Genomic DNA, 576,716 nt, shown 5'->3' on the forward strand with positions numbered 1-576,716 from the left:
TTTCTCTAGATGGACATAATGCTATAATGTTATCACAATAACTTCTGAGTGAATCGAGGACAGGTAAGATTAAAATAGATTCTTATGCACAGAAAACTTGATAGGCTATTCTGTATATTCGTTTCCTGTATTTCCTAAACTAATTTTTATGACCAAATGAGTGGTCTCTGGATCAAAATGATCGCATTTTAATTTTTTAATTCAATTTAAATTAAGTAACATAATAAACGATTTATCCTTCTATCAAACACGAATGTTCCCTGGATCAAATGTCCTATTTTAATTATATAATTACTTTATATTTATTTCTAACGGGTGCAGCGGAGCGCACGGGTACGGCTAGTAATAATAATAATAATAATAATAATAATAACAATAATAATCCAGGGCGCTACAGCCGACAGAGGAGCAGGTCGACCAGCCATCTGCTAGTTCAAGGCATGACGCCCTAGAATTCAACGGAGCCGGTGGCCAAAATGAAACATCTCCAATTCACTCGAACGGAATCCGTAAAGTAGCAGAATGGGGTGGCCAAAGAGGGAAGGAGATTTGAAGCTACAAGAAAGAATGGTAACGGATTTTTAAGTGTTCCGTAAATATAATACACTTATTCTTTTATGTAGTCTACAATATGTTTCAAAATATCCAGTGCCTAGAACTGCTCACAGATATTATCTAAGTCAAGTCAACTAATGACACTAATAAATTTGTTTTGCATTATTAGTATTTCTCAGATTACGATAATATTAATAATATTAATATGCTTTTACTGTACATCATACAAGACAAAACATTAATGTGTATTAATATATTTTAGTCTCTCAGAATCAGTAAATGAAAATCAGAAGTTGCATCAGTCACTGCCAACCGCAGGTGATCAAAAACATGATTGTCTGTCAGTCGATATCTACATCTGGATTTTACATGTTTCCGTTACACTAAATAGTTGTTCACAAACATACGTTGCAGCGAACATAGCTTCAATTGAGTAGGTAAAGAAACGAAGATTCAACTATTTGTTTTTACACAAATTATTGAAAACTTGAGCACCTGTTAATTCCTTACATCTAGTTTTAGAGATGAGGTGATAACATCATATTGTAAATCAGTAATTTCTCTTTGAAGATCTGTTCTAGTTTTTTTACATCTACCGAGTAATGATCAACATACAAAGAGATATCGAGCTCCAAAAGTCTTACATTAGGAAATCTGTCCTCACAATTAATATTTTAGAATTACAAGGACGTCAGCATAATTATTCAATTTATTAGAAGGTATGTTAGGAAAATAATTTAAGCATAGAAAATAGTGTGATTGTGGAATTTATCTGTTCCATCAAGAGAATGAGTTTATTTATGAATGCCTGAATTTTACCACACATTTCGGCCTTGTAACCTAACATTTAACTGGCTTAAGTGCTAAAAAATGTCACATAGAAAACTGGTAGGTACCGGTACTTTTATTTATTTTTTGCTAATGAATGACTTTTCGTCATTCACCCATATGAAGCCAGTTGTGTAGACCAATTTACCGACAGAGTTGTTGCCCAGGGTGCGCCAAAGGAGGCTGATGTACGCTACACATGAGATGAGATGATGATGGAGATTTTTTGGGATGCTACAGGGGAACCGGAGCTCCCGGAGAAAACCCCCGTGTTATCTGGATCACGGGCTTCCTAACACAAGTTATAAATTGGAGGTACACCGGGGATCGAACCTGGATCCACAGAATTATAAGTCCAACGCTCTAGCCCCTAGACCACCATGGTAGAAAACTGATACTACACTCAAACAAAAAATAAATAATAATTTTCTCGTGAATTAATAATAATAATAATAATAATAATAATAATAATAATAATAATAATAATAATAATAATAATAATTATTATTATTATTATTATTATTATTATTATTATTATTATTATATGCCTAATTCCAAAAACACATCTTATAATAATTTCTTATACTTGGCATAAATTGTAATGACGATTTATATTACGCCGTAATGTTCCAAATAATACTTTTGAGCAATTTAGACACTTTATATTTTGGCCATATTAAGATAAAAACTGTTGCTCCCACTCTTCATAAACTTTTCGCTTTTCAGAGGTAGAGTTTTGAAACCGACATTGTACTCGTAATTTGCCACGTATACTAGCTAATAAGCAAGTAGACAGTTACAGAGACATTGCAAGCCCAGGGGTGGTATGGAGTTGACTCAACTTCAGAAATGCTTTGTAAACAGATTCTCTTTTGTATTACGATTCTTGTTCTGGTTATCTATTACCCAGGTGGAGGAAATACGGCGCGGAAATTATATATGTATATGGTTTTAGCAATATGGTGCAGCAGCGCATTCTGAAGAGCTGTAAAAGATTTTCTGAATGAAATGATCCCTGATAAGTGGATAGGAAAAAGACACACAGAATGGCCAGCTAGATCGCCAGACCTCAACCCACTGGATTTCTTCCTTTGAGGTTACTTGAAGTTCAAAGTTTATGTGGATAAGCCAAGAAATATTGAAGATCTGGAAGGAAGAATCAGATATGAGATGGAATAGCATAGATCAGTCATGTAACTGCGAGAAAGACAATGGACAGTTTTCATGATAGACTGGGGAATTTTTTAGCTGTGATTGATTCTCATTTTGAGCATTTGTTGTAAAGTTTGGTTAGTAATAGTGTTTTGTTTAGTTTTATGGCCTACTCAACATGATTTTACATACTTATTTGTCTCAAGTTTGAAGTTCACGAAACATGTTTAATAAATATTCAAAGACATGAAACGGGTGAATGGGTGAAATTTCTACACATTCATATGTAACATTTAATGGAGATTCGAAATATATACATTTTAATATATATTTTCCCATTTAAAAAATAAAGTTTACTGCCACACTCTGTATGTCTGAATAACTAATTTTTTTTTTTTTTTTCGAAAACTGGGTATCATATTGTATGGTTTATCTCCAACAGGTCCTTTTGTATAAAACTTTTTTTTTTGTGAAATTAAAATTTAAGAAGTTATGAGTAATATTCCATACTTTTTTTTAACACTCTAGCATATATATATAGACTTGGTGCTTGTGCAAATTTACATGCCACATAGTGAATTAGCAGACAGGAAGTGGAAGAAAGCTATGACAAGATAGAAGAGATAGTTGAGAAGGAGAAGGGAGCATGCGTAATCCTAATCAAGAGGGAGCATGCGTAATCATAATCCTAATTAAGGAAAATAGAACAGATCAACAGATCCCTCCGCTCTGCTCGTGACGTCATCTGCCATGAAGGCTGAACCTTTAACATTCCTCGTACTATGAAACCAATGCACCGAAGATATTTATGACACTCATAAAAAGACTATTGTGATCCCAAACATTTTTTCTATTATTTTGGGCTCTTTAGACATTGTTAAAACACATATTTCTTTACAACGAGGATATGAAAATAATACAGAATGACTCTCTAAGAAGAATATTATGTTATTATGCTCACATTATGATTTTCTTAGTTTTCTTGATGATCGAGTTCTGGAGTATCATTCAATAACGAATGGATCTATAAGCCTACTAGAGATCTTTACGTTCAGTATATTAGCAAATGTTTGTGCTAGGTTTTTTGAACTTGTTTAATGTAATCCCATGCTACTCCTCAAAACGCTTTTCAAATTTATAAACCACACAAAGCCAGTCAACAGAAGGACGAATAATTTTCATTGAGGTCAGAAAGACAGAAGGTACCGGTACCTGATACGAATTTACAATTTTTGGAATCCATAAGAAATAGTTTATGAAATAAACTTATAAGAAATCAACAAGATGCAGCATTTTCAATAATGTATCGTATTACAATGTTTTGAAACCTAGAAATACTGTACGTCTATAAAACCTCTCTCTATTTAAAAGTTCGTCCATCACTAACTTTCCAACAATTACATTTCGGACATAGATGTATCAGGTTAAATCGATGTAGATTAACCCAAACTACATTATCCTGAAGTATTTTACATTCCTCCTGAGACATCCTGTATACATAGCCAACACGCTGCATTTATTTTGCTAGGGCACGCTCGCGGAAGCTCGGTATATGCGGCATTGAACAGAACTTTTGCCCACACGCGGACCGTAGAGCGATTGGTTGTGAATCAAGAATACATACATACATACATACATACATACATACATACATACATACATACATACATACATACATACATACATACATACAAACACACATACATACATACATACATACATACATACATATCCACGTTCACTCTTATATGTTAAGATTATTAAACGAAATAAACCCTACAAAGTTTATTTTTACTGCATATATTTAAATTTTAGCGCATAATTAAATAGTTTTTGCTGCATACGAGTAGTTGCATGCATATTTTCAGGGTTTTTGTGGATGGAGTTCAGTGATCTAGTCATCAGAAGCTACGCATTTACTGAGTTGTTATAATGTAATTTTTAAAATACATCTGTATAAATTCTCACTTAATTGCTGTGAAGATTTTTGCTACAAATACACGTTCGAATTAAAAACTTAAAAAAGTATATATATATATATATATATATATATATATATATATGTGTGTGTGTGTGTGTGTGTGTTCGTAAACGGTGGGAGGCGTACGAAAGTCCTTCTAGTAGATTGTTCAAACATATCTATTTTCATAGGAGCAATAGAGGTGAGACGAATAGGAAACCTATTCTATTAGTGCCTTTTAACCCTTGGGATATCACAGATATGACTCTGGACGATCCCTAATGCTCACCAGATAACAGACAAACCTTCGGATGCTAGCGAGTATCACACCATACGTCAGAGAGCATTGTCCATTGAGCGTCTTCGTCTGGTACTGGGGCACTATTATGAACATTTGACGTGGAAACAGTAAAGTGATGTGTCACCTTCACCAAACATTACCGAAAATCGTACACCTTACCCTGAAACTACTTGTTTCTTGCATGAAATGATATGAAATGAAAGAACTGAAGATAAGAGTAGGGTAAAATGAAGAATTTCGATTAATTTAAATGTGTAGTGTTGAAATTAGAGCGGTAATTCCGAGAGAAACCATCGTACTCCGATCTTGTCCACTAGATGTATCAGTCCAGTCAGCGCTGGGGATTGGACCGCATTTAATGCGTTCAGGAATTTAAAGTAGTAAATCGAGTGATTATAAAATTTGTCGACAAGTGGAGGAGTTATAGGAAATAGATGACTGTTATAAAATTTCTGTCTAAAAATTCTATCGTTAAATTGACTTCAACTTGCCAGTTTTTCATTTTGCCGTCGGTTATTAACTAGTAAGCTGTGATTCTTCATCCTATTTAAATTTTTCAAATAAATCAGTATTATTTAGTTTTCATTGTGCCAAACGATGTTGCACCTCCAATATGACTAGGAATGGTTAACATACCGTACTTTAAGAAAAACTGTCACATGTTATTCAGTGACATTCAAACGATGATAATTATTTATTTATTTATTTATTTATTTATTTATTTATTTATTTATTTATTTACTTATTTATTTATTTATTTATTTATTTATTTATTTATTCGAATGACAGGTACATAGATAACTTATCTTTTACCTAAACACAACCTCAAGGTAAAAAAAAACTTAATATAACTTAAAATTAAATCTAAAGAAAGAACTAAACAAAATCCTTAAAGAACTAAAAACTAAGAACTAATTAAATAACAGAGGCATGAGGCTTCTCGCTTCCCAGTATCTGACACATTCAGTCAGTGATTTTAGAGCTGGACAGCGTTGGAGATAATTATGGTGGTAATATTCATCACTCGCTTTTACGGCTCGGTAAAACCTAAGTATTCGGCGAAAACCTGTATCAAAATCTCTTCATAAAATGTGAGATTTATTCGGGATCGAACTGTGATTTCCTTGTTGATGGGGTGCTGGTTTACCGAGCTACGACTTTCAATCATCCATAGTTTTCTGCCCAAGGGCAGATCCTGCACTTCAAACCCAGAATTCTCCAATTTTTCCGATTTTACACCTTCCTTTGTTAGCCTCCGCATACGATCCATATATCTTAATGTTGTCCTTTATCTGATATATTCTTCTATTTCCAATTCTTCTATCGTTCACCATTCCTACCAGTGCATCCTTCAGCAGATAGTTTCTTCTCAGCTAGTGACCCAGCCAGTTCCTTTTTCTCTTCGTGATCAGTTTCAGCATCATTCTTTCTTCAATATAGCTTCATTTCTTATTCTTTCTGTCCATTTCACAAGCTCCTTTCTTATCCATATCCACATTTCAATGATTCTATTCGCTTCTCTTCACTTCGTCGTGACATCCATGTTTCTGTCTCACACAATGCTACACTCCAAACAAAGCACTTTACTAGTATCTTCCTTAGTTCTTTTTCCTGAGGTCCGCAGAAGATGGTCCTTTTTCTACTAAAAGCTTTTTTTGTCATTGCTATCTTTTTAACTTCCTGGCACCAGCTCATGTTACCCAAAGTTATTTAAAGCTGTCCACTTGTTCTGCTGCCTCATTTTGAATTCGGAGCTACGACTGGATCTTAACTAATGAAGAAAACTTCTTCTCTTTAGTAGTTTCCAATAATTATATTTTCGCGTCCAGATACGAAAGTTCGCTCATTTCGATAAAGCCGGTAAACTCGTGACTTGTTTGTCCATTACGTACGTGGGCTTGCACAAGCTGCAACGCCATCTGGCATAAATGCATGGCGTCGGTTGCCTGGGGCCATAGTGTTCAATTTCTATCATGAAGGACACAACAAGTGGTGTTACTCATTGTCAATCCATCAAGCCAGAAAAGTATTATCTATCAAGGCATGGTAGTTTGGTCAGTAGGTTGTTGTAGTTCTTATTTTCATAGCTCATTTAACCTGTTGACGCTATTAAAATCGATTAGATGATAATTCAATCACATAATTCGTTTCGATCTCGCGTGTATAGGCCTAATAAAATTAACCAGAGCAACGTATTGTTTGGCGTTTCATATTAATTGCTATTTTCTGTCACTATTGAAATAATAACTTAATTGTTTCTGAATGCGAAAATCGTTCATTCTACTATGATTGTGTTCGATGATATATTTCTGTAACAAATTTTGTTTAAATTGAATTCAATTGATAGTTATTTAGATTGGGAAGTTTTGAAATAGAAGTTCTGTATGTTAAGTTGACTCATTTCACTTTTATCTACGAGCGTGTGCTAGGCACAAACTGCGTAACGTCGTTAACCCCTTACCGCATTCTGTGACAGATATGGCACATAGCGAATTTATATTCATATAATTTATAATATAAGCATATAATATTTCAGACCGCATAAAGGGACACATATTGCACACAGTCAAGAATTGAATTTGACAAATGTGATATCAGTTGAGAATGAAAGAAGTACTTAAGTTATTTGAATATTAAATCGGTATGTGCAAGACTGTCCCATGCGGTAAGGGGTTAAATACCAAGAACTCAATATTTGTAAAAGATAGACAACACAAACCCATATGCAAATTAAATATTAATAACGACCTTTTTATCTATGCAATTTATTTTATTCCATGATGAATATTTGACATTTTGTTACAGAATTACTGGAAACATGTAACAATTTTCTCACTTCTCAACTACAATCGCTTGCCACGCCCAAAGGAGAACAGGATTGGATCCGAACATATTGAGAGTGAAATACGTAAGTAAACATGAGTTTTTCAAATATGCATTCAGTTTTTAGCTAGCTTTTATAGTTGAAGAGTTCAGGTACAGTTTGTTAATAGAGCTTAGTTATATTGAAGAAGACTTGCGCAGTCCACTGTGAAGATATTACAGCTAAGAAACCATAGTCAAACACATCAGAAGAGATCATTTCACTACGAAACAAGCATGCCGAGTATACATGCAAGGTTTTACTGTAATATTTAATGAAATTCAAAACATACATCATACCGATATAGAAGTATATTAGCTACATATCGTTATTAAACAGTAACTTTGGAACCGAGGTCTACATTTATGTCTTTTAAATAAATAATATTGATTTTGTATCATATATTTATCTGTTTTATGTAGGGCCTACATTTTGCTGTACTTGATTCAAAACATAAAATATTATATCCATACTTACAATTAATTACAACCATGATCATGTGAAACTTAAATTTTTTTGGCCTCATCCACAGTGTTCGATCCCAGGTGGTCACAGGATTTTTTTCTCGTTGCCAAACTTTCAGAAGGGCCCCGAGGTTCACTCAGCCTCCTATAAAATTGAGTACCGGGTCTTTCCCGGGGGTAAAAGGCGGTCAGAGCGTGGTGCCGACCACACCACCTCATTCTAGTGCCGAGGTCATGGAAAGCATGGGGCTCTACCTCCATGCCCCCCAAGTGCCTTCATGGCATATTACGGGGATACCTTTACCTTTTTTACCTTCATCCACAGTGTCTTCCATGCTTGTCTATCCAGTGTCATATCTTAAGTTTCTCTGCTTGGTCTCTCCAAACGAAGTCTTGGCCTACACAGAGTTCTTTTGCTGTCTGGAAATTCAAGCAGTGCTTGATGTAGTAAGCTTTCGTTGCGCACAATATATCCCAACTATCTTAATCGCCTATTTCCGATTATTGCAGTTTCATCAATATCATTATTACTGTATAAAATTTACTGATATTTTTGTTGCTTCGGATTTTCCATGGGCTTCATTCATTAATTGATCCAAAAAATGTTTAACAGTATTTTATTTTCAAACGTGGTTAGTGCAAGGAAGTTTCTTTACTCATTACTCAATTTTCTACGCCATAGAGAAGAGCAATTGATCTTAACCTAGTGACCGTAATGTAATAGCTATTTGCACGTGTAATTCTAGTTTTATTTCTTCCTCTTTGAATTAATTTCAGTATTTTCATTCCTAAATCTTTGAAGTGTGAGAGACTTTTACATTATCTGTCCAGAAATATCCGTTTTACTTTTTTTTCCATACAAGCATCATGACACTCTTATCCTGCCCAATACTCAAAATGATGCCGCAGGATGGGGAATATCACGAGTTTAAATAATTACCTTTACAAATATTTTACAAGCAACTGATAGCGATTTGTACAATGTTGAGAGTGTATATACGTGCTAACATTCTAACGCTGTAACTGCGATTTTATTTTAGTCATCGTATTCCATTTTTATATCACACTATGGATATTTTTAAGCATGTAGCATTCCCACACTTTCTTATACTTCAAGGAGAGAGAAAAGGATTGATAAACTTATCTTTATGATTACTATTATTTAAGGTGTAAACAATACACACATACATTAAAAATGAACTTCAATCAACATGTACTGTAGCCTATTTTGAAAAGAGTTAGATTAAGTGAACTGAAGAGGATCGCCGTCAAAAATTGAAAGATGAAAGTCCTGAAGGAAGCCGAGGTCCATACTGGGCTGTAGAACTGCTGCTGATGATGCCGGTGATGGTGGTGATGATAATCTTGTTTAAATAAAGTAAAAATATGAAAAGTCGCCATGTTGTTTATTATACGTTCTATGCGTTTCAGAACGATTTTCTGTGTACTATCTAACTATACTATAGTCCAGCGTTTTTTTAGCCTTTTTCAACATATGGCACACTTAAGATGTAATTTAAATTCCCGCTGCATACTCATATAATCTATATAGAGCTGTAGTTCCCAGCCAGGGGGCAATTTTGAAAGTTTTAGGAGGGAATGAGAATTATAAAATATAAATAAATGAGATAAATGTATATGCATAAAATATAAAATAAAATAGTTTCAATTTTATTTGTATTATCTTTGAGTAAACAATGGGAAATGATAATATGATGAATGGTGAAAGGTCGCAAAAATGGTTGAGAAGAAAAACAAAATAGGTACACGTGATTCAAAAATAGAAGTAACACGCTTTTTTGTAGCTTTATTTGAAGTTTATGATAGAAATGCAAAATTTAATGATGGGAAATTATTTGCAAAGCAATATTAGTGTGATATATTTATGCATGTTTTCTGAATTTGTTATTTAGGACATATGAAAAGATACAATATTATTACATGTTTAGCCAAGGTATTTAATGCATGTACGATATTGTTTTATAAAGGCAAGTAAAGTACGATATTTTTAAGGATGGTACGATTTTCTAACTTTACTGATCTGTGATCCCTAGATGCCGCTCGCACACCTACACTGTTTACTGAATGTTACTTGTGCCGCGTTCGCTGAAATTTGACTCTTGTGGAATCACTTTTTTAACTACTCTTTTCGCTATTTCCATTTCCTCGCGGCACACCAGCGGATCATTTGCGCGGCACACCGGTTGAAAATGGCAGCTATAGTCTATCATTGCTACTCTTGTTTATAGTCCAGTTTTCTTGAACTATATATTCTTAAAGACAGCCTATGTGGAATAATTTATTCATCACCTCCTAATAAAATACCCCGCTGCATTGTTGATATTGTTTTACCCTTTACATTCATCGATTAGCTCAGTAGTCCCGGGTTCAATCCCAGGTGGTGACGGGATTTTTCTCTTTGCGAAAACTTCCTGAACGACCCCAAGGTTCTACTCAGCATCCTATCCAATTGAGTACTGAGTCTTTTTTGGGGGTAAAAGATGATCGGAGCGTGGTGCAGCACTCACTCATTGTAGCACCGAGATCGTGAAAGCATGAAGCTCTACGTGTGTAGAGGATAATTTTAACTTTAGCTATATTACTGTTGAAAGGGACTAGTGAACAAATGTCACTCGTCGCTACGGTAACGCGTGACAATATATAAACGTACATAGAGTGCCTAAAATGATAAAAGACAGTCGCAGATGAAACCATAGCAAGGAATTTAATTTTGCGGAAAAGTGTTATATTATAACTAGTGGCTTGTGCAGCAATTGCTGCAAACTAAGTCCGTAAAAAGTTCAAATAAAAATTGTTCAGATTTATTTTCAATGAAGAATACCAGACATTTTGATAGTTATTTGCTTCCATAATAGTGAAACAGTGAAACATACTCCCTCTAAGTGTTTTTTTTTTTTTTTTGCCAAATACTTTTCCTGGAACCTATCCGTCTTCAGTTCTTGAGTTTACTCCCTCTGAATGTTTTTTTTTTGCCAAATACTTTTCCTGGAACCTATCCGTCTTCAGTTCTTGAGTTTACTCCCTCTGAAAGTTTTTTTTTTTTTTTTTTTTTTTTTTGCCAAATACTTTTCCTGGAACCTATCCGTCTTCAGTTCTTGAGTTTCAATGCGAAATCGCTAGTAACAATGTCAGGATGATCAGTGGGTTTTTCATGTGAGAGTAATGCAGTAGCTATTTCGGGTCATTGCGGATTGTATGTGAAAGTTAAGAAAATGTAAGGTTTGTCATGCTTTGAACAAAAGACTTAGCTTATTGGTATAGCTGCTGCATGTTTCGTGAACTACCCTGAAATGTAGAGGGAGAATCACTTTTTCCCACTAAGAAATCTTGCTGAGGTGATCAAGAGACTACAAAATCTTGTAGGCCTCTTATTTTATCAATAAGTAATACCTTTTGGTCTTTTCTTATGAATTGTAATTTGTTGCGCTTCTTCCAGACAATACTGATCTATCAAATACTGCTGGATTAATTTGTGTAACAATGAATGTTATTTAGTATATTTTCTGTAATAGCCAATAGGCTGTTGTGAGGAATATATTGCTGAGATGTGGAAAATGAGGCTAATGATATGTCAGAGTTGTAGAATATTATATGCGCCCTAAATAAAATTGTCCATCGTAAATCGTTAGCAGCTTCAGTGTTTCATTTATTGCTGGTTGCGGGAAATAAACTTACTCATCACGGTAGCAAGAAGTGAAATGGCATGCTATTTTCCCTACAACTAAGTATGCTTGGCAGCGATCACAAATCTAATAAATTAAACCAAAGAAATATGAAATTAATTTTGATGTAGTTTAAAGACGCAGCTAAAATAGGAAGCATGACTCAATTACTACCAAGGAAAGTTAGAGAATCAGACACATAAATATCTATATCACACTGCCATTACATATATGAAAAGGATCCACACCACTTGATTAGTAATTGCAAAAGTATTTCATTTTTAATAACAATATTGCTACCTTACGTAAGTTTTATAGTTTTTAGTAACATAAGTTTATATAGGTTTATAGCCGTTACTCAGTAAATTATAGAAATGAAGATCTAATATAAAATATTCTTTCTCTGCGTCTACTTACATAAAGCCCCAAATGGTTTCACTTTCATATATCAGTATAGCATTATGTGTTGCATTAACTATAATAATATTTCATTTTTAATGGTAATAATGTCAACAAGCATCCTTAAGTTTTATAGTTCTTAATATCCAATACACAGCTGTACTCGGAAAACTACAGACCAGAGAATCAGACCTCTAAATTATTTTTTATACGTTATCAAAAAATTGCACAAATGAAGATCGACATATTGGCATTATGAGAGGAAAGAATCTGAGCCGTCTGAACTCAATGTCAGCAGTCCTGTAGGTCATGGCCTTCGTGTAATAGTCTATTGTTTATTGTAGTGTGTGTTCTATGCTCGCTTCGCTTAAGGAAGCGAACGTCAAGTCGGCCGTGAATGCAATTAATTAGTTCTCAAAACTAACGAAAGATGGATTTTGGAAAAAAGGAAAATGATGTAGGAAAATTGACATTTCACTGAAAACTACTACTTTTCCGAAAAACTTTGGGTTCCAAGCTTCAAAATGAGGGGTCATTTATTAAAATCCGTTCAGCCGTTTTCCCGTAATTTCCATTAGCAGTTCAGATTATATATATATATATATATATATATATATATATATATTCATAATAGGCTACTTTATATTGAATTAGAGTAATTTTTATTTATTAAAACTTTTTAAAAAGATGTTGTATAGTACGATATTTAACGCGTAAATATAGCCTATTCAAGATTAACTCTGCAAGTTAGCACACATTTCATGTGCTAAGCACTCCCACTCGTGAATAAAATTACTTTTACTCACATGTATATCAAATAAATGCTATCGTACAACCAAATAAGAAAATAAACTTCCGGTCCTTCATTGGACACATTGCACATAATAGACATCATTAATAATTCTCCCCCTCCACCGAAATATATATATATATATATATATATATATATATATATATATACATATATATAATAGTTCAGAAGTAATCTATTATCAGTGTAACATTCGCAACATCACAAAGTAACTGATTTCATCTGCAAAGAACGTCTTAGAATAAAGATTATAATAAATATTATAACAAATTACAATATTTTAAAAGAAGTGAAATGCTTCAACTATTTGAGATACGAGGTCATTTAAATAGAAATAATAAAGAGAAGTAATCTTATAATTTTGTTAAAAACAATGGCGCTCCTCATGTTATTTTACGGTTGGAAAATATAGACTCTAACAGCTCAATAAAAGAAACGAAAAAAGATGACAGAAATGAAATTGCCGAGCCTGCTTGTGGATTGTACACTATTGGATTATGAAAAAATAAGACAAGAGCTATGTAAAAGTGATAAATGTCCCATCAAAAATGAACAAATATCAGTAGAGCTGGTTAAATCATGTAATGAAAATGATTTCCAACAGATGATTATACTCTCAAACGTAGAAGATCTGTTGGAAGACTAATAAAGAGCTGTGAAGGTAAATTGTTGCATCAGAATCTTGGCAATGGAACAGGCTGAAATGGACCCGATATTGTGAAGTTATTTATTATTCTTCTCTCAAATAATTTAGAAAAAAAAATCACTGTACACAGACATTTAGGAGTACAGAGGAGACATTTTCAGGAACAGATATTAAAAGTCTGTATTTCCGTAACAGTACAAATTTTTTTTTTAATTATTTCAATACATTGAATTTATAATTCGGGCAATGAAAAGTAAACTCACTGGCTTTTCTTCTTCTATATTTTAAAATAATGGAATTATCATTGAATATAAGTAGGCCTACATAAATCATCCTAAATTTTGAAATGGATTAAATAAAGCTAAAATACTCTCAACAGGAATCCAAGAGAGAAAATGGAACGAACCATCGAGCAGTTACACCTGAGTGATAATTGATTATACTGTTTCATCACATTCAACGTGGGAAAGGAAGCTTGCTTTTCGACCATCAACTACTGCACTCGTTTTCACTATAGGGTGCTAATTACACAAACTGTTTAAGAAAAGTATAATGGTCTTATATCAACTTGACACTGCAGGGGTATGTGTGTAAGAGATGACGGCTGATAAAAGTTACATATTACGCCAAACTGCAAGTGCACAGAGCCAAATAAATGCAATGTGACTTCCCGTGAAATTAATTCTTAATAGCTCTAACTTCCTTAATGTATTGCAGTCAGGACGTGTTTCAAGAAAAAAAATATATATATTTCTCTAACATTTCCTCTTTGTAGGCCCTCTCAAATAGGTGTGTCCAGACGTCACATCTCTCTGATAGTGTGCAGTCATAGTTCGCTTGATCCCATTAGTTAACATCAATTTTTGTAGCTATTCCCGTTGAACACTTACTTCGTAGTAAGTATTTCACCACATTTCATAGGCAATTTATACTTATCTTTTCCTGAAATTGATTTCTGAAACTTCCTGTGTTCTATAAATAAGAACTTCATAGAATGGAGACATATAAAACTTTAAAATGCATTCTTATCATTTTCATAATTTCCTTTGTAACTACGGGAAACGTATGATAATTTTTTTTATCAATATTTGCATATACCGTCAGTTTCACAACATTGACTAGTTCTCCCTTCTAATCCTTACTTGTTTATTTTTTCATGTTCCCAGTTCAGTATGCATTGAAATCTTTTGACTTATTTCTTCTTTATTTATTCTCGTTTCTTTCTTTTCTGCACTTTCTCGTACTTCATTATATTTTCTTCTTCTCCCTTAATTTTTGTCTTTCTTTCCTGTAATTCTTCCTTAAAATTTCCATTCCCTATTTTTCTGAATTAATTAATTAATTAATACAGAAATACATTAAATAAATATTGTACACATTTTCAGGTTTTATTTTCTCATTATTTCATGTTTAACAAGAAAGTGTTTTGACACTGCGGAAACTCGATCTCGAGACATTCATGGAAATCAAGTTTCTGGCATTCCCGATACCGCGAATTTTCTGTTCGACGTTTGAGGAGAAAGTGCTGGAAAACTTGATTTCGCGACTTTCATGGGAATAAAGTTTATGGCATCCCTGGTACCGATAAATTGGTTTCTTGTACGCCGCCTTTTTGTCTATCTCCCTGTCCATCTGTCTGTGTACAGCGAATTTTCTGCACAGAATTTTAGGAGAAAGTTATGTGATCCTGCAAGAACTTGATCTCGAGATTTTCATGGAAATAAAGTTTCTGAAATCCCTGATACGAGAAAGTGTTTTTAGTACGATATCTTTTTGTCTGTCTCCCTGTCCTTCTACCTATATATAGCGAATTTCCCTATATACGAAGTTTAAGAAGAAAGTTCTGTGATCCTGCAAAGACTTGATCTCGAGATTTTCATGGAAATAAAGTTTCTGAAATCCCTGATACGAGAAAGTGTTTTTGGCACGATATCTTTTTGTCTGTCTCCCTGTCCTTCTACCTATATATAGCGAATTTCCCTGTATACGAAGTTTAAGGAGAAAGTTCTGTGATCCTGCAAAGACTTGATCTCGAGATTTTCATGGAAATAAAGTTTCTGAAATCCCTGATACGAGAAAGTGTTTTTGGTACGGTGTCTTTTTGTCTGTCTCCCTGTCATTCTACCTATATATAGCGAATTTCCCTATATACGAAGTTTAAGAAGAAAGTTCTGTGATCCTGCAAAGACTTGATCTCGAGATTTTCATGGAAATAAAGTTTCTGAAATCCCTGATACGAGGAAGTGTTTTTTTGGTACGATATATTTTTGTCTCCCTGTTCATCTGCCTGTTTACATCTAATGTTCCTATCCAAACTTTAAGGGCAAAGTGCTGTGATACTGGAAAAGCTTCATCTCCAGACTTTTCATGTAAATGAAATCTTTTTGCATTCCTGATAGCAGAAATTGTTTTTGATACCCGTCTTTTTGTCTATCTCCCTGTTCATCTGCCTGTGTAGAGCGAATTTTCCTATACGCAGATTAAAGAGGAAGTGCTGTGATACTGCACAAGTTTCATCTCGAGAATTTAATGTAAATACATTTTTATGCAATCGTATAGCGAGAAAGCGTTTTTTGGTACGCCGTCTTTTTGTCTGTCTCCCTGTTCGTCTCTGTGTTAGTAAAGCGAATTTTCCTATACGAAATTTAAAAGGAAAGTGCTGTGATATTGCACAAGCCTGATCTCGAGATTTTCATGCAAATAAAACTTTTTTGCATTCCTAATAGCGAGATTGGTACACCGTCTTTTTGTCCGTCTCCCTGTTCATATGCGTGTGTAGAGCGAATTTTCCTATCTATACGAAGTTTGAGGAGAAAGTACTGTGACACTGCACAAGCTTGACCTCGAGATTTTCATATAAATAAAGTTTTTTGCATTCCTGATAGCGAGAAAGTGTTTTTTGGTACGCCGTCTTTTTGTCTGTCTCCCTGTTCACCTGCGTGTGTACAGCGAATTTTCCTATACGAAGTTCAAAAGGAAAGTGCTGTGATATTGCAAAAACTTGACCTCGAAATTTTCATTTTTTTTTTGCATCTCTGATAGCGAGGAACTTTTTTTTTTGTATTTTTTGTCTGTTTCCCTGTCCGTCGGCCCGTCTACAGCTAATTTTTCTAACTTTAAACTGACGAATTACCCTATAGGATACAACATTTTAATTATTTTGCTATAATCTTAATAAAGTAACAGAAAAATAGTAGCAAAATATACATACTGTATAAGCAAGGCTACTGATATACAACATAGCAATAGTTTTTTTTTTATTTCGAATAAATTTTATTCAGCTTCCTCCAAGTGAAGGCTGCCTAGAAGACAAAGCTTACCATAAAATTGTTATAATGGAAAAAAAGAAAACAATGGAGAAGAAAAAGAATAAGAAATAGCACAATTAGAAATAATTGGAAAAGACTAAACAAAACATCATTAATTCCAGAAGAAACATAAAATTTCCTACTATCTATTAGCTATTGGGTGATCACAGTCGTCTATTTGCAATACCCAACTTAAGTGAACAGATCGCCATAACAAAGAGACCAATCTATATAACTGTAGAGATGGTTTCTTAGGATTTTTATAGATCCCTTCACTGCAGACATAGATACTTCAGTGACAAGAGTTTGTTCTAGACCAAACTGCTTACAAAAATGCGCGAATCTTTTTGTGATGGTTCCTCTAGCCCCAGTCAGTAATCCAATAACTTCGATCGACGTTAGATGACATTTTTCCTTATAATTTGGTATAGTGGGGTCATATATGTCACATTTTTCCTGATGTACCTCAGCAGGTTGATTTTCGTACATTTCCATTCTTACAGTTGGATCAATTATAAATCCGCTTGTTGATCTTGTCGGGATAGCAATGCACGTTGCAGATCCATTTGTGGACAAACCATGGACCTCCTCCTCTACTTGGTAGTTTTTTCCTCGTAGGGCCGATGCTAGGAGGGATCGAATCTTGTGGTGTCGACTATTCCTCAGTAGTTCTCCATGAGGACAGGCTCCCAGAATGTGAGCAAGTGTTTCTTTCTCACTCCGACAATGTCGGCAGTGGGTTCCATTCTGAGACCTACCTGGTAGAGCACGTACTGGACATACATTGGCAGTCATCTTAATAGCGTCCTTCCATTCGGTTTAGATAGCCATTTATTACCAGGCGTGTATTCTTTATATAGAATGACTCCCTTTCCTTTCTGAGGCAACGTACACCAGGAATCAAATTCTTTGTCTCGTAGGAGTTTTCGTAAAGATGATACGTTTATCTGATCAGAGGAGTCAATATTTGCCAATCCAAGTTTATCCAGACTTGCTTGTATTTAATTGGTCAAATCACGTGTATTTGAAATATATATATATATATATGTTGTTTGTCTTTGCAAGCAATTTGCAGGCGTTGATAAACTGTAGAAAAGCTTCCCAGCTTGCTTTATAAAGACCAGGTCCTTTGTATTTCTTAGGTGAATAAAGCATATTGTCTGGAGTGTCGGATGGAAGATTTAAAGTTTCTTTTACTGTAGTTCTAATCAGAATGTCAGCATCAGAGAGAAACTTTGAAGGAATTCTCTTCATTGGAGTCGTTTGAAAGGTGTAAATAATTGAAGGACATATAAAGGTGGATATGATGAGAAACTTCTGGTATGGCTGTAAAAGAGATGATGTCGCTATAGCTTCCAACTTTTGTTTCAGTTTGTCCATTGTTGCTCTAGGATCGAAGACCGTTGTAGAACTGTAATTGACACCAAGATATTTAATGGTTTCATCTGGAGTTATGGATGGTATTGAGTGACCCGAAGTTAAGGTTAAAGCACTATATTCAAGAGATCCAATGGACAAGACTTTGGATTTGGTTAGGTTAATTTGTAATCCAATTTCTTCAAACTTGGAAATAGCCTGGCAGGTGAGATTTTTAGCACATTCTACAGCTTTACCCAAAATAACAATGTCATCAGCGAATGCCATTATATTTATATTTGGGAGATCAGGCATTAAAGAATATCCAAACTCTTCTAAATTCTCATTACATGACAAATCTGTCAATACATGATCTGTAGATAAATTATACAATGAAGGAGAGAGGGGCGAACCTTGTAAAACTCCTTTTTTGATAATGACAGGCTTCGTCTTCTGATGGCTGGTCACGATTTGTGTGGAATTTCCATTTTGCAAGCCAATGATGAGGTTAGATAATTTGGGAGGTATGTTTAGGGAAGACAATGTTTGCTCCAGATGACTATGGCCAATGCTATCGAAGGCCTTGCTTATATCAAGAAATACTAAGACAAGGTCTTTTTTTACGTTTTGCTGAGGAGAGAATGGATTCCAGTATAGAAGTATTTATAAGACAGCCAGGAGAATTTGTGAATCCTCTCTGATGTTCTAAGAAATTAACAAAAGATCGCAATCGTCTATCCTATATTCGTTCCAGGATTCTTCGTAAAACTGAGCAGATCGTTATTGGTCTCCAATTATTTGGATCTGACTTATCACCACCTTTAAAAATCAGTACGGTTCTTGCACGTTGGAGGCATTTTGGGACTATAGTTTGGGACAGCATGAATGTCGCAAAGCGATCAATAATATCGTAACAAGTATCATCTTTAAGTGTACAAACAAGTACTCTATCGGGACCGGAAGCAGTATCAACAGCTATTCCTCTGATAGAATCAATTACTTCTTGTTTGGTTATTACAGTGTTCTCTAGTTCTTCAGATAACACTTGCGCGGTTTCTGTGGGGCAAGGATATTCGTGGCGCATATGTTTGTTAGGCATAGACAGCAAAGAAGAGAAATGATCATAGATTGTATTTGTGTTGATTTTACATATCTCGTGTTTATCATTCAATACATTTCTCACAGCTTTCCGTCGTTGGTTGTAGAAAAGAAATTGCGTCTTTTGATATTCATAACGTTCTTTGCGTTTTTGTCGATCACGTTTTGATGATCTTTCGGGATTACTAGATGTCTTATGACCTCTTTGACTGAGTTGCAACTTCTTTTTCCCCCTTGCTTCATAATGCTTAACTGCGGGATGTTTTGGTCCTGGGAGAAGATGTATTGCTCTAGCCAAAAACTCTGCGAATTCTTCGACCTTATTACTGAAAATATTACTGTCACTTATATTTGTAAATTCGGATTTCCACATTAACAACTCATGTTTGTAACTAGCCAAACCCGTATCCTCATTGCAACAGTCAAGAAAGCTGTTTTCTTCCACGGGCTTGGAGATGTTAGATTGTAAATCGTCTTTATTCCTGCTTTCTCTAGCCCTAATTCCATTGGTCTGTCTGGCGACGATAGTGTTTCTTTGCTCGGAAGGATGAGCTCGACTTATATGTATTTTAAATCCATGGCGTCCTTTATAAAATTTTCCACAGTGTGGGCAAGGTACATCTTGCGTGTTTCCTTGGTTAATCCTATTTTCAATTACACTAATAGAATCTTCTTCATCGAATAGGATGGAATCTTTACTGTCGATTTCCATAGGAAGAGAAATGTCAGGACTGAAGAACTGAGCCATAGCACAGACATCAGATGTGCTCCCTGGCATACCGTAATATATGAATATATGCAAAGCAAAAGACAGTACTTGAAATAACTTCACATGACACTAATTAATAATTTTGTGTTTCTACGCACGCTAAATCCACTATAAAAATGTTATCTGTTAAGGTTGAAGAGCCGTAGTAGATGTAGCGGAAACAGATTTCATAACATAGAGTATATAATTGTAGTGGGTTATGAAAACAGTTAAAAATAATATTCAGCGATACACAAGAAGTTAATATACGAAATAGAGAAAAAGAATGTCCTTTACAACCACATAAACAAAGCCAGTTTCTTTGTATAGGATGAAAAATTATAATTAAATCAGTACGCATGGATTAAAAACACTCCTAGTAATTGTAGATGTTAGAAATCTTCTAATAAACACACTGCACTAACTGTTTGACAGAAAACGAATCACTAACATAGCTAAAACAGCGAAATACACATCACAAAACAAAGATACTGTATCTAACCATGCATGGCCTACCAGTCCGTCGCGGTTTAAGAAAAGAGTTCTTCCTTTTGCAATTAGATGACATCGTTTGTTCGGATCAATTATGATGGAAATAGCTAGAGTTTCTGATAAATTTCAGTACCTATGTATCAAGGTAATATTATTGATAAGGCACGTGTTAGCGTAGCATTAAGGCTATGTGTACACAGGAGACAAATTTTTGAACGACATTTTTGTCATTACGGTGTGTTCAATAAGTTTGAATGAGCGTGTGTACACAGGCAACGACGCGACAAAACTGTCTAAGCTGTTGAAAGAGTTGTGGGGGGGAGGGTCTACAACAGTGCGACGACTGTGTGTCTGACGACTAGGATGAACGTAATGTAATCAGATGGATCGTGTACACCGGCAACAGTTCTGTCGACAGGCCGACGAACTCTAGTTATTTCTCTATAGTTTCTTTGTTTCATAAATTATTTTCTTTGCGAGAGGAAACGGGGAATTATAGCGGTGCCTAGGGGCGGCACTATTCATAAATCCCTTAGCATAGTACAATATTTTATTCAACAACGCTTAATAAATAATGATTACATAATTCAATTCTAAAAAAAAAATGCGCATAATTTTTGTATCAAAATGTTAAATATTGAATTCTGAGTGTAATTTTCCAAATAACTCTACAAGTTGTAAACTTTACGAAATTTACTTCATTTTTGGCGAATGAATACATTCGATTCCGCAAACATTCCTAAGCTGGACATTTGTGTAGAATTTCGAAGGCCGTCAAAAGTTGCATTGGTTGTAGCGTATTTAAACATGAACAAATTATAGTAGATCTGAAAATATATTAAAACAGTAATTTTTGGACAATTTAAAGAATTTCCTGAACTGACTTGTTTTGCTTGTTCTTCTACTTCTTCAAGTAATAAAATTGGTACTACCTAGGGCTCTATACGTATTATGCAGTGATACATACAGTATACACATTATATAATACGAACTCACTTAATTCTTTTAAAAAATCTCTGCATATAATATATCAAAATATTCAATACTGAATTAATAGTGCAGTTTTCTTAGTGAAATTCATAGGCTAACTCGACAACCTGTAAAAATTCATTAAAGGAACTCAATTTTTCGCCATTGAATGTATATGTTTTTGCAATTAAGGCGAACTGTTTTAATCGAAAATGAATAATAATTATGATTGGCAAATACTCTAAACACAAACTTTGACCATTGTATACAAAGAACTTCTTTGAGATATCAGACAATTGCATACGGTATATCGATTTCCTTTTCATTGAAAGATACTGCCCTTTAAAGATTACTTCATAATAACCACTTCCATTAAAAAGTCAATAAATTATATTGTTTGTCTAAAAATCAGTTTTTTTTACAAATGTTGTATTTTACTGGCAATTCTCAAGGTATTAAAATCTGAAAGTAAGAAATACAGTAAGTGTGATGTTTTAAAATTGAATGAATTTTCGACATGTTGTCACGTGCTACTGGTGGTAGTGGTGTTGATGGTGGTAGTAATTGTAATAATAATAATAATAATATTGGTACTAATAATATAAAATAAATATCATATAAGAATGTTCTATAAAATGAAGTTGGTTGCTAGCCACCAGCGTGGCTCAGTCGGTTAAGGCGCTTGCCTGCCGGTCTGAAGTTGCGCTCAGGCGCGGGTTCGATTCCCGCTTGGGCTGATTACCTGGTTGGGTTTTTTCCGAGGTTTTCCCCAACTGTAAAGTAAATGCCAGGTAATCTATGGCGAATCCTCGGCCTCATCTCGCCAAGTACCATCTCGCTATTACCAATCTCATCGACGCTAAATAATCTCGTAGTTGATACAGCGTCGTTAAATAACCAACTAAAAAAGTTGATTGCTAGGAGCAACGAGTGGATGAAAGTTTAAAAACCTCACTCGCTGCTTTTAATAACACTAACTTCAATAACACGAAAAAGTTATAATAAATTGTGTTAAGCATTAACATACCAATGGATAATTCTATTAAATAAAAAAATGTATTATACAGATATTATTACTGGTATTTTAATACTTTCCCTTTGTAGAATTTTTGTACTTGAAATTTCACAAAAATATCCTATAAACTTTTCAGTTTGTGCTAAATATAAACCAATGCATGTAAAATGCCACTTGCGAGAAAAAAAAATTGTGCTTTAGTCCTATGCATTCCCACACTAGTTTACAGTTTTCGTCAGTAGGTTAATTTTTACACCTTTCATACTGCCAAAGAACGCTACCCTGAGGGGAAATTAAGTATTCTGCAAAGTGATTTCTCACATTCCAAGTCAGGGAAGCTCCTCGTACGTTGTATAGTTTGAAAAGAAACCTCGTATAAAATGTCATTAAAATTTATTCCACCTTTTTTTGTGCACGTAATTATACAACAAGAAATAGGTCTTACAATCGACTCATAAAGACGTAAGCTGGTGTTTAGTGGCTTGTACAAAATACACTACTTCGATACTAAAATTTCAAAGGTGGCTTCTATCATACGACGAGCTCTGACAAATTTCTTCTCCAATCAATTGGTGTCCTGCCGAGCAATTGAGCCAAAAGTTCACAAAACATGGAAATTCTCCCTCTATAACGTAGTAGTACAAAACTTATCAGGATAATTCTTATAACGTTGAAAACTTGTATAAAATTACTAAGTGACAGTATTTCACTTTAAATAGGATGCACTCAGAGTTTAAGTTCACGTCGTCGTTTTCAATTCCAATATACAAAACCTAAAATAAATACCAGCTACTACTACATCCATAACCTCTGACTGAGTTTCTAGCTGATACCTACATATATTATCAGGCATCTCACTTCACGGTATGTCAGAGGAAAAACATTTGTTTGTATGCATCTGAAGTCTGGTTAGTGTAATATGTAGCAAATCGGCGATGTATGCATTGGAGGGGAAAAGAAATTGGCCACCCTACCCCATTATCTCCTGGCCTAGTTGCCTCATAAGTGGTGCCATGTTAGTATCACTTGTGAGGTTCAAACCTGTCTTCGGATAGTTGACTAAACAACTACATCCGTGATGATTGGTGACTCTGGCAACAAAACTGTGTCCGGAGAACACATACGCCAACGACGTGACAGTTTTGTCTTTCACTGTTGCCGTGTAGTTGCCAGCGAGAGAGGTTGACGAAAAAAATGTCATTCAACAATTTGTCGCCTGTGTACACGTAGCCTTAAGATGCTACGCTACAAACCCTAAGGTTGCAGGTTCGACTTCCGATGGGGTCATGGATTTTTAAAATTGACCTAATCCTTTCAGCTGCACTACGATATGGCCATGGGTCTATGGCAGCGGTGACCGAAGCGGGTGTTGTGATTACATCGTGTAATCACAGACATTCAAACGGGTATGAGGAGTTTCCTGTACATTGCTGTGTGTTTCATTCACGTACTGAAGGCTAGCAGTGGCGGTATCATGTCGCTCTACAAACTCTGTCTCTACAAGCAGTAAGAGGTGATTTCGTAAATAATGACAAGGAGAACTTTTTTGTTGTTCTGTCGGACGAAATGTAGTATGTTTACTTTGCTCATCGGTTCAATTAGGAGTATATAGAAACATTAATTGCCACGCTGAATAATGTATTATTATTATTATTATTATTATTATTATTATTATTATTATTGTTATTATTGTCATTATTATTACTGATCACTAAGTATGTGTTTCTATAATTCTTCTGTACGTGCATGAATATTGATATTTTTAGATCTTCTCCCTAGAAGGATAAAATTATTAGGTTTTGTCTTATTTTTAATCTTCTTATCTTTAGATGAGGGTAACTATTTATTAATTATACATTTAATAATAGTATTGTAAAAAAATTCAATATTAAGTGCAACGAACTGTTAAACGCCAGGAATTGACATATCTTAAATCATAGCCAGGAAGAGAAAGATGAGATAAATAAATGTAAGGAAATCAGCTACCTAATGGGTTTCAAATATCTCGTGCTCTAAAGCCTTTTAATAGAACAGAATTTCTCGGAAGAGTAATAATTAAAATAGCTTAAATAACTTGTCCATAAGAAGTTTTTAATTTTGAAAAACTACGAATTTCTCGACCAAGTATCGAGAGAAGAGTTTAGAAAATTCCTGATTATATTCAAGAGGAAGGTTAAAAAAAGAATCAAGGATATATATATATATATATATATATATATATATATATATATATATATAATTTGAACTGGTAATGGAAATTACGGGAAAACGGCTGAACGGATTTTAATGAATGACTCCTCATTTTGAAGCTTGGAACCCAAAGATTTTCAGATAAATAGTAGTTTTCAGTGAAATGTTAGTTTTCCTACATAATTTTCCTATTTTCCAAAATCCATCTGTCGTCAGTTTTGAGAAATATTAGCTTTTCAGAATAAAACAAAACACACACTATAATCGTGACGCTGTTATTCCCGGCGTGACTCCTCCTCTTTGCTTACGTCTTAGGAAGGCTCTATAAAGTCTAGGTAGGTAGTATCGTTCGCCATTTTTGTTCTTTCGTTGCCGAGCTACCAGACGAGGAATCTATTTGCCACACCGTTAAACATTATCATGTCGTAGCTCCTATGATAATAAATCAAACGTACTGTAATTCAGCAAATAATTGAGCGGCAAATAACGTCCTCGTGTGCTTTCTGCGAACGCCAACGAAAGAGCCAAAATGGCGGGCGATTATATTAAGCATTTATCGAGCCTTAGGAAATGCATAACGTCTTCATCAGCGATTCTCAAGACGCACACGTTTAAATGTAGCCGACGTGCAACGTGATTAGCTGCCGGAAATCAGAGCGACGGAACTATACAATAAGCAATATTATACGAAGACCTTGACCTTCAGGATTGCTGACATATTTAGAGCAAATTCCGTGATATCATAATGACAACAATATGTCTATCTTCATTTGTGTAATTTTTTATAACGTCTGTATAATTGGTTATTAAAAACTTTCAAGACTTACTGAAAATAATTTACAGATCTGATTCTGTGGTGTGTAGTTTTCTGAGTACAGCTGTGTATTGGATATTAAAAACTACGAATCTTGAGGTGGTTTTATAATATTATTACCATTAAAAGTGAAATATTATTACAGTTAATGCCATGATACGAGTCTTTATCATTAATAGACATATTAATGATATAGCCTATTGATGATATGAAACTCAAACCTTTTGGGGTTATATATGTAGACATAGAATATCTTGAATTAGATCTTCATTTCTATAATTTACTGAGTGACGACTGTATAATATATACAGTAGGCCTATATTGAAAACTACAAAACGTACGTAAGTTAAAATTATTGTTATTAAAAATGAAATATCTTTATAGTTATTAATCAAATGGTGCGGGTCTTTTTCATATATTTAATGGTGGTGTGGTGTGGATATTTATATGCGTGATTCTCTCCACTATTGTCTGGAGAGAGCGAAAAATTACAATTCCTAAGGAAAGACCAAAAAGTATTATTTACTGATAAAATAAGAGGCCTACAAGATTTTGTAGCCTCCCGATCATTTCAACAAGATCCCTTAGCAGGATAAAATGATTCTACCCTCTACATTCCAAAGTAGTTCACGAATCATGCAGCAGCTATACCAAGATGCTATGTCTATTGTTCGAAAGCATGGCAAATCTGACATTTTCTTAACTCTCACCAACAATCCACAATGACCTGAAATAGCTACTACTGTTTTACTCTCACAAGAAAAATCACTGATCGCTCTGACATTATTACTTGCATTTTCGCTTTTAAACTCAAAACTGAAGGTGAATAGGTTCAAGAAAATATATTTGGTATAAAAAAACATTCTAACAGAGTGTGTTTCATTATTATGGAAGCAAATGATTTTAAAATGACTGGTAGGCCTATTATTCATTGAAAATATATCTGAAAAAATTTTATTTGAACTTTTAATGAACTTAGTTTGCAGCACAAGCCTATACATCCGTTGATTTTGAGGAATGCACACTGTTCAAGACTTCTTTAATCATTGTATGTAGTGTTTCCTTGACAGTCCGGGACAAGTACTTAAATATCCGATACATTTTATTCACATTTTTGAACTCTATAAGGCAAAATGATTTCTATTGCGAGATAAATTATCTGTTTGTCAGTTAACTGTGCATATTTAAGATCCTGTCTAGCTTCCGTCCAGAATCTTGTGCTAAAAATGAAAACTCAACGATCAACGGTGATGAAAACTCCAAAGCCAATGCAGTTGGTGATATCAGCTATCAAGGATCTACGAGAGCTTAAAGGTCCTACTCCGAAGAAGATAGCAAAGTTTATCATGTCGCGCTATTCCACTGATGCCTGCAAGCTGCAGCGGCAGGTAGACACCGCCTTGAAACGAGGAGTGACCTACGGAATCCTGAGCACCGACAGGGGCCGCTACCAACTCGAGGACCTGGACGACGGGTCACTGCACATGAGGTCACACAGACGTCGCCGCCACCGCCGCTCTCCTTCTGGACGTAGGCACAGGAGGGGAGGACGTCGTGGGAGCTCTAGACGCAGGAGACGTCGCCACTCTAGTTCCGGACGCAGACGCAGGAGCGGAGGGCGTCGACGACGCAGCTCTCCCATCCGTCGGCGAAGACGCTCTCGCCGCAGGAGGGAGCTACCTGTCAGGGAAGTAAAGAAGACTTCAAATAGAAGAGGGTGTCAGCAGCGGAACTGAGTGAGTCGGCCAGAGAACAAGTTGTGCTTGGATGTTGGTCTGTTGTGACTGCGCAACTAGTAGCTTTTGAAAAAATCAAACATATTGTACAAGATTTTCTGATCCAATAAAATCTGATTTTATTTTATCCGTCATTTTATTTTATACTCCACGTACCTCTCAATGCAGAAGTGAACGTAGTATATTAGGTTTGTAGGAAATACTAGTGAGATGTAGTAATATGAGAATTAGAGAAGTAATCCTGAGTAATTTAAGAAAGAAAAACCAAGGTGACAGTAGAAAGGTGTATACCATATGAAATAAAATATAGACGCAAGTTACTACTGGCTGTTCAGTTCAAAGTCTGTCATGGCTCGCTGTATGCCGTCATATGGCTAGTCGATGAGCTAGACGTTAGGACAACTAAACGGCAGAGTAGTGAACGCAAAAAAAATGACGAGATCAACAAAAACTAGAATGATGACTGCAGAAAACCACAATCATCAAACAGCTGGAAAGGAAGGCAGACGAGGAGAAGAAAAATGTGTGAAGTGATGCAAAGATAAATTAAAGTGCAACGTAAGGAGAAATGAAGAGGATGACGAATAGAAGGGTGTAGGCTGTTGCAGACGTCAACTACAAAACAAGTTAGACAAATATGGGACTAGATGAACAATACTTATTTACTTACTTACTTATGGCATTTGGAGAACCCGGAGGTTCATTTCCACCATCAGTCTCTATCCTGAACAATATTAATCTAGTTTCTACCATCATATCCCACTTTTCCCAAATCCATTTTAATATTATCCTCCCATTTACGTCTCGACCTCCCCAAAGCTCTTTTTCCCTCCGGCCTCCCAACTATCAATCTATATGCATTTCTGGATTCGCCCATACGTGCTACATGCCAAACATCTGGATTTAATGTTCTAATTATGCCAGGTGAAGAATACAATGCGTGCAGTTCTGTGTTGTGTAACTTTCTCCATTCTCCTGCAACTGCATCCCTCATAGCCCCAAATATTTTCCTAACCATCTTATTCTCAAACACCCTTAACCTATGTTCCTCTCTCAAAATGAGAGTTCAAGTTTCACAACCATACAGAACAAAATGTAATATAAACGTTTCATAAATTCTAATTTTCAGCTTTTTTTTAGAGGAGACTCGATGAAAAAAGTTTCTCAATCGAATAATAACAGGCATTTCCCATATTTATTATATGTTTAATTTACTCTTGAGTGTCAATTTATATATATATATATATATATATATATATATATATATATATATCCAAGATATTTGGATTTTTCCACCTATTCAAAGGATAAATTTCCAATTTTTATATTTTAATTTCGTACCATGTTCTGGTTCACGAGTACAGCTGTGTATTGGATATTAAAATCTACAAAACTTGAGGTGGTTTGATAACATTATTAACATTAGAAATGAAATATTATTATAGTTAATACCATAATGTGATTATTTTATTTTTCATTAATATATATATATATATATATAACTACAAAACTTACGTCAGATAATAATATTGCTATTAAAATCAAATATTTTTATAGTTATTAATCAAGTGGGGTTGGGTCTTTTTCATATTCTTAATGGCGATGTGGTGTAGATACTTATATGCGCCATTCTCTTCAATATTGGCTCGAGAGAGCGCAAAAATTACAGTTCCTAAGGAAAGACCACAAGGTATTTATTTACTGATAAACAAAAGGCCTACAAAATTTTGTAGTCTCCTGATCATTTCAGCAAGATCTCTTGGCAGGACAAAATGATTTTACCCTCTACATTTCAAGCTCTACATGCAGCAGCTATACCAAGATGCTATTTCTATTGTTCGAAACTATAGCAAACCTGACTTTTTTTAACCTTCACCTACAATCCACAATGACCTGAAATAACTATTGCTTTACTCCCACATGAAAAACCCAATGATTGTCCTGAGAGTGTTACTTGCGTTTTCGTGTTGCAACTCAAAAACTAAAGGTGGATAGGTTCAAGAAAAAGTATTCGGAATAAATAAAAATTCAGAGAGAGTATGTTTCATTATTATGGAAGCAAATAACTTTCAAAATGTCTGGTATTCTTAATTGAAGATAAATGTGAAAAATTTTTATTTGAACGTCTAATGAACTTAGTTTGCAGCATTTGCTGCACAAGCCACTAGTCGTATATTATTCACTAACTCTTGATGACAGCAATGACATTACTGATAACAAAGCTTGAGATTTTTATCCGCGGGATTGATCAAGATGTTAGTACAGGAACCACCACTGGTTGTAGTTTTCATGCCAACTACCTTTCCTCAGTCTCCTTACTTCCTTGGCTGTCTGTCGCATGTAATCACTGCAGCTCAAGTTTTGGTCACCACTGGTCTATGGGTTGGGGTTCACTCAACCTCTAACAGAAATTAGTACCAGGGAGCTTTCTTTGGCAGTAAATACATTAAGTACATAGGACTGACATCTCTACTGTTACTAATGCCGATGTCTGTGGGCGTCCATGGCCTGTAATAGGGATTACTTCACTTTTTAATTATTGATAACAGATATAAGGGGAGTTTCCATTAACCATGCTGACGTCTTATAGCAAGACGCCGCAGAATTTTCAAGGTTGGAACACTAATTATAAGTTTGATGAAGTTGTGACATACGGGATGAAGCTGGTTTATGCATCGTGATTGAATGCTTATGTAGACCGAGTTGAGATCATTAACGCGCGGACATGCTGCAACAGTTGCACTGTTCCAATTAGCGAACTCAGATTACCGTTCCAACAATTAAATCAAAACAGGTTCAAACGCAGGACACCAGGAACTTTTACAAATGCACACGCTACAGAGTACGGCTGTAACTAGAGCATAGGACCGACCATCGCAATATCCCCGTTGCCATGGCAACTCGCTAGAAATGAAACAAGCGGAGGAAAGAAAGCGAATCGCTATAAAAGAGATTAATTTTTACGTCTTCAGATTCCAGGCTCAAACTGTGTAGTCTTTTCGTCCTCACTTTATTACAGTAATATTATGTTTAATATAATGTAACAGTGGATTTATTAGTCAGAAATGTTGCTAAATTGGAGTAACGACCGGAACAACTTTCTTTGAGGCTCCAATCTGCTGTACAGCTCATGCATTTTGTCAAGACACTCGCGATGCGCAACGTTTCAATGGAGGGGGTAGAGTAGAAGGAAAGGTCGGGCGTGTGTCTACCGAGTTCAAGCCAAAGGCTAACAACCCATTCCCCTATAATCATCCGATCTCATGCGCAGCTCTGTAGGAAGAAGGGGAGAGAGTCTGGACATAATGCATGAGCTGTAGGTTTGAATCGCTCTTTGGTCGATTGCTCGATTCAGTTTTATCCGAAAAATTTCGCAAAGTAAAGCAATTGCCAGGTAATGCTTTGGCGAATCCTTGGCCCCATTTCATCAAAATATCACCTCGCTATCATCAATTACATCGATTCTAGGTACCAGCGCAGTTAATACAGCGTTAAATAACCCACTAAAAACAAACTGATGCCTAAACAATGGAGATCAAAGTGGACAAAAAGTTATGGAGCAGATATTCTCCTGGTACCTACTTCGTTTTCTAGTGTCAATTTATTTATGTATTAATCCTTTATTGCCTGACGTTAAATATCAGTTTGTCTATTTAACACATATTTTGTTTATATTGATTTTGCATTTATAGTTTGCTGCTCAAAAGCAGGTTCTTCACTGCAAACCCAGTATTCTCCTGTCTTCCCTTTTTTGTTTATATAATATAATATAATATAATGTAAACATTGTATTTTATTGTTTTGTATGATTTATCATAATACGGGATGCCCCCCCCCCCAAAAGTAACCGAAATGCTTGTACCACACAAATTACAATATCACAACTAAGCGTTCTACATGTCTTTCGTCATTGGCTATAACTTCTTCCATGCGCTCTACTATCCTGGTAAGCATAGCATCACAGTCTTCTCTTCTTAGGTTGTGCATAACTCTTTCGATGTTTTCACGTAGAGCGCCTAGAGTACGTGGGACTAGTATGGAGCACTGTTCTATCAATATTCCCCACAGAAACGTATCACATAAAGACAGATCGGGACTTCGTGCAGGATACGGAAAGTCTGATCTCCTACTAATCAGTCGACTAGGAAAAGCTCTTGTAGTAGGGTTAGATTTCCATGGCCAGTATGGGCGGTTGCCCCATCTTGTTCAAACACTTGCTGTCCCAAATCAAGATTATTTAACTCACAAAATATTATCAAATACCCTTGAAAACGTTCTGTAACTTGTTGTCTGTATACATTTGCATCGACATTTATCCTGTTTCCATGTTCATCATGAATGAAGTATGGACCAATGATGCCATGGCTGGACACAATAGCCTACACTGTTACTTTTTCAGAATGTAATGGTCTCTGTTCATACTCTTGTGGTTTTTCCCAACTAAGGAAAAGAAAGTTTTGTTTATTAACGTGGCCACTTAACAAAATATCACATTCGTCAGATCACCACACATTGCAGATATTGTGATTGGTAACAGAATCTGTCATTCGAAACATTTCCACCCATTGCAGAAATGTTTTTTTTAGGTGGTGGTGGTTTATGAAACACACCTTGATTGAAATAATCTGTAACAGAAACAATAAAAAGATATGTTACAAACTACATATAATTATACGCTATTATATAATTTCGGTTACCCTTTTTGGGCCACTCTGTATATTATATTATATTATATTATATTATTATTGCATTATAATATATATTTCTTGAGATGCTTTCGTATTATATCATAAGTATTTCTACATTCATCACATGTTACTATGATTTTGAATGACTGCCACATTCTATTTCCTTTTTCTTCCATACACTTGGTTCTTAAGACATGTAGCAGTTGGAAAAATGGACGAAGTGCCGAAGCGAATTGAAACCGGTGGCTGGTCTGGGAGGGGAATTCCGTGCGGTTGGAGGAAGGCGATCATTACTGCGGTCTCCCGGGTTTGCAGAATAATTTTAATTTCAAGCCCTAGTGGATCTTAGCCTACAAGCAGGTGAGAGGCGATCGACAATGCCTCATACCCTTCATTTTTTTCGCGACATAAAAAACAGGAAAAATGACGCACAGAAGTTACGTATAGTTCCGCTGACAAGTAATGTAGATATCACGTGATACTTGGCGGTTAATTCGACTGCAATAGCCAATTCCACAACGTCTATCTGATATCGTGATCTAGTATTCATGTACAGACGTTAACAAAACTCACAGATCGGGGGAAAAGAACTGCATGTGAAATGGTACTAAGTCACGTAATAGATTATTATTATTATTATTATTATTATTATTATTATTATTATTATTATTATTATTATTATTATTATTATTATTATTATTATTGCCCTGCGCTTCGCTTCAAATGATATCGTATTAACCTAGAAATTCAGCGGACATGGGTTTGATTTCCCACAGGGAAGTGTTGGTTTATCTTCCTTCCTTAGGAACTAGGAGTGTATCCCTCATATCCTGTCTCTGTTCCGTATTATCTTCAGCGGCTGACTTATTTCATATTGGCCACTTGATCAAGCACTGTAGATATTTGTATTGCTTCATATTTCTCGTAGTATTGAGTACCATAAAAATTACAGGACCAAATCCTTCGCATGTATAAGGGTATTATTACTATAATGGTTATTATTGTTATTACTTACTTACATACTTATTTACTTATGTCCCTATTTACACTTGCTATTTGTCGCGCAACATCAAGCGCTTTCTGTCGGCTATATGTAGCATCACCGTTCACTGTTGGCAGATTTCTCGTCTGCTACTCGAGGCTAGTTGTTGAGCTCGAGCAACGTATGAATGATGTGGTGAGCCTTTTAAATGAACAGAATGGATTTTAACAATAAAAAGTAGCTGTTTTAGCTTCTGCAGCATCAAGTGTTTTGTTAACTTGCACTAATGAGAAGCAAAAAAAAAAAAAATAAAAAAAAAGAGAGAGAGAGACTGGGAAAGGAGATGGAGGTCCAGAAGGCAGGAGAAAGGGTTATTCCATGTTCTCAGTAAAGATTTCAAACTGGAACAAAATTGTCCAATAGATATTTATTATATTAAAATGAATTGAAAGTTTAATTTTTTTTCTTGCATATTGACTTCTGATGTTCTTTATTTTTGTTTTGATGTCGGAGGGAATAGTATTGGGACGAACTGACTGCAAATTTTTACAAATAAACTCCAGTGCATTTTCCCTCCGAATCCTATTGTGATAGTCCTTATTTCTGATGTCATAAAAGTATGGAAATTCCTCGTAAAACTTGATTAATTTCATTACTTGTTTTTTTTTCCACTCTGACATGATGCTACAAAGCGCGGGAAGAGAGAAACAGCTGATTAAAAGTTGTCTGCTACTGTTTTTCCGAAACATGTTCGGGTCCTGTCGCGTCAATTCGGCTGGCCCACCTAGGAAATGTCGCACAGAAATAGAAACAGCTTCTACTCAGCAGATGTCGAAAGGAAAGGAACGAAATCCGTACTGCGCATGCGCCCGCGCTGTAAGTCGAACGACAAATAGCAGGTGTAAATAGGGACTATGGCTTTTAAGGAACCCGCAGGTTCATTGCCGCCCTCACGTAAGCCCGCCATCGGTCCCTATGCTGTGCAAGATTAATCCAGTCTCTATCATCATAGCTCACCTCCCTCAAATCCATTTTAATTATTATCCTCCAATCTACATCCTCCCCAAAGATCTTTTTTCCTCCGGCCTCCCAACTAATACTCTACATGCATTTCTGGATTCACCCATAAGTGCTACATGCTCTGCCCATCTCAAACGTCTAGATTTAATGTTTCTAATTATGTCAGGTGAAGAATACAATGCGTGCAGTTCTGCGTTGTGTAACTTTCTGCATTCTCCTGTAACTTCATCCCTCGTAGCCCCAAATATTTTCTTAAGAACTTTATTCTTAAACACCCTTAATCTCTGTTCCTCTCTCAAAGTGAGAGTCCAAGTTTCATAACCATACAGAGCAACCGGTAATATAACTGTTTTATAAATTCTAACGTTCAGATTTTTTGTCAGCAGACTAGATAACAAAAGCTTCTCAACCGAGTAATAACAGGCATTTTCCATATTGATTCTACGTTTAATTTCCTCTCGAGTGTCATTTATATTTGTTACTGTTACTCCAAGATATTTGAATTTTTCCATCTCTTCGAAGGATAAATCTTTAATTTTTATAGTTCCATTTCGTACAATATTCTGATCACTAGACATAATCATATACTTTATCTTATCGGAATTTACTTCCAAACCTATCGCTTTACTTGCTTCAAGTAAAATTTCCGTGTTTTCCATAATCATTTGTGGATTTTCTCCTAACATATCCACTTCATCCGCATTGTTGTTATTATTATTATTATTATTATTATTATTATTATTATTATTACAAAGAATAAGTTCCAATTGTTCATTATTCTCAGACGATTTAAAGATCTTTCGTGTAATCAAAAGTACTGCCGACTACCGATTCCTTCAACGTGACATTGACGCAATTGGAAAGTCGTCTGAAGACAATGGCTTGAAAATTAGTGATTCCATGACTAATGTCAAACCTTTTCGAAGAAAGCTACAGTGCTTCTCTTAGATGTAACTATTAGGCCCTACTCATACTTAAATAATATTCAAATAAACAGATCTTTGTGTTAAAGATCTTGAAGTATTCCTCTTAAAACTTTATTTCCAAAGAATGTAGATTACGTATACAATTATGCAGTTAGAATGTTGGGACTAATGCGGTTAAATTATTCTTCCTGTATGTCTGATTTACTTCTAATACTTTACAATTTGAGATCGAAACTCTAATATGTATCTGTAGTCTGGAATTCTGTTACAACTGATTCAGCTAAGTATTCAACGAAAATTAGATTTATGCCCCGTGATTCAGGAACAATTTAACAATTGTGGTTATTTTAATGGTACAGTTTATATTCCAGACGCCAGTAATTTAATTCCCTATCTTCATTCAAGATCCTTAAAGGTGATATAACCTGCGATTCTTTTATAAACAATGTCAGCTGTCGTGTTCCTAACTCAAACTTTTCTAAAAGAGAAATTCTAAATGTCTTTTCCCTGTCTTCAGATGCATGAAAACTGCCAACTTGTACAACAATGAATTCGATCCATTTAATTTATAGACTTAGTTTTTGCATGCTTATAAAATATATGCCATAATTATTATTGTTAATATTTATCATTTTCATTAGTATTATTGTGTTGTTAACTGGACAAGAACCTTTTGGCACAATTACGTGTGGCTGTATCAGATATAACACCAGATTTTCAAGTTACTTTACTCGAGGGAAGAATAATGGTTAAGCATAATTATTAAGAACATACGTATACAGGGTTGTTTCCGATTTCTGATGACGAATTTGAATGACGTCATGTGCGTCAGGAATCACACCGACAGCTGAATTACGGCGAGAGGTAACAGACTAGTAGTGAGTGATATCATAATCAGAGTGCACTGTGTATCACAGTAGCAATGCCCAAGAAAATCGAGCCTTTTTGGGAGGGGTACATAACTCTTTCCGATGCCAAGTACAGTTACGTTAAAATCAAAGGAGCATGCAAAACACGTGGTTTCGTTATTACCAAGAAAGACATCTTGTGTGTACCTAATCAGACTGGCAAAGCTCGGATGGGATTAATTCCAGAGTGTAAAAAGCAAGCAAATCTACCCCCCGTCACAAGTCACCGCACCCCATGAGATGATACAAATTAATTCCATTCGAGTTTTACCAACCTTATTAAGTACACAGAAGATGCCTTTCTTGGAAATAACGAAACCTCGTTTATTGCAGGCTTCTTTTATTTTCACTTAACTGTACTTGGCATTGGAAAGGCGTAATGTACCCCTCCCAAAAAGGCTAGATTTTCTTGGGAATTTCTGCTGTGAGTCGCCGTGCACTCTATGAGATCACTCACTACTGGTCTATTACCTCGCGACACAATGCAGCTGTCGTGTGACTCCTGACGCACATGATGTCATTCAAATTCGTTATCAGAGATCGGAAACAACCCTGTAGTATATCAAGTCATTTACTGTGAATTGTTGATTGAATTGATATAGGAACGACTTAACTAATGATTAGTTAATAACAGTTCACCAGTACATCAAATGCTGCATAAGAAACATTATAGTCTACAAGGTTATTCAAAAGTAAGTTCCTATTTTGAAATGATAAGTTTGTCAAATTTTTAGATTCCACAAAAATAAAAAACACCAGTTTCTTCGCAAAGAAATAGGATTTTATTAAAACACACAAAAAAAATTAAATATGATCACCACCGTGTTGTTCAATAAGAAATACTCTTTCTTCTACGCTATAAACGGCATTAGTAAGCACATTCCTAGGGATGCTTTCAGTGACATCCGATATTGACTGTTTGTTCCTTACGTGTAGTAGGTCTACTGAGATATACCTTTTCTTTTAGATAATCCCACAATCAGTAGTCAGCTGGATTTATATGTGGTGACCTAGAAGGCCAACTATTCGGAAAATGTCTACTAATTACACGATCATCGAATGTGTTGCGCAGTATGTTTTTAAATTATTGTGGGTGTAAGATGGAGCGCCGTCTTGCATGAAAACAATGTTTTAGATTTCATGATTCTGTACCGCTGGTATTGCAAAGTCTTGCAACATTTGAAAATATCACTATCCACTTGAAGTCACTGTTTTGTTTGTCCATTTTCAATTTCTTCATAGAAATACGGTCCTATTATGAAATTTGACGTAAACCTACACCAGACAGTAAGCTTGATATCATATAAAAGTAAAACCACTGTAAAAATTATTAAAATTACTCTCCTACAACTGCCGTCGGTATTCTCAACAACAATTATTATTGTTTATACAAGCGTGACACAGTTACCACAACAACGAAACACGCATCGATAAAAAAAAACCAACCTTCTAAACAGTATTGGTACCCATCATTAATTCATTTAGTGTACTGCCCAAGGGCAGGTCTTTAACTGCAAACCCAGCTTCCGCCAGTCTTTCCTATTTTCTGCCTTCCTCTTTGTCTCCATTGTGATCTATGTATCTTAATGTCGTCTATCATCTGATATCTTCTTCTACCCCGAACTCTTCTCCTGTTCACCATTCCTTCCAGTTCATCCTTCAGTAGGCAGTTTCTTCTCAGCCACTGACCCAACCAACTCTTTTTTCTCTTCCTGATCAGCTATATGAAACCAAACTGCTGATATGTACAGAAGATATAGCTGTTTCAAAATGGGAACTTACTTTTGAATAACCTTATACATTGATTCACTGAAGAGAGTACCATGCATTATTATATTCATTTTCAAACAAATGTTGATTGTGTTTTATTTAAAAAAGTAACTGTAGGGAAATATTTCAAGGAATAGTTTTTTCATCATCATCGTACTTGCAGGTATTAGGCCTAGTGGCCTGTTACGGTCTCCGTCCATCTTTTCAGAGGGCGTCCCAAAGATCGTCTTCCATGTGGTATATAGCGGAGAATTTGTCTTGGGAGTCGAACTGTCCATCCTGTTGACATGGTTAAGCCATTTTGTCTATAGTGGTTGAGATGTTCATTAATAAGTGTAATTTCCAATTCTTTTGTAATTAGTTCATTCCTTTTGTGATCAAGCAAGCTGTAGCCGGCAGTCCTCCTTAGATATCTCATTTCCGCAGTTGTTAGGCGTTGAACATCTGAGTTTCGGACAGTCCAGGCCTCACTGCCATACATGAGGACAGGTCTTGCTAGAACTTTATATGCTTTTAACCTGGTGTGTTTTTGGTTTTCGTGGTTGTGAAAATCTGGTTGATGGTTCTTAAGGCTCCATTAAAATGTTGAATATTTTCAGACAGGTAACTATGTCAAATTATGACCTAAATATTTAAATGAGTTTACCTGTTCTAACGTATGGGTTCCAGTGCAAATTTTACTCCTAACAGGCTGTTTACCTTAGGACGCCATAATTTTTGTTTTGTTTGGGGAAATTTTCATATTGAAATTTTATGCTATTATATTCAAATGATATATTGAGCATTGCAGCTCGTCTTCATTTGTACTGTAGCCTATCTAGAGTACAATTTCGGAAGAGCGAGATGTTTCCATGAATTGTTAGTCGCCAATGTCTGATGATGGAGTTGATGTATATATGGAATAATTTTGTGTAAATATTAAATTATTAACTTTGATGATTTGACAAATAAACAGCCATTGCTCACAGCTAAATAACGTAATCCACTACTGGCTCACTTCGTGATCAGTATCGGCTACCCCTCCATCCCCACACCTCAAACCTAGACTCAAGTATTGTGGGCTGGATTCAGCAGTGATTCAGCGCTACCTATTGCTTTAGAAACGCCTGTAATAAGTTGTGTGTCAGTTATAGCACCAGCTACACACATTCTTTTAATCTTGCCTACTAATAGGAGCTTCATAAAATATATGGTTTGTGTGTTACTGTTTATTTTAATGAAATTGCCACGGCTCATTATAGGCATCAATCTGTAATTTTTGCAATTATTATTATTATTATTATTATTATTATTATTATTATCATTATTATTAGCATAACCATAATCATCATGCAACTTTTAAACGTCATTGAGCGTCAATATCTACAGCTCTTACGAAAAGTTTAAGGACATCCCTCCATAAGTGATGTTTCACTTCTGTCCTTACACTTATTTGAAATCTCCTGATATTTGTACAGGGACCAGATGTTTGTAAAAAGTGAAGTTTTTACTGCAAGCCCAATCTTTCTATCTTCCAAATTGTGGATGTTATAACAATTTTTTTTGTATGAAAACTTACATATTTTGTAGGAAAAACAATAATTACTTCAGGATGGGTTGACTTAGATCAGTGAATTTTGGGATAGAGTTAAACATATCTGAAAGACTACTTGTGCAATTATTGCTTTTTGTTTAAATTTTTTTTGACAATTCGTACAGATTCCAGATCGTTTTTTTTTTTTCTTAGAAAAAATCGTCATTTTCTAACATTCTCTTGAGCTTGAAATTCGCAGCAAATGGACCCAGGTCCGCTACTATAATTTACACCGTAACATTGGGAGTTGGTAACATTGATCAATCAGCTTATTCACTCCATTTTTAGTAATCAGCTGTGGTGTTTGCTACAAGTGTGAAAAGGTTAGATTTCTTCCTTGGAAAAAAAATGAAAATAGGTCGAATTTCAGCGAGTGTGGACTTAAAGTCGCAGATTATCGGGATGTGGAAGAATGACTGCAGATAATCTAACTCCATGCCAAAATTCATTGATCTAACTCAACCCATTCTGGAGTAATTGTTTCATAACAGACAAATTATTATATAATCCACAGTTTGGAAGATAGACAGATTGGATTTGCAGTAAAAACTTCACTTTTCACAGGCATTTGGTCCCTGTATAAACATCAGGAGGTTTCACTTAAGTATAAGGACAAGAGTGAAACATCACTTATGGAGAGGTGTCCTTAAACTTTTAGTAAGAGCTGTAAGTCAGATAGTTAGTATGGCGCAAGCCCACTCTTTATGGCAATAAGGGATAAATAAAATAATATGAAAAGGAAATTAAAAAATTTACTTTTCTGCCAAGGATTGAGCAGTGATCGTCATGATCAATTCATTTGACATAATTTTATCTTAATGACTAGAAGTGAAATTTTATACGCCATGTAATTACTCGTATATATCCTATTAGCAGCACTGGTGGTTTAACATTTCTTGCTAAACGCTATATTTTTATCATTTTGTGGAGTTGATCTGAGCTTAACGCGCGTGTAACTTCAAAATGGTTATTCCGCTTTTTATTTACATCGAAAAAGAGCTTACAGTAATCCGATTCTGTAGACAGAAGTTGTATAAAGGATACAAATCCATTGAAGGATTTCATGGTAGTATGGGAACGAAGTACATATGAATTAGGTAATTAAAATATAAACAAAATTACCGTATAGGCTTCGCTTAAAAGGATGTGCCTATGTCCATCCACATGCACTTCTGATGGCAAATTTTAACGAGTTTCTAACATGATCGTGATAACAGACGCGTTACAAGTTAAATTCAGATCAGTCATGAGTCTTCGTTTAAAATCATTCGCAAATCCGTAAGTTCGATTGCAAGAGAACCATTACTTGGTTCAAACAGAACAAGAATTAAATTAAGCGGTAAGTACAGTACTTATTTCTAAATCATTGTTCAAAACATTGAGAGATTTCATGGAACATTGAGTTAGATGCAGTGAAGAAGTTGGGATCTGTGTTGAAATGTGATGTCTTTTTGTGATTCCGCGAGTTTTCATATCCTAACGTTTCACAAGCTGATTACTGACAACAGACGACCTGCTGTTTCTTTACCCATCATGGACGTTTGTTCGTTCATCTCTAAACTGACCAGAGCCAGTGGTATTCAATCTATGGTACGTGTACTCCTGGCGTTGTCGCAAGGGGTGCGTATCCCACTGACTAGGTAGCCTATGTAAAAATGTACTTGTTGATAATTATTGCAATTTACATATTTTCTTTTACAAAACCAACTCTTGTTTTTCCTTGCTTCAGTAACATTTTACATAATTCATTACTAGAGCCCGGATGTTTGGCAAAATGCCTTCTTTACTGGGTGGAAGTAAATCCTTATTTGCACAGATATAAATGTAATTTGGAATAAATCAAAGTGATAGGGCCAATTTTTATTTTGCCTATTTTTCCTTCTTAAGGTGTTTCTTATTAATAAATGTCTTTTTGTCAATTTAAAGCAATATTTCTTGTTTATTTGGAATTTTTTAATTAATTGTAATGTAATGTATATGAAATTTAAATATTTGAAACAATGACTAACTTTACTAACAATAGTAAATAAAAATAACTTATATCGGTGCTTAATCTGCTAATAATAGTGCTTTAATACTATTGGTGTAATATGAATAATGATCGACAATCCACAGTTACAAATATGATATTGTCATGTATTCACGATAAAAACAATCAGCTTTATAATTTTAAATATTAAGCTCGTTCTCATAGAAGTTGTCACGTAGCATTTCCAATTGTTTGCTTTCATATTTTAAAATCTTACTGTTACAATTTTGTGCTACGCGTGTTTATTATTGCAGGAGAAAGAAATTTGAGTGAGAAACAGTGACAGAAGGTATAAGATCGGTTTAGCTAGAATGCCTAAATTCAGTAAACCATTGAAAAGTATACTTCATGCTTACGTTAGTGAATTTGATGCCAATGTGTTTTCAACCGATGGAGCAGTTTTGTTACGTAAGGTTTGTGAAAAGACGGATAATCACGAAAAAAAAAAGTATTTTATAAGTCAACATGTGTCACCTACGAAATAAATATGTGAGTTATGTTGATATCATTTAAATTTATTGCTAATATATTATGCCTTTTTAAAATGTATAATGCCTTTTTCAAAAATTACTGTGCCTTTTTTTTACGTTTTTATTGCCATTTTTGCCTGCCTATTTTAACTGTTATAAATGCCTAAACATCTGGGCTCTATTCATTACTATTATTATTGCATCAATAATTATTTATGTAGTATGTATGTATAACAACAATAATAATAATAATAATAATAATAATAATAATAATAATAATAATAATAATAATAATAATAATACTTACTTACAAATGGCTTTTAAGGAACCCGAAGGTTCATTGCCGCCCTCACATAAGCCCGCCAGAGGTCCCTATCCTGTGCAAGATTAATCCAGTCTCTATCATCATACCCCACCTCCCTCAAATCCATTTTAATATTATCCTCCCATCTACGTCTCGGCCTCCCTAAAGGTCTTTTTCCCTCCGGTCTCCCAACTAACACTCTATATGCATTTCTGGATTCGCCCATACGTGCTACATGCCCTGCCCATCTCAAACGTCTGGATTTTATGTTCCTAATTATGTCAGGTGAAGAATACAATGCGTGCAGTTCTGTGTTGTGTAACTTTCTCCATTCTCCTGTAACTTCATCCCGCTTAGCCCCAAATATTTTCCTAAGCACCTTATTCTCAAACACCCTGAACCTATGTTCCTCTCTCAGAGTGAGAGTCCAAGTTTCACAACCATACAGAAGAACCGGTAATATAACTGTTTTATAAATTCTAACTTTCAGATTTTTGTACAGCAGACTGGATGATAAGAGCTTCTCAACCGAATAATAACACGCATTTCCCATATTTATTCTGCGTTTAATTTCCTCCCGAGTGTCATTTATATTTGTTACTGTTGCTCCAAGATATTTGAATTTTTCCACCTCTTCGAAGGATAAATCTCCAATTTTTATATTTCCATTTCGTACAATATTCTGGTCACGAGACATAATCATATACTTTGTCTTTTCGGGATTTACTTCCAAACCGATCGCTTTACTTGCTTCAAGTAAAATTTCCGTGTTTTCCCTAATCGTTTGTGTATTTTCTCCTAACATATTCACGTCATCCGCATAGACAAGAAGCTGATGTAACCCGTTCAATTCCAAACCCTGCCTGTTATCCTGAACTTCCCTAATGGCATATTCTAGCGCGAAGTTAAAAAGTAAAGGTGATAGTGCATCTCCCTGCTTTAGCCCGCAGTGAATTGGAAAAGCATCAGATAGAAACTGACCTATACGGACTCTGCTGTATGTTTCACTGAGACACATTTTAATTAATCGAACTAGTTTCTTGGGAATACCAAATTCAATAAGAATATCATATAATACTTCCCTCTTAACCGAGTCATATGCCTTTTTGAAATCTATGAATAACTGATGTACTGTACCCTTATACTCTCATTTTTTCTGCATTATCTGTCGAATACAAAAAATAATAATAATAATAATAATAATAATAATAATAATAATAATTTATTTTACGTACAACATCAATCAATATCTTTTGTTATTTCTCATAATTGCAACGCAGTTCCGGGGTACGAAGGTAAACAGAAATATATTTTGAGAATGTGCCAGCAAGAAAGGTTGCATACCACTGGACTAGACTATTGTTTATCTTACCTTCAATCATGACATTACAGCCACAACCTTCATATAACTGACAAATTACTGCGGCGGTTGGATTTTGTATATAAGAAAGCGAGTCACAGCCAGACTTCCAGATATTTGCTTTCTTACAATCACTTTTCAAATGACACATAATCACACGAGCTCACAAAGTGACACATTGCTTTCCAGTGATTCATTTTAACAGACTGCTCATGCGCGAACCTACTTGAACCTCTTTATTAAAGGTAAAATTACTTCTCGATTATCCTTCATGTTAAGTAGTGTTCTAAGAACGTAACTTTTATGACCTAACAGTAGCTGTTATAAAAGTTGATACACATCAATTGGAAGAAAAAATCACTATATAAATTACTGTAATCAATAAATAAGTATATCTTAATTTAACATATTAAGACATTTCTAGTGGACACGAGCACAGTTTGGGATCCACTTCAGTTATCTGTGTTGAGTATGATTTTGAGTTGTCTGTACTCGATAATTCGATGGAATTATTATTCAACAGTAATAAAAACAGAAAGAGGGAAGGGAGAGACATCAAATAAGACAATCAGAATTCTATCACCCCTGCCTCGCCGAAAGCGTTTCACGATATGTATCAGTATAATTTAATTGGTTATTATATGACGTCCTAATTGGGCTTGTTGAAACCTATTTATTCGGAACGAAGCATGGCACTTGTTATGAACTATTCTAAGTCTTCTTCAAGACAGAAAATCTCTCAAACAATCCATCTCTAATTGCTTTACAACATAGGAAAGCAATCTGTTAAAAAAATATAAGAAACGGCGATTTCTTCATTGTAGGCCTAATATCAGATTTCCTTCACAACACCGGAATATGATAATGATCATGATTATAATAATCCATTATAACCATCGGCGTAACTCAGACGGTAGCATGTTTGCCTACTGATAAGGAACTGCGTTCGGGCGTGGTTTCGATTCCCGCTTGGGCTGTTGGGTTGGGTTTTTCCCAGAGATTTTCCCCGACTGTAAAGCTAATAGCAGATAATCTCATGACAAACCGTCGGCTTCATCTCGCGAAATACCATCCCATTATCACCAATTACATCGACATTAAATAACCTAGTAGTTGATACAGCGTTGTTAGGTAATCGATACAAAATATTCATCATTATCATTTTTAACTGCAGTTTTTATAACAAATTTGAAAGTGAAAGGTATTTCGAAAAGTTTAAGAATTCTAGCGACCACTATAAACTAATGAACTTTTACAGTACATATTCCTAAATCAATTCCATTTTAGTTTAGTGTTTATTCATCTGTGGGGCTTACAGTGAACGAAAGTTCTTCCCTGCACTGTAACATTAAAATTGATTTATTCTACAGGGATATAATTTTATTTTTACTTCAATTTTTATTGTACCTAATTTTTTTAATATACTTCACTCCCACCCCGTCTACTAGTAAACTTCCAACCGTTCTCCACACAGAACCAAGCATAAGTTATACAGTCAAAGTCGCATTACAGTCAAAGTAAACACAAACAGTACTGAGTTAGTGAGTATAGTACGTTCCAGAAATATGTTCGCGTTTTCAAGTGACGAAAGGCTTTCAATATTGAATCATATTCTCGCACAGGTACTGTCGTCCGTTTGCCTACGTCGCCTGTTTCCCCCACCTGCTTCTGCTCGCCCCTCTGTAAAGACTAATGGCTGGGCTGTCTTAGCTCTTTTCTGAAAACATTGATTTCTGTTAGGAATTGGACGTCTACGTAATATACAACTGTTTCAAATAACTTAAATAAAAGGGCCTCGGTAATTAAATGTCACGTGATTTCCCTCCTTTCTACGACCCTGCGACAAAACCACTTGGACGGACAGTAGATAGCATGTCTGAATAATTTTATCTTTTCGGATCGGACAGAAGTGAAGATTGAATTTACAGTACGTAACGTACGCTTTTATTGAGTAGGTTCAGAATTATTTCAACATGAGTTACTAGTACGAAGGACGAAACTGGTAATTGGAATTAGATACAATAGTCTATAGTGCGATGATATGCAAAAAAGAACTGAAGTCTGTATCGAAATGAACGCCCACCATTTTCAAAATTGTGTTAAAATATTCATATTATGATTATTTTTCAATTTAACTTCATTCTCTATATTGTACGCTAATGTGCTGTAGACAGTATAATGTACACTGCATAATGAATACGTCCGAATGGATAACTCAGTTCGTGAGTAAAAACATTTATTGTTAATACTGTACTGTATTTTGATTAAAGAAAAACCCAATGAAAATTATCAAACTCAAAATCGCGATATTTCCTACTTTACGTAAATGGATGAACTACTTTTCTTCCCTCCTATACCTAGTAAAGTGATTTGTTTGTATTTTACGCCAGTATCATCGAATTCCAGTCGTGGAAAGGGATAGCAAACGGTGTTTTCTGTTCTCAACCGTTAATGCAAAGGTATAGCCAGGTTAATATTAGAAATGTTAGTAAAAATAAAATGATGTAACTGTACATACTGGATCTCCAGAGAAGGAGGGAGAAAATGAGATAAGAGACATATTTAGCCTATAGCCACCAGATATATAGCTAGACAAATTCGTTATAATAGTGGGCCTTGTCGCGTTACACAAAAAGAGAGGAAATTTTGATTGACCATCAGCACTAGATATCACCCAAGCTCTCGCAGTATCCTGTGACGTAGTATTTTACGAAAAGAGATTATGTGAAAAGAAGGGAAATGTAAGATTGAGTGGACGGTGCTTGTAGAATGAAATTTTTTAAGTTGAAGGGCGCTAGGAATCCCAAGAAAAACCACCACTCTCCGATGTTGTCCATCACATGCTCGTGCCCTGGCAAGGAAGAGAACTGAACTATATACCGCGGAAAGATAAGCTCGCGCTATTGGAATGTGATACCGGAATGCTTTATTAAAATGTATGTTAGAAATGCGAATGTCTTCCTGGAAAACAGTGAACGTGTATCTGAAAAGTAGCTAGCTCTTACGTCTAAGATGGTGATTCGGGTGATGATCAATCTGAAATGGGATTTGAAAATTGTTTGATGGAAACTTAATTTTTTTGTGTTTTATATGAATATTTGAAACTATGTATTTACATAAAAAATTAAAAATATGTGTTTTTAAGTGAAATAAAACTAAAAATATAGCTTATGCTCAGGTGACTTAATTCGAAACTTAAAACACAGTTACGGGTTTCTATTACAGTGTAAATAAAATATTATTTAGCTAAGAATCCTAGCCCTAATAATAAGGATATTGTAAAACTTCGCCCTTCAGAAAGAATCTCCTGTCAAATTGACTTCAACTTGTCAGCGCTGTTTTATTCCAGCGAATAATACGTACAGTAGGCCTATCTTATGTACGGTACTCTGACCCATCAACTAATTCAATTTAAAAGATAGCATTGCATTAAATAAATAAATAAACAAATAAATAAATAAACGAATGAATGATTGAGTAAATAAATAAGAAAATAAGTGAATAAATAAATACATAAAAAGAAGGAAGTAAATATTTTTTATAAAGAATAGCTTTACATGTCGATCAAAGAAGCACTACTGCTCCGCAAACGATATTTTGAGAAATGTTTCTATAGGTCAGTTTTGTTCAAAAGTAAAGATTTTTTTATGCCGGATGGTAGGCTATCAAAAACTGACTCTCGCGAAATAGAGGAAGTTTAACGAAAATTCTTGTTACTCGAGTGCAATTAACACTTTTAAAACAAACATTCTCCTTATCCTGAAAGCCCCTATCGACCCCCGCCAGGTGTCTCCGTTGGGACGTCTTTGCAGTCAGACACGACAGGTGAGGGGATGTCTGAGTCACCCGCCGACATTCTTCTGGAAAGGCTGAGCTGCACCTGGCATTGCTGCAACCTGCCTGCCACCCACCTTGGTGTTTGCCGCCTGGTACGAGACACCGGAACGTGCCAGCAATCTCCGAGACATGAGAACCCAAGTTCGTTAACACAGCAGCATTTCATTTTAGGTTGATTAATTCGTCCTCTGTGGTCTAGTGGTTACATACAAGCTGTTGGATCTTTGGTTCGCGGGTTCGAACATCTCAGATGGCGATGTATTTTAAAGGACGATAAAATAATTAGCATGGCTTCCTTCGGGAGGAAAATAACGTTGTGGGTCCCGTCTTGTAGATTCACGGAACGTATAGAACCCTGCCCTTGTCAAAAAAACTCGGTAAAATTTGTCTGCAATTTCTCACTAGCATTGAATTTCTTCTTCTTCTTCTTCTTCTTCTTCTTCTTCTTCTTCTTCCTCCTCTTAAATTAGGATACAATCTTTTTATATTTCAATCAGTGCTATAGTGTTCGGAAGCAGGTGACCAGCTTTCCTGCCAACATTTCAATGGTCGTCCCTGAGGTCTAGGGGTGTCTAGTTTTGCTGTCATTGCGAATGTTAGTAAACGATCGTCCGGCATCCTGAATACGTGATCTCTCCATTCTTTTCTTCTTGCTTTGATCCATTTTACTATGTCCTATACATCACATATATTTCTAATTTCCTCATTTGTTTTCCTGTCTTGTAAACTGTATCCTGTGATACTTCTTAAAGTTCTCATTTCTATAGCCTAATTGCCAACATTTGTTCAGTCTTTTTCGTTTCAGCTCTCGTTTCAGTAGCATAATTAAGAATGGCCCTAACACATGTTTTATAGATCCTAGTTTTACTTTCAATGTTCATATATTTGTTCCTCCAAATGACGTCCTTCACACAACCTGCCATAGTTGATGCCTTTATTGTCTGTTCTCTGATTTCTTCTATTAAATTTTTATTACTTGTAATTTTTGATCCCAGGTAGTTGAATGACATAACTTGTTCTATACTTTTATTATATATTGCTAGTTTGCATCTTAATGATTGTTTTGAAATTGTTAATGATTTGGTTTCTTCTGTCGATATTATCATGTTAAATCGCCGAGCTGTTAGTTGCAATCTGTATAGTAATTTCTGGAGATTATCTTCATTTTCAGCAAGTAAGACCACATCATCTGCGTAACATATTATATTAATATCCTTATTTCTCAATCTATAACCTATACTCGCTTTTTTGGTTTTTATTATTTCCTCCGTAATAACATTAAACAGGATAGGACTTAAACTGTCTCCTGCCTTATTCCTGTCTCGATTGGTATCTTTTCTGTCAATTGGTTATTTATTCTAATTCTTGTACTGTTATTAGTATTTAGTTCTTCAATAATTTTTATTATGTTCTGCTTGACTCCTGTTTCTTGCAATTTTGTAACAACATCCTTCATCTTAACTCGGTCAAATGGTTGTTTGAGATCTATGAAAAAGAGATAAGGAGACATTATATTCAATGGCTTTCTCAGCATTGAATTTCGAGGCTGAATAACCTCTACTGTTGACAATATCGTTAAATAAAATACTATTACTCTTAGGCCTACTACGAGATTATTAAAAGGTTCGTAAATATGATCATAACATTCATTTAACAGCTTTTTAAATAGCCAGATTTTTATTCTATTCTACAACTGACGTTACTTCTCTGTACCCAATTTCCATTTTACTCTATTTAAGCAGTACTTTCCTTCTAATCTTCTTCATAGCTTCCTGAATATCATTTTCTAGTATGCTTTGGTCATCGACGTAACCTTCTCCCGGGTGGTATTCATTGTAGAATCTTCTTTGGTCATCTTGATCTGTCCATCCTGTGTGGCAATACCAAATTAACTATCGCTTCTGTATTTCATCATTGATGTCCCTGTCCATTTCCGTGATTTCTCTTATTCTTTCGTTTGGTACTTTATCCATTCTTGTCCTTCTACAATACATCTCAGTAGCCAAAAGTTTCTAAGTCTCTGCTTTACGCCCAATACTTCTGCTCTATATGTTATTACACTATGGACCATCGTTTTGTATATTTGCTTGATTACAAGTAGGCCTACTGCTTATCCGAGGCTTGGTATTGGGTATCTTAGCATTTTTTGTTTTTATGTGTGATGAGGAGCTGGCCCATCGCTAAACCCCCCAACATGGAGGGCCGCGCTAGTTTTGGTACACTCAAAGTATTTAAAACAAGATCATTCTTGCAAATCTGGTCCATTATTTTCAATGACAATGTACTCTCTTTGTACCACTAGTTCAATTTGCCGCAATTACCACCCTTTGAACATGTAGGCAGAGAAATCTTGTGTTGCTGTGTGGACCTAATAAAAATTATTGAAGTACGGTACCGTCCATTGATCGGAATAAACCGTAACCAGAAGGCACAATATCCGGCTCGTAAGCTGCTTTCCTTCCAATTCTAGAATAATGACGTTGACAAGCGTGCTCGATAGAAAGGCTGTAGCTTTGCAATGTTAGTAAAGGATTGACCAAATACGGATTACATCTTACAAACAATTCATCAAAAACACAACATGGACATGTATTCAAGGGTACTGTGTTGCACCATACGTTGCACTTGTTGGTTGCGGGGTATAATTTAATTTAAAATAACAGCATAAGAGTGCAATGAAAATTATTCATATATAATTCTATATAATTTAATTTCATTTAAAATAACAGCATAAGAGTGTCATCATTTTGCAATAACCCTTATTCATATAAATTCTATATAATTTAATTTCATTTAAAATAACAGCATAAGAGTGTCATCATTTTGCAATAACCCTTATTCATATAAATTCTATATAATTTAATTTCATTTAAAATAACAGCATAAGAGTGTCATCATTTTGCAATAACCCTTATTCATATAAATTCTATATAATTTAATTTCATTTAAAATAACAGCATAAGAGTGTCATCATTTTGCAATGATCCGTATCCATATAAATTCTCTACCAAATTTGTTTAAAAATCTCTATAGGCCTAAATTGTAAGGTATTCCTTAATTCATCACTCTTCCTTATAGTTGAAATTTTTTCTTTCTTCCTTCCTTCCTTTCTTTCCTTCTTTCTTTTCTTTTGTCCGACTTACTAATACGGATAGGGGAAGGGGATTCATTTGATCGACACTAAACATCTCATAAAGGTGGGCCTTCCTGGTCATGGGATCGGCATGACGCAGGACTAAAGCACAGATATCGCAGGACAACCATAAGACTACGGACGAACACCAATCTCGCAGAAGGCAGGTAAACTTTTTCCATTGCCTATGCTGTGAATCGAATCTCAAACCGTTTGGTTGCGAAGCGCACATAACCACCAATCATAGTTGAAATGAGGATAAGAAACGACTTTCGTTGAATTGAAGGAAGTGTTTCTAAATTATGTCTAAACCTTAATAAGTGCTTAGCTAAATATTTATAACAATGAATAAGTACTCTGAAATTATCAGTTTCACTCTCGTTCGTTAGTATTCGTGCATGTTAATAGGTATTGAGACACAGGACAGGACATAAATAAAGTAATGACCTATACCTACAATTTTATTATTGTTCGTAGTCGAAACGTGAAAGTTGTATGTCTTGAAGAGAGATCAGGTTTTCTTTAGTTTTAAAATGTAATCCAAGATCCACATTGGACATCACTAATAAAAAAAAAAGAAATCTGTATATCCCTAACGGTAATCGAATACCGGATGTCCGGTTCGTATCCAGTTACATTCCAGATCGTTCAGGTTGACTTGTTAAAGATTACTGGTTCGAAGCCAGACAGCAATTTCCTGCGCACATGAGGAACTGAGATGCAGTCCAGTCAGCTGATTTCCGAACAAAAATACCGGAGTTCTATTCCCGTTAAACTGTGCAGTTTGTTCATTGACTTTCTCAGAATGCTTCCTTCTCTCCTCTCATTCCTACTTTACAATTGCCCCATTGTCGCCGTGATATCGTCACATTGATGGTGAATAAGCCTCGTAATTGGAAAGGAACGTTAAATAAAGAACTATTTCTATACTCTCGGCTAAATCGTAGCTTAATCAGTCGGTAAGTCGTCGGTCAGTAGGTCAGTAAGTCAATGACTTCTCTAGACTGACTGTTGTTTCAACTACAGTTAATCTGAAAGCAAATGTGGAGAGAAATTTTCTACGAGTACTTCGGTTTCCCTTGCAATTCTCATTTCATTATTTAACCATTGCGTCACTGCATCAGATCATCATCGGCATACTTGAAAAGAGACGTTCAAATTAACTCTTTACCTATCAATTTTCGATCCATATTACGCTGCGTAAAAGGTTTTAGACATCCTTAAACCGATATACGCAGAGAATCGTATGTGTAAGGAGTGTAAACTGCGTTGAAATAAGGTAAGGTTGCCTAATTCCGTGACATATTTAATAAAGTCTATATTTATGCCAAAATTGCACTAAAATTTTCAAATAACATCTAAATGACGTTATTTGGACCTTTAGCTACAGTTTTTACAACATTCATTGTCAACAGTTTCACAAGTTTGATATATAATATATGATTCTGCATTGTTATACAGTGGCTCCTAAATCCGTGACAGGGATCCAAATTCCGTGATAGTGGTTTCCTAATTCCTTGAGTGATATCCTAATTCCGTGATACTAAAATAATCCTCATTAACTGATCAGAAAACAAACGTGTATTTGGAAAAACACATTAAAGTGATGGATTAAGCAAGAAATTACAACATAGAAAAAGGGCCTAAGTGACAAATTTCATAGAAAATACTTGTGTAACTATAGGAATACATATTACATATTAATATATTATAAACGAAATAAACTGAAAGTTAAATTCAATACGAAACTTAATTTGAATAAATTGAATTACACCACACTTACTTCTCATTATTTATATTCCTAACAACAGCAGTAATTAAGTTAAATATATGCCATATTATTTTATTATAATTATAATTGATGTTTTCTATAACTTATTTCTATTATTATTTCCACGACCTATTTTCTTTCATAGACATTTATTTTCACAATTTAGCGTTGGCGTCACTGGTCGAGTGAGCCAGGAAGGAGAAATGTGAACATAAATCCGAAAATGGCAAAGTTCCTGTAACATTGTTATTGTCTCATAATGTGTAAATAAAAATACACATTGATTCAGCTGACTATAATCTACAGTAATATATCATTTTTATAATGCTATATTAATTCTTACCTCAAATATAAAATGTTTCTTCAGGAGCGGTCACAAGAGAAAGAAAAAACCTACTGGTCAACCACCTTTCACTGAACAAAAGCTTCTGCAGTCGACTGCTTCTATTCAAAAGGCGAGTAGTTAATAGAATTGAAAATAAGACATCTCCTGGCGTCTGTTAGACATTTCAAAAACTTAAGTCAGAGACCACAATTCCATGGCAGTCAATTGAAATTTTATCACGGAATTAGGCACCTTTACCCTATAACATTACTAAATGAAGATATTCTCGGATTCGTCTCCTGACAGGGAAGTGGAGATTCTTCTCCTTGCCATAATTACAGAATGTCTTATGTTTGCCCTTAGTTGTAATGAGGAGTGAGTGACCTGACCTCACGACTGATGCCAATATTACCAGCTTGCCGCCTTTGCCTCCAAGGAAATATCCCTGGTACTCCTTTGTTTTTTTAGTCCTCTTTAATGACGCTTTATCAACGACTAGGTAATATAGCGTCGATGACATTGGTAATGACGAGATGAAGTCGTGGATTCGCCATGTGATTTATCCTGACTTGGGGAAAAACTTAGAAAATATCCAACCACGTAATCAGTCCAAGCGAGTACCGAACCCACAACTCCGGAGCGATAGGCAAACTCGTATGCTCACATCACGTTACCAACTGAGTACGCCGGTGCCCTCTCATTTCTGTTAGGGACTGAGTAAACCCCAGGGCCGTACTGTGGCCGGAAGAATTAGATCAACGGATAAAATCCATGACCCCATCGCTAATCACTTCCGACTTTCAAATCAAGGCCTTTCAATCGCGAAGCTACCGTGCGGCTCCTATTTGAAATTATCTGTAATCGTCAATTTTCTTAGTAGGTATTCTTTGTATCTTGAGATTTCCTTAAAATAATAAGAAAACATTCTTATTGCTACATTCTGCTTTCAGTTCTTTTTTCAACAGTAATGTCACTAAAGGTTTTGATTTATCTAGAGAAAATCAAAACTCGAGTGGGATTTAATTGAGTATTATACGATTAGAAGAAAGTATACAGTATATGAGATCAGAAGAAATAAAGTACTCTAATACAATAAAATATTAATTGACTTACTAAAATTATATTTCACTAATGTTATCTTCAATAAAACATTTGAACGAAGCTGCCATTTTCAGTTAACTATCTATGCGGTAAACAATTACAATCGCAGTAATAATAATAATAATAATAATAATAATAATAATAATAATAATAATAATAATAAATAAAACATAAGATAATTTATGAAAAATGTTAGCTTCGCATCTTTCAGCCATTTATTTTCATTGTGTTTGTGACTGTTCCACATTATTGCTTGAACCATCACCTTAGTTAAGCAACGTATCAATTTCAATGACTGACCTACTCATCTTTTTTCGAAGGTTTTTTTTATACAGTATTTTTTTCTGGATGGCTACAGGCTAAGTCCATATTTAAACTGCTTAGGGCTTATAGTAGAAGAGCGTACGATGGGACCTGTGATGTGATGTCAGCACGGCATCTGTAAATTAAAATGAATAACTTGTATGGACTAGCCTTCGATAACTGTTCTTCATCTAGTTTTCCCTCTGTCTTAAGACGTCATAAATTTCGTTTTCACAAAGAATAAATAATAAATAAGAGAAAATAAAATAAATTATGTTATGAGTTATGACACTAACGACACATCTAAATTCATAATATGTAACTACTGTGTACATAAATCGATACAAATAAATCAGAAAATAGGTGTAACCTCATTATCCACGGTATATTTATTCGAAACTCCCACTTTCACATTCCTTCTGGTGACTCATTTCTGCCAAATCTTCTTAGTACGAGGGGAGCCATTCAACAAGTTCAGACCTGCTTCTCCGCTTGTTTACACACATGTCAAGGCTACTTAGACAAATTATAGGGACTTCGGCTCTATTCCTAGTAGAATTTATGAAAAAATTTCCATATTTATTAATCTAAATGCTACCTACATACTAAACATTGAGGACATAGAACTTCATATAGGCCTACTCCAACAAAATTGTTGTAGCTCACATGATAGAAAATGTATTCGTTTAGATGAGCGAAATTGGCAAAGATATAATTTTGCGTTTAAATCGCAAGAAGTGTCTTGTTCACATTTATATGACAGGAATTCATAAATTTCATGTTTTATAAATTCCATGTTTTCACTTGATTCCACATTTTGTAGCGGATTTAAAATCAATGTAGAATAAATCGATTAACTGCTTCTTAAAAGTTAATATACAGTAGTACACTTATTTTGAATTCATTTCAAATGTACAGTATTATCATTGCAAAAAAGGTGTACTAGCGCTGAGGTAGTTCCGGTGATTTCGAAAGTGAAAATTGTTAAATTTATAAGGGATCTTTTTGTGAAGATGTAGTTGATCGTACAGTATATGCAAAGCATAATAAAAGCCTAAACTAACCAAACCTAGCCTGTCACAGATTCGTACATACAAGGTGTATAAGAGCAGTACGAAGGGAACTATCTCAGCGCCAGTTTAGCCGCGAAAAAACCCGCAACTCTAAAAATTACTGCATGTAATCCTGAAATCAGTGATTCCATAATTAATTTAATATGAACAATGCTCATAAATCTCAGTGCAGTGTAAATACCAATGACTATGTAGAACAAAAAGCCAAAATAATTAAATACATTCAATGGAACTTGAATTTGCAATTGTAACAATTACAAATGTTTTCTTCGGGCGATAAGCAATAGCCTGTTGCGTCTCCAAATTAATTATGCCATCTTTCGTAAGGACGGCCCACATTTCTACGTCCTCTTGGTTTGTAAAATACATTTTCTTTGGAGATCTCCATACGGTGTACATGTTCAGCCATGTTTGTCTATATATTTCTGCCCTAGCAACTATATTGTTAACTTGTAGATTTTGGCTTTTTATTTAATTTCTTGCTCTATCTTCCCTTGTACAGATAGATCTCAAGAATCTCATCTCTTGACACCTGTAGTCTACTGTCATCCGTAATTTTCATTATCCAAATTTCTCAACCATAAAAACATCCAGCAATAGCTATCGTTTTATAAAATTGTCTCATCCTCTCATTCCTTGTCTTTTTTATCAAGGGTTTTTCTTAACCCATTTATGCCCATAACTTTTTCTTCTTGAATATTTTCATAATTTTCGCACCGCCACATAAAACTGAAATGGAAGTTAATTATTGTGCTGCAGACTTCTTTGATTCTTCTAGTATACACAATAAAGAAATAAAAGTTAATTTTGTAATTCATTCCTTTGCATTTTTGCAGAAAAATAGTTAATGCAGAATGTTGCGAAAACGCAACACTAGGCAGATATGGGTTAAGTTCTACGTAAAAATGATAACATTTGAAGAATACAGGAGAAAAACAGTCAACGTCATAATTCTCTTAAGGACGATGTCATCATCTAATTCAGTATAGGCCTATTACTGCAAAACTTATTGCTGCTCTTAATGAAGTATGGTTGTATTCGTGGTGATAATTCTCCTTTATCAGTTTTGATAAGAGAAACATTTAATTTTTCAGTAATATACTGAATTAGATGATATCATCCTTAAGAGAATTGTGACTTTGATTTCCTCTGTACATTTAATTTAATTTATGTTATATAACTTTCTCCTAAATAAGAGATTCTTCAACCTAGAAAGTAAAATGTATCACTTGTTCGATTATTCTATTTTCAAGTATAATCTCTGTTATAATGGGTAAAGTACCTTTAAAAGCCACTGATTTAATTTTTGTCAATGATAACTTAATCCTAAATTATATAATTTTCTAATTTTCTGTAGTTCACAAAAGACTTTTTGTAGAATATTTCCTTCAGCAAACAAAAAAAGTGTTAAGATAAAATTATTTATTTATATTAAAAATTTCTAATTCCATTAACGAATACCATTGTCCAAGTTCATATTAAACAACATCCTTGTCTGACACCTCTATTGTTACCTTCGTCAATTATTTCGCCTGACGAAATACGCGTTCATATTGATGCATTGTTATACAGAGACATCATTTTATTTTTACTTCAACTTTTATTGTACCTGAGTTTTTGAATGTACTTCAATCCCACCCCTTCTACTAACGAAGTTCCACTGTCCTCCACACAGAACCAAGGCCGCAGTACTGAGTTAGTGATTATAGTACGTTTCAGAAATATGTTCGCGTTTTCCAGTGACGAAAACTTCCAATATTGAATGATATTTTCGCACAGGTACTGTCGTCCGTTTGCCTACGTCGCATCCCGATTTCTCCCACCTGCTTCTGCTCGCTCCACTGTAAAGACTAGTGGCTGGGCTTTCTTAGCTCTTTTCTGAAAACATTAATTTCTGTTAGGAATTAATTGGACGTCTACGTAATATTATGCAACTGTTTAAAATAACTTAAATAAAAGGGCCTCGTTAAGTAATTAACTATCACGTGATTCCCCCGCCCCCTTTCTACGATCCTGCGACATAACCACTTAAACGGACAGTAGATAGCATGTCTGAGTAATTTTATCTGTGCCGGTCGGGCAGAAGTGAAGATTGAATTTACAATACTTATTTCAACATGAGTTACTAAGTATGAAGGACGAAACTGGTAATTGGAATTAGATGCAATAGTCTGTAGTGCGATAATAGGCACAAAAGAACTGAAGCCTGTATCGAAATGAACGGCCACCATTTTAAAAATGTGTTTAAATATCCATATTATGATTATTTTTCATTTTAACTTCATTCTCTATATTGTACGCTAATGTGCTGTAGACAGTATAATATACACTGCATAATGAATACGTTCTCGTGGATAACTCAGTTCGTGAGTAAAAACACTTATTATTAATACTGTACTGTATTTTGATTAAACAAAACCTAATGAAAATTATGAAACTCAAAATTGCGATATTTCCTAGTTTACGTAAATGGATGTACTATTTTTCTTCCCTCCTATACCTAGTAAATTGATTTGTTTGTATTTTTCGCCAGTATCATCGAACTCCAGTCGTGGAAGGAGGTAGCAAACTGTGTTTCCGGGTCTCAATCATTAATCCAAAGGTATAGCCAGGTTGATATTAAAAATGTTAGTAAAAATAAAATGATGTCCCTGTACATATCTTTAAGCACTCCAATTAAGTGATATGGTATGTCTGTTTCTTCCACAGCTTACTAAAGATTCTTTCTACTCTATCAAATATTTTGATGTGGATTTCACAATTGAATTGGTGATTTGTAAAATCACATGAGTCCACATTTTTACGAAAATGAGTCACCGGTACTACAGGAAGCACTATGTGTAGACGCATCATTTCCAGTCAAAACAAAGAACATGAGTCCGATCATTATTAAGTATTCTATAAAATCTTAAAATATTGAGTTCTTTCAAAACCACATCAGTCCCAACTCATGTGACTTTAACGCTTAACGCCATGATGCAGCCATTACACATTTGCTATCATGCACTTCTTTGTCAAGGTGTTAGACAGTGAGTGTAGTTCCAAGAGTTCAGTAGAAGACAAAATAATCAACAGTGTTCTATGAAAGTACCTGTACCAGATAGAATAGACATTTTTAATAAAACTACGTCATTTGAAAGCAAAAATGAACAAGATGTGTACCTGTATACCTTCAAGGACTTGTAGAAATGCTTGATATAAAGAGAAAAAGTCCTCGAAGAGAGATCCCAAAGCAAGAAACGCCGTCTTTTTTGGAGGGATAATATGCAATTTATGTTATTTTGTTATTGTGAACTCATACATTGTCATTAAACATGTGACACAATGGTATGAAAATTAATTACTCGGGTTAAGTCGGTTGTGATATTTTGAATTTAATTTGTAAATTATATGAATCATTTTGAATATGAAATAAAAATAACAATATAAATTGATTGAAGACTGTATAATAATGTATTTCACACTACAACAAACAATACACGTCATATTTTGTCAAGATACTGGAGTTGTAGCTAGTCACTGGTACTTGTTAAAACAACACGAGTTCAAGAAATTAAAAAAAAAATAATAAGGTGATATGAAATGAGATAATTAAGATACAATGTTTTTGTAATCAGACATACTAATGTATGGTCCTGCTGTAAAAATTTTACAGATCTAACAGAAAATCCTTAACTATAGGTAGTCATTTCTATTTTTCTCGAAACTTATTTCTGCGACTCACGTGGTTTTACAAATGGCCGATTCAATTTTTATCTTTCTTTCAATGAACTGTTTTAGTATAAAATTTTGTCAATTGCAGACTGCCCTTTTCTGAATCCTGTTTGTTCTTCCAATAGGATTCTTTATGTTATTTCTCAGTGAAGTTATGATTTTAGTATAGATTTCATATGTATTACATACACTTATTCCCTTTAGTCAATAGTTATTACATTACATTTTTTCCTACCTTCTTTCTTAAATTAGGTATAATCAGGACCTTTTTGTAGTTTACAGATTTTTTTTATTGATACCAACATTTATTCAATATATATTTTGGGATATAATGTAAATAATTTTATCTAAAGATAAGAAAATAATCGCAAACAGTTCGTCATGAAAGATATAAACGAGAAGCATTCGGAAACTTAGTACAATATTTGCAGAATTTAATTGAATGTGTAATACGAGCTCGTAAGGCGATAATTTGTAAGGTTATTTTTCCGTAAAACAGGCTAATTACATTACATATTTCTGAATATGATTCAGTCATTGTTTTCCGTAAACAACTTGTTGAACGTCATAGCTCTGCTGATTACACAGAGCTGATATCGATCACAGGAAGCAGTCAGCACTAATGGCTGGCCTAATAGAATTGACATCTTTTGACAGTTCCCTTATTGCAAAGGACAAGTTCAGACTTGTTACTATGACAGAATAACAGAACCGAGCCTGTCCTTTCCTGCCACTAACTCCTAACAATAGCAACGCAGTAATGGGAATAACGGTGTTTGTACATTTTGAAGAAGTCCCTTTCCTAACCTATTAAATAGCGAGGATTGGTTCTTATTATGGGGTTCACTTAACGTTTCTAAAAGTACCTAATTGTTCTGTTGACTGGAGACAGTCTGGATGAGTTGGTTTAAAATTGCTTTTCATCTACATTTTTTTGTTGTACATAATGACTTGGTATTGAGTTATTTGATAGTTTGTGTGTAATATTAGTATACTGCTTATCGTCGCACCATCGCCGTCATCATCATCACCGTCATCATCCTTAACGAATATTATAGATAACAAGTTCATTTATTTTCTCTATAGGTAGATGTTTCAAAATATCAGTATAATCATTTTGCATTTACTCCTGTAACATTCTAACATATTGTACCAAATAAGGATGTGGTTATTAATATTATGATTCCTAGTTCCTGTAGAATTTATTAATATGTTTTTAGCGCAAGAAAGTACATCTAGCTATTGTCAGGAATATCGTCTCTGCCGTGAATCATCTTGATAACTCTTGTTTCCTAAGATAGTGTGACCAGACTCCCGAATTGATCAGGACAGTTCGGTTTTCAGAGTCATGTCCCTTTGTCCCCACCACGACGCTTGAATGTTCTGTTTTCCCAAGTCAAATGAAATGACCAATGATTTAAGATTGTAATGTAATTTTTTAACTTTCAACACTAGTAGCATAGACTGAGTTAGGACGTTAGCGTTAGGTTAAGTTAAGGTGACCATATTCCACAGAGTCGAAGCTGGGATCAAATGCGTAACTACCGCAAGAACACCTCTACTGATAATTTTGCTGATCAGGTACAAATATTATTCTATACGCGGCCATAACTGCTTCTTGCATTTTCTATGCTTTTTACCTTGTGATCCGGGAACTGCTTCGAGTGAGTCTTTTACCTTTCGCAGCAGTTTCATAACATCAACAATAGCTGACATTATTATTACAGGTGTCCAATTCACTTCGGGCTAAAGCAAGGAGATGCACTATCACCTTTACTTTTTAACTTCACTCTAGAATATGCCATTAGGAAAGTTCAGGATAACAGAGAGGGTTTGGAATTGAACGGGTTACATCAGCTTCTTGTCTATGCGGATGACGTGAATATGTTAGGAGAAAATCCACAAACGATTAGGAAAAAAACACGGAAATTTTACTTGAAGCAAGTAAAGCGATAGGTTTGGAAGTAAATCCCAAAAAGACGAAGTATTTGATTATTTCTCGTGACCAGAATATTGTACGTAATTGAAACATAAAAGTTGGAGATTTATCCTTCGAAGAGGTGGAAAAATTCATATATCTTGGAATAACAGTAACAAATATAAATGACACTCGGGAGGAAATTAAACACAGAATAAATATGGGAAATGTCTGTTATTATTTGGTTGAGAAGCTTTTGTCATCCAGTCTGCTGTTAAAGAAATTTGAAAGTTAGAATTTATAAAACAATTATATTACCGGTTATTCTGTATGGTTGTGAGACTTGGACTCTCACTTTGAGAGAGGAACAGAGATTAAGGGGTTTGAGAATAAGGTGCTTAGGAAAATATTTAGGGCTAAGAGTGAAGTTACAGGAGAATGGAGAAAGTTACACAACGCAGAACTACACGTATTGTATTCTTCACCTGACATAATTAGGAACATTAAATCCAGGCGTTTGAGATGGGCAGGGCATGTAGCACGTATGGGCGAATCCAGAAATGCATAATAGAGTGTTAGCTGGGAAGCCGGAGGGGAAAAGACCTTTGGCTAGGCCGAGACGTAGATGGGAGGGTAATATTAAAATGGATTTGAGGGAGGTGGGATATGATGATAGAGACTGGATTAATCTTGCACAGGATAGGGACCGATGGCAGGCTTATGTGAGGACGGCAATGAACCTGCGGTTCCTTAAAAGCCATTTGTAAGTAAGTAAGGTGTCTAATACCTTCATTCTTGGTTCGACAAAATCAGAGAAGCCTGAATGACATCTCGGCGATTCCTATTTTCGTTCTGACTCCTGCAACATTACACTTACATAGCTAATAGCCTATGTGCAGTACATAGAGCTAGTGGAATATAACTAGGGAGAAGTATCCATTGTCGTCGCAGCAGTTTCATGTCCTCAACAATAATGAACTAATTATTGGTTTTATTTCTCATGTAATTTTTACATATTTTCTTGGAAATTATTCTTATTCTAATAGAGAGAAATTTTGAAATTAGGTAATAAATTGGCCAAAACAAGGAAAGATGTTAATATAAGCATATGTGCAAAATAAAAGTATGTCTGCCTTTAAAAGGGAAAACCCTCGAAATACCTATGCATTTATGCGAAATAAATTTGGCTTCATTCGAGCGTAAAAACCGTTGCTTACGAGATTATACAAGCTGGCGCATAGCACGATTCAGAGTAGGTCTCTGAACGTCATGACAATTTCTGCCGCTAGGTTCGCCTCGCTGTGGTAAGAAATGATGAATAGTTCCATTACTAAGCATTGTGTATCGTGAAAATAGTTTGATTAATTGTGCATTATTGATCGAGTACGAAAATAATAAATATGCCAAGCATGTTACAGTCTTATTTGAGATTTATTGATGACTTGTTAAATATCAGTATGCAGATTTTCAGCGTCATTTAATGGAATTTACAATTTTGTTTCCCGAAAGTCCGAATTTGTTGAATTAAAAACGTTGCTTCCAAACTACATTGTTCATATGGTTAATTTACTTTGGCAAGTTGATTGTTTTCAGTTCCGTGTTTTTCCTTCAGATTTCGTTCCCTCTAATTTGTTATAATTGCTGAAAGTGAATTACTGGTTTCTGCTACTTTCAGACATTATTATTATTATTATTATTATTATTATTATTATTAATATCATCATTATAATCATCAAAATCAAATTAATATAGTTCTTAGCTTGTCTTGCCTTAAGGCAATCAGTAGCGTTATTCGAGGAAAAGAGTATGATTTATTATAATTTATAGTGGCGAAATATTCCACGACAATGGTTAATTATTACTACTGAATATTGACACATATACGATATGCATTATTTAGGATACAACATACGCAGCAATGCGATTTTAATGTAACGTACTCCCCTCATCCTCCAAGCCAAATCAAATATTATTACGACATTAGAGTAATAAATAAATAATAATTACTACAAATTCGTTGTGATAAAGTACAATTATCACTGCATGGTGTACCGAAAATTTTACTTTATGTTTTCATTGAATTGCCATGTTGTCATGAGTGACGACAGAAAACAGCTCAGGGGAGCGAGATTCAGACATTACTAAAAATGAAATGGGGATCGGGGAGAGCAGATGCGCATGTGCCTATGGGCGGAAAATTCTAAAAAATATTGTCCCTGAGATTCCTAAGATATTTGTTTATGTTTTGGGAAATGGTCAAATTCGAAAACCATTTCTAATTACATATATTGCAGTTTAACTTCCTAATTAATTGAATTCTAACTCCTAATTTAAAAATTGTTTACACACACTAAAATATCATAGCATTCGCTATTACTACCCACTACTGGATTAATCTTGCACAGGATAGGGACCGATGGTGGCGGGCTTATGTGAGGGCGGCAATGAACTTGTGGGTTCCTTAAAAGCCATTTGTGAGTAACAGGTTAATCAGCAGGCCTATTAGATATTTATTTCACCGCTGCAAGTTGTGCAAGAAAAATCGCACATTTGTACTAATCATGTATTGTGACTGCTGTTTGCTTTAGTAAAAATCATAACAGTTCAACATCAATATATTTAAAAAAAAAAAGAAAGGGATAAGTTAGGCCTACTTACAAATGATTAAATTATGAAGTCAGGGAAATGGAAGATAATACAGTACCTTAATTCATTGGAATAATAATAATAATAATAATAATAATAATAATGATAATAATAATAAATAAATACGTGAAAAGGGTAGACTGCAGTGTTCATGTAAAGTATATTAAGTTTCTTTCATTATTTCCGAAAAGGTACGATGTATGAATTGAACAACAGAAAGGTAGTACCTTAGTTTAGAATATGTAGGCCTAATATATTTTAATATCAAGAATGACAGCCTTTTATTGTAATATAATTGAGACGTAGAAGTTTGGAAATTACGTCTATTGTCCATAAAATATTGTACGAAGCATTTAATAAGCAATGGTGAGTCCTTTAAATGTCCCAAATGTCAATGTCATTTAAGTGTTCTGCTATGAATATTTAGTAGAACAGCGCTCCGAGCGGCGGAATTGGCATTACGAGGGAACCACTTCAGACCCGTATTTCAAGCGCTATGCGCCAGCTTGTATAATCTCGTAAGCAACGGTAAAAACCATGATCAGCAATAATATTATTCTTTTTCAATATGCCAAATCAATAAAAATATGCAATTGCATGAAGTTCCGCAGTCTTGTAATGAGCGTAGGCAGAGTTAGAGCGTTAAGTCATCAGTACGGCCGTGATACGGCATGTAGAAGAAACGTGTCGTGACGTAACAATGCTTCTCACATTTCATCAACTAAATCCAATTACAAAATGAGTCATTAGTAAAATATCTAGCACGTTAGATATGCCACTCTTGCATTTAATAATATAATATGACATTGTTGGATCAGTTTCACAATCATAAGATTATTCTCCTTTTCATGGCTCATAAGTTGATGCCCGTGTAAGTGAAGAAATATCAGGATTGCCATACGTACGACTACAGTCATACGCATACGACTGCTTTGATTAATTGTACGAGGTACGACCGTACTCTATGTCGTACGCAATTTTGTACGACTATTTTACTGAACGGGCAAAATTATTTTGCAACTTACAATATTAGTCTATAATTAAAATAAAATTAAAGATTAATTTGTCCCTTTTTAGACAAGTTTTCTTCATTCAGTATGTCGGTGACTAATATGAAAAAGAACATGCTTTTAAAGGGATAAAAGAATATGCTTTGAAAATCGATATGGTGACTACGCTTGCCATGCTTACTTATATGGCTTTTAAGGAACCCGAAGGTTCATTGCTGCCCTCACATAAGCCCGCCACGGTCCCTATCCTGAGTAAGATTAATCCAGTCTCTACAATCATATCCCACCTCCCTCAAATCCACTTTTATATTATCCTTCCATCTATATACGTCTCGGCCTTCCCAAAGTCTTTCCCTCCGGCCTCTCAACTAACACTCTACATGCATTTCTGGATTCGCCCATACGTGATACATCTATGCAAGTCATAATTTGTGATCTTTACTTCTAGGTTTCATGTACAGCGCGGTTATGTCAAAGTACGAGTAATGCACGAGTTCAGATATCTGCTAACTTCCTTATTTGTTCGAAAATAGAAGTCTTTTATCAATGAAATAGTACTATAGTAGCATTAAAAAGTCTAAACGTGCCGACATTATAGCGGTGTCGGATTTGTGTCGACTGTAGGTGGATTAATTTGATTGGTATTAAGTATCTGCCGTCGCGCTGGCCAAAGATCAAGTTTCTGCTGATTTTCGATATAATAATATTGTTTCTGACCAAGCGTCATCGTGCATGCTTTACGGAGTTGACAGAGTTGATGAAGAAATTACGATATGTTTGAATGCTAAAGGTACTTGTCCACGATGCTATACTAAAAGCCAGGTTATGAACCGACTAAACCGGTAACAACGTTCTGTTGCTCTCCTTATAAGCTCTGTTGCCACACAGTGGCGCGAGATTCAAAGCGTATTCAGCGTTTGTCACTGATATGTTTAAAATAATTACTGTATATAGTTCTCGATAACACTATCAACAATATTAGTAATTAAAATTACCGTTTTTAAGAAACCACGAGCTAATGACGCTGGTACGAAATGCGACTCGTAATGCACGTGGTACTACAAATGAACTGGAAAGTTTGGCTACACTGTCTCCGTGATTACGTTGCCAGATTTTCGTTAGCAGACGACATTTTCACGTGAGGTCCAATGAAAAGCTCCGTACTCCTTTTCCCCTCCAACCCCCCACACTCAACGTATCATCGCTGCAGACGCTACCCCTCTAACCCGCACTTTCCTCTCGCCCTGCCAACTACTTCCTGTTTAGTCGGTTCATAACCTGGCTTTTAGTATAGTTATATAGCGCGCTATTTTAATAGCGCAACAGAAATATCACAACACGTTTACACACATGGCCAGAATAGCGCGCTATTTGCAATGTTTTATAAGCGCTAGAACTGGCAGGAAGATCTTGCAGCACATGTTTACATGTCGCTATCAAATTCGCGCTGGATTCTCTGGCGCAAGAAAGTTCTTCTTGACCTTGTAGCGCTGACAGTCATAGTGTAGTCTTACTCGTTCACGTGTCCATTGTAATTGTTTTTTCCATTTTGACCTTAAACAAATAAAGTGAAAATGTAAGACAAAATGTTCAATAAAATAAGAAATATTCTTGATTATACTGTATGTCAATTCACAATATCAGAACCATTCCTACACATTATATATCAATCTCATGCATACATACATACATACATACGTGTTCTGCTCAAGGACAGGTCTTTCACTGCAAACCCAGCTTTCTCCAATCTTTCCTGCTTTCGCCTGCCTCTTAGTCTCCTTCATCACATAAGTGAAACAGGCCAACAACACAAGCTTTTCACTTATATACTATGCTAATTGTTTCACAGGAAACGAAGTTTTAAATTTAAAGTAATCAAGTAATGGTACCTACTTAATATATATAGGCCTACCTCATTAACTACCTATAAACTTAAGTCATAATGATTTATGGTAATGTAAATCTCGAGCACCTTAGATCACTTCAATTACATCTTAAATTTCTGTACATCTCTGGTTTTATACGACAGCAAAAATATGTTCATTACATTATTGCTTACGTGTATTCTACGTTGATTAATAAGGTTTCAGTAATTTAACGACATCGCTACTCCATAAAGAGTATTTATAACCTTATTTAAAAATACTAATGTTCCATGTCTTGTTGCCACTCTGTTTAGTGTTTGATTTCATATAGCCTATGCTTGGACTCGTTTCTAAGAAAGGAAGAAGTCCAGTTCTAGATTTAAGATGGTTTACGAGCTTTTATGTATGCTTCCATGACAACGGTAAGATGTTCTTCACATCTTTACGACACATTTAATCAAAAAATATTTCAAACTATCAGATTTCCGCGTTCATAGCGAGACAGAGCTTTCTTACATATATTTCCAATGTTCCAATGGATTTTGTGGAGACTTATACAAATAGTTAATACATACATACATACATACATACATACATACATACATACATACATATCTACTAGTCGCCGTCGGTAGCGTAGTTGGTGTAGCGCTGGCCTTCTATGCTCGAGGCTGCGGGTTCGATCCCGGCCCAGGTCGATGGCATTTACATGTGCTTAAATGCGACAGGCTCATGTCAGTAGATTTACTGCCATGTAAAAGAACTCCTGCGGGACAAAATTCCAGCACACCGGCGACGCTGATATAATCTCGGCAGTTGCGAGCGTCGTTAAATAAACCATATATATATATATATTTTTTTTACATATCTACTATGCTTAGTTCCATAAGGCTGAGAGAGTGGAAGAATCTGACGATCACTTGGGAACGTTTCTATCGCATGAATCATCTCGCCAGCAAGGGTGCATGTTCCTTAATGTTGGTGGTTATTTTTATACCGTTCCTACATGGTACAATTCATGGGAAGGTTTGCTTCTGGTGTATCACAGAAAATACCCGCAGCCACGGATATGGATTGATAAAATAAAGCGTTGGAATTACCCAATGTGACGTAATTCCTACTTGCATTGAATTCCAGCTTTGAGGGGTGCGGTAGGGTTGCGCAATGGCGTACAGTAACTAAAATCTCTAATCTTCCCTCGAACACTAACATTTCTCCAGTCGGATTGGTAGACATGTTGGCGCCATTGTTAATGGGAATTCGTAAAATGAAAGTTACGTATTCGTAGTAGTGACATGATGTACGAAACAGAAATACTCCAAGAAAACTGTCTGAGCTCCCATTTGTGAACCACAACATTCACAGCATCTCTCCGGATTCAGTTATTTTCCTGTGTCTTGTCAAGAAGGAAAGCTGTTCAGAGATCACTAATTAACATCTTTTAGACTCAGACTATATGTATTCAGCTACAGACTTGTAAAACGATAATATAGCCAACTTCATTCATTCATAGTGTTCTGCCCAAGGGCAGGTCTTTCACTACAAACCCAGTATTTTCCAATCTTTCCTATTTTCTGCCTTCCTCTTTATCTCCTCATATGATCCATATATCTTAATGTCGTCTATCATCTGGTATCTTCTTCTGCCCCGAACTCTTCTTCCGTTCACCATTCCTTCCAGTGCTTCCTTCAGAAGGCAGTTTCTTCTCAGCCAGTGACCCAGCAAATTCCTTTTCCTCTTTCTGATCAGTTTCAGCATCATTCTTTCTTCACGCACTCTTTTCAACACAGCTTCGTTTCTTATTCTGTCTGTCCATTTCACACGCTCCATCCTTCTCCATATCCACATTTCAACTGCTTCTAGTCGTTTGTCTTCACTTCGTCGTAAAGTCCGTGTTTCTGCCCCCATACAATGCTACACCCCACACAAACAACTTCACTAGTCTCTTCCTTAGTTCTTTCTCCAGAGGTCCGCAGATGATCCTTTTTATTTTACAAATAGCCAACTTAGCCCACTTAGTCCACCACAAATTCCACTAGGACTCGCCAGAATTTGAACTCTGTTCGGCTAATAGTGCACCACATGGGAGGAGAAATCAAAGTATTCAGTGGAAAGCTATAGTTGGCTACACACAAGAAATGTCACAGCAACCATCCGGAATCGCTCCATTTAGTTATTTGCACATTTCTTCGTGTGTATTATTAATTACATAGACTATTCAAACACGAAACATTAGTTTATACTCTAGTGTCAACTGAATAAATTATTACAAAAATCTAAACATATGACGTCAGTTGCTTAGCAACAGGAACGAATTACCCGCACAATTATGATGTCTCTTGCTTAGTAACGGATCAGAGCGAAATATTAAGCTCGAATGTCAAATGAATAAAATGTTACGAAAATAAAAATTTCAACATCTGACATCAGTTTTTTAGCAACGGCAATGAGTTAAGTGAATCTATTCCAACGTCACTTGTTTAGTAAAGGATCAGCGCGAAATACACTCAGGGACAAAAAAACCGGACACTTCTATATTTGCTTATATTTTGTTGCCAATTATTTCAAAATGAAACAAAACCCATTTAAACAAAATAATGTTTCATTTAGCACCTTATACGACAACATTTGAAAAAAAATCTCTAATGAGAAAATTTACAAAAAATTACAAAGGGCGTATAACTATGGCATCATTTGGTCTAACTGTTTTTTCATTTTATGTTGCCTTAAACATTAAAAACTCTTTTTAGTAACGGGTATTACCCCCTCTGGCTTGAATAACTTCATCCATACGTCTTGGCATGCTCTCAATTTGGTTAGCAATGTCTTCTTGAGGAATAAGTTCCCATTCTTCGCCAAGTGCTCGCCTCAACTCTTGTAACAATTCTGGTCTTGGTCGTCTATTCTTAACACGCCGTCCCAGCATGCCCCACACGTGTTCAATTGGGTTCATGTCTGGACTCCTTGCTGGCCATGGAAGAACATAGATTCCCACTTCTTAGAGATAATCTCCGACCGCATGGACAATATGCGGTCGTGCATTATCATGCATTAAAACAAAATTATCGCCTACAAATTGGCCAAATGGCACAACATGATCAGCCAAACATTCATTTATATACCTATCAGCTGTTAGTCTTCCATTTTCAACAAAAACCAACTCTGTACGAGCATCCGCACACACTCCTGCCCAAACCATCACTCCACCACCTCCATACGGCACATTTTCGGAAATGCAACACTGTGAAAATCATTCTCCCCTCATTCTCCAAACTCTTTCACGTCCATCAGGTGAGCACAGATTGAAACGGGACTCATCGGTGAACAGAACACAGCTCCACTGTCCATTTCTCCAATCCCTGTGATCATTTGCAAAACGCAGTCGTTCAACTCGATGCATCCTGAGAAGTCTGGGACCAGTTGCAGGTCTACTTGATATTAGTCCACTTGCTTTCAACCTCCTTCTAACTGTTTTGGCCGAAATTGGGCGTCCATGCATGTTAACAAATTGCTGGGCTACAGTAGTACCTGGCAGGTTGCGCTCCCTAAGAACTCTCAACACCATATACCTGTCTTCATTTGGATTTGTAGCTCTTGGACGACCCGAACCTGGTCTTCTGATATATATTCTAGGGTCTCTGTATACCGTTTTATGGCATCATGGGTTGTGCTTCTAGCCATATTCATAACATTTGCAATGTAACGTACACTGCGTCCATCATCGTAAAGGGCTACAGCTCGAACCACATCTTCAGGTCGCATCTTGTTTTAAGACAAATGTTACAATCCCACTTAAACTCAGAAAATGTAAAAATAAAGAAATAACGAATGATAACGATAATGAAGCACAAAATGGTTGAGACAAAATTGTTATAGCTGAGACTCCGAAAGCAAAATTGGAATATTTGGTTGTAATGGCTTGTTTATAAAACAAAAAACAATCAACAATGTATACACGTCTCCATAACAACAGATGGCTACCATAATATTGTATGAGAAGATAATGTTTTGAAAAATACCAGCAAATATTAAAGTGTCCGGTTTTTTTTGTCCCTGAGTGTATTTATGCTCGAATGTCAAATGAATAAAATGTTACGAAAATTAAAATTTCAACACCTGACGTCAGTTGTTTAGCAACGGCAGTGAGTTACGTGAATCTATTCCTACGTCACTTGCTTAGCAACGGATCAGACTCTTATATTGTTATGGTGTTTGCTAGAGGAACAGACTTACTTTATTGCATGAATTATATTTGTTTCTCTTACTATATCTTTACTAACGACTTTCCAATAAACCAATTCACATGACGCAGTAATATCAGTGTAATTATTTGTACAGATATTAAGGTATTTTTTCAATAAATAAATAAAATAAAAAGTAACCATTAAAAATACTATATATAAACTGTATTAAACGTATTTCACTATCAAGTTCCTTGAAAATCTAAATACCACAGTAATACCCAACCAAGAGCATAAACGTTTCTCGTAGTTACAGGGATCCTATGAATATCGCCAGGTCGTCACTTTTTAACCCGTTATTTAACGACACTATATCAAATCCAAGTTTATCTATCTTGACGGAATTGGTGACAGAGAGATTATATCGAGACGGGTCCCTTGATTCATCATCAGATTACCTGACATTAGGGTTACCATCTATCCGGCAAAAGGAGGACATGTCTTCTTATTTAATCATTTTATCCTGTCCGGCAGGCACTTTTAAAAAAATTGAAATGTCCGGCATTTCGCATTTCATCTAGAATTAATATGAATATTGAATAATGTGCGATATTATGCATAGAATATCTAAACAAATGGTGAAAACCTATGAAAGAATTTAACTGGTTTCAATGGTTGAAGCTGAAGCACATAAAGACATAAAATATGATAACCTATTGATATGCAATGAATTCTTATACTTTAAAATGTCACTATTCATGATTCTAAGCTATTTCATCAATTTTATTCTTCAATGTACAAAGATATGCCAATCAAGTTAATTTGGACAAAGATTTAAGTTTATTAAACAATGGTGCAAATTCTTCAATTCCAATAGTTCTGCGAGCACTGAAACTTTCTCAGAACTCTTAAAAATATGTCAATTCTGTTTCTCTATTCCAAATCACAATGGAAGTGCTGAGAGAGTATTTTCCCAAATATCTGCTCAAAGTGCAAAGGAACGAAATCGTAAGCTAACGGAGACAGTCAGAACTATCATCATGGTGAAATATAATAACGACATGTCCTGTGATCATTTCCTTAGTTATTTGGTACAAGATAGAAGTTTGTCTCTTCAATATCTTGTGCACAAAGTGGGCTTCATCAATAAGTAGGGTACAGATGTAATACTGATCCACCAACTAGTGAAACAACTGACTAAGGTGAACCATTGTTTTTATCTTTAATTTTGTTCATACCAATTTTTAAAAAGTCCTCCTTTTTTCAACAATGCCCTCTTATTTTAGATTCCATGTCCTCCTATAGAATTTCCTCATGGTAACCCTACCTGACATTCGCTTTATAGTTCGAAAAAAAATCAATTAATAACCCAAGTGATATTCGAACCCACGTTTGAGTGCAACTTCGGAGCCTTCATGTTTGTTAATCTTAGACCACGCCAATGGATTGTGATTTGGTGTGTACATATATATATATATATAGACCTAATATGGTTTATTTAATGACGCTCGCAACTGCCGAGGTTATATTAGCAGGAGTTCTTTTACATGCCAGTAAATCTACTGACATGAACTTGTCGCATTTAAGTACACTTAAATGCCATCGACCTGGGCCGGGATCGAACCCGCAATCTCGAGCACAGAAGGCCAGCGCTATACCGATTACACTACTCAGGCCGACCGTGACTTGGTGACACTGGAGCAATAGTGTAATGAAGATGACAGAGGAAATCGAAATATTCAAACAAAATCTTCCCCAAAGCATTTTGTTATAAATATAACAAAATATCCGGTACTGAATCTCATTGTTCTTTGTTGAAAAGCCCTTCACTGTTTCCGCTACGAATGGACAATGTTGAAGCCACAGTGTGCTACTCTTCGATTCTGCTAAGTTCTAAAAGTTCTTTTTTCACTGCATATAACAATAAGTATCAAATTTACCTCAGTAATAATAGTCTACTGTACGTCTCAGTATGAGGAATATGTATATACTGTGACAGCGACGTGAGAATCGAACTCACGACCAGCGTCCCGCAAGAAAGCAGATCGCACAGGCTCCACGGAACATTGGGCGACGTCGCGCGGTGGAGAGAAGGGAGAGAGGGTGTATTACGTCACGCGACGAGTCTGCGCGCGCAGCTGCTACGCAGTGGATGTGGAACGGACCTTCCCGGCCCTTCCAGAAATGTCGATGTAGAGATATTGAGATAATTCTCTACACACCTGTAGAAGGTTCTCGCAACTATGATTTTGCTATAAAAGAGCAGGCGCCAGCGAACTAGAGAGTCTCTTCAGAGTTTTCAGTTATTCAGTCAGTGAGAAAGCCAGAGCAAGCAAGCCAGCCGGAGTTCGACTCGAGTGTGCGTCCGCATCTGCGTCAGCATCCGAAGGCCTGAGTTCGAGTGCAGTGGACCGCAGTTGGAGGGACCTGAGTTCGAGTGCAGTGGACCGCAGTTGGAGGGACCCGAGTTCGAGTACAGTGAACTGTCTCTGAAGGTCTGTGGTTCGAGATACCGTGAACTCGAGTGACTGAGATAGAAGAACTGTGAACTGAGAACTGGTAGTTCTGATTTGTAAATAGTGCTTTGTAAATATTAGTTAAGATTAACAGTTCATTGTTGTGCGTAATAGTCCAAGTCAATTGTCATTGTCGTCGGTGGAGTGCTATAACGAATACTGTGTTGAGTGAAAATCCAATTGTTGACGAGAGCGTTTAAGGCGAATTGTAGAAAGGAATTATTGTTGTGGCGAATAAATTAAATTGTTGTAACTAATAAAATTTACACTGGTGTCAGAATCGGGACATTATCGACAATGGAGAACCTACAGCAGATCCTGCAAGCCATCGCAGAAATGAAAGCAGAAATGAACATGCACATTAGTGAAGTAAAAGATAACATGAACGACATGAACAGGCACATCAGTGAGGTTAAGAACGACATAAGTGATGTGAAAACAGAGATGAAAAGTGACATAAGCGATGTGAAAACGGAGATGAAAAGTGACATAAGTGAAGTGAAAACAGAGATGAAAAGTGACATAAGCGGAGTGAAAGGCGACATAAGCGGAGTGAAAGATGACGTCACTTCGCAAATCGAAAGCGTTTCGGCCCACGTAGATGGAATTGTCGCCATCGTGAAAGACGAACTCAAAGCCGATCTTGACAACCTAAACAAGAATTTTACAACTATAAACGAGACAGTAACCGAATTGAGACAGGAGGTAGACCATTTCGACGGCAAAATCCGCGATCTCGAGCGTCGTCAAGTGCAGACGAGCGAGTTGCTGGACAAGACGAGTGAGGTGATGGACAGACATGCTGAAGAAAACAAGCACATACTGACGTTGATGGACCGACATGCTGAAGAAAACAAGCACATCCTCGCGTTGGTGGATCGCCAGGCTAGAGAACATAAACAGATAGTTGCCGAGGAGGTTCGACGTGCCATGCAAGAAGCGGCCACAGAGTTGAGGACTCCATATAGTGCCCCTGCGGAACCATCGGCTTCAGCCAGACATCACAACGTCAAGACGCCGAAGTTCGACGGTACGACGTCTTGGGCGATATTCCGTCGCCAGTTCGAGGCCATCGCAGAGCACAATGGGTGGACGCCAGCAGAGAAAACTACTCAGCTGCTGGCCGCGCTTCAGGGACAGGCGTCGGAGATTCTTCACAGCGTTCCAGAAGATGGGACAGCCGCTGAGATAATGGCGGCCTTGGAGGGACGTTATGGTGACCATCAACTTGCTGCAGCATTTAGGACCCAACTAAAAACGAGGGTCCAACAGTCAGGCGAGTCCCTGCAAGAATTCGCGATGGCGGTGGAACAACTGGCCCATAAGGCGCTCAGGGGCCTACCTAATGACTTCATCGCTGGAGAGGCGGCCTACACCTTCGGCAGCGGAGTTCGAGACCCGGAAATAAAGCAACAGCTACTCCTGGCAGAGCATCGCACCATCAATGCAGCTCTGGCGGCGGCCCTCAGGATGGAGGCAGCCAAGTTGACGGCGAACGTCTCGGCATCGCACCGGATTAGGAGCGTCGCGGCGGCCGACGTCGAGGAACGTCAACCGAAATCACCCGAGCGACGAAGACGAGGAGTGCCCACCTGCTGGTCCTGCGGCGAGCCTGGACACCTGAGGAGGGACTGTGACCGATCTGGTCACAAACAGGAAAACTAAAAGGGGCCGATGCGACGAGGGGCACGTCGGCGCCGTCATCACCATCCCCTCGGCTGATCTTGAAGACGGTTAACAGAAGATGCGACGATGGGCTGATTGCTGACGGATGGATAAGAGGCCGCCCATGCAGAGTACTGGTAGACACCGGGGCGTCGCTCACTATCGCCAGACCGGAAGTCGTGCGTGGACTACCTGGGAGGACGCCGCTGCGACGGTATGAGCTACGTACTGCCTCAGGCGAGAACCTGCCCATCCAAAAAGAGGTTTTCCTGGACTTGACCTTGGGAAAGAGGAGACTGGAGATGTGGGTGTTCGTCGCCAACATCACTGAAGACGTCATCCTGGGACTCGACGCCATGCGGATCTTCGATGCAACGGTGGACGTCCGGCGCCGTATCCTCCGTTTTGGTCAGGATGAAGTGTTCCTGAGGGACGTCGAAGACCAACCCATGGCCGGCAGACTCACCTTGGAGAATCAAGTGACAATCCCAGCAGGCTGCGAGATGGTGGTGACGGCAAGACTGGACGGACAACCTAAGAGAAACCTGCTCCTCGATTCGCAAACAACTCCGATAGATGGGGTTTATGTGGCCAGATCCTTACTCCCGAATCAGAAGGTGGTACCGGTGAGGGTCCTGAATGTCACCAATCGGGACAAGGAGGTGCCTAGTGGAACTGTACTAGGTAACGTCGAGCCGGTGGTGTCTGTGACGTCGCTGGCAGAAAACGAGGAGTGTCACCGACCACGTCCAGATTTAGACCCATCACTGAAAGAGCTGGCTCGAGAATTGCCGGCGAATTTAAGCAAAAGAGAAAGAAGACAAGTCCACGATCTACTGACAGAATTTCAGGACGTGTTCAGTCTGTCTGAAAATGACTACGGGAGAACGGAGAAATTTCATCACCGCATCGACACCGGAAATGCTCGCCCAATCAGACAACCTCCTCGACGCGTCCCTCTAGCTAAACAGAGGGAGATTGACAGCCAACTGGAGGGCATGAAAGCAAGAGGGGTTATCGAGGAATCCGACAGCCCTTGGTCATCACCTGTGGTGCTGGTGAAGAAGAAGAATGGGGACCTGCGCTTCTGCGTGGACTACAGAAGACTGAATGACGTCACCAAGAAGGACTGCTTTCCCCTTCCACGAATTGACGACACCTTGGACACCCTGGCCGGAGCAGAGTGGTTCTCGACGTTGGATCTCAAGTCAGGATACTGGCAGGTGGCGCTACATCCGGAGGATAAGGAGAAAACGGCATTCTCTACAGGCCAGGGACTATGGCAGTTCACCGTTATGCCGTTCGGCCTCTGCAACGCCCCGGCTACATTCCAGAGACTAATGGAGTCCGTAATGAGAGGCCTGACATACGACACCTGTTTGCTGTACCTTGATGACGTCATCGTGGTGGGCAAGACTTTCGGCGAACAGCTGATGAACCTGAGGAAAGTGTTCGAGAGACTGCGACAAGCCAGACTGAAGTTGAACCCGAAGAAATGTCATCTATTCCAGAAGAAGGTCAACTACTTGGGACACGTAGTAGGGACCAACGGAGTGGCCACGGACCCGGAGAAGCTACAAGCCGTCAGAGGATGGCCGAGACCGAGGGACAAGCAGGAGCTGCGCCGCTTTCTCGGCCTCTGCACTTATTACAGAAGGTTCGTAGCTGGGTACGCCAACATCGCTAAGCCTCTAACCCAGCTGACCGAGGAGAAACGACAATTCCAGTGGACAGACGAGGCGGAGTCATCCTTTCAGTCGCTGAAAGAGGCGCTCTGCACTGCTCCTGTACTGGGATATCCCATCCCTGGAAGGAAGTTCACGCTCGACACGGACGCTAGCAACGTAGGCATCGGCGGAGTACTCTCTCAGGAACAGGACGGGCAAGAGAGGGTGATTGCCTACTTCAGCCGAACACTACCCAAGGCTGAGAGAAACTACTGTGTGACGCGTAGAGAACTTCTTGCCATTGTGGAAGCCCTGAAGCACTTCCACAAATATTTGTATGGCCAGGAATTCCATCTGAGGACAGACCATTCTGCACTCACCTGGCTATTGGGCTTCAAGAATCTGGAGGGGCAGACCGCCCGTTGGGTTCAACGTCTGCAGGAGTACAACTTCACCTCTGAACACCGACAAGGGAAGAAACATTCCAACGCTGATGCCCTGTCACGACGTCCGTGCCCGGATGGCTGCAAACACTGCCTGAAAGTAGAAGAGCGGGATGGCGCCCACGCAGTCAGAGCAATTGCCGCCCAGCCGAGCCCAGGATGGGATAACGCCGCCATAAGGAGGGAGCAGCTGGAGGACCCAACCATTGGACAGCTACTGCGTGATGTGGAGTCCGGCCAGAGACCAGTATGGGCCGATATCGCCAACCGTAGCACCACTTACAAGAGCTACTGGGCCCAGTGGGAATCCTTCACTGTCAAGGACGGTATCCTGAAGAGGATTTGGGAGTCGGCCGATGGAAGGACCCGCATAGAACAACTTGTCCTGCCCAGGAGCAAGGTGAAGGAAGTGCTGGAGGAGACTCATGCTGGAGTGACTGGAGGCCACCTGGGAGCCAACAGGACGCTGGACAAGTTAAGGCAGAGGTTCTATTGGTTGCATCAGAGGACCGACACGGAACAATGGTGCCGAAGATGCGACACCTGTGCAGCCAGTCGCGGACCAAGGACCCGCAGCAGGGGAGCCATGCAGCAGTACAACGTGGGAGCTCCTTTTGAGAGGATCGCCATCGACGTTGCTGGACCGTTCCCGGTCACGGATCGCGGGAACCGCTACCTGCTAGTCGCCATGGATTACTTCACAAAATGGCCAGAGGTGTACGCGATTCCCAACCAAGAGGCTTCGACGGTGGCCGACGCGCTGCTTGACAACTTCATCTGCCGATTCGGGGTGCCCCGGGAATTGCATAGCGATCAGGGGCGCAACTTCGAATCCAACCTGATGGGAGAATTGTTCGAGCGTCTGGGGGTGCATAAAACCAGGACCACTCCCCTCCACCCACAGTCCGATGGTATGGTGGAACGCTACATCAAAACCTTGGAAGAGCATCTGCGGAAGGTGGTGTCCAACCATCAACGAGACTGGGATGCCAGAGTCCCACTGTTCCTCTTGGCCTACAGAGCTTCGGTCCACGATACAACAGGGATGACACCGGCAAACATGGTCTTCGGGAGAGAGCTGCGCCTGCCCTGTGATCTGCTGTTTGGCACGCCACCCAGCGCCGACCAGCCAGCGACTGACTATGTGGCAGAACTCACCGAGAAGTTGAATGGAATTCACCAACTGGCCAGAGAGCACCTCAAGATGGCCAGCGACAGGATGAAGGTGCGCTACGACAGATTAGCCAACTCTGCAGGATTCCAGGAGGGCGACCTGGTGTGGCTGTATCGACCTACCAGGACCAAAGGGAAATCACCAAAGCTGCAGCGTGCCTGGGATGGACCATACCGCGTGGTGACCCGGATCAACGACGTGGTGTACCGGATCCAGCGACAACCTCGAGGGAAGATGATGGTGGTGCATCTGGACCGATTAGCAGCCTACCAAGGGACTGCCCGGGACGAGCAGCCCTAAGGAGGGGGCAATGTGACAGCGACGTGAGAATCGAACTCACGACCAGCGTCCCGCAAGAAAGCAGATCGCACAGGCTCCACGGAACATTGGGCGACGTCGCGCGGTGGAGAGAAGGGAGAGAGGGTGTATTACGTCACGCGACGAGTCTGCGCGCGCAGCTGCTACGCAGTGGATGTGGAACGGACCTTCCCGGCCCTTCCAGAAATGTCGATGTAGAGATATTGAGATAATTCTCTACACACCTGTAGAAGGTTCTCGCAACTATGATTTTGCTATAAAAGAGCAGGCGCCAGCGAACTAGAGAGTCTCTTCAGAGTTTTCAGTTATTCAGTCAGTGAGAAAGCCAGAGCAAGCAAGCCAGCCGGAGTTCGACTCGAGTGTGCGTCCGCATCTGCGTCAGCATCCGAAGGCCTGAGTTCGAGTGCAGTGGACCGCAGTTGGAGGGACCTGAGTTCGAGTGCAGTGGACCGCAGTTGGAGGGACCCGAGTTCGAGTACAGTGAACTGTCTCTGAAGGTCTGTGGTTCGAGATACCGTGAACTCGAGTGACTGAGATAGAAGAACTGTGAACTGAGAACTGGTAGTTCTGATTTGTAAATAGTGCTTTGTAAATATTAGTTAAGATTAACAGTTCATTGTTGTGCGTAATAGTCCAAGTCAATTGTCATTGTCGTCGGTGGAGTGCTATAACGAATACTGTGTTGAGTGAAAATCCAATTGTTGACGAGAGCGTTTAAGGCGAATTGTAGAAAGGAATTATTGTTGTGGCGAATAAATTAAATTGTTGTAACTAATAAAATTTACAATACGTAACGAAACCGTTATATAACTTTCTCTTACTGCAGATGAAAATGTGTAGTTGATGAATAATCAATTAAAATAATGTCTGCGAAACAGGATGATATATGACGCATGCTAAATTAATAACATGGCTTCTGTTTTGTAAATTTGCCCCCGGGGTAAAATAGAGGTCATAAGAGGGAAAACGTGAAAGTAACCTTAGGCGGTAAGATTTCCAGCCACGTCTGCCCGCCTTCTCATTTTATGACCGCTCTCTGTCTCGACCTATGTAACTAATATAAGAGAATTTGTAATAATTATTACAGTGCTGTTGTGAGATGAATCTATCATTTCTGCCATTCTCGTGCCTCATCATTTCTGAATATCGTTTATACGTTAAATATGTAAATATTCACTGAATATGTACTCAAAGTTTGTCTCACAGATGCTTTTTCCACTCTACGTCTTCACATACGAGTAATGTCCTTCTGTAACTGACCTCTGGCTTACAAGCAAACATTCTGATGGCGGCAGATAAAAAAGTTATTTTTTTTCTTTCACCATGTTAATAATGTCAAAACAAGTGCTTATACAAATTTTGGCCACTCGACCGCAATTACGAGGGCCGTAAAAAAATAGGTTCGCCAGGGGTCGTTAACAGAGAAAACACAATTTCATTGGAAAAATTTATTGGAACAGACACAGAAATTGTGGGGCTATTTTTTCAATATATTTCCCACCGGAATTGAGACTTTTTCATATCAACGGATCGACAGAGAAGTGCAGACGGCTGTCAAACGCTGGTTCCGATCCCAGGCGGCTACTTCTACGACACAAGGATACAAAAATTGATTCCATGGTATGACAAATGTCTCCGTTCTAGTGGGTGATAGGCCTATGTTGATAAATAGCGCAACAATTGCTGTATCTCTTTCAATAAATATTTCCATGCAATTGTGCTTTTTTCTGTAAACGGCCCCAGGGAAAATCAATTTCTGGACGGCCTCGTATTTGCGATCGAGTGACCAAAATTTGTATAAGCTCTTGTTTTGACATTATTAACATAGTGAAAGAAAAAAAAATAACTTTTTTATCTGCCCCTATCAGATTGTTTGCTTGTTATTTTATTCTAATTCAAAATCTTGTAGAGATCTGTATTGAAGAGATGGTTTTCTTAAGACATTTCTTAAATTCTTTAATTTATTTTACCCAAACAACCCTGGAAATCCCGCTCGTTTTTCGTTTGTTTCCACCATAAATATAATACAATCTGGACGGAATGAAACCCCAGCTCTTTGGCCAGAAACAGTGGGTTAGCACAAGTCTATAACTTAGCCAGTCTAATTGGAAAATATGCGCCAGATGATGATGATGATGATGATGATGATAATAATAATAATAATAATAATAATAATAATAATAATAATAATAATAATAATAGTAATAATAGGTAGGTAGGTAGTGCCATGAAGGAGCTTGGCGGCATGTGGCTATAGCTCCATACTTTCATGAACTTGGCACTAGAATAAGGTGGTGTGGTCGGCACAATGCTCCGACCTTCTTTCATCCACGGAAAGATCCGGTATTCAATTTGATAGGGACCTGAGAAAACCCTAGATCCGTTCTGGAAATTTTGTCAACGAGAAAAATTCCTATACCCGGTTCCCTACAGTTCATAACCAGTTGCTCTACTAACTGCTTTACCCGAGCGACAATAATAATAATAATAATAATAATAATAATAATAATAATAATAATAATAATAATAATAATAAACTGGAGATAGAACTGCTTGTACGGTTTTGTTTCTCTCTTGGGGTGAGAATTTTGAATCTACATCAGGCGAATTTAAACATTCACAAGCAGCGGGACTCCCTGGTTATAGACAGCGTAGTGCAAGAATGCTGTTTTAAGAAAACGCAGAACAAACACAATATGACGCACGAACATTGAGTTCCTATGTAGAGAAAATAAATCTCCAGAAAATGAATACGGGATCTCTGAATTTGTTACGGCAGCAAAACTGCGATTTCATCACGAATAGACTATAAGATGATTTCACCATTGATAGAAGCAATATCTGTATGGTGAGGAGCCTTCAGTTAATTGTGCTACTACAGAGTGTTTCATAATTCCTATTACAAACATCTAGCGGTTGTAGAGAGGACTAAGTAGATAAAGTTTTGATTAGGAACCCATGTCCGGAAATGTATCGTTTCGATGCGAAATAACTTTGAAGATCGAATCGATTTCACATCTCTCACTTTACTAGAGAGAATGAGCTCTTGCCAGTGTGCACTGCAAGAGTGGTTCCACGTACTGCCTAACGGTCCCAGGTACTTGATCTTCCTGCAAGAGGTGCTGGTAAAGTTATGTGAAGATTTGCCACTGGCACTACGTAACTAAATGTGGTTCCAACATGATGGCGCACCCGCGCAGTTTTCACTTGCCGTTCGCGAACATCTTCACCAACATTTGGGAAAAGGTGGATAGGTCGAGGTGGTCAAACTCCTTGGCCACCTCTGTCGCCAGATTTAACTCCTCTCGAATTTTTCCTTTGGGTCCACATGAAGAACCTTGTTTGTGAGACTCCTGTATAGTCGGAGGAAGATCTTCATTGTCTCTAGTGAAGTGGGAGATGTGAAATCGATTCGATCTTCAAACTTATTTTGCATCGAAATGATAAATTTCCGGACATGAGTTCCTAACCAAAACTTTATCTACTTAGTTCCCTCTGCAATCCCTAGAAGTTTATAATAGGAATTATGAAACACTCTGTATTTGAGCTATCTAATTCAAATGTATGGTGGAAATTTTTGGTGGGACACGTTTCCTCCAAGTGTTTTTGGCTCCTATGCAATTTTAATTCCATTATCCTTTCATTTCTATTTTATCTCCTCGTTGGCAATGAATAGTCTTTGTAATTTAAATACAAAATTACCTACTACCTTAGTCTCACAAGAAAGCAACCTCGGAATGGTTTCTGTCTCTAAACATTTCAAGAATTTGTAGGGTGGAAAACGCCATTATTTCTTGAGAACACTCAGGTAACAGTACTACAATAATTAGATCTCATCTTACTTTTAAATGTAGTCGAAAACTGGAGCATGTTTTCTGCAAATATTTCCATTGCCTTTGCCATTCTCATTTCAATATGGATTAATTTTTCTGTTTTAACTCTTCGTCTATTCATCTCTCATCTAAATCTGTATTTTAACGTAGATTTACCAATTTAATATATATCCGCCCATAATTAGAAGAACTTTAGCAAGAAACCGTCAGGTAAGTGTGATATGATTAGGCCCAACCTGAAGAAAAATATGGCCCTATACTCGTACATACAAATTATCTATCTTCATCTTGTAGTAGACGTCAAAGCAAATGTGGGGCCGTTTATATTGATGTCAGACATTTTATTGACTGTGGAGGGAACATTAGTCGAATGTAGATGCTGTCTGCTATCTTATGAGATCATTATCACGATGCTTGATATGCTCTTGTAGAATCTCGGTAGGAGGCACTGTACATACGTCAGGACATCATTACTATTTACAAGACTCCGACGAGTGAGCAATCTTCTTAATTAAACTACTCTGAAATTCAACAACCCTGTCTTTACATCAGATGAAATTACCGTAATATGGCACTTCGTTTGCAAATTGAATGCGTTTATTTGCCCAGCTGTAGTCAGATTACTGATTCCTACCAAGGGCACCAGGTCCATTCAAATTAAATTTCGTGACAGTCTTTGTGGTCAGAGTGGATTGGGGAGAATATCCACTCAAAGTAATTTGGTTCCACCCTAAATGTCATTCTACTCCATTATGATCTTATCATCATCTATCCGTATCTTATCCATTTCTAGTCTCTAACGTTATTTTTCAACTACACAGTAGAGACAATGAAATTATATGGCGATATTGTGTAATGGTGAAGTGAGAATGACTGGGAAATATTTGTAACAAAAAACTTGCTTGTCAATAGATTTCTCCTTTATAAATGTTCATTCCACCATTGCTCCAGTATCACATTTTCATGATTTTACTGTCTTAGTCCCAACTTAATTGTAATCCTTCATGTAAAGGGTGTTCACCTGGAAGCAGTTTTCCTTTAAAGCGGTGCCGTTCGAAAAGTGACATTGGCAAGTGACAGTCCGCTCAGGAGTGATTCAGCTCGTCAACTTTCGACAATATGGGTAAATCTCAAGACTTGTACTTACATTACAGATGTAATTTATTCTTAATCTTATAAGAAGTGCTGGATCTGTCTCTAATATACATTTTACATCTTTTGAAAAGATTTCTATACACATAGTGGATTTAGTCTCTATCGAAAGAAGTGAACCTACTAGGCACATGGTTTGATTCAGTTATTTGTGAACGATTTCGTCCTTTTCCGAGGGAATGTCTTGGGTACATTTATCTGTTCTTTCTTAACGATTTTTTTTTTTCGTTGTTGGTAACTCTATAGCTTCTATTAGATGCTTTATGGTTGTGCTAACAGATGGAGTTACTTATCAACAATGTGACGCTGAAACGTGTGTTCAGGTTACTGCCCAGCGACAGTCCTGATGTATTTTTATATTTGTGATGATTGGTTAATTAATATTAACCCGGCACACTCAAAATCATACAAATTTCCAGACTCTAGACACCCAGGGAATTCTTCTTCAAGAAAAATTCACCGAAAGCTGAGCCCGGGAATCGAACCCGGGACCTCCTGATCTGGAAGCCAGCATGCTGACCAACAGACCACGGAGGCAATCAAACTGAATGATTTTGTGGGAGACTGTTCTGGCCTATATATAGCCTATATCATCGAGATTTTTCTTCAGTTAGAAAGTGATTTATGGCTTCTAGGTTAAAAAATATCCAGTGTAAAATGTCCAAGGAAAACTGTACATGGACAAACATGTCCAGTGAGGAAAATGTTTACTGCTGAATGTCCATGAAAAATATATCCAACATTTTCCAATGCGTTGTATTGTAGTATAGCCGTTGCTAAGCTAATTCGAAATACTCTGTTACGAACTGTAATTAACATAAAGACCCAAATCATTCGTTCACAGAAGAGAGAAAACATTTCGGTGGCTCAGAACCAGACTGTTCCAAGTCCATTTTACTATTTTTTTTTTTTTCAGGCGAGCTATTTCAAGCTCCTGACATTCAGAGCTTCATGAAACAATTTGGAATAGCTTCATAACAACCTTATAGAGAGGAATATTTACAATTTTGTTCGATTCATATATGCAGACAAGAACTGGAACACAATGAAACACAGATTTCTTTGTTATAAAAAGTTGGACTTACAACAGTCTGGTTCTCAGGCATCGATTTTAGTAAAAGACAGTTACATGATACATACCACTATTACTCCAGTAGAGTATAAACAATTCAGATCTGGATAACATAACTATGTTAAAAGTTGGACGAAGACATTTGCATGAGACAGATCTTTCTGCAGTTGAAGTTCTACAGGTCAATGCGACACTAAGGGAAAAGGCTGCAGAAAGATCACACGAAGGACCATCCAGAATTGTAAGAGAGCTCATCGGATAAATTGAAGATTAAGAAATTCTGACATGCCTTCCTGATACAAAGAGACTTAAGAGAAATGTGAATGATGAACAAAACATAACTCAACCACAAAGTATCCAGAACGAAATTATAACCCAATTCCCAGCACAAGTAAACATTAGGCCTCCTATAAACAGGATGTATTATATTACCAACCAAAGGAGAACAGAAAACATAGTGAGGAGGTACAATGAGTAAAAAATCAACGACGTGAAATGCTATTTGCGTGCTATATGATACAATTTAAAATTTCGTACACAGTTATAGACACAGGACGAACAGATTGAGTAAAATTGTGAAAAATATATTGGACCTTTTTTACGTTAGACATTTATGTAATGAAATTAGTGGACATTGAATAAGTTGGACTTTTTTCCAGTGGACATTAAATTGAATGAATATTAATATAGTGTGGACATTTTCATGTATGGACATTTTTGTATACGAACATTTTACATTGGACATTTTAATCTCCAACCGATTTATGCGCCTTTTTTATTTAATAATGAACAAGTTTCTTTCACTTTTTTTCACTAAATTCTGGATTGTGAACACCCTAACCTTTTTCACTACATTGTGGATTGTTGAATCACAGATGATCGTTGAACGCCAGGATATTTCCGTAGAAATACAGCACGACACTTTTAGTAGGATTTCTTCGTAATGTAAGTATCACAAATGAAGATTCGCTGTTATATTGTGTACTGCATAGCCACGAACTAAAGTGCACTAAATGGAAGTCAGCTGTGTAGTAATTATAAAACTTTGTTATCTGGCTGTACTACGCAACACAGAACCTCCTCACACTCTATCCAGGAGAAACATACTCATTTCCTCGGCATTTACTTTCGATTTACAACAGTAAATTGCCGACAGCATTTACGTGACGAAATCTGTTTCCTGGTGAACACTCTCTATAATGTTTCTTTTTCAATTAGAGAGCTTATTATGAGAAAATGAGTTGATAGGGCAATATTGGAATAATGGTGAAGAAGACTGAAGGAACTTTTCCTTAGCCGCTGTGCTCACTTTAAATCTCACCGTCACTCTTATTCCACCATTGCTCCATTATCACTTCATTACCTCACCGCCTCTAACAGCTTTTCTAGAATTGAAGTTTATTTAACTTTTTTTTCCTACTATAGAGGTTATTCATAGAGAGATAATATGGCGAATAATGGTGAAATGAGAATTATCAGGGAAACCAAAGTACTCGTAAAAAATAACCCGTTCCTCAATCGAATTCTTCATTACGAATCTTCCTCCCAATTTCATTTCATGATTGCTCTATTGTCATGCCATCACTTTAGGGTCTCTAAATACATACACACATACACATACATACATAGTGTTCTCTGCAAGGACAGGTTTTTCACTGCAAATCCAACATTCTCCAATCTTTTATATTTTCTGCCTTCCTCTTAGTCTCCGCATATGATCCATAAATCTTAATGTCGTCTGATATCTTCTTTTGCCCCGAACTCTTCTCTCATTCACCATTCCTTCCAGTACATCCTTCAACAGGAAGTTTTTTCTCAGCCAGTGACTCAACCAATTCCTTTTCCTCTTCCTGATCAGTTTCAGCTTCATTCTTTCTTCACCCACTCTTTCCAACTCAGCTTCATTTCTTATTCTATCTGTCCATTTCACACGCTCCATTCTTCTCCATATCCACATTTCAAATGCTCCTAGTCATTTCTCTTCACTTCGTCATAATGTCCATGTTTCTGCCCCCATACAATGTCACATTCCACACAAAGCACTTCACTAGTCTCTTCCTTAGTTCTTTTTCCAGAGGTCCGCAGAAGATTCTTCTTTTTCTATTAAAAGCTTCCTTTGCCATTGCTATCCTCCTTTTGACTCCCTGGCAGCAGCTCATGTTACTGCTGTATTTAAAGCTGTTTTTAATGTAATGGTAATTATATCAATTGCAATTAAAGACTATAGAGTGCAGGGGCGATTTCTCGGGGCATGCTATGCTTGCTGCGCAAGCCCAATATTTTCGTAGAATGTGTATTTCTCAAAATGGGATTACGTACATTAAAATTTATTTGGATTTTTGGAATATTGTATAGGCGTAATACTATCCGCAGGTTGCACACCGCAAGTATCGCAACGCTTGCTCGTTTCTCGGAGCTACAGGAAAGACATAGAAATAGTGAGAATATGATGCGCGCGCAAGTGCCTTCCTCCTTGGTGCACATGCTTCTGTTATGTGTTGTTTGAAGCTCTGGTCCGAGAGCTACACCAACGACTATTTAACGTTACACAGAGCAGTATTGACAGCGGGAATGTGCTGTGATGTGCGAGTGCAATATAATTGTGTTAGCTGCAGCATGTATTATTAATTCTTAAACATTAATTTGAAGTATTGCAATGAGTTCGGAATTGTGTGTTATTGAAACTTTATTATTAAATCCATTTTCCCGAAGAACTATTCAAGAGAAGACAGACATAGAGAATATGTGCACCCGTTCATTGCAGCTCAATACAACAATGTGCATTGGTTGGCAGGGTCGAAGAAACTAAATAAACTGTTTTGTTGGCCACGTTTGTTATATTACTATATCGAACTTCTACATCTGATAAGCGAATATGATCCATGACTCATAATGATTTCATAATTATAAAATTAATTATTTATGTGGGTCTGATTATTTTTATTAATTATGAATTATTATATCCTCCCATCTTCCCCTATGAATAAAAGAGCAAGCCTAACTTTCGTGACTAGCATTCGCCCCTGATAGAGTGTACTCGAGAGTACGTCTCTTTCATGGTCATGAATCTCACAGGATAAGACACAATCATTTCGAGTTTTCCGGAACACAGTTTACTTTCTCTAAAGTTGAAATTGACCCTACAAGAGATTATTTCAATTTGTAGTAAACATATGCTCTTGTATGTATTTTATATAAATGTATTCGCTAAAAATGCAGTCTCATTACTGAAAAATTGTTATTAAATTATGGTTTATTTAACTGTGCTCGCAACTGCGTCGCCGGTGTGCCGGAATTTTGTCCCCAGGAGTTTTTTTACATGTCAGTAAATCTACTGACATGAGCCTGTCGCATTTAAGCACACGTAAATGCCATGGACCTGGGCCGGGGATCGAACCCGCAACCTCGAGCGCAGAAGGCCAGCGCAGTATCCACTGCGCTACCAAGGTCGACTCATTATTGAATGATCTCAATTGGCATGACTCACATTTCAGGACTTGAACCTAAATGACTATGAGCAATAGCCGAGGCTCTGTCTGCTCGATGCATTGATAGCTTCTTTCGCGTTTTCCGGTCGCTATTACCCTTTCAGTTGTATTCATGTAGCCTACAGTGTGCGGTCCTGCTTCACAAGATATTACTTAACCACAACGTTCTGTTAATCGACCGTTGACTACTGTATTTCTCAATGGGTTTTAAACTGTTATGATTTCATGCTGACCACTTTCCTATACTATGACTTCCTAGTCATTTTAAACGGTTAAAGGTGAGCTAAGTACTCACCAAACTAATTATATGAAGACTTGGGAGAAAATATTGAAGTTGTCCATTTACGGTACAGTAGAACCCCGATTATCCGACACCCTATTAACCGATCGGCGGATTATTCGACTGTTTTTCTCATTCTCCCTCTCTCCCCCCCCTCTCTCTCTCTTTGCTCCAGAACAAAATAATATGAAATTCTTTGCAGTTACTTGTTCGAGGGAGTGTTTTTATTCCCAAGTTGTAAGTTAGTCATTACCTGCTTTCAATGTAATGACCCCAAGAACTTCCACACAATTGTAAAATCCGTGTACCATTCAGTCCTTGTCCTACTGTTGAAGTGGCCATACTGTATAACTTATATTATGTAAAATGTCTTCCATGGGTGTCGAAAGAAACGAAAAAAAGCGCAAATAATTTAGAGGTTGGGAAAGCAGAAACTTTATTTTATGTTGAATCAGAATATCAGATTGACGTTACAGCTGTGCGTGATTTAATAAAAAAAGAAAGTAAAGAGTATAAAGTACGAGTACCTATGTAAATCTACAACATGAGACCTCTATTCCTATATATTCATACAGTAGACAACCATCACAAGGAGTTCCCTTGGCCCTTAAAACAGGACTTAAATTAGTTAACTTGTGGTCCTCTAACTAGCATGTTAAACACAATACCATGGAGAATATTAGGCCTTTGTATTATGCACTTAATTTATGAAAGTCTTTTATGGTATCGGTACTGATTATCCGATTTTTTCGGTTAACCGTTCAATTCACCCCTTTCATTACCACGGACAATAGAGGTTCTACTGTATATGAATATTTCAGTAGAGCATATTTCAAAATCTTATACTGCACCCTCTCTTGGAGTTCAATGAAAATTTTATTGCTATGTACGTTTCTTATTAAAACTACAATAAAATACATATTAAATTAAAATGACTTGTACTTATGTCTGTCTTCTCAAATATAGGTAACGGCACGCACAATATAAAAGGGAACAGAGTAACTACATAGAGTGAGAGTGAAATAGTTTTTTTTTTTTTTTCAGAAAAAAAAAGTTTTATTTTCCCCCAAATGTTTAACACCCTCTTATTCGTTAACTCTTGCGAGTAGGATCATGACTTTTGTCTATATCGTTAGAAAATCTAATAAATAATCATTTATCCCTCTGGTGTATTTCAATAGTGTGGACGGCTTTCGTGTAAATTTAATTTAAAAATTACTAATTTCAAGCCACTGAACGATGCAACCAGATTGCAACGTTGTAGCCAAAGGGGAAGTTTCAAGTAGGGAAACAGACCTGAGTTCGTTGAAATCATACATCTGTATTACGAGAAGAAGAGAACTGTGTTAGTGGCGATGTTGCCAGACTGCTGAAACTTCGAACTTAATTTTCTAATTAACCGTGAATTTAATCACGAAACGTAATATAGGTTTTCTATTCATTTAAGTATATCCTATCGTCCCTTTCAATCTGCAAGGTTATTTCACTTCCACTCTATGTATAATAAAATATAATAAACTTTAAATTAATGTTATAATTTTGTTGAGTTAATTTCTATGTCAGTTAATAAATAAATAAATAAATAAATAAATAAATAAATAAATAAATAAATAAATAAATAAATCACGCGACTTTTTTGTCACCTGTATAAGTTATACGCACGTATTTTGTCCCCAATGTCTTTAACTTTTGTGTGTGTGTGTTCGTGTGCTTATGTATGTATCTATACTAATAATAAATCTGTAGCCGAAATTGTTCTGGTAATTTTCGATTTTCCAAAAATAATTGGTCCTAACATATATAATTAACCACCCTGAAACCGAAAATCGCATTTTTGAAATTTTTGTTTGTATGTCTGTCTGTATGTTTGTTACCTTTTCACGCGATAATGGCTGAACCGATGTATATGAAAATTGGAATATAAATTAAGTTCGTTGTAACTTAGATTTTAGGCTATATGGCATTCAAAATACTTTATTTAAAAGGGGGGTTATAAGGGGGCCTGAATTAAATAAATCGAAATATCTCGCTTATTATTGATTGTTGTGAAAAATGTTACGTAACAAAAGTTTCTTTAAAAATGATTTCCGATAAGTTTTATTCTTTACAAAATTTTGATAGGACTGATATTTAATGAGATAAATGAGTTTTAAAATTAAAATAACGCCATCTAAGACGGTGGAATGAAATAACAAATGACTTCGTCTATAAGGGGCCTTGGACAACAACAATCGAAAAAGGGGCCTTGCACAGCAACAATCGAAAGCTATTAAACTATTCCTATGCACAGAAAATTTGATAGGCTTTTTTGTACATTCGTTTTCTGTATTTCTTAAAATAATATTTATGTACACACTCATTTCAATCTCAGAGAATTAATGAACAACGAGAGTGTATTGATTTAGTATGCAGTAATAGTACGTTAGCTTAGCAATCCATTATTTTATAATTCAAATTTTAACTATGCTCAATTGAATCGTGTTAAAATACATAAAATAGACTATATATGCAATAAATGCAATGCAAAAAAAAAATTGGGTAATGAGCCAAGCAGATTATGTTGCGCTGTTGTAAAGGTTGTTGCTTCTGAGATTCAAGAGCCCCCCACAACAAATTAAAAACTTTCTTATCGGAGTACATCCGTTATCAACGCACTTTTTATATAATATAATATAATATAATATAATATAATATAATATAATATAATATAATATAATATAATATAATATAATATAATATAATATAATATAATAATAAATATGTAGCTGAAAATTTTCTGGTAATTTTCCCTTTTCCAAAAATAATTGGTGTTAACATGTATAATTATTCATCCTGAGACCGAAAATCGCTTTTTTGAAATTTTTGTTTGTATGTCTGTCTGTCTGTCTGTCTGTCTGTTTGTTACCTTTTCACGCGATAATGGCTGAACGGATTTCGATGAAAATTGAAATATAAGTTAAGTTCGTTGCAATTTAGATTTTAGGCTATATGACATTCAAAATACTTCATTTAACGGGGCCTGAATTAAATCGAAATATCTCGCTTATTATTGTTTTTTTTTGTGAAAAATGTTACATAACAAAAGTTTCTTTAAAAATGATTTCCGATAAGTTTTATTCTATGCAAAATTTGGTAGGTCTGATAGACTTTTAAAATAATAATACAATACGTTTTCACCGCCGCCTCAGATTGTAGCGTTGTTGTTCCTGCAGTAATTCCCATGTGCAAAATATAAAATTTTTGGGTATGAAGAAAAAACACATTTATTCATTCCATGGCAATGGTACATAGGAGATCGTGAATTCTTACATTTTCGAAAGAAAGACATATGATTACATATCACTGTTTATGCTGTATCACTATTTAAGTTATTTGAAGGTTTCAGAACCATAGTGGGCCAAGCGCCATTTACTGACGACGTAGAAAACAAGGGTTAAAATTAAGTTATTATCATAATTCAATGGAACCATATAGCAAGTAATATAAAGTATACACAATAAAACTAAATGATATGTCAATCTTCATTAAACTATAGTTGCGTGTAATAACAAATAAGAAACATGTTAAAGGAATTGTCATTGCACCAAATGAGTAGTATCTGGACCAAAATAATCGCAATTTAATTATTTAAATACAATTTCAATTAAGTAACATATTAAACGATTTATCCTTCTAACAAACACGAAATTTCCCTGGATCAAGCGTCCTATTTTAACTACGTAATTACTTTATATTTATTTCTAACAGGTGCAGCGGAGCGCACGGGTACGGCTAGTATATATATATATATATATATATATATATATATGTGTGTGTGTGTGTGTGTGCGTGTGTGTGTGTGTGCGTGCGTGTGTGTGTGTGTGTGGAAAATCAGTAACAAAAAATACAAGAAGTCAAAATCTCGTTACTTCAAAATTATATTTGCAAAAATTGAGACATGTCGAATAATTGATGGTGAGAAACCAGACTAAAAAGCAACAAATTTTCTTCCGGGATAGCTGGTTTTGGGTATAAGGTTAACGGCACTATTTCGTAAAAATATATTTTGTCTAGAAATTCCAACAGAAGCTTCGGAAGTTCATCATTAGACAGGACATATTGGAGGAAGAAATGTGGGGAAGTCGCAGCCAGAGAAAGAGACGAAGTGCGTTAGGAAGGAAGCATTGTAACTCGAAGGAAGACATTCACGCACACTATTTGGCGCTACGAGGATGCCTCATTGTGAGTTCGAATCCCGCCTAAATAAATGCATTCCTTTTGTCTCACGTCAGTGAAGGACCAATTCATTTAATCCACTTCATTTCTCTTCCCTTCACACACTTCAGTGTCCAATGTGAAAGGCTTCCATAGTTAGGTTTAGGGGTTAGGTACAGCTTACAGCAGTAAAATTTTTGGGAATATTCAACATTCTTTTTCTCCATTACTGTACCTTGTACAATAATGAAAATTGATATGTGTAAAACACAGTCCTGTTATATGAAAAAAAAAAAAAAAAAAATATATATATATATATATATATTTACGGTTTAAAAAAATTATTTATATATATATATATATTTTTTTTTTCAAAATTCAAAATTGTGGCAGTTTACTGTGCAGTGATGAAGCGTTTCCCTCATAACTCATAAACTTGTTAACTTTTTTATCTTCTATCTCTTTTATTTTATTGCTGAAACTCATGTTTATAATATCATGCTCTTTCAACTACATTACTTAATAAATAATATTTTTGTTATTTTGTGTAAGAAGATAATACTGATATTTGACCATTTTTTAAATGAATTTATTTTTTATCAGTCAATCTATCAAAGGTAGAGAATGTTCTTGCATTATACTGTAGATATGGCATGCATAAATACACACAAAAAATTCCATCACTGCACAGTGAACTGAATTTTGAAAAAAAAAAAAATGTAAATAACTTTTTTTTAAATCCTAAAAATATTGTCTTCATATAGCAGAAGGACAGTGTTTTACAAATACTATAGGGAAAAAATGTTGAATATTTCCAAACTTTTACTCATGTAAGCTGTATCTAACCCCTTACCTGATGATTTTACACAAAATGGGATTGAGGTTTGATTCAGTGTAGAACTAATGAGGTTTTCTGAATGAAACGCTTGTGGATTAGATCCTTTAAACATAGGCTACTTCATTTCTTCTTCTTAAATTTTGATTGTTTTATTTTCATTGTTGTTTTGTTAGACTCATCCGTAGCTGTCAGCTGATGATAAAAAAAGAAAAACTGAAATTCGATATCGAATCGATCCTGTGATATTTAAAATCATATCAATTTGCAGAAAAAGGCAATATAATAAAGTAATAGATAATACTGGCGGAAATTGGAAGAAAGGCAAAATAAAACTAATACCAGTAAAATACTCCTAAAGCCATAAATCATGTACTCTGTAATTTATGTTCTTAAGCGTAACCGCGAAAAAAAGACATTTTACAAAACATCCAGATATTTTGGTATCGAACTGAATCATGATACCGATGTAACAATCATATTACGATATGCATTTTTAGGTTTTCACAGTAGTTGTATTCAAAAGTATATTTTTGTGAATAATTTCTAGGGAAAAATTGTTCCGGGGCCGGGCATCGAACCCGGGGCCTTTGGTTAAACGTACCAACCCTCTAAGAACTGAGCTACAAGGGAACTCTGCCAGACACCGATCCAATTTTTCCCTCGAAATTATTCAAATCAACTTTACAGGTAGTTATACCTGAAAGCTTGATTTGCATAATACACGTCACTGTTCGTTAACAGAAAACCACAATTGAAGTCACATAGAGTTGGTGTGCACTCAATGTTGGTTGCTTGACGGTTGTCAGCCCACCTTCAGATCTGTGGATATTGAGCGAAAGATTTGATCGCTATCTGGGAGAGTTCCCGGGTAGCTCAATTGGTAGAGCGTTGGTACGTTTAACCAAAGGTCCGGGTTCGATGCCCGGCTCCGGAACAATTTTTCCCTCGAAATTATTCAAATCAACTGTACAGGGAGTTATTCCTGAAAGCTTGATTTGCGTAGATTTTTGTGTATTTAACGATGTTCTGGAACCAAACATTTTGATTTCCAGGATACGGTGAAATCCCCGCCTCCTTCATCCCCCCCCCCCCCCCAAATCTCTTTCTGACTGGTATCATGGCTTTAAGTGATGCTGGCGACAGATTTTAGAACTATCTAAGTTCAAGTATGGCGATGAAATTCCCATATTTCCTGTCACCACGGCAGCGACTTGGAGACGAATGTGCGCAAAAATCTTGCATGATGGTCGTGGCTGTACCAGCTTGTTAGCCAGCCAGCCAGGCTGGCGGTCGGTCTGTGGGTCGTTGCCTTCGCCGGACGGCAGTAGGGGAGTCGGTCACATAGCGCGCGACGGGACAGCTGGCAAATTATTGTGCAGAACGGAGCGAGCAAGCGAGAGGAGAGACCTTCCTCAACTCCAGCCAAAACGGCGCAGATTTGGGTCACGTCTGCATGGCGATGGGCATGCACCAGTGCGGCCGTTTCGTTTCAAAGACCAGGACGAATTATGCTGTTCATTACCTTCAGAATGGACGTGTAGCAATAATATTACAAGTGGAGATTTTTTAAATCTATTTTATAATGACAAATTTGGTATTTTGAATCTGCAGCAGCTGTGAATATCACAGTTTACAATTTTCAGCACTTTTAGGAGAAACGAGATTTAGGTCAATACATACTGTATTTTAATGTGACTATTTCGCTCGTGTACCAATCCACCAATGGAGTGCAAAAATCCCTTGAATTTCAGCCAATCAGGGCCATCTTTCACTGCAATATTCCCGATTTTATACTATCACTTCTGTCTTACCACACATGATTCACAATTTTTCTTCCCAGCGAGGCAATTTAGAAAGCCATGACGGCAATACCGCAATTAATAACCAACAAATACAAAAAGGAACAAAGCGATATTTTGGAACTGATATTCAGAATTCTGTGTTGAAAGAAGTCAAGTGATTCAAGAAATATTAAACATTGAAGCAATTTCTTATATACTGTCAGTAAATAAAGATACCTACTTCGGAATAAAATGTTATCCCAACCTCAAAGAGTTGCCTAATTTTGATGTTTAATCTATGATTCTACAGCTATTACTTACCCATATTGCACGAGGCCAGGGCGGTACCGGCCAGTAAAAAATATTAAGTTAGTGAATCAAATACCTTATGTAATAGTATATGTTAACTTCTTTTATTAATTACTCATTTATTACATTAACCGAGTAATGTCAGAGACTGTTAGACATCAAACGAATTTGAACATAAACTACGGAATAATTTAACAATTAATTGTCGTTAGCAATAGTAGTGGTTTCAATATTTCAAATGTTTAATGATTATGTTGTATGTATATAACAGGATATATTAAATTAGACTAACCCATTATTATTATTATTATTATTATTATTATTATTATTATTATTATTATTATTATTATTATTATTTAGTCAACTGTCCGAAGACATGTGTGAACCTCACAAGTGATACCAACAGGCACCACTTATGAGGCAACTAGGCCAGGAGATAATGGAATAGGATGGACAGTTCTTTTTCCCCTTCATTGCATTCATCGCCGATTAGCTACGTATTACACTAATCAGATTATTATTATTATTATTATTAGGCTTACTAAAACTACTAAAATCAATGTTTATTATTATTTGATTAACTCACTACATATCTAACTTATTGTCCATACCTGTGGAGTAACGGTCAGCGCGTCTGACCGCGAAACCAGGTGGCCCGGGTTCGAATCCCGGTCGGGGCAAGTTACCTGGTTGAGGTTTTTTTCGGGGTTTTCCCTCAACCCATTACGAGCAAATGCTGGGTAACTTTCGGTGCTGGACCCCGGACTCATTTCACCGGCATTATCACCATTTCATTCAGACGCTAAATAACCTTGATGTTGATACAGCGTCGTAAAATAAGCCAATAACTCTAACTTATTATTTACTTTTACTGCACTCTTATTATCTCCTGTTACTATTCACTGTAATATTATTAATCATATCATATCATATCATATCATATCATATCATATCATATCATTATAATGTTCTGCCCAAGGGCAAGTCTTTCACTGCAAACCCAGCATTCTCCAATCTTTCCTATTTTCTGCCTTCCTCTTAGTCTCCGCACATAATCCATATATATTAATGTCGTCTATCATCTGATATCTTCTTCTGGCTCGAACTCTTCTCCCGTTCACCATTTCTCCCAGTGCATCCTTCAGTAGGCAGTTTCTTCGCAACCAGTGACCCAGCCATTTTCTATTTATATTAAAAGCTTCCTTTGCTGTCATATTATTGTTGTGTTGTAATTGTTACTATAATACCTGTAGTGCTCGGGAAAAGTGACACAAGTCAAAAATGTTAATTTTACAGGAGAAGGAAAAAGAAACTGTCTTCACACTGGTTTATGTCGATTTGATTTTCTTCTGTATGAATTATTGTAATGGAAGAAATACTTATGTCTCTTTTCCCAAACGAGTAGATGTTCCGTAAGTTGTCAATAAATTAATAAAAAAATGTTTGTGAAAACTGACTTATTCCACTTTTCCCAAGCATTGCAGAATTATGTAAGCCTATTGTACTCAATTAGTCTGGTTGAGCGGAAGAGAAGCGCTGCTGGTTCTAGCTCTGCTAGAATAAATAAATAAATAAATAAATAAATAAATAAATAAATAAATAAATAATTATTTCCGAAGTATTCTTATTAAATGTCACGCGAGATTTTAATTTCCTTTAGATAAACTGTGACCATGAAAATCTTCATATTTCTGAATTGTCTTGGTTTATTGCCTTCCATTGTATGATCAGCCACTATTAGACATTTACATGTAGCAGACTCCCTTGTCTTGTGCTTATCGTTGTTTAAAGCCACCGCTTGATATAAAACAGGCTACTGGCATATTTTCGGGGTAACGATGGGACTCGTGATCCTATCTGTGCTCGGGCATTGGTTGGAATCCCGCTTGGGTTTTTTCCGACGTTTTTCCAAATTGTAAAGCGAATGTCAGGTAATCCCCACACTCCATTTCTCTATCACCAATCCCAAAGACGTTAATTAATAAACCTGTAATTGATACAGCATGTGTTAAATATCAGCAGACGATAGGTCTATTCCAGGCATTTGAAAGTCATATTAATGAATAATAATAATATCTATGCAATTCGCAGGTTACGGCGATTTATGGTTCCTCCTGTAGGTGATGCATGAATGCTGTTTATGTTTGATCGCCCATGTCGATCCTAGATATAAGGATCCTAGTGCACGTGTACTGTAGGTCAGAAAGCTCAGCCAGCCCATTGTGTTTCTTTGATATGAGGAGGAAGCTGGCGGTAAGATGAATCCGAGAACATTCGCTTGTAGTTTAGCGTTTCCCTTCAAGTGGGTTGAGGAATAATCTCGGGGACAGGGGGAGGAACTTTAACCAGGCAGCATGTCTTAACCGAGATTTGAACAGGAATCTCCTAATTTCTTAGTCAGAAGCACTGATAATAAAAATAATAATCAAATGAAACCCGTTTGTCCCGCCTCACGTGGTCTTGTCCTTAAAGTATGATCACGTGGTATGTGGCGTAATAGTCGCCTTTCGTAGAGCAAACGACAACAGTTTGGGTTTGTATACAAGAAGTGTGTATAGCTCGTGCAAGGAACGATTACCGAAAAACAGTGGTGGCGTTACTGTCTGTTTTGACGTGTGTATATAGGCACGCCGAGGGAGCGAGAGATACGGACCGATGGAAGTACTGTCTCTTCCAAGAAGATGAAGAGAGGGGGACATCGCCTGTGGAAATGAAGAGCGTAACAAGAGAAAAAATGGAAGCGAATTAAATGCGCAACATTATGTTTACGAATAAAATAATGATACTCTGCGAGGGGAACGCTCCATCACTACATAATAAAATAAACGCACTTGGAACAAGACACGTATTCACATGCAGTGGAACTGAAACTAAAACCGTAATATAACTATCACAACGCAAGACTGATTCTATCGATGTCGTTTCTCTTCCGACTGTACTTTTGAATATCATTCAAGTTATCTCGTGACCTTTCCTGTCACCCGCTCTTCCTTATTGAATTGTTTCTTTCGCATTCCTGTCGTCGGTAATCCCTGCAATAGATAGGACTTTTTTTTTCATAGTTTGAAGCAGACATACGAATGAACATGGCATATTTGATGCTACCACCTACCATTTCAGCGAAAGCATTGTTAGAATGGTCTTATGAGCAGGCAGTATAAGCAGCCATCGGATGCGTTCAAGCAGGCGGTGTTCAATTCTCAACACAGGACGCCCTGGATCGTGCAGCGTACAACCCCTACTTGTCACCGTGTGACTTCAATTTATTCGGGTCCTGTAAGAAAATTACGAAGAGGCACAGACTCCATATACATGATGAAATGAAGGCCACAATGTTGAAATGGTTCAAGGAGCAGCGAATGTCTCTTTTCATTGACGTCTCCCCACACAATGGACTCTTGTGTAAATATTTAATGATACTTTTTCTAAGAAACCTACTTCATCCGTGTATTCAGGAATCTGTTAATGTGACTAGTGTTATTTCATATTCGTCAAAAGGTAACCAGAAAGGAGCGATTAAATTCTTAACAGCAACTGTCCCGCCCGTGGAGGAGTGATTAGTCTCTCTGCCTTTCATCGTGACGACCGGGTTCGATTCCCTTCTGAATCATGAAGGAATTTGTGGTGGACAAAGCGGGCACGAGGGTTTTTTTTACCGGGGTTCTCCCGTTTCCCCTCACCATTAACAACATTCCACCATACTCCACAATCACCTTAACTCCACGAGGACCCGAGTCAGGCCTTCAGAACAAATAAAAAGCTAGCTAAAAGTTGTACACAATTGTGTCTAATAAAGACTATTAATTCTTAACAGCACAATGGAATGCCTGCGTGAGGTCTGTGGAGACCTTTGTGAAAACTTACTGCAGTCACGTATCCTTAAACGTTGATCTTTCTTTATCATAATTTTATGTACGGTACAGGTAAATTTATAAATGGGCTCGAAATGGTTTCATTTGATTACGCCTTGTACAAAGCCTTGGATCTCTATCATATATTTCGGCTTTTGTGTCAGAGTTGTGTGAGTAGCTACTGAAACAGTTCTTTGCAAGACTATACAGGGCCGTATTCATAGACATTCTTAGCGCGGGCTTCCGGTGGATGATCAGTGAACTAACGTTTTTCTATTCATAAACCAGTGTTAGCGATATGATATGATATGATATATGATATGATATGATATGATATGATATGATATGATATGAATCCCGTACAAGTAACCAGTCGATAGCCGGGGCTAGTTTAGCACGCTCGTAGCGCGGGCTAGAGAAATGTTTATGAATAGCAGCCTATAGGTCTAACATTTGTCTTTTTCACAGGTGAAATACCATAAAGAAATCGCGCGAATTACAAAAAGTTTCTATGTTGAGAAATATATTTCTCTATTTATGTATTTTCAAAATAATACCATTTTACTCGTACGTACATGTGAACAATATTATCTATCAGAAATATTTATTTCGTAACTTAACTTGTGCAGGAACCTAACCAGCCTTATTTTTTACGATAGAGCCGTCTGAGGTTTCCTCGGACTCTTAGTTAACAAGAATGATAATACAAGTTTTCATTCGACGTTCCATTTAAACTATAAGGACTCTTCGGAATTTATGAGATGATGATTTAACGATATTGAGGGAATTAATGGAGTAAAAATGATCAGGGAGGTCGAAGATTTTAGACATTTCCAACAGTCTTTATGACTCGCAACTCTTGCAGAATTTGCTAGCAAGGTAAATTCGGTTGCTTTGGTTAGAATTACCATCGCCATGGTTATCGCCACACTGTCATTGCTAGAGTCCTGCGTTTGGTTACCTAGAGGCACAAGGCAATCCGCAACAGTGTAGGTGTGTATGGATATAGCGCGGCGAACACAGTTTAGTTACGCTGTTCAGTGAACATGCCGAATGAAGGAGCCTATCAGTGCGGGTGTGTGTTGCGAGCTGCATCAACTCACGGTCGCTAAGGGGTAAGATGCACGTAGCAGAAGGTGATAATTGGGTGGCTCATCTTCAAGCAATGTTTTCCCCCAGAACGGTCATTGGACTGGCCCCCTCCACTCACCACTTGTGCAAAGGAATTGTTTCGTCTCCTATACTCTACACATTCCAGAAACGGAGTATAGCGCTTGAGATTAGTGCTCTATTAGAATTTAGTAGCGACTACTTTATTAAGAAAGAATAAAACTTATTTTATCAGAAAGAAGGCTCCAATGCTTCATTTGAAGCATTTAATATGTTTAAAGTTACTCGTCGTAATATGAAGCAAGTAGTTGGTGAAATAATTTTGACTTTAATCCAGTTATTTATTTATTTATTTATTTATTTATTTATTTATTTATTTATGTTTAAGCCAACATACATAGGGCGTGTTAAGTTACAAGTTCACGTGTGAAACAAGTATTCATAATTAATTTATACAATCCGGCATTAGAGACGGTAATACATGGAGACAAAAAAACCTACAAATGTTTCTAAATGAACGATAGTTAAAACATCTGAGCAGAAATGTGTTTTATATATTTCAATAATAACTCATTGTCTGTTGTGATTATTCTTTACAATTCTTTCAATAACTTATATTTATTTATATCTAAGCTCATTTTGACGTTGATAAAATATATCTATGTATTTTAAAAACTGCAATTTAAATATTAAAAACTATGTAAATACGAGAAAAGTAATGAGCATTTATTTTTACTTCTTGGATGAAACATATAGGTGAAACAAAAAAAAAGTAGGCCTATCTAGAATGTGGTTGCGTTTTACTTATTGTGAGAATAATCTTCTGTTACCCATAAGGTGCTTTTAAATAAATATTTAGTTTGTTATTAAATATTGTATATTTTGTACGTGAGCAGTATATAAGGAATAAGCAGTTGTAAACACACTAAACGGAGTCAGAGCTGTCCGTTCCAAGCGGAGCTAGTATGATCCATACCTAATTTGTACTCAAAGTAACCAAACGCAAGACTCTAGTGACGACAGAGACAAGGAAGAAATAGAATCAGCTAATTATTTGAACATCGAAATTTGGGAATTGTGTTCCGGATTGCACGATTTTGACCAAAGAAGAAAACAACAAATTATTATTTTTCTTCAGCATGAAAACGAAGTCTCACACCGTAACTTACCAATAGAAGGCGCTCTATAACTTCGAATGACTGTTTAGCCACATTCCTGATCCGTGATCGTCCTTCTTTATCTTTATGTTTGGTCCAATGAAAGACGTACACAATTCTAAGGCACTGACGTTATTAAGGCCGTTCTGTAGTGACTCACTCAGACCGATGATGGCGACTTTTACAGCAGGCCTACAGGGATTCAGAGACCTGCTGAGCGCTGGAGAAAGTGTATAGAGCGTGGGAGGAGACTTTATGAGGACATAACACTTACAATAAGTGAATAAGGGTCTGAACTATGACATATGTAAATTAATTTCCTAAGTTCTACTGCTATAAAAAAGACATTACTTCCTTATGTCTGTCGTCGATTTGCAAAATGACAAAGTGTTGGAAAATCGCGAAAACTATAACTAAGTTAAAAAATTAAAATGTTTATATATATTTTTTTCTAATTAGATCACTATGGATACATACGGAAACATTTTAATTTTTTAAGTTTTACATTTTCTTTGCGATTTCCCAACACTTTGTTATTTTGGACATGTCCCCTTTTGCAAATCGACGACAGATATCACCTCGTTATTCTAGGTGCTCAATTGACGTTTTCTTGGCAAAACTATGGAGAAAAGAACTTTTGACATATTTGTCTATTAACGATAATAAATTTAGCAACGAGATAGGAAATTAAGAAGAAACCCATCTGCAATACGATCCAGCCATCTGACATATGAAGTACGGATTGCGTGTAGCGCGAGTGTGCCATATAATTAAATGTAATTGATTTTAAAATCGCTCGCCATCAGGTGCATCTCCCGTTGCACCGGGCTAGCAAATGCAATTATATCTTAACAACTGTCAGTCTATCCTGCAAAAAGGTTGTGATGCAGCAGTCATGGATAGCGGTGAGCTTCGTCTTGCATTTCCTGGGCAACTGGTTATTCATCCTGAAGGCACAAATTTATCTCAGTTGTTTGTCTTATGGATTCTAATCTAATACTCTGCACGATTGATAAAACAGTGCATAAATAATTAAACGTAATAAGTCGATTTTTAAATATTTTAGCACTTTCTGATAATAACAATAATAATAATAATAATAATAATAATAATAATAATAATAATAATAATAATAATAATAATGGCTTTATTTAACCTGGCAGAGTTAAGGCCATAAGGTCTTCTCTTACACTCAACCAGGATTAAAACTTTCTTACATAGTTGAACATACAACTGGATCGGATTTAAGTAATTACATAGGCTACTGATAACGGTTTAGGTACATAATGAGATCAAAAGAGGTAGTTACATAAAAATTTGCCTCATAAATAGACACAGTGAAATACATATTAATGTGTTAGAATCAAATACGAATCACACGAAAGCAGAAGCCGATAATTCAATAAAAAACGTACACAGTAAAAATAAAAATAAATACATTGGAATACATATTAGTATTAGATTAGAAGTAAGTAGGATTCACATAATTAAACCAGAAACCGACAATTGAATAAAATTACACAATAAAAAAAATTAAGACTAATAATAAAAAAATAATAAAAATAACACAGTGGGATACATATTGGTGTTAAGTGATAAATAAACACGATTTACCTGATTACGCAATAAAAATAAGAAAAAAAGTAAATAAAATAAATGCAGTGGAATACATTGCATTAAATATTTGCAACGCGTTAGGTCTGGCAACTCATCATGAGATATTTTTGTAATTTACATTTAAAAGAAATTAAAGTTCGGCAGCCCTTGACTTCAGGCGGCAGAGAATTCAAGTGACGAGAAGTAGCAACAGTGAAAGATGAAGAATAAAGAGATGATGTGTGAAGTGATCACTTAATATTTACGAAATTACTTAAAAATAAAGTCTGAAAAACAGTAAAATAATATTTTACAAAATCATAGTTAAATTCCTTTATGCTCGACCATGCCGAAATGTAGTAATTATACACCTGGTAGCAGACCTTTAATGCATGTCATTAAAGTACACCTACTCATTAAAGGTCAGGTCTTTCAGCCAATGACGACTCAGGTTACAACTGTTCAGCCAATGACAGGTCAGCTTTCTACCGTTATAAAACCCAAGTATCGATTATTCTCGGATATGCAATCGAAAGAGAATTAGCGAAAAGTCATGGAGGCTGGAAATCCAATACTGTCGCAGAAGGTTATGTTCTGTTACTATAATAATTAGCGTTAATTGTAAATAATATTCAAATAAATACAATTTGTCATCCCGTTTTTCAATGTATAATTTTATTTCAATGTTATCTCTATAGGTTCTTATGGCCTAGCAAGGTCAATGTGGACATCTGTTCCTCGGAAAAAATCAATACTTTCGCGTCTGCGCACATCTCACAACATTGCTCCAGGTCAGATACAATAAAATTAATAATATCAAGTTAGAAATATGGTCGAGCATAAAAAGTCGTATGAAACTCGCCTATAATGGTAATTAAGAAGCTCGTATGAAAATTATGAAACTCGCTTGCGCTCGTTTCATAAATATCCATACTCACTTCTTAATTACCTTCATTATAGGCTCGTTGCATAATGTACTATTATGAGTGCGAGGCCTGGATGCCAGTACAATAATGCAATACAAGCAGCTGAAATAAAACTTTTATAATACAAAGTTGAATGTTGCATAAAAGTGAGTAAATTAATAAATGAAGGTGTACGAATTTCAAATTAATAAAATAAAAAGAAAATCGTGGACTATACCACAAATGTACAGACCATTCATTGACTAGGAATGAAAAAAAAACACACACACACACAGAATCTAACACAGCTTACTGTTACAATACAAGGTAAACGAGATCAGTTCAGTCCCAAGAATGTGAATTGTATTACGTATCGTAAGAAAGGGATGAAGAAACTACGAATTAGTTTCAACGCTGAATAGTGAAGAGATGTTATAAATGACTTTATGCTCCACCATGCCGAAATGTAGTAATTATACACCTGATAGCAGTCCTTTAATGCATGTCATTAAAGTACACCTGTGCATTAAAGTTCAGGTTTTCGATTATTCTCGGATATGCAATCGAAAGACAAGTATCGAAACGTCACGGAGGCTGGAAATCCAATACTGTCACAGAAGGTTATGTTCTGTTACTATAATAATTAGCGTTAATTGTAAATAATATTCAAATAAATTCAATTTGTCATCTCGTTTTTCAATGTCGAATTCAATTTCAAGGTTATATCAGACTAATATTTATCTTACTCTCTAGATTATATCAAGGTCGTCGACATTCGTTTCCCGGAAAAAATCAATACTTTAGCGTCTGCGCACATCTCACAATTTATGATGTAGGTTATTGCACTCACTCACATAACAATAACATGAATACTTATGAATAATTTCAAGTTAGAAATATGGTCGAGCATAAAAAGTCGTACGAAACTTTCCTATAATGGTAATTAAGACGCTCGTATGAAAATTATGAATCTCGCTTGCGCTCGTTTCATAAACATACTCGCGTCTTAATTACTACCATTATAGGCTCGTTGCATAATGTACTATTGCGGTATAGTCGAAGAGACAAAGGAAGAGGAGTAAGGGAGAGGGGGCATAAAGAAGAAGAAGTGGAGATGAATGAGAAGAAGAAAAGAAAGTAATCAGTAGCGGCCGGTGATCGAAATCCTCGGTGAGGCCTGATGTAACTAATTTAAATAGACTACCTCCCACACAGAATGTTCATGATTGATGATACTTTATTATTATTATTATTATTATTATTATTATTATTATTATTATTATTATAGAGTATGTCATTAGGAAAGTCAAGGATAACAGAGAGGATTTGGAATTGAACGGGTTACATCAGCTGCTTGTCTATGCGGATGACGTGAATGTGTTAAGAGAAAATCCACAAACGATTAGGGAAAATTCGGAAATTTTACTTGACGCAAGTAAAGAGATAGGTTTGGAAGTAAATCCCGAAAAGATAAAAGTATATGATTATGTCTCGTGACGAGAATATTGTACGAAATGGAAATATAAAAATTGGAGATTTATCCTTTGAAGAGGTGGAAAAATTAAAATACCTGGGAGCAACAGTAACAAAAATATATGATAGTCGGGAGGAAATTAAACATAGAATAAATATGGGAAATGCCTGTTATTATTCGGTTGAGAAGCTTTTATCATCCAGTCTGCTGTCAAAAAATCTTAAAGTTACAATTTATAAAACAGTTATATTAGCGGTTGTTCTTTATGGTTGTGAAACTTGGACTCTCACTTTGAGAGAAGAAAATAGGTTAAGGGTGTTTGAGAATAAGGTGCTTAGGAAAATATTTGGGGCTAAGAGGGATGAAGTTACTGGAGAATGGAGAAAGTTATACAACAAAGAACTGCACGCATTATATTCTTCACCTGACGTAATTAGGGACATTAAATCCAGACGTTTGAGATGGGCAGGGCATATAGCACGTATGGGCGAATCCAGAAATACATATAGAGTGTTAGTTGGGAGGCCGGAGAGAAAAAGATCTTTGGGGAGGCCGAGACGTAGATGGGAGGATAATATTAAAATGGATTTGAGGGAGGTGGGATATGATGGTAGAGACTGGATTAATTTTGCTCAGGACAGGGACCAATGGCGGGCTTATGTGAGGGCGATAATGAACCTTCGGGTTCCTTAAAAGCCAGTAGGCCTAAGTAAGTAAGTATTATTATGCCATACACTCAAAGGTACTCTCAACCAATGGTATCATACCAAAGACATTAGTCCAGCAGTTACATTCTACATCTGCAACATATTTTACCACTGCTTCAAAAATCACTAAATTTAGACACATGTCAGATTGTCCGACGTTTCCTAAATGCTCAATTATTTATGATACTTGGTGTAATTTCGTATCATTAAGCCACATACAATTTTTTTCTTGTAGAAAAATTAGAAAAAGCAATTGATATAATAATAATAATAATAATAATAATAATAATAATAATAATAATAATAATAATGAAGGGATTAGAATAAATCAAGAATAAGTAGTAGAAAACAGAAAATTTGATGTTCATCTTTGCATTGTAGTCTTTACTCTAGTCAACATTCCCGCGGCAGAAATGTTGCAGCGTCGCAAGATGCTCGGGAATTTTATCCTGCCCTCTTTCAATCGTGTGTTCAGAACTAATGAAGAAAGAATGTTGCTGCTTGTCAACCGATATGGGAAGCCCGACTACGGTGATGAGGTGTTTGATAAGGTAGCCTCATACAGATCGAGGGCGTCAGGTGATTATGAAGAACTCTTTGAACAGGACGAGGGAGAAAGTTACAAGGATTTGGAGCGACTTCAAGGCTGTATAAATTACATGGAGCATCATGAAAAACAAGAGGAAGAAACATTCCTAGTGGACATTCTGAACAATATATTGAGTTTCTTTACGACCAACACAACAGTGGATCACTCTGCAAGGTTGTGCTGTTGGGTACATGTAAACATGTAACAATCTGAAGATTCTTCACCAGAACTTTTTTATAGTAAGCATATTTATTTATTTTGCTAATAATTGTAACATAAAATATAATATAAACAGACAAAACTTTAGCTCGCCTCTTAAAAAATAGAACCCATGCTCAGGAGCGGATTTCTGAATTGAAATTAAGAAGTATATAATACAATTTGTCTTATGTCTAGGCCTACTACGCAATAAAAATATATAAATTTAAATTCACAATTTTTCAATTTTTATAAAATCCATACATAACTTTTTAAATTTAATACTAGAACTATTAGAATTGACAAGATTAGGATATTTAAATATAAATTTGTTAGATCTTGGGCCTAAATTGCTACTAATATACCGTAGCAGTCTTGCATTTTAGTTCAAACAACCTTAAAGAATTCATACATTTTATTTCATAACTATGAGAATACAATTCAAAATGATTTCGATTTTTATGTATGAATTTTATTAATACAATATAATAAATCTGTCTTACGTTAAGTACATTGAAGTCTAGAAACAAATTTTGAGATGGAAAATCAATAGGTTTATGAAGACATATTTTAATTATTTTCTTTTGTAATAAATAAAGTGGATTAAATTGGATTTAAATAAGCTACTCCATCCCATAATTCCATACATAATTACCGATTGAAATAAAGTTAAGTGTATTGTGCGTAATAAAGTTATTGACAAGTAATTCCTCAATAAAACAAAATAATGTATTATTTTACGTAATTTATTACAAAGGTAATTAATATGTTGGTTCCGTTTTAAATGAGTGTCAAAAATTATGCCTAAATACTTAACTTCAGAGGACTCCTTAATAATTGGACATTTATATTGTATAAGAAAACAATTAGAGTTATGTAATTTAATACTTAATATAGATGTAGGAGGTTTGTTACATTTTTCAGATAATTAGAATGGAATAATTATGGTTTTATTTTCGTTGATAGAAAGATATTTTATGTCAAACCATTCTTTTTCTTAATTTAAGTCCATTATTTGAATTATTATATGCATCATACCAGGTTTCTCCACCAAAAAGTAAAAACTGTGTCATCTGCATAAGAATAATGAACACCATTGTATTATTGTACGTCAATTTTTAATAAGATAAACTTCTCGTTTGTCCATTTTAAACACGAAGTTAAAGTTTGTGAAAAGTCGTAAGGTCTAACAAATAATAATAATAATAATAATAATAATAATAATAATAATAATAATAATAATGTTGATAATGTTTATTTAGTACAAATTCATATTCTTTAATTCTATGTTATTTGTTTAAAAAATTTCTTTCTTTAAATCACTTACTTTGTAAATAGTTTTCTGTAATTCAGGATCTCTGTGGTCACCGATATTCTTCACCTGATGTCATTGTGATTAAATATATATATATTTATTTGCATATTATTAATATCAACGTGCTAGCTATTAGCGATAGGCCAATAATAGAATAGCAAAATAGACTAGTTACAATAATAGCACAACAGTAATAAAAACGAGATAAAAAAATTGACTATAAAATGATGGTAAAAAACCAACTTTATAAATTGTGTGGATCGAATTCACTGTTGTATAAGTTGCCAATGTTTTTGCATCTGCGAGCAGGAGATAGAGATTTAGAATTGAAGGATTCAGAACCATAGTGGGCCAAGCGCCATTTATAAAAAAACGGAGAAAACGAGAGTTAAAATTGATTACCATATTTGAACGAAACATATAGCAAGTAAGATAAAGTGTGCATATTAAAATTAAATGATATGTCAATCTTCATTAAATTATGGTATTTACTTGACTTTAACTCTTGTTTTCTCCGTTTTTAATAAATGACGCTTGGCCCACTATGGCTCTGAACCCTTCAATTTGTGCTGTAGAAAAGTTTGTGAGTTCTCGTAACTTTCATAGCAAAGAGGAAGCTAACGCTGCTTGTGAAACAATCATAAGTTATTCACCTTTAAGAACCTTGAATAAAAATAGGGAATCAAGTTCTTGGCGTCTGAGATATAAACTGTGACACTTAAAGTAGGCCTAATCACAATTTTTCTCCTAACTGTTCCTGAAGTTACTGGGCAGAAATCTGTATGGACGATAGGAATTTTTGTTAGATAACAAGTACTTTCTAATTTAGCCGAGTTAGTTGTTATACCAATTCCAGACTACAGATGGGTGTTCGAAATCTCAAATCACATCCTTAATACAAGATTTATCCGATCAAGTTTATGGGTGGGGGGAGAAGAATAGATAGAATTGTGATCGATTTCGCTAAAATATCGAAACTAGGAAATGTAATATCAGGCGTTTCTCAAGGAGCGGTTCTTGCACCTCTATTGTTTCTTATATATACATATATATATATATATATATATATACGATATAAATAGGAATACTACTTCTCAGGTAAGGTTATTCACGGACGACTGTATAATGTATAGACAAATTAGAGATGAATCCGAAATCGCTGTCTTACAAAACGATCTTAACATTATTGAAACCTGGATGACAGAAAATAAGATGAAAATCAATGTGAGTAAAAGTAAGTCAATATCCTTCTGTAGAACACATGAAGAAATTTGTCTCAAATATCAGCTGAATGGTACACCGGTGCCACAGTGAACACTTGTAAATACCTAGGTATATATTTAAGTAACAAACTGGGTTGGGAGGAACAAGTCATTAATACTATAAAGAAAACCTGGAAAGCACTACATTTCTCTATGCGTATTCTTAAGAAATCTAACCGAAGGTCAAAAGAATTAGCGTACGAAATCCTTGTTCGCCCAATTATGGAATATAGAGCAGTAGGTTGGGATTCGTACAGACAAAACCAAATCAATTCAATAGAAAAGGTCCAACGCAGGGCAGCAAAATGTCACAATGGGAAAGGGACATGGCGAAGTGATAGTAAAAGACTTATAGAGGGAATTTCTCAAATCAAGGCGAGGAAAAACCAGACTGAACGCATTCAGTCACAAATGGGACACAAAGCATGGACCAATCAATGCTAACCATCATACTTAGGCAGGGCTGATCATATTAGGAAGTTTAAATTCAGAAAACAAAGGACGGACGTGGCAAAATTTTCCTTTGTTAACAGCACAACGGTAGACTGGAACAGCTTACCTGCGGCAATCTTTTAGGGTGGTCCTCTCAAAATTAATATATTTAAGGAAAGGTTGAGCAAATTAGACTGAAAATTTAATTCTAGGTGCAGTGTAATTATCTAAGTTGTGTCATGTAAATTAAGTTGATATGTAATTAATTGAGGTGATATGTAATTACTTAAGTTGATAACTCGTAGTTGGGTTTAATAGAAGTACTTATAAGTTAGGTTTACTTGTGCTTATAGTAGGCGTTATTATAACATAGTTTTTATTTATAGTCCTAGGTTTATTATATTTATTTATTTATAGTTAGAATTAAATTTACGTTTATTTTATTTTTTATTGCTGTAATTATTGTAATTTTAGTACTGTAATTATTGTAATGTTATAATTGTATATTATATATCACTGCCACCGGTGTAATACCCAATTGTAGTCTTAATACATACATAAATACATACATACATAGATACATACATACATACATACATACATACATACATACATACATACATACATACATACATACATACATACATTTACAGTGATATTGTAGTCATGGAGACTATATCTTATAGCATACGGTGATGTGGTTGCCATGGTGACCGCAAGATGTAGCGTATAGAGATCTGGTTGCCATGGTAACCACATAGTGTAGCATATAGTTCATACAAATTATAGCCGTTTGTTATCGTGTACGTCACGCCATGCCATAAATAATTTGAAGCTCATCACAGCCTGCAGATGTCTGCATATTCTCCTCGATATTGCATACGTCTGTTTTTCCTCGTAACAGATTCCTCAAGTGTCTTGGGGCAGGACAGGACGTGATAGAGGCGTGCATGCCTGCTCATGCGGAATGCATGTCTTTTTATTTTTAGCAAGAATTCTGTATGAAATGCATACAGATTTTATAAGAGACAACCTCTGTCTGCTGCTGCGGTATGTGAGCGATTGCTGTATAATTGTGCCGCTTCCCTCAGTACAATGACTCCGATGAGACTTATAAGGAAAGAATGGAATTCCGTTTCCTAGCAACAGCACAAGCCAAGCAGACTGTTGAAGATCATGAGTGGCCGTATGTCTTCTCGAAGAGCACAATCTTTTAACTCACAACAAGAATCCGTTTAAGAAAATGCTATGTCTACATTCTTAAAATTCGATTCACTCATAAACGACGAAACCGTAAGTCAGTTGCATGCTTCTCAAAAGAGCACGAGTTCGATCACAGAGATTCTGTGAGGTCTGTGATACACAGACGATTGCGTGGCAGATTTTTTTTCCAGACTTAAATATAAGTAATAACGTTGCGAGCTTTTCACATGATAACATCACGGCAATCTTTGAGCTTATTTCTCTTATCTGGTATACCAATCCTGCCAAAAATGTTGTCTCTAACCTTCATACGACATTTCAGTCACCTAATAAGGTTCCAGGGGAATAATTGAAAAATAGGAAGAGGGTTGAAATGAAGTAGAAGAGGACGACAGTAAAACCGAAGTAAGAAATGAAATTAAGTAGAAGAGGATAGAGAAAATGAAGAAGATGAAAGGAAAAAGTAGAGCAGTGGCGAAAAAATGATAAAAAGAATGAAGAAGACGTTAGAAAAAGGAATGGAGAAAGAAGATTAGAGAAGAGATATGAAAATGCAGAAAAATAAAGATGGAAAGAAGAAACGAGAGAAAGTAATTAATGAACACAAACAAATGGAGCGAGGAAAATGAAATAAGTATTTGATAAAAAGGAAATAAAATAAAATGAATAAAAAGAAGAGAGGAGAGAATGGAGATGAATAAACCAAAGAAAGTAGAAGTGAATGGAGACTAGAATAAGGCAAACGGAAAGACAGACAATAAATACTGTACATAGAAGCCAAAAAAAAAAAACTAAGATTGTGTAGAAAGAAAGTAGCAGTAGAAAAAAAAAAAGAAATACATAAAAAAGAGAACAAGGCGTAAGAAGAGAAAGAAGTAGAAGTTGGAAAGAAGAGAGCTGCAACAATAACAAAAGAAGAAGAAAAGTAGGAACAAATGAAACGATAAAAGGAGAAAAGGGAGAAACTGAAGAAAGACGACCAGAAAAGAAATAAGAGATGTTTTTGTATTCTCCGTTATTTGTTCTGGATTGCGAAATCTGAATGAATGGTAAGCTATTCATTTATGGGAACGCATAAGAAAATTCTCGAAATGTCTAAGGTAAGAAAAAATACGACATTACATTGTCTCGACTCTGAGTACTGACCTCATCTCATCTCATCTCATCTCATCTCATCTCATCTCATCTCATCTCATCTCATCTCATCTCATCTCATCTCATCTCATCTCATCTCATCTCATCTCATCTCATCTCATCTCATCTCATCTCATCTCAAAGTTGCTGTGGGGGAGCTGCAGCATCATCTAATCGTCGCTTGTGACGTCGCAACGGGGACGAGTTCCAATGGATAACCACTCTCTTATTGGAAGCAAAACAAAGACCAAGTCCGGGATATAAAGTAAGCCTACTGTAGATAGCTTGTCTTTACTGTTTGCAGAATGAATGAAACAGACACAATTTTTACTGTAAATGGATTATTTCCATAAATGGGGTGAAAAAAATCAGTGCAGTATAAATTACTAAATGCTTATGATAATGATAATGCAGTAATACCAATAACAGCAACGAATATTTACTCATATTAAACCTACCGTACTCTGAACTTGCACAACGGGAATCATTCATCACACTCCTGCTACTGTTCTCCAACCAGGAGATCAACCGTGAAAGGAATGTGCTTACTATTGCGTCATCTATTGGAGCGAAGTAGATAGATAATATTACCGTTATAACGTCAGTTTAAAAACCATGCGCTCTCCTGCATATGTTATTTCCTGTATGGAGAGATTAAAAGACCAGGAGATTAACAGTGATCTAATTTTATATCTAGGGTAGTATCAATATGTGTGTGTATCAATGTTATTGTTTGTGTTGCGAGAGCTAGCCAATACAGATACGAGTACCCACGTGTGTGACCTTATGACATCTTATGACATCAACATTCATTCACAGCATTACCCCGCTTCCGTCCCCAAAGACTTTCTCGTGGTTGGAGTACAGTAGGTAGTTCTGCCAGTTGGAAGTGTATCACAAATCACTATCTTTTCAGATAGCTGTAATCTTGAACACCTGCCACAGTGTTAGGTTTTTATCTACAGGGGTCATACTGAAAGTTTCTGCAAGTTATATGCAGGTTATAGCAATGCAATAGATTATCTTTTGTTGGATATTAGCTTAAATGCAATTCAATTTCCAATGTAACTGCTGTTTAAAAGTCTCAAAAAAACTTTCTTAGTTTAACTGCTAGGTATTTTTAAATTATTGAAATTAAATCGAAAAACTTCGGGCTATGATTTTCTATGATTTTAAATCGTCACTGATGCCAAAAGAACGCATCCAACGACTTCAAAATGGTTTTGGAGATGAAGCACCATCAGCAGGGACTGAGTATGATTTGGTTTGCGGAATTCAAATATGGATATACATCAGCGACGATTTCCGTGAAGGTCGATCTGTTACAAAGACAAGTGACAGAAATATCGATGCTGTGCGTCAAATGATTGAATAAATTAATCGAATCACCTATGCTGAGATGCGGGGATCTTTGAGAATAGATATAAGTGCAATAGAAAATATCATCCACAATCATCTTGCTGCGAGGCAGCTTTGTGCCCTGTGGATTTCACATAATTTGACAGAAGATGAGACACAAGCATGTGTTGATTAGTGGACGAAAGTGCTTATAAAATTCAATCGAGACTTCTATTCTTAACATTACAAAAGGTGGCGAAACATGAATTTACTGTTATGAGCTAGAAAATAAATGCAAATCGGCACAATAGACCTTCACAAAAGAAGATAAGCCAATGAAAATAAAAAAAGGCCGAAGCACTGGCAAGAAGATGGTTGCTTAATTCTTTCATCGCTCTGTTCCTGTCATCTCTGTCCCAAGGGACAGTCGTAAGGTTAATACCAAGTGGTAGGCCCTATACCACCATTTGTTTACCGACAATCTTGGAAAAAGTGCGTACTGAACGATGTCGAAGCCAAATCTTCCTCCACCATGAGAATGCGGAAAAAATAGTGGACTTCTTGGTCACTTCAGGTGTGAAATTAATGACTCATCCGACCTACAGCCCTGATGTGGTACCATGCGACCTCTACTTGCTTCCAACCATCAATGAATTATTCTTTAGCACCGCTGAAGCTGCGATTGAAGCCTTCAACGAGCTGGTGCTTCTAAAATAATGAGTACAGTTCTTTGGTGACTGGTTCCATCGAATGGGCAGATGTTTAAGATTTAAGGGAGACTATTTTGAGATGCACTGAAGCCGAAAGCAGAAATAGTTTGTTGCTATGCATATGTTTCCAGAAACTTACAATGCGACCCATAGTATTCCAGAATATTGAATTTAAATATATGTATGTGCATTAAACAAATCTGTGTAGTCCCTTTTACATACGTACGTATTCTGAGACGAAATCAATATAACTACAAATTAAATCCGTTACGTGGATGACCAAGGCCCACCAGACGACTGCTGGCCTCAAGCCCACATGCCTCAGCAGAGATAAACGATCATCCAGCCAGTACTGGGAAACGTGTGGTCGGCACAGTAATTCCCCAGTCGTTATAGCTGGATTAGGAAGTCGCATTTCGCTATTCATTGTAGCTCTCCAAATTCATCACGATGCTGGGTGGACAACCGGTCCCATTGACTGGTCAAAACTTCCTGAGAAAATTGTTCCCTCATGAGGACTCAAACCTGCAGTAATTTCATATCGCTGCAGTAGAGAGGGGAAAGGAACTGACCACCCTACCCCTGGCCTAGCTTCCTCATAAGTGATTGACTTCAGTGCTGTCATGGTAATTTTTTTCTTGGCCATACGCCCCACCCTCGTTTTCTCCCTTGAAATATATTTTACTCTCCTCTCTCTATCTCTCCGACTGTGATTTAATGATTTTTTAATATCAAAGAAGAAGTAAAGAAATTATTTTGTTTTACATTTTAATTGTACAACAAGCTTGATTTGAAGAATACACCATGTAGCGCCACCGTAGATGCACACTTGTCTCGATGAATCTTGGAGTGTGTATTTGAAGCACTTTTTGTTTTTCAACCATTATTTTATATATTTCTGGATTCCAGTGCTGCAGGGGTGGACAATTTTAGTTTATGAACATGAAACAAAATACATTAGGTACAGCAAAAGATGATCTAAGATCTGTACAGATCTCCACGTACAAAACTTAGGCACCCATATGCCGTACGGCTCCGTACAGATAAAATTTTTTTGTCCCCATACGATTAATTAAAAAAACTGTAGATTCCCATACGATGTATGGCCCCTTATGGCCTCCATGAGAGCACTGGTTGACTTGTTGGTTTCACTTGTGGGGTACAGACCTGTCTTTGGACAGTTGACTCCAGTGTTCTGCAACCTCTTTCTGCTCACGGCACACCCTAGACAGGCCTAGACTCAACACGGCACGCCAAAATGTTAATACCCTCAAAAATATATGATGTGACTCTCCTAATATAATTACGTAATGTAATCAAATTTACTACTACTACTACTACTACTACTACTACTACTACTACTACTACTACTACTACTACTACTACTACTATTATTATTATTATTATTATTATTATTATTATTATTATTATTATTATTATTGTCATTATTATTATAAAACAAACATAGACTCTTGCATTTATTAACAATTTATGAACTTTAATTTCCTGTAGAAAATACACATTGCTATTACTAATACTAAAGTAAATTACTCTGCTCATACCTTCAGTGTGATCCTTGGGCCTGCTTAGCTGCACAGAGATGGCTGATCCGCGGTAGAATTGTTGACAGTGCAAGTCTAATTTCTTCATCGATGGATTTGAGTCTCTCCCTCTTTAATGTTTTAATTTCAGTTAACGTCGAGAAGCCCAGTTCACACATGTTATGTAGTTGAAAATGACAATAACATATTAACTGTCATATCAGAGATAGCCGGGTATTCACTCCTTATTGACAACCAAAATGTTTCCAAAGGCACTTCGATAAGTTCTAATTTCAATGTTCTTATGTAGCTCTGATACCATTTCCTGACACAAAACAGAAAAAAAACGGCATATTTAGGGACAGCGATTTGATGACTTTTACTACTTCGTCCATCACAATTTTCAGAGGAGATGGCAAAACAATGGCTTCGCGGTGAATAAGACAATGTTCGCCCTATGTTACGATATAGGCCTACTTCACGTAGCCTACTTTAGCCATGAATTCTTTCACTCGGCCTGTCATAGAAGCGGGTCCATCTCTAAAACGTCCATCTCTACGGACCACATATTCATTAGTTGTACGAAACATTTCTTCACAGGTTGCTCGCTCGGGCACTTTGCACAAAAAAAATTGCAATTACATCCCCATCAATGAACCGAATGTAGGAAAGAAGTTGTGCATGACCGCCAATATCGGTGGGCTCGTCGTTCTGAAGTGAGAACTTCTGCCTGCTCTTTATTTTATCCTTCATAATGTCTTGGATGTCATTGGCCATGTCACTAACTGGGCTGTTAATTGTGTCAGCAGAGAAAGGAATTTAATTTTAATTAATTTTATTAATTTCTTACAGTAATAGGTAAAAGTGGCGGCCGGGTAGCTCAGTTGGTAGAGCAGCTGGCTACGGACTGGAAGGTCCGGGGTTCGATCCCAGGTGGTGACAGGATTTTTTCTCGTTGCCAAACTTTCAGAACGGCCCCGAGGTTCACTCAGCCTCCTATTAAATTGAGTACCGGGTCTTTCCCGGGGGTAAAAGGCGGTCAGAGCGTGGTGCCGACCACACCACCTCATTCTAGTGCCGAGGTCATGGAAAGCATGGGGCTCTACCTCCATGCCCCCCAAATGCCTTCATGGCATGTTACGGGGATACCTTTACCTTTTCTAATAGGTAAAAGTTCGCGTCACACCTTTCACCTTGTGGAGGCACACCGTTTGCGGAACACTGGTCACTGAACAACTCCAAGGCGTGACGGGACTGAGCAACAATTATTATTACTATTATAATTATGATGATGATGATTATTATTATTATTACTACTCCCGATAAGTCATAGTGGGCTTACAGATAAATTACGAGTACAACACACATACACAAATACATAGGTAGTGATTGAATAAAATTCTGTAAATCACGATTAAAGTGGAACTATAGGAGAATGGTGACCAACCTAAATATTACCGCTATTTTAAAACCCCTCTTATGTGTTTCATGTGAAAGACCCTATTTTATAAAGACTTAGATTTCCCTGCCTTTGCCTATCTAGTTTTTCCGTTGAAAACGTCAGGTTCGCAAGAATTTGGTTTCGTAGAAAGACAAGGCACTATGTAGAATTAACTGAAAAAGAGACTGTAAATCAAAACTTACAGTTTCGGAAAACATTCTCATCATAAACCTTCACGAACTTTAGACTAAATAGTCTGTTACGGAGAATCGATGTCTGACAGTTTTAAGAATCCACATTTTCCTATTTGCTTTATTGATCTTCCAGAATTTGTGAAACGAAACTGTGTTTATTAATTCTTTTTGTATTTAATTGTGATTACTGTTAATGGCTGTGGTTTGTAGCTTCCGCTGAATTTCAACATTATTTTGATTGTAACGAAGTGTACCCAGTTGTTCTCCGAAGTCTCATCTCTACCGTGTTTAATCTTGATGAGTCTTATTTCCGAAGCATTTCGCTGTCATACTGTAGCGTAGGAAGTTTGAAAGTGTTGCATACTGGTGGTGGTGTGTCGAAGTTGGTGAGACTTGAAAACTTGATTTAATCTTATAATTGTTTAAATGTATTTGTTTATATGCCAGAATCTTTATCGAATTCTTTACTGTGTAATTGCTGAAATTATAAACAATTTAATATAAATAAATGAAAATAAATACATTTGTCCGCCTAGAAGCACGGAAGGAAACGAGAGAGAAATCTAAACACTGGAAGGTGATGTGGTGATGTCACTACAACGCGCTCCAGCCGGCTTTTGCCCTTGGAAAAGATCCGGTTCTCAATTTTATAGAAGTCGTTCTGAAATTTATGAGATGAAAAATTCCACTTATTCAGCTCCGGTTGGACTGCATCCTATTGGTTATTTCTGTCCGATGTCATATTTTCTACCTTGCAGAGGCATCTGCTGTCAGAATCGAGACGCTGATCTGCAGCAATATTTATCGCAACAGCTCGGAATGTCGCAAATCTACAACATGGTACCCTCGGATTGATTTCTCTTCCGAAAGAAGCCCATGTTGTAAAATTTCGATATCACATTCCTCGCTCAAAGAGATCTACGCCGACTCAAATTTATGGGAAGAAAAAATTTAATATGCAGACTGGAACTCCTTACAAATTTATTGCCAATTCTTGAAACTGATAATGAAAATTGTTACAATAATGGTGATGATATTGCAGCAAATAATGGTGATTGTGATTGCGATTATGTTGGTGATGATGATGATGATGGCTTTGATGATGATGGCAAAGATTACAGTGATGATAATAATGATCATGATGACGGTGATGATGTGGATTATAACAGCGATTATTTGGTGATCACAATAGTGACAGTGATGATTGTGATAACCAGGCAGCGCATTTTTGTTCCCAAACGTATGGCGAATCTAGTAGTTTCTTCTGGTACATCTATTCTGTCACGTCCATGCATAACGTGGTTCCTTAGTCATGGATGCATAAGCAGGGTAGTATTGTAAGCAGGCACGCATAGACTATGAATCGTATCACAGGCGCTCCATCGTCAATGTTGTTTATGTAAAACCCCAAGTTACGACTACATTGTGATCTGATTCTAATAGTGAGTAAGTTCCATTTTCATTCAGACTTTTGTGTTAATATTATTTTAATTTATGAATCTGTGTTACATTGTATTTCATTTTGATCTGCAATTTGTATATATTGTGTAAAATGTAAATTTTAATTTGTATATTGATTTTTGTTATTATAATTGTATCACTGTAATGTCTTTTGACGTAGGAAGAACATTTTCTTTTCTTAAACAAATTTGTACTAACAATTATGTAAAAGATATGAATTTCATAATCTCAGAATATATATTTTTGTTTACCGTAGGTATTTTGTTAAATGAATTAATTATATATAGTATATTTATAGAGTATATACAGTTAATGTGTATCATGTTTACTATTATGTTCTATAATATGATATATACTAGTTCAGTATTATCATCGATCTAATTATATTTCCTGTCATATGTAGTACTAATATTTTGTAGAGCGCTAGTTTCGCAATGTTAGTGCGTTTATGTGATTAAAAAGTATCCGGACAGATCATTTCAATGTAGTAACATTCCCACTTACAGTTGTCATGCTCCGTCATTATTATTATTATTATTATTATTATTATTATTATTATTATTATTACTATTATTATTATTATTATTATTATTATTATTATTATTATTATTTACCGAACTAGGTTTTACCTTTCGTAGCGTTCTGACGTAAGCATTTAAGGTTAGAGTTTGAACACTGAAACTCCAGGATATACTAACCGATAACTTTCCTAACTTGTTCGGGAACGAAAATGCGCTGCCTGGTGATAACTGATAATGTTCGTGATAATGCTACAATGGTAATGATAATGACGATGGCGATTATGTTGATAATTCTAAAGGTGATAATCACAGTGTGGTAATGGTAGTGATGATTATTACAGTGTTGGTGGTGACGTTGGTGGCAACCACTTAACCAACGAGGACGACTTCTTCATCAATTAATTATACTGTTATAAAAAGCTTCAAACGGTAGAAATAACCATGAATTTCCCGAAACACCAGGCAGATTGCTGTAGTTTCCCAAGAAAGCAACGGGCCCCATATCCTTGCTGGACCCCCCTCCACCTTTCTTGCCTCGCCTGGGGTTCGAAGCGATGCAACTTGGCTGGAATGCGGGTTCAGTCACCCCTACCTGCCTGCCTGCCGTGTCGACCTATAAGCTCGGTACAACGAAATATGTCTATTCTTGGAAATGGTCAAAGCTCTGGCACGCACTTGATGTGTGGAATATTCATGTTCCTCGCTATCACGAACATGAGTCCTGCCGAATACCTATGTGCAGCACATGCCAAAATCATATTAAGCAATTATCTTGTCGGACGAGATGCCGAGACTACTGGATGTTGTGGCGTGATCGACACTTTGCAAACCTAAGTTATTTATGTGTGGCCACTCCAATAATAATAATAATAATAATAATAATAATAATAATAATAATAATAATAATAATAATGATAATAATAATAATAATAATAATAATAATAATAATAATAACGTTACTCAGTTTGTCTTACCTATCTTCTCTTTATTTTTCCGCCTTATTTTCCTTAATTCTCTCTTCTTCCATTTGTATTTCCCGTTTCATTCATTAATTTTCTTAGTCTTACTTTCTTTTCTGTTTCTCTCTCTTTCCTTTAGTCTGTCTTTGTTAATTTCTTTTTACTTCATTTATTTCTTAATTGATTTCATTCGCTATGTTTTTTTTTCACATTTTTATGTTCATTTTTTATATAGTTATATCTAGAGACCGGATTTTAAAGGGAATAACTTTTTTTTTTCCAATACGAAACACGACATAATTAATTACGGTGTTCAAAATGTTCAAAACTATCTTCCACCGACCAAATTACGTGGTTTTGAATTCCACTATTTTTCCCCTTTTTAGTCCATTTTCCTTTTTTTTTTCCCCTTTTTTAAAACATCTCTTATTTTGGTCCTTTTTTGATACAATATCGCAAATATTTAAATAATTTTCCTATATTTTTTTCCGATAGGCCTATAACTTCCTGAGCAAGCGAAAATAAATATTCTTCTTCTTCTGATTCCAGACATTGAAAACTAATAAAGTGTGCTGATTTAGAGTTCAGGATAAAAAGAAAATTTTCACCTCTGGTTTCAGTTGATGTTGAGCGGTCATTTTCTGTTTATAAAGACATTCTGCATTCAAAGAGGCAGACTCATATTGAAACATATTGAAATGTTGAATGTGATCAAATACAACACTTTCCTTGTGTTGTGAAGCGATAAATATCAGCTTGTGTGTGCTATGTGTATCAATGAATGTGCTAAGTGTGTTTTCGATTAAAATAGCACCCTTTTAAGAGAGTAATATATTACTTTTTGAAGTCCTTTTTTGACCATATCAAATAATATTTTCCTTATGTTGTGAAGAGAAAAATGTAAAATTGTGTGTGCCATGAATGTGCTAAAGTGTGTTTTGGGGAGTAATATGGTCCTTTTTCAAGTCCTTTTTTTTTTGGCTATAACTTTTTCTTTTTCTTTCTTTTTTTTTTGTCCTTTTTTGATGAAAAATTTTCCCTTTAAAATCCGGTCTCTAGTTATATCATTCTGCCTGGTCTCTATCATTACCAAATTCTAAATTTAAATTCCTTTTGGTTCTTTATTTTTTCCTTTAGTTCATTCTTTATTTATTTGTTAATTTATTCATTTTATTCTGTTTTTCGCTATGTCTTTGTTTATTTGTGTCTTTCTGTCTTTCCTTTTTCCTTTCTTACTTTCTGCCTGTATTTCTTTCATTCTTTCTTTCTTTCTTTGCACAATTCGTTACATCCCTCTCCTTAATCATATTTGTTCTATATATATATATATATATATATATATATATATATATCCATTTATGTTTTTTTTGTTAATTTTCTTATCGAATCAATTAATTAATTATTTAATTTATCTGTTCATATCCTCCTTCCCACTTTTTATAATTACCTTCACCTCCTTCGTTCCTCTTATATTTTATTTATTTATTTAGTACTTACTTACTTACTTATTTACAAATGGCTTTTAAGGAACCCGGAGGTTCATTGCCGTCCTCACGTAAGCCCGCCATCGATCCCTATCCTGTGCAAGATTAATCCAGTCTCTACCATCATATCCCACCTCCCTCAAATCCATTTTTATATTATCCTCCCATCTACGTCTCGGTCTCTCCAAAGGTCTTTTTCTCTCCGCTCTCCCAACTAACACTCTCTGTGCATTTATGAGTTCGCCCATACATGCTACATGCCCTGCCCATCTCAAACGTCAGGATTTAATATTCCTAATTATGTCAGGTGAAGAATAAAATGCGTGCAGTTCTGCGTTCTGTAAGTTTCTCCATTCTCTTGTAACTTCATCCCTCTTAGATTTATATAGTACTTTATATAGTACTTACTTTTTTTAAACTTTTTTCACTAATTTATTAATTTATTTTCTCGCCTTTTCTTCTTTCCTTGTTAATCACTAACGACGTTATAGCTACGAAAGCTATCAGTGTCGATGATTATAAATTGATTATGAATAATTCATTATTAATTAAATATTAATGGACAGATTTTTGTTTGCAAAGAAACAGTCGTGGCTCATTTGAAATTACTATCCTGGAATTTAGCTCGCGAGCCTGTGAAAAAACCAAGAAGCACTTTCATAAATAAGAATCTATATCGGAAATCGATCTCCGTATCTTCCGAAAATTATCGTTTTGGAAATTACAAAACAACACGAAATAAATCTATATAATCTCTTAGATTATAAAGAAATAATAAACGTATTTTGTGTTATTGAGATTATTGTAATTAATAGTATCAAGTTGTAATAGCTTTCATGTTACTGCAGAAACTGCTGCTCCTTCCCTGAAGGTATGCCATCAGCAACACTTGTTTCATTTCTATGTGTCGCGCATACTGTACGATCTCACGAGAAGTGTGGACTGAGAAATTTAGTTCGAATTCTTTGGAGTATTTCAAAGAAACATTACAAGATGATATGAGTGTAACACGATTACCGAGTAGTTCTCTATTTTAATTAGTAAGCCTACAGCTGTGCCCAGTTTTGTAGTTAAGCCTTTAATTGAGTTTGCGATAACCCGCCAAGCATGGTGACGTATTATGGTGTATGATCATCTACAGTAGCGGTCGTCAACTCAAGTCAGTGCACTCTCGGGCTAGCGTCTCTTACTCGCAGGTCCGGTGTCAATTCGTCTCCTGTCAAGTTGAGTACCGGGTCTTTCCTGGGGGTAAAAGAGGTCGGAGCGTGGTGCCAACCACATTACTTCATTCTAGCGCTGAGATCATGGAAGCACTGCGTGCAGGCTACAATCGGACCGTTCTGGAAGTTTTGACGAAGAGGAAAAGCCCCCACTAACTCCCGGGATTAAATTCGGAAACTTCCAGTCCGTCGCCAGTCGCTACTTAGATAGAAGCCGACTGTTAAATTCTTAACAGTTTATATTAGTGTTTCTACATATCTTATACTTTCAGCAAGCCTTAGATTTTCAAAATATATTCACCTGTCTGCTATGAAGCGTGTCGTATTTTGATTTACGTATCCATTTCAGTCTCGCTTAAGCACACTTGAGCGATTAAGAGAGAAAATTTGCATATGCCTCTCCATAAATGTAAAAATACTTAGGAAATAGATTAAGAAATCATTAAAATAATTCATTCGTTAGATTTGGGCCTGTGTAATATTCTGACAGACTCGGAGCATAGAGAATGGGAAAAAGATTAACTTATTTTAATAACGCATTTTTGCTCGTTTAATAACAATTATTTTCTTGCTACATATGTAAATCTCTTATTAAAAAAAAGACAGTTCTCTGTAAACACACATGAGAAATATTACTATGACTATTACACTTTTACTGCGTCACTCTACTTTTGACCAATAAAACGGTACGAAAGGACGTCTTTCAACCAATCATGGCTGCTTATCGCACAATTTTATCGCGTCCCTAGCATTTGTTTAATTTTATCGCGTCCCTAGCATTTGTTTAATTTTATCGCGTCCCTAGCATTTGTTTATTTTTATCACTACCCTAGCATTTGTTTCTTTGTTTGCCAACATTTCAAATTGCACTGGTCTGGACGTCAAAAACAGAAAATTACAAACCACTCCAGTCGATGCACAGCACTTTCAAATATGACTCGGATTGGCATTCAAGAACAAGAACTAATAAAGATCACTCGTCATAGCTATGCATATTCCCTGAAACCCTATTTACAAATAAATGAAGAGCACCATTCGGAAATCCTGAATAATTGAGGGATACACCATGTACATCAACGGGTTCACTTCTTTTACGCACACGTCCAGTATTACATCAACTGAACCACCAACCACTAAACATTCAAATTTGAAAATTGTACTTTCAATAATTTTCTTTTAAAATTATTCATGTTTATTTTTTATTTCATCATCGTTAATTAAAACGTTTCTTGTTTATTTCATCATCCCTAATTAAAACTTTTCTAACACTCGTTTATATTATTTAGGTTATGTTTGTTATAGCTTCTGCTATATGATATGAATAGTCACGTATCAGAGATTGTTTAATACTAAGATTTATTGAAAATCATCTGTCAAGTGACGTTGATTACTGGGATCGGGATAATTGAAGTGGAATGTAACTGTTTTAATAAAAATGAAACTGAATCAACAAAGCCTTCTTGACCAGTAACCTTCCACAGAGTTCAATGAAGATTTCATAGTTGGCACAACTGATATCAAGACAAGAGCTAATAATAACACACTACTGTCATCTACTAGCGTAATATTTATAATGTTGAGATGGTACAAATTTGAAGACAGTTTTGTATTTTCGTAAGTCAATATTTTATTGTATTGGAGTACTTCGTTACTTCTAATCTTTATATACTTTCTTCTAATCGTGTAATAGTCAGTTAAATCCCACTCGAGTTTTGATTTTCTCTAGATAAATCAAAACCTCTAGTGAGATTACTGTTGATAAAAAGAAAAGCTTTTAAACTTGTTTCAATAATAAACTTAATTACATAGTAAAGTCAATAGTGGACGTTTTGTAATAGGAATAAGGTAAAAAGTAATTGCAAACTTCGTTATAAAATTCAATTCTCTCTTTTATTTAAACATATTTTAAGATTTCTGAAGAAGAAAAAAAAAAGCGCGTTCAACTCATAGAAAACTGTTTTGCTCACACGAGTGCGTCCAGCTCAGATTTAAAACCACTGGTTAACATGATTAGATTTAGATTTATTTATTTAGATTTATTTATTTAACCTGGTAGAGATAAGGCCGTCAGGCCTTCTCTGCCCCTCTACCAGGGGATTACAACTATAACATGAACAATAAGATAATATATAATTTCAGTAGGTACCTGAATATCGCATTTAAATATTTTTAGTCTCGCTATCAAAAAAGTTAAAATTTGTTTTTCCTGTGCACCGTGTGAATTGTTAGCGTGTTTCGAATAGAGTCTTTACCTTTTAAGAGCAAAGAACTAATCACCTGTGGCCAGGTATAGGAAATTTCTGGGGGCCTCCGAAGGGGACAAGATACCAGGAAAAGGTCATTGATTTCTTGCTGTCATGCTGGATCTTTTGCAGTAGCTTATTTTTATTTATCATATGGACCTATTTTTCAGTCGCCACCAGCAATGCGTTTTCAATGTCCATACATCGCCTGATTATGTGAAGTATTAAAAAGAAAACAGAGAAAAATGAATTGCTGAATCGATTGCATTCAGGTGTATTTACTGCAAAAAAAATAGCATGTAAAAAGTTATATACATATCAACAACAAAAGGGCGAATATGCTTGAATGGAAAAGTGTCTCTTAGGGGTACGAGAAGGAAAAAGGTTTGATGCCATTGGCCTATAGCGTATATCAACCAGCTGGAAAGAGAGACACAGTTTGATAAAGAAGAAAGATGAAACGAAATGTAACAAATTAAAACACAAGAGTAGATATTTCCAATCTATGATGATGATGATAATGATGACAGTAATGACGATAACGATGATAACGAGGAGGAAAAAGTGAATAAGATGAAAAAGGATTAGAAAGCAAGGAAAGAGAAGGATGGAAGCTAAAGCCTCGGCTTTCCGCACTGAGGGCAATTTTATTCTAGTGAATCTCATTAGAATATGTAGTGGTGAACAGACCTGGTGTTGTGGCAACTTCCTCTTTGTCTGTTTTCATATAACTATTTCTCCATTTACTAAATCTATACAATGAAAAAGATGAGCAATATCATATTGATTACCTGATTAATAAAGGCTAGACAATTTATTGCAGAAGTTAAGAACAACGAAAGAAAATTTTACTGAAGTACAAATTAAACGTACAATAATTATATAGGATGCAATTACCGAAAATTGAAATATTTTATGCTAGAATAAGAGAACTATTTACAAAAAGCCCTGTCTGAACGAGTCTCTTTACTGACCAAGTGCCTAAATGTATCCATATAAAGAAGTAGTTATTCTTATGTAAACGTAATCAGAGTTTGTACAAAAATGTAAATATACTATCTCTAAGTTCTGTATAAAGTTTCATGATAATATGTTAGATAGGAAATAAGTTATTAATTTTGTCTAAATTCACCTCCTATAAGGGGGTACTTCTCCTAGCACAAACGTAATCAGAATTTGTACTCAAATTAAATACACTATCGTTATGTTCTGTATAAACCTTCATGAAAATATGTTAGGCAGGAAAGATGTTATTAATTTCGTTTAAGTTCACCCCTAGTAAGAGGTAGTTACTCTTACATAAACATAATCAAAGTTTGTACACAAATCAAATATGCTACCGGTACCAAAGTTCTGCATAAAGCTTCATGAAAGTGCGTTAGATAGGAAAGAAGTTATTCAATTTGTGTAATTTCACTCCCTATAAAGGGTAGTTCCCTCACACAGTCGTAATCAGAGTATGCACTCAAATCAAATAGTACGTTACCGTAACCGGCCTTGAGCGGATGTTGGCCTCGACGTGTCGTAAAATCCGCTCTCCAAGGCCGGTTCAGATGACGCGCTCAGCAATGTGAGAAGAACAAGGGGAAATTGTTCATTTTTAGCATAGACATAAAAAATATATACATACTAAACAAAACGGTACAGCATTCTTCTTGGAATTTTTGTTTTTATACCACAGTGACATCCATCTAGTTCTACTTCTACCAAAGAATTTTGGTGGTAATATTTTTAACGACTGGAAATACTCAACACATTACATATCTATAGAAGTGATGATTTTTAGTGTGCTCTTCCAACATTAAAACATTCATTAAGTCTACAATACATGGTCTAAATCAATAAAATCTAGCGAAGTATATATGCGCGAAACTGTTCTTGATCCTTCGGCTCCATAGTACTCAATCGGTAGGGTTATCTTCGTTAACAAGGAGTAGCAACCACTAAACACTAAAATTGAATTGCATAGACATACGCCGTGACATCTGATGATATAATTGCAAAGCCTTGAATATTGTGGTTGCCTACTGATTGTTGTTTGAGAGACACCGGAAAGTAATAAGTTTGAAAATTGAATTAATTTTTTTTCGAATATAGGCTTAGTACCTTTTTTTTTATCACAATGGCTGACGAAATACCAGGCATATCACAGGAATACCTTCGAACTTGTCCTCAGAAACGATCTGTTCACAGATGAGGCAGAGAAATAACAGTTCGGAACAGGTTACAATCTGTTTACTATTTGTTTAGTTCAGTGTTGAGTTTCCTTTCTTTGGCAGCACTGTCGTAAGAAAGACGGGTCCCTCATTCCGTTAAAAGAAGAATCAAGAAAAGTTTTACAGATAGTAGATGCAAGAAAAAAAAGTCATAATGCTCTTGCGGTTAAAGTTTAAGTTCTAAATGTAATTATATTCACTGTGATCTTAAATTTTGACTGACGGTGTTTCAGTCATTTCCTAAGCAAAGGGGTTGCAAGCGAAGGAGCGTAATCTGAGAATAAGGACCTCCATAGGAGAAGATAATTTTTCTTATAATTTAAGAAAAAAGCTATTCTTTGAACACGAAGTAATCGCGGCTTTAAACTATCGCGCCATAGTCTAGACCAGAGCAATCCTGTCTAAACTGTGCTAATTGAAGGCGACCACTCAGCTGAAGGAGGAGAGTCGAAGAAATAACTTCGCGAGCGCAGAGTAGGGGTGGTATCGTTGCGGTGGAGGAAAAGGAGTGGGGTGCTCTATTTAACTGTTCAGAATTCTTCAATATTCTAGTGCAGGCCTGCACAAGGTTTGCGCTCTTCGAGCCGGCTCACAGCTCATGAGCGGGATGCAGATATTAGCTGCGCTCAGTATAGGGTGGACTGGAAGAAGGGGTGATCTCGTACAAAATGTACACAAAAGGAAGTACTAGTACGAGTGTTTATGAAATGAATTCCCGTTCAGTGTTTGCAAACTTATCTTGGACTATTATTAATTAATACAGAAATATTTATTTTACAGAAATAATAGAAATTTTATACCTACTTAAATGTACACTATCATTTTGTTATATTTTTATTTATCAGTACATGAAAACGAGGTTTTATGCTGTTGGCAGCTGAAAGGAACAGTAGCCTACTGATCGTAATGAAACATCAGTTACAGATGTTCGATGCCTGCCTTTATTAAAGTTGATTATAGAAAACAGTTGCTCACAAATATAAATGTTGAGCCAAACATAGCAATCATTTTCACAGTCAGCCTGTGTAGTCGTGGATATTATTGCTAATGTCTAGTCTTGTAAAACTCAACCAGGCTAGTAGTATTATTCAAACGATCTTTAGCCCTTAGGTCACATTGAAGATCAATAAATCCGAGCTGTAAATCGTTAAATGTTATGTTTTATTTAACGACGCTCGCAACTGCCGAGGTTATATGAGCACATTTAAATGCAATCGACCTGGCCCGGAATCTAACCCGCAACCTCGGGCATAGAAGGCCAGCGCTATACCAACTGCGCCAACCAGGCCCACCTGTAACTTACATGACATTGTTTCAATTGGTGTTGAAGAATTTATTATGATAACTTTAAACTTCTTTCCAATTAATACAAGATTTTTAGGAGGTTATTTTACGACGCTTTATAAACAGCTTATGTTATTTAGCGTCTGAATGAGAAGAAGGTGATAATGCCGGTGAAATGAGTCCGGGATCCAACACCGAAAGTTACTCAGCGTTTGCTCATACTGAGTTGAGAGAAAACTCCGGAAAAACCTCAACCAGGTAACTTGACCCGACCGGGAATCGAACCCGGGCCACCTGATTTCGCGGCTAGACGCGCTAACCGTTACTCGACAGGTGTGGACCTTAAGACATAGATCTTGGAACCTAGAATTAAATTCATTTTGAATTTCAATTAATATTTGCACATAATCGTTTAACATGGCTTCATCACGAGCAGTTTCTATCGTTCGAAAGTAAGCCATATTACCTTCCCGAAACTGACTTACGAAAAGTGTAAGTTTACGACTGAAATCCCGTAATTTATTGAACATATCAACACTGAGCTGGCCTTTTCCCTGAAGAGAGATATTTAAATTGTTGAAGATTAATATCTTTAGTATCTTTATGTCTGGACTCGTAATGACGCATTATGTTATGTTTCTTTCTACCTTTCAAAATCTTGTGGCAGATAAAGCACTGAGTATTTACTCTAGCAGCTATGAAAAAATAAGCATTTTCCCATGCAACTTTGAAAGAATTTGCCTGATCACTACTTTTCCGTCTTTCAGATTCCTCCATACCGTACTGTAACAGTAGAACAACGTGAAACAGTTACTGAGAATACGCACTGCACCCCACTAGTAGATAGCTGAGTGGTCGTTTCCCTCTCCTCTACCTATAGCAAGTCTTGTCATTCTGACGTATCTTCCTCTCCGATTCGGCGAGTGGAAAACACAGCTCTCCCGCTCCGAAAGAGCGCGCGCGGTCGTTGAGCGCTGTTTGTGCAGGTATGTTCTAGTGTCTCTTGCGTTGTGATTATCAGTAGTGCATGATGGACGTAGGGAAACGAAAGAAACGTGATCACTAACCTTGTTCTTTTCATATGTTAGGGGAAAGCTGTTTTTTGTAGCAGCTGGAGAATATTCTCAGTGCCTTATATGTCAGAAAATTATAAAAGGAAGACCAAAACATAATACAATGCGCCATTACAACACCATACATAAAGCTGTGTTATGATGTAAAATAAATTGAAAAACAATATTTTGCCATCTGGAATGACAATAAAGTTAATGAAATTAAATTGAAAATTGCATAGTTAGAGAACTTAATTTCTTTTCATTTCTTTCAATATATAGGAATCTGACCAATATACTCTCGAAATAAATACAAAGAAAATCAATTAATTCTAACTCCATACGAAAAAGCTATTTCATGTGTGTACGTCTATATATTTTCAGTCGCCTGTAAACTCCCAACCCCTCTTTTACCTCTTATCCCCTTCTCACTCCTTTTCCGTACAGCGACCGAGCGTTCTGAGCAATCGGTTCCGCTCGCGAGTCGCGAGACTGCTCAGTAAAAATCGTGTACAGCCACGAATGCACGGTGATGCTGTAAGAGACCTGCGAGTAAGAGACGCTAGCACGAGAGTGCAGTGAGTTGACGACCGCTGCTCTAGACAATGATATTACATAGTTTGAGCTTTTCTTTTCGCGTACTCTCATAATCGACATATTAAGCGATATCTTCTTTTTTTTTTTACAGATTCTACGCTGTTTTATTTTTCTACAAATAAACTAGACAAATTGAAATATCTGACCTTAATCCCTGCGCTACGAATATTGATTAGATAGACCTTATAAGAAATAACCGTAGACAATAACATTTGTTGCAAATTTACTCGTATATGGTTCTAAAACTACAGTGTAAGATGTATACTGAAAAATATTTTCCATTTCATGTGCGCTGTCTAGTTTAAAGTTTCAATCTATCTACCTGGAATATCCTTCTAAACTAGTGTTATCCTTTACAGTGATCTGAATGGGAAAGTGAAGAAGCTTTTGAACTTTTCACAAACTTCTCCAGTATCAGATTTCATTTAAACGGTTCCATCAATTCGCGAGACATTTCATGTTTGGAAGCAGTTTGACTTGGGATCAAACAGTTCTCCGCTTTTGAATATAGCTAGAAGCCATCATAGCGGCATCTAGGCCTACAAGGGATTTACAGGTAAAAACTTTCGATGGTTTATGAAACAGGATCGAAATTAAAATGTATTATAAAAACGAGAAAGAATGCATAGAAACCGTACAAATCACACTCCTTTATGGATCCATTATAGATCAAGTGATAGAGTTTTCAGCTACATGTTCAACGGACGTGGCAGATTTTTTTTTGTCACAAGGACTAGATGAGCGATTACATTGTGTTTATTCTTTTTTCATACTTATAGCCGGGATTCATCATATTGATTATTTAATGCTGGTTAAAGCCGATTGGTCTCTCTGGGCCCCACAGATTATTGTTATTATTATTATTATTATTATTATTATTATTAGTGTATAATTATGTTCTTTCATGTTCCTCCAGTCAAAATACTAACAACAATACGGCCTACCCGAGAGTTTTTGGAGAATTTTGCATGCCAGTGTCGAAATAGAATTTTAATATTTTATTGCTATTAGGTATTAACTGGGTTTGAAACGGAATTGTTGTGGTTGTATCCTTATTTAGTTTAAATCATTACTAATGAGCCATTTATTTGGTTTCTCGTTTGTCTTCGAAATAAGCCTACTTTTTATAAGCTACAACACATCGTCTTCTTCTATAAGCAGTAAGGACACAAGAAGTGTCGTGAACACAAAAGCTAGCTCGGAGGGACACAATTTGTCTCGTTTCATATTTATTACCCACTGTTTCACCAGTTCCTTTTTTTTTTTTTTTTTTTTTTTTTTTTTTTTTTTTTTTTTTTTTTTTAAAGGGAATATGCAAGAAAAGAAAAATACTCTAGCACACACGGTATGTATGTTGGGGTTTGTTACACATTTACGCTTAAAAATGCTGCTAATTAACAAAACTATTGACTAAATTGAAAGAGAAGTTTCTCAATCTCAGTTAAAAATCCAAGTGGCTTGCCATAGGCATCCCGTCGAAAAAAATAAATAATCAGGGCTAAGACAAAATTAAAGAGAACAGTGGAAAATAGTAGTCGCAGTAGTAGTAGAAGGAGGAGGAGTATAAGTAGTTGTATAGTAGTAGCAATAGTGGGGTGAGAAGGAGGATAAGACAATTTTATTATTTAAATATTACGTAGACATTCAGTAACTGCTGTAGGAACAAATGAGTACAAAGTAAAGTAGTGAAGTTTGCTATGCATTAGCCTATATTTTGTCGACATACATCTTAATTACCGTTGCACAATATTAACCTAGATCAGAGGTGCACAACCCGCGGCCCGTGGGCCTGATGTGGCCTGCCACTATGTTTGCTGCGGCCCGATAGTAAAGTTTCAGACTTAAAATTTAAATAAATATTTGAACAGACTTATATTATTAATTACTATAAATTACAGCAATCGCTAACTAGTAAGACATTTAAGTAAATTGTATTTATTATTGGAGGATGTCTGTGGACCTCCAAAAAAACATTTTTTAAAATATTGGCCCGCAGTATTCATAAGGTTGAGCACTCCTGACATAGACAAATAATATATCGTCGTTGATTTTATGAAACCTCCTATGTGACAGTACAGAGCATAATTTTTCACCAGGAAGAAAAAATTAATTAAACATCAATGATGTCATATTCACCAACGTTTTCTACCGAATTATCTAATATTCTTCTGTAGGCCTATTAGTATTTAATTACTTTTTTCTTCCTTCTGAAAAAATTATGCACTGTATTGTCACACAGGAGGTTTCACGAATCAGCGACGATATATAGAAGTTTCATATTATGGGTACATATTGCAGGGGTGAGTAAAGGCCAATGAAACAAGTTAAAAATCCAATAAACATAGGTCACGAAACCAGTCGTTTCCAAAAGCTATGGGGTTTTATTATGTTCCTTCACTAAAAGCGCTCTTGCGTAACATAGCACTGAAGTAAAAGAGCGTTTAACATGTGCTCAATGACCAGCATTCATGATAAGGCAGGCATCACCACGTTTCCTCATTGCCAATGCATTATCAACAGGGTGGAATACACCAATCATTTAAAATATTCCCAAACAAAACACTCCAGAGGATCGAAATCGGGAAACCTGGGAGGCTACGGTGTTGGTAAGCCACCGCGGACACCTCTGTTCTGAAAGCTTATGCTAAGGACTCTCGAACGTTCAAATGAAAGTGAGTCGGGGCTCCATCATGCGTGTACCACAGAGGCTGTTTGTCTCAGAGATACAGCATCCAAAATATCGCGCAGCTCGTATTGCAAAAAAATGGAGGTACGCACGACCATTGAGTCTGCCAGATAAGAAATGGGATTGTAAATGTGCGAGGTGTATTCAGTTGGTGGCCACAGTGTTGGTATATCTCGGCAACGGTGGGTTTGCAGACCTATGTTTATTAGGAATTTTGCCTTGTTTGATTGTCATCTAGTAATACCTGTAGTTTGTACCTAGAATTATGAAAAACCCTATACAAAAATTCTAAATTAATTGTAAAACATAATTTGTCCATATAAAATATGCAATATACTTGAGCAAGGATCAGTATACGATTTCTTGTAGTAGGAGGTGTAAACCCTGCATATTATATCTGTTTAATAATGTGTAAAAAAAAATATGGTGTCAATTATGTAAACGTTGTTAATTGGTCTAGAAGGGTTGATATGTTTAACAATGATAGAACGAGTCCTGTAGGTGAACACCGCCCAGGAAAACCAATCCATTTTGTAACAACAAAGTTGAGAAGAATATCTACAAGATGTTTCGGGCACTAAAACATCACATAGTCATTGGAATTTTACATACAATTGTCTATAATCGTCAGAACTTCGTAAAACTAGTTCGATATGGGTCCCGGAGGAACTTACAAATTATAACAAAGAATCGAGAATAGAGGCCTAGGATATGCAGTGGTCTGCGAAATTGTTATTTTTCTGAAGGAAACTAGTTTCTGGAAAGAACTTACTGTTAAGTTTGATGATACATAGTAGATACATAATTTCGAGCCAGCATCCAAGACGCAGAGCGAGGAGTGGAGGCATCTATCTTCACTAAACTTGTTAAAAAATTAAAATTACAAACATCTGCAAGCAACGTAATGGCCTCTCTCTTTTGGAATATCAAACGGGATGTTTTTGTGACTATTTTCAAGGTTGTCATATTGTGGGGAGTGAACATTTATCTGGAAAACAAAAAGAAAGAGTAATTTCAAATAAGTCATGGAATCAAAAAAGGGGGTCCTTCTTCTTTCTTTAAGACAATACTCACCCTCACAGTGTTCATATCACCATCTAATGCACTATTCATTCATTCATAGTGTTCTGTCCAAGGGCAGGTCTTTCACTGCATACCCAGCATTCTCCAGGCTTTTCTATTTTCTGCCCTCCTCTTTGTCTCCTCATATGATCCATATATCTTAATGTCGTCTATCATCTGATATCTTCTTCTACCCCGAACTCTTCTCCCGTTCACCATAACTTCCAGTGCATCCTTCAGAAGGCAGTTTCTTCTCAACCAGTAACCCAGCCAATTCCTTTTTCTCTCTCTGATCAGTTTCAGCATCGTTCTTTCTTCACCCACTCTTTCCAACATAGTTTCGTTCCTTATTCTGTCTGTCCATTTCACACGCTCAACCCTTCTTCATATCCATATTTCAAATACTTCTAGTCGCTTCTCTTCACTTCGTCGTAAAGTCCATTTTTCTGCCCCTTACAATGCTACACTCCACACAAAGCACTTCACTAGTCTCTTCCTTAGTTCTTTCTCCAGAGGTCCGCAGAAGATGCTCCTTTTTCTATTAAAAGCTTCCATTGCCATTGCTATTCTCCTTTTGACTTCTTGGCAGCAGCTCATGTTACTGCTTAAAGTACACCCCAAGTGTTTGAAGCTGTCCGCTTGCTCTACTGCCTCATTTAGAATTCTCAAGTTTACCTTCTTTACTTTTCTTCCTATGACTATGGTTTTCGTCTTGTTGGAATTTATCTTCATTCCATACTGCTCACAGCTTCTTTTAGCTCCAGTAGCATATCCCTTAGTATCATCTCCTCTTCTGCTAACAACGCCATATCATCAGCAAATCTTATGCACTTTATTCTTCTTCCTCCTACTATCACTCGTCCCATGTTCTGAAAATAGTTCTTTATTAAATCCTCCAAGTAGATGTTAAACACGGTAGGTGATAAAGGGCATCCTTGTCGTACTCATCTCCCTATTTCACTTCCTTCTGACATTTCTTCTCTTATCCTGACTTTGACTCGTTTCATATAAAGGTTACTGAACAGCCTCCTCTCTTTCCAATCCACGCCAATTTTCTTCAGGATCCTCATCAGTTAATGCACTATATTGAACACAAAATAACTCTGAACATGGGATAAGCCAATTGAATGCTGCTTGAGGCGAACTGTTGTCAGAGAGACACAGCGAGAGCGACAGACGGTAGATAGTAGCTGTTGTCTTTGTCTCATACTGCACATTTTGTGCGCGTAAAAATACGTAAAAAACTTCGCCATAGCGAGCTCTTACCTTTCGATAACTAGACAACATTACAGCAATCTCAGTGGCTGATCAGAGAATAGCGGCTGCGTTTAGCCTTGCCTCATGTTCATAGTTCTGTGTTTACTTTAGTTTAGACAAACTGGTCTGAGAGATCTGCAACATTCTAATTACAGCTCAGATCGCGCACCGTCAGTCTATAAAACGTTTGATCCCATGAAAGACATCCTCAGAAGAATACAATTTAATGATAATGATGAAGTGGAAATAAAAATGCAAGACTGGCTGCAATATCAGGATAAATTTTTTTATTTCCTATATGAATTAGAAAGTTCAAAGAGATACGTCACAACTGTTGTCTTGTACAGTTTCCCTGGAAAAGGATGAGGCGATTGAATATTCCTAAGTCTCAGATGTAAGACACTGCGCATGATCGGAGACCAGAGCACTGATACACAAGATAACGAATATTGAGTTACTTAAATTCAGGCTATTTGGTTTGTTACTAGCATCGTTCCGAAATTCATTCAAAAACTGCAAAAAATATGATAATATTACGTAAATAAAAGATAAATGTATACATAAATCGTGTAGTTAAATCGACAATGGACCTTCATGACTAGATCGACACTCCGCACAGAAAGGAAAGCTTTCATGTCGTTTCAATAGCTCAGACGGTAAGACTTCTGCAGACTTGTGCAGAAGAGTGCGAGTTCGATTCTTAGTCTACACAATGATTTTTTTTTGTCTAAATAACGTTGAAATAGCTAAGTCACGTTGAAATAGGGTTTTACAAAGTCCTGAGATTAAGTGTTAATGATCGCAAACAATACAAAATTACAAGTTATAATATTATAAACGTTGATCTAATGAATGCATTTATACACACATATACAATGTAAATGCATATATATTAAAAACTAACAATTAAAATGAAATTAAAAAATATAAGTATATAATAATAGACAAATTTTTACAAAGGTTTAGAGTCCTTAGGCTATGTCATTTGTTGAGTAATTATTACAATATTTTATTAATAGCTTTCCCATATGTGTAAGAAATGCACTCGCACAAAACAATTTTTGTTAAAAGTATGGCTTTGGATTATTTCATTCTCACCCCTTCAGTTAATTTTAACTATTTTATCTACGTGTTTGCAATAGTGTTTAATTTAATGTGAATTCAATTTTATTCATGTTATGATTGAATGAAAAAGCACTGTTGCAGATATTGACTAATTACATATATTAATACTAATTATTAAATGCATGTGTTAAGTAACCAATTGCAGTATCTTTTGCAAAATCTTGAATGTTTAAGTTGTCAATAATATTTCTGTACTATATACTATAATACGTTAAAAGAATTTGCAATAGATTTGGGATCCTCTACTTTATAATCATTGGTTTTAATGAAAAAATATTTTCTTTCTTAGGATATCTACAAGTTTAAATTTAATAATATTCCGAATAGGTTTAATTGCATTATCTGAATTTTGTACTTTTCTATTCAAATATATTCTATTTCCCTCTTTCATAATTTTTGATAATTTTTTTAATTACACTGTACTTCTTGCGGTATTTAAGAACATGAGGATCATTACATTGCAACTCATTACATATACATTCTTCTTTTTAATACATGAGATTTTGAAGTCCCTGCGTTATCTACATGTTTTTACTTTTGAATTTTTTCACAACATTGAGTGGAGAACATGAAATTAAGTGAATAATTCAATACATTTACTCTTAATATCAGCAGTACCAATATCATATATGTTTTTCCAAGATTCATTTTGTAGACATAAATGTAAATAATCACTAGATACAGCATTTACGATTCTTTCTTAGTTTTTAAACTAATATTTTGAAATTGTTCAGTGACATTGGAAACACTTAGGATTTGTTTATCATGTTCAGACAAGCCATTGATTATAGGTTCTGTCGAATAGAAATTCAATCTAGTTCTGTGTACAAAACATTTATCAATGGCTGTGCTACTTCAGCTTGTATGCTGTGGGAAAATGACTCTGCGACGAAGTTTTCCAATTTCAAGGAGTGAATTTAATTTACTTTTACGGAAAAGTTCCGAGAGATAATCTATGTTTATGTCATTACAGATCACAAATTCCATATGAGATTTCTAAAGTCTTTTCTTTACAAATTCAATGTTGGCTATAAATATTAATAAATAATGTAAGAAATATGAATGATTGTAGTTAGAAGTCTGATTTACATTATAAAAAGCAAGAAGTTACATTCCTCTGCAAGATTCGAACTTTCGATGATGGTTTTGTCGTCCAACGCACAACCACGGACCTATTCAATGCTTATTTAATAACCTACAATTTAGCTGTAGCAATGTGGTGTCATAACTTGCGGTTTGTTTACTTAATGTAATTAGATTTAATTTGATTAGTTTCGCAACAATTGGACTTCCTGTTATATCCTGTTATTTAGATATTTAATTTAGGGTTGATTTATTAACTCTTACTATGCAAGATGGCTGTTATTTCAATAATTCTATATCACATTAAATAGTCATTGTCTACACTAAAGTATTATCGTCATCTCTCATTTCTCATCGTAATGAGCGAACCGACGTGACATGAGGCAGCGAGTTATAGCTCTAGTTGAGGCTGGCTATGGGGCTAGATCTGCTGGTCGTTTGGTCGGTGTTCCTGGAAGTACAGCCGCGAGGTGGGTTCATCGTTACCAAAATTTAGGGGAGATCGAAAATCGCCCTATTCTTGGGCGTTCGCGGATTTCTTCATTGGAAGAGGATGCTCTCTTATTCGAGACAGTTCGACAGGGCCTCTTTCGGACTGTTAACGAAATAAGAGCAGCATCTAACTTTCCCGGCTCTTCACAAACTATGATCAGCAGGTTGAGGAACCGCGGTGTTAGGAGCCGGAGGGTTGCGCAAATGGAAATATTGGGGGACGCACAAGCTGTCGACCGTCTTGCCTTCGCTACCAATCGAGTGGATTTCGATTGGAGAAATGTAATTTTCTCAGACGAAACAACCATCTCGAGTGATTACGAAGGTTCTGTCCGTGTCTATCGTGAGGATGGTCTCCGACATGATCAGCGCTATGTGCACCGACGTGAAAGATCGGGGCGCTTTAGCATATCGTGTTGGGGGTGGATGTCTTACGATGGACCTGGCGTTATTGAACGCATCGATGGCCGGTTTAATGCGGGAACTTACGAGCACATTCTGGAAAATATATTCCTTCCCTCCGCCCGAGAACGTTTTCCCGAAGGAACATTGCTGTTCGAGTAGGATAACCATCCCGTGCACTATGCTGCAAGCATTCAAAGATGGTTTCAAAGGAGACCCGAGATCGAAATCATTAATTGGCCTCCGAAGTCACCTGATTTGAATGTCATCGAAAATTTATGGGCGGAATTGAAAAAGAGAAGGATAGCCACCTATGCCCACCGACGCCCTCGAAATCGAGACGAATTGTGGGATCAAGTTGTTGATACCTGGGAAGATCTCGCCGGGGATCAGAACTTATTCCACAATCTCGTGACATCCATGCCGGATCGACTTAGAGCTGTAATAGAAGCTGATGGCATGTGGACAAGATTTTAAGTTAACAGGTCTCTTTTTGTTTCTTATGATTTTTGTTTGAGGAAGAATACTTTTAACTTCCAAGAAAGATTTATTTTTTTGACGAGGTTCAGCCCACTTGTAAGACCCAGAAATTGGGCATAAATTATTCCATATTTTTCGACAAATTAGACAGTCGAGGAACTCTGAACAAATTAATTACACCTCAATAAAAAATAAGTTTTACCCGGGATCGAACACGAGACGTTTCGGTTATGTAGTGGACCGACACGCTACTATATGAGCTAACGAGACAAGACAGTGACAGCACCAGTCCAGAATGTAGATCCCTTAGCAGGCATTTGCCATTCGGTACAGTGAAGCAATGATATTTTGTGACTCGAGCTATGTTGTGAAATCCTGGCCTTAAATGGCTGTCTTCTTCGTGATCCTTATTCTGGTCCTTGTCCTTGTTGTGGTTTTTGTAACAATTCTTGTACTATTTGTCGTGGTATGTATCGTTACGTCGATATCGAGTGAACCGCGCTGTAGAACTTTAACTTCCGACGACCAAGAATCGTCTCATTCTTTTTCAGGGTAACTGTACCTTGCATAAGTTACATTACATTTGTACATTAATTTTTTGTAACGACCTAGTAAGAGCCTTGTGGTTGAGATGAGCCAAGTGTGGGTTATGGAAATTGAATGGAATGGAATTTAACTGAGAGGGGCACGGATGGCCCAGCACTGCGACCTATTGAGATCTATTGCGCTAACCCTCGATATGGAATGAGTTGCATGCCACAGATCCCCTACGCGCACCGCCCTAACAACATTGCTCCCTTAACGACCGGTCCTTACAGCAGACAGAATAGAATCCATATACCATTCCTGCTTCGGCAAATTCCCCCAAGGCCCCCCTGTCGGTCCGAGGCGAAACTCCTCCCCCGAGTAGGTCCGCCTCGAGTGCCATTGCAGAAGCCATCCAACATCGCTGAACTTTCAACGGAGGCCGGTCGAGAGAGTCAGCAGCTTTGGGATGCCGCCGGTAGAGTAATCTGAAAAACCAGAAACGGGATGATGAGGAAAGGATGATGGGGGAGGAAAGGAAGTGGCGAAGATGAATGGAAGTCCAATCGCCTGATAAAGTTACCTGATATTCATCCATAGGAGTGAGGGAAAAACTCCGAAGAAACCTCACCTAGGCAACTCGTCCTTACCGGGAATCGAACCCGGGACCGCTTGGTTCGAAGTTAGACTCCCTTAGCCACAACGTTGGATATGGAAACTGAAACTATAATAATTACAATAGGGTCTCTTGCTTAAATTCCTTCAAGGTTTGCATAAAACCACTTTCTCTTCACCTATTCCGAGAAAGCTGGAGGTAATTCGAAGTGGATCTACTGTTGTTTTACTACTATATCATATACTGTACACTATATAGTACCACCTAGGATAACTGCTATCTCTTATGCTTCGTTAACAAGAAAAATAAATTCTAACTTTCAGAGCACTGTATAACAAATAGAGTTGTTCTGCCTGCCGATAGCAAGAGATTTACAACTAGAAACAAGCTATAGCGGGAAGTCTCGCATGTGTTTCATATTCTTACAAGGTTTAGGCGGGATAATGGGGGCAGAAAACCCCATGAAAATGTGATCACTTAAATCAGCAGCCCCCAAGAGAAAAGACTACCTTACGCACGCAACGTAAGGAAACAGGTTTCGAGGTTATACCGGAAGAAAAGCCCCGTTGTAAAGACCGTCAAAATATACAGCAAACTCTTAAGCTCTAGACTCTGGCTGATTTTTTAACTTCGATTTTTTTGAAGCAATCGTGCGGGCGACCGTATATGAAGCACCAACAATGTGCGGCGGAGATTTTTTATATTTCTAAGTTCCATTGCGTCCTATTGTTTCAACTTTGCTTCCTGCTCTGCCTGCCAGAAGTTTATGTGCTCTCACGAAATGTTCGTCGTGCAATCTCTGCTAGAACGTTTCTCGCAGAAACATCGTCTTCAAAGCAGGAAATTTGCCTTGATCGGAGAGTTCTTTTATATCCCGTAAATCTACCACACTAGACATCTGATTTCACTTCCCTTCCGAAAGAAGACATGCTAAGAATTTTCGTTTTTTCTTGTAAATTAATTACATTATGCAGGATATGAATTCGCGATGCTTTGAGTCGCAAACGTGTAAAACAGTCATATCAAAAGCTGCCCATAGGTGCAAGCGCGCGCTTTAGAGCTCAGGAGAGCCTGAGCGCTTTACAGTAAAAGGGAAAGAGACAGACGAAAGAGGTAGTATATGCCGCTTGGTCGAGCTATATACAGGGGTGACCAGCACTGATTCAATGGATAAAATATGGAAGAGAACTTATTAATTTTTAGATTTATCTGAGAAGTAAGAATGTAAGTTTTAATTTAATGTTTATTTTTCAAAAGTTTGCTTTTTTGTTCAAAAGGGATATTTTCTCAACTTTATTTTACAGAAAAGTGAAATTTTCAGATATGTTTATTTAATAGCCTTACAGATACTGAAACAATGTTTTCGTAAATCTAATATATCGTAAATACGTATTATTGAAGATAGAGTATTAAAAATTTTGAAAAATTCGCGTGGAAAATGTATGTAAGGAAATGAATTAACAAAGGAACTACTGTTATATCATAAACAAAAGATATGTGCCCATGTGTTGTAAAACGTCAGCTCTATAGCTTCAGCAGATTTCGAGAAAATAATTTAATATTCTGATGATAGGAATTTGCGCACCAATATCATTTTAAAAGCATAATGCGATAAGAGTTTTGTTATGTAATATTAGTTACAGTTAAACGTATACCTAGGTAACTTTCCTTTGTACAATAATATTGTTTTGATTAATTTATTGATTACGTTTATAAGGCTAAAGATACCATCAATATCAAATTCCAACTTATCATTCAATACTCAATCTCTTTTTTTGGGATATCACTTTCTTTATGAATGATGTGTTTCAATCAATTAGTACAGTATAGTTGTACTACTATGGAATTTATATGAATATTCCTTTTTAACTTTTTATTATGTTATTAACGTTTGAAACACAACAGCTACAACAGCAATATTAAGAAATTGATGTTAGTACTGTTGTGTTACAGATAATATAGACAATATCAAACTGAAAGAAGCCATATAAAACTAATGGCATAAAATTTCACGTTCCGTTTAAAGTTTGCACATCACTTTTTTCTTAATCCAACAGGCGGCTTTTTCCTATACATAATCCTTCCTCCTTCCATACCTAGCGCTTGATGCCCGCGCACGACGACAAGGTCAGAAAAATGCGTTTGCTTTGACATCACTGATGTAAAACAATATATCATCGAGAATAGCATATATTTAGGAAAGGGGAAGAAAATATACTTACTCTGTCGCTGTACTAATTATATGACGAAAGAATTATGAAGTCGAAAGAAAAATATTTGGAGATATCCACTGAAATATATCTTTTCTCCACGTACAATACAGAGTATCTGGTTTCTCGAATGCCATCTATCTGTATATATTTACTGTATTTTTGTTATTGTTTGTAAACTATTGACGTACCGGTATATTATGTTCATATTTATATCCGGAAATGAAGTGCACGAAAAATATATTTTTACTAAAAATAATGTAACCTTTGAGTAAAATAAAAATGACGATGCATAATTATTAAAAGAAATATATTTTTTATTCTGGTAAATTCCGTATTACTGAGTTAATTTTGCATTAAATCGAAAATGTTTTAAAGAAAGATTTATGGCCATTGCTTTGAAAAATGGAATTAAATGAAAATCAGCTATTCAAAAGGCAAGGTAAGATATGGCGTAAGTGCTATCTGAAGTAACAGAAGGAATATTAAAAAAATTCTGTTATGAAAGTATTGAGCTCCTCTAGACAATCTAATTTTTTTTTAAGTTTATTTATTTATGTATTTTTTCCACACATAATACACTGTTGATAGACAAGCAATTGGCAATATATTGAAACAAACTAATAGAATGCATAAAAATTATTAAATACATTAAACGATTAAACAATACTGAACATATTAGATATTAAAACATAAAATTAGGTTAAATGAATTTACCCCCGTATGACCAACGCTTGTATTCGGAGATTCAAAATTTCATTATAGATAGTGAAAATTAATTTTCCTTTCTGCTTTTATATTAATATTCAATTTTCAACGACTGCGTTAACATTAGGCTATTACTGTTCGTTGTTTAGTCAACTGTCCGAAGACAGGTCTGAACCTCACAAGTTATACCAACACGGCACCACTTACGAGACAACTAGGCCAGGAGATAATGGGGTAGGGTGGCCAGTTCCTTTCCCCTCCATTGATGCATCGCCGATTAGCTACATATGACACTAATCAGACTTCATTTGCATACAAACAATTTTTCTTCTTCTGACACATATCGTCAAGTGAGATGTACTGCCTGATAATAGATTTACATATCAGCCAGAACCTCAATCAGAGGTAACATTATTACTGAAGACATAATTTTCAGTGTTGTACTTGTTAATGTAATTGTGTCAATAGGTCTTAAGATAAGCTTCATGCCTCGGAATTTATTGGACTCTTGATTAATTAGTGACGTGTAAAATTTATATTTCTTCCCATCCTACTATACTAATTAGTGTATCAACTTGTGTGCAAAATGCATTTCACTGATTTTTTAATTTATTTTCCAATTGAAGCGTTGGGCCGAATAACAGTCTTTGTTACAATTTTTCAAAATCTAATTTTTAATGGCATAATGTTCTATATAGTCTTACACAGCTGTCACAAAAATTGTTTTCTAATATCTGTATCAGAGGCGCTTCTACACGGATTACACCATGCATTTTTTTGTTGGAACAACGGTCCATGTCACTAGTCACTTCTAGCGTATCCAGTTGTTTACATTGTATCGGTAATTATTGCACGGAAGTTTGTTCTCTTTACGAATATTGGGTACTTGAACTCTGTGTAAGGTTTCGATTGATGTATTACGTAAGATAGTGACGATTTCTATGGTAGATATTGCCCGTCTAAATAAATTAAAAAAAAAAAGATCCAGACACATTAATATTAATAAGTGGAAAGATGTGTCACGAAAGTCGCTGAGAAAATTTGGTCTTTAGTATACAACAAGGAAGACGAAGTCGCAGTTAGTGCCAAAGATCCCCCAAGTAATGTAAGTTCCTGTCTGTTATTTTTGCAGTACTTTAATTTACACTTTATCTAGTGTTAGTTGGTCTATGTTGTGTTTTGCCGCTATACTTAGAATTTTATCAAGGTATTTCGTTTCAGAACAGATTTGTGGAAATTCTTATAAAGAGATGTGCTCACAGCTTGCTCCTGATGTCGGAAAGGAGCTGTTTAAAATGTATTACAATCTTACAGTCAGCATTCAAAAACTATGTTGTTTTTGTCATTATTAATAAAATTTGTACTTAACTGATAAGCCATATTCAGGACAGGGGTTCAAATTCCATCCCCCAACAATTTCTCAATTATTGTAATATTTAATTTCTTTATTCGTTTGTTATTGTTACAACTTTCATTATTTGAATTTTGTTTCTACAACTCAATACCGCAGTTGCAATAGTGTTATTATATTTGATCAATAGTGTATGTTTATTCATAACATGACATTAAATGTAACTTTAATAAATTACATGGTGTTAATTCAAATCAATATATAGCTTTTAAAAATAAATGTCATAATCATTTTGTTCATAATTTAACCTTTTTATTGATTTTGTATATTTCATAATATTCTGATTGTATAAAATTGTTTATTGTATGTATTCCCCAGTAGCATTTCTGTGGAGTTAAAAATGTTACAAACTTCTATGATGTGTAATATGACTTTCAATAAATACAATCGTATATTTCGCTTAGTGCACGAAACATATTGATGGAATAACGGTCTGTGTTGCCCGTCCGATAGTAAATTTATGAGCGGAATTACGATATAACATTTTTGCTCCTCGTACACAGTTAGCAGATTGTAACATAGACCGTTATTCGGTCCAACGCTTCAATTGAGCATTGTGTCTTGAGCACTGTTTATTAATGTTCATTCTAGTTTCCCGCTATATTTAAGAGAGTTATATCATTAATATGTTGAATGGTACACAGTAGGTTCTGCGTGTTTCCTCTGGACTCAAATTAGTGCGTCTCTCAGCATACTGTACGATGCTGCGTATAATCCCATCTTCCCTCCCCCAAAGAGAAACTGGCCAACAGTAATGGAACTATTCTTGATTTAGAAAAGCTTTTATTTCTCTGCTCTAAAACAGAAAGAATGTCGTTCCATTTAACGCTGTCGTGTTCTCTGATCGACTGTGTTGATGCTACTCTTGGACACAATTTGTACACTCTGCCAAGCAATTCCATGTGAGGTTAAACGAAGGAGTAGTCCTTCCCCACTAAGAACTATTAATTTAATTTGTGTCATGTTAAGAAATATGCCACGTAACAAATTCCTCATTTTTATAAAAAAAATCGAATTCTGTTGGAAATCACAGTTTATTCAAAATAATTTTCATATATAGGCCTATCAGTGCGTCCCATAATTCTTGACATGGAAATACGTCTTCCTTCTCGCTAGGTGTGGAGGGGTACTGGTAATTTGGAAATTAACCGTCACATAAAAATGCAAATCTCCCTTGTTCTTCTTGTATTCCCCTTGATCTCCTTGTATTAGCCTTGTTCTCGCTGTCTTACTCTTCTTCTCCTTCTCTTCCTCCTGATCTTGTATTCCCCTTGTTATGCTTGTCTTTCCTTGTTCTTCTCGTATTCTCTTGAACTTTTTATTGTCCCATTATTCTCCTTGTCTTCGCCTTGCACTCCTCTTATTCTCCTTGTATTCCTCTTTTTCTCTGTGCATTTCCATTTTTATCCTTGTAATTATTCCTGTTGTTTTTCATGTAACTAATCAGCTGCAGTCAGGTCAGGAGATCTTGGCGGCCAGGCAATGTCTGCAAATCGCGAAATTATTCGTCTTTGGAAACATGTTTCGCAGACAGTTCATTGAACCATGAACAATGTGCGCTGATTACTTCCTATGAGGCTATCTCAAAAGTAGGGTGTATCGCAACAAGCCTCGCACCACCATCCATCTGAAACAAAACATAAGGAACAAAATTAGTGACATCGAACCTGTTTTGTTGGGGCGAGTTATGCAGAACTTTCATAGCATATTGCAGGAATATATTCGTTGCCGTGGAGGCTACTTACGAAATGTAGTAAAAAGTAATCAGACATTAATAAATTGCATTGTACTGGATTACTTCCAGTATATGTGTTTTCTCTTAATTCGTCCTGAGTGTCCTACAACAGAACTATAAAAACCGTCATATCCCAATGCCGCACCCTATATATATATATATATATATATATATATATATATATATATCTGTGTGTGTATAGTGTTTTTCTTCTAGAGAAAAAGATGGTGGAACTCTGTGTAGAATATATTATAACGGACGGGAAATGATTAGTATCCAGTGCACGAAAATTTTGTCGTTTTTAACCTCCTTTTCGCTCAATTTTAAGACTTTCAAGGCCTAGGCGAATTCATGTTAAAATATATTAACGCATTTTTCGGTTCAAGGATGAAAAATACAACAAAAAGGTGCTGGAACGCCGTTCCGGCGTGTTCCGCCAAAAAAAAAAGCATTGTTAATACATACCGGTCAAAAGTTTTCGATCATCTATCACAACTGTGGATTTGTGGTTAAAACAGGGATTTCGTTTTGAATATTCTATCATATCATAATGCTAGAGGGAGAAAATATTTATTTTGGTGGTCTATTTAGTTTTTCCGATGTGTTTGTACATTGAAATAAAGTATATAGTTGTTTTCATAGTTGATCGAAAACTTTTGACCGGTAGTGTATATATATATATATATATATATATGTATATATATATATATATATATATATATGGATGATTTCTTTATTGGATATATAATGCTATTGATATGTACAAGTAGTTTAGGTAGTCAATAATATAGGGGGAAATATATATATATATATATATATATATATATATATATATATGCAGTTACAACGGAATGATACATGCTAAATTTGGTTATTATTATTTTTTTAAATTTTAATTATGTATTTATATTATAATAATAGTGCAGAATAATACATCAGACTACAGAATATAATTACAACAATAGAAATAGAAATAAAATAATACATCAATATAGAAAAGAGGATACAATAATATTAATAAAATTTGAGGACCGAATGAGCAGCGCTCGTGTTCGGTCGCAGTTCAGATATATTATTTATAGACTATAAGAGGAGTACTGTATGGTACACGTGTTTCATGCGTGGAAAGGCGATACACCACCTATTCGGTTTTACTTTGGAAATCCGATGGTAAAATACAATTCTACAGTATGTGATCACGTTGTAAGAGGTAAAAATATATTGATACTGGGGTTGGGGAAGGTAGTGAGATTGATCCGGGTTTGAAAACATTTCTGATAAAACTGGAAGCGAGCAGTGTAATCCTATGTAACTTGGCCAATGCCATTAGTAACGAGATCAAACACAGCGGCAATGAACAGCGGGAGGCGATTCTTGGCGTCAACCCTCTTTGTGTTCCAGATTAACAATATTGATTTATTACCAAAACCGCTGCATGGGTTACGCCGATAAGTTATACTTAGGCTCGAACGTGAGGTGTCATTGGGGTTGATAATCCTTACTGTGTTCACCCTACGCCTATCGAAATTGTCTTCAAATAACAAGGACCTCCCCGACTGAAGTTTATCGATGGACATTTTTCATGTTGACTTGATTGGATATTTTGCATTGGTAAATATCGAAAAGGCATTTGATAAATGGTTTACAGGTCCGTATAATCATACGCAGAAAGGATATAGGCAACTTACAAAAGAGGCTACAGGCATTAGTAAACTAATGACTATCTATTTATCTGTCTGTCTGCGCCTTTCTGTCTGTCTGCGTATCTGTATAACAGACTTATGAAGCAGTTAACTGGTAGAATTTTTTTATAATTTCTTTTATTTTTGCACGGAGTATTGGGAAAGTATTATATCTGCAGTGCTTGGGAAAAGTGACATAAGTCAGTTTTCACAAACCTTTTTTGATAATTTATTGACAACTTACACTGGTTTATGTCGATTTGATTTTTTTCAATATGAATTATTGTAATGGGAGAAATACTTATGCATTTTTTTCCAAGCGAGCAGATGTTCCGTAAGTTGTCAATAAATTGTAATAAATTATCAAAAAAGGATTGTGGAAACTGACTTATGTCACTTTTCCCAAGCACTGCAGATATTATGATGCCGAAATATTAGATTTAAACATTTCATTCGCAGTAATACGTTTTGAACTTACCGTATAAAAATATTTTTGAATTACGGTATGTTAATCTGTCTTATTTTACATCCCACATTCAGATACTGTGAAATACTTAGGTATAATTTTTTATCGCAACATGGAGACAACACATTAAGTATGTCACCGGAAAAGCAACTGCAGCTATGGTTCAACTATATTTGTTGTTAAAATCACCTTTTCTTAGTCTTCAGAAAAAAGTTGCTCTATACAAAATGATTATACGACCACATCTGCTATATACAATCCCAATTCGGGGATTTGCCGCGAAATTTCCGCAACAGTGTTAGAATCCGATTTCTATTTTCCTGTTTTATCAACAGAGACCTGAGCATTCTTACAGGCCTGCAGACACATTTGTGTGTGCAACACAAGAAACTTGCAAGAGAATATCTATAGATAATTTTTTTCTGAGTGTCGGAGTTCAGAGACAAATTCTTTTCATTGCCATCTAAAGAGCGGGACTTTCCGCTTTACATACTTTGAAGGGAACCATGGTAAGGATTTTGAAACCTCAGTGACAATGAGATGATAGCACGGCGATAATGAAGCGACAATGAATTAAAATATGAGAGATAACGAAAATAGTTCTACACATTTGTTATTTATATTCCTTGTGAATCGGAAAGGCTATTCAGAGACAATGAGACGATGTTACGGCGACTATTTTGGTCATGTAGGCTCTACTAATTCATGAATGAAGTGTAACAATCCCTTGAATTTCATACGATGAAAGAGTAATGGAACGGAGAAAAATTCTCTCCGGCGCCGGGATTTGAACCCGGGTTTTCAGCTCTACGTGCTGACGCTTTTTCACTAAGCCACACCGGATTCACCCCGGCGTCGGACAGAATCGTCTCAGTTTTAAGTTCCAACTCTTGGGTTCCCTCTAGTGGCCGCCCTCTGCACTACGTTGTAGATATCTATGAACCTAGGACCGAAGTCCATACATGTGCTGAGGTGCACTCGTAATGAGTGACTAGTTGGCCGGGATCCGACGGAATAAGCGCCGTCTTAAATCACGAAGTGATTTACGCATATATATATATATATATATATATATATATATATATATTTTAATGTACCGAAGTACATATATTTCCATGTAGACATTCTGCGTCATCATACGATGAAAGAGTAATGGAACGGAGAAAAATTCTCTCCGGCGCCGGGATTTGAACCCGGGTTTTCAGCTCTACGTGCTGACGCTTTATCCACTAAGCCACACCGGATTCACCCCGACGTCGGACAGAATCGTCTCAGTCAATCAATGATAATTATCTGTATGTTATTAAAATCAGATAGAATATTTTAGATCTAAATGATCAATAACAACCACTATTTGCATCAATGTCAGATAACATTCAGATCACAAGCGAACGTATACTACACGATTGAAATTCTACATGTATAATTACAACCAATCGACAACATAAGATCCATCAGTCACAACACAACATCAATATTGTATAGTACCTTAAGACATTTCATTCTTCGAACAATGTGAATTTTAATTAATTCTTTTTAAGCTAATATATTCATTTTATTAAAAAAAATAATATATAAAATAATATATACTTGAATTTCAACCAATCAGAGCTATTTGTTACTGCAATATTATTAGTCGCTTTTGTCTTGTAGCTGATGATTCGCAATTGTTTTCACAAACCAATGAGGAACGTTATAACTAGGGGGCGGATGTTGTTGAAAAGTCATCTTCTTATTTTTCATATTAGGACGATGCCTATTAATATAGAAATCCTTTCTATGTTAATATCAACGTAAAAAAGTAATTTCTTATATTGCATTTTTTTTACATTTTTGAACTAATAGGTCATTTTTGTATTTATTTCGGTGTTGTTTGGTCATTTTTAATACTTTGAAGAACTTTTAAATCATTTCGAATGCATTTTACTTTCTTCTTTATCGATAGGTCTATTAAATCATTTTCTAACCAAATAGCTCAGTAGTAATTACCTACTGAATAAGTGAATAACAGTGAAGTTTGAGTTTTATAGTTTGGAACCGACTCTAAAGTCCATCCCTCATTCCACTGAAGGCTTCACTTCACACAACGGAAGTAATATAAAATGCTTCACAGCAGCTTAGTTTAAGTGAGGACTTTGATCGCTACTGTTATTTTGTCGGTACGAGGGTGTCTTTAGAATCTATGTTTCAAAGGGGGAGGGAACTTTTACCATGTCCTGGACAGGACGTTGTGTCCTCAACATGGTTCGGAAGGGATGTCTACTGTAGTAGACAGTATTTTTAGCACAAAGATTGCAAGAATGCACGCTGTGCCCACAATTTGTTTTGTCATTTACACTCCCTCTTCTGGAAGATCTGGTAACAAAAGTAAAGCACGGAAGGAGGAGAAGACGGAGAATGAAGGCACTGATATGGACCACCCCTGATTGAAACACATTGTAAACCCTTATTAAAATCTGTAGTTTTCCCTTAAAATCTTCATTTTGTTGCATGTTCTTTTTCTTCACCTTAGCCAAATTCCAGGAAGTTGCCTCCTCTCTCCGAGATTTTCAGGGCAGTCATTGGAACAAGGTGACTAATTTTTAAGAAGTTGTGGCGCGAGTACAGTGAATAATATTTAAATGTCATTTCCTGTTAATTTCATGTCATTTTTCCATTAGTTTAAGGACATTTTAATGATCATTTTAAGTAGTTTGTTAGGTCATCAACATCCGCCCCCTAGTCATAACTAATAAAACTAATAAATACAGAATAATTTATGTAGAGTCAAGTAGGGCTATTGTGATACAAAAAATCAATCTTTTGCTGTAAATTTTCTATCAAAGCATATCGTCGTTGTCTGCAATAACTCCTATGTGCAAAATATAAAATTGTTCAGTAGGAAGGAAAACACATTTATTCATTCTATGGCAGTAGTACATAGGAGATTGTGAATTCTTACATTTTCGAAAAAAAGAAATATAATTACATATAGGAGATTTTATTATTTGCTGTATCACTGTTTAAGTTATTTAATAGAGCAAAAATCTGAAAATCTATAAATATGTCACATAGGAGTTATTGCAGGAACAACGACGATATACAAATTTGAACAAATTAAGTCATGTAGTCTACTACTTTACACACACACACACAGATATATATATATATATATATATATATATATATATATATATATATATATAAGATATTTAGAGTTAAATATATTTTTATCTGTAATAATGGTTAAAATTAAAACAAAACCAGTGTATCATAATAATCTTCTGTATGGACTTTTCCGATACAGTGCTATAAATCTGGCCATATTATATAGATCACTGGAGTAACACTAGGTAGGGTCCTATCACCTGTAAAAGTTCGGTTAAAATTGACTAATATTTAGCAATTTTTGTAATGATCTATTTTTTCCATTAAATTTATACAATTTACTGATAGTTTAACACCTTACTTCCAGTAATAGAAAATTGCTGTCATGTCGAAATAGTTTTTTTTGTGTAAGGAAATAGACTGAGAAAATTATGATACAATTTGTATTGCTAAAATAAATTAAAATACGTTTTTAAATAATAATGAATGCACTGTATTTCACAAAATTGTGTTAAATTTTTAGCAGTAAGAAGAATTATTATTAAACTAAAATTGTTAGCTAAATAAGTAAAAATAAGTCTACAGGCGTAATTGTTTTAACTTATACTGTATTGTAGGTTTCAACATGTCAATTGAAACATCTCTCAACAGCTGAGAAACTGTGAAATACTCCTCAAGAGGTAATCAATTATTTTAAGTTAGAAAATTGAGCAACTTGGTCAGTTTCTTTCATAGTAAACATAATATCATAATAGCCCTTCTAGCGTATCGTAATAGCCCTAAAATGTATCATAATAGTCTTTCTCATTCATGCACTAATTACTGCTAGACTGATCACATTCATAGCTTTTCTCTAGAGAAAAATGAAACTGAAATTATTCTGAGTAAAAGGAGAATTTAAAAATTATTGTAGGCCTATCTTTATTCATTCAAGAGCAATAACAAAAGTTGTCGAGTATCATATCAAAGTTTTTTCAAGAAACAAAACTGCCTTTTATTTTAATACTTTTATGAGGCTGATAATGATTTTTTTAAATTTCGTTCAATATGCTCCTTAAAGAGCACAAAAATGTAGCCTACTTTCATAATCGCAGTTTTAAACGTTTTCCAACTGAACCTTTGATACATTTTAAAGTCTGTATCAAATTAGCCCGACTCTCTTTTTTACTGTATCACATGGATGTCCACACGCCTATAGAACCAGGAGATATTGCATGTCAAGCATGCTCTGCTAAAGTCAATGACTTTCCATATAAAATAGGAAAATTACCTTAAGGAATATGTGCTACGAGTTGCTTACGCCAGGGGTTACCTCATACGAATTTTAATTTTATTCTACATCTATGCTGTATCATATTAGCCCTACTTGACTCTACATCAATTTTTTCTGTATCATCAAGAAGGCCTACGCCCAATAAACTGTTACGAAATGTCACTTCCATAAATTCACATGTATTTAATTTTCTGTGTTATTAAATTTAATTATGTTTGTAATAAAAATGAATATTTGGATTATTCTTTGTTTCTGCCATTCATGTGTAGTTAGAGTAGTTAGTAAATAAATATTTTCATACTATACGATGTAAATATTAAATCAAATATCCAATAATGTAGGTATAGTTATGCTTATCGTGCGTAAAATAGAGTATCCCTAAACACTTCTGCCCAAAGAGGCTTTTTATGTACTTGTGATGGAATAAGTTGCAGACTGTGCTGTCTGACCAAGCGGACAACGTCATTCGCCATAATACACATTCCTTTCCAGTTTTCAACTTCCTACACCATAATATATCTAGTGGTGATCTGCATTGTTTTAGAGATTTATATGTATAGGAATCATGATATACCAGTCAGGGGTGAGATCCTGTGGGCTTCGATGCCTCTTCTACAGATCTATGAGTCATCTGGATCCCATCACTGCCAATCTTTATATAAACCGCGAGAAACATGTAGGCTCTATTCTGGCGGACGGCGGATTAAACATTCACAAACAAAGGAGGTGACCTATTATTCGAGACTGAGGTGATAATCAAAAGGGAATTGCGTAGAGTGTGGTAGAATGATGAGGAAAAATGGGAAAAGCTCGAGAAAAGCTTTGTCCATCACAAATACAACTCCCTCATCTCTGAGATTTACAGTAAACTTGAGGTCCCCCGTTGTTGTAAGCCAACCCTCTGCCAACTGAGCTACCAAGGTGGCTATATTCAATAAATGTCGTTGTGTTTATTTTATTAATTATTTACTTATTTATTATTCCATTCGCGAAATTGTCTTATTGACATTTAAGTGTAAATATACATATTGCTAATATTGCACGAGGTTTTCATTTCCTCTGGATAAATTCACGAGAGCTGTGGTATTACTTTTGATATGGAAGCAATGATGTGAGACGTTATGAAAGTACCATCTCGTGGTACATGGTAAATATCTGTTAGTCCCCCTTCAGGAGAGGGCACGGGCTGGGACTGTCCTTGCACGCAGACCGCTGGGATGGGTCCATTGTACTACCTGGGATGGAATGACGTACATGCCTTAAGCCCCCACCGCGCTACAGATCTCTCTGCGCGCCGCCTCCTAAAGGTTGACGCTCACTGGCACGAACCGACCGGAAAGGAACGAACCGGAAATATTCTGCGAGAGACGTATGCATGTATTTTAAACGGCAAACGCTCACTTGTCCGAACGGAAGCAACCGGCTGCCGGTCCTGACGGACAGGGTTCTCGCGACACGACCCTAGCGGAATTTCCGATGACAATCGTGAGCATTCGTATGTCTTCGCTGGTCTTCGGAGAAAAGTGTGTTGGCTGTTCTCAGTACTTTCCCACTCAACGTGTGCTGGTGCGTTGTCCAGACAGATTATTCTTAAAATGGGTGATGAAAAGTTAATTTTAACAGAGCTAATCGCGCTTCTGTGCTGATTGGCCTTCGAAATGTGATGTTTCCCTTCATTATTTCAGATGCTAATAACAGATGAAGTTTTAAACATTTTACTAAAAAAACCCTTACTCGATCTTTACACAAATGTGGGAAAAAATGGTTAAATTAATCAAAACACTTTTTTATATTGTTATGACTAGAGCACGGATTGTATGTAATTACATATTCCGTTTCTACATATGTAGCTATAAGGAAAGCTAAAAGTCCGCGAATCATATTAAATTTAAATTTAAACTTAAATATACATAATAAAGAATATAATTACAAACAAACAAGACAAATGGAAATAAAATAATACAATCAATATAAAAAAGGAGATACAGTAGTATTAACAAAATTTGAGACCGAATGAGCAGCGCTCGTGCTCGGTCGCAGTTAAGATATAATATTAATAGGCCTATAAGAGAATATGAAATAACATAGGAAATAAAATTAAAATTACAGTTATAGAAATTATATAATACAATATTAATATAAGAGAAATATAGAAAAAAAATAATAAAAATAAATAAGTAAAATAAAATAGGAACTAAAATTTAAATTACAGCGGCAATGGAATTATATAATATAATATTAACACTAGAGAAGAATAATATCGCACGTGAAAAGTAGGACTATATATATATATATATATATATATATATATATATATATATATATATATTTCAAAATTATAGAATACAAATATAATATAGGTTGATTAATTCATACACATAGACTATAAATTTATTTAATCAAATTGAAGATATTAACACGTTTCTAATTTTCTTGTTATATGTTAGTGGGTTACATGTTAGAAGTTCTGGGTGTAATTTAGTTAAAGCATTGTACAACCGAGGGCCAAAATTAATGCTATGCTTTAGACCAGCGGATGTGAGATATTTAGGTTCTATCAATGTTGAATTAATATTTCGTCTTTTGTCATAATTATGTGTCTGTAATACAAACTTATTACGATTTTTATGATAAAATTTTAACAGCGTATACTTATAAATTTGTTCAATATTAAATACATTAAATTCAGAATAAATTAATTTAGTTGGATAATCGAAACGTTTCTTCAAACAAATTTTAATTATTCGCTTTTGTAGTAAATTTAACGAACTAAGATTAATGTTTGTACTTCCACCCCAAACAATTAGGCCTATACCATATTGAATGGTAGACTGAATAATGGCAAAATAAACATTTCGTAGAACTCTAATGGGTAAGTAGCATCGAGGATTAACGAAAGGGATCATTATTCCGAAGTTTTAAATGTTTTTTACATATTTTGGTGCATAATAAATACTTTGGCATATATTATATATTTTTAAATATTTTGAAGGATATTGCATATTTTGAAAGAATATATATATATATATATATATATATATATATATATATATATACCTTTTTTCACTAATTTTCTCTCTACGTAATGCTTAAGTTATTTTTTAAAATTGTTTATAAAGCTTATCCCTTCGTCTCTAGTGCATAAATATAATTTGATAATTGAAAATAATAACGTATTCTGTCAAAAAATGGACATCTCTTTGCAATGCTAATAGTTTGTAGGCTATATCCCTTGAGAAGTAACGGTAAAGTAGGTACAAATACCAATGCGAATGGTAGTAGTGAAGGAAAGAATGAAAATTACACTGTGGGTATGACCGTTTCGCACAAACACCCCCAATCAGTTGCTCTAAAAGAAAACAATAGTTTTTTCTGTTTTTTTTTTTTAAGAAACTTATTTTGACATCAGGTAATACAAGTAGCAAGCCTACTGCCATTCGCATCCAAGTTAAAAGACTGGATTTCAATTGACGATTCCTTTACTAAAATGGTAAAATCGTGCAGTCCAAAGTGTGTGACAAACGCATTGGGTGCTCCATGAAGTCACAATTAGAATAGCATTTAAAAATTGGACTTTATGTGAGAAATAAAAAACGTGCTCCGTCGAAAAGAAAAAGTTCTTCTTACACAAGTGGTGCTGAAACATTCGTCTTCTACAAGTGAATTTAATACAAATTTGTGCATGGCAATGGTTGCTGCAAACATATACAGTGGTATAAACTTGGAGTTCCAAAGTTCCAAGCATTCCTACGCAAATACTGCAACTTCAATATTTCGCATGAATCAACACTCCGGAAAAAATATTTGAACTGCTGCTATACTGACACAATGAAAAGGATTAGAGATGGACTTGATGATTCCTACGTATGGGTTGCCGTTGACGACACGATCAATAACCGCAGAAAATATGTAAAAATATTTAATTATTAATTGCGCCTCCAAACAATGTGGTTCAATCACATGTGCACCTGTAATTTTTTATTAGTGTGCAAAAATACATCTAATAAAGCTTAGATTTTAAATTACCAACGTTTTTTTATTTATTACATATTTATCTACATACTTCGTCATTTTTAGCTTCATATTTATGTAGTCTACATAGTTCTCATTTTCACATTACATAAAATCCGGGCTCTAGTTATGGACCCATATTTTGTTTTTTGTTTTCTGTTTTTCTTCCTCATCAGCTAAAGACTCAGTAAAATAAAATAATCTTCGGAACTACTATCCCACTCCATGTTTAAACCAGACTGCCTGTCGACTGTACCGGAATATTCCGAGCAGTGAGCGTCAGAGCTTCCGCGGAAGACGGACTGCTGTAGATTTCCGTTCCGGTCGGTTCGTGCCAGTGAGCGTCAACCTTAATTCCCCTACAGCCTAGTTGATCACTTTAACTTTACGCTCTCCCTCACCCCCTGTCCCACGAGTTACCACGAGCCCAGCGAAAAGCCCAAGGTGCAAAGCACTATCACCAACAACGAATGACCACATATCCAAAGAGTCCAATTTCGGTGGCTGCTCGGAGAAAACCCGAAACCTAGGAAAGAAACGGAGATGACGGTGAAAGAGAGGGAACTTGTCCCAATCAGGACTTGAACCGGGCCCGCTAGTTTCACGGTCAGATATGATAACTGTTATTCACTGCGGTGGGCATGTGGTGAACATAGAACCCGTGGATTCCTTTGGTGAAAAGCCGCCAGATTCTGAATAGTGTGTTAATTTCGAAGTACCGGTGTCGCCGAATCAGAACTGCATCAATATACTTCAAGTAAATATTCCAGTCTACTTGGTTAGTTTCAAGCAAGTTCGCTAATGCCAGGCTGAACAGCATAAAGAAGGCCGTTAGCGTTTTATTATATTATTTCCTCTCTCTGCGTCTGTGAGTGTTTTTACATTTAGTAGTTCCTTTGAAACCTAGCCGCCAACGCGTTACCATGCATGCTGTTGTGTCACACAATCCTTTGCACTCCCACCAGCGTCATATGACCATAGTGGTTCGCAGAATGCTTCTATTTGGATCCATGCTCTCATACATAGATTATACGTACAGTATATTTTATTTTAGAGATTCAGTTAATTTTATATGGGAAGCAGCGCCGAGAAGGGAATCTCGTTCTTATTCTTCTTTCTACGTCTCCATCAATTCTTATTTCCTTCTTATTTCTCGTGCTGTATATCCTGTCTTATTTTTCTTTTCTTTCCCTCTTTTTCTTGTTCCCCTTCTGCTACATCTCTCTCTTCTTACTACCGGTACTCCTTTTCTTTTTTTCATTTTCTGGTTTTGCATCTGTAGAATAGTTATTTTTACGCTTTCATTATAAGGAGCGTTGACGTATAAACAATGGGAGGATGCGAAGTTGGATATATGTACAAAAAAAGTTAGAAATGTTAGTTTCATGTATGCATTAATATTAAGAGCTCATTCCATTGTTTGTTTTGAAATTTATTTCAGCATTTGATTTATTTTGAGAGTGGTATGCTTTCTTTGATTTTGTTTACAGTTTTTGTTTCATGTATAGGCTACTTTCCCGTACTTTTTCACACTGGACTTAAATTCGGGTGATTTTTGTCCATATTGATAGGAAATTTAAAAAAATAATAATTTATCCCTCTGGCATATTTCAAAAGCGTGGACGATTTTCCTGTAAATTTATAAAAAAAAACACTAATTTGAAGCCACTGACTGATCCCACCAGCTTCCAACATTGTAGTAGGGAACGGAGACAGACCTGAGTTCGTTGACCTCTTACATCTGTATTACGAGAAGAAAGCGCAGTTTGTTAGCGTCGATGTTGCCAGATTGCTGAAACTTCCAAATCAGTTTTCTAATTAAACGTGCATTTAATCACAAAACGTAGACTAATATAGGTTTTCTAGCCATTTAAGTGTACCCTGTCGTCCATTTAAATCTGCAGAATTATTTCACTTCCATCCCATATAATTGTCATTATTATTGTGGACATATTTTGCTAAAATTCAAAGATATAATACAATCGATAATATCTGTGTACGTATCTCTGAGTAAACTGAAATCTGATATATATATATATATATATATATATATATATATATATATATATATATACACGAGTAGGCCTATATTGAATATAATATGTAAATCTAATATACTGTAGATATATTGCTCATTCAATTGTGCATATATACATGATGGAAGTGATCGGTCTATAACTCTGCGCATTGAAAGGGGGGATAGATTATATGAAAATAAACAAAAAATCTATTACACATTTTGTGATTAAGTGCATGGTTAATTAAATAATTGCATCGAAGGTTTAAACTCGCTGGCAACATCGCAATGCCCAAGATTCAACACGGAGGCATTGAATCATCCGACGTCACATGTAACAAAAGGTTACGTACTGTACAATCATTTGACTCCTCGACCCGAATTTTTGTCGACCAAATTAAAAATCCCCTCTTTCCTGTCAATAATTTCATCAGGTCGTTGTCGACTCCGATTGCGAAATGTTAAAATTACGCTGGCCTTGTCACGGACCTGCTAGCAGACAGCGATGAATGTCTGCACTATGTAGGTACTGTCCTATCGGCAAACTTTCTACATACAAGCGTTGAGCGGCACGCGAGTTGCATTTCGTCTCTCCGTAAATTAAGCTCATGTCCAGACATTCCGAATTAGAACATCTCGGCATTGCTATACACTAAGTTGAAGATGAATGGCAATACAAGCTTCACTTAAGATCGCAAGACTCAAACACTCACTTCCACTGGATATATATGTAATACTGGGACAAGACGACCTGACTAATTATCTCCTACCCCTATCGAAAGAAAGTCGTGAACAGTTGATCAGTGTTGCCACGTCTAGTCTTGTTAGTCAGGCAACATATTTGCTATAGCCCTGCTTTTTAATTTAAACGAAAACCGTCCATTTTATCGAAATACGACAAAGGAAAAAAAATTCTTTGTTACATTCTTTATTAGTATTGACAGAAATCAAAATCCTATGCATAGTGATCTTCCACAACGACGACGTGAAAATTTGGGAGGGGGGGGGGGACATTTCTTTTTTTCGAAAACTAAAAACTTTCCACCGATTTGGTATTATATTTTTTGTGATAGTCAATATGACAATTCGCTCTGCAAATCTGCAGGGTTACTTCACTTCCACTAATGTACATAAAGTGGAGTAACATACACGCATACAGACGAAATGAATGGGAGAGTGTCAACCCTGCGTTATAAAAAGAGGATTTCTGAGAAACGGAAGTGATGTGTGGCTCTGCAACTATGTGCAGTGCATCGAGGGCGTTACGACTATTAACTCCTTATTAGGGGCGATGACTAACGAACTCCGCTTTCTCCTGACACCAGTTCGACTCCCAAGACCTCCACAACAATTTTATTTTTGCCACCAGCATAGATCTAGCTGACAACTTCTCGTCTGAAGGATCTGAACTAGATTCTAGAACTCCAGGTAGATGCTTTGAGACCAGTAGTGAGCAAAGTGGCCGTAAGGAAGATTTTCTCTGAGAACTTTCGTTTCATCTACCATTTTCAATCCATTATCTCTCTGTTTTCACTGTATCATTTAATCGCCTCTGAATAATCTGCATTTTGAAATAAACGTTAAATAAGCAAGCTGGTAGTAGGCTACACGCAACATCCACTGCTTTCCAAACAAATGGTTCGTGGTTCGATTCACGGCGTGGGCGAAGATTTATCTCTATTCCATGGGACTGGGTATTAATCCTTTGACTTGGGATTGTCCTTTGATGTCTCTGCAGCGGTGTATTATGCTAATCCCATGGAAAGGAGCCCTTCAACGTGAATGTAGTGTTAATCAAATGAAATACCCTGTTCTATCGCGCTGTGATTTGTGAGTGGGTACGCAAAATCTGAACGACGGAACTGTCGCAATACATTGACTCTAATGATTAGAGAGCGGAAAAACATGAAATTTCATAGTTTACAAAATTAATCTCAGAGTATTGGGAATCTTAATTGTTATGCTTTGCCATGAGTAGAATCGAAATATGGGTATTTTTTTTTTTCATATTTCATAATATTTCGTAAAAATTTTTGTATTATGAACAAATCTTCATATTTGTTCATATTTCCCAACCTTCCTTTGGTTTTAGTTATTTCCAATCTACTGGAGAGTATTGGAGACAAGCTCCGATTTTTTTTAAGGACATGCGTCATACCCAATGTCATACCACAGTGTAGTAAATACAGTCACGAAGCTCAATACGTAGTAAATATGCATCCATACATAGTTGCTAACCACTAGGATCGCTAATATCGCCTCATTACAGACAATGATAAATAGTACCGGCACAGTCTATTGTTCCTAGCACCCTCACAACTCAAGCTTCGTGATTGTATATACTAGACTGTGGTCATATCATGTTCAAATTATCCACCACGAAGCAACCTATTATAATGGAATACCAGAGCCAATGCCCATTTTGCTGTACAGACCCGAGCTTTGCCAACTGTAGACGAATTCGGCTAAACGTAGCTTAATTTTTAGTCACGTAGTTTATAGTAGAATTGTCATAGTCAAATGTCAAAATGTAGCCAAATTGGATTAGATCGAGTGATCATCTGTGAATATTCGGTTTGATGTATAACAAATTTATTTTTCCATACTGCGATATCTGTAAGATGTGTTCAATACACTTAGAAAACATAGAAAATGTATGTAGGTTGCGGACTGATTTCCGAACACTGCGACCCTCATTTATGACAAGCAAAGCATTCCTATTTTCAGTTTTATTTCCCTGCTATGTGAACAGCGACTATTACGTGATTAATTCCTGAACACATGAATTCACTGACACCCACAGGGTCTTTATTAGGGATCACCTTACTTACTTATTTATGGCTCTTAAGGATACTTACTTACTTACTTATGGCTTTTAAGGACCCCGGAGGTTCATTGCCGCTCTCACATAAGCCTGCCATCGGTCCCTATCCTGAGCAAGATTACTCCAGTCTTTACAATCATATACCACCTCCCTCAAATCCATTTTAATATTATCCTCCCACTTACGTCTCGGCCTCCCAACTAACACTCTATATGCATTTCTGAATTAGCCCATACGTGCTACATACCCTGCCCATCTCAAACATCTGGATTTAATGTTCCTAATTATATCAGGTAAGGAATACAATGCGTGCAGTTCTGCATTGTGTAACTTTGTGAATTCTCCTGTAACTTCATTCCTCTTAGTCTCAAATATTTTCCTAAGCACCTTATTCTCAAACACCCTTAACCTCTGTTTCTCTATCAAAGTAAGACAGTATTACTAATGGATTCGATTTATTTAATATTTTGTAACAATGAAAATGGATTATAGGTGTGTAATTTCTGAATTACATTAATATGAAAAAAAAAAACTATTTACTTTCAAAAGCTTACAATACATAACGGAAAAATACAACTTGTTTCTTGTCTAAACTGAAAAGTGATTTACTTATTACACAGTTCCTCTTAAAATAAATTAAGTACATGCTTCTTCCGTCTTTATTTTCATTATAGTTATTAGAGACTGATTAAAAGATTTGAACAAGTGAACGGACACCACTGCCATCACCTGATTCCTTCTCCCCACCAACTCCTACTGCACAGTTGACGTCTAAGGGATAGAACTGAGCTAGCGAGCAAACTGTACCTGCACTGAGATGACGATTCCTGTTCTAAACATAGGCCTATAGGAATGTACTGAAATTACAGTCTGATTCGTTTGGGTATGGATAATATTAATTCATTATTAAAAAGCTATTATGATAGTAGGAAAATATCTTGCTGGTTATATTATGATTAAAAGATAGGAGTTTCCATATATGACAATCAACAATGCATAATCTGAAAGGACAAATGAAAATCGTAGATGATTAAAATCACTAATACAAATCAACAGCGGGCACAATGTGTTCTTTGGTATGCTAAATTTGAGAGTGTTAAAAGAGTTCAAAGGGAATTTCGATGTGAGTATGGTGTGCGTAATGTACCTAAATACGATTCCATAATGTTGTGGTATCGAACATTTGTAGAAACAGGTTCTGTGTTAAAGAAAAACATGCAGGAGGGTTCCTCCTGACTTCTTCGTGTGGGGTTTTGTTAAAGACATTGTCTGTTCACAGAAACCCAGAAACATTGATGAACTGAGAGTAAAAATTACTCAAGCTTTTCAACAAATCACCCCCTCTTATGTTACAGTGGACATGGGCTGCATTACATTACCGTTATGAGCTCTGCAGGGTGTGCAATGGGGATCATGTTGATATATGGATACAGTTATTTCCATTATACGTACATTTAGAGTTAAATAAATCATTATTATTATTATTATTATTATTATTATTATTATTATTATTATTATTATTTCTGACATCCTGATAACTTAATTTGTCTTCACAACACAATTTTGCCCAGTTTGAATTCTGTGCTCTTCGCCTCAGAGATTATTAAGCTTCAATTTTTCAAGTCTCGATATGTGAGAATACAATGCAGTTTAAAACTAAATCAGACCTCATTTCATTCCAAATTGCATTTTTGTGGTGTTTCTTGTTATCTGTCATAATTTGTTACGTGTCACACGAGTGGAATTTCTATCATGATGACTATAATTTAAAATGCTATCTTGAGTCGGTCTACATAATTATTATTTCGTAGTCTGCGAAGTCTTCCATATTTAATCTTGCAACTTGTAACTGATGCTCGCATAGATTTGTGTCATTATGATGAAAGATGATTAAAATAAAAACGAACGGTCGAGGTTAAGAAAAATAAAACATGCAATAGAATAGTAGAAGAAGAGAAAATGTGGGAGAAGAATAGGAAGAGATTGTAAACAGTAGAGAAAGAAGAAAAAGATGAAAGAAGATAAGGTAAAAGAAAGAGAGAGAACAGAAAAATTAGAAGTACAAGAATAAAATAAAAGGGGAGAAAATACAAAAGGAAAAACTTAAAGGAAAAGAAACAATAAAGATATAAGAAAAGATATAAACGAGAAATGAAAAAGAGTAATTGTAAAAGGATGAAGAAAAGTTAAGAGGGGTATACGTGATTAATAGGTGAAAGTAAGTGAAAATGGAAATTTAAAGGAAAAAGATATCGGATAATATATAAATTGAAAGGACAACAAATTTAGAAAAGGTATTTAAAAAAATAATTAAAAAATATAAACAGAAAGAAAGATTGAGAAGAAAAGTTAAAGGAGAAGAGAGATGACAAGACTGAAGAAGAGACAAGGAGATCAAAGAAGAAATGCCTCTCTTTCATTTCACCAATACACTCTGCGCAAGAATGAAGAAGCAAAATGGAAGATAATAAAATCTAAGAAGAAGAAGAAGATAGAATGATGTACTGCACTGTTTATTTGTTTAAATTTCCAAAGTAGTGAAGTGCGTCTGTATTCTGATCGGGAAAGGAAGACGCAAAGTGAGGGGTAATGGAAGGTGAGTCTGTTTAGTGTAAATCTGAAGAAGTGCAAGCGTGCAGCATATCTCGAACAGCTGGGACGTAAAACCAGTCGGCAGTCCTTCCAGTGCATTCACATTGACACATATCCCCGTGACCCGGAAGTCAACAATAAGTAAAATAAATATGCATTGCAGCGATATTCCTATACGACATTCCTTGTAACAAGACGCAATAAGATAGCTTCCTATTATGACATTAACATATAAGCACGTTAAATCGTAGATGAAATGAAATGAAATGATTGAAATGATGAAATGATTAGCCTAAAAGTGTCCCGTTAAGGGCAAAGGCCTCCTCCTATAGAGGGAGAGCTCTATTTGTCTCACGCGGTGAGCTACTCCGCGTAAGAGATGTTTAGAACCTTGGAATTGTTCACTTGGTTCACATTTTGCACTGTTGGATATTGTTCGCTTGTTTCTGTCGCACTGGTTTTAGTCGCTGTTCACTAGTCTTCTTAGGTTTTTCCAGTCTTCCCTATGTCTTGCTCTGCTTGATCAATGGCTTCCTACACGTTCACTGAAGAGGTCGGCCCATCTTCTTCTTGGTCTTCCACGTGAGATAACTCTGTATTTACAGGTCTGTCTTTCCAGAAACCGGACATAAGTTAGATATAGGCCCTATGACGTTCATGTGATTGTTTAATATTATTACAGTATTATTATTCATTCATTCATTTAGTGTTCTGCCCAAGGGCAAGTCTTTCACTGCAAACCCAGATTTCTCCAACCTTTCCTATTTTCTGCCTTCCTCTTCGTTTCCTCATATGATCCATACATCTTAATGTCGTCTACCATCCCATCTTCTACCCCGAAAACTTCTCCCGTCCACCATTCCTTCCAGTGCATTCTTCAGTAGGCAGTTTCTTCTCAGCCAGTGACCCAACCAATTCCCTTTCCTCTTCCTGATCAGTTTCAGCATCATTCTTTCTTCACCCACTCTTTCCAAAACAGCTTCATTTCTTATTCTGTCTGTCCATTTCACACATTTCATTGTTCTCCATATCCACATTTCAAATGCTTCTTTTCACTTTGTCGTAATGTCCATGTTTCTGCCCCTTACAATGCCACACTCCATACAAAGCACTTCACTAGTCTCTTCCTTGGTTCTTTTTCCAGAGATTCACAGAAAATGCTCCTTTTTCTATTAAAAGCTACCTTGGCCATTGCTATCCTCCTTTTGACTTCCTGGCCGCAGCTCATTTTACTACTTATAGTACATCCCAAATATTTAAAGCTGTTCACTTGGTCTACTGGCTCATTTACAATTCGCAAGTTTATGTTCTTTATTTTTTTTTTCCTATGACCATGCTCTTCGTCCTGTTTGCATTTATCTTCATCCCATACTGCTCACAGCTGTCATTTAGCTCCAGTAGCATATCCTTTAGCATCATTTCCTCTTCTGCTAACAATACCATATAATCAGCAAATCTTATGCACTGTATTCTTCTTCCTCCTACTATCACACCTTCCATGTTCTGAAAATAGTTCTTTACTAAATCCTCCAAGTAGATGTTGAACAGGTTAGGTGCTATGACGTACTCCTCTCCCAATTTCACTTCCTTCTGACATTTCTTCTCCTATCCTGACTATTATTATTATTATTATTATTATTATTATTATTATTATTATTATTACCATCGCCATTATTTTCATAATCTGACGCATCTATGGCTCAGCGTTGGTGCTATTTCTTCCATCATGGCGGCCCGGATTCGATCCCCGATCTGTCGTTATGGAATTTGTGGTCGGAAAAGCAGGCATCGCAGAGAGTTTTTCTCGGAATACTCCTGATTTTTTCTTTCATTCCACCAACACTCCCTACCATCTCTTCACTTCATCTATCATTTGCATAGTTTAAAATAGGTGGGGTAAAGTCCTCAAAAGTAATATGTATCTCCGATGATGAAATAAGATTTATGGGCTTGAAACTTCATCCTAGGGTTATGGATGGACCTATGAGTGCCTAAAGTGCACGAATCCGAACTAGATTCGACCCTCGAAAGCCAAAAAAAATCAAGATAATAATTTATTATATTATCATTACTATTACTATAATTATTAGGATTTCCTGGTCTCTGATCGGGTCAAAAACCCAGATAGAACTGATATTTAACCCTTGCGGTGAATTTCGGTGAAGTCCGGAGGGCCTAATTAGTCAAATTCACTCTCCTCACCTTCACGCTGGGGCCCTCTAGGATCTTTTAAGGTGTGAAAGAGAGAGTGGTGCGCGGAAAGCAACGGGAAGCTACCGCATTTATCTTTCCCAAAAAAAAACTGCCAACATGAAAAGGAATTGGTTGGGTCACTGGCTGAGAAGAAACTGCCTACTGAAGGATGCACTGGAAGGAAAGATGAACGGGGGAAGTGTTCTGTACAGAAGAAGAAATCAAATGACAGACGATATTAAGATATATGGATCATATGCGAAATGAAGAAGAAGGCAGAAAATAGGAGAGATTTCAGAATGCTGGGTTAGCAGTGAAGACCTGCCCTTGGGCAGAACACGTGTGTGTGTGTATTTGGAATATATTAAAGTCAAAGAATAAAATATAAAGTTTCGAATACCTTAAACAAAACAAAATAAACAAAAACATGGGCAATTTCTATGTTACAGTATTGTTAATACATTTTGATTATTTACACTTTTGAAAAACAATTAATATCTTGTAGCAAACCTTTCGACTTTATTACTGCTTGGAATCTTCTTCTCATTGGTTTTACCATTTTTTTTTACATTGTTCTGGTTTTATTTAGCCCATTTTTCTCTCACTAAACTTATGAAATCCTCTATGGTTTTACACTTCTTCTTTCTCACATTTCTTTTCAAAATATCCCACAAATGTACGATTGGGTTTAAGTTTGGTGATTGAGGAAGTGTTCACAGTTGCTGGGATATGTTCCATATGAGCAAGTCCTTGTTAGTTATTAATTTGTGCAGTATGTTTACTGTCATTGTTTTGTTGGAATATATACATAGGTGGTATCCTCATTTTTTGTGCACTCTGCCTAACATCTGACCTTGAAATGTTATTGTACACATACTTATCCAGAATTCTATCTATGAACTCAATATTCCCCACACCATTTGCAGACATACATCCCCACAATAGTATGCATTCACCCCCGAGTTTCACTGTAGGTAATATGTTGTTTCTGTTGTTATCTGTGTTGGGCTTTCTCCATATCCTATGAATGCCATCGAAACCATAAAGATTTATCTCCGTCTCATCTGACCAAATCACCTTGTTCCAAAATTTCTCTTCCTTACCAACATGTTCTTTAGCGAAGTCCAATCTTAGAGCTCGATTAGTCTCACTAACATACGGCCTTTTCGTGGTCTTCTGTCATGGTAATCATTTTTCCACAACACACGTCGGATAGTTTGATTACTGATCTTCGTGTTTGAAAACTCTTCGATCATGACTCGAATTTGTGGAACACTTATTCTTGGATTTTTGATAACTTGATTATCTATGAATCCCTCGTTACTGCATTTAGCAATTTTTCTTCGTTTTTCTTGCCAAGTTATTCCAAGTTCTATGATTTCGAAAAATTACTACAATGTGTTGCACTGTAGAATGTTTTATCCACTACTTTACCTATTTTTATAGGAATAGCCTTTCAGAGCCAGGTGAATAATAACTTTCTTTAAATCGGAACTGAGCTCCTTACGACTCTCCATCGTACACAGTTCTGAATGACAAACTAACAGCAAGTGACCTCCACTGAAAGACAACCCTATGCGCACTGCATGCTTGTTTACTATGCAATTAAACGTAACTACCCCCTCTCCGTCGGGTAAGTGTACGAACAACAATGTTACATGAATTTCACGGAATATGTAAGTAACAGGTGTATGTAAATTAATTTTATTCATGTCATTGTGTTCGTGTTTAACTCATCAAACATATTGAATGTAGTTTTATTGATATATTTTGAATTTTAAGATCATTTCAAAAGTTAGTTTAATAATACACGAGGTATATGAACAACACTGTTATATATTGTATGTATGTATGCATGTATGTATGTATGTATGTATGTATGTATGTATGTATGTATGTATGTATGTATGTATGTATGTATGTATGTATGTATGTATGTATGCATGCATGCATTTATTATTATTATTATTATTATTATTATTATTATTATTATTATTATTATTATTATTAGCACAGTTTAACTTCAATATACGGAAAATACAGTATTTATGTACAAAGCAATATGAACATCAATCAAATAATATTCTGTGAATTTTTGTGGACTTCTTTATTTTGGCACATGAATATTTTGGTTACGAATACTTTAATTGATATTTCATATAATGTAGAAGCTTTATTAGTCAGAACTTAAAATGTGTGAGTAATCAGAGAGTATAGTATGTAAATTCACATTTTGCTGTTTATTTCTCTTTCTAGCCGCTTGGATGAGCGCTGGGACATTTAACTCAGCCAACTTAACACAGAGTTATGATGTGAGTATGGAGAGTTTCTGTATATTTTCTCTTTGAATTCTAGTTCTCGGCGCAAATGTATGTTGTGTATCTATCTTGTTCTCTGCATAAATAACAAAGTGTTCTGACATGCCTAAAAGTTTTACCGGCGCGGCGGTTTGTTACACAACAGAACTGCATAATTCCTGGGTTATGCCTATATCAGTACAACTGTAAGTTTTATTTCGATACCAATCGACAGTGGTTATGCCCACTCTTGCAGTATATCCATTAAGTTAAATTCTTTTTTTGTTTTAGTTGGTTATTTAACGACGCTGTATCAACTACTAGATTATTTACCGTCGATGAGATTGGTGATAGCGAGATGGTATTTGGGGATATGAGGCCTAGGATTCGCCATAGATTACCTGGTATTCACCTTACGGTTGGGGAAAACCTCGGAAAAACCCAACCAGTTAATCAGCCCAAGAGGGGATCGAACCCGCGCCCAAGCGCAACTTCAGACCGGCAAGCAAGCGTCTTAACCGACTGATTTAGGACTTTGTAGATATTGAGCATTGTGTGACAATTTTGGATTTTTGCACCATTTTATACATGTAGAACCATTAGCGTTTCTAAGCTAGATGTCAACTCTTTCTCCAGGGAGGACAGGAAAAGGAGTCCCAACTATTGTATTCGTTTATAAGAGCTGTTGTCGAGGAATTGGAGTGAGCCAGTCCATAAGCACTTTGGATGTTGCTGTATCTCCGACAAGGTACAAAAACCGAAAATTTTCGCATGCTATAAAAAAAAAAACAAAATAGTATTGCGCTGTGTCAGTGATACACCGGTAAATAGAATACGTCACCCTGTCTCGAGAATGAAACTACAGTTGTCTTGGTTTATATGTTTCATTTTTACATCTTGATTACACAAATTTTAACACTGTATCACTTCGGAATATGTATGATAAGAACATTCTTGTGTTAAATTTTAACGTACCTTGTTAACATGTTTCGACCTATTTTCGGTCATCTTCGGAACTGGTCGTTGTTGGTCTTGGCGCCTCTTGTTTCCTGTGTGGGTGCGTTCGTAGTGTAGAGTCAAATACACTCATACATACACTCTTTGACACTACACTACGAACGCACCCACACAGGAAACAAGAGGCGCCAAGACCAACAACGACCAGTTCCGAAAATAGGTCGAAACATGTTAACAAGGTACGTTAAAATTTAACACAAGAATGTTCTTATCATACATTATCCGAAGTTTCATTTTTGTTGTGATTTACAAATGGAGATGTGTCTATGGTACGAGAAGTAATTAATGAAAGGCGCGCAATAAATTTTCTCTTCAAATGAAGCGACATTTCGAAATTAATCCCAGCTCACAACAAACTTTTCACTATGGTTCAAGTGTATCGTATGCTATCATCATCATTTTAATATCGCAGAACGCGCGATTACAAGCGAAACTAGTGGTCGCACAGGTCTTTAGCCTTCTCGATACCGAGATATTACTGAGAGAAGTCTCTCTTCAGGACTAATTTTATACTCAACTTCGGTGTCCTCATGCCCGTAGCGAAGATAAGTGGCGTCATTGGGCGTAGTCACACAAGTTACATTTTGTTCCTGATGTAACTACTAAAAACATTAGCATTAGTCTGTGTCTCAGAGTCCTGTTTACAGTAAGCATTTGGGATTCTGTCACTTTTTTTGTTTCACCATAGATCTCGGAACAGATGCCCATGCTTGGTGCGGGAAAATACATATTCTATGGCAAAATGTCTGGTACATAATTATTCCGGAGATGAAGCCAGTACGGATTATTAAAGTATTTTTAAGGGAGTAAGAGAAGAGATTTTTATAGAAATTGATAAGTTTCTTCAGCTGTATTTAATAATAATAATAATAATAATAATAATAATAATAATAATAATAATAATAATAATAATAATAAATAATCATATTATTATCCGTGCCCGAAAGAGAGCCAAGGTCTACCAGCTGATTGTCGACGCCATTCTCACTTTACCTCAGAAGAAGTGAACGATCATCTGACGAATACGAGGTAACATATGGTCGGCATGTTGATCTTGCTGCCATTGAAGCAGGTTTGCTAGACCATTGCTTCTGCATCTCCCCACTTAACTCACGACATTGTGTGAGCAACTGTCATATACACTAGCCGAATTTTCATTGAAAAAATTTTTTTTCTTCTATGAATATTTGAACCAGCGTGCATTTCGTACCGCCAGTCCAGAGTATGATGTTTTATATAATGTGACGCACGCGTGGGACTTCAATTATATTTACTTAGAGTATATATGTACAGGGTGAACCGTAGGTAATATAATTAATTTCAGGGAGTTATTCTTTGAGATATTTCAAACAAAAAGTTAAATACAAATACAAGTTTTTGGTTCCTTTTCGAGATAAAAATCGTTTTATATGAAACATTTCATAGCGTGTTTTGGGAAAGCCATTCATTTAATTCCCGATATGCTCAGTCAATTTGAGAGAGCAGTGTATTATGATAATAAATTATTGCAAGAATTTTAGTTTTGCCCTTTAAATGTGTATAAATTTGATCCGAACAAATGTAACTTTTCGTTCTGCAAAGGAATTTTACAATGTTGCATACTGAGCATATTGGGAATTGAATTAATGGCATCCCTAAAATACGCTATGAAATGTTTCACATAAAACAACTTTTATTTCCAAAATAAGGAAAAGGGAGCAAAATTGTATTAAACATTTTTGTTTGAAATATTTCAAAGAATAAACCCTTAAAATTAATAATTTTATTTACCATTCACTATTTGTAAATGTTAGTGAGCGTATTCCAAAGTAATATGTTTTGTTGCAAGTTACAGTCAGTGAGATCAAAGATGAAAAGTAAGGAAGGTCAAAATCAAAACTAAAGAAAGAAAGAAAGAAAGAAAGAAAGAAAGAAAAAATGAAAAAATATAATAATAGGAGAATGAAAAAGCGATATTATGTGGAAGGAAAATTCGAAGAGAAATATAAAATGAGAATAAAGGAAAAATAAAAAAGTGAAAATAAAAATAACATGAAAATGGCAAGTAAGATACATGAAAGAGAAAACATGAGAATTATGGAAGAAGAAATGAAAGAAACAGCAGAAAACAAGAAAAGAGCGTTGGAGAAGGGGAACGTAAAAGCAAGAATGTAGGACAGAAGAAAACTACAGTGCGTTCGTAGCTCGGCCGGACCGTTCCGTAGAATACACTGCTTGACATGTAGCCTATTATATGTCATCTAATATAAAACTAATAACCAGATATTTTTAGAAGTGGGTACAATACAAAGCTCTCATACGACTTTCTATGGACTATGGACTGGTGACCTGACCTAAGGTTCTAGTCTTATACCGGTATGTGAAACAAGTAGAAGAATAGGGTAAAAGAGGGTCTGTTGGACAGTCGGGCATGTTGGACACTTTGTACTTTAACGTGTTACCTCGCCACTTGTGGGCACCACAATCTGCTAGAAGTCAATGACGGAAGTAGCCATGAGTGGGGCTACTTCCGTCATTGACTTCTAGTAGAATGTGGTGCCCACAAGTGGCGAGGTAACACGTTAAAGTACAAAGTGTCCAACATGCCCGACTGTCCAAGAGACCCTAGTTTACCCTATAGCATGAAAATAAAAGAGGAAGAAGAATTAGAGGAAGAAAGAGCGTGAAGAAAAATAACATTATGAAATAAAATAGATGAAGAGAAAGAAAATATGTAGCCTAGATAAAAAATACATATAATGAATGAAGAGGAAGGTAGAGGAAATAAGATGTAAGGGAAGGGAAATGCAAAATTCTTATAAAAAACGAAAAAGGTAAAAAGAAGACAAACATATTGAAACATTATATATACTTATACATACATATAAGACAAAAGTTGAGACGAGTATAAGAACAAAGAATGAGAGATAAAATCAAGAAACCCAGCGAAGAAGGAGAAGTTGTTCTTCAATTCTTCTCCTTCCTCCATTCCTTTAATATATTATTCCATTGAAAATAACCAAACAATACTCTATACACTGTGTGACTTTTCACCCTCACAAAGAAAGCTATAACAATAAAGATGCAAGAACATAGCGTGTTCAGTAAATTAAAAAAGTACTTACGCTTTTGCAGGGCTTAGTGATCTGTTATGACACTTTGTCCCCAGTATAAAACTGCATGCAGCTAAAACTGAGAAATTATATGCTACTCGAAGTCTGGAGATAAAGAAATTCTTACTTCATAAGTTACGGCCACTTTTGTTTTAGAAAGAAACAGAGACGACTGTAGTTGGGTAACTTTCTTAGGGGCTTATTTACAAGTTTTCTATTTACAAAATATGACACTTTAATTTAATTTCCTCTCTTCCCGTCTACGGCCTAGATTTTTAGAATTCAATTCACAACGCGAATACAGATATAGTTAAAACAACAAACAAACTTAAAGAGAGATAGAGATATAGAGAGAAAAGGAAAGCGATTAAAGGAAATCCCAATGATTGCGTGAGACGTCTCTACTCGAATTAAAGTAATAAAATACGATATGTGCTTTCTTTAACACTGTAGTGTGTTTTGATATTTATATATCCACATTAGATAGAGAAAGAAGCGAGACGAGCCTTATAGAATACCACGAGGCACGAAGTTCATCTTACACTTTTGCTTCCATGGTACCACTAGTGACGTCAAAGCAAAATTTTCATATCAAAACCAAGAGTTTTAACTCTTATAATGCAAGGTAGATCATCATGGAATTTGGTCAGTTTGCCGCATTGGCTCGGAGTGTTGCTAGCTGTGTTCCGATGGGAATGATAGGAGGGGGAAAAAACTTATTACATAGCCTATAAGTATTGCCAATCTGACAATTTTAAACAGATATTGTTAATACCCGTTATTTACAGAATTTGTCAGTTTCATAAAATTGATATTATTATTATTATTATTATTATTATTATTATTATTATTATTATTATTATTATTATTATTATTATTATTGAAATATAAAATCGTCTTTTTGTACAACCGATTTCGACTTTCAGTCGACATATTAGTCACTTCTTTTCAGTTGATCAGTGATTAGATATTTCTGATCCTGTTATGTTTGAACATAGACACAGACCGTTGATGTGAACAGATTGGGTAGCAGAGAGAATGACTGTGTTCTCAATGGTTTTCAGTTTAATTTAAACTGATATATTTTTACGGGCTCTATCTTTTTGAGAATAATATGAAAAATACTACTATTAGGCCTATTACTACTACAACTAATAATAATAATAATTTTTATTTTTATTTATTTATTTATTTAATGTGCTGTACAACAGGCAGTGGCCAATTACAGTTCAGCACAAATATAACAAAAACATAAAACAAAATTAATTATTACACATAAATATAATTACAATTACAATAATGACGATGAATGGATAACTAAGAATACTATGAGACAATGTTAATTGAGTATAATGCCTAAGAGAATACATTAATGATAAATCGTTGCCAAGAGCAAACAAATTCTATACATTGAAGGGATCGAATTCGCAGCCATGCATGTTGGCATTTTTAATGCATCTGGAGACTGGCGAAAGAAATTTCGAATTTCTAATATAGAAAAGTTTGTGGGCTCTCATATCTTTTGTTGGAATACGTAAGGTAATATTGTTTAAGAAAGAGTCACAGGATATATCACCTTTGAGGACTTTACAAAAGAACAGATAATCTAGCTCATGGCGTCTAGCATATAGATTTTGACAATTAAAATATTCACATTTTCTCTCATAACTATACCCGGAATTAATGGGCAGAAATCTGAATGAACATAAGGATATAAATTTTCTTTGTATATTTTCTAATTTAGCCGAGGCCGTAGTTGTAATCGAGTTCCAAACAACAAATGCATATTCGAGTTTCGATCGCACCAATGTATAGTATAGCATTAAAAGAGAATCGGGCATGGAAAAAGAATAAGTTATTGACCGTATTATTCCTAGCATTCTGATTGCGTGATTGTAAATGTAATCAACGTGACTATGAAAATACAATTTACTGTCAAAGAATATTCCCAAATCTTTTACGCAATCCGTTCTGTTAATTAGTACATTATTTAGATAATAATTAAATTTCAGTGAAGAAGTTTTTCTAGAAAAGGTTATTACATTAGTTTTGGATACGTTAATTTTCATACCATTGTCTTCCGACCATTTAGCGACTGAATTAATGTCACATTGAAGTGATTGACAGTCAGTACTACTTTTGATTGTACGAAAAATTTTTAAATCGTCTGCAAATAATAAACAGTCAGAACTTATTCTTTTACATATATCATCTATGAATATAATAAATAGGAGAGGTCCTAAAGTAGATCCCTGCGGGACTCCGCAATTTATATTATAAGAATAAGAGTGTATATTAAACAGTCTTACACATGAAACTCTATTACTTAAATAATTTTCGAACCACTTTACGTAGCTTACAGAAAGGCCAATATTTCCTAACTTATGAAGAAGGATATAGTGCGGAACTACATCAAAAGCTTTGCTGAAATCAAAATATATTGAATCAGTTTGTTCCTGCGTTTCAATTATTGATACAATTTGATTTAGATATGTGACCAGGTTAGTGACAGTGGATTCAGTTTTAGTAAATCCATGTTGTGAAGAACTGAGCTTGTTATAATAATAATATAATAATAATAATAATAATAATAATAATAATATTATTATTATATAATATAATATTATATAATAATAATAATATTATTATTATTATTATTACTATTTCATTATTCATAATGTTCTACCCAAAGCCAATTCTTTCACTGCAAACCCATCATTCTTCAATTTTTCCTATTTCCCGCCTTCCTCTTAGTCTCCACGTATGAATCATGTACGAATTTCTTAATGTCGTCATCTCATATCTTCTTCTGCCCGAATTTTTCTTCCTTTCACCATTCCTTCCCGAGTATCTTTCAGTAGACAGTTTATTCATTAGCCAATGGCCCAGCCAATTTATTTTTCTCTTCCTGATCAGTTTCAGCATTAGGGCTTACTCTTTCTTCACCCACTCTTTCTAGTACAATTTCATTTCTTATTCTGTCTGTCCATTTCACACACTCCATTCATTTTCATATCCACTTTCAAATGCTTCTAATCGTTTTTCTTTACCTCGTCGTAATGTTCATGTTTTCTGCCACACTCCATACAAAGCACTTTACTAATTTATTTCTTAGTTATTTTTCCAGAGATGCTCCTTTTTCTATTAAAAGCTTCCTTTGCCATTGCTATCCCCCTTTTCACTTCCTAGCAGCAGCTCATATTACTGTTTATAGCACACCCCAAGTATCTGAAGCTGTTTGCTTGTTACACTGCCTCATTTCGAATTCGCAAGTTATCCTTCCTTAGTTTTCTTCCGATGACCATGATCTTCATCTTGTTTGCATTTATCTTCATGTCATACTGCTCACAGTTGTCATATAGCTATAGCACATGTCTGTATCGTCTGCTTTTCTGAATAATAATAGTAAGAGCAGTAATAATATTGTTGTAGGTATACAATGAATGTCAGTAGTACCGATCGTGCTGTGTAGGCCTAACATGAGATGTAGTTCCGATTTTTTCCACCAGTGACAATAACATTCACTAACAACTTTAATAGTCTCTCGATCGTATACATTGAGTTGGAGGTTTTCTAATTCTATGGTCAAAACGTTACCCTTTTCTCTTTTGTGGCTCGAACTTGGACACTTCACGTCAAGATTAATATAACATCACGAAAATCAATAAGTTGAGTTTAGTATGGCAGATTTTCTCCTCATACTTCAGTTATCCCTATAGGCCTATTTCTCCGCATCATGGCCTCAGAACCAGCCAAGTTCGATAACGAATAGTTTCTGTGATTTTATTGGTGAACAGACTGAATCTGAGGCATATTTTCTTCCAGTATTTCCAATTAGGTACCTTGTCATTCTTATCCCAGAATATTTATATTTATTACTCGCCCGAGGCGAGTGGAGCCGCGGGCGTAATGTGAACTAAAGCGATGATTCTATACGAACATAGGAGCTGTACAAGTGGCGCTTCGGGCTGCAGAACTCCACTGGCCTCGGTCGAGTAATACTTAATTATCGCCGTAACGCTATCTTAAATCCTGTCATACCCTGACAACGAGCAAATTGTATGAGACTGATGCCGTTCCTCTACCATTTTCATCATTTCACCCTTGTTTCATTATCAGCTTATCACTAACTCACAATTTCTAAACAAATTCTGTATTTGTAAATGAATTTTATTAAAGAATTACAGTAATAATAATAATAATAATAATAATAATAGTAGTAGTAGTAGTAGTAGTAGTAGTAGTAGTAGTAGTAGTAGTAGTAGTAATAATAATAATAATAATAATAATAATAATAATAATAATAATAATCCTCTCAAATTACTTCTGTAGTGGCGTTATAATTTTAGTTATCAATCTAAATTACGCTAAAAGTTAGTCGACTTCGGATGTCTTGTGATCTGAGATTTATAGGTTCGAACCGCGCCGAAAGTGATGCAATTTACGGATAATAATATGCGTCTTCCTTCGGAAGAGAAGTGAAGCTGGGAAACCTCGTGCCGTAGATTTGTGGCACGTACGTTCTTGATATAAATAACTTAAAATAAAATTGCTAATGGCCATTTCCTCGTGTCTCTGCAGGCGTATCAGAGTCCGTGGATATATGTAGTGGAGTAGCGCAATCACCGAGAAGGTAATAGAACGGTCCTCGGATTTGACAGTTAAGAACGAGTGTTGAATGTATGAAGTAAACAGAGTTTGGAAAAAAAACCCCATCTGACTTTTTAGTTATAATATCCAACTTCATCAGTATTGGTAATAATCAGGCTTCGAGACTTGGGACCCGATAAAATAAGTTTACTGTGCATGTACTGTAGGTTGTTGACTCGCTGCAGGTAGTGAAAGGTAGAGATGTGTTGAGGTAACAAAGTTGCTATTTAGAATAGAGTACGGTAGTATGGAGAACACACACATATGGACATTCTGAAAGTAAATATACATTACACAATGACAATGTCAAAAGAATGTGAAAAGCATTTATTCTCCTGTCTTTTATAAGCATTTGTGTTTAATTATACACAGTGTTAATGGTGGAAATAAACATGTAGCAATTTTAATTTCTTCATTTATCCTATTGGTTGTCTTTAGGAAGTGCAGTTACATTACCGAATTGCAATGTACTGCAGGATACATTTTCAGTGTCTCAAACGTAAATCTTTTTCGGTTATCTGCCAAATACAGTTTGTACTGTGACAAGCTACGCTCTACGTGGCATGACGTGATAGGAGCAAAACGAAGAAACCTAACATCATTGACGTCTCTAAGAGACAGCCTTTTATTCTCGGGTGACTCTTGTCCACTAATTTGCTGTTTTTATTACACAATGCTCCATATCCGTTATTTTTACATAAAATTGATTTCCACTTCTGTTTTACACGTTCAGTACCCGGTGTACTTGGTGTCTCATTAATTCTCTGTGTCATTTCCTCAATTAATTTGAGGGCTTCCGGCATCTTTTGCTCTGACTTTTCCAACCGTGTAATAGTTTCAGACACAGTTTTAAAATAGGTTTGTATGAAAACCAAATTATTCGTCAGAACCTTCAAATCCAGAGCGTTTTCCTTTGCATATTTTGTTTCCTTTCATTTTGCAGTACCCCCACCCACTGTACGCTTTACCACTATACTCAGTACGCCGTTATGCGGATTTCCCACTGAACTGCTCTATCGGGTCCGAAGTTTCGAAGCCTAGTAATAATACTATAACTCCAGGACAGATACCCTTCCTACTATGGATATTGCACAGAAATTCAAAATGTGTATTTTAAGCAAATATTTGATAGCTTATCCAATCTCACATTATTTATAAATCCCTCTCTGTAGTATAGTCACACCATTATTAGAAGCGCAATAGTAGTGATCTACCCATTCTAACTCCTAGTTCAGAGGCTCAACAACACAATAATAACCCCTATCAAAAATCACCTCATATTGCCAAAAAATTGTATAACTCTTGACTTGTTCCCCATCTTAAAGCTCTAATGCTAATGTAACATCTATGGAATATAATAAATTAAATGAAAACGAAATAAACTTGCTGATGCGGCTAGCAAGGAAAACTTAAAATGTCTTATTACTTATTATATTACATTACTATTACTCTGATGTGCCCATTCTTCACCTTAAAATGCCTTGCCTGTTCACATAAAAGAAATGAAAACTAAGCAATGCAACCCTACTTCTCTAACATCATTATTATGTAGATTTGGCAATAATGATATATAATGATTAATTTCTTTTCAAAACTTCTTTTAAGACATGTAGTCCATATCGTTTCATTTTTCAGTAAATTTTAAATAATGCAATGTATAATAATAAAGTGCATTTAGAGTATGGGTTTATTTTAAGTTATCACTATAAATATATTTTGCAGTACAATAATTATTACATTTCATGTACTGTACATAATTTCTGGCTCCACTGACTCAAAGCTACTGAATGTGAAACATTGTTTATTAGTTCAGAATGAATACATAATAGTAATTCAGATATCGTAGGCCGATTTACTCGAAAATAAAATCCTCACATTTTTATGCCAGATTTGTGTTTTAAAATTTTCAATGCTCTCGCACACGCGCCTGCTCTAAAACAAGTAGACTATAATGAAGGCATGAGAGTTAAGAGTGTAACTATGTAATGATTATTTAATCAATTATATCAGCATAACAAATATAATAACTAGAGCCCGGATGTTTGGCGAAATACCTTCTTTACTGGGTGCAAGTAAATCATTATTTGCATAGATATAAATGTGATCTGGGGTAAATCAAAGTGATAGGGCCAATTTTTATTTTGTCTATTTCGCCTTTTTCTTACTAATTCAATAATAAAGGCCTTTTTTGTCATTTTAAAACAATATTTCTTGTTTATTTGCAATTTCCTAATTAATTGTAATGTAATGTTTATGATACGTAAGTATATAAAACAATGACTAACTTTAGTAACAAAAGAATAAAAGTAATTTTTTTTGGTGCTTAATCTGCTAATAATGGTGCTAAAATAATATCTAATCTTCCTCAACTTGGTGAGGTTGCCAAAGATAAAGAATATTAAACAGTAACATTTAAGATGTGACATTAAAAATGTTTTACAAAAAAAATTGTTTACAATAAACTGAAATTTACAGTAGATAATGTTTTACAATAATGAAAATTTGCAGTAAAATATAAGAAAATACAGATAAAAATAAAATAGAATGAGAAAATTCAACTGTAATTTGAATTGAAGTACAAGTGTCGCCGTAAAATCTGCAGAGAACCCTTCAAAGCTATCATAGAAATTTCCTTATTATTGTTGTTGGACTCCAAATTTATGACAGAATGAGACGAATAATAATTGTTTTGTTGTTGGTGTAATATCAATAATGATCGACAATCCACAGTTACAACATAATGTCATGTCTTCAAGATACCAACAATCGACTTTATACTTACTTATTTACTTACTTATGGCTTTTAAGGAACCCGGAGGTTCATTGCCGCCCTCACATAAGACCGCCATTGGTCCCTATCCTGAACAAGATTTATCCAGTCTCTATCATTATATCCCAACTCCCTCAAATCCATTTTAATATTATCTTCCCATCTACGTCTCGGCCTCCCCAAAGGTCTTTTTTCCTCCGGCCTCCCAACTAATACTCTATAGTCTATGCATTTCTGGATTCACCCATACGTGCTACATGCCCTGCCCATCTCAAACATCTGGATTTAATGTTCCTAATTATATTATGTCAGGTGAAGAATACAATGCGTGCAGTTCTGTGTTGTGTAACTTTCTCCATTAACAATCGACTTTATAATTTTAAATATTAAGCCCGTTCCCATAGAAGTTGTCACGTAGCATTTTCAATTGTTTGCTTTCATATTTTCAAATCTTACTGTTACAATTTTGTGCTACAGGTGTTTATTATTATAGGAGAAAGAAATTTGAGTGAGGAACAGTTAGTTATTGTCTGGTGACAGAATGTATAAGATTAGGTTAGCTAGAATGCCTAAATTCTGTAAACCATTGAAAAGCAAACTTCATGCTAACGTTAGTGAATTTGGTGCCCATGTGTTTTCAACCGATGGAACAGTTTTGTTATGTAGACCTAAGGTTTGTGAAAAGACAATTAATCTCGAAGAAAATGTATTTTATAAGTCAACATGTGAACTGTAAAATTGTATTTATGTTGATATAATTTAAATTTATTGCTAAACTATATTATGCCTTTTTAAAATGTATAATGTCTTTTTCAAAATTTATTGTGCCTTTTTTACATTTTATTGCCTTTTTCGCCTGTCTATTTTAGGTGTTATAAATGTATAAACATCCGGGCTCTATTAATAATATTAAAATGTTTGAACCTATACGGTATAAAAATTAAAAGCTTACATCTTCCTCATTTGTCTGCATTTTGATATCCGCTCATTTTTCATATACATAATTGAAATACATTAAAATTAATACTATCTACCAATATTTTGTTTCACTCAGATTTTTCATTGTAATGACTTTTTTTTTTCTTAAACCAGTGCGTTATAAGCCTCAAGAAGTCTTTAAATTTATATTATTAGTATATTGTTACAATTCTAAAATTCACACATAATTGTTTAATATCTACTCCAAAAACTAGAATAGTCTTATAATCGAGGTGGTTCAGAGTAAATACGATACCTACATAGAAGACGTGCCAAAAAGCTGTTTTCTAGCATCGCACATTTTTTCCAGGAAAATCTCAAACGAATTGTTTCTCATACTAGTTGCAATGAAAAAGTAAAGTTATTTAGGTATCTTTGATACAAAAGGGTAGTTTTGAAACATTACTTAGGCCTAAAATCCCGCGGCACTTGGATTGGTGGCTTCGGCAGGCGAGAGCCTTCTTTCCGTGGATAGCAGAGTTACTTGGCCGTTTCATGTCCCGACAAGCGAAGTTCTGCCATAGGACCTTGAAGAGAAATGCCACGTTATTGTGAATACAGCAGGACTTAGTTGAATTACTATCTACCCATTCATCTTAATTTGTTCAATTTTATTGATGCATAATGAAACAGCGACCAGTACATCCGAAGATAAACACAAAATCTTACACCACTGTAAAAAAAAAATAACTTACCAGATTTCATAACAAAGTACAGTTAACAATTCTTTATTGTTTGGATACTACTACAAAACGTTTCTTTTATACGCAGTTTCACTGTCGTTTTTTGCGTTCACTCAGAATTTTTACACATCGATTCGAATTACTGTTAGTGTTAGTAGTAGGATGAATAGTTATATAATTTCTTTTTGATTGTAATGTCTCTGTTTGAAGACAGTTGTTCGTTAGTATTTTAGTAAATACAATAGAGCCTGAGTCATACGTAACCCAGTTATACGCAATTATTCTAGTTTGTTCGCAATTATGCACAATTCTGCAAACATTTTATTTAACTACATATAAATTAATTCTGAATTGTACATAATTCACTTTTGTAAGTAGTAACTTTTGAAAATCGAGTTTGAATTGTACGTATTTTTATTTGCTTTGATATGCAATAAAATTTAATTTTAAGTACACATGATTTCTGTTATGACTTTGAATACATTTTCAATATTTCCCATAATCCTCGAAGTCAGCTGCGGGATGCGGAAAACATATGAACGGTTCAGAACCATAGTGGGCCAAGCGCCATTTGCTAAAAACTGTAGAAAACAAGGGTTAAAATGAAGTTATTACCATAATTCAATGGAAAGATATAGCAAGTAATATAAAGTATACACATTAAAACTAAAATGATATATCAATCTTCATTAAACTATAGTATTCACTTAACTTTAACCCTCGCTTTCTCCGTTTTTAATAAATGGCGCTTGGCCCACTATGGCTCTGAACCCTTCATATAAACCATGTGACAGTAAAGACCGCCACCTTTTTACATTAGGGATCTCAAGGTTGCGGGGATTGTTTCGGATAAGACGGTAAACTCACACAGTCCAGGCGAATGCACAATCTGCATGCTCTGTCTTTATGTACTAACTTATGTTCCAAACGTTTGAAAATTGTATCGGTATCTGTCTAACAATCATGTGTGATGGTAAAAAGGAAGGATCTACTCGCTAGAAGGCAAAGTTAGATTTGTAAAAGAAGTTTGAGGAAAATCTCAACAAAACAAAACTGAAATTGCAAAAGGTTTGTAATAAATATGCATGCTATAAAAAATAATAATAAAGGTAATTATCTTAAAGTCTAAGTTCATGATTGAAGAAACAAATTGATAGTAAATTATGTAGTGTATTATTTTATATTAAACATTACACTTGTAATTAGTCACTTTCTATTGAAAGAAATAATTCAAGAATCCCCAAAAATGATGATGCAATAGCAACCCAGAGGACATCGACGGTTAGGAAAACCCTTTAGAAGACTGCTAGATGGGGCCGAAACAGGTCTACATAGGCATAATTCGTGACGGATGATGATGATGATGATGATGATGATGATGAAACACATTTAGACAAGTTAAAATAATGCTTAAGTGCGCACAGTTCTCTATATGCTGTTAAACTGATTCATAATCATTCGAAAAATGTGTTATATTCAAACCTCATTTAGGCCTATACGTAGTTTTCAGTTGTGCGGAATTTAAATCATTCCCTTTCAATTACGTACAACCCAGGTTTTACTGTAATCAATTTTTCAGTAGCTCGAGGATTTAGGCCTACTAGAAGTAGCAGACACTATTTCAAACAGTAGCTTAAAATACATTAACACGAAGACCTATTCTGACGACCAAGTCACACTCAAACAGTCGGAAAAGAGATCTTCATATATCAATTTTGAAGTCTGATAAATAGAAGAGTTAACGCAAATCACTTCAACAGAACTAAAATCTATTATGAAAATATTGGACATGTCACTCTATAGTTGCTCTAATTACAGTATCTAGGATGTAACACATCATTCGAGCATAGTAAAGGCATATTAATTAATGCAATAATCGTCTTGTAGTTGCTTTGCAGTCCATCGAGTTGCACTTCAAGACTATTAATGTTCCGCGGACCATAGTTTAAGTAACTCTACTCTAGACAGTATTCGAGTCGGCGACCGTGACTTTCACGCAGTGACTGCGCTTTAACCGTTGGGTGCACTACGACTGACAGTGTATTCTGTAAGTTGGTTATTTAACGACGCTGTAGCCTATCAACTACTTTGGAAGTATATTCCGAAAAGGCAAACTGTATGATTATGTCTTGTGACCAGAATATTGTACGAAATGGAAATATAAAAGTTGGAAATTTATCCATTGAAGAAGTGGAAAAATTCAGTCATCTTTGGAGCAACAGTAACAGATATAAATGACACTCGGAGGAAATTAAACGCAGAATAAATATGGGAAATACCTGTTATTATTCGGTGGAGAAGATATTGTCATCCAGTCTGCTCTTAAAAAAGTTGAAAGTTAGAATTTAAAAAACAGTTATATCACCGGTTGTTCTGTATGGACTTTCACTTTGAGAGAGGAATAGATGTTAAGAGTGTTTGAGAACAAGGTGCTTAGGAAAATATTTCGAGCTAAGAGGAATGAACTTACAGGAGAATGGAGAAAGTTACACAACGCAGAACTGCACGCATTGTATTCTTCACCCGACATAAATCCAGACGTTTGAGATGGGCAGGACATGTAATACGTATGAGCGAATCCAGAAATGCATATTTATTTATTTATTTATTTATTTATTTATTTATTTATTTATTTATTTATTTATTTATTTATTTATTTATTTATTTATTTATTTATTTATTTATATAGAGTGTTAGTTGAAAGACCGGAGAGAAAAAGACCAGCCACCAGCATGGCTCAGTGAAGTTGTGCTGGTGTGAAGTTGCGTCGGGCGCGGGTTCGATTCCCGCCTGGGCTGATTACCTGGTTGGGTTTTTCCGAGGTTTTCCCCAACCCAATGTGAATACAAGGTAATCTATGGCGAATCCTCGGCATAATCTCACCAAATACCATCTCGCTATCACCAATCTCATCGACGCTAAATATCCTAGTAGTTGATACAGCGTCGTTAAATAACCAACTAAAAAACCTTTGGGGAAGCCGAGACGTAGATGGGAGGATAATATAAAAATGGATTTGAGAGAGGTGGAATGTGATGGTAGAGACTGGATTAATCTTGCTCAGAATAGGGACCGATTGCGAGCTTATGTGAGGGCGGCAGTGAACCTCCGGTTTCCTTAAAAGCCAGAAGTAAGCAAATAAGTATCAACTACTAGATTATTTAGTGTCGATGGGATTGGCGATAGCGAGGTGGTATTTGGCGAGATGAGGCCGAGGATTCGCCAGAGATTACCTGACATTTGCCTCACGATTGGGGAAAATCTCGGAGAAACCCAACCAGATAATCAGCCCAAGCGAGGATCGAACCTACGCCCGAGCGCAACTCTGGATCGGCAGGAAAGCGCCTCAGCCGACTGAGCTACTCCGGTGGCGTTTTCCATTTTGTAAGATTTTTACTTAACAGCACTGAAAAAACAAAGAAATGTTACCCGCAAATATAACAACGCCCAAACGCAAACAAATGCAACGCGAAAATATAGGATACGTTCGTTTCGATGTAGAACGGAGTAAGCGCAGTCGTTTTCAGAATTTGACTACTATCTTTGCAGAGATGTGGATGCTTTCCTTTAGTCATTTTGTAGAAAAAGTGTATCATCACTGACTTTACCATGGTTAAATGAGATGTCAGCTAACCATGTTTAAGTAACCAGTGATTATAAATGGTGCACATAAATTACATTTTAACCATAGGTACTGTTTAACCGTGGTTTCCTAACTTATGGTTACTGCATTTTTATCGAGGTTGTTGCACTTCGCCATAAGTATGATTTTGTTGTAGCGTGTAAAAATGTATTGTTTCGATGTCCCAACGCGGTATGCAGCGGATATCTCGTCCACCGCAACATTTAATTATTGGATTCAAAACGAACCATACCAAAGTCTGAAATATATTTCCTGGAGTTTACTGTAGTAAAATTACAGTTTAGCAACTTTATTACTCTGTATCTCTTGAACGAATGACGAAGTGCGTTTCTTAGATCGTTTCCTCGGTGACGCCCATATTCCTGTTTAAACGCAGACGGAACTATTAAACAACTACAGTTGAAGATGTAACCGCCAATTCTTTGTTTGTTAGTATCCTGTGACTCAGGTAAAACTTCCTGGAATTCCTGCAAACTTCATAATTAATCACAGGAAGCAACATGAAGTGTAAATATCTGAGAACGACAAAAACAAATTAATAAATAAATAACGGTTTGCTCATGATTTCGAGTTAATTTTTCTACTATTTATTTCCTTACTTAAAAGAGCGAGAGTAAATATTTTTAATGTAATTTTAATGAGTATAATGACTGTCGAAAGCTGTTTTGCGACATACCCCTACTAATATTTTCGAAATAGAAATATTATATGCCTACACAGACGTTCTTATTTCCTGATTACTTTAAATATAATGGCCTATGTTCCTGCATAAATTCTAATTCGAAATTTTCGCACAGATATGTTACGTTTTGAGTATCTTTGATAAACACCTACGTATATTAATTGCTTCGCAAAATTAAGGTACCGGTAACCGTAGCAGTTACTGAAAAGAGAAAATAAACTGGTCTAACTTTTAAGTAAAAATTTAATTTTTCTGAAGACGAAGTCTCAAATTTATTGCCGCAAGATGTCTTCGCTTCTCCTCATAAATAATTTAAAAGGGAGATAGACGGTAGACCTTGTGGACTCCTCTAATACTGTTAGCTTCTTTACACAGGTCAACAATCCTTGATTAGTTTCTGGATTATGCCACAGATAACTGAAACTTTTAGTTGTATGATTTATGTCCCAGTCTATTTAATATAATTATCAGCAGTAATCTCACTAGAGGTTTTGATTTATCTAGAGAAAATCAAAACTCGAGTGGGATTTAATTGACTATTACCTACACGATTAGAAGAAATAGAGTCTCTAATACAATAAAATATTAATTGACTTACTACAATTCTATTTCACTAATGTTAGCTTCACCAAAACGTTTGAACGAAGCCGCCATTTTCAGTTGACTATCTATGCTGTAAACAAATGACAATCGTAAAGCATGTTTTATAGTATACCGTAGCCTAAAGAATTTGCAGTTTGAAATGTTGGCAAACACAGAAACAAATGGTAGGGAGGTGATAAAACAGAAGAAAATATATAAATATTAGAAGAAACAAAATATTCTAGTATAATAAAATAGGTATTAATTAACTTACTAAAATTCTATTTCAATAATGTTAGCTTCACCAAAACGTTTGAACGGAGCCTCCATTTTCAGTTGACTATCTATGCGGAAAACAAATGACGATCATAAAGCATGTTTTATAGTACCGTAAAGAATTGGTATTTTGAAATGTTGGCAAACAAAAAAACCAATGCTAGGGAAGTGATAAAATTGTAGACATAACCAGCCATGATTGATTAAAACACTCCTTTCGTACCGTTTTATTGGTCAAAAGTAGTGTGATAGCGCTTATTCCGTCGGATCCCGACCACTTAGTCACTCATAAGGAGTGCACCTCTGCACATGTGTGGACATTGTGCCACTGTCATACATCTATGACGCAGTGCATGAGGGTAGGCCACTAGAGGGAACCCAAGAGGTGGAACTTAAGCTGAGAGGATTCGATCCGACATCGGGATGGGAATCCGGTGTGGCTTAATGGGTAGAGCGTTAGCACGTAGAGCTGAAAACCCGGGTTCGAATCCCGGTGCCGGAGAGAATTTTTCTCCGTTCCACTCATCCTTCATCATATGATGACGCAGAATTTCTACACGGTAATATCATGTGTACTTCGGTACATCGTAATAATATAGTATGACGTAGTAAGTGTAATAGTCATAGTAAACCAAGGAGAGACGCGCAACTCAAATTTTACTCCCTTACGACACTATCTGTTTTTTTTTTCTTGTACGGAGTAGGGGTCCGAAGGTTTACACTGCAGCCTGACAGCCTGAGGCTTATTGTGCTTACCACTCCTATTCTGTGAATGATGAATTGTGAATTAATAATGGCAAAATGAGTCCGAGGTCCAACGCCGAAAGTTACCCAGCAGCTCTGTTTCAATTAGTTGAGGAAAACTCCAACCAGGTAACTTGTCTCAACCAGGATTTGAACCTAGGCCCTCTCGTTTCACGGTCAGACGTGCTAAGCGTTACTCCTCAGAGATGGACCAACATCTGTCTTATATTATAGAAGTGGGACGTAGGCATTAAGCGCAAAAGACTAAATAAAATACAAACAACAGAAATGCGATTCCTGAGGTCGATCAAAAGGATGCACCAGAGAAAATCACATAAGGAGTGAATACACAAGAAAAGAATTAGCAGTGAAATAAGGGGTAGCCTACAAAAAGGTACGACCTATGGAGAAAATTGAGTACTTCGTCTGGATCGCATGACAAAGAACAGAAACCCAAGCAGATCTTGAAGTATAAATCAAAAGGGCGATAATGGATAAAACGAATATGGAAAAGATGAAAAGATACGAGACAGGACAAGACATTGATCTAATACTTGATAGAAGAAAAACATTTGAATGGTGAATTTGGAAAACGACTTAAGTTCACATTTAGGAGGTTTGAGTTGAGAGCATGATTATGTTACTGTGTGCAAGGGGCATCGTTTAGTAGCAGAACGACTTTAATCCACGACTTTTGTATAGTTTTTATTTATTTTTTTTTTCATTTATTTATTTTATTCCATAGATCTTACATGAGCAATGAAGCTTTAAGATGTGGAACAAAGTCAAAATTTTACAATATTATAATAACAATTTTTACAAATTTTTACAGTTTTACAATTTAGTAATTTTCTACAATTTTTACAATTTTGTGCAATATTTTACAATATTTTGGCGAGATCTAGTGAGATGAGGTGAGGTCCGAGGATTCGCCGAAAGATTACCCGGCATTTGCCTTTTGGTTGGGGAAAACTTCGGAAAAACCCAACCAGGTAATCAAATCAAAGGGGTTAATGCCGAGGACTCGAGGCTAAAAATATACAATACATAGCCAATCAGATTATGAAATTTACAAACGCAAACGATCATTCATCAGTTGAGCTCTATGTACAGTATAATACTAAACAAGTAAGTTAATTAAATTTAAGACATAAACAATTCAATCAGTTGTGATATACAGAAATTGATAATACATATCATGCAAACTACTTCAAATTAGCAGCAGAATATTTGGTAAAGGCGTAAAAGGACTTTAGTCCTGGACTTAAGTTGTTTTTCCTGTCAAGTATTTTATTTTATTGGGTTACTTTACGCCGCTGTATCAACATCTAGGTTATTTAGCGTCTGAATGAAATGGTGATAATGCCGGTGAAATGAGTCCGGGGTCCAGCACCGAAAGTTACCTAGCATTTGCTCGTATTGGGTTGAGGGAAAACCCCGGAAAAAAACCTCAACCAGGTAACTTGCCCCGACCGGGATTCGAACCCGGGCCACCTGGTTTCGCGGCCAGACGCGCTGACCGTTACTCCACAAGTACTGAAGAAACTTACATAATATGTAATTTTAATTATACACTCAGCTGGCAAATTGTTTTTTGTCTGTTGTCATTGGTAATTGTTTCCGAACTTAGCTCACATTTACCATTCCTTCCAGTGCATCCTTCAGTAGGCAGTTCTATTCAGCCAGTGACACAACCAATTCCCTTTCTACTTCTTGATCATTTTCAGCATCATTCTTTCTCCACACAGTGGTTTATCCCCGATCAGTGAAACCAAAATTCAAGATAATCGTAAAATGCTTAAGTACATTCGTGATGAAGAAGACGTGAATACATTTTACGAATACATTATAACATGGGAGACAACAAAGAATTGAAAGATGAAACTAAGCTGTGGTCTCGTTATAACACTCCTAAGAGTTGTCTGTGCTCTTGTGATTAACAAATTGTTCAAAATAATGTTGTTCAACAATTGCAATAAGGTTATTTTGTGATTTTGGTATAAATATATTTAGTTAAACATGTTTATGTGTCAATAACCTAATAATTATGTTGCAGGATTGAAGTTAATTTGCAGAACAACTTAAGTCCTGAAGATAATTAAATTTTTTACGACCTGAAGAAGAATACAAAAGTATGAATTTTTATAATAAAACTTACATATAAAAATTATATTGTAACAGTATATTGTTCAGCGAGGCTAAAAACAATTTTCTTTAATTTTCTCAAAACTACTTCTAGGGTCTTAAGTAGTTTTGCAAATTCACCATTCATTTTGTTTCGAATTGTAACAGTATATTGTTCAGCGAGGCTAAAAACAATTTTCTTTAATTTTCTCAAAACTACTTCTAGGGTCTTAAGTAGTTTTGCAAATTCACCATTCATTTTGTTTCGATATTATTTCATTTTCTTCAATCTTCTTTTGTGCCCGAGAACACATCTGATCAGCCAATTGAGCTGAAAATAGGTTAAGACTGGAATAAACGAAACGAAGGAAATTTTCCAACTTGAAGTTGAAGTAAAAGATAAAATATCTGTTCTTACTTTTAGGGCCTACTGTATTTCTGAGCAGCCACGCGCTAGAAAGAGATAAGATGGAAATAGGGAAGAAAATATTCCAATGTCACTTAAGTAGAAAACCGAAGGAAAAACAAAACATTTCAAGTCGAATGGTGAGGCCTTGCGTTATCGTGTGCAGGGGTCCCGGCGGCCGACGACCGCGTGACGGCTGAACATTCCGCGAAGCTCTCAGCGGGAGGAGGAAGTGGCGTGCCGGTCGGTCTATCGGTCGGCCTGCCGGCACGGCGAGCAGCGATACATCCGCGCAACGTCTTACGACTGCAAAGTGACACGTCCCGTCAAAACCGGCAATGCTAATGACCGGCCCCACCAACGCTCATCAGATTTCGCTTGATTAACGTCTAATTGACGTCTTGCAAAACACAACCACTTACATCATCATCATCATCATCATCATCATCATCATCATCATCATCATCATCATCATCATCATCATAATCATCATCATCTTCTTCTTCTTCTTCTTCTTCTTCTTCTTCGTTGTCATTATCATTAGGGTACGGATTTTTAGGTCGTTAAAATGTAATTTTAGGTGCCTAAAATAGGCTTAAAAATGTAGGAAATAGTCTCTAAAGAATTGAAAATAGGCTCTAACAAAAAATAATGTTTCCTTTAAAAACATGTTCCAAATCATCAGGATTTCACTTCTAGAATTTAATAATTTTAAATGTGATAGTGATAGATTTATTGATATTGGTTCACAAAAGTACAGACTTAATAATTTAAAAAATGATCTATTTACAAAAGTAGTTATACATAATGAATATACAATTTCCTAAACTAATTAATTTATCGCAAATCTCAGTAATTAATTGTTCAAACTTGCACTTACGTATAGTTTTAGTGCATGTTTAAACCAATCGTGATGACCATTAAAACTTTAAAACTTATTTATCTGCTCCTTTTCACTATTTTCTACCATGAATATTTTTAAATTAATTCTTCTTCTTCTTTTTTTTTTTTTTTCAACATCTAAATTTATTCTATAACTTTCATATTTATGTTTAATTATAGGTTCACTTATGCCTATTAGCTAATTCTTCCATGTCATCTTACTGCATCCAGGTTAGCAGTTGTTGACATATAGCCAGCACACTGCAATAGCTGAATCGGTATTTTTCAGTGAGTACAGTAGGTCAGTCTAAATTCCTGCTACATGTTTGTCAGCAAGTTATTTGCTTATTTATACATCTTGCAGCATACACGTAAAAATACTTGACATATTAAATAATTTTAAATGGTTATACACCATTACCACCACTACTACTAAACGTACAAGAACAACAAATATCTAACTAGTTATACATAAACTATACAATTAAATGTGAAAAATAAGTTTTATACATAAATTCAGTACACAAACAAGTTAAATATCAATTTTTACAAAGCCTTGTCCGTTAATGTCCATAATTAGCTTCACAATAAATTACTAATACTTTTTCTAAATTTTCAACTAAAAAGCAATGCCGTCTGTCACTCAACATAAATTTGTATGCTGAAAATGAACGCTCGACATCCACTGACATAACAGGAGCGTTTAATTTTGACACTAGTTGAACAGGAATGTTACATTGTAAATCCGTGTTCTTCCCGGCTAGGATATCTGAAGCAGTACGCAGGTCCCTCAGTCCTATATTTCTCTGCAAAACTTGCTCCAGTTTATCCCGTACTTTATTTCCAGCAGAACCAGGAACACATTTGGAATTTAAAATACAAATTTTCGAAATAAAAATGAATGTTTTGACCTATTAGAGATAAAACGTACTTAACAGATCAAAATAGGCTTTGTCGTCAAAATAGGCATTTTAGGTGCTATTAAAACACCAATTTTTGACACTTCATTTTCATTTAATTTCATTTCATTTATTATATTCCATAGATCTTACATTTGCAATGAAGCTTTAAGATGTGGAACAAGTCAAAATTGTACAAGATAACAATTACAATTACAATTTTTACAATATTTTACAATTTTTACAATTTTGCAATTTTGCAATTTTCTACAATTTTTTACAATATTTTGGCGACATGTAGTGAGATGAGATGAGGCCCGAGGATTCGCCAAAAGATTACCTGGCATTTGCCTTATGGTTGGAGGAAACCTCGGAAAAAACCCAACCAGGTAATCAGATCAGAGGGGGTTTTATATGAAACGTGTACTTGCAAGGTTTTATGAACTTATGTTTTAAGGATTAAAATAGGTTTTTATCTAAAATCCGAAGTCTAATTATCATCATGAGTTTTGTTTTGATGAAATCTTTCCATATTGCCGAACATCATTCTCTATTTCTACCCCTTTGCTTGTGTATAAGGAGGAAAACGTGTGAATACCAAATGTTGCTCTATACCCAGCATATTTCGAACTGGCGAATCAAGGTCACGTACAAACTTACAAACCACGCATTAGTCACTGAACTAAAAACTGTGAACTTAAACACTAGTAATTCCGGCTGTCCCAGCTGACTTTAGTTGAGGAGAATGGTCCAGGAATGGGGTAAGCAAGAGTGACAAATGCAGTCCATTGCTTGACTTTGATCCGCCAGTTCGAAATGCTCTGACAATAGTCGGTTATGTCCATTATTTTTCATGTGTTTAGGCAGTACATCTCACTTGACGATATGTGTTAGAGGAAGAACAACTGTTTGTATGCATCTGAAGTCTGACTAGTGTAATATGTAGCTAGTCAGCGATGTATGCAATGGAGGGGGGAAAGGAACTGGCCACCCTACCCCATCATCTCCTGGTTTAGTTGCCTTTGGTGCCTTCTTGGTATCACTTGTGAGGTTCAGACCTGTCTTCGGACAGTTGACCAAACAACAACAGTCGGCTGCGTTATCTCTAAAATGAGGGCCTCTTTGGTCATGATGCAGGGTCACAGCAGAGATGTCACAGGACAATCAGAAGACAGAGGACGAATGCTCAGTCTCGGACAGAAGATAAATGTCACATGCCTGGTAGTACTTCAATTTTTTACTTTGTATCTCGTGCCCGTAACTCTGAAGACTGGTCCACAATATACCGGGAACGGAAACGACAACGAGAACGAGAACGAGAACGGAAATATTGTTAAATACATTTATTATAACTATATTTCCGTTGTCGTCGTTGTTTCCGGTCCTGGTTTATTGTGAACCAGCCTTAACACGTCAAGTTTCATAGCATTTTGTAACTAGGCCTACTTCAGATTTCATTTTCCTATTATGGTCAGTTATTTTTGTTTGAAATATATTTTTAAATATCTGTAAATGTAATTCAACATCTTAGAATTTATAATATGAAATTACCAGAGGTCACTAGTGAACTTTGCCATGAAAAGGCTCAGTTATGGGAGGGGGAGAAGTTGGAATTTTACAGTAACAAATCATGCAATTCAAGAAATGAATTGAAAATAATTGGGTAAACAAAACGAAAGAAGCGCTTTAAACTATTTTCATAGGCAAAGCAATACCTAAGAATTCCCTCCAGCAACCGTCCTGGAAATTACGCAAAATAATAATAATAATAATAATAATAATAATAATAATAATAATAATAATAATAATAATAATAAATTCGCCACCGGCGTGGCTCAGTCGGTTAAGGCGCTTGCCTGTCGGTCTGAAGTTGCGTTCGGGCGCGGGTTCCAGCCCCGCTTGGGCTGATTACCTGGTTGGGTTTTTCCGAGGTTTTCCTCAACCGTAAGGTGAATACCAGGTAATCTATGGCGAATCCTCGGCCTCATCTCGCCAAATACCATTTCGCTATTACCAATCTCATCGACGCTAAATAACCTTGTAGTTGACACAGCGTCGTTAAATAACCGACTAAAGAAATAATAAATTCATGGTTATATATTTTCATTACAGTCATAAGTTACTTGATAGTCGAGTTGTTACTGTGTGTGGTAAGAGATCCGAGATTCACTGATTCAGACTCGTCCAAAGACAATGAATTTGAATAGCGATGGAGGTATGTAAGTCCTTCAAATGGTATACAAAGCCGGAGAGCTCCTACTCATGACACGTAAAATAATCCTGTCTCTGACTGAGAGTACTCCAAGCAAAATTTACCGTTCATCCATTTCTCACAACACCAGTTAACTGAGAACAGAAGTCTACTCGTATAACGCTGTAAGATGACATCTCCTCAGACCATAGAGGCTATTGACGGATACTTTATTTGAATGAGAGAAGTACTACACGTGAAATTTACCTCTCGTTCCCTAAACAGTCCAAATTCAATTGAATACCCCCCCGGAATAAGGGTATATGAAACATTGTTTCCCTATGTACTTAAACCCTTATTCCGTGAGGTACTCTATTGAATCGGTATATGTATTTGTTAAAACAACGTCAGTCACAATTTTTGTGATGTTCAAGTTTGTCATTATTTCGCAATATTTGTAGTTCAACATATCGTTTGGTATTAAAATTACATGATTTATGTGTTCCTAATGAATCTACAGAGAACTAAAATACTTTAATTTTGTTTAAACAACAGTTTTTTTTTAAGTTTCCTATAAATCTGGAAAATATTTGGAGCTAAGAGGGATGAAGTTACAGGAGAATGGAGAAAGTTACACAACGCAGAACTGCCGCATTGTATTCTTCACCTGACATAATGAGGAACATTAAATCCAGACGTTTGAGATGGGCAGGGCATATAGCACGTATGGGCGAACCAGAAATGCATATACAGTTGTGTTAATTGTGAGTCCGGAGGGAAACAGACCTTTGGGGAGGTCGAGACATATATGGGAGGACAATATTAAAATAGATTTGAGGGATGTGGGATGTGATGATAGAGACTGGATTAATATTGCACAGGATAGGGATCGATGGCGGACTTATGTGAAGGCGGCAATGAACCTGCGGGTTCCTTAAAAGTCACATGTAAGTAAGTAAGTATAAGTCTGGATTTCATGACTAACGTTGTTTTAACAAATACCGATTCAATTATAGTAATCATTCGCGCCTATAGAGTATACTGAATTTGGCTTTGCTAGAACCCCCACCTAGAAAATTAAATTTTCTACACTGCCAGACTAGAAAAATCCACAATAGATCTGAAAGGAACTCAGCAGGCAATCAAACACTTTCTCATTGTAAAAAGTGAGGGGAAGGTTTTCTGATACTGCGAACAAATAATTTTTGCAGTGGTGCAGCCAGAATTTGGTTCTGGAAGGGGTTTAATTAAAAAAACTGGCTATAATACTAATACTGAGTCTTATAATTACAGTTCGAATAAAACAAAACTTCTCATTGGACCAAATAGGATCCATGGTGATGAAATGACATACTATGTTATAAATTTATAAACAACATGAATATTTATTTATACAGTACTACTATTACTACTATGACTACTACTACTACTACTACTACTACTACTACTACTACTACTACTACTACTACTACTACTACTACTACTAATAATAATAGTAATAATAATAATAATAGTAATAATCTCGCCTAAGATTATAAAGTTTAAATTAGTGTAGGAATTATCTGTGAAATAAGTGACAAAAAAGTTTGAACAGGTTTTATACCAGTATTTCGGTTTTCTCTTGTTCTTGTTCCACCATTGCTGATTAACATCTTTATTTCCTCTGGACAGCTCCTGTAGCTGAACACAGACGTTAATTATAAAATGAATACTACCATTACGTGCACATTGCTAAGTGCAGGGCACATATATTTGCAATGCTCGTAGTTATGGTCTCGGTTTATAAATGAGTGAATGGGGAGATGGACGACTGGAATGCTCCATAGTTTGCAGCTACAACTATTACCGGCTGCACTATTTTATTTAATGTCAATGACCCTGTTGTTCCTTACCTCAAGAGCAGCAACGCAGTGGCGTTGACACGGTTTCGAAATTCCTATCATGGCATGGTAGATTGTAAGCTTGATAGCCAGTGTCCAAAATTAGAAACACTTAAAAAATAACAGGTCTAAGATTAATCTAGATCAACATACTTACACATATACAGGAACAAGTAGGTGGATTTCATTTACTGTATAATTTACAGTGTGCCTCAAAACATTAAAATATCCTCTTTCTTCTTCATTATTACACACCAGGCTGAATTGTGCAATATAAACCAACATATTTGAAATAATTTTCTCCTGGTTATTGCTCTGTTTCTGCATCGCGTGATAGGGTAAACAAATAATTTCCTTTTATTCTTTGCTGTCGCCGTGTTTTAGGCTAAGTATTGTATAGTATATGTTTAAAAAATGTGTATAGTGTCTTTAAACAATAAGTCTCCTAAATCCTCATCTGTATTACTATCAAGTTAAAAAGTTCTTCTGCTTTTTCTTCATCCCGCACTAGGCTAAACAGTTTGCAGTACATTCCAAATATTTCGGTCGTTCTTCCGTTTTTTCTCACTTCCTCTCGCATCACGAACCACTAAAAACGTTATACTGTATTCCAATATATTACACCCTTCGTTTTTTGCATCTCGCATTAAGCATAAAATTGTGTTGTGCGTCCAATCATAATATTTTAGTTTTTACATTAGGTCCACTTCTCCATTTTCTACTGGACTGAAAATGTTTGATACCGATATATTATCTGTAGTTTTTATTTATTTTTTTTTTACAACATGTTAGGCGAAAACTTGTATGCTGCGTCCTACAATATTTCAGTTGCTAATATATTTCTTCTCCATCACATATTCATTCACTCTTTCATAATGTTCTGCCAAAGGGCAGGTCTTTCACTACAAACCCATCATTATCCAGTCTTTTCTATTTTCTGCCTTCCTCTTAGTCTCCACATATGGTGCATAGACATCTTAATGTCGTCTATCGTCTGATATCTTCTTCTGCTCCGAACTCCTCCGTTCACCATTCCTTCCAGCGCATCCTTCTCAATCAGTGACCCTGCCAATTCCTTTTTCTCTTCGTGATCATTCTTTCAGCATCATTCTTTCTTCACCCACTCTTTCCAACACAACTTCGTTTCTTATTCCGTCTGTTCATTTCACACGCTCCTTCTTTCTCCATATTCACGTTTCTAATGCTTCTAGTAGCTTCTGTTCACTTTGTCGTAATGTCCATGTTTCTGCCTCCTAAAATGCCACACTCCACACAAAGCACTTCACTAGTCTCTTTCTTAGTTATTTTCCAGAGATTCGCAGAAGGTGCTCCTTTTTCTATTAACATCTTTCTTAGCCATTGCTATCCTCCTTTTGACTTCCTGGCTGCAGCTCATGTTACTGCTTATAGTACACCCCAAGTATTTGAAGCTGTCCACTTGGTCTACTGCCTCGTTTAGAATTCGCAAGTTTACTAAGCTGAAAAGTTTTTAATGGCCCCTAGATATTACTACTTTCTTCTTTTGCATTGCGCGTTATGTTTGCATCTCTAATCAGATGTAAACTTGAGTAGTGTGTCCCACAATGTCCAGCAATGTCTTTGACCGTCACAAATTTAACATGGATTTTAACATGGGTTTACTTCACAGGAAACTTTTGCTTCAGTCGCCAAGTTAACGGTTCACTTCTTGATGATTGATAGGGCCTAATACTGGAATACTTTCAGAAAGAGTACGTCAGTGACATATTATGCCTGGACTCGCCTGTATTTGAACCTGTGTCTTTCACTTGGGAAGTCTATGCCTTTGCCGTGCTATAAGATGAATTTTGAAAATTATTATGATATTAATGATTACTTTTATTGAAATTGTACTTTTCTAATATCTTTAAGAATGTAACAGAAATCTCATTCTAGTGCCGAGGTCGTGGAAAGCATGGGGCTCTACCTCCATGCCCCTCAAGTGCCTTCATGGCATGTTACGGGGATACCTTACCCTTTTAACAGAAATCTTGAGTAGTTAACGGAAGTTCTGTTTGTATAATACATCATTTTTAATTAATGAAGAATGCGAACTGTTGTAATTCCAACAGATGGGAAGGCATATATGTTCTGTAATGATGCTAGTGAAATAATAAGCGGCTGTTAGAGGGCACTGTTATTTCCAATACATATATAATAATTTATTTAATTACCTATATGATGAGTTAAAAATCTACGCTTTATACACCGACTGAATCAAGTAGTGACTAGTATCGCCATATGCGTCAGTAACAAATTTTCTTTAGCTAGAGAAGTCAAAGAAATTCCAATTAACATTTTACAACCTCTAATAGACTATCTAACTATGCCAATAATTCTAAACTGACAAGAGAATCAATTTTATTCGTGATGCATTGCATCGCAATTGTTGAATTTTATTCGAAGACGTATTGAGAATTTCAGCTCTTTTCAAAGAGAGAAAACAAGCAACATTTTCTTTCTACTGTTAAAAACTAATTATATATATTTTTTTCTAATATAACTGCACCTTACATTATTTGTTCTCACGCAGAGACCATATTACTTCTATTTTAACGTCGTTATGCTAACATACCGGCACCAGTGCTCTTTGTAATGATACAACGACATTCTTATTCCTTACAACATCAGGGGAATTCAATCTAACTACATTTTCCTGTATAACGGACCAGTTGCGGAAAGTTTTTAAATGGCATGAATGAAATATGAAAGCTTTTATTTATTTGTGATGTTCTGATGTACCGTTTGAATTCATCTGAGACCGTATAAGAAATAAGGGAAAGATACGTGATGCTTCAAAAGTGATTGGTTAGTAATCATGTCGTCGACCGAATAGTACGAGTAGTGTTGAGATTTCCAGTTCTGAAATGAGGACACCTGAAAGGATCAATTAATAAATGCCATAATAGTTTGGCAGACGAAAATTGTTATTGAATTTGGACGTGTGTGGAACATGATGGCTGCAAATTTCCTGTAGCACTGTCATTTAGGGACAGTGTGTTTTTTTTGTACCGTCAGGGATTTCATAGTTTTACTTTCGCAACTTAGGAAGTCATGCTAATTTCTTTATCACCCATAATACTCGTAATCCCTCGTTATTGGTCGACTTCAAGCCTGTGAACCGTGTATGTAATAGCAAGTAATTTTACATTCATTAAATTAATTAATTTCCTAATTAAATTTTAGACAATTGATACAGATTTTAGGCCCGGCCGTAGAGTAGTCTCTCACTGACGGATTTTTACTGAATAGGATTTCAGCAAACTAACGCTCAACATGTTAAACTCCCAGCACTTCTTCACTATGAGTGGAGATATATTGCTGCATACTTCGTAAATTTAAAACTAAACGTTAGAATGCATTTCCTTCCTTAATATTTTTCTTCTCACTTCATTTTTATTGCCATTCTTTCTATTTTCTTCCCATTTTTCCTATTCGTCATCTTATTTAGCCTGATTTATTTATTTATTTATTTATTTATTTATTTATTTATTTATTTATTTATTTATTTTTTAATTTTCATTCTCTCGTGTGGGGTTGTTAGTCTGCCATCGGACGTCTTCCCCAGGCGGTGAATCGGGGAATGTCTCTCAGATATGACACAGCAAGACCGCGGAAGATATGGCTTGATAATAGGGACCGGAACATGTGACTTTTTTTTCCTTCGGCCCGTAGGCAAGCACCGCAGCCTTAGGCTTAGTGTGCAACATCCTTTTATTGGGATGATTTTGAAGACCTTAGGACTTCTCATCAAGCAAGTGATTCACTATGTGGTGCCATCTTATCGATTCAGCCACAAATGGAGTCCGCTTGAACAGAAACGCTTCTCCGCCTCCCTGTGATGTTCCTCTGCGGAATCTTCAGATCGATGGCATGAATCTGCTGCATCCTTAACCAATGAGACACGCCGCCGTCAATTCCACGACTCACCAAGGCGCCTTTTATCCTAAGGAGCTACACTCCCACCGCTTATTGTAGCCCCTGCGGCTTCTCTGGATATGTGCAGCTCCCGCAGATAGATTCCATCTATAGGTGGATCCTGGAACCACGTCCGCCATGTCCTCCTGGTCAACCTGTAACTATTGAGAGTGATCAATGAAATTGTGCTAATGAAGGCCAAATGAGTCCGAGGTCCAAAGCCGAAAGATGCCCAGCAATTCTGCTTCATGTGCTTGAGTGAAAAACTCGGAAAAAACCCCAACCAGATAACTTGTCCCAACCAGGATTTGAATCCGGGCTCGCTCATTTTACGGTCAGGAAGGCTAACTGTTACTCCACAGCGGTGGACGGAACAGGTGATAGCCTATCACCTAAACCAGGAACAAAGGAGAGGAAGAAGTAGAAGAAAATGAACTTTAATTGCTTTCTGCTCCTTTGTTTTCTTCCACATTTTCTTTCAATTTTCTTATTATTTTTACGTTTAATTCTTTCTTGCCTTTCTTGGCACCATGGCCTCATACTTTTACTTCATTATCTTTTCTTCGATAGATTCACAGGTTTTCATTTATCTTGTTTTAGTTTTTCTATTTCTTATTTACTTTTATCTTTGTTCTTCTTAGTCATCTTTCTGTCATTTCAAACTTCCAAGCTACTTCTTATTCCCATTTCAACTTCTATTTTCTGGATGTATTTTAATCTCTTCTTCATCATCTTCTATGTTTAGACTATATATTGTTTGTTGTTTATTCAACTGTGCGAAGACAGGTTTGAACCTCATACGTGGCACTAATAAGGCATCACTCATGAAGCAACTAAGCCAGAAGATAATGGGTTTAGGGTGGTCAGTGCCTTTCCCCCTCTATTACATCGCTGACTAGTTACATATTACACTAATCAGGCTTCAGATATACACAAATGTTCTTCCTCTGACACATCGTCAAGTGAGATGTACTGCCTGATAATAGATGCATAATGTAAATATCAGCCAGAACCTCAATCAGAAGTGTTAGACTATAATTCATTCATTCAATGTTCCGCCCAAGGGCAGGTCTTTCACTGCAAACCCATCATTCTCCAATTTTCCTGTTTTCTGCTTTCCTCTTTGTCTCCTCATATTATCCATCTATCTTAATGTGGTTCATCATCTGATATCTTCTTCTGCCCCAAACTCTTCCCCCGTTCACCATTCCTTCCAGTGCATCCTTCAGTAGTCAATTTCTTTTCAGCCAGTGATCCAACCAATTCCTTTTCCTCTTACTGATCAGTTTAAGCATCATTCTTTTCACCCACTCTTTCCAACACAGCTTCATTCCTTATTCTCTCCGTTCACTTCACAAGTTTCATTCTTCTTCATATCCATATTTCAAATCGATCTGGGTAGCGCAGTCGGTATAGCGCTGGCCTTCTGTGCTCAAGGTTGTGGGTTCGATCCCGGTCCAGGTCGATGGCATTTAAAAGAACGCCTGCGGGACAAAATTGCGGCACACTGGCTGACATAACCTCGGCAGTTGCGAGCGTCATTAAATAAAACATAATTTAAATTTTTCATATTCCAAATGCTTCTAGTCGCTTCTCTTCACTTCGTCGTAATGTCCATGTTTCTGCTTCCATACAATGCCACACTCCATACAAAGCACTTAACTAGTCTCTTCCTTAGTTCTTTTTCCAGAGATCCGCAGAAGATGCTCCTTTTTCTATTAAAAGCTTCCTTCGCCATTGCTATTCTCCTTTTCATTGGCAGCCGCTCATGTTACTGCTTATAGCACTGTTAGACTATATGTACGTAGCTTTATTTTTGCTTTCTCGTCTTATTCGTCAGTTAGTATCTTATTCTTTCGTCTTTGTTCTTCATTATCATTTTTCCTCTCTTATATTTAATCACTATATACAGAGTGAGTCAAACCTAAGAGACAGGTAATTCTGCCGTCTCTTACCACTAGAATCTGGATAGTAGATCGCCAGTTCTCGCGGATGACATTCTTGCCGTCTCATGGCATTACAGTGTAGCAATAAATTGATCTTTCGTGTAACTAGAAATTATTTCAGGAAAAGAAGAGGATCTTACTTGACTTTAAGAGCAACAAAGTCCTCCATTACGTTCTATACACATTTTGCAGCGATGGAGAATATCAAGTTCTGGGACACATGCTGGAGCTCATCCTCACTAATATTGCGTATTAGCCGTGTAACGGAACTTATTCAAATAATTTAACAATACAGTTTTTCGATGGTTATGTAATCTCTGGAAAACACCGCTGCAACTTGCGTAAATGTAACTTGTATCACTTCTTCAGTATATATACGTTTCAACAAGGAAAATGCGTTGCTATACTGTGCTTCTAATCATCAGTGCTACCAATTCCAATTTGCGAAAAATCACTACGCGCTTACAAAACCCACCAGATTTTCGTTCCTATAGATTTTTTTTGCACTTAATTGTTAAATAATGCGCAGATAAGATATAATTGTATAGATAATTATTAAAAATTATAACAAAATACATTATTCCGTCTTAGTGCAGCCCTAATTTCAAAACTGACTGAAATTCCCATCCTATTTCTAATTTTGTTTTTAATGATAATATTTTGTTTGAATCCACTTCTGAATTTCACCGAGCAAGACATAGACCCTAACATTGATGGCGCGAACTCGGGAATTCTTTTAACGGGTTTTTGTTTGATACCTCTTTGTGCTAGAAAACTTTTCCCCAAAAATCAGTAGTAATGCTGAAATTTTTTCGTTTCATTAAGTTCGTCATGCGCCACTATACTTAAACGTTTTCAGTAATTTTTTGGGCTGTGTTGAATTAAGAAAACCTTGATTTGTTGTAGAATATAATGGAAACTTAGTCTAGTAACTTTTTTTTTTCCATACATTCATAAAATCTTTTCAACAGTTGCTTGATTGGGGGAACAACGAAAGAAACGCGCCGTCATCGAATTAATTTCTCACTTTGTGTATTAAGACTGTGTTCTGTTTTCAGTGCCAGCCATTGGGTTGTTATGCGCTTAACTCCAGAGTACATTCATAAACATCTAATATTGCAAGACAAATATTTTGAAATGATAATGGCTATCATCGAAAGAATCGTGTTTTATATGCAATCTGCCTTACAGATGTGTTTGAGAATTATTGCAAAATTACTAAAAATTTCCACTGACATTAAAGTAAACTAGATTTTCCACTGTCCACCGTGTAATGAATTTTAGCCACCGACAGAGGACCAAAGAAACTAGATTTAGTGGGTAAACCACCCTGTTGGCAGCACTGCTAATCAAGTTCGAAAATACGTATTTCTCGATCGATTTCAGACAGCTAAGTACGAGCATGGTGCAATAATTGAAAAGGAAACTTACATATTTTGTCCTGGGCCGGCCTTAAACCTAAGCTTCCGGCAGTAGTATTTAGTATTTATTATTTAACCTGATAGAGGTAAGGCCGTCTGCCCTTCTCTGCTCTTCTACCAGGGAATTACAACTACAATATTAAGAATACAACTAAAATAATAATTACAATTAATTGTTGCATTGTAACCGAGCTGTGAGACTGCTCTTTGTAATTAGCGTGTTGAGTGTTTCCGACCTCATGTATAGGCTAATGCGTTCCACAACTTCATACATCGCTGCAACATCTGTATAGAACATTTTGAGCAACTGTTCCGAAATTCAGGAAATATTATCTCAATTTTTTTAATAAATAATTCGCCAGTTACGCGAAAGATCACTTTCCACATTGCTGTGCCGTGAGACGCTAAGAATGCTATCCGCGAGATCAAGTGTTATGCTTGCCAACTGTAGTGCCGAAAGACGGCAGAACCAATTCCTTAGGTATGACTCGCTATGTACTTTTAATTTACATTGCAAATTTGTTTTTATTCTTCATTCATCTTTCATATTCTTCTTTTTAACTTTCATCTTATTTTTTCTTCCCCCTTTTCTCCCTTTAACTTCCTTCTGATTCTTTCATTTTTCATTCCATTAGGTTTCTTGTTATCACTCTTCTTTCAAATTGTATAGGCCTATACCTTGATTTTGAATTTACTAAAATCTATTTTATTTTCACCAGCATCATCATCATCTTGTCATGGTCATCATCATCATCATCACCATCATCATCATCATCATCATCATCATCATTTTCCTCATATTCTTCATCATCCTTTGCAAACTATTTTAATGTATTTATCAAATTTGCTATCGTTTGTATTTCCGGTGTGCGTTTTCTGCCCTTCTAGCCGGCCAGTTATTTGGCATTTCGTTACCGAAAGAACGGGTGTTTGATTCCCATATCGGTTACTGTAATTACAAGTGCAATTACGCCTCCTAGTTTATTAGGAATTGATCGTCATAATATATTTACTCCTGCAAATATGTATTCAAATAATTTAGATTTATGTTAGTATAAATCATGGTTCTGAAACTTGGACTCTCACTTTGAGAGAGGAACAGAGATTAAGACTGTTCGAGAATAAGGTGCTTAGGAAAATATTTGGGGCTAAGAGGGATGAAGTTACAGGAGAATGAAGAAAGTTACACAACGCAGAACTGCACGCATTATATTCTTTACCTAACATAATGAAGAACATTAAATGCAGACGTTTGTGATGGACAGAGCATGTAGCACGTATGAGTGAATCTAGAAATGCACATAGAGTGTTAGTTGAAAGACTTGAGGGGGTAAAGACCTTTGGGGAGGCCGAGACGTAGATAGGAGGATAATATTAAAATAGATTTGAGGGAGGTGGAATGTGATGGTAGGTACTGGATTAATCTTGCTCGGGATAGGGACCGATGGCTGGCTTATGTGAGGGCGGTAATGAACCTCCGGGTTCCTTAAAAGCCATTTGTAAATAAGTAAGTATTAGTATAAATCGTGTATATATATATATATATATATATATATATATATATATATAGGGGAGAGTCGGGTAGTATCGGCAGTGCGTTTCTTTCATCTACCACCATATGGTAGTACCTGAATGACATGGTTACGTTTATCTATGCGACATCACAGAAACGTACCCATGTCAATCAGGTACTATGATCGTGTGGTAGATGAAAGAAACTCACTGTCCGATATTACCCGATGTCCGATACTACCCGACTCTCCCCTATTCATACATTTGAAATACATATATACAATAGAAATTTCATTTAATTCTCCAATGAAACCAATAATAACCGATATGAGTGATATCAAAATAATAGTTCACTATGGTTAGTGAATATAACATTTATATACAATATATTATATTATAACGATTTATGATGAAAGAGGAGACTGTGGGACAGTTTCCTTTAGAATAATTCGGTCTTTGCTATTCTCGTCATATCATGGTTACATCGTCTCTGAATAGTCTGAATAATGAAAAAAGAAAGTTGCTTAAATCATAATTAGAATTTCAATCAGGCATTGTCATTCTCTAGGACTGCATTGAATGAGAGGTGGCGTTCTGGCTGAGGAAGCGCCACATTCTTGCGGTCTGCGAGAGCATTTCCTCCGCAGTGCATTCTGCAGATTGCCCGCCCACTTGCGCTCCGTGGAGCCGATTCTCGGATCAGATAGAGGCAGATGCATTCTACCACTTTTCCCAGAAGTTGCCAGTATCCGGAGACCCATCTTCATAATGCACTAGTACAACTGCAGGAAATTCCAACTAACTCAAGTTAACCCCTGATCGTTAGCCGGTCCATCATCCCTACCCGACGACCTGGGTTTATTTTACCAAGTACGGATAATATAATGACGTGCTGCGAAATAAAAAGCGAGACAGACTGAAATATATGATTTCCCGGATTGTGACCAAAAATAGTCACGATTAAATCCATGACAAATAATGTTCTATTTGCGACTACAAAACGGCTGTGGAAGTACGTTTCTCCCATTTGTTACAATATTATGATTTTATCCGTGCTGTATTGACATAAGGCCTCAGTATTGGCAGAGGGATTTGGAGAATGATTGCTGACTCAAAACTTTTGTTTGTCATTTATTATTATTATTATTATTATTATTATTATTATTATTATTATTATTATTATTATTATTATTATTATTATTAATTTCTTCAGCTGTGTTTCAAACCTGCAGAGAATCCAGGTTTCATTCCCCGCAGGAAAGTAAAATTAATTTCGTTTAATTCATAAGTGTATGTGCGTGTGTGTGTGTGTGTGTGTGTGTGTGTGTTCTATGTCTTGTATTTGTCACATCCCCAGAAGTTGGTTCCTAAGTGAGGACAGAATACCGTAAAATATTATTGTTATTGTTATTATCATTGTAAAATAAATTAATGAAACCATCGAAATGAAGTATCACTTTCAGATAACAGTGTGAAATACAGTGGATAAAAGAAAAGGAGGGTAAACAGAAATCAAGAAAACCACGAGGCACGGAGTTCATCTTACACTTTTATTTCCATGATACCGCGAATGATGTTAAGATTTTACATAAAAACGTTCATATCTAACTAAACGTTACAATTTGTTTCTGCTAGTAAATGAGGATATACGTTCCACGTCAAAATACTGTACACCACAACACATGAATTTCCGTGGCTGCATCCCGAAGAGCAAAGCAAAGAAGTGGGAAGAAAACGAAGAAGAAGAAGATTGAAATGAAGACGGACGAGAAGAAGAAATGAAAGACGAAAAACGAGAAGCAGTAGATTAAAGTGAAGAAAGGTGGAAGTTGAAGAGGGAATAAAATGGTGGAGAAAAGACATAGGCCTATGACTGAGGATGTAGAGGAGAATGTGAAGCCAGAGATGAGGAAGATGCGGGAGTAGAAAATGATAGAGGAAGAGGATATTTAGAAAGTGAATAAGAGAATAAGGAAGGATGTAAGATAGAGAACTGTTTGTAATACGGAAGAGCAGGAGAAGGCGAAGATGAAGAAGAAAAGGTAGTAGATGGAGAAAATGTAGACTATGAATAGAAGTGGACGGCATTAAATTTAAGATATATCAGCTCCTGCAATTCAGGTCATTTGTCAAGCAAGGTCGCTAGGTATGTCTGTTATTCTAGAGTCAAACAAAGATCGTGCCAAATACAGGCGAGTGTCTATGTCGGGCACGTGATGCTGCGAAGAGATATTTCAGACTTTAATTTTCTTTACCCTCCCTCCAAGTTTACAAATGCGTTCGTTGATTGATCGTTTGGCTAATCGGGGTCAAAATATTTAGAAGAGCTGGCAGTGAGTCAGTGTCCAGCACGTGGCGGCGACAAAACAAGGCGATCAGAGTTTTATGCATACGAAGTCAGTAAATAAGGAGACCTATGTTAGGAAAGCTAATAAGAGAAGAGAATAAATAAGCTGTAAAGAAAAAACAGACAGACAGACAGACAGACAGACAGACAGATAGATAGATAGATAGATAGATAGATAGATAGATAGATAGATAGATAGATAGATAGATAGATAGATAGATAGATAGATAGATAGATAGATAGATAGATAGATAGATAGATAGATAGATAGATAGATAGATAGGAGAGACAAACATGTGCAGTAGGCGAGTAGGTAGATAGATGGGTGAAGGGATGGATATGGGGAAAAATAATGTACGTAGAGGAAGATATTACTAAATAAGTAGATAAGCAAAAGCCTTTCAATGAAGGTGCAGAGAGAAGAGAAGAACGAAATAAATAATGGAATGTAGAATAGCAGAGAAGTATTGAAATACATAGACCTAGATCATATTTTAAAAAATGAATAAAGAAAGATACACGACGGAAGGAAACAAAGAGGAAGACAAGAAAAGAGAAATAGTGAATAATTAAGCAAAAAAAAAATCTAATGTCAAGGAGGAATGGAAGAAAAATCAGAGAGATAGAAGTAAAAATATATAGTAATTAATTGGAGGACAGGAAAATAGAGGTAAAAAACAGTAATAGTGCATAGTATTTTATTTAATGACGCTCTTAAGGGGTTAAATATAGCTTACAGCAGTAACGTTTTTGGAAATATTCAACATTTTTTTCCTTCATTACTGTATCTTGTACAATAATGAGAATTGATGTGTGTAAAACACTGCCTTTCTGCTATATTAAAAAAATATTTTTATGATTTAAAAATTATATATATATTTTTTTCAAAATTCAAGATGATGGCAGTTCACTGTGCAGTGATGAAGCGTTTCCCTCATAACTCATAAACTTGTAAACTTTTTCATGTTGTCTCTCTTTTATTCTATTGCTGAAATTCATGTTTATAATATCATACTCTTTCAACTACATTCCTTAATAAATAATGAGTTTTTTTGTGTTAAAAGAAAATACTGATATTTGACCATTTTTAAAATGAATTTATTTTTTATCAGACAATCTATCAAAGGGAGAGAAGTGATCTTGCATCATATTGTATATATGACATGCTTAAATACACACAAAAAATTTCATCACAGAATGTTGGATAGTTTTTGAGTTATGTGGAAAACGCTTCATCACTGCACAGTAAACTAAATTTAAAAAAAATGTAATTGTTTTTTAAATCGTAAAAATATATTTTTTTTTTTTCATATAGCAGAAGGACAATGTTTTACGTATACTAATTTGCATTATTCTACAAGGTACAGTAACGGAGAAAAAAAAATGTTGAACATTTACAAAATTTTACTGCTGTAAGCTATACCTAACCCCTTAATCACAGCGTTTATTCAGAGTCGAAATTCAAATCGAGTAAAAAAGGCCGATAAATTTGAACCCTGATATATGCCGTAAATCTACGACTCACAACTTCACTTCCTTCCGGAAAGAAACTATATTAAGATTTTATCACCCTTTAAAAATCCATTGCACACGGCCAGGCTTGAACCCTCGAATCTCGTATCTAACCACAAGACCACGGATGACGAGAGTAAGAATTATATACGAAATTATTTTTTAGGGCCCAACGAAAGTGAGAAAGAGAAATAAATGTTTTAAAAATGAAAATATTCAATAAATATAAAAACTGCAACTGTAAATAATAAGACAAGTTGGCAAGTAAAAGAAATGAGAGATCGAAATAAATAAGACGTAATTTACTCACTCTGCACTTTAGGTTTAGGCACACTTGCTGGTTCCAGCTTCGCAGATTTGTCGAGCTAGGGTTGCCACCCGTCCAGATTTCGGCGGGATTGTCCCGGAATTTGAAAGGCTGTTTCGAATTCCGGATAATATACTTTTGTCCCGCCTATACCGATTTTTGGAGCAGTAAAGAACAATATTTCTAATATAGGTACATAGACACACAACATGTAAAGACAATTTTTAGTGTTCATATTTTTATGTTAAATCTATAGTCTTCATTGAGACAAATTTACATTAACTAACGAAAAACATACGATATGTAAGAATTTAAATAAGTAAGAGAGAGAAATTTACATTAACGTGGGAGACAAACGTAGAAATTTCTCTTCCGAAGGAACTGCTAAATTATTAATTACCCTAACAATTTCGTCCTAGATAATTCCTGCTTGTCCATGTGAGTGCTCATTATTGGGGAGATCTATGTTTATTTCCATGCTTCGCTGTCTCATATTACAAACTTTGTGTACAGCTGTATCTTATTGTCATATTTTTTATACTTTATAATCTTAATCACTAAAAAAAAAAAAAAAAAAAAAGAAATAAGTAGAAACAACAGGTCAATATGAAAAAACTGCAACAGAGTGAAAGAAATTACGAAATGAAATATGAAATAATAGCTGGAATGAATAAATAAGGGAGGAAGAAAGAAAATTACAGAAGCGAAAATATGTTTAATATGAAAACGGAAATAAACGAGACGAATGTAGATAGGAGTGCTGATAGTGCGAAACTGACAGACTCTTCTTCCAGGACTCTTCTATTTGCTGTACACTTCTGAAACAACTGCGAAGTGATTCATCACCAAGGCAACGGAACTGAGTCCTAGATAATTCCTGCTCGCCCACACGATTAGAAATTAATAATAGTGTTTCATTAAGGGGGTGAAATTACTCACTCATGAATTTTCCAGTAATGAGAGATGGAGAGGAAGTGAGGATAAAACGCTTTTCTTTTTTTTTTCAGCATACGGAATCCGCTAATTTAACGATTCTGCAGTAGGGGAATTCTTTGTCTTGTGTTTCCGCCAACGGTCGGCTGCGGTGAGATGTCCCTGGAATCACAATGGCCTCACCTGGTGGCTCCAGGTGATATTGAGGCTTGGCTCCCCTTGACGATAGGCAGCACGACAGAGCACAGATTCGCGGAATCACGGGCGATAAAATATTAGCATCATCCTGTTTCCTGTTGCTGCAACAATGGAATAACGCGATATTAACTCTGTAGTCTGTCGAAACGAATCAATTCTGCATATAAAACTCATCTGTTCGTAATTCTTCCTTATCTAACAACAACAGTGGCTATTTGTAGACAATGAGGTAATGGTACGACGATTGTGGAGCAATGCTGGAATGAGAATAAGAGGATAAAACGAATATCACAGGTCTATGAGGGAATGTTGTACTCCACTTCCTTTACTGAGGCTGTTCACAGACAATATGGTAGCGCTTATAGAATAATGATAAAGTGACTATATAAAATCGAACTCATTTCCTTTGGTGAGCTTAATGTGAGGTAATGAGTTGGTATGATAGGGCTATGAATTAATGATAGAATGACAGTGTTAAGGGAACCGAAGGATTTTTCAGAAAAGTTATTCAAACAACTTCAAATAGCACAGACTCTGTAAAGCAGCGGTCATCAGCACATTACACTCTAGGACTAGCGTCTCGTACCCGCGATATGCACGCTAGAGCAACCGTGGCTTCTAGCGAGTATCCAGTATTCCAGTGGTAGGGTTTCGTTCGTGCAAGAAATTACGTCAGCAATAAGTTTAATGGTGCACACAGTGTTCACATATGCATTAAAATAAGTATATTTTATATAATTAATAAATACTCAGCATGTTCGTTTATAACCTAAAAATATAGGGCTCTTCTGAAATTATTGAGAGATCCAGTGAAAGAAATGACAAGCCACGAATCCTGATGTGTAGAATATGTCATTATTTCACTTGGATTTTTACCTTTCATCTCAGCCCAAGACTAAATAATATGAATGATTAGAACCGGAGATAGATAGACCCGAGGAATTGGTACAAATGGTTTTTTCGAAAATTTCGTAACTTATTATCTGCCAAAATTAGATTTATAGAAAAAAATACACAGCTCAAATTTATTTTAGAGTTATAAGTGCCCGAAAAAAAATTGGAGATAGCAATATGAAATCTATTGGTTTGAAGTGGAATGACTCTTGTGCTAGGGCAGGAAAATGAAACAAGACAGCTTCAGTTCACATAATAATAGTAGTAGTAGTAATAATAATAATAATAATAATAATAATAATAATAATAATAATAATAATAATAATAATAATAATAATAAGTGACAGTAATACCAATAATAAATATAAAAACTACTATGACATTCTTTTCCTTTTTCCAAATTTCAAAGTATGGCATACTAGTGTTTAACCAGCGTAAATGTTATTTATGTAATAGAACTAGTTTTATTAAATTTCAGAACTCACGATTAACTCGAAACCTTAAAGCAATGGAAACATTGAAATCAGAGCGATGATTTCTATGAGCATCCGCAGTTTTAACAGACAAAAGTTTAGTCATTCTGCATAGGAAAGTCCGCCAGACAAAAATACGTTTTTGTTTAACTAGCTGTAACACGGAAACTAGTAAAGATTTTGAATAGTAACCACTTTTAAAAATAATTTTCATTCTTTCTAAACATTTATCTCGCTCTGACCCTCCGTCTAAAGTGAAAAATAAAAAAGTTTGCCGCTTACCAACTTTTGAGAGTGTTAATGCCTATTTGTAACATGTCACTTCGAAGTTAGTATTTTTCTCACTTTCCAAAAAAGATTTTGATTTCAAATTTTTTTCTATGCTTTCTTTAAACATTTATCTATTAATCCTAAAAATTACAGCACGATTGATTGACTATCATAGGAGCTACGACATGATAATGTTTAACGGTGCGGCAAATAGCGTCCTCTTCTACAGCTACTGATCGCCCGCACAATTACGGCTCCTCCCTTCTGCACCACGGAGCATATTCCGATACACTCCTTACCCGATATCCATTTCAGCGAGTGCTGACGACCACTGCTGTAAAGAATCAAACCTATTCCCACGCTGATGCGATGGCTACAGTGGGTCAATGCTGGATTTAATGGCAATACAAACCGAAGTACATTGTAGTTAGACCTACATGGAGAAATATCACCTCGTACTTATTTTCGATAACCGCAAATGTTACGAGATCTGTAGTAGCTCGAGCTCATCCCTTTGATGAACTTGCTCAAAGATAGTGACAAGATGATAAGTCAATTTTGGAGGTATGTTGCAAAGAAAATGTTATGAGAAATCGAACTACATGAAGAAACACTTTTAACCAGTTTTTCACCTACAAAAAATGTTACAAAAATTAACCTTGATGTCGTTAATAAAACTAGCTAATCATCGACAGATAGATGGTGCTATGGCGACAATGGAGCAATAGTTCAATGACAATATCATAAAGAACTTAAATAATTGGAGAAAAACTGCCTTAGAACTTTTCAGACAACACAGCTGATACAGAAAGTAAGAAATCGAACCAATTTCCCTTCATGATGCCATCCTTGACTAGTATGATGACGATAATAGAACTATGGTGGAATGATAATGCCAGGAAAACTGAAGTACTCATAGAGAATCTATCCCAAAAAGCCTTTGACCATCATAAATTTCAAAGTTGCTTTCCAGAATCCACCCCTCGTTCATTTGGGCTGAAATCCGGTACGTAACTATATGACATATGACTAGAAATATTTTCTATGCAAGGACATGCTGTTGTGCTACTGATTAGGCAGCACAACATATGTCATTAGATTATTTGTTACGACTATATCTATTAAACTGCTACTGAGAGATTCGTCGTAAACAAAGCAGGTGAAGTATGGATTTCCTCTTTGAATTTTAAATTTCCGAATCATCCCATTCCATCATTATCACTTCATATAGTATTTTTAAATCTATACTACTGTAATAATAAAACTGTAACCTAAATTTGTCTGGTAATTTTCGCGTTTGCAATAAAAATCGATGTAAACATTAAATTTATAATTAGCTCTCCTGAGACCAAATGCCACATTTTTTTAATTTTTGTTTGTATACCTGTCTGTAAGTGCCTTTTCACGCGATACTGGTCGAACTGATTTATACGAAAATTGATATATAAATTACGTTGGATCCTACTTAAAATTTAGGCTATATGGCATTCAAAATACTTTCTTTAAAAGGACGGTTATAAGGAGGCCTGAAGTCAATAAATCGAAATATCTCGCTTAATGATTTTGTAGAAAAATGTTACATTACAAAAGTTTCTTTAAAAATGTTTTCGACAAGTTTTATTCTATGCAAAATTTTGATAGTACTGTTACTTAACAACAAGATATAAGAATTTAAAAATAACAATGCTTTTTATATCAGTGCTGCCTCAATCAGACTAATACAATGAACTGAAAACAAATGAATCTGCGTTTATTTAAGACAGTCTTACACTCAGTCGACTAAGGCGCGTGCCTGCCGATCCGGAGTTGCATTCGGACGCGGATTCGATTCCCGCTTGGGCTGATTACCTGGTTGGGTTTTTTTTCCGAGGTTTTCCCCAACCATAAGGCAAATGTCAGGTAATCTATGGCGAATCCTCGGCCTCATCTCGCCAAATATCATCTCGCCATCACCAATCCCATCGACGCTAAATAACCTCGTAGTTGATACAGCGTCGTTAAATAACCAAGTAAAATAAAAAAAAAGATAGCCTTACATAACAAACGGAAGATGTTCAATTAACAATATTGTTATATGGATATTATTAAAATCTATATGCAAATAAATGTTTATCAATATTAATATGTATCTCAGAAGATGCTTATCCGATTTGGATAATTCTTTCACCATTAGAAAATGTAGCTCCTCTAGATAGACATAGTCTATATATCATTACGGTAACTCCAGAGTGAATCGAGGACTTGGCACAAATGCGCATTACGGTAGGATTAAAACAGATCCATACGCACAGAAAACTTGATATATTGTCCAAACATTTTAATTACTTAGTTACGTATTTGAGTGGACCACGATAATCTATAGCGCTACTTAAACTTTATTTGGTTTCCATGAAGTGCTAATTTTATACTACATTTTAATTTCTTTTTGTGCACGGAACATAAACTATTTATCCTTTTACCAATAATAAAACTGTAACCTGAATATTTCTGGTAACAAGTGTAGCGCAGCGCACGGGTATGGCTAGTATACAAAAAAACTGCTAACTTCTGTCACTCAGACTATTCAGAGATGAGCCATTGAGGGTATAGTAATAATTAGAGGCCGGATTTATATGCATTTATAGCTTTAAATATGTATGCAAATTTGCTCTATAAAATCTTATAATATGCATTATAATAATATGTAGCATAAGTTTCAACAAATAACAGCTCGGAAATGTTTTACTGTAAATAGAGTAAAATAATGGCAGTTTTTTAAACCTCAATGTATAAAGTTGCGCAAAGCACTGTAGACCTACATTGCAATTAAACACTTCTCTCTGCATTTGTTTTTTGTATTTTGGTGGTGTGGTAGAGAATGCCTGATGGCTTTAACTCCACCAGATTAAATAAATAAAATAAAACACAGTTAATCAATTAACTTGAGTTTCACTAACATTACCTAGATATATAATTTCTATCTCCTACTCGAATTAAAGCTGAGAATTGCAGGAAACAGTGTCATCTTCATGTTTTCCATTCACAAGAAGTCAAAAGTGCATGGGATAAACTCCACAGAATTATTTTTCAGATGTCAACTCTTCTAATTCTACTGCTTCACCATGTAACAATTATTTTATCTTACAAATAGGATAGTATCTCATTTTTTTTGCAGCTGACTGAAATTTTTCAGAAGAGCTTTTTTTTTTTTTTCAATTCTTTGTGTTTCAGGGATCAAAGCATAAATAAAATTTTGAACTAAGAATAAGGATTCTTGCAATGAAGTACACTGCTTCCATTTTTTGTTATTGTTTAAGATATATTGACTTATTACTCGACTAAGGCGAGTGGAGCCGCGGGCGTAATGTGAACTATCGATATGCGGTATTGCGAACGCAGGAGCAATAGCTCCACTGCTCTGGGCTGCAGGACTCCACTGGCCTTGGTCGAGTAATACCTAGTACTAAAACAAAACATATAATGAGCTAAGCATAATGCCGCGTTTTTACAGGGCGTGAATCATTCCTTAGTTATTAATTTTCGGTGAGTTTCTGAATATACCATTTTTTTTTGTATTACAAAGAAAATATACATCAGAATATGACTATAATATGCAATTTTTATAATGAAGTAGGAAAATATGCATGCAATGTAAATAAATCTTAAAATATACAATCATATGCATTAATAAATACGTGTTAAGCGACTACTATTGTCATGATAATCGAAGAACACGATGTTTGCATAAGTTAAATTACTCGTAGTTTGCATGCAATATATATTTTGCATATAAATCCGGACTCTAGTGATGTATAGGGGAGAGTCGGGTATTATCGGACATCGGGTAGTTTCGGACAGTGCGTTTTTTTCATCTACCACCATATGGTAGTACCTGAATGACATGGTTACGTTTCTCTCTGCGACATCACAGAAACGTAACCATGTCAATCAGGTACTATCATCGTGTGGTAGATGAAAGAAACTCACTGTCCGATATTACTCGATGTCCGATACTACCCCACTCTCTCCTAAGTATATCCAATGCGTACCCACTTCACTTTCGTGATTCGAGTTCCAGGTTCAAGTGATAATAGAACAATGGTAGAAAGAAAAAAGTAGATAAAACAAAAATACTAGTGTAAAACCTGTCTCACAATTGTTTAGCTGGTTTTATATATTTGCCTGGAATCGATTCACGGACCTTGGAGTAAGAATAAACATATAGTTGACGCCTTTCGTCTAAGCCAATATCTGAATTTATCATAGGCTGTTCAGTTGTACATCGACTTGGCCCGGGATCGAACCCGCAACCTCGGGCATAGAAGGTCAGCGGTATACCAACTGCGCCAACCAGGCCGATCCCTGGTAGATTTGTAGCCAAAATCGCAACTGTGTGTACTATTGCTTCAGTGATAATTTAGGCTTACAGATACTTACAGTTATTCGAAAACTCTCCCATCCATTAATATCTCGAAGAATTGAAATGCAACTATCATGGACTTTGGCTGAGTTCTGAATAAAACCATAAATTAACTTTGCAGTCCGTTGTGTATTTGTTTATAATTCGTGTCCAAGTCTGCATTCATATGTTATTAAATTATTTTTTTCAGTAGGCCTAATTACTGCGTAACGTGTATAATAACCTAGTTTATGCAATTTATGTTTTATAATTATTCAAAAACTGTAATGTCAGGTATTAAATTGCTTGGTAAAATTAAAACAAACCGTTCTGATATATACGTGGTCGGACCGTCACTCAATTCTGAATAAAATTACAAACTACCCCTACAGCAGGGATCAGTCGCCTTGCGTAATTTATCTGTCTTTATTTCGCGATTCATTAATTATATGAAATTCGATTTTTAACGCATTATATACATTTATTTCAACTCCGATTTAGAGAGCTCCATTGCAATAATTCATTATTAATGCACCGGACAATTGAAGAATATATTACACAACGATGTTACATGTCACTCTCAATTTCCATGCCGATACTCAGAGGGAGAGCGTTATATGTGACATCAACTAAGAGCCAACTCCTTTACTTTACCAGTGGTAGCGTTCAACGAACATTAGGAATGATATAATTCTGAATACTGTACATACGTTGAACTATCTTATTTTCTTGTCTTTATGTCTACGGCATACGAATACTTTCCTAATAATGTATGAGTAAAAGAGTTCGGATGTAAAACACTCACTGATACACTGTACATGCAAGTTCCCATAAAAATTAACTAGAATTCTGCTTACTTACTTACTTACTTACTTACAAATGGCTTTTAAGGAACCCAAAGGTTCATTGCCGCCCTCACATAAGCCCGCCATCGGTCCCTATCCTGTGCAAGATTAATTCATTCTCTATCATCATATCCCACCTCCCTCAAATCCATTTTAATATTGTCCTCCCATCTACGTCTCGGTCTCCCCAAAGGTCTTTTCCCTCCGGTCTCCCAACTTACACTCTATACGGATTTCTGGATTCGCCCATACATGCTACATGCCCTGCCCATCTCAAATGTCTGGATTTAATGTTCCTAATTATGTCAGGTGAAGAATACAATGCTTGCAGTTCTGCGTTGTGTACCTTTCTCCATTCTCCTGTAACTTCATCCCTCTTAGCCCCAAATGTTTTCCTAAGAACCTTATTCCCAAACATCTTAATCTCTGTTCCTCTCTCAAAGTGGGAGTCCAAGTTTCACAACCATACAGAACAACCGGTAATATAATTGCTTTATAAATTCTAACTTTCAGATTTTTTGACAGCAGACTAGATGACAAAAGCTTCTCAACCGAATAATAGCACACATTTCCCATATTTATTCTGCGTTTAATTTCCTCCCGAGTGTCATACTGTTGCTCCAAGATATTTGAATTTTTCTACTTCTTCGAAAGATAAATCTCCAATTTTTTATTTCCATTTCTTACAATATTCTGGCCACGAGACATAATCATATACTTTGTCTTTTCGTGATTTACTTCCAAACCTATCGCATTACTTGCTTCAAGTAAAATTTCCGGTTTTCCCGAATCGTTTGTGGATTTTCTCCTAACATATTCACGTATTCCGCATAGACAAGAAGTTGATGTACTGCTACGATCTATAATTTAATGTTATTCTACAGTGCAAATTAATCCGAAGAACGTAATTACTTATGCAAAAACACTCAAACGGGATAAAAAAAAAGGATATAAGACATACCTCAGTAATCTATGTGGCCTCCCTTGTTCCTAATAACAGCTCTGAGACGATTTGGCATGGATTCCACTAATTTCCCACAAATATTCTTCATTTCTTCATCGCGAAACCATACACCAATGAGGGCAGAAATCATCTTCTCCTTTGTAGAACAATCCATTTTTTGCATTCTTCTTTTGCAAATTGACCACAAGTTCTCACAAATTAATGTAGGGTGAGTTTCCTGGCCAGGGGAGTACCTGAATATTCTTCTTGTTGAAGAATTCTGTAGTTTTTCGAGACGTATGGCATGGTGCCAGGTCTTGTTGGAACACACCTCTGCCATCCGTAAATGATTTTTTGCAGCTGAGGTACGATTCTGGTTTCCAATAAGTGAATATATTTGTCAGAATTCATCATTCCCTTGATAGGTATTAATGCTCCAGGCCCTTCATGTGTAAAACAACCCCAAAACATTACTTTAGGGGGGTATTTGGGTGCTTGTTGGAGATGAGCTGCTGTTACTTTTTCGGATCCTTTCCGTACGTAAGAAACACGGTGGCCGTGGACCTCGAAATGAGACTCATCGGAAAAAAGTACATTCTTCTAGTCATTCACTGTCCAGTGTTGATGTAATTTTGCCCACATTAAGCGTTTTTTGCACATAACAGGAGTTATCAGTTGCTTCTTAATAGGCTTACGAGCCCTTCGTTCAGCTTCCAAAAGCCTACGCCGCACTGTTGTGACGTGAATATTCGCCCCAGTGGTAGCCATTAACTCGCGGGTTAAGTCGACAGCAGTTAGTCTAGGATTTAATTTATTTTTCCTGACAATTAAACGATCATCTGCAGGTGAAGTCTTCCTTTTCCGGCCACAGTTTCCTTTTTTTCTGGGGTGTGATGGATCCAGTCTCCCTATATCGTTTTATGATCGAGTTAACAGTAGCCAAACCGATGTGACATTCTGCAGCAATTTGCCTCTGTGTCATAGAAGAATGCTCTGCTAATGTTATAATTTTAGACCGTTTTCGTGGAGTTGTATCCATTTGTGAAGACGACAGAATGTACACAGGATTGCAGTATTAAGTCTTCAACACAACTGAAATGCTTATAAGTACAAAACGACAGGCAAAATGTCACATATTATAAAAAAAATAATAACAGACCTTCAACAATGGAATTACACGTACTACAGATGTCAATTAAAGCGGTATGAGCAGCTGTGAGGCCAACAATGACAGAAAATGTAAAATTATGTCGTGTTCGGATTAATTTGCACGCTACTGATTGTAAGAATGCATACATAAAAGTGGAAGGTCCAAAGATCAAACAGCTTATCAGGTCCAAACCTTGTGGATGATGATAATATCATAATAGGATGGACATCATGCTAGCGAATTCACATTCGGTGTAGGCTATGTTACGTATGGAGTCTTCAGTCGGGCTCCCGGCCAGAAAAAGCGCATCAGAAATGCTCCTATGGCCGGCGTAGATTGCGTCATCATCGATTCGTAACCTCGCGTGTATTATACTCATAATAACTTTAATTAACTATAACATGCACACGTTAACACTGAGCTGTGTTACTGATAGCCTATAGGACTTCTTCAAAGTGGCGTTCGTTTGCAATCATACATTTCTGGCTTCTCTTTTGATGAAATTATTATTCACGCGGGAAATGCTTAATGTATTTCCATAGCGTTTGCGATTTTTCTTCGTACATCGTCTTCAAATACACCTGTATTATTATTATTATTATTATTATTATTATTATTATTATTATTATTATTATTATTATTATTATTATTATTATTTTTGTGTACTCTATTTTGTAGGAATTTTTAAAAGTATTTACTTATGAAGAATGCATAGAAGAGCTTGAAAGAAAGACGGCAAGAAGAGTAGAGAGGAGCTTACAAGGTTGGCACTAGACAGAAGGAAGTGGAAAACCTTTCTCGAGGGCTGCTCACCGCTTTAAAACGTATGGAGGAGGAGGAGGAGAAGAAGAAGAAGAAGAAGAAGAAGAAGAAGAAGAAGAAGATAAGAACGAGATTAACAATTTCATCAAAAGACGTTGGGAATGTGTAGATACGGATGGCCATTACCTTGAACTGCGAGAAAAGCAGCAGAATTGCATCTTAAAGAATTTTACGTTGTCCAAAAATGGTGTCTAATGTCCACAGCGTCGCCAACGGACTTGCTAAAAAGTGCAATGGAAGAAAAGAAAAAAGTTGAGAAACACAGGACGCAAATAATGTTGTGGTTTCAGAACTGTGTTGTTCCGGCTATTTTCATTTTACAATTAACAAGTCGGATTTTCCTTTGCACTGTACTTATTTTTTATTACCGATAATTATATACTTTCAGAACGGCCTGCATTATCTTTTAGAAAGGAAATAACAAATAATGACCAAGTTCCCGAGATAGAGACGTGATCAAGGCCACGTAAATAAACTATATCCTTCATCGAACCTCTAGGGTCACCCAATTCTTTTGTAAAAAGACAGCCCAAATTTCTATTCCAGTTTAGCTCGAGGCTTTCATCAACTGTTATTAACACTTGATACGAAGCCTCAGGTCCTGAATTTCCCACCTTTTCGCATGACACAATTAATTATTTATCATAGAGTATTTAGTAAAACTTTGTTGTCTATTACTTTGTATAGTTGGTCAGTGTAAAAATCGAGTTCATTATTCGACAGATAAAGAGAAATAAACAAGTTGTAAGTTAATAAGACAACAAAGGCGAGAGAAGCTACCCTGTAAAGAAGAATGGAAAAGAGAAAGAATATACCAATAAGGAAAAAATAAAGGAAATGAAAAAGGAGGAAGTAAAGTAACAAATACCAAAAGAAACAGAAAATAAATAAGGATATTAAAGCAAGAAATACTTTAAAGTGCAGAAGCAGGAGACAAAATATAAATAAATTAATACATGACATAGGCAGGCAGAAAGGAAGAGAGAAAACAAGAGAAATAAATAAAAATTTTACGAAATTACGGAAAAAGAAGGAGAATTAGGCCTACAGAGTGTGAAAAGAACAGAGGAAAAGCAAATAAATAAATAGTGAATGAATAAATGTATGAACGAATGGATAAAAGAAGCATGAAAGAAGAAAATCGGAAATATAAATAAAGAAATAAAAGCCAAAGTAACTATTAAGTGAAGGTACACAAGACAAAAGGAATGAGAGAAAATAAATGCAAAAAGAGAGAAATTGAGAAAGGGAAAGAAAATCAAATATGAGTGCAAGGGAAATTTCTAAAGAAGGGAATGAATAGAAAAAAATATATACAAACAATTTTATAAATTAAAAAGAACAAAACATATAAATAAGAAAAGAGAGAAACAAGAAAATAAAAGGTAAGAAACTACTAAATAGAAAAGAAGAGGAAAGTATGATAAATAGATATGACAAGAGAAAGGAAAAGAGAAACAATGGAAACGAAAAAAATTAAGAAAGATGGAAATGAAATATAAATAAAAGCTCCGAACGTTATTGAACGAAAAACGGAGAGAAATAAAGATAAATAGGTCTAAGCTTATATAAGGTTTATTGTCATCAAAAACTTATAGTCTACAAGTTACATATCATCCGTTAATGACGGTCTTGTCATATTTCTAGTTTCCAGGCACTCACCATAAAGATAAATAATATGCAATATGTGGACGATATGTACTGACAAAAAAAATACTAACGGTAGAGCATAAATAACTGAAGAGAAAGTCGAATAATGCTTTCCTGTAAGTGTCAAGGTTTTCCCAGAAAAAAAAAATACCTTTTATGAGTCTAACTTTTTTAAAAAATGAGAATAAACAAATAATTATTTTTCCCGTTACGTACGCTAAAGTAGGTTACCCTGTTGTATATTGGACGAAAGGTCATTGACAATGGCATTCACATTCATTCGAAATGTAAACAAATAATGGACTACTTTCATTCATAAAAACATGTTTTACAAATTAAAAATAAAATTATAAGAAATAATTACATTTCACTAGATATTTTGTACAGTAAACTGATATTTTATTTATTTTATTTTATTTTGCTAATATTTGTAACGTAAAATATAGTATACAGAGATAAAATTTTAGCTCACCCCTGAAAGAGTTGAACTCGTGCTCAGGGGCGATTCCTGATTTTAAATTAAGACGCATATAATACAATTTGTTTTATGTCTACTACACAATAAGAATATATAAATTTAAATTTACAATTTTTCATTATTTATAAAATCCATATATAACTTTTTAAATTTAATACTAGAGCTATTAGAATTGACAAGATTAGGATATTTAAATATAAATTTGTTATATAGGCTATTCTTGGGCCTGATATGTACTGTTTATATAATTTTGGAAGTTTATATAGTTTATACCCTGTATAAAAGAAACAAAGATAATGAAAGAGAGGAGACAATAGAAAAATAAAGGCAAAAGGAACTACTGAAGGAGAAGAGGAAAATAAGTAAATATTATAAGAAAGAAAACGAAGTGAGAATGAGAGAAAGATAGAAAGAGAGTTAATATTAAGAAAATCATCACCATCAAATTCTGTCAAGGATTAGGCCTTCTGGCCTCTTCCGCCTGAGGTGAGCTGGTCTTCCCATCTCTTTTTCGGCCTTCCAAGGTCTCTCTTGCCGTTAGGTCTGTAAGCAAACAATGTTAGGAAAATAAGAGAATATATTATGTCATCCATTGGACGCCTAATGAAGAAATGGAGGAACAATACAGGGTTCTTACTGACGAAAATGTGCCGAAACCTGAAAGATTGGTGGTGATAGTGGTGGTGGTGAAGGTGATACTGCTGCAGTTGCTGATGATAATGTTTAAGACGATGTTGATGATGATGATGATGATAATTATGATAGAAGTGTTGATAATAAAGTTTATGGTCATACATACTAGGTTCAAAAAGTTCCCGGAATTTGCTAGCATCATAGAAACAACGTACCTTAAACACTATTCTACAGCATTCCCTTCAAAATAGTTGCCTTCCGCAACAACACACTTTTGCCAACGCGTGTAGAGTTCCTGGAAGCAGGCCTGGAAGCCATTTTGTGAAACCCGTCTTAGTGCTCTCGTCGCGTTTGCGATAACCTCTTCAGCATTGAATCTCCGTCCTTTCAGATGACTTTTCAGACGGGGAAACAGAAAGTAATCAGGTGGTGAGAGATCAGGAGAGTATGGTGGGTGATCCAAAGCAGTTATGTTGTGCTTGGCAAGAAAATTCTTTACAATAATTGCGCGATGAGCAGGTGCATTGTCATGCATAAGGAACCAGTTGTTTTCTACCCACTTTTCTGGACGTTTCCTTCTCACTGCGTCCCAGAGGCGACGGAGGGTTTCTACGTACAATTCTTTCGTTACAGTACGACCTTCTGGAATGAACTCATGGTGCATGAGACCCTGAGAGTCGAAGAAAACTTCCAACATAACTTTGCTTTAAGTGTGCTTAAATGCGACAGGCTCATGTCAGTAGATTTACTGGCATGTGAAAGAACTCCTGCGGGACAAAATTCCGGCACATCCGGCGATGCTGATATAACCTCTGCAGTTGCGAGCGTCGTTAAATAAAACATAACATTTAAAATAACTTTGCCTTTGGAAGTGTCCCTAGGAAATTTTTGCTTCCGAGGAGATGTTTTCGATTTCCACTCAGATGACTGTCGTTTAGGGACTGGGTCGTACAAGTAGCACCAGTTTCATTTTGTTTAAGAAATCACCATCTTCATCAGCCATACTGATCATGTCCCCAGCAAAACACAGAACTTGATGTTTGTACTTTGCTCTGTGGACATAATTACAAAATGCGACGAACAAACAAAACACTATGATAAACAATTGCCTACAACTCAAAACCAATAATTGCCATTATCAGCAAACTTTAAGGAAATGACATCATGAATGTTACCAACAAAACAAATGTATAATATCCCTTGTTATATATTAATACGAAAAATGGTAGTAAAATTCCGGGAACTTTTTGAACCTAGTAGTATTTACATTTTGCTGACATTTTTTCCCCTTTTTTTCTTCTTCTCCATCGTCGTCGTCGTCGTCGTCCTCCTCCTCCTCCTCCTCCTCCTCCTCCTCCTCCTCATCATCATCATCATCACCATCATCATCATCATCATCATAGAAGTATGACTATGTTAATGTTGCATGCTGATGCGACCAGAATATAATCCGCAATACTTGGAGTTATTGAAACCAAATGGAAATGTAGGAGGTTTCAGACAGTGTAATATGTAGCCTACCGATGATGATGGTGATGATGATGATGATGATGATGATGATGATGTGAAGGAGGAGAAGGAGGAGGAGGATGACGACGAAGACGGCTTTCGCACACCATCTGCAAAAGTGATGAGTTTGACAAGAAGGATACTGAAAAGTATAAATTTCAACTCTAAGTCATCCCCAAGTAATCCACTCTTCGTGAATGCAAAACACGTTTTTTTTATTCTTCCAGTTATGCATATGAATTTAACGAACATATCAAGTCTTTTTTTTTTTTTAAGAAATATGTATAGGCCTATCTTATTCTCGCAGAAAAATTTGAATCGTTCAGGTCTGGTGATCACGGAGGCCGAGAATAGAGTCATTGCCATGGAAACAATTCTGTCAAAAGACATGTGTGACAGTTCTGCGGTTGTGGGTTCAGATCCCGACCACATTCTCTTTGTTGCCCCTCTCTTGACACGTAAGCGTACTGGGAACCGCCGTGTGTTGCAAATGTGCAGTGGGGAATGCAGCTGCTGCCGGTAAAGAAGAAAAATGGCACAAGTAACTTGTTTTCTTTTGTGATTGACATGTCCCCAACTACGAAGTGATACATACATATGTTATCTGGTCCTGTTTTATGGCAATATTATTTACTTGCATTGTGTTTAATATAGTCGGACTATGTGCTGTAAGGAAATTCTATTCGTCATAATGTGCTTGCTTTATTAAGCACTTTAAAAGGTACACATATTGTGCAAATAAAAATTGCATATTTTTATAAATAAATTACGATTTCATGTATGATATAATCGGATTATATTCTGTGTGAAAATTCTAAATTCGCATAAGATATTCTATTCGGCACATTAAACGTACAGACATTTCCTGAAATCGGAGTTGCATATTTATAAATAAATTAAGATTTTATGTTCAATATAAAATCGGATTATATTATGTAAGGAAATTAAAAATTCGTCATGATATAGAGGTGGTCTATTCAGTATATTAAATGCACGGGTATTTTCTGAAAATCAAAGTTAGTCCATGTATTTATAAGCAAAATTAGGATTGTATCTTTAATGTAAAATCGGATTATATCGTCGGCCTACAGGTGAAACACACTAAGTGAGTTTTTTTTTTTTCGCAATTTCAGGTTTTGGATGTTCCTTATGTAAAATTTCGTGATCTTTCGTCTGGTGAAGTCCATTAGGCCTATGTCGTATCTATAATTCTTTATGAGATAATAATTTCAATTTCCACTAAGTGCGAAATGAACGAAAATAAACACGTGCAACACACTAAGTCCGTTAGTGGGTTTCACCTGTCAATTTCCGTCTTGTTTTATGCAGTTGATATCAAATCTTACATTTACATAACACTTGACTTAATGTTTTCATGCAACTATTATTAGTTACCATGAAAAGGTTTGGGTTGCGAAAGTGAAAATTTGCACCAAATATCTTATTATGTCCATTTTCATTTGTGAGTTGTACTAAAAACATGCGTGTGCATTTTATTTTCTGTTTATTGGATAATAAACTCGATTTGCAGTGGTTTAAAGGGGCAAGAAGACGTTAATGTTGCTTCAAGGTGAATTATTATTATTATTATTATTATTATTATTATTATTATTATTATTATTTTATTGTTTTGTATGGTTAATAACTCGATTAGCGCAGTGGTTTAAAGAGGCAAGAAAATGGTAATGTTGCTTGAAGTTGGATTTATTATTATTATTATTATTATTATTATTATTATTATTATTATTAGTATTATTATTATTTTACTGTTTTGTATGAATAAGTGAGAACTTCATCAACAAAGATTCACTAGAAATAGCTGGACCACCAAAAGAGTATTTAGGTTACGAAGAGATGGTGGTAGAAACAGAAGGTGAGCAACATATCTCTGGTAATGGTTCAGAAAGACAAAACACAAGATTATAACTCTAAAGGAGGTAAACCGCATTCACCAAAAGTTCCTAAAATTGTTAACTACACAAAATGAATTTACGGCTGCTCTGGTAAAATTTCAGAACAACGAAATTAAAATTGCAAACAATTCTGAGAGCTAAATTGTGACAGACAAAATGATTTCAATTTAAATAACGTAGTCACCGATATACCTAAAGAGCGTAGACTCCGCAATGACAGAGCAAATCAACGTACAAATTCCAAGCAATATTATTTCCGAATGAGAGGATTCGATTGAGAGATCAAGGAAACTTGAGTTTAAATGCAACATATAGTATAATCTGGGTTTAAATGCACCAGATAGTATAATCTAGCTCGATTTTATTTATAATTCTAATGATCACGACTGTAGTGTTTTAGTGTAATTCAATTACAATTATTTACGCTCGCAACGAAAAAAAAATATTACCTGTAAATCACATTTTCAATAGTGCACTATTTTTATCCAAAAGTTTATTCATATATTGTTGTTACTGAACAGTTTTAAAATTGTACTCTTTTGTGTTTTGTTTCGTTTTTAGGTGGCTGTTTACATCGACATCGACTTAAAGTTAAAAGGAATGTAAACACCAGTATCTGGTAAGTCATTTCAAATACATACTTTTAAATTTTTATTAAAGTTGATAGTATTTGTAAATGTTAACATACGTTAACTTTCTAGAAATGATAGTAGGTCTATAATTAATTATATACAAGGAATTGGCCACTCTACCCCATTATCTCCTGGCCTAATTGCCTCATTAATGATGCCTTATTGGTGTTACTTGTGGGGTCCAGACCTGTCTTCGGACAATTGACTAAACAACAACAAGTGTACTAATACAATTGTTACAATTGATTTTCACGTAACTTAATAAAATGTTATGGCAAAATTCCACTATTAGAACAACATACCTTTTTAACGAAAAAAATTAAATTTGAGTAATGAAAATCTAGTTTAAAACTACTATATATATATATATATATATATATATATATATATATATATATATATATATATATATATATACTGTATATAGTAGCCTTAGCAGTCATATAATTTGAAACTAGTCTATTTAGATGTAGTAATTCCCATAAAATAATCCATCCCATAAAAATTGAACAATACATTTTAGCCGCCTGTAATTAGAAATTCGCTTCTGTTCGTGGTGAAGTTTAAATAAGTATATTGTTGTTCTAAGTGCATCTATACAGGGTGTTTCAAAAATACGGGGCATAATTTCAGGTATGTATTTCCCACATGTAGACAATCAAAATAGTTCATTACAACATGTGTTCGGAAATGCTTTATTTCCGAGTTATGGCCTTCACAACATTGAAATTCACCGGAACGTTTTTCTTTCCGCAGGTCGTTGCCGTCAAAGGAGACATTAAGAGGGCACTCTGACAGTTCATTCCGAGGCGAAGGTTATATTCAGTGTTGTGTAGGCGTTAGACTGTGTGACATGTATTCCAATCAAGAGCTGGCAGAGATACACTTCATGTACAGTACGGTAAGGCGGACGGCAATGCTGCGCTGGCTCGTCGTTTGTACCAGGAGAGGTACCCACAGCGACAATATCCAGATCGGAAGACATTTGTACGTCTCCATTACCGTCTGTGCGAGTATGGAAAATTTAACTCTCCTGGTTTGGGAAGGGGACGACCAAGATCTACAACTCCAGAAGTACAGGAGGAGATTCTGGAGGCTGTGAACATGACTCCTTCTATCAGCACACGAAGGGTAGCGTTGCAAGTCAGTGTTCCTCATACGAATGTCTGGAGACTGTTGAAAGAGTATCAATTGTATCCTTATCATTTACAACGTGTACAGGCCCTGTCACCAGCAGATTACCCTGCACGAGTTAGGTTCTGTCAGTGGTTCTTGCAGCAGTGTGGTGTAAATCCGAACTTTCCTGCCTCAGTATTATTTACAGATGAAGCACAGTTCACACGAGATGGCATAATAAATTTCCACAATCAGCATGTATGGGCGTATGAAAACCCACGTGCAACTGTTCCATCTCATCACCAGGTGCAGTTCTCCCTCAACATGTGGGCGGGCCGGTATCATTGGTGACCGATTAGTTGGACCCCATGTACTTGTAAACAGACTTACGGGGCAGGCGTACACAAACTTCGTGGAAAACATCATACCTCATGTTTTAGAAGACACTCAACTGATCAATCGTCAACACATTCACTTCTTGCATGATGGCGCTCCTGCACACTTCAGTCGTAGAGCTCGCCGGTACTTGGATCGAAGGTTTCCTGATCGATGGATAGGTAGAGGTGGGCCAATTGCTTGGCCTCCACGCTCACCTGATCTGAATCCTCTCGATTTCTACTTGTGGGGCCATTTAAAATTATTGGTTTATTCGTCTCCGGTGCCTGATTTGGAATCCCTTCGGAATCGAATTGTGGCATGTTCTGAGGACATACGCAATACTCCTGGAGTTTGAGATCGAGTTCGTAGGTCAATGAGACATCGATGTGAGGTCTGTATTCAAGCAGGAGGTGGACATTTTGAACATCTTCTGTAATGACAACGACCTGCGGAAAGAAAAACGTTCCGGTGAATTTCAATGTTGTGAAGCCATAACTCGGAAATGAAGCATTTCCGGACACATGTTGTAATGAACTATTTTGATTGTCTACATGTGGGAAATACATACCTGAAATTATGCCCCGTATTTTTAAAACACCCTGTATACTGGAAACAATGTTGCTGAAAATTAACTGAAATAAAATAAAGTATCGAGTAAAAGATTTATTTTTGGAAGATGCACATAGAAAAAGAATGTTATATGAGTAAACATATTTCGCGAAAAAAAAATGAATAAAGATGGACGTTATGATATTGAAATTAGTGACAGGATAAATAAAGACAGAACTGCAATATTACAATTATATAGCGTTTTGTGAGATCGGAATATACTCGTAGCTTCTAAAACAAAAAATTACAATTTTTATTACAATTGTAAGGAGTGCCGGTACAATAATATACAGAGCAGTAACAGGGGAGTTAAAAAAATCTAGAACGAAATCAAGATTATTTTCAACAGACAGGGATTTCTGGCGGCGCTCCGCAAGAATTTATAGAAGAAATAGAATAAGGAATAATGTGATCAGGAAAAAGATGAACATTCAGAATTCAATAACATAATTTAGAACAAACGAACAATTGAAATGGTATGGATGGCAGAGGATAGATTACCAAACAAAATACTAGAATGGGTTCCACCTGATAGGAATGGAAGTAGACGACCAAAGATCACATGAATGGATAGAATTTTCAGAAGCATGAGGGAGAAGGAGTGGAGAATGGAAATTGGAATGACAGGGAACATTAGAGAAAATAGACAGAACATTAATTGGGAGGAGAAAGATGTAATAATAATAATAATAATAATAATAATAATAATATTTAATGTAAATATAAGATCATCATCATCATCTTACCACTGCCACATGGTATTTACCCATTTGCAGTGTGAATAAATACATACATCATCATCATCATCATCATCATCATCAACATCTTTATCTCTACAATTTTTTTCATAACATGATTAAACATATTTTCTCTGGAAGTAAATGCCTGTAGTCAATAAAAAAAAAACAAGTTGTAACCTAACCAGAACAGATGATTTACATTGGATCTCTTGCATTTAGAAACTTCCCTAAAATATGGCACATTTTGAATATCGGCATTTATTAGTTTATTATTGTCATTATTAGTCACTACTTTATGTGTACTGTTATTTACATTTGCGTATTACGTTAAGTTTACTATTTACAGTTTACACAGAGTTGCCGTCCATAAAGTTGTAATCAAGCTATCAACAGTTGTTGAAAGAGAACTTTTCAGTGCGCATCATACATAGATTATCACGTGCTCTTTCTGTAAGATGTGTCAATGTTGATTTCTTCTGTCAGAAATCAAATCCGACTATTTCTACTCCAAAGATGTTACATCTCAAGGTATAAAAATCTTTGCTCTATTGTAACTCATCATATTCACTGAATATTTTATATAATATGGATTCTTTCTTACTATCTTTCTCCCTCCCTCCTTCACTCCCTGTTGTTTCTCCTTCTATCTCTCTCGCGCACACACACAGACGCACACAAGGAAACCATTTCACTTCCATATAGAAAACAAATCTAAGCATGTATAAAATATTTCTTGAAATGGAGATTATGAAATTACAGTTACGTTTGTGACTGTTTCTAGATATGAAAGGTTGTGATGTCATATGATACGAACACAGTTGTGGGAAACCTTCACCACGAAGACATTAAATTTATTGTGTCTGAGATCAGTTCCCGTATATAATTCATTCGTAACGGAGATATGGGCTGGAAACAAAAGAGGAAGGAAGACATGTGGTGATTATGTGCAAATTCTTTGTCACTTGAAGGAAATAACGGGCAGATAAAGAAATGCCACCGTAACTTTGTGCTTAATAGGCCGGAAGTTGTGACATTTCACAGATGGAGTGGATATACCATTCTTGCTAAGTGTAATATACGTTACGTTGTGTCTGGTAGACCACAGGTTGTCGACTTTCCAGTGCTGTCTGCCCCGCAGCATGTATCCTGGAGTAAATTGTTGCTGAAATATGGCCGCTAGACAAGTGAATAGCGGCGAAATAGTAAATTTCACTGATGTGATAATTGCTTTTCGAGCAAAGTCAGCGAATACAAGATGCAAAAAATGTTACTTTGTATTTCTTACAAAATAAGTGATGATATAAAAATGACATACTTTGTACATACTAATATCACAATACCTTATTTCTTTTGTCATGTTACGATGATATTCTAATTCATAGTTTGTTTTCTTGAATTATATATATATATATATATATATATATATACACACACACACATATAAATGAACTTGGACCAGAGAGGAACAGAGGTTAAGGGTATTTGAGGATAAAGTGCTTAGGAAAATATTTGGGGCTAAGAGGGATGAAGTTGCAGGAGAATACAGAAAGTTTCACAACGCAGAACTGCACATATGTTGTTCTTCACCTGACATAATTAGAAATATTAAATCCAGACGTTTGAGATGGGTAGGGCATGTAGCACGTATGGGCGAATCCAGAAATGATGCATATAGAGTGTTAGTTGGGAGGCCGGAGGGAAAAATATCTTTGGGGAATCCAAGACATAGATGGGAGGATAATATTAAAATGTATTTGAGGGAGATGGGATATGATGATAGAGACTGGATTAATCTTGCTCAAGGATAGGGACCGATGGCAGGCTTATGTGAGGGCGGCAATTAACCTGCGGGTTCCTTAAAAGCCATAAGTAAGTAAGCTTTTGATTTTCTGGAATGCATACAAAAACCATTCTTTATAATCCAAAATAGTAAGATATCTAACTTCATATATTGTAATAATTTATAATACGAGTAGTATATACATTTTTAGAGGTTCCGAGTTCAAATCCCCAGAACACCCAAACTGATCGGAGTTTTTAGTGGTTTCTTCTGTCACAAATAATTAAAATTCTTGTTGTTTCAAAAGATAAATCCCGTATTGTTTCCAATGTCCATTATAACAAAGATACAAATGCTAATTTGCAAGACCTAGAAACTTAGTGTTGTAGACAGTGACGGATAGATGACAGCAAAATAAAAATCGAACGTATCATTTCAAACTGACAATCGTGGTATTACCTCACAGTTAAAGCAACTATATGAAAATTTCTACCAAAATCTGATTTTCTATTATATAGGTCTACAGTAATAGTTTATAGTATATTGCTTTGTAGGAGTACTGTTAAGTCAAACCGTAGAAGAGGAAGCTGTAAAACTAATTGCTTCTGTCGACTTGCTTAAAGAAGTAGTCTACTGGATAATAAACAAAGTCCGACTAATATTCAAGAAAGAAAAAAGTTTTGCACAGAGGGTGGGGCATGCAGAAAAAGAGACAACAAGCCAGAGTAAGTTTCGGTGCCGGATGCACTTTAATCGCATATTTCTGTAAAATTGTACAAAAGATGTATTTTGACACTATTACTGTGCTATCTGATAAACTCTGAATAGGAAATAAACGAAGCAGAGATATGTCTCTGGTCACGCTGCGAAAAATATTACAAACTTAGAAAATATTATGGATAAAAGAACAAGAGATGGAAAATTTGTAGAGATGAATTTAGCTATTATGTTTGTAACATTATAAAATTATGATTTCTATTTGGTTACTTTACGACGCTTTATCAACTGCTATGGTTATCTAGCATCTGAACGAGATAAAGGTGATAATGCCAGCAAAATGAGTCAGGGGTCCAGCGCCGAAAGTTACCCGGCATTTGCCCTTAATGGATTGAGGGAAAACCCCGAAAAAAACCTCAGATAACTTGTCCCAACCAGGATTTAAACTCTCTCGTTTCACGGTCAGGAATGCTAACCGTTACTCCATAGTGATGTACTAAAATTCTGATATGTTAGAATTATTACCAATGAGAACGTATGGCTACCACGACAGCCAATACATATTCCCTAGGGAACACTACATTTATAGAGGATAAATATCAGTGACCTGTGCGGGTTTTGCACCCATGAACGTTACTTTCACGCATCGTTAAAGCTAGATCTTACCGTTGCATGTATCACGGTCGGAAAACATTGATTTTATCATACAATTCATCAAAACCTGTGTTAATTGAAACTTGTTGTTGCTCAGGGAAGTAAGTAACTTACAAGACAAAGAACAATTACCTATATCATGCACTAAATTAGCTGGGGAATAATAAAAATGACTGACAGAGTATTATTAACTGATTTACTGACTGGCAGCTAGAGCTGGACAGATTAATTATAGAATTATGGTAAAGGGAATCAAGAATACCTCGAGGAAATTTATACTAGCACCGACAGTATTCACTAAAAATTTCAGTTATGTTTATCACAATTTTAACCCTGTTCTTTGGCATGGAAGATGCATGGATAATCGATGAACTGCAAATAAAATCAGAAATGTAGAAGAAAAGGAGGAACAAAAAAAGAAAAGGGGAGATAACATATATCGCTGCAATTAATAAGAAAAAAATCAGAAACAAGAGAACTGAGAAATGAACATAGGAAGAAAATCATAAGAAAAAGAAAAAACGATGGAGGAGAAAATGTACAGAAAAGCGGTAGAAGAAGAAAAGTATGGAGAAGGACGCTGAGAAATTGAATAAGAAGAATGAAAATGCAGAAATGGAGAATGACGTACAAGAAGAGATAAAAGAGGAAAATAAGTAGGAGAAAAGAGAGGGCTAGAAGAAGATGAAAGGGATAAACAAACTGGAAAAGAAATAGGCCTATAACGAAGTGAACAGACGAAGAATTTGAAGGAAATGAACATAGAGGCCATGGAAGGAATGTGGTGTAGAAAGAATAAATTTGAAATAAGGAGCAGGAAGCGGAAAAGCAAGCGAAAAAAATTAGAGGAGAAAGACATGTTGAAAATTGAAACTGAAAAGACACGTGGAGAAGTGGAAAAAGAACAGTAAGTTGAGGAGGAGGAGGAGGAGGAGGAGGAGGAGAAGAAGAAGAATGGGAAAAATAATAATACCTAATACAGAAGAAGAAGAAGAAGAAGAAGAAGAAGAATAACGCGTATAAAATAGTAAGAAGAAGAAGGAAGAGAAAATAAAATAGACGAAGGAAGAAGGGAAATAAACAAAATGGAAAAGTATTAAGTCTTTGAAATGAAACCTGGCCATCGCTAACAGAATCAAAGTAATTAAACTTACTGTTTAACACTCACCACGGTTAACACACTTGTGTCACTGTGACACAAAGTGATGGTTACCGGCTTCATAGAATCCTTGCGGCCTCTAACTGAACTAATGTTTAACAGGATTTTGCACCGCTTCGTCCAATGGAAATGTGATTCGCTTCAGTTTTTTCTTCAAATCTCCAAAAATATAGAAATAGCATAGAGATGAAGCTGATTTCAACCATTTTTCCCTCGAAATTATTCAAATCAGCTTCACAGGGAGTTATACCTGAAAGCTATATTTGCATTATACACGTCAATGTTCGTTAACAGAAAACCACAATTCAAGTCACACAGAGTTTGTGTGCACTCAGTGTTGGTTGCTTGACCGTTGTCAGCTCATTTTGAGGTCTGTGGATATAAAGGAAAAAATTGAGTTGGTGTCTGGTAGAATTCCTGGGTAGCTCAGTTGGCAGAGCGTTGGTGCGTTTAGCCAAAGGTCCCGGGTTCGATACCCGGCCTCGAAACAATTTTCCCCTTCAAATTATTCATTATAGAGATGAGTTTAGACTGTGGGATGTGGTAGAGTTTTCCAACGAAACATCTGCAACTCATTTCTTGTTCATCTGGCATTGTGAGTTCGAGCATTGTAAAGGAGTAAAATCACTCGTTTTGTCAAAAAGCCTAAGCGTTTATTCTTGATGTTTTATTTAAGAAGATCGAGAGTATCTGTACAGCGCTGGGCATTGATCATTTGTCCACGCTCCAGAAATTCCACTATTAACGGACGTCGATAATAGGAAAAAAGAAAAAAAAAGATAACATGGCTTTTCCCGCATTTCCTTCCAACTTGAGCCTTAAAAGGCGAGGAGATCCATACTAGACCGACGAGATTGTGGTTCAAAATGATGGCACTAAGACTCGTCACGGCACTGGTCACAATACGACGCAAGAACTGATCACCTTCTTCCACATAGGCCTATTGTCTGAGATTCTGTTGGCAGATTCTCACACGTTCGACTTCCTGCTCAGCAGTTAAATCATGTGGCACCGTTGCGCGCAAACTTTGCGATACTGCAAATGTTTTTGGAGAATTGTATGGTTACTTCTCTGGCTGATATTCAGTAATAAACTAAGTTCGTTTATTGTTATTCTCCTGTTCTCTCGGACAAAGCCTCAACATGTTGAAGTTAATTAGATGTGATAGCCTTTAGCCCTTGTCCTGGTCGTGGATTATCCTGTAGAGATGTTCTTGCTGAACGAAACCACACACAGTAATCCTTTACAGCTGATTTTCTTCTGCTTGTCTCTCCACATACTGTAACCATTCTGCGATGGATATCAGTAGGTGTACGCCATTCTGCAGTCAAAAAGCTCCATGACAGGACGCTGTTATTTTGAACGCTTCCATCTTGCACCATTCGCTTTACTTTTTTTTCATTTATTCGGAGCAATAATAACAGGCATGCCAACCACACCTACCAATAAAATTTCATAACCATTGTTGCTATTACCTCTAAAACAAACTCCGGTCGATACTCATAATGCATATAGTGAACCTCGGTCCAATTTCATTTGAGTTAACCATATGTAAAGAAATGAAGTAGGCCTATAAGAAGGAAGATGGAAAGATTTACAATTGAGAACGAGGAGAAGAAGAAGAAGAAGAAGAAGAAGAAGAAGAAGAAAAGAAGAAAGAAAACAAGATGGAGCAAGTAGATAAACGAGATGAAATGAAAATTAAAAGGAAAATAAGTGAAAAACAGAGAACTACAAGACTGAGGAAGAAAAAATAAGGTGAAGGGGTAAGAGGAGAAGGAGGAAGAGAATACAAGGGAAAAAGAAAAACTATTAGAGAAAGGGCTGAAGGAAATAATTGTTTAATTACAATTAAAATTGAATGTGTGTGTGTGTGTGTCTAATGCCTATCCACTTCACTTTGCGTGATTCGGGTTCCGCATACTGCGGATAGATGGCAGGACTGTGACCCATTTTCAAATTGCACACCACTTCGGTGGGCCACGTTATGCATGATGTGTATGAGTTCGATTCTCGGCGGAGTCAGAAATTTTCTTGTAAAATTTCAACCTAGAGACTAGGAGAGCTGGCGGTGTACAACTTCTAATTACTAAATTGTGCATCAATATGCCTGGGTTAAATCCTAAAACTCTCCGCAATGCATAAGAAGGGAAGGCATATGTCACTGTTAATAGTTATTCGTCCGTCGGATGGGGACGTTAAGCCTGGCGGCCCCCTTGGTGCTATTCGACAGGAGTAGGCTACTTGCCGGCACCGGGTTTCCCCTTCCCCCTTCCTCACTTTCATCCAGGGGCGGCCCGTCCATAAGAGCTGCGGAGCTGCAGCACTCCCTGTTTTGACAGGAAAATAAAAATAATATTTATTTTAATTTGTAGAAGAATTGTTACAGCTCTTATTGGTAGATTGCTTTATAGTACATCTGGCCGGGAATATGTACTATTATCTTATGCATTATCCTGTCCTGGAATTGACACTCCATTCAAAGTCGTCCTGGGATCTGCAGGGTGAGACAGCTCGTAAGAGAGTGTGTCTTGCTCAGTCAGGGGGTAGAGAGATGAAGGGAAGCAGAGGGAAACTGCCGCTGTTTAAAAGCCATATTTCGCTGCAGTGGCTTGCAGAGCCAGGCCACAAGGGAAGATCTTTCCTCCCCTCCCATACCGTTATTGTAATGCTACGTCAAATGGATTCTCTATTCCCTTGAAACATAATGACCAAATTTTTATTTTCTCCTCACATACTTACTGTTGTAGAATCTTATCGAGTTAATATAACGAAATTAATATTCTCTTTTGCCTTATTATTACGTATATATCCAGTCTCCAGCAGAACCTAATATTTACCTTAACTCAAAATGATTGCACGAGTAGAATCCTTTTGATAGGCCTATAGCACGTAAAATACGAAAGAGACTTCTTTTCCAGTTTTAGAAAATTGTTGACCATCAGTATATCTGAGTGTTGCTTTGGTGTGACGTTTTAGTACCTTAAGTTAACCAGTGCAAATGTGCAAGCATGAGTGTGTGTGAATTACAGAATATTAATTTTATTTTTTTAAACTTTCCCTTGCGGAGAAAATTGATGTAATGAAGTGAAATTAAAGGGTCGTTCGTTTCGTTACCCGACTTAAATCTTAATCAAGCTTCATCCAGCCAAAATAGTGCATATATGTAAGGAAGTATAACAATGAAATTTACGCTCAGCATTTGTGGTTGCCTCCTCTTCGGTGGTGATACTGCATAGACTAGGAGTGGTGTGACAGATTTAGGACATTTGCCCCTAAAAATTAAAACGCACGAATCTTCGCAATCTCACCTGAAAAATGTTGTTTCATTGGCTATGTTAGGCAAAACTAATATTGCTGCGCAATTAAGTGAAACGAACAGAACAAACATTCTCAAACATAATCAAGAAATGAGAAAAAATCGTGAAATTATTTTTAAAAATATTGATTGTATCAAATTTTGTGGCCAATATGAACTTCCCCTTAGGGGACATGATGATGCTACAGTCCGTGAATAATCTAAACGAGCCTCTCAAAAATCATTTGAAACATGCCACTGTTTAAAGGTAATTCTAAGACAATTGAGAATGAACTGGTAGATTGCAAGTTGAGTGTCTGCCGATAATAAATTCAGACTGAAATCGATGGTATTAGTTTTTTTTTTAGCGATTAGCAAATGATGCCACAGACATGTCCCAACTAAGTCAGGGAATTTTGGTTTTTCGATATGTAGTGCATTTATTTTTGTCCTACACTTATTAGTAATGGTGTGAAGAAGTGAAATTTGTATGTACCAAAATCTACTGCAGCTCTCCAAATCCACAAGTTCACGAGCCGCCACTGCCTTCATCATCATCCTTACCCATTCCCTACACTACACCTACACGAACACTTAACAGACACTCACCCTAGTACACGACATAACTATTCACAATTAAAATTGATGAAAAGGAAAAGAAATGAACAAAAAAGGAGTGCGCGTGGGATTATCAAGATGAGGAGAAACATTGTGAATCAAGGGAAGCTATAGGTTTCCAGCATTTAAAAGTGGATTTTTCAGTAAGAGAAAGGATAAGAAAAAAAAAGAGAGAAAAGTAGTGGAAAATTTAGAAATGTAAACTATATTGAGAATAAGAAGAGGTACGTACATAAGAAAAAGAAGATTCAGAAGAGGATATTTTAAAACGCAAAAAAGGTATTAGAACAAATGAAAGGGTAGTAGGTAAAGTAGGAAAGGTGAAACGAAAAACGAAAGAAGAAGAAAAGATAAGAGAGGAAAATGGAGAAGAAGAAAAGATTGAAAAATAAGGAGGAAGAAGAGAACGAGACGTGAAACGAGGTGCCGGATAACATTTATGAAAGAGAAAAAATTAATTCGAAAAAGGGCAAGAGAGCTGTACCTTACCACTATGTAGTTTCACATGGAGTTAATAAATAACCATAAATCACTGTTCCCCGAAGGTGTGAGTTGTTTGACGAAAGGGCTCGTACCTTATCCTGCTTGTCACACGTGTTTGTGTAGCAGTGTGCAGTGTTGGTTATCATGCAGTACGTTGATACCGAGGAATAAAAATTGCCGGTTTGTATGCGTTGACCTAGAGATCTGCGTCAGACCTGTGTAAATACTTCTTTCGCTAAAATGGGGCGTTCACTTATACTTTTCCTTTCACATCAGTGGCTTACGTAAACGTTAAAATATGCAATTCCCTCCTGTCTTCGTAGGGTAATTGAAACCGGAAATGAGCTGTAGAGATAACACCGCACTACAGCTTTCATCTATATTCAAATGCAACGCGGTGTACGCGACAACTATAGGGCAGGTAAACTACAACGTCTTTGTGCAGGTATAACGTTGTGAGTTGCCACAGCAATGCGTTCGAATTTCGCTTAACGGCTGGATGTTTGTACATTTTATCTTAGCCTCAGCGTCGCGCTGATTCCGCATCTCACAAGTCTCATTTTGTTTTCATTTGTTAATCTGAAAAATGTGCGGATATGGCCTGAACTGAATAATTGCAACCTGGCCTCTACTAGGTTGATTCGGACGTTCTCAAACATGAATGTAACATTTAACGACGAATAAGTAAAAAATACAGTCTATTCTTTCAAAACAAGTCTATTATTGTTGATGACAATCTGCCATCTTAATATGATGGTAATTGACAGGGGCGTAAGCAAAGGAGGATTACCGGGTTTGAACCTCGCTATTGAATTAAAAAAATGACATATTTAGATTTGAGTACTTTTTTTTAAATATAATCGTTTTCCCTTCTCTAATTTTTCACTGTCAGAGTAACAAAATCTAATTCGACATAAGGTATAGGCCCTAGTCCTCCTACCTCTCCTTCAATATAGATAATGCAAGCTTCATTCTTCATCCTTAGTGAGTTTCATGTTCCATTATTGTGTTTAATAATTATAATCGTGTATATATATATATATATATATATATATATATATATATATATATATATATATACAGGGCTTTCATTTCAAAACTTCCCAGTCTAAATAACTAATTATTTAAATTGAATTCAATTTAAACAAAAAACACCTCAATTTAGATATTGAGGGGGAAGTCTGAAACCGGGCTTAATTGCATTTTAGATTTCAGCCCCCCACCCAGCCACCCGATTGTGTAAGTGTAATAATGACAGAAACATTTTTTATTATTCAAAATTAAACAAAGTTAAAAATTGGATGGCTGTGGAAAAAATTACGTTTCAAAGATTTTATAAGGATATTCATGAATATATGTTCTAATAGAGCATAGTATAATATTAATAAATACACCGCAATGTAATAATAATAATAATAATAATAATAATAATAATAATAATAATAATAATAAAAATAATAATAATAATAATAATAATAATAATAGAAAGAGTGGATGGAGTAAGAATGATGTTGAAACTGATCAGGAAGAGGAAAAGGGATTAGTTGGGTCACTGGCTAAGAAGAAACTGCCTACTGAAGGATGCATTGAAAGGAATGGTGAACGGGAGAAGAGTTCGGGACAGAAGAAGATATCAGATGATAGACGACGTTAAGATAATGCATCGTATGAGGAGACAAAGGGGAAGGCAGAAAATAGGAAGATTGGAGAGTGTACAATGAAAGACCTGCTCTTGGGCAGAAGACTGAATAATAATAATAATAATAATAATAATAATAATAATAATAATAATAATAACACATAAAATTTAAAATACCGATTATGTAAATTGTAAACAGCTTTAATAATAACCCTCCCCACTTGAAAACAATTTTGTGCGAGATCGTGCGTATTTGCTTGTTTTCCGCACAACCAATACGCGATAAGTGTGAAATACCACATTCAGTATTCCCAACGTAACACACATAACAATTTCCCTCTTCTTACCGCTTAAGCGCGACATTCATTTTACTGCTTTAGGCTTTTAACATATTTTTAGAGACGTTTAACATAGTAATAATTATAAATTGGAAACTTACCACTGCAATTTCACCCAAATTGCAGTGTTAATTATTGTTTTTAAATATTTGCAAAAATTAAGTAAAGTCTACTACTCCACGAAACTTATTGCATTCCTGATACAAGTAACATTAAGGAAGCCGTGAAAAAATCAACAAGATTCCAGATGCCGATGTTATTACTGCAATATGTTATATAAATAATATTGTTAAAATATTAAAATGAAAAATGAATCATTACATAACCTTACCGTTTCTTTTAAGTTCGCATTTATAGACTGGGGGAAAAAAAAGACAGACGTATATCACGGCCTGCTGGAGTATAGTAAACACAGAAAACATTTTATAGCAACAATGTTGAAGAAAGATATTTTGGTTTTCCGAAGTTGCTGTCATTAAACAGAAACCAACATGGAGATTTCATTGCAACTAATTAGAAATTCGTCTTTCAGGTATGTAATAAACGATCTTCGCACAAAATAATGTACGATACACGAGCGGTATGTTTGTTTTCATGTTCTCGGAAATTAAAAAAGCTCAACTACGTTTCGCTTTTTCAATTTTTTCCTCGACCATGAAAACGTCAACATACCGCTCTTGTAACGTATATTACTATTGCATACGCCACTGGTGATTGATAACATTTTTTGGTATTGAAGGTAAAAAAAAAACTAATTTAATGCTATATGGGTTTAATCAACATTACTAAAGTACCGTTAATTCAGAAAATGAACCGTGGACCAGAATAAACCAAAATGCAGGGATGCAATGTTTGAGCTGTAAGATGGGCATGTCCACACCTGTGGAGTAACGGTCAGAACGTCTGGCCGCGAAACCAGGTGGCCCGGGTTCGATTCCTGGTTGGGGCAAGTTACCTGGTTGAGGTTTCTTCAGGTTCTTCAGGGGTTTTCCCTCAACCCAATACGAGCAAATGCTGGGTAACTTTCGGTGCTGGACCCCGGACTCATTTCACCGCCATTATCACCTTCATTTCATTCAGACGCTAAATAACCTAGATGTTGATACAGCGTCGTAAAATAACCCAATAAAATAGGTAACGGTTAGCATGTCTAACCGTGAAAAGAACAGGCCCAGGTTCAAATCCTAGTTGGGACAAGTTACCTGGTTGAGGGTTTTTCCAGGATTTTCCCTCATTTCATTAAGAGCAAATGCTGGGTAACTTTCGGCGCTGGATCCTGGACTCGTCGCGCTAGCATTATCACCTTCATCTCCCTCAGACGCTAGATAACCATAAGTCTTAGCAGTTGATAAAGCGTCGTAAAATAAACAAATTACAGTATCAACGGTCCGACTATCTAAAGAAGTTAAAATTGAAGTATACCGGTAGTCTGCTTTTAAATTCTATTCAAATATTTAATACAGTTTGTCGTCAAAATAGGTGCTGCTTAGGTACCTACCCTTTGATTTCTTATATCCGGATTGCGCACAAACTCCACTTCCCATTGCATGTGACGATCCTAATCCAAACTCGGTTGTTAAAGGATTTTGGAGTTATCTCTGGTAGAAATCACTCCATCATTCAATTTGAGCTTACGTCAGTTAATATTGATACTATCGAGATAGGTTACTTGTAAATTGAAGGTCTTTGCAAGTGATGAAAAATAGTTGACTGCGAAAGGCGAAGTGTTTTTGACAGTTATCGTTTGCTCGATAGTGATTTTTAGCCCATTGCAACTCGCATAGTCCGATCCAGTGGCGGCTGATTGGTTGGGGCAAGTGAGGCCGGGCCTCATCACTTGACTTCCTTAAACTCAAATTTTGTGTTTTTAGTCGTATTTGAATGGAGCAAATAGCATATAGCGTTGTAGAAGTATTTGAAAACTTAGTGATGTATATAGACCTGTCTTGCAGTAAAATTTGTACCTGAGGCTCGAAATGTTCTAGACGAGTCTGGCTTCTGCATTTCGTTATGTTTCGACGAGTTTTGAGGTTGCACTCGGAAAGCTGCAACTGAGGCACATTTCTTGTGGTCTCGTGGCAAGTATTCACCCACCCATCAGTCTTCACATCTCCCATAGACCGGTCTTTTGTCAATACCGGTATGAAGGGTGGGATGGGGTGAGCATAGCTGTGGTGATCCGTCTTCCTAAATAAGCCATAAATAACGTAAAAATTCCCGATGTCTAGCAGGCACGAGCCCACACTGTTCTTTCCCTTTATGTCTGAGTTTATGATTTATGCGTGAATATTGTACTATTGTACTTCGTAGTACAGTAGTGAGTGTGGTCCAGTGTGGTTCGGGAAAATAGAAACTGAAAGGGATTGTGAGAAATAATGATAATAATATTATAATTAATTCACTGTTGGAGTATCTCCTTTCGAGAGAAAATAATATTGAAAGAAGTAAACACAGACCTAGACCTACACCATCACTGACAATTTTTCAGGAAGATGATATTAAAAGGCGAGCTTTCAGTGCATCCTGGTATGGACAACATAAATAGTTCTTTGGTAATGTGGTGCGAAACAAACTTTTCTGTTGGTCATGCTTGTTGCTGTCAAAGAAAGAGAGAGAGAGTACAGTGTTGTCTACTGACGACTTCAGCGATCTGAAAAATATTTCCAGGGGAATTTCAACACATACTTCTTCAGCTGAGTATAATATGCTTTGCTTTATAAAAATGAAAGTTACTGAAACAAACTCAGAGCATAGCAACTTATTTCGTGAGTGACATTTTATTATTTTTCATAAATGATGATGATGGTGGTGATGATGATGATGATAATAATAATAATAACAATAATAATAATAATAATAATAATAATAATAATAATAATCGTCATATAGTAAGAATAATACAAATCATAATAAATAATAATAATAATAATAATAATAATAATAACAATAATAATAAACATTTTATATGGGACGTAACCTGCTTAAACTAGTTACATCAGGGTTCTCCGAAGAGTTTGATCACGGCCGTTACTGGTCCCATCATCGTTAGGTGGCAGCACCATCCGAGAATTATCAAACTTACGTTTTCTTTAATGAAATACTTGAATCAAATAGGTGCAATATTTTCTGTTCACTACTGCCTCACCTTCAATATTATAAATTTCTGCCGCAGATACTCTTACTCAAAAACTGTTCTTGCATTATACTCGTAATTTGTAACCGTTTAGACTACTTAATTTAGACTTCAGTTAATGACTAACACATTATAAATCACTATTACATTAAAGCTGTCTTCTTTCCTTTTTTTCTGGCGAAATCACATTGCTTCTGCTTTATTCTACCTTCACAAAGTCGCTAATCCTGTGCGCTTTGTTTCGTTTCTGTGTGAGCGAGGCGGACGGCATCTTCGCACTCCCATGGCAACCTCATTGTTCTCACGCGGCTACGGTAGTCCGGATCGCTACCTAAATAATAATGAAAACGCTAATTCCCGGAAGAAAGTCTTGCCCACGTTCTAGACATCGTAGTCTATATCAAACGGAAGCAATTTTCTGGAAAGTCTTCTCCAGAGAACTCTCTGTCCAACAGATGTCTCTGTTATATATATAAGTGCTGTTGATCGATCAAAATATGTAATTGATTAACTATATGAATTTTGATCGAGTTGAAGAAATGTTTTAATATACTGTACTGTAATACACAATTATTGTTAAATTTAACTTATGTTCGGTGATAAGCATAAATATTTAATGCTGTATATCTGTAGTCTATATATTGTATCGTTATATTACAAAACAACTATTTTAATTTCTTACTAACATATTTATTATGAGGCTTAAAATTTATTGTGTCAATTTCTCCGGGAATTTTTGAGACATAAATAACAAAAAGTATGAAGACTCACCTAGTTAATACTGCTTCAACCATGATTTTAGATATATGAGTGCATTCACATGCTCCGAATTAAGTGCCGCTCTACGTTTAATAACAATGTTTCCTGCATCACTAAACACGAAAAAAAAAAAAAAAAACTTTTTTTCTGTCAAGCACTTCTCCACGATCGTTCGGTAGAGGGGTCGAAACAGAAGACTGGCCCCTATTGTAATCGAATAACCAGATTTTAGAAAAAGAAGAAGGTAGTTACGCGCTCACTTGCACACAATGTAGACATGGCTATTTTATAAGGGATGAGGGGACGAATCCCAGAAAAGTATGTATTTCGTATGCTAGGAAGATGAACTGACAAGGTGGAAGTTTTCTTGAAAAACCATAAAACTTAATAAGGGTTTCGTATTGTGTTTCAGCTTTCAATAGAGGTAGACTAGGTCACTGTTCTCATATCTCCATCTCTCTCTGAAGTGTTTGAGCAAAGATTTTCCCTATGTTACCTGGTTTACAGTTAGAAAATAACAGTACTATTGTGCTTTGAAGTGAGCAATTTCATAGAGAGAAATATTGTCGGAATTTTTGGTATGAGATTGTATTAAAATAATAACTAGTATCAGCTACAACCGATTAATCCTACAACAGAAATTGATCGACTAATCGATTAGATTAATCGATTAAATCTCACAACACTAATATACATATACAGAATATATTGCTCAGCTTCCAATACTGTTCTGTCATTCACATTGGAAGGCAAGCAGTTTTAAGATGTTCTTACACATGTGGTCACGTGGTTTCATTTGAGCCGATCAACCCGCTTACTAGCTGTCGTTGCTGTGTACTTTGCTGGTGAAATTGTGTTTATTGTGATATCAATTATTCTTCTCAACTAGTTTGATTGTGCTAAACGTTATAAATTCACAGAAGGTCTGTCATGGGCTTCTTGTGCCTTACCACTTCTTTACTTAGAAATGTTTGTTGAAGTCTCAAAGACCGTTTATCTTAATAAACATCGTGATTCAATTATGTGGTGCCATCTGTCGATTTAATCATGTAGATTTAAGATTCTGATGAAGTCCCACTAGTATAATCTTTCACCCTATCCCACAGTGGTCCAAAACGCAAATCTAGCGGGACAAAATTAATAACTTCTCTCCTATGTAACAGGTTTTATGAAACTTTGTACAGTAGTTTCAGGAAGCATATTTGTTTTGTAAGCAAGGTCGCATTGTGTTTGTATAAAAGAAGCTCTCTGTTATAGGGGATGAATTAATACAAAATTATCAACTTTTCTCGTATCTAACAGATTTTCTTCAAACTTTATACAGTAGTTACAAGTAACGTATTTGTTTTGTATAACAACTCTCATTACATTTCTGTAAAAGAAAATACCCCATTATAAGGTGTGAATTTAGACAATATTGTCAACTTTTCTCCTATCTAACAGATGTTTTTTCAAACTTTATACTCTAGTTCAGAGGTCTCAAAAAAGCGTATCGTCATTCGTGCTCTCGATGCTGCCCGCCGAACACAGTGTGCTGTAGGACTATAGAAGGGGAAGAGACACGTACCTCAACAGATAGGAGCGGTCAGTGGCGGATCGCGGCAAAGGTCTGCTTAAGTTTACAAATAATGGCATCAAAAGAATAAGAAATACCATACTTTTGTATATTGTTTTGACATACTATGAAGCTGGAGCCCCTTCTGTTGCTACTGACACAGGTCATTGTAAATTCAATCTCTTCTGTTCTACGGTGCCTTGCAATGCCTGGAAAAGATCTTCTCCAGTTACATTTTGTAATTACATCTAGAAGACATTCAGACACAGTAAAATGTTCATTAACTGCTCGGATGAAAATGGCTAGGTGAGCTTCGTCATTTTTATCTGTGCTTTCGTCCAATGCAAGTGAGTAAGCTACAAACTGGTTAATTGTGGTTTCGACTTCAGATCCAATTACATTTACAATTTTGAAATTCCTTTTCTGAACTGTAATTAGAAATAATTTAATTTTCTTAAACTCTGATTTTGTTCTGGACACAGTATTTCAGTAGCGTTCTGTATGCACGATTTTACAAATGATGCTTCTGTAAAGGGCTTCATTGATTTTCTAATATTCCAAGCTAGAACATAGCTAGCAAAAAGCTTTTTTTGTTTAAGACTGAGAACACGTGTATGATTTGTGTTTTTATTTTCTTGTTTTATATTTATCAAAATATTTGTAGGCCTACGCATTTCACCTAAAATTAAACAAAAAACTATAAGTATGTCATGCGGAACTGAGTGTAAACGTATTGTAATATGCTGATTATTATGTACAACCAACAGTTATACAGATAGCCCCAAAATAAATTATTTTCACATGTCCAACATGCCTGTAATTATATGATATTCTTTGTGAAGAGTCGAGTATTATCGTCGCATGTTGAATTTTAACACATCGTTAAGAATTTTCGAACAAATTAAGCATTTCACATTCTCCCCACTAACACAAAAAATTTCTCTTCCTCTTCATCCTTGAATGTACTACGTCCATGATTAGAAGATATTGTGAAACGGTGGAACACGCCGACCAATACAGTGATAATGGCAGTCAGCCACTGCTCTTCGTTTGCGCATAAACATTGAGTACAGTATAGGTGTGATGGGTGAGGCGGAGCGCGCTCATTACGTACTGGCTTCGGTTCCGTTCAGGGGCTTACTCGCGAGTACGGTTTTGGAGACGTCTGCTCTAGTTACAGATAATATATTTGTTTTGTATACAAACTCTCATTACATTTGTGTAAAAGAAAATACCCCATTATAGGGAGTGAATTTAGACAAAATTAATAACTTTTCTCCTATGTAAGTAGCATATTTTTTCTGTATACAAACTCTTATTACGTTTGTGTAAGACTAATATCCCATTAGAGGAGATACATTTAGACAAAGTTAATAACTTGGCTTCTATATAACACATTTTCAGATATTAATGTATTGCTGTTTAGTGAGTTTATATTCTAATCAAATGACAATGCTTCAGGGATATATGGTATGGGATGGTGAAAAATAGCCTTTTTAAATATTTTGTAACCTTTTTCGGAGTGGGTTCTCTTCTGTCTTCTATTACAGATGCTGCGTCCTGCACTCCTCATTGAGAGCTGGCTTGCAAGACGCACTTCTTTTGATTTCTCCTTCACCAATGACTGTACTAATCTACACCTTGTTTTCAAACTGCCTTCCTATAATTACTTTCTTGGTCTTCCAACAGATGACGCAGCAGGAGTAGGCTCTGTGGTACTACGTGAACGTAATAATCTCCCGGGAAATTTATTTCTGAATTGAAATGTGATATTAACTTTTAATTTATTTATATGTTAATATTTTAACACACTTGTCACATTTTCTACCACATTTCTTCCAAAATATATGTAAGTCAGATCTCCGTTTTCGTAATTTTTCTTGCAAAAGTATAGGGCCTATTTGTCCTTCACATAATTACATAAACCATTTACTGTAAACCTTTCCTACTGCAAAATTCCATATGAACCACCATCCGTAATTCGACTCCTCATTGAGACATCGTGGGTTCCTCTAGAAATGAAAAGTAAAGGACCGTTCTGAATTTTTATAGGTCTAATAGTAAATAATAACTTTTTAATGAGGAGAAGGTGAAAATATGCGCTATCATTTTGTTTTCCACATAATAATGGAATATGGTGTGACATTATTTGAAAATCTTTATTGACATACAAAGTAATTATTCATATACAATTTTTCCAGTGTTAAAGATCAATAGTTGCAATAGATATTGGATATAATTACTTTTTGAAAGAAAGACGAACTGGTCCTCTATAGGCAGTGGGGTCTAAATATGAGCTACCACAAAAATTTGAAAATAGAATTGGAAAAAAAAAAAAAAAAACATAAGTAGGAAAACCGTGTCACATCAGTGGCAATATTCTGTAACAAATAACGCAAATCACGATAGTGAAAATACAGGACGTTTTAACGTGCTGGTAATATGGGCTGCCTTCTACCTATCCCTTATTTGACACATAACGGTAGCCCATATTAGCAGCATCGACTCATGAAGGTTTCTAAGATTATGTATGGGAATTGTTGTTCTAAATAAATATTACTCTTATGCCATGTGATAGAGCTATTCTTAATCAGTGCAACACATCAAACGTGATTTCTAAACACGAAATACATTTCTTTCAATAAAATTGAGACTACATACCTGCAAAAACTTTGAAATTAATGAAAAACACAAAGAACACACCACATCCTCACCACAAAGGCAACTGGTTTGTCTTTTTGTGCACTCAGACTGATGGACGCGAGATGTACTTTTAGAGCTTTTCCGTTAGGTAACAATACCATATATATTAAAAAATGAGGTAGCCCATATTACCACTCCTAGCCCATATTTCCACCTTCTCCTCTATTTATTATGAAAGCAGTAAAATCCCTGTTGTTAAGCAAACGAATTTAACGTAAGAAATTTAACTTTTATTTCAAGGTTAATTGTGTAAGATCTACGCATACATTTTTTAAATTAAATTCAATTGTTTAATTTATTCAATATATTTAAATTAACATTTAATTGGAGTTTTGGTCCGTTTGTGTCGATTTGGTACGATACCGAATAAGGCAAATCCTGGTTGTAGGATTTTTTTCTTCTTAATCGTCTTGGAAGAAATGAGAAATATCTTAAAAAGACGCAAGTAGCGCACTTTGCGGTTTAAAACCTCTTATAGTCCTTACATTTCTCTACAATATACTACCGTACATTTTTATCGATATATTCGAATATGTGATTTTTTGAAAGTCTATTTAAAGTTCTAGAATAAAAATAATAATTGCATTTTCCCCCCAAAGAATACTAGTTAATATCACAGACACACAGCTCTCAGTATATGTAGAATTATATTAAAAAGTTACACATACCTTTATCTTCAAAATCCAGTAGAAATGGGAGCTTCCTCTTGTTCACAATTCCTTGCAGCCACTAACTTGTCTCAAAATGACAATAACAGTCTGATCCCTGACGCGAAGACAACTCAGCATTCAACTTCGAGGCACTGCCATACACATTATTTTAGATTACTCTCGTTTAAAAGACTGAATTATGACAGGGCGATATGTTTAGAGTAATACTGAACCATTTTTACTTACATCTTCAAGGGTGACCAAAATTTATTTTGTCCCGCTAGATTCGTGATGTGGCCCACTGTGATCATCCCTAAATACATCAACCTGATGCCATCTGTACGTTAGTCACAATACTACATCACGGCGATTGATGCTATTCTATTTTTTTTTTTTTTTGAACAACATGCTCCATTACAGAGTAATACTACATGTTTTAGATTTTCCGTTTCCTACGATAAATATACATTTGGATACATTGATATTACCTAAGGAAGATAGAGAATAGATGCTATTCTAATAATAAAAGGTAAAGGTAAAGGTATCCCCGTAACATGCCATGAAGGCACTTGGGGGGCATGGAGGTAGAGCCCCATGCTTTCCATGACCTCGGCACTAGAATGAGGTGATGTGGTCGGCACCACGCTCGCTATTCTAATAATAATAATAATAATAATAATAATAATAATAATAATAATAATAATAATAATAATAATAAATGTTGATACAGCGTCGTAAAATAATAATAATAATAATAGTAATAATAATAATTATTTATTTATTTATTTATTTATATTTATGGCCTGGACAACAGCCATAGGCCAATAAAAGTCCAGCACAGTGATACAATTAATACAATAAAATGAACAAGTATGGTACAAATTAAATAATTAAGATAACAACAAAATGAAGAACGTAGATTACAATGATTAATTTACAAGAATTAATACTATTATATTTTATGCAAAGGAGTTGATTCTTACAAAAGTATTACCAATTTATGTACAAATATTATGCAAATAATATTAGCAAGGACATTGTCATGTTCTAATACTTCTATACATTGAATAAATCGAAATCGCCTACATGTATGTTAGCATTTTTAATACATCTGGAGACCGGCGAGGAAGATTTAGAATTTCTAATATAGAAGAGTTTGTGATGTCTCATGTCCTTCATAGAAATACGAAGGCTGACACTTGACAATAATGTCATCTTTAAGGACCTTACATAAGAATAAGTTATCGAGATCATGTCTAGCATACAAGCTTCGACATTTAAAATGCTCTCATTTTTTATCATAGTTATACCCAGAGTTATTAGACAGTAATCTGTACGAACTAAATGATATAAATTTCATAATGATATAAATTAATTCAATAATAGTAGTAATAATAATAATAATAATAATAATAATAATGATAATAATAATAATCTAATAATAATTATAATAACATTAGTAGTAGTAATAATAATAATAATAATAATAATAATAATAATAAATATTTAATTGACGTGAAGATGAAATGATGGAAGGAAATGGGAGAACCCCGAGAAAATCCTTCAGGAACCTGCCACAAATAATCCGCCATCATCAGCATTCGAACCCGTGTCTGCAGGTATCGTAAATTAGTGCTCTGCGAACTGAGCTACGAAGATGGTGACAAATCATTTAGTTATTGATGACACTTTACCAAAAGAAAATAATTGTTATCTCGAGTAGATACAATATGTATTGAATTATGTAGGCCTATTTCCTCATATTACTTCCACTCCCTTTATAATTGTTATTCTATCATCGCTCTAATATTATTTTATTACAGTCATATCGATTCTTAAGGGCTTATTCGTAGCCCAGTCAGCTGACATCTTCAAGGAGACTCGAGTCTCGGTACACTGCGTAAGATTTGTAATGGGAAGAGCGGCTGTACAACAGGTTTTCTGCGACTAATACCATCCCCTCTATTGCCTCTCTATAGATGTTCTTACTATTATCAACTTATCGTTCTCTTTTCGACTATGAATAACTTCTATTGTTTAGTAGTCAGCCGAAGTCAGGTGATGTCTTTCTCATGTGGCACTATAGCAAAATATGGGGATTGAAAAGTCTGAGGTGTGGGGATATGGAATCCTGTTCTGGCAAGATGTCCGGCCGGAAGCCTCCGTTTCTTATTCCGCTTGTCAGGAGTCTGGACTGACATCCGATTCAATATACTGGTCGGAATTTAATCTTAGGCGATGTTTGATTTTTTCTTTACAATTGGAGCGCCATGCCTGGTGGAAGCTGTAGACTATAGAGAACTTGAATGTCTAAACCCAGCGGCGGGCGCAGGCGGTACCAATCTCATCAGTTTTTGTTCACTGTTTCCTATGTCCGCGCCATGGGGAACAAGGATCGAGAACTCCCATGCTTGATGTCACGAGAAGATACATTACGCTCTAGACACTTTATCCATGGAAGAGAGCAGACGATTACCTCTATACTTTCCCATAATTTATTAAACGATAGACCCTACTTTCAATTTCAGAGAATATGCAGCGCCCCATTTTTTTGACGATCATCTCAGTATAATTTAATCCGAGGCACGACAGCCCAGGAAGGACCATGACCGACCAACTCCTGCTGGCCTCACGTGCATATGCAGAAGCAGAGGTGAACGATCATCCAACCAGAATGGAGGTATCGTGTGGTTAGCACGATGCCCCCCAGCCGTTATAGCTGGCTTTCATAACCGGATTTCGCTACCTATCGTAGCTTCCCAAGTGCATCACGATGCTGGGTGTTTCATGAGAAAATTTCTTTCCCCATTAGGACTCGAACCAGCGCGCATTCCGTAACGCGAATCCTAGGCAGGATGCCTTAGACGACGCCACGGCACAGGACCATCTCAGTATAAGAACCATAATAAAAGGTATGAAGAGAAGGATCTGTAATGCTTCAAACACAGACTTAAGTATTTTTATGAAAAATGTATGTTTCCGTCATCCCCGACAGCAAAAGGTAATTTTGGCAAGCTGTTTATGAGCGAGGCACTCTATACCAAAATCATGACATGAATAGAGCAAATGAAAACATTCCACACCCGTAGCGGTATCTCTCAGCTTCCTAATAACAGTCTACTGAACTTCTCCGAGTCAACACGTATCACAAGATAACAACTTTTAATGGACCAAGCATTACAGTCCTTGCTACAAATGATTTTGTCGACTGGGTAGACCGCTGTAAACTACGCTTTGCTTGCGTCTTGTTAATAATACCATTTTTATTGACGTCTGGTTAACCCATATCGTGAATGTGTAATTTCTGAAGGTACTGTCTATAACTGGTATATTAAAGGACTTACTTACTTACTTATAGCTTTTAAGGAACTCAGAGGTTCATTGCCGCCCTCACATAAGCCCGCCATCGGTCCCTATCAGTTTCTACAATCATACCCCACCTCCCTCAATTCCATTTAATATTATCCATCCATCTACGTCTCGGCCTCCTCAAATGTCTTTTCCCTCCGCCTTCCCAACTAACGCTCGATATGAATTTCTGGATTCGCCCACACGTGCTACATGCCCTGCCCATCTCAAACGTCTGGATTTAATGTTCCTAATTAAGTCAGGTGAAGAATACATGCGTGCAGTTCTGCGTTGTGCAACTTTCTCCATTCTCCTGTAACTTCATCCCTCTTAGCCCCAAATATAGCACCTTATTCTCAAACACCCTTAACCTCAAAGTGAGAGTCTAAGTTTCACAACCATACAGAACAACCGGTAATATAAATTCTAACTATGAGGTTTTTTGAGAGCAGACTGGATGACAAAAGCTTCTCAACCGAATAATAAATGCCTAGAAAAAATATTGGATGGTAGAAATGTGAACTCACCTTTCTACTGTTATTATGAGTAAGATGCTTCTTTTATAGTGTTCATTTACTAAAATGATGCTACCAACTGTACAATAACAAAAACCCACTGAGCTGCTAACAATGATTTTCGGTAAGGTACTGCACAATTTGAGCGATGGACCATAAAATCTATATTTCCGGTATTTTCATCGAGAAGAGTGTCTGTTTCTATACCCATCTTTTCTAACGGCCAGACTAGCAGATACGAAGTATCGTTCATATTCAGTATGTACGAGTCAGTTCGTTTGGGAATAGTGCACTGAAAACACAATAATTCTTACTAAAAAGATTGGATATTTGTGTGATAAATAACACAATGGCGATTTACCTAAAATGGGCTAAGTATTTTCTTCTTGAATGTTCTGCTCTATAAGAGAAAGACAAATGAAACTGTTCAGGTCATATGTTCTCAATGTTTGTGCCAGGAAAATTTAAACCTATTACTGTCTACAGAATTATGCCTTTTACCGGAAAGATTTTCAGACGAAACTTTCAGTACCATAAGAGACCTAGATGAATTATTTTGAACAATTAACATAATCTTAGTCATATAGAAAGTAGAGCATAATTGTTTGATAGGCCTTAGGCTTTTATCGCGCAAAAGATTTGTTTTTTTTTTCTTTGCTATTCAAGTTAAATTTCCCCTTCCCTCTCCCCCCCCCCAATTATCTGAAAAAACTACGAGAAATGGCGAAATCCATATTGATCTTTTCATTGTCTTCTATTACTCTGAATATATTTTTCCTTATTCCTTTAACACTGTGTATAATGTTCACTGTTTAGTTCCTTTAGGTAATTGGGTCAATACGTCTGCTAATGTAACTTAGTGGCAACAGATTCTCAAGATTCAGAATAATTTTAACAGTTACAACAAATTCATAATTTCATTACTTATGAATAAAAAAAAAAACTTTATGGTTCTTCACATTGAAAAGATATTTCTTCACAATAACAACCTGTCATCCAAACCTGACAAGTATTTGACTGGAAATGGAAGTTTGTTTTCTAAATTATAACCAGACATCGGATTCTAGGGCAAATGCCTATTTTGTTTCTTTAGGAGAAAAGTAAAAATAATTATTAATATTTGTGTTTCATGGAAATTGAAAGGTATTCAAAGAGTTTTATAGTGCCCTAAAATGCCCTAAAACGGTTATTAGAGCCTAATTTGTTCATATTCGCCTAAAAATGCCTAACTCACTGTAAAGTTTCGCATTTTACTCTTACTTTTTATAATTTATACATGCATTCACTGCGAAATTTAAGGCATTTAAAAAGTGGAAAGTTTGCTTCACACCGGCCATGAAACCATTGATCAAGGAAACAAAATGTTTTGAATCTCACGACACTCGCAATAGATTTCACCGAATTTAACATGTTTGGAGGCATAAATGCCGACAAAGAACCAACCTTAGTTTTGAAGCAGGCAACAATCACAACATGTGCTCCTACCGATTCAGAGATATACTATACTATAAAAATGACTGTTTTCGGTCTGAAACCGAATAGCTGTACTGCCCTTCAGAGTGTCATAAAATCACAATTTTTGGAGAAAGAGTGTTTTTGAAATATTTATGAAAAGTCGTAAAACTGCGAATTAGTAGGGTAAACCGTTACAAAATATTTAAAAGAATGGCCCTCCTAGTGTTAACACTACCAGGAAATGCAACAATAATGTGGAACTTTGTATTTTTGTCCAATTGAATCTCAATAACAACGGTTCATTTGAATGCTCGTTAACAGTTGCTCTTTCCCTCACCTTATTTGTGTTGAGAAGTTTTGAGCGGTAGGACGTTTTCCTGTGAAATTTAACGCGATAATGCCGAAAAATATAAGTGCAAAATCTACATTGATCCGGCAATGGCTAACAGAATATTCAGAATTCACTTATGATGGAAAAATAATATTCTGCAAGATTTGTAGCAAACATGTATGTAACAATAGTTGAAATATATAAATTCTATTAATTTTAATGAGTAGGCCTATAATATTTATACATTGACTGAGCTATCCTGAGGTATAATTCTTTTTAAGACCACTACACTTTAACCTTTTAAATTCCGATAGTTAAAGTATTTGCAGGTCATTAAAATTTTGATTGTTCGAACCCACTAACTTTGTGATAGAAATACGGCAATACAACAATTAGGATTTTATTTTAATTCAGTTTACTTTACATTTTTAGATTTCGCAAGAAAAGAAGTGCCACCTAAAGCAGCATGTGCAAGGAGCGGCTCATAAGGCTAAAGCTCAGCAGAAAAATCAACTGCAACAAACTTTACTAACACAGCCTACTTCATCCAATCTCAGCAGCAATTTCTATGCTGATTTAACCAGAGCGTTTGTTGTTGCTAACATTCCCTGGAATGCAATTGAAAATCCGGTTTTAAGACAGTTTTTACAAAAATACTGCAAACAAAATATCCCATCTGAGTCGACCCTAAGAAAAAATTACTTAGACAGAATATACAATGAAACTTTAGCTTCCATTCGGGAGGATATAGGTGATTCTTACATATGGGTCTGTGTGGATGAAACCTCAGATCCTATGAATAGGTATATAGCAAATGTGGTAGTAGGAAAACTTAGTCCTGATGGACCTTCGATTCCACACCTCGTATGTGTTAAGGAACTTTCGAAAGTGAATAGCCAAGCCATTGCTTATTTTGTAAATAAAGGCCTACAGTCTTTATACTCAGGTAATATAGACGATTCTAAAGTTCTGTTGTTTTGTACTGATGCTGCCTCATACATGGTTGCTGCAGCTCCACTTCTTAAAACATTTTATCCTAACCTCACGCATGTAACCTGTCTAGCACATGGCCTTCACAGGGTTTCTGAAACAATCCGGAATGAATTTCCTCTTGTCAATTCGTTTATTTCTAACACAAAAAAATGTTTTTGTAAAGCCCCATCCAGGATTTCAATATTTAGAGAGAACTTTCCAGATATCCCACTCCCACCTCAGCCGGTTGTTACACGATGGGGAACCTGGATTCAGTCAGTGGTGTATTATTCTGAGTATTTTAAAGAAGTGGTCACAGTTATTGATAAATTACCTGAAAGTGATAGTGCAGCGTGTGTGAAAGCAGTGAAAGATTGTCTGAATGACTCACGAGTGAAAAACGATATTGCCTACATAACATCAAACTTTTCTTTCATACCTGCAAGCATTGAACAATTAGAACGTGAAAAACAATCTCTTTGTAGCCAAATAGCAATAGTAAAGGAAGCTCAAGTGAACATACATTCTGCTTTGGGCGAAACTGGGAAAAAAGTTAAAAATAAGTGGGACAACGTATTAAATAAGAATGTAGGATTTTCATTGTTGGAAAAAGTATCAAGAGTGATATCGGGGGAAAGTGTAAATGTTCCAGTAAGTATTGATGTTTCTATTGTACCTAATTTAAAATTTGCGCCTCTCACATCAGTTTCGGTTGAAAGAAGTTTTTCTGCTTTCAAAATGATTCTCAGTGACAAAAGGCAAAGGTTAACTGGAGAATTTAGAAAAAATTCTGGTGGTGTACTGTGCAGATAATTATAATAAAGTCTGAGCATGGAACTGAATTTCAATAACTTAAAATGAGTAATCTTGATATCAATAATCATTATTTCATTAGTTTCAATATATTAAATTTGTGCAGCTCTGTTTATAAATATAATATAGTATTCTTTTTTAATGTTTAAACATACTTTTTTGTGCGTATTTTAGTGTATAACTAAAAATTTCAGTGGAAGAAATAAGTATGATACCTTGATGTGCCTAAAATGCCTATTTTCATTAAAATAGAGCCTAATTTTACAAATTTTGAGCTTATTTTAGGCGCCTAAAACTGCAATTTTTAGTGCCTAAAAATCCGATGTCTAATTATAACACTAGAGCCTATACCCTATTTCAACGATTTGTAAAGCTTTTCTCCATTTCTGCCTGATTCTGGAAATTATATAATAAATATTTTTGTAAGTGTGATATAATTATTTATGATTCTTTGTAACGTGTGCACTGAGAGTCTCCTTGCATAGAAGCTTGGTATTGTTGTTCCCATATCTACATTACAGTGTTGGTAATTACAATTAAAGTATAAGAAAAATACACTAAATAAAGCTTTGGTCTTCACACTTGTTCCATAGACGTAAAGTGTTAGACCATTTTAGTAAAACAGAAACAAATATAGACAAGAAATTGTTCTTTTGATACTGCATCGAAGAATAAGCCTACAGGGTGTATCTATATATGTGTCCATAAATATGGGGGCGTATTCCTGACACCAAAACATAACAAAAAGTTCGTATGAACATGGGTCCGCAAACCCTTCGTTAGGAAGTTATGAAAGGAATTTTCTGTAGTGACCTCTGATTATGTAATTCACCTCAAACTTGCATTTTTCCCCACTTTCTTCATTTGTTTTGTTTTGTCTGATTGCTTTTTGGTGTATTGGTGTGAAAATCTAAAATCCTTGGTGTATTCAACACCTGTACTAATATCGATGTTCTGAGGGAGCGTATCCAAAATTGATTTGATCAAATCCGTAACACTCCAGGACATTTGCACAGAGTACGGCAAAACATGGAACGCAGGATCAGAGCATGCATCGAAGCAGGAGGAGATCACTTTGAGCAATTTTTGTAAATGTATCACATGTACCATTACCAATAAACCCATAACTCCCTAACGAAGGGTTTGCGGACCCATGTTCATATGAACTTTTTGTTATGGTTTGGTGTCAGGAATACGCCCCCACATTTATGGACACATATATAGATACACCCTGTATATGTCTTTCCTTGGTTAATGAGTGCGCTACAGCAAGAGATCGGTTGTAGTTCACTTTCAGAAAGATACATATTTTCTTCATTGTTCTATATACATTTTTAACACGTATGTAATCACTGATTAACTTCATAACTCTTTACCGTGTTAATATGAGGAAATTACTGGGTAACTAGTTTCGAAGTGATATCCTTCATTTCTAAGCTTTGGAAAATAAAGAACTTCACTTCGAAACTAGGCAGCCAGGTAATTTCATGATATTAGCACAGTAAAGAGTTATGAAGTTAATCAGCGATTACAACTTTTCCTTGATGCCTTGAGACAAAAGAAGATCCTGAGGATGACTTGATGAACGTGATGCGAAATGGAATAGCTGATACAGATGTAATTAATGAAAGAAACATGTTGCTTTACTTGTACTAATATATCTAATGAAGTTTTAGAAATGCACAGTTCTCCGATCTTTATCAAAAGTCATGCTGGTAATGACATGTATTATTTGTCCTTTACCGTTACTCATTAACAAATCCAATCCATAAAAGCAAGTATAGATAAGATATTTGTCTGAATATCACGTGGACTTTTGTTTTGACTCTTTTGTCTTGGAGACGACAGAGGGCAAGTGCAAACTTAGTCCTAATATCTGCATAAAGAACCGAAAAGTATAAATATAATTATAAATACGTAATCATTTCTCTAAATAAATATTTATTTCCTTCATATGAATGACACTAATCTACTTTTTACTGCATTATGCGTATATTATGTATCACAAAGAAATGTATTTGATTTTATTCGGGGAAAAAAAAAGCATCCGCGTAGCTCAGATGGTAGAGAGTTGGACTCGAAATCTGAGCTGCGCTTTAGCGTGGGTTCACTTGAGCTGATTGTCCGGTTGGCGGATATGAGGTCACCCCATGGCAAATCCTAGGATTCGTCTCACAAAACACAATTTCACTATTACCAATACCACCAACAAGAGCAGCGAATCTTCAGGATGCTTGCGTTCGGAACAGAAATGTGTTGTTCATTTCAAATAAACTCCCATTAATTTTATTTCGTAAATTTATTTTATTCCATGATGACATTCGGGAGGAAATTAAACGCAGAATAAATATGGGAAATGCCTGTTATTATTCGGCTCAGGAGCTTTTGTCATCTAGTCTGCTGTGAAAAAATGTGAAAATTAGAATTTATAAAACAGTTATATTAGCCTACCGGTTGTTCTGTATGGTTGTGAGACTTGGACTCTCACTTTGAGAGAGGAACAGAGATTAATGAGTTTGAGGAGTTAGGAAAATATTTGGGGCTAAGAGGGATGAAATTACAGGAGAATGGAGAAAGTTACACAACGCAGAACTGCATGCATTGTATTCTTCACCTGACGTAATTAGGAACATTAAATCCAGAAGTTTGAGATGGGCAGGGCATGTAGCACTTATGGACTAATCCAGAAATACATATAGAGTGTTAGTTGGAAGACCGGAGGGGAAAAGACCTTTGGGGAGGCCGAGACGCAGGTGGAAGGATAATATTAAAATTGATATGAGGGAGGTGAGATATGATGATAGAGACTGGATTAATCTTTCACAGAATAGGGACCGATGACGGGCTAATGTGAAGACTGCAATGAACCTCCGGATTCCATAAAAGCCATTTCTAAGTAAGTAAGTGCATCGTTCTTTAATAATTTGACTGAATATGAACAAAATCCGTCCAATACTTTAAGAGACATGCACGTACAGGAAGAGGGCTTGTCCCAAAACACGTTTTCAATGTCAGAGTTACTGAAAACATGTATTTTCGCGAAATCCTAGAAATCCATTTTTTGCAGCATCATAATAGTTTCTCTTTGTACTTCCTATAATAATAAAACAGGAGCGTCACTTCATTTTGTAATTGGGTGGGGGCAAGTTTTTTAGGGAAGATCTTATAGGGCAGCGACGGGAAACAGCCTCTTCCAGAGTGCTTAGCCTCTCCCGCTGCCTTAGTAGTTATTGTATGTAGGTACTCATACTAACTGCTCTGTTTACAGTACAAGTTCCTCATCCCAGTTATAGGGTATACCGCGTGGCGTAAGTACTCCCTTCTTATTTCCTCTGAAATTATCTAGTTTTTACACCGTAAACTGGAGTAAACTTGACCGCTAGTGTAAACTTTATCATAAAAAAGAAAGGATTTGAACCATATGAGATGCACTGAACATATTTTTGAACGCCATTACGTCTTCTCCATTTCTTAGGTGTTTTTATTATTTATTTTAAAGTCACAAATAGGTCTGATATCGTGGTCTTTTTGTGGTAAAGTTTGCCCCACTTGATAGTACATTTCCAGTTTTCAGACATGGGCCTAGTTTTTAACTTCATATCCTACTTTTGTGATATGTAATTTACGTGCACTTACTGTTAATATGGCGTAGGTGTGAATAGATTGCACGCAATTTTATTAATGAAAGAATTTTAATTTCAATTTAAAGAAAAAAGTGTAATAGATAATAACTACTAATATCGCAAAGAGTAACGTCTTGGTTTCATTTGTACAGATTCATTAACTAGCGTTTACTTCTTCAGTGATCAGTGCTTATAAAAGTTAAATATTCAAATATTCAAAGTACAGTCTCACATTTTTTCTGTAGGCCTAGTAGTAATAATACTCAATTATTAATTTTTAAAATCTTAAATTCGCTTCCCCTGGTCCTCTAATTGACGTCTTTGTAATAAAATAAAAACGATTTGTATTTATTGTATGAATTTTAATATTATGAGTAGAGAGGCACAATATGAAATTAATTTTTTCAAAATATGAAAATATTAAATGTCTTCGGTACTAAACCATTTGGAGTAGTTTTACATAATTGAAGAGTCCACTGCAAGAATGATGGATGTCACTTTCTTGTCGAAAATGAACCAACACTGTCAATGCATAGCTTAAGACATATAGAATGTACAGTTACCCTTAAAAGGAATGAGACGACTCTTGGTCGTCGGAAGTTAAAGTTCTACAGCGCGGTTCACTCGATATCGACGTAGGCCTAACAATAAATACCATGACATATACAACAAGAATTGTTACAAGGACCACAATAAGAATCACGAAGAAGATAGCCATTTAAGGCCACGATTTCACAACATTGCTCGAGTCACAAAATATCATTGCTTCTCTGTACCGAATGGCAAATGCCTGCTATGGGATCTACATTCTGGACTGCTACTGTCGCTGTCTTATCTCTGTAGCTCATATAGTAGCGTGTCGGTTCCACTGTATAACCGAAACGTCGCGTGTTCGATCCCAGGTAAAACTTTTTTTTTATTGAGGTGTAATTAATTTCTTCAGATTCCTTCGACTGTCTAATTTGTCGAAAAATAAGGAATAATTTATGCCCAATTTCTGGGTCTTAGAAGAGGGATGAACCTCGTCAAAAATATCTTATTTGGAAGTTAAAAGTATTCTTCCTCAAACAATAATCATAAGAAACAAAAAGAGACCCGTTAACTTAAAATCTTGTCCACATTCCATCACCTTCTATTACAGCTCTAAGTCAATCCGGCATGGATGTCACGAGATTGTGGAATAGGTTCTGATCCCCGGCGAGATCTTCCCAGGTGTCAACAACGTGATTCCAAAATTCGTCTCGCTTTCGAGGGCGTCGGTGGGCATAGGTGGCTATTCTGTAGTGACATAAACATAGATTATCTCTCGGAACTTTTCCGTAAAAGTAAATTAAATTCACTCCTTGAAACTGACAACCTTAGTCCTAGCGTAATTTTTCCACCAGCATAGAAGCTTAAGTAGCACAGTCATTGATAAAATTTTTGTACACAGAATTAGACTGAATTTCTATTCGACAGAATCTCTAATTGATGGCTTGTCTGAACATGATAAACAAATCCTAAGTGTTTCCAATGTCACTGAATAATTTCAAAATATTAATTTAAAAACTAAAAAATGGTCGTAAATGCTGTATCTAGTGATTATTTACATTTATGTCTACAAAATGAATCTTGGAAAAACGTATATGATACTGGTATTACTGATATTAAGAGTAAATGTATTGTATCTTTCACTTAATTTCAGAATCACTTCAGTGGATGTTCTCCACTTAATGTTGTGAAAAAATTCAAAAGTAAAAAAATGTAGATAACGCAGGGACTTAAAAATCTCATGTATTAAAAAGAAGAATCTCTATGTAATGAGCTGCAATGTAATGATCCTCATGTTCTTAAATACTACAAGAAGTACAGTGCAATTTATCAAAAATTATGAAAGAGGGAAATAGAATACATTTGAATAGAAAAGTACAACATTCAGATAATGCAATTAAAGCTATTCGGAATGTTATTAAAGTTAAACTTGTAGATATTCTAAGAAAGAAAATATTTTTTTCATTAAAACAAGTGATTATAAAGTAGAGGATTCCAAATCTATTGCAAATTCTTTTAACGTCTTATAGTATATGGAACAGAAATATTATTGACAACTTAAACATGAAAGATTTTGCAAAAGATACTACAATTGCTTACTTAACAGTTGCATTTAATAATTGGTATTGATACTGTATATGTAATTAGTCAATAACTGCAACATTGCTTTTTCATTCAATCATAACATGAATAAAATTGAATGCACATTAAATTAAACACTATTGGAAACACGTAGATAAAATAGTTAAAATCAACTGAAGGGGTGAGAATGAAATAATCCAAAGCCACACTATTAACAAGAAGTGTTTTGTGCGAGTGCACTTCTTACACATATGGGAAAGCTACTAATAAAATATTGTAATAATTACTCAGCAAATGACATAGCCTAAGGACTCTAAACCTTTGTAAAAGTTTGTCTGTGTGGCTTAGGAATATTTTTAAATTTCATTTTAATTGTTAGTTTTTAATATATATATGCATTTACATTGTATATGTGTGTGTATATAAATGCATTCACTAGATTAACGTTTATAATATTATAACTTGTAATTTTGCATTGTCTGTGATCATTAACACTTAATCTCAGGAGTTTGTAAAACTCTATTTCAACGTTACTTAGCAATTGAACATTATTTAGACAAAAAAAATCGTTGATGTAGACTGAGAATCGAACTCGCTCTTTTCTACACAACAGGCAGAAGTCTTCGCGTCTGAGCTATTGAAACGACACGAAAGCTTTCCTTTCTGTGCGGAGTGTCGATCTAGCCATGAAGGTCCATTGTCGATTTAACTACACGATTTACGTATATATTTATATTTTATTTACGTAATATTATCATATTTTTTGCAGTATTTGAAGTGAATTTCGGAACGATGGTAGTAACAAACCAAATAGCCTGCATTTAAGTAACTCAATATTCGTTATCTTGTGTATCAGTGCTCTGGTCTCCGATCATGCGCAGTGTCTTACATCTGAGACTTAGGAATATTCAATCGTCTCATCCTTTTCCAGGGAAACTGTACATAGTGAGTTATCTGGCATTAACACTGATAGTCATTGTCCAGTAATGATCGGAAAATTACAGTTAAGGTTTGAGCGCAAAGCATTTCAAACTTTCAATTGCTTCTCCTGCAAAATGTATTCCAAATGACATCCATCATTCTTGCAGTGGACTCTTCAATTATTTACAAATTAAGCATTTAGAGATTAACGGTCTTACTAATAAACCGTGTACAATTTTATACGAGACTTACGCAGAGTTGAGACAGAAAACGTTACTAATAAACCATGCATAAGCGATGGATGAATAAGCATCTTATAACTATACATGGAGATTGCTTTGCTGTAGTTATACACACGAAACCTCCTGTTTAAGGTTTGTATATAGAGAAAATTGGCCGCCTTTTAACAGCTGTTCGTATCAATTGTCATTTTATGATGATGATTACCTTGTAACCACAGAAGAACAAAACAATGAGCACAGAATAACTAGAATAATATTGCTGTAGCTGTACTCTTTGATCAAAATATAGCGTGGTAATCGATCAGACCCAATTGTAATCAATACTTATTGCGGCACACTAGCACACATTATCAGATTTTATAGAAAATGTCAGTTATTCTGTTACCATTCGTAATAAAATAATGACGAAACTATGACGTAGCTGTTTTACAGTTGTATTGTTATACACGGTGTTTGTAGTGATTATTATTAGTAAGGAATTTAGACACAACTTATAAACGAACTACTCGTTGTGTAAGTATAAGACAGTTAAACGTCTGTATAAGAGTTTTTATTGGTAATACCGTAATAGTTTTATCTAGCGTGTATTCAATATGCTACAAAATAAAATACGAGTACAATAAATCTGCATAATTAAACAGTTCGTCAGCATATCAAATTTTTACCGGAATGCAAGAACTAGATAACTCAATTCTTTTACACAGAAAATATAAAAACAGTTCTCGCATTGACTGGACTCAACTCTGGTTAAAATACTACATAAGTAGCTTTTATTTATTTTCTGGCAAAAAATTATACTTTTTACAATATTGTTTTGTACGATGAAAAAGCCATGAAGTTGCAAAAAGGGAAGAAATTAAGTAGATAGCAAAATTGATGGCTGTAACCCGTTTAAAAAAATTTACATATATGAAAGCAGACAAGGCGACATTGAAAAGACTTCACTGGATTCGAAAGAATGAGCACAGGTGAAATATGAACCACTTATTTTGTTTTGGCTTCTCGAATTCATTGACGCTACGAGTTCTATGATCTGAAGGGGAATTTGGAGATTTCATTGTCCTTGGGAATCCCGGAATGTTAGTGGAATGGGTGGCTTGAAATGTTCAAATGTTTTCTGGAAAACATCTCTAGTGTCTCCTTACAATATATAGATAGTCACTGGTAGTTATAGAAATATTAACGGTAGGGGGAAAAATCGTGCAAAACATAAAAGTAATATAAAGATTTTCATGAAAAATGAAAATTTTACCAAAGTATTATGGAATTTGAAATATGTTGATGTTTATTGCATCGTGAATCGTAAAAATCCTTGTCCTTATACCGCTAACAGGAATGATTTAGATTATGAAATTTCATATTTTGCCTTGTCCAATTACAATGAACAACAAGAATTTTGCACCGACTTAAAACAACGTGTCCCTTATGGTTTGATGTGCGCTGAATTCGAAAATGCATCCCTTTTCTTCGTATTACGTAAGGGTTTTAAGATAAACTATGATTTCACTTTTCGATAAGCGCTCCCCCAGGAAACATCTGGCGCGGGTTGGGAGTATAAACCAAAACAAAACCTAATGAATTTTATGAGTTTATGACTTATTTACGGTTTATTATGGTTGTTGGCATGTTATTTTATACTTCTAATAAATAAACAGATATTGGTCTCTTCTATTAAGTAAATTTCATGACGGTTCAAAGTGAGGTCTATGCAATGAACAAACAAGGGTGTGGTTTTTAGTATTTAAAGGAAAAGTTTACCAGTTTGAGGAAGGAAAATTAAAAGAGGGCATTTTCATCGGTCCACAAATTCACAAAGTTATGGCTGACCCTTTGTTTGAGAAAAAGCTTTCCGTTACAGAAAGAATGGCATGGCGCGCTTTCAAAGACGTTTGCTCAAATTTCCTTGGAAATTCTAGGGCCGAGAACTACATAGAACTTTTTGTGGAAACCATGTTAAGTGCATATGACAAAATGGAGTGTAGTATGTCTCTCAAAATACACTTTTTACGTTCTCATTTGAATTTCTTTCCTCCTAACTTTGGAGCGATAAACGACGAGCATGGGGAAAGATTTCATCAAGAAATATCTGAAATGGAAAGCCGATATAAAGGAAGATCATCATGCAGATTGCTTGCAGACTATTGTTGGTTCCTTGTAAAATACAGTGCCGAGTCTAGTTACAAACAGAAGTCATCCAGAAAATTATTTTAAATGTAAGTTCAAATTCCGAGATTTTTCTCATTATACGCATGAAATATTTTATAGTTGTTGTGTTTTAAACTATGTAACATAATTTTTGTATCCAGTACACATTTTAAAGTATTATTATGAGGAATTTTGAATCCCTAGTGTGTTGTAATTTTTATCAGTAGCAGTGAAAAAATTAAAAATAAATAAGTTTTGTCATAAAAAATTAAATTCATTTTCCGCGGAAAATGGTACGTGTTGGGGCAATTTGGATTTTAAATTCAGATTTAGGGCACACATATTAGTAATATTCACCTATTTTAATTTCGGAGCAAGACAAAAAGTAAAAATTTATTGTTCAGTGTTATGACTGTTATGAGTAACCACAAGAATTTATATGAATAGTTACCAAAGAGTTTGTAATACTTACTAGAGACACATACCCGTGAGTGGCAGGCAAGAAAAATGTCACAAATTGAATCGGCTAGCATCCGCCATTAAAGGGAGTGTTTGCGGCGCGAAATTCGAATACAGTACCATAATGCATTGATGTAGCCTGGTGATAGACACTGTTTTAAACATCTTTTACAAAGAATGAGTCGTGATGAAATAAACATGAATGCAGAGGAGCGCTATACAGTATTTATTAAAGTATTATAATGATTCATCTTTGGCGATATTCTAAAAAATAAATTAAATCACCCATATACACTCGGGGACTCGGGATAAGTATGTGAAATATTGAATAATGGCAATGTCAACATTAATTGTCATTATTACTAGTATTGTTTTAAGGACACAATAATGGATATTTACTGTAATATTTAAAATGATCTATAGTCCTTTCATGCAAAGAAAGTGGAAGGTATATGGTGCTTTGAAAATATTTAGTGGTGAAATATGAGATCATAAAAATTCTGGAAACTGATTTAAAATATAATGAGAATAAATTTTATCGTTAAAACAATCTATTCATTGTGTAGTTAATGACCACCAGGTTTAAGGTCAGTTCAGACTTTTTAATACAATTAGTGGCGGTAATAGTAGGCCTAGTAGTAATGGTAATAATAGGCCTAGTAGTAGAGGTAATAATAGGCCTAGTAGTAATGGTAATAGGCCTAGTAGTAATGGTAAGAGGAGGCCTAGTTTTGGTAATATTACTAGGCGTAGTAGTAGTGGTAAAGTGGTAATAGTAGGCCTAGTAGTAGTGGTAATAATAGGCCTAGTAGTAGTGGTAATAATAGGCCTAGTAATAGTGGTAATAATAGACGTAGTAGTAGTGGTAATAATAGGCCTAGTAACTTAGTAGTGGTAATAGTAGAAGTAGTAGTAGTGGTAATAGTAGGTGTAGTAGTAGTGGTAGTAGTAGGTCTAGTTTTTGTGGCAATAGTAGGCCTAGTAGTAGTGGTAATAATAGGCCTAGTAGTAGTGGCAATAGTAGGCCTAGTATTAGTATTAATAATAGTAGTAGTCCTAGTTTTTGTAGTAATAGTAGGCCTAGTAGTAGTGGTAATAATAGGCCTAGTAGTAGTGGTAATAGTAGGCCTAGTTTTGGTGGAATTAGTAGGCCTAGTAGTAGTGAGACCTAGTTAGTAGTAGTGGTAATAATAGACCTAGTAGTAGTGGTAATAATAGGCCTAGCTAGGCCATCAGCTATATTTTCACTAATTTATTTGCATTTAATATAACCAAAAACTAGAAGTACATACGAAAATTACATGATTAATTCATTTATTGTGAAACAAAACAGTTTTAGACAGATATAGTCTGAGGATTTTCTTATGCACTCTGCTATAATAATCCACTGTAATGTGATGGCACCTAACCCTTACATACATTGTTGAAATCAACCTTTTAAACCTGATCAATGTGTTTCTGGAAAAACTTTATCCAAGAAATATTCCGATATTCTGTAAACACATTCAAAGGAGGAACTGCATTTGGAACATTCTTCAAAATATTAAGATATGCATGCTTTCCTGGGCATCCTGCAATAGTAGCTATGTTCGAACAATTATTTGCGGTGCAGTATTTCACCATTTTCTTATTATTTCCCTTCAAGTGTACTTATATTTATTCGTACTCCTCAATAAGCATGAACTGCTTGCACTCTTGGCGAAGCATCAACTCCCTTTAATGGCCGCCGAACAGCGGTTCAATTTTGTACGCGAAACTAGCGCCATTGGTGTCTCTAGTTATATATTACAAACTCTTTGATAGTTACAAAAAATGGTTCAGAAAAGTGTATTTTATCATTTATTTACGATAGGTCACAGAATAGTCAAAATACTTCAGTTATTATTATTTAAGAAAAAGCAGTTTCAGAAACGCCACTTTACGCATTTATCATTAAATTTCAGACACTTTTAGAAAACTTTCTGTGATGTAAAAATTGTGCATGCTATTTTAACTCTATATCTGAAAATACATAAGCTCCAAAAAAACAAACCCGACTGACAAATAACCTGTTGGACAGTGTATCTGCAGTAGCAGCGATATTTCGACAAAGCATACATTTTACAGTGTGGTCTGTCTGGTTTGTCAGAAGGGATCATTATCCTCTTCCCATCCTCCTTTCTCTTTGATGATATTGACCTTTACAAGTTTCGGATTCATCCCTATGGAGTCAGTTTTGAATTCTTTATGTGTAAATATGGTTACCTCGTGACCTAGCAACCGATAAACCGATGTTGAACTTTCCTAAACAACACGTGAAGCCAGCCACAGGGTACACCCTGACCTTCCCGTCCGCGTCCAAACTGACGCAGTCTGGTTTCTAGGGCGACAGACAAGCGCCGCACGTGTGTTGTTCTACGTCGCGACGCTTCGCCGCCGTCTATAGTGCATGGGAACCAACAGACAGCTCCCCGTAACTGTACAAGGGATCTGCGACGTCACGATATCGACAAGACATGCAGAAATCAAAGCTGGTTATTCTGCAAGGCGTTGATCAACGATAGGTCTACTACCCATCTTTCAACCCGAAACTACATTGGGTTGTGTTGAATGTAGGAACATGTCATGACTTTCATAACAACGAAGAAACAAATAGTATTTAGTATTTATTTATTTATTTATTTATTTATTTATTTATTTATTTATTTATTTATTTATTTATTTATTTATTTAACCTGATAAAGATGAGGCCATCAAACCTTCTCTTCTCCTCTACCCTCTACACCAGTGCTTTCCAAACCTTTTTATATGGCGACACCCTAGCAAACTATGAAAATTTAGTGCGTCACCTTATCTCTCAAATGAAAGTGTTCCACACATTAATAGGCTAATTATACACCTTCATAAAATGAATAAGACCAGCATACATATTTCCAGTATTGTTAACATATATGAGACGAAAAAAAATATTTACACAGAGTTCTAAGATGAGGAAAACCATCACACTTATTTTCACCCTTGGTTTGAATTTTTTTGTGGCTCACATGTGCTTGGCGAATCTTGTTTTTTATGTATGGACGAATATGAGATAAATTCACTCGCATTTCTTCATCCAGAATTTTAAAACTGCCACGTTTCACTGTTTTGATATTGGTCATCACAAAAAATCTTGCTTCGCAATAATATGTAGTTGAAAACTGCAACAAAACCACAAGGGCCCGTTTAGCAAGATGCGGAAAATCTTCAAGTGAAATCCAGAATCTGTCCAAATCATCTCTTTGGTGTTTTAACTTCAAATTCCTATCATTTTTAATTTCTGCCAATATTCTTCTTCTTCTGCTAAGGAAAGTTCACTAACTTCAGATGACAAAAATGGATTTCTTAACCAGTCATAAGCATTTGTGTTCAGATCTGGGAAGTAACTTTCGAGTTCATCTGTGAGCAATGTCAGATAGTTGTAAATTGAATCATTTATTTCATTCTTCGAATCACAATAAGATGTAATTGGGAATATTTCATAGTTGCCCTCTTTCACTTTCCGAGACCAAATTGTTGACTTGCCTCGTAAGGCAGATATTTTGTCTGTTGTAGTTAAGATATTCTAATCCTTATCTTGCAGACTAGACTTATACTTGTATAGTCTACTACAACTATACGCACATCTATCCGTCTATCAAGGACACGTATCTACAATGCAGCTAGGTAAGCAAGAGGTGACCAGTAATTTTCTTACTTCATTTCAGTTGTCATGAGTTAATACCTCAAAATAATGAAACGTACTAGACAGTTCGCGACACCCCATAAACCTTCAGGCGACACCCAGTTTGGAAAGCTCTGCCCTACACTGATAAAAGTGGAAATTGGTACTCTTTTCATTGTGCCAGATCCTGTTGTGGGATAAGCAGAAGCAAATCTAGGAGTGGGTTAGGATATTACATAAAAAGTGAACGAATTTTACTGGAACAATTCTTGCTTAAAATGCTGAGACGAATAACATTTATAAACATAAAAACGACTGTTAAAGAAATCATTCAGGGCAGATTATTTCTGGAAAGTTCTAACTACCGGACGAGTGGGAAAGGAAGATTAGAAAGACCCGTGAAACGTTTGACACACGACATTAATTTCCTCATCTAAACGAACCACCTGGTCTAACATCTGTGAAGATGACGATAATGATGATGACGAAAATGTCGAATAACTCTCTGGCTGAAGTATTGATCCAACGGAACAGATGGCAGACAGAAAAACTGTTGGGATTTATTATTAGACATGGCCTTTTCAGGAAATATTACGGAAATACCTTTTAGCTATACCTCCTCTGGGATAGCCTGAGAAGAGTATTTGAAGTATGCTATTCTAGAGTTAGAATCTCTGGAAGCACTAACATATTCGTTTTATGGAGGATTATATCCTTCGAAACAAATTTTCAGCTTAACAAGGTAAGAAAGAGCTAAAATTTGGGCGTGCCAGAGCATCCGCGACAACTGCTGTCTTACAGAACCTGAAGAAAAAGGAGTCTGGTGAAGCAATCGGCGGGAATTTTACAGAAAGTCTATGATTCGGGAACAGAGACCTTTTACGTGCCGTAAATTAATGTATACTAATAATAAATCTGTAACCAAAATTTTTGTGGTAATTTTCGCTTTTCTAAAAATAATTGATGTTAACATGTATAATTAACCATCCTGAGACCAAAAATCGCAGTTTTAAAATTTTTGTTTGTATGTCTGTCTATCTGTCTGTCTGTCTGATGTTTGTTACCTTTTCACGCTATGGAAATTTGAACATAAATTAAGTTCGTTCTATCTTAGATTTACGCTATATGACATTCAAAGTAATTTATTTAAAAGGAGGATTATAAGGGGGCCTGAATGAAATAAATCGAAATATCTCCCTTATTATTACAACACAGAACTGCACGCATTATATTCTTCACCTGACATAATTAGGAACATTAAATCCAGACGTTTGAGATGGGCAGGGCATGTAGCACGTATGGGCGAATCCAGAAATGCATATAGAGTGTTAGTTGGGAGGCCGGAGGAAAAAAGACCTTTGGAGAGGCCGAGACGTAGTTGGGAAGATAATATTAAAATGGATTTGAGGGAGGTGGGATATAATGATAGAGACTGCATTAATCTTGCTCAGGATAGGGACCAATGGCGGGCGGCAATTAACCTCCGGGTTCCTTAAAAGCCAGTAAGTGAGTGAGTGAGTAAATAAGTAAGTAAGTATCTCCTTTATTATTGATTTTAATGAAAAATGTCACATAACAAAAGTTCCTTTGAAAACGATTTCCAATAAGTTTCATTCTATTCAAAATTTTGATAGGACTGATATTTAATGAGATACACAAGTTTTAAAATAACAATGCTTTATATGTCATTGCAACCTCAGCTTAATATACGAGTAAGAAAGATAAAACAAATGACTCTGCATTTATTTAAAGCGGCCTTGGACAACAGTCGGATTAATATTCATTTAACAACCATTTTTATATGCATGATATTCATATTGTGTGTTTATAACATACTTATATTATTATAAAGAGAGAGCGTTTGTATGTTTGTAGAGTCAATCTTAGGAAATTATTTAATCGATTTGGATAGTTCTTTTATCATTGGATCGACCTGGTTGGCGAGTTGGTACAGCGCTGGCCTTCTACGCCCGAGGTTGCGGGTTCGATCCCGGGCCAGGTCGATGGCATTTAAGTGTGCTTACATGCGACAGGCTCATGTCAGTAGATTTACTGGCATGTAAAAGAACTCCTGCGGGACAAAATTCCGGCACATCCGGCGACGCTGATATAACCTCTGCAGTTGCGAGCGTCGTTAAATAAAACATAACATTTAACATTTTACCTTGGAAAGTGTAGTTCCTTCAAACGGACATAGACTTTATGTCACTACAGAAGTGAATCGAGGACTGGGCAAAAATGCATAATAAGGTATGATTAAAACAGACCCTTACGCACAGACAACTTGATATATTGTCGAAACTAACGATGAATGAGCGATATGTAGTTAAATTTAATGCTATTAGGAAGTAATAACACTTTATGTCTGATTTTCGTTGCGTATATTTTGAACCAATGACAGTCAGGGATGGAATAATTTTACAAATATAGGCTATTGTACACGCGACACATACATATTAAGTATTAATTATTCAGTAAGATAACGGTGCATATTTTTATGGCTTAATTACATATTCGGGTGAGCTACTATAGGCCTACTGTATATTTAAACTTTATTTGGTCCAAGTAAAATATCACTTTTTACTAGATTTTATTTTTTTTGTCCGCTGAATATAATCGTATTTTTACGAATGTTGTCGTAAAAGGCAAGTAGCCCTATTTCACCTGGACCAAAAATAAAAAGAAATTGAGTAAAAATTAGTATTTTATCTTGGAGCTCACTGGAGCTGTTAGTTTTCTAGATTATTCGAGTCATTGTATAAACTCTCATAAAATGGTATTCTTTTGCCCATCATGTACTCACATTTGTTTCTTGTGACTAGACGCAATTCGAACCTATGAAAGTAAGTTCGACCCAAAGTTATGTCTTAAGCGTTGATTATACCTCAATCGGCAATGAAGATAATGATGATGAGGTGACAGTGACGGGGTGTAGTAGTAGTAGTAGCAACAGCAGCAGCAGCAGTGGTGGAAAATTCAAGTAGTTGCATTGTATACATTATACAGAAGTTTTTCCGAAAAAAAAAATAGACCTGTGCAGTAGCCTGATGAGCATTGGACTTTGAGTTTCTCAACGTCTTTGTAGGTCTACTTACATTTAGCTACAAACATTTGAATTCTATTAAAATGTGTAATAAGAACGCATTCTTAACGAAAGTGAGAGCTAGAGAAATAGCAAATTACCAATATGGCGGTTGCTTTATGTGACACAGTGGATAATAATAATAATAATAATAATAATAATAATAATAATAATAATAATAATAATAATAATAATAATAATATCTTGCCGCCGGTCATGTGGTTAATTTCACACACAACTGCATTTTCAGGCGAACTCAGGTCGAACCCCGACAACAAAGTTTAGAAGCCACCGGCGTAGCTCAGTCTGCTAAGGCGCTTGCCTGCCGAACCGGAGTTGCGCTCGGACACGGGTTCGATCCCCGCTTTGACTGATTACCTGATTGGTTTTTCCCTGAGGTTTTCCCCAACCATAAGGCGAATGTCAGGAAATCTATGGCGAATCCTCGGCCTCATCTCGTCAAATACCATCTCGCTACCACCAATCCCATCGACGCTAAATAACCTAGCAGTTGATATAGGATTCGTTAAATAACCAAGTGGAAAAACGAAGTTTAGATGTACGGTATAAGAATAATATCAACGGTATTAATCCAGGCGGTGTAAAACACAATATTGATTGATTTATGATTATGTTAGTGTAGCTATCTTTCAAATTTGGATGAGGGGCAATGGATAGCTAAATTTGAAAAAAAAAAATGTTTAGAGTGGATTTTTGCGAAATGAAGAGCAGAGACAAGCAAAGAAGAGGGAATGGAGAGCAACCAGTCGCCTCTGTCATTGTCGTGATCGTCGTTAATGATGATGATGATGATGATGATGATGATGATGATGATGATATTGATAAAAGAATAGAAGAATGAAGAAGAAAATTATAAGAGGAGACAATTAAGAATTATGAGGAGAATAAAAAGTTACATAATATTTATGAGTAGAAGAATAAAAAGTCATTAGAAAGAGGAAGAGTAGGAAAAATGGATGAGAAGAAGAATCTTACGCAAGGTCGGTAGTAAAGACTTGTGTTTTATGAAAGCAGAAACATCCTAGAAAGCCGTTGTTACAATTAGTTGGCTTGGAAGAGGGCTGCGAACATAATCCTGCGGCTGTACGGCTGCGTTTTGGGATGAGTCGAGAGAAGCAGAAAGTCTCGGAGCGAAGTTCTTCTCTCTAAGCTCTAAGGGTTTTAATCCTCAAGAACAGAAGCCAAAAGATCTGACATCCAATGAGGGAAAGGGTGTTGTTGAAACCCCCTTCCTGTCATTTCACAAAACGTCTGCAAATAATGTACATCTAACGTATCTGGGATTCACAAAATACTCGTATTACTCGATGCAGATATGGTAAATGTTTGTAATTGCAAACAGGACTGTCGAATGGCAGATCAGTCAGCAGACGGCTTCTTACCAAAAGGACCTGAGTTAGATTCAGAACAGATCTTGTGACATTTGTAATGGACAAAACTGTAATCATAAAACAAGATTTGACCAAGTATTTGAATTTTTATTTCATTATACCATTGTTTCATTATTCCCGTTTTATCACCCTATCATTATTAAACAATCTTTGTAGTTAAAAACAGGAGTTAAAGAATGGTTATATTATCTTGAACACAGAGACCAGTACTTGATTTCAGACAAATTCTGTTAGATTTGTAAGGGACAGGTTATCATCAAAATGTGAGTCATATTATAACTCCATATGGCCTTTTCTGTTAGTCTCAGCATTAATGAAATAATTAAAGTTTTATAAATGAGAACAAAACAAATCTCATTATATTATGCCATACTTGCTGGCGATAAAGAAAATTATTTATAAATATTACAGAATACATTCGTAACTAGTGAGAAAACTTATATTTTGCTGGTATGAGTGGTATCATTCGAAAGAGATTACATAATTAACCCTTTGCAGCATAGTTCAGAAGAACCACAGTTTTCTTTCTTTCTCTACAATTATAGCACAAATGTTCCACACCTCTTGAGGATACATAAAGGTGCCATCTATGTTTAACCTGCTAAGTGGCACTGTGCCTGAACGATAAAAATAACTGTTTTAAATTATATCATCAAAAGTGATGAATGAATGGTGTATCTGAACTACAGTGCGTTCATAGCTCGGCCGGACCGTTCCGCGGCGGGCTTGGATGTAGAAAATGTGTTCAAGTTGAAGGTTATCACTTTCAACATCTGTTGTGATGCAGGTAAGCCTAATGTTAATAGAGTAATTAGTGTTCCGTCCCCTTGACTTGCTGGTCGTTTACGTGTAACTCTGGCGGCAGGCGCGCCAATCTTCACCCAGTCCGGCGGAGCTACGAACTCACTGTATAAAAAGAGCAACATTAATACATTATTTGTAATACCATTGTTAATGTCACATTATGCTATATTGGTATATTATATCAAAATCCCTACTGTGGCATAGTGGTCGCTCAGAGTGACCATCATTTTTTTTAATTGTGTGCAGAGTTAAAATTTTGAAAAAAAAAAAATGATCGAAGCTTCGTTATGATCCATGATATGAAAAACATAAAAAATTAAAATTTGTTTTCATTTTTTGGCTTACTGTGCTGCAGAGGGTTAATAATTGAATCAGTCATTTCAGAAAGGTTTTTGGTCCTTTTTTGGTAAAATCAGTTAAAAACGTTATTGTATTCGTCATCTACTGATATGCATTTCTGTTAAGAAATAACATTATACCATGCGTTCATTATGACATACACATTTCACAGCACATTTGAAAAGGCCACATTTCTGGAATAGGGCCACTTTTATAGAGATATGATTGCTGTTATGATTTCGGACTGAAGGCCTTTCTAAAATGACTGTTTCAATAACACAATTATTGTGAGGCTGCCTGGAGAACCCCACCTTAAGTCTGTAGAAATAATTTTTCAGTAGAGCAAACTAAAGAAAATCAGAACAAAAAAAAGCTATTTTGAAATCTTGATGCTATCTGTTAGATTGGCCTACTTCATGAACTAGGCCTACATATAAAATACAACTCCAAGGCTGCCAGCAATGTCGAAACATATTATATTAGCGTCCAATTTTGCAAGTTCACCTTTAAATGCAATTTACTCAATATGCCTAATTTAAAAGTAAAGTTTTCAGAATTCAATTAAAAAATGTAATTTTTGTCCTAGAAACATAATTTTTTTAATGTTTAACATTTTCTCCTCTTTATAATACAGTAAAAAAAAAACAACAGAAAATTGATATTTGCCGACTTAAGCTGGAGTTTCACAGGCAACCTCTCAATTATAGAATATACGCAAAGACGTAAACAGGAAACTGAAACGAACGAACAAATAAGGCCATTCAATTACTAAGGAATGAAGAATCCTCTTCTAGGCCTATATGTTATCAAGTTAGTAATGTTTGAAAATTGAAGAATATATTTTTAATAAACAAGACAGTTGAGCGTTAGAATTCTAGTATGCGGGAGACTGAATTCTGATACTAATAAAACTCGACGAGTAGAGAAACAGTTGGAATGAAAATTCTGAGACGAATGGAAAGTAAATAAGGGATTACGTAAAAACGAGTTTGCTACAAACTGGCGTAAATTTCAACCAATAAATAAATGGTAAAATAGAAAAGGAATTGGAGTATATAGCAAGAATGGATGAAATTAGGTAAAGAAGACTGCGTAGAAGTATCGATCGCTCCCACAAAAAAAAAAAAAAAAAAAAAAATGGAAAGAAATTGGGTTAGACAGGTGCTAAGTCTCAATTTAAATTGTGAACTTAAATTTAAGTTTAAAGAGAGAATAAATATATTATTTCTGCTATTATACGTACTTGTAAACATCTGAAAGTCTCAAAGTTTTAAAATGTATTAAAATTCTTCAAATTGGAATATAATTTAAGAAAATATAGTAATTTCTTTCATAAGATTCATTGTATTTCGTCAAGGAGTGTAGCTTTGTTATATCGTATTTCTTCTAGAGCGGACGTAAGGCGTATCCAGCAAGAACTAGTACTGTATTTACTCATGAGAGGATTTGTCAGTAGAGAAGCCACAAGAACCTTCGCCGAGAGGGTTTGCTTGATAACTACCCCACAGAACAAAGTGCTTTCTATTTCAGTGTTCTGTTCCTATAGTTAGATGCAAGTAGTCTCTACGGTGCCTGAATGGTCTAGATCTTCAGACTGTCACGCAAGCGGTCCGGTTCGATTCCCAGTCAGATGAGATTTTTCATTGAATAATCCATACTGACATTTGTGGCGGTTTTCTCGGAGTTCTCTCCTTTCCTCACGATAGGTAACTACATTAATCTGTCCGATCTACATTTAATTATAATTACTGATGACCAGGGAAAGGATTTATATGTAAATACATATTTACTTATAAAGCTAATATAATTTATATTTTGCATTATCTTTATGTTTCACAATGTGTAGGGTTGAAAAATCCTACTTTTATTTTCCATATTTTTCCATATTTTAGAGTTTAGTACATATTTTCGTTAATTTCCATATATTTTCCATATTTCATATAAAACAGTCCATATTATATTAGGTTTAACAATAAAACAAAACAAAATTCCATTAACTTTTAAAAATACATTTCAACAATAGAGATTTAAACACATGTTCAGTAATCCCTTTAACATCAGAGTTATTTGAAAATTAGCAGTCCTATCAACAATGGGAAAGTAAGTTACAAAACTGTATTAATTTAATTTAAAATTTTTAACAGACTTCAGTTGTGCAGCTCAACAGTTAAATGCCAGTCAGAGTACACATAGGTTCAGTTTTGTAAATCATACTATAAAGACGGTAAATATGCCAAAAGTACGTCATTCAGTCAATTTAAAATCAAAACTAACAAGTTACATTTCAGAATTTAAAGAAGATGGTTTATCAACTGACAATAAAATATTATTTTGTAATTTGTGTCAGTGTGCAGTATCATCTACACAAAAGTTCCTGGTGCAACAACACATTACAACTAGTAAACATCAGGCCAACAAACAACTAAATTCCAAGCAGAGACAATTGTTTTTAACACAACCAACAACATCGAATGTAAGATCTGAGTTTAACATCGACCTGTGCCGTTCTCTCATCTCTGCTGATATTCCTCTCTACAAACTAAAGAATAAGGTCTTCAGGGAATTCCTTGAAAAATATACTCAACATACAATCCCGGATGAGTCAACACTTAGGAAGACGTATGCTCCATCCATCTACGATGAGACAATACAGAAGATAAGAGATGAAATTAAAGATAGTTCAATTTGGGTTTCCATTGATGAGACTCCCGACAAAGAAGGTAGACTTGTTGGTAATGTAGTTATCGGTTTGTTAAGTGAACAATATTCTGAACGAATTCTTTTACATTGTGATGTTCTAGAAAAGTGCAATAACAAAACTATAGTTAAACTGTTCAACGAAGCTATGGGTATCCTGTGGCCAAAGGGTATTATGTACGATAATGTGTTATTCTTTATTAGCGATGCTGCCCCTTATATGGTCAAAGCTGGACAAGCATTATCTGTTGTATATCCTAAATTGACTCATTTTACTTGTGTGGCGCATGCATTTCATCGTGTGGCAGAAGTGGTCAGAGACAGTTTCCCTAAAGTAGATTTGTTGATTTCATCAGTGAAAAAAGTATTTCTCAAAGCTCCCAGTAGAGTTAACGTGTTGAAAGAAATGTACCCTGAAATTCCATTGCCACCAAAGCCAATTTTAACTAGATGGGGTACATGGCTAGAAGCAGTTGAATATTATGCCGAACATATAGACTCTATTAACAATGTTCTCCTTGCATTGGACTCTGAAGATGCAGTCTCAATTGATACTGCGAAAACAGTTACCTGTGACATAAGTGTGAAGAATGACTTAGCTCACATTCAGCATACATTTTCATGCATCATAAAAACGCTCAAAAGTCTCCAAAATAGGCACCTTTCACTATCTGAAAGTTTTGAAATTATAAATAGTACTGTGGAACAACTGAATCGTGGTAGAGGTAAAGTTGCAGATGCAGTAAGAGCTAAGGTGGACACTGTACTTTCAAAAAACCCTGGATATGAAGAACTACAAAAGGTTGTTGCTGTGATGAGTGGTGAATCAACAGTGAAGATTAACTTGGACTTATCCCCAGCAGACATTGTGAAATTGAATTATGTACCAGTTACTTCTTGTGACGTCGAACGCTCTTTTAGTCAGTATAAATCTATCCTCAGAGACAATAGAAGAAGATTCACTTTTCAGCACTTGAAAGAAATGTTTGTAACCTATTGTTATGGTAACAGACAATAAAAATTGTGTTTTGTTGAAACTACATTGGAAGATAAGGTACGTCCATTATATTTTTTGTTTAGTTTGATTAAAATGTACCAATATTTAACGTACATAGTCATTTTTTTATAATTTTAAGTCCATATTTAATTCCATATTTTGGTAAAAATCCATATTTAATTCCATATTTTGGTAAAAATAACTACATATATATTTACATATTTCATATATTTTTAGTCCATATAAATCCGTTCCCTGCTGATGACACACGGAGGTGGCTGATGTACAGTGGAAGCCAGCGATTTTGGTAGGTGATTTCGATGACTTTGCCAGTAGACGAGACAATGTTGTCCTGTGTGAGCTGCATGCATGAGTTGCGATAACGCTCTCAGTTGTTGTTTATATGTTTATACCCACCGCTCATATAATTATTATGAAGCACACCACAGTACAGTCCGATTCATGGGAGTGCCGTAAATGACTTTCGTTCGTAATAATTTTACAGTAGGCCTACTTCTCCTACACCTCTAAATTAAGAGTAAAAAAGCATTGCATAGCCAGAACCAAGAAATTATTGCAAATGTTTGTCACTGCATGAAGCAAGAAGCGAAAAATTAGGTAAACTATGACTGAATTGTCTTCATTAATAACAGACATTCATGAAGTACAAGAACGAGTTGCGGAAACGACAGGAATCGACACGTTCGATTTCAAGAGCGATAACCGAGAGAAGAGGCATGCTGAAATAAGGAAATATGTAATTCGATGAACCAAGCAAGAAACTCATGTTCCAAAAGGATTAATGGAAACAGATAAATATGAGATCTTAACTTAATGATTTAATTCACGCGTAGTTTGTGTTTGCAAGGAATGGTAATCCTTGGACGGTGAGGCTGTCTCTGAGCAATAGGTGACGAGAAAAGTCGTCGTTTCGATTCTTGTGTTGTTTAGTCTGAGTCTGATAGTTGTCGAGATTGATGGATGATTTTTTTTTACTGTGGCAATTCCTACACTTGTCGCATCCGCCGTTAACAAACTTAAATCCTAATTTATTAAGACTCCCTCAAACTACGGAACGCAGAAATGTGTAACTTTTTCACCATCTTCATAGTCCGTGTCAGCAATTTCGCTTCTTCTCCAATAACAAGGTATTTTTCTTTGTGGCGGTCTTCTGAAACGAAGGGACAGGACTTAAATTAGCCTTTTCTTTTTTTGCCTCGTAAACTTCAACACCACAAGGAAAGGGATGGATGAAAATTTGGTAATTTTTGGTAAAAAAGAATACATTTTTTTCTTTTAGAAAATTATTGTTATACCTAAAGATGTTTATGCAGCTGAACTAGTTACTATAATATTTACACACTGATTGTGAAGGCAGATGTCAACATTCATCTGCATCCTAGAATAACGGGACAATTTTCGGTTAAGGAGGCATATACATCTAAGGAAAGTATTTTTCCTATTTGTTGAATACACTTTCCTCAAAAGTGTATTAAACATTTGTTTAAATGTCTCTAAGACATTTTGAGTTATGACTAGAGACCGGATTTTTCAGATTTTTACCTATATTTTTCCTTCCTTCTAAACTCATGATTTCTTATATAATTATCCGAATCATGGTTATAACAGTGATATATGTAAATTCTGTTGAACCTAAAAATACCTAAATTGGATCTTAAGAACTAAAAAAAAAAATCGTAATTAATATGTATTTTTGTATATTTACTATGTTTTATATAAATATATTTAGTAATGTCAATACATCTTACAATTTTTATTCTCTTCTGCACTGGAGAAAGCGACCCAATCTGCGGTCTTTACCCCTTCAGTCTTTTGTTGTTTTGGATAAAATGGTTAACAGGGATTTCCGTCTTTCTTTGTATAGCGGGCCGTCCTTCAGAGGCTTCACCCTCTCAGGGGCAATGATTGGGACTGTATGACGTATTTTGGAATTTCCACTGATCGCAGACATGCCAGTAGAAGGGTATGAAGTGATTTAACTTTCTCTTAAGGTGAATTAACTGCGAAATAGTCGTATTATTAAAATTCGTGAAGTTTTTGGGCATGTTCCCAGATAGAAGACTGTGATTTTGCGCGTGCGGGTACAAGCGGGTGAACTTTTCTGAGGTCTCTGTGCAGTCTATCTTATTCTGTGTTTCTTGTGTTAACATTGAATTTTTATATTTTGTGTTTTGTTAAGCTATGCCAAAACAAGTTAAATCACATTTATTACGACAGTGGATTGAAAATGATTCCAACTTTACCACTGAGGGAAAATTTATGTTATTTAAAACTGACTGTAAACGTACATTTTTAGCAATCAGGCAATTTTTGCGACCCCTTTCACAGTTTAGTTAAAAAACCTAGGAAAACCTATTTCACCTATTCTAATAACCTAAAATGAACTTCTTAAAAACCAAAAAATTCGGTCCCTAGTTATGACTTACAACGTAAGACTATGTCAATTGCCTTGGTCATTTAAATAGGGACAGAAGTTCTCATATTCGTTAAGTTTGTCGCTCATTTTCGGTAACTTAAATTTTCCAAATTCATTTCCGTCATAACTTCGACATTTTTCAAGATAATAAATGTATGACATTTTACATGCAAGTGCATGTCATACTAGAAAACAAGCCCTATTTCTAGCATTGTTTTATAATTTTAAACTCTTTTTTCGTTAATTATTATTATTTATGTAAAAAATAAACTGTACAGTTATTCGCGACAAAAGAAAACATATTTATTATATATAGGGGTTTATATATATATATATATATATATATATATATATATATATATATTGATCTGGCACGGGAAGGGTTTCTTTACAGAGACATTGTGAATAAAACAGAGAGGAAAACATTTTAAAATAATCAAAATCATAAAAAAATATCAGAGAAACCAATTTTTCCTGCAAATATTTCACCAATTGAAAAATATCATTCACAATAAATATTTTATTGATTCTAAAAATTTGTTTATTAATTTAGAAGTATTGGCTGATGACTATACTAAATTTCAGCACACATTCATTCAGGATAATATGTAAAAGTTAAATTTTTGGATTTTACTAAATTTACGTTATCGAAAGGTGTTACATACTCACTTAAATGCATACGTTAACTGTGTTTTTGTCTATCTGCGCTACCCGATGTTTTCTTTCTTTTTTTTTAATATAGTACATAGTACTGAATCTGCCATATTGAATTCGTAATTTTTTTTTGTCACTGTTATTTATACTCGCTTTAACATCTTTGGTCATATCGCGAGTTAATCTTCTGTGTGAAATCCGAAGACCTGTATGTACTATTGTTGAGACTGGTTCTATTGTTGTGTACTAGATGGTGACTGTATATGTATTACTGATTTATTATGAATATGATTTCGGTGATGAATGAGGCCGGTGATATTCAGGGATGTTGTGGTCCGAATTTCCTGGCATTTGCCTTATAGTTGAGGGAAAACCCTGAAAACCTCAACCAGGAAATTCAACCCAACCGAGAATCGAACCCGGGCCTTCTGCGTACGAGACCAGCATGCTGACCCCTACACCACAGAGGTGGTCGTAGGAATTTTATTATTCGTAATTTTCGTCTCGAAAACCCCTCTGATATAAAATTTAATTTCTCACACAGTTTTGTTTCACTCCACAACTTTAAGGATAATTTCGGACAAAATGATGCCATATTCGTATTCTATGATCCCAAAGATACCCAGATATCGATTTTCTTCGAGATCGAATGACATGAGATTTCTCACTCCCTACTGCCTTTTCACCAGTACCTTAGGAGATGGTATTTAAAAAATCTAAGAATTTTAACCAAAATTGTAGAGAATAACCTTTATTTTAAATTGTAAGTCTCTACACCGGCTAATTCAAAATACTTTAGTGGATTTTTAAAGCCGTCAACTTCATTTTCTCTCTTCTCTGCTCCGTACGGTTAACGGATAAAAGAAACCTCAAAAGTTATTTGAAGAGAGTATATGAAGTTGATTTTTTTAAAATTCCTTATACATTTTAGAAACAATTTTGAGAGATGAGATGAATAGTCAATTTTGTAAAGGAGGCTTTGTTTAAATTTAAAGGCCGCATGTCTATTGGTTCAAAAAATAAATCAGTATATTACTTTCATTCTTAATGTTCGTATTTCGTAAAACTCCCCAATAGCAAAGTAAACCGCAAGACTGAACTTTCCGGATTAAATATTCAACGTATTATTATTATTATTATTATTATTATTATTGTTATTATTTTTTTTCTTCAAATTCTTAAATTCTTCGTTTTCTTCCTTTTCATGCTTACTGTGGCTGAACTCAGCAAATGCTCACTGTGGCATTTTATATCGCTTAGTGGCAAGTTTCACACATAATAATGAGGTGACATTGAGATAACGATCAAATTGTTGGAACGATGGCAAAGGAAAAACAGGAAATACCCGAGAGAAGCTACTTCATTACCGTCTCCGTCCAATAGATACTGCGCCTCGATTCAGGCGTTTGTCCGATATTCGCTTTGTAGATCACAAATGAATGTCATTGGATTGTAAATACAATCACTAGACGTCAGTTAACTGATGCTTGATTTTTCTTCATACATCTCACAATGTTGCAGTGAAAATTTGCAAGTATGACGACGTGGACTAATATGGAAACCAGAGAGGAAATTCAGTCACCCGTAGCGGTAGGATCGACAAGTCTGTAGCAACGACCTTGCAGGGAGCGAGTGAAAATAAGAGTGAATCACATGAAAAGGAAAGTGGCTCCTCCTCCAAACCGCAGCATGAGACGCTTTGCTGCGCAATGAGGACGACCACTTTCATAGGTTGTCCATATTCGCAGGATTTCACGGCGCAAATTAATAATAATAATAATAATAATAATAATAATAATAATAATAATAATAATAATAATAATAATACATAGGTTGTCCATATTCGCAGGATTTGACGGCGCGAATTAATAATAATAATAATAATAATAATAATAATAATAATAATAATAATAATAATAATAATACAGACATGGACACATTATTAGACTAAAGTGATTAGGCCTACATGTGCGAAGTCACTGTATTTATCGGCAGAAATAATGAACAAAAATGTATTTTGCACAGAAATAATGAACAGAAAATTGGTTCTGGAGGTTCTTAATATTTTGTGAACATTCCCTTATTCTTCATTAACATGTTGATTTTGTCAGAGATGCTGGAAACCAAAGTTGGACACTTTCTTTGAATATCAGCATCATTTACACAGATATAAGATAGTGCTTCAGTAAGTCCATGTTTTGTTTTAAGTTTCTTTTTGTTCCGGTTCCTCTTCAATATAGACCATATATATTCAATTTGGTTCATATCCGGTCATTTTGCAGGCCATGGGAAAGCAGACTGTTGAATATCTTCTGCAGTATACAATTAAAACACGAATAGTACCAACACAGCCAGACAAAATATATGCAACCTTTGAAAAAATATACCAGATGATGTGAAGAATCATATTTACAGCAATAGAGGGACTGTGAATTATACTGACAGTTGATACGACGAATTATATTATGTTTCAAAGAAAATCGTTTCAGTCTAATAATTTGTCCACGTCTGTAATAATAATAATAATAATAATAATAATAATAATAATAATAATAATAATAATAATAATAATAATAAAACATTGCTGTTTCATCAACAACATCAATATAACCACCAGCACTACATATCATAGTGACCATCATCAATGATTCTCCATTAACATAACATCATCAACAGCAGCAGCATCTGCATCACCATCTCGTTTTCATTATCATCATTATCATTATTAGCTGTAGTAGAACCGCCACCACCATTTTATCATCGCAGTCACCAATGTCATCAAATCATTATCATTTTCATGTCATAATTATGTCACCATATCACCATCACCACCACCACTATCATAATAATCATCATCATTTCTATCTTCATCATAATCATTAGTCAGTTTTCAATAACACTTTCATAGTTACTTTTTTTTTTAAATACGTATTTCATATTCCGAGGAAACGAAGAGGAAGGCAGAAAATAGGAAAGATTGGAGAAAGCTGGATTTCAGTGAAAAACCTGAATGAATGAATGAATGAATGAATGAATGAATGAATGAATGAATGAATGAATGAATGAATGAAGCTTATAGTGGAATGCAGATGTTTTAAATTTTTTATTCTTCCTTTCCTTTTTATGCGGAAATAAATTGTCACAGTTTCTTGTCTTCTTTTCGTTTCTTATTTTATTCGTCTTCCTACCATATATTAGAGCTTACACGTAACTAGTAATGATAATGGAGTTAGGTTAGTCAACTTTTCCACATCAGAAATTTTAATTGAATAATTTTTTTAAAGTCAACCTTAGTCCGAAAACATAAATTTTCAGGAGAAACAAAAAACTATCTGGCATGGGTGTTGTTGACATTTCAAGTATGAAATTCGTCATGCCATTTCTTAAGGCAGTGGTTCCCAAACTTTTTGAAAGTGCGACCCACTTTTGGGTGAGACATTTGTTTGCGACCCCCCCCCCCCATTACCATACCAGTAATTAACCTCAATCGAAAAATACAAATGCCTGTAACATCGTGAACAAGGATCATTTTACTCAAAACCAGAAGATATCATCCAACTTCTAATGTGTCGATACCTGCAAGACGAGAAACTGTAATATGTAAACCAATTTTTTTTGCACGATTGTGTTTTTTGCTGTAGGCCTATTTACAGCTGTTGTTGTTAGGCTTGAAAGCTAGAATTCCCACATAGGAACTTGTTGGTAGGTAAACCATTTTTCATAACATAAAACTATACTGAAATAGACCCATTAAAATGCACTTACAGTTATTTAGTTACCATTACAGTGCAGTTTTGCGATGGCTTTGAAATAATATTGCTCTAAATTTTCAATGCAGAATATATTGCATTTGCAATTTAAAAAATATGAACGTACAAAAAATGTTGCACAATACAAGTTTGTGAAGTGCATTACAAACTCTCGGAAATTGAAAAACGAGCACTCAAACTTTTCCTCGATTTTGTAAAAAGCACTTTCCAACCTTGTATCATAATATACTACTTCAATTCTCTTTTACTTCTTAGATTGGGTTTCTTTCTGGTATATTTTTTCATACACTTAGAACACTTGAAATAGTAGTTTGAGAAGCCAAGATTTTAACATAACAGCCAGAGATAAAATCGACGGACTTATAAGGAAACTTGTTTTCTGGTAGACATTACTGGACAAAAAGAAATTTATTCATTTCAGTGCATTAAAGAACTCTAGAAAAAATTTGCTATGTATCGTATTACACGACAAATTCTGAAGTTGTTTCTGCGGACATACAATTAACTTTGCACAATTTTAAACAACAGCTTTTTGAATATCTTCCGGAAGAAACTCAGAATAATCATGACAGTAACAGATAGATACTGAATCCGTTTCTAACAGTTGTATTCAACTGGTTGAAAAAAAAAAGGTAAACTTAATGTGTGCTTACTGATGGAATTTTTTCACCGCCTAGATTAGTTTTAGATCAAAAGAATGTAAGAATACTTCGAGCTTGCAAAAGAAACTCTTGCAATTTTGATAATATTAGCAAACGCGTATTTATGCAAAATAAGTTTCCAGTCTATGATTTACATCAAAACAAAAGTGAGAATCTCCTTGAAATTGAAAATGACATATTGAATTCAGGGCGAAGATTTCAGAAGCTACTTTCTCAAAAACAGACACATTTATAGCATTAATTATTTTTTACTTTAGCTATAACTACTGAAATTTTTAAATTTTATTTTTATGTTCAATTTTGTTTATGTTTCTGAATACAACATAAATGTGTTATAAGGCATTCTTTGTTTTATTTTCTAAATCATCTTGCGACCCCCCCCCCTCAGCTCTTTACATGAACCCCTAGGGGGTCGCGACCCACACTTTGGGAAACGCGTCTTAAAGTGTTGTAGAAACTTGGGAAAACTGAAATACATTTTATAACTTATGCCTCATAGAATTACATATGTAAATGCAGGTAACTGTGGACAATGATTGTTTTAAGAAAAAAATTCTGTTGTGTCTGAAGTGTGCCTCTTCTTTAATATTTTTCTTTATTATAGCCTGTTTCTTCTCCTTTTGTTGCTTACGTTTCTTCCATGGGGTTACTTCTGCATCTGAAGCTGAATCCATAACTATATAATACAACAATACACGTGCCAAAGTATTTTTCTCTGAGGTGGCTTTTGCCGCCTACGCAAGAAGCAATACTGCCAATCTACTACAGTTTAAAATTGTAAGAATGTTTCAAGATGATATGAATGGGATATTTGTAAATACTATCATCGTTCTGACTGGACAATGACTGTTTTCACAAAAAAAAATCTTTGGAACTATGCTTGTTTTATGAAAACCACTGAAAATGTATACTTTATATAAATTTTATTTTACATAGGTACTAATAGATAGAATAGCAACCAAAAATTAGTAGAAATCAATTTCTATATTTCTGATATCTTTTATTTCATACAATACTTACATTCGCAAACATCAGTAATAGTGCAATAATCACCGTAGTATTTTGCATTTTTTGTCTACTTCACTATTTACCCTACAAATGCTGCAGGAAAACATAACGAAGAGCTATCAAAACTTGGAAGTATGAAAGAAAACAAATTAAATATTGTCCAAAAATTAGTTACAACATTTTTTAAACCACAGATCCACAAAATTGTCTTTGTGAATATTAGCTTCTTGTATTGGCCATAGCGAACTGTTCACCCTGTAAAAAGGAGGAAAAGGGTGAAAAATGTGCGTCTTTCCTCTCCGTAACTATTCGTTCACAGCTATGGTTACAGCTATGAATTACAACTTTGCAACAGCGGGGTTGGAACCTCTTAAGGGGTTAGGTAAAGCTTACAGCAATAAAATTTTTGGAAATATTCTATATGTTTTCCTCCATTACTGTATCTTGTACAATAATGAAAATTGGTATCTGTAAAACACTGTCCTTCTGCTATATGAAAAAATATATATATTTTTAGGATTAAAAAAAATTATTGATATTTTTTTCTTCAAAATTCAAAATGGTGGCAGTTTGCTGTGCAGTGATGAAGCGTTTCCTTCATAACTCATAAACTTGTTAACTTTTTCATATTCTCTCTCTTTTATTTTATTGCTGAAACTCATATTTACAATACCATGCTCTTTTAACTAAATTCCTTTATATATATATATATATATATTTTTTTTTTTCATTTTGTGTTAGAAGAAAATACTGATATTTGACCATTTTTTTAAATGAATTTATTTTTTATTAGACAGTCTATCAAAGATAGAGGAGTGATCTCGTATCATATCGTAGATATGACATGCATAAATGTACACAAAAAATTCATCACAGAATATTAGATATTTTTTTAGTTGTGTGGGAAAAGCTTCATCACTGCACAGTGATGAATTTTGAAAAAAAAAAAAAAAATGTAAATCATTTTTTTAATCGTAAATTTTTTTTCCTACAGTAGAAGGACAGTGTTTTATACATACTAATTTTCATTATTGTACAAGATAAAGTAATGTAATATTTCCAAAATTTTACTGCTGTAAGCTGTACCTAACCCCTTAAGCGTCGCATGTTTGAGAGGGCTGAAGATGAGACCGATCAGCAACAATTTGGCCACATTTCTAACATTCTCTGTCCTTTTTGGTTTGACAACTTATTGTTGACGAATTCAATTAACCTTCAAAATTAATTTAAGAACAAAATATTCCTAAGGAAAGGAAATCCAAATTAAATAACCAAACGCAAATAAAATATCTTGCCATTATTGACACAAAACAGGTAAATGATACTTGGAGAACTGTTAAAACAAATTTCAGTATGTCCAAATTTGTGCTTTTATACCATTTTTTGGTCAAATATGACTTAATGCTGAAATATACTAGAAATGTGTTTAATTTAAGTTTGTAAAAAGAGACCAAGATGAAAATATCACATGTCGTAGAAATTCGAGCCTTACTGAAGATGATGTTGATAATATTTCACTTCCTTCTGTAAAAGTAATACACCGAAATTTGAAGTCACTTTGCACTCACAGACTTCGCCCTTAGTGCATCATTGAATAAATATATGTTACACTGGAATGATGACTTGATGACTAATGAATAAATGGTGTAGTTCGAATAGGAAAAGCGGGAGTACCCCCAAAAATTCACCCCATACATTATCTTTGTTCCGATAAATTAAATTTGGACTCGCCGGGGTTTGAAACCGCATCGCCTATTGGGCCTCAAAAGTCGACGATCTGACTGTTGGGCTAACAGTGCGAAGCATCTTGGTACAGTATATCCCATAAACAACACCATGTTCAATTCAGTCTCGAGGGGCCATCTATGTGCGCCGCGTACTGTAGCACCTCTCACAATTAATACAGCCTCTTGCACTGCTCTTATCGGTACGCGCCTCGTGCCCGCCCGCCCTCCCGCCCCCAGTATGTGCGCAGTTATCATTTGTTTTCCAGCTACGTCGCAGTTGTAAAGGTTATGGGAAGGAGATGGATGCCGCAATTGATTCTTTCAGTTCACCAACGAAAAATATATAACGTACACGGCTAATGATGTGAGATCACACAAGAGTCGCAGCTACGAAGGTGAAGAAAGCAGTACTCATTATTATTATTATTATTATTATTATTATTATTATTATTATTATTATTAATACTACCTCATTTTCTTCCTCTTCTCATTTTTATTAGCCTTCCTTCTGCTTTGCCATCAGATTCTTCATTTTATTGTTCCTTTCTCTGCAACTATTTTCATTTTCTCTCATGTTTCTACGTAGGCATACATACCTATTCTTCCTCCTCGTTTTACCTTTTCTACGTCTCCTTTCTTTTGCAGTTTTCTTACTCCTCGATCGTCTTCACTTCTCCTCTCTTCTCTCCCTTTTCCTCATCCTAATTTCCTCTCTTTTAGGATGTATTATGAAAATTCTTTCGATTCTTTCCAACCTTTTTTTTTTTTGTTTCTGTAACTACCGTTATGTTGAATTTCTCTTTCTTTATTTTCATCAATAATTCATCTATTTTAGGTGCTATGCCTTGTACCTTCCATGTAGTTATTGTCAAATTCTCCAAAATCATTGATCCTGTTTCTAAACTATTGTCATCAAAATTTTCAGTCCGGATATAGCCTATATCGAATTTATAAAATAAAACCATCTGCCCTTCAATAAGGGTGACCATAAGGCTACAGAAAAGAAATACATAAAGGGTGAGTCAGGAGGAAAGGTACATGGTTTGAGGGATGATAATATTGGTGATTCTGAACAAAAAGTTTATATGAACATATGACCTGTTCGGAGAAAACTGTATGGAAACAATGAGGAACGGGAAAAGTGCATGTCATAGTAAATTAAAAAATTGTTACCTTATATTGGTGAGTTTCAATACAATTTTTTCTAGTAAGTTACGAACATTCTGATGTTTTTGTTTTCATTTTCAGAAAATATCTTTTTAGTTTTAGCACATAATTTTCAAATTTTTAGCACATAAAAAATAAATATTTTTAAGTTTTTTAGCACATAAAAATCCGGACCCTAGTCGTCGTCGTCATCATCATCATCATCATCAACAACAACAAAGTAGCAGGCCACCCAATCTGGGAACAAATGCCTCTTCCCTCGTTGCAGACTATCCTCGGTTCTGCTCTTCTCTACTCTAATACATTAAAATTGAAACTACAACCAATTTCAGAAAAAAATATTTCGGGAAGAACAGTGTTGTTTCCGGAAAGGAAGGCATGTACTGATGCAGTATGGAAAAGAAAAGAGAATTCAACGAGCCTCTATACTTTCTGTTTCTGGATTATGAGATGTTTCCCTTCCATACTTCAAGGCTGGTTTGGATATTACATTCTATAATCATTCTTTAATTTCTATTCTCATGTTCCTCCCAAAATATTTCTTACTACACTCGTTTAATGTACTCGTATTATATTTTTTCATATTTGTTTCCAGATCAACATTCATATGTTTTGTGCTTATCTTACATCCAAGGTATACAAATGATAAGACCTGTTCAGTTATTTTGTCATTTACTACTATTTTTACCCTTCTTTGATATTTTTGATGTATAGCCATTGATTAAGTTTTTCCAAATGATATTTTCATGTCATAATTCTTTGGTACTGTATGTTATTTGAAATGGTAACAGACCTTTGTAGGTAGTCTTCTGGCTCCGTCAATATCAGTTGGTCGTCGGCGAATAGAATTGTTTGTATATGATTCTGCTCAGTTAGGAAGATTCCCTTTGGATTATGTAATAATCATTTTTTATTATCATATTTATATAGAGATCAAATAATAGTGGTAAAAGGCCACATTTTTATTTGAGGCTTCTATTTACTTGGAGGGTTTTTGTGCTTGCCTTAATGTGATTAATTTTAATACATATTCTATTCTTTTTACTTAATGCTTTTATGGAATTAATTAGACTAAAACCTATCTCGTAGTAATATTAAATACCCCATAATTTTTCACTATTTACCCTGTCATAGGCCATGGACTTCAAGAAGTCAAGATAAACGACGCTCAGAAGCAGCACAAATGCATTTTATGCGATTCTTAGTTCGTAAGACAAGAAGAGACAGAATTAGAAATCAAGATATTCGAACACAACTGGAGGAAGTAAATATAGTGGATGGAATATATAACTACCAGAAACAGTGGAAAAACAATGTTATGAAAATGCCACCTTGTAGATTTCCTAAGCTAGCATTATTTTATAAACCAAAGGGAATAAGATTTGATACGACCTCGAAGACGTTGGAATGACCAACACAGCAAACAAAAAATAGCTTTTTAAAATACACATCAGCCTCGGAACGGGTCATTGGTCTAAACCTTGGAATGGAAGAAAAAGAAGAAGAAGAAAATTTCCTTTTTTTTCTGTTCCCAATCTTTTTTTTTTTAATTCTCATTCTTCCTATTAACGTTCTTCTTCTTTTCCCTTTAGTTTTTCCACCCTCTACATTTCCTTCCTCTTCTATATTTGTTTGTATATTTTTCCTACATTTACTCTACTCTGCAGCTATTTTCTCCTTCCTCTTCGTCATATTCACCTCCTCACTTTTTCTTCTTGATCTTTGTATCTTCCACTTCCAGTTCACCATCTTGTTCTTCCCTCTCATACTAGTTCTCCAACCAGGAGATTAACCATGAAAGGAATATGCTTACTATTGCATCATCTGTTGGAGCGAAGTAGATAGATAATATTACCGTTATAACGTCAGTTTAAAAAACATGCGATCTCCTGCATACGTTATTTCCTGAATGTAGGGATTAAAAGACCAGAAGATTAACCGTGATCTAATTTTGTAACTAGGGTAGTATAAATATGTGTGTATCAATGTTATCGTTTGTGATTGAGAGTTAGCTAGTGGAGATGCGTGTACCCACGTGTGTGTGTGACCTTATGACATCTTATGACATCAACATTCATTCACAGCATTACCCCGCTGCATCTCATTTCCCTGAGACTTTCTCCTGGTTGGAGTACAATAGTTCTTGCTGTTCATATTTTTCTTCTTTGTTCTACGTCTTTTCTTTTGCCTTATCTTCTACTCCAGTCTCTTCCATTTTGTTCTTATCTTATCTTATGCTCGTTCGTCTGCCGTTTTCTTCTTCTGAATGCTCTAGTTCAGTACAACATACACTTATTCAGATCACATTATTCCAACCCGTTGACTTTAAAGGGAGCACAAGTTAACATTCCGATTAAGAGTTGTGCTCCAAGCCGAAAGGTTGCGTGTTCGATTCTCGATGGAGTTAGGTATTTTGGCCCAGAGGTTCATCCAGCCTCTAACAGAAATGAGTATCAGAGCATTTCCTTGGTGATGAAATCTGTAAGCAAGTAGGAACCGACATCCCTACTTCAACTAATGCCAACTACTGCGTCTATAAAGGTGGGAGGCTTAACCTCTCGCTACTCTGTTGGCCATTGTCTCTGCAGAAGTTTTCGACAGTTTGCAATAGTCAAGAGCATGCGGACATCGAATTTACTATGTGAAAAATTGAAGTGCTCATGCCCATTACGGTTTCAAACCGTTGGAAACTGCTCCAGAAACAAGCTATAGATTAACAACATCTTTATTTTTACCTTTGACTTTGACTTCAAAAACAATAAGATAACAACCTCATTATTTAAACTGTAGAATTTTCTTTGGTGCACTATCCTTTGTATTTTATATCTGTCTGTTTACACGGCTGATTTTGGATTTGATCTACTGTATTTTTCACATACTCCAATGTACATGTTTAAAACGTATCATATTCTTAAATTTCACTGCGTTTATTAAAAATTGCAATATAATAGCAAAGGAAGATTAATAGAAAAAGAAGCATTTGACCTAGGTTGCGCTGTAGGTATAGTGCTGGCCTTCTGTGCTCGAGGTTGCGGGTTCTATCCCGGCCCATGTCGATGACTTTTAAATGTACTAAATGCGACAGGTTCATATCAGTAGATTTACTGGCATGTAAAAGAACTCTCGCGGGAAAAAATTCCGGCACACCAGCGACGCTGATATAACCTCGGCAGTTGCGAGCGTCGTTAAATAGAACAATTCGATTGGAAAAAGAACTAAGAAAGAGACTAGTGAAGTGCTTTGTATAAGTGTGGCATTGTATGGAGCAGAAACATGGACATGGAAGTGACTAGAAGCATTTGAAATGTGGAAATGAAGAAGAATAGAGCTTGCGAAATGGACAGACGGAACAAGAAATGGAGCTGTGTTGGAAAGAAAGGGTGAAGAGAGAATGACCCTGAAACATATCAGGAAGAGAAAAAGAAATTGGCTGGATCACTGGCTGAGAAGAAATAGCCTACTGAAGGATGCAATGGAAGGAATGGTGAACGGGAGAAAAGTTCGGGGCAGAAAAAGATATCAAATGATAGACGACATTAAGATATATGAATCATATGCGGAGACTAAGAGGAACGCAGAAAATAGGAAAGATTGGAGAATGCTGGGTTTGCAGTGAAAGACCTGCCCTTGGGCCTTTATTTATTTTTCATGTGTGCTATTCTCGATTACCATGTTTTAACTCTTAACAATGTAATTTCTGCTGATTGTTTAATTTGTTCATCATACTGTATTATAAATCAGTATTTATTTCATTGTTATAGCATTATACTGGATATGTTTTTACTTTGAATATTTCTTACTGTTCCGCACATGAAATAAAATCTGTAGATTTACAAACATTGTCATCTTTTATGTGTAATGTCATTTTTCGCATAATAAAAGTGTGGTGTTGTTTAAAAAATTTTACATGATAGTACCTTTTACCGCACTGGTCCCTCTCCTCTAAATTCCGTTTCTTTTGCTCTCTCTATTTATATTTTACAGTATTCTCATAATCATAACGATGACAATCAATCACATAAATTGTATCCTTTGGCTCGCTTCATCCTTACATTTGTGAGATTTTAAACAATGCTAGACATTAAAAATGGAACAATTAAGAAAGATAGATTTGGTGAGAAGAAGAGCCTAGAAACTAAAAAGAAACCGAATTGACAAAGATATAGGATTTATATATATATATATATATATATATATATATATATATATATATATATATATATATATATATATATATGCATTGATTAACCACTCAACGGGAAGTCGCCTGAGACAAGTAAGTTTCGTAGATTTGTTTTCAAACAAGAAATAAATGAAGTTCAAACACGACAAAGAACTCTGTTGTGTTTTCAGAACAAAAAGCATTCAAGAGCACCATTAAAAAAAAATCTATGTGTACGAAAGAGATCTAACAAGAACATAGGTAACCACATAAATAACTCACTAATTTCCTAAATTATCGAGTAAAAAATCAGTTTGAAATTATGTACATTAATAGCATGGAAATGTAAAGAAACATGTAATACAATAAACAGGTCAAGTTCTGACCCCTTCCTTATCTTCCCTAGATTCACAGTAACTGTCAAAGTCGCTCTTACAGTGGCCGAAGTATATCAATATCATCCATGGACAAAATTGTGGTTGACTGACTGGCTTTTCGAATATCGGACCAGGGATAGATACACATTCTGCGCTTCATATCCTGTATGACAGGGATGAGGCGATATTAGCTCCCAATCACGGTAGAAGAGCTCGATCTTGATCACGAGCACATAGCGCATCCACTACATGGCGTCGTGACGTAGACACAGGGATGTACATGCACATGCAGCGAATAAAGGCAGCAATTATTACAATAACTTGCGTTACTAAATTTCTGGCTATGTAATACGGCTAATTATTCAGTTGTTTAATATACATGTACATATATAAACAAATCGCAAAGGGAAGGGTTTTTTTAGGAACAAAAAGAGAAATAGGAAAAGTTGATTCTATGTAAACCATTTTCTTGTTAAAAGCAATTATTTATTATGTAAATACTTCAATTCATTGGTTAGGAGAAACTAATAGGGTCTACCTGCTCGACGCGTGTGATCTCTAAGTACTTTTGAGTATTTGTTGAAAAAATAATAATGGCAATATTGATTGAAATAGAGTGTATTGATTGTGTGATTGTGAAAATGTAGTCCTTACTCTCCAGTCGTGATTATGTAATGAGTTTTCTTAGAGCGATTTGTGAGAGGCACGTAACACGAAAAAACAAATTGATTAAATTAAGATATTGAGAGCCATTGTAATTTTTAGGGTCAATCATTTAAGGAGATATGTATGATTTTTAAAACTTCCACAATTTTCGGCCAACATTTGTGAAATTTACACTATATAAACAGATCTACAATAATATCATCTGTACAAAATTTGGTGCAATTAGGTCTAATAGTTTTGAAATTATATTTTTAAGTATATTTTATATTGACGTTACTAAAAAAGCTCCTTGCATCAAAGTTTTCAAAATGTTTAGTTCATTTTTGCTCAAAATCTTGAAAATAGTTGTTGGAATAAAAGTGAATTAGCTTTTTGAGCTTAGTAATAGTATAATTTAAAGTGCAATCAAAGATAAAATATTATTTCTAAATTAAAGAAACACGTAGTGTAATAAAAGTAAATATGCAGAAACAAGCAACAAATAAAACTTCAACAATACATTTAAAATAAAGAAATAAAAGGAATCTAGATACAAGCTACTGACCCAAATGTAAATTAATTTACCTTCGATGTCAATTTCGAAATGAATTTATTTCTCTCTTCTCCTGAATAATGCCTATATATATATATATATTTCATGTTGCGTCTCATAATGCCGTTTTATGTTGCTTTTTTTACAAATGACATTTTTTTTACACAACAAACACTGGACTTCATCACCAAATTCGAAGCATAAATATTGTATCTTCCACTCTTCCTTGAAAGCTTTAAGCGCTTCCGTTCCGTCATGATGCGCTGTGTTCTAAGATCTGTACATCCTTTAGCAATGTTTACAGGTAAAAGAGCTCCGCGCGCGCAGCGGGCATAAAAGAGCTCTAGCTCGAAATTACTACTCACCATCGCAGACTGCTGTATGAGATCATTGTTCCAGTGCGACATGGCCTGGGTGGCATTCGTGAATCCGAAACTTCTATCAGTCGTGACAGGTCCCATCCCCAGAAGAGTACAGTACGATTATTTAGTCCTGACAGTCGCTGGCAATGTGCGTCTGAGTCAGACGAGTCCATTTAGTTACGCGAAGGGGTGTTTGGGTCAGTCGCTTGCCTTCAGAGTGATAGGATGTCATGCGTGAGGTATAGCTGTATGTTTTCAGTACCCTACAGTTAAGCTGTACTGCATTTCTTTACTGACCGCTCCCCCTTATCTCAACTTCGGAGCTCTCCACACTACTCCTATTACTTCCCCTCTTTCGCGTCGTCGAGCTGTCAGGACTTAATAATCGGTCTGTCCCTGGAGTCCTTAGGACCTATATCAGTATCGGAAATCTGTATTACCCCAGGACTTAACCTAGTGTATGTTTAACTATTGCATATTATAAATAATGATGAAATGAGAGTACGGTGAACAGCGTTGTTGGAATTAAAGGGAGAAACAGGAGTACCCGAGAAAATCCTTGTAGGACGTCTGCTTTATTCACCATAAATTCCAACACTACCACGCCGGGGATCGAACCCGAACCGCCTGAATCGAAGGCAAGTCCGTTAGATTTCACTCGTAGACGCGGATAAATCGTGCTCCCATGGTGTTGTGTCGAGAGACCTATTGACAGACGACAGACGTTATACTAGTTGTTACTCATTGATTTTGTTCAGCAGGAAAATCTAGGAATAATTCACATACACACGAATTCTGTTATGGTGTGGTAATATATACTCGTGTTAGGAAGAGGACTTGCGCTCGTTTCCGGGAACGCATTAAGGCGTAAGTCCGAGGTACGGATGCATATCTGAGTCTTTTATCAGGAAATGTTTGTATCGTACAAACCCAGAGGAGGCATGAGGCATGCGCGTCAAGGGTACACCCAACACAAGAATTCCATGAGCACCGAGTTTACACAGTGAAGTGTCTTGTTTGAAGATTGAACAGGCCTGTGTTTGCGCTGTTTAACGGCACATTTTTGTAAAGCATTGACAAACCGTGGTGCAATCTTCTTTACAGAAATATAGTTTCATTTCAGAAAGGAGACGCATAGTCAGATAGACTGATCGACATAAATAAAAGGGAATTATATAGGCCTACACATTTATCTGTGCTGCTTACATTACTTTATTTCTTTTACATTTTTAAAATCAATAAGTACCGATTATTTATATTTAAGGGCCGTATTCATAGACATTTTTAGCGCGGGTTTCCGGTGGACGATCAGCGTTTTTCGTATTCATAAACCAGTGTTAGCGATAGGATATGATTTGAATTCTGTACTAGTAACCAGTGGATAGCCGGGGCTAGCTTAGTGCACCCGTAGCGCGTGCTGCGAAATGTCTATGAATAGCACCCTAAGTGTTTTTCTGTACTCTTCACATTGTACTATTTCATCATCTATTTCTACTCGTACAGTTCGCACTGCTCTATTGAGGCCCTACTTCAGATGATCGGTTTTCACGCAAGAGACCCGAGTGACAATTCAGCAAGTCTTAATTCGAAATTTATTGTATGTATTTTCATTTTTTCATTGTAAACTTCTATACACAGAGTGAGTCAAGAGGAAAGGTGTGAGGGATGATAATATTAGTAATTCTGAACAAAAATGTTCATATGAACATATGCCTTGTTCTTAACAGTATCTGACATACAGCTGTTTGAAAATCACGGGCGTCAGTCTCATTTCCTTCATCAGCACTCACATGCAAACGCAACCAAAACGACATCAGGTTGTAATAGGATCAATGAAATGTATCCTGGGCATTGGATGGGTCGCGATGGAGTCATTTTTGGCCACCGAAGTCACCCGACCTTACTGCATTGGATTACGTGTATTACTTGTGCAATATATAATTGACTAGTCACTTATAAATTTAAGCAACAGTAAATACTAATTATTTGTAAGCTACTATTTAATGCACTATTTCTCTTAAATTTATGCATATAGGTAGAGAATATATGTGCTGTTTACATTTCACTATTTCCTTATTAATTTATATACAATAAATATTAATCACTGGTACTGCTGCCAATGCGTCATTTCTCAGTAACTTTACCTATCAATAAGTACAAATTCTTACTTAATTATTTATACTATTTCTTAGTAAATTGTAACAATAAATACTAATTAGTTACACTATTATTTCCTCATATATCCGCATTTGATGTCAATCTATAATTATGTTATTAGTCTACCATATTTTGCCAATCTTACAGTAACTTCTGAAACCGGAAGTTGTATGTCCGGGAACATAAGAGAGGCTAGTAATTATGGCAACCCGCCACACTGAAATAAAAAAAAGATGTACGCGCACCGTATAATGAATGCAACATATTATAATTATCCATTGCAACTGGGGCAGAATTGCATGTTCTTGGAAACTTTGACTGATGGTGACACCTGCACTCCCACCATCTCTAGCAGACAGAATTGAAGCGAGTTATAATGCATGTTACAGCTCGAGTCTTAATTAAGGACACACACGGATGGAGATGTACCGTGAATGCTTATATTTAATTACATGTAATAATTCTAAGTAGGATAAAGTTGTACGTCATAAATAATTTTAACAGACATGCATGACATTTAAAGTACGACGCTGTAACACGCATACTGTTAGTTTTTGTGGTTCTCATCAGATGAAATTTATAAATAGTGTCATTTACAACAAATCCAATTTGAAACTTTCACTGAAATAGAGGTGTTCTTAACGGATCATAGCAAGAAGATAATTATTGGCGCTAAGAGAGAAATTCTCTCATAAGCGCACAGAACTACGTGTAAATTCGTAGCATAATTTTCATTCAGGTGCCAGTTAAACACAGACGCGAACGGAGCATGTTTCCAGCAACTGTTCACAAATTGGTGTGCCCTGTTGTTGTTAATGTATTCATAAAAATTGAATTTTATTTGCTGTTCTACCATTGCTATCTACAGAATTGTGTCACAAATTGAAAACTTGTGAGAATGTTTAAATATTAAAAAAATGCATAAATTACTGACATAAGTTATTTGTAATAAATTAACTATTTAAGAGCCAGAGCAAGAAGTTCCATAACTGCTAACATGTAGATTGTTGAGGATCCACAACGCGGTAACCCTATCCTCAGAAGAGCTGCTCACAGACTCTGGTTACGCCGAGAGCTTGTTATCAGTAATAATAATTCGACTTACTACAAAGGGTTAATAAAAGATATTACTGACTATAAGCAGTTAAAATACTATTTACTCACCAAAATTCAGAAAGGAGATTCTGAAATTGTCTGCTTTCTCATTCCAAACATCAGTTGCACCAGTTTAAGAAGTGAAGCATCACTCGTTAGAGTTCCTGTTGAAAAATGGAGCGATGTATTCCCGAATGCTAGTTTTCAGTTTTTCCAGAGTAGGCCTAAGTGAATTACTTTCGTATTCTTTGTCTTTTAGGGCACCCCAGTGATAAAATTCACAAGGGGTTAGGTCGAGGAATTCAGGAGGCCACACATTCCTACTGATAATTATATCGTCTAACATACTATACGAAATTCATCTATAGAATAGTAGAATATAGAATAGAATAGTAATAGAATAAAATAGTAGAAATGTACAGTATGTGCTATCGTGGAATTCCATTGGAGAATGAGAGTGTTTTTGTCTTTTTCTAAAAGCATTTTACAAAGGACATAGGCCTATAGCCGACTTTTCTACGAACTAACTTCATAGTGTTTTAGCATATAATTATTAGTAGAATTGTCTGTCCCCTTCAATCCCCCGACCTAATCTGGTGAGTTTTATCTCTGGGGAACTATACAAGGAAAAAAATGTACAAAAAGTCCAGATACCCCAGAATAACACCGAAAAATAACTATAATCTGGAAAACATGTCCTCTGTTTCTTAACGGGAACTGCAGCGAGTGATGCGTCTCTTCAGATGCGACAAATGTTTGGAACAAGAAGGCAGACCTTTTCAGCATTATATTTGTTAATTTGAGCCAATATATTATGTTTTAGTTGCTTATATAGGGCTCGTACAAAAGACCTTTTCGGTTTCGAACATATGTAATTTACGTTCTATGAATCTGAGGTGCATGAAAATAGTACTAATGGAAAGAGAAATTCAAAAAGTTTAGTTCCTTACCTTAAAGTTGTTCAATGTATCCCCCCCTTGATAACACGGCACACATCAAGCTTATAGTCAAGTTCCACGTAGGTACGCGAATTTTCCGACCCCCAGATTCTGAGGATATGTCTGTTCATCTTATCAGATAGATGAAAAGTGGCTTCGTCAGAAAACACCAGGAAATGAATAAATTCATCATCGTTTTCAATTAAAGTCTGCATACTTATGCAGAAATTTCTTCGTTGCCTTTTGTCCTCTGGTTTAGGGCTTGCAGCAACTGTAGTCGGTACGGATGAAATCGCAACCGCTTGCGAAGAACTTGCCTTAAAATCAGTGTACCATTTACGGATTGTAGGCCCACTGGGTGGGTCTGCACCAAACTTTGTTCGGTAATGCCGTTGCATATTAATAACCGACTGATCCACATGAAAATCAAGCACACAAAAAGCTTTTCTGTCCTCTATAGCATCCATTTCGCCTCAACAATGAGCAAATTTGCTTATATGCATTGTTACTGACTAGGAAAGCAATATTGCCACAATTAAACTTTTTGAGTTTCTCTTTCCATGGGTGCTATTTTCATGCACCTCAGATTCACCTCAGATTTACATGTGTTCGAAATCGGAAAGGCCTTTTGTAGAGACCTGTATTTAGTAAGATTAACATGCGTAGTTTGCAGTGTGTCGAATTACCGATACTGCGCAGCATGTCACCGATAGAAAGTTCTCTGCGTAACGGGATCTACAAGCGGCTCGAAGCAGAGCTGGGTTGCCACATTGCGGTTTTTCTACAATCCAATCAACCCGTAGTCATTGTTTCAAGATTTTAACGTTGCTATTTATAGTATTTATTGGTTGCACTATTGCTCATCAACACAACTGTACTCCAACCAGGAGAAAGTCTAGAGGAATGAGACGCAGCGGGGTAATGCTATGAATGAATGTTGATGTCATAAGGTTACACACGTGGGTAGACGCAACTCCATTGGCTAAGTCTCAAAGCACAAACGATAACACTGATACATGTTTATACTATACTAGTTACAAAATTAGATCACGGTTAATTTCCTGGTCTTTTATTCCCTCCATACAGGAAATAATAATAATAATAATAATAATAATAATAATAATAATAATAATAATAATAATAATAATAATAATAATGTTTTATTTTCGCTGACAGAGTTAAGGCCATAAGGCCTTCTCTTCCACTCAACCAGCCTTAATCAATACAATACATAAATTTAAATTACAAATATTTACACTACATTTAAAAGGTTCTCCAGCAATATTCTTCACTACACATTTATTTAAATTTAGATAAATCTATAAGGTAAAGTAGTAACTTAATTTATGAGCTAATTTAATTCAATGAATTATAATTAATTTAATATTTGAGATAGCTAGTAAAATGATGAAAATTAATTTAATATAAGCTTACTAGGACTATGTTACAGGGAGAATATATATATTTCTATTTCTATAATGAGAATATTAATGTAATTGCCATTAGAGGTTTTGTAAATCTATTTAGAAAAATTAATGATAATAATAATAATAATAAGAATGGACAGAAGAAGAATAGTTTCATTATAAGTAACATAATATATGCAGGACAGCGCATGATTTTTAAACTGACGTTAAAACGGTAATATTATCTATCTACTTCGCTCCAATAGATGACGCAATAGTAAGCATATTCCTTTCACGGTTAATCTCCTAGTTGGAGAACAGTAAATTTCATGGAAACTGGCTATTTATGTACTTAAAGACCTGTGCTATGATAATTCAGAATACCCATGTCCTAATTATTTCATTGATAAGGCGCGATCGCCGATCGGAGACAAGACCTAACCAATAAGACGTCAATTACATCGTTAACTCGTATAGTAGAATTGAATGTTGGTGAAATAGTTATAACTATTCTTATACTTGAAGTTTAACAATGTGAGAAGTATAATAGAACAGTTTGATAAACAACTCTTAAAACTAGGACATAATTACAATTGTAATTAGAAACTGGCTATCATTTATAAGAAGGAAATCGTAAATATTTGCTACAACCATTTCCAGTAATGAGGCGCTTCCCGCATCTACTCTCCTTTAAATACTGTTCAATTTAGTAAGTCGTGTAGGAGTTTGTTGTCACTTGCATGCAGTTTTTATCTCTCCTTTCAGTATATCGGAAGGAAATTATATCTGGTGTAACAGTATTTCTATCATTTATTTCATTATTATTATTATTATTATTATTATTATTATTATTATTATTATTATTATTATTATTACGAGAGTCGTTCCGAAAGTAATACCGCCTATTTTTTTGTGTTGACTTGTAACGTCTGAACAGGATGTTAGTGGCGTTGTAGTAAAGGTTGGACCTTCACGCTAATGACCTGTTTGGTTGTCGTGCGACAGATAGTGACAGCAGGGCAGTCTACCGAAATGGCATCTGACATAGAGCTGCGTAAGAAACAGCGGTATGTTACTGAATTCCTCACTGCCGAAAAAAATTGCACTCATTGACATCCATCGACGTTTGCTGAAGGCGTACTGAGACCACACAGTGGATGCGAGCACAGCAAGGCCGTGAGTAGTGCGTTTCAACGGTAGCGAAAATGACAGTTTTCTGGGATAGGTGGGGTGTGATTCTTTTGGATACCCTGGTACCTAGAGAAACTGTCAATTCTGACTAAGTTGAAAGTCTGAATTTCCATAGTCAGGCCAGAGAAGAAAACCTTTCGCTTGCAACGCTATAAGGCCCCACACCAGCTTCGCGACCACTGAGCACGTTGCAAAATTTAGCTGGACTGTCCTATAAGAACCACCGTATAGTCCGGACTTGGCGCCTTCGGACTTACACCTCATTGAGCATATGAAAGGTGGACTACGTGGGCTGCAACATTTTCCAGACAAGGATGCTGTCATCGCAGCTGTAAAAATGTAGCTTGCCTCTGCTGGTTCAGATTTTTACGAGCGCGGCATGCAGGCTCTTGTTCATCGCTGGCAGAAATGCATAACGAATGCTGTTGGCTATGTAAAAAAATAACGGTAGGCCTATGTAGCTGAAACCTCCCTCTATTTAACTGTGTTATTATGTTCTGTGTATCGGTTGTAGTTTCCATGAAAATAAATAGGAGACATTACTTTCGGAACGACCCTCGTACTACTACGCACTACTAGTACTGCTACTACTACTACTACTATTACTATTATTTTAGACTTCGAATTTTAGGTAAAAACCTATTTTAATCCTTAAAAGGTAATGTATGACTTGAGGCTTTCCCGGCGTTTGATGTAGAATAACTCTTCTCGGGTTCTCAGCCAGGTGAGTTGGAGATTAGCTTCCAAGCTTTCGACGGCTAGCTCTGCCATCTTCTTCAGGGACGAAGTGATGTGGGACGAAATCGAAAAAATCGAAAAATCGAAGGAGAATTGGGAGGAAAATTTAAAAGGTACGCAAAACGCGTCCTTGCAAGGGGTTGGGGGCTGTACAAAACTAAATATGTGAGCTCCAAGCCTGTTGGCCACTAGTCTCACTCCGGGTTACGCTGCTCCCCTGAAGGAGTGATGTGGGACCACGTCTAGCCGGTATATATGCAAAAGTAGGGCTTCCCGCTGCGAGCCAATCAGGAGCTAGTTCCTAGTCCCGACCGCCAGGCGCATTCTGGTTGGTGGACACGTCAGCCAATCAGGAGCTACTTGCTGGTCCCGACTGTCTACCGTGTGCTGGTGGTCTAAGCGTATTGATGGCAGGTTTCCATGCTGTACTCAGCTGTAGACCCCCGTCTCTGTTGAAAATATTGCCATCTAGCTGGATTTCGATGGCTTCCTTGATAACTAAGTCCCAGTAACCTGATGTCTTACCTTAAAAGGTAAGTTCATAAAAACTTGCCTAAAATTGATATTTTAATAGCATCTAAAAAATGCCTAGTTTGACGACAAATCCTATTTTTGACCTATTAAGTATGTTTTATCTCTAATAGGTCAAACACTCATTCTTATTTTAAAAATTTATATTTTAAATTCCAAAATGTATTTTTCAGTGTGCGTTCATTGTGTCACAGAGCAAATCAGGTTACAATATCCAAATGTAAATAGATTTATTTATATTGTAAAAAAAGTTTTCGTCAAGGCGCCAACAAGGATTCAGATTTTCCTTGTCTTTCTGCCACCAGAACCTGTACTTACCTGCTGGAGAACATGGTTGAAAACTGCAGAATACTACAACGATCACATTAGTGAAGTGAAAGATGTTGTTTCAAGTCTAGAAGACGAGTCTGCAAGCGTTGTTTTTGCAAACGAAGTGATGGAAGATTCTGGTATTCAGAGGGACCTAGCATTTTTAAAGTTACACTTCACTTTCCTAGTGCACGTTGTTGCATCATTGGAAGCAGCAAGAAAACCACTGTATGAACAAATGGAAATATTTGATGATATGCGAGAAAGAATAAAAAATGTTTGTGGTTCTGCTGGAAATAAAGTACGGGATAAATTGGAACAAGTTCTGCAGAGAAATGTAGGACTGAAGGACCTGCGTACTGCTTCAGATATCCTAGCAGGGAAGAACACGGATTTACAATGTAACATTTCTGTCCAACTAGTGTCAAAACTGAAATACGCTCCTGTTGTTTCAGTGGATGTGAAGCATACAAATTTGTGTTCAGTGACAGACGGCATTGTTTTTTAATTGATAATTTAGTAAAAGTATTGGTAGCCTACTGTAATTTATTGTGAAACTAATTATGGACATTAATGGACAAGGCTTTGTAAAAATTTATTCTATTTGACTTGTTTGTATACTTTATATCTAAAACATATTTTTCACATTTCATTGTTTAGTATACGGTATGTATAATTAGTTAGATATTTGTTGTTCTTGTAGTTCTAGTGGTAGTGGTGGTAACGGTATATAAATGTTTAAAATTATCAGATTCTAAAAATGAATTCCTGATTATTTGAAACATGTTTTTAAAGAAAACATTTTTTGTTAGAGCCTATTTCCAATTCTTTAGAGACTATTTCCTACACTTTTAAGCCTATTTTAGGCATCTAAATTACATTTTAACGACCTAAAAATCCGTACTCTAATTATTACAAATATGTGTACGAATCGTTTACTGCAGTGAGTAGAAAAATTTTACGGCAGTATGATCTTTAAAAGACTCTACCAGGAGAGTTTTCAAAATAAACTTCTAGTCACATGGCAAAAATTCAGAATGCACAGGAGCATTTCGATACTGCGCGGCCGCAGCTATGCATCTAGAAGGGAATATTAACTTGAGTTCTCTCGTACAGGGACGGATTCCTTTTACGTGCCGTAAACTTAACTCGACCCCTGAATTCATGCTAGAGATTTTATGACTGTTTTAATTCACAACTATCTACAGGGTTTAGAACCGAATCTCGAGTTTATCGTTATTCAACGAGAATGGATGAAATACTTATCTCTTTTCAGCTCTGTGGCGGATTTAACTGGATATCTGAGAAACTAGATTCTCACCCCTGCCCGTAAAATACATCCCCCTTAGGACAACAAGGTGGGAAGCTCAGATACATCTCCCACGCAAATCTTGTAGTTCACGCAGTGTTTCAGAAACCCACACAGCGAGACTGGAGATCCGATATTTTCAAACTGTGTGGGTGAGATTATTGCAAAAGTGATTCATGTGACAGCTGTACGGCTGGATGCACTCTCACCAGGTCGAACAAAAATTTACGAGGTGTTTTTTTTTTTCTCATTTCCATCACACAAAGTGAAAAGAAAATGTGAAGCTGCAAGATCAATTTGGTAAAATTACATGCTTTCAGTGGTTGAAGTTGTAGGATATTTCGTTACAAGTCTATAGGAACAAGGTTCTTTTCGTATCAGTTTTTTTAATTTGTGTTTTTATTCAATTTTATTGAGGAACCAGAAATAAGTTCTTCGTGTTGAGACATCGATTTATGTTATATTTAACTGTTTGAGGCAGAAGAGGTGGAAGGAATAAAATCCGACGGATGGATTTGTATTTCCAAGATACCATAGAGATGACTCAGGCAGGAACTTTACGGTCACCATATTTAAATGACAATGTGCGTGTAGAATATCGGCATCGGAATATGATCGTGTTGCATTTAGGAGCTATAGTTTCAGCTAGCCATTTCATCTGTTACGCGACTCTGTACATACCATATTATTTTATGAAACAGAATTATATAAAATGAGAAGAAATCTACCGACACCTAAGTTCATCAGACTAAAGCCCTACCTCCCCCCTCCATGATAAGCCACAGCACATGATAAGGTCACAGGAGTGGTCTTCTCTCCTCTGCTGTAAATGGAATTAAAACCTTTAAAGCTCATAAGGGGAACGGAAAGAAAGTTTTTCTCTTCCGATCCTGTCTTTTCATTCTACGCCGGGTATTCAACTCGAGTTCGCTGAATGACAACTTACGGTTCTAGCTTTGACATATCAGAGGCGTTCATCCTGCGTTATTTTAAAGTGAAACATTGACCATGCATTAAATTCTCCACAAGATCAGTCAGAGCACTCTGTTAAATTTGTGATTGTTTGCTATTTGTTCTATTCGATCTCTCTTTCAAGATAGTTTTAGACCTGCATAAGACATCAAAGAAGAGAAATCGAAGTTGTATTTTTAATATTCATGACATCGCAAAGTACGTAGATTTGGAATGTCATCCGCTTTTCTGTATCCCTTTACTACCACCACTATCATGGAATAATAATAATAATAATAATAATAATAATAATAATAATAATAATAATAATAATAATAATAAAGAGTAAAGTTTGTGTTTAATAACGCGGTTCCGTGAACAAAGACAATTTTCTAAATATTCACTTCAGATATTTAAATCGATCTTTGGCATAGTCTTATGCTTGCAAATAGCCTACATATTGGTATTAATAACTGAAATGTCGTACGCTTCATCGATAAAAATGAATAAAATTTTGCTTTAATCACTAGTAAATAAAGTTGCAAATTCTTGATACTCTTTGCCAATAAGGATAGATAGGCAAGATTCTTTGGATTTTTTTAATATCTATATTTTCATCTACTTGTCATATATTTTTCAAATCTTTGTTACTTATTTGATGTTTGGCTTTTGTTTTGTTTTTCTTTATTATCCATATTTCACTCCATATAGCGCTTTTAATAGACACATTATGTCATAAAATGTAATACCAAAATTTTTCCGTTGCTCATCTTTTAAAGATCGTTTTAATATAATTACTATTTTCCGCCTTCTCTTTCTAGTTAACTCAGTGTACAATACAGTGTATTTTAGTATTTTAGGTACTACTCCATTTATTACTTACTCTGTTGAATATGTATTCTACTGCTCTTATTTTACATTTAACGATGCATTAGCCACAGAATGCCGTCACTTGGCTTTTTTGTGTGTGTGTTTCCACTTTTCAGCAGTTGCCTCTAATGCTCTTTCCTCTCAAGAGAATGGAGCACAATCAATCAGATCAATTTGCTTTACTTATGAATATTAGTAGGTATATTATATATTTAAACTTTTTCGTACAACTCGACTTCATTCACCAGGAATCGAGATATTATCTCTAGGAATGCCAAAGGGTTTATACAAAAAATTAATGGTAGATTGTTTGAAGGTTTTGAAAAAGTTACAGCTGGTTTCACCAACATCCGTCAAATTTTTCGTCTATTTTCTAAAGGACCTTTAAAATATAAATCATGTCATTAACAATGGGTAACAAATAATTGAAGACCGTCAGTTTGATGATTCCTTCCTTCGTGTTTAGAGTATTTAAGAAGGCCAGCATCATTCGTGCAGCTAATAATAGATAGTATTATTTTGTTTAAGGACACTTTCAACTACAGAGATTATTCAGGGTCGAAATTCGATGTGACGTAGAAATGGCCGACAAATTTTCCTGTTGCTATCAGGGATAGGGTTCTTGTATGTGCTGTAAATGTACATGGGACTCATAGTTTTACTTTCCTTCCAGAGGAATTATGGCTAAGGATTTTATTATCCCCTAAAATCCATTGCCCTCCTCCGGGTTTGAACCTGCAAACGGGACCAGTGACCAATAAATATCTGCTAGACCACTGAAAGCGACGAAGCAAAGATTATTATAATTCATTATAACAGCGCCTGAGTGGTCAGTCATACTAAAGATCGTCTGCGTGTCAGACACATTTGTGGGAAATAAACAATTTATTTTTTAGTCATAATATAACATAACTGAAAATACCGTAAAGCAATACGTAGAGAGGTCCACATGAAGTGTTACATGCCATATCTCTTAAATGGATCAATAAAACTAAGAGCTGATTTTTTCAGACTTTTATAACAGGAAGTACCTTCTAAAAATGGCATTGGTTAATTCCACGTGTAACTTACATGACATTGGATACACTTCAAGGAAGTGGAACTACACAAATTATATTTAATTAAAATTCCATTTCTATATCTTAAACTATTCATCAAAGAGTGTACTTTTTGCCCATATGCATAGAAATGGTTAATATAATATATGGAGGACATTATAAGAAAAAACTAATTATGACTTACACTACAAGAAAAAGACAGATAGTTCTGCGCCAACATAAACTATTCTAAAAATCTGCTCTATTGCTACAGTTACATGGATCATGATGTGATATATTTTAAAGTACAAGACATAGATTGTGTACATAAGTTATTATATTATTTTTTTACATTTAACAGTGTAAGTCATACAAGGAAATATTTTATTTCATGACTTACATGACTTCAAATTGTGACTTATACTACAGTGTCAACACAAATGTAAATGAAATGAGTAATTAATTATGTGAAAGAAATCGTAACAATTTAAATATTTTATACCAAGCATTAAGTGACATATTGTCTGGTGTCTGTTTGGTGTTCATTAATATTCTGATTCCTTAAATGAAAACAAAAATCAGTTATCAATAGTTGGTTCCTGCAGCTTGCTCTTCACCTGATGCAGTTCAACCTCAACATCAATATTCTCTTTTCCGTCATTGTCGACATTCAACTTAAATTTACGAAATATTTCATCATATTTCAAAAACTTGACTTCGAGGCCTTGCCTTTCTTCTGCAATTACCTTTCCCACAAAATTCTTCACACTCTTCTTACCCTCATATTGTACAACAATCCAGTCTCCCAACTTTATGACTTTCTTACCATCATTGTTTTCATTATTACTTAAATTTTAAATCTTTCCATCCCTGAAATCAAATACAATGACATTGGTGCTTCCAGCAAATGGCTGGCATTTAATCTTATATGGAGCTATTGATTCAAAATGGTGCATGTTCCTCATTTGTGGAATGTTAATTTTTTTTCCAGAAGTATTCCAAATTTTATCCAAGCGAACTTTTTCTTGTGCAACTTTTCTTCATCAGTGTACAATAAACATATATTTAGCACATTTTGAGATCTATAGATTTTGCTTTTGTGGCTTCCCAGATCCGCCATTTTACTGTACCGCCAAGGCCATCAATAGGACCCTTTCCATGAGAGGTTGCTGAAAAATTCCAATATGTTGTGGTGTCATTCAGGGTAATTAGACATAACGAAAATTTTTGTTTAAAGTGCTGAGTACTCCCAGCTGATTGATATTCCAACATATTCAATCGAAACCTAGGGTGTCCAATCAGGAAGTGATTCAATATGGCATCTTTAAGAACTGCAACAGCGTATTTATCATGCTGTATATAATCTGACACAATCATATAAGGCATTGACTGAGCTGCAGTAAACAAAATGCATTGTGATGAATTCCAGTGGACAGGCTGAATTTCGTCTTGATTCAAATTAATAATTTTCACTTCTCTCTCTGTGCCTTCCTTCTTTCTTTCAGCAGCCGATTTAGCCATTCCCCCCCCCCCCCTCAGAACACAATTGAAGGGTACACGGGAAAAACGAACAATGTCACATTTCCATTAAGGGTGAGATAGTGATCTATTTCAGTATATTACTGCAAAATTTATTGATGTGTCTACTTTAAATGAAGGAAATGATGAGTGTATCTCTGGTTTTAATTTTCCTTTACCACTTTTGGTAAAAATAACACTAATATTTGTAGTAATACAGTGAATTAGATAATGACATCACCCTTAACAGCATTGTGACATTGTTCGTTTTTCCCGTGTACCCTTCAATTGTGGAATTCAAATTGATAGAACATATCCTTGAAGGCATAATTTATAAATGTAGTTTCTTAAGTCTGAAAACCCATGAACTTCCATAATTGTAATTTTCTGTGAAAGGGTAACCGCTTTCAGACTGGTTGAATTTTTAGTAGAACCTCGATAGAAATTGTGACTTACATACGACAGTACTTTAAATGGCTTTTTATACATAAGTGAACCATACAGTCATACCATATTTGAGTATGATGTTGTAATATAGGTCTATGATGAAGAACAATGCCACTTTAAATTATATATATTTTTTATATTTTTGCTGCAACAAATAAAATTACACTTTTTTCGTGACCTACACGACAGTCCATCATCAGTTTATAAAATTAATTGCTTTCATGCTTTCTTACAATATAGTACAAAATGTAGGCATGTTAAACATTTCTAGATGGTACAGAGTATAGAATCAACTATAGAGACTGATAAAAATGTATATATTTACATGCAATACAGAATAGAGAAAATCAATCAAAATCAGATAGTTTTGTCTTCCACCACTACAGCCATATTTATTCTTCCATGGTTGCTACATATAATATGTTATGCTATTTATCTCTACGAATTCCAAAGATTACATGCCTAAAGAAACTAGTAATGCAGTGATATTGATTATTTTTGCACTTTCAAATTTTGGATACTAGGATACACTAACCCATTGATAACTCTCCCGTGTGCTTCCTTCTTGTTGTACTGGAGAGCAACTTTAGAATTTGAAATGGAATGAAGAGGACACATTGTAAATTTTTCAATTCTATTTTCATTATCATTTCCTTGAAGGCCCCTTCCCGTTATAAAGTTTGGAAATATTAGGATTTAGTTTTATTTACCCATTTGCCTTGTAAGACTTCATGTGCGTCTTCAAAATTTCAAATGCTCATTATTTCCTAATAAGCCTATCATTATTCTAGAGAAAAATTTTCAAATGAAAGTTGCTTAACGTTTTGAAAAAATCAGAATATGAAAAAAATTATTGCCTACTATCATTTTATTTGAAAATTCTGAAGTTATCCTCCACCAGCGCCACATGGAGGGGATACACTGAACATTTGTCAATATAAATTTATAGATGACCCCTTCCATTTCTAAAGTTTGGAAAAATTAGCATTCAGTTTTACTGATCTATTTAACAGATATTGGCTTATAGACCATTACGTATTAATGAACTAAAAGGGTATAATTTCAGCCTCGACTTTTAATTTAGGAATATAAACATGATTTAAAATACAATAAGTGATAGAAAAATATTAAATACAAAGAAGTTATCAAATAATAATAATAATAATAATAATAATAATAATAATAATAATAATAATAATAATAATAATAATAATAATAATAAAATTAACTTTTCGAAAAAAATAATCAATAACAATTGCTGTGAATTAGCTAGTAAATCGATCCTTTCAATTTCTAGGATATTATATGGAAACCTCTTATTGAGGTTCTGGCTGTTACGTACATCTTTATATCAGGCAGTACATCTCACTTGACGATATGTGTCAGAGGAAGAACAATTGTGTGTATACATCTGAAATCTGATTAGTGTAATATGTAACAAGTCAGTGATGTATGCAATGGAGGGGGAAAGGAACTGACCTCGCTACCTCATTACCTTCTGGTATAGTTGTCTCATGAATGATGCCTTTTGGTGTCACTTGTGAGGTTCAAACCTGGCTTTGGACAATTTACAACCAACAATAGTATATAAATACAAAAAATATATATTTTTGCAGATTTTGAAAGAAATGTACGTAATGTGCTATTCTTAATTTACCGTTCCTTTCCAAGAAGAGTTGTTATTTAGAGACATCTTGTCGTTAACAGTGGTGGTATGTCTCAGTAATGTTCAAAACTAAGAAAGTAGAGAGAGAGAGAGAGAAATTTCTCCATTTATCAAAGCCACAGACCAACGTCATGTCCTTATGTTGACGACATTGTGTATTTAGTTCAATTTAGTCGTAATCGTAACGGCACTGTTCAAAGCTATCGTAGCAAATTCTCCAGTTTAGCGGAATATTATAATACTATATAGTTTGAAATTTTAAGCCATCTATTGTTTACCATGCTTGCCTTTTGTCTTTTAAGGTGGATAATAATTATTACATAGTTTCGGTCGGAATGCTGAGGAAAGTCGTGGTCAGTTTCTCAATGCACAGCACTTTAAAGAACTTTTAATCTGTCTGAGAGATTCCCAGACAGACTTATTCGTCAACTATTCCTCGCTCCACCAAATTTCCTAGTTTTCAAGTACAGTAGAACCCCTGTTATCCGTGATAATAAAGGGAGTGGGCTGAACGGTAATCGGATAATCCATATCACAAAATATTTTCGTAAATTTAGTGAATAATGCTTACACTTTCGTTATTTCCTCTGTGGTCTTGTATTGAACACGCTAAATAGTAGATGAGAACTTTACTGATATAAGTCTGGTTGTTAAGAACGGGATTTTAGGAGACAAGGAAATTTCTTGTAATGGCTATCTATGAAAAGATAGGAATAGTGGAAGTCTCGTACTGTAGGTTAACATATCATTTATATACACCATTCTTGATTTTTATTAAATTGCACACGGTTGTGACTCCAATCTCGTATTCTGAGATGAGCCACTGTTTCTCGTTTCCCGAAACCACTCTGTTATTTGCAGTTTTTATACTTAGCGCAACACGATTTCTTTTGATACACGTGGAAGACATTTTATATAGATGTTATACAGCACGACAACCCGAACAGTAGACATAGTGTAAGGATAAAGTCTTATAATAACCCTCTCTAGAAAAAGTAGCTTGCTAATATAATGTACAATAGCATACTCCATATATTTCTGTGGAAAAAGAAGCGAGAGAAAGACAGTCGGATAATCCACCAATCGGTTAATAGGGTGACGGATAATCGGGGTTCTACTGTATGTGTGTTGCGGACCAAATGGAGACTATTCATGCCTCTTTCGACCGTAGACTCGTAGAGATATCTGACTACAAAGTAGGAAATGTGTGAGAGGAGTACAATAGGGGAGGCAAGACCTGTCCTGCGACCTTATCTTGTTTCGTGGCTATATCGCCAATGGGTATGGAGGGAGAAGATAGGTTTCAGTCAGATGAACTTCCGTGTCGGTAGATTCGTATAATATTAACCATAATGAAACAAACTCTCTTTCTGATAGTTTATTCTTTCCCCTCTCGCATAGCTCACATGCTAGGTCTCGCCTCCTCATCTATACATGAAGTCAATAGTCTGCAGTGTAAAATACGAGTATACGGAGCTGAATAATTTGTATGTAGCGTAGATGCTGTAAATAAAAATAAAAAGTACTCCGTTTGGGAATCTGATCAAAATGGGCCCGAAATCAATTACCCCCTCTGCTTTATAGTTCCGACACAAAGAAATAAAAGTAAAATGCAGACTGCAAAAATGAGATTTATAAGAAGCGCAAAGGGATGAGTAGATTTCACTTGATACAACATGAAGATATTAGGAGAATTAGAATTAAACATCTACACCATAAATAATAAGACTATCGTGATAGTGGTCACAACACGTAATAGAATGACAGAACCAGACAGCCTAAAACAGCATATAACTACAGACCATCGGGAACGAGAGATGTGGGGAGAGCAAAGAATAGGCGGAAGGACTAAAAATAAAGTAAATTGAAACAGGCAATAAGTCTAACCCGTGAAGTGAAGAAGAAGAAGAAGAAAAAAGAAGTAGAAGAAGAAGAAGAAATCGACTGTGAAGCAAGTTTTCTCAAAATACTTCTGTTTTAGATGTCATTGTCATTCCTTCATTATCGCTTAGCCTCTGTAGGCATTCGAAAAGAGACCTGAGTAAAGAATTAGTTCTAATTATCTTTGAACATTGTGATTGTAAAAATACTAGTAGCAATTACAATGAACTTTTAAAAGTGGCTTGAAGTCTCCACGAAGACTCCGGGAAGTTATCGGTAGAACTTATCAGTTTTGCTCCATCACTTCCTGTTTAATCTCCGGTCGACACTTCCTTAATGACGATTGTATGGCATTCTCCAATAAAACCAAGATAACAAGTGTTCCGTGAAAAAAGTCATATTCCTTTGTTTAGTTTCTTTTACAAGTAGTGTACTTAGAATTATCATGACCGTTTCCAACATTTAGACCTACAAAGAAATGGTGAAAAATTTCGCACACCCTTAGATACTTTGATGCAACAATGTTACATCGATGAACAAATTAGTCATGCAGAAGTTATACATTGTAGTTCAAATTTAGATTAATGATACAACAATAATAATACAACAATCATGATACAACAATATTATTATGGTTCTCCAATGTAACTGAGATGTCAATATTTCTAGATATGCAGAGTGAACCGTAAGTAATGTCATTAATTTTAGAAGGCTATTCTTTGAGATATTTCAACCAAAAAAGTTCAATACAATTTTGCTCGTTTTTACTTCCTTTTCCAGATAAAAATTGTTTTATATGGAAGATTTCGTAGCGTGTTCTGAGGAAGCCATTGATTTAATTTCGAATTTGCTCAGCCAGTCTAAGACAGCAGTGTATTATGATAATCACTGATTGAAATAATTTTAGTTTTGTCCTTTAAATATACATAAATGTGATCCAAACAAATATAACTTTTCGTTCTACAAAGGAACTTTATAATGTTACATTTGTTCGGATCAAATTTCTGAAATTTAAAGAACAAAACTGAAATTCTTTCAATCATTTATTACCATAATACACTCTTCTCTTAAATTGACTGAGCATATTGGGAATTAATTCAATGGCTTTCCCAAAACACGCAATGAAATGTTTCATAGAAAACAATTTGTATCTCTAAAACGAAGCAAAATGAGCAAAATAGTATTAAGCTTTTTTGTTTAAAATTTCTCAAAGAATAAGCTTTCTTATTTGAAATATCTCAAAGAATAACCTCCTGAAATGAATAACATTACTTACGGTTCACTCTGTATATCTAGGCCTAGTAAAAGCAGTGTTATTCAACCCGTTCCATGCAGGAGATGTTTCGGCATTTTCCCTTTGAAACAGTATCCATCACTATGGAGTAGTGGTACGTCTAATGGACTCGAATTCAAATTCTAATGGGACATGTTACATGTTTACGGGTTTTTTCCTCAACTAACTCAAACCAAACGCTGGGCTCAGGCTCATTTCGCCTTAAATTTCAACTGCATTTGTATTAGTTTTAAAGTTTCAGTTCACCAAACTGATGCAGTCGGACGTAGTATTGTTGATTTGCACACAATTATGACATCGTTCTGGGGAAGTTGCAGAACTTTCAGAAGGAACGAAAAGACGTTAAAAACGCCGACTGTTCGTTTATATGTGACAGAGATTTTGGTGTTTTGAAGCGTGTGTTGTGATTTAATTTCTCCGGTGTCCCGAAAATACTACAGGTTCCGTTCTCAAGACCTGGAAGTAGCAATTGAATTATCTCTAAATTTTAACGTGGAAGGTAAATTTTGCCTGAAGTACCCTTATTGGAGGACAGTTATTTTACGTGTCATGAGTCTACAATATGTAATAGGTACTCGACTTTGTTTCCCTTCATGGAAGACAGAATTTCATTTACAAGAATATGAAACGTTGAAATAAAGAAGAGAAAGAGATACTGCAAATATAGCCTAGAAGTCGTGAAGGAAGAAGAATGATACTGCTCTTAAAAACGTGTACAAATACAGATTATGTAAATTGAATTCAATTTATTATTTATTACTATTAATATACAACAGTTTTAACACTCCCTTGAATGAAAGTGATCTCGTACTCAGGGGAGGATTCAATAAGTAATAAAATTACAAAATTAAATTACAGTAAATAGCATCTTAAACAATTAATACACAGATTTTTAAATTTAAAACTGTTTGAATTAAATAAATGAGAGTATTTTATTGATTTTTTTTTTATAAATTCTACGATTCTAGGTCAAGGATTCAATACAATATAAAATTACGTAGATAAAATCATAATAAATAATAACTTAAAAATTAATACTTTCCAATGATAAAGTGCTAACATACATTTTTAAATTTAAAATTGTTTGAGTTAAGTAGATGAGGGTAATTCTTTATTAATTTGTTATAAATTCTAGAGTCAATATTACTACTACGATTGAAAGCAGTGCTCGTTAAAAACTTGGGCTCAAACAAGCGTATTGTATCCATGCCTTTGGTTTTGTGTTTGTGGCCATCTGAAATTTGTGTATAAAATTTAGTGATACATTGATATAAATTTGATGTAGCTACTTTCATACTTTGAATTCTTTAAACAATTTTTTGGTGGGATAATCAAAAGCTCTTTTTAGTCGTATTTTTATCATTCTTTTCTGCAATAAATGTAGTGGAATGACGTTAGTTTTATAAGTATTACCCCATCCTAATATTCCATATTGGATTACAGACTGTAATAAAGCAAGGTAAATTGTACGTAATACATCTGTTAGTAAGTAATTTCGCAAATGAACAAAATAATGTATAATTTACGTGATTTGTTTACAAAGAAAGATAGTTGATATGTTTGTCACATTTCAGTTGTTAATCAATTATGATCCCTAAATATTTAACTTCGGAAAATTCATTTATAATTGGACAATTACAGCTAATTGCGGAACAACCTGAATTGTGCAGTTTAATGTTTAGGAAAAAATTAGGCAATTTATAACATTTACTAGTTAATGAAAAAAAGGAATAGCTGTAGTTTTAGGAGTGTTAACAGAAGGAATACTGGAATCAAACCGAATTGTTATTAATTTTAAACTATTATTTACGTTAAAATATGTGTCGTGACAAGATTTTCTCCAACACACTGATACTGTATCGTCTGCTTAGAATTGCAATACACCTTTGTGGCTTTGTAAATCAATTGTTAATAAATCATTAATGTATACGAAAAACAGAACCGAGAACTATACCCTGAGGGACACCAATATTAATATTGCATGATTCAGTGAGAAAATCATCATTTTTTGTCATATGAATTCTATCGTTCAGATAAGATTTTAGTAATTCTAAAGCTTTGCCTCTAATCCCTAACTTATTTAATTTTTCTATTAATATTTTGAGATTAACATGATCAAACGCTTATAAATAATAACCCATAAATAAAATGTAACAGAATTACAGTTCAACATGAAAATTGCGAATATTAAAACTAAGGTAATGGCTTATAAAGGCCAATTCATATTACATCTCATTATCATTGAAGACAACCATAGAACAAGTTTAAAATTGTTAATAATTAGGCTATACGACAGACCAGGATGTCCAAGAAAAAATAGCCTTATTTCAACGGATCTATGGGGCCATAAGGAAAACTTCATGTAATAAAACAAGAAAACAAACCAAACCAAATTGTATGAAATTATGGTAATCCCAATAGATATGGATCAGAGGCGTGGACTATAAGAAATTTCATACACACAAATGAAATTTCTAAGTGCAGTGGGGGGCAACAGATTGCTACACAAAGAATTACGATATAAGAACAAGAACAATTCTACACTACACGACAATGGCAGAAAATATTTGGGAAGATCATTAAAGAGATGGGCAGACCAGTACATTATTGGTGCAAGTTTGGAGTCGGAACAGATTCAGAAGGAACTAATAATTCTTGCTGTGATGATGATGATGATGATGATGATGATGATGATGATGATGATGATGATGATGATGTATTATGGTATACCTCTGTTCTGGATTTTTAGACTCAAGAAAACTGACATTACATTTCTGTCAAGCTTTTAGGGTTTTTAGATAAAAAAAAATTAATTTAGGGATTCTTTTAGAAAGAAAGAAAAAAGAAAGTGTATTACAGAACATTATGCTTAAAACATTTCATTAGGTCATCACTTCTTCCAACCTGTCATTTTATACGTTTTAAAAGCAAGGAAAACACTTCTATGTGTATTACAGCACTTAGCTCCACTATACACGTATTACACATTTGTCACAGTCTCAGAACAATTTAATACTATTTAAGTACAACAGTGAACCCAATTATTTAGCACTTTTTGGACAGAGCTACAACACGAAACTCTTAGAAGATTTTCAAGAGTATCACTGCCTCTGGCAAGAATGTACACGAAGACTGTAATAGAGAAAAATCAACAAAATGAATTACAGTAAACAAAGCTATAAAACAACTACACACACACACACACACACACACACACACACACACACACACATATATATATATATATATATATATATATATATATATATATATATATATATATATACCCTGCAACACATATGAAGCAAATAAATTGATTTTAAAATAAATACAAAAATAAAATAATTTAATTATTCCAGTAGTACTTACTGAATCCGACGGAAAACATTTAAGCGTAAATGAAACTCATAACTTCAAATATTTACTCTGCATTAAATAATCATTCTACTGTATCTATCTATACCTTCAAAAATCAATAAAATACTAAAATATACAGGATTATATCAGTTCCAAATGCTTGATTAGGCCTTTTTTAGTTTCAAACGCCAAAATTCTCATATTTTGTCCATCGTAATGTGAAAGACAAATTCAAAATTGAAGGGTTCAGAGCCATAGTGGGCCAAGCGCCATTTATTAATTTAACGAAACATATAGCAAGTAATATAAAGTATGCACATTAAAACTAAATTATATATCAATCTGCATTAAACAATGGTACTTACTTAACTTTAACCCTTGCTTTCTCCGTTTTTAATAAATGGCGCTTGGCCCACTATGGCTTTGAACCCTTCAATTCTACAAGTACGTATATTAACGTCATATAAATAATAAGTGAAAGAGTAGAATATTGTGAATGATTATATTAAATAATAGTTATTTACGATACAAGTGTTAAAATTGCACCTTATTTTGTGAGTATAGATGTTTGCGACACCAGATCGTAGGACTAGTATAGCAAATTAATTATACAGATTGATTCGTAATTGTGAATTATAAAGTGGTGCAGGGTATTCCTTACTAAAAATGAAACATATTTTGTCATATAAACTTACGGAGCTAGTGATTGGAACAGTTAAAAAAAGACAACAGGTACTTTTCTGAAAGTGCTGTGTGTCGTCTGAGTGACCGATGCATGAATAGCTTCGACGTGACGTCAGCTCGCGCGTCTCACAATGTCTCGATAAAAAAAAGCCGTGTAGTCGTGACGGCTATACAGAGTGTTCGGGTGAATGTGTGACAAATTTTGAGGTGTGATAGGTGGTGTCAAATGGAACAAGTTTTACTTATAAACCCATATCCTGTGCGCTTTAATACAAAGATACGTAACCTTGAAAACAGTTTCGCCCATGACTATTATTCAATTAGTTTTTTCTCGTTTGCAGGGTGGGATGAGGAAATAATTACTGTTTTGTTGAGGTGACTCTTTTCATCTCTCTTTATTTAGAACTCAAGTGTGTACATGTTTTCACAAACAAATGTGCTACACAAATAACAAATGATTTCATGTCAGTATATCTTCAGAAAATTAATGTACATACAGTAAATCGCCTGTGGTTTAAAGACGGTTATCTACATGGCGCCCACCCAGCTCGTTGCATACATTGCATTGTCTCATCATTGACTGTCGAACACGTTCAAGAACACCTTAGTATTACGCAACCAAAGATGGAGATACGTTCAACAGGTTGCTGTAATTCCAGGCATCTAATACATATAAAGAATGAGTCAAAACTGTCATTGTAAAAACTCGCTGCTTTCAACGGTATGTAGCTTCGTACTGGAGCGTCGCCGGATATGGGTTTAAGAAAAAGTTATTACATTTGACACCACTTATCACATTTCGAAGTTTGTCACACACTCAACCGAACACCCCGTATATTTATGTGAGAAAATTTGTTTATTTTGGAATATAAAATACTCTGTAATACTTTATGGTACACAATTACGAACCACTCTGTATGGATTATCTCTATCGGGCACAGCTAGATAACGCTAGAATTTTTAGCCGGAACAGGCTATAGAACCAAGATCGTGAAGTTGATGACGGTGATAATTAGGGCTCGGAAGTTGATGACCCAAAAATCACAGAAAAATGTCTATCAAATGCCCTTAAATTTCTGAAAATATGACATTAAAATTTAAAAAGACCAAGATTTTAATAATAATGATAATAATAATAATAATAATAATAATAATAATAATAATAATAATAATAATAATATTCAATGTCTCCGAAATCACGCCAAAGCACATTTAAATAAACACACATATATATATATATATATATATATATATATATATATATATATATATATATATATATATAATATGCTAACTGCGGGCACTGCAACTGCAATACTTGTTCTGATGCGTTGAATTGGGGGAAGCACGTAACACACGTGATCAGGAGTCAAGGTTGATGCATGCATAAGGAAAATTCCTATATGATGCAATCGAATTGGGTAAGCAATCTCCAATAGGTTCTCGAATATGCACTAGGACTACACTGTAAAAGAAATCCGTTCAAAAGCAGAAAAGGGCAAAAAATGGAACAAAAAGTAGAACATTTCCTAAAAACTGACCAATAGATAACAAAAGACCGAAAAATGCAAAAAAAATTAAAATAAAAGTAGACTGTCTTGGTTCGTATTGAAGTGAAACGAGTTTATACTGGATCCTGCATTGGCTATGATGTCCCAGAAAAAAGATGATATTTCATCAACTTCCAGCCCTAGTGATAATGATGCTAACTTATAGTTTCAAAATTCTGGGCTGCTGGTCAGGAGGAGAAAGAAGACAAAAAAGGCAGCTAAAACAGTTAACACACAACATTCAATTGTCATCGATATTTACCACCTGCTGGAATAATAATGACTGATTAAGATGATGACATGGCTGGATTGATAAAGGAATTGTAATGTAAAAAGTAAATATCATTCATATGAACATTTTTACGTTCCTTGTCTTGTGTTTGTTCTGTGTTGTCTCAAATTATTAGCGTCGTTGAAATCTTTTCTAGGCCACGAACAGGATACTGACCGCTGAGACGGGGAGTCCCCAGATTGTTAAACAAACATTGGCGAGAGCTTGCTGCTCAAGGACTTAGCGGACGTCTCGGCATCTGCGTGCGCCTTGGACATTACGATCAAACTATGTACAGAACACGTTCCTAAGCTGCACAATGACCTGCTGTAACTGAGATTCTTGTTCCTACAGTACATTAGCCCAGGATTCTTGCATTTGTTCTTGCTTTTCTTTATTTAATGCCATTTTCCTCCTAAATATGCTATTCACATACCAAAGAAGTTGATAATTTGGCATTGTATAGCAAAAGTAGAATGGGAACGGAAGGTGTAACTTGACAGGTCATATAGAATTCTTAAAACATTGAAGGTCGTTGTAGAGAACACGTTCAATATTCTAGAATTCGTAATATACTCTACATTCCCCCTGTGTTTTATCAAATTTGCTTTCACTATTTTCAAAAACCGCAGAGAATTTAAAGTGATGAAAATTGTAATCATGATGATGATAATAATAAATAGGGCCCGGAAGTTCATGTCCTGGAAAACTATTAAAATAAATATACATGCCAATATGCTCTTTAAAGTACAAAATAGGTGAATAAATATGCACTACATAATGAAAGAAGAGAACATAACGTTTCCTGTAACAGTACGAATGCTAATGTAATGAGTATGAACTTATATTAGCGAGGCTGAAGAAGAGATAGTTCTGTTGTCTAAAATCAGCGAAGAAGTCAACCCGTGGCTGAGATTTCCAATTGAGAAAATGCATCTGATGTCCCTGAAGATGTTTTCGTATCGTGGAAACGTATTTCCACGGCACACGAGGTTATTGGGGCGTACCCAAAAGACGTTAATTGTTCCACAGACAGAGATAAATCTTTCGGTACGATGGAGGATTTTCCTTCGAGTAGGTTGTATGTAGTCAGTGTTCGCGTAGGCTTCCGCGGCTGGTGTACATGGTCTGTGGATAAGCTTCGGGGCCAGATGCCAGAAGGAGTATCTACGACCAATCACCGAAAGTACTCCCCCCCATCGAGACTACTATACATATACGAGCTCGCAGACTATTTCCTTATCCAACTGCTCTGAAGATGACCACAACACAGCGGTCGAAACGTCAGCCACCAACACCAAGACAACGCGGTAGAAGCCCCGAAGCTTATCCACAGTCTATGTAGTCAGGATTTTTTTAAATAATGTTAGTCACTTTTCTTTTACTTTTTGGCCTACACTGCCAGAAATAGAACTCGGATTGAATTTCGTTTCTTAAAAGCAGCCAGTGATACATGTAAATGAGTGCCAACAGTTTCCAGTAACATTATTGCTTTCAGTATACCGGAAAAATGAGCAGATATACTGTAAATGAGGAGCAAACTTTCAAAACCTGACATTCCTGTTTTCAGAAAATACACTTCAATGCCAATAATTTACATCTCTGCAATGAACAAATATTTTCTGTGGTATATATACCAATTTATATATATATATATATATATATATATATATATATATATATATATTGCTATGGATTCTTATAAAATTTTATCAACAGTAATCTCACTAGACGTTTTGATTTATCTAGAGAAAATCAAAACTCGAGTGGGATTTAATTGACTATTACACGATTAGAAGAAAGTATATAAAGATTAGAAGTAACGAAGTACTCCGATACAATAAAATATTAATTGACTTATGAAAATACAACTATCTTCAAATGTATTATTGTACCATCTCAACATTACAAATATTACGCTAGATGCATGCTAGATGGCAGTAGTGTCTTTATACAGACAGTGTAATGATTACTATTCAATAAATCTGAATATTAAACAATCTCTGATACGTGACTATCCATAATATCATATAGCAGAAGCTATAACATAACCTAACTAATATACACAAGTGTTAGAAAAGTTTTAATTAACGACGATGACATAAAAAATAATCATGAATAATTTTAAAAGGAATAATTATTGAATGTACAATTTTCAAATTTGAATGTGGTTGGTGGTTCAATTGATGTTATATTGGACATGTGCGTAATAGAAGTGGAACTCGTTGATTTAGGCCTACATGGTGTATTCAACTTATTCAGGATTTCCGAATGAATAATTTTAAAAGGAATAATTATTGAATGTACAATTTTCAAATTTGAATGTGGTTGGTGATTCAATTGATGTTATATTGGACGTGTGCGTAATAGAAGTGGAACTCGTTGATTTAGGCCTACATGGTGTATTCAACTTATTCAGGATTTCCGAATGGTGCTCTTCATTTATTTGTAAATCGGATTTCAGAAGATGCATAGGTATGATCAGTGATTTTTATTAATCCTTGTTCTTGAATGCCAATGCGAGTCATATTTGAAACTGCTGTGCATCGACTGGAGTGGTTTGTAATTATATATATTTGACGTCCAGACCAGCGCAGTTTCAAATGTTGGCAAACAAAGAAACAAATGCTAGGGACGCGATAAAATTAAACAAATGCTAGGGACGCGATAAAATTGTGCGATAAGCAGCCATGATTGGTTGAAATACGTCCTTTCGTACCGTTTTATTGGTCAAAAGTAGTATGACGTAGTAAGAGTGTAATAGTCATAGAAAAAAATTCGTTCATTACATAGGCACATATTACTGGGATTTTCTGAAAATTGACATGTCAAGTTTTGAAAGTTTGATCCTCAAATACGAGAATCTCTTAGAACTCATTGTTTGTCAGTATATTTTGAGCTGTTTCAATAGAAGTATTATTACTGAAGTCCAACGAATTAACTACCTCTTTAACTGCTGGTAGATGCTGAGCATGTAAGTCCGCATCGAGTCACGTGCCCCAGTGATGCAGGTGGAAGTGGAATATTAGATGCTGTTGATCTAAATACTCTTCGATGGGGAGTTAACAAAACTTTTCTTTATGGAGGCTTGCAAGACTGCAACGTAGCACGCATTGGCGAAGCTAAGGTGTAATATTCTAGAGGTAGCACTACATACCAAACAGTATATTCCGTCCATCACACACAGACTCTCAATATCCCTAAGGCCAAACTATATCCTCACCCAATTCCTGACAAACCACGGATGCTTCAAATCATATCTGCACAGAATTAAGAAATCACCATCTCCACTATGCAGCTGCCCCGAGAAAACACCTCAGACAGCAATACATTTACTGACGGAATGCACACACTTTTCAACAGACCGGCCATCAATACTGTCGAAGCAAAATCTGCACCAGATGATGAGGACGCACATAAACACAGTAAGAGTGACAAGTTTCATCAACAAAATCTACTGTTCTCTTCAAGAATAGCATACGAAATATAAGTGTATAATAGTGTAATAGTGTAAATGTACTGTGTATAACAGTGTAAATATCCTGTGATATGCCCATGGCAAAACACAGGTTGTATACTCAATACAAACAAATTAAAAAAAAAAAGGTGTAATATTGGGAAGGCTGAAAAAATCTGCTTATTTTATTTATTTTTATAGAGCAGTTGTTTCTCGGCTTTTCTATCGACATTTTTTGTGACACAGACGACCCCACAAGAAGATGTTGACTACTAAGACCACTCATTTTCACTCTCAAACAGAATACAGGCATAACAATATAATTTATTTGTCTCACGGTGCCCTGTTAGCCGAGGATATTTCTTATATCCATCCGCTATTTTAATATGCAAATGTGGTATCTATCTCCTATCTTTATAAGCACATATTGTGTTTCATACGTCCAACTTGAAAACGATTTCGCTTTTAATTCTGCAAATAATGACCTCAATGTTCTCTCAGTATGAGCCATTTTACACAAAATTAATATGTAACACACATATGCATGCACTTTTGATTAAACTAACACTCAACCAACGCAGGGTATTCACAGAACACCAATATAGCGCAATGTATTATTGTTGAGGCTAGCCGCATTTCGTACCGACATGCCGAATCGATACCACGCCCGGTCCCTCCTTAAATTTGCGAGTCAAGGTCGTAGCCATGCCTTTAGAGGCTTCTGCCACAAGCCTCTCGTACTGAGCCCTCCATCCTGGAATAACTGCCAACAGTGAACGTAATAAATGGAAGGATCAGAGTTAAACCAAGTGTTAATATACATTGTTATTAGGAACTTATAGACCTACTGCTACTAGGTATAATAACTCAATTTGTTTGGGTAGGCTAATCCTCAAAATAATAATAATAATAATAATAATAATAATAATAATAATAATAATAATGGTTTATTTTAACTGGCAGAGTTAAGGCCATTCGGCCTTCTCTTCCACTCAACCTCTCAAGAGCTTCGCTACTGGTGGCACGTGATATCTGAGTGTTAATATTTCGTCACTATGACACTGTGACGCACACATTCTACTTCCCAGCTTTTGTGTTGACAAGGAAATAAATCTTGTAAATATGTCGTATATGTCTTAAAATATTGAACATATTATGCATTTATAATAATGACGAAAATGTGCACTCACATGCAACATGAAACCATATTTAATAAATTTAAAAATTTATCATTCATATATCAGATGATAGACGACATTAAGATAATAAATGGATCATATCAGGAGACAAAGTGGAAGGCAGAAAGTAGGAACGATTGGAGAAAGCTGAGTTTGCAGTGAAAGACCTGCCCTTGGGCAGAATGTCGAATGAATGATTAGTCTAGAAAATGTGTATCCATATATAGTACTTGCTCGTATATACTCCAGGAAAAATTATACAAACGCATGTACGTTCGGGCTCTAATAATAATAATAATAATAATAATAATAATAATAATAATAATAATAATAATAATAATAATAATAATAATAATAGCTATTGTTTGTTACTGAAGAGAAGAATATCGCGAGATGATGCGTCAGGGGAAGTATGTTATTTATATGAATACTTACATTATGTGACGTAATAGCGATAATACTCATTAACAAATATGCAGACTTCAGCAGTTAATAATCATTGCTCTTGTGCTTAGGAACTGAGAAGTTGAGCTATACAGTTCGTACTAGATTAAGTAATTATTAATAGTAAAATTATTGCTTTATTTAAATAATTATGATGGTAGTGCGGAACTCCTGTCCCAAGGAAGCTTCTAAAGCGCAGACAATACACTGTTGAAGCTGAAGTATCTATCTGCTGGACAAAACATTCCTTGTAGGACCCGGTACCATAAATGTTCTATAGATTTATACTTCCAATCATATTTCAATTTTTAAACCTCGTTCGTAATTATATATTTTTTTCAGAAATTTATTACTCATTCTGTTTCTTTTGTCTTTTGTGTTTATGTCGGGTTTGATATTATTATTGTACCAATAATTATTTATTGGAGTCATAAGAAAGCATAACCTGCATGTTCTTTAAATGTCTGTGAATGCTGTTATAAAAGTTACTTTTTCTTTGTTGAAATTCGGACTATTTCGTAATTTAGCAGTGGATGTATTTTATACAGGGTGTAAGGGGTATAAGTGTCATTATTTTAACTGATGATTGTTCATGTCATAAGGAAGAAAAAATATTCTCACAATTTTTTTCTAATTGCAATATTTAACTAATTATTAAAGTTTATAATATTAGGCGTTTGGCAACGTTGCTGGATGGGGAGGAGGTAGTTTACAAGTACACAGTACAGCTCAAGCGGATACAGACATACCGGTAAAAAACAGATGATCTGTTCTAATGTATAAAACAAACAGCAAATACAAACTTTCAATCTCATTAATATAACTTTATCGTAAATTTCCATTTTATTTAACAATATTGGTTCATTTTTATTGTACGTCTAAAAAGTAAACAATAATGGTTTACAGCACAAAATCACAGGAACTTTTTTTTAGAGGTTATTTTACGACGCTCTATCAACATCTAGGTTATTTAGCGTCTGAATGAGATGAAGGTGATAATGCCGGTGAAATGAGTCCGGGGTCCAACACCGAAAGTTACCCAGCATTTGCTCATATTGGGTTGAGGGAAAACCCCCGGAAAAAACCTCAACCAGATAACTTGCCCCGACCGGGAATCGAACCCGGGCTACCTGGTTTCGCGGCTAGACGTGCTAACCGTTACTCCACAGGTGTGGACAGGAACTTTTTTTAAATGCAACATTTTAATCTCTCTGGCTTCCATAAAGCAGTACCATTTTTTAAGATATTTTTGTTTGTGTGATTTTTGAAACGAGGTAAGAGACTACTAGTTTCTAATCGTTGAGAAACTGCTACAAAAGTTCGCCGATTAGGTAAACTTTGAGGAAAACGTTGACGGTACATTATCTTGCCTCACTTGAATTACGACGACTTTCTCCATAAATTAACAACATATGATATTCCTAAACTGTGAATAACATTGTAAGTTGTCTATCGAATACCTGGTACCGAACTGTCATCCGGTCGACAGTAGAGCTATGGACAGGGAGCTTGAACTCAGCTGACATGTACGTACGTCTGTGCAGAGTACTGCGTGCTGAACACGTTGCCACGTCTCTCACGCCAGAATATTAACAAATTTGAGCATGAAATTTTATTTAATTTCACGAAAACGTAATAGAACACACAAATATTTATTTAAACTAATATTAACTCTTTGATAGATGTACCTACTGATGTAATTGTTTTCGTTATTTTACTAACGATATAAGCAATATAACGCGAATAAAATAAGAGAAGAAATATTTTTTTCCGGGAAAACTATCAAGTTTTGACCCTATGTTGTATGGACATTTTTTTATTCTGTAGACCGTCCCCGACGACTGTGAAAAGGACGGTACGTATACCCCTTTCACTCTGTATACAGAGTCTAAAGTTTTTATGCATACATTTTGGTCACTATTTGACAGCTACGTAATGTGTCCTATTGCTTTTTCATGTTCTTCGAACTGTCCCACGTACTGACAGTTGTATACTTCAGAATTACTTCTTAAAAAGGTATCATGTTTACGGCACCGTCCTATTTAGCTGTTATTTATTTGTAATCGCTTATTTAACGCCGTTGTGTTAACTGCAAGATATCTAGCGTCAATGGAATTGGTGATAGCAAGATGGTATATGGCGAGGTTAGTCCGAGAATTCGCCATAAGATTATCTGAAATTCCTCTTACATTGAGGAAAACCTCGAAATAACCCAAGCGAGATTCGAATTAGTAGACAAATGCAATACCTCTCCAGCTACGCCAGTGGCAACGGATCTTGTTTCTACTATTCTTTCTACAATATGTTCTTTTCATCTACTCCTATTTCTTCGACTTCTGAATTTCATTTTTAATCTCCCAAAGTACAACCTACTGCTAATCTCAGAAACCTCATTTCAGGTGGTAGGCTACAGTCCTTTTAGTTTTACCGGTACCTTTTCTTATCCAACTGTTATATCCGTACAAGAGTATTGGAACTGCCAGCAATTTATAGAACTTCAATTTAGTTTCTCTGCTTGTATTTTTTAAATGTTGCTTAATTGTACCGAATAAATAATGATATTTTTGTACATTTTTAGTCACATAATTCTAGCCACAAATTCAGTGAACCTAGGTTCGACTTGCAGCAGGAAAGTAAAGATTTGCCACTCAACCATTGGTACTAGATGTATCAATTATTTTGTGTTTCTTCGTTTGTTGTCTTAAGCGATGGCCTTGTCCTCTGCGATGACTGAGTGGTCAGACCTTCAACCTATCACACAGACGATCCGGGTTTTAATCCCGATGAGTCCCTGGATTTTTCAATAGTGAAACTTGTGGTGGAAAAAGCTGCAGCTGTGGTTTTTCTGTGGGTTCTCGCGTTTCTCCATATTAGACATCTACATCATTCCGTCAACATTTCTCAATTTCGTCATCATTCCATAGCATTCCCTGAACGCCGGCTGGCGACGCACGGAAGGGGCTGACTTAGGGACGAGTGGGATGACTGGCTCAAAACCTGGCTACGCAGCGAACTTTAGTGTAATCAGCCGGTGTGGGTTTGGGAATGCGCCTAGCTTGAGAGTTAGCGCAGTAGAGCGTAAAAGGTCACAGTGCCGGGTCATAGTTCCCCCTCCCGAAGATGACCTTGTGTTATGGCAACTAAATAAATAAAAAGTTTCAATACTTGTGAATGTCTAATGTTGGTTCACTGCTACAATAGTGGCAAAGGAAAAATTCAAAGAGCTCAGTTTTTGAAGGTGGATGATAACGATGTCGATGATAAAGGTTAAATAAAACCCACATGGAGAGAGAAGAAGTTGTATATAGAACAAGACAGTAAGGAAATGGCAAGAAAGAACAAAAGAAAGGAACGAAATAAGAAGAAATGTCCAGCTTCCTATTTACAGAAATCCATTGCATCGGTACAGTAATATTTGTACAACATAGGCAGTTGTTGCATTGTGCTCCAAAAGCCGGTGCTGATGATGTCCAGCGAATTCCTGAAACATGACGTCACGCAGATGAGAACCGGCTCGGCTCGCAATCCTTACACATGCTGTCATCTTCTGACTGCACTTGAAACCTGGACGACAAGTGGAAATTCTTTGCAGGTTCATCATCTTCGCATAATGGGAGCTTAATCTGGAAATGAGCAATAGACATGGGCAAAGCACCTCGAGCTGCATTCTCCATTGCATTGTCTTGCCGCGCACCTTGCTTGCTGAATGGTACCATACCCTAATACACAAGCATTGGCGAACACTACAGAGATTCTGATAGATACTGAACCAGGAAATTTTATTCTCTAAATCTTATTGTTAGTTTGAAATTGTAATTTATAATAATAATAATTTAATGATAATAATTTATTTATTTAATCTGTCAGAGCTAAGGCCAATAGGCCTTCTCTTCCGACCAGCCAGACTCTAATTCTAATTGAATACAATTGCTTATATAGTTATTACATTAATATCTAGACCATAAAACAACATGAAATTAAATAATGAAAGTTGGATAAGTAATGTTAGTGTGACAATAATAAACATTGGTAAGAAATTTATAGGCCCATTACAATCTGAGAAAATGGTTAAAATATTAATTTGCTGCATTACTTCGTTATTAAAAAACCATCTTCTTTCTTATTGATCGTTTTCCACAAAAACCTACTAATTTTACTCGTTCTTAATTTTCATACGAGAGTCTTCATGTAAGCTCTTAATTACCGGTACTTTAATTGAGTGAAAAGATATCTCTCTCTGTTTAAAATTTCCCATAATTCACGTGTAATGATTTTGTCAGAAGTCCTTGTCTTTCTTTCTTTCTTTCCCTTAGTTTAACCTCTCCCTTTTAGGTTCATTTACACGACCCACGCCACACGGGCCTTACAGGGCCGCGACCTGTCGGGAGAGGAATTAATCTATGGATCACATACATACTTTTTTGACCACACAAGGACATGGAGGGTCTCCCCGGACGAGAGATCAGCTCAGTGCCAGGGCCACCTCCGATACAACACAAACATTTAAGACATTACACAGTATTCACTCACACATATGAAAGGATTAAGGGAAGGATCGCCGTCCATGGTCGGACTTTCAAGAGGTACAATCCCGGCATTTGCCTGGAAATAACTGAGGAAACCATGAAAAACCTCAGTTAGGATTGCTGGCCGCTGGGATCGAACCCCGGACCTCCCGAATGCAAGACCAGCCCTCTACCACTCCGCTAGCCCGCTCGGTCAGAAGTCCTTGTATAATCTAAAAATAAAATTGTATTTCTTTATTAAATTCTCGGTGTTTTTCAAATCTGTTGAATGGTACTCACTTAGGTCTACTTATGACTTTTAGAGAACTCGGAGGCTCATTGCTGTCCTCACATAAGCCCACCGACGGTCACTATCCTGAGCAAATCCCTAACATCATATCTCATTTCCCTCAAATCCATTTTAATTATTATTCTCCCATCTACGTCTCAGCCTCCCCAAAGGTATTTTTCCCTCCGGCTCCCAACTAACACTTTAAATGTATTTCTGGATTCGCCCATACGTGCTACATGCCCTGCCCATCTCAAACGTCTGGATTTAATGTTCCTAATTATGTCAGGTGAAGAATACAATCGTGCAGGTCTACGTTGTGTAACTTTCTCCATTCTCCTGTAACTTCATCCCTCTTAGCTCCGACTAATTTTCTAAGCACATTATTTTCAAGCACTCTTAACCTCTGTTCCTCTCTCAAAGTGAGAGTCCATGTTTCACAACCATACAGGGCATCCGGTAATATAACTGTTTTATAAATTTTAACTTTCAGGTTTTTTGAGAGCAGACTGGGTGACAAAAGCTTCTCAACGGAATAATAACAGACATTTCCCATATTTATTCTGCGTTCAGTTTTCTCCCGAGTGTCATTTAAATCTGTTGAATAGTAAAAATATTTTCTGTGCGTAAGGATTCTTTTATGAAAGCCAGTTTGTTCTTTCATTATTAGGGTATCTGTAATCAACCAGTAATTATTATTATTATTATTATTATTATTATTATTATTATTATTATTATTATTATTATTATTATTATTATTATTATTATTATATAATAACAGGGTAAGAGAGTGCATAGAATTTATCGTTATGCGTATTCGTCAATTGATATAAAAGGATTAGTAGACCCTACTAAAAATGTCGGTGTCTCGAATATGACAGATAGCCTACTTTCTCTCTATCCCTTGATGCATTTTAATTTGATAGGAGGGTAAGTAGTCTACAGAACAGTTCTAGAATTTGTACAATGGAAAAAAAATCCTGTCATCATCCGGAATTGAACTCGCGACCTTCCAATCCCTCGCCAGCTGTTTTACCAACCAAACGACCCGAACACTAATTGCATTGCAAAATGATGAATTAATTCTACAAATTCACATAAAATAAATACTCCGCTATGGTACTAGTTTTTAATACAGTATATACAAATATATAGCCTACTGTATTTGTATTTATGAAAACATATATTTAAAAATTATACATACATAAATGTACATACATACATACATACATACATACATACATACATACATACATACATACATACATACATACATGCATGCATACATGCATAGTACATACATACATACATACATACATACATACATACATACATACATACATACATACATACATACATACATGCATTAACAAAATATTGTTGTTTAGTCAATAGTCTGAAGACAGGTAGAAAGCTCATAAGTAAGGTTCGGATAAAATAGCTGTATCAGCATAGGCATGTTTGGTCCGTGTTTTTGTTTACAAACATTAATTAGTTGTCGCGTGTCCCCCAGCCGACGACAGTAGTGACGACGTATATTCAGTTCCTACCGACTGTACTGTGCATTCACTGATGTTTTAACTAGGGAATGTGGAGCGCTCTTCCCAATAGGTAGAGTTTTAGCTAGTGGAAGGGGGTAGTGTTTACTTAGTCTGAAACAAGTCAAGACCTTATCCTATACAGCTATACATTCTATCCTGTTATAGATACTTTATCAGAACCTTACTCATAAGTGACGTCAATGAAGCAACTAAGCCAGGAAATAGTGGGGTAAGGTGGCCAGTTTCTTTTCCCTTCCATTGCATACATACATTCACAATGAAAATTAAACATAATGTAACTGTTAACTTAACAATGTAAACGTTACTGTAAAATCAAAAAGCCATATCAACATTCACGATGGGAACATAAACATAACCGCAAAGATACTTGGTAACTATGGAAGCATAACAACGACGTCATTTCATCAAATTCTGTTGTGTAATTCAGCGTGCTATGATTGTGTACTGTTTCCAAATCACGTAAGTATAAACATGGAAGTGTGGAGTTTGCAAACTTTCATGTTAACGTCTGACGGTAATATTAATATCAGTGTTTAGGTCTATGTGAATCATTGTGAATGGCACCATTTGGTAACCTGACCGTAAATTTCTGTGTTTATGTTACGGTTATGTTTAATTTTTATTGTGAATGGACCTTAACAAATTAAACAAATCAGACTTAAGATGCATACAGTCAGTTATTCCTCTAACTCATCGTCATAAAGTGAGATCTACTGCCTGATAATAGCTGTACATATTAGCCAAACCACAAGCAGAGATGTAACAAATATTAGAGGTTTGTAACTGAATTCAAATGACCGATATATCTCTTCTCAAATAACAATATTCTGAAATCAGACTGTTGTGATGGAAAGATTTGTAAAACTAATTACGTATGTAGGCATTCCCCGATGCATAAAAAGGGACGTTTAAAAGTAGTGACCGCTGATTCTTTAAGAAATTTTATATTTGGAGCTTTTACAACCGCTGATGGTTGTTAGTATGAAAGGTCGCTACGCACTTTTCGTCTGATGATCTTTATCTTATTATTTTATAGTAAATTTTAGCCTTTGTTCTGGGCCTAATATTACATTACTTTTATTATGTATTATGAATCGTCTTGTTGTTAATGTACTATATTTCTTTCCCGAGTTTTAGCTTGTGGTGTTATCAGTCTAGTATATACAATCACGAAGCTCAATACATAGGGAATATGCATCCATAGATAGTTGCTAACCACTAGGATCACTACTATCGCCTCATCACAGACAATGCGAAATAGTACCGCCATAGTCTATTGTCCCTAGTACCACAGTCTAGTATACACAGTCACGAAGCTTGAGTTGTTGAGGGTACTAGGAACAACAGACTGTGCCGACACTACTTCGCCTTGTCTGTGATGAGGCGATAGTAGCGATCCTAGTGATTAGCAACTATCTGTGGATGCATATTTCCTAAGTATTTAGCTTCGTGACAGTATATACTAGACTATGCTAGTACCCTCAACAACTCAAGCTTTGTGACTGAATATACTAGACTGTGGTGTTATTTCAAGTATGCTAGGCCTACTATTAAATTATATTTGTTTTTAACCCTTAAATTGGCAAAACTTCATTTCTCACACTAGTTTATTAAACCTTAAGCCCAATGGCTACACTACCTATGAAGAAGTCCATGGAATAGTGGATACTGGAAGTCATCGGCGTATTGATATTATAACATTTAAACCTTTAGAGACAAAAGGTTGATTCGAGACGCATCAGAATCAACCTGAGGAGGTTAATCTAGAGAAAAGGAGAATTTATGAACCCGGTATCCCTTATTACAAAGCATCATATAAACTCAGGGATATAGAAGTCATCGGATTAATGGTAGGCGCTAGAGGGACCATAACAAAACAATTTGTGTCATTCTGTCATAAATTTGGAGTCCAATTAAGGAAATTTCTATTACAGCTTTGAAAGGTTCTCTGCAGATTTTACGGCGAAATTTGTATTTCAATTCAAATTACAGTTGAATTTTCTCAGTATATTTTTTATCTTTTTTCTTTTATAAATTTTCATTATGTGAAATATTACCTGCTGCAAATTTTAGTTTATTGTAAACAAATTTCTTGTAATACATTTTTAATGTCATTTTAAATGTTACTGTTTAACATTCTTTGTCTTTGGCAACCTCACCAAGTTGAGGAAGATTGAATTATTATTATATAAACGACTATCGCAATGTCCATATTTTATATGCTGTACAATATTATAGTATTGTGAAATTTTGGTTAAATTTAATTTTCCTACCAATTTTTTTCTATTATTCTATTAAAATTATAGCATATAGCCTATAAACCTCTTGTATCCTATAGGATACTTTGTGAATTTAAGGATTAACAACCTAAAAACACGGGCGCAAATAGCCATCCTGCTGAGATGGCCTAGTAAATATCATTAACTTAAAACGAAGAAGAAAATCGTTAGAGTCGGTTTTGTATAAATCCCCAGTTTATTAGTTTCTTTCTTGTAGAGACCTGTTATTTCATTTTAGAGAAATTGATATTTCATGGCATAATAAAATTTCCGGATCAATTGGCTCTTAGATGCTGTATAAAAATAAAACCCGCCTATGAGAAGTAGCTAAGACTTGCAGAATACCAAGAACCTATTTCTGGTGCCAGAAATCCTGAGAACGTGTATTTTCGTAAACATTTCAAAATCGGAAAAGAGTATGTAAAATATAATCCAACTCGATATTATTATGTGATCGGTTTAGAATAATGAAATGCTGGTTCAGTTTCTTGTAAATTGTATGGTTTGTTACTGTTCTTCTCTTGTCATTCAGCACTATTCCACATTCGGGTTCCTCAAGCCCTCCACAACAAACGCTGTTTGTATTATGTATAAACCAGAAGCAGTGCCTTTTAAGTGATTCTGTTAACAGCATGTGTAACCGACAAGCATGTGGCCACCCGCCTTGTGGGATACTATCATTCATACAACACTGAATTACATCTGACTACTCAACAGCACCGTTCGCTGAATCTCTAGGACATGACTTTCAAAGAATTTTCTGCAGTTTGTTGGAATTCTGCTGGTAGCATACATAGGCTATGGGCTATTCCATATGAAATCGATCAGTAAAAAACCTCGCATTTTTTTATACTCTAATTTTTTCCCTACTTATACAAGGTGCTGAGGGGAGTGCATTTTCAAAAATATACTATCGAAAGTCAAACGGTTTTCGTATTATTGAGCGACAAATTTAGCGCATTTTATAAAAACAAGCCTCTTTCAGCGCTCAGAACTCTGGAACCATTTACTGCAGAACATTGAACGAGAGTTCATTTTGAAGCTGACATTTGGTAGGTTATGTTAAGAAGTAATCCTTATTTTTTATTGTACACAGAGAGACAGATAATCTGATTTTACTTGCTTTTAGGTTTTTGGGCATTTGTAAAAATGTAAAAAATATTGAGAAAAAACTTTGCATTATTAAGAGAGATTCGGCATTGTTTGCTTAGTGGCTCGGCTATAAGTTTCGAGGGTATTAAATAAATTATTTTCACACGCCTAAACTTGAACGGCGCAGTACCGCACCAAGACCGCACGCACTGGCCGAGAGCTGATGATAAGCGAGCATTGGGCGTCATTTTACTACTGTCTTTATGAAAACTTGTGATAAAGCTAGCCCAGCCAAGACTGCTAGACGACACATCACATATTTGTCTCCTGGCCTTGCTTGTCTCGACTACCTTCCGTCTCACAGTCAGCTGGTTAGTTCACGCGCGTACTATTTATTTTCTTTATTTGATATTTTCAATACTTTCTTATCAACGTACCACCAGTGTTTATTTGTACTTTCAATGCGGAATCTAACCATATATTTTAAAAATATTTTTTCGTGGCCAAAGGCGTCTTAATGAAGAAAAATCTAAATTTCTCCATTTCCATAAAAAGTAAGAAAAACTGTTTACATGTCAATATAAACTTTAATTTCTCGGCATCAAAATAAACCATGATTTTGATCATTGGGTGAAAGGGTTTCGGAGCCACAACAGTTTAAAGTTGCTAATTTTATGAAAATACGATAAGTTTAAATATTATTAATTTAAACACTATTAAGTTCTGATGCGTCAAACTTTGCACAAAGCATTATATCACAGTTGTCTACGGACAGAAAAAGTTTCATTGTATTTAAAAATTGCAAGGTCAATTTTCTCTATATTTCGGTCGATTTGAGATGGAATAGCCCATATGGACAGTAATTTGAATTGATATGTTTACTTTTTAAACATGCAGGTTATATATTTTACTAGTTCCAATGGAAAAATCATGTCCAATGTAAGCGTCCATATAGAATCCCAAAAGCCATTATAGCTCATATAATTTTTAACTACACAGACACACTGGTTGCATATTTTATGAATAATTGCCAGTTACAATGGAAAAATCATGTCCAACTTAAGTGTTCACATAAAATCCTAAAATCCATTGTATTTAATTTTACTACACCGACATACTGGTTGCATATTTTATTAATAATTACCAGTTCCGATGGAAAAATCTTGTCCAACGTAAGCATCCACATAGAATCCCAAAAGCCATTATATATAATTTTACTACACATACATACTGGTTGCATATTTGATGAATATTTACCAGTTCTAGTGGAAAAATCGTGTCCAACCTAAGCGTACACATAAAATTCCAAAATCCATTAGGCCTATGTATAATTTTACTACACAGACATACTGATTGCATATTTTATGAATAATTACTAGTTCCAATGGAAAAATCTTGTCCAACGTAAGCATCCACATAGAATCCCAAAAGCCATTATATATAATTTTACTACACAGACATACTGGTTGCATATTTGATGAATATTTACCAGTTCTAGTGGAAAAATCGTGTCCAACCTAAGCGTCCACATAAAATTCCAAAATCCATTAGGCCTATGTATAATTTTACTACAGAGACATACTGATTGCATATTTTATGAATAATTACTAGTTCCAATGGAAAAATCTTGTCCAACGTAAGCATCCACATAGAATCCCAAAAGCCATTATATATAATTTTACTACACTGACATACTGGTTGCATATTTGATGAATATTTACCAATTCCTGTGGAAAAATCATATCCAAGGTAAGCGTTCACATAGAATCCGAAAAGTCATGCTTCATTATATAGAGTTATAGACCTACCATCCACATGGGAAGACGTCCTTCAGCCATCTAAAGAAAAGGTGGACTGAAAATTCAATATTAAGACCGTAACAGGCATAAGATCTTAACTTGAATGGAAGATGGTAATGGTGATGATGATGATAATGATTATTATACCACAATAAACTACGGACTGTCCGTTAAGGGATGAAATGAGTGAAATTTATCTATATTCTACTTTTTATGCCAGAGACTTAATTTGTCTTATACAGCAACCTCTTGATATTAGTATTAATGCATCCACTTTTCATAGTATGTGTTTAATAGTTTTTGAGGTATAAAAATAAAAATATAAAAAAGATTTTTTTTTTTCAAAATGTATCTACTGCCACAAAATATGTCATAGGCCTGAAAAAATAGTACAACATCTTTGACATGCATATAATGATGTAGCAAAGCCATAATTTAAATTTTGAATGTATGAATGATCTGAAAAATTTAACTCGGCTTAATTTTTTTAAAGCGTCCGGATAGTATAATATATTTTTTTTAATTTTGAAAGTATGTATCCTAATAAAAGAAGCCTCTGTAGTTTTGTTAACCATACTTTTCAGAACGTGGAGTAAAATTTTCATCTTCTGAACATGAAATTTGTTGGAGCCTATAGTATTTGAATGTGAGTAAATGGAGTAAAAATAGAAGTGTGAAAAAATGACTTTAAAATGTAGATTTTGCCATCAGAAAAACTTGTTTATAATTGTGAAATAAAAGTAAAGCATGAATTTTGAGTACAATTTATGTTGATAATATTTGGCTGACCAATATATAAATGAAAGGTCACTTATTATTTCTTTGCAAAAAATGAGGTTTATCTCAAAAAATGACCAAACTTTTACCCATCTCCTCCCTTAAGAGGTACAAGAGTTTTATGAGTTTAGGTTAATAATTAATAGCAAGTGCCAATTTTGTTACTGGTTCCCATATATTGCGTCCATTCTTATTCATTTAAAACGAGTATATTTTTAAGACCATAGTAACATTTGCTTCAATGCTAATATTATTTTGACAGTTAACTTTACATCCTGGGTAAGTAAAACTACATATTATTTTTGCACTGTTGTGAGTTCTTCATATCTTCTGATTGTGAGAAAGTCTTCTTCACTATTGTTTTGATAGTATGGAATTATATTTCTCTGTCTATTTATTGTGGAATAATAGTACTCTCTTTGCAAGGGCATCGACATGGTTACTTTCTGATAGGCTAAAATGACCAGAAATTCATTGGAGAACTACAGTTTTTTTTTTCTTATTTCGCAGTATGTTATAAGTTTTCTTGGACTTCAGGTGCTGTAGGAGGTTCTTCGTTGGCTACAGATTGCATTGCAAATTTTGAGTCTGTTAATATAACTACATTTCTGAAATTCGCATGGTGGCAGCTCATTTGCAGTAGTGCTGTTATGGTGGTCTCTATTTCGCCATCAAAAATACATATTAGGAACAACTGGATAATACGCACGGCAGACCAATATCGATAGTCGACTCTACTCGCTGGCCACTAGTCACCGGGCCGTACCGAGCCGTATCAAACAAAATATAATCGAAATGGTGGTAGTCAAATTTGCGACTATATTCTTAAATAATTCACTCCATTAGTCAAGTTCAAGGTTTTATGTAGTACAACGGCGGTTTTTTGAATGCATTAAAAGAAAATGAAGATGTAATAAGATAATAAACTAGGTTATCACAAGGAAATTAACAGGAAAAAAGGTGTGTTTTACGGAATACAATTAAAATGACGGAAAGTAAATTTCCAGTTAATGTTCGCCAAAGCGTAAAGTACGTAATTATGACGGCGTTGCTGTTTTATTTCTGGCCTATAGAAAAATACCTAGCCTTTTACGAAAAAAAAATTTAAGGACCATGAAATTATTCACCGCTTTCATTACAGGCCTATTATTTTTTAACAATATTACGAATCAAAAACTGTCATATTATATAATTTTAACTACTACATGGACGAATCAAATCAAGCTAAGTTAACCTAACCTAACCAAAGCTAACCTAACCTAACCTAACCTAACCAAAGCTAAGCTAACCTAACCAAAACTAATCTAACCTAACCAAAGCTAATCTAACCTAACCAAAGCTAATCTAACCTAACCTAAGCTAAGCTAATCTAAGCTAATCTAACATAACATAACCTTCGTAAATACAAGGCCTGTAACCGGAGCAAGAAGGGATCTCAATCATTTAATCTGCAAGTACACGCAAAAATAAATTCAAGTAAGGATCACGCTCCCACTGCATGAGAGGTCCGCGCATGCGCTACAGCAAAACTGTTTCTGTCCCGAGCCTCTCATCTAAGGCACTCGTCATAATTTACTCGCAATATTTACGCAAATACACATTGTCGCTAACAGTGGTGCTATCTCTCAATAATGTTCAGAACGAAGGAGGTAGACAGAGAGAGAGAAAATTTCTCCCGTCAACTACGCCACACACCAACGTCATGTTCTTATGTTGGTGACATTGTGTATTTACTTAAATTTGGTGGTAAACGTAACGACACGGTTCAAAGTGACCGTGCTAATTCTCCAGTATAGCGACATATTATTGTATTCCAATGGTGCGTAAAATTAGATGGTTTCATTGTAGGTATTCGTGCCTGCATTTAAACTATTCTTTATATGTGATCCATCGGTGAACATTATGGAATAGTGATCCTTGTGATAATTTATATTAAGTATTTCAAGTGCAGAAAGTCGTAGATGGAATTGGTCTTTGTCCTTCAGTACAAATTGTTTCAGGTGTATGCAAAAGTGTATTTGAATATCTTCCAATGGGTTCTGTAGTGATGGAAGTTAAATAGGCCTACTTTGATATGAATCAAACAGTTTATTCTTCAGATCTACGGAATTCTGGATGATTTTTTAATAAGTGTATTCCCCTATTTGAATATTGTTATGGTTGTTCTTATAGCCGTTTTTTAACGGATATATACCTTTTTTGAAGTTTCATTAGTTTCTAAATTCATCTCTTTAATGTCCTCTCTAGTTTCATAAAAGCTTCTTACAAAGCCACTTGAATATCTCTTAGGTATTATGCTATTAATGGCAATAAAAACATTAAAATTCACCAATTGTACAATAGCGAAAGATCATTGAACTGCTAACTGAATATTTTCAACAAACTGCATAATTCAAATATAATGGTTCATAAAATAACACTTTCGGTGCCTCTACTCAAGAGGGTCGCTGTTGTCATCTTTTCCTCTAACCACCAAAGATATTCAGATATCGTGTTGGAGTTGCAGACTAATGTCACGTAAGATATCTTTCACTGCCCTTTTGAGAAGTTAAATCTTATAATTGTATATTTTGTAGCGAACTGCTTCGATTTCTCAGCACTTAGAGTCTTCTATTATAAACAAATTTGCTCGCCACAGACGAAAATGCACGTGCTCCATTTCGAATTATGGAGTTTCCAGTCTACAGCCATTGTTAAACTTCGAGTTTAGACAGTCTTTAAGATAAATTCATTTATAGAGCCATGCTTAGATATTGTTTAATGTTAAACTAAGTTTGAACGTTGTTTCTGTAACGTCTTAATGTGAACCGCGCTCTGAGTGATATTCTGTTGGTGGGATGTTGAGTTGGCTTAATGGGCCTCATAATAACCGGTCCGCTGCAAGAATAAAAATTATCGTCGACGGGTAGAAGTGCAGTCGATGTGGAACGCGTTCAGGAAATTGCTAATTCCAGCGAATTCCAGGAAAACAAGGGGCGCAGGTAAAAGCAGGTCCACCCCCCTTCAACTGAATTTAATTTCGAACAACAATGAATTTCACGTCGAAATTAAAAGAATAATGACTCACTAAACTCTTCTTATTATTCAGGTAAAAAATAATGCAGTCCCCACCTCAGCTAAGGAATAAATAAGTATTTTGTGTGACATGAAACACGATCAGATATGAATGTTTATTCTATTTTTCTTTTTTTAGAAATTATATTGAATTTGAATTTTTTGCTCCTCTAGTCCGAACACACCGCAGCCTGAAGGCTTACTGTGCTTGTCAGTGGTATTGATGATAGAGAAATGAGGTCGATGATTCGCTATGGCATTCGCCTTAGAGTTGAGCAAAATCTCGCAAAAAAAAAAAAAAAAAAAAAAAAAAAAAAAAACTCAATCAGGTATTCAGTTCAAGCAGGATTCGAATACACTCCCGAATGCAGCCTCAGATCTCGTATGCATTTCGCTGCCGTCTGCGGCATTTTATTCTACTGCACAAGGAATTTGATGCGTCAGCACTGAAATGAATTAATTATATAGATTCAGTTTAGTTTAGCAAAATGCTCAATTGGCTACCGTTTTATTAATTCCTGGATATAAAACTATTAACATTTTTTTTTTTCCGAAAATGTAATATCTGAATGTTTCATTTATTATATTATATGGATTACAAAGATTTTTCTCAACCATTGCTTATCTATCAGACTTCAATTTCTAAAGATAAAGCATGAAAAGCATTACTTCTAATTTTGCCAAAGTGTCCTGTTATTAAGTGCAACGCATCAAAAAACGTAAGAAGGAACAAGATATAATGTATTTATAATTTCATGTAATTTTCGATATACGCTTTGTCCTTATATTGTCATTTCTTGCAGTAAACAAGATATCATTAATTGGTATTCGATCAGATGCGCCTTTTCCTTAATTGCTCTCAATATTACAGGTTTTGCATTAGATTTAGTTCACGCATGCTCTCTCTCCCAGAAATTGGCCTTTCAGTAAAATATTTTTTATACAATTTTATTACAGCAGTTTTTACCTGTTTCTGAAAATATATTATTCTTATTGTTGTACAGTAGTGACAAAAAAACCGGACCGACGGAATAATCAAAGTCCCCGAAATGAGCCACTGCGCATGCCACTCCCGCATTCACAAGATAGCGAGTAATCTATTGAAATTGTTGTAGTTTCGACTGCTGACGTAGCCCATTTCGAAAGCCATTAGAAAATAAGCTGGTAAAATTCATGTTCTGGGAATAATAAGTTAATTAAGTAGTAAATTATCGCTGCAATCGAAAAGTATTGGGAATAAATTTGAATAAGGAACAACAAAAAAGTTTCCTTCCCAGGCAGGATTCGAACCACGAAAGTCTTAGTTACCAGTCTATCGTGGCTCTGGAGTGAACAAGGCTCTGAAATGAGCTACAAGGGTCGGTTCGGTTTTTTTGCCACTACTGTACATTAAAAGTTCCAAGAACTAATGAACATGATTTATTGCCTTCTACGTGATTTAATATTTTAACGTTGTTTCACACAGTGCGAAGGATTATTTAATATCTTGCACCACGCCATAGCTGTAAAGACATGCAATCTTTCAAAGCTACTGTACGTGTCGGCTCCGTAATTACGGAAGATGATCAAATAGTGTTTGTGATTGACACCGCTGAAGTTATGAGGGTTTTTTTCGTAGTTTTTCCGTCTTTCCGTCTCGAAAAATAGGACACCACTTGTGTTGAAACACCACCGAATCGATCGTTGCCACGGTGGATGTTCCTCGCGATATGTTCAATGACTGGTAGGCCTACTTGGCAGTAATGGTGGAATTTAAACATAAATCTACAAAAGCTGCACAGGAACTCTCCTAGTTTTTCCGTTTTTTCTTGATGAGGACATGATGAATCTTATAGATCTGTCATCTGTGACCACTACCTGAGTGTTTGTTTTATAACCTTACCCCTAAGCGGTTCTTCACTGGCCGCAGCTTGTTATGACTGTGAGTTTCTTTTAAACTCTTGGCTCTGAATATCGTCGTTGTTCCACTGCAATAACTCCTATGTGACATATTTATCGATTTTCAGATTTTTGCTCTATTAAATAACTTAAATAGTGATACAGCAAACAATAAACAAAATATGTAATTATATTTCTTTGTTTCGAAAATGTAAGAATTCACAGTCTCCTATGTACAGTTGTCAAAAGAAAAAGTGGCCGCTCTCCAGAAACAAAGTTCCCTTCGGGTATCTTCGCAACAATTCGGAGACAGGTGATGTTACATGTTGTCGGACCACGTTGCCTGATATCTACAGTTATAATTAAAGGGTCCCGTGTGTTCCTTGATGGTGTAATGGTAGCGTTCCGGCCTAGTATTCGTGAGGTTCTGCGTTCGAATACAACCTAGTGCTTTTTATGTTGTTTTTTGTTTTGTTTTTAAGAGAAAGAGACAAAATATACATAATTGCTCCTTTCCCTTTTTTATGATTATTTTAGTAATTAATATCAGGTTCATGAATGTATTATGCCATGACTTTATCATTATTTATTATGAAATTATGGCTGCAAATGGAAAGAAAAGAAGATTTTATTCTCAACAAGAATATCTTTCGTGCCATAAACAAAACAAACTTACTGGCGTCTGTCTTACAACATTCAAACAATTTTAAGCGTTCAAAAAAACAAAACGCCACGATTCAATATTAATTAGTCTATCTTCCCCACATCTCGATCACATCTTGCAGTCGAGTGGACATGGAATCGACTAGAGTCTTTTCAAATAGCGACTGTTCCCAGCCACGACATTCAAAGCATCCTGGACATAAGTGTTCTGCCTGTGGGCAGGTCTTTCACTGCAAACCCAGCATTCTCCAATCTTTCCTATTTTCTGCCTTCCTCTTAGTCTCCGCACATGATCCACATATCTTAATGTCTTCTATTATTTGACATCTTCTTCTGTCCGAACTCTTCTCCCGTTCACTATTCCTTTCAGTGCATCCTTCAGTAGGCAGTTTCTTCTCAATCAGTGACCCAACCAATTACTTTTTCTCTTTCTAATCAATTTCAGCATCATTCTTTCTTCATCCACTTTTTCCAAGACAACTTAATTTCTTCCTCACATCCACATTTCAAATACTTCTATTCGTTTCTCTTCATTTCGTCGTAATGTCCATGTTTCTTCGCTATACAGTGCCACACTCCACAAAGCACTTCACTAGTCTCTTCCTTAGTTATTTTTCCAGAGGTCCGCAGAAGATGCTCCTTTTTCTATTAAACGCTTCCTTTGCTCATGTTTGCAGTTTTTCTTGGAAAGGACAAATACGGTAACTTCCCGTTGCTTTCCGCACACCACTCTCTCTTTCGCATCTTAATAGATCCCAGGAGGCCCAAGCGTGGAGGTGAAGAGAGTGGATTTGACTAATTGAGCCCTCCGGACTTCACCGAAAATTACCGCAAGGATTTAATATCAGTTCTATCAGGATTTTTGTCCGATCAGATACATGGAAATCCCAATTAGCCTTTGCCCCCCACATCCTGAACGAACTTCTACAAATCATCAGAAAATCTTAGAGGGGGATTGAGCCAATTTTTCCGCAAATGTTTCTGAACTTGTGCCCTCGTAGTTCAGTCGGAAGAACGTCGGAATTTAGATGTCAACGTCTCACGTTCAATTCCTCGTCACTCTTTTTTATTTTATTGCGTTTCAAGATAATATAAATTAATGTAATTATATAAAAATAAAAAACAAACACTAGTATTATGCAACTGTATTGTTCCAAACCTAATATTAAATTTATGTTATTTATGTCGCTAAAGAACGATAACAGATATAAATGATAACTTGAATATTATTTATATCACTAAAGACCGATAACAGAATATAAATTATAATTTGAATATTATGTCGCTAAAGAACGATAACAGAATGTAAATGAAAACTCGAATATCATTTATATCGCTAAAGAATGATAACGGAACACAGATGATGACTTGAATATTATTTATATCGCTAAATAATAACAAAATATAAAAATGATTTGAATATTATTTATATCGATAAACAACGATAACAGGATATAAAATAAATGGTAACGTAAATATTATTTATAACGTCAAAGAACGATAACAGCATATAAGTTATAATTTGAATATTATTTATATCGCTAAAGAACGATTAAAAAATAAAATTAAAGCTTAAGCAAGGCCCGAACTCACAACCTTTCGAATCATTAAGCGAGCACTGTACCGCTGGTCTACAAGACGCAGATATGGAATGATTCTATATCTGGAACTGTCATGCATCCTGTAACATCGCCGTGACCCGAAGTGGACTTAGAAAATATTCGCTGTTCACGAGTGCGGCCACTTTTTTTTTTTTGACAACTGTACGGCTGCCATAGGATGAATAAATGTATTTTTTCTTCCTACTGAAAACTTTTATATTTTGCACATAGGAGTTATTTCAGGAATAACGACGATATACTGGCAAGTTCTAAACCTCAGATATCAATATGGTGACACAATAAACACCTATTTCTTTGGAAGGGACGTAATTTTCCTGCTGGGTATGGTATTCGATACGAGTGAGAATATATTTTGTGGTGATTGTATGTTTGAAATAAATGTTTCTCGGATTTACTACAGCCCTAACCATGCGTCGATAAATGCAAAGAACGAAGGTTTGCAATATGAAAACGGTATGTGTCATTTAATTATATTAATTTAAACATTGAGGAACAGGATTTTATGTGAACCTTGGAGCTATGATGTAGCTGAAAAGAATTGCATTATAACCGTTTCCAAGGAAACTAGTCCGAAACAGTCATATGTGCAACGTAAGGAATTATAAGGAATACTTAGGAGGCGGTATTATATTTTTGTATGAATCTCTCAATTTATGTCCCAAAATTATGGGTATTATTTCATAAATTCCAACCTTTGCAATCGATAACAGTGACTCCAGGGAAAAATTACCTGCTTTCAGAACTGTTTAAGAAAATTATAAAGGGATGTGGGCAAAGAATTTTCTTAGAACTGCACCCACTTGCTGTACCTGTACAGTTGCATTCATGTCATCCCCCCAGGCCGATTAAATTCTGTCTACGTGAAACAGATGACTCCAAGCAAAGAACGAATTTTGGTGCCAGCTTTTTCCTTTCTCTCTCTCCCCACAATCTACCTGCAGACTTGTACTTTTCTTAAATCTAAATTCAAATCGAAACATATGTAATAGCTGTCTCCTTTTCAGGTCCCTTAAATGCTGCGTTCTTTGAGAGCCCCGATTATACCGCAAGTTATTGACTTAAATTTGTTTTCTGATTCCTCCTTGAATTTCTCGTAGAGAAGCAGTTTACTACTCTGTTCTCAAATTTACATAGGATGTACGACTATTAGAAGAATAGTAAAAGAGAGGACAAACGAAATTTCGAGACAAGATATTTTTCGTTAATATTAAAAAACTAGGATCACTACAATACTGTACTAATAGGGAGGTTAAAAAGTTTTGGGAACAGGTAGAATATATTAAACTAAATTCAAGGGAAGAGAGAACAGGAATGAGATGGTAGAGATTAGGTATCTGGAGGCTCAATAATAAGATATGGAACACAGAGAAAGATAAATGTCCTTTATGTGGACTAGCGGAAGACGCAATGCATATAGCGTTAAAGTGTGAGGCAACGAATGATTTGAGAAATTGTTAGGTGGATAAAAAATAAATTCTACAGTGACTTATAAAAAATTAATGGATCCCTAAACGCTAGCAATCTGCATAAATTAAGAAAATTTATTTTTTGAGTTGAAATCAGATGTAAAGATAAAGTGAAAGCTCTAGCGGACATAGAATTATAGATGCTTAGTATTAGGATCCGATAGGAAACTATGAAAAGTATTCAATTAATGTAACAGAATAATTTTAAAGAGATTGAGTATAGAAATGAAAAAGTTAAAGTAAGAGTTTGAAATACAAGAGCTATATTTATTATTAATTATATTATTATTATTATTATTATTATTATTATTATTATTATTATTATTGTTATTATTATTATTATCATTATTGTTAGTATTACTATGATTTATGATGATTATTAGTTTAATAATAATAATAACAATAATAATAATAATAATAATAATAATAATAATAATAAATAATGATTCTTATGCTTCCTTCCATGTTGAAATTGACGAACAGAACTTTGGTAGTGTGTTTTCAGCAGAGTGTTGGCCTGAAGGCTGCTTTGTGTCAGAATTTTACGGTGTTCTTAAAAATGAGCAGTTATTCCAGCCACCTAATAATAATCAGATACCGTCTGAGTGGCTAAGTCAAGGTTGTAAGTTAACCTCTAATGGCTCTACTAATATTTTATATTGGAATGTACAAAGTTTATCTAATAAGATTGATTATATTTCTGTTCATACTAAGGAATACAATGTTCATATTTTATGTATTTCTGAACACTGGTTAAATCGTGAAGAACTGTCTTTAGTGAATATTCCTGGTTTTGTCTTGGCTGACAGTTTTTGTAGACCTCTATCGAAACAACATTGTGGTTCTGCCATTTTTGTGCAAGAAGGTCTTAATTTTGATAGTGTAATTAATCTTTCATCGGTGATTAAATCTTATTTATTTGAAGTATGTTCTACGTTCATTTCTACTATGAACTTATTGTGTGTGGCTTTTCCTGATTGTAATAGGACTGATTTTAATATATTTTATAATAGTTTGAATGATCTTCTGGAATCAATTTTTAAAATCGATAAAAATATTAATATTGTATTAGCTGGGGATTTTAATATTGATTTTCTTTCGACTGATAATCAGGATACTAAAGATATTATTAATTTATTTATAAGTTTTGGTGTCAGACTTACTATCTTTGAACCAACTCGTCCTGGTAATAATGGACATATAGGTACATGTATAGATAATGTTGTTATCAACGTTGATGATAATCTTTGTACAGCAGGTGTTGTTCCTACTATATTCTCTGATCATGAGGCGCTAAGCTTTAAAATAAATAGTACTCATAAAATTTTACCTGATAATACTATAATGTATTCTAATCCTGTACGTGTTTTTAATGACTTAAGTATATCTTATTTTGTTTATTTACTTATGAATTTAAATTGGTTTAATATATATATATATATATATATATATATACTTTGGATAAATGTTAATGATAAAGTTAATTATTTTATTTCACTTTTCATTGAAGTAATAAACAAAGCTTTTCCCTTTGTTGATAATACAATCGTGCCTAATGAGAGGATATATAATTATAATATGTGGTATACTAATGAGCTACATAATCTTAAACAGAGATCTCTATTATTTTATGATTTATATGTTTATCAAGGTATTGACGAGTTTAAAGATATCTATCATGAAACTAAAAAATTATATAAAAGAAATTTAAGGTGTACAAAAATTAATTACTTTTCAAATTTAATTAATGCTTCTAATAATAAAACCAAAATGACTTGGTCAATTATTTCTAGTCTTACAAACAGCCAGTCTAAATCTAAAGTTTCTTCATCAGATATTGATGCTGACCAATTTCATAATTTGTTTATTGATAATGTTAATTTCATTGTTAATAACCTTACAAAAATCACCAAGCTCAAGATATTTAGTTAATAGAGTTAAACCTATTCAGACATTTGCTTTTAAACATTTTGGTGTTGATGAAATTTATGATGTTATTTTAGGTATGAACAATAGCTCTTGTCTTGATGTGTATGGCATTAATTCTAAAATCTTGAAGATTGCTTCGGTATACATTATTGAGCCTCTTGCCCATATTTTTAATTGTTGTATAGACTCTGGAGTTTTTCCTGATTCTTTTAAGTTTGTTAAGGTAATTTCTATTTTTAAAAAAGGTTGTAGAAATGAGATATCTAATTATAGACCTATAAGTATAATACCTACTTTGTCGAAGGTTTTTGAGATTTTGCTTAAGAAACAAATCTATAATTACTTTGAATCTAACTCTTTGTTCACCAACTGTCAATATGGTTTTAGGACTTCACATAGTACTGTGGAGGCGGTGGTGTCCTTTGTTAAACGTTGTTTTGTGGGTATTGAAAATGGTTATCATATTAGTAGTAGTTTTTATGATTTCTCAAATGCTTTCGATACAGTTTCTCATGAAACTCTTTTACTTAAGCTTAAATATTATGGTTTTAATGGTCTTAGTGTAAAATTTTTAGCGTCTTATTTGAATGATAGGCATCAATCTGTTTTGGCAAATGGTAAAAGGTCACAGAATCAGGTATTAAAACATGGTATGCCTCAAGGCTCAATTTTGGGACCTTTATTGTTTATTATTTATGTTAATGATCTTCCCGACTATATTAGGGGTGGATGTTCTGAGTCTTTCATGTTTGCGGATGATTTAGCCGTTAATACTATTCATAAAAATAGTGACATATTGTCTATGGAACTTGCTAATGTATCAAGTAGGGTTGTTGATTGGTGTAGTGCGAATAACCTTATGATTAATTCTAACAAAACTGTTAAATTAAACTTTGGTATTAATCGTCTTACTACTGTTAGTAATTCTGCTGTTAGGTTTCTGAGCATCTTTCTTGAGCCTAGAATGGGTTGGAAAACTCATGTTGACTATGTTGCTAAGAAAATAAATAAAGGCCTATATAAGGTTGTTAAGGAATAATTTACCTAACAAGGTATTGTTTACAGTATTTCATAGCCATATACAAAGTAATTTAAATTATGGAATTATTCTTTGGGGTCACCATACTTCTGCTCAAGCTCTTTTCATATTACAAAAGAAGGCTTTAAGATTAATTTATGGAGTATCAAACACGACTCATTGTAAACCTCTTTTTATAAGGTCACAAATTTTGACATTGCCGTCTATGTATGTATTGGCCTGTCTCCTTTACATTCGGAATAACATTAATAATTACATAGCATGTACTTCTGTTCATAAATATTCTACAAGAAATAATACAAATTTATATATTGACAAATGGAAATACAGTATTACTCAAAATAGTTTTCTATTCTTTGCTTTCAAATTATTTCGTAGTCTACCTGTTGATATAAGGAATCTTCCATTCCGAGTGTTTAGGACACGAATTAGGACTATATTATTGGCAAATCCATTGTATGATGTTGATGAGTTTTTCAATATTCATGTATCTTAATTTGTATCTATTGTATGATATCATGTATTTTAAATTGTATATGACGATGCCATACATGTTTCACATGTTTTTGCAAAATAATATATCTATCTATCTATCTATCTATCTATCTATCTATCTATCTATCTATCTATCTATCTATCTATCTATCTATCTATCTATCTATCTATCTATCTATCTATCTATCTATCTATCTATCTATCTATCTATCTATCTATCTATCTATCTATCTATCTATCTATCTATCTATCTATCTATCTATCTATCTATCTATCTATCTATCTATCTATCTATCTATCTATCTATCTATCTATCTATCTATCTATCTATCTATCTATCTATCTATCTATCTATCTATCTATCTATCTATCTATCTATCTATCTATCTATCTATCTATCTATCTATCTATCTATCTATCTATCTATCTATCTATCTATCTATCTATCTATCTATCTATCTATCTATCTATCTATCTATCTATCTATCTATCTATCTATCTATCTATCTATCTATCTATCTATCTATCTATCTATCTATCTATCTATCTATCTATCTATCTATCTATCTATCTATCTATCTATCTATCTATCTATCTATCTATCTATCTATCTATCTATCTATCTATCTATCTATCTATCTATCTATCTATCTATCTATCTATCTATCTATCTATCTATCTACCTACCTACCTACCTACCTACCTACCTACCTACCTACCTACCTACCTATCTATCTATCTATCTATCTATCTATCTATCTATCTATCTATCTATCTATCTATCTATCTATCTATCTATCTTGTCTGTCTTGTCTGTCTTGTCTGTCTTGTCTATCTATCTATCTATCTATCTATCTATCTATCTATCTATCTATCTATCTATCTATCTATCTATCTATCTATCTATCTATCTATCTATCTATCTATCTATCTATCTATCTATCTATCTATCTATCTATCTATCTATCTATCTATCTATCTATCTATCTATCTATCTATCTATCTATCTATCTATCTATCTATCTATCTATCTATCTATCTATCTATCTATCTATCTATCTATCTATCTATCTATCTATCTATCTATCTATCTATCTAATAATAATAATAATAATAATAATAATAATAATAATAATAGATTAGCAAACGTAGATATATTAGTACTATATTATATTCTTAATAATAGGGCAAACAGATACTCAGTATATACTTATAGGTTCCATATGTATTATTTTTTGTAATAATTATATAGAGAGTGATGGAAGATTAAGAACTGGAACACATCTAACCCGCCATGACTTGAACTCATATTGATGAAATAAATAAATAAATAAATAAATAAATAAATAAATAAATAAATAAATAAATATGATATACGAAATGAGCCACTATAATTCTGAATAATTTCATAAATATCATAAATAATACAATGAAAATGTTTCACTATAACTTCTATAACCTATTAAGATAGCAGAAATATTTGCAATCCCTTTCTTGTTTCTTCTTTTCTCATTATACAGGCTGAACCGTAAGTAATGTCATTTATCTCAAGGGGTTATTCATTGAGATAATACGAACAAAGAAGTTAAATATAATTTTCTCGTTTTTGTTTCCTTTTAGAGAGAAAGAAATATTTCATATGAAACATTTCATTGAGTGTTTTGGAAAAGTCATTGATTTTATTCCCAATATGTTCAGTCAGTTTAAGAGAGCATTGTATCATGATAATAAATGATTGAAAGAATTTCAGTTTTGTCCTTTAAATGTGCAGAAATTTGATCCGAACAAATGGAACTTTTCGTTCTGCAAAGGAATTTTAAAATGTTTGAGATCTATTCAGTAGTCGACATGGTTGGCGAGTTGGTATAGTGCTGGCCTTCTATGCCCAAGGTTGCGGATTCGATCTCGGGCCAGGTCGATGGCATGTAAGTGTGCTTAAATGCGACAGGCTCATGTCAGTAGATTTACTGGCATGTAAAAGAACTCCTGAGGGACAAAATTCCGGCATATCCGGCGACGCTGATATAACCTCTGCAGTTGCGAGAGTCGTTAAATAAACCATAACATTTTCTATTCAGTATCTCTGCCGGTTTCTTTCCGTTATATCCAAAATGCATCAGAACTTACCAACTATTGAAAGCCATTTAGTATTCTTTACAGAACATTTGGGCTTATGCAAATTTCTGTAATATTTATAGTTCTTGGATCTTAACACAGGACAACAAAGTTTCCACTATTATATCATTAGGTTCTATTGGAAGGGTTTTTAAGAAAGACGTGTTTCTTAATCTATGGGTTATTTCATATAAGTTCACTCCGCTTGGAGGTCTGAAAGTTCATCGCCTGAGATAATTCTCCACTCTCAACAAACGTAGCGTATGCTTAAGGTCAGATCATTCATATCGAGATAACAAGAATATCTTCACCTGAATTTTATTTGGGAAGGTAATAAAGGTTTGTTTTCAACATAGTGCTGAGATAGTTTTGAGATAGAGCAATAATTCTGGTTTCTTACTTGCACATGAAAATGTATTCAATTTTAAACCTGAAAACACAATGGACATTAAAAAAATATCAGAAATATAGGAAAATACATTATAATATAATAAAATAATACAAATTAGTTAAAATGTCGTCACATGAAACTTGATTTTCCTGGAATATTAATGTAATGTATTCAGATACAGATATTTATTTCTTTTAGTTGACTATACTGTAATTACAAATTTCTCATAGTTTAATCGGACCTCCTTTAAAAAGTTGAACCCTCCTAAAATAGCTGGGTTATTTTCATATATGTGCAGACACACTTATAGAATATGTATATGAGAAGAAAATAACTCAATCCAAGATGTAATAATACACTGCTTAAAAAGAGTTCATTTTTATATCGATAACATCTTTTCACCATATTTCAGATGACCCTGAATACATTTACAACACTTCAAGCATCTGCTTATGTGACGAACTGTCTACAAAACATTTCCTTGTTCAACCACAAGAAAAGAGAGAAAATGACATAATTAGGTTAAAAGTAGGGAAGTGTAGCTATTAGCATATAAATGTAGATAAAATCTAATTGTATCGTTTACATACACATTAATTAATATTAAACAGTTGAATTGCTCTGATAGCAACTATTCCTCATATTCTTGGATAGGCTGACATGAAAATCTGTTGTTATATACAAATTAAGCTTTCAGGAATAACTCCCTGACTGTTGTTATATATTCCGTGCTGTAGCGGCATTTCCTGGCTTTGCATTTTATGTTGAACGTCGTCATTGCATTATACAATTCGGTATAATGTTATAAATATTGTAGAACAAAATTTAACCTGGTTATTTACATATTACCACACAGTTTCAGAGAGTGGTACTTCTTTCTTGCTTGAAAAATCATATCTATCCATAGAGCATTTAGTTACTTCGTTATCACCAAAGGAACCTACATTGAATTCGTGGTGGATATATTTTTTTGGATTGAAAGGAAAACTGAAGGACATCTTCCACGAGTACTCTGGCTTTGGAAGTCCCTCTCATTTCACCATTAGGCTACTCAATAACTCTGTGTCATTATCTCATCATGTCTGAATATTCTCTTTTACTGAAAGTGCTCTTTAAAAATAATAAAAAATACAACACACCCCCACCCCTACAACTGACGAATGCAAATGGCAGTACGCAAGATCAACAGGAACATCAGTAGTTCGTAGAACACTGAAGATGACGCAGAACCGGCGTCGAAACGGGCCGTCTGTCTAAGGTACATAACCTTTTTTAAAATTTTAACACTTTTAACGTATCGTTAAATAATTTTAAGTTTTTAAATTAAAAATATCCTACATTGTAAACTTAATTAAAGTTGTATATTATATTCTGTCTATGATTTGTCATTATATGTCTTCTATGTAAAATTACATTACCTTTTAATGAAAATCAGTGCAAATAGTTGGTCTTCCTCAACCTATACTCACTTCGAGCAAGCACTATAATTATTCACTTTAATAACAATTATCTGCTATGAATGGCCCCGTGTATATTACGATGTGGAAATAAAGAGGATAATTCTATCAAATTTCCTAATTTATTGGGCTAAGGCCCAATTGTACGATCAGGAAATAAATCTGTAGAATAAATGGTACATAACCTTTTTTAAAATTTTAACACTTTTAACGTATCGTTAAATAATTTTAAGTTTTTAAATTAAAAATATCCTACATTGTAAACTTAATTAAAGTTGTATATTATATTCTGTCTATGATTTGTCATTATATGTCTTCTATGTAAAATTACATTACCTTTTAATGAAAATCAGTGCAAATAGTTGGTCTTCCTCAACCTATACTCACTTCGAGCAAGCACTATAATTATTCACTTTAATAACAATTATCTGCTATGAATGGCCCCGTGTATATTACGATGTGGAAATAAAGAGGATAATTCTATCAAATTTCCTAATTTATTGGGCTAAGGCCCAATTGTACGATCAGGAAATAAATCTGTAGAATAAATGGAGCTCCGTGTTGTATGACGTTCGTTTATTCCAGTGTTATCTATTCCATAGTCAGCAGGATTGAAACAAACTGATAATGCTTTAGATAGTGTTTTGTTTATAAAGTGCGTCCACAATACGAGTTTTTTTTATTTTTGAATATATTTTTGCTATTTTCTCTATGAAGTTTATTATAAAGCAATTAATATGAATCAAAATGAATTAGAAATCAAAATTATAAGATAGAAGATGCATTCAAGCTATTTGAGATTGTGAATGACGACAATAATGTGCTAGAAAAAACAAACTCATGTCCTAAATCAAACGGCAAGACCATGGAGTCTGTAGGTCAGTTATTTAATGCTCTGACAAATACCTACAGAAATTCAGAACGTAATACTGATATTATAATATTATCCACAATATTGTCATATGAATTTGTTTAAAATTTAATTTTAATTATTTAAAGAATTTTACAGTGATGATAATGTGAACTATTTTTATCTATTTGTCATGTGTTCCAAATCATCAGTGATTAATTCCAGTACGCTTAAAACAGTGTCCATTTTTAGTCTAAATCTTGCCAGAAATAATTCTTCGTCATACTCATTTTATACATCAGGTCTATTATGCCTTATTTTCTTTTGTTTCCGCGTTCTCAAAATATATTATAGTAATTCACAATCAGTATCAGAGATTCATGTCTAATGCTGCTGCCATTTTATAATTTATTCTCTAAATAACACTTTAACAGTGATTGAAAGCATGGAATAGCTTATTCGGATAATACACTATTCCGAGTTCGTACAAGACATTTCTCGTGTAACCATGGAGTTAATTTTATCACGACGTTATTCCGTGTTCGTACAACTGGGCCTAAGTCAAATATAAATATCGGGGAATTTATCTACAGTTCCAAAGGACTTAAAGGATATTGAACAAGTCAACATACGCAAGTTTATACTGGCTTCTAGGTTGTCTGTTTAATCCCTGTGAAGAGACACGCAATGGGTGAAATTAATAGGCCTAAATTCTTCAGATCTCTCGTAGTCGCTCTTTTAGTTTAGCTTTTTAAATATTTCTATTGAATCCATTAAGTCACTCCGTTCTTGAGCTGAAACTCCCTATGGTTTTGTTATAAATGTTCTTTAACAGGGAATAATATTATAGTTTCTTAATTTTGTAACTTAACTAGGCCTACTCTTTCTCCATTTACTCGTTATGATTCAATTTTTTAACGTTCCAACCTTATCACATTGAAGAGATTGCAATGCTTTACTGTTTTATATAAATTAATAAATAATAAAATAGATGATCATTAGTATACATGATAATATTTCTTATTATGTCCCATACAATGTTTCTTATAAATATATTTTTTTATCCCAAAAGTAAATAGAAATTCATACTATTATTGTCTTGTTTATAGAGTTCTTCGCATTCATAATAGATTGCATAGCTTAGGAGAAATAGATAGGTATTTATATGAGTCTTAAACAATTCAAATACACTGTAATATATTTTTTTTAAATGTCCATGGACTCGAAATCTACTTAAACTATTCTTTTTTAATGTTCTTTTCATAAGATGAAGAAATACACGAAATGTGCAGTAGAATATGACTCCAAATCGCTATATCTCGGAGAAATTAATAATTCTTAGACTTAGGCCTATATGCTGAATTATTTATACTTCTGGTTGCGGATATTCTAAATTCAAACATCGTGCAGACTAAGCGATTAGGCACTGCTCTTAGCGAATAAGGTTCCATTTTACAGAGAGAGGTTCCGTTCTCGATAAGCTATATAGGCTAGTACGCAATATTAGTGAAGATGAGCTTCAGCGAGTGTCCCAGAACTTCATACATCGCTGCAAGATGTGTGTAGAACGTAACGAAGGACATTTTGAGCAACTGCTCCGAAATTCGAGTAAGATTATATCCATTTCCGTAAAGAAATAATTCACTATTTACGCGGAAGATAGCTTACCAGACTGTATTACCGTGAGACTGCAAGAACGCCATCCACGAGAGCTGGTGATCTGCCTGCCAGACTGTAATGCCGAGGGACGGCAGGAGTGCCGGTTCCTTAGGTTTGACTAAAGACGTTTACATCTCATGATGCAAGTTGTATCCCTATATAAATTCCTTAGTTTGCCATTTTGTCCATGGGGTGTGGTAGCTGTGTTCCGGTGGTAATTATGGAAAGAAAGTGGTTATGTGTTGCCAATCTAACAATTTTAAACATATATTATGAATACCCATTATTTATAGAATTTATCAGTTTTATAACATTGATATTACTATTATTGAACTATAAAATCGTCTCTTTGTATAGCCGATTAAATAATTTCAGTCGGAAATAAAGTAGCAGTAGCCTATTAGTCACATTTGTTCAGTTGGCGAGTAATTTAGACGTTAGCACTTCTATTACGTTTGAATTTAATAAACAGGTCCTTGTTATGAACAGATTGGGTAGCAGAAGGAATGTGTTGTCAATGGTTTTCGGTTTAGTGTTCAGTCATTATATTCATACGGTTATGTTAAACAAGAAATCATATGTGATATGCATATTACGGTTGAACATTTTATTTAAACTGATAAAAATCATTACGCCTCCTTTGGGGAGTAGTATGAAAAATACTAAAGGGTGCGGCAAAACATCCTCCCTAATTTAAAGTTTAAATTAAGAACAGATGGATCAAAATAAGGAAACTGTATTAATATGAATTGTATCTAAACAGTGGAAAATTTAGGTTTACATGCGTTGCCATAGAGATATCAAATGACATGCGCAAAACAACAAGAATTGAGTAGAACACTGAATAAACGGAATTGGCATTCAATTAGTGCAAATTGTAATCTGTAACGAATTCCAGCTACGCCGTGGACGGGTGAAGAACATGCTTACGCTGTGGTATCATTTCTGGTAAGTGGTAATTCCGTTGTCGCTACTCAGATGTTTCCCGGACGCTTAATTTCTTCACGTGGCGACGTCCTCTGGCCAGCACGATCACCAGACCTTGCACCCTGCGATTCTTTCTATGAGGGCATCTTAAGGCTGAGGTGTTCAAACATCGGCCGAGGACTTTGCCAGACCTAAGAAATGCAATACAGGAAGAAATTGGTCGTATTCCTCAAGAAATGCTAGTTAAAGTGATTCAGAATTTCCGAAGACGCATTCAACAATGCATTGATAGTGAAGGACACTACTTGAGAGACACGTTATTCAGAAAATAAAAAATTCCCACTGTTAAGATACCATTCATATTAATAAAGTTTCCTTATTTTGATCCATCTGTTTTTTATTTAAACTTTAAATTAGGGAGGATGTTTTGCCTCATCCTTTAGTAATAATATTGTTTGCTGATCCGGAGTTGCGAATCCTCGACCTCATCTCACCAAATACCACCGCGCTATCACCAATTCCATCGACGCTAAATAATCTAGTAGCGTCGTTAAATAACCACATAAAAATAGCATCGTGCAGGTATTTTAGGATCAAAATCAAATTCCAAAGGTGATCTTCATTTGATTTTATTTATTCATACCAACTGCATACCAACTGGGACCCGAGTAATGGTTGAATCTTAATTGTAAACATACCGAGTAGATCCAAGGCATATGCTAACTAGGTCCCAAGGGTTACACAAACTCCACAGTGACCATAGTGTCTGTCACTCCAAAGCCTTCGAGACTGTGATGTATGAATATATTAAACTGAAAGTGGCATTGTGCCCTCTTAGAATGTTATGCAGATTTCGAAAAGTCTATTCATAATGCAATTTTATAAGTTCAGCCAAATTTGACTGTAAAATGTTGCAGATTTCACTTAGGTCAAAATTGGTTTTAAAAAATTTCAAATATTGGAGTTAAGTTTTGAGATTAGCAAATTCTAAAGTTGTTTTTTTGCTTTACCAATTCTTGAATCCAGCTATTGACGACGTTTTAATGTCCATTCAACCCCAAGAATCTAGAGTTCAATGCGTTTACAAATTATATTTCTCCTGATGGTGAATTTCCTCCTCCCGTTTGGGTAGACAGGGTAGAGTTTTCCTCAAGTGCAATAGGAACTACAAATAGTTACGAGGCCTTCCATTCTAACATGAAGTCAATATTTTAAGATCACTATCCCAGTATATTTTCAGTAACAACTGCATTGAAGGAAATATAGACCTAAGTAAAGACAAAATTAATATTTCTCGTGAAGTGTTTCTGAGGAGAAAAGTAATTCTAAGAAAAGAGCAATATCTAAATGAAAAAATGCAACAGTTAATGACAGAAGTCATGATTTTTTAAAATCTATCATACAAATTTTACGCTGTTCAACTTTGATATTTTAGTGCTGTTCAATTTTAACATTAGAACTGCTGTTCAGTTTTGATATTTTAGTGCTATCCAATTTTAACATTAAGACTACTGTTCGGTTTTGATATTTTAGTGCTGTTTAATTTTAACATTAGAACTGCTGTTCAGTTTTGATATTTTAGTGCTCTTCAATTTTAACATTAGTACTGCTTTTCAGTTTGATATTTTAGTGCTGTTCAATTTTAACATTAGAACTGCTGTTCAATTTTAACATTAGAACTGCTGTTCAGTTTTGATATTTTAGTGCTGTGCAATTTTAACATTAGAACTGCTGTTCAGTTTTGATATTTCAGTGCTGTTCAATTTTAACATTAGGACTGCTGTTCAGTTTTTATATTTTAGTACTGTTTAATTTTAACATTAGAACTGTTGTTCAGTTTTTATATTTTAGTGCTGTTCAATTTTAAGATTAGAACTGCTGTTCAGTTTTTATATTTTAGTGCTGTTCAATTTTAAGATTAGAACTGCTGCTCAGTTTTTATATTTTAGTGCTGTTCAATTTTAACATTAAGACTACTATTCAGTTTTGATATTTTAGTGCTGTTCAATTTTAACATTAGAACTGCTGTTCAGTTTTGATATTTTAGTGCTGTTCAATATTAACATTAGAACCGCTGTTCAGTTTTGATATTTTAGCGCAGTTCAATTTTAACTTTAGGACTGCTGTTCAGTTTTGATGTTTTAGTGCTGTTCAATTTTAACATTAGAACTGCGGTTCAGTTTTGATATTTTAGTGCTGTTCAATTTTAACATTATGACTACTGTTCAGTTTTGATATTTTAGTGTTGTTCAATTTTAACATTAGAATTGATGTTCAGTTTTGATATTTTAGTGCTGTTCAATTTTAACATTAGGACTGCTTTTCAGTTTGATATTTTAGTGCTGTTCAATTTTAACATTAGCACTGCTGTTCAATTTTAACATTAGAACTGCTGTTCAATTTTAACATTAGAACTGCTCTTCAGTTTTAATATTTTAGTACTGTTCAATTTTAACATTAGGACTGCTGTTCAGTTTTGATATTTCAGTGCAGTTCAATTTTAACTTTAGGACTGCTGTTCAGTTTTGATGTTTTAGTACTGCTCAATTTTAACATTAGGACTGCTGTTCAATTGTGATATTTTAGTGCTGTTTAATTTTAACATTAGAAGTGCTGTTCAGTTTTGATATTTTGGTGATATTCAATTTTAACATTAGAACTGCTGTTCAGTTTGATATTTTAGTGCTGTTCAATTTTAACATTAGGACTGCTGTTCAGTTTTGATATTTTAGTGCTGTTTAATTTTAACATTAGAACTGCTGTTCAGTTTGGTATTTTAGTGCTGTTCAATTTCAACATTAGGACTGCTGTTCAGTTTTGATATTTTAGTGCTGTTCAATTTTAACATTAGGACTGCTGTTCAGTTTTGATATTTTAAATGTTAATATTTTATATCTTAATAGGCCTATTTTAATACTATGAATTCGATTACATGTAATATAAATCTAATTTTATAGTGTTTACGTTAATCGTTTGACATCTCTGGATAACTTACAGACCTACATAGTACAATCGCTTCCAGGGACCCATCTGATATAAATAGAAAAGTAGCCGAAGTCTTGTTGATATGCCGCGAGACCCAGTTGGTATGCACCGTGAGAAGCAAGGAAAAGTGTGATGCTGCAAAGAATTATTTGATCTTCATATAATTACAAGTTGTAAGCATTCTTTCTCTAAAAGAGTGATTTTGGACATGTCTTCTGATTGCCCGCCTGTCTGTTTAATTGCTGGTAGGCCATATCTATCTGTACAACGATTTCCCCTAGTCTTTTGTTCCGATTTTGATGAACAGCGAGCCACTTGACTCGGAAATACACTCATAAATTAAGTAATATTCGCTAAGAATTACTCGTAATATAACTTTTTAATTAATCAAATGTGGATTAACTCAAATTCTACTCTACCGTTATTTTCTGGCACATTTTTCTCTCATAAAATGCATACTGTACACCACTATTGACCAACTTATGTTCTTTGTGCAAGAGCACTTTTCGCTGCACACGAGCAGTATGCGAAAGCAGATCGTTCCAATGTCTGCAATGTCAACGTTGCTCTTTTTTGCTCGTGAGTGCACGTAAACTCACACAGTGCTTCGTAAGAACAGCTGAGTTTGTCATTACTGCTGTAGACCACGTGTCTCTAGAAAGGATTGGTTCAGAATATTATTACCTACAGATTTATTCTTCAAATAAAAATTGTCTTAATATAAATGTGTTACCACTTAAATATATCTATAGCAATTATTTTTAAATTCACCTATACCAAAACACTTTATTTTTGTGTAAAATAATATCTACAGAATTATATGATGAACGATCGGTGGAACGGAGAAAAATTCTCTCCGGCACCGGGATTCGAACCCGGGTTTTCAGCTCTACGTGCTGACGCTCTATCCACTAAGCCACACCGGATCCCAATTCCGATTCCGGATTGAATTCTCTCAATTTAAGCTCCACCTCTTAGTTCCCTTTAGTGGCCAACCCTCACTCACTGTCACAGATGCGTCCAACACACAAATGTGCAGAGGTGCACTCATTACGAGTGACTAAGTGGCCGGGATCCGTCGGAATGAGCGCCGTCTTAAATCACTAACCGTGCTATTCATAGACATTTCGCTAGCCTGCGCTACGAGCGTACTAAACTTGCCCCGGCTATCGACTGGTTACTTGTACAGGATTCATATCATATCACATCACTCACAGTGGTTTATGAATACGAAAAACGTTATTTCGCTGATCATCCACCGGAAGCCCGCGCTAAGAATGTCTATGAATACAGCCCTAAGTGTCTAAGAGGTGGAGCTTAAACTGAGAGGATTCAATCCGGCATCGGAATTGGAATCCGGTGTGGCTTAGTGGATAGAGCGTCAGCACGTAGAGCTGAAAACCCGGGTTCGAATCCCGGTGCCGGAGAGAATTTTTCTCCGCTCCACCGATCCTTCGTCATATGATAACGCGGAATTCCTGCACGCAAATATCATGTGTACTTCGGTACAGCGCAATAATACTACAGAATTATGCCAATAATTGGAAACTTCTTTGGATAAATATATTAAAATATGTTAGGATCTGAAAGATATATACAAAGAATTGCTGTTTAATTAAGCTAACCATAATCTTCATCAAAATATAGAAAAATAAAGAGTTCATAAACATTTAATCTGCCTAAGATAACATCAAGCAAACACAAAAGAAAAGAATGAACATAAGTATGCTCTGAAAGTAATCGAATGCGTGTCCTATGATCTTAGTGTGTTGTACCATCAGATGAGGCATATCAAAGAACAGCTATCTATTGCACCGCATTAATTGTAATTGCATAGCTGCAATGAATATTTTGAATATTTTGCTGAATGTTTCTGTACATAATATCAGCATACATACCTGCGCTCCACTAATGTCACGAAACAAATTATTATGCTTGTTTATGTAATACAACGTGTTTAATATAGAGAAAAATAATTTGAGTCTCTTCGTATGAATGAATCTATATGCCTATTTCGAAATTTTCCTCATAAGTATTACGTTGCTAGACAACGTCAATAATATGTTTTAGTTAGATGTATAACATATCTTACTGTTTATTTGTAATATTAAAAAGCTATATTATACAAATCCAAATCTGTTTTTAGTTTCATAGCTAACACCTCAGCTTTAAAATGCTACAAACCTGGATTTCAAGTCTACACAGAATTTGTGATGCAAAACCCTCGTCGTCTAATTTAAGTTTAATATTACGTCTGTATTATGAACTATATTATAGCTTGTAACAATCAATTAGTCTAGTCTAACTCAGTTTTATAGACTCTGCAGTTACGTGTTTAAGATTCCATTAATTAATTTGTTAAGCTATCCCATACATAGTTTCTAACGCTTTACTTTATCAAATGATTTTCGATAGTCTATTGAAAGCGGAGTAGCCTATGTCAGGATATTAAATTTTGTAAGTTGACTTATGCTGAGAGGAAAAGACTACCAAGGCGTAAATGGGAGGATAATATTAAAATAGATTTGAGGGAGGTGGAATATGATGGTAGGGACTGGATTAATCTTGCTCAGGATAGGGACCGATGGCGGACTTATGCGAGGGCGGAAATTAACCTCCGGGTTCCTTAAAAGCCATTTTCAAGTAAGTAAGTTGACTTATGAAAACACAAAACAAGATCCACCTTATCAAAATGCACTTTTCTCTGGAAAGAATGGATCAAATTATCGAATCAATGTTCTTGCAATTATTTTTTAATATACCGTAATAAATTTATAGGCACTGTTCAACAAACTTAGACCTGAATTATTGTTACAAACTTTCCTGCTTCCTTTTTAATACATTATTAGAACTAATAATGCAATGTTCCATTTTTCTAAGACATACTGTATTAATTTCTTCAGGTCTTCAGAATAAAGTGTACTTATTTATGTAATTTTAAAATCTAACTGAAATGTCGTGTGGAGTATATTTGTTCAAATAGATTAATTTCATACACATTCAATCTATACCAAATATCATTATTATTATTACTATTATTATTATTATTATTATTATTATTACCATTATCATTATAATCACCATATTAAATCTACATTTCATTCCCAAAATTTATTTATATTCTTAAAACGTGAATAATATACAGTAAAATACATTTGAATCGACATGCAACCTTTACAGTGAATTTAAATCGGAACAAATATTAATAAGATTCACCCATTTAAATTTTTAAAACTGAAAATGATAGATAAATGGATGGAATTAAATTTACGGGAGGGGGGCACTATGGCGACCTTTTACAATATATTGCTCTAATCTTCAAGTTAGGCTCATTCCCAAACTCACACGGCTGACTATACTAAGGTTCGCTGCGTACCCAGGTTTCGAGCAGGCAATTCCCCTCGTCTCTAGGCCAGTCCGTTCCGTGCGTCGCCAGCTGGCAATTGGGGAGAGCTATGGAATGATGACGAAATGATGACAATGATGTAGATGCCTAATATGGGGAAAAACGGGAGAACCCCGAGAAAAACGCGTGTCACTGGATTTTTCAGTGAAAAATCCTAGACCTGACTGGGACTCGAACCCGGGCCGCCTGCGTGACAAGCTGGAAGTCTGACCACTCAACCACCGCAGGGGTGAAAATGATAAAAGATCTATAGTTTTTCATTTTGCTTCAACAATGAACAAACACAAACGATGAGACAAAAATGTACATGAGGAGGCGAGACCTGGCATGTGAGCTGTTCGAGACTGGATAGAATGAGCTATGAGAAAGAGAGTTTATTTCATGATGGTTAATATGATACGATTCTAGCGACGCGGAAGTTTATCTCAGACTAAAACTTGACTTCCCCCTCCATACCCATTGATGATATAGCCAAATGGCTTATAAAGATAATAGCGGAAACTCTACCTAAAAATTTGCGACACCGATACTAACTCACTTTAGTGCACGAAGTTAACACTAACATCCCGCCCTGATCAGCTGTTTTTATACAATGTGAAGGTGATATAATAATTACAGATTTCTTATGTTAACACCATAAAAAATGGGTGGAAGAGGAAGTATTTGTGCTATGTATGGGTGTAATAATTACAGACAACAAAACAATTCAAAGTCTTTCTACCGGTTTCCAAGAAATGAAGAAATGTAAGCCTACGACTTCTAAAATGAGGCTATATGTTTTCTCTTTTAATTGTGCGTATGTTTTTATATTTTACATTATGTCTGTATTATATATCATACTCTAACTGATTTTTATTATTTCCTTTAGATGTAGACAATGGGTTTTTCGCTGCAGAAGAGCAGACCTTGATAATATTTTTAAACAAAATGAACCAGAGCATTGGAAGACTTCAGAAACAAAAATCTATTAACCCAGGAGTAAATATTAATTTGTTATACTATAAGTATTTTACAATATTTATAAATTTCCTGCAAAATAGTACGCCTACTGTGTAATATTTTTAAAGGTTAGTAGGAATTAATACAATTTAATCTGTACTGTGGATATATAGCCTGAACGTTTTCTGGACTGTGCCCAGAATTTTTAAAAAGGTGATTTAATGAAGGAAAACATTTTTAGTATAGTAGGCTTCTTTATAATAAACTTTTAAGTAAACTGATTACAATTTACAATCTCAATTATTGTGATTTTAAACCCATATATTATATGTTTTATTTACTTTAGAAAGTCTGTTATATGATTCATAACCCATGTCAATTCAATTACTTTCCGTTGAAGACAAGAAATATTAGCATTGTAACAATTTTTGTGTCATTTTCATCCTGATAGTTACAAGTAGAATACTCATCCAAGCGAAGTTTTAACCGCGAACCGCTAGATGCAACTAGGGGTGATGTCTCACACGAAACGCATGCATTTTCGTGAAAGTTTCCGCAATTATCTTTATAACCTATTTGATACAGCCTTTATAAGCTATTTGATACAGCCAACGTACATAATAAGATCACAGGACAGGTCTTGCCTCCTTTACTGTAGACCTACGTATAATCTGAACAAAAACTAATCTCCAATTCCTTATCTGTAATAGAATACATAAATTGTCGCTGTGCCTCGAAAATCCGCTATGTGTTTTTAAAAAGATTTTGCAGGAGAAAGAAAAAAGCATTGTAACTTGCAATTCCCTTGATATTCAAAGCTACTTTCCCTATATTTTCATAATTTATGATGTGATGATTGAAATTATACCGAAAGTAGATTTGAAAATCAAGGGACTTAAGAGTGACAATGCTTTTTTCTTTCTTCTGCAAAACCTTATTAAAAACACATAGCGGATGTTGGAGATGCAGCGACGATATCCACTAATTAATTATGGTAGCCGGTTGTGCTACCAGTTAAGGCACAGGGTAGAACAGTAAAGTTGTCCTATTATAATTTATGTTAGTTGCAGTGAATATTTCACGATTTTTGCGGTGTCTTTCTGTACATACAGTATTTGCATAGTACATGCCTACACTCTAGTAATATCATAATCCTTCCTCATTAATATTACGTTGGTAGGCAATGTCAATAATACGTTTCACTCAGATGTTTGACTAAAAATTGTTGATGTAACACAATAAGAGCTTTGTACAAATTCACATCCGTCTTGAATTTTATTGCCGTTTTAAATGCTAGAAACAAGGGTTTTAACCTATACGAATCTACACAGATTTTTAAGCTTAATCCACGCTGTTAATGCATATTTTCTAGGATTATGACTTTATTTTCTGTCTTTATCCTTTTATCCTATAATGTCTACATTTCCTGATTAATTAAGCTTTGGGAACTATTATTCCGTACCCTAAGTGAAACTAAGGTGTTTGAAAAAATAACTGAAGTAGAAGAAATGAAAAATAACAAAGGAATTAATTATGAAATCAATAAAAACATACTATTTGGAGCTACAACTGCACCGAGAGTCGACACAATATATCATTGTTTACATTTAACATGAAAAGGAGCATTGTAGCTATTCTGCTTTGCGTTTATTTATTATGGGCAGTATGATATGAATCGATGCTAATAACTTTGTGAATAATATAATATAATATAATAATAAAAATAATTGTACCCTGTGTAAATTAGTCTTAATATTATTTAACTCAGTTTTGTACAAAACCTAGTCATCGATAGTTCTATAGGACATTAAAGAAACTAATAGAATTCCCATATAATTTGTCTCCCTATCCTTCTGCAGTTAATATCTTCAAAGCTAATATACTGTATTCCGTTAAAATAATTTAAGCCTAAATATGTCCTTATTTTTCGTTTTTATTGCAGAAATGAAGATTTTACACAGGAACAATCAATTTTCGCGAAAATTCGCGACAAATTTACTGTCATAAATCAGTCATATTTATGATCAAACCAGACTTCTTCGTGCATCTCTTAATTACATTTCGCGTTTATTGCTAATAACGTAAAGAAAAAAAAGTCCCTGCTATAGTGAACCGTCTCTTTCAAACTTCGAGGGAAAGTGTCGTCAGAAAATTGTCGGTAACACATCATGCCCTGAGAAACGAGAAGTGTTCAGTCCTCCACTCGTTCTGCACACAGGCTTTGAGGTTCCGATAGTCTAATAATTTCAATCAATACCTGGCAATACTGATGGTCGTCCCAGGCCCTTCGTTTTCTCTATACTGCCGCTTTTCTTGAACTGAGGCGAAGCAGCACTTAAAAGCCTACAGTACCTTGATTGTGACTGTGGTGAATATTAGAAATTTAGATTATAGTGGCATGATTGTGAAAAATGAAGCCACTATAGGATCCGAATTCAAATACACAATTACAAACTAAAAGAAAACGCTGTGGAAATCATTTTTAATATTAATCTACGTGAAGTCGGAATAGGATAGTGGACAAACGTTAAATGTGATTTATGATGCTTTATTTCATGTATTCTAGGACTTCTCTTGCTTGTTGCTATATAAAAAGACTGGCTTTACTTGTAACAGTAGATCATATGAGCGCAAAAATTTAACTGTGGGCGCGAAGGGAGTGATTGTGAATCGCGCTCCGGTCTCGGAGAAGGATGAAAGAAAGGCGGTCGTTGACCTGGCTACTGCAATGGAGCTGCAGTCCAACAATGCCTGCTGGCCTTGAGACCAACCGTCGGATGGCCTTGCCTGGGATGATACAGCATCCGCATCCGTCTGTCTATCTGTCTGTCTGTGTCTCTGCATTCCTCGCTGCTCTTTCTCAACGTTCTGGTTTCTATGCGGTGCTAAATCCCAGTTTTATATTATGCGGATAGGTGATCAAGCAACTAGTCCACACAATATTATTAGCAAATAAACCTTAATCAACTCAGAATTCTCTACCCCTACTGCTTGTCCTCTTCGTCTAGTCGTTCTTAGATGATGTAAGTCTAGACTTCATTGATTTGATCGAGTGGCTAAACAGGGACGCTTGAGTGTTCATTAACTGGTTAATTTATATCGTGTTGTTTCAGGGAAGGAAAGAAAATAGTTATGTGATTAAATCTGAGAACATAATAAACTGCGATAATTTGGTAAATACTACAAACGGGAATCCAGTTTAATAGACAGATAGTCGAATAGAGAAATGAACACAGCAAAAGTAAATAGTCATAAAAATGACAAATTGTATTTTGTATATATTTTTATGAGCGATCGGAGTTCAAGTCCTGAAATATCCTGTGACACTTTCGCTTCAAAAGTGACTATGGGATAATTTCTTTCCGAATAATATTTTTCCATTCCATTCTTATTCCACCATTGCTCCACAGTGGTTCTGTATCACTGATACTAATTAACTTCTGTACTTACATACTCTAATTACTTACTTATGACTTTTAAGGAACCCGGAGGTTCATTGCCGCCCTTACATAAGCCCGCCATCGGTCCCTATTCTGAGCAAGATTAATCCAGTCCCTAGCATCATATCCCCAACTTCTGTAACTTAAAATAATTTCAACCAATGAACAATGTAGGGCCTACTTAGATACAAAAATGTTAGTCGACCTTGTAGACATGTCTACTTCGACTTCATCGCCTGGAGGAAATGCCATGAGGCCGGACACGTCCGGGAAAATACCAAGTCGTGTTGGCGGTGCGATACTATCTGCGTGTGCCTCGACGAAATGAGGGAAGCAAAAAATGAAAAACTCAATCAAGATGGCCGCTCAATCGAGGAACTCATTTTGGCCATCAGAAATGAAGAACGATTCATGCAATTATGTTTTAATATTCTAGATAACAGATCTCGATAATTCTGCAGTATCTTGCAACTATAAAAGCAGCATTAATAAAGCCTGATTTTATTCTCCTTTTTATACCATTTTGTTTTTATGAAGCCTGTTTACACTTCTTTATGTAATCTTATTTTTTTCTTCCAAAGGTGAGTACTTTCATTCTCGATCATTTGACCTCAAGTAATTCTCTCTACAGAAACGCACTGAAACGGGATATTATATATTATTTTTCCGTCATAGATGGCTGCCTGCGGTGCATCCTGGGAAGTGAATCTACTGCATATTATACCAGGAGACTCCTCGGTGGTCTAGTGGTTATCATGCTTACCATTGACGCCGAGGATCAAAGCTTCACACCCAAACAAAGTCGATACGAATCCTCAGTATGAATTTCTTCCTAAGAGAATAAATTACGATACCGTTGCAGCACATAAAAATCCTAATCCATATTATATTTCCATTTCCTTTTCATCCTCTGGTCGAATGGAAGGGAAGGCCTTACGGCCTTAACTCTGCCAGAGTAAATAAAACATTATTATTATTACTATTATTATTATTATTATTATTATTATTATTATTATTATTATTATTATTTAGCACGTTTGGGCGAATCCAGAAATGCATATAAAATGTTAGTTGGGAGGCCGAAGGGAAAAAGACCTTTGGGGAGGCCGAGACGTAGATGGGAGGACAATATTAAAATGGATTTGAGGGAGGTGGGATATGATGATAGAGACTGGATTAATTTTTCACAAGATAGGGATCGATCGCGTGCTTATGTGAGGGCGGCAATGAACCTCCGGGTCCCTTAAAAGTCATAAGTATTATTATTATTATTATTATTATTATTATTATTATTATTATTATTATTATTATTATCATTATTATTACTTTGGAGGTCATGATTGGGTAGCCTATGCGTGCGTGGACTTGCCCAGCATCCTTATCCAATCCATATGTCACACCAAAATGGCGATATTAATGAAGACATGATAGAATGCCGTCAAGAGAAATGGGAGTATTTCAGCATTGCTGCCCACCACAAATTTCGGTTTAACTGTCAGAGATTTAACTCGAGTTTGTGTGCTGAAACACTAATACTTATTTTTGACAATCAAATAACGGAAATGATCATCATCAGCACTTCATGGAGTAGGACAATCTCCTGTTCCGGCCTGTGAATTAGTTGAAATACATTTCTTTCATTTTTTCCTCAGACGTCCAAGATCCCTTCTTCCTACTGGTTTGTATTTATAAGTCTGTAATGAGATACAAGTTTCTCCCATCCTTAATATATGGGCATTCCATCTGTTTCAGGGAGTTCCTGTTCTAAAGGAGAGATACCTAGCTGTAATTCTATCTGATGTAGAAGTACCTTGACCATTCTAACGAGTTTCATTTCTGCTGGTTGATTATATTCCAGCCGTTCTTTCTAAATTTTTCACGTTTGGCTTCCATGTAGAAGGACAGGGAGCGCCATAAATTTGTAAAATTTTAAAATTTTATCTCTCTTTTTTTGAAGTTCTAGCAATAATTCCAATAAGTTTTGGAAGTTACTTAATTTCTTATTTAAATCTTCAATCATAATTGTAACATGATAACCTAAATAATTGAAAATATAAATTTGTTAAAAAATTATTCTGTTATCTGAAGTAATTTTTTAACGAATTGAGTACTTCCCTTGGAAAGTCATAACTTTAGTTTTCGGTATAGTAATGGAAATTGTAAAAGTACACACGAGGTTAAGGGAATTATAGAAGAAATATTATGCAGTTTATGAAGGTACAGGAATTGTAAGTGTGCTTTAAGGATGATATAAGTTTATCATGAAGGATAATAAATTGGAATTAGTGTGAATATTTTCATCCGTAATATCAGTTATTTAACGATACTGTATTAACCCTGCGAGCTTATCTAGTAGCCTAATTTGTGAGATGAGATCAAGGAATCTCCATGGATTACCTGGCGTTCGCCTTACAGTCCTCGGAAAAACTCTACGATGTAATCAACCCGAGCGGGATTCGAACCCAAGCCCAACCTAGCCTCGGATCAGGACTCCTGATTATGCCGTTGGCCAGAAATAAAGTGAAATATACCCTAACGACTATTTTCACTCATCGGCTACTTAATATTTTTTTCATAAAATCTTTTTATTTTTTAGTTAAGTTCATAAAAATATTCTTTCATTTCAGGGTCACCTAGAACCTCGGTCAGCGGCAACATTCAATTGATCTCTACTTGACACCCCTTCGTCAATTGCTCCGAATGCTGTATTTTTTCTGTCCGTAAGTAAATCATATAAAATCTCACTGCTTTCAATTGTAGAAAGTGTTAAAATTCTTTCTAAGAAATGTCGACAAATGGGGTTAGGCTGTTGCTATGTGGAGCCTCGGCTGATTTATGGCACCGCGGCTTAATAGCTTTATCCTGCAACTGTGCACGAAAATATACAGTAGAAAATATACAGTAAAACAAATGAATAGGTTAAAATTTTTCTGCGGCATAATCCAAGAAACCTATAAAATACTTGTTAATTCGAAGTTGTTTTTAAAACGTACACATCCAGTGATCTTTATTTTGCCGAGAAATGGAGAAATATGAGGCTGAACAGATATACAGAATGTAACTTGAATATAATGCTTAAGATTTTTAAACAAATAAACATACTTCAAATATTTCATATTGCCGAACGAGATGGATCTCTGTCAGTAGTAAAACATTGAAGTAAGTAAGTATCTATATCTTTGAGTAATACTTAAAGTAGGTAAATTGCAGTATGCGATAATATGCAGTATTATTAGCAACATAAAAGCGAGGCTAAATTATTGCGAACCGCTTGAAACGTACCTATAGCGAGTAAGTATATGTAAACTTGGTGACACTGTGGGTTTGATTTTATGCTTGGCTATCAGACACTTCAATATTTCCCTCCGTGAATTCTGAAGTCGATAAACCCAAATTAACACGTTTCGCAGTTCATTAAGGGAATACCTTCCTGATTAACATTTCGGTCGTCAAGTCGTTAACAAACAGACGCCAATGGAAACTTTCAAGAGCCTCTAGGAGCTAATAACCTCTGCTATACTGCTCTCTCGTCCTTCGCTGTGACTCGAGTCCGGCTGCAAATATAGGTATCTCGAGTTCGATTCGAGACAAAGGAAAGTCAAAATGTATGTCTTTCCGATAACTGAGTATCTCGCTGTGTTTTATAACCAGTAGCCTTGTATTTACACACTCAAAGTGTTTAGTAATGGTTAAAAATCTGAATAAAACGTTGTTCAGTAACAGGAAACTGGAATATCCATGTAAAAGTTGACACGTGATATAATAATGTATACACTTAGTTAAAATAAACGCTCTGAATTCTTAAATATGACTGGAGCAATAAAAAGAACATTGCTAAGGAAAATGAGTACGGAAGTTTGATAAAAAAAATAACGATTGCATTGCCGGCATATGGTTCTGAGGTGTGCTAAATAACGGCAAATGAAATGGAAATTGAGACGCAGAAATGCTCCTTTGGAGAGTATAGTCTCCATCACGAAAGGAACTGAAAAGTGGACGAGAACGGGGAATTCAGAATATTAACGTGTAGAAGTACGTGTTTTGAACACATGCCACGAATGAACTCGTATTGGACCGCTAAATGAATGCTCTACTTATAGTCGAAAAAGGTGAAAAAAATGTTAAGAGACCAAGAAAACGATGGGATTACCAGTTTTTTTAAATTGTGAAGAAATTATTTCATGTATGGAGATCGGAATAGATCGATGACGTAATCTATATATATATATATATATATATATATATATATATATATATATATATATATATATTCATGCACCGGTACTCTTTTGCTCATTTTACTTATTTATTTAGTCATTTATCCACTTGCTTCATTAATCATTCGCATATTTCTTACTGATTTATTTACTTATTTACCTGACTATGCAATTATTCGATTTTTTAAATTGGTGAGTAGGCCTACTTGTCTTTGGCGATAATAATTAACTCTAGTGTTCCCCTCTAGGAGGAAGACACTGTAGGCCTACTTGTACACTTTGCCGCAGAGCGTTGCCCTTAATGCACTTTGAGGTATGGGTTACAGCGCACTAGTGTGGTGATTATGATAATTCATGGAGCAACGGTCGGATTCCGGTAGAAGACGCGGGAGTCACCCTCGAAAACTTACCATGTAACAGTGTTTTGTATACCAAAAATCTCACATGGAATCATTGGGGTTCGAACCCGTGTTACCAGCGTGAAAAGCCTACCTCTAACCGTTTGGATAACTTTGCGCTTTATTTGCTTGTGTGTGTGTGTGTGTGTGTGTGTGCGTGTGTGTGTGTGAGTGTTTGTGCGTATATAAGCTATACTTCATATCGTCGGTTTACAAGCAAAATACATTGTCAAAAATATTACTTATGAGAGAAAGGTGTTTGAAAGTTCTTGACAAAACTAAATCCTCAAAATATTAATGTTAGTAAGTTGTTTCTCTTTATGTGTATTTCATTTTCCAATTCTCAGTTTATACACATACATGAAGTACATTATATACGCTTTTTTCTCAGCAATTTTTTTTTGACTTAATGTGTTTTGCTTGTAAACCGACGATATATATACACATACAGTGTAATCCAAAAAAGGTAACCAAAATAATTCGATAATATTTAACACAAAACACAACACTTACCGAACCACAGTGTGTTCTATATATGTCTTTCATCATTGTTTATGATGAGCTCCATACGCTCAGAAAGCCTAATAACCATAGCAGCAAACTGTTCCCTTGTTACATTCTGCACAACTGTCTTACTGACTTCGCGAAGATCTTGAAGACTATGTGGAATGTCTCTGAAACACCGTTATTTCATTAATCTCCACAAAGGTTGAAAGACAACTTGTATTTAAGGAGCGGATTCTTATGTAATTAAATATTTTTCTTGCGTGTGATAAAACACAATTAACAAAGTTAAAAATTCCGAATGTCAAGTTTCAAGTTTAAAACCCGAATTTTATTTCACATAAAAACACATATTTTCACAAAAAAATTATGTAACTACATATTTTCAGGAAATCCATTATAAACACATAAATATTGGAGTTTTTTTACTTAAATAACTTTTTTTACAAGAACTTTTAAATATTTTAAAACTAAATCAATTATATCACTCAGAAATACGTTATCTTTTTAAGAATTCTTGGTTGCTTCGTGTTTGTATGGGCTGTGTGGTGTATCCGTGATCCATTTTTGTAATAGTATCGCCTCAAGTTCTGAGAACTGCTAGGCAGCATATCAATATTATTATTGTAGAATAAATTAACATGGACAAGAAGGAGAGAGATCTTGCAACACATACGTAATTAGGACTGTTTATTGTTGCTGAAGATGATTTCATTCAGCGCTTTGTTTGTGAAACACAACGGAGCTCGGGTATAAACATTATTTAATTTAAACAAATCTCTCGCCTCTCGTTCATGCCTATGAAGAGAGGAAATACATCTTGTTGTGATTCCCCGTTATCGGACCATAAGCATATGCTGCGTAGTGTAGACGTGGTGGCGTCGCTATAGGAAGCTTTTCTCCAACATAGTCAGTAGCTAGAAACATTTTTTTACGTTAAGACGTGTGTATATTAGCCTCTTAAGATGCCTAAAATCAAATCGAGTTTAAGATCGCGTCTACAGCAATATGTAGATGAATTTAAAAACATTTTTACTACCGACGGAAAAGTGTTATTTTGCCAACCATGTGGTAAATCAGTAAGTACAGATCAGAGCTCTCAGGTAACCCAACATTTGTCTGGAAACAAGCACATTGCCGCCGCTTCACGTATGCATTCACGGCAAAACAGTGGATATAAAAAATGTGTAAAGTTGCTCAAGTATTGGAGGGTGTGCCTATAGGTGAAATTGACGGTGTATGTGTTTGTGACATTCCTCTCTTTAAATATGCACATCTGACGTCCTGTGACGTGGAAAGATCGTTTTCACAGTATAAGTCGTTGTTCAGAGATAATGGGCATGCATTTGTGATGGAGAATTTGGAGATGACCTTTGTTGTTCATTGCAATTCTCGGACAACTACTAGCAAGTGATACTCAAGTGTGATTGGTGAGTACCTAGTAACATTTTTTTTCAAGCTAAATAAGGTATTTTTGTCATATTAAAAAAAATTATTTTTATTTTTAGCAAATATTTTCGTACTTTTTAGCACATAAAAATAAATATATTTAAATTTTTTAGCACATAAAAATCCGCTCCCTACTTATATTCATTACTTGATTTTAGAAATTGTGTCAAAAATTGTATATTTAATATGTAAAATTATAAATTGTACGTATGTTAGTTTTAATTATTACGTATATGTACTATTCTGTGAAGTATTGATAATAAATACTTTATTATAATCCCCACAAAGTCGCATCACACACTCATAAGTCAGGACTTCGTGCAGGTTATGGAAATTCTGTGCCTTTAAAAATTAATTGACCGGAAAACATGTGTAGCAGTAGGTGTCCATTCCTCCTAAGAATGGACATCAACTGCTACTGCTACAGATCTCGGATAATACCTCTGCCTCTGTGCAACGTCACATTTGCGATGGAGAAGTGAGGGAATAGGAGGAAAGTTGTATTGTTTTTCAATACGCTGGCGCCCACATTGTAAGATAAGCCATTTTAAATTTAACAGCCACTGATTGGCAGAGATATAATCCGAGATCTGTACAGATGTTTCCTGGTCACTTAATTTTTAGTCACAGAATTTTCATATCCTGCACGAAGTTCTGATTTGTCAATGTGTGCTCGTTTGTGTGGGGATTTATTGAAAGAACAATGCTTCAGACATATTCCACGTAGTCTTCAAGATCTTCTCGAGAACATTGGGACATTTCTTCAGAATGTAACAACAATATTATAATATTATATTTTATTTAACGACGCTCGCAACTGCAGAGGTTATATCAGCGTCGACGGTGTGGTGGAATTTTGTGCCTCAGGAGTTCTTTTACATGCCAGTAAATCTACTGATATGAGCCTGTCGCATTTAAGCACACTTAAACGCCATCGATCTAGCCCGGGATCGAACCCGCAACCTCAGGCACAGAAGGCCAGCGCTATACCAATTGCGCTACCCAGGCAGACTTTATAATGTATCAAGGGAGCAGTTTGATGCTATGGTTACTAGACCTTCCATCCGTTACGTGTGGAGATTATCATAACAATAGTGGAAGACATAAATTTAGTTAGAGCACATAGTATTTCGATAAGTGTTGCGTTGTGTTAAATGTTGTCGAATTATTTTGGTTGTGGTATCTTTTTTGGACCAGTATATATATATATATATATATATATATATATACATATATATACATATACTCATTCATTTACCCACTTACTTAGTTGTTTATTAATTTATGTATTAGTTTATTTATTTATTTACTAATCTATAGGCCTACACTTATTTATTCATATTAGTACTCCTATATGTATCTGCCTATTTTTACTCATTTATCCACTTTTTCCATTTTTTCCTTATTTATTTATTATTCCCTTACGTTTTAATTTATTATTCCCTTTATTCATTTAATTATTTATCCACTTGTTCTCACATGCCAGTATTTAGTAAACTTAATCTAGTAATATATTATGCTACGGATTCTAGTTATTTGTCTTTTACTTGTACGTATATATGTATATATATATATATATATTAATTCATAGTTTAGTTATGCATTATATTTACATGGTGGCCTAACGGTTGCCATGCTAGTTGTTGGAACTGAGATCGCGGGTTCAAACTCGACCGGGAGCAGTGGATTTTAAAGGGAGGTAAAATCCTTAACATGACTTCCTTTAGGAGAATAATGAAGTTCCAAGTCTCGTGTAGAAGGTTTACTGCAATTTAAACAACCCTATTCCTGATGAAGGTCTCCTAGCAAAATTTGTGGGCTATTTCTCGCCTACGTTGAATATCGACGCTGTTAATCTCAGCAAATGATAGTGACTATAAAATGAGATGCTGTTAATGCTACTGCTACTATTGCTATTGTTATTTATATGGACATTCACTTATTAAGTTATTTAATAAGTTATTGTTTCTGTATTCACGAATCTATTTATTAATTTATTCATACTTGCTTATGTATGTTTTAATTTAATCATATATTATTTTGTTTTAGTTATTTATCATCTATTCATTTTCTCATTTAAGCATTTAATCATTCACTTGTTATTTTATACGTTTATTTTGGTTAGTCATGTATAGGCGTATTACAGAGTTGTTTCCGATTTCTGATAACGAATTTGAATGACGTCATGTGCATCAGGAATCACACCGACAGCTGAATTGCGGCGAGAGGTGACAGACCGGTAGTGAGTGATTTCATAATCAGAGTGCACGGTGTATCACAGTAGTAATACCCCCCAAAAAATCGAGCCTTTTTGGGAGGGGTACAAAACAACTCTTTCCGATGCCAAGTACAGTTACGTGAAAATCATAGGACCCTGCAAAACACGTGGTTTCCTTATTTCCAAGAAAGGCATCTTGTGTGTACCTAATAAGACTGGCAAAGCTCGGATGGGATTAATTCCAGAGTGGAAAAAACAAGCAAATCCACCCCCCCCCGTCACAAGTCGCCGCACCTCACGAGATGATACAAATTAATTCCATTCGAGCTTTACCAATCTTATTAAGTACACAGAAGATGCCTTTCTTGGAAATAACGAAACCTCGTTTATTGCATTTTCTTTTATTTTCACTTAATTATACTTGGCATTGGAAAGGGTCGTAATGTACCCCTTTCAAAAAGGCTCGATTTTCTTGGGAATTTCTACTGTGAGTCGTCGTGCACTCTGACTATGAGATCACTCACTACTGGTCTGTCACCTCGCGCCACAGTTCAGCTGTCGTGTGACTCCTGACGCACATGACGTCATTCAAAATCGTTATCAGAGATCGAAAACAACCCTGTATATTTAATTAGTTCCTTTTTGACTACATTAAACAATGCTCATATCTCCATTATTGATCCCTGTATTTATTTACTCGTTTAACACTTATTTATTTACATAATTTCATTTGTCTGTTAACGTTTCTTCATTTATTTTCTATTTATTCCTTTATTTGCATAATAATCCATTGATTAGTTGTTTACTTACTAAATTTTATATTTCAACCGTCTTTGTTTCTAATCTCCGATCTTCAGCAATTGACACGAAGTAACAAAAGAAATACAAATCTCTACTATACACATAAATAAAGATATCTAATTAACTTACCTCGTCACCCAATTCTTTATTCATTCAGGAAAGGACTGTATAAATCCATGAGCCATCTGTTTTCTTAACCATCTCAACTTGAGCTGAATGATTTCAACAGTAGGAAGCATCGTTAAATAGAGCAGTAAACGAATCAATGGCTTGCCTAATTTCAGGACGCAAGGATACTGCATCGTTAAACAATCGATAAAACCAGCACTGGAGTACTGAATAAAAACAAGTAACATAACAACAACAGTAAAATTAGGTCAACAAAGAGAAGAATAAATTCGTTTCTGCAGACTTCACAATAAGCTGTTAAATAGGGAGATCTAGTGGTGGTCAAGAACCAGTTTTTCCCCTGTCGATTTCTTTTTTAACGGTATCCCCCACGAGTTCAGAAGCAGATTCTCTCTCTTTCTCCCCTCCTCTGCGGTTCTTACACGTGGAAGGGTCGATCACCTTTTGGACCCCAATACAGGAAGCTGATGTCACAGTGCATCTGTCACAGAGACCCCCCAAAACTTCCTGAGAAATATCCGAAATGCTTTTCCATATCTCATACTTTAATATAGACATCTTATAAAAAATTGCAAGCAATGTTCTTATATAACTATTGTGCAGTCTGCAGCTGCTTAGATACCCCCTCACATTCCTTTTGAAGGTAAAATAACGCAGAAAGAGACATATTAAACATTTGACAGTTTATAAGTTTTGCAAATATATTTGTAAAATCTAAAGAACTTTGCTATTTGTAATATAGTTCATCGGTCTTACTAATAAACCGTGTATAGTTTTTATACGAGACTTATGCAGAGTTGAGACAGAAAACGTTACTAATAAACCGTGAATAAGCTATGGACGTATAAACAGGCTGTAACTATACAATGAGAATTGCTTTGCAGTAGTTATATACACGAAACCCCTTGTTTAAGCGTTGTATATAGGGAAAAAATGGCCGCCCCTTTAACAGCTGTTCGTATCGACTGTCATTTTATGATGATGTTTACCTTGTAACCACAAAAGAACAAACCAAAGATCATAGAATTATTAGAATAATATTGCTGTAGCTTGTACTCTTTGACCAAAATGTAGTGTGGTAATCGATTAGAGCCAGTTGTACTATCGATATTTAACACGTCATACTAGAGCGCTCTACCGGATCCAGTAGAGAACCTCAGATATTCTATTACCTTTTGTAACGAAGTAATGACGAAACTATGACGTAGCTGTTTAACAGTTATACTGTTATACACGACGTATGTAGTGATTATTAGTAAGGAATTTACACACGACTTATAAACGAGCTACTCATTGTATAAGTATAAGATAGTTAAACGTCTATATATAGAGTTTTTATTAGTAAGACCGTATGTGTATAAATTTAAACAAAAATACCTGGCAAAACTTTAAGAATTTTTTATATGAACTTAACATTTAAATCATTATATTCACATCAATTTCCGAGTACACTAGAGAGAATATTTAGAGATGATAACATAATAATACGGCGTAAGAAAAAATGATTTTTTATTTTAAATAAATGATCAGAAAGATTTTGAATCAAAAGTAGCAACGATATCCTTTCAGGTCACATTGAGCTTGCGGTTTTGTAGGTTAATTGCGTTCCACTTTCTGCATTTTGTTTCCTGCCCTTTCCAAAAGAGACATATGACATTTCAGGAGACGTTATAATTGCAGAGACTTCTGAAATCTCAACTGAGACTCTGGATTTGAGAAACACCTGCCCGAAAAACAAGGGGGCTTGATGAAGATGAACCGAACAGTTGGCCGATAATTTTTCCCAAGTGAGGGATTTAATCACAGTATAACAGTGTGCGCTAAACAAATTAAATCATTAAAATGTTTCTTGATTAGCTTCTGTGTCTTCCGGAAATGTCGTAGTTGAATTAAATATTGGCGAAAAAATTAAATAAAGATCGTCGTAGAACAACACACAATCGAAGCATATCATAACACTAGTCTGTCGGCCCGTGACTACAAATCTTGTAGCACATTAAAAAGTTTAATGCACACGAGAAATCAGGGGAAGGGAATATGACAAGCTCAATCTGTTTGCTTTACCATGTGATGGAGATGATACAGTGATGTTTGGATAAAGGCGATCAAGGCAACCAGAATGTTTGGAGGAAATGGTTTCAAAGCTGTATTGTTCACTGTAAATCTCAGAAAATCTGCGCGTAGATATATATTTTTTCATGCTGATACAGTTTTTGAAGAGCATTGGTGTAAGTTCAAGCATGAAATTTTTCTCAAGGTTATTCGGCTATGTATTAATGAATATCCTATTGGGAAAAAGAAAATGTAGGCCTACGCCTCTTTCGTTAACTCAATGAAAGGACACAAAATTATTTCCGCATTCCAAATGGGGGCTATCATCCTCTCATTATTTTTATTTTTACATCGTGGAGAGATACGAGTATTTCAAGAAAGAGTTTGGGAATTCCAACACCAGTACCTATTGTTTTGGGTATTTTCATACCCACGGAATTGAAACCAAGCCTCTTGCGAAAACAGAATGACATTAGGATCAATTTTTCCATCATGCACTCAATTTAAAATTCACGTCTGTTTGCAGGACCGTCATGTCGTAGTTCTTGCAACACTGTAAATTTGTATGGTTTTAACTTAAATAGCTTTGTAGCATTTCGGACAGAATTTTTCAAGCTATGTTCGATGTCATGTCGCCTTTTGCGTTTCTTATCTTTAACACTTTTTGTCTCGCGCAATAGGGTAAACATTGGTAATTTCGTGATAATTTCATAAAAATTAATTTAAAATGCAAATGTGTAAATATATCCTTATTCCGGGTTTTTCATCTAAAAGGCGATAATTTGCTGTACAAATCTGGAGACACAAAAGATTGAACACGTTCTTGAACAAGTGTCAAAATCCACTTTTACAACTTAAGCTAAAAGGTTGGTTATTTCGCGATAACCTTGGTAATTTCGTGATATTACATTGATAATTTCGTGAGAGGTAGAAGAATTGTGTAAAAATTCATTAAAGTCAAATGAAATTATCATTTATTGTTACAAGACTTCAAACATAATAATTCCGTCTAATATTCATAGCAAGAAAACATAAAAATACATATCAACACAATAAGAATGAAATCAAAGTAAAAATTGAAACTGAAAAGGGATCTTCTTTGCCCTGAAAGGGTGAACACTTTTATTACGGACTTTACTATAGCCTATATTACTAGGGTAACTTCAAAAGTAATGCATAACATTTGTTTAAAAATTATATTTTTATCCTACAGGTTTGCTATTTTCACAGAATGTAGATACATCCTTCAGGAACAAAATGTCACTTTTCCACATAATCCCCGTCCCTTTCAACTGCCTTACGTAACCTAGGAACGAGGGTCTGTAGACCAGCACGGTAAAAGTCTGGACCAACACGTCTGAGCCACTCTTTAGCAGCGTGCACAAGGGAGTCATCTTCTAACCTCGCTCCGCGAAGGGATCCTTCAGTTTACCAAAGAGATGGTAATCGCACGGTGCCAATTCAGGACTGTAAGGTGGATGTTTCAATGTTGTCTATCCGAATTTTCTGATCTGGTCTGTGGTCTTGTGACTGACATATTATGGCTGTGCGTTGTCGAGGAATAGCAGAACATCCTGCTTCTCCCGTTGTCGCCGAACACGACTCAGTCGAGCTTGAAGTTTCTTGAGATTTGCCACATACGCGTCAGAATTAATCGTGGTTCCGTGTGGCATGATGTCCACAAGCAAGAGTTCTTCTGAATCGAAAAACACAGTAGCTATAACTTTTCCTGCCGAAGGTGCACTTTTGAATTTCTACTTCTTTGGTGAATTTGCATGATGCCACTCCATTGTCTGCCTCTGTCTCCGGTCCAAAATGATGAAGCCATGTTTCATCTTCTGTCACAATTCTTGCAAGTAAGTCATCCTGCACTTATCATTGGCACTTAGTATGATAAAAATCAAACAGAATCTACACTGAAGCCATTGCATCCCCCTTTTCTTTTTTGTTATCACATCTTATCTTCAGATTTCTAAAATTCGTATTGTAATACAATTTTTAAAATAGTATAAAATGTAACGCTTTTTATATTCAATAAAATTTCGCCTCAAACAGCTAAGATTTCTATCAGTAAAGCTAAGCCTATATGGCGACTACAGCTATATCTAAAATTCCAAAAACATTTTCTAAAATTTCATTCAGATATAATAAGTCATTCTACCAAATATCATATGCTTACCTTTAATAATAAGTCTGTAATGTAATTACAAACATCCGAAAAATTTATACGCCTGAGAAATCGACGCTAACTTGCTCTCTCCAAACATAAGAGCTCACTGAAGCAGCTACAATAGTCACACAAAGCGTAGCTGTATGTTTCTGGAAACCGGACAACATATGCAATTCCTTGGCGGAAATTTGAATCTCGTAACACCATTGGTTAGTTCACGAAAGAGCAAAGAAAAAGTATCACGAAATAACCACTGCCACGAAATTACCAATGTTTACCCTATATTAAAAAGGTCATGAATCGTTGAACAATTTCGATCGCTAACATCTGGGAAAGTTTCTTGATATCGTCTTCGAATTCACGGGTCAATTTGTTAACACGTAATTATCATACACATACACTCTGTGCGGTACTTTTGCATGTGTGCCATTTGAAGCTTAAATTATAATTACGAACACAGGCGAATACAACTATATAGTGTTGTTTTAGGTTTATTTCAGACTCACACAAGCCGTGATCGCCGCGCCGAACCGAAACTGCTAGTATGTATGTAGGCCAGGTTGTGATGGAATTTGTGGTGGACAAAGCAAATGTTGCGGAGGCTTGTCTCAGGATACTCCCATTTCTCTCTATCATTCCACCAACACTCTCCATCTTCACCTCATTTCATTAATCATCTTCGTCGATATAGAAAAAAGCCAATGTTTACCTACTTAGATATAACACGCAGCTCAAGTCCTCTGCAATCGGCAAGCACTGTACAGTAGGTAGAGCTTGAAAGTCAGGTACTATTATGGACAGTAAAAAATCGACCACAAGGGAATGGGTGTTTAAGAGTTGTTAATTCATTACAAAATGTGAATGAGATAGAACATAATGTCCAATTGTAACTCGTGCGAGGTAACCCCTGGCGTGAGCAACCAGCAGCGCATATTCTTTAAGGTCGTTTTTCCTATTTTATATGGAAAGTTATTAACCTTAGCAGAGCATGCTTGACATGCAGTATCTCCTAGTTCTATAGGCGTTTGGACACCCATGAGATAGAACTTTAATACAAATTGAATTTATTTCCTGAACTATGTCTATGAGAGTAAATAAATAAGTAATAAATACATAAAGAAGTAAATACTAGTAAATAAATCAATAAATAAATGAATGAATGAATGAATAAATAAATAAATAAATAAATAAATAAATAAATAAATATGACCTTAAACTCTACAGAAATATCCTTAATATTTGCGCCGTTTTCAAGCCGTTGAATAATATTTACATTGTCATAAACACTAAGACGTGAACGTCTTTATGACATGTTGCTTTACCAGTATGCGTGGGCTTGGTTTCTAGTCACAGCAACAAACCACGCTATGTCGTTTTCTGCTTTCTTAGGCTCAAACGCGTTCTACTAAATCGGCGAAGCAGTGTAGAACGAGTAGGCTGGGATTAAGTCTTGGGGGTAGTACGGATTTCCGATACTGAAAGAGGAAGAGCTTGATACTCCGGATCCCTGGGGCTTATCAGGCTAATCATCCGCGAAACTGGACTTGGCTGTGGCGGAGGCAAGATGGCCCACTTGTCAGCATCGGATTCACGAATGCCAATCAGGCCACCTATCGGACTTTGACCATCATCGCATATATGTATAGGGCACACAAATGGTACAAGCGTGTCTAAGTGCACGGATCCGTCCCGGGTCCATTCCTCGTAAAGTCAAGCCAATACAAAGGCCTAATATGCAGTCGCTTGCCGATAGCAATTTTGCCGCGTTCCTGTCGGGAGATGTTGAGTCTTACATAAAATGTTGGGTATAGGATCTTACTCTACTTCGAAGCTTTACTGTAGGCCTAGAAATAATATGTCCTAGACCATTAATGAACCTAAGAAGAACGAATACAATTTGAAATGAATTCATCATGATTTAACTATAAGAAAACAATGCCATTGAAAATACGGAACTCTATAAATCACAGTGAAATATGAAACTTGCACTAGAAATAGATGATGCACAATTGTCAAGAATGTCAATTTTTATAAATCATTCTGGTTGGATGATCGTCCACCTCTGCTTCAGCATGTGGATGTGAGGCCAGTAGCTGGTTGGTCGGTCTTGGCCCTTTAGGGCTATAACGCCATGTATTATTATTATTATTATTATTATTATTATTATTATTACTTACAAATGGCTTTTAAGCAAGCCGGAGGTTCATTGCCGCCCTCACAAGAGGTCGCTATCGGCCCCTTTCCTAAGCAAGATTAATCCAGTCCCTACCATCATAACCCAATTCCCTCAAATCCATTTTAATATTATCCTTCTATCTACGTCTCGGCCTCCCCAAAGGTCTTGTTCTCTCAGATCTCCCAACTAACACTATGTATGCATTTTTGGATTCACTCATACGTGCTATATGTCCTGCCCATCTCAAACGTCTGGATTTAATGTTCCTAATTATGTCAGGTGAAAAATATAATGCGTGCAGTTCTGCGTTGTGTAACTTTCTCCATTCTCCTTTAACTTCATCCTCTTAGCCCCAAATATTTTCCTAAGTACCTTATTCTCAAACATCCTTAATCTCTGTTCCTCTCTCAAAGTGAGAGTCCAAGTTTCACAGCCATATAGAATAACTGGTAATATAACTGTTTTATAAGTTATTATTATTTTTTATTATTAGACTATTATTATTATTATTATTATTATTATTATTATTATTATTATTATTATTATTATTATTATTATTATTATTATTAAAGGAAAAAGCAGTAGAAGAATGAAACAATTACGAATTGACTTTTTTTTTCACGGAACGCGATGTAAGATGATGATGATGATGATGAAGATGGTGATGAATCAGCTGTTCTTACTGAGAGTACTGGAGAAATATGTTTTTGTTTGCACTAGTTTATTTGGAAAAGTGAAAGAACAAACAAAAGGGGAGTCATTGTGATTACTAAACTTTCCCTAATAATAATAATAATAATAATAATAATAATAATAATAATAATAATAATAATACGTTACTCATCTGGTAATGTTTCGTAAGTTTAAATGGCGTCACTTTGCTCAAAATTTTAATTTCATTTTTGTTTTGTTACCGATAAGCTGCTATAATTTAATGTGTAAAACTTTTATTAAGCCGCCAATGCTTATCTACTATAATAGTCATTTACATGAATAAGTTTTTTACATGAACATTTTCGATACCATTTTTTTGTATCATCTTCAGATGCATTATAATTAAAATTATAAGTGAAATTAATAATTCGTAAGCTACCCCAGTTCACTTCGTAAAAAACCAAGTGATTAAAACAAGTGCTTTACAAATTGCTTCTTACACAACGATTCAGCATTTTAGTATTATGTAGTTTTATATAAAAACAAAGAGAGAACAGTTATGATCGCCCCATTAAAAGGCAAGACACAACAGAACTCAAAGACAGAATAACAAAAACGACCAAACATGTGTTCTTTTATAAAAGTTTTTATATTGGTGTTATACTATAAGTTTTATATTGCATTTTAGAAATTGATTGATATTAAGTAAGCTTAGTATTACTATTAGCACTAATTGCTAGTAGACACACAAGTACAAGCGATATCCATAAATGATCACACACTTAATCACGAAAAGAAGTTCACAGAACATACACACCAATGGCTAGGTTTTCAATCATTTACAAATGTTAATTGTTAATTTTAATTATAATGCATCTGAAGATGATACAAAAAATGGTATCGAAAACGTTCATGTAAAAATCTTATTCATGTAAATGACTATTATAGTAGATAAGCATAGGCGGCTTAATAAAAGTGTTACACATCAAAATTTTAAGGTTCGATTGCCGAGTAACTAGATGCGGGATCCACTGGATCGTACCTGGCAAGCAACACGTGACATAAACTATAGAATTACGTCTGTGAGTCAACCGAGAATGATTAGGTGATCATGCGAGTCCTTTGAGTGATTCACTTGTCCGCCTACAATCTGATTCACTAATGACTGACTGACGGATTGCCTGACTCATAGGCGCCGGCAGTGAGCAACTAATATTTCACTTGTATAATTATCAAGCGTACATACGTGATCATCTTTCACTGCGCTATAGGGTCATGTGATGTTTACTTCACTATGGTCGATACATTTCGCCTACACGTTTGTGACTACATTTAGTGAGTCAAACTCACTACTTTTTTAGATTATCTTCTTCTTTCAAGGGACTATGTTATAGGTTCATCACACGAGGGTCACTGGCATTGTCTTTTAGAGTTAGCAAAAGAGCTTCGTGCTCTAAGACTGTCCTTGGACGTTACTAGCAGTAGTATTTTATTTATCCTTATTTTCAACTGCCGAGGTTATTCACCGTCGAAATTCAACACAGGCGAGAAATGGCAGACAAATTTTGTCTGGAGCCCTTATCAGTGACAGGATTTTTTATACGTACTGTGAATCTACGGCAAGGGACCCACAGCTTTACTTACCTCCTGAAGGAAGCCATGCTAAGTATTTTATCGCTCTTTAAAATCCATTACTTTCGGTCAAGCTTGAATCCGTCCACCTGAGATCCATCGACTAGCATGTAACCAGTCTACCGCCAAGCGTGGATTCGAACCCAGTTTGGTCTGATTATTTTGTTAGATTTTCACAAATTTCTCTATTGTAAGGTAACTCAATACAGAATCTTGGACTCGTCTTGCCAAAATGTCACTTCGCTGTCAACAGTTTCTTCGACTCTGATAACTGCACAATTGATACGTCATTGTTGATTAATTGATTGAATGTACAATAATTGTAATTATTACAGAGTTTCTTGACACAGGTGTCTGGATGTACGAAATTATTGCAATAGCCTTGCCATTATTTTATTATTATTATTATTATTATTATTATTATTATTATTATTATTATTATTATTATTATTATAGCTATTATTATTATTATTATTATTATTATTATTATTATTATTATTATTATTATTATTATTATTATTGTCATTGTCGATATTCTCTACAAGCATAGATCATTTAGATCCGTTCCAGTAACATAAAATTTTGACATTAAAATTGTTGAAGCCATATTTTCCTTTGTTCCCTTTCAGCACTTGTATAACTGACCTATATATGGGTATTTCAGAATTCTGTGTCATTCATTCTTGCATCGTGTTTTCTGTTTATTTATATATTTTATTATTTGTCTTTTCGTTTCGAAACGTTTACTTGATCATAGATGTTCTTTGTATTTTATTTTCGTATCCAGAATTGTTTACCTTTTTCTATTTATTTCTATTTTTTATTATTTGTCTTTTCGTTTCGAAACGTTTACTTGATCATAGATGTTCCTTGTATTTTATTTTCGTATCCAGAATTGTTTACGTTTCTATATCCTTTTAGTTTCCTTCGAAGGACATCAGTAAGGTTGAATGAATAGAAATGTTTTTTTTTCTTTTTCGAGGAACATTACAGGTTATAAACATTTTTCCTTGGTTATTTAATGACGCTTTTTCAACTGCGGGGTCATTTAGCATCGATGAAATTAGTGATAGCGAGATAGTATTTGGCGAGATGAGGCCGAAGATTCGCCATAAATTGCCTGACATTTGTCTTAAATTCGTCGTCGTTGGGGAAAACCTCGGAAAAAACCCAACCAGATAATCAGCCTCAGTGGGTATCGAACCCGCGCCCGAGCGCAACTCTGGATCGGCAGGCAGGCGCTTTGGCCGTCTGAGTTACGCCGGTGGCTGATACAAACTTTCAACCAGAAAGAAAATAAAGATATCCGTAAAGAAGTGAAAATCTCTAAATTAACAGACAAAATACAGAAGTAAAACCGCGCTTGGGGGTGGGGGAGGATTGGCGATCGTATTCCTCAATCTTACGAGTTTGTCTCTTACCATTTCTTTATAGAATAAATTAAATATAGGCTACTTAAAGTTTTAAAATTTAGAAATGAAAGAAAATCATAGGCCTACACTCGCACAACAAAATCAGATTTTTTAGATTCATTGCATGATATACAGTAAGATTCTGGGACAGAAAAGTAATTGAAAATATCCTTAAGAAATTATTAAATAATTTGGAATTAACACACAAAGTAACAATATGCCTACTAAAAATATGCATTTTGGAAAAATGGCTGATTGGTGTTTTCTGAAATTAATGAACAATTATAGATTTTTCGGAAGGAGAATTAAGTATTGTGAGACAAAAGTCATGATAACTTGAACAGTTATAACTGTTAAAGCAAAATGGACATGAAATGGGCGTGAGAGCTTGAACTAGCCTATTCCATGTGGTTGATGATAATGATAGTAACACTAAAACTTTTTAGTGATTATTATGATGACAGTGGCAACCGTAGTGGTAATGATGATGGCGACAATGTCCATTAGAGTCTGTGAAATTGTGAGGTACAAAATAGAGCACTATCTTAGAGTCTGAGATAAACAATGCTTTAAAAAAGTAAACAAGTCAGCTATAGCTCAGACAGTTGAATGCTTACGAAGCCTATTTCCTGCAGATTCTGAAATATCTATTATGGACAAAGCGACTGTAATGTGATATCGGTTCTATCATTGTTCTAAATCCTCATATAAAACTCTGTTTTGGAAGCACTGCATTGTGGAGTGCAATCTCGATTGCCCGGTTTGATACGATCCTTTCTATCTGATTTTTCGACTTTTATATACAAAATCGAGAGCGATGAGCTAATTGTCTGAAATGTACATTACAGTATTTGCTCAATGCTGCGGCACATTTTACATATTTTCTATAGAGTGTCCGTTTTAATTTACTTTAGTGTTTGTGGAACTGTGGTTAAGTACACACACGGCTGTTGGACAAAAAAACCGCAGTTTCAATAGAAGAAAGTTTGGATGGTGGAAAACTAGCGTCAAAATTTCCATTTAATTATGAGTAGGAAAGAGTACAGAATCAAACCGCTGTTATTGACGTAGTAGATACTGTACTAAAATGTAACAGAACATTGCATACTGCAGAAGTCGGAAAGAGAAGAAAGATCATATTCGAAAAATTAAAGCGCTTATAAAGGGTTTTAAAGAAATTGTTGCGTGAATCAGTATGTTGCATTGATATTAAATATATTGAGAACATTGTATCTTTCATTTAATTAATAATTATATAAAGCAATAAATGCAAACCTGACAATCCATGAAGGACAAAAGTCTCTCGTGTTTGCATGGATAGATCCAATTTTCATTATGTGTGATTTAGTGAAGTCAATTAATGAAGGCAATGGGGAAATAGGACAAGAAACATTTAAGGGGTTAGGTACAGCTTACAGCTTGGAAATATTAAACATTTTCTTCCTCCATTACTGTATTTTATACAATAATGGAAATTTGTAGTGTAAAACACTGTCCTTCTGCTATATGAAAAAAAAATATATATATTTTTACGATCTAAAAAAATCATTTATTTATATATATTTTTTTCAAAATTCAAAATGATGGCAGTTCACTTTGCAGTGATAAAGCGTTTCCCTCATAACTCATAAACTTGTTAACTTTTTCATGTTCTCTCTCTCTTATTTTATTGCTGAAACTCATGTTTACAATATCATGCTCTTTCAACTACATTACTCAATAAATCATATTTTTTATTATGTGTTAGAAGAAAATACTGATATTTGACCATTTTTAGATGAATTTATTTTTTATCAGACAATTTATCAAAGGTAGAGAAGTGATCTTGCATCATATTGTAGATATGACATGCATAAATACAAACAAAAAATTTCATCACAGAAAGTTGGATAGTTTTTTAGTTTTGTGGGAAACGCTTCATCACTGTACAGTGAACTGAATTTTGAAAAAAAAAAAAAAAAAAGTAATAATTTTTTAAATCGTATTTTACACATACTAATTATTTTAATTATAGTACAAGATACAGTAATGGAGGAAAAACTCTTGAATATTTCCAAAATTTTACTGCTGTAAACTCTACCTAACCCCTTAAAAGCTATCCTTACACGAGGAATTAGGCTGAGAAGAAGTACATATTTGGGCTCCAAGCCTGTTGTCCATTTGTCTCATTCCCATTTCGGAACATTAGAGAATTTTGAGGGAAAAGTGATGTAGTCAAAGTAAAAGTATATTCTACACACTTTACAGTTGCAAATACTATCTCCTTTCATATTAATTGAATTATACTAGGTAGTCTGTGAACTATTTTATAATAAAGTATAAGGTACAGCGCAATACTTGGGTTTCTTCAAAATTCACAGGTCATAACTTTTAACATTTCAGATTTTGAAGACATTTGCATCAATTTGGGTATGTTTTGTCTTAGTTTCTTCTACTGTGTTCTATTTTTTGTCACTAAAAGTTGTCATCCAATTATCTTTAAAATAAGTCTGTCCAGCGGTGTCAGACTTTGATAAACTGTTTGGCCGATCAATACCTAATATGCGAAATATTAAATCAGAGTAATAATGTCATGGATCAACCACACATCACAGTTCAGGATACTGAAGACTCTTCTAAACATAATATACAATATAACAAGTAATTTTCAGATAGGTCAGACAACGACGACTACAATATATCTTCACAAGGAGATGAGAGTTTGATTGTCTTCTAAAATTGAGAGATTTATAGTAGATAGAGAGACTAGGGCAGTTGTTCTCAGTGTTTTAATTTCTCGTGACATTTTCATTGACACTATTGCTATATTTATTTTCAAAAAAAAAAAAAAAAGTGTTATAAATAAGAGTAAACGGAGAAGTCAGAAAGTAATGTAGGAGAAAATAGCGGGAAAACAATGATTAAGAGTAGGCAGGATTTGAGGGTAGAGGAGAAAATAAATAAATAAATAAATAACGCAAATTATTAAGGAAGGAATATGCAATATCTAATAGGTGAGCGAGAAATGGAAGGGAGACAGCCTAGGTAAGAGGGAGAGAATAGAAGAGGATAGAGGGGGAAGGACATATAGCAATTCAGTCATAACAGAACGTTAGAAAGTAATCAAGAAGTTCTCGGCAAAGAATACATCAATAGAAAAGAGTTATATGTATTAAAGGGATGGTGGATCGAAAAACAGAAATGTGAAGGTCCACCATAACTGTGAATTGTAAAGTTGATTGACAAATAAATATCAAATATCAAATATTTATTTTCATAATGCTTTATTCATTTTACACACAAACATTAATTTTTCACGTTAAAAGAAGAAGAAAGCAAAATAAATGTAAGACGGATTTCTTAGTCCAATAAATGTCACAATGTTCAGACAAGTGGCAATATTGTTTTCAAATCCTTAACCATGTCCTTATGAAAAGCATCGAGACGAGTATTCAATAAACAATTTTATTCTTCTGTTGCATTATAAAATTTAGACTTTGGCAGAAAATCCCATTGTCACGTTGGTTTGAGCTTGCCTATGTTATTCAGTCCATTGTTATCAACTTCTGAACTATGATATTCCATTTTAATTTTAAAATTTGCTACGTATTATTCAAATACATTAATATCTTTGCTAAATAATTTTTTTAATTCCTAACCATTTAACTGTAGCTCGAGCACTACCAGTTGTCTGTGCAATATATTTGAGAAATGCTATTTTACAACAATTTTTTGCCGCGTAGTCAAGTTGATAACCACAAATTGCGAAAACGCTGTCCTCGGCGTAAGAAGGCCTGAAGCGTCTTGAATGGAAACAGGTTTTCAAATTGGAGACGATGTGCTTCCCACCGCGCGTATAAATTCAGTGACGGAGTGACGGTTGGAGTATATTCAGACTGACAAAGGGGGTAGTGCGATGGATAGGAGGGATGAAACCTGTTGGCCGACATATGGCGGCTTCATCCGATTTAATTGACACAGACCCTCGATCCAGAAGGCTTCATCGGTAACGCCACACGGAATACCCACAGAAAACTGCCATTATCAACATAATTTTTTTCATCGTCATTTTGTTAGAATAAGTCGTGTGATGAATGTAATAAGATAATTACATAGAAAGTAAGATCTAAATTGGCCTAGATAAAGTTGACGAATTTTTTTACCAAAGAGACAGAGGTTCGATTACTGACATGCTGAGACATTATGGAGAACACTGAGAGTGTGGAGCAGGTTTTCTTCGAGCGTATCCAGTACTGCTTTAATTAAATTATCACCTGATACAATATTATATCATCCTCTCATGTCACCAAAAGGACGGAGACTCGATCCCCATCAGATCCTATCAGGTCTGTGGTAAAAAAAGATAGGTTCCGTATAAGCGTTCTGATTTCCCTTGCCTTTAAGATCTACCTTCTCTGCTATTATTTTATAACATGTTCACCTCACAAAAGATACATAGATTCGACTACCGACAAAGCAGCTCCATGATGCTGTTGCATAGTCTAATTTTTTTCTCATCAAAGGGAATTGGGTTCGACAACCCGTTCCCGTCAGATTTGTAATAGGAAAGACTATATGAAGTAGGCCTTCTCCAAATACTTTTGACATTCTTAACATTTTCTTATTACTGTTCCATTATACCGTCACATAGCCAACATAATGCTCTCTTCTCAGTAATTTAAGTATAGTAAAGTAATTACAGCCAATAACTCCAACACATTCCAATCTTCAACAAGGACAATTCTCCTAAAAATATGCGATTGATTCTCAGCCAATAAATTAATATTAAATTGTAACAAAACTAGCATAATCCAATTTAAAAACCTATCCAAATTCAACTCGCAAATTTCAAGCCCAATAATTAATAATAATAGGTTCCTAATAGAAACAACAACAACAACAACAACAACAACAACAACAACAACAACAACGACTAAATTTCTTGGCTTACAAATCGATAATGTGTTAAAATGGAAACATCACATTAAACAAATTACTCCCAAACTAAATTCAGCATGTTTTACTATTAAATCTATGCAAGAGATAGTAAATATCAATACCTTAAAAACAATATACTTTGCAGACTTTCACTCGGTAATGAGTTTTGAAATAATATTCTGGAGAAATTTTACAGATAGTAACAGTATATTCCTATTACAAAAAAAGAATATTAGAATAATAGAGTAACAGTATATTCCTACTACAAAAAAAGAATATTAGAATAATAGGAATCTAGGGAATCGTGTAGGACCATTTTTTAAAATTACAAATAATGCCCAGTTTATTTTTTCAGTAATAAACTTCCTCGTATGCAATCGTGAAAACTTTGTAACTAACACAACAGTTCATAGCATAAATACTGATCAAAAATGACTTTCATACTTCATCGGCAAGTCTAACATGCTATCAAAAAGGAGTGCGTTTATATGACAGTAAACATTTTTAATACTCTCCCTATGGATATAAAAAAATCAAACTCAAAACATAAAATAATTAATCCCAAATTAAAGAACTACCTAATTCCTCACGCCTTCTATTCTGTAGATGAATTTATGACATTCAACAACACTGCATGAATATTTCTGTCTTGTATTAAGTAACGATATTAACCCCTTGTGTTGCACTAGTATATTTTAAAACTCTTCTGCTTATGTATATTTCAACTATACTACGACTATAATTAAGACTTTGTAGTAGGCCTATAGTACTTATTAAGATTTTTTTTTGATATGTGCCATATTCTAGCTGTGAAGCGATGTACGAATACCATGGAATGTAAATAAATACAATACAATGGAAATTGGATTCGATTATCGTCAGATTCTGTAGATTTTATGATGGAATAGCGAAATCAGGTAGCCCGGGTTCGATCCCCGGTCGGGGCAAGTTATCTGGTTGAAGTTTTTTCCGGGGTTTTCCCTCAATCCAATATGAGCAAATGCTGGGTAACTATCGGTGCTGGATTCCGGACTCATTTCACCGGCATTATCACCTTCATTTCATTCAGACGCTAAATAACCTGAGATGTTGATACAGCCTCGTAAAATAACCTACTAAAAAAGAATCAAGGTCGTAGCCATGCCTTTAGAGACTTGTGGCCACAAGCCTCGCCTCGTACTGAACTCTCGGATCCTGGAGTGGCTACCAACAGTGAACTTAATATGTGAAAAGATCGGAGTTAAACCAAGTGAAGAGTTCGCTGGAAAAACGATGAATGTCACAGTTTTCTTAAGGTTGATATCATTATCTAATTCAATGGATCACTGCGAAATTTAATGTTGTTCTTATGAAAAATGGTAAAAAGGAGAATTATCACCACGAATATAGTAATCTTTTCCTTTATTTTCTATAGAAACTGCACTACATCTTGCAGTTATAGACTCAATTAGATCATTATGCAGTGCTTAATAAAAATGTGACATTCATCGTTTTTCTCGCGAGCTCTTTAAGTGTTACAATACATCGTTCTTACGAACTTTTAGGCCTAATGCTACTAGGTATAATAACTCAAATTTTTTGGGAAGACTAAGCCTCAAAAGCCTCTCAAGAGCTTCGCCACTGGTTTCTTTTCATATTTTCTTTCCGCTGTTTTTATGACACCATTATGTCTTTCTGTTATCTTACAAAAGCGACGAAGGCTCGATTTCCTTCACATTCTGCGAGACGTAGCCGTTGTGGAAAAGCTGCTGTGAAATAGTTATTTTCGAGTCTCGCCATTTCTCTAAAATCGTTTTCGATATTTTATGTTGTAATAATCATATTAGATTTGTGGTGGACAGAACGGTCAAAGAAATATCCCTGTATTATCATATCTCCTCAAATAAAATATAAACCTATTCTATATTCAATTTATATCACTCCGTGTGAGATCCTTCCTGGAAGATGCTAGTATGAGGAAGTTTTTTAACGTTTTTTTTTCTTTTCTCTGCCAATTCCATTTCACAATTATTGTTCTATTATTTCCTAATCATAAATACATCATCTCTCAACACACTCTATAGTTGAGAAAGAATGAAGAATTGCCAATTAAGCAATTACATTATAAAGTTCACTTCACTTTTCAATAATATGTTTTATGTTAAGATTTTTACAACACAACTTGTTTATAACGTGAAAGAGTGTACAGTTGATAAAAACTTCCATATAAATTAATATAAATCTCTCCCTTAAATGAGTGAAGAGCTCGCTGATCATCATCATCATCATCATCCTTAATTGTCTTGGCTTGTCACGCTTCAGATTGGAAGCTGGTTCCACACTTCTTCATCCGTCTAAGATCTCTCTTTTCAAGAGGTCTGTAATTAAATAGTCTCTGGGATACTCTGTGGTTGGAAATTCGTAACATGTGTTGGTTCTAGTTGTTCCAGTCAAGTGAATCAGAAGTTGGCCTATAGTAATCCTTAAATCTTAGTAATAATAGGTTTGTTTCTTCAGCGTGTTTGTGATGTTTTCATAACTGTTTGAAAATTGTTCCAAACTCAACTATTGCGCATGATCAGCAATGATCGGTTTGAAATTAACTTCATACCATCCCCGCACGAATGCTCATGTACTGTAAAACAATTTACTGATTGTAGATTGAGGCTGTAATTAAATGTCACAGTATATTTTAATAACTGAAGATAAGCATGGAGACATAAAACATTAATGCAAATAGTACGTGTGAGCCAGTCCATTGGATAAAAGTGAAGCACTACTGTTTTAATGCGCATATGTCAGTGTGATTTGAGATTGATTTGCGACTGATTCGCAAATTTTTCTCACCGTCAGGAAATGGTTTTCGTGACGGTTTGATTTGCTGCAAGAACGCCTGACTTTAATCAGCAAGAAGTAGTCAGAGTTTGAAGTTATCGCTGCATGACCAGAAGAGTCGATGTGCATATGCTCATGACGGTTGGAAACTGCTGCAGGAACAAACATAATGACATACTTGAGGATAGAACGGGCTTATAAGCTCAGTACCTGAAGATTATTATTATTATTATTATTATTATTATTATTATTATTATCCAAGTTCCCTTAACGTCGTCATGGCAAGTAAAGGGAATACTTTTATCTTTTATCATTATCTCATCTTCATTATTGGCATTATCATCAGTCATCATTTTCCGTAGTTACATAAATGCTGCGGTAAGGAAGAGACAAGATTGAAAGAATATGTGATGATGCACTTGTCATTGACTCAAGCGATGCACGCGATAAACATTAATGGTAAACAGAGGGGTTACTCTAAGTTCAGAAAACATTCGTGACAGCATTCCTCAATGCAGTGCAGTGGCTTAAGCAAGATTTATTATTCCGTAAACAACTAGTTTGAAAACCACGTCTCTTAGTAGTTGTACCGAGAAGCACACTTGAAGAGTGAATGTTATACAATGTTAATTAAGAACAATGCGCCTGTTTACCGCACATAAGTAATAATGAGCTGAGACTGTTGACTGATGACATTAGGCTGTTGACGAGCCTTGCAATCTCTTCTGCTCCCAGCAGTATATAATTATTTTATTAGGGTAAAGGTTGGTAAACTGTGATACGAGTAATATTGTGATAGTTTTTTTTTTTTTTTTTGAGAATTTATTACAAATTTTACTGAGCGAGAGAAGGACCGGTTTTGTGCAGAAACTTGTCCACGAACATTCCCTTAATACGTTGACGCAAAAAAAAAAAACCGATCTTCCTCTCGCTCTGTAAAATTGTAATAAATTCTCAAAAAGAATCTCATATCACAATTTTACCAACCTTTACCCTATATATCTGCCTCTGTACTACGTCACAGATTGGGGTGAGGGGAAAGAGAGAAAAGAGAGAGCGAGCAGAAGTTTGCAATGCTTTTTAACCGTTTGAGACACAGAACTCTTAATTAACAAATTTGAGGTAGATATTGATCTTCTTCTTCTTCTTCTTCTTCTTCTTCTTAATCTTTATCTTTCCCTTTTGTCTCACGGCGTGGATATTTGTCAAATGAAATAAAATACATAAAATAGAGATGAAATTTGCAAACAAATTAGGTGACTTTATTTGAAGCCACTATGGCACAACTTCACGACATTAAAACAAAATAGAATGTGTGGTGGATTCAAATGAAGATACAATGCACGGGGTTAATGCTCTGACACCCACGACCAAGATAAATCATTTGAAAGTTACCGGTCACTCACCGGCAGAGATATAATAAAAGAACTGTACCATGAGGTATTACATTGCTCGAAATGTTTAGGGGACCAATCCATCTTTTACTATATTTTTCTTTCTTATTTTGTTTCTCTCTTGTATGGAGGAGGAACCCGAAGGCTTGCACTGCAGCCTAAGGCTTATTGTGCTTACCATTTCTTTCTGTGAATGATTGGGCAGCCGAACGCCGCACCGTGAACTTAATCCGGACTATAGTATGGATTTGATGATGATATATGAATTAATGTTGGTTAAATGAGTCCGAGGTTCAACGTCGAAAGTTACCCAGAAATTCTGCTTCGATTAGTTGAAGGAAAACCTCGGAAAAAAAACCCAACCAGGTAACCTGTCCTAACCAGGATTTGAACCCGGACCCGCTCGTTTCACAGTCAGACGTTCTTTCTTATTTAATGGCTTTCCTTTATTTTTCCTGTTTCTTATCTTTCATTTTCTTCCTTTTCCTTTCCTTTTATACTGTCTTCAATATTTATTTCTAATAATTGTCTTTACTTCTTCAATTCTTACATCTTCGTGATTTTCAAAGTGGTTCCCTAATTCTTTGAGCAGCCTATAAATCAAGGCTACCTTTTAATGTCTTTCTCCCCTGCCCACTGCTGTTACACTATTTTATTATCTTGATCTAGATTTCTGTCAAATAACTACATTGCAAGTTCTGCGTAAGGTGTATGATGAATGATGTACGATGATACATTGCACTGTTTACTTTGCACTATGATAAATTTCAATACAAGTTTCTAAGCAAATTTTATGAGAAGTATCATTGTTCGTTTCTGGTTGGTTGTCAGTTGAGACGACCGGTGCAGTCTCCTCGTGGCCGTTGTGTGGAGTCTTTGTGTACATGCACGTGTCGCAGTGGAAATCGATATGGCGGCACTGAAATGTGCAACAGTCTGCATGTCTGCACGTGGAGGACCGAGTCCAGCGCGAATTGGATTAAGTGTGTGACAATACCCGTCTACAGGCAGCTGTCCTAAGTTCACTTCTCTGCAGTTTAAATACTGTAGAGACTCGTCTAGACATGTTAAATGTTGAGAAGTTTTATGTCGTGTATGTTCAAATTAACCCGAATACTCAGGTATCACATACAGTATTCTCTTTGTTCACCACAAATCTTACAGGATGTGAATTGAAATCGATCTTCTTCATATTCCGTGAAATGTATTGTAGGAAAGGTGGGGCGGAATTAGTTATTTGAATCTCGCCATACTATTTCTCTAAAATCGTTCCTCGCCTGAGAAATGTTAGAACGTCGCTTCTCCACGCCGAAAACTTAGGTTCAAATACCAGCGAGTGCAAGTGCAAAGGATCCAGAATTCACAGGTTATCTTTATTTGCTCCAAACCCGTTGATCACTATCTCATCTGAAGTTCTTAGGTTGCTTGGAACAGAAAAGAAGCTGTAAAGGCAACATAACTTACAGTTAAGAAAGAAAAGAATCTGTAAAGAGAATACAATCTATTTGAATATATAATATGAGAAAGCCTATTGTTAAGTAGGCTTATTGGTCCAAGAAGACAGCTTTGTTAGTCGTTCAGTGCCATCTCTCAAAATCATCAAGATGAAAATCTGAGTCGACCTGGTTGGCGGAGTTGGTATAACGCTGGCCTTCTACGCCCGATCTCGGGCCAGGTCGATTGCATTTAAGTGTGCTTAAATGCGACAGGCTCATGTCAGTAGATTTACTGGCATGTAAAAGAACTCCTGCGGGACGAAATTCCGGCACACCGGTGACGTTGATATAACGTCGGCAGTTGCGAGCGTCGTTAAATAAAACATAACATTTGAACATTTGAAAATCTGACATCTAACAGCTGTTCTCGAGGTACACGCTTTTCGCCTGTGAATATTCCACAGTTTGTCTATAATTTATGATCATCCTTGTCATCGGAAACCCTGTACAATCTCATCTTCCTAGGAAATTAACTTTGTGGAATTCCCACACCGAAAATTCCATACAATACAGCAAGTAACTTTATCAATTCTTGGAGATGACGCCGACGACAGAGTATTTTCTTGTGACACAGTGAGATTATAACCGTAGCTCAATAGTTTACCAATTTTACTAATTGTGTTAGGTTTTCATTTCTGGAAGATTCTATGACATTTCGAGGGAAAGTTAGCTACGAAGAATCCATCCATCCATCCAACCATCCATCTAGGTACCTTTAATGGGGAAAGTATAAAATATAAAGTGTTTTCGGGAATTAATTGTAGCAGAACTACTCTACATATTATTAAGGGGTTAGGTACAGCTTACCAGCAGTACAATTTTTGGAAATATTCAACATTTTTTTCCCTCTATTACTCTATCTTGTACAATAGTGAAAATTGGTATGTGTAAAACACTGTCCTTCTGCTATATGAAAAAAAAAATATATTTTTACGATTTAAAATATATATATATATTTTCAAAATTCAAAATAGTGGCAGTTCACTGTGCAGTGGAGCGTTTTCCTCATAACTCATAAACTTGTTAGCTTTTTCATGTTCTCTCGCTTTTATTTAATTGGTGAAACTCATGTTTACAATATCATGCTCTTTCAACTACAGTCTTTAATAAATAATATATATTTTTTTTATTTTATGTTAGAAGAAAATACTGATATTTGACTTTTTCAAAAATTTAATTTATTTTTTATCAGACAATCTATCAAAGGTAGAGAAGTGATCATGCATCATATTGTAGATATGATATGCATAAATACACACAAAAGATTTCACCACAGAATGTTGGATAGTTTTTGAGTTATGTGGGAAATGCTTCACCACTGCACAGTGAACTGAATTTTGAAGAAAAAAAAAATGTAAATAATTTTTTTTAAATCGTAAAAATATCTTTTTCATATAGCAGAAGGACAGTGTTTGCACATACTAATTTTCATTATTATACTGTACAAGATACAGTAATGGAGGAAAAAAATGTTGAATATTTCCAGCTGTAAGCTGTACCTAACCCCTTAAACGAAATGCATGAGTATCTCTCATTAACAGATAGGCCTAATTGTATTGCGTTTGTCATCGAACATCAATCAACAGGCATATTACCAGTGTAATTAATACTCATCAGTTCATCTATTCATTCTTTTATCAATACATCTATCCATGAATATTCATGAATTCTTCCAATTATCAGTTCAATCAACCACACTTCAGTTTATCAATCCAGCCAACCATAAATGTATCCATCTCCCACATATCAATTCATCCAGTCATCCATTAATCCATCAATTCATCCATTCACTCATTCATCATTTATATACTCATCCGCCCATTCAGTCATGCATCCATCAATTCTTCCGTCAACTCATTAATTCCATTTAATTCATGAATGGCTTTAGGGCATGGTTGCGCCCCACGATCAGGTAAGATGCAGCAGATAAAAAAGGATCCCTGTTTTGTGGGTATAGTTGCGCCCCGTTCCCATCAGGTACAGAAAAGGGGCATGGCATAGTTGCGCCCCGATGAAGTAGGTAGAGAAAAAGACATTACGGGAACTCGAATCAATCAACCTTATTGATTTCTTATTCGATTTAATATTCATTATCGATACCGTTAAAATGAACACCATGAAGTTGGTAGTACTTTATTAACTGTTTTTCTACTGTTTATGCAGTTATTATCGATAGTCTACCGTAAAAATGAACACCATGAAGTTGGCAGCACTTTATTAACTGACATATTCAAATGAGTGAGTTGTTTAAATATGAGGCCTAAGCAATCTTGACATTTTATTAGTGATTTTCACACCGTCTGTGGCACATAGTGAAGTTAATTTACCACTATAATATTTTTAAGTTATTTATTTATTTATTTTATGACAATCACTTTCGTGTGTACTATGCTCATCGGGGCGCAACTATGCCATGTCCATTCTGCTATCTGATTTCTAGGGGGAGCGCAACTATCCCATGCCTAGACATCTCAATTGACCGCCTGGCGCAACTATGCCATACTGTTAGATATATTATTATAACTAGGGCTAGGATTTTGATGAAATTGCATCTTTTTCTAGTAAGCCACAAACATTGCTGCTTTAGCATTTATATGTTATGCGGTAAACTAAGTGTTGTAAAACATATTTGTTAGGGCTTTTTTTGCATTTTTTGCCTCTTACAACTCATAAGAGCATTTTTTTTTGTTTTATTCGGCCATTTTTGCACTATCACCTTTACTTTTTAACTTCGCTCTAGAATATGCCATTAGGAAAGTTCAGGATAACAGAGAGGGTTTGGAATTGAACGGGTTACATCAGCTTTTTGTCTATGCGGATGACGTGAATATGTTAGGAAAAACTCCACAAACGATTAGGGAAAACACGGAAATTTTACTTGAAGCAAATAAAGCGATAGGTTTGGTAGTAAATTCCGAAAAGACAAAGTATATGATTATATCTCGTGACCAGAATATTGTACGAAATGGAAATATAATCTGTTATATATTTGGAAATATGTTAATCCTTAGTCAATAGATAAGACTGAGTTTTACGAAATACGAACATTAAGGGATGGAAAATGGGAGGCAGTAATGATCAAAATAATTATACCGATTTATTTTTTTAACCAGCAGACGTGCAGCCTTTAAATTTAAAACAAAGATTCACTCATAAAATTGGGTTAGACTATTCATCTCATCTCTCAGAATTGTTTCTAAAATGTATAAGGAAAGTAAAAAATTCAATTTCATGTAGGCTACTCCCTTGAAATAACTTTTTTTTTTCTTCCCCCCGAGCAGAGAGGAGAGAGAAATAAGTCGACGATTTAAAAAATTCACTAAATTATATTTAACTAGAGACGTAGCATTTAAAATGAAGGTTACTCTCTACAATATTGCTTAAACATTCTTAGATTTTTTAAATACCATATCCTAAGGTACTCATGAAAAGGCAGAAGGCAGTGAGAAATCTCATGCCATCCGATCTCGATAAAAGTCGATATCTGGGGATCTTTGCGATCACAGAATACGAATAAGGTATTATTTAGTCCGACTTTGTCCCTAAAGTGGTGGAGTGGGACAAAAATGGATGAAAAATTAAATTAGATATCTTAGAGGTTTTCGAGACGAAAATTACTAATAATACAATTTGTGCGAATTCAATATGCCAGTTTCAGTACTATGAATTATATTTTTAAAAATTAAACATCGGATATCGCACAGGTAACACATGTACAGTATTTAAGGGGGCATGTAACACCTTTTGATAGTAGGCCTATACATTTAGTAAAATCCAAAGTGTAATTTCTACATATTCTGAATGAATGTTGTGCTGGAATTTAATATAGTCATCAGCCAATACCTCTAGATTAATAAACAACTTTTTAGAATCCATAAAATACAGTATTTATTGTGAATGGTAACTATATTTTTCAATTGGTGCAATTTGTGCAGGGAAAATTGTTTATCCGATATTTTGTAGGATTTCGAATATTTTAAAATGCTTTCTTCTCTGTTCTATTCACAATGTGCGTGTGAAGAAATTATTGCCCTTGTAATATCCATTACAATCCTATTTATTATACTCATATAAATCTAACTTCCGCAGCATGCAATTTTACCTAATTAACCAAATTATATTCTGATTCTTAAGAAGAATCGTAATTTTATTAACTTGAATTGTCGCACCACCAGTAGATGATCCCTAGATTATTACTGGACAGATCTTGTATATTGATCTGGTAAGGGTAGGATTATATATGCGCAATGCAATGTTTTTTTCTTGTAATTAAGAATTAATTTAATTTAGAAAATGTAGGAGACGTATTGTAAAATCATTGCGAACGGAAGTCATTTACATTTATTAAAGGTATTCTTTGAGTAGGACTGTACCGTGGTGTGTTTCATAATAAGGATAATTGATATGAGCTGCTGTTATGAAAATATGAACGACTCAGAATGTTATCGCATCTCATTCTCGCAGCTTACACAAACAATATTGGCTCGCCTACTGGAAATGTCATCGAGGTCATCTGCCAAAATCGGTGCCTCCGACTATACCCCACAGGTGTGGACATGATATTGGACATCCATGTGCACGTGTAAGCGAGATTCGAAACAAGGACCAAATCTTCCACGCAGCATCAAACTTACGCATTCAAGCGCTCCATATATCACGGCCGTCAACCGATAAAATTCTTTGCAGAATCGTTTGTTTCATTGCATACTCTTCTCCATGATATCCTCGTTTAGTTATGTAGATACTGACTTTGGAAGGGATATTTTTGCGAGCGATATTAAATGGTTCGTAGAAGCCTAGAGTAGAAGCAAGAAGTTAATCGAGAAATTTCCCCGCGCTGAGCAACAAGGTGACGTCTGTGGGATGCAGTGAATGCACTCACACAAGAAAGATTGACGTCATTCGCGTGGGAGGTCTCGGATTGCTGTCTGATGCAGAAATCTGTCTCTGAGGCTGGAAAACTCGGCCGGGCTATAAATAGACAAGAAAACTCTAGAAGCTTCTCAAACTTAACGTCGTCGGTTGTTTATGTACGCCGTATCAAACACAGATTTTTGTCCAAACTGCATTCTACTGTATTTTTAAAAGTAATGACGGCAGTGAAATTGGCTTTCTATGCCGGAGACCTGGTTCAAATCGCAGCCAGTCTATGAGAAATTTGTGTTGAACAATGATTATGTTATGGGGTATTTTCTCTCTCTTGTTATTATTTCGGCACATCTCTATGGTTCGCATTGATCGTAAGTATACTAACACAGGTAAGACAATTATTAACGGCAAACTTCGTAGCTCAGAAACCTATGACTCGTAGAATGACGTTTAACGATGTACATTCATTCATAGTGTTCTGCAACAAGGGCAGGTCTTTCACTGCAAACCCAGCATTCTCCAGTCTTTCCTATATTCTGCTTTCCTCTTTGTCTCCCCATATGATCCATATATATCTTAATTTCGTCTATTATCTGACCTTCTGCCACGAACTCTTCTCCCGTTCACCATTTCTTCCACTGCATCCTTCAGTAGGCAGTTCCTTCTCAATCAGTGACTCAGCCAATTCCTTTTCCTCTTTCTGATCAGTTTCAGCATCATTCTTTCTTCATCCACTCTTTCCAACAGAGCTTCGTTTTTTATTCTGTCCATTTCACACGCTCCATTTTTCTCATATCCACATTTCAAATACGTGTATTCACTTCGTCGTAATGTCCATGTTTCTGCCCCATATAATGCTACACTCCACACAAAGCAGTTCACTAGTCTCTTCCTTACTTCTTTCACCAGTGGTCCGAGAAGATGCTCCTTTTTTATTAAAAGCTTTCTTTGAACAATACTCAAAATAATGATGCAGAACGGAGGGTTTATTTACACTCTGTCTACAGCAGTGGTACTCATTACGCGGCCCGCGGGCTGCATGCGGCTCTCAAAGACATTTATTGCGGCTCTTGAACTAACATTACTGTTACTGGGTTCTTTTCCTGAGAATTATTTTTTAATTTCTGTAATAATGTGCAACTGGAAAAAAAAAAACGTTAGTTACTGTGCAACATTACTTACAGTGAAGGTGTTCAATAACGACAGTTTCCCCCCCCCCCCCCGCCCGTAAGGTAGTGTTATGTCTCATATGCTTGTAATGTATTGATATAATGACGGGTTATAAACATTTTTTCTTAATAAAGACTACAGTAATGTGCAGTTAACTTTTGATAAGGATCCAAAACATTCTCAATCGATGATAGAAAATCTGAAAATGTTAAAAATATCCGTAATATCTGAACAGAAAGTAATATATTCTAGTCTACAGTATATAAAATCGAATTGACAACAAAAGCATCGTGTCAGGTAGCAGAACTTTTGTCATTTGCAGATACGGACATTGTTAAGGAATGAATATGTGACACTTTATTTCCTAAATTTTCAAATACAGAACAGACTGCAGATGAAATAAAACAACAAATCAACCAGCTCGACATGATTTTGCAGAAGAGTAGCAGAATCCGCCCTTCAACTTCAAAATACCAGTAATATGTAAGTATGAGTTCTGTTACCTTATATTAAAATAATAATAATAATAATAATAATAATAATAATAATAATAATAATAATAATAATAATAATAGCAGCAGTATCTGTAGCAGCAGGTCTAGTAGTGGGGCAAATTATTTAATAATTAAAAATTAGTGTTGTTTTTTGTTTTTGTTTTTGTTTTCGTTTTTAACACTGTGAAATGCATCGGCTATCGGAAAATTGCTATTCTCACTTTTGGCTCGCATCTAATTTCTAGTGAGTATCACTGGTCTACAGGAAGTAGAGATATTTAAAATTATCAGTTCCCTATGTCTTTCAGTAGCTTATTGTCGGTTACTCAAGAGAAAACGAGAGGAAGGAATGTGACATTCTTCATTGTCGCTGCTGATTATTATGAACATCGCTCAGAGAAGTATCCCAGTAGCCAGATTATTACTCAAGCCGAAAACGTTAGTAACAATATGCCTATGGAAATTAAAAACAACTAATTATTTTAATAAAGAATTAATAATCACTTAATCAAGTACGAACTATAGTCTTATGTTTTTTAATGAATAGTATCGCTATTGTGTTACATAATGAAAGCATTCATATCACTAACATTCTTCCGCCTGCCGCCTCGCCTCCCGCTCTTCATCTTGTGAGTAGCAAACAATACGATCTACATATTTTAGACTTTTTATTCCAAAGTGAAACAAGTAGTCAAGAGACTTGGATTTCTATCAATTCGAGGTCGTTTGCAAGAACATAACAATATTATGATCATGTGAATTTCTGATTTTTCTCCATCATAACTACAATATATATTTTCAACGGGAAACCACTACATAGAATCATCATCTCACGAAATCACACTTGGTGACTCCAATAGCAAACGTCTACGAAGAAAGAAAAGTGTAGGCCTATATCTTTTCGATATAGTAGTGTGTATTCTTGTCTCGTTCCTTGTGTGTAGTCCTGTTTAGTCCTCTTTTCTCTCTTGTACATTTACAACTCTGTACAATTTTATTTCATCTCCTGTGTATGGCACGGTATAAATTTCTGTTACCTTACGTATACAGCTTGATCCTGTGTAATATCCCTCGCGTGTATGTATCTATACAATCTATCTCTTTGTATGGCTCTGTATAATTTTATTTAACCTCTTGTGTATGATTCTCTATAATCTTGTCATTTCTTGTGTTTGACTCTATACAACCCTCTTCTCGTCTTTTTTTGTATCGTCCAGTAGGCCTATAGTACTTTCTCAGTTCTTGTGTATGGTTCTCTGAAATCTTATCTCAATTTTTGCGCATGACTCTATGCAGTCCTCTCTCGTCCCTTGTGTAAGGGAGTATACGTTATTATACTCCGTTTCTGGAATCTGTAAAGTTAGTCAGCGCATTTGGGTGGAGATGGAGACAAGCGAATGGGCGGAGCCTAGCAGTGTGTTGCGGGCTGCATCAGCTCGTGGCCGCTAAAGGGTAAGATGCGCGGTGATATCTTGAGTTCAGATAGAAATGATCTCCTTTCTGCAGACGCTCGCAGCGTCGTATCGGTGCGAGATAGGACACACATTGCTTAAAGAAAAATGCTTATTTTAGCATCCTCAATCTGCCATATTCTTCTGTAACATAAGTTCTGAATCACTCTGTATAACCTTGTCCCACATCTTTCGTTTGGTTCTGTATTAACCCGTTCTGTTTCTTATGTATGGTTGTGTACAAGCACAGTATCGCTTCTTCTGTAAGACTCTGTACAAGTCAGCGTTCCTCGGGTCTCATTTGAGGTTTTATTACCGCACAAGCGAGGCTGCTCTTGCTGCGACATACCTCGAGTTCTGTGTGGTGTCTAGACTGCCAACACCCGACCTTGCCCCGCAGGGGTGCCGGCGTACTAGTATTTCTCACGGCTCCCCACGCAGGTACGTGCTCTGCAGACGGCAATGTGCACCATGTACGTACTTCACTTTTAATAGTCTCTTTCAAACTCGAGTAGAGAATTGCATTCCAACCTTCGAAAGCAAACCAATTAAACGAAGTACTAGGCCAGCGCATTTGAATTACATTTTCCAAAGGGCTACTTCCAGTAATTTCACAATAAAATGTATCTAACTTGACCGGGGAACAAAGATACATCAGTTTACTGAAACTAAAATGCAGGCTAAAGGAATTTCTTAAGCTTTTATTTATACACATTTTATGAGCATTTCTGACGTTACAAATCAATTAAAATACAAATAGAGCCAACTATATCGTTTAGGATATTAGTACCTTAGCGCAGTGGCGGCTGATTGACTGAGGCAAATGAGGCCTTACTTGGCTTAACTGAAATCAAATTTTGTGTTTTTATATAATATATTAGTTATTTCAATGAAGCATACATCGCTGTAGAAGTAGCTATTTGAAAACTTTGTGATGTATATAGACCTGTTTTGCAGTAAAATTTGTTCCTCAGGCCAGGATCGCTCGTGTCGGGTCAGGCTTCTGCATTTCGTATGTTTTCGCGGGCTTTGAGGTTGCACTTGAAACGTTCTAGCTGAGGCACAATTCGTCTGGCCTCGTGGCCTGGTCATCTTTCACTCCTCTCATCCATGGGCCGGCATGAAGGGTGGAATGGGATGGGTATAGCAGTCGTGACTTGTCTTCCTAAATAGGTCATAAATAACATACAAATTTGCGCTCTTTGGCAGGCAGAGACCCACATTGTTCTCTCCCTTTATGTCTCAGTTTATGACTTACGTAAGGGTTTTGTACAGTAGTACAGTAGTGAGTAGTGAGTGTGGTCCAATGTTGTTATATGTTTCGGGAAAATATAAACAGAAATGGATGCGAGAAATAATAATGATGTAATTAATTCATTGTTAGAGTGTCCTTTTTCGAGAAGAAATTATATTGAAAGACAGGAAGTTTTAAATAAAGAGATAGCCTACCGAGATACCTATGCCATAGCTGACAATTTTTCTGACAGATAATCTTGAAACGCGAGTTTCTATTGCATCCTGATATGGGCAACATAAATGGTTAAGTGGTAATGTGGTGCAAAATAAACTAAAAAAAAATAAACCTTGTTTGTTGCTGTCAAAGAAAGAAAGAAAGAAAGAAAGATAGAAAGAACAGTGTGTCTACTGAAAGCTTGAGCAATCTGAAAAATATTTCCAAGGGAATTTCAAGAAATGCTTCTTCAGCTAAACATAATATGGAGTGCTTCATCACATTCAAACAATCACTGAAACAAACTCACAGCATAACAACTTATTTGGTGGGTGACATTATTATTTTAATTAATAATAATGATAATAATAATAATAGGCATAATAATACAGTAATAATGGCATTAATAATATAATAACAGTACTAATTAATATCATGAATAAACATTTCCTATCGGAGGCATTTAAACTAGTTGCATCTGGCCTCACCGAGGATTTCGGTCACCGGCCGCTACTGCTTTAGTGTGTGAAGTAGTACATGTACATCTTCGAAAACTCCTATATGTCTATAGAGCAAGCGTCCTCAACCTGGTGCTCGCGAGCACATAGTGCTCCTTTAATGCCATTTGGTGCTCTCGTCATGCGAGTAAAAATGTGCTCGCGAGCACGAATGCTCCTGAGGTCTTTTTTCAATTCAAACTTTGTTGTACGAACAGAAGCAAACAGTGTTCCTATCCATCCATTATAATATGTTAAAGATTTGATAGACCTTCTCGTATTTTATGGTGTACAACCCCTTTCAATTCGGTGTGGACTTAATCAGAAAAATCAAGATCGTTCATGAGAATAATATGGTTGCTCGTACAAAACTTCAGTTAATAGATCTCCAATCCTCCTTAGTGTTGAAATATTTGTTTTAAAAGGAGAAATTCATAGCCTTTGGAGGACAGAAGATACAAAAAGACGCCAAATACTATGTAGTGTTTCTCTCATAAGTTTGGCTATGTTCGGAACAACTAAAACGTTCTGACGTATGAAATACCTCAAGAACAAAGCACGATCACGATTAACTAATTCACATCTGCAGAACTGTTTACATGTAACTACAAGCGACTTCTCCTTGGACATCACTGAAATTCTGAGTAACATTGAAGTTCAAGGAAATCATAACTTTTGTGAGCGTTTTAAAAATTTATTTATTTACTTATTCATATATTTTACTTGTATATATGTTTATTCATATAGGCCTATTAAATCTATTCGATTTCATGGTGCTCGCTCACTTAATATTACATGTGGGTGGTGCTCACTATCTTAAAAAGGTTGAGAACCCCTGCTGTAGAGTGTAGACCTAACTGGCACCAGAAATGCGCAGTACGTTGTCCACCATGCACATGTTGCAAGTCATTGCACTGAAAGTACTACCACAGGTCCATGTTGATTCAAACATGGTGTATATTTTGGTAGTCATTATTGTGATAACTAAGATGTTAATCTTAATCTAATTTCGCTGAGTTCAAACCAAAGGTTTATGTAGTCAGTCAACCTAAGATTCTCCCTCCCATAATTAACTTAACAGAGAAAATACATATTTTAATCTTGAACCTGTCTTCACCATTGCCAAACTAGCCTTTGACTTCTTGCAGGGGTTTTGATGTAATGTCTGAGATCAAGGGCTTCCCAAGGAATTAAAGAAGAATATTCTTGTTTTCTAGATTTATAAATCTTGAATGAACTCAAGTAATTTTTCACCTCACTTATTATATAGTAACTTCTTTGTCAAAAGTAAATTCTAGTATGCAATAATTTATAACCTCAGCATGAGTGATTGACATATTTTTACACTGAATTTCAAGAAGTTAAGATAGAATTTCATACATTTTCCTTGAGCTGGGCCTCGTTGAACTAGTTTGCGTGTATAAATTGTTGTGGAACCCTGTGCTTAGTCTCATAGTGTCATTTTAAGTTACATATACCTCATTGCAGACTAAAACACATTGACTTATTAGGGACACCACAAAGAAGCAAAATTCATCAGTCTAATTTTTCTTAAATTGATGGTTCTGAACTCTGATCATAGGAACCTCAAATAGTTTTTAAAAGATCTTAATTCTGAGCTTCCAGATTCAATTCTTTACACACAGTAACGTTAGTAGCAATATGCTCAAGAATGTGGTAAGCTATAAGGGAGATTACCATCTTCCTTGTAGTATTGGAATGGAATTTATGGGAGGGGAGCACTATGGCCCAGCACTGCGACCTGTTACGATCTACTGCGCTAACCTTCAAGGTAGGCGGATTCCCAAACCCATACCGGCTGACTACACTAAGGTTCGCTGCGTACCCAGATTTCAAGCAAGCCACCCCACTCATCCCTAGGCCAGCCTCCGGCGTTCGGGGAATGCTATAGAATGATGACGAAATGGAGAAATGGTCACGGAATGATGTAGATGCCTAATATGAGGGAAAACGCGAGAATCCCGAGAAAAACTCCAACTGCGACCTTGTCCACCACAAGTGTCACTATATATTTTTCATTGAGGAGACCTGACCGGGACTCGAACCCGGGTCACCTACGTGACAGGCCGGAGATCTGGCCACTCAGCCACCGAAGAGGTTTCCTTGAAATATTAGATATAAATATCAAATTAGGGACCACTTTTTGAATATTTCGTAAGACTCATAGGCCTATACATTTTCAAAGCTTGTTTTCCTTGTTTACATATCGTCGTATCTCAAAGACTTTAAACCTGTTTGGAATGAAAGTGAAAACTTTTTGTGAACTGTCAGTCTGTCATGAGATTTAAGAAACAAACATGAACTCTCAGCCCTACAGGATCACAGAGCAATTGGTAGCTGTACCCTGTCGTCTAAACATTTGCAACTTTAAAAATAATTCTAAGAGTATTGGTTTACGTCATTTTATTTTTATTTCCCTCATTGATCTTTTTTCCGTAAAATATGACATTTCTTAAAAGCAGGTCAGGACAAATGTCTTCACGGCCCGCCTATTAAGAAGATCTGTATGTAGGTATTTGTGATAAAGAGTAATAAATCTTAAATTAAATCTGAAAGCATATTACTTTACCCACATACCAATAGAATACATAGAACTTACAGGGGCAGAATGTCCAGGTTTCTTACTCATCTTACGCAGAAAGAGGGACAAAGAAGGGAAGAACTTTCAATTTTCTCTGACAACTGATTAGACGGAACTGCTTCTTAATTACGTTGTTTCTTCGGAATAGGACGACGTCTGCAGAATTCCACAAATTTTTATTAACGGAACCTGAAGAAATTAACCTGGAAATTTATTTCTTAGAGAAGTTTATACGTTTCCATGATATCCTTTGGATCCGAGTAGCCCTTGCCAGTAGTGTAAGACCAGGCAAAGTTGAGACTTTCATCTCACCATACCCCTGCGGTGGCTGAGTGGTCATATCTTCAGCCTGTCACGCAGGCGGTTCGGATTCGAGTCCTGGTCAGGTCTGGGATTTTTCATTGAAAAATCCATAGTGACACTTGTGGCGGAGAAGGTCGCAGTTGAAGTTTTCCTATATTAGACACCTACATAATTCCGTGACCAGCTCTCCATTTCGTCATCATTACATATGTAGGCCTATTCCCCGAACGCCAGCTGACGACGCAAGGAGGGAGCCGGGCTAGGGACGTGTGGGGTTATCTGCTAGGAACCTGGTATACAACGGACCTTAATGTAGTCAGCCGGTGTGGGTTTGAGAATGCGCCTAGTTTGAGTGTTACCGCAGTAGATCTAATAAGGTCGTAGTGCTGTGTCGTTAAATTCAGTTCATTTAATATCACTATAACTTTTAGAATTGTCCGTAATACATTGTCTCTTACTCAGAAAAGATTATCGGATTTTTTCCGAGAGTAGAAGATAATCATAGTGTGATGTCCTTCTGATGTCAAGGTAACTTCCTGCCTTCTTTATTCCTATGACTACGTGAACGAGCGTTTTAATCTATTTTAAGAAAGTAATTTAAGTGACTGCTTAAGACAATAATTAAATCTACTGCTTTCTTTGGTAACTGCTTTTCTGATATGTTGCATTTATAGATGAGTATGGCTACTGCAGGTGAGACAGTCATATTTATATACTCCTATGAAAGCTGCTTTAAGCTGTACTAGTATAAAAGTAAAATACTCCTACAAAGTAACGTCACAAAATTAAATTGAAACAACTTTATAACTATATTAACACTGTAATTGAACTCCATGACGCTACAGCAACACGAATGGCCATGGTCGAGCCGAGCATCTGCCATCTAGTAGGCGACTGTGTAACTACCAATTGGTACAGAGTGCTGCGTGGTCAATGATGCGAGTCTCCGCAGGAATTTTTCCTATCACGCGGCTGGGTAATTCTCGACACTGTACCCTTGAACAATGTTTGGGTATAACCGGGAGTTTAACTCGAGACTTCCTGGTTCATAGTCAGGCATGCTAATCAGGTAATCACTACACAAAAGAAGCGATGTTTTACATCTATTAAACATTTTTAATTGTTTGATACGTAATATCTACAAAAGATGGGAGTTTTTTATATAGGGTGACTGCACCATTAGTCAGCCTGTTAACAGTACTGTAATACACTAGAGTAGTTTCTGATAAGAAAACCATTTAACATTATTTCCTTTATTAATCACTATTACAAACAAATAGTCTAGTTTTGAAATTTCACATAACATAATATTATAACTACACTTTTTGGACTAAAAATAATACATTTTCCTAGTAGTAACAAATTCTCCAGTATTCGGTCACATAAATCCAGTGTCCAGCCAGTTTGAAACCAGTAGTCAGCCTCTAAACCAGTTTTAAGTTAAATTCAATTTTACTGTTAGAATATGATAAAATAAACATTATACATGTTCTTTCATTATACAGCAATACAAAAAATTAGAATGAATTACAGAAGGCATTTGTGAGGTAGACACTATTGAAACAATATTCCTTTTACAAAAAAGAAAAATCAGCAAAACTGACAGTGAAATTCTTTACCCTCTGCAATATCATACGGCAGTGCATTAAGCTCAGTACACAGTTGTCTTAAATAATTGTCCTCTTCCTGAGATTCATCATTTGGATCAGCATTTGCATCTGCGATGAATGTAGATTTCCTTTTTTCGTCTTTGCTATTTTTCATAAAAGATTTTCGATTCTCCCTCTCCTATTTTCTCTGTTGTTTTAATTTTGTTTCCTCGATTTTGGTAAAGTTCTTTTTATGGAAGAACTCACGCCATGCTGCTGATGAAATAGTACTTGGAACTCTCTCTTTAACAGGTCGTTGCTTTTTTGTATTTGGTAAGGAACCTGGCCAGAACAGATGCTCTTCAAAATTTTGTCCCTCTTGCAATGTCCCTTACCAATGTTTAAATTATTTCGCCGAATCTCAAGCAAAGCTTGCACTAACGTCCTCTCTTCATATTGGTGAATCGGTCGTTGCACCCTTTTAGTCGAAAAAACATTTATTTATAGGCCTATCTGTAAAATGTATATTTAGGGAGCAAGTTGTAGGTAACTTCTCATGAGTCCTACACTATTATTATTACATTATTTTATTTAGATTTTAATATTTGAGATGGTGGCTGACTATAGGTTAATCAAGATACCAATAGTCAGCCTCTATCTGTCTTACTAGGCTGACTACTGGGTTTTATATATTTAAACCAAAATACCATGGTCTGACATTAAAGGCCAGGCTTTAAGCTTGCAGATGACAGAAATTAGTCTTTAAACTCAGTGTGAGCCATAGTTCCAGTAGTCAGCCGCCTAGGCTGACTACTGGCTTCTCTATCTTACTGAAATCTCCTATAGTCAGCTCCATTGAAATACTTAACACTTTTAAAATACAAATACAGTGCTCATTTAACTCTTCTAGAATATTTCAAGTCACTCAATCACTGTTTTAAGTGGCTATGACTTATAATAACGAAATACTGACCTCATAAAAATGACACTGCACGTTGTTCAACGCACAAGAATATCACACAACAACAACATGGTGCTCTTCACAACATGTTTAGAGGCTAACTATTGCTTTATATTTCCCACATCAGAGGTTACTAGAGGTTCGAGGGCAGGACAAAGAATGGCAGAGTACTGGTGAGCCAACAGAATATGTACATATTCTTTTATGTACTTATTTTTTTCATAATTATGCCACGATGACTGACTACTGGGAGGTGGCTGATAATAGGGTGAACTACCCTAGTTTTCACATGTGCTGCATCTGTTCCTCGGACAATATTCAATCGATACTCGATTTCGGTCCATGTACGCGCTACTAGTGTGTCTTGTGTAACTGTACAGACGTGGACAAATTATTAGACTAAAACGTTTTCTTGGAAACATAATATAATTCGTCATATCAACTATCAATATAATTCACAGAGCCTCTATTGTTGTAAATATGATAGTTTATATCTTCTGGTATATTTTTCCAATTGTTAAGTATATTTTTTCTGGCTATGTTGATACTACTGGTGTTTTAATTATATACTACAGAAGATATTCTCCCATGGCCTGCAAGAAGACCGGACATGAACGGAAGTGTAAATCTGTGATCTGTACTGAAGAAGAAAGTGAACAGAAAGAGGCTTACAACATAACATGGATTCATTTAAGCACTGTCTGATATCTGGCTAAATGATGCTGATATTCAAAGAAAGTGTCAAACTTTGGTTTCCAATATCCCTGACAAAATCAACGTGCTAATAAAGAATAAGGGAATGTTCGTAAAATATTAGCAATCTCCAGACTCAATTTTCTGTTCATTATATCTGTGCAAAATGCATTTTTGTTCATTATTTCTATTGATAAATACAGCTTCGTTGCACATATAATTAATTTAGTCTAATAATTTGTCCACGTCTGTAGTTATGACATCTGAGATTCTGTGATGCAAGTACTGATTCTCTCTGACGGGCCTTCTGTTAAGTACAGCTCATAAAGAAAAAGCTGAAAGAATCGGATCTGGTGACTTTGTTGGCCAGGTACATGGACCATTCCGACGTATCCAGCGTCGAGGAAATTATTATCAAGCAGTTATAACGACAATAGTTCGATATGAAGAAACCCACCTTGTTGAAAAAGATCACAGACAAGGTGGTTGAAGATCTAGAAGCTGAGGTAGGACGAATTGTTCTGACATGTCCATATACATAGTCGAGGTCACTGAATTTTCTGCAAAAAATTATTAAATAATGCTGTTTTGAGGCTGGGCCACAGTTCCTTTTGGGAATGTTTCCCTCATATTCTCTCGCTGCATAAGATGGCTCAGAGCCACTTATCTTATCTACATGTTATGGTGATTAACATCCCCGGATACATGTAAGATTGTTACATCTAAAAACATGACTCTGCAAAACAGCATAAAAATCTGTTCTTTTCCCGCAATGCCTGCATAATTTGCACCTCTAATGCGTACATTTTGAGACAACTGTGAAGTAGCCTACTTTGTGGATAGTAACTTCGGAATCTGCAGCTCCTGTGATGCTCTGCGAATTGACTTTGTAGGACTGTGTTGGAATGCTTCCCGTATGGTTTCAGTCTCATTTCCACATACAGATAGTCTTCCTGGGCGTAACGGCCTTTCCACATTGCCGATTTATGTAAACTGTTCATACCACAGGCGCAGTCAAATATTACATCTGAAAGGTGCATTTCGTATTCTTGTACGCTCTCCTAGGTTATGTTGAACATACATCGTGCTTATATCTATATAAACCACTTGGTACAAAAAATCTTTTCTTATAAACTCGTCCTTTTCTAAGCTGAGATTCAAGAATAAGGTCCATGGCCAACATAAATAGTACCATCTTGTGTGTGGTGCACAGAAGGTCCATTAGAGATTGCTAGGACGACTTGTAACACAGAATCACAGTTGCCTAAAAATTGCATACCTACAATTAAAAAAGAAAAAAGGCATGTGGTGCGAACACAGATCGACATCGAGAATCGATTGTATATTGTCCGAGCAACAAATGGCGTATGTGTACGAAGTATTTTGTTTTAATAATTGAAGGGGTCAGAAACAAAGGGATACAAGTGACATTTCTAAAAAAATGAGTTAAATGCATCCAGGGACAGCTAAAGCATAAACAATTTTAGTAACAAAGAGATATATCTTTTAATGACATTATACAATAAAATTTAAAATGAAACTTCACGGAATTTACGAAAGCTTAATCATTTTTAATCACATTTTCTCTAAAGTTATTGAAGTCCACTTATATCCCTTTGCTTCTGATCCCTCAATTGTAAGATTATTTCAATTTAATTTTGTGACGTTACTTTATAAAGTGAATCGGGGGGAGATAACTATCGGGGGAAGATGCTTATATCTTTGTAGTTTCACCTTCTTTCAAGAGAGAACGCCCGCGCATGTCTTCATGATCACTGAGACAGTTGAATAACTGTAGAGTGGAAGCTAACTTATTTTGTCACGCGTTCTTGTTGTGAGAAGAAGAAAAGCAAGAAAACAGCTCATTTTTCTGCTATAAAATAATTGCAAAGGTATGTTAAAATTTTAATACGTTCTTAAATTCGTAATATATGTCAAACCTTTGTAATGGATATTGTAGTAAAGGTTCTAAAGTTTGTATTGTTAACAACCAACGACCTTGTTCCACCATCTTAGGTTGCGTCACAGACTAGGCATCTTACCCCGATACTTGGGGAAGATGATCTTTTTTTTCGGGGTAAGATGGAAATTTATTGCAAGAGTTTTATTTTTTGTTTTATTGTAGGGAATGTGTAAACATTACATAAGATCCTCTGATAGAAGTCAGTGAATTGAGGAGAGTCTTCAACTTGCGATGGAACATGTTAGAACAGAGAGCATGAACTATTTCAGAGCATCACAAGTATACGGGATTCTTTACCGCACCCTTAAACGCGTCCTAAAAGGAATGATGACAAACAAATGTACTGGATTGAATTCATTGTGTGCAAGAAGTGATTTCATGAGTTTTGCACACAGCAATAAAATATCTGCAATGACTGTGTTCCTAAGTAGTGATAAACGAGTGAGAAAGTGTTCTTGAGCTTCAGATTAAGTCAATTTTGTTATATACATGTATCAAACCAAGTTCAGGTAAAATACATATATCAGTAAATGTGTTAATTGCATTTGCCATCTTACCCGACTATCGGGGAGAGATGCTTACAATGCAGGTAAGAAGAAAACCTGTATCTATAAACAAGGTATTTAATGTTTTCTGTTTTGTACCAAAAATATAGTTTCAAAATACCTTCCAGACTTCGATATTTCAATATGAAATTCAAAACTAGATGAACAGTACCGGTACCTTAAATTTTCAATCAAAGAAAAACCCAGGCATCTTCCTCCGATCCACTCTAAACACACTGTAACTCCGATGAGGAAAATACCTTCATTATAGGCTGCAATGCAATTGATTTGAGACAAATGATTACATTCTAGGCTGTTTTGAAAGTTTATATTTAGTTATTTTGAATCAGACGACAGTAGGTTGCAACCAGCGCGTGTGCCCTTCTCCCCACATCCTCTACACGTGTCAGCCGAGTCTGTTTTAGCCTGTCTTCTTTGTCTCAGATATAAGATTAAAAAATTCTGTAAAATTATCTACTCTACCACTGCTATCGATAATGAGCACGAAAAAATGTTAAAAGCGTTTGCATTGCAGAAAAAAATTCATTTACCTGTAATCGCAATTTTTTGTGTGTATAAATAATTCATGGTGTGTAAATTGGGACAAGGCTGGAGTTAAGTAACTCACCTGCCAGTAAGACATCTGCTGCAGCAGTGCCACAGTTTTGTGGGTATAAAACACTTGGCTTCGAGGCCTCGTGATTCCTTAATGGCCTCGATATTACGGAGATCGTATACATAATAAAGATATTATAATAAATCTGGAAAAAGTAATGTATTACTAACGTCTTGCTTCACCAGGAACTGGAATCAAGGTAGTGCGGCATTGTCATGAAAATGTAGAACAGTAAAATTGTTACACAGACTACGAAATGGAATCCATGGGGAAAAGGAAACTCGGTGAACCAGTAACACATGGATATACTGTATTTAGTAATACAATGTACCAACTTACTTTTTGCATACTCTGTGCCTTTTTTTTATCAAATGAGCACATCTTCATAAAATTCGGATAGGTCTACTTTTTGTGGAGTGTATTTTACGTCTTCATATATTTTCAAACTCCTTTCTATTAAGTGACACTCGTACTTTCGGATATTCTGCTAAAATTTAATCGAAAATTATTATCTTTAGCAACTGAAGTGTAAATAAAAATTTCTTTTGATATATTCTCTTATAAATGTAGCTCATGAATTTTTAATAATACTGAGAATGTAATAAAAATTATGTCAAAGTTCAACCTTTCTTTTCTTTGAACTTCTGTAGAGATAGCCCTACTGCCTGAATATAGACATTTCACACACACACACACACACACCACATACAGAGTGGACCATAAGTTATGTCATTAATTTTATGGTGTTATTGTTTGAAATACTTCAAACATTTTGTTTCATGCAATTTTGTTCGTTTTTCCTTCCTTTTCGAAAAAAAAAATTGTTTTATAGGCCTATGAAACATTTCATAGCGTGTTTTGAGAGAGCCATTGATTTAATTCCCAATATGCTCAGTCAATTTAAGAGAGTAGTGTATTTTGATTATGATGATGTCGAAGAGGTGGAAAAATTCAAATATCTTGGAGCAACAGTAACAAATATAAATGACACTCGGGAGGAAATTAAACGCAGAATAAGTATGGGAAATGCCTGTTATTATTCAGTTGAGAAGCTTTTGTCATCTAGTCTGCTGTCAAAAAATCTGAAAGTTAGAATTTATAAAACAGTTATATTAACGGTTGTTTTGTATGGTTGTGAAACTTGGACTCTCACTTTGAGAGAGGAACAAACATTAAGGGTGTTTGAGAATAAGGTTCTTAGGAAAATATTTGGGCTAAGAGGGATGAAGTTACAGGAGAATGGAGAAAGTTACACAGCACAGAACTGCTCGCATTGTATTCTCCACCTGATATAATTAGGAACATTAAATCCAGACTTTTGAGATGGGCAGGACATGTAGCACGTATGGGCGGATCCAGAAGTGCATATATAGTGTTAGTTGGGAGACCGGAGGCAAATAGACCTTTGGGGAGGCCGAGACGTAGACGGGAGGATAATATGAAAATGTATTTGAGAGAGGTGGGATATGATGGTAGAGACTGGATTAATCTTGCTCAGGATAGGGACCAATGACGGGCTAATGTGAGAGCGGTAATGAACCTCCGGGTTCCTTAAAAGCCATAAGTAAGTAAGTAAGTGTATTGTGATGATAAATGATTGAAAGAATTTTAGCTTTGTCTTTTAAATGTGTAGAAATTTGAACTTTGAACGCCGCATTATGAACTTAAACAGGCTATTGTTTTTTTTACATTGGGGAATTTAATTGAAGTGAATTTATTATGGCTGGCAGAGTAACTATCTCATGCCCCCATGTTTTAAAATTGCTACCAGTGCACTTCATTAGAACCAGGCACCCAGCTTCGAAGCCGTTGGCCCCGTGAACTTACAATATATTTATTTTCCCCTATTACCATATTATAGGATTATCTAAGAAATTAGCAAGTCTATAGATGATGATATGTGAATTAATGATGGTTAAATGAGTCCGAGGTCCAACACCGATAATTACCCAGCAATTCTGCTTGAATTGGTTGAGGGAAAAAACCGGAATAAACCCCAACCAGGTAACTTGTCCCAACCAGGATTTAACCCGGGTCCGCTCGTTTCATAGCCAGACGTACTGACCATTACTCAACAGCGGTGGACTTTAAAGCCTTTACTTCGTCTTTTGTGTTAATATTAGCTATACTATATTAGCTATACTAGGCCGCTTTGCTGCATTGTTCAGATGGGAATTTTTAAATGTTGACACTGTTAGTTGCGACATTCTAACCAAAGTCCATGATTTTGAAAATGTGCATGGTCCAAAACTTAAAAGGACTAAAGAACCTTAACATAAAAAAGTTACCTCCCCGTAAACGTCAGTCAGTTATCTTATTCCATTAAAACTCCAAAATCCAATATGAGACTCTACACTAATTTCTCATTTTTTATGTTCGCTTATTAGTACTTGAGGAATAACATGCAACTGAAGCCTAACCTATGTTTTATAGATAAAATAATTATGATATAATTGACATATTATATAAATTAATTTATCCGCACAGAAAGAATTAAAATTTGACATTTAAATTTCATAAAAATTCGAGAGAAAAGCTGGACGGGAGAGAGAATTAATTATAGGCCTATTTCTCTTTCTGCTGCCATCTTCTGTAAGTCGTGTTAATTTTGTTCGCTCACAAAACGTCGTACATTCATTTTCTGACTACGTTATGAGAGAAAGAGACAAAAGACGGGGTAAATGCACCCAAAAGTAAAATGGAGCAGACACAAAACAAAAGTTCAGACCGAAGAGAGGAAACAGGTCAAGAAGCGCACCCATCAAATACGAGACCGTCTCGCTCTTAATTAATCCAAGACGCTGCGCTATACTCTGCAACATTGGTTCTAAACTTGTGACCCGCGATACAACTCCTAATAGTAACTCTTTACAGCTTCTTTTGGACGATAGAGGTTCATCAAAGGCGAAGAGATGGTACGGCGATTATCTTAGAGTGATAACACTGTCATAATAATAATAATAATAATAATAATAATAATAATAATAATAATAATAATAATAATGTATTCCAAGTCGGAGGCTCAAATTTAAATCTCGGCTGCTCCAAGTAAAAAAAAAAACGTGAACACTACGCTTATTTTCTCTGTCGACATTGTCAATTTGATCCTGCATTAATCATCATCAATAATAATAATAATAATAATAATAATAATAATAATAATAATAATAATAATAATAATAATAATGTATTCCACGTCGGAGGCTCAAATTTAAATCTCGGCGGGTCCAAGTAAAAAAAAAAACGTGAACATTACGCTTATTTTCTCTGTCGACATTGTCAATTTGATCCTGCATTAATCATCATCATCAATAATAACAATAATAATAATAATAATAATAATAATAATAATAGATAATTTCACAATTTGGCTTGTTCTATCCTCATTCTTGAGACGGGGTAAATGCACCCAAAAGCAAAACAAAAGTTGAGATATGAAGAAAAGGAAACGGGTCAAGAAGCGCACCCATCAAATACGAGACTGTCTAGCTCTTAATTAAATCCAAGACGCTGCTCTGCAACATTGGTTCTAAACCTATGACTCGCGATACACCTCTTAATGGTAATTCTTTGCAGTATATAAGCTCTTTTTGGGCGATACTGGCTCTTCAAAGGCGAAGATGTGATCATACAATTATCATCCTAGACCAGCCGTGGCGAAAATGTGACTCGCGAGCACATTGTGGGTCGCAATGATAGCTATGCACTCATCTTGCTTCCTACCTCCCCCAACCCACACCCTTTCACTCACTGGAATCAAATTCCGTTCCATTTGTATTTGTCTCTGTCCTGCGAGTGGCGTATCGTAACAATGTCTCTCTCCAAACTATGTACCTCTACAAAAACGGAAGTTTCAAGTAGGATGGGAGGACGCATTTTTTTGATGCCAATATGATGAGAATATTAAATGTATGATTTGTTCACAAGTATTACGAGGAAAATGGATGTATAACATAAAACGGCATTATACTACATGTGACTCATGAAACATTAAAATGTTAAGTGTTATTATTATTTTTATTATTATTATTATCATCATCATCATCATCATCATCATCATCAACATCTCTGTACGTCGATCCTTTTTCAGCAGATGTGCGAATAATGCGGTTAGATCTTCAATTCAAACTCACAGATTTACAGTGTGATGTTAAATGAAAGCTAGATGTAAGGACTTGACAAATGTTGAACTTTTCAAATCTTTGCCAAAAAATAAATATCCGAAGCTTCTTTCTTTGGCTTGCTCTGTTGAAGCCATGTTCGCTACAAGTTACGTTTGTGAAAAATTATTTTCAACAATGAAAATAGTAAAAACCAAATTTAGATCACGACTGATGGACAAATACCTTCGTGATCAACTACGACTGGCAGTAAGTTATACAATTCCTGATTTTGAAACTCTGTCGCAGAGACATTCTGAAGACAGTTAATTTTAGGTTGTGATAATGTGTCCTATGTTTTCTTATTCATTTTTTTCTTCATTACACGTACTAAACATTAATTTCCAACCTTATAATGCCTAAAATTATATTTAAGTGCTTGACGTAAGGAAAATGAAAATCCGTTAATAAGTCAGACAGTTGCTTCACTTCCCTTCGGGTGTCCGCCTCCCTCCATAGGTGCTATACACGTTGCCGTTACACAGTGGCACGGCGCACGATCACGTTTTCGCCACGGCTGTTGTAGATTGATAACACTGTCATAATAGTAGTAGTAGTAGTAGTAGTAGTAGTAGTTGTAATAATAATAATAATAATAACAATAATAATTACAGGAGAATGGAGAAAGTTACACAACGCAGAACTGCACGCATTGTATTCTTCACCTGACATAATTAGGAACATTAAATCCAGACGTTTGAGATGGGCAGGGCATGTAGCACGTATGGGCGAATCCAGAAATGCATATAGAATGTTAGTTGGGAGGCCAGAAAGAAAAGAAAAAGACCTTCGGCGAGACATGCGTAATGTCCTTGTATCGCAAGCGTTCTCAACCTGGTGGTCGCGAGCACTATGGTGCTCTTTTAATGAAACTTGGTGCTCCCGTCATGCGAGTAAAAATTGTTCGCTCCTGAGGTTCTTTCTTCCATTCAAACTTTTAACTTGTCCTTAATACACGAGTCTGAACAAAGGACGATCACGATTAACTAATTCATATCTGTAGGTCTGTTGCGTATAAGCGACTTCTCCTTGGACATCACTGAAATTCTGAGTAACGTTCAAGTTCAAGGATATTGACCTGGTGAGTGTTTTAAAAATTAATTTATTTGTTCATTTATTTGCTTTATTTATGTATTCATATAGACCTATCACCTATTAAACCTATTCTATTTCATGGTGTTTACATAATATTACATGAGGGCGTTGCTCACAATACTCAAAAGGCTGAGAACTCCTGTTGTATGGCGACAACCAGTCATTGCGGACTTCGTTGCAGAGCCACACGGACACGTTGGATATTTTCAGGCGTACGAGCTGTTTTCTGCGGCCCCTCATGTTTCGTATTCACGACTGAACTACACTGAACCATTTGTTCTCCACGGATTTCACCCGCCTGGATATCGTCCTTCTGTCCGGAATAGGTTATGATAGTTTTTTTTTCAACGTCGTAACTCACGCTGCGTGAAAATAACACTATTTCCACGAATATATGCTTCCACTGCTCTGACACAGATCTCCTGCGACCAACTGTTCATGGCTAACAAAATGACAATAATAGTTGTTTTGTTTGGGCAAAACAATTGACAGGAGAATCCATTATTAACTGCATGATTACCAATATAAAATGTACTATTTCCTGCGGCCCATCTTGTATTACCGGTTGCTCTATATGGTTGTGAAACTTGGATTCTCACTTTGAGAGAGGAACAGAGGTTAAGGGTGTTTGAGAATGAGATGCTTAGGAAAATATTTGGGGCTAAGAGGGATGAAGTTACAGGAGAATGCGGGAAGTTACATAACGCAGAACTGCACGCATTGTATTCTCCACCTAACGTAATTAGGAATATTAAATTCAGACGTTTGAGATGGGCAAGGCATGTAGCATGTATGGACGAATCCAGAAATGCTTATAGAATGTTAGTTGGGAGGTCGGAGGGAATTAGACCTTTGGGGAGCCGAGACGTAGATGGGAGGATAATATTAAAATGTATTTGAGGGAGGTAGGATATGATGGTAGAGACTGAATTAGGCCTAATGTTGATCAGGATAGGGACCGATGGGGGGCGGAAATGAACCTTCGGATTCTCTAAAAGTCATTTGTAAGTAGTAATAATAATAATAATAATAATAATAATAATAATAATAATAATAATAATAATAATAATAACTTTTTAGTTGGTTATTTAACGACGCTGTATCAATTAAGGCTATTTAGTGTAGATGGGCTTGGTGATAGCGAGATGGTATTTGGCGAATTGAGGATTTGCCATAGATTACTTGGCATTCGTCTTACGGTTGGGGAAAGCCCAAGCGAGAATCGAACCCGCGCAACTCCGGATCGGCAGGGAAGCGCCTTAACCGACTGAGCTACGCCGGTGGCTAATAATAATAATAATAATAATAATAGTAATAATAATTATAATAATAAGTAATGATAATTTCACAATTTGGCTTGTTCCATCCTCATTCTTAAGAGAATTTTATTGTAAGGTAACAGTAGGCGTTCTTGTGGAGCTCCCTACACCTGTAGTGAGCATTGCTCAAAGTCACCTCTTGAGACACTGCAAGACAAAGCCAGAACATGGTAAGTCTATATGATGCTCAAATTTTCTGTTGAAATTATAAATGGATCTGCGGAATATTTATCTAGGAGTCTTTATCGATTGAGACTAATAAAATTATTATTACTGTTATAATTAATATTAATATTATAAGATATTGGACACACAAAATGAGTTCTAATACCAATTTAGTGAACTGCAATTCTGTAAATATACTGTACTATGTGAAAATTCCCAAAATGTGAGACCTTACTCAGCTGTGACTCATCCACTAAGGACTGTGCCAAATTTCATAAGATAATAATACTAACAATAATACTTATTTACAAATGGCTTTTAAGGAACCCGAAGGTTCATTTCAGCCCTCACATAAGCCCGCCATCAGTCCCTATCCTGTATAAGATTAATCCACTCTCTATCATCATATTCCACCTCCCTAAAAATCCATTTTAATATTATCCTCCCATCTACGTCTCGGCCTCCCCAAAGGTCTATTTCCCTCCGGTCTCCCAACTAACACTCTATATGCATTTCTGGATCCGCCCATACGTGCTACATCCCCTGCCCATCTCAAACGTCTGGATTTAATGTTCCTAATTATGTCAGGTGGAGAATACAATGCGAGCAGTTCTGCGTTGTGTAACTTTCTCCATTCTCCTGTAACTTCATCTCTCTTAGCCCCAAATATTTTTATAAGAACCTTATTCTCAAACATCGTTAATCTCTGTTCCTCTCTCAAAGTGAGAGTCCAAGTTACACAACCATACAAAACAGCCGTTAATATAACTGTTTTATAAATTCTAACTTCCACATTTTTTGTCAGCAGACTAGATGACAAAAGCTTCTCAACCGAATAATAACAGGCATTTCCCATATTTATTCTGCGTTTAATTTCCTCCCGAGTGCCATTTATATTTGTTACTGTTGCTTTAAGATATTTGAATTTTTCCACCTCTTCGAAGGATAAATCTCCAATTTTTATAGTCTGGGAGGATCGATATACTTTGTCTTTTCGGGATTTACTTCCAAACCTATCGTTTTACTTGCTTCAAGTAAAATCGTTTGTGGATTTTCTCCTAACATACTCACGTCATCCGCATAGACAAGAAGCTGATGTAACCTGTTCAATTCCAAACCCTGCCTGTTATCCTGAACTTTCCTAATGGCATATTCTAGAGCGAAGTTAAAAAGTAAAGATGATAGTGCATCTCCTTGCTTTAGCCCACAGTGAATTGGAAAAGCATCAGATAGAAACTGGCCTATACGGACTCTGCTGTAGGTTTCACTGAGACACATTTTATTTAATCGAACTAGGTTCTTGGGAGTACCAAATTCTATAAGAATATCATATAATACTTCTGTCTTAACCGAATCATTTGCTTATAACAATAATAATAATAATAATAATAATAATAATAATAATAATAATAATAATTATTATTATTATTATTATTATTATTATTATTATTATTATTATATCAGTATTATTTGAAATATAATATAAAAATAATATTACTGCTATTACTACTACTGTTGACTGGTTGGCTTTTCGAGTGCTGAACCCTGACGGATCCATGCACTTAAGCTTACATTTCTTTTTACAGCCCTGAAGGGCCAAGTCCGACCAGCCGGCTGCTGGCCTCACGTTCACATGGCGAAACAGAGGTGGACGATCATCCAACCAGAATGGAGGTATCGTGTGGTTAGCACGATGATCCCCGCAGCCGTTATAGCTGGTTTGCTGAACCGGATTTTCGCTACCTATCGTTTAAGCTTACATTGGCCCATTGTAATTATGCCCTACATATTCGACTATTGTTCCAGTCTGATAGATGGCCCGGGTAACATCCATGAATCTGATTCCGACAGATATCCCATTCTGTATTAGCCCAGACGGAGCCAAATCCCATCCCCACACGAGTATGTAAAAAAACGCCAGGGCCCAGAGCCTCAAGCATTACCTGTATCACTTGTATCAGCATTTTATTTTATTTTATTTTATTGGGTTATTTTACGACGCTGTATCAACATCTAGGTTGTTTAGCGTCTGAATGATATGAAGGTGATAATGTCGGTGAAATGAGTCCGGGGTCCAACACCGAAAGTTATCCAGCATTTGCTCGTATTGGGTTGTTGGAAAACCCCGGAAAAAACCTCACCAGGTAACTTGTCCCGACCGGGATTCGAACCCGGGCCACCTGGTTTTGCAGCCAGACGCGCTGACCGTTACTCCACAGGTGTGGACTGTATCAGTATCAGAGACCCGTACTGTTCCCAAGAACTCACTGCAGCCAATTTTTAATTACTACAGATGATAGATGAGATGAAGATTGAGAGTGGTAGTAGAATGAAGGGAAACTAAAGTACCCTGAGAAAAGAAACCTCTACAACGTTTGCTTGGTCTGTAACAAATTTCATCACGACAAGCCCGGGGCTCGAACTGGTCAGCTGGTTGGAAGACCAGCGCACTAACGCTGAACTACATACGCGACTGAAAATGGGTATCGGTTAAGCCGAGAAAAACCAATGAATGAGGTACTTATAATTGGAAACCAACCAATTTTACAAGGGGCCATCATAGTCATATCACTCAATATGTAGGGAATATGCATCCATAGATAGTTGCTAACCACTAGGACCGCTACTATTGTGTTATCACAGACAATGCGAAATAGTACCGGCACAGTCTATTGTTCCTAGTACCCTCACAACTCAAGCTTCGTGACTGTATATACTAGACTGTGGTAATATCACATTTACTCAAAATCAGGTCACATATGTACCTCATAAAGTTTGAGTATTTTTAAAGCGCTACTGTAATGAGCCACAGCCCCCTGTATACTGTTAGCAGGCGGCCATGAGTGCGATGAACGCTATCCATCAAGCTGTTAGCTGGGTGGGTGCGCGTGTGTTATATAAGGTTCTCGCCATTCATAAAGCTTATAAGGAGAGATCGCCGTGGGGACATGTGGGCACCGAGTCGGCCCATTTGAACAGGTTCCCCTACTCAGATGGCGTTTTACACTTCCATTAACTTATATAGAGGCGTAGCACACAGCAACCCAGATAACATCGCGATCAAACGGAAGCTATGCTACCAGCAGACGTAAGATTATTATTATTATTATTATTATTATTATTATTATTATTATTATTATTATTATTGTCAGTATCTGTCCTAAGTGTTTTAGTTATTTAACGACGTTGTGTCAACTGTGTAGTTATCTAGCCTCGATGGAATTGGTGTTAATGAGATGGTAGCTGTTTGGCGAGATTACTTCTAGGATTCGCCATGGGATTGCCTGACATTCGCCTTACATTGGGGAACATGACCAGATAATCAGCCCAACCGGAATTCCACTTCACGCCGAAGTACATCGGATCACGAGTCCCTCGCTGTTCACAACCCTCATCTCTCTATTTCCTCTCTTCCAATGTACGTCTTTAACTTAAGGTAGAGAGTCCATCGCTGTGGAGTAACGGTTAGCGTGCCTGACCGTGAAACGAGAGGGCCCGGGTTTAAATCCTGGTTGAGACAAGTTACCTGTTGGAGGGTTTTTTCGGGGTTTTCTCCCAACCCATTAAGAGCAAATGCTGGGTAATTTTCAGCGCTGGACCATGGAATTAAATAACCATAGCAGCTGATAAAGCGTCGTAAAATAACCGATTTAAAAAATTGTGGTAGAAGTTTAATCTCTCACAGTTACTCTGCTTTCATTTTAACATCCGGTAATATCAGGCATACTAAAATTATGTTATTTTATGTAGACTACTAGTTTGTCTTATAGCGAAATCAATTGTAGGCCTATATAAAAAATATTACTTGATCTATGATTCTGTCTTTTGTTATTGTTAGTCTAAGATGTTGTTTTCTCTAAAATTGCATTACTGTTGTTTATGCGTATATCTGAAAATGTTATTGTTTACATATACTATTTCATTAAAACATGCGTTTGCTGTCCTCCTTTAGATCTTGTTTTTATCATCTGGATAGCAGCATACAGCCTAAATCGTTCCCAGAAAAAGTATTTTCTAAAATAATTCCTTGTACACATTTTACGTCCGACGAGTCATGAACGTTGGTCTAACGCAGCGGTCATCAGCACAGTGTACCTTCGGGCTAGCGTCCCTTACCCGCGGATAAGAAAGGCACTAGCGTGCATCCGTGGCTGCTGGCGGGTAAGCATTCTCCTTCACCCTTCTGCACCGTGGTGCGTATTCCGTTACACTCCTTACCCGTTACCCATTTCAGCGAATGCTGACGACCACCGGTCTAACGGATAGGCCTACACAAGTTCGGAGATTCAAACCCGGCCGAAGACAATAGATCTTAAAGAGCAATGAAATCGTTATCGTGGTTTCTTCAAGAAGGGAAGTAAAACTATGGGTCCTATGTCGCAGATTTAGGGCACATAAAAGAACCCTGTCCCTGATAGAGTGCTCTAGACGTAATATATACGTAGGTCATTTCTCACTCATTTTGAATGTTGACACTCAATGAACTCTGCAGTTGAAAACTCGATAAATAAAATATTATTACTACTACTACTACTAATACTACTACTCCTCCTACTCCTACTCCTACTATTACTACTGCTACTGCTCCTACTACTACTGTTACTACTACTACTCCTACAGTACTACTCCTGCTACTACTATTGCTACTACTACTCTTACTCCTACTGCTACTACTACTAATTACTACTACTACTACTACTACTACTACTACTACTACTACTACTACTACTGCCGTCCACACCTGTGGAGTAACTGTTAGCGCGTTTGGCTGCGAAACCAGGTGGCCCGGGTTTAATTCCCGGTCAGGGCATGTTACCTGATTGAGGTTTTTTCCGGGGTTTTCCCTCAACCCAGTATGAGCAAATGCTGGGTAACTTTCCGTGCTGGATCCCGGACTCATTTCACCGGCATTATTACCTTCATTTCATTCAGATGCTAAATAACCTAAGATGTTGATAAAGCGTCGTAAAATAACCTACTAAAAACTACTACTAGGATACTACTACTACTACTACTACTACTACTACTACTACTACTACTCCATGTCCCTCGCCGTGGCATCGTGGTCTAAGCATCATACCTTGACCCGCACTACGGATTGTGCGCTGTGCGAAGTCTTCATGGGAGGAAGAAATTCTCTCATGAATTTTGACCTGCGTACAGGATCGGTGTTCGTCCAGCATCGTGATGAATTTGAGGACCTACGATACGTAGCGAATTTCGGTTTCTAAAACTAGTTGGGTAATTCCAAGCAAAACAGTATGACGAAAAACATTCATATCTCCAAATTTGTTAAAAATTGTACATTCAACTCTTTATGTTGTATATATTAATCATGTACAAAATTATGTTTGCGACAGCTACCGTTTAAATGTAATGGGCAGTTAAAATATTTTTATTTGAGCACATAGCTCTATTTTCAATTTGTTTTCTGACCATAAGAATAATTACAATTTTTTTTTAAAGATATCATTAGATAGCTTACAGAGTAGGTTATTAAGGTACTATAATTCAGTGCAGCTCTGAAAATTATATTTAGAGAAATTCAAAAATATATTAAAAAAACGGCATTACATAAAAACGAATACTTCAATTCACATTAAAAAAATAAATGGCAATTTACTGAGCATTTTCATTAGGCTGTCAAATTTTCATAATGGCATCTTCAAAAATAAGGAAGTTATAAATTAAAACAACTCGCCGTGTAAAGGGTGATCTATGCCGCTGCGCCATGCGCCATCACTGCTGCTGGTCACTGCGAGAAGCGTTTCCGCGTTGACGGCCGGTGCGCGTCACACGTCTGATTTCAACTAGTTTCGGTACGTCTGATGAAGCAGAATAGGGTTTTATTGCTAACTTTCCATTAACTGTAACCACACAGTGAACACTTCTTGTTCCGGAAACAATCTTGAGGCCGGCAAATCTTTGAGGATTTAGTTTGTAACTACTTCTTCATGTTTTTCAGTGGATGTGAATGACACAATAATTCCCTGTATATTGCATTTTGACCAATCATATAGTTCTTTAGGAGTTGAAACTAGAGTTCCTTGCAGGCTGGCTTTTGCAGTGAGCCGCTTGATTGTACCCCTTACACTGTCACTGGGCCCTTTACCGTGACTAGTTCCAAAAAAAATGCCACTCCGCAGGTATTTGAAAATCGTGTTCATGATTGAGTAGATTAACGGAGTTGTTTTCGTTCTTGTATTGGCTAGCTGTTCCATCACTGAAATCATATATTTGAGATATTTCGGTATGTATTTGTTTCAGATGCTCTATCATTTTCCTTAAAAAAACATGAACTGTTGCACTATCGTGAACTAAGCATTCCGAAATTACTGAAAAACAAAGGTTCTCTAAATTACCACCAACTGAATTTCTGTAATATACTGTGAATGGGTGTATTGTTGCTTGAGAAGTACTCCAGTGATGACCTTGTGTAGCATCCTGAATAATGAAACTGTAATTCTCTGAAAAATCACCAATGATAATGAACTCATCGGGCTTTATTTCATTTTTCAGCTACTTTAAATAATTTGCTTGGGACTTTGCAATGAAGTTGTGTACAGCATCTTAATTTTTTTAAGCCAACAAATGAAGTTATTAATGAAATTTACACAGTCACTTTTCACTAAAATCATATTGGCCCTGTCAGTTGTCGTCCATTCCTTGTACTAAATTTCTATTAAATTTCTCTGTAACAATGACGTCAATATTTCTGATAGATACATTTATAGTTCCTTACGTTCAGAAGTATATTTTTCTTCACTTGTTGAATTTCTCGCCTCTGTTTGTAAACTTCTTCTTCGCTTGTTGATTTGTCGACCTTACTTTCAGTCCCAGCAACTTCACTAATTATTTCAATTTTTGAAATCTTATGGCAAAAGCGTTCGCAAATTTCATCACCTACCACTAAATGCGAGATCTTTTTACACATGCTACTTGTCACTTTTCTTTTACAGACTTATGACGAATGTTTTTAAAGTTCGAAAGTGTTGCAACACCACAGATGACTCCAACTTTTCGTCTTTAATTTAGGCATATCGAACACTTGCAACTTACAATGACAGAACAGATCAAAATCGCCGTCTAAACTGAAGGGAAAATTTACAGTGACAGAACAGAACAAAATCACCCTCTAAACTAAAGAGAAAATGTTGCGCTGAGATTATAACAAGGAAAAAAAAAAAAACAAATTCTCACGTGAAATCTATTAGCGTACCGTTGAGCGGATGTCGTAAAATCTGGCATTTGTCATATCGATCGCTAAGCACGCGTGTGGGTGTCTGGTATGAGCGCGTGACGTAATACACTGCATGCGACTTTGATCCTTAACGGCAACATTTGCAATTCTGGTTTATTTAATATTTCCTAAACTATTAGAGATCCCATCATAAAATTTTTGTAATCGATTAAGAAATTGTTTATGTCACCGTAAAAAAATAGAGCATGGTAAAAAATATTCGATTTGAGAATATTAACATTTCTTTATTTTACTGTAAGTTTTAGTACATGCTCGAAGTAAAAATCCATAATAACTCAGAAGTAAGTTTAAATATATAGAGTCATCATTGTATTGGCACAATTTTTACGTTGATACAATGAAGCATATCATTTTAATAATATTTTGAACAATAGTCTACATATAAATTCCCCGAATATTTCACCCTTCATTACTTTTCAACCATTGGTGGTATGAAGTTCATATTAGGCCATTTATTTATTAGTATGACATTCGTTTACTAGAATATTGAAAAAATCCAGAACTTGACGTTACGAATTTTAAAATGTTGTATGGAATGACCCAGTTATAACGGTTGGTGCCATCATCTTGTTGACCACACGATATCCCCATACTGGTTAAATGATCGTTCACCTGTGCTGAGGCATGTGGACGTGAGACCAGCAGTCAGCTGATCGGCCTTGGCCCTTCATGGGCTGTGGCATCACGAATTACTACTACATCTACTACTACTATCATTATTATGGACGACAGGAGCGCACGATGCGCCAGTTAGGAGTACAATGCACAATAGCATAGGAACGCGACTTCGGGACGCTCCGTAGCGACGTCGCCTCGTATCGACGTCCACACTACTGACCTGATTCGCGTCGAGTCAGCGCACCCGCATCTCAAGATCGTCGGTCTGTCTGTCTGTTACAGGGGTGACCAACATTACGATGGCTAAGAAGTGATACCTCGTGTCTGTGAATTTGCAGGTGAATCAGAAAACTGATTAAAAATTAATTTCTCTCGAAATAGATAAACTTTTTATATGTGTTTCTGCTTTGCAAGATCTTCTACTCGAAGACAAAATATTAGTTAACTGTCCAATTTTGTGAACATAATAATAACGTAGTTATTCTAAATAATAATGTAGTTGAACTAAATGACCATCTTTGTAGATACGAGGTATCATTCTTAGCCATCGATTACTATCTTTGCAAATCGTCTGTCGGTTTCTCAATTTATAGCCCTATAGGTTATACTGTAACAACATTACGCTGGGAAAAACTGAGATAGGTCGCAGTAATCGCAACGAAACATGGAAATAAATACATTGAAATAAATCGTACATCGCATAAACAACAAGACAGAGCAAATTTCCGGTGACATTTGCCCTTCGAATTTGAATGAGAACGAAGCAGTCATTGTCTTTTATGAAACCAGTTACTATGTCGTTGGTTTACTTTTAAGACCTCATAACTACATTTGAGGATCTTGCACAAAAGAGTAAAATAACTTCTTATTTCTTTTTATACACCAGCTAACAACTGTTATGAATTTGTTATATATTAAATATAGAAAAATTTGCATACTTACGAGGTGCTATCAGCAGACGCATCTTAAAAATATATACAGATTTCGACATTCCGGAAAAATTAAACTTACGGGGGTTCAGAAGTAACTCGACGATATATAATTTGTATTATACAGAGAGATCACTTTATTTTTACTTCAATTTTTATTGTACCTGAGTTTTTTAATGTACTTCACTCCCACCCCCTGTACTAGTAATCTTCTAACCGTCCTCCACACAGAACCAAACATATACAGTCAAAGTCGCCTTACGGTCATAGTAAACACAAACAGTACTGAGTTGGTGAGTATAGTACGTTCCAGAAATATATTCGTGTTTCCCAGTTTCAATATTGAATCATATTTTCGCACAGATACTGTCGTCCGTTTGCCTACGTCGCATCCCGGTTTCCCCCACCAGCTTCTTCTCATCCCTCTGTAAAGGCTAGTGGCTGGACTGTCTTAGCTCTTTTCTGAAAACATTAATTTCTGTTAAAAATTGGACGTCTACTTAATATTATACAACTGTTAAAAATAACTTAAATAAAAGGGCCTCGTTAATTAACTGTCACGTAATTTCCCTCCTTTCTATGACCTTGCGACAAAACCACTTGGACGGACAATAGATAGCATGTCTGAGTAATTTTATCTTTTCGGATCGACCAGAAATGAAGATTGAATTTACAGTACGTAAGATAGTCTTTTATAGAATTATGTCAACATGAATTACTAGTACGAAGGACGAAACTGGTAATTGGAATTAGGTACAATATTCTATAGTGAGATAATATACAAAAAAGAACTGAAGCCTGAATCGAAATGAACGGCCACCATTTTCCAAATTGTGTTTAAATCTTATCCATATTATGATTATATTTCAATTTAACTTCATTCTCTATATTGTACGCTAATGTGCTGTAGACAGCATAATGAACACTGCATAATGAATACGTCTGAATGGATAGCTCAGTTCGTGAATAAAAACACTTATTGTTAATACAGTACTGTAGACTATTTTAATTAAGGAAAAACCTAATGAAAATTATCAAACTCAAAATCGCGATATTTCCTAGTTAACGTAAATGGATGAACTACTTTTCTTCCCTCCTATACCTAGTAAAGTGATTTGTTTGTATTTTACACCAGTATCATCGAACTCCAGTCGTGGAAGGGGGTAGCAAATGGTGTTTCCGGTTCTCAACCGTTATTCCAAAGGTATAGCCAGATTAATATTAGAAATGTTAGTAAAAATAAAATGATCTCTTTGTAAAACTAGCTCTCAACCATCGCTTTAGATTTGGTCATGAGAAAAATGGACAAATCATGCAGACAATAATACAATCAGAAAACGAGCATAATCTAAACATTCTAAACCATGGCCAACTAGAATATGACTATGACTGCTTGCACAGTATACTGTACCTACAGAGATGTGCTATAACGTCACATCTGTTTTCAGCTGGCTCATAAAAGTACAGTTACAGTATATTATTATTATTATTATTATTATTATTATTATTATTATTATTATTATTATTAAGTTATTTTATACTCTCCTGCATTGAAGAAAGACAGTGCTAGCAGCCGTCTGCATAATAAAATATCAATTTCCTCCATTGGAATAAGTAAACAATAAATAAATAAGTAAAATAAATAAGTAAATAAGTAAGATTTATTCTGATCGAACCAAATACCTTTCGAATCTAATTAAGGGTCATAGGATCTATTTAAAAACGAAAAGAAATCAGTAGGCCCCTACATATTCCCCATTTCTTTTTTTTATGCCCTATTAGACTGAAGCCAAATAATAGAATTTTAAATTCTTTGTTTAACGTTTCTTTCAAATTTTTTTCTAGGCAATGAGATTTTAATAGCAATTATTAGTTATTTACTTAACATCTATCTTTTGGTTTCGATCCCGGCCCAGGTCTGTGGCATTTAAGTGTGTTTAAATGCGACAGCCTCATGTTAGTAGATTTACTGGCATGTAAAAGAACTCCTGCGGGACAAAATTCCGGCACACCGGCGACGCTGATATAACCTCAGCAGTTACGAGCGTCGTTAAATAAACCGTAATTTTTAAATTTCTATCTTATATTACAGATTCTAGTCAGAGATAATGATCTACGATAGTAGAACAGTGATGAAATGAGAGGAAAAACCAAATTATTTGAAGAATACCTGCCTCATAGTTGCTTTACACGCTGCAGATCTCACAGGATCAGATTTACAAATGATAAAGGTTTAAGGTGGCCAATACAAGCCTGTGTTCTATGCTGTGAGTTCCTTTATTTACATATAATATTTGTACGCCTGGAAATAGGTTCACTTAGTACGGTGTCGTTCGAAAAGTGACATGGGCAAGTAACAGTCCTCTTAGCAGTGATTCGGCGCGTCCGTTTTAAGTAATAAAATCTCGAGTCCCAATACATTACATTACAGATGTGCTTTATTGGCTTATCTTATAAGTAAGACCGTTTCTTAATCCCACAGCATTGGAATAAGTATAAGTATGCACAATACGGCACGTGCCTTTCAGTATAAACTCTCCTCACAATCACAATAGATAACGCGTACTACAGGGTTACCCTACAACAAGTTCCTTACTCCTAAACAAGTACAGTATACTTCAGTTTAGCAATGTTTATGATATTATGCACTACTAGTTGAAATAATTTATCCCTAAAACAAGTACGAAAGTACAGAAGTAAGTAGAGGAATTCGGAAGACAGTATGTACGTGTAAGTGGCGACATAATTGTGTGTAATTTACTGTACATATGTTCTAAAAGACGGTATTTACAGCAGTAGCCTACTGTAAGTAAAAAAATACATATAATCAATGTTGTAGCCTATTGGTAGGAAGATGTTAGTTACCTTCAACTAATAATTCAGCACCAAACTTGCAGAGATCTTTATGAAAAAAATGGCCAACATTCAACAAAGTTGAGAACAAGCACTTAAAAAATGTTATTCGATAGTAAATTTCTACACAAGGGCAGTACCTGTGTTATAGTAGTACCGGTATTTTAAGTTAAATTTAAGATTCTAGTAATATAGACTGAACAAATCATTAAGAGCAGTACTGTATTGTACAGCATCATGTGCCACTACTCTTCGTCAAGTCATTGGTTCATTGCACAAACCCCCGTACTCACTTAACTTCAAAGGTTATAGACTAAGATTTCGGTCTCTACTATAGGCCTAAGTAGAGTGCTGAAAATGTCGACTATTGGAAATATAGCAAGATAGGCCTACTTTTTGTGTGATTTCTTCACAATATAGTGTCATAAATGAAGATTCGCTCTTCTAATGTGTAGTGCATTGCCATGAACTAAAGTGGATTGCACTGAATGGAAGTCAGCTGTATACTAATGCTCTAACCTTGAAGTTCTTCAGCCTGTGTTATCTGTTCATACTATACAACACAAAACCTTCTCACGCTTGACCCAGAGGAAATGGAGTACATACACTCTTTCCTTGGCAGTCGCGTTTCGATCTGTAACACCAAAAGGCTGATGGCATTTACCTGTTTCCTGGCGAACGCTCTAAATTTTCATTTCAAATCTCATTTCAACTGTACAGGCTACTTGGATCTGATGGTATACGAAATAGAGAAAATGGGGTACTGGAAGGAGGGAACAAAGCACTTCATGAGGATGATTGAACAATCACCATAATCATCTTTAAGGTTTGGGCCATCTTTCTCAAAAAACTAATCTTCCCATCTATTACTCCTTCTTCCAACTGGAGTACAGTTCAAAAGTAATTTTGGGAACCTGTCTTCATGAATACGTTAGCTAACCGTTTTATTCATAAGAGATCTCATAGACTCTGCAAGGAATCCAGTCCCTGTCCCTTAGATGACAAACAGTCAGTAGACTAAACTACAGCTGTTTAAACGGTTTTAACTTACGCCATGTTGTGGAGCTGGGTGTTTCACAATTTCAGGGTAGTATTCGTTCTTACTCTGCTTACAGTATTGCTTTGTAGTGCGTACTTATTTCTGTAACTTGAAATTTTTCTTCCAACATCTTTAAGTGCCTAATGTTAAATGATGGTCTCCAATAAAATCCGATCTGTTGTATTACTTTGCGCTTTGAAGAATTTAATAAATGGTGTCAACTGTCACAGAAAGGTAAAGGGGTCAGCTTATAACAAGACTTCACTCCCGAAAATAGCTGGATCAGACATCATACAGGCCTTTCTAGCTCCGAGTGGAGAGATGCGCTAAAGATGACCGATAATGTTGCTCCTGTACGCGCTGCTCTAGGCAGAACTCAAGACAATAATCACTGCAGGCGGTGCCACAGTGAGGGTGAAACTTTGGCTCATGTCTTGGGTTCATGCCCATTTGGCGAAACTCTTCGTAACAGCAGACATCACAAGATCAAGTCTGTAATCGCAACATGCCTTAAGTCCAATGGCTACACTACCTGTGAAGAAGCCCATGGAATAGCGAATACCGGAAGTCATCAGCGTATTGATATTATAACATTTAAACCTGGAGAGACAAAAGGTTATATTCTGGATCCGACCATCAGATTCGAGACGTATCAGAATCAACCCGAGGAGGTTAATCTAGAGAAAAGGAGAATTTATGAACCCAGTATCCCTTATTACAAAACATCATATAAACTCAGGGATATGGAAGTCATCGGATTAATGGTGGACGTTAGAGGGATCATAACAAAACAATTCGTGTCATTCTGTCATAAATTTGGAGTCCCAACAACAACAATTAAGGAAATTTCTATTATAGTTTTGAAGGATTCTCTGCAGATTTTACGGCGACATTTGTATTTCAATTCAAATTGAATTTTCTCATTGTATTTTTATCTGTATTTCTTATTTTACTGCAAATTTCCATTATGTGAAATATTATCTACTGTAAATTTTATTTTATTGTAAACAAATTTCTTGTAAGACATTTTTAACGTCATCATAAATGTTACTGTTTAACATTTTTTGTCTTTGGCAACCTCACCAAGTTGAGGGAGATTGAATAGACCCTATTATTATTAACTTCGAATATCCGCTACATAATTATTATCGGTTTCTTAACTAAAACTCTAACAACCGCGAGGTACTCTAGCGTCGGTATAATTAGTAACAATGAGATGGTATTTTGGCGATATGAGATCGAGGAATCGCCATTAGATTACCTGACACCGGCTTACAGTTAAGGTAAACATCAGAAATAATCCAACCAGGTAATCATTGCAAGCGGGCCTCGAATCCTCGCCCGAGCGTAACATAATTGGTAATATAATAATAATAATAATAATAATAATAATAATAATAATAATAATAATAATAATATATTATTATTATTATTATTATTATTATTATTATTATTATTGATATTATATAATTTTTATTACAGTATTATTAATAATATTATTATTATAAATCTGTAACAATGAAGACTGTTACAGTGGCAAGAAGGTGGAAAATAACTAAGGAGACATATTTTGCACCTGCGCATTACTGAAATCTGACTGTTCGTAAAGCCATCACTTCCCTTAGCCATTGGTAAACATGTAGTCAGTGTACGTATCAGAATGGATATTAATGATAGGCATTAGTATCGTTCATTTCAAGCGCTATGTTCGGTTCAAATTTGTCGAGCGTCACAAGAATTGAAATCTGCGTTGAAGAAGCGGATGTGTGCTGCTACCCTCCCCTCCCAACCCTTCATGCTTTTAGCTGAGTAAGGATTTTAGAACATATCTTGTAAAGTTTTATTTAGATGTAAGAACATATGATTTTTATTACAAAAATATGATAAAATATCCACAGAAATATACTTAGGCCTACTTCAAATTATTTTGTTCAAATTTATTCACAATTTAAAATTGAAATAGTACATTTGAATAGATATCCGAAATGAGCATGTGCTCGTGTAGTTATACGAACATCACATTCTGTTTTAAAAATACATGACAGTTTTTAGTATAGGCCAGCAATTACCGACAGAAAGTAGCTGTAATTACATTCTTCGACAATATTTAAATAAATTACGGTTGCATGGTAACAATAGACGTGTGATTATACGAATGATGAAAGTATTACAACATGAACACATAATATAACAAATTGCATAAGTCCATAAAAATACATGCTTTCATTTTCATACTATACATCATTATAACTCATAATATCCGACCTGTTCATAAATGAAATATATGATTTCAATTTCATACTACAGATCATTATAACTTATAATATCCAACCTGTTAATGAATTAAATATATGATTTTCATTTTTATACTACACATAATTCATTTTAGTTTGCAATATTCAACCTGCGAATAAATAAAATTACTTCATTTTCGTATTACACATAATAAACTTAAAGTAGCCTACCTGTTAATAAATAGAAGACGAAAATATTTAATTTTCATATTATACATAATTACAACTTGTAGCCTACTATCCAGTCTGTTAATAAATCAAATAAATAATATCCAGCCTGTTAAATAAATGTTTTCATTTTGATATTATACATAATTATAACATAATATCCAACCAGTTTAATAAAATGAATTATTTCATTTTCATACTAGGCCTACACATTATCGTCGTGCATGACAGACACTATGTTTGGTTCATTTTGTCGAGTATGGCGAAGTTCGATATTTGCCGACGTTCGCTTTGCAGAAGGTCTGTCAAGTTTGTTCGCCAATTTTATGAAAATATTTGCTGTCCTACTCTCCCACCCCTTCATGCTTTAAACGAGCGTCGTGCATTACAGGCGCTGTTCTGTTCAAGTTTGTCGAGTATGGCGAAGTTCGATATTCTCCTATGTTCGCTCTGCAGAAGGAGGCCTGTCGTATTTGTTCCATCTTGTTATAAAAATATTCGCTGTTCTCCAATACCCTCCTTCTTGTTTTAACAGTTTAAGGATTTTAGCACAGATCTTGTGATTACTTTGTCATATGAAATAAGACCAAGTTTGTAATGTCTTGGTTACCGCTCTCATGTCCGAACATTGCAGAACACTATTTTAAATCGCTTAAGGATCTGAGCACATATCTTGTGATTAGTTTTTATATGGAATAAGACGAAGTTTGAAATGTCTTGGTTTCCTCTCTCATGTTTGAATATTGCACAATACTAGTCGGTACTATGAACATATGCGTTTTATATATATATATATATATATATATATATATATATATATGTTTTGCTTGACTTATTTGTACGTATTTCACCTACATATGTATTTATTACTGTGCGTAACTTCGCAAGATAAGTGCCTGACATCCTTACGCAGCTAAAGCATGAAGGCGCTGGGAGAGGAGGAACTAGGAGAAAGGCATCGAACATAATATGTATTATTATGTAAGGAAGGTGAAAGATTGAACAAATGGAAAGGCAGCTTCGGTTCTATAGAGAATCGGCACCGAACATTAGGCTTCTGAAGTTATTGTTAAATGTGAATTACGTGTCATGGTTATGGTTATGGTTCACTTCAGGTAACTATGGTAATTTTTCTCTGCAGCCTATCTATATGCCTACCAGAGAAAAATTATAGCACTTATATTAGTCTTTTATTATTATTATTATTATTATTATTATTATTATTATTATTATTATTATTGTCATCATCATCATTATTGTTGTTGTTTAGTCAATTGTCTGAAGTCAAATTGAAACCTTAAAAGTGACAATTATTATTATTATTATTATTATTATTATTATTATTATTATTATTATTTTCTTATTTCTATATGAAATAGTAGGCCTACAAATTTATCAGTATGTATACCTTATTAAATTCAGGCACTGTAATAGCGATTGTCCATTATTTTAGAAGTAAGTAGTCTTTAAATGTGACTGCCTGGAGAATGATGGACTCCTAAATTACTAATTGTGCTAAAAGAGTTTAGCTGTTTGTTGAGGATGTGTGTAAATATTTCTCTTGTCGAGGTCATAAAATGGTCTGGTAGCTACAAGTTCAGCTTTTCACACTTGTTTCTTCTCCGGTGCCAATTAAATGTTTTTGTTAATTTTGTTTGCATAGATGGATTGCACATGGCATTTTAGGTTGCTATTTAATGGTCCCACGTATATGGCAGATATCTCTCTGACCTACGTGGTCTATTTGCTTGAAATTTTCTAACGGTTTCATATTTATCCTGAAATAAGCTATTTAATTTATTGCTCAGACAATTGATATATGATATGTTAAACTGGTCATTTTCTAGGTAATATTTGGGCACATAATTATAATATTATGCGTTACCGTTAAAACAGCGTGTGGTTTCGTTTACTACATTATGGTGTTCAGTTTTGTACAGCATAGGGTGCTTTCACACCGGAAAGCATCGTTAACTTTGTTTATTGACTTTGTTAACAATTCATGTTCACGAATATTTTTCGAAGTTCGACAAGATCACGTGTTTATTAACTTTTCGTATCCTTCATGAACAAATTTTCGTTAACTTTTGTAAATGAAACTTTTTAATAACTTTTGTAATGTTGATCGACTTTTCCAACTACGCAAGTGAGATAGCAAACGATATCTCATTTATGTCGACAGTATTATTATCGATCGATGATTGATTGTTGTTATCCAGTCCTTTCAGGTCCAGCCGTGCTATTTGAATGTGTGCAAGCTGACAGAACACGAACCTTATTGTTTCCGTACGAGAATACTTATTTCGTTATTATGGAATGAAACAATCGGACAGCGACTACGAAAATAACCCTATTTTATGAGTCTGTGGATACTAAAAATTAAAGTCAGAAAATATGTATAGGCCTATATTAAACTTCAACAAGAATTTTAATGTAACGCCAAAGGTATTGAAATGAAAATCTATATAATATACGTGTGAATCAATAGTTCCTAGATGACTGAAAGGTACAGGCGGTAGTCTTGTTGTATTATAGATGGGTCGATAACACAATTTCTCGATAATAAATACTCGATACTCATGCCTGTTTTAAAGCTACGATGTTCGTTACTAAAACTTTTAAAGTGAAAACTGAAAACATACACACAGATTAAAATAGTAGAAAGAACTTTGACATCTTTCGCACTTTACTACAGAGCGGTCTATGACATTCTCTACGGCACTCGGCGGCAAGCTGGCACGGCGTCAGCGCTTGTCATTCCCTGTGAACGGAGTCCGCTGCAGTCACACCACAGTCTAATATGTAAAGTCACGAAGCTCAATACGGAGCAAATATACATCCATAGATAGTTGCTAACCACTAGGATCGCTAATATCGCCTCATTACAGACAATGCGAAATAGTACCGGCACAGTCTATTGTTCCTAGCACCCTCACAACTCAAGCTTCGTGACTGTATACACTAGGCTGTGGTCACACGCTACAGTCTTTCTCTCTCTGTCCCTGCCCTCTCTCTCTGTCCCTGCCTTCTCTCTCTTTCCCTGTCTTCAAGGACACAGCACATGGTCACATTGCAACTGATAGCTGCTGTTCAGATGCCTATGAGCTCTGTTGACGTTTGTAGGCCTATTGATGTACGTACGTCTTAGTTGAAGATTGAAGATTGTGGCTTAATATGGCACCACAAAATTTTACGTTACAACGTTGTCGAGTGTTACTTGATAACGAAGAATTGTCGAAGAGTGCGACGACGTTTTGCAACACAATTTCCTGATGTTCCCATTCCATATAGGGCGACTATATTAAATCTCGTAAAAAAGTTTCGATGAGATAGGAGAAAGGTTAGAACTTAGAACATTCTCGTCGAAAATCTCTCCGGCGTCTTTCACAAGAAAACGGTGTTTCGAAAACAACAGCATTTAGAGCCATTACAATTCTTAAATTGAAGCCCTTACAGAGTGACAATAATGCATGAATTACAGCCTAGAGATAATGTGAGTCGTGTGAATGTTTGTAACTGGGTTTTACAAAGTTCATGTGAATTCCCCTCACCCTTTTATTTAACGTTGTGATGCATCAATGAAAATTCATTCATTTCAATCGTGGGAAACTATTTTTCGTACTGAGAGTCCCGGAAAATGTTTGTTTCTTATGTGTTCACTATCTGTGACATAGTGATAATGGGTAGAAAGTACAATAAGAATACCAAGAGAATGTGATGCTATTGAGAGCGAAAGATTATTTGAGGATAATGGAAAAGTGGCACAATGAGAATGCCAAAATAACCTCAGGTTAATGGGAGCGATAGATTAGTTAGCGATAATTGGAAAATTGCCAATGAGAATGCCAAAAGAACCTCAACCTAAGGCGAGTGATACATTAGTTGGCAATAATAGGAAAGTTGCCAATGAGAATGCCAAAAGAACCTCAAGATAATGCTAGCAATAGATTAGTTGGCAATAATTGGAAAGTTACCAATAAGAATCCAAAAGAACCTCAAGCTAATGTAAGTGAAAGATAACTCGACGATAATGGAAAAGTGTTACAATGAGAATGCTAAAAATCGCAAATTAATTTAAGCGAAACATCACTTGCTTGTAATGGAAAAGTGGCACAACGAGAATGCTAAAAGTATCAAACTAATTTAAAGTGAAATCACTTGTGAATATGGGAAAAGTGGCTATTGTGTGTGAATGATTACTATGGACAGAAAGCACAGTGGATATGTCAAAAGAATCAGTATTAGCGTACTCGCAGAAAACCTGCAACATAAACGCTTCATGTATCTTAACCAATAAGTACAATGGGTATCGTAGGGGATGAAATTTTGCCGTCGTTGGCCGTAACCTGGTCTTGGATACCCCTGGACTGCATCAGTCATAACTCTCGCCAGCGCCTTCTCAACATTACAATAACAGACGCCGCACCGTCTGGCGGGAACGGGCCAGATCGATACGACAAATAAAATATATCGAAAACTAGTCTCCCAACCCCCCGGTTCGTCTAGTCTGCTATGCACTGGGTCTTCAGAGAGCTACTACCCCAATGTCTTGCTACGGTGGCTGGCAGGATATACGAGACAGTCGGTGGTTCGATCCCAGTGTCATAAATTGTTTAAACTTAAAGTTTCCTCCGTCGGTAACATTGACGCTTTGCGGAATTATGGAATTAGTGGCAAAGTCCTTGTTCTTTCGTTTTCTAGATGACATGAACTAAAGGGCAACTATAAAAATCCCCTTACTTATTATATCCATTCTTCACATGCAGTTTCTCGCTTCTTTGCTCCCTCTTTCACATTACTGCCATTTATTCTTCAACTTTGTTTACTATCTTCGTTTAATTTTTCACTCCATTTTCTTTCTCTCCTCCCCCCTTTCAGTTCATTTAGTCATTCATTCGCTCAGTAATCAATTGAGCAGTTAATTTCTCCTATTTCGTCGCTAATTTGATTTCTTTCTTTCCTTCCTTCCCTTTGTCTTGTCTCCCATTCTTCACGTATATTAGTCTTTATTATTATTTATCCCGTAGTTCGCATTATTACGTCAAATCTTTTTTATTTGGCTTATTTTACGACGATTTTTCCAACTGCAATTATTATCTAGCGTCTGAATGAGATGAAGGTAATAATGCCAGGGAAGGTTACTCAGCATTTGCTCTTAATGAGTTAAGGAAAAACCCCCGGAAACAACCTCAACCAGATAACTTGGCCCATTCAGGATTTGAACCTAGATCTGCTCGTTACACTGTCAGACATGCTAACGGTTACTCCACAGCGGTAGAAAAATATTTCTAATTTATTTTTTCTTTTCCCCTTTCTTGATTCTTTCATTTTATTATTTCTTTCTTATTATTTCCTGTATAACATACTCCCTACTTCCTTCCTTTCTCCCCTTTTTTCTTTGTGTATGTATTTTTTCCTTAATATCTATCTATCTATCTATCTATCTATCTATCTATCTATCTATCTATCTATCTATCTATCTATCTATCTATCTATCTATCTATCTGTCTGTCTGTCTGTCTGTCTGTCTGTCTGTCTGTCTGTCTGTCTGTCTGTCTGTCTGTCTGTCTGTCTGTCTGTCTGTCTGTCTGTCTGCCTGCCTGCCTGCCTGCCTGCCTGCCTACCTACCTACCTACCTACCTACCTACCTACCTACCTACCTACCTACCTACCTACCTACCTACCTACCTACCTATCTATCTATCTATCTATCTATCTATCTATCTATCTATCTATCTATCTATCTATCTATCTATCTATCTGTCCGTGTATCTGCCTTTCTGTCTGTCTGCCTGTCTGCTTATCTGTCTGTCTGTCTCTCTGTCCGTCCATCTATCCGTTCTTCCATCTATGTGCCTATGTAATCTGTCTCTCTGTATGTTTGACTCTAACTCTATCTGTCTCTGTCTGTCCTGTCCTGTCTATAGTGTATGTGTGTATATGTATAAAGCTACATTTATGTAGCTATATTTCTAATCTCAGTTATCTATGTATCTACCTATCTCTATCTATATATCTTTTTAGTACGTATATTTGTAATTGATCTAACCTGTCCTAGTCCAATCTAATGTACATAGCCCTATATCTGCCTGTCTGTGTGTCTATCTTTTTCCTTCTTTCCTCCACTTTTGTAACATGTTTGCCGTATTGTTGCATGAATCCTAAGACGTCTGCACGGACCGAAAGACCTTTCTCCTTCAAGGAAGTCGAGCCCGCTAGGGGTCGCGCTCCACGATTTGAGTAGCTATTTAGTATCTATTCAACTAATGGTGAACAAACGTTTACAAAACGGAATTCTGGTCGTAGCTGCAGGGGAAGTATGGATTATTTGAGACTTCCCCTATCAAGAAATAGTTGTATCTTGTGATACGGTCGGACAAGACGAATACTCCAAGGAAAGCTGCACCAGCCCATAACAGACGTTTTCCAGCTGCTTCTGAGGGAACCACAATAGTCGAAATCATAAAATGTTTCTTTCAAAGCGCCTTCCTACAATGAAAGAGGGGCAGAAAAAGGAATGGAAATATGGAAGGGGGCAGGAGTCGATCGGAATCAAATAAATTACTGCATGAAGGAGAAGCCAGCTGGATTGAACACTGGCCAGACAGCCTGCACTGCCGTGTGATGTTTGATCAACACATCAGAAAGAAGCAAACGGTAAACTCATCGCCGGTACGTCTTTTACATCAAGTACTATGCAAGCAGTTCAGCCTAATTTTCATAGGCCCTAATTATAATTCAATTATGTATGCATAAGCCTACTACATGTTTAGTTGAAGTATCATATCCGGTAATAAAGACTATGAAGATATGCAGAATAGACGAAACGAAGACGGTAATGGAGAAAATGAAATCAGAGATGTGTTTGAACTAATCTGAATTTAAATGAAATGCTAATGGCATGAGCAATGTTAAAAAAAAATATTGAGCAATAGATGTTCAGGATTGGATTTCAAAGAGTTGGTGCAATTCATGTAAGTTAAGGGGAGAGGATGGTATTTTTTATGAAAAATGACTAAATTTAAAAAAAAAATCTTTAAAATACCTTGTGATATGTGTGGATTGCCATTTTTAAACTTCCTGCATTATGGATTTTAAATCACTCGCCCACTTTTATTGTTGTTTCCGGTAAATTAAATTTTCAAAAAAAAATTTTCTTTAAAATACCCTTTGATATGTGTGGAATGCATTGCATAACATTTTGTGGGTATTTGTGCCATTATCGGATGTTGAGACGTCATTTTTAAACTTCCTGCGCTATGGATTTTTAAATCACACGCCCGCTTTTATCGGTTTCCAGTAACTTCATTTTTTTTGCTACATTGCCAGACAAAATGGATATAATTTCTGAACTATTAAAGATACATGCAAGAAATTTAGAACACACATTCTTTAGACTATTAGGAAACTTTTCTCTGTAACAGAATTTTGTTAATTGATTTCATTTCAAAAATACGTCCGTTTCTTTGCAAGAAAGAAAATCTGAAAATTGTTACTAAATTTTAATTGTTTATTTTACAAACGTGGGGTCTAATATCAAAATTCTGTTACAGACAGTTTGTAGAACATACGCTTGCAAATACATTGCAAAAACTGTTTCAGTCTATCCTTAAAAAAGGTTTATATGTATATCGGTTTTAGTACAAGGTATTTTTTTTTAAATTTGGGCCCCCAAATATATATATATTTTTTTCAAAATATTTTTATTTGGTTGAGTTGTCACAGCTATGAGCTCTCTACATGCAAAAAGTAATAATTTATACCAAATAGGAAAAAAGTTTAAAAAAATACCATCCTCTCCCCTTAAGTGAACAATTTCTTCTAATTGATTTATATAATTCGATCGCATACTGTAAATTGTGAGCGAGAATTTATTTGCATGAATCTTGTAAAAACTGGAATTAGAAACGATCTTTCAATAAAACGAGTTATCACTCTGCTAACAATAAATCTTGAGGGGCCTACTAGTAACGATTTTCAATGTGTCCATAAAATAACGTACTTTAATGTGATGTAAATTCAGCAGTAATTAATTCTAAACATACCTACGTGTAATGATTTACTTACGTAAGTACATCTAAAGTGTGGTAAGATGGATTGAAAGGAATAAAACTACAAGAAAAAATTACTGTTTTTTGTTTCTGCATACTTTATTAATTTTATCTTTCTGTAGAATTATTTATAATATTGCACAAGCTTTTCGCAATTCGCACAAATATAATTTCACGTTTGTGCATTTTTGCGACAATTATTTACTTTCCAGCTCAAATCCTGGGTTTCTTCTGCGCTGAGGTTTTATATTTGAGAACTAATTGCGTTTTCGTAGAGAAGCATTATGTGTAGCAAGAAGAAGAGATAAGAAAGAATAAAGTGGAAAATAATGAACGAGGAACTAAAGAAGAGATGAACAAAGAGAATGGCTAAAAGGAGAGAAGAAGGGGGGAACAAAAGTAATGAAGATAGATGGAAAAGGACAGACGACGATGCAGAAGGAAGAGAAAAAGACGGTGAAGAAGAAAAAGAAGATGGAGGGGAGAAAAAGAAGGGCTAGGTAAAGAGAAAGGAGAGAAAGAATACGGGGGAACAATATGTAGAAGAGAGGAAATGGAGGAGAAAAAGAGAGAAAGAGGAAAAGATGGAGAAGAAGGAACATTAAGAGTGTTAGTATTAAGAAGATAAATTATGTAGTATAATTTTATTATGGGGCTTAAGGCAATGGACCTCTGACATTGGTAACTTCTACATTATCAGTCCTGTGAAATTAAAATTTTTAGCACACATTATAGGCTACCATGTGGTCATGCACATATGAATTTTGAGTCAAATATCTCAATTATTTTGTAAGTTATAAATTTTTTGTTGTGTTAAATAATATCGTATAAATATTGTTCTAATTTTCATAATTAAATTTATTTTCCTTAAGCACTTTTCCTCTATTTCAGTACATCATAGTAATGTGAATAAAGAAACTGATGTACGCTTTTTGTATTAGAAAGCAGTTTTTTGAGGAAAAAATATTTAAATTTCTAGTTTCTAATTTTCATTTTTTAAGGGGTTAGATATAGTTTTCAGCAGTAAAATTTTTGGAAATATTTAACATTTTTTTCCTCCATTACTGTATCTTGTACAATAATGAAAATTAGTATGTGTAAAACACTGTCCTTCTGCTATATGGAAAAAATATTTTTACGATTTAAAAAAACTATTTATATATATTTTTTTCAAAATTCAAAATGATGCCAGTTTACTGTGCAGTGATGAAGCGTTTCCCTCATAACTGATAAACTTGTTAACTTTTTCATGTTCTCTCTCTTTTATTTTATTCCTGAAACTCATGTTTACAATATCGCGCTCTTTCAACTACGTTCCTTAAAAATAATATTGTTTTTTTATTTTGTGTTAGAAGGAAATATTGATATTTGACCATTTTTTTAGATACATTTATTTTTTATCAGACAATCTATCAAAGGTAGAGAAGTGATCTTGCATCGTATTGTAGATATGGCACGCATAAATACACACAAAAATATTAATCACAAAATGTTGGGTAGTTTTTATTTATGTGGGAAACGCTTCATCACTGCACAGTGAACTGAATTTTGAAAAAAAAAATGTAAATAATTGTTTTAAACCGTAAAAATATTTTTTTCATATAACAGAAGGACAGTGTTTTACGCATACTAATTTTCAATATTGTACAAGATACAGTAATGGAGGAAACAAAATGTTGAATATTTCCAAAATTTTACTGCTATAAGCTGTATCTAACCCCTTAAATCATTACAACTTCAAGAATTGATGCAAACAACATTTTAATTACTACAATAAAAAAGATACGTCAGTTTATTTATAACTTATTTAAGACGTTCTATGTAAAATTCAGGCCATTTGAAGAAAAACTTCATTCACTAGAGTAATTGGAAGTATAGATGTACATTTTGCGCAAAATCAGAAAATTAAGAAAACGACTGATAAATAAAAACACGCACATCACAGTATGTGTTTACCTTAAAACTCCCCAGCTCCATATACAAACTACAGATCATAAAAGCTGAATCCATAAACTATATTTTGGAACAATCAACGAAATTTTCATTTTTTGAAGATGATTCACTATTCTCGTAAATTCATTGTCTTAAATATTTGATTTGAATATAACTACATTTCCCAAGAACATAATAAATATACATAGGCCTACGTACAGTATAAATAGCCTACTGAATGTGCTGTAAATCTTGCAACATTAAAATAAATATTAATATTGTATGAGTTAGCTCGAATGATCATTATGCTTCTTAAATAATAAACCAGACCTCGTTAGGTTTGCAAATATTAATTACCTTCCACCAAACATAAGATGACAACTTAATCTACAAAATTTCTCAATAGTTAGCAGAAACAGAGTTGCAAAAAAAGAAAATGAACATTGTCCAAAGGGAAAGAAGTACTTAGTAGGCTGAGGAAGCTGAGGAAAGACCGGAAGAAAGAGGAAGTAATATGGAAGAGAAAGGAGAAAATAAAATAGAGAAGGTAGGATGAATTTAGTTGAATAGAAAAAGGTCGGCAAGAGAGGAACATAATATGAAGAAGCGAATAAGAAAATGAATCAATATATGTAGTATGGAAAAAAAAGGAAAATAACAAGAAAGGGAAACATAAATTGGAATAAGAAAGCAAGGATAAGTGCAAAAGAAAGACGCCGAAAATTATGAGATGGACAAAATATAGGAGAAGAATAGAGTGAAGAGAAGAATGAAATATTAGAGGAGAAAAACACGAAAAAGGATAAAAAGTACTTGGATAAGACAGAAAGAAAACAGGAAAAAACAAGGAAAAATGAAAGACGGAAAGAGGAATTTAAAGGAGGAGAAAAGAACAAAGTGGAAAACAAAGTGGAGAAAGAAGAAGAAAATAAAGGAAAAAGATGAAAAAGGGGGAGTTGAAGAAATAGAGAAAGGATGAATAACAAACTTGGTTTAAAAGATTAATGACGCTACTGTTCGAATCTCTGCGCCTGAATTTTGAAACAAGCTTGCTGGAAGGAAGGATGGTGCAGCTCTAGCAGGTGTAATGTATGCACGTTCCGCATACATATTTATATATCACTGCATGCAGCTGTGTGCCAAGAACAGATAATAGCGCAGCTGAGAGCGATCTTTCAAGAGGAAGAAGATATCAATTAGCTGAGGGGGCACGTGCCACCTGTACAACTGGCGCCGGAAGCGTCTCAACAACAACCACCAATCATCTGCGGCTGAGCTGTCCAAATCAGTGTCAGGAGAATTAACTGCCATTAGGCCTGCATTTCAGCTTCCTTCAGTCGTGTTCTAAGGGGAATAAAGATGGTGAGATAATTCTTTAGTTTTAACGACCCTTTTAAACTAGATAGGCTACTCGAACACGAGGAAAAGATGGCAAAAGCATGATGCCGGCAGGAGAAATTTAAGTGCTTTGAGAAAACGTGTCATTTTGTCCGCCACATAACAGGACATCTGTGGAATTTAACTCAAGTTTCTTTTCCAGTAATTAAGATTCCTTTATAATTATTATTCCACTGTTGCTCCGTTGAAGCTATGTAATTACTTTATCCCGTGTTTGTCCTTTTTTACTAATATTACAACTACAGTTAACAATGTTGTTATTGCTGTTACTACTCTCACTACTGTTGCTGCTACTTTCAGGAGTACCATCTTCTGTTTTTAATGTCACGATTACTTCTGTTACGTTTTTATTGGGTTATTTTACGACGCTGTATCAACATCTCAGGTTATTTAGCGTCTAAACGAAATGAAGGTGATAGTTCCGGTGAAATAAGTCCGGGGTCCAGCACCGAAAATTACTCAACATTTGCTCGTATTGGGTTGAGGGAAAACCTCGGAAAAAACCTCGACCGAGATTCGAACCCGGGCCACCTGGTTTCGCGGTCAGACGCTGTTACTATTACACAGACCTGCAAAATTAAGGCTTATAAAATCTTTTCTAAACTTTTTTGCTGTATTTATGATTTGCTGAATCCAGAGCTCAGATTTTCTCTATCACGTACCATTTTTCCGCAACATGCATTGACACTTTTAGCAATGTGAATGTAGCGTTATTGAATTTAGAATGAAAAAGTGATGAAGTGAAACATGTCCTGTGGCAAATATTTAAGGTGTATTTTACAAAAATTAGTAGATTGTCATAATTTAACAACTCTCATTTAGTCAAATGGTTTATACCGCCTTTTTCTCTTCATGAAGTAGTTGCGTTTGTTGCTTTTCTTCTTGTGTGAGCTTCAAGAGATGTTTTTTATGGCCAGTGTTTTTGTTCCCAATGAGTACTTCTTGCTCTTCTGTCCCATTCACAGAGGACATATGGAAACTTAGTATATCCAGCCTGCTGACCAAGAAGAATGCACAACTCTCTCAAATCTCCACAGATCATCCAGTTATGATCTTTATGTTTTATCTTTGTAAGAAACAGATCAAGATTCTCATAAGTTTCTTTAAGGTGCACCAAACGACCAATAGGTAATGAAACATACTTGTTGCCATTGTGAAAAAGCATTGGTCACTGCCTTCAGACTTCTTTTGGAGGAACCGATAAAAGTCTCAATTCATCCATTTCGTACTCAACATTAAACTTCTGTATCAAACTAGGAACATCACTGCAGTATTCTAAGGCACCCCCTTATGAAGAGTAAGGTGTGAATTACTCTTCTCTACTCTTTACCAATGAAGAAATGTTCCTGATGTCAGCAAATTTATTTCTTTTAATGTGGAGCGTAAGAGCTCAGCTTTTTCATGCGTAATCCTAAATTTCTTATTAAATTACTTTGTTCAAACTGGTAAACACTTCAAGACTTTCATTCTCTACATCACACAACCTTCTAAGTTATGTTTCTGATTCTATCAACAGGTACAGAATTTTACATTATAGCACTGGGTTATGGATGCAACAAAATCACTAGCATATTAGTAATATAAAACATAAAATATAGTTTTATGTAAAAGCGGTTCATGATATGCCATTTTTATGTCTTTTCTGGCTTCAGCACACAAAAATACATAAAATAGAGATAATTTTTTTTTTAAGTTTTTTCCATCACAGACTATTACTTACAGCCATTACTACTATTAGTGATACTACCATTACGGCTATTATGAGAGTTAATACTGTTGTTAATATCGTCATTACTTTTGTTGCTAATATTACTACTACTATTACTGCTATTACCACTACTGTTAATGCTGTTGTTACTCCTGGTACTATTATTACTACTTAAACATCTACCGCAATAGAAATATTATATTGTTGTTAATATGACTACTCTAATATAACTATTATTTCCATAACTACTACAACTATTACTGGTATAACCACTGCTCTTAATACTATTGCTACTTCTATTACTACTACTGATACAACTATTAATAGTATTACTGCTGTTGTTATCACCATGACTACTTCTTTTACTAATATCCTAGATCATATATGTAACATATGTCGGGCTTATAGGCTTTAAGGTTAACAACTTTTGTCAGGTTTACTACGCTGCCTTCTAGTTGTTACATAAGGAGTCGCGTCATAATTCCCATTTGAATTGCATTAGCGACTGTGCTGCCATCTCGTGTTCGTTTACGGCGGACAGGTGGCGATCCTGGCGGTTGTTCTCTTCAAAATGCTGCCGATTTTAACGTAGCGAGGAGTTATCTGTTACATATATGATCTAGGCTAATATTACTACGACTTCCTTAAACATTACTATTGTGAGTAGCTCACGACCTAGATCATATACTCGTATACCCAGATTGCTCAGCCTTATAGGCTTTGACGGTAACAACTTTTGTCAGGTTTACTATGCTGCCATCTAGTTGTTACATAAGGAGTCACGTCATAACTCCCATTTGAATTGCATTAGCGACTGTACTGCCATCTCGTATTCGTTTATGGCGGAAGGGTGGCGATCCTGGCGGTTGTTCTCTTCAAAGTGCTATCGATTTTAACATAGGGATGAACTATCTGTCATATATATATTTATGATCTAGGCTCACGAGCAGTAGCGGCTGGTGGTCAAAATAATGAGTGTGCTACAATCTCTGTATCGGTCTTCTGTCTACACTTATATGTATTTATCTTAATTTGAGACTCGCCTAATGACGAAATATGAAATCCTTCGTACTGCAGAACTTGTCATTTACCCTGGTGTTAAACCCCTCCATCTTGGTCATCATACTCTTTTCAATTGACAGTATTGCAAGAGCGGTGAGACGATCCTGGGACATAGTGTTCCTTAAAAACCGTTTTTATGCGTTTCAAGCAAGAAAAATACCTTTCTGGCTCAGCAGTGGTCATTGGTGTTGTAACCAAAATATTTAACAACTTCGTTACTTCACAGAATGGATCCTGTAAATTGTTGGAGACTATGTATTGTAACAACTGAACAGCCATCTATATTTTGGAAGCCGGGTCTTCCGTATAGAACTCCAAGTTGTGTCTGTAACACACTTTTGTTCATTGTAGTATAGACTAGCTGTTGACAGAAACTTCAACAGGTAGATGGCAGCAGTAGTCGGACACTTGAATTACCAAATACATTGTAAATGGTTCCGAGTTCTTCCACAAACAAGCATTCTTTCGTTACGCTTTACTTTTACAATCTCCAAGCTGTGTCGTGCTGAAGCTGACTACAGCACTTTCCCGCGTAAAAATAACCAATCAGAGCAGTGATTTCAGCTTCGCACATGCGCATTAACTGTCTACATTCTCATGTGGAGCTTTGAATAGCACAACGAACCCCCTGAGGCACCAAAGACTGAAGAGCGAAGACTAAACACTTTATAACGCATCATGAACATAACCACGGGAAATTGTCAAATGACAGATCAAATACTATGGTATTACAAATGCACTATTTGAGCAAAAATTATCATTGTGCTGTAGCACTGTAGCACATAAGGACGGGCCCCTCCTGCTCACGAGATCAGCCCTGGTAGGAATGTGGAGTAAAGCCAATCCTACACGCAGGCAACAACCAGTGTAATGCCACTCTTGCTCGCAGAAAGCGACATACTGACACACAACTAAATATAATATGTTACAACAGGCGTTCTCAACCTGGTGCTCGCGATCACCATGGTGCTCTTTTAATAACATTTAGTTCTCTTGTCATGCGAGTAAAAATGTGCTCACGAGCACAAACGCTCCTGAGGTCCTTTTTTCGATTCAAACATTGTTGTATAACCGGCACAAATAGTGTTCCTATCCATATATTATATTATTTTAACGACCTAATAGGTATTCCCGTACTTCATGATGTATAACCCCTTTTCAATTCACTGTTGACTTATTCAGAAAAATCAAGATTATAATATGGCTGGTCGTGAGGAACTTCAATTGATAGATATCCAGTCCTCTTTGGCGCTGAATATTTGTTTTAAAATCAGAAATTCATAATCTTTGGAGAGGGGCAGAAGATACAAAAAACAAACAAACAAACAAACAAATAATGCGGAGTGTTTATTTCATATGTCTGGCTATATTACGATCAACCAACATATGCGAAAATACTTTCTCACTTATGAAATACCTCAAGAACAAAGTATGATCACTACTAACTGATTCACATCTGCAGGACTATTTCTCCTTGGAAATCATTGAAATTCTGAGTAACATTGAAATTAAAGGATATCATTACCCTGGTAAGTGTTTTAAAATGTTATTTGTTTATTTATTTATTTTATGTATGTATTTATGTAGTCCTATTAAACTCATTCGATTTCATGGTGCTTGCTCATTTAGTATTACATGTGGGGAGTGCTCAGAATCTCCAATAACTAACTAACGTGAAACATTCGATCAACTTTTAAAATATAAACCAACAGTTTCAACTTATACAACACACCGACACAGAGCTAGTCTCAAACTACCTGATATTTTCAGCCACAGTATAATTAAACACCATGTGGTTACTGATATTACAACTGTTTTTAATACCATTGCTAGTATTCCTCTTACTGCTATTCCTACTAGGCCTACTACTACTACAACTGTTAAAAGTGTATACTGTTGTTAATATTACTGTACCATTACTACTTGTTACTGACATTACTGTTACTTTTATAACCATTGCTATTATTTCTGATATTACCACTGCAGTTAATACCACCATTGCTACATAAAGCTGCAACTATTAAGTGCATGACTATTATAGTCAATGTAATTACTACTTCTGTTACTGATATTATTACTGTCAAAATTATTCCAGTTTTTAATATTTGTACGAATAGAAAAAAAAATTAAGCCTACTTTTGTAACTACAGGGTTGTTTCCGATCTCTGATAACGGATTTGAATGACATCATGTGCGTCAGGAGTCATACAACAACTGAAATGTGACGCGAGGTGACAGACCAGTAGTGAGTGATCTCACAGTCAGAGTGCACTGCGACTCACAGTAGAAATTCCCAAGAAAATCGAGCCTTTTTGGGAGGGGTACATAACAACCCTTTCCGATGCCAAGTACAGTTAAGTGAAAATAAAAGAAGCCTGCAATAAACGAGATTTCGTTATTTCCAACAAAGGCATCTTCTGTGTACTTAATAAGATTGGTAAAGCTGGAATGGAATTAATTTGTATCATCTCGTGGGGTGCTGCGACTTGTGACGGGGGGTGGATTTGCTTGTTTTTTCCACTCTGGAATTACTCCCATTCGAGCTTTGCCAGTCTTATTAGGTACACACAAGATGCCTTTCTTGGAAATAACGAAACCACGTTTTTTGCAAGCTCCTATGATTTTCACGTAACTGTACTTGGCGTCGGAAAGAGTTGTTATGTACCCCTCCCAAAAAGGCTCGATTTTCTTGGGAATTGCTACTGTGATACACCGTGCACTCTGATTATGAAATCACTCACAACTGATCTGTCACCTCTCGCCGCAATTCAGCTGTCGTGTGATTCCTGACACACATGACGTCATTCAAATTCGTTATCAGAGATAGGAAACAACCCTTTATTATTACTAGTACTAATGCAACATAACTAGATAGTATTTCTTTTAGTGATGTTCTACTTTTGATAGAATTACTATTTCTTACTAAACAGTTTTATAGTTATTTGCATAACTAGTGGGATATGAGCTCGATTTTTACCGCTCAAGTGTGTTTTGCAGAACGAGGCGATAGCTGAAATTATCCCCGGTCATTTAATAATGCTTACATCCAATTATTTCTTAACATTCAGTTATATGCCAATACACTATGATTTAATGTAGGGTATGCTTAGTATTCCATAGATCATAGTTGGTCTAGAAACAACATGGTAACGATATTAATTTGTTTATGATAACAATATATGTAAGTTTAAATAGAACGGACGAAAATATGGAGGGTTCAGAACCATAGTGGACCAAGCGCCATTTACTAAAACTGTAGAAAACAAGGGTTAAAATGAAGTTATTACCATAATTTAATGGAAACATATAGCAAGTAAAATAAAGTATAGACATTAAAACTAAATGATATGTCAATCTTCACTAAACTATGGTATTCACTTAACTTTAACCCTTGCTTTCTCCGTTTTTAATAAATGGCGCTTGGCCCACTATGGTTCTGAACCCTTCATATGTGAGGAAGGAAAATAATTCTTTTTCGAAAATGAGCTATTCTGAATAGTTTTCCTTCAGATATTGAATTAGCAGCTTCGAAAGTTGTTTCATCACTTCTGCCAAATGAATTACATATGAGCACTACGTGAAATGGTGCGAAGGTAAGAAAGCATCTGTATATTTTAGTTCATTACTAAATTGAGTGTGATAATAAGATGATTACTGCACTTAGTGCGGTAATGACTGCCATTATCATAGTGGTATGACGCTGGATAAATAGTTGTTATTAAATGATCGCGGATAAACTGTATTAGTGTATCAAAATTTAGAGTTAAAATTCTGGTAGGTAGGTTAAAATGCAGTTCCTTCGTTTTACGTGAGATTTTCTCTGAGTATTCCTACTTACCTTGTCAGAATTCCAGCATTGCCCTATTATTATATTATCAAAATTTAAGTCTTTAAGGAAATGACTGTACAAGTAAGACAGTACGCCATTTTCCGATACGACGAGACGAACTAATTCAGCCGAACTTAAATAAAAATAGAATTATATTTTATCGCAGTTTCACGTTCCTTTCTAAAGACCTGTCTTCGATATAGGATTTGGATTGATTCAGAGTCATTTTGTTTGGCCTGAATGAAGAATGACGAGGGACACACTTGAATCACATCATAAATTCGTTTGGTAGGGAGAAATCTACGTTACAAGCAATCCTTTTGTTGCGTAACATGCTTGGTTTATACATACTTTAATCTGCTTATGTAGCTATTAAAAGAGGAAACCGAACAAGTGACAGGTGACGAACGACCTGGAGATTGCAGGAACACAAGGTTGACTGTAAATATAGACGTTGATGGTCAAGGAAAACATCCCAATATACATAAATGGATGTTGTTTAATTACTTATCAATACTTATCTGTTTTTCTCCCTCGGGTATGTTACCACTGCAATGTTTGGTCTTTTGCCCTTACATGCAAATTCAACCTTACCCCCTAAATAGAGGCGGCTGAGTAGCTCAGTGGTAGAGCAGCTGGCTACGGACTGGAAGGTCTGGGGTTCGATCCCAAGTGGGGACGGGATTTTTCTCGTTGCTAAACTTCCAGCCTCCTAAAAAATTGAGTACCGGGTCTTTCCCGGGGGTAAAAGGCGGTCAGAGCGTGGTGCCGACCACACCACCTCATTCTAGTGCCGAGGTCATGCCTTCCAAGTGCATTCATGGCGTGTGATGGGGGATACCTTTACCTTTACCTCCTATACAGATAGGCAGACCTCCGACCTGTCACGCAGGCGACTCGGATTCGAGTCTCGTTTAGGTTTGAGATTTTTCAATGAAAAATCCATAATGACCCTTGAGCGGACAAGGTCTCAGTAGAGATTTTTCTCGTGGCTCTCCCGTTTTTCCCCATATTAGACATATACATCATTCCGTCACCATTTCTCCATTTCGTCATCATTCCATAGTATTCCCCGATCGACGGCTGGCAACGCAAGGAGTAGACTGGTCTAGGGACGAGGGGGGGGTTGCCTCCTCGGGCCCGTTCATCTAGCTACAATCAATCTTTTGTATCTGCTTCGTGCATGCTTCTATTTTGCCATACTAGGAAAAAGTATATATACGGTTGGATACAACTCCGGATCAGTAGCAAACGCAGTACCGCCTGATCTATACCACTGGCTACCAGAATATTCATGAGGCGATGTCAACTCCAGGGATTCTCGCGGTTTTTTTTATTGCAGGTTGCTCGCCTTAGGCATCTCGTCAGGAAATTGTCCCCTTGACACAACAAAAGTTTCCCTTTTCTTTCTTTATCAGTAATAAGAATGGTAAATAATTATAAAGAAATTTTGAAATGGTAACAGAGAAATTGGTATTGACGTGAGAAAACCTGCACCAACGCCGTCTGTTCTTTATACATTTCAGTTGTATCGGACAATATTATTTTGAAGAGTTCTGTGAATTATGCAGAAAAACTGAACAATGAAGACATAGGAAAAGGAAATAACTTATCTCGATAATACCAGGTCCAGAGTAGATTCTTATAATATGAAGAAATGATGGAATAAAGACAATGGAACACCCGAAGAAAATCTTCTAGAGCACTTTCTCTTTTATTACAAATTCTTATTATCCATATTGTCCACAACTGATATCTAAACTGGTATTTATTTTACCGTCCTTAGCAACCTAAACAGTGGCTTTATTCACAACAGTGAATTAATTTTTTTAAATCACTCATTAAATTATATCTAAATTATCCATGTTGTCCACAACTGATATCTAAACTGATAATTATTTCACCGTCCTTAGCAACCTAAAGAGTGACTTTATTCATAACAGTGAATTAATTTTTTTTAAATCACTCATTAAATATATCTAACTTATCCATGTTGTCCATTACTGATATCTAAACTGGTATTTGTTTCACCGTCCTTAGCAACCTAAACAATGGCTTTATTCACAAGAGTGAATTATTTTTTTTAATCACTCTCTCCATGACAACCAACAGATCAGTAACAACAAAATCCATATTTATTTATTCATTTATAACTTCTTCATAAACAACACATTACAAAGAAAAGGCCTACAATTTAAAATTAAATTTGGATACCAGTAATGTATAAAATATTGTATAGCACACGAGAGTAAACAGATTTTGTGCGTTTTTGGAAACCATGATCGTCGGCTCTCGGACGCTAAACTTTGCACTACCTAGTGAATAAAATTTAATTTTACTCTCATAACTTATGCTATAAATTAGCTTACTATTAAAGTGTAGAAAAGTGGAAGGAAAGCGTGAGTATGGGTACCCAAATAAAGTCACTCACAATACCTGCTTTGTCCACCACGAAGTGCGCTTGAACTAGTCGGAATTTCAATTCGCGTCACCAGCGTGGAAAGACATTTTCTAACCATTAGGCTAAACTTTAAATTATAATTGTATGATATTGTACGAAGTTGTATAGTCATGTTTTCATTAAAGTTGAGTGTTCAACTTGTAAAGCTGAATATTTGTAGAACAATAGATCTCTATGTTATAAGAAATTTGTGTCAGGATGTCTTTGCGTTATCGCCTGTTATTTGAAAAAACACAGTAAGTAGGGCCTACTAAGTGAGTGACCAGCATTTTGAAGGAAAGTAGCTTATGAGTTCTGCGAATATGTAGCTTTGGAAAGCCTGCAAGACGCTTCACCACATTTATACGAGTAGATTGCAACTTCATTTCGAACAAAACAAATGTGTTGATAGAACGTTTTTGCTCTGAGTTGCGATATCTGACACGTTCTCACGCCGCTGCTTTGTGACAGGATGTTCTTCTCTTGAAAACGTCACGAAACGGTTTTCCTAAAACTCAGTGCTCTTAAACAAGCAGTGTTTGCTAATTGGACCTCACGTATTGCCTAATCCACACTTTTTGCAGTTGAAGCAGAGCTGAGAATAAAGAAGATAAGGAATATCACTATAAACATTACCGCTCAGAAATGGTTTCTTCCGTAGTTATGCATTTATTAATGTTAAACAGCTTCCCACAATGTTGAATGGCTAGCATGAAGTAATAATAATAATAATAATAATAATAATAATAATAATAATAATAATAATAATAATAATATATTATATATCAGCTCTGGGCATAAAAGGGAAGTGGAAAGGAACGGAGAAACCCTTAGAAAGCCTTAGAAACAAACATACAGTAATACACTGTGCACCAGTGGTGGATTTTAGGCGACCAGCGAGAGCCGAAAGTTCTTAAATCTATGTCTGCCTGCCTTATAAAATCCGTCACTTAGTTTGGTTTTATGCCTTGTTTCCTCTCTCAAATTTTTTACTACAGACCAAGCTTCTCTTGATCTTCTAAATCCTATCTGCAATTAATTGTTGAATATGAATCATTCCACGTCAAATCGCATAGCATGTTATATATGTTTTTACCGTTTTCGTTTTTTGCTTTCCTGACAGTCTTACGTGCTTCTTTATTTTTTTCTTCATAAATATTTTTATCTATATCTTGCTTTGAGCTCAGCCACTTGTAGTATGCTTGTGTTTTTTCATGTATTACTTTCGAAACTTCTTTTATTATCCAACGTTTTCCGTAATGTCTTTTTGTAACAGTACTTAATATTTCATTGGCAATTTTTTTTTCTTTTTCCTTTTATGTACTCATAAAGTTCATTTGTATTACCTTCAAAATTCTTCATCTGGAATATTTTATAATCTTCTTTTATATAAATTCTTTATAGTATGACCGTGTAATAGCTGAATATTAATTTATTCTTCTTCCTTTAATTGTTCTTTATTTTGTTTACTGATTTTTTTGCTGTTGAATATGTCCACGGGAAAAAGACTTTAGATGTAACCCTAGATCATATATACCCAGATTGCTCGGCGTTATAGGTTTTGACGGTAACAACTTTTGTCAGGTTTACTATGCTGCCGTCTAGTTGTTACATAAGGAATCACGTCATATTATATTAGCGACTGTACTGCCATTTCGTGTTCGTTTACGACGGACGGGTGGCGATCCTGTTGTTCTCTTCAAAGTGCAACCGATTTTAACTTAGGAATGAGGAATCTATATGTGATCTGGGATATAACTAATAAGTGGTATTAATCTATTAATTGGTATTAATTGGTATTATAAGTTGTATTAATCGTATCTAATATTTATATTTGGCTTTGTTGTTTCACAACCACATAATCTATTATGGATCTTAAATTTCTACATTCATATGCCCATGTGTATTTATGAATTCGCGGTGTTAAAAATTACAGTGTACGCACATTTCTTTCAGTCTTTCACCATGACCATTTAGAATGTCTTCCCAAACTGTCCAATTATTAAATCTTTCTCTTCTCTTTCTACTCATGAATTAAAATTTCCCATTATGAATATTTCATTTGACATTCCTATTTTCTCTAGTTCTTCTTTCAATGTTGTCCAAAACTCATCTTTTTTCTTCTTAAATATACATCTGCAGGCGCATATAACTAACTAATTATGCTTCCAAAGACTTCTCTACATAGATCATTCTTCCATTTATGAAATTCCAATTTATAATACTTTTTTTTTTATAATTCTTCCTGTTTAAAATTTATTGTTACCCAAGTTTTGGCTCTTTTTCCTTTGTTGATAGAGTTAAAAAATTAATAAAACCATTTAATTTTTCTTCTCGTTCTTTCTTGTTGGCCTTGGTTAATATTGCAATGTCGATGTTGTATTGTTTAAGTTCTGGTGATATTTTATCAATTTTACTGGCTAATCCGTGTACATTCCAGCATCCAAAATGCATTTTCCGTCTTCTGCCATGTTGTTTGCAATTTTTCCTGTCCGTTTTACCATCTTTCGGTTTTCAGCCATAGAATGTTTTTGACTGTGAATGGGGAGCTGGCCACCTTGCATCAACCCCCAACCTGGAGGACCAGAGGTTAATTCTTTGGAGTCTCCTTTCCCTAGAGCGGTTGCTTTTATTACAGCTATCGGGGCCTCTCTACGTGACACTAATTTCGGGCAAGGTACCCATTGCCAGGCACTGAAACCGGGTCAGCTTAGCCTGGGAATTTTAACGAGGTGTATCTTTTGCCCCTTCTCCTTTTTCAACCGGGCTTGGGACCGGCTTTGGCGGGGTTTATTATTATTATTATTATTATTATTATTATTATTATTATTATTATTATTATTATTATTATTATTATTATTTTGTTTAACGATGCTTTCATTTGCAGAGTTTATTCAGCATCGAAATTGAACGTGTCAAGAGAAATATCCGACAAATTTTGCTTGGAACTGTTGATCAGGGAGTCTCTAACTCTTGGCGAGTTTGGACTCGTTAATCTCGGATCCAACGAGAGCATGGTAACCGCAAGACCACCGAGTGCTGTGTATGAATGTACGTGTATATTGTGTATGTTTTGTGGCAACTAGTCTGTGCTCTTTTAACGAGCAGTAGACGCAGGCCTACAATATGCAGAGCCAGTCAAAATAGTCCACTTAAAGTAATGTTCCGCCATTAAATAGAACTACACTTCACGAAAGATCATCATGTCTCTGTCTTGCACAGATCTTCTGATGATTTGCGTGTTTTAGAGAAGAGTGAAAATCGTTGCAGGATGATTCTCACTTTGGTAGGTCAGTTTTTATCCAGTCAAATGAAAATGTGGAAATATTACGCAATTTCTATATTTTTCCACGCAAGTTTGCTTCTTTCTAGATGGATACCACACGCTTCCCCTACGCAAGTAGCTGGCGCTGCATGACAGAGCACCTGTCCGCTCACTGTGAGCTCGATCTGAAGCAGTTCCTTCCTTCTAAATCGATCATTGTGATTCAACATGCTCTCCATCTCCCCGCAAGACACTTTTTTCTTCCCAGAAGTGAAAAGTGTACGAAAGAAAGAGCGTTTCATTGCATTTATCGGTGACCATATTAACTGAAAGGGGTTTGAATTCAGAACGGAAAGCACATTTCCATGGAACTGTAACACAGTTTCATTATTGTGAGGATTTGAAGTGATTGTGTCGAAAATTTGTAGTAACCCTTCTTAGTTATTATTAATTGTAGTCTCAATATTTACCTCACGCAATATAGTATGCCTTCCTTAACAGTGTTGGCGTTAGTCTTATTATATGACGTTATCAGTGAATTTAATTGTGTAATAATAATAATAATGATAATAATAATAATAATAATAATAATAATAATAATAATAACAATATGAGAAATGCCTGTTATTCGGTTGAGAAGCTTTTATCATCCAGTCTGCTCTCAAAAAAGGTGAAAGTTAGAATTTATAAAACAGTTACATTACCTGTTGTTCTGTATGGTTGTGAAACATGGACTCTCATTTTGAGAGAGGAACAGAGGTTAAGGTTATTCGAGAATAAGGTGCTTAGGAAAATATTTAGGGCTAAGAAAGATGAAGTTACAGGAGAATGGAGAAAGTTACTCAACGCAGAAATGCACGCATTGTATTCTTCGCCTGACATAATTAGGAACAATAAATCCAGAAGTTTGAGACGGACAGAGCATGTAGCACGTATGGGCGAATCCAGAAATGCATATAGAGTGTTAGTTGGGAGGCCGGAGGGAAAAAGATCTTTGGGAAGGCCGAGAGGTAGATGGGAGGATAATATTAAATTGATTTCAGGGAGGTGGGAAATGATGATAGGAACTGGATTAATCTTGTTCAGGATAGGGACCGATGGCGGGCTTATGCGAGGGCGGCAATGAACCCTCGGGCTCCTTACAGATCATTTGTAAGTAAGTAATGATAGTAATAGTAGTAATAATAATAATAATAATAATAATAATAATAATAATAATGGTTTATTTTAACTGGCAGAGTTAATGCCATTCGGCCTTGTCTTCCACTCAACCAGTATGATAGAAAATTACAACATTACTATGAATATAACATAATTAATACAATACAATACAATATAATACATAATTAATACAATGACAATTCTTTTTATCTTCACAACACCAGTAAAATAATTATGTAATAATAATAATAATAATAATAATAATAATAATAATAATAATAATAATAATAATAATAATAATAATAATAGCCATACCTAAATTAAATTAAATTTTTAAACTCGATCACAATTATAACTTCAATTTGACTGCGCCCGTAAGAAATCGTTTAACCTTTTCTTGAAAGTGATTATTGTCTGGCAGCCCCTAATCTTCTGAGGTAAAGAATTCCATTCACGGAGGACTGAGACAGTAAAAGAGGATGAATAGTGGGATGTTCTATGGGCAGGAATTGCAAGGATTTGGCTCTATAGGCCCATAATATTTTCTATGATCAATCTTATCGTGATTCGTTAGCTCTTACTACACAATTATTTTATAAATCTTCTTCCTTTTTTTTAAAGGCTTACCTTTTTTTGTCTGACTCTCAAATTGTCAAATTTGTTCCGTAGCCCGCACCTTTGACTGATAGTTCTTCATCACCTTTATAGTGTCGAAAAATTTTATATAGCATCTCATGTCTTTCAAGGAAATGAAAGGTGAGATATTTTGAGATGTAATATCCTGACTGTCAGCATTATTGTAACTGTATTTGGACCTGACATTATAAATTTGTTCTTCAAACAGTGAGACAGGAATCAGAAGTAACTAGTAGATGATTTTTGCCTGTAAGGAATCGAGATTCATCCCAAACAGATCTTGTGAGATTTGTGGTGAACAAAAACGGCATTGAACAGCTTTATTTGGAATATTTTCGTTCCCTGGATCACCTCTTCAACATTTCTACAATATTATTTTCCATCCTTATCTGTCACAAATGCAGTATAAATAGTAAGTTATAACATATCATTTTCCAGAAGGAATAGATTAATGGAGATCCTTACAGCGAACTTGCCAGAGTAGCAAGTAACACGGTGATCTCTGTAGTTTTGACGTCAACGCATGACTATTTACATTAGGGATGCAGGAACGGATCACCAGACCGGATTCCAATTCTGATGCCGGATTGAATCCTCTCAGTTTAGTGGCTTAGTGGATAGAGCGTCAGCACGTAGAGCTGAAAACCGGGGTTTGAATCGCGGTGCCGCCGGAGAGAATTTTTCTCCGCTTCATCGATCCTTCATCATATGATAACGCAGAATTCTTGCATGGAAATATCATATGTACTTCGATACATCGCTATAATATGATATGCGTATATAATCACTTAGTGATTTAAGACGGCGCTCATTTCGTCGGATCCCGGCCACTTAGTTACTCGTAATGGGTGCACTTCTACACATTAGTGTGTTGGACATTGTGTCACTGTCACACATCTGTGACACAATGCAGGAGGGTTGGCCACTAAAGGGAAACTAGAGGTGGAGCTTAAACTGAGAGGATTCAATCCGGCATCGAAATTGGAATCCGGCGTGGCTTAGTGGATAGAGCGTCAGCACGTAGAGCTGAAAATCCGGGTTCGAATCCCGGTGCCGGAGAGAATTTTTCTCCGCTCCCTTATCATATGATAACGCAGAATTCCTGTATGGAAATATCATTATGTACTTCGGTACATCGCTGTAATATCTCCAAAAGTGTCCAGCTCTCCATTGCTCCTAGGAAACCAACCGGTACTGGGAAGCACGAGCGAAGATGATGATTTTATTATACCCGAGTTCTGTTTAATGTTTTTGTAAAAGTTCTTATGTTAACTAATTACTAGCCATTAGATAAATAAATAAATATTATTGTCATGGATGTGATTCTACTAAATCATTTCATACAATTATTTATGGCCCACATACTAGTGAATGCTTTATTTGAGAATGCATCACATATAATTCTAGGGTATGATTATTCCTCGAAAAATATAGTGATACTCAATTTCTAAAAATATTGTTGTGAGTCTTATAATATAAATTTTGGAAATACCGGACACATTCAGACGTTTGCCCGTTCCGCCAATTATTAAAGTGACAACTAATTTAAATTTTATCTGCCGGAAGTTACGAAGTACATAAGCGTAGTTGATTTATGAACTCCCCTTGAGACTATACAGTATGTCTTTGTACTCAGCTATTTCAAAATGAAAATTGGCTAATTAAATATTTTATTTCCACTATTAACATCTAGTTGTTATTATGTTCCTAAATCACAAATTGTGGAGATATCTTCAGAATTAGTCAGAATGATCAATAATAATTTTTAGAATAATATTAAAGAGATTTCGGAAAATTTAGCAGTGAGTTGTTTAGCATTGTATACTTTCCCCGGATAGAATCTAACTAAAGGTAAATGAAAACAGAATTTTTTGTTGAGTTTTCTAATTTTTTATGTGTTCTGGCACCGTCCGTCCCTTTATTTCCATTTACACTCTTACATTTGTCAACCATGAGAAGCAGAATGTTCTTCTCTAATTCCTTAAACCTCTTTTTAACCATTTTAAATGTACAACCGGTAAGACGCAAACAAAGTTCACAAGATGGTTTTACAAACTGTTTTCTAACATTTTTCACACAGACACACACACACACACACACACACACACACACACACACACACACACACACACACACACACACAAGAAAGAAAATATTAAGCATAAAGTTGAAATTGGATTTATTTTTGTTGGTAGTAAGAAGTAAAACAGTATAACTACACTCCGCTTCTGGAATCTGTAGAGTAAGTCGACGCATTTGGGTGGAGCCGATGACAAGCGAATGGGCGGAGCCTATCAGTGCGGGAGTGCGTTATGAGCTGCATCGACTCACGGTCGCTAAGGAGTAAGATGCGCGTGGCAGACTATGGTAAGTAGACTGGTATTTTAGACGCACGTCTTCAAGCAATGCTTTCCCCCACAACGGTCATCCCTTCACTCACCATTTACGCAAAGAACTTGTTTCGTCTCCTATAGCCTACTCTACAGATTTCAGAGTATAGTGACGACTGTCTTGTGTGTCCACTGTATCCAGAATCAGAAGGACAGAACAAACCAAAGGACTCATTCTTTCAAAGTAAAACGATGCTGATTTATCATGGACAACGTGGTTGTGGGACATGTTTTCTTCGAATATTTCCTTTACCCTTGTCAGGCTCATTTCAACATTGCTTCATTGTCACCATGTCATGATTACATCATACACAAACAGTTGCTGTAGTCGAGCAGGGTCGTTAAACGAAGAGTAAACCTAATAGTGCGATAATACAGCCGTAACTTATAATTATTGACTAGGCAGGCTGGTACAGACAGAATACATTTCTGGAACTGGGCGGGGTCATTTTTGGAGCCAGGTTTCTGAGTGTTTTAAGAAATGTAAAGCACAGATCAGCGCTACAAGGTCCTTTGGTAGCTTTCCGTTGTTGAAGAAGGTAATTATCGCCGAATCCAAAACAAGCTCACACGGAAAACAGAGCTGCCGGGCATTCCCCCAGCAGTAAAATGGTTATGATAATGAAAGATGGTCGTCAGCTATTCACTCTCTGACGTCAATATGAAACAAGTACGAAACTTTAAGACTGAAGGCACTCTGTTTGTGAATTTAACACTATTAGATTCAACACACTGGGACATGAGAGAGAAGAATATAAGTTAAGGTAGCTTTGTTTCTTTGGTACCGGTAACGTTTTTTGCGCAATTTCCCACATTTTTTTAATTCCAAGGCTATATTATTTTCTTTTATTAACACGAGTTTTTGTTTATTGTCTCGTAACAAAGATTTGTTATATTAAATAAAAAATGATTGAGAGATTTACATAAAAATACCTTCCCATGGGTTCATCCATCTCCAGCTTCCCAGCCAAAATTTTTATACACAACGTAGAACAAACACATATTCTAAACAAGGACAACAATAAACACGCATACAACATCATTTACTGGCACAGATACGTAGACGACATACTAATACCAAACAAAGGAAACCAAAGACAGATTGAAAAGCTGCACAAACACATAAACAAAAGACACCCAAAACTACACTACACACTAGAAATAGAAAACAACAAATCCATAAATTCCTTAGACATCACAATAACAAAAACAGATAACAAACATATGTTCAAAATATAGGTACAGAAAACCCACTACCACAGTAACACACATACACAACACCTCCAATCACCTAACACGACACAAACACGAAGCATTTCGATCCATGATACACAGACTAATCAACATCCTTATGAGCCAACAAGGAAGAAATACTCACTATCAGATATATAGGAAAATGGATATAACCTCAACATAACAGACAACATCATAAGATAGACTAAACGCAACACAAACACAAGAACAAAATACACACATCACACTAACATACGAAAACAAAAACACATACAAGATTGCATAATTTTGAACCTAAAATAGCTACAACATTGCATAAAGAATGCAGAATACACTACAAAAACATTTTAACACACAAACAAAAACGACTTAACAGATGTATACAAACTACTCGTATCATTCAATAGTTGCAATGACTTCTAGATTGGACAGACTGGAGGATCATTTCAAACACGTTACAAGAAACATATCACAGCCATAATCAAACCACACAATAATTCAACCTACGCAGAAAACACCACAAACTCCAACCATAACTACAGCAACTGACATGAAAATACTGCACATCCAGTCAATAAACCAGAAGCAGCCATTTTCAATCGAAGTGCTGCGAGAAAATGAAAATAGTAAATTGAAAGAATAAAAGTGAAAAGAGTAGTAAAAAGTGAGTCCACAATAATGAACTTTCAGCAAACACGGCACAAGTACACACATTCCCTTCAAAAACCCTCAAAATTCGCCCCTGGTTCGGAACCATTGGTTTAGATTATTTAAGGTGCCGCGTGATTTTAAATTACATCTTTAGTGTGCCGCATGTTCAAAAAGGTTGGAAAACGCTGCTCTAGAACAATATGAAATTTACAAACACACAAAAACACACTCACAACACATCCTGAACACTCAACTGAATTAAAAAAAAAACCCCTTTTCGACACAATTAATGCTAGCACACACCACCACAACAAGAAATCAGAAGATAGCACTGGAACTCACTAGGATTCGGAGGATGAAACAAACCACGTCGAAACTAGTCAACCAGGTAATTTACCACCGAAATTTATAATATTAGCACTGTGAAGTAGTTATACTTGTTCATCAGTGGTAAAAATAAACATTTTCTGTTGCTCCCATTGCACAGAGAAGATTGTTTTTAGTATGCTCAAGGAACGATGATCAATATGAGGTCATGAAAGATTTTAAAAGCGCATAACTTTTTTACACGTAAGTTTGTAGAAAAGAATAGTAATACAGTTTTATTTATAAAAGAATAGGGTTTAATTTCACAGAACATCTGTTTCAAATGTCTCACTCTTATTGATAAAGAAAATGAAAGTTGGTAGTAATTTTAGCTGTCAAGAAATGTGAATACGTGTATTCTTTCGGACCGATGTATGGATGGCAGTATGAAAAACACAACACTTTTCGGCACGCCGCGGTCAACGCTTATATCTCAGAAACTATATAACCTACTAGATTGAACCTAGAGCTAAGTGGCATATACTATAGTGTAGAGGATATAATCACAGTCTAATACATACAGTCGCGCAGCTCATACGTATAAAATATGCCAACATTTGACAACTGGCGCGACAGTAGCGCTCCAGCGGCAGACAAGTTAAATTTGTGTAGAGTAGAGTATTGTAACTTTTATTCTGCTTTAACCACCACACACCCGACAACGATGTGACTTTTATTCTTAATAATTCACCCTACAACAATGGGTATTCCACTCAACACAGCAATCCAATAGTCGTTATTGCACTCCACACGACGACAATGACAATACACGACGTGTATTATTGAGAAGAACAACAATGTACTCCTAATTTCAATTAATGTTCACAATGCACTATGTTCAGAACAAAACTGTCAGTTCTCAGTTCACAGTTCGCTTGCTTTGACTAGTTCTTCTAGCTCACTGTTCAAGTTCACTGCACATCGAACTCAGGTCTTCCGAGCTGCGTCACACTCGCCTGGTGGACCTACACGTCGAACTCGAGTCTCCCAGATGCGGTGCGCTGTACGTCGAACTCAGGTCCCCTTGCTCGCTGCTGTCCAAGACAGGGCTTGAAGACTGACTGACTTCCGAAGACTGACTGACAATCTGTCGGCCACTCACGGTGTTATTTATTACACCACATGTTCTGGAATCTTCGATTCGCGTGGCTTTCAGAATCTTCGAGAGGAATACGCTTCTAGATGTTTTCCTTGCTCTCTCCGCTCCACGCCGTCACCGTAGTTCTTCTCCCTTCGCTCCGTACTGCGCTACAGCTCCTACCGAAGCTCGAATTTCCGTTTCCCCGCGCCTAGCTTCTCGCTAGATGCGCGCGCAACTCCCTGACGCGACCAGAACATTCCAGCATGGCGCCACAGTATACATACATGATAACACAGCAGAGAAAGATACTCTGCAGTTTGTTTGATATTTTTATGCCATCCAGTGGCGCCACCTTTTGAAAACATTGGGTGGGCTCAAACACTTGAGGTATAAGTTAATATAAATCTCATAAGTAATAATAATAAAACGAAAAATTATTAGGTGGGCTCTGGCCCCACGAGTCCATATAAGTTGGCGCCACTGTGCAATACAGTAACTGTATATGGGTCTTATTAATTTTATTTTAGAAACCTCCAAGACTTTTACACCCAGTAATGGGGATGCCAAGTAAAGTAGGTGTAACATTCCACAGAAATTTCTTGCTTTCAGCATCCATTAACATAGACCTACACTCTTCAAAATGAAGTGAACACAATGTGATATTATTGTAGGCTTACAAATAAAAATAATCGAAACTTTTGTTCATTAAATCTAATCTTCTAAAACTTATCAGTATTTTCTACTCTTAAAAGAAAAAAATACAAGCCTTAAGGTGGACAAGTAGGCCTAAAGGCAAATAACCTGTATTACTTTAAACATAATATCACACCGATTGTACGTCTTTTTCCTCATGTATTTAAACTGTTCTGTCTGACATACGAATAGATAACTGACCAATGGTAACCAATAAGTGTTTTATAGAACATAATACTACTGTGTTGGTTATTATTATGAGTAGACTTCGTTGAATTGCCACATGCAGCATGCAATCAGGTTGCCTATGTACGCTAGTATAGAGGAGGTGAGCGACCGCCCAGTCGCGTAGTATAAGCAGTTCATGTTAAGAGATATGACCGGTCCAAATAGATAGAGCAGCTGCAGCTAATGTATACCTATGTAAGCACTTGTTTATGCATTACTGTGGTTGGAATAGTCAAAGCTTAACATTTGTTCAGTGTAGACAAGAATTCAATCAACCATACTACAATGAAAGTATTGCTGTTCCTAAGAATTGCCCCTGGAATACCCTTACCCCCAGTCTTGACCCGTTGGGGAACGTGGTTGGATGCTGTTAAATATTATGCAGAACATTGCAGCAAAATAATGGAGGTAATTGATGCATTGGATAGCACAGACAGTTCCGCTGTTGCAGCTGTAAAATCATTGCCTTCTGAACAGCTATTGGAAGATATTCTGTTCATTGATTCTAATTTTAAAATCTTGTCCAAAAGCATCATTCTGTTAGAATCGTCTAAACTACAACTCTCAGGAGCCCTTAATATATAGTGGCTAAAGTATCACAAACCGCTATCAAAAATAACAATTCACTAATTTCAGAAAAAGTGAAATGTGAGTTGAGAAACATTATTGCTAGAAATTCTGCCTATTCACAACCTTCGTATTATAAATGATGTACTATCAGGTCACGACAAGACGTCTGAAGTTGGTGTACTAAAAAGTAATAACTTTCCGTTCTTCAAATATGCACGTATTACATCGTGTGATGTTGAACGTACATTTCCCAATATAAAAACTATTTAAGTGACCATCGGAGGAGATTACTTTGCAGTCGCTCAAAATGTATGTAACTCTTCACTGCAATGCACATATTCAAGAATGATGTGAGTATATTACATTAAATTTTAAGAGTTAATATATCTCACTATAAAATAATTGTGTATTTACATGTTTAGACATTTCCTACTTCAATGATCATTCATTATATTTCTTGAATGCAGGATACAGGTTTTATTGTAACCGCAGCATACTGCTCAGTGTTTACTTCAGAGGCATACTCAATCCTTTGCACGCCCCCTTCTCATACAGTCTATACCGCGTGCGCAGTAAACCTTGCGATTCTCGTGGCAATTCCACGAAGTCTAATTATGAGTTATGACTAGAGAGAGCATTTGGTGTACGTAAACCGTTGAGTTAACTGCTACACGCACTATATCGTAATGCATTAGGGAGCAAGGAAGGGAGGGGAGGGAATGTCATCGTGTCGCTACAATAACAACGACTGAAGTACAGTTCCTGCAGCAAATTATGTTTACTATTCAGTAATTTCACTTTATAATATTAAATAACCTATTTTTTATTGTGCATTTAATTACAACATACATAGTTCTGTGTTACATGATATTAATGCACATAAGAACAATATATTGTATATAAATCCAACAACATAGAAAACATAGTATTTTACTTTGTACTACTTTGCTCTTCTTCATGACTGCATTTGTACAGTGCACGACTCATTAAGCTTTCAGAGGTGAACTTGGTACGATATTCCGTGAAGCAGCGTTTATACTGAGAAAAACTTCTTTCCACATCGCATGATGTGATCGGGGCAAACTTGAAATATGCTATGTTACTGTTTCCATTTGTTTCGTTCCTTGATAGTTTGCCTACATACCTTGCATGTAAGTTTTTTACCATCCGTGGAAAAGTGTTGCGATTCGAACTCCTCAAGAAATAGAAAATTGTACATGGAGAGGCTTCTTTTCGTTCGGCATATAGTAAACTATGTTGTAATGTAAAGGCAAATAAATGTTTTGCACTTGCGGTAAACATATACAGAGTGTTTAAAAAATACGGGGCATAATTTCAGGTATGTATTTCCCACATGTAGACAATCAAAATAGTTCATTACAACATGTGTCCGGAAATGCTTCATTTCCGAGTTATGGCCTTCACAACATTGAAATTCACCGGAACGTTTTTCTTTCCGCAGGTCGTTGTCATTACAGAAGATGTTCAAAATGTCCACCTCCTTCTTGAATACAGACCTCACATCGATGTCTCATTGACCTGCGAACACGATCCCAAGCTCCAGGAGTATTGCGTATGTCCTCAGAACATGCCACAATTCGATTCCGAAGGGATTCCAAATCAGGCACCGGAGACGAATAAATCAATGATTTTAAATGGCCCCACAAGTAGAAATCGAGAGGGTTCAGATCAGGTGAGCGTGGAGGCCAAGCAATTGGGCCACCTCTACCTATCCATCGATCAGGAAACCTTCGATCCAAGTACCGGCGAGCCGTACGACTGAAGTGTGCAGGAGCGCCATCATGCAAGAAGTGAATGTGTTGACGATTGATCAGTGGAGTGTCTCCTAAAACATGAGGTGTGGTGTTTTCCACGAAGTTTGTGTACGCCTGCCCCGTAAGTCTGTTTGATTTGAATACATGTCGCACAGTCTAACGCCTACACAACACTGAATGTAACCTTCGCCTCGGAATGAGCTGTCGGAGTGCCCTCTTAATGTCTCCTTTCACGGCAACGACCTGCGGAAAGAAAAACGTTCCGGTGAATTTCAATGTTGTGAAGGCCATAACTCGGAAATAAAGCATTTCCGGACACATGTTGTAATGAACTATTTTGATTGTCTACATGTGGGAAATACATACCTGAAATTATGCCCCGTATTTTTGAAACACCCTGTATAGGACAAATTAGAAAGACTGCGATAGGAAAAAAAAGTAAATACAATAGTGTAGAAGACCAATAAAGAAGAATATAAAGGAGACAGGAAATTCAAATACCCCAGGAAATGCAAAAGTATTCAAAACTATCTCAGACAGCACGTGTAACATCAGAGAGCTCAGCGCGTACAATGACTGTACCTTGTAGGTAAGACCCCTTCCCCCATCTCGTGACGTAATCAAAGCTCTCGGTATAGTAAACTTGTGTCCACTGGTAACGTACCCCATCTGCTCTCTTTGGTTATGACTTTATGACCTCTCTTGGTCTTTAGGGAATCTGAATAACTACGAACTCGGAGAGATTTTAGTTTGTTGTTACTATAGTTTACAGCACTACACACATTTATTTTATTCAGAGACATTATTAAAAGTTATTAACAACCCACGTCCTTTTCATAAGAGTGTGCTGGCATTAGCAATATTGGTCTATGGTAGCAGTAACAATCCTATGACTTATTGTTACAATTTATTTGTTAATTGAAATTAAAATTTCTTCATCAAACCTGGGTATTCATTTGTTCGCACTTATTGTACGTCATATTAGCAGTAAGTGCATGTAAATGCATCATATAAGTAGGATAAGTTAAAAGTAGGCCTACGTATGGAAATTGGACATGTATTGCAAATTTCGGTAAACTTACCACAAAAAACCATATACCTCTATTGTGGCTTAAAATAATAATAAAAAAATGCCGGTACTTAAGGAAATAAAAAAGTGAACTTCAAAATATATTCAGTGCATCTTGTATGGGTTAAATCTCTATTTTTATTAGCAAGTTTACATCAGCTGTCGAGTTTACCCCAATTTATGGTATGGAAAATAGTTAATTTCTGAGAAATAGTGTGGAGTATTCAGTCTGGCTCAGATATATCCGTCCCTTTGTGGTTCACAAACTGCTGAAGCGACCTCAGTCACTAAACAAAAACACCGTTCTACTGCTTGTGTATGCCATAAGAACTTTGGAAATGTCAGTGGTTCATTATCATTGATATGACTCTTGATATCTTCTCCGCAGAGTTAAGGGTGGTTCAGCACCGATTTAACTCTCATGACTTATCATTTCATAGTAGTCCGAAGCATTGAAGTTCAGCTTGAGTACCTTAAATTTTCTTACGTTCTTGCTGGGTTGTTTATCTCTGGTCCTAAGTATAGGAGAAAAGGCTAGTTTCCTGATAGCTTTCCTTGTGTCACTTAGCATAGCTAACAACATATTTTTGGAGTATGGGAAATACGAATTTCTTTCGATCACAGGATCAACAACGATCTTAAGATTTTCCGGTGGTATCTGCTGAACAGGATCATTTTTCAGAGGTGCCGTAGTCCATTCAAACATTCTGATTGCATTTTGATTTCAAATCAGACTGGTGCACATACTTTCACTACATAGGTGGCCAACGCAACCAGGTTTTCCGATGGGCCATTGATACTAACATACAAACCAATTTTAATGAAAAATAATTTAAACTCTATGGTCTTGTGGTTCCTCAAAATATTCAATTTGAGATAACTTATAATTTTTTTTAGGAAACGACAGTAGCAATATAAACATCTTAAATACCCAAGTTTATTAAAATACCACAAAATAAAAAAAAATGGAAAAGTAATAAAAGAAGGTAATTTTTTGTAATATTTTAAAATTTTAAGGCAAGATAGCATACGATTTTCATAAAATTTTCAGGTTATGTTAGGTATAAAACGCAACAACTTTTGCACACTCAAGCGCTTTCGATTTCTTAAAAAAAAAGTGAAGAATCATATATTTTCACTCCACCCTAGTATACAGTACTTTCTCCTAACTAATGAACAGATTTTGTTCAACCAAGCAGATGGAAAATCGAAAGATCGAGATCAGGACCATACAATGGCTGTACCAAGACAGTCCATCGAAAATTCGCACAGAGTTTTCTTGTCAAGCTGGAATTAAAACGTACCGTCATTTCCCATAACTATGGTCCTGGAACACAACTGTGGTCCACGGTACAACTATTCAAAGAATATTGTAAAAGTAACATAGACCGTTCGTAGATAGCTGTAGTGCCTTGACTTCAAACTGCAGTACAGCAAAAATATAGATAAACGAGGTACTACGTTATGGAGTACAAATTTGATGGACCATACTTGTGTTCCAGGACCATAGTTATAGGAAATGACGGTACTTTCTTTTAATATAGAAATTCGTATATTTCTTATGTTACTAATGACATTTCTTTATTTTCTTTAATTCTCATTTACAATATATACCGAATGCATTTTGTGTAATTGTACAATGCAGAAAGTGAAGTCAATGTAAAGTTATCGCTGTTACAGACCGTGGAGGCCCATGCGGTAGCGGAAGGTTAAAAGACTCCCGCCTTTACAGACATTCGGCATTAACAGTATTAGAGACAGAAAATAAAAGTTTCATGCCCTTATTTTAATGCACAGTAAATTATTTACCTCTCTTCTTCAGGGGCCATAGTGTATGTCCGTTGTGTTGTGTGCTGTGTTCGTCCTGTTTTATTTTAAACCGACGGCGTTTTCGCTAAGGTAACAGTGTTCCGCCTCGTATTCAGTCAGGGAAATGGAGATTTTTCTTCCTTCGGTTTGTGACTCTTCTGTTGTGCTTGTACTCTGCTTGTCTTAAAATTCTGTCCTTGCACAATTCTAACCACATAATCAGTTATGGAAGTCTATACTTATGACAAGAGTACCAAAGGTGCAATCTCTGAAGGTGTATTATTATTATTATTATTATTATTATTATTATTATTATTATTATTATTATTATTATTACTATTATAAGTCGGACGATAGCTATTTGCTAGTCAATGTGGAGATACGCTCGGGCGAGGGTGCGAATTTTAATTTATGGCATGGTGAATCTCGTTATCACTAACCACACCAACGTTAAATGATCTAGTAGTTGATAGTGTCGTTAAATAACAGGCTAAAATAATAATAATATTATTATTATATATTATAAAATAATAATAATAATATTTATTATTATTATTATTATTATTATTATTATTATTATTATTATTATTATTGTGGTTTCTTAACAGTTTAGGCTTTATACCTTCTCAGAATAAAAATTACGACGCCAGTAGAGCCTACTCTGTTATTCCCGTTCGTGATTGAGTTCTGCTAACGTTTTAAAATAAAGTGCCATTTACTTCCGAAGAAGTGTAAGGGGCAATGACCACGGCGGGCGCCCCTAATGCATTATTATCTGTGAGAAGCTCGCAAGACTTCACTTGACACCAATTATGCACTTCCAAGAATCCTGCGCCCAGACTAGACTGCAATAAAAGTCGTTATGGTTGTGTCCCAGAGCCATGAATATAAATAACCAGTTCTTGTACGCTTCACTCCTACACTCTGGTGCAGCCGATATGGCATTTCCGGACTTAAAATTCGCCCGGAAATTCTAGCAACCCGCATAGCGGCTAATATACTGTACTCGGTCAAAGGGTTGCCTGGTAGTGAAGATGCACATCAATGCACATCATGGTTCTCTTTCTGCTTCGTCTGTATAGCAAGTATAAAGTACATTAACTTCATTTGAGCATTCAGAGTTACTTACTAAAGAATTACGATTTCAGATACCAAAGGAAAATGTTTCTTACTTTCTTTCTTTTCTAACCATCAAGAAACATTCAGCTGAGCTGAGCTCAAAAATATAGTTTTTGTTTACTGATGATGAATTGATGATCCTAAATCGCTGTAATAGTAATTTATAATATAAGAGAGTAAAATTAGATTTTATCCGCGAGTGCAAAGTTTAGCATCCGAGGCGAAGTCGAGGGTGATAATTTCCACGAGCGAAAATCTGATGTGTTGTTTATGAAATAGTTATAAATGAATTAATGTATGGATTTTATTGTTGCTAATGTGTTGGAGAAAGTGATTTAAAAAATTTAATTCACTGCTGTGAGTTTGAAGCTACGGTTTGGCTACGACGATCTTCGTCGAACGAACATCGCCGACGATTGAAATCGCCAGCGGTCATCGTCGGAGAGTGGTTTCTTTACCGGCGAACTTGGTAGGTGGATAGTAAAGTGTTTTATATAGCTGACCATGTCTGATCAGCTGATAAGTGGATGACAATAAGTTTTGCCTTGAAAAACAAGTATGGATCTTTAAAATAGTTAATGTCATGTTTAGAAATAGATATACAAAGGGGTGTTTTTTTAATTCATTGATATTAAGACATCTTGAAAATGAACCCACCAATTTTAAGGATTATTTCAGACTTTCTCCCGAACAATTTCATTTTGTTTTTAAGTTCAATTGAAAAGATATTGTAAAATTACCCACAACATTTATTCACAAACCAATAAGCCCAGCTGAAAGATAAGCATAACTTTAAGGTAAAAACCACTTTATTTTTCTTTTTACAATGTTATTTTTTTCATTTAGGAGCATTTATTTAGGAAATAATGTTACAAATAAAAAATAATAATGTGAGGAGGAGGTTGTTGCACTTCTCTCCTTTGCTCGGAATTCCACTTCACTTACTATTTCACACTGAAACTTTTGCTTCAGTAGCTAAATCTGCCCATCGTGTGTGTCCTTCAATTATGAATCACTTTACTCAATTGTATTAACAGTTCTGGTTGTTGCAAAATATAGATTTGTTATTGTTTAGGCTACTCATGTCGAACAGGGATTTGTGTTTACTTAATTAATATCTCGTCTTCATTAGTGGAGAAATTGCAGAAAGATTTCTGTTTTACCGCCATTATAGTATGTATGATGTATAAATCACATGTTATTAAATGATTTAATTCATCACCTACTGTAATTTTACAATTGGTTTCTCGGCGATGATCGCCAGGTTTTTGCCTCCAAGGCAAACGCCGACGATGTTCGTCGAGCCCAGCGACGTTCGTTGACGTTCATCGCCGTAAAGAAACCATGCACATTCAAATCAACGGGACAGAATCCCAGCGATGATCGTCGGCGAAGATCGCCGTAGCCAAACCGTAGCTTAAAACTTTCAATTCACTGCTGTGAATAAAGCCATTGTTTAGGTTACTAAGGTAACGACAGTGAAATAGAGACCAGTTTAGATACAAATCAAGGATGAATTTTATTATTCTTCAGAAGAATAGACCTATATGTCTGACAACATATGAAATGTACTCTTTCATTTATTATTCCTTATGTATATCTATATTAAAAATCAAATAGTTTTTGGTGGAAAAACTTGGTATGATGCATATAATAGCCTAATTCAAATAATGGACTTAAATTAATAAAAAAATGGTTTGACATAAATTACCTTTCTATCAATGAAAATAAAACCATAATTATTCCATTCTCAGTATCTGAAAAATGTAACAAACCTCCTACATCTATATTAAGTATTAAATTACATAATTCTGATTGTTGTCTTATACAGTGTAAATATCCGATTATTAAAGAGTCCCCTGAAGTTAAGTATTTAGGCATAATTTTCGATAATCATTTAAAATGGAACCAACACATTAATTACCTTTGTAATAAATTACGTAAAATAGTATATTATTTTGTTTTATTGAGGAATTACTTGTCAATAAGTTCATTACGCACAATATACTTAACTTTATTTCAATCGGTAATTATGTATGGAATTATAGGATGGGGTAACTCATTTAAATCCAATTTTAATCCACTTTATTTATTACAGAAGAAAATAATTAAAATATGTCTTCATAAACCTATTGATTTTCCATCTCAAAATTTGTTTTTAGACTTTAATGTACTTAACGTAAGACAAATTTATTATATTGTATTAATAAAATTCATACATAAAAATCGAAATAATTTTGAATTCTATTCTCATAGTTATGAAACAAAATGTATGAATTCTTTAAGATTGTTTGAACCAAAATGCAACACTGTTACAGTATTTAATCATAGTAGTAAGTTAAGCCCAAGAATATATAACAAACTTATATTTAAATATCCTAATTTTGTCAATTCTAATAGTTCTAGTATTAAATTTAAAAAGTTATGCATGGATTTTATAAAAATTGAAAAAATTGTAAATTTAAATTTATATACTATAATTGCATAGTAGACATAAGACAAATTGTATTGTATACTTATTAATTTCAATTCAGGAATCCGCCCCTGAGCACGAATTCTCCTCTTTCAGGGGCGAGCTGAAGTTTTTTCTATATATATTATAAGTTATGTTATAATTATTAGCAAAATAATAAATAAATAAATAAATAAATAAATACAGTAATCGTAAGTACTCATTTTGATTTATGTTTGCTAATAATGTTGACTAAATTACGGTACTGTTACTTTCCAATTAAGAATTCATGAACTTCATATCCTACTTTATCCATAAAATAACCAGTAATTATTACTTTTTTTTTTTCAGAACACTCCCAGTAGTATAAGCGAAACTATACAGAGTGTCCCAAATTTATGTATACACATTTTGAAACACTATTTCTCAGGAACGAGAGGAGACAGAAATACGATTTTTGCGGTTTTCTATTTCTTAAGTTCGTACATGTTCAAAATGGTCCCCTTCCGCCACAGTACACTGCCAACAACGATGTACAACAGAGCGACATACCAACTGGATTGTTGCTAATGGAATATCATTACAGGCATATTAAATCTGAATTCTCAGTTCCTCCAATGTTTGTGGTTTTGTGTCCTTTAGAGCTCCCCATAGGTAGAAGTCTGGAGGGGTTAAATCCGGAGATCAAGGCGGGAACTCCGCAGCACTTCCTCTTCATCCTATCCATCTCCGGGTCTTCCTCATTTAGTGCGTGGACAAGTCTCGGAATGTAAGGCTTCAATTTTTGAGCTCGCAAAATTCCATAAACACTGGTTTTACTGATACCAATCTCACGAGAACATTGCCTCATTGACTTCTTTGGGGATTGTGCAAAAGCCTGCATGACTGCATCAACACTCACGTTATTGGTGGAACTTTTCTTTCTTCCGCACCACTTTTCAACACATCTTGCATCGTTCCATCGACTTCAAACTTGTCTCGGATTGTTGTGATAGTTAACCTTGTTGGTGGTTGTGTTCCAAATTCAACCCTCCAACGTCGTTGAACCTCAACAACATTCTCCATTTTCCAATAATATTTCAGTATCCACTTACGTTCATCGAACGATAATTGCACTGCCATGTTTGTTTAAACAGATGAAAATGTGTCCATGCTTTCCACTGCCTTCTAAATCATAAACCGCAAAAATCGCATTTCTATCTTATTTCTTTGCTGTGAAATAGTATTTCAAAGAGTATATAGGCCTACATCAATTTGGGACACTCCGTAATGTACATAACATGATTTGAAATATAAAGAAGCACATTAAATCACTTTTAAATATGATTCAGTAGGAGTCATTTTATGTAGTGCAAGAGGAAAGGAATTTTTACAGCATGATTCACTACTCCTGAGAGGGTGAGAGATATACAGTATGTGTTCGGGTGAGATTTCGGTTATAATTGATGGCGATTCATTTTTCAAGCTAGTTTATTTCTTTTACTTTCATCGCTTCTGTCTCGTCAACACTATGTACTCAAGTTGCCAATACCCAGCACCTGTCTTCAACTCGACTTACGTATATTCTTTATCACTTCCTCTGTACACAGGCGCTCAAGGGTTGTATCGTTTTAAAGTGATCTGGAAGGAGAACACAACTGTAGAGAATTTAGATTTAGGATATCGAATGTTTTAGTTATTATCCTAAGCCCATATTTAGACTATTTTTTGTATGGAACTATAATTAGGAACATGTTGTGATCTTGTAACGGGAAATCATAAGAATCTCATAAACAAGTCATTGAAACAATACTTAATTATTTCAGCGGTGTGTGATATTTACAAACTCCGTAATGTACGCGTTTTATTCTATCTATTTTGCTAGCGTAACCGAAAATACTTATATATATATATATATATATATATATATATATATATATATATATTTTCGCACCCACAAACATTTTAGTACCATTATATATGAAGTATATAACAAAAGACTGTGATTGATGTAATAAACATATACAAAATAATAATATTATTATTATTATTATTATTATTATTATTATTATTATTATTATTATTATTATTACTGTTCGTACGGTAGTTACTGATGCATAGTTGAATAGTATTGAATTATGTAAAATGTTAATGAAGCAAGGAAAAACAAGAATTGATATAGTAAAAGAAAATATGTAAACTGCAATAATTGTCAACAAGTATAATAAAATAAATACGTAGTCAGTAGGATGCGTACCATAGATTTAATAGTACTGGTTTAGATCTCGCAGTGTCGAAGAACCAATAACGGGAAGATTAAATGATGCCATAATCTTGGGTTGCTAGTCGAATGATGTTTTTCTCGGAGTCCAGTGCTTTCTTCGGTAGGTATGCTTCAATAAATGTTCAAATCATCCGCAATGTAGTGTCCTAGAAACATCATCAATTTCTTCAAGTCTTACTATAGTATACTCGCATGGCTCAAATGTCATGTTGCATGCATTTTGAAGGGTTATTAGGGATAATGTAAATTATATTCAATTAACGTTTATGATATGAGATATGTTATGTTATGTTATGTTATGTTATGTTATGTTATGTTATGTTATGTTATGTTATGTTATGTTATGTTATGTTATGTTATGTTATGTTATGTTATGTTATGTTATGTTGTGTTGTGTTGTGTTGTGCTGTGCTGTGCTGTGCTGTGCTATACTATGCTATGCTATGCTATGCTATGCTATGCTATGTTATGCTATGCTATGTTATGCTATGCTATGTTATGTTATGTTGTGTTGTGTTGTGCTGTGCTGTGCTGTGCTGTGCTATGCTATGCTATGCTATGCTATGCTATGCTATGTTATGTTATGTTATGTTATGTTATGTTATGTTATGTAACTTGCTTCAAGTAAAATTTCCGTTTTTTCTCTAATCGTTTGTAAGGTGCATATTTAGTATTGAATATCGAGCATTATTACTATGATTATAGTAGAATTTACGACAATAAACATCAAATAGCCTATCAAATATATGCAAAGCAAAGTCAAAAGACAAAGCAATAGCATTTGTGGAGGTGTATCAAACTGGGTCAAAGAATAAAGGCTCATTCACAATGAAAATGAAACATAACGTAAGCGTTAATTTAACGTTACAGTAAAATCAAGAAGTCATACCATCATTCACGATGGAAACATAAACATAACAGCAAACATACTTGGTAACCATGAAAACATAACAACGACGCCATTTCCTCATATTCTGTCGTATACTTCAGCGCTCCATGATTGTGTTCTGTTTGCAAATCATGTAAGCATAAGCATGAAAGTTTGGAGTTTGCAAACTTTCATGTTAATGTCTTACGGTAATGTTTATATCAATGCTTATGTGAATCATTGTGAATGATCCCATTTGGTAGCCTGGGCGAAAAACTTCTGTGTTTATGTTACGGTTATGTTTAATTTTCATTGTGAATGGGCCTTAACATCCCATTTTGTGTAGCACAGGCCAAAGCTTTTGGAAGATCCAAAGAATGCAAAGGATAATACCAAATGCAATCAAAGGATCAAACCTTTGGCAAAGATCTGTGAAAACACAAACTTGTATTTTCAAGAGTATAAACTCTATTTATTGTTTTGCGTTTTCTCTGTTTCGGCTTCAACTCGCCTCTTCAGCTAGAGAAGTGTGATAACAAAATTCTGTCTAGGAGAGAGTGGAGAAGGAAAGATCTCTAACGAGAAATTCCAAATTGTAGAATTATCAAATGCAGTTTTTCCATGGTTGTGGAGAAACTCTATTACATTACTCAGGAAAGTTTAAATTCCACTTACTGATCGTTCTTTGAGATTTTGCTATGCTACTTTTCGGTTTATTTCGGACCATACCATCTCTCTGCGGTTCATTTATTATTTATTTTGTGAGAAAACTCCTCCCATTTCAATCACACTTCGCAGGCAGTTTCTAATATGTTGCACTGTCTGATGTTTTGATTCCGCAGTTTTGTCCCTCTTCCAGCATCTTATTTTCCCTTGGTTGATGTTCTTTGAGATGAATGACCACAATTTGCACTATCGTCTACGGCAGTTTGTTCACAAAACGGTCGAAAAAAGACAGACATACTTATAATTTCATAATTTGGAAGTACACAGTAGGCCTATAATTCACAAACTTACAACTATACAGTAAGAATTGAGAAAATTTACTGAAGGAAAATAAATTGTCATGCAGCGTGACATTAAGTCAATCACACTACCCGGTTCATCCCACTAATTGAGATTTGGTCGTTGGCGGTTTTTTTTTCAGTGTCAAGTTGACCAAAATGGGGTTCGAGTGGAATATGGGAGAGTATTTTAAGACTTCTTGAAAACAGCTATATTAATGCATTTCTCTGGCTGTATCTGTGGTGATGGGACCTGGCTCTATCAGGTCTCATCAGGATGGCCCACCTGTCAATATCGGAATGACGACTGCCACCCAAGGCACCTGTTGAACTTAGACAAACATCGCATATACAGGGCTCATAATGGGCTAGTGCAATCATAAGTGCAAGGATTCATTCCGGGCTCCGCCCTCAAAAAGCCAAGCTAAACACACTAATTTAATTTCTTTTGAGGAAGGTCTTTAATTTTCGAGACGTTCGAGAGGATGGTGAATCTTGTTCGAAGTTGCCATATTCATTTGAGAGTTCTGCTTCACATGGAATGAAAAGTATTTCTAACTATGTTTAACCCTCCGCTTTCAAGGTTTTCCACAACTTACTACTACCAAGAGGGATAATACAATTACCCCATCAAAAACATATACAGATCTTTGTTACGCATTTGGAGTATAAACAATTTATGTATTATTAACTATAGACTTACACAAAATGTAAAAATATAAAATAATCATCCTATTTTTAAAAATACAAGGTGATTCAACATTCCTGTTCCATTTTGTTGAACAAAATTAATGAAATTTAGATGTGTTAGGCTACTGGTGACAGTATAAGATAACATGTACAGTAAATCTGAATTTACTTCCCTTCCATTTCAAGACAAACTCCTCAATTGCTATATAGTTTTAGCATAGTGGGAAATACATTTACAAGCAATGATAGTCACAGTACTATAACATAAATTGGAAGTAATTTGAGTTAATTCTTGAAATTTAAACATTCGAATACCTTACATATACAGGGACATCATTTTATTTTTACTAACATTTTTAATATTAACCTGGCTATATCTTTAGATTAAAGGTCTAGAACCGGAAACACAGTTTGTTCCCCCTTCCAAGACTGGAGTTCGATGATACTGGCGTAAAATACAAATCACTTTACTAGGTATAGGAGGGAAGAAAAGTAGTTAATCCATTTACGTAAACTAGAAAATATCTCAATTTTGAGTTTGATAATTTTCATTAGGTTTTTGTTTAATCAAAGTACAGTATTGTATTAACACTTAGTGTTTTTACTCACGAATTGAGCTATCCATGTGGACGTATTCATTATGCAGTGTATATTATACTGTCTACAGCACATTAGCGTACAATATAGAGAATGAAGTTAAATTGAAAAATAATCATAATATGGATATTTAAACACATGTTTGAAAATGGTGGCCGTTCATTTCGATATAGGCTTCAGTTCTTTTGTGGATATAATCGCACTATAGTCTATTTTACCTAATTCCAATTACCAGTTTCGTCCTTCGTATCAGTAACACGTGTTGAATAATTCTGTACCTACCTACTCTATAAAAGAGTACCTTACGTAGTGTAAATTTAATCTTCACTTCTGCCCGATCCAAAAAGATAAAATTACAGAGACATGCTATCTACTGTCCGTCCAAGTGGTTTTGTCGCAGGATCATAGAAAGGGGGGGAATCACGTGACAGTTAATTACTTAACGAGACTCTTTTATTTAAGTTATTTTTAAACAGTTGTACAATATTACGTAGACGTCCAATTCCTAACAGAAATTAATGTTTTCAGAAAAGAGCTAAGACAGTCCAGCTACTAGACTTTACAGAGGGGCGAACAGAAGCAGGGAGGGAAACCGGGATGCGACGTAGGCAAACGGACGACAGTACCTGTGCGAAAATATGATTCAATATTGAAAGCTCTTTCGTCACTGGAAAACGCGAACATATTTTTGGAACGTACTGTTTACTGTGACCGTGGTACTACTATGACTGTATTTGCGGCCTTGGTTCTGTGTGGAGAACGGTTGAACTTCATTAGTAGAAGGGGTGGGAGTGAAGTACATTAAAAAACTCAGTTACAATAAAAATTGAAGTAAAAATAAAATGATGTCCCTGTATAAGCATCTCAAAAACGTCTGTTTATAGTAAAATAAAATTCCCCGAATAATTGTGAAGTTCTATAAATAAATAAATAAAAATACAAAAGTAATAAATTAAATTTTAGTTTTTTGTTGAAATTAAAAATATTCGAAGACCACATATACTACAATGAGCACCTCAGAAAAAGGCTCCACTAATAATAATTATTTGGTCGGCGGGAAAAGGCACATAAGTAAAAAAAAAAATCATTTTTTCACATAAGTCTAATATTTTTTCTAATTTTTTAAATAATAAAATTTCTCGTATTTTTAATTGAAAAGGGTCTTACTTTAACATACATGAATTTCATTATTATACTAAACTTATATTCAGTTAAGAGTAAATTAAAAAGAACGTCTCTCCTGAAAAATTATTTTTTTTTTACTTATGTGCCTTTTCCCGCCGACCAAAGATTATTTCTAACAAAATCACTTTTAGAAAAATTATAATACACAGAAATAAAAAAAAATAATGAGAACAAAAGATTATGATAATATGAACAGTACAAAAATTGTTATAAGTAACACAAAATAAAATAATTTTGAAGCAGACAGACTCAGAAATGGAGGAAATTAAGATACAGATTGAATGTTATATCTTGAAATTTTCATGACACAGACTACTAAGTGGGATAACAAGATCACCCCACATGAATAATGTGAATTACAACTTAGAGTAGATTAATTATTTATGTTATACATAATTCACATTGTTAGTAGACATATAACGGACAAATACATAGAATTTAAGAAGGAAATATAGAGAAAAATGAAAACAATACTGAAAAATTTTCAGTGGCTAATCCTATTACCCCTCTTGGTAACAGGAGGGTTAAGATCGGTGACCCTTTCATGTACCACTGAACCAGTTCCATTGAACCTAACTTGTGTCACTTAAAGAAAACAATTTTAAGCGTTCTTCTTCCATTCCACTTGCGCACACTGTACGTGATGCTGCTTATACAGCGTTCAATGCACTGTGAAATGAAGCACGACCTTCATTGCATCTAGTACGCATGTAGTGTAGTTGATGGAACTTGAAAGTCTGTGGGCACGATACTGGAATCTTGTATCTCATCTAATCGATAGGTTAGCGTGTGGCGGTAAGCATAAAGGATTTTTGCTTCGCTTACTGCTATGTATGTGGGAAGTTCACCAGATGTCACATCCATTGTTCACAACAGAATCACATTCATCCAATTCATCGCGGTTTTCATACTTTGGTTTCCTGTTCGATAACTCAAAGATTCGATCTCAGAAGTTTGTCTTCGTTAGACTGGATTTCATAACACTAAGAGAGAGATAAAGTATTAAACTTTCCTCTAAAGACGTCGTTTATTTATTGATGTTCTTAGAATTTTATTTGTGTTTATCTATGATACACATGACGTTACTACAATTTTTGACATAATCTATTGGTATATTCTACAAAAAAAAAAAAAGACCTAAGAAAATATTAGATTAGATTTAATTTGAGGGGTAAGTCTAAGAAACTTGATCCTTTCGGATTTATGTACTCGTATATCCTTAATAAATAACCCTTGTTCGCCGGAATATGAAGCAGTAGGTTAGGATCCGTACAGACAAACCAAATCAATTGAATAGAAAAGATCCAACGCAGGGCAGCAAAATAGTATGTCGCAAAGGGAAAGGGACATGGCGAAGAGATAGTAAAAGACTTAGGGTGGAAATTTCTCAAATCAAGGCGACGAAAAACCGACAGATCGCATTGTTTAAGGCACAAATGGGACACAAAGCATGGGCCGACATCAATGCTATATTAGTGATACCTTCATACTTAGGCTGGGCCGATCATATTAGGAAGTTTAAATGCAGAAAACAAAGAACGGACGTGGCAAAATTTTCCTTTGTTAACGGCACAATAATAGACTAGAACAGCTTACCAGAGGTCATCTTTCAGGGCGGTCCTCTCAAAATCAATACATTTAAGGAAAGGTTGAGAAGATTAGACTGAAAATTTAATTGTAGGTGCAGTGTAATTATCTAAGTTGTATCATGTAGTTAATTAAGTTAGTAGATAAGAAATGGTGGTCACGTGATGGCTCCCATGGCTCCCCATGTGACGTCAGAAGTGGGCGGGACAAGTGACGTCAGAATTGGGCGTGGCTAAAGTATGATGTCATGAAGGGGGTGGGGCTTAAAGTATGACGTAAGAAAGGGGCGTAACTTAAATTATGACGTCATAAATGGTTATCTTAGAGTTCAACATTAAAGTGTGACGTCATGCACACGTGCAGGTATGTAATTGAAGTTGGGGCATGACGTGTTCATACAAGTTTGTATATTTGGGGGGGGGTTGAAATACACAAGTTCATACATGTTTAAAAATCCCATCTCCTCAATGCAGATCTAATGTGCGTATTCGCTATCTGCTATGTGTGCAAATATTATGCAAGGTTGCTGATTCACATCCGGCGATTGTTCTCGCACTGTCTTATGTTACACAAATATTGTATTGAATACATATGCATACTCGCTATCTGCTATGTATGCAAATATTATGCAAGCTCACATCCGGTGATTGTCCAATTGCTGAGTAAAGAATTAATCTATCACACTTAAACACATACATTCTTTTTCTTATTATTATTAAGATTCTAATGTAATGGTAATTTAAATGATGGGGAATGGAAAATGGGGGGGGTTGGGTGTTGGAAATTCGCAAGTGTAAATTGGAATGTGGGACATAAATGGTTGTACTTTAAGCCAAATGCTGATAAAAAAAATTAATCTAGCACACTTGTAAATTAAACAGGATGTGGCTTACGTCACGAAGGGGCGTTATTGCAAAGACATGTTGTTGCGTTATTGCAACGATATGTTGTTGCGTTATTGCAACGACATGTTGTTGCGTTATTGCAACGTCATGTTGTTGCGTTATTGCAACGTCATGTTGTTGCGTTACTGCAACGTTTTCGACATAATCCACAATGACAAGGACTTAAGGTGAGGTTACTCTCCCATCCCCAATGACAAGGAATTCAGGTTCATTCGAAATAATAACTCATTAAATTCATTTTTTATTATTACTATTCTCATATTATGCACACTACATACATGTATTGTCTTAACAACCAATTATTATTATCTTTTGTCCTTGCATCTCACTTGATCACAACCACTTTTCTGTATACTATGAAAATGTCACATTTATTTTCTATTTTCTATACACTCAATTGTTGAACAATGGCTTCAATATCCATCACCTCCTCCTTCAATGCGCTATGGTTCCTCTTTTCTCCTCTTTTAGTTGTCTTCTGAAAACAATAACGTACGTTAGTCATGCATATGCTCTACATAATCATCATTCAATATCAGAACACAAAACATACACTCACCGCTTTATAGTTGGGGCATGTTTCAATGCATGTCTCCCGCCACAATCTGTTTTTCCTCCTTTTTCCTTTCTTCTCCTCCTCAACAATTTTCACACTTTCCGACTTCTTTTAAACAGAAACAATCGCAAATATAGCCATTTTGAATCACAAATATAGACATACTTCATGTGGGGGAAAAAAACACTTACTGGTTTGTAGTTGGGGCATGCTTCATCACATCTCTGCCGATAAAATCTCATTTTAGGTGCTTTGACATCCATGGAAACAATCTCTGGTTTCTGCACAAAAACAAAATAACAAATATCATTATTAAATATATCATAATATTATAATTAATAAAAGGAACATAAACTGTACTCACTTCTTTGTAAGTAAGACAGCTGGGATCACACAGTTCCCGCCACACATGTAAGCTGGACTCTTTGGGATCTGTGCATTCAATGCGATGTTCACCGTTACCCAAACAGATATTGCGATGATATGTGTCCCCATGTGTTGAAGGTGCATTTATAAAACTCATTTCCGTATTACCACAAGGCAACACCAATGACCAATCCGTATGTAACTGATTAGCACCATAAATTTTTCTTACCACCTCAGTGTGTACTTTCTCAGAATTTATTATATTGTATTTGCGTGTTATTTCATATGGTTCATTTAACCACTCATCTCTCACATCTGGAAAATATGCGTACGTTACCTCAAATGGTACTTTATATCTTTCTTCTTTCAATATTAGTGGATTATCAATGGCTAGCGCCACATCGTTTCCCATAATTGTGCTATCCATGACACTCAATTATGCTTTCATATCCTGAGCTTTTATATCATTCATCATACAAACATGTATGAACTTGTATATTTCAAATCCCCCACTCCAACTATAATTACAAACATGTATGAACTTGTATATTTCAATCTCATACCACATATTTATCTGCTACAATTACTGTATTACGAACTGCTTCGGTAATAATGTATGGCTTAAAATAAATCCAATAAATGTTACTTCAAAATGTATTAAATTATTAATCAATCCAGTAAATGTTACTTGAAAATGCATTAAATTGGAAAACTCTAATAATAATAATAATAATAATAATAATAATAATAATAATAATAATAATAATAATAATAATAATAATAATAATAATGCCATGTTCTGCGATTGTTTTTTAATCAAATATCACGTACGAATAGAGAGCACCAACTTAAGTAATTATTGAAAAGGTGCAATATATTGGACCCATCATACAATATTATTTGAGACGTTCAGAGCAGAAGTATTGTAGGTCAAAAATGGTATTGATGGTTAAAGTAAACATTCTGTAAAATACAGCACAAAGTAGCAATTAATATTCAATTTAATAATGCACACATAGCAGATAGCGATTAGGCAAATGTCATCAATACAATATTTGTGTAACAAAAGACGCTGCAAGAACAATCGCCGGATATGAATTAGCAAAGATTGCATATCATTTGCATCATGCAATATTTGTGTAATATTTTTTTTTTATTATCACTCAGCAATTTCATCGCCGGATGTAAAATTAGCAACCTTGCATAATATTTGCACACATAGCAGATAGCGCTTATGCACTGGTAATCAATACAATATTTGTGTAACATAAGACGCTGCGAGAACAATCGCCGGATGTGAATTAACAGCTTGCATATTATTTGCATCATGCAATATTTGTGTAATATTTTTTTTATCATCATTCAGCAATTTCATCGCCGGACAATCACCGGATGTGAGCTTGCATAATATTTGCACGTGTAATCACATCATAAGTGTGCAGGTGAAATTTCAAAAATGTATGAACTTGTGTATTTCAACTATACAAACTTGTATGAACATATGTAATTCAAATTATTACGTTACGCCCCAACTTCAATTACATACCTGCACTTGTGAATGACGTCACACTTTAAGTTACGCCACTATGATCGTGTGTATTTCAAATTATTACCCCCTCCCCCATTTCCATCTTCAATTAAAAATTTATGCCGTCACACTTCAAGTTACATCACTATGAACATATGTATTTCAAATTATTACCCCCCTCCCCCATTTCCAACTTCAATTACAAATTTATAACATCACACTTATGAGTTACGCCAATATGAACGTATGTATTTCAAATTATAAACACTCCTCGTCCATTTCCAACTTCAATTACAAATTTATAACGTCACACTTTAAGTTACGCCCCTTCGTGACGTAAGCCACATCCTGTTTAATTTACAAGTGTGCTAGATTAATTTTTTTTATCAGCAATTGGCTTAAAATACAACCATTTATGTCCCACATTCCAATTTACACTTGCGAATTTCCAACACCCAACCCCCCCCCCATTTTCCATTCCCCATCAATTAAATTACCATTACATTAGAATCTTAATAATAATAAGAAAAAGAATGTATGTGTTTAAGTGTGATAGATTAATTCTTTACTCAGCAATTGGACAATCACCGGATGTGAGCTTGCATAATATTTGCATACATAGCAGATAGCGAGTATGCATATGTATTCAATACAATATTTGTGTAACATAAGACAGTGCGAGAACAATCGCCGGATGTGAATCAGCAACCTTGCATAATATTTGCACACATAGCAGATAGCGAATATGCACATTAGATCTGCATTGAGGAGATGGGATTTTCAAACATGTATGAACTTGTGTATTTCAACCCCCCCCCCCAAATATACAAACTTGTATGAACACGTCATGCCCCAACTTCAATTACATACCTGCACGTGTGCATGACGTCACACTTTAACGTGGAACTCTTAGATAGCCATTTATGACGTCATAATTTAAGTTACGCCCCTTTCTTACGTCATACTTTAAGCCCCACCCCCTTCATGACATCATACTTTAGCCACGCCCACTTCTGACGTCACTTGCCACGCCCACTTGTGACTTCACATGGGGAGCCATGGGAGCCATCACGTGACCACCATTTCTTGTCTACTTAAGTTGATATGTAATTAATTAATGCGATATGTAATTACGTAAGTTGATAATAGTTGGATTTAATAGAAATACTCATAAGTTAGGTTTACTTTTCCTTATAGTAGGCGTTATTATAGCATAGTGTTTATTTATAGTCCTAGGTTTATTGCATTTATTTAGAGTTAGATTTAAATTTACGTTTATTTTATTTTTTACTGCTGTAATTTTTGCAGTATTATCGTATATTAGCTAAGCCTATATATCACTACCACCTGGTGTATATCCAATTGTAATGTTAATACATACATACATACATACATACATACATACATATATACATACATACATACATACACCCAGCTGAAGAACCACTCATAAGAGCGCCTATAGAGGATATGGCTAACAATATATATATATATATATATATATATATATATATATATATATATATATATATATACACACGGATGGAAGTAAAATCGGAGAAAAAGTTGGAGCTGCTGAGGTTATAATCCAGAACGACATGATCATCCACCGATCCAAATACAAACTGCATGAAAAATGTTCTAACAATCAGGTAGAACAAATAGCAAGCAATCTTGAAGGCACTACAACATACTGAAAATCTATAAATAACAGAAGAAACAGATGCTATTGCAGTGGTTTACACAGACAGCAAAGTAACACTGGACACTTTACAGAACAGAAATAAACATAATCCAGTAATTGAAAATATAAAGAAAGAACTGAACAAACTGGAGAGACAGCAATGGACAGTGCTCTGTAGGTGGGTGAAGGCCCATGCCGGAATACTGGGGAATGAAATGGCTGACCGTCTTGCTAAACAAGCCGTCACAGAAGATGAAGGTGGAATATAAAATGTCGAGGGATACCATAGTAACAGGAGAGAAAGAAAATGGCAAGAGCAGTGGACTATCTCAACTAAAGGCGCAGTAACGAAATCATTTTTCCCATCAGTTAAAGACAGAGTGAAGATAAACTTACCTACCGGAGCCGAATTTACTTCTAATGTGACAGGTCATGGCTTCACAAGATCGTACCTTCACAGGTTCAAGATTATTCTACGAGCTAATATAATACGCACAGGTCAAACCTGGCCTCTACCATTTGATCAGTTCACAAAAACATACCTAAAAAGCTTCAGAAAATTTGTAAAATCCATAGAATTTGGCAAAATGTAACAGTAATTGAAATTAGAAATAATACTAACAATAACGGTAACCTAAAATAGAAGAAGTACAATTAGGCAACACCTGTATCTATAAGAATTTCAAGATTTCAATCGAAATTGTAAATATCTTGTTCTCATGTCATAAATTATGTGACTAATTATTGTAATATTTTATGTAAAGCATGTAGTATTATTCCAATGTAATGGAGCATGCTGATATAAAAAAAATAGATACATACATACTTACATAGATACATACCTACATACATGCATGCATACATACATACATACATACACACACCCATCCCTTCGTCCCTATTATTATTATTATTATTATTATTATTATTATTATTATTATTATTATTATAAACTAACATTCACAGCTAGCAGGACTTTCAAGCCATATGGATAACATAACACAAGACATCACCTAAGACAACAAAGAACAAACAAGAAAGATAATCTCTACTTTCCTGTCGGGAGGCGAAATCAGGTGTTGGATATGTGACTTGAGACGCTGCAGTTTGAGGAGTAGGACATGATATTGATATTTTTTACAGCTAAAATAAACGTCTGCAAATTGTATCGGGAGGAGGGGGAGATGCTACACGAAGTCAAGACTACCAGATGCAAGTCTATTATAAATGGACACGGAGGGGAAAAACGCTTTATAGAGGGTTGGTTTGTGTAGGAGGGTGTGGAGCGTTTTGTAACATTTTTCATAGGTTTTCCCTCGCAGGGCTTGAAGACAGAAGGCAAGGGACGTGTATTCTCTTATATCCAGGTGTGCAGTTTTCACATTACTTTCCAGAATGTTAGTTTATCTTCAGTACTCAGGTTTAGTAATTAATTGTTCTAACAATGGATTTACGAAATGTTATAAGAACAGTGACACTCTGTCACGGAGACCTTTTCCAAGAACTGTTGGTTTTCCACCTGGACACATTTTTCTTAAAGTTGCCGCCACTGTTAAAAAATGCCCCATCCTACTCCCGGTATTTGTTTCACATGGCAACCGTATGGCTAGCACCGGTTCAAATTGAAGGCTCCTAGCTGTAGGGCGTGTGCTTGTTTCCACAGCTGGGAGAACCTCACTAGTCACTACCACTATAGGAGAGAGCTTAGTGTAACAGAGAAGAATCACCCTTCCCATCCCTTCCACAAGGCACATGTACAACCTTCTCGTATTTTTCCTGCGTAGCTCCGTCCTCGTATCCTGCTTTCTTTTCTGTCTCATTCATCTATCTTCCACACTTCGTCCAACTCTTTACTATCCTTGTCTTTGTTCTGTTTCTCGTCCTCTTTCTCTTCAATTCCTTCTTCTTCACCGTCTTCTTCATCCCTTTCGCTTTTCTCTTTCTCTCCATTCGTTAAAAGTTGTTGTTATTGTTCCTCGTAAAGCATCTACAATAATTTTGCGCTTTGAACATAAAACATATAAATACAGTACTTGGAACTTGTAAATTCATAATTGTTGGTTTACGATTTTTATTTATTTGTTTATCTATTTATTTATTTAATTATTTTTCGTATATACTTGTTTGTTTGTTTTGGCCCTGGTTCTCCTTTATTTATTTTCTTATTCATTGAAGAGTGGAACTGTTGATTGCAATGATCAAATAACTACTGCAGGTTTCACTTTTTAACTAGAAGACGTAAATAGAAGTTTAGTGTTTGTTTTGTTGCGTTATGCAACGCGATATAAAAAGCGTGCCGGTAAATAATTGTCTGGAATTTTCTACAGACCCAGAAACAAAATTTGGGCCACCTGAATTTTCCAAGTTTCCAGTTATAACATACTGCACATTCTCTGTTACTGGGTTCCACTGTACATAAAAACGAATTGACAACAAAAGCATCATACCACGTAGCAGAAATTAAGGCGTTTGCAGATGCGAGGATTGTTGAGTGCCTTCTAGCTGTATGTGACACTTTATTTTCTAAATTACCAAATTTAAAACAGAATACAGGTGAAATAAAACAACAAATCAACCTGCTCGTATTGTTATGATTTAGCAGAAGAGTAGCAGAGTCCGTCCTTCAACTTGAACATACTAGTAATATGTGTTAGTTCTATTGCTTTATATTGAAATAATAATAATAATAATAATAATAATAATAATAATAATAATAATAATAATAATAATAATAATAATAATAATTGCGGTTCTGGTTGATATGTAGGCTACATCTATTATTAGGCAGTACATTTCACTTGACGATATGTGTCAGAGGAAGAACAATTTATTGTTTGTATACATCTGGAGTCTGATTTGTCGAATATGTTACTAGTCAGTGATGTATGTATCGCAGTCAGTTATTCTGCCTCTTAAGGCTGGTTCACAATAAACCGGGAACGAGAACCAGAATGAAAACGAGAAGCAGAGGACGTGAATATGAAAATTTTTGATTCACGATAAACCGAGAACGTAGACGACTATGCATATCGATATGCATGTCAAAAAGCTATGTAAAGTCGATATTACCCATTCTGATGTTATTTGTGTATAATTGACCAATGGCGTTCTTTCATGAGTACAAGGCACCCAACATAAACACAGGTTAACCAACCTCGAAATTTCAACTGAAACATTCAACTCGTTGGAAACATTTCATTAGGTACGGTACTATAAATATGCCCATGCATCTTTATTATCACAACCCATTTTAAGTCTACCGTGACGTAAAATAATTAGAGAAGAAACATTTGTAATAGAACAAAAATGAACACAATACTAGTTATTGAATTGAAGCATGAATATGTAGTGTGTAATGCAACCAATACAGTAATAAAATATGATTCTCTTACGATCGGTGTTCAAAGATGCAGCTATTGAAAGCCACGTATTCACCCTTCATTTTCTCATCTTTATACGAGGCGCGCCGCTTATCGTAAACGTGAGGATTTTCCTCAACACTCAATATTAGAATCTCATCAAATAAAACTTGCTCCATGATGCAAAGCACAGAACAAAATAATGCATAGGTTATGTCACGGTCTTCTTGCTACAAAATATACGACGACAAAATAGCTTTTAGACGGCAATAGAATGAATCTAGTGGGCTGTGATCGGAAACGTGAACGCCGAAGTTGAAACTTGACCAACACTCCGTTCCCGATCCCGGGCTCCGGCAAGCTTTTCGTTAATTGTGAATGCTCATATTTAAATGTACACATTTTAACAATTTTACCGTTTTCGTTTTCGTTCCGATTCTCGTTTATTGTGAACCAGCCTTTACTCAGTCACTCAAATCAGTGATTCAGCCAGCCAGTCCTTCACTCAGTGGTCCTTAAGTCAGTTAGTGAATCTGCCTGTCACTCACTCACTCATTCACTCACTCACTCATTCACTCACTCACTCATTCACTCATCTATTCACACAGCCACCGGCGTAGTTCAGGAGGTAGCGCGTTTTCTTGGTGATCCGGAGTTACGCTCTGGCGTAGGTTCGATTCCCGCTTGGGTTGCATACCTGGTTGGATTTTTTTCCGAGGTTTTTCAACCGTGAGGCGAATGTCAGGTAATTTACGACGAATCCTCGGCCTCATCTCGCTATCACTAATTCCATCGAACTTAAATAACTCAGCAGTTAATACAGCGTTGTTAAATAACCAAGTAAAAAGGCCATTCACTCTCTCACTAACTCACTCAGTTGATCAGATCAGTTGCATACCTGGTTGGATTTTTTCCGAGGTTTTTCAACCGTGAGGCGAATGTCAGGTAATTTACGACGAATCCTCGGCCTCATCTCGCCATCACTAATTCCATCGAACTTAAATAACTCAGCAGTTAATACAGCGTTGTTAAATAACCAAGTAAAAAGGTCATTCACTCTCTCACTAACTCACTCAGTTGATCAGAAAGTAAATCAGTTAGTTTCTCAATCAGTCAATGACACGGCCAAATCAGTCAGTCAACCAGTCTGTTATTCGACTTATTAGTCAACCACTGAATCAGCCAAACAACCCTTTACTCAGTAGCTAGTAAGTAAATCAGTCAATCTCTCTCATTCACTGACTCATCACTTAGTCGATGAGTAAGTTAATCAGTTAGTTTCTCAGTCAGTCAATGACACGGCCAATCAATCAACCAGTCTGTTATTCGACTTATTAGTCAATCAGTGAATCAGCCAAACAACCCTTCACTCAGTAGCTAGTAAATAAATCAGTCAATCTTCTCTCATACACTGATTCACTCACTCATTCAATACCGTAAGTCAGTATCTTAATCAGTGACATATCCAGCCAGTTAGTCTGTCAGTCAGTGCTTCAACCAATCAGTTTCTGTCACTCCCTCATTAATTCACTCGGTAAGTCAGTGGTATTTGAGTTAGTCACTTGTCAGTGAATCAGCCAGTCAGTTCTTCATTCAGTAGTCAATAAGTCAGTAAGTTTGTTACTCAACGAATTATGAAATCACTCACTCACTCAATCATTTCGCCTCTCCGTCAGTCGATGAAACAGCCAGTTAATTAGCCAGTCAACATTTCAATCAGTATTCAGTCAGTCGGCTGGTTTCTTATGGATAAGTCCGTCAATCAGTTGTTACCCAAGTCAGTAAAATGTATCTCTCAACTAGTCCATCCGTCAGTGAGTCTCTCAGTCACCTGTCAATCAAAGAATATACCTATACTACCTTTACTTTTACAAATACTTTTTAATCTCAAACGTTGAACATGCGTATACAACGTGAACCGAACAGGGCCATTGCATCCCGTGTAACGTAGAAATGACAATGAATCATAATGTAATAGCATCTGCAGGGTTGGTGTTTGCGGTAAGATTCTGAGGGGAAATTCCATCTCGTAAGTCGCCCAACAGATTACAGGGCGTGATGCTTTTGACTTCCAGCACTGCTGGAACAAACAAGGAACCTCGTGAAAGATCGGAGCGATTCTTAAGAGACGTGGTAGGGTTGGGGAGCAAAAGAGTGAACCCAAATGTTACAGATAAGTTACACTACGTCACTATGTTACTAAAACTGTGGATCTTGAGGATCATCTATGCGAGGTAAATATTGTGGAACCTTTTAGACTGTAGACGGTATTCAGAATCTGTAAGGAGATGATATGACGAAGCTAAATGGCTAGGGTGTCGACTTTCCTAACCGGCGAAGAGGGTTTACATTTCGGCGAATTCATGCGAAGCTGTGTGGTGATCAAACACGAGTTGTGTCAGAATTTATCGGGGTATTTATGGTTTCCTTGCCATCATTTCACCTATTTTGTATCACCCAGTAACAGACAAATGCATTGAAATTGTAGGTTTAGGGCAGCGTTGTCAGACACAGCCTAAACGGAGCGGAGCGCTCCACTATAACTCGTTGCGAGCTCCGGTGCTTCCATAGACATAAGCAAGTTCACGCTCCGACTAGACGTCTCTAGCACCACAACCGGTTTCGGAGCTTACAACTCTGACACTACTGGTTTAGGGCATAGGTTCCCAATCTTTTCAGTGTTACGGACCTCTTAAAGCTCATACAGTCATACTTCATTTTGGCGAATCCCTTTAAATATCTTTTATGACTTGGAACGGTAAATAGGTTTCACTCATTAAGCATTTACATAATGTAGTAAGTTGAACATCCTTAATAAATTGATAAAGATATTAAATTTTAGCTGTAGCTCCTTAATGTAATTTGAAAACACACATTACATATATACCTATATATATATATATATATATATATATATATATATATATATATATATATATATAGGGTGGCCCACTTAACTCTTACACCTCCGATAGAGTGTGAAATATTTCAGATATACACAAACCGATAATTATAATATTATTGCGATGTACCGAAGTACGTATGATATTTCCGTGCAGGAATTCTGCGTTATATGACGAAGGATCGGTAGAGCGGAGAAAAATTCTCTCCGGCACCGGGATTCGAACTCGGGTTTTCAACTCTACGTGTTGACGCTCTATCCACTAAGCCACGCTGGATTCCAATTCCGATGCTGGATTGAATCCTCTCAGTTTAAGCTCCACCTCTTAGTTTCCCTTTAGTGGCCAACCCTCGTCCACCGTGTCACAGATGTGTGACCGTGGCACAATGTTCAACATACTAATGTGCAGAGGTGCACTCATTATTGAGTAGTAATGTAAGGAAAGAGAGCAAAGACGTTGCTTCTCCCCTCCACGAAGTTCTGTACTGGACAAGTACATCTAAAATAAAGTTTTAAAGAAATACAGAAGGAATGCTTTTCGCAATAGCCTTCAAGGATTTGTTTCAACCAAAAGGACCCAAGAAAAGAGAAGAGGAGAACGCTAAAATTGATAGAAAACGCAAGAGACAAGAAAGTAAATTGAAAACAAAGAAGTCTGAACAACCAACTGCTAAGGAAAAAATCAGGACATTCACTTGTGGTTATCACTGATATCTCTACAATTCAACAGGAAATAAATAGTAACTCAGAAGAAGAACATCAATAGCCGTCTACCTCCAAATCATGCATTGATACCCAAGGCAGTTCAAAACCTAAATCACTTGTTAAAGAAGGAATGTGCTTTGTATGCACGAGAAACATTACAAATACGGACCTCGAGTGTTCAATTCAAAGGGATCTGATATTTTATGTGTGTCGTAAGTGTATGGATTATGCAGATAGCACATCTGATAATTTGCATAATCTGAAGATCAAGTTTATGTTAGATTAGATATGCTAATAACTATAGTGCCAACAACTATATTTGTAGGTGCCAATCACTAATATTTGTCTGTGTTTCGGCATATAATCAATTTAATATTTTTATTAATGAAATATTTCAAACTTATCATACAATCCGTGAACTGTTCCCTAGATATTCCAATAATTAAAATGAAAAAAAAAAAAATTACATCAATTGACAAGGGTAACAAATAAAATCTTATTCAAAATGTCTTAACGGTGCCAACGACTGTACAGTTCACCCTTTTATACCGAATTCTCAATTAGGAGTAGATTGTGGACATTATGGGCTGTTTCTTCCTTGTGATATCCTTAAACGTTATTATACGATTAGTACATTCGCTTAGAATTCAGATCCTAGAAGATACGATGCTTAGTACATATAATAATAATAATCGACGGAGAAGTGGAGAATGCTAGAATTATATTTGTTAACCAGAGAAAAGTTTTGTTTGTGCCAGGTGTATACATGTATGGAATGGCCTTCGCTGAATTAATATACCGGAGTAGCAGTGTTGCCAACTGGACGGAAATTCCATCAAAAGTGATAGGTATATATATGGAATGGCCTTCGCTGAATCCCGGAGTAGCAGTGTTGCCAACTGGACGGAAATTCCATCAAAAGTGACGGAATTTCAACTGAGAGGACAGGAAAAGAATGGCTTTGACGGGTGACGAATTTTCTGACGGAAATTACGATTTGCATCACCTTTTCACTTTTTTTAGCTGGTGTCATTTTTAATTGTTTCATTTTTGGGGGATTTTACTTTTTCTTCGAACAGCCCTGCCCGTTCCATACCATGTTATTTTTATTTTAATCAAGATTAATAAGTAATTTGCTTTTTATTTGTATATAGATATAGTGAATGTCTTATTATTTTTATTTAATTTTGACGGATTCTCACGGATTTCTAGGTGTTAGACTGAAGGGGATACAAATTAATATACTTGGAAACACTGCGGGAGTAGCAGCCTGTACAGTGTACTGAAAGAGTTTGTTCCTTACGCACTTGTTTGCGTCTTGAGACGAGTTAGTAAAAGCGCGAATGTCAAAATGAGTGATGCTTCTTCCCGTCAGCCACTTATGATGTAAACACACTAGCCTATACTGTTTTCGCTGTAAGAAAAATCCTAATGTAAACATAAGCACGTTGCTGTCATACCCGTGATTGGCTCCCAGCCGAAACTCTCACATGACGCAGTGAAATATAGTTCGTATTTGGAAACCATAATCTTGTATTATTTGAAAATAAAACATTGAATTCTAGTTGTTAAATACGATGAAACATATAACTTCACTCATATGTAAAACACTATGTAAAAGAAAAGCTACTTTTATATTTTGTTATGCACTATGAACGCGGATGAATACAAACAGTAATACTGAGGTAGTCTGTTCCTGTAACAAGCTGGCGTCACTTGAGCTCGTATAGCTTTTGTATCCTCAGTGTGTGTGGTTATTAAACATAGGAGTGGAAACCCTCTCAAAAGCGAAGAAAAACAAATAGACTTAAATGTATATAATAAGTTAAGTGAGTTTTAATTACAATAATTATAAAGTAAATGTTTCCTAAGCAAACGAATGCATAGTAGTGTGGTTAGACCTACTTGACGAGTAACGGGAAATGTTTAACATGAAACAGAATGTACAACAGTAGGCGGGAACACGTACTGAGAATCTATGGCGCCAAACAGTGGCCAATGAAACCTCACTTCAGTCACGTGCTATTATTTACATTAGAATTTTTCTTACAGCGAAAAGATTATATATGCCTTACCCGATTCATGTCTGTTGACAGCATTACCAGTTCCAGAACGAAGGGATGATACTCTATCTTTGCGAGTGACTGTATAAGTTACTGCGGATGATTATTTTGTATCAGCTGTAGGGCTGGAGGATTATTGCAATATTTGTTGCATAAGGCGTAAAGTCTAGTGTTAACGCATTCTCTATAAGTCCAAAGGAACGAAGAAATGTTATACCAGTTTCTGCAGTTTTTCATTAATTCCCGTCCATTTCTTAAAATATTTTTGTCCTGCATTCATATAACAATAGCAGCATTGCTGAAGCATTAAAATATTTTTGCCATAGCCAACTACAATACTGAAAAATTTCGCCAAGACTATGATTATTTCTAGACTGTGTAACTCCTCGCTGTCAGCACGGCATTAGTTAACTGTCCACAGAGTTTTCCCCCAGATTCGGTCTTTCCCCTTGGGTTAGAGGCAAGCAGTAACCGAATCGCAGGGCGAGACTGTCCCCCACTCACTCTTCATCTGTGTATCTACTCCCTCGGAGAAATTGACACGGGTCTGAACTAACAAGAAGTTTTGTACAGTTGTGTTAATTCATTCTGACTCTTGACCTGCGCCAAAGGGAGGACAGATAACACACAGCACTGGAAAACATGAGCAGTATTGCCAACCCTCGTCCTCGTACAAGTTCGAAGCAAAACGTATCCAATTTCAAGAACCTACATTGTATTTATTATTATTATTATTATTATTATTATTAGGTATTACACAATGTTTGTCACATCTTTCTGCGCCCAGTTAATATATTCTGTTGCTCTTCTCTGTTATTCCAGTCTCACTCCTCTATTCTCCCACATGCCGCTCAAAATGCCATCCATCCATGTAATTTTAGGTTGTCTCTTTCTTTTTCTGCCACGTGGAATCAATTATAGTATTTTTTTTTAATCTATCTTCTGCCATCCCATACCATTTAAAATGTTTGTTATAAAGTATATTATTGAATTTTGAACATTAATCTTTTCTCTTTATCTTCTCTCTTCTAGAAAATCTTGCTGAACGACGCCACAAATCCATTTCTGCCAAAAGTAATCTTGATATTTTCATATATAGGCCTATAGTAATCTAGATATTTGATACAGTGAATAACAGAATTATTCGGACACTTATTCCAAATGTTTATGTGTATGTTACTAAACATGTTTGCAAAAACGCAGAAATTACGCTTGCGGTTACGTCAAATACACTAATTTGCATAACATGGGCATAAAACGAGCTTGCTAATGAAATGGTATGTTAATATATTTATATAAAAATAAACAAATATACAATTTACTGCGTAACAAAAATATTCGGACAGTCCTGTTGGTCCTATTATGTACACTCCTGTTGATCACTTACATTACACAGTAGATGGAGGTACCGAGTTTCAATAACATGCGAGCCTACTTAAGGCTGGTTCACAATAAACCGGAAACGAGAATCGGAACGAAAACGAAAACGGTAAAATTGTTAAAGTGTATACTTTTAAATATGAGCATTCACAATTAACGAAAAGCTTGCCGGAGCCCGAGATCGGGAACGGAGAGATGGCCAAGTTTCAACTTTGGCGTTCACGTTTCCGATCACAGCCCACTAGATTCATTCTATTGCCATCTAAAAGCTATTTTGTCGTCGTATATTTTGTAGCAAGAAGACCGTGACATAACCTATGCATTATTTTGTTCTGTGCTGTGCATCATGGAGCAAGTTTTATTTGATGAGATTGTAATATTGAGTGTTGAGGAAAATCCTCACGTTTACGATAAGCGGCGCGCCTCGTATAAAGATGAGAAAATGAAGGAGAATACGTGGCTGCATCTTTGAACACCGATCGTAAGTGAATCATATTTTATTACTGTATTGATTGCATTACACACATATTCACGCTTCATTTCAATAACTACTGTTGTGTTCATTTTTTATCTATTACTAATGTTTATTCTCTAATTATTTTACGTTATGGTAGACTTAAAATAGGTTGTGATAATAAAGATGCATGGGCATATTTATAGTACCGTACCTAATGAAATGTTTCAGTTGAAATTTCGAAGTTGGTTAACCTGTATTTATGTCGGGTGCCTTGTACTCATGAGAGAACGCCATTGGTCAATTATACACAAATAACATCAGAATGCGTAATATCGACTTTACATATCGTTATTGACATGCATATCGATATGCATAGTCGTCTACGTTCTCGGTTTATTGTGAATCAAAAATTTTCATATTCACGTCCTCTGCTTCTCGTTTTCATTCTGGTTCTCGTTCCTGGTTTATTGTGAACCAGCCTTTAGTCTTCTTAGTCTTAACTTGTGCTGTCGTTTGAGCAAGCTGGGACACAAAATGGGCGTACAGGTAAGCAAACAACATTTAATCAGAGGCAGTTAGTGATATTCCATCACGAAAAAGGGAAAACCATTCGAACCATTGCAGATTTACTTCAGATGAAGAGAAGTACAGCGTCTGACATAATTCTCAGATATAAAAACGAGGACAACAGAGCTGAGAAAGCAAACAGGTGGCCGAAAAGTCCTCACAGACAGAGAAAAATCTCTTATTATCAGACAGATTAAAAAGAACCCTCGTATAAGTGCCCCGAAGTTAGCTTCTGAAATTGAATCGGCTACGGGTAAAAAAGTGCCTGCCCAAACAATTAGAAGGGCAATACATAAACGGCACTACAACGAAAGAATAGCACGAAAAAAGCCTTATGTTTGTGAAAGGAACAGACGTAAACGACTTCAGTTTGTTAGGAATATGAAAATAAAGGCGAAGATTGGTGGGAAAAGGCTCTTTTTTCTGATGAGAGCAAATTCAGTTTTTTTTGGCAGCGATGGTAGACAAATGGTCTGGAGAAAGCCTAAGGAAGGAAATGAAAACCAAGAATTTGCGAGCTACTGTTAAACATAGTAGAGGAAATGTGACGATATGGGGGTGCATGTCAGCTTCTGGGGTTGGTAAATTGGTGTTCATCGAGGATATCACGAAGAAGGAAGACTACCTACACCTCCTGCAACATAATTTAGTGAAAAGTGCAGAAAAGCTTGGAATTGAAAAGGAGTTTATGTTTTACCAGAACAACGATCCTAAGCATAACTCCTATATTGTGCAAGAATATTTGCTCTACAAATGCCCTAAAGTGCTTCATCCTCCTCCACAATCGCCGGATTTGAACCCTATTGAATATTTTTGGGAAGAACTTGACAGAAGAGTTCGATCAAGGCCTATTTCTTCTAAAGAAGAGTTGAAATCAAGACTTCAAGAAGAATGGGTGAAAATTCCTAAAGACATAACAAAAAATTAGTACATAGCATGTCACGCCGTCTGAAAGAGGTTATTAAACAGAAGGATGGTCCTACAAGTACTAATAATGACGAGCTGGAATAGTATTCTTTGTTTTCAAAAAGTGTCTGAATATTTTTGTTAGTATTAGAAATCAAATGTTTTCCTTTATGTTTTAATAAATAGAAGAAAATAAAGTTAATTGGAATTGTTGTGTTGAAAATGTTTATATGAAATGGGACACTTTTAGCGGAAAAATAAGAAAAGTTTATTTTTATATATTTATATGTAAATATATGTCATTGAAATGTTAGTTGACGGATGTCCGAATATTTTCGTTACTCACTGTATATGGAAAATATCAAGATTACTTTTGACAGAAATGGATATATATATATATATATATATATATATATATATATATATATATATATATAATAGGATTTGTTTAAAAACATATTTCGATTCAACAAATCACCGTTTAATTTTGATATTATTGCCCTTTCTTTATTTATCCTCTCACTTATTTCAATTTATGACTTCCATCATTACTAAATTTTGTTTCCAAATATATATGTTTATTCATTACATTTTATTATTATATTTCCAAATTCAACTTACAAAACTAAATTTCTGATTGATCTGCAGTTATCTATATTGGTACTGCCTTTCTTCCTATATTCATCTTCATTTCTCATGTTATTCCATTATTTTTTTGTCATAAGGGCTATCTTGAGTGATCCCTTATTGGTGTCACTTGTGAAGTTGAAACCTGTCTTCGGATTCTTGACTAAACAACAATAAACAAAGGCTATCTATATGTTCTATTAGTCCCCCTTGAGGGGAGAGGCACGAACTGGGGAATGCTCTTGCACGTAGGACGCTTAGGTGGGAAAATTGTATTTCCCAGAATGGAATGGTGTGCATGCCCTAAGACCCCTTACGCAACAGATCTGCGGGACGTCTCCGAAGTCGCCTACAATCTATAGAATCCCTTTATCTTTCCGCGTAGGCATCACCACGGTCCCTCAATTCCGGTCTCACAAGCTACTATGAGCCCAGGAGAGAGTCCATGGTCAACAGCACTACCACCAGCAACTAATGACCACATACCACGAGGTGCAAGTTCGATGGTCGCCCGCAGCCGACTCTATATCGGAGCAGGCCCGAAATATGGAGAGAAACGGATATGATGACAAAAGAGGGGAAGTGTAATTAAGATTAAATGAATTCGAGATCCAACACCAAAAGTTACCCAGTAATTCTGCTTCAGTCGGTTGAGGGAAAACTTATTACCGTGGTCCCTCAAGCCCGGTCCCACGAGCTACCATGAACCCAGGGAAAAGCCCATGGTACACAGCAGTACTACCAACTAATGACCACATACCATGAGGTGCAAGTTCGGTGGCAGCCCGCAACCGACTCTACATCGTAGTAAGCCTAAAATATGAGACATAATGATGATCATAATGAAAAAGGGAAAACCTCGGAAAAAATCTCAACAGGTAACATGTCCCAACCGTATTTGAACCTGGTGTCACTTGTTTCACGGTCTTAAAACGTTACTGAATATTTGTTTTTATTTTTCTAAGACTCTCTGAAGATACCGTTATTATTATTATTATTATTATTATTATTATTATTATTATTATTATTACTACTACTACTACTACTACTACTACTACTACTACTACTACTACTACTACCGTATTTATTGTTGTTTTTAGTTAACTGTCCGAAGACAGGTCTGGACACTTCTGGAAGCTTCTGGCAGTGTATATACACGTTTATAGCAAGCATACTGTCATTCTATTTTAAAATTCTGAAGATATCTTCTTGGCGTCCAAAAAGTGATACCTTTACTTTTTTACGATTGACGAAATTGAACATAATCCGCAGACATGTCCAACTTACCTCGCTATACCCTACCTCGTGTCGTGGACACTACGACTCGTTCCAGCTGATGGGATAAGGGCGCCAGACGGAGTTAGACCAGCGTGAATTCGCCCAGTCTGAGAATCACTGGCCCAAGACTTAATTTCCTCGATGTGTTAGGCATAACGCGCTAGACGACACGTAAACTAAGAAATGCTTTATGGTTCCCGCCTAGTGTAAAGTAAGAGACAGCGCTTGACTGAACGGGACTACAGGGGGGTATTTGACTGTGAGCAGAATTTTTTTCACTAAAATGCTACTATTTTAATATATGGCATATATAAGGGTTGCTTCCGATATACATTTTAATTTTAAAATTAGGTTTACAATAATTATGTTTAGCTATAAAGAAGTTTGGAAAGACAATAAAATTGTTAAACTTTTGACATTTTTTATTCGAATTTATATTTTTGCTTTAATATTATAAGTACTATGCTGTATTTAAAAATTTTTACAGTAATATACTTTTCAACTTTCTCGACACCGAAAAATTCGTTTTCGGTATTCCGTCTGTCTCTGAACAGCAATTTCTCATAACCGTTATGTTTTTAGGCATTAGACCTCTTCATTATCTAATAAGTCAATTTATCTAGGAATTATGTACTAAATGTGAAATATAATACTTTTACGCAAAAAATAATGAGTATTTGAATTCAAAAATACAAAGTGTGATTTATTTGAAATTACTGTAACTCTAGCCAGGGTATTTAATTCTATTTCTTACAAGCGATAAGTGGAATGATGTAGGTAATATATTCCCAAAAACTTTCATGTCGAAAAACTTTATGATGCATTACATAATAAAAAATATTGCCAATACAGAACTTCAAACAACAAGTTTAGATCTTATATGAGCCGTCTATGCCGGCTCAGAGTCAGCGAGGTCGGCTCACATTCATCAGCATGGTTACAGGGCTATCCTTTCTTTCCGTTACGTCACAGCAGCACTGGTACATAGGTAAGCGAGGAGAGGGGGAACCTAGTCTTGCTGGATAGGTAAATCCAGCGAATAGGGATTATAAAGAATGGACACTGAGCGAATTTTCCTGTGTTTTGTTTATGTGTGCGCCAGCGGCTAGTTCCACTTTCAAGCGCTAGAGGTAGTGTAATCGAGCATACGCTAAGATAATAATTGAGAATAGAATTAAGCCACAGGATCCAAACATCGCCTACTTATTGCATAATCCAGTAACGCTTTGCTTCAAATAAATTCAAGTTAACAGCTTTTCCTTATTTCTCAGTGACAAACTAGTTGTAATAATAATATTTTATATTTCAGATATCATAAATTATATTATAAAATAATATAAAACATTATAAAATTAAGTATCGAATTCGTTTAATATTTGTATATAATATAATATAGGTATATGGTTTTACTTCTCGTAAGAGTTTTGTTTTTCCATTTTCACTGCTATCAAATCATTACATATTTTAATTGTTGTTGGGGTCAACGTCTCAACTCTCATTATAAAAGAACTCTGGACATTACAGTTAATGAAGGATTTATTATTTTATGGATCCAATTTATTTGATTTGAGTACATAATGTACCTAGATGTATTAATTGTATGTGTTATATTTCCGCTGTGTCGACTGCTAGCTGGTGTGATGTCAGCGCCAACTCTAGGGAGAAAGCAGAATCTGACGCTCTAGCTGGCTTGAAGGTCATTGAAATCGGTCCGGCTACATCAAAGGTACCGAAGCGAAGTGTCCATTCTTTATAATCCCTATTCGCTGGGTAAATCTTAACTTACATTCAATCATAAGGGGGACAGTAAGGGAGACACACCTATGCTAGGAAGGTTACCTAGCATAGAGAGCCAGCGGGTGCTGTTCAGTTCGAATATTCCGGAGTAGGAACATACGTATTTTGTATAGTAGCTTGGGAGTCTTGCAGTAAAGTATAGAAATTTGTCTTATAACTTGGTAGAAGGAGTCCTCTTCTCGTTTACCGAATTAACATAATGATTATTGTAATACTGTACAGAGTTATATTCCTCTGATTATTAAAAATGTTATGTTTTATTTAACGACGCTCGCAACTGCAGAGGTTATATCAGCGTCGCCGGATGTGCCGGAATTTTGTCCCGCAGGAGTTGTTTTACATGCCAGTAAATCTACTGACATGAGCCTGTCGCATTTAAGCACACTTAAATGCCGTCGACCTGGCCCGGGATCGAACCCGCAACCTTGGGCATAGAAGGCCAGCGCTATACCAACTTGCCAACCAGGTCGACCTCTGATTATTAGAAGCCAATATTAAGATTTCTAGTATTGTATTTAAACACGATTTTATGAATGTTCAGGAAAGTTCTGTGCAGATGAGCTATTATTGCCACTTCTATTCATTTTGTTTATTCATTGTTCACTTTATTATTTTTATTATTATTATTATTATTATTATTATTATTATTATTATTATATTATATTATATTATATTATATTATATTATATTATATTATATTATATTATATTATATTATATTATATTATATTATATTTATATCTGTTTGTACTCTTTATTTAATTGTATTTTATTATATACTAATTTCATATCCAGTCTTGGTTTACTTCTGCTCGCGTCTACTGCGCAATGTTGGTCAAATCCCTATTCTGTCTATTCACCCTTAACATCTGACATTGTAGACGTATCCAATATGCTTGTGAGACGATGTAACGTTTCTTATAAAAATTAAAGCAATCAGTCGTTACGGTATAGAGCAAAAGAGTAATTAAACAACATTTAAAAATTAATTAATCTACAGAATAATGCCTCCAATTTAAAACTTATTCAGAAGAATTTTGGGACATAAGAATATCTATAGGAATTAATTTTCATAGCTAATATAACTCTACCCACTATCAAAATAGTGCAACGGAAAAGGGACTTAAATGACACAAGAAGAAACTTGGAATATAAGAAATCAAGGACACACAAAGTTGAAATGTAAGTTATAGTTAGAATTCATTCCTTATCTCAAGTAATTTAAAGTTAGGCACAATCGAAGCTTCAAATACAGAAATTGTCAGCTAATAAATGTGATTGTTTATGCTAGTGGTCGTCAGCATTCGCTGAAATGGGTAACGGGTAAGCAGTGTATCGGAATATGCACCGTCGTGCAGCAGGGATAGGGAGAGAACATACCTGCTAGAAGCCACGGATACACGATAGTGCAATGTCTTATCCGCGGGTAAGAGACGCAACCTCTAGGGTGCACTGTGCTGATGACCGCTGGTTTATGCTATCTCTTTTTAGAGCTGCTCGTACAAAAATGATACACAGCTGTTACATGATAATGTAGGTCTATATAATTCATTACTATTGCCCTTCTTGAAGTACAGAGGCTGTTCAGGAACGATAAGATGTCACTTCTGCCGCGCATAGAAGCTACACACATTATTATTATTATTATTATTATTATTATTATTATTATTATTATTATTATTATTATTATTATTATTATTACTACTTCGTTATAAAAGCGGTTATTATTTATATAGGTTGTATTTGAAAACACTGTTTTCGCTTCATGAATACTAGTCCTATTATCATACCAAAACTACATATTAAGATACATGGAATAAAGAGAATTACACTAAATCGATATTCTCTATATAATAATTTATGTCTACCTTATTGTATAACGATCATTTTGAACTGCTTGTAACTAGGGTTTAGTCACCGGCATGGCTCAGTCGGTTAAGACGTTTGCCTGCCGGTCTGAAGTTGCGCTTGGGCGCGAGTTCGATCCCCACTTGGGCTGATTAGCTGGTTGGGTTTTTTCCGAGGTTTTTGCTAACCGTAAGGTGAATGTCTGGTAATCTATGGCGAATCATCGGCCTCATCTCGCCAAATACCATCTCGCTATTAAGTAAAGACACGAAAAGAAGAATCCGAAAACATAAGTAAGTAGGCCTATAGGTAAGCAGACTAAGTAAAGAAATTGAACAATAAAGACATTGCAGTCATTTAATTCTATGTTCAGTAAATACTTTTAGAAAATTAAATTGAGAGGACAAATAGCCTATATAAATAATATAGGAAAAAAACAATGAAGTGCCAGTAGCTATTACCTGGGTCCAGGCTTACTAAATAAGCAAGAAGGTAAATATATATATATATATATATATATATATATATATATATATATATATATATAGGTAAATGAGTGGGTAATGAACTTTAAAAATTAAGAAAAATATTTGGTTCCAGCCTAATGGTTTTGATCTATCCCATTTTATAAAATTAATTTTTATGTAGACGAACCTATCTTTCTTTTTATACGTTCCTTAAAACATGATATAATTTTTGGTGAGAATCCTTGATAACATGAATTACTATACCAACACACATAAATAATAATGCATGAGTTAACAAATGAAAAAAGCTAAAATAGAAAAACCCATAGACAAAATACTGTCCAATATTGAAATAGCATCCTCAAGAATTGTACATATTTGTCGTGATGTCGAACCAGGAATGTAATGTGATAAACAAAGGGCATGATTATATAAAAATAAAAAAATGCAGTATAGAGATTGCTGCAACTCTCTCAAATATTGTTGTGTTTTTAGTTAAAGTTTGCATATTTTTTTTTACAAAATGTGTTATTTGTACCCAATTCAAATGATGGCAGGTACTTGGTCATTATCGCTGTAAAGTAAAATAAATTCGTGGCACTATAGCTCATGAAGGGCCAAGACCGACTAGCCGGCTGATGGCCTCACGTCCACATACCGAAGCAGAGGTGGACGATCATCCAACCAGAATGGAGGTATCGTGTGGTTAGCACGATGATCCCTCCAGCCGTTATAGCTGGTTTGCTAAACCAGATTTTCTCTACCTATCGTAGCTCCCCAAGTGCATCACGATGCTGGGTGGGCACCGGTCCCATACACTGGCCGAAATTTCATGAGAAAATTTCTTCCCCCATGAAGACTCGAACCAGCGCGCATTCCGTAACGCGAGTTTTAGGCAGGATGCCTTAGACCACGACGCTACGGCACGGGACTGTAACATCACTTTAAGCTGACTTTGTTTGGACGAACCACTTGCCATCTGTGAACAGCAGACCTATACGTAAAGGTAGTGTACTTATCATTGCACCAACACGCTCCACCTTCTCCTCATTTCATCTATTTTCTGCGATAGTAAAAACTGGCTGGAATGAAGTCTTGGGTGTAGTAGAGGTTTCTGATGCTGATATAGGAAGATCTTGGGGCTTAACAGACTACTCGTATACGCACGGGATCTAACTCTATCAAGGCCTGAGACAGGATGGCCCACCTGTCAGCCGACGTTGACAGGAAGGGAGTTGGGGCTATGGACCCCTGATTCCATCAGGCTACTCATTCGCGAAACGGGACCGTAGCTCTATCAAGGACTGAGAGCGGATGGCCCACTTGTCAGTGTCGGATTCACGAGTGCTACCCATTCCACCTGTAGGACTTGGATAATCGTCGCATATTTAGGGCGTATAATGGACCAAAGCGTTCCCACGTGTAAGGATCCGTCCCGAGTCTAGCTCTCGTAAAGCCAAGCCAAAGGTAATATAAGTGTTCGTATACCCTAAACCAATAGTCAACGAGATTATTGACTCTCCAACTGAAACTATTATACGATGAAAGAGTAACGGAACGGAGAAAAATTCTCCGGTACTTCGGTACATTAAAATAATATATATGAAACTATTATGTTTCTGATTATGATATTGTTAATGGTGATGGAGAAATAATGCCGGAGAAAGCAGACGTGTCCTTCAAAACCTAAACGGAACACCATTCTTGTCTACCAGAAACCTCATTTGATCACTCCCAGATTTGAACCTGATCTCCGGCGTGCAGAGCTGCTGCTGGTCAAACCGTTAATGTATGGCGACTGTCAGTTTGTGATCCATACCTCGTGCACTTTTCCCCTCTGACACGTAGCATGAGGTATCTCCTAACATGCTTGATTATTGTTGAATACGGAAAGAACAATGGGGCTTACCTATGTGATAGATAAATACACATGTTACGTCACTGTAAAAGCTCGCAGCATGGACAATAATACGATTGGCGTACGACGGAGGGTCACATTCATTAATTTTGGGTGCCGAAGGCAGTTTAACCAACCTTGCGCCGTGTCACATATAATACATTACACAACGCTAAAACTCATTTCATAATACCAGACTGGCGTTCAGTACATCACACATCTCATTTAATTATATGCAGTATATGGAAAAACGGAGTAATCAAATTGTGGTGTAAGTTCATTGTTTACTTGACTTTCTCGTAATGTGGTCAGCAATGGCAATGCATAACATACATCAATCCCCAGTCCAAAAGGAAAGAAAATGAATCTTCATTTTTCTACCGAGAATACTTAATAATAGTCTAATAATAATAATAATAATAATAATAATAATAATAATAATCTAGAATGAAATGGAATTTAAGTGAGGGGGGGCACGGATGGCCCAGCACTGCGACCTGTTTAGATCTATTGCGCTAATCTCGATATGGAATGAGTTGCGCGCCACAGATTCCCTACGCGCACCAACCTAACCACATGACTCCCTAACGACCGGTCCCTACAGCCAACAGAAATCCATATACCATTCCTGCTTCGGCAACTTCCCCCAAGGCGGTCCGGGGCGAAACTCCTCCCCCGAATAGGTCCGCCTCGGGTGCTCATTGCAGAAGCCATCCAACGTTGTTTAGCTATATTCCACGGAGGCCGGTCGAGAGTGCCAGTAGTTTCGGGAAGCCGCCTGTAGAATGATCTGAAAACCAGAAATGGGATGATGAGGAAAGGATGATGGGGGAGGAAAGAAAGTGGCGAAGTTGAATGAGGTTCCAATCGCCTGATAAAGTTACCTGATATTCATCTACTATAGGATCATTTCATATACGTATCATTATAGTGCCCAAAAGCCACCGCCTTGTCTTAAATACTAGCGAGTGATAGGCTTACTCGTGATCATAGCCTCCAATTCAAGAGTCGATTAGAATTCTTCTTGGGCTGACTGCCTGATTTTTTCCTAGGTTTTCCTGAACTGTAAAGAAAATTTCAGGTAGACATAATCCCATGGCAAATCCTAGAATTCATCTCGTCAGAACACCGTTTCATTGATACAGTTCCCTTAAATAACCGATTAAAAATAGTGATTGTACTTTAAGAAAAATTCATATATCCATAATAACGGTAGGAAGTTGGTAGTAAAACATAGATTTCAGGTTGTGTGCAGCCACGCATATAGATTATCTCGGCTCTATTGCACTATTTTTTAATATTTGTCTTCTGTGTATATTATACTCTGTATACTACAGTATATCCTCAAGTGTGGATGGATGAATTTCGTAATTACATTACAGCAATATGCACAGTACAGAAGCACTTTCATTACGTACTAACGTTTGCAGCGGAGTTGTGCAGTTTAGTGAGCAGTTTTTAACATTACAGAATTTAAATTTTCCAATCACACGAAATTGAATGCAATACTTCAAGATTTACTTGTAGCCTAATCATACAAGCCTATCACCAAATCGAGAAACATATTATTTGGCAATTATATAATGTGTAAAGAACGAATATTAAGACACTGTGCTATGAAATATTTATATGAAATACATTTCTTTGCATGAAGAATATTACAAGCAAGAGAAACATTCTACTTTAAAATTTGACTTAAAATAGACATAATTTTGAACTTTTTTCGACCTATGTAGGTATGTTCTTGGTATGTTTCAATATCTCTTCAAATAATTGCCTTCAGCAGTCACTTTGAAACAATAATTATCGTTCAAATAGGCCTATAATACGACTGCACGAAGCAGACAAGTAAGAGCCATAACTTCATGATGGCGTCATTAGCATACTCAGTTTCGACGAGAGTAGTGCAGTGCATGTTTGTGCATCATGCCGCTAAAAATGAAGTACTAGATAGCCTAGAAGCACTGCTTACATTATTAAACTTCGCGACGCAGAGAAAGTTGACGATTTAATTGTGCCACTTTAAGCAGCGATTTGTGCTGCAATGGCCGTATTAAAAGATAAAGAAATCGTAAGCAAAGTAAGGAATGAAGCGAGACAAGTCGAGAAAAGTGTTAAAAAATTCATGCACATCAACAGCAAATAGTGTCGGACGACATGAATATTTGTGTGTTTAGACGACAGTTTCACAACTATTTCTGTATCTATCAAGACATTGCTACATACGGAAACCGCATAAGCAAACTTGTCTGGAACACAAAATACTGCTGAATCATGTCGAAGTGACAGTTTAATAGAGACTTTTTTTAATAAGTATGACTAGACTCTCAACGTGTTCAACATTGTGGGAATTGCTTTATTTTGCATCGTGCCACAGATGTTGAAAATCCAACATTTAGAAACTACAGTACACATCGCCTGCATCATGTTCATGAATCATGAGCGAAGGCAAATGAATGGAATATATAGCCTATGTAGGCAATGTTGGGTCTGTAATCAAGAGCTATTCCAGTTCTAAATAATAGATTATCCTTATTTACTCTCTCTGGTGATGGAGCGGGTAAGAACTCCGAAATGTTGACTGTATGTGCATGTGACACGGTTCAAAAATCCAGAAATCTCGCACCACTTTCACGAGAGGCGCTATTGTTGACACCTGAGTAAATCGTCATGCAAAATAAGATCATTTCTTTCGCTTAGATAATTATTTTGCTATTAAGTTATTAATATTACGCTGTAAATTCCGGGCTTAACACATAAACAATTTTTAATAATACCGGTATATATAAACAAATCTATTTCTTTTGCTTTACACCCTTAATTTCCTGTTACAAAGACATATAACGTTAAACTAGTAAGTCATATTTCTTACGTGTTGTTACAGGCTAAGCTTAGTGCGTCACTTCAGCCGGCGATAAGACATATATTATACCGAATTCTGAGTACGCGGACTTCCAGAAAGGTAGTTGTCTGACGTGAGATGTAATTCTATGAAATTGAAACGTTATAAGGAAATAAGTTGAGAGTAGCCTATATTGAAGTCTAATAGTGTGATATTCTTTTCATTCTTCCGAATTTCAAAGTAAGTCATAGTAGTGTTCAATCAGCTTGGATGTTATTTATTTAATATAAATATTTTAATCAAATTTCTGAACTCACGCTTAACTGAAATTCCTTAAGCGATGGAAATATTTTGTAAACAGATTTCAAATTAGCCCGAAGATTTCACATGAAAATCCGCCATTAACAGACGAAAGTTTATCACTCTGTGTGCAGAATATTGTCCTACAAACAAAAGCGCTCGTTTTTAAACTCGATGAAAATCCGAAACCAATAAAGATTTTGAGTTGCGACAACTTTTAATAGTAATATGCGTTACAAGAGCGGTATGTTGATGTTTTCATGTTCGAGGAAAAGATTGAAAAAGCGAAACGTAGTTGAGCTTTTTTAATTTCCGAGAACATGAAAACAAACATACCGCTCGTGTATCGTACATTATTTTGTGCGAAGATCGTTTATTACATACCTGAAAGAGGAATTTCTAATTAGTTGCAATGAAATCTCCATCTTGGTTTCTGTTCAATGACGGCAACTTTTAAAAACTAAAATATCTATCTTCAACATTGTTGCTATAAAATGTTTTCTGTGTTTACTATATTCCAGCAGGCCGTGATATACGTCTGTTTCCCCCCCCCCCCAGTCTATAAATGCGAACTTAAAACAAACGGTAAGGTTATGTAATGATTTATTTTTCATTTTAATATTTTAACAATATTATTTATATAACATATTGCAGTAATAACATCGGCATCTGGAATCTTGTTGATTTTTTCACGGCTTCCTTAATGTTACTTGTATCAGGAATGCAATAAGTTTCGTGGAGTAGTAGACTTTACTTAATTTTTTCAAATATTTAAAAACAATAATTAACAGTGCAATTTAGGTGAAATTGCAGTGGTAAGTTTCCAATTTATAATTATTACTATGTAAAACGTCTCTAAAAGTAATATGTTAAAAGCCTAAAGCAGTAAAATGAATATGGCGCTTAAGCGGTAAGAAGAGGGAAATTGTTATGTGTGTTACGTTGGGAATACTGAATGTGGTATTTCACACTTACCGCGTATTGGTTTTGTGCTGAAAGCAAGCAAATACGCACGATCTCGCACAAGAGTAATTTCCATTTATTCTCAATATTTCCCTCGCTTTGAAAAATAAAAGGTTTGCCGCTAACCAACTTTTTAATGTATAAATGTCTATTTTGAACAGATCACTTTGAAGTTAGTATTTTTTTCCTAACTTAAAAAAAATGATTTTAAATTATTTTGTCTGCTTTCCTTAGACACTAATCTATGAATCATAAAAATTACGGCGCGATTGACTGATTATCATAGGAGCTATGACATGAAATGTTTTAATAAAGCGGAGAACTGGATATAGCGAACATAGCGAACATCGCGTACATACGAGTAGCGTAGCGCTCTGTTTGTCCTCAGCATAAATCAATGTCAGACTTTCACAACTTGCCTTGTAACAGATCTTCCAGCACATAATAACATGCATATACATGTGGGTATCACCAGCGAAGTTAAGCTGAAAAAAATTAAGAGACTATTGTATAATATAGCTTAATTCGCCGGCCACAGAATACTCATGTTAAACTTTGCGGAGGGCGTAGGTTTGAATCCTGTCATTACGTAAGTATATAATGAAAATTAACAAAAATGGACTGATGGTAAAACCCTCAACAAATAGACGTATATACGGAATTCAGAAGTAGACCTTAGGGTATTCCATCATATGCTGAAACTTAATATCTCCAGCGTTTCGGAACTGGTAGCCTACAGGTTCCATCATCATATCGTGTTAATTTTCTCTAAAGATGAAATCTACAGTAGTGCCGAAACCCTGGAGATGTTAAGTTCCAGCACACGGTGGAATATCCAAATGACTGCTTCTGAACACAAGCCCTGTGAAAGCCTTAAATTCATAAGTTGTCAATTGTGTAACATAGTTAGCTATACATAGGTATTTAACGTGGAGACTGAATTATTTGTAAGTACTATCTTCCCTGTATGTGTCAGAGGAAAACTTTATAAGAAAAAAGTTAAAGGCTAAAAGTACATCGAAATGCATAAACTATACTTATTTTTAACATATTCAGAGGAATTCATGTAATTTCATTTGCTTTACTTTTTAACGTGTTCACAGGAATTCATGTAATTTCATTTGCTTTATTCTTTATCGTGTTCAGAGGAATTCATGTAATTTCATTTGCTTTATTTTTTAACGAGTTCAGAGAAATTCATATAATTTTATTTCCTTTATTTTTAACGTGTTCAGAGAGAGGAATTCATGTAATTTCATTTGCTTTATTTTTTAACGTGTTCAGAGGAATTCATGTAATTTCATTTGCTTTATTCTTTAACGTGTTCAGAGGAATTCATGTAATTTCATTTGCTTTATTCTTTAACGTGTTCAGAGGAATTCATGTAATTTCATTTGCTTTATTTTTAACATGTTCAGAGGAATTCCTGTAATTTCATTTGCTTTATTTTTTAACGTGTTCAGAGGAATTCATGTAATTTCATTTGCTTTATTCTTTAACGTGTTCAGAGGAATTCATGTAATTTCATTTGCTTTATTTTTAACATGTTCAGAGGAATTCCTGTAATTTCATTTGCTTTATTTTTTAACGTGTTCAGAGGAATTCATGTAATTTCATTTGCTTTATTCTTTAACGTGTTCAGAGGAATTCATGTAATTTCATTTGCTTTATTCTTTAACGTGTTCAGAGGAATTCATGTAATTTCATTTGCTTTATTTTTAACATGTTCAGAGGAATTCCTGTAATTTCATTTGCTTTATTTTTTAACGTGTTCAGAGGAATTCATGTAATTTCATTTGCTTTATTCTTTAACGTGTTCAGAGGAATTCATGTAATTTCATTTGCTTTATTTTTAACATGTTCAGAGGAATTCCTGTAATTTCATTTGCTTTATTTTTTAACGTGTTCAGAGGAATTCATGTAATTTCATTTGCTTTATTTGACATTTTACATTTATTTCTGTTGTATTTCAAAAGATCGAGTTTCGCATATTGAGTATCATGGGACCATGATAGAAATGACACAAAATTAAATAATAGGCCTATTGTTGATACGTCATTAAGAAAGTCAAAATCCAGAAGCAATTAATGAAGTTACATTTAAACTTTTGTTTAATGAATTTCTCTGGACATATTAAGAAAATAAAACATCTGTTACTTATTTCGATGTATTTTTAGTGTCTTAACATTTTTCTTCATATAGTAGAATGTACTTCTGATAAAGGTTAATGGCTGATATATACATCTATTGTCAGGCAATACATCTCACTTGACTATGTGTGTCAGAGTAAGAACAATTCAAGGTTTTTTCTTTAAAAAAAAAAGAAAAGAGAACCATAGTCCAAAATATACAGATTTGAGATATTAAGTATATGGTGAGTGTATTGTAGTGGACATCTAGTGAATTAGTTGCTAGGGAAAGAAACGCCACATGCCTATGTTATAGGAGTGGAAATTTTCAATGGTTTTCATAAAATAACCATAGTCCAAAACGTTTTTTTTTTTTTTTGTGTGTGAAAACAGTCATTGTCCAGCCATGACGGTGGTAGCATTTACAAATATCCTATTCATATCATCTTGAAACATTTATCCATACAATTTTAAAGGTCGACCTGGTTGGCGAGTTGGTATAGCGCTGGCCTTCTATGCCCAAGGTTGCGGGTTCGATCCCGGGCCAGGTCGATGGCATTTAAGTGTGCTTAAATGCCACAGGTTCATGTCAGTAGATTTACTGGAATGTAAAAGAACTCCTGCGAATTCCGGCACATCCGGCGACGCTGATATAACCTCTGCAGTTGCGAGCATCGTTAAATAAAACATAACATTTTTAACAATTTTAAACTGTAGTAGTTTGGCAGTACTGCTTCTTTCATACGCGGCAAAAAACCACCTCAGAGAAAACTACTTTGGCATGTGATTTGTTTTATTAGTTACAAAGTCATTTAGGTCAGAAGTAAGAAGAAATATAAGTTAAGCAACGGGAGGAGAAGAAACAGGATATAATAAAGAAAAAGAAGCTTAAAGGAGAGGCACAGTTCAGCCACAGCTGAGTATTTTTTTAACACCATAGCTATCTCAACTTAATTATAATTCTTTACATATTGCATATAGACTGAATTGAATAACAATAGCTCATGAATTAAGTTATTACTTTTTCGTGTATGCTTTATCTCAAATTAAATAAATATTTACTAGTCGTTAAAATGTAACTGAAGAATGTTGCTGGAGAATCATTAGTGTACTGTAAATATTCATAATTTAAATATGTATCTCTCTAGTGTATTGATTTAGGCTAGTTGAGTGGAAGAGAAGGCCTCATGGCCTTAACTCTACCAGCGAAAATAAAACGTTTTATTCTATTGTCCACAGTTACCCACATTTACACATGTACTTCTATGAGGCAATTTAAGTTATTAATGTAGTTCAATTGTCCCAAGTTTCTATAACACCTTAAGAAATGGCATGATGAATTTCATACTTTAAGTGTCAACAACACCCATGCCAGATAGTTTTTTGTTTCTCCTGAAAATTTATGTTTTTGGACTATGGTTGTTTTATAAAACCCGTCAATTGTTTGTGTGCATCTGAAGTCTGATTAATGTAATGTCGGCGATGCAACCTATGCAGGGAATTAATGAAAATATATAATCTTTTTTCTGAAGTTTTAAAAGGTGTTCCTTATTTTTGGTTTACAAGACCAATATTTTTATTAAATTATTAAAACTAATGAAAATTATCTTTTTTTCTGTTATATTTTTTTTTTGTGGTATTTGAGTTTTCTCTTCTAATCGTAAACATTTACTTGTTACTTTACTGAGTTGAAAATATAAACAAAAAACATAAAATAAATATTAATGATTGAATTATTCATCAAGAATTACCCAACAAACATAAAGGGATTAAAAAAATTAAATATATTAAAAATTTTAACATTGCAATATAACATATGATTGAAAATGGAGGGGGAAAGGAACTGGCCATTCTACCTCATTATCTCCTGGCTAAGTTACATCATGAGAGATGCCTTATTAGTGTCACGTGTGAGGTTCAAACCTGTCTTCACACAGTTGACTAAACAACGTGGAATGTTCTTTTGAAACATACAAGAAAGCTAGAATTTACAAACAATTAATTTCCCTCATTAAGTCCTTATGTAGTAAATGTGTTACACAGAGTATACAGAATCCCTTTGTTATATGTTACCGGTTCACTGTTAACACCTCATTATCTTTGCCCTTTAAAGATGCATCAGACCCTTTCAGCCTTCGTATCAGATTGTCCACGAAACAGATTAAGAGACAAACAAAAATAAAACATAACCTAATGTAGTATGAATATTGTGAAATGACGTCACAGATTGTCCGAAAGCTGCAAAAAGCGTACACATTACCATAGTTACCTGACGACTCATGCAGTAGATATGGAGGCGCAGGTTTGCCTAATAAGGAAATCCGGGGGTTAAATCATACAAATAGCGTGTTATGCGATTGCCAATCGATGGTGTGGTTACAGGGAACTAGCCTACCTGTGAATAATGCAGACAACGATCACTGGACGTCACTTTCTCGCCTAAAAACGCGTGTCTTAACATTTATCGCACGGCATGAATGTACAAATTGTGGTTCTCTACTTCTGTATCCCAGTGTCTGCTTATCTTATCACAGCACCAGTAGGTCAATGCATGTCCACAATATTCTAGATAATCTTTCCGGTTCAACTTTCAACTGAGATACGTAGGATTAATGAAAAATTGTATCTCTTTTCATTTTCAACTTCCTTTAATTCAAACATCATTTGCAGTTAATAAGGGTACTTACTTACTTACTTCCTGGCTTTTAAGGAACCCGGAGGTTCATTGCCGCCCTCACATAAACCCGCCATTGGTCCCTATCCTGAGCATCATATCCCACCTCCCTCAAATCCATTTTAATATTATCTTCCCATCTACGTCTCGGTCTCCCTAAAGGTCTTTTTCCCTCCGGCCTCCCAACTAACACTCTATATGCATTTCTGGATTCGCCCATACGTGCTACATGCCCTGCCCATCTCAAACGTCTGGATTTAATGTTCCTAATTATGTCAGGTGAATAAGGGCACATTTTCAGAAATTAGAGTAAAATTTTCAAAACAGTGTTGTATGGCTTTGCAAGCATTTTCTTGTCAGATTAGCACAGTTGACTCATAACGAATTTTCTTTAGCTAAGTGTTGGTTTTCATGAAGAACCTCTGCAACCTGGGTATCACTGATTCTAGCTCTTCCCGATTTCATTTCATCATGAACTGAATCAGTTTCTTCAAATTTCTTATTCTAATCAATGTACGATAAGAAATCTGCTGCAACCAATTTGATTCTCAAATGTCCGTACTGATCCCCAGTTATCGAAGGGGTTCTGGATGGGTGGTATTCGAGTTGATTCCCAGTCATTGAATGGATAGGTTCTATCAGAATTAATTCCCACATTTTCCTTCATAATTTATACAGACTTAGGACTGTCTACTTACAAGATAACGAAGATAACAATAATTTCATGCTGTTTATTATAAATAGTATGGTTAAAATGTGTGAAATTTGTCAAAATCTTGATCTAAAAATTTTAATTCGTCCAACTTAGATATGTATAGTTAAAAAATGTTGAATTTGTCAATAAAATATAGAAATTAACACCTTATTATCACTCAATGTTTGGGGAGGAACTTCCAGTACACGAACCTTATAAATAGGCCTACTCAAAACGGCTAATTATTGCTCTGCTACGGTAATTTCTTATTTGTTGTTCAATATTCTAAGTTCTTTTCTCTTTTTTATATTATTGATTTTTTCGTTACTTCGAAGTTTTACATAAGTGCTACATTGAATTTCTTTTAGAATCTCAATGACATGAAAAATGTTCGGGTGAGGAAGCAGAGGAATCAACTCGAACTTGATGTACTGTAAATATAATCCGGATGCACATAGAATCAGACGCAATGTGGCGAGACGCAGCATTTTGTCTGTTGTTACTTGTCTTCCATTGATTTGTTTATGATGTGATCCACTCAGAATCAGATGTGACAAGACAGTCGCGAGCAGACATGAGGAGACACAGGGAGACAACATTGGATGACTGCTTGAACTTGGTCTTGAGCATTCTGATAACTGCAGCGTACTGCGCATGCGTGAATAGCCACGTCCACGATTACACGGTTCCTCTATCAACAAATACTATTGTTGTGTAGTGCACATTATTCAGAATGAAGCTCAATGCGAATAAATTAGTTTTAGTACAGGGAAGATGCGTTCTGTACAATCCCGCTTTGAAACAATATCACGACAATAATGATGTTTCTAAAAATATGGGAGTAAATTTCAAATGAGATGAAAGCACCAGGTGAATAATAATAATAATAATAATAATAATAATAATAATAATAATAATAATAATAATAATAATAATAATAATTCTGCTCTATATTATCACTCATTCATTTAAAATATTTTTCATTATTGTGTCTCCTAAAGTAGGAGCCATAAACAAAATGACGTTTCTGCACTACATTAATGATACCGTATTTAATTATAAGATATTTTCAGTTGTATAGATTTTTAGGCGTATTAGGTGTCCTTAGGAAGTAATAACCAAATTAATTAGAATTTCTGATATAGACAGTCTCATTCATTGACGCCGTTTTTAGCCTAGGCCTGTTTTCCAACCGCACACAGCCAGCAGCTCAATTGTCGCGAGCAGACCGTGTTAAGCTGTCGCGAGGCGTTGTGAGACATGAGAGCAAAACGTAGCGTCGCGTCGCGAAGACCCGCGTCGCGCGCCACGTCTGATTCTGTATGCACTCGGTCTAAGTAGGAGAGACAACGGGAACCAACATGACGTCATTATGCAGCTCTGGGAATCAATCCGAACGCAGCCAAGAAATCATGGTGCAAGGACCGTCTCTCAGATGAATTTTTGTTCGAAATTTTCTTAATTCCGCATTCATAATAATATTGCGCCAAACAAATTCATGTTTGAAGATTTAAACTATTTTTTATACTTATAAAATGTGTGCAATAAACAAGACAAACGGCTAACAAACTTCCATTTATTTTTGAAAGCTTAATTTGTTGCATCATAACAATGGAAGCATTTGTTTTAGCACGGAATACCAAAATGCAGTTCTACTTCTGGCTTTTCATAGCCGCTTAGTTCATCTTGATGGCTCTGTTTAGAAATATAATCATTTAAACTAAGTTACCTTTTAATAACTCTATATTTGAAGGCTTCTATCGCACGCGGATTCTAGTTCTCACTAATCGATGGATGTGTCATTTTTTTTGCACTTACGAGTTACGAGATGTTGCGGGCGGACCGCTTGTCTGAACGTTCTGTTAGCTCATCCAGTAATCCGTGAAACGTCTTGATTTGTAGGCCGTGAACGAGCGGTTATAGCTTCACGGACAGTAGGTAAACCCTGACAAGAAAACCCAGCAAGTCACCTGAGTAACATTATTATTATTATTATTATTATTATTATTATTATTATTATTATTATTATTATTATTATAGATTGAATAAATCAATTTATTATTTTCAAGTTCATACATTCAATTCTGACATACAATATGGAAATTGATTATAAATTACAGAATAAAGTAGGAAAATAATCATTTATGTGTTATTAAAAGAAATAGGACGCTAAAATATATGAGAAAATAAAGTAAATTTTAACTTAACAATTGAAGAGTTCAGAGCCATAGTGGGCCAAGCGTCATTTATTAAAAACAGAGAAAGCAAGAGTTAAAGTTAAGTGAATACCATAGTTTAATGAAGACTGACATCATTTAGTTTTAATAAGCATACTTTGTATTACTTGCTACATGCTATATAGGCCAGTTTCTATCTGATGCTTTTCCAATTCACTGCGGGCTAAAGCAAGGAGATGCACTATCACCTTTGCTTTTTAACTACTATTATTATCATTGATCTATCGAAATGATACATTAAAGATATTTCCTCTGTGTGTGATTTGTTCAATTTTTTATGGATTACTACTTTGAAGATTCATTCTCTGCACTAACAACACCTGTTTCAACAGCTGAGTCAGAACGGAGTTTCAGCACATTAAACAGCATAAAAATATTTCTCAGAAACACCATGGGTCAAGATAGGCTGAATTCGTTGGCTTTCTGTTCTATTCATAAGGATCATTTCCATCAAATCCCGAACTTCAAGAACAGAGTCATCGAAAAGTTTGCCAGCCAGGACAGACGAGCACATCTTCTTTATAAATAATTCTGCAAATTGGTGAGTTTAATGTTGAATTTGCATTATTATGTAGTTGGTAGTTTTAGTTGTATTGTGCTGAACTAATTTTTAAGCAGAAATAATTAACTAAAATGAAGTAAAACGTTTTGGTGCATTATTTAACGTATATCACTAAATTTGTGAAATATCTGGTCCCACCAACAAAAATAATCACAAGCCGCTAATATAATTTCATTGACCCTAAAATAAATAATAGTCTCTTCAGTTTAATAAAAAAAACTGTAATTGTAATTGTCGTGGGATACATTCTGAATAGTTTCTGTCAGGGGCGTCGCCAGCTTCCAAGGGAAAGAAGCAGTCCTAATAAACTAGAATCATTTGTATTGATAAGGAAATAATTAATTTTAATTTAATTAATAGGATATAACAGAAAACTCAATATAATAACATTCAATATGAAACGATGAAAAATTCATGATATGGAAGACTTGCAAATAATTGATAATTATTGAAAAAATAATTTCCTTGAGTTCATGGCAACTTCTTCAACTATTGTTTGAATAAAGTAATCGTAGTTGTCAAACACGAGTTTTCTGTGCACACTGTACACTCACCATAGGCAGTCCGTTTATCGGTCCTCTCCCATAGTGCTTCGTAGCCATGTCTTGATCCTTCGCGTACTGCTGGTGGTGATGCATGGCTGGGCGAGTAGTATCAGCGACGCCGGAAAGAAAAGTTCAATCTCCTTTAAGACTTGGGAGACGACAAGGTCTTTTAGTTCTTCACTACTCAATTTTTTGTCCTTCTACCTTTTATACCAAGGTTCCCACTCTGTTTCTAGGCCATCCAATTGGTAAAAGCTATAGAATGAAGCTGCCTTTTCCTTTAAGGGGTTAGGTACAACTTATAGCAGTAACATTTTGGAATATTCAACATTTTTTTCCTCCATTACTGTATCTTGTACAATAATAAAAATTAATACGTGTAAAACACTGTCCTTTTGCTTCTAACGCAAAATAAAAAAATATATTATTTATTAAGGAATGTAGTTGAAAGAACATGATGTTGTAAACATGAGTTTCAGCAATAAAATAAAAGAGAGAGAACATGAAGAAGTTAACATGTTTATGAGTTATGACAATGAACTGCCACCATTTTGAATTTTGAAAAAAAAAATACATATATATATATATATATATATATATAAATCTTTTTTTAAATTGTAATTTTTTTTTTTTTTTTCATATAGCAGAAGGACAGTGTTTTACACATACCAATTTTCATTATTGTACAAGATACAGTAATGGAGGAAAAAAATGTTGAAAATTTCCAAAAAAAAAAAATACTGCTTTAAGCTGTTCCTAACCCCTCAATTCATCGATTGTCATGACTTCATTAGTAACATGTGCGAAGGATGTAAATATATCAATGCAAAGGCAGGTATATTGTCATTAAAAAATCGTAATTCTAAAGGAGAAATAATAGAATCCAGGTACGGAATTATTAGAGATCTTCTCCAGAACTCCGAGGGGTTTGTTGCTGGATGGTTGCTACTGTGCTGCTGCCTACCAAGAATCCGTGGTATATTCAGATCCAGTCCCAGTTGCTCGGCGGTTTGATTACCTTATTTTAACACTTCATCGGTGATTTTTTCTTCATCCTCGTGATGGTGCCTAAACATTTCCACAATGCGTCGAAAGTGTTGCGAGGCTTTGACGATATCCAAGGTCTTGACTGGAGAGCATTCACTACTGGTTCTAGCATTGCAGAGTACTTCGCGATCAAAATGACAGCCATGATGAATGGCGACTTACAAGTCGCTGAATGGAAGGCACTTTTTCTTGTGACAGCATGTCCTTCAATGGAAACGGTTTCAATATAACAACAAATTTTTAGTTATAAACTTTTTTTTGTAAGTTTTCCATTTCTGTTTTTCCTTTTCTTTTTTACCATTAATTTGTCTAGGGAAGGCCTGTTTCTATTCTGAATCTTCCTCTTAGTAGGCCTATAAGTTATGATTTAAGAACTTGTATTTTCTATCTAGTTACGACGTCAGAGGACCTGTGTTGCTATGCAACAGTGAACTCTGAGTTCATCCTTAGTTACAGGCTGTGATTACAGGCACTAATAATTTTATATCAGATTGTAATTGTTTTTATGATTAATAATAATTATGATTTATCCTGTGTGATATAGAAAACAAGAGGCGGTTATTAAGCGGAAAATATGTTCTCTTCGATAAATAATTGCGGATATAATCTGAGTTCCCTTAAAAGATTGCTGAATAATTAAGTTTTATACTTCAACAATGATAGGATAATATAAAAGTAAATTACACGTATCCGAAACAAGATCTTTATGATGCATGCTGAAAGTTACAGGAAATGATGAGCTAAGAAATTAAATACATGGAACTAATTGGAAATATTTATTTAGATGAAAAGTAGAAGAGTGCGGAGAGCAATGACACTCTGTACAACGAATAGATGAAAAGTGACATCAGAATCAAATCTAAATAATTACAGACAGGCAAGGGATAGTAGCATGCAACAACTAAAGAAGAGATGGCTTGAATAATTGGAGCCGCAACGAATTTCGGAGTCAAATAGTAAGATGCCTAAAAAGAAGCACCGAAACAGGTTACACAATTAACACGAGTAAGATCGTCATTTAATCAATTATTTATATAAATTCATATATATTTTATATAGATTTTCCGCGGGCCAGTTTTGTTTTGCCCACCCCGTATTTTTAAAAGAAACGAGTCCATCGTTGTGCACGCGTTCTGCTTCTGCTACTCTTATTGTGAAGTCATTTTTTATCCATTCAGTACGAGCAGGCTTATGTGAGGTGTTCGTGTTAACCTGTGTGTTAATAACCACGTGTATTTTATTCCGAGCATAATAATATTAATTTAATATTACGAATAATTTTAATTTTCATATTGTGGCAGAGCTGGGATCCGATCTCGCGACCGGTGGAGGGATTGTATGGTCGACCGTGGTTCGCCGCGGGTTGCGCGCGCCTCTGCTTCCTGTGGCATTGCTGTGGCGTAGAGAGGAGGGAGGAGAGGAGAGAGAGCGACCGCGGCAGAGAGGGGAGATATCCAGATTATTCGAGAATGCCATCTCTGGACACCCGTGGAAATCTCTAGCATCGTAGAAATTTCTCGTAACTATGGTTTAGTTATAAATGCAACACGCGAGTGAACTTGAGTTAGTCGTGTTGTTATAGTCAGTGGACAGCAAGCCAGCCAGTCTTGTGTAGCAGTGAAGCCAGCTTCGTGACCGGAGTTCGACTTGAGTTGTGTCCGTAACTGTGGGAGCCGGAAGTCCTGAGTTTGAGTGCAGTGGACCGCAGTTGGGGGACCTGAGTTCGAAGTTCAGCGGACTGTCTCTGAAGGTCTGGGGTTCGAGATACTGTGAACTCGAGTGACTGAGCTAGAAGAACTAGCCAAGGCAGACGAACTGTGAACTGAGAACTAACAGTTCTGTTTTGTAAATAGTGCTTTGTGAACATTAGTTAAGATTAACGATTCATTGTTGTTCTCAATAATCCAAGTAAATTGTCATTGTCGACTGTGGAGTGCAATAACGAATATTGTGTTACTGTGTGGAGTGGAAATCCCATTGTTGACGGGAGTATTTAAACTAAATAATAGAAAGGAATTATTATTGGTGTTGAAATAAATATTATACAGTGTTGTATCAATGGATCAGTGGCTAATAAAAGACAATAAAAATGGCAATTCTACAAATTTAGAAACCATTCGATCACATTGTCATGTATCACACCCCAGTGCTGCTAATTTAAAAACGGGTGAATCAACCAAAAAACGAAAATATGAATCATATTTAGCTCTTGGATTTACGTAAATTGCTCCGAACGCCCTTTGTGTGCTATGTAACAAAGTATTAAGTAACAGTTCTTTATTGCCCGCAAAACTGAGTAGACATTTGGAAACAAAGCACCCCGAATGTAAGAACAAGAACATACATTTTTTTTCAACGCAAACTTGAAGGATTAAAACAATGTCAGAATACGTTGGTGAAAAGTGCGAAAACCGACAATGAAAATGTTAGAGGCGTCATACCGGTGAGTTATGAGACGAGGAAACAACACAATTATTCATATTAGCAATATGAAGGTAATTTTTTTTATAATTGTAAATGTAATTACTGAAAAAATACACGCAGTTTATAAATACTAATCCGGAATTTTAGGTGCTAAAAGTTAAGAATAACACTGAGTGTAGATGAATAGAAGTGGTGCCCGTGAGGAGGGTTTTAAGCTTAGTTCACAAGAGTCCGATATGTAATAATAGACAACAGAGTCAGAAGGACTGAGCAATGAATCTTGTAAACCGTGAGCTAATTTATAAATGGTGGTTAAGAGGGTTAAAGACCTTTAACGATACCAAAGGGAAAATACTGAATGACAAAAATGGCATCTCAAAGAAGTGGAGGAATAGCAATGATAAATCGTGCGCTAGTTTGTAAGTAGTGGTTAAGAAGATTAGAGACTTTTAGCAGTACCGAAGGGAAAATACTGAATGACATCTCAAAGAAGTGGAGGCATGACTTCTATATTTATAAACTATAGCGAAGAACAATATTAACTTTTAGCACCTAAAATTCCGAGCTCTATAGTATTTCATTTTTATGAACTTATGGCTATGCATGGTAATTAATGTAGTTGTAGACATATTGTTGATGTTAAATACGTACAGTACAGAATATAAATGTGGAGGCATATTAAATTTATATCTATATTAATATAGCGATTAATTTAATTTGAAGATCCGTGAATCTTTTTTCGAGTGGATAGGGATCCGCGATCAAAAAAGTTTGGGAACCACTGACTTAGACCATATACCGTACACCTAAACTGTAGATGGTGATAGATGGTTTTTTTCACTGTGACCCAAATTCCGTAAATAAATTAATAATTTTCACAACAGACCAACATCTGAAATATTTACTAGACGCACTTCACTGGATGATGGACGGAGCATTTAAGTCTGCACCGAATATCTTTCTACAGGTAGGCTATATGCCATACATGTGAACATCCATAATAATCAGTAGTTTTCTTTATTGCACACGGAATTATGTTTACAATTTTAAAGGAAGAAATAAACAGAATATTCGATCGCACATTAAATTCAATGTATGTTTCAACAGACTATGAGTCTACAGTTATTATTGTTGTAAAAGCGGAATTCCCACATGTCCGAACTTGCGGATGTTTTTTTCATTTTAGCCAATCATTTTGGAGGCGCATACAGTTAGAAAGTCTATCTGAAGAATATCGCAGGGAAGAAAATGAACAACCAAGAACACAACTCCACTCCTTATTGGCAATGGCTTTCGTTCCAGAGGACGATAATTTAGAAGTTTTTTATCTGTTGATAGAAAATGTAGGTGATTTATTGTATTTAATTCTTAACTATGTTCAAGATAACTATATCAGAGGTCGTAAACGCGGTATAGTACACCAACAACCAATTTTATCTTCAAATATTTGAAACTGTTATCACTTATCAACGTACTCTTCACAATATACCGAGAACAACTAATACTTACGAAGCATGGCATAGGATAATTAATACCTTGATGGGAAAACCACAGCCTTCATTTTTTCACATTCTTAAACAGCTACAGGATGAGGTAGCGGTAATTGCTCGAGATATCGAAAGATTGCAGTTTGGCTTCTCACCCACCAAGAAGAAGAGAAAGTATTTTAATATAGATGCCAAGATTTCTAGGATTGTGGAACGCTATGGGAATTATAAGAATAGTGACGATATTCTCGGCTATCTGCAAGCGATTGGACATAATATTGCTGGAAATTTTTAGTTGTGAAATTGTACAACCCACTCTGAAAGAATATAAATATTTATCTGTGACCATCTTTGCCTGTGGTGAATTTTCCTGTGACGAAAACCACCATTGTGACTATTTTACAATGTGACTACTTGCCCAACATGACCAAAACACACAGTGTGACCATATATACTATGACCAAAAGAATGTGTCTGTGCATACCTGTGACGAAATTTCCGGTGGCGAAATTGCAGACTAAGTTCACCAAGTAGATGAAAATCTGATTGTTATACTCCAAGACTACGAGTGAAAGTGACACCCTGTCCATCCTCATTTTTTATCGCCTCGATGTTTCGCAGACTGATATGAGGTCGAACATTTCCATGGAGCAGCCGAACATCCATCAATGCGACCGATCACGGAATAGCAGAGAAAGAAGGTTCCTCAAATGACAAAGTGGAAGTATAAGAAATTATCGAGAGAAATAAATTCCATTGCACTTCTGACAAGGAGGCTGAAGACCAGTGTCGTATCTTAAAATTTTGGGCTTTCTTGTGAAACAATAAAAAAGGTGATCCTTTATTATATCCTGGAGTAAAATTTCTCTTGTATGCAATATTATTCTGTTTTAAAACAAACCACTTCCATAAGCTTAAAAAAACAACCTTTCGGTATTTTCTTAGTTGTAGCTATATTAAGGGTGAAATTTTGGTAATTTTCAGTCAAAAATAGTGTTTTCGTTTTCTTGTAAAAAATGAATAAGTAATCTCTTATTTATATGTTGAGTAGGCTAAGTTTCAATGCCCTGCGGCGCTCGAAAGCATAAAAATTACGCAATGTTTAAATGGCTGCACCCTTGAACTTAAATTCCATACAAATTTTACAAGCTGTTTTCTCACACTTTTTTCCAGCACATTTCGTCGGATTCGAAGTGTTATTCTTGTTATTGTTGCAGTAAAACTTGGGTTGATACTTTAATGCAAACAATGGCATCACATTGATTAAAAATTGGTTTGATTCCAACATACTTGTCTTAAATCATTCTAAAACCACGGTTGTACTATTTTCGTTAACATCTGTTGGTATCAAATTCCCTGATTCGCTCTTGTGTTTAAAAATTCATACATCCAATTGTTCTTCTAATAGTTGTAACTATCCTATTCTAAATGAATCTCAAGTTAAATATCTCGGAATAATTAGCGACTAACATTTACGTTGGGATAAATATGTTCTTTTTCTGTGCAATAGATTAAGAAAAATTATTCACTATTTTGTCATCCTACGAAATTACTTCATTTACGACTGATTTATCTCGCATTAGTACAAGCTATATTACAATACGGCATTATAGGATGAGGTAGTGCCTATAGTACCTCCCTCATGCCAATAATTCTGCTACAGAAAAGAATAATAAACATATGCCTTAATAAACCTCTTGATTATCCTTCAGAACTGCTGTATTCAGAATTTAAAGTAGGTATTTGATATCTATCAAATTTATAACAATGTATTACTGAATTTCGTACATAAAAACCGAAACATATTTAATTTAAATTCACATAAATATAAAACCAAAAGATCAGACAACATATGCTTGACAGTTCCTAAATGTACAACTGTAGCATATAATCACAGTAGCAACTTCGGTTTTATAACACGGTAATAGATAAATTCCCAAACATACAATTTGCTAATGCTCCTTATTTCAAAAAATCTATTAAAAATTGCTGTTAACAGAGAAAATTTAACGTTCAATTATTGTGATATGTGTTTTTTCTTCTTCTTTTTTTCTTTTATTACCCTTTACTCTGTTATTCAATAAAATGTCTTAACATTGACTTATGTGGAATGCCCCCTGAGCACGAGTATGTAACTTACTATTTCTGGGGGTGCTAGAGAGTTCTTATATTAAAAAAATCAATATGTATCTTTTTTCTGGCAATAAAAATATTATTATTATTATTATTATTATTATTATTATTATTATTATTATTATTATTATTATTATTATTATTATTATTATTTTATCTTACAATTTTGACGCTAGGAACATGAAATTTTTACTGCATATTCTATACACTGTGGTTAACAAAATAGCGCATAGGTTTTATGATTAAATGAATACTTTTTGAAATAAGAAATGAAATATTTATAGTGGCAATGGAAAATTTATATTTTTAGGTATGCAGTGCTTATAATTCCCCCCCCCCTTTTGTAGTAAAGGTATAGGAAAACTAATGCTTCATGTTTTCTAAATATACCACTGGTCTTGCAAAAAACATTTCAAACATTTTACTCAAAAATTGAGCAAGATATTTCATTTTGAAATATGTCAATATTTTTCAGAATATTTTTGTTAATAACTCAGAAACTAATTAACTCACAGAAATGAAACTTCACGACATAATTATCTGTTACATCGTGATTATATGTACAAAAAGTCAAGGACGTAGCTTGAAAAATTTAGAAAATATAAATTTCACCCATCACTCCCTTAACTTACTTGTATTTGCAAAACCAAACATATACAGTGGAGTTCCTCCGTAGGAAACTTCTGTTATGGAAACTTCTAATTTGGAAAGCTAGCTGACTCCGCCCATTACAGGAACACCACACAATATATTACTGATAAGGCGATCGCTTTGCTCATGCTCGACGTTGACATCAAAAGATACAGTAAAGAAGAAGAGAGAAATGTATTTAAACTTATACATGAAAATATTACAAACTTAAATTAGAATTATTTTATCATCTAAATAAATATATATACACATATAGGGAGAAGACTTTTTAATAACACATACAAATATAAGAGTAAATAATTATAGTGGTAACTTCTCTAAATAAAAGAATTGTTTTAACGTTAACGACAAACATATTTTTAAGTCATTTAGACTGATACCCTTCCATAATACAGTTACTCAGACAAAAAATTAAGATGAAACTGGTAGGGAATCTGCTGCGTGATTCCTCCAACGGTTCGAGACAAGTATGTACAGTGTTTGTACTCACTCTGCTGTTTACACCATTTTCTCTGTCTACCAGTCGCTGAGTTCATCGTTCGGCAGTGGTTACATCGTCTAGGTAGGGGCGGACACAGAAGACCAATAATGTAATATACAGCACGTCCAAACGTATAAAATGACTTTTTATTGGCTAATAGTTTTTACCCCCATTTATAAGCAACGAAGGGACTCCACTGTATTACTAAAGAGTTATACTCGTATTACATTATATACTATGGTTATCTGCTTTTCTTACTATATAATATATCAGCTGCAGTGAACTACTTGCTTATGTAACTACATAATTACAACTAAATAAAATATTTGGTCTCATAAATATCTCTTCGTGACAGTCCAACTAAGCGGCAATGAATTCACTTATATAAACGATCTTCTTTCTTGATGTTGTGTTGGTAAAGCATTTATACAGGGTGTGTCTAAATTCCCATTACAGACTTTGAGGACTTATAGTACCGACCAAGATGGTTAAGTTTTGCATAGGAACTCATGTCCGGAAACATACCGTTTCCCCGCTACGAACAAAACACCACCACATCACATGTTGAACTGTCTCACTTCTGCTGCTTACTGTACGTTATTTTTCTTCTGGTCCACTTAAAAAAGGGCTCGATGTGAACTTCAACACACACAGGGTACCTACGTACCATGTTCTGGTACATAATATGATCACCAATACCGTCGACCTGGTTGGCGAGTTGGTATAGCGCTGGCCTTCTATGCCCAAGGTTGCGGGTTCGATCCCGGGCCAGGTCGATGGCATTTAAGTGTGCTTACTGGCATGTAAAAGAACTCCTGCGGGACAAAATTCCGGCACATCCGGCGACGCTGATATAACCTCTGCAGTTGCGAGCGTCGTTAAATAAAACATAATTTAAATTTAAATCACCAATACCTGGTAGTCCAACATCCTCCGTAGCCATAACCCGCGCCAGCACGTCTTCCTCTTATACCACAGGGGTCTCGTAAATCAATCTCTTCATGTGGCCCCACAGGAAGTAATCTAGCGGAATTAAGTCGGGCGAACGTGCAGGCCAAGCAATCGGGCCACCACGACCTATCCAGTGTTGCGCAAATCGTTGATCCACATGAACTCGGACCTCAAGAGCAAAATGAGGTGGTGCGCCAACGTGCTGAAACCACATTCCACCGAGCTTCCCCGTACAAATAACATCATATCGGCGTATTCCCTAAACGTATAGTTAACCATGTTCAACAGCAACACACTGCTAATGAATTACAGCTCGACTTCAAGTGAAGGATGATAAACAAATAACCACAAGCATTGCAGCAGGTACGAACGTCAACTGATCGGCGCGTCTCCGGGCAGTTCACAAGATCAACTGAATGGCATGTCAACAAACTTGTAGCGGACACGTGACATCAGGTGATCGTTGAATGATGTACGTAATACCCTAATCATTGGCGCCGAAAATGCGGAAGATTTGAACGTGTGTTGTGGTGGTGTTTTGTTTGTAGCGGGGAAACGGTACATACGTTTGAGTTCCTCTGCAAAGCTTAGCCGTCTTGTTCCCCATTACAAGCCCTCAAAGTCTGTAATGGGAATTTAGACACACCCTGTATAAGTTGTTCTTCATACAATGCGCAATCCTTTCCGAAATTTATGGCTAGTAACTCCAGATTATTGAATCGCTGCTCCCCCATGGAATTTTACAGGCAGATTTTAATTCTCTTAAATGTTGAAAATCACCCCTGTATACTTCGTTTCATACTGTCTGAAAGGAGAAGCAAACATTGCCGCAGAGGAGGAGAGAAGTATAATTACTATTCAACCATTGACAGAGGTCTCATTCCAAACTGGTCTTGAAGTTGGGCGGGAGTAGAACGATTCAGACCGTCCTACTTCATGATAAGCATGGAATGAGGCCTCTGCCATTGATCCTCTCCTCCTCTGCCGAAAATATTTATATCTCCTGTCAGACATTATGGAACGAAGTATAGTAATGCTACAGTGACAAGTAGAATTAGGAACATAATAGCAGTAGACATCTCTGAGAAATTAGAGAGAATTTACTGTAATTTTCACACAACGGTTGTGCTAAGACATACACAAATGAAACCTTCGACTCTTCGTTTTTAAGAGCTGTCTGAAGAGAAAGCAGTTAGATGGGAATTATGGACCAATATGTTTCTTGTAATTTTGCTGCAATTTCTCTGCTTTTTACATCATCTGCTAGCCCTATTAAGACCTTTAGGGAAAAAAATTGAGAACATGCCAGATACAATTTTCAAGTGACATGAAACGTTTTTGAAGTTGGATATTAACAACGCCCAGTATACGTACTGCACAGAATATATTAGTTCTGAAAAGAGACTCAGTATCTGAGAACTATAGTTTTGTGAAAGTTAATCAAAGTACTTTTTGTTTTGATAATCCTTTTAACTTAAAAGCTGGATTAATATTCCAATTCTGAGCAACCCTAGTGGTCTTTGCCTTCAGCTGGTCATTATAGTGCCTAAATTGTTTTAACATTTCTTTACTTACTCTTAATGTTGATACAATCTGTTAAAGACTGGCATTATATTTTTAGTTCTGGGAACATTTTTGAGAGCAGAAGTAAGAAAATGTGTCTTAAGTCCAAGTAACTGTGACATCAAGGAACTTTTCAAACACGTCGGCTCAAAACTGTTCCTTACATTTCTTCTCACTTTCTGAACTTTCATTCATGGTGCTAAACTTTTCCATTCATATTGTACTAAGCAGGCTGGAATATGATTATGTGATTTGCTATGGCATTTTATTTTCTTTAGCAGATCTTTCCAATCTCTTATATCCTTCCTTTATTCAATTTTACTTTCCTCCTAAAAAAAAAAACAAGACTAGTAGCAAACACAATCCAACAGTTTTGAATAACATAAGCTCTTAATTTATTATTGTAAAGGTCATTTTAGTCAGTAGTGCTTATATAGCACACTGATAAAATTAACTTTTGGTATTTACATCTCTTGGAAACGTACCAGCTGGTCTATAGTATGCATTTTTAACAATACAACATTTTAATTGAGCATTTAAATCATCACTACTTTCAAAATGACCTTGATGAAGTGAATTCCCTTTCTTCAATAAATAAGATATGCAATGTTCATCATCGCTGAACACGAACCAACTCTCATAACTGTTTCTGGAGTAACAATATCTACTGTAGGTTCTTCGGTGAATAAAAGGCATAATATATTGATCACCGAAAGTTTTGAATGCTATTGCTACCATTGTCCAGATCGAGATCATAAATTCTAGCTATGTTTTGATGGATTTGGACCTGGGTTAATGTTATCTACTATGGCTAAATTACATATCTCAAATTCATATGTGGTCGAGTGGTTTAGGTTCGTTTCTAGACGGAACTACAAATTTTCACAATTATTGTTATTGTTCTTTTCAATTCTAAAGACTGTAATCGTTCTTTATGTCTTTTGGCTGCCCCACTTGTTTCACATCTCTCCACATTTGACCTACTAGACACTTTACCCATAGCCAAGATCGTAAAACCAAACTTTATGACTAAGTTAGTCTTCCAAAAATAATAATAATAATAATAATAATAATAATAATAATAATAATAATAATAATAATAATAATTGCGGCCGGGTAGCTCAATTGGTAGAGCAGTTGGCTACGGACTGGAAAGTCCGGGGTTCGATCCCGAGTGGTGACGGGATTTTCTCGTTGTCAAACTTCCAGTACGGCCCCGAGGTTTACTCAGCCTCCTATAAAACTGAGTAACGGGTCTTTCCCTGGGGTAAAAGGCGGTCAAAGCGTCGTGCAGACCACACCATCTCATTCTAGTGCCGAGATAAAAAAAAAAGCATGGGGCTCTACTTCCATGCCCCCAAGTGCCTTCATGGCATGTTGAGGGGACACCTTTACCTTTACCATTGCCTTTTATAATAATAATAATAATAATAATAATAATAATAATAATAATAATAATAATAATAGTTAAATGTTACAAGACAATAATTGCAATGACTTTTAACTATCGGTACCAAATACAAAACAATGAAAAGCAATGCAATGCTTTAATTAGCGCACCACCTGTCGCTTGTAAAAATGTAAACTATCTTGTCTGGAAACATTTCAATACAAAATCTCAAAATACCTCGAAACTATAGGAGTACCTCTGGTTTTAATTTTTTGTAGTCCTTCTATGAATCCTGAGCCACATGGACCCCTCCCCCCACTCCGAACTTACAAAGTGCCCGGCCCTTCCTCCTCTTACGGAATTTCGCAATGATTTCATGTTATACAGAAGAACTTCTTCTTTTGGACGAAAAGAATCAGCATTGATTTTGTGGTTTGTATCGGGACTAGTTCGGTAAAATCAAAGACTGAATTGGAGGAAAAAGGTACCTATGTTTTGAAGTGGTGTAAGATTGTTGAGGGAGAGATAGAAAGAGAGACAGGGATTATGTATACATAAAATATATTTCGTTTCTGTAGAATGTATCAGAACTTTGTATAAATAGCGAACTTGTAGAATAAAATGTGACTTGAAAAAATGGTAATTTATTGTTACTATAACCATTTCGATTGGCGATATTAGAGCTAAAAAAATCATAATTATTTACTAGCGACAAGCGACTCGTGAACCATATACAGCATACCGCGAAGCTCATGCATCCATCCAGCGGTCGAGATAGGATCAGGCAATTACAGATGATGGGACTTCGCCGCTTGAGGAATCAGTGCGACCTTCAACACCGAAACCTGCACCAACAGCTTGCAACGTGTCTAACCACTCCAGCCTTTCCCAGTCGGCCGACTTCAACGGCCATTACACTCCGATCCGTTCTTGTGAATCCACAGATAAAGTATTTTTTTTACACCTTGGCTTTTAACACGAAACATACATCGCTTTGCGAATCAATCACATGCCATCTGGTGTAATCCTTTGCTATTAAATTATATCAAACATGTCATGCCATCTCTAGAGTACAAAGTGAAACAACACCTAATTACGACATCGTTTGTCTGGCAGAGATACAGACGACTAGGACGACTGATATAAATTATTTTTCCAACATGTTATATAATTTCAGTACTTCTTAGAAATGGAAAGGGTCATAAATACATTGACCTAACACTTCAACATAAATGGTCATAAGGGGGGGGAGATCGTTTTTTACAAAAACAGACTTTGTAGAAATTAAAGAATATTATAAGACTAAAATGTTCAATAGCCATATAAACTATAAAGATTTTTAAGTATCGGAAAAAAAATCTTCATTAATTTCGGAATATTGAATCTCCTAATATTAACTTGTTGCTCTACTCGCTTGGCTACTGATAGTCTTTCTCTTAATTCTCCAATTACCATATAATGGTCAGAATTACAGTCTGCCTCCCTGAAGGTTTGAATGTCTACTATACTAGTATGTCTCCGTTTATCTATCAAGATGTAATCTATTTGGATGTGTGTCAATCCATGTGGAGAAGTCCAAGTATATTTATCTAGTGTATATCCTTATGGGGAAATGTACTTTTGACAACTAAATTTTTTGATGTGACAAAGTTGACTAATCTAACGCCATTATTATTACGGATCACGTGTAGGCTCTCTTTTCCAATAGTCGTCGGTTTAAAAATATCTTTCCTTCCTACTTTAGCATTGAAATCCCCCAATAAAATTGTCATGTGATATCTAGATAACTGATCAAAAGTGTGTTCCAATTCCTTATAGAAGCTATACTTTATATAGTCGTCTTTCTCTTCTGTAGGGGCGTGAACATTTATGACTACGATATCGCACCATCTGCCCTTAAGTACTAAATACGATTACCTGTCACTGATAAATTCGACCTTTTTTTTACTGCTGATTGTATTCTTTTATGAACAAATAATCTTGTTCCTAATTGGTGATTATTGTTTCCTTTCCCATAATACAAGTAATCTCCTATTTGTGATCTGCCATTCTCATCTAACCTAACCTCCTGTACTCCAACAAAGTCTATTCTATAAATTATCTTTGCTGTGGTCGTGCCAAAGAATCAGTCCCATTCCGAGGCTTATTTTGAGGTTTCGTAATAGCTGTTTTTTTACGGTGATGGGTTATTAGCACTTCGCCCAACCCTAAAGCTGGAGGACTACCCCTTATCGGCTGTCCGTGACTGCTTATTCAATATATTCGCAGCTACCCTCCCATATCTGGAGGCCGTCCTCTATCCGGAACTTGAGAACGCGCCATGTCGTGGTGATAGGGACCCACAATACATGGAATTTACCATCCATCCATTAGACAAATAAATAAATTTATTATTATTATTATTATTATTATTATTATTATTATTATTATTATTAGCTCTTCCTGTCATAGAAGTATCGTGCTACAGTATCTCCTATATAAGCTGTTTCTGTATTTCTATGGTTGACTATTTCGTTCTTAGCCACGATTTCGTTTATATGACGTCATTAGATTTTCGACCAATGAAGTGTAATGAAATTTTGAATTCCAACCAATCACAGATATTCATCGCGATAACTATTGCAACTCGATTTATCACACTCAATTTATCGCATGGTCGTTCTTTTGTTTAGTCAGTGACGCCAACTGTTTCCCCGCAAATCGCTGAGCATGAATCCATTAATGTAACCAAGAAGTATTAAAAGTGCGAAATCCTACTTCCACATCTACATCTTCATCTTCGAATTCCGTGTCCATTGTAACTTTTTTTTACTTGGTTATTTAACGACGCTGCATCAACTACGAGGTTATTTAGTGTCGATGGGATTGGTGATTGCGAGATGGTATTTGACGAGAGGAGGCCGAGGATTCGTCATAGATTACCTGACATTTGCCTTACGGTTGGGGAAACCTCGGAAAAAACCCAACCAGGTAATTAGCCCAAGCGGGAATCGAACCCGCGCCCGAACGCAACTCCGGATCGGCAGACAAGCGCCTTAGCCGACAGAGCTACGCCGGTGGCTCCATTGCAACTTATTTAATGAAAATGACACTTCTTCATCCAGATTTAATAACTGCGTTTTCAACAATTTATTGTTCATTTAATTAATATATTAATCAGGTTATTTGTAGTTAACTTACATTATAAAATGTTTAAATTAAATTATGATTTCAACAGGTAATAAAAATGTATTTATGTTATAATAAGAAGAGAAAAGCGCAGTGCATAATTATACGAGTAATTAACATTGTTAAACCTGTATTTAGCTTTTCTCAATTGGTATTACTCAATAACATCCAATTTCTTTATTACAGTAATCGATATTCATCTATTTTAACTTCACAATGTCTGAATAGGTAAGTATGGTCAGTGAATTTTTATATTTTTTACATTATTATTTTATTGACGAAATAGTCCAAATAAATGTCATTCGAGGTCTGAGATTACTATATAGGCTATAATTCAATTTTCTCTTAAGAATTTTCCATGTGGGTGATCAAACATTGTTTTCAGATATTTCCAGCTGGTTAATAATGCTTCCTTTCATACGTTCACTAACATAATTATTATCGTATACTGAACAAGATGTATTGTGAAACATTCCATGCTATCTCGTTTGATTTTTTCATGCCTAATACTTTTGGGTACAAATTAAATAAATAACATTTAACTAAAATAGGTAATTTTTACAAGAATAGGCTATGCCGGTATAGAAACAGAACCTTTATATAAGACAAAACAACAGTCATGTTCTTTTAAACTACAGTATAAACTTCAGTAATAGGTGACACTATCATCAACTAAACGCATAATACTACAATGTTTCGGCTTAAGTGTTCAAATATGAATAGTGCGGTTAAAAAAATTATAAATTAAACTTTTGAAATCATAAAAAAGTCTCGATCTCTGCGACGTTTGGATCTATATAAGCTTACTACACTTTTACATTTTAGTGCCATCCTTGAACCTTCATCTACAACATATTCTGTAGTCGACTGCATTTCTGCAGCCTCTATCCTTTTTTTGCCGGTGAGTTAGTGACTAGATATGACCCATAGAGAGGAGTTGTTACCTTCATGATTTGTTATAAGGTCTAATAGCTCTCACTTCATCATTGTCCCTACGACACTACATAGAGGGTATGTTTTCTGTGTTTAGAGTCTGCCCAAGACTGATTGCCTGACTGTTCTAGTTATAAAAGTAATTTTCCATCTTTAAAAAGCCATTTATGGATTACTTTTATCTTTTGACTGGTAATTAGTTTTTGTCGCATGAAATATTCCATCTTCATTTTGAGCTCAATTAGACATAAGAGGTCCCAATAGGTACAAGCGTTACTTACAAGGAAACAGATCGTCCAGCTTAAAAGTGTCAAAAGCATGAATTATTTTCTCATGAGTACAAATTCCAGGTGAATTGACTAGTTGTGCAAAACTACAAGTGTTAAATATACGGAACAGTTCATTCTCACTACAAGTATTAAGCACACAAAACAGTTTTTCCTCAATACAAATATTAGACACAGAACAATAATTCCTCTTTACTACAAATGTTAAGCACACTGCAAATATTAGGCACATAGAACAGTTTCTTCTTACCATAGTTTTTCATCGCTACAGGTGCAAAGTACAAGGAACAGTTCCTCCTCACTACAAGTGTTAAACATACAAAGTAGTTCCTCATTGTTATATGTATTAAGTGCATGCAACAGTTCTTCCTCATTGCAAGTTAAGTACGCGGAACAATTCCTCCTCAGTACAAGTGGCAAGTACACGCTTATCTTTACAAGTGTTAAATACACTGAACAGTTTCTCAAACTTACAAGTGTTAAGCGTACTGAACAATTAGTCCTTAGTGTTAAGCACATAGGATAGTTAGTTTCTAGTAGTTACAGGTTTTAAGAACACGAAACAGTTCCTCCTCGCTACAAATATGAAGTACAAGTAATTTCCTCCTCGCTACGTAAGTCAAGGAAATACAATTCCTTCTAGCTACAAGTGACAAGTGCACGAACTAATTCCTCCTCACTACAAGTGTTTAAGCACGCATAATAGTTCCATTTCGCTACAGGTGTTAAGTACTCTGGGCAGTTCTTCCTCACTAAAGGTATCATGTACACGGAACAGTTCCTCATTGCTACAAGTGTCACTACAGGGAACAATATCGACCTTATTACAAGTGTTATGCACACGCAATCGTTAGTCATCGCTACAGATTTTAAATACATGGAACATTTTCTCCTCCCTACAAATATCAAGTAGACGAAATAATTCCTCCTCACTACATAGTCTAAGGCCTAAGCCAAGTCAATACAATTCTTTCTAGCTACAAGTGACAATACATGGAACAGTTCCACTACACTACAAATAGTTTCACTTCTTTACAGGTGTTAAGTACACGGGACAGTTCTTCCTCACTACAAGTGTCAATACATGGAACAGTTCTTTATCCCTGTAGGTGTTAAGCACACAGGACATTTCTTTCTCACTACAAATGTCAAGTACACGAAACAGTTCCTCACGATTATCAATCTTAAGTACACGAAAAATTCGTCCTTATTACAAGTATTAATTACACGCAATCCTTAGCTACTCATCGCTACAGATTTTAAGTACACGGAATATTTCGTCCTCGCTACAGATATTAAACATAACAAATCTTCCTCCTCGTTATATTAACTCAAGTCAATACAATTCCTTCTCGTTACATGTGACAAGTTCACAAAACATTTCCTTCCCACTACAAGTGTTTAGTACACAGAATATTTCCTCTTCGTTACAGGTGTTAAGTGCATTGGGCAGTTATTCCTCACTACAATTGTTAAGTACACGGAATAGTTCTCCGTCATTAAAGGTCTTATGTATAAGGAGCAGTTCGTCCTTACTATAAGTATTAGGGACACGGAACAGTTCTTCCTCACTACAAGTGTAACACAAAGAATAGTTTAGTTCTTCGCTACAGGTGTTAAATACACAGGACAGTTCTTAAATAGCATACACGGAACAGTTCGTCCTTGCTACAAGTGTATAAAATATGAAAAATCTTCCTCCTCGCTACATATGTTAGATCAATACAATTCTTTCCAGTTACAAGTGACAAGTACATGGAATGATCCCTCCTCTCTACAAATGTGAAGTCTACGAAACAGTTCCTGCGAACTACATATGTTAATAAACGATAAAATTCCTTTTTGCTACAAGTGTCAAGTACACGATACAGTTCCCTCACGCTATAAGTGCCAAATAGAGGGACAGTTCTTCCTTGTTACAACACGTATATGGAATAGTTCGTTCTATACATGCGTCAAATAGTTATATTGCCGTCAAGAAGACGAACAGTTGAATAACCAGCAAGTTCCTGGAACGAGGTTTGAAGCCGGCCTCTTACGTTGCAGGTAGAAACTTTCTCTCCTAAGGTTCCCAGAATATTTCATGAATGACTTAATCTATCTGGTACATGTAGGTGTAGACCAGTTACAGGGAGGTCACTAGGAACTTTATTGCGACAAGTACCATAAAACGCACTTTTAAATCCTCATTCCAACCCGCTGAAATGGTTTCACGCGCATAAAAAAGATTGAGTCGTTCGTTACCTGTGAATTGCAACCGCAATGTCATGTACTGTAAGACATGATTGTCTAGCTGTAGCTCAGTTAGTTGACGGCTAAGAGGGATGAAGTGGAATGAAAGTTGCACAACGCAGAACTGCACGCATTGTATTCTTCACCTAACATAATTAGGAACATTAAATCCAGACGTTTGAGATGGGCAGGGCATGTAGCACGTATGGGTGAATACAGAAATGCGTATAGAGTGTTAGTTGGAGACCTGAGTGAAAAAGATATTTGGGGAGGTCGAGACGTAGATGGGAGGATAATATTAAAATGGATTTGAGGGGATTGGGATATGAAGATAGGGACTAAATTAATCTTGCTCAGGGTAGAGACCGGGCTTATGTAAGGGCCACAATGAACCTCCGGATTTTTTAAAAGCCATTTGTAAATAAGCAAGTAAAGATACTGTGGGACAAGTTTTCTTCGAATTTTTTAGTTCTTCCTATCTTCTCATTCCAGCAATGGTTTCTGAATGACTGGCAATGGTAGCTTTCCTTTTTCTCTGTTCACATAATTATCTGTCTCTTAAAAAGTCGATATATTTTCTTGGTGTTTACCAAAATTGCAGTCTTCTTCGTATCTTTCTTTTTTACACAGTCTTAAAGCAAACACTTTTCTTTGATCTTCAAACGCGCCATCAGCAATATTTCCATATGTTTCTGTTTGCAGTCTATTTTTGTAGTACTTAATATTTTGAAGCTTTGCATAATAATTTCTTGACTCTTAACAAGGCAGACATACTTGATTAGTGTGATTTCTGGTTATGGAACGATGATAGCTCTTTTCATTCTACAGTTGAGAATATATTTCTCGTCCTTAAGAGTGCTAGATGCTAATAATTCTTGTTGCTCTTTTTCCTTTAGCTTTGTATATATTTTCGGGGAGAAGTTTCAGTATGACATCTGACATAAGCTTAAATACTTCTTATTCTTTACAATTTCTTTTGGTCATATTTTCGTGGCCTATAAAAGAACGGTAAACAATAACATTAGTAGATTGAAAGCTAAGAAAGGCAACAGTAATTTTAATATTTTAAGGAGGAATTTGATAGGTGGACTAAACCGAATAATTCCAAGTCTAAACATACACTCTGCAGACGATGCTGCATCCGTCAAACTGACAACAAATTCACTGCTCTTGAAGCAATAAATGTTGGTCGGAATAGCCCAAACCCAGCCTCGACACAAGTAAATTTCGACCATAAAACTGAAAAGGTTATTCATAGTAGAAGTGAAGTATTGTTGGAAAGTAGACATGAAAGAGAGATTGCTTCACTTCTGAAGTCGGAACTGACTGATGACTTTAAAGTGTCTTGCGTGTATGTAAATCAAATACTTCCCTCAAAAATGTTGTTGAGGATAGAGAATAATAATTATTACTTAGAAAAAGATCTCAGTCACTGGCGTAGCTCAGGCGGTCGCGCGTTTGCTGCTGATCCGGAGTTGCGCTCGAGCGTAAGTTCGATTCTCGCTTGAACTGATCACCTGGTTGGGTTTTTCAGAGGTTTTTTCCAATCATAAGGAGAATGTCAAGCAATCTATGGCGAATCCATCACGCCAAATACTATCTCGCTAGCTACAACCAATTTCATCGACGCTAAATAACCGAATAGTTGATATAGCGTCGTTAAATAACCAAGTAACAAAATCTCAACAACATAACTTAAAAGAATAACCACATCAATATGGGATTCCTCAGTCTTTTCGATAGATACGACAAGCCATATCTTTACAGGAGAGTGCTTGAGAGGATCCTAATAATACCCAGTGTAACACTAATTGGTTTGATATAAGTCCTATGAGAAAATATAGATCAGAATGGTAGAGGCAAGGAGCACCTTTCGCTTCTTATTGCTGGTAATCATGAAAAAAAATACAGTTGTAATATTTCAGTGTTAATGCTAGAGGTTATATTTTTAGGTTAAACCTTCTACCAATATTATATTTAAAACAAGTTCAATTATGAAATCAATGAGCACACGTCCATTTCTTATGAAGTGAGATGAATGTTCATTTCCCTGACAGAGATCGAACCCTAGGAACGCTAGCAGCACGTGGACCACGGAGAAACACAAGTTCTGTAACATCGTTGATTACGATGTTGATCATTGCGTGCAGATGGCCTCGCGACAGAGCTTTTTATTATTAATTCCGTTATAGTCCTAATTATTATGCATCTGCCCTGTGAAAACTCCTTTAATAGTAATGTTACAGACGGAATTCCGCGAAGAAAGGCACAAATTTATAATTCCAAGAAAAGGAGTTCTCACAGTTATATGGCACAGAATCGATTGATCTCCCACAACCCACCGGCTGATTGCAGTGGCGTACTAGCCCACATTCGGCATTTCTTTGTGTTTAATTCTAATACTTTATTAACCAAAACCAAGACGATGATAATTATTATCAGCATCCGATGATATGGATTCCTTTTGGCTGTGAATATGCAAGGAAAAACAAGTAGGTACAGAAATATGACAAATAATAAAGATTGATTAAACATATTATATAATGACATAAGGAAAGTTAATATTAGCGTGCTTCAATGTACTGTATTAGGACTAGTTTTATTTTAAATATATAGCCGATTTATTCAGTATTAATCTAAAAAGACACAACGGCACAAATGATACCGTGATAATTTTCCATGGTCTAAATTGAAAATGTATAACAGTTACGCAAATGAAGGCAAGAGTATTGTTAAAAACTGACTTGAATCTATTTTCCTTAAATATCACGAAATCGAAATTAATTCCCTTTTCATTAAACATAACATACTAGTATTCAGAAACTAAGTTCAAATTTTGATCTCAGAATTACAATATGGTAAATCACTCTATTGTTCATGCCCTACAAATTGAAATTGCGCATGTTTGGAAGAAACTTCACAAATTAAATATTTAGGTATTATCATTAATAAATAAGGCCTCTATAAGATCTAACAAACATAATATAGCTTATGTACTTATGCAACAGCCTCCATAAAACTATTTATATTAAATTTGTCATTTTTCGAAATTGTTTACCCATTCATATTTTAAGAATATTTAGCAATATCTGAGTCTATACTTAGATATGGTATAATTGGTTGGGGGGAAGTGCTAAATCACATCTTATTCCGTTGTCTTTGCTTCACAAAATAACAATTAATATTTTTGTCAAAACCTATTGATTAACAAACACATTTTATTTTTTAAGAACCTTGTGTTCATAATATTGAGCAAATTTACAATTTAACTCTGTTGAACTCTTTTCATAAAAATCCTTATAAGTATAAAGATATAGAAACATTTCATGAAACTAGGCGAGATATGGTACCTCTTTTATTTCAACCAAAATACACTATAAAATGTAGGCAAATTCATTCATCATATTATGGACCAAGATTATAAAATTAGTTCATTAAAATAAATCCAGAATTAAGTAACCTTAATAATAACATTTTCAGTAAGATAATTAAATATTATATTTCTTTAAGTTGAAACTGTCCATTATTGAACTTTTTTCATAGATAGGCCTACTTAACATTTTAACTGTGACATTTAGGCCCAATTGTATAAAATTCCCTGACTAAAGATCAACTTTGATCGAAGATCGAACAGTGAACCGAGTTTAGACACTTCTTCTATTGTATAAAACTTTTCTGCGATCAAATCACCTTGGTTCAAATGCAATCTAAGTTCACGTGAAAAGGATTTGGCAACATCGCATAAACAGATGAAATATGTGATGCGCGGACCATCTTATACAGGTTTGTTCAGTGTTGCCAATCTAGCGACTTTAACTCTTTTTCAACAACAATTTCTTTTAACTTGTATATTGCTTAAATAGGGATTTAGTGATCTTTTTAGCACCCCATAGTGACAAAATTTAATCTTTCTTTGTTGATAATGAGAAATCTAGCGACTTTACAACTACTTTTTGGCGACTTTCCGTACACTCTGTTGGAGACACTGGTTTTTTGTGCAATGTAAATAATGGCGGACAATAAGAAGAAGGTTGACTGTTCTCCAAGTTGTTATCATGTTATGGTGGTTGATACTGCTAAACATAATAAAGCTTTATAAAACGACAGTTTTCGCTCAGTAATACAGTTAATTGAAAATTTATGAATGTACCTATCATATCCATTAATAATTAATGGTTGTTATAAACATAACGTAATTATAGGTTATGTTATTTTATACTGCTGAACACGATAGCGCCTTATAAAATATAAGATTGTTTGTGTATTAAGGCAAGAAATTGAAAGAAATATATATAAATGTACCTACCATATCTATTAATATTAATAATAATGGATATTTTATTTGCACAATCTGTCACTTGTATATTTCAAACAGAAAAGAAATAACTGAACTTGGATCATCTAACTTAATCGGAGAAATTTCTTCAGTCAAAGTTGACTTTAGTTTAAGATAAATTCATCTCAGATTAGACTTTATACAACACAAAATTCCAAGTTCAGCTAGAACGAGGATCAATTTAACCTCTGATCTAAGATTAAATGGTTTATACAATCGGGCCTTAGTTTGCAGCTTTATATTAACAACCTATGTAACTGGAACTGCCCGTAGCACGAGCACTCGCTCTTTTCGATGCAAGCTATATATTTCAAATACAGTATATGTATAATGTAACCTAATTTGTTATTTCAATAAAAAAAATTTCAAATATACACAAAAAAATCTGTGTATCTGTACACAAACAGATAGACAGGCAGATGCACGGCACGACTAATAAAAATGTTTCTATATCAAGAACGCTGGAAACGTGTATATCCGTGGAGATCTCGACGAATATTCTTGATGACATCATTGTAGTATTTCTCTTCATACTCTGCATAATGATAAAGTTTAAAAGGAACAACTGTTATCTCTTACGCTACGTAACATTTTCTGTAGACGATGTCTGAATAACAGACGAATTTCATCGGGACCTATGAAATATGAGATACACTCATAAATATAATTTTGTTTGCAGAGTATCGTCGAAGAGTCACACTTTAACAGTACTACAAACAAAAATACAATATTTTTAAAATATCAGGAAAGCAGTATTAGGCATATCCCTCTTAACATGTACCGTCTATATTCGACCTACATTAATACAAAAAATTAAAGAATTTTGTGGAGCTGAAATTACACTTACTGTACGCCATTCGAATTCGCTCGCCATGGAAATATTTACGTCTTGGCCGATAATCAATAATGTGAACGAGTTCATTCCCATACACCACTGCCTGCTGGATCGCATCCTATAACTGCGTAAACTGCCTGCTCAATCAAAATCATTTTACCGCTAGGTGGCAGGCAGTGCCCACCGCTATTAACATTACCAGTATATGCAAAGTCACTACCTGCCACCTAGCGGCTACTCACGCATAACCCTTGATTTGGGCAGGCAGTGTAAGCAGCCATAGGATATGATCCAGCAGGCAGTGTCATACACAAAGGTGATCGACATATACAGAGTGATTAATGAAGATTGTGCAATATTTTAGGATGTGATTTCTGACATCATTCTGATGAAAAAAAGTTAATATAGACATGTGTCCGATTTTGAATAGTTTCGGATAAAACCACGTTTCTTTCTTCCGTAACAACAGTCTTGTGAACTTCCTCTCTCTGGCCGTCTGGAGCTTTATGTGTTACAATACAGCTGATAGCAGCGACACAAAAACTCGTGACATCAGGATCAGGATTAGAGGTATCTCAACACCGGTTCAACGTATCTATAGTCCGGGTAAGCTTACTTCATACCCTAAGGGTGAAACCTAACCATTTTCCCCCCATTACTACATATGCTAGTGGATTGTGGTGATTTTCTAGTTTGCAAGTTGAATTTTCTTTTGCCAACTTCGTTTCGAATTTCGATACTGACAAATATTACAAATGGTAGTGATTTTGTAACTGGTATGTTGGCAGCTGAGACAAATATCGATAATATTTGTCGGTACTGGAGTTCCATGAAATTAAAATTGTACTAGATTTCTGAGCCGGTTACTGGAAGCTAGTAAGATTTTAACATATTAATAATTAATTAATATCAGTATTAATATTAATACATAATACAGTAGTTATTTTATGTGTTGCGTTGTGGTTCTAATTCAAGACTATAGTCAGGTAAGTTTTCGAAGTTAGTACTAATAATTTCATGTGGTCAAACAAAATACATTTTTAGGTTAGGTCTCGTGAGTCAATCGTTTAGTCAAACAAATGAATTTCGTATTGCCAGACAAAATACTTGCTATGTTGATCTCTTTGTCGTCTAGTTTACCTACGAAAATATGTTACAAATTATTTAATTATTTAGAATAACCCTCCAACATAAAGTACGGTAAGTAAATAAGTCATTTAGTACGTAGGATCGTGTGATATCTGGTAACAGTTGGCAACACTGAGAAGACGACAATATTTGCAGTTTAGGAACTGTTCTTATGTGACCCTCACTATACCTAGCATCCGAACAACGGAAGTTACGGAATGCAGCGCGCGCAGTTCACATTCGGGCGGCTATGTGTATTACTACAGAAGATGGGGTCTTTGAAAACCGGCTTTAATACAGATTTTTCAGGTGAGTAATAATATGAATGTTCTTTAATGAATTTATAATACATACAGTACCATTGTTGTAAATCATTTAAATGCTTAAACCTTCATAATATCTACGTTTATGTTTAACATTCAGGAGGGCGTAACTCACTCAATTAAAAAAAATATGACATATGTTTATATGAACTTTTTTCATCAGAATGATGCCAGAAATCACATCCTAGAGTATTGCACAATCTTCGTGAATCACTCTGTATACATGATATACTTGGAAGAGTTTCTTATAATCCATAGGGAGTTGCTATATAGCCTCTTAAAAAAATGGCAGTCAGTTGTGCTTTGACATGGACGCAAAACAAACGCCTGCAAAATACTGTTCCGTGTAGGCTTACCTAACATTTGTAAGAAAGAAGAACTATCCCATGTTTTAACATGTGTAGCGAAGAATTAAACTAAACTATAAACACGTACATCTGTTGAAATTTCAGTTGCTGGCAGTTGTGTGTATACTAACCATTTTCTTATTCTAAACATTAGGTACTCTTCACATGCGACCTCTAATTATGAGCAAAAAAAAGGTACACAAAATGAATCCAATAGCTGAACAGAAACTATTGAACATAGACTTAAATGTAAGAGACTACATGTCAAAAACTGTTTTTTTTTCCTGTGGTCTATGGCGAAAGGTGAAAAATGTATATTTCCACTGAAGTCTCGTATTTATTTTTAAAGCTTTACAATACTTTCCCTTTATACTTCGAAAAATGATAAAGTAAGAAGCAAATTCCTAACAAATACACGAGAAAAAAAAAATAATGTGTATTTCTTCCCACGCCACTGATCTCAATGGATAGCAGCAGTGACCTTCCATAAAAATAGTCGAGTAGGAAGGACAAGAAAACAGGTGTTTAAAAACAGATGTCACTACTCACTAGTTAGAATTAGTACTACTACCGTGTAGATGGCGGTGTCCCCTTTTTGTAAACCTCCTCGCGTGTTTTAAACAACTTCATACATTATTTCTACATGCAATCATATGCATTAATTACTTTAGTTAGTTTTAGGTAGCCCCTTCTAGATGTCACTACTTGTTAAGACGTTTCATGTACACGCTACCATCACGTGATTATTGGCTTCTCTGCAAACGAAGGAAGAAGATAAACCCATTCCATGAATTGATTCTTCTCAAAATTTGTCAAATCTGAAAGAGAAAAAACGAGGAAGTCTCCGTGAATTTGCCACTTTCTCCTAATACCTTTGTATTTTCTTCTTTCTTGTAGTCTAGTGTTAAGTAAGTGCAGCAACTGGGTAAATGTGAAACCGTACATAAATAGAGACAAACAATGTATTATATTTACAGCACGTAAAAGTACCTTGTCCAGTTATCGGGACTCCAAGTAAAATTACAAGCGAGCTGCACTTGAACTTAGCGACATGAAGGTCAGTGTTCTACTGTAGGCGTTCGGATTAAGGCTCTCCAGAATATCCGTGGAAATAAAATAAAATTATATTTATTCCAATCCTTTCGCTACATTAACGTTGATTCAATGTATAGCTTGGTGGCTCACGATTTAAAACTGTTCTTTACCGAAAAGTATCGATACATTTGGGTTACAGCTTGAAATTGTTTAATTGACAGTGAATAAAGAATCGTGGTCCACAATTTCATAAAACTATTCGGTCATTCATAGTTTTCTGTCCAAGACCAGGTCCTTCACTGCAAACCCAGAATTCTCCAATATTCCCTATTTTCCGTCTTCTACGTAAATTTCTGCATATTCCGTATAAAATTATTATTTACCAAAAATGATCGACAAGTTATATTTGGGTACTAACTAAAAATTATTTAATTCACTGTGAACAAAGTATAGTTGCACACAATTTTATAAACATTAACATAGAATCAACATTGGCAAGTTTCGATCAGCTTAACGAATATATTCATTCTCAAGACTAATTTTTACATTGCTTTCTGAAACTCTTGCTCTACCAATAAATTGATTATTGAACTGCTGCATGTCGGCTCCATCATTAGGGAAGGTAGGAAAAGGGGAAGGGGAAGCCTATCTGTTGGATCCGTTACCAAGAGCTATTCTTCAGAATTGTACAGACATCCAATGTTTCGAAGCTACATGTCGGCTCCATCGTCAGGGAAGGTAGGGAAAGGGGAAGGAGAAACCTATCTGTTGGATCCGTTACCAAGAAGTATTCTTGAGGACTGGATCTCTTGTACAGATCAAATGTTTCGGACCTAAATGTCAGCTCCATCATCAGAGAAGGTAGGGCAAGGGGAGCGGAGAAACCTATCTGTTCGATCCGTTACCAAGAGCTGTTCTCAAGGACTGGACACAGTCATCCAATGTTTCGGAGCTACATATCGGCTCCAACATCAGGAAAGGTAAGAAAAGGTGAACAGGGAAACCTATTGTCGGATCCGTTGCCAAGAGTTATTCTCCAGGACTGGACACAGGCATTCAATGTTTCAGAGCTACATGTCGGCTCCAAATTCAGGGAAAGAAGGGGAAAAAATAGATAAAAATGATAATGTTTCATGCCTACCAAGACCTGTTTCCCAGGGAGCCGACATGTAGCCGTTGGTGCGTTCAGCCAAATGTCCCGGGATCGATACCCAGCCCCGGAACAATTTTTCCCTTGAAATGATTGTAGCATTGCTGCTTACCTTACCATGGCCTACTTCCTATATATGTACTGTATTCATTTTACGTATTCCACAGAAACTAATACAGGAAAACTGATAACGAGATAAAAGGTGGAGAATTTTAGGGGTACAAAAGGGAAATTTGTACTGCCAACATAACAGTACAAATGAAAAAGATCACTCAGATTACGGAAATCTTGAAGGGAACACGTCATTATGTTATTTTGTACAATAATTATTTCAGTTTTACAATTAGTAATGTTTCCCATTTGTCAACTGACTTCTGTGTCACACAGTAGAACGGGGAATTAACGCCTGTTTCTTTCTTTATTTTCTGTTCTTTTTCCCTCAACAACATCTTTTTCGTTATGTGAATAGAGATAAATTTATTGAAGAACTAAGGATAAAATCAGTTTCAATAAGAATTGAAACAGTAAAACATAATAATAAATTAAAAATATTGCCCTTCTTTAACATTTATGCTAGTGAAATAAATACGACAATAACAGATTAAATCCATGTAGGACAAAATATTTTACACAGACAGGATATAAGCGTGTTTTATATTCACTATAAACTTACTGAATTTAATGTTTTTTTTTTCAAAGACTCTGTTTAGATACGGTGCAAATTTTATACGGCAGTATTGGAGTAATTATGTGGATTGAATATGGTGGGGTAGACCGAATTACTTGGAGAAAACCTGTTTCACAGCAGCTTTCTCCGCCACATAGGATGTGTACCGTGATCGAGTTATCAGCTCTCGAGAGTGAGAAGGAAGCAGCTGTGAAACTGTACTATTTTGGACTCCCACCCCGCATAAAAAGTTTTTTTTTACATCATTAAGAATAGACTACTGAAAACGTGTATTTTCCTTAAATATAGATGATGTTTAGGTAAAAGGGCTTAATCCTAATTTTCTTAAATATGACTTTTTTATAATTAGTGTAATTAGTTAAAATTTAATTACAAAACGTGAATATACGTTTTTTGACAATTAGCCATTGTTCACATTCCTTCAGACAAAGTAACTAATAACTACCTAGTATGTGTTAAAATTTAATTTTTGTTGTTCCTGAAAAAAAATGTTCTTTTGTGGGATAAACCCTTTTACCCAAACACCATCGATAAGGAAATCTGTTTTAACATATTTTGTATGTTGTATGTAGTGTATAATGAAATGAAGAAGAGTGATATACTGTAGCTATATGAGCAGAATATAAATCTTGAGAGAGAAATAAGTACAGAATAATAAAAGAAGAAAAAGGCGGAGAGGAGGTGTTAAAGAAGGAGAACAAAATTGCAAGACAATTACGAGTAAAAAGAATGGAAACGGAAAAAAGAAAATACTGTATATAGACGATGAAGATAATAATAATAATAATAATAATAATAATAATAATATTGTTATTATTATTAATAATATTATTATTATTATCATTATTATTATTATTATTATTATTATTATTATTATTATTATTATTATGTGATAGTGATAGCAAAAATGACTCATTATGATCGAGAATTATGATAATTTTGAAGAGTAGCCTAGGCCTATATGTTGGTAATTGAAGCTAGAGGAGCAACAAGATGAACATGACGATGGTGACGATGATATAAAGAAGAATAAGAAAAGAATATGATGTTGATAGCAAGAGAGAAGAATAAGAAGAAAAAATTGTGGTGATGATGATGATGATGATGATGATGATGATGATGATGATGATGATGATGATGATGATGATGATGATAAAAAAGATGAAAACAAATATATGAAAGACGCAAGCAATTATATTAGCACACAAACGGCAAACTGACGCTCTAAAACAACTTGACATTTTCCTCGTTAAAGTAAGTACAGTGCATATTCATTTCAGTTCTTCAGTAAAATGCTTGGCATTCACATGGATAATAATCTCAACTGGGACATACAAATCATAGAAACCTGCAGAAAAGTATATTCTATTATCCATGTGCTAAAAAGGATAAATGTTCATCTTCCCTCTTGCTTAAAAAAAGTCTCTTGTGCACTCGCTTGTATTGCCCTATTTTGACTATGCCGACATTTTACTGACTGACCTTTCCAGCAACAACAAAACGAAACTTCAACGTGCTCATAATTTGTGGGTACGTTTTGTAAGCAATGTTCGCAAATATGATCATATTACCCCATCTCTGGAAGCAATAGGTTGGCTTAAACTAGATAAGAAAAGAAATTTACATTCACTTCTTCTTCTCTTCGAAATATTGAACTCTTCTATTCCTTCGTACCTGTCGTCTCGCTTCACTTACCTTCCTTCCCACCACAATCTGCACACGCTCTCTCCGTGAAACAATACTATACCTGATAAGGTTTATCTTGTCTGAGTAGCAATAAAACAAAGTCCTTTCAAATGAGGGTGGAGATTATAGGAGGGTTGTAAATTTTCAGGATTCCTTTCAAAACCTTGTTATTGTACAGACTACCGGAACTCAATTTCTTGAAATACAAGCTCAGTGACGGAACTACACAGTACGTAGAGAGATATTTTGTAATTTTATTTTGCGCTACAGAATGTACCAGCTAGTCCCTTCCGACACTGAATGGATGGACTGCATCCCTCCACTCCTCCATCTACTTTCTCTCTCTTTTCACAGTGAGACAAGATACATCACACAGACTTTAACAATATCATCTCATGCAAGAGTGGTGAAAAATTAAAAAATAAAATAAAATGTCATTGTAGCCAATACTTCAATGTTGGTACCAGAATTCAATTATAACAATCAGTCTATTAATTACTAGTCTAAATATTAAAGAGTACAAAACCCCTTTCGTACTATGCCTATACCTGCTTCTTTTTAGATAGGACATGACAAATAAACGGCCGAGCGTGGTGGAACTACAACGCTATGTTGCCAATAATGGACGACCACGAGATCAGCTGATGTTAGCTAGCAGTTGAGATAAGTTGGCTAACGTTAAAACGCGAAGGTATTAAAATAATACAAGAATCGACAGAGAATGAAATATGAAACATATTAATGCTGGCATTGTATACACAACAAATGGCGCCAAGGGAGCTATTTAGCACTCACTACGTGAGAACTGTAACTTTGGCAACTTAACCGTTGTTACCATAGCAACAGGCATCCCATGCTATGTGAAATTCAGTTGTTTCCCCGATCGCAACGCTTATGTCATGTCCTATCTTTCGAAAAAACAGGTAGGCCTATAATTCATAATATAAAGTCTATTTATGGGTAATTTTTTATAGTTCTTAGGGCATTTTTGAAGAATTTTTATGTCATAAATGCATTATTTTAGGTCATTTTAGGTAATAATTTATGTCATCAAAATTCTAGTCCTAATGCTGCTGCTGCTGTTGCTGCTGCTGCTGCTGCTGCTGATGATGATGATGATGATGATGATGATGATGATGATGATGATGATGATGATGATGATGATGATAAAGAACACACTGCGCTTAGTTGATATCTGTTTCGGGATTCGAACTTGATGTCTTGTGAATGGAAAGCAGTATTCCCTGGAAGGTGTGCATCAGGCTCGCTGTGAGGTCAGCCGGCGTGATGACTGACGTAACAACCGCTAGACATTTCCGGCCCTTCTCTTAAAAACGGCGGCCTCACTTCCGGTTGACTCAGACCCCTCCCTCTCTTACTCCTACCTAAAATGTATGCCTCCCTTTCTCCTCTCCCTCCCCATGAAACGGTGTATCCACGAAACTTTCCTATCATTGACCCCTAAAAAAATGTACTTGAGTCACTTCAGGTTGTTAGAACTAGCATGTCGTACGTCTGAGGCCCTCACTTCGATATCTGACGGCAGTAGGCATATCTCAAAACTTGCTTGTAGGAACTTGCCAGGCGTCAATGTAATGAATAATTATTGTTCGCTTAATGTCTGTTTTAATTACAGAAAGTATTCAGAGACATATGGCGTTAAAGAAGCTGCAATGGAGTGAGAATTGTGGGACAATAAAAATGATCGAAGACAGCCTATCCAACTTCTCAAATTGCATAGTATACGTCCGGATCAAACCTTGGTTTCTCTCGACGCGACTAGTAGATGTCAGACGACTGGGCTACAGCTGAGCATCAGTTTTCAAAGTCATTTGACTTCTCTATTGCTACAACCCACTGTGAAAGTAAGAAAAAATCGGTGTTAAGAGGCTGACACTTTCTCATATATTTTATCGCTTTGCAACAATTTAGTTCTTTTGTCATGTTGCCAATGATGTTCCTGCCTATGGTTTGTATTTTTGGATTATTGTTCAAAATACTCCATATATACCCATGCTACGTACCTTACTTAAGGCGTTTAGAGAACCCGGAGGTTCAATACCGCCCTCACATAAGTCCGCCATTGGTCCCTATCCTGAGCAAGATTAATCCAGTCTCTTCCATCATATCCCACTTCCCTCAAATCTATTTTAAAATTATCCTTCTCTCTACGTCTCGGCCTCTACCAAACAATAAAATAAACTTTACGTTGAATTTAAAAGAAAATAGCTTCTTTGTAATTCCAAAATAAAATAAGATTACGTGCCTCCATTTACAAATTGTAGAGGTTAAAAATCCTAGAGATAATATGTAAATAAATATATTAAAAGTACAATTATTAAATAAATTAATGGAATTAATATAGATGGACTTCCTTCTGAATAGACAGTGGACATAAAGTCTTTGGACAGTTTAAATTCTGTTAAGGGGAATAAGCATTCGCGTAAATTTGAAGATGACAAAACTTTCGTTCCAAAATCTGAAATAAAGGCGACAATGGCGGGTGAAAACTCTAAAAATACAATTCAACAATCTGTACCCAGTGAACATTCTCAAAATAATGTTATGAGTTATGAGCAGGTAACTTCACGTAGGAAAAAGAAACGATCAGTTGTTGTTGGTACAAAAGATACGAGCGGTGTTAATGCACTAGGTGTTTCAAATACTATTTCACTACATGTATACAGACTTGTACTAGATATTAAACAAGAGACTATCATACAGTTTTTGAATCCAGTTTTTCCGGTAATAAGTTACGTCATTGACGCCTTTGAAGGAAGCGAATCTGTACGTCTCTATTTTGTAATCCGTCGAAAGCTTTCGACTGTGTCGAACATGATCTTCAATTATCTGAATTACATTTTTTGAGCTTAATACACTCTTATTTAAATGAACGTAGGGAGTGCGTTGCAATGAATGAAAATACCTCAGAATTTATTTATATACAACAGCCTATAGTGTGCTATCAGTTGTGGACCTGTGCTATTTTTAATTTCCATTAATGATCTACCGATTAATATACGTGTTCATTCTATCATGTATGTTGATGACACAACTTTTCTTCTTAGATCGAAAGACTTAAAGGAACTTGAAAAATTCAAGAATGTAGTTTTTCAATGGCCACATCTTGGTTTTCTTAGAATGAGTTTTTACTAAATGAATCCAAAACTTTTTCATTGAAATGCAGTCATATAACTAATAGAGTGAAGATGTTTGGGATTGTTCTTGACCCCAGACTAACCTGAAAAGAACACGTTAATTATATTGCTGTCAGATTATCAAGAGTGGTTTATTTATTGAGAAATTTAAAACGTTATGTTCAACATTCTGTATCTTATTACAACTTACTTTGCATATTTTCAGAGCATTATGAAATATGATTTACTTATCTGGGGTAATAGTTCTCACAAACAGAAGATATTTTTAGTTCAGAAAAAGGACAATAAGAACCGCAACTGGTTTTCGTCTTCTACGGCTCACAATAAACATGCGTCGTGTATGCCGGCTCAGAGTCACCGAGGTTGGCTTCTGACTCATTAGCGCCACTCATGCGCATAGTTACGGGCATGTCCTATCCTTTCGTTACGTCATAGCAACACGAGTACACTGGTAAGCGAGGAGAGGGTTGCTTGGTAGGCGGATTCTAAGACATATTCACTCGTGAGTTGGACCTATACTAGGAAGGTCACCAGGGGTCCAGGGGATGCTGGCTAGTTCTGATGTTCCGAAGTAGGAATATTTATGTTTGGGACTCGTTCAGAGATAAACGATTGGAAATATTTTGTGGAAAGGCTCCTGCTCTTGTTTACTGGTTTGGTAAATTGTAAAATACTGTACAGAATTATTATAATTCCTAGCTCCTGTGCTTGGGCACAGTTATACGTGTATTCTGGAAGGTTCTGTACTGGGTTGGTTATCATCACAGTCTTTGTTAGTTCTAATTATTTTACTTATTTATTATTCACTTAATTATTGTATCGTTATTATATATTATATTTATATCTGTTTGTATTCTTTATTCAATTACATGTAATTATTTATTAACTTATATCCAGCCATGGTTTGTTTTGTCGTTCCACTGCGCCATATTGACCAAATCCTCATTCACCTTCAACATCTGACGACATAGATCGTAACACAATATGCTTTGAAACGCAGGTAATGTTTCGAAAAAAAATATGACTATAATTGGATTATAATATATCCTTGAAGCAGTAATGTTTGACTGTGAGATCGAGAAATTTTAATGAGGCTACAAGCTGTTCCCGTATGGCTATGAGATGAGAAATTCTAATGAGGCTACAAGTTGTTCCCGTATGGCTATGAGATGAGAAATTCTAATGAGGCTACAAGCTGTTCCCGTATGGCTAAGAGATAATAAGTTTTAATGAGGCTACAAGCTGTTCCCGTATGCCTATGAGATGAGAAATTCTAACGAGGCTACAAGCTGTTCCCGTATGGCTATGAGATGAGAAATTTTAATGAAGCTACAAGCTGTTCCCGTATGGCTAAGAGATGAGAAATTCTAATGAGGCTACAAGTTCTTCCTGTATGGCTATGAGATGAGAAATTCTAATGAGGCTACAAGCTGTTCACATTCTTATGATCTTAGGAAGAAGGATTACTTTGACACTCCTAAATGTAGATTGTCAAATACAATAATTATTCGATTAGTGCCCTCAGAATATGCAATAAGCTGCCTAGTGATTTTTTTTTTTATTTTGAAAAGAATGCCGTTAAACTACTTGTCTCTAGTTGGCTGACCCAGAAGGCATATTATAACATTAATGATTTTTTTTTATTTAGGCAATATAGTGTTTTCATATTGTTATTGTTTTCCTTGTGTTTCACTTGTTACTGTTGACTTTGTCGATAGTCTTCTGGACTCATTGACATAATAATAAATATCAAATACACCACCATATTTATGAACATAAAAAAATAGTGAATATATTTTTATTCAACTAATCATTGTGTGAAATTATATAATTATATAATGAAATTACGGTATATAATTATTGTCTGCAAAGATTGATTTAGTAGACTCTCTTAAGACAACTTACACAAAAACAAATAGCACCATTGCTGTAAATTAGCTTGCACAATAAATTATTTTTATTTTAATTGAGGACAGAGAAAAGGACAACTATGGTCCGTCCCACGAATCTGTGGAGTTACTTCGCGCGTATGGGAGCGAAGTCTGTTTGTGCCGGAGTGTATTGCGGGAAGCATCAGTTCGAGTCCGCTAAGGAGTAAGATGCTCGTGGTAGAAGATAGAGTAGAATTCAGATAGAAATTATCCCCTCCTGCAAGCGATTGCTCGCTTCGTTCAAGCAATGCTTTTCCCCAGAGCAGTCATTGGCTCTAGTCATTCCACACACCACTTGCGCAGAGGTCTTGTTTCGTCTTTCTACCCCACATATTCATAGGACGGACCATAGGCCTATTCGAATCCGGTTTTGTTTAAAACAAACTCTGCACGAATTCATTTCCAATTAGGATGAATATTCATTTTAGATAATTTATTAAAATTATATGTTTCTGAATATATTCTAATGGCACAACGTAGAAATGCAGCTTTCGGAGGAAGAGAAGAAAACAGTCTACATTTAATAAAATTGAGATTAAAAATTGAACGAATCATTGACAGCACAGAGTCCACCACGAACTCATATGCACAATCGTAAAAATAAATTTGAAAATGTTCAAAATCTGCAAATCTAGCTTTCAGGTAAAGATCCCTGTGAAGCAGACTTAAACAATTTCAAAGGAAAAATTGTTTCGGGGCCGGTTATCGATCCCGCAGCAGCGCTGTACCGACTGAGCTATCCAGAAACTCCACCTGATACGTCTCAATTTTTCCTCTTACATCCACACACCTCGAGTGGGCTGACGAGACGCCACAAACCCACATTGAGTGCACACAAATTCTGTGTGACTTGAAATTGTGATTTTCTGTTAACGTACCAACAGTAACGTACCTATATATTAAAATTGAGACGGTGTCGGGTGGACTTCCTGGGTAGCTCAGTCGGTAGAGCGCTGGTGTGTTCAGTCAGAAGTCCCCGGATCGATACCCCGAACAATTTTTCCCTTGAAAAAAAAAATGTTCAAAAACTGTTCGAGGCACCGCAGGTTTATTTCCCTCGTACCTTAATGAGTTTGTATACAGAAACTCGTTACAAGGACGAAATATTTTGTGGAGTTCATTACTACACTCAGTGAAAATTATCCAATGCAGAATTTGATCTGTGTAATTTCTTGAAAATATGTGTACGATTAAAGTTTTTTCCTTAGTTGTGAACATCACTGTCTCTTGCATAAGTTTTTCTACCGCTCCGTGGCGTCGTGGTCTAAGGCATCCTGCCTAGGACTCACGTTACGGAATGCGCGCTGGTTCGAGTCCTCATGGGGGAATAAATTTTCTCATGAAATTTCGGCCAGTGTATGGGCCCGATGCTCATCCAGCATCGTGATCCACTTGGGGACCTACGATAGGTAGCGAAATCCGGTTACAAAAGCCAGCTATAACGGCTAGGGGGATCATCGTGCTAACCACACGTTACCTCAATTCTGGTTGGATGACCATTGACTTCTGCTTCAGCATGAGGACGTGAGGCCAGCAGCCAGCTGGTCGGTCATAGTCCTTCATGAGCTGTCGTACCTCGGATGATTATTATTATTATTGTTGTTGTTGTTGTTGTTGTTGTTGTTGTTGTTATTATTATTGTTGTTATTATTATTATTATTATCATTATTATTATTATTATTACCTGTTTTCGTAAATTGGTAGCATGTCATTGTCTGTAGGATCATAGTGCATGTCAATGCCGCGTGGATATTTTGTAGCGCAGAAGTACAGAATTACAGTATTTCCCTTAGGTATACATTGCATAAATAGATTTTAACCTCTTCAGTCCGGAATTTATATTTAAAAAAAACTGGCCTCATAATCATTCTTGGGATCCAAAAATCCCAAATCAAGTCTTCACACAAAATCAAAATTTGGGGGCAATTTTGACCCCTGGGGCCCCAAATTTTAAAATTTTATTTTTAATTCAGGTATAGAAATGTTTCAAAAATAATATTCTCCATTTCTATCACATTGAATTTTTCAAAATATTTAAAATATCGAAGACATTCCAAAAAAGAAAAAAAAAACAATGTACAGTATAATGTACTTCAGGCCTGAAGGGGTTAAAGATAACTTTATTTTTACAGATTAGTGAGAATGGAAGTAAAAATTATATAGCTATTCGTCATTAGCGAAATAACGAACTACGCTAAACTAAAGCTCCAAATCATCAGTACATTTTGCAACCAGGATTTCAATAAAGTAGCTTTAATAAGACGAAAAATTTATGTTAAAATAAGCAATCGATTTACGTTATTAATCAGTGTCATTTATGAAATAAATTGATTTATCTACTATTTATATTAAACAGAAAATATTTTTTTTAATTAACAACAAAAAAGTCCTTTTTTGATTTTGGTTATATAGGCCTACTATGTCACAATGGTTTCCTTAAAAGCATTTTTGAACGTGAAATTTTTGGGAAGAAGAAAAACAAAAGGAAAACCTCGACAGACTGCTCTGGAAGATATATATAATATAATGGCAATCACGATGTCAGTAATAGTGTCCTGCAGTGTTCGAATATGAGAGCGGCAACCGAGACATTACAAACTTCGTCTTATTTCATATGAAAAACTAATCGCAAGATATGTGCTAAAATCTAAGCAGTAGAAACACGAAGGGATGGGAGTGGAGGACAGCGAATACTTTTACAACAAGGTGAAACAAACACGACAGGCCTCCTCTTGCTGAGTGAACATCGGCGAATATCATACTCGACAAAATTGAACCGAAGATAGCGCTTGTAATGTACAACACTAGTCAGTACTACTAAAAAATGAAACGAGTAGCCGAAAGAAGAGAATCTGTCTACTGTATATGTCTTTCTATCTGTCTACCCGTCTGTCCCAGGGCCTGATTTAGGCAGGAGCCTATGGTGTGTCTGCTTAGGGCCTCATGATTCTGGGGGCCTCAAAATCCAGGAACAAGCTTTTTTAAATGAATTATGCAAAATGGAATAGGCAACAACTCTGTCAACTGAAAATCAGAATTGAGGAAATAAATAATTACGTAATGAATTATTATGTTAGAAAGCGCATAAAATCACTTTATTGTTTTAAGTTTAGAGTTATAAATTGATTGCAGAGTTTAATGTGTTCAATTTGTAAAAGTTGGCTACTATGTACAGTTTATTCAAATTGTAACAGTAGGCCTATTTAAATGGCGGCCGGGTGGCTCAGTTGGTAGAGCAGCTGGCTACGGACTGGAAGGTCCGGGGTTCGATCCCGAGTGGTGGCGAGTTTTTGCCAAACTTTCAGAACGGCCTCGAGGTTCACTCAGCCTCCTATAAAATTGAGTACCGGGTTTTTCCGGGGGTAAAAGGCGGTCAGAGCGTGGTGCCGACCACACCACCTCATTCTAGTGCCGAGGACATGGAAAGCAAGGGGCTCTACCTCCATGGCCTCCAAGTGCCATCATGGCGTGTGACGGGGGTACCGTTACCTTTTTACCTTTTAGACCTATTTAAATAATTAATAATGAATTCAGCAGCCAAAGTCAACAGTTCTCATTGCATTTAGGTTAAACCAAATGCCTAGTGCTTGTGTTCCTTGCAACTTATCTCATTTCTGCTGGTATAGGACCATTATACTAGTGTTAGTGTTTTTGTAGGAATGTACATAATTAAAAATGGAATTCCCAAGCAAATTATCTCATTTCTGCTGGTATAGGACCATTATACTAGTGTTAGTGTTTTTGTAGGAATGTACATAATTAAAAATGGAATTCCCAAGCAAATTATCTCATTTCTGCTGGTATAGGACCATTATACTAGTGTTAGTGTTTTTGTAGGAATGTACATAATTAAAAATGGAATTCCCAAGCAAATTTGAGTTCGGAGCCAATAAAACAAAACGGAAAGCTATTTAAATTCAACAACAGGGAAAACAACCCTGATCATTGAGCAAGTATATTCGTTCATATGTTACTAGCAGCAACTCTTTACCTACAGAGACCTCCAGTTTCAAAAAGTTAAGAATGTTTTAACACAGACTAATGAAGATTTTGGCATACAGAGACAACAATCCGCCACAGCTACTAAATTGTGATGAGCCAAGGGGTTTTTTTTTTTTTTTTGTATAAGCCTAAGCCAGAATTTAGGGAAAATGAACATTCCTTTAAAACTCCTGAATTACTGCACTAGAGGGAACGAAGGATAATAACAGTACTACAACCAATGCAATAGCTCTGACCTGTCTTGTGGCCACACATAATCACTGATACCTTATGGGACCACTTTATTTTTAATTCTTCTCCTCAAAATAGAGAATTAATAAAAACCTCTGCCAAATAAGTACATGGCGAAAGGAGATAGGTAACAGAATTTAAATGAAATAAAATAGACCTAGTTATATGAAAAGAAGGGGCCTCATAAAAAAAAAATTAAGCTCCAAGCCTTTGAAATTGTAAATCAGGCCCTGGTCTGTCCATCTATCCATATATGAGTCTATCCATATCCATATACTCGTCTATCCTACCTATCTGCCTAATTACCTACTTCTTTTTACATGTGTGTAAAGGGAGGCCTATCCCACCTTTACAGTCATGATCTGAGCGCTAGAATGAGGTAGTGTGGCCGGCATCACGTTCCGATCGTCTTCCCTGGTACTCAAATTTTACAGGAGGCTCAGTAAACCTCGAGGCCGTTCTGGAAGTTTTAGCAACGAAAAAAATCTCTTCACCATCCGAAATTGAACCCGGTACTTTTCAGTCCTTTGCCATTTATAGTACTATATATATATATATATATATATATATATATATATATATATATATATAGTGCTATATTACTAGACATATCTGCACATAAAAATGAACTGCAAATTACTTTGCCATTTACTCTACTAACTCAGCTATCCGGCTGTCTTTATACCTATGTATGCATTTTATCCTTTATTGTATTTGTATACTTTTATTTATTTATTTATTTATTTATTTATTTATTTATTTATTTATTTATTTAATTATTTATTTATTTATTTATTTATTTATTTATTCTGGCCTCCGGCCAGATACGTACATACATGTATTTATCTATCAATCTATTTATTTTTGTATTTGATTAAGTGTTGTTCATTAATATATTCTGCACTTATTTAACTACCTTGTATATCTGTCCAGTCCTTCATATACTCGTTCATTTTACTCTCTCACTAACTTACATTCCAACCAAGGTTCTCACGTTCGTTTCCCGGTGCGTGACTTCGTAGGTAGGCAGGGGCATTGTGCCGAGTCAGGTAAAAGCTTTCCCGCATCCAGCCGGTCAGACGCCCACGGTTATGGTTATACATACAAGTTCGCCAGTCCTTCTTGGAAGTAAGTCTATTGCCATATGCAGACAGCGGCCATCTTTAAGCCAATCATGCACAAGTAGGGCTGCAACAGACGGAAATACCCGTCAATAATGGTTGAGGGTCAGAGGAAATTGTTTTGGGGATAGAACTTGCCTTCTGCCTGTCTACCTAAATATCACCCTGTCTGTCTACCTATATGTCTATCTGCTTACCTGCATGGGCGTTTATCTAATTATTTGCCCGTCTACTTGTCTGTCATCATGACTAATACTGTATATATTTGGTTAGTTCAGATGAAAGTCGCCCGAGACTTACTATGTGCAGACAGGAGTATCGGCAGTAGTTCGCTTTAGGGGTATTGGCAACAATGGTTCAATAGATATAGTTTCTATTGGTAAGTGCGGTTGGCATACCTGTTATTCTTTCTCCGAATAAACGAAAAAAGAGAAGCGAATGATGCAAGATGGAAGCGTCCAAAAGTAAACAGAATGCTGTAATTAGTTTCTTGACTGCGGAAAGGCATATACCTGCTGAAATTAATCGCATATTGGTCGCAGTATATAGAGAGACATATCTAGGGAAATCAGCTGTGAAGGATTGGTGTGCACGGTTCAATTCCGGCCGGATATCTCTGCAGGACAATTCACGACCAGGGCAAGCGCACAAAGCTATCACGCCAAATTCAAATCAACATGAAGCTTGTCCGAGAGACTAGGAGAATGACAATAAGCGAACTTAGTTTTTTTACTGAGTATTGGCAAGAGAAGTATCCATAAAATTCTCCACAAACAACTACAGCATCGAAAAGTTTGCACGCAGTGGATGCCACTTTCTTCAACTGCTGAGCAGGAAACCAAACGTGTAAGAATCTACCAACAACCTCAAACGGTATCAAGACGAAGGTGATCAGTTGATGTAACGCATTATAACACGTGATGAGTCCTGGTGCCGTCATTTTGATCCACATTCCAGTCGGTCTATTATAGAATTGAAACACACTGGATCTCCTCATCCTAAAAAGCTCAGTTTGCAAGGAAATGCAGAAAAAGTCATGTTATCGTTGTTTATTTTTCTAACTATCAAAATCCATTGCTATAGTCTATACAAAACTCGAAAGGTATTGATAGTTTAGCGGCTTCTAATCGTCACCATGGCAACCACTCAAACTAGCCAATCAGAGACCATACAACACGCCGACGTTGCCGACTGTTTCGCAGCGAGCATGTGCTTTCTTCGGAAGTGTTGATTATTATTATTATTATTATTATTATTATCATCATCATCATATTAGTCTGGTCAAAGACTACCGTATGATACAAATTAATGAGTTTACGATTTCGTGTCAGCTGCTTAGTTCCGACACGGCAGACAGGCGGCGCAAAAAGGCGCTCTGCACTACCGCACAACTTCACAACATCGTCGCTCCCTTTCCGCGTGTGCGAGAGAGAACTGTCAATACCTTTCTAGTTTTGTATAAACTGTAGTGGGATACTCTCGGACATCTTAGACAAAACATTAAGAAAAAACGCCCAGCCCTTTTGACAAGAAGAGTGAATTTACTCCATGACAATTCTCTAGAATACATTGCGATATCAACAAGGGGCGAGTTGCAAAAGTTTCGATGGGAAACACTACCACAATCCCTTACAGTCCAGACTTATCTCAATTTGCTTTCCGTATTTTTTGAAGATTTAAAGAAAAGACTGAAGGGGAAAAGAGAACTACATCTCTAGACGCATTGCTCTTTTACAGACACTGCATACTCCATAGTGATTCTTTTAAACAACAGTAAAGATATAGAATAAGAAATGTTATTGACTGACAAAAGACATAGCTTTAGCGTGGACAGTGTGGAGAAGATTATTGTTGTGTACAGCAGAGCAAATTATGACGAGTGAAAGTCTTGTAATTTTTTGATGCCATATCATACATTTTGTTTCTTAGAAATAAATAAAATTTTGGGGGCCTATTTAAAATGCCTATTTCAAAATTTAGAGGCTTATTTTGGATGCCTAAACATACATTTTAGCGCCCTAGTTACTGCAGGAAAGAGCGTTTCTGAGCAGATCTACAATTCATTAGTTGAAGGAATCCATCGTACAACATGTGACATATTTCAGAACATGAGCTCGAGCAATGGTAGGCTGAAGTTGTGTGGAGAAGTAGCTCCGATAAATTTGTGTTTTTAATCTGCATGATGAGATTTATAAAATATTTGATAAGTGTGTTTGTTTGCTGAAATAACGGAGTACTCGTGTGAGTGAAATGTGAACTTAATAATTAGTGCAATTTACTATATGCTAATAAATTGTGTGAATATTTTCTCGAAACATCAACAATTAAAATTGTCATCATATAAAGCAGTCATATTAACGTGAAGGAGCATTTTCACATCTCCTCTTTCGATCTATCGTTTACAACAATGAGTCGATGCTATGAATGTTCAAAAGCTATAACTAAACGGGATGATAGTGTCAAAATTCAGTGTAGTGAATGTTGTTGTTTTCTAATGCCAGGCATTTGACAATGAAGTCATTTGACCTCTTGCACTCCAATATTTTTCAAAGATATTATCATGACCAGCCACTGAAGCACAGATTTTGAGATGTTCCGAATTCATTTCTTGGTTTGAGTTGCACAATGGACAGTTAGGGGACTGATATATTCCAATTCTATGCAGGTGTTTGACCAAACAATCATGGCCTGTTGCCAATCTAAATGCAGCTACAGACGATTTTCGTGGTAAATCGGAAATTAACTGTGGATTTGATGCAGAGAGTTCCATTTTTTCCCTTGGGATTGTGTTATTAAATTTTGTTTGTTGAAGTCTAAGTATGTAGATTTAATAAATCTTTTCACAGAGTAATACGTGTAATATAGTGTAGTGAATGTAAAAACTGGTTCCATGATAAATGTATTCCATTAAGTAAAACTGATACTGACATTTTTCATGCTAAAAATGAAGTCTGGGTATGTAAATATTGCGCTGGACAGAAGAAGGAGAGTTCGCCTATTGAGCTACATACAAATGTACCATCCATTCTGGATATATATAACCTTCTGAAGAGAATTGAAACCGAGTTTGCCAATAAGTATTCTACCCTGGAAAAAATTAATAAAGAAACTGAGCAGGAGTTAGGGAAATCACTTGATCTGGTCCGTGAGAAGTTGGATGAAAATTCACGACTAATCAAACAACAAGCTGAAAGCATTAAAACATGCTTAGAATCCATTGATGGTTTAAAAAAAGAAAACATGCTACTAAAAAATAATCTAGAGGAAACGAAAGCTCAGTTAGTCGATTTGGAGCAATATGGACGCCGAAATTCAATTGAAATACACGGTATTCCTGAAATGGCTAATGAAAATCTGTTGGAAATAGTAAAGAATATTAGATGTGCAATGGACATAGAAATTCAGCCTCAAAAGATAGATTCTTGTCATCGATTAGGAAAGTCGCCCGGTCAACCATCTGCTGCAGTAATTGTTAAGTTCGTCCGACGAATGGACAAGGATCAATTTATTCACAGGCGCAAAGTTAAGCGTAACCTGAAAGCTAGTCAGGTGGGCTTTTCTAATATATAATATACATAAATCACAGTCTCACACGTTTGCATAGGCACATTTACAGAGAAGCTAGAAAGTTGAAGAAACTTAAAAATTTTGCCTACCTATGGGTTGATACCGCTGGTAATATTAAACTCATGAGACACGAAGGGGATAGAAATATTCAGATTTTGAAAACAATAGATGATGTAGCTAAGTTAGCTTAATATCTATAGAATTTTACAATTTTTCAATTATTTTAAACCTCTTTTAAGCATATTATGAGCATTAATAGTATATCTTTTACTATTTACTACCAAAATGTGAGAGGTCTCAACACAAAGGCAACTGATTTATATTTAAATAGTCTTTTAATTTCACATAAAATTATAGTATTGACTGAAACATGGCTACATCATGGGGTATATAACACAGAATTGTTTAATTCTAATTATAATGTTTATCGTTGTGATAGACAGAACAGAAGAGGTGGTGGAGTCCTCATTGCGATTTCGTCGGACGTAGCCTCAAAAAGTGTCAATTTACCATTTGGTGATATTGAAGCATTATGTATTCAAACAATTATTCATGGCCAGGTATATATTATTATACGGATTACTTTTACTCAGTACTATATTCTGTAATGGATTCTACAGTTCCAAAGAAAAGAGTTTCAGCTAAAAAGAAATATCCATCCTGGTTTACAAAAGAAATTATAAATAATCTCAAGTTGAAAGAATATTTCAGGAGAAGGATGCATTTATCTCAGTATAATAAAGAACAATTTAAACAAATTAGAAAGAGAGTTAAAACTATGATAAATAATGCGTATCATAGTTATGTTATTGAGATAGATAATACTTTTAAAAACGACTCTAAAGTATTTTGGAACTATATAAAAATAGGAGAACTAGCAAAAATATCACAGCAAAGTTAATGACTAGGCAAGATCACATTTTTTATAGTAATGATTCTATTTCGGAAGCGTTTGCTGATTACTTTAGTTCGGTTTACTCTGTAAATATATCACACAACCTTCAAAAAGAAAATACGGTAATACCGGATTATATTAATTATCCATTAACAACTGAGCCTATAACTAGACAAGAATATTTGATTGCTATAAAAAATTAAAGCCTAAAAAATCTTGTGGCCCAGATGATTTACCTCCTTATGTATTGAAAGCTTGTTTCGAAGTACTTATGTATCCTTTATGTTTGTTGTATAATTCAATTTTAAAAACAAAAACTTTTCCGAAAATGTGGAAATTAACAAAGGTTTGCCCTGTGTTTAAATCTGGTGATAATAGTAAAATTGAAAATTATAGACTCATTGCAATAGTTTGTGTCCCGTCCAAGGTATTTGAGCAGATTCTATATACACGAATTTTTCAACATGTTTATAGTGCAATTGATATAAATCAACATGGATTTTACACCCATAGGTCTACCACAACAAATCTAATTAATTTTACACAAAAGGCATTTAATACATTACATAATCGCAGAAATTTAGACGTGATATACCTTAATTTTTCCAAAGCGTTTGATAAAATTGACCATAAAATTTTAATTAATAAACTTTCAAGTTTTGGATTATCTTATTCATATTTACAGTTAATAAAGTCATATCTTACAAACAGGCAGCAGTATGTTTCATTCAATCAAGTAAAATCAAAACCATTCACAGTAACTTCAGGTGTACCCCAGGGATCTAATCTTGGTCCCTTGTTCTTTTTACTTTATATCAATGACTTACCTAAACAGATTTTGCACACTAAATGTTTACTATATGCTGATGATGTTAAATTGTATAAAGTCAATGACAAACAACAAGACGTTTTTGATCTACAGCATGATTTGGACAGACTATATAGATGGAGTATCGATAATTTTCTTCTGTTAAATCTTAATAAATGTTGCTTTATGACATATTCTAAAAATAAGACAGTTCCTCAAAATTCGTATGAAATTAATGGTGTGAAGTTACCTAGGGTAGAATCATTTAAGGATTTGGGTATTTATTTTACATACAACTTATGTTTTAAAATGCACTTAAATCACGTGGTAATTAATGCATATAGAAAATTAGGATTTATAATCAGAAATACAAAAGAATTAAAAATATAAATACTATTGATACTCTCTATAAAACTATGGTTAGAAGTAAGCTAGAGTATGCGTCTGTAATATGGTCACGTCAGTTCCAGTCCCATCAGATGCAAATAGAAAGGATACAGAAAGGATTTTTACGTTATTTATATTTTAAAAAACATCACGTATCGTCTTATGACAAGCAAATTTCATATAATCAGTTACTTTTTGAATTTAATTATAAAACTTTAAAATCTCGACGATTAGTAAATAGCCTAATTTTACTCTATAAGACTGTTAATGGTATATTGAATAACTGTGATTTTCTTAAATTCCTTCAGTTCAATGTAAAAAGAACAGAATTACGTCATAGGCAACGTTTTATTATTCCTATTCCTAGAACTGTTTTCTTCAAGAACTCTCCATTGTTTGTTATGTGTAATACTTTACAACTCTCTGTCTTTAAACTATGATTCTCAATTGGATTTCAGTTTAACAATTGAAAAATTTCATACAATATTAAAAAGCATTGTATTTCCTTAGATATTTAAATTATGAAGAAGTGTATTATAATGTTTTTACTCAAGTTTTTAAATAATTTTGCATCATTATATTGACATTTGGCACTATATTAACTGTAATATTATAATATTCTACCATCTATTACTATTATGTATTTTCTTTCTTTTGTTTGTGTTGTTTGTTTTGTTGTTTTTTTTTCTCTCTTATTATGTATTTTGTGTATACATCTGTGTAAGCCACCTGTAATTGGAAGCCTGCTTCTGTTGGTGGTGGATTGAAAATAAAATAAAATAAAATAAAAAATAAAATACTCTGCTCTTTACAGAATTCAAAATTAAAGAGAGTCGGCTGTTTGTACAAGAAGATTCTGGTGAACACACACAACATTTGCACTGACGTTATGACAATGGATGCTGCATTAAAAATTCCATATCTTGTGTAACGAGGCAGTGTCAGAATGTTTAAATTCGTATAGAAAATAACAAATAAAATAACAATAAAATTAAAATTACCTCTTGCTTCTGGATTATTAATAAGATGGTAAAATAAACGAACAACGCAGTAGTAAGATGAGAATAAAGTTCTCGAATAGAACTTCATCTATAATCGTTCACTTCATCACAAATCTCACAACTTTGAAATTTATTTTTTTCATAAGTAATAAAGTTAACTAACATAATCTGAAAAACTGAAATATTGTAATAGTAATAATAATAATAATAATAATAATAATAATAATAATAATAATAATAATAATAATAATAATAATAATAATAGAAAATATATAAAGAACAGAATAGGGAAAGAAAAGGAAGACAAATAAGAGAAAGATAAAAATGAAGACGAAGAAGAAGAAATGAAATGGATAGAATTCAAGAAGAAGACGTAGTAGAAAGAAGAAGGAAGTAAGTCATTCCAGTGAGCTAAGTTTGCGGTGTGTTGAGTCAAATCACAGGTTTAGCACGACAGCCACTCATTGCATGACGCCCTCGTGTGTCGTTGGGTGCAGCCACACCCACCAGTCGCTGTTCACACGCATCTTCATGCTGTCTGTCTTTACTTTCTCTTAAAACGAAAACACAGTGAGTTTTAAAGGATAGATTTCGAGTTCATGCCCATTTTGTATTTTTTATTTGAAAGAGGGACTTGTTTGCTTTTATTACAATTACTATACTTCATGTGCATAATTTAGGATAAATTAACTAGTAGTTGCTACTCAATATAAATAAAATCTATTCAATATTTTAGAATAATCACTGTACACAGTTAGACAGACGGCATGATCGAATTTATTTTTTCGGTATAAGTTGTGCTAACGACTTCTATTTATTTTGAAAATCTCGAAATCGATTTTTACAGCATTACAATACTTTATCTAATGATAATGAGAAAGTAAAAGACAGTCCAAAATAAGAGAAATTAAAAACATGAGAAGACCCTTCTTGGAGTAAAAGAAGATATAGGTATATAGAAATTATGTTAATAGGCAATATAATAATATTTTAGATTGACAAATAGAACGAAAAATAATAAAAGAAGGCCAAACCAAAAAGAACTAGGGATAGATAGAAAAAAGTGGCCGATGTACACATTACGATAGTCTGACAGACGAAAAT

At 35.4% G+C, this 576,716-nt stretch overlaps 1 protein-coding gene and 2 long non-coding RNA genes across 4 annotated transcripts; all 3 read left to right on the forward strand.

Moving 5' to 3' along the window:
* Window positions 1-7,600: 7,600 nt before the first annotated feature.
* On the forward strand, window positions 7,601-372,071 carry LOC138715663 (uncharacterized). Its single transcript, XR_011336533.1, has 4 exons — window positions 7,601-7,704; window positions 168,413-168,468; window positions 226,584-226,641; window positions 371,978-372,071. It is a non-coding gene; the product is annotated as an uncharacterized lncRNA (long non-coding RNA).
* On the forward strand, window positions 26,792-27,459 carry LOC138715662 (histone H1.2-like). The gene has a single exon (XM_069848733.1). It carries the CDS (start codon window positions 26,879-26,881, stop codon window positions 27,386-27,388), a length of 510 nt encoding a protein of 169 aa, XP_069704834.1. The 5' UTR covers window positions 26,792-26,878; the 3' UTR covers window positions 27,389-27,459.
* A 32,735-nt stretch (window positions 372,072-404,806) lies between the features above and the next one.
* On the forward strand, window positions 404,807-418,269 carry LOC138715664 (uncharacterized). 2 transcript variants are annotated; one of them, XR_011336534.1, is made up of 3 exons: window positions 404,807-405,041; window positions 406,145-406,305; window positions 417,988-418,269. It is a non-coding gene; the product is annotated as an uncharacterized lncRNA (long non-coding RNA). The 2 variants fall into 2 exon arrangements; XR_011336535.1 differs by having other exon boundaries at window positions 404,807-405,023.
* The last annotated feature ends 158,447 nt before the right edge of the window (window positions 418,270-576,716 follow it).

The sequence above is a fragment of the Periplaneta americana genome, chromosome 15 (assembly GCF_040183065.1).
Source record: "Periplaneta americana isolate PAMFEO1 chromosome 15, P.americana_PAMFEO1_priV1, whole genome shotgun sequence".
Classification (NCBI taxonomy): domain Eukaryota; kingdom Metazoa; phylum Arthropoda; class Insecta; order Blattodea; family Blattidae; genus Periplaneta; species Periplaneta americana.

Bases quoted from the DNA above. Each gene is read 5' to 3' on its own strand.
- LOC138715662 (XM_069848733.1), top strand. From the start codon at position 26,879: ATGAAAACTCAACGATCAACGGTGATGAAAACTCCAAAGCCAATGCAG.